Consider the following 438,515-nt stretch of genomic DNA (forward strand, 5'->3'; position numbering starts at 1 on the left):
AAATCGGTGAAATCTGTTTTAAAAATTTGTAAAAAAAATAAATTTGTCTCTTGTTTAATCAGCACCAGGTGCAGTTTTATCGTGACTTCAATTACAATGTTCTGTATATATAAATAAATTAAAATTAACATTTTTCTTTGTCGAATGTATATAAAACTAAAGGCATACGGAATTTTAATTATTCATATGTTTTCAGAAATTTTAATTTAGAATAAATAAAAATAAGTAAAGAATTTTAAGTTATAAGACAACCGACATAAATTAATCTGGGCTTTCGTAACCCTATAAAATTTTACGTTTATCAACCGTATTAAACGAATACGCAAATTCAATTTCTAACCGATCATATAGTAGAATGGCTGGACACTGAACTTGGGTGTAAGATTATCGGCAATTCCCCCTTAAATTTTAATTTAGATCTATTTGACTGATATATCACTTTGATTTCATGGGTAGAGGTTTACGACCGTAGATTACTACTCAGTGGCTGAGAAAAATATAAATATAATTTTATTGTTTTTATTTTATAAATTCTAAGTGGTTACATATATTTTAATAAATAATAATAGTAATAAAATTCAGTTTCATTACATAACTATAAAAACCCCTAATTTCAATTAAAACAATATTAAAAATAACATTTTTTTAAAAGGTCGCTTTAAATTACTTACCCAATATGTTGTAGAGGTGGCGGCGTTGGACATAGATCACTTAGCATAAAGTCAAGATCATTTGCAAGCGTGTTGAGCAACTGAAACAAAAAATAAAAAAATAAATATAATAAATTTTAATGGAAAAATAGAAGATAAATAAAAAAATGCTAATTAATTTTTTTATTTTTCTAATGTGTACGTTGCAATCTGTTCAACTTTTTTTTCCTGTTTAGCCTCTAAAAAATTACCGTTCAGGTATTACTTCAGAGGATGGATGATATGTATGAATGTAAATGAAGTTTAGTTTTGTACAGTCTCAGTTCGTCCTTTCCCGAGTTGTGTATGGTTAATTGAAACTCGACCACAAAGAACACCGGTATCCAAGATCTAGTATTCAAATCCGTATAAAAGTAACACTGCCTTTACTAGGACTTGAACGCTGGAACTCTCGATTTCCAAATCAACAACTGATTTGGGAAGACGCGTTCACCACTAAACCAACCTAGTGGGTTGCAATCTATTCAACTAGTAAACAATAAGCAACCCCTCCACGGTCCAATGAAATGAGTTCATGTAAATGAGGTGTATTTTTTACACACTTACTGACCATTCCTAAGACGTGAATAATTGAATCCCAACCACCAAAGTATACCAACATCCACTAGTATTCAAATCCTTATAAAACCAGCTAACATTTAATAGGATTTGAATCTCAGATACTTCGACTTCGAAAATCATCTGTTAAACACCTGAATTGCCGACGAGTTAACCACTAGACCAGCCTTGTGGGCTAATTAAATTATTACGGAAAAAACTATTATTTTTATATCTACACGTAGTACACATGTGCACGAAATTTAAATTACGGTTGTACCCGACAAGGAACAATTTCCTCATTGAAGTAGTAAAGCTATTATTAAGAACAAAAAGAATCCGTGCCAAGCTTTCTACAGATTGATGAGTTAAGCTTTTTTTCACCCCATTTTTCACTGAATAGAATATACTATATATATATATATATATATATATATATATATATCAGAATGTCCAGTCTTCTGAAATGAAGGTGATATTCAAACCGGTAAGAGACATCATTATTTTGTTCACTATTTTGTCTACCTGTCTAACAACATTACTACAAGAAAAAGCGACTCGTATTGTAAAGCACCAAATTTATAAAACCCTTACTATGGAATATAATATACTGGTTTAAACTATGTCTTTTTTTTTGTTTAACTTACGAGACCACCGTTAGGTAATGCTTCAGAGGATTAGATGGATGACAATATAGCGTGTGAAAATGCCATACCTGACTGGGATTCGAAGCCGGGACCTCCAGATGAAAGGCCGAGACGCTACTACTCGCGCCACGGGGGCCGGCCGTTTAAAATATATTAACTATATAAATACATTGACTCCACACGTACGGAAAACGTCAAGGTGGATTAGATGTTTTAATTAACAGTTAATTAATTTACAGTAAACGTCTTTTTTTCTTATAAAAGAAACACAAAATAATAAGAATTCTTTTTTTACTTCAAAAGCAAAAAAAAATAATCCAAAAGTTAGTTCCTTGCTTAATAGCATTTACAACCAATGGTAACCCGTGCGAAGCAGGACGATATCATTAATATATTTTAATATAATACATAACTGTAATCATCATGTCAAATGCATACTTAGCGTTTTGTGTACATAACATTATAGCTCCGTTATAACTAACTGCCTCAGGCAGTGATCCCAATATATAACTAGTATTATTATTCATTTAAAACCCATACAGTTCGTAACCTACTATTTCATTCACGGCCGGTGCATTTACGTACTAATTTTCAATAAAAAATTTTAACTTATTTTTTATTTATATTTATAAAAGTACAGTCTTTACCAAAAAGAATCGTCTCTTGAGAAAAAAAAAACACCCATTTCTACCAAACCGGAGAAGAAAACAGTTTTCGTGGAACTGTTAATAAATTAACAAATCACTTAAAATCAATTTATTTAAAGATATAAATACATAACAATATTACTCCACCAAAATTTTTTTTTTAAAATTAATCAAAAAATTAAATAAACCCTGAATTTTCTCATCCCGTTTGACGTATACATAAATATGTGTTAAAATAATTTTCAACCCACCGGGTTGATCTAGTGGTGAACGCGTCTTCGCAAATCAGCAGATTTCGAAGTCGAGCGTTCAAATCCTAGTAAAGGCAGTTACTTTTATAAGAATTTGAATACTAGATCGTGGATATTTGTGTTCTTTGGTGGTTGGGTTTCAATTAACCACACATCTCAGAAATGGTCGACCTGAAACTGTATAAGACTACACTTCACTTACACTCATACATATCCTCATTCATTCTGTGAAGTAATACCTGACGGTGATTCCCGGAGGCTAAACAGGAGATCAAAATTTTCACGTTTACTGAACTCAGAATTAATTATTTTATTTTCTATATTTAATATCTTCATGTACTTACCTTAACGTTCTTTCATGTATTTATATTTCAAATAATTAATATGGACTTGTAATTTAAGTTTTACTCCGTAATTAATTGTTTATATTGTGATGCTGATCTGTTCACAAGGTTTTATCGTGGTTTTCCTTCATCCATCCAGGCAAACATCGGGAAAATTCATTTATTATCTGTCAAATGCAATCGCTGGATTCCTGATTTGATCTATATAGTAATATATTATTATGTACGATCAGAATCAAAATATATGTTTATTTTAGTATCAAATGAAAATACCAATGTGACATAAATATTACATAATTATATTACTTTCCTGAAGGAGAATGTATACTCTTGTACGAAGCAAACAAATCGTAGGTACAGTACATGAATATACAATTTAGCTGTATACATAAATATTATATTTTACACTGATACATGTCCGCATAAATATTTGTTGTAATACATACTTACATAAATATATAAAGATGTATGGTTTGAAAAAGATATACAGTCTCTTTTCACAGAAACGTGTTGATTGAATATAGAAGTTTGGAATACGTGTAAATACATACATACGTATGTGCGTGAGCGCGCGGGTGTGAATATATATATGTGTATGTATGTGTACGTGTGTGTGATACATCACTATAATGTTTGTACTACGAATAAATGTACAGTAGAAAGAGAGTGAACATGCGAACAAGTAGGGAATATTGCATTCCTACTGGCTGAGGTATCAAATCGATTCTAACTTTACCACCCAGACTTGTTTGCACAACGAACACATCTCGAATGTAATAAAGCTGTAACATATCGACTTTAGCCTACCTTAAACCGTCATCGTAACCACATAGAATCTTGGTTGTAGAATATATATGTATTTTTTGGTACATCTAAGCGTGGGGATGAATATTCAACGTCAGTTCTCAAGTTTCCTTTCGGATATATATACATATCCCTTTTTACATTTGGAAAGGGAAGATTTCTTGGTAGATAAATAACCATAACATCAGGTGTTCTACTTCAAAAACTACAACCAATATCCGTTTTCCTTTCACATTTAAACTACGTGGATGATTTAAATATTATCCGATACTTTTATCGTGAAAAACAAAATACGAATAAACAAGAATATTAATTCTGGAAACCTCAAAATAATTGTCATCAGTATAAAATTTCTTATACATATATATATATAAAATAACTAATAAAACACACGTATAAAAATGAGTCATGCGTTAGCATTAAAAGATACTCTAACAGTATCTATAAAAGTGAAAATCATAAAAATAAAATAGTTTACTAATCTAAAAAAAATTACAAAAAAATGCAAAAACATAATTTTTTCATGTACTTTTTTAAAATTGAGCCGGTTTACCAAATCATTTGGTATTATGAACGACAAACATTTTTTTCTTTTCGAACCACTAGGGATCACCATAGTTTTGACTTTTTCTTTTACCAAAATTTTTTCATTCTTTTGTTCTGTGTCGCCTTACGTCCATCTATTTAGGTTTTCATTCCTTCTTACGCATTCTCGCTGGAAACTTAGATCCGTTTTTCTAAATTTATCTTTACACATATCTTTAGAATTGTTTAACATTTTTACATCATTTTTCTATTTCTTTAAACCGGTTGGTCTTTGTGGCTTTGTTTATGTAGAAATTAAATATTTGTTTTTTCAATCTTTGGTCGTTCATTCTGCATAAATGTCCATAAAGCTGTTATCTTCTTTTCCGGATTAAGACCCCTACTTTTTCTGAATGTTTGTAAATTTTTTTTTCACTTTTCAACTTGTAAATTCCCATCTTCATATTTTGGTCCATAAAGTTTTCTTAATTTCTACTGTTATTTTTTGTTCTGAAATAAAAACTTCAGACATTCTGCCCATACTACGACTACAGTTCTGTAGTGTCTCATTTTGCAGTTTTCAACTTTAAGTTTTAAGTTCTGTTCTCTTTGTCATTGGAAAAACAGTTACTTTTTTCATAAGAAATTTGAAAACAATTTTGCTTGCGTATTCGCTTAGTTTTAGAATTTTGATTTCAGCTTCGTCTATATCTCTTGCGAAAATTGCAATATCGTCTGCGAAGGCCAGAATTTTCGTATTTATGAATTTAATTTTAGCGCCCATTTTTATGTTTTCGTGTACGTTTAACTTTTTAAGTTCTTTCTCCCATTCTCTTATAACTTTATCAAGGACACAATTAAAGAGGATCGGAAACAGTCCATCTCCATGCCTTACTTCAGTTTTTATTTCGAACGGTTCTGAAAGTTCCCCTAATTTTTTATTTTATTTCGAGTTGTTAATGTTTCTTTAATAATTTTTATTGTCTTATAATCTATCTTAAATTATTCAAGGATTTTTAGATGAAATTCCCTGTGGATGGAGTCGTAGGTGTTGAAATTTGACGCTGATTCTTTTAATAATTTAAGTCTTGATTTCTTGTTATTATAAATATTTTATTGTGATTGAAATACTATTTATGTAGTTCTGTAAGGGAAATGACTGGATCTGAACTGGCCTGGCGTAGAAATGCGACTAATGTAGTGAAGAGATTGCTTATATTATGCTGGAGCCACTGACTTGTCAGGAGTCGAGTGCAACTGAAAAGAGCCGAATGATGCCGTCAAGGAGCCGAGTGCATCCAAAAGGATCCGAATGAATCCGGTCGAAACCAAAGATCTTTAAATTTAAAAGTCAAATATTAAATAAAAATTAAAGTTCTAACATTTAAACAGGAGCAACAAAAAATGAATATTTATAACAACATTTAAAAATTAAGTAAGTCATTTCAATAACTTTGAGTCTTAACAGTAGGCTTTCTTAAAATCTAAAAAAAAAATTTAATAATTTTGGGTTTTTAATTTTGGTATAGAAAAAAAATAGTTTTAGAGTAAAGATTCGCTGTGCACAATTTCTTCTAGGTCTAAATCGATCTCGATTTTCTCAGATTTTTTTTTTTCTATTGTCGGTTGTATTTTACTTAACAATACTTTGAATAAAACATTGTTTGGGACAACAGTGAATTCCGTCCGTAGTTGATGATGTTTTATTTTCTTTTTTGTGGACGGGAAGTATTAAAGCATTTTTCCCAATCTTCTGGAATTCATTCTGTTTCTCACATCTCTTTAAAGATTCATATCGAAGAAACATTATTGAACTGTAATTAAATATTTCTTACTATCCCTACGTTTTTATTATAAGAGAAGAAAAAACTGAAACAAAGATTTGCCTCGCTCAGTGTCATAATTCCCGAAAATTTGAGCAATAAGTACACCCGCGCTAAAATAAGAGAAATGAGTATTTATATACTTCGAGGACTGTGCTGAAAGCTAAAATCATTAAGTAATTTCTCTACGGCGGTCAACACACCTACATCACATAAAAATGGAGTTAGTTTGACAATATTTATTACGAGTATAATCTTTCAGTTTCGGTATGGTAATTTACATTTTAGTTGTAAAGTTTTAAAATGAATAAAATAACTGTTGCTTCTGACTGTGAAATTCGGGTGTTTTATGACATTTCAAGAGATGACTAGCTGAAATTTATACAAACAATGGTTTCTGTTAAACAGTGTTAATTGAACGAATTATGTAAACGGTGTAAAATGTTTCCGAATGGTAGAACGGACGTCCATGACGAAGACATTTCGATTTATTTATCATCAACAACGACTTCAAGAAGCGTATTAATTATGAAGAATATAAGTTTTACAGTCATCATTTCCGATTTGAAATTTATATTTTTCGATGTTATTAGATAAAGTATTACCTAATTAAGCTGTTACAAAGAATTTTTCATCATTTTACGGATTCCCAAACATGGAAAATTATGGTATTTTAACAATGTTAAATATTTTAACCAAGTCATATCGGCATAAAACGTTCAAAGATCTATGGCAATGGTCCGAAATTTAGTAGCAATGATCCGCACTGGAATGATCTACAGTGACTGGATATCCATATTATTTTTTTTACTTTTTTGACAGTTTTGTATTTTCATTTTTAATAGATGTTTTATTTAATTTTTATTATAGACTAGCAGACTCCGGCAGTGCTTCGCTATTGCTAGATTTGAATATATATATATATATATATATATATATATATATATAGATTAAATGAGCCCAATTGAAAGTTTGATAAAACATTACCAAAATGAAGAGAATAGGAACGGAACTTCACAAAATTTAACCTTTCCCTTTTTCCTTTTTACAATATTCCCTTTCCCTTTCCCAATTTCAATTGCCCCCGTTTCCCATTTTTCCACCCCTTTCATTTCTTTCTCCCTTTCCGACATTTCCTTTTCCCGTTTACCTTTTTCGATTTTTCCCTTTCTCCCCGCGTGTAAATCGGTCCAGTAGTTTTTTATTCTATGACGAAAACACATATCGCAAACAGTGAAATGGAATCATAAAATATTGAGTATAGCGTGTGTTGCTTTTACGTCCAGCAGATAGCGCTGTTTTTCAAAAAAAAGTATGTTTTTTTACCTGTCAAATGTATGACATCTTAGGTATATAAATAGTAGGTACATAAAAACAAAAGCGTATTCGAATGCAACGATGTGTCAAAATTTCAAAGCAATCGGTGAAGCACTTTTGGAGATTTAAGATTTTGAACAAACGAACATATACATTTTTATTTATACACATTTCCAAAAAAATTAATTCGAAAAACCATTAAAAAATTAATAAATTTTAATAATATTAGTCCCAAATGGTGCAAATTGTTAAAAACATATTTTAATTAAAAAAATATTTTTTTAAGTAAATTTTTTTATGTAATCTAATTACGTTAAAAATAGAAGAAATTAATCAAAGGAGAAAACGAAATTAAATAAGAATAATATTATAATTAAGGTACCGAGTATAATATTATACGTCTGTATTCCAATAACTCACACTAATATAATAATCTACTGAAATTACAGGATGTATTTGTAAGTTAATATATCTCCCGTACGTTAAATTTCATTTAAATTACAGACTTTTTTAAAATCCATCCAAGAATAGGAGGATTACGTATGTAATATTTTGTTATCACCCGTTAAACGAATATCGAATAATATTTTAATATATCACAATCTAAGGATTAAAAAACCGTGTAAACCATTAACCCTATCCGATAAATCCGGTTAACTGTAATTTACAATCGTTAAACACAGAGATAAAACAAATTTTACATACAGCAAACAAATTTACGAAGGATTCCTAATTAACAGATAGCTTCATAAGGAAAAAAATTATATTACATTCAACACGTTTTGTTCATAAATATTTAAAAAAAAGATACATCCTATCTTAGTTAACGATCGGTAAATTTATTTATTTAGATATTTATGGTAATTAACTGTCAGTTAATAAAAGCTACTCCAAGGATTTTAATAATCATACTAACAAAAAACGTACACACTGACCTAAATATATAGGTCATCGAGTAAAATATTATATCTATCTATTAATTATATCGATGTTCCTCACAGCTGTAATGCATTTAAAGCACCTTAGGTATTAGAAGCACAGTCGCGTTCTCTGAGAGTAATGATATTCATTATTCGACTAGTCCCGTTCCTACAGTGAACAAAATGAAGGTAAAACTAAATATTTATCGGTGGTATCGGTATCCCGATTTGTAAAAGTTAATAGTATGTTAGGCTCAGAGAAGAAAGCAACGTAAATTATTTTGATATTCCTTAGTAATTCTGTCAAGAGATATTTATCATCTTCAAAATGGATTTTCCCATTTTTAATAGAATGATTTCCATTTCATATCGGATCGTTTATAACCGTTTCGGTTATGGCATCTATTATTATTTAAATACATATAAAGAAAAAAATAAGATTCGTAGAATGTAAAATAAATGCGTATTTTTATTATTAAATGTTTATCTTTAATACGAAAAACACTGAAAATTGAAAAAGTTGTTACAAAACACAAACTATAGCGCCTCATGGACTGGACAAATATAATGTTCAACTCGAGAAAATCATTTTAAAAATATTTTTTTTTGTATTAAAACCTATTTTTATTAATTTTATTTTATAACTGTTGATGATTTTTTAATCGTAGAAATAGGCATCTAATTAATCATTATTACTTTTTGAAAACGATTCGTTCATAAGCAATCAGGTTGGTATATTTAATACTCTCTGATACATCATCTGAATTGAAAATGAAATGAATTAGAAAATGGTGTTATAGAGGAAGAAGAGGAAGTTGAGGAGGATGAAATGGGAGAAACAATACTGAGATCTGAATTTAAGAGAGCATTAAAAGATTTAAATGGCAGAAAGGCTCCTGGAATAGACGGAATACCTGTAGAATTACTGCGCAGTGCAGGTGAGGAAGCGATTGATAGATTATACAAACTGGTGTGTAATATTTATGAAAATGGGGAATTTCCATCAGACTTCAAAAAAAGTGTTATAGTTATGATACCAAAGAAAGCAGGGGCAGATAAATGTGAAGAATACAGAACAATTAGTTTAACTAGTCATGCATCAAAAATCTTAACTAGAATTTTATACAGAAGAATTGAGAGGAGAGTGGAAGAAGTGTTAGGAGAAGGCCAATTTGGTTTCAGGAAAAGTATAGGGACAAGGGAAGCAATTTTAGGCCTCAGATTAATAGTAGAAGGAAGATTAAAGAAAAACAAATCAACATACTTGGCGTTTATAGACCTAGAAAAGGCTTTCGATAACGTAGACTGGAATAAAATGTTCAGCGTTTTAAAAAAATTAGGGTTCAAATACAGAGATAGAAGAACAATTGCTAACATGTACAGGAACCAAACAGCAACAATAACAATTGAAGAACATAAGAAAGAAGCCCTAATAAGAAAGGGAGTCCGACAAGGATGTTCCCTATCTCCGTTACTTTTTAATCTTTACATGGAACTAGCAGTTAATGATGTTAAAGAACGATTTAGATTCGGAGCAACAGTACAAGGTGAAAAGATAAAGATGCTACGATTTGCTGATGATATAGTAATTCTAGCCGAGAGTAAAAAGGATTTAGAAGAAACAATGAACGGCATAGAAGTCCTACGCAAGAACTATCTCATGAAAATAAACAAGAAGAAAACAAAAGTAATGAAATGTAGTAGAAATAACAAAGATGGACCGCTGAATGTGAAAATAGGAGGAGAAAAGATTATGGAGGTAGAAGAATTTTGTTATTTGGGAAGTAAAATTACTAAAGATGGACGAAGCAGGAGCGATATAAAATGCCGAATAGCACAAGCTAAACTAGCCTTCAGTAAGAAATATAATTTGTTTACATCAAAAATTAATTTAAATGTCAGGAAAAGATTTTTGAAAGTGTATGTTTGGAGTGTCGCTTTATATGGAAGTGAAACTTGGACAATCGGAGTATCTGAGAAGAAAAGATTAGAAGCTTTTGAAATGTGGTGCTACAGGAGAATGTTAAAAATCAGATGGGTGGATAAAGTGACAAAAGAAGAGGTATTGCGGCAAATAGATGAAGAAAGAAGCATTTGGAAAAATATAGTTAAAAGAAGAGACAGACTTATAGGCCACATACTAAGGCATCCTGGAATAGTCGCTTTAATATTAGAAGGACAGGTAGAAGGAAAAAATTGTGTAGGCAGGCCACGTTTGGAGTATGTAAAACAAATTGTTGGGGATGTAGGATGTAGAGGGTATACTGAAATGAAACGACTAGCACTAGATAGGGAATCTTGGAGAGCTGCATCAAACCAGTCAAATGACTGAAGACAAAAAAAAAAAAAAAAAAACATCATCTAAACTGTTTTATAAGATTCCTTGGATAAAGAATTCAAATTTATTGTTAAACTATAGCTTTAATTACGACAGTTCTGGTACAATCAAAAGTTATTTTTCAATTCTATTAAGAATATAATTTAATAAAAATATCACGTGACACGGAAATATAATTTTTTCCCAAGAAACTTCTTGATAAGTTTGCAAACGTTAACAGATTATTATATAAAATGAAAAAAAAAAACAATACGAGGATAAAAACCTGAAGGATTTTTATTTTGAAATTAACTTTTTTGTAATATCAAAAATCTTGTTACTACTATCATTAATAAAAAACGTAATAGTAAAAACCACATTACGTTCTACTCTCAAAAAAAAAAAATAATATAACTGACTGTAGCAAAATTCCACTTGTAATATAGGTTACGAGATTACAAATTACAAGTAAAATATTTCTCTCTCTTATTTCCAACTTTTTCTCTTTTCTCTTATTCCCGTTTTAAAATAAAATACTTTTTTTTAACCTCCGGGAATACCGTTAGATATTGCTTCAGAGGCTGAGATGAATGATCATTTTTGTAGCGTGTGAAAATGCCACGCCTCACCGGGATTCAAACCGGGACCTCCGGATCAAAGGCCGTTTGGTCCAGTCGATTGAAATCAAAATGGCTGTTGGATTTCTTCTCCGTTAATAAAAGAAAAGTAAACAATTATGAAATCTGGCAACGAACACTGAAAATTGAAAAAGTTGTTACAAAACACAAACTATAGCGCTTGTCAAACGTAAAATAAACTATTTTCCACAATTTCGGTGAAATTCTTCAAATTTTTCATAAATAAATTAAGGTACATACTAAGATAAATCGTTACAAAATTATCTAATTGAAAAGCCTTAGCTCTAGTAAGATGAAAACTCTATAATAAAGTTTATTTTTTCTTAATTTCCGTAATATTTTTACATTAGGACAATACACATATACATTACATTAGGACAATAAACATTAAAAAAAAAACATTAAGGAACTGAGAAAGATTACGTAATCAGAAGTATATAATAAATTAGACACCTTTCATTTTAGTAAAGATAATATTCATTAAATTTAAATCTACTACAGGAATAATTACCCTTAAGTTCTAAAACCAATGTAGTAATTTAGGAACAAAATTACAAGGATGTATACCAACCCGGTTATAATGGTTGTTCTCCTACCATCGCAGCCTAGAAGATTCAGCTAATTTAATAAACCCAAAGACCATTTGATAATAAGAGGAGAGTTAGGTGATATATGGAGGGAAAAGTAAGGATAAAGGGTTAAAGGGAGGGGAGAGAAAGTGGGTGAGTGAGAATGAGTAACTTGGAGGGCTTTGTGCAGAACTAGTATTAGGTTTTGGTAACCACAGAACAGTATGTGGTTTTAGGGTAATTCTCCATGCAATAAGATATCCTTAAACAAATGGTATTCCCCTAAACTTTGTTAAGTCAACGGAAAATCATTTTACATAAGGTCCAGTAACTTTCTTTAACCTCCGGGACCATTATAAGGTATTGCTTCAGAAGATGAGATGAATGATTAGTAACGTGTGTGAAAAAGCCATGACTGACCAGGATTGGAACTCGGGACCTCTGGATGAAAGGCCGAGACGCTACCACTCGGTGGCCTCCGTGGCGGAGGCCGACGTCAGTAAATTACTAGAGTGATTTTATTTAACATTTTAATCAATTAGCTAGTGTGTTCTTTTATTAAAGGAAAATCTGAACGTAGAATTCATACATCTTTTTTGTTAACGAATCTTCACTAAACAAAAGATATTTAATTAGTTGGTTCGCTGTACTTTGCCGAGGAGTCTGAAACATAATTTACTCCTTAACAGCGGAAAAACATGTAGGATGAGCTTATTTTATTAGTCAAGGATTTTACTATTAACCTAGCAATTTCATTTCATTACTGGTTTGACGTTAAAAAAATTATTAAAAATAAAAACCAAAATAATTTCAAAAAAGGTATCTTCTTTTACTCAATACAATTCGAATTTAAAATTGTGTGAAAAAAAATATGCCGTGGCCGCAACCGTGTAAGTGCGCGTTTGCTTTCACCCACAATGGTATAGCTTCCTCGAATTACGAGCAGAAGCACAAAATGTCAGTTACTAAAACGATCTTATTGTGGTTTTTACAGTAAGAACTTTCCTATAAGAATCATGAAAGTTCATTTAACAATTGCTTTTTATAATAATTTCTATTATATAGATGACTAGCGCACCCCGTCGCGACTTCGCCCACAATATAGATTATTACTTAACTCGCAATACTTTTTTAATAGGAAACTTATTTTTTTATAAATAAAAAATAGTTAATCAACAAGATTATATTTAGATTTTCATTAAATCCTAATAAAACGGTAAATAAAAACTTTTATGAAAAATACTGAAGGAATACGATAAACAATGAATTGTTGCCCAAAACTTAAATAAAGGAAAATAAAACAAAGGAAGATAAGACAACTGAACAATATTTGTTAGACCAATCCATTTTATAAATGAATAGTTCAATATAAAAGTCCAATAAAGATAAACAAAATATTTATTACAATCCCAAATCTAGCATCCCCAACGCGGCTTCGCCCGTGCTCTATGGTTACTTGCGCTTCCCGTCACGATGGCTCGCTTCGCTCTCCCTTCCCGTATTCTCCCGTTTCCCTTACTTCCCTTTCCATTTCCTTTTCCCCTTTTTTTCTTTTTTCCATTTTCTCCTTCTCCTCTTTTAACTTTTTCGATTTTTACCTTCCTCCCTTCTTCCCGTCCGTAAATCGGTCCAATAGTTTTTTAGTTTATAGCGGACACACATATCGTAAACACTGCAATGGAATCGTAAAATATTTAGTATAGCGTATGTTGGTTTTACGTCAAACAGATAGCGCTGTTAACACAATATTTAGTTTTTCATCGATTTGAACCACTTAAAATCAAAATTTCGCAAAATCCTTTCTTAGTGCACGCCTACTTAAAGATACGAAGGTACCCTGAAAATTTCAAGTCTCTACCTATAATAGTTTTGATTGTACGTTGATTATGAATCGGTCAGGACATTCTGTTTTACTCCACCGGGTTGGTCTAGTGGTTAACGCGTCTTCCCAAATCAGCTGATTTGGAAGTCGAGAGTTACAGCGTTCAAGTCATAGTAAAGCCAGTTATTTTTACACGGATTTGAATACTAGATCGTGGATACCGGTGTTCTTTGGTGGTTGGGTTTCAATTAACCACACATCTCAGGAATGGTCGAACTGAGAATGTACAAGACTACACTTCATTTACACCCATACATATCATCCTCATTCATCCTCTGAAGAATTATCTAAACGGTAGTTACCGGAGGCTAAATAGGAAAAAGAAAGAAAAGGACATTCTGTTTTATATAAGAGATTAAACCATCATATAACGTCAAAAATTATGTGCGGGAATACGTTGTGAAAATTTTATAGCGTATTAGAAAAGCAAGCCTGAATGGGATTAAAAACAGAACCTTACAGATAAAATGCTGAGATGCTGTCGCTCACTGATGAAGTTCGACGGAAAATTTAATATACATATTTTTTAAAATACCACCGTATGATAGTAAGTTTTTATTAAATTAAACGTTTTTTTACTCAGCGAATCAAAAAAGATATTTACCTTTTTCTTAATAGACGAAAAAAGGAATGAACAGTTTATATTGTTCGAGTTTCACCCTTACATAATATTTTACGTTCAAAATAAATCTTAACATAATTAAAATGGGTTAAAGAATAAAATAAGACGGACAAAAAGAAAATGAACTAGTGTTATTTTATTTTCAAAAATTAAATTAATTTCTGTAAAAATCAAATAACATTTTTTTTAATTTATTTTCTTTTTGGTACGATGAATTTTCGTCAAGTTTCATCCATCGATTAAAATAAGATCGTATTACTGATAAGGTATATAAATCGTGTTACGAAGAAAACAAGACCAATTCAATGTTTTATAAAGATACGAGGGCCGTGCCTTTTAAGTTTTTACAATGACAATGAAAGAAAAAATCTTTTCATACAAATCGTTTTATTGTTTCACAAAATAAGCATCTCTAAGATTTATACGCTTTTTCATGCGTTCGAACCAATTCTCGAAACATTTTTTGTACTCTGAAGTTGGTACCTAAAACATAATTTTGGAAGGATTCAAGAGCTTCTTGAGATATGAAAATCGCTGTGCACCATTTTTTGTTTCATATATTCGGAACAAAAAAAAATCGTTGGGGATAAATTACATGAATACAGGCCATGAGACATTATTATTTCAATGTTTTTCCGTCATATAATCAATTGTTTGACGTGCTGTGTGACAGTTGATAATGTCACGATAAAGATGCTGTTACGTTTCGGCTGTTTTTTCCTGATTTCATAGATGATTTCAGGCTAAAAAATTCCTGTATATCGTTCAAAATTAACTGTTCTTCGATCCTGTAAAGCGATGGTTGCTACATGTTCATTATAAGCGAAGAAACAAGCGATCATTTACTTGGAAGTGCTTCGCGTACGAACCGCTTTTGTTGGAATCGATTGATTGGAACACCGAAAAAGTTGAATGTCACTAAGTTCCGGCTGGCATAAATATATCCAAATTTCTTTCGTCTGCTGTTACGTTGTTGTATGTGTATTTTGCATTTCCTCTGTCGAAGTTTTTGAACATCTCCTTATACCGATTGATACTTGCCTGTTTTTCAGCTTCGGTCATATTATGCAGAATCCATCGGGAACAAATATTTTTCACAGCTAAATGTTCATGCAAAATCAAATGTACTCTAGTCTTCGATACGCCTAAGGATGCCTCTATCTCACGGTAAGTCGCATGCCGATCCTCTACGATCGTGCTGCTGACAGCATCGATGGTTTTTGGATCAACAACCGATTTTGGTCGACCTTCACAAACTCATTGATGAGGAAAGCACAATCATGACGAAATTCTGCAAACCACTTTTAAACAGTAATATCTGATGGTGATTCATTACCAAAAGTTGAACGAAGCGATTTGAGGCAAGTTGTTGAGTTAGGCCATTACTAAAATCGTAAAAAATCATCTTACGAAAACCTTCACGTGGCATTTCCATTTTTTTACAAAACTGTGTTTTTTTAAAACGCTTACTGTAATCAAACAACTCATCCGATTTCTGAGCTGCCATTGTTGTAACAAAAAAAAGTCAAATTTTACCATAGTAATGTCACATCTCAATAGCGGCATCTAATGATAGTTTGTAAAAACTTAGATTCCTCGATGTAGTGTGTCAAAGCGTAATCTACACTAGGAACAGTTCGTTCATGTTGCTTATATACTCGTACTTCATTAGTGATCGATAAAGTAATGCCGAAGTATAATGTTAATTAAGTATAAGAAATCCTCTTTAAAGAAAAAGTAACAGAGAAGCTTCTTGATACTGATTGATTTTTCTCTTTTGTGTTTTTTTTTTTTTTTTCAACAAAAGAAGAAATTTTAATGGATAGGAGATGAAAAGGTGGAAAGGTAGAAAGACAGAGACAGCTGGAGGGGTAAGAAAAGGAGTGAGAAGCACCTGATGTAACGTAACAAAACAGGAGTGAGTGTAAAAGCAATGAGTAGCTCTGTGCAAGAGGTGGGTAGTAATTGCACGTTTCCTGTACCGTATCACCCACGCGCGCCTTCTTTTGACATACCTCCCCCTTCGAATCATTCACTTCACTCTATTATACTTTTCTATTTCTTTTTTACCTTATTTTTTTTTTTTAATCCGAAATGTCTTAAAACGTATACCTTAAAACATTGCGTATAATTAAAAATCTATAACAATTTAACTGATGAGATAAATAGAGATTGAGAAAGAGGTTAGTTATAAAATTAAAAAAAAAACTCAATCTAAAGAAAAAACGTATAAATAACATCAAAGGTGTGTTCTATAAACGACAATCTCTTGTCAAGTGTGTTGCTGAACCTATATTCAAACCTGTCGACGCACCTTACACTTAATTCATCAACCAGATCGTCAACGTCGTTCAAATATCATGTATTACTTTCCACATCACTCATACCTATCTTATCTTACCTATCTGATATCTTATCTTACTATATTGTAACTGGTTTATCAACTATTGTATACTCTGTATGTATATATATATATATATATATATATATATATATATATATATATATATATATATATATATACTAATACTAACAATTATGTTTAAATAGTTATAATATACATTAAACCATAAAGCAAAACTGTAAACGGTAAAATGATGCTATTATGAAAAAAATATTAAACTCTCAATTTTTTGACGATATTTTATTGATTTTTACTTTTCCGTCTAAAAAGCGCTATAACAGAGCTATAGCTCTAGAAGAGAAAGTATAGTAATCGGTCCAATTCGGCCATATTCGGTTTTCATCGGATTTTGACCTTTTGACACCTAAGGAACTCAAAAAACCGGATGGAAATTTTCCGGATGTTAATGTTCGTATGTAAGTGCGTGTGGTCGATATTTATCTCTAAATCATCTTATATCTCCAAAACTACAGAACCGATTTTGACCAAACTTGATCAGATTACTTATGTATATGGAACATTGATCCCATTAAATTTACAACTTAAAAGGTCAAGGGGAGGTTGTAGAGCATAGTAATCGTGATTACCTCAAGATTTTTACTATTAAGGTCATATTTTTCACAGGCACATTTGTTGCCAATTATCAAATAAAAATATTTGCAAACACCTTTTTGTAAAATCGCAATCCCCCTCAAAAAAATGCTCTAAATTAGTGGCAACGTGGGTATACTGCGTCAATAGCACCCCCTGTTACCACAAGGAGGGCTAGTGTCGCAATCCTCCATCTTTGAATTTTATTTTTCCTTGTGGGAAATTCCCTTTTTCCTCGACCTTTTGGACCGGGAATTTTGAAATTCCACAGGGTTGCCAACCAAATTATTACATTTTAAATATTAATTATTTTTTTTATTTATTTAATATTTCAAAGGTTGGTTGCACAGACGTAGAGCTGTTGTAATCCTCTGCTATGTTGTAAAAGTTTTTACAATTGACAAATTCAAATCAGAAAAAGCAAACAAAAATACGTTAGACGATAGTTTACTGGAGTCGGTTTTTTGTGGGTTAAATTATACAGTGAATATCATAATAGCAAAAACACAATAAAATTAAAAATTCAATTAAATTATATACAAAAATGATCAACAAACAACAAAACAAGTTAAAGCCTGGTTTTGTTTCGGCATTTTCAAGACCGCACTTTGTTTCCCATTTTATTTTAGCCTCTAAAATAACGTTTTGAAGGTGTGCGCCTCTTCGATAGTGCGACCGGATAGCTTAACCTGATGAAGGGTAGGTAATTGAACAAAAACGAAACCCTGTAGGACTAATAATCTTAGCTATACTATATTGGATTCCGTCCAACCATCAAAAACATTAATATAATGGATACATTTATATTATGGCTTCTTACGAAATTAATTACCTTGAAGACAAAATCGGGCAATAGGATTTCAGGCTGCCTGACAGTATGAAGCTAAAAGGTGACTCGGAGCACCGCAGGAATCTAACTACATATAAAACTAAAATAAGTATTTTTTGGAACATGAAATATTAACTCTTTAATTCAAGTCGGATCGGAAAACTTAAACATTTAACCACAGAACTACACAAATTAAATATCTCAATTCGCACTACAAGAGATTCTACAAGAAATTGAAACAATTTTCAATCTGACAACTTCAGAATTTATAAGGGAAAAGTCGGAAAGAGGCCAATGAAAAACAGCTTTTATGGCCAGAAAAAAATGTTTAGACTCGGTCAGTGATTTGAAGTGTAAATGGAAGATTATCACTTCTGACCGTCAAATCATTAAATAAAAAATTCACACTAATTATCACACTCGTTCCTATAAATAATGATAATTAAACAAATCCAGAAAAGGTCGAAGAATTTTGGAACGAATTGGAAGAAGAGATCTTCAAAAACCAGCCAGCCTCCGTGGCGCGAGTGTTAGCGTCTCCGCCTTTCATCCGGAGGTCCTGGGTTCAAATCCCGGTCACGCACGGCATTTTTCATACGCTACATTTCCATATACCATGCACAAGCTTCAAGCTTATGTGGCAATATCATCAAGAAAAAAATATCCCCGTAAATGAAAATTTTGCTTGGAGATTTCAACGCTCAACTTGGTTCCGAACGAAAATTTTCCATCATAATCTATAAATATCAGCTCACAAGAATGGCGAAAGATTAGTCAATCTCTGTGAACCCCTAAACGTAAAAATCACGTCAAAACATTTTAAAACAACGCCGAGAAAAAAGAAAACTTGGATTTCCCTACATCCAGCGGTTGGTGAGAATTTCAACTTGATCATGTAGCCAGCCATCTCTCGAAATTGCCACAAAGAAATCCATAATTTCAAGGTCAGAGAAGCCGTAAATGTAACCTCAGATTTTAAGAATAAAATCAACGTATCTCTCCCGAATGAAGATGAATTTAATCCCTTTTAAAAAGAAATATAACACAAACGTCAAAATCCTCAAAATTAATAGAGCAGCCCTTTTAAATGAAAAGATGATAAAATTTCAAAATAAACTAAACGCACCTAGAAATTGGAACAATGTGAAAGTGCAATTAAAAAAGGGTTCTAACTTGGAAAAAATGGAACGCAAGCAAAGATCGAGAAAATCTATAAAAGCCCAAAAATTAAGAAAAATAACAAACCAAACACTAAGGAAAATTAGGAGAAAACAGATGAAAGATGAAATAACGGAAATGGGAGAAAACTTCAAGAAAGACAATACAAGATTATTTTACAGGGAATTTAAGAATAAAATCGAGGTTACTCAGCTTTAAGTTTCAACTTTAAAAGCAAAAATGTATTGGTGACAGTAGTGTACTACACATACCCTTGATCAACAAGGAAAATTGAGAGCATGGATGAATATTTTAAAAAGTTATTAAAGTTGGTAAACTAAACACACCTAAAAATTTGAATGATGTCATTCAAAATATAATTAAACCTGCCCAAGAAATAGCACTGTTAAAACTTCCAAAAAAACCACCCCTGCCGGAAAAAAGAATTTGAAAATGCACTTAAAGGCTTTTAGCGTAGAAGAAATTGAACGCAAATAGAACTCGACAGATTACTTACAAATTTTATATAGGACAAACAGATAGGTTTTTTAATATAAAAACACCATTGAAGTTTTTTTTTATAAATATATAAATACATTAATAAAGCATCATAAAAAAAATTTAATTTTGCATTTGCTAAACTATAAAAAAAATTTACAGATATACATATAAATAACGATATGAAGAATATAAATAAAAAAATGGTATAGTACGATCAGCGCCGAGGCGGATTCGGTTATAGCTGGAGTACCGCCCATACAGTTACAAGCGCAAATGAGAGCTGCAATAGTGAATGGAGGGGACAGAAAGGAGGCAATTGACGGTCCCTACATGGCTTGGCGTGACAGATGGCGAGATTCTGACAAAGGAAGGTGGACCTATGGGCTCATACGAGACGTTAGGAACTGGGTGGAGCGAAAGCATGGTAATACAGGCTACGAATTCACCCAGTTTCTGTCTGGACATGGATGTTTTCGGGACTACCTGTACAGGATGGGCAGATGCCATACAAGTCGCTGTCACGATTGCGGCGGACTGGATACAGCAGAGCATGTAGTATTTTTTTGCCCTAGATGGCGCAACTTCCGCGTAGTGCTCGAGGGTCAGGGTGTGGAGAGGGCCAACAATATAATCGAGGTAATGCTCAGCAATAGCAACAAGTGGGAGTGTGTCTCGACTACGATCGCATCAATGATACGAGAGAAGGCTAATGAAGAGAGGCGACGGCAGGCTGTGTAGATGCGAATCTATGGAGGCTTGGAGTTCGATGACGGGTGATCAAGGGAGGCCAGCTTCTGGGGGTGAGCGGCGGGGGCTCCTCGGAGTTGTCGCTCGTCGATCGCCCCCTGGGGACGCCTTCCGGTCACACGGATTCGGATAGTAGGGTGCCTGGGTGATCATGCAGGGGCTGTACATACCATATGACTTAGATCCGGCCCCTGCAGGGTAGAAGGGGAGGTTTTTTAGCGAGTGAGAGCCCCGCACTGTCATCAGTGCGGACCTGACTGCGGCTGGCAGACCTTTTCCTCCGCTACGGAAAGATAAAAGAAAAAAATAAAACTCTCAAATCTACAATTGATCCTACCCCTAATAACATTTTTAACTCATCACATTATAATTATTTTACTTTAGACATTGGAATATTTTAATAACCTAGATAAAAATTGAAAATTATTCACTGAAGTGCAAAATTATTTCAGTATACGTAACAAACGGCAACTTAGTTTTTCTAGGATTTTTTTTTCAATTTTTTATACAATTCAAACAATAATTTTTTGCAAGTGTTCCATGAAGAAACGGAGAAATATTCAGGACATGTTCTACTGGTGAAAATAATGCAAAATGTTCATATAAAAATATGTCAGAAAACGCTTTGTTTTTGAGTTACAGCTAGCGAAAGATTCCGCTTGGGTTTCAGATCTTCTAATAAAAAAAAAAATCCTACTGTAATATTTGGGGCTCAAATTAAGGAGTAAATTTGGTGGTTTCTTATGTAATTTGAGCTGGGAATTGGATAAAACAGGTCCTAGAAGTGTAACTCCTGTAGTCTTTATGATATAAGATGTAAAACACAAAATTCGTTGAAACAGTTGAAAAGCTCTCAATGACGGCCTATCACTGCAGTTAAGAAAAAGTCTAAAATTCCAATTTTTTGGATTTTAGATTTTTTTTGCACACTTTGGTCCAGTCGATTGCAATCAAAAGAAGAGGTGCACAACTAGATGTTATAACAGTCCTAAATCCAAAATTTCACCGTTCTACGGTCAATAGTTTTTGAGTAATGCGAGATACATACGTACGTACAGTCGTCACGCAAATAAATCAATATATTTAAATTAAAAAATAAGTTAAAAATAAAGGTGATGAAGGTGATTTGGTCTTCCCCTTGTAAGATCCAAATATTTCATTAATTACAATTTTATTTAGCTATAACTCTGAAACGAATGAAAGTATGTACCATTTTATGATATATCGTTGAAAAGCCCTCATAAAAAAAGTCAAAAATTCAAATTTTCTGGATTTTGGGTATTTCTCGTCCCGTCGATTGCAATCAAAAGGACAGGTGCACAACTAGGAGTTACAACAGTCCTAAATCCAAAATTTTAACATTCTACAACTAAAAACTTTTGAATTACGCGAGATACATATACGTACGTACAGTCGTCACGCCGAAACTAGTCAAAATGGATATTTCCGTTGAAATCTAAAAACCAACATTTTTCGCGATTACAATACTTCCTTATTCGTACAAGAAAGTAAAAATGAGAAATGATTACAAACGTAAGGATTTCGAAAGCATAATTAGCATGAATGTTGACATGAAAATTGAAAATCGGTAAAATTAATAAAACATCATAATAAAGTATATCCAGGCTAAAGGTATCCAGAATTAATAATTATATATTTACAATACCAGTCGTCGTAATATCTTAAAAATACACTCAATTGACAGGAAATACCTCCATGATTTGTTCTGTATACTCTCAAGGTCAGTGGAATTCGTATGCAAAGGCGAGCCGATTCACAGTGCAAATGTTATCAGTAACAGTCGAGATGTGAACCCCACAACAGAAGGTTCAGTGCGTGCTTTGGTTAGCGGAGTTTCAATCGGTTACACGTGTTCAACGGCGTGTACACACTGAATGGAATATCGATCCCCCTACATCTACGTCTATTCGTCAGTGGGATACGACTTAAAAGAGAACGGAGGCTTGGTTTCACAATTTGGAAATCGTTCAAAAATCCCAGTTAGTGACGAGACTGTGGATCGTGTACGCGATGCATTCACTGTCGGTCCTTCAAATTCAATTAGGCGGGCTAGTTACGAATTGCTAATTCCTCGTTCCGCTGTTCACACGACATTGTTCATAAGCGGCTCTGTTTGCGACCGTACAAGTTACAATTCATTCATCACATAAACCAAATGATAGCCGCCTACGTTATCAGTTTACTGCAGAGGTACTGTGTCGAAAACAATCCCAATTATGTTGAACCTTGTTACTTAATGATGAAGTAACCTTTCATCCGTGCGGAAAAGTTTACAGACACAATTGTCAAATTTGAGATGCTAAAAATCCCCGCGAAAACGAAAAGGACACATCGAAAGTCAATATCTGGTTAGGATTGCACAAGAATGGCGTCATCGGTCCGTTTTTTTTCATGGAGCCCACTGTGATAAGACACGCGTACCTTGACATGCTTGTGGACTTTGTTGTTCCACAGATCCTGCAGCTTTCGGTTTGCAATAAGATAGTGCACTACCTCACTTTCATAGAGATGTAATCATGTTCTTGAACAATATTTTCCGCGGATGTTGGATCGATCGGTCAAGAAGGTCCGATGGCATAGCCATCTAGATCTCCAGATATCATCGTCTGGATTATTTTCTTGGGAATTTATTAAAAGTTGTCAGAAACATTCGAGATCTAGACGATTAAAAACAGAGTACAGAAGCCGTTGGTCTAATAACGCCGCAGATGCTCCTAAACATCTGGAAAGAGTTAATTATGTTCAGACGTCTGCCGAGCTACAAATTGTGCACACATTGAACTTGATTAATCTACATTAAAAATTGGTGAGTTTCTGTAAAAAAGAATAAACTATATTAACTGGTTCTCTTAATATAAGCTGTTATAGCGTGTACAATGAAAATAAAAGCTTCAGTTGGAGAAGGTCGAGACTTCATTACTACCGAACCTAAAAACATTTACATCCATCTAATAGGGCAACAATAATAATCGTTGTACTTTTAATTATGCACGTTTGATTTATTACTGTTTTCATATTTTATTGGTTATAATTCGTTATTTAATTATTAGTATCAATAATTCAATAAATGAAGTTCTCAAAAACAAAAATTTTAATTTTACTTTTAAACTAAAAAAATCAGAATTAATGTTTAAACGCATATTGTATCCGTAATTACGCGTAACTTTGTACAATTATTATTGTACAATCAATTGTAGAATCTTCAAATTCTTTTTTTTGTACGATTGTTTTCGTTGTTGATTATACTATTATTATTATTATTACTTACTTGAAATTTGCATTATATGTCCAGTTCCTGTGTAAATTCATTATCTTCTCTGGTCTTTATCGGAACAGTCACTTTCACAACCAGTGTCTAGATGTATGATAAATTTATGTCATTTCGTCTATTAGCGGTTCAATCTTCTTATACTCAGTTTCAGCTTTTTTTACGTTTGCAATATGGTTTCCAGTCATCCTTAATCATTTCATTCATTTTTTCCTCAGTTAATTTTTTTAATATCTGATATAAAAAATGTTACGTTATTACTACAAACATATCTTTTTAGAGCCGACCGTACCACCTCGATCGGATTTAAATCGGGATGGTAACGTATGGAAGACGCAGAACCTCATATCCGTGTTTTTTTAATATTTTATCAAAATGGCACTTTATTATTGAATTTTGCTGTGATTTAATTAAATTATACAATAACTATTTTAACAGTGCTTTATTAAACGGAATATTGTTCTTTTTTTTAGCCGATTAATCACACTATTTTTCCTGTTCTTTTGAATTTGGAGGCTTCTCTAGAAGTGAATTGTGGTAGGGGTCATTATCGATAACAACTACTGATTTAAGAGGACTATCGTGATAGTCACCGCTTTTTGAATTCGTTTTCCAAGATAACATTGCATTCAGAATGAATCCATTTCTCCTCCAGAGTGGATCACTTTTATTAATCGGCACTTTTACTCCTGGACCACTGTCATCCGACCACATTTTTGTCATCTAATGGAACGTTAAAATATACGATTCGTCCAAATAAACAATAGATGATTTTCTTTTTTTTTGCAATCGGCCATTTTTCATAAAATATCCTATCCTCTTTCACCGGATATCGTCGTCTTTCTCAATCAAACGTTCCTATTGTAATCAGTTTTACACTACTTACAACCTCTCTACTCTACTTAAAACTGTTTCAGAATAGCTGCTGGTGTAGTACTAGAACCTTTAAATTGAACACTCTTTTGAAGTTCGTCACGTAATCTATTTAATGTAGGCAGTTCATTATGTTTTGTATGAAACTCGTTAACTAGTCGTCTTACAACGCCTTGATCAAAACTGCCCAATCCATTAACTGGTTTTGAATGATGTTTATACCTTTTTTGGTTTCGAATGAGAACGACCGCGATTTAGATTTAAGAAAATCCAGATTTTCTTTTCGGAGTTTTTGAAATTGTGACCTTGATTCCCACAAGCTGCAGCGGTTCTTTCTTCAAATTTCTGAATATGTATTAAATTACATCTTCTAATTTTCCTAACTTTATAACTTCTTTCTTATACAATCGTTCACATCATTAACTATTTTACGAGCTTGACAACGGAGGTTTATATTATCTTCATAAACAACGCGTACAATAAATATTATCTTAAATTTGTTTAGGGCTTCCTTTTATTTTCATCGGACGCACTGTATTTTTGGATATCTTTAGTCGGGATACCTTGTACATTATTTATAACATAATTACGAAATATTAATACCGTTATATATGAAGAAAATAACAAGTTATATGAAATAAATTCAGTAATTACTATCGCAAAAAAAGGTTTAACCACATATCCGTTTTAAATTGAAAAACGTACACTGGTATTTTTAAAAATAGGTTACATATGTTTCCTGTTTTAAATAACACTATTATAAAGTTATAGAATGTACATTGAAAATATAATAATACAGAAATAAATAAAATAATAAGAACGCCAGCTGGTGGAGTATTCCGATATTTAAAAGATAAATTAACAACAAAAGGGAAGGCGGCAGCGGCGAAAGCAGCAGCAGTTAAAACAGTCGGTTGCCTGTTTCGGTGTTAAACAATAAGACAGGAAACGCACTAAGTGCAGTATTTTAAACTACCACCACTTATAAGAGTGTACATGAATGTACATAAGTTATTATTCAATTTCACAATGTTACCAACTGTTGCAAAAAAATAATAATATATCAGTCGTATTAGGTTTATAAGTGTTCACGTGGCACCAATTTAATTAAATCGATCGGCGGTCAACGGTATGTTCAACAGCAACACTCGTATTTGTAACAAGCAGTCGTCGGTTAATAATATTACGATATGGTAAATATACATGCATATGTTCATTATGATAATTGGATGAAATAACAAGGGTTATACAATTTCCAATTGAATTTAAACGAACTGATATCTGTATAATATAAAAATACAATGATCAATTAAGTAAATTAAAATAAACAATTATTTTTGTAAATATAAATAAAATTCGTTTGCAAATTAGAAAAAAAGTCATACTTAATCAAATGTAAAACAATATTATTTCAAATTAAATTTCAATTAATCCACCGGGTTGGTCTAGCGGTAAAGTCATCGTCGTACATCAGCTGATTTTGAATTTGGAGTTCTTAGGTTCAAATCCTAATAAAGGTAATTTGCTTTTATTCGGATTTGAATACTAGATCGTGGATAGTGGTATTCTTTGGTGATTGGATTTCAATTACCAACACGTCTCAGGAATGGTCGGCCTGAGTTTGTACAAAACTGCCCATTTACTGGTAGTTAAGTACCACTGATAAGTCGCTAATGGCTTTAACTGTTGATAAAAAAATAAAAAATAAATTAATAAAAAATTATTGATACGTCGAGAAGAAACAAAACTGCCAAGAAACATTGTTTAACAGGGGTAATAATTTTCAAACAAAATTTTGGAGGAAGAAAATGAAATTTAGAATGTAAATGATTAGATTAATTTAGAATGAATAATTAAAAGAGCTTTAAAATGCTTAAAAAATATATGGCATTAAAAACAAATAATATATCACGAAAATTACTATCTTGTTTTTACGAGAAGCAGGAATGAATAGACTTTATTTGTAGAATATATGAAACTGGTACAAATCCAGTATGTACCAGTTCGATAAATTTAGAGTTTATGAAAGTACAAACAGAAGAAAATGCGAAACCGAAGAAAGCAAGAGCAGATCTCATATTACGAGGCTCGGCTGATAAATTCTGTATACTAGCGTGCTACGCAGAGACAAAAGGTACTTTCGAGTTGGACGTGACAGCACATGATAGCTAAATTCCTCTTTACAAACCAGCGATAATGCGGTGGAATCCGTTTACCGGTTTTTTTTTTTCAGTAGCAGTTAAAATGGAGTCGATTACGACTAATATGTGAACATGGTTAAAACAGCGCGCAGTGATCGAATTTTTAACATTAGAAAATGTGTATCCTACGAATAATTTTCATCGTTTAAAAGCGGTTTACGGTAGTGAAACTGTTGACAGGAGTACTGTGAATAGGTGGGCGTTGAAATTTCGCGAATGTGAAGCTGTTAAACCACAATTAAGGACGCACCTCGCAACGGACGACCAGTTTCTGTGACTGATGAGAAACATCGAAAGGAGGTGGGCAATTTACTTCAAAGTGACCGGCGAATCAGATGGCAACGCATCGCCATTAATTTAGGCATACCTAAAGAATGAATAGGCTATATTATCGGTCAATAGGGTTACCGTAAAATCTGTGTATGACTGGTACCGCACAAACTCTCTGATGGGTCTTTGCAAGCTGAAGTTTAAGCTTATTCCGCATCCGCCACACTCGCCGAATTTGGATCCGTGTAACTTGCACTTCTTCCTTCATCTCAAGAGGATCTCAAAGGTAATCATTACACCACCGAAAATTAGGTGAAGGAAGCTGTAGCCACTTGGATCTGAGAAAGACTGCCAGAATTTTTCAGTGACGGAATACAAAAAATTGGCACACGTTGGGAAAAGTGTATCAGTGTAAATGGGGATTTTTTATTTCATTCCAATATCCCCATGCTACGCACGTATGTGCAAAATTTATCAGCAGAGTCTCGTAGTTTAACATCTCATGAATCAAAAACAACCACTAGGTCAACTTACAGGCGAATAGAATATGTAGTGAAAGATGTATTACATACACCAATTCGGTTTAAAAAAACGTGAATACAATTGAGGCTACTCTAACCGAAGCTAAACTTAGAATAAAGCCGTCTAGATAGTATTTGTACATCTGGAGAAGAAATTCGATAATTTATTCACGAATAGAAAGACCTATTTTCAAACTAAAATAGTTTAATAAGTAAAAATACGTATTCATTCATTCTTAAATACTCTAACCATTAAAATTATCCTTATCAGTTAATGTAAAACAAAACATTAAATTCATATAATAAAATGAGAAATACAGTTATCAAAATAAAGAGATAATTAAACATTAATGAATGTGAGAAATGTCTAAAACAAACTTATCTTATCTATCTTTAGTAAAGTGTATTTAGTGAGATCTGTTTAATTGCTTCATTAATACTGTAAAGAACAGTAATAAAGCAATTAGTCCGACAGACGAATAAGGACGCGAAGGAGATCACTTATATAATCTTCTAAAAGATATTATAACCCCTTTAACTGATATTTCAACTTATAAAGCGATCATATCGTATTGAACTAGCATTAATAATGTGATTACCGATTGCTAAAACATAGCGTAAAATTACAAGTACAATTTACAATTCAGATGACTTTAATAACTAAGTAATCTTAGATTACACCGATAAGAAAGTACAGTTTAACTTCGTAATTACTAAAAGTAACCCTAACACCGATATTAAAACTTTGGGCACGGTAACTAAACGGTTTAAACAAATTATTTTTTGTTGACGTTACCAAGCACTTGGACACTTACTCTTTTCATTCTCACCTTTTTTATTTAATGACACCCGTTACCCTGTTTTTCTTTTTTAAATTCGATTTTTTCCTGCAATTTTGGTTATTTCAGATGTTACCTTATGCGTATAAAACAATAAATTAAACACAAAAATATATATTTTTACTGGGAAAATTTATTTTTTTGTTAAACACTACTCACCAGAAAATCAGGAATTTGTATTTTTTTTAAGATTATTAATTTTTTGTTGGTACTGTATATTATTTTGAAAGTAAAATTTGGCGTTTATATAGGGAAATCTTGTAATCTATCACTGCATTGCACATGAAACTGTGTTAAAAATCTATCTGTTGCCCTTGATGGAACATAGTAGCAACGTAGCCACAAAAGCCTGACTGTTCTCTGCAACTTTGCTTACAACGGTAAGGTCCCTGACATAGAAATTCTTAGATTTTTAATTATGAAAAAGGTCCAAATTAAAAAAAAAAATTGGAAAAGGGTAATAGTGCTAAAAATTACTCAATCAGCGATGGAATGGAATCGGCAGGAGCTTTTTGTAACGTGTGTGAAAATGCCATGCCTGACCGGGATTCGAACCCGGGACCTCAGGATGAAAAGAGCTATAGGCATTTTTAAGCGTTCAATTCCCCAATTTGGAATAAAATACGCAACGTGTTTGGGGAATGGGGATAGCAAAGGGTTTGAAAAAGTGAAAGAATTGGCGCCTTATGGGGCAAAAAATAAAATACAAAAGGTAGAATGTATCGGTCATATTCAGAAGCAGATGGGCTCACGATTGCGAAAACTCCGCGGAGACTTAAAAAATGTTGTGTTAGAAGATGGTAAAAAAATTTCATGAAAGGGTCACCGACAGATAACTTAGCAATGAAATTTTGGACTACTATGTTGTTCAAATCTGATGTGGACGCCACTTGACTTACTTGTAAGCCTATTAAATTTAATAAACTCATTTTTTTAAAAATGCAAAGGACATAAAATGTTATTTCATTAATAATTTCTCATATTTTTTCATATTTTTCTTTTATTGTTATTATTGAATATTATTGTAATTTTTTTTTTTATCAGAGGTTAATAATTTATTAATAAGTAAATATATTTAAATTAAAAAAAAACAAAAAAACATTGAGGTGAAGTCTGATTCGAACCGATGTCCCTTCGCCTTGTAAGATCCAAATATTTCATTAACTAAAATTTTATTTGGTTATAACTCTGGAACCAATGAAAATAAGTACATTTATGATACATCGTCGAAAAGCTGTGCAGTTAAGAAAAACTCCAAAATCCAAATTTTCTGAATATCGGGCTTTTTGTTTGACACTTTTGGTCCAATCGATTGCAATCAAAAGGGAAGGTGAACAACTCTAGATGTTAAAACAGTCCTAAATCCAAAATTTCAACATTCCACGGTTAATCGTTTTTGAGTTATGCGAGATACATACGTACGTAAGTACAGACACGCCGAAACTAGTAAAAATGGATTCAGGGATGGTCAAAATGGATATTTCCGATGAAATCTGAAAATCGAAATATTTCGCGATCACAATACTTCCTTTACTTCGTACAAGGAAGTAAGAATACACAGAGTGCAGAAGACATGAACAGTGCAATATGTATAATTTATTTTCATAAAATCTCTACAGATGAAAACCCTTCACATGGGCTTTGTCCGAATAATGAAAATACGTGGTGTAAATATAACCTGCCAAAATAAAAAAAGAATAATATTCACATAAATTACTTATATCTAAACCGATAGTCACAGTAACAAAACCAATTTTTTTTAAGTATTACTGATATTATTCTTCTAACAAAATGTTTGCATGATCTCGCGCAGAATACCAGTGTATATTATAACAATATTTTGTGGTCTAGAGCACCAAAACCTAGGTTGAAAGCTTTACATTGTGGTGCTAATGATGCTGCCTTAATGTACAATGATAGGAATGCAGTACGTGTTAAAGTTATTCAAAAGTTTGAAATGGAACTGGGTGAAAATGGATTGTGCACGTAAAAAACAATGGACTATCATCGAATAAAAAGTGCCGATAAGGAAACAAAAATAGTTTATTTACGTGGAACTATGAAAAACAGAAAAATCACTCAATCAGAATACAAGGAGGATGAGGAAAAAGACCCAAACAACCCAGAATATGGTGCTGGGATGCATTCACCTGCGATAAATGATTTTCCGGTTTTAAATATAGACCCATTATCTCATGAACTGTTGAACTGAAAAATTGGAAAATTAAATTTTTACAGTGGTTTGTGCTTGTAAGACACAGCTACTGAGTTTTTTTAAGACCTATTGATCAATATTTTCTATGGCACACAACTTTTTCCGCAAAAATTCAGCTTAAAATATATAAAAATTGAATAACAATTGTTAATTTCCCTGCTTAAATCTTAATTTTTCCTGAGATAATGGGTCTTACAGTTTAGAAAAAATTACATTAACGACATACAGGTTACCATCGCCTTAAAGAAAATTGAATAAAAAGACAAAAAAGGTAAAAGATAATTAATTTGTTAAAGTTTAACGCTGTTGGAAAAACTATTCAGAATATTTTCATAGTGGAAGATTTTTGTGAATGAAATGGAAAATTAAACTATCATTCTTCTTTTAATAAGATTTTATAGCTTTTTTTTTTGTTTTTTTTATAATAATTTTTTACATATCTATCAAAATAATAAAAAAATAGTTTCTGTCCTCTACCCGCATGAAAAATACCAATTTTCGATCTTCAAGTCGTTTAAATACGACGCATTATTCTAATTCAAAAACAAGCAGCACAGAAATTCTCAAAAGGTTTTTAAAATATTTACCTGAAAATTTTTTTCTAATTACTTTTTATTTAAATAACTTTTTTTTTTTAATTTTAAAGAATTTAAATTTTCTTCAAGAATGATACTATCCGTGACGTATAATTCACCTCGAGTTGCATGTTACTATTTTGTAAATTGGGAGGTATGAGGAGGAGTCCTGGCTATCAGAAAAGTTATTTCAGGTATTAGGTAATAATACAGCAGAAGAAAATTGAATAACGAGAGTGGCGAATGGTTTGGAAAAAAAGCAAGACCGAGTCCCGGCGACTGGGGAGGGATCTGGGGACGCCATAGCCGGGCCCGGCCTCTCCCACCTGAAAGCTTGAGCAGGCAAACAAAGTTAATTAAAGACCAAGTCCCGTCAATTAGAGGCAGGCTAATGATGGTAAAAGATCCAGAACCGGTAGGCCGACCTCCCGTGCCGGACATACTGCCGGTGGGTGGGAAGGACCATTAGAGTCACGGACACTCTTAACCCAGGGGAGCAGAAAAAAAGCATTGGGTACGTAAACAAAGATCACATCAAGGATGAAAAACAGCATCTATAGTTTTCATCCTCTCAGAACCGAGAGAGAAAAGGGATTAAAGAATTAAAAAAGGATATATAGTGAAAAAGGGAAGATCGATTCAATGAGAAACCCTGAAAGAAGATAACAAATTTCATTACAATGAAAGTTCCAAAGCAACCACCAGACAAAGTCATCTTCACGATTTCAATTCCTCCAAAAATTACGGTATCTTTGTCAAGATGGAAACATAATATTAGCGAACAAAGATTTTGCATTTTCACGCTCATGCAACTACTCAAAATTATGAATTTTTTTTCCTGAAATTACAGGCTCTGTTAAAAAACAAAATTCTGTGTCAAAAATACGGAGTAACCAGTGTTTTTGAGAGCACTGGTGATTCCCTTTCTGAAACCTAGCAAAGATAAATCATGTCCCTCAAGTTATCGCCCTCTCTCCTTAACCAATACTCTGTGCACGGTAACGGAACGAATTGTAAACTGTTGTCTAGTGTAGTACATTGACAGAAACGCCCGAACTGCCCCCGAATAATTGATGTTTGATTCAGAAATGTTTCCAGAATCTGTATAGAAGTAAACAAGAGAACTGTAAAAATTTGATTAAGATTCCTATTGGATCGAAGTCCAACTATCGTTATTTAGTTAAAAAAAACTTTATAATCAGGGTTTTGACAGTACTTAACTATTTATGTGTCTCGAATACCACAACGTGACTTTTGTAGGTAGTTTTATCTGAAACATCCACAGTCACTCCCAAAAACAGGATATCTACTCCAAAGAAAAAACATCCAGTGCAAGATTTGCCGATGAATTCTTCAGAATTCCATGGATTGCTTTCCTGAAGAATTCTTCAGAATCTATTGATGCAAATTAACCCCGCCAAATCCTCTGAAATATACCTGAAGAAATTCAGCCCAACAATGTTCACTTTTTACCCACCAGAGCATGATAAATAACAATGAATATCATTACTTAAGAGAAAACATTTACTATTGTCACTTCTTACGATACCCATCTTATCGATAAGAAATATTAATATCTTTTTTAATAAATTTACGTACGATTTTCAAAAGTGCGAAATCAATTTTATGTTTAGCAGTCTACCCTCATTAATATTCTTTTTTGTTTTAGAATAAATAAATAAAAATAAACAGAGTAGGAATATATTTAAAAGTTAATTTATAACTACAAACTTAATGTTATTTGTAGCGTTACACATTTTTTACGAAAAAAAAATCCTATTGAAAGACGTATTTGTAAGCAATTTTTCAAGTATAATTATTTTTTAACAAGATAAAACAAGTTATTTTATTTAATAATAAAAATTATTATTATTATTTTTTTGATAATATTATAAACCAAACTATTAATTTACATAAAATAATAATAAATTACATCACTTATGTTTCAAGATAATTAATAACGTAATTAACTTTTATAAAAAATATGTTTTAAAAGACAAAATAATAATAGAAACCAAAATATATGTAATTTTGTTATAGAATCAACAAAAAAATAATTAATAAAATGATTTGTCTGCGGTTTTAAGCATTGTAAAAAAAAAAAAAAATTAATAAATAGGTATTATATTTGACGTTTATTATTTCCTAGTACTACAAATTATTTTACCATATTAAGAAACTGCTCGTACATTCTTTTATCTTGTACGGTATTTGAAGCCGAAAAAGGTTAAAATGAATCTGATTATAGAGGTCACAGAATATAGAAGGACAATACGCCATAATAACTAGCTACAATTTTTCACAGCAGGGAACTGTACATAAAAGGACCAGAAAGTTATGTTATACGTTCCATCATGTGTGTGTTTAAAATGATATATAAAAGAGTTAGAATGACAGCGAGACACGTGAAATAAAAATAACGGATGAAGAATGTCGGATAGTTAAATTTGTATAAATTATTTTCCTAAGGTTAAATCTCTCTTCGATGGTTTTTTTTTACGATTATTGGACATAGATGTTTTTATAAGAAAATAACTATTATTCAATGAATTGTGATGTTGCATGCCATAAAGGATCCAATACTATTTCTTTCCGGCTCTATACCACTTTGTTGCTGTAGCAGCATAGCTATAATGGGAACATATAGAGATCGGGCTAAATTTTGGTTATAGAGGTTTTTTCAAATATCGACGTTTCAAGACCTCTCCTTAGTAAAAAAAAAAAAGGTGTAGAAATTCAAATGTATGTACGTACATACGTCGGCATACATTCAGATGTATTTTCTGTATCATTCACAGTTTTTTCTGTATAAAGGGCAACGATGATGACTCTAAACATTAAAAAATGGGGAGGTGATTTTTAAAGCGGTTGTAAAGCGGAATCTTTGTAAAGCGGTTGTAGAAAATTGAATTTTATTACGATGAAAGTACTTAAGTCGATAGAATTTAGAGGTGGAGGCCTTTCAACGTTATTTTTAAACAGATTTTGAATTATATTTTGAGGTAAATTTCAAAGCTGGTATTTACTTGGTGTGATTTTCAACCCCATAGAACAAAAATTACGTAGTAAACTATAATTTTGTTTTAAGCTTTTTGAATAACACTACCAAATCGGACCGAATTACTGAGGTAAATAATTATTCCAATAAATGAAATATATAGCCCCAAAAAACAAGGTGCCTAATTACCCACATCTGAACTTAAAATGAATGTAACTTAAAATTACATTACTTACAAATGTAACTTAATTTTTTTTTAAATTTTCAAGAATGAAAAACCAATTGTATCTGGTATTAATGAGGACATGAGATTTTTTTTTAAAAGGTTCCGACTTGAAAATTTAATTTTTATTTTTCATATTATCTAATACTTAATAGATTTTTCAAGTTGTTTCTTTTACTAAAATTGTTATACGAGGTAACTATCGGGGAAGAGGGTCAAACAGGATCCAATTTTTTTTTTTTGAGGGATTATACTTCAAAGACAATATAATAACGTAGGATGATGATACGAGTTGTGGCTATTAAATAACGAGACTAATGCTGCTACAGAAGAACTGCGCATGCGCCAAATTCGTATGATCGACAGCTATGTAGTGTAAAGCCTTCGCTTTCGATTGTTGCCACTGCAGTTTCTGTAGACATATTAGTCAGGCCGTGGTCTTCGTTTGGACAACATCTGTGTTTTTGTTTTATTAGAGCAAAAATTGTTGTGAAATTTCATATGAAACTTGGAAAAACTGCTACTGAAACTAATCGTTTATTAAAAGAAAGTACATGGCAATGAATTTTTATCACGAACGCGGATTTTTGAGTGGTTTAAGCGTTTTCAAGTTGGCCGAGAAAACGTTGAAGATGATGTTCGCTCGGGTCATCCTAGCACGTCAAAAACGGATAGAAATATTGAAAAAAAATTGGTAATCTGATCCGACCTGACCGTCGGTTAACTATTCTTGTCTTTATTTAACTCCGTGGAAAAATAAGAAAAAAGACCCGAACTGTAGAAGAACAGTAATGGGTTCTTCATCAGGACAACGCACCGCCTCACACTGCATTGTCTGTCAAGACGTTTCTAGCAATGTATAACATCCTGGTGTTAGACAATCACCTTATTCGCCTGACCTGGCACCATGTGACTTTTATTTGTTCCCCAAGGTCAAATCTGCATTAAAAGGAACAAGATTTCAGACCGTTGAAGCTGTGGAAAAAAAGCGGCACGCGTCATGAAATAGTTCAAAGAAGAAGACTTCCAGCACTGTTTCGAACAATGCAAAATTCGTATGGAGCGTTGTAGGGATAGAGGAAGGGTGTATATTGAAGGGGATAATAACTAAATATGTATTTAAAATTTAAAATAAAATTTTTTAAGGCATTAGTTTCGTTATTTAATGGCCACACAAAATATTTTACGGCATTAGTTTCGTTATTTAATAGCCACACCTCGTATGATGATAAAAACGTTATTTGATCAAAAGTCAACGGAGGCCCAAAATGTTTTATTAAGAATTTTGATTTTTTCAATTCTACTTTTAATATTGCATAAATTTTAAGGTAAAAACGTAATTCGATCAAGGGAGTAAATTGGATCCAAATTTTTTTACTGAACATTATGATTCGCAATTGTAATCTAAATACTGTAATATTAAGTTATTAATATTTAATCGTAAAAACCATACGGCGTGTTTAAAACGAAAATCAGTCAAGGCTGACTTTTTTACAGACTTTTCGAAGAAAAGTACGGTACTTTCGGTCACATGGTGGCCGAGGAGTAAGGGAATGAAAATGAATTTTCTCTACGTTGAAATATGAAGATTACGAAAACACCATTCATTCAAATTTTGGTTTCCTTACATACACATATATAGGCTTACATATAAACCTTCCTGGCTCGAAAATCTCAAAAACTACTACATCAATTTCACTGAAATATACATTTAGTTTAGTAGTGTATCTGAAGTTGAAGATTGGTATAGTCTGTATTGAGTTACGTTCAATTATGTTCGAAAAAATTTCAGGTTATGTTGACTGTTTTTTCTTTTTTTTTAACCTCCGGGACCACCGTTAGGTATTCCTTCAGAGGATGAGATTAATGATTTGTAGCTTGTCATGCCTGACCGGGATTCGAATCTAGGACCTCCGGACGAAAGGCTGAGATGCTACCACTAGCTCCACGGAAGCTGGCATGTTGACTGTGTAATAATCTATTCTTCATACACGCTTATGCAGCGAGTCATATCGATGAGCGAGTTGAAACTCGATGCTTGCATAAGTTGTACACTGAAAATTAGTACGTTTCTGACTGCGAAATACTGATAGCGTCGGAAAAGTCTGTCTTTTGCGCAGAACTGCGCAAGAGCTTCAATGAACGGATGAAAATTTTTAATTATTATCTAGATTATTATATAATTCATAAAATACGTAAAAATTATTCCTAGTCAATATTATGCTTATGATTCGACAAGTAAAAACTAATCTGCCAGTAAATTAAAATAAACTATACGAATTTTGACCTAAAAGATTCATAAATTAATTTCCGAGTTAATATCTATGAACGAAACGAGCAATACAAACTGAAATAGTAAAAAATTTCCAGTGTATCATAGAAGATTTGAGTAACATAGAAATAAAAATCTGGATGAACGGTTAGTTAATATTTCCATTGGAACTTTAACCAACGGCATATGGATATTATGGCATATAGAGAACTGTATGCCATACAATTCTAAGAATAGATGAGAGTTTTCCATAAGAAATAGAATTTTTTGTAACATAGTTAAGCCGGTCAACGGAGAATCATTGAGTAATTTTCTTTAACATCCTAGATAAAAATACCAAATTGTCTGACAAACTGTAATAGGATGAGCATCTGGAAACGCCTTGGAGCACACCTATGATTATATATTTGTCTATATGAATATCTACGTTTATTTGTCTCGTATCGCAGCAACTCTAAGGATAAATTATTCTTTTCTCTTATCCATCGATTTCCCTAATTGACTCAGATTACATTATTTCCGGGTGGCTTCCTATTTTCTTACTATAGGGTTTTTTTATTCTTATTGGTTTGAAACTAATTAATGACGAGGGGGTCGTCGTCTCTTTGAATGAGCTTCAGCTTCATTCATTGGTATTTGTGCGGTGGTTTCACGTGGATGGTTCTACTACAAAACCTTTCAGGACTCTGTTTCTTATTCGGTAGCTTTACGTAAAAGTTCAATCTTAGGGTGAGGTGATTATCGGATTAAGTGGGGCCTCCTAATAAAATTTAATAAAAAGCATTTTATAAAATATTCACAAAAATTATTTTAAATGTTAAATGGTAATGCAAAATAACAGTATATAAGTATATTAATTAAAAATTGACATCTTAAAAATATTACGTTATGCAACGAGCATATAATGATAGTACAAGCCTTAGCAAGTGTTGTAAATTCGCAAGAGTGCATTAATAGACGGTTGCATACTGTATTTTTTCCACCGTTGAGAAAATGTTGGGATTACTGATTTAAATCAATGATAGAATACATTGTTTACGGAATATTTAAAAAAAAATTACATTAAACAATACATTTCTATGGCAATAGGTTATTAGTCATAAGTTCTACCGCCTTTTCTTTAATATTTATCGGTGTTAAAGACATTTCTTCCTCAGAATCCAACATAATTTACCAAAGGGATAAACAGTGTAATATAGAAACATAGTTACCTATTAATGTACTTTCAAATCAAGCTCTGTTGCTAACTTTTAAATCGGATTAAAATCAAAGTAAAAAAATAGAAAAGCGCACAAGGAAATTAAAAGAGTATCAAAATTTAAATATCTCGGAGAAGTAATAACGCCGAACGCTCTAGAAAAAAAGAATTTTAAGAAACATACCCAGGACGGAATTTACAAACTAAAAGGTGAAACAGAACTTTATAAAAATACTGCAAAAAATAAAAGACACTGTCCGGGGAAGGTTAAAATTTTATGGGTATTTATACAGAATGAGCGAGAACAGATTAACAAAACAAATATTTAACTTTTATAAAAGTAGAATTATTAAAAACTAGCCGGTTTAAAGAAGTAGAAAACGTTCATCAAACTTTCCAAAAAAACATGTTAAAATATAGACCAATTTAGAAAATTAATCAAAGGGAATCTTCTAAGTTTCCAGAGAAGAAGGATAAGATGAGTATGGAAGGAACTGAACCGTTGTAGAAAAACAACTGAGTGAAAAAAAAAAAAAAACAGACTGAAAGTCGTTCGATGCGCTCCCTATAAAAAATTCCCTAATCTTTGCATCGGTCCTGTCTCGGAAGTTTTGGCCTCCGAGAAGCCCAATTTGATACCCCTAGTCTTTTTTCTATGGGATACGTTAAAAACATTGTCTACAGTCAAAAAATTAAGGAATGTTAAACATTTAAGACAACGGATCACTGCTGCTATCGCCACACTTAAGCCTGGGATGATACAGTGGACCTGGGAACCATTCTGATATATATGAAAAAACGTCTTGAGTTGGGGAATTTAAAAAGAAATAATAATCGTTTGATTATCTCTAGTAGTTACTGAGATACTATATTTTTTTTAAATTGCGGCAATCTTTTTCGATGATCCTGTATTATTACGATACGTAATACTGAATCCTTTCAATAAAATTTGAAGCCTACAGGAAGGAAGTCTTTATTTTAATACCTTATCAATTATAGTTAAAATATTAATATAATATATTAATTCCATTATTATTTATATTTAAACTGGATCTGAAAAAAAAATAGCAGTAAACAGCAGATCTCTTTTTTATTACTTCGGATTCCCGAGTAAAATAAATAACAATACTTCAATAATTATTAAATAAATAAATAAAGACCGAAATATAAAATAAATATTAAATAGACTCTAATGGCATTTAATAGTAAACAAAAAAAAAAAAAAAAAAAAAACAGTTAAAAATAGTCAAAAAGAAAAAGAAGGGACGATAATGTAAAACGTAGAAGATTCAGCCTGTAAAGTATGCATAAGATGCGGAACTCGGGTGCTGGAATCTACAACTATACCCGAGAGGGATAATAGAAAACATAGATGTAGAGGGATTCTAAAATGGGACGTAGGGAATATTCTAAAACAGAAGTAGTAACACGGGGCACAAAACATTTCAAGCCCCTCGGGAAGGAAGAGTAGCAAACAAAAAAATAAAAGAAAAGATATTCTATAAGAGGAGGATAAAGATGCCAGATTTCGTTGTCATCATCGTCTTCTTTTTAAAAACAGTTAAAGTTATTCAGAGATCAATAGACGACAATTCAACAGAATCGCAAAATGTCGAACGTGATACGATTATTTGCTTACTTACTCTCAGCCAACCCAATAAGAATAAACATCGTAAAATATTTATTAAAAAAAAATTATATATTAAAATATTTATTAAAAAAAATTTATTAAAAAAAATTATATATTAAAATATTTATTAAAAAAAAGTATATATTTATCATAAAGTAGCAAATAATTTACAATAAATTATTATTTAATACGTATAAATATTTTTTAATTTAACATAACGGTGGGCTTCATAAATCTTTAAAAAAAAAACTTTTGAAAAAATTTTTCCTTACTCATTTAATATATTTTTGTTGAATTTAAAATGACTGCATGACGAGTATTTTTTAATAAAATTGAGAAATATAAAATAGAGTTCTATAAATTATACTTTTATACATTCTTTTTCCTGTTTAGCTTCCGGTAATACTTCAAAGGACAAATGACGATTATAATATGTATGAGTGTAAATGAAGAGTAGTCTTGTACAATCTCAGTTCGACCGTTCCTGAGATGTGTGGTTAAATGTATGAGTGTAAATGAAGAGTAGTCTTGTACAGTCTCAGTTCGACCGTTCCTGAGATGTGTGGTTAACTGAAACATAATCACCAACGAACACCGGTATTCACGATCTAATATTCAAATCCGTGTAAAAATAACTGACTTTACTAGGAATTGAAAGCTGGAACTTTCGACTTCCAAATCAGCCGATTTGGGATGACGCGTTCACCACTAGACCAACCCAAAAATTATGGTCATAAAACCCAAAAATTATGGTTTACCCACTGGTAAACCATATTTTTTTTTTTTTTTTTTTTTTTAGTCTTCAGTCTTCAGTCATTTGACTGGTTTGATGCAGCTCTCCAAGATTCCCTATCTAGTGCTAGTCGTTTCATTTCAGTATACCCTCTACATCCTGCATCCGTAACAATTTGTTCTACATATTCCAAACGTGGCCTGCCTACACAATTTTTTCCTTCTACCTGTCCTTCCAATATTAAAGCAACTATTCCAGGATGCTTTTTTTGCATTTGCAGATGCTTTCTTCATCTATTTGCCGCAATACCTTAAACTATAAATTATACTAAAAAAATTATTGTAACCCCGTAATATTTTAGTCCACTTCATAATATTATACCACTACTTTTTTTGGAAAAAAGTAATTATACTTGGTGATATACATTTTAAAACAAACTTCTCCAGTAAATAATTTTAATAAAGCAGATGTTTGTAAAGTAGAATTCGGACAGAAAAAATGTTTTTAAATTCTACACACAAACGACATAAATAAACTTTTTACAAACGTTTTCCAGAACACTTAAAAGGATATAAATTCTAAAATTAATAATTAAAAATCGAATTATGTTCACTATAAGAGAACAAATATACATTTCATATTCCTTTACTCTAGAAAAGATACATAATAAATAACAGTAATGTAAATACATATTTAACTAACAATTAAAATTTGAAGAAAATTATTGTTGATTTAGGGAAATAATAAATTTAATTTAAATTTGACAGCAAAATTATAGTTTCATTATATAATAGATTGCAATAATAGCAAAATAATTCATTTCAATGAATGAAATAAATTAAAAAAATTATGTTTTTTATTGACTATCCTATTAAAAATAAATTGAAAATTGAGAGAATTTTTATGGAAAAGTACTCGACGGTCCCCCAAAAAAGTATAAACAAAACAGTGAAAAATGTTTTTAATTTGTTTAAGTAACTAGTCATGCATCAAAAATCTTAACTTGAATTCTATACAGAAGAATTGAGAGGAGAGTGGAAGAAGTGTTAGGAGAAGACCAATTTAGTTTCAGGAAAAGTATAGGGACAAGGGAAGCAATTTTAGGCCTCAGATTAATAGTAGAAGGAAGAGTAAAGAAAAACAAACCAACATACGTTTATAGACCTAGAAAAGGCATTCGATAACGTAGACTGGAATAAAATGTTCGGCATTTTAAAAAAATTAGGGTTTAAATACAGAGATAGAAGAACAATTGCTAACATGTACAGGAACCAAACAGCAACAGTAACAATTAAAGAACATAAGAAAAAAGCCGTAATAAGAAAGGGAGTCCGACAAGGATGTTCGCTATCGCCGTTACTTTTTAATCTTTACATGGAACTAGCAGTTAATGATGTTAAAGAACAATTTAGATTCGGAGTAACAGTACAAGGTGAAAAGATAAAGATGCTACGATTTGCTGATGATATAGTAATTCTAGCCGAGAGTAAAAAGGATTTAGAAGAAACAATGAACGGCATAGATGAAGTCCTACGCAAGAACTATCGCATGAAAATAAACAAGAACAAAACAAAAGTAATGAAATGTAGTAGAAATAACAAAGATGGACCACTGAATGTGAAAATAGGAGGAGAAAAGATTTTGGAGGTAGAAGAATTTTGTTATTTTTGTTATTTGTAGAATTACTAAAAATGGACGAAGCAGGAGCGATATAAAATGCCGAATAGCACAAGCTAAACGAGCCTTCAGTAAGAAATATAATTTGTTTACATCAAAAATTAATTTAAATGTCAGGAAAAGATTTTTGAAAGTGTATGTTTGGAGTGTCGCTTTATATGGAAGTGAAACTTGGACAATCGGAGTATCTGGGAAGAAAAGATTAGAAGCTTTTGAAATGTGGTGCTATTGGAGAATGTTAAAAATCAGATGGGTGGATAAAGTGACAAATGAAGAGGTATTGCGGCAAATAGATAAGGAAAGAAGCATTTGGAAAAATATAGTTAAAAGAAGAGACAGACTTATAGGCTACATACTAAGGCGTGCTGGAATAGTCGCTTTAATATTGCAGGGACAGGTAGAAGGAAAAAATTGTGTAGGCAGGCCACGTTTGAAATATGTAAAACAAATTGTTAGGGATGTAGGATGTAGAGGGTATACTGAAATGAAACGGCTAGCACTAGATAGGGAATCTTGGAGAGCTGCATCAAACCTGTCAAATGACTGAAGACAAAAAAAAAAGTAACTTTATATATTTTGCCGTTATAATTCATTTTTTAAATAATTTATTAACCAATAAAACTTGTATGAAACAGCGTTCGATTTATTGGTAAAAAATAGCAATTTTATATAAAATGAATAATTACGTACATACATAATGTACGAAGCACAAGGATTGAATAAAAAAAAAAATCATATTTATCATCTAAATTACACATTTGGGTTAACAAAAGTTATGAATACTCGTGAAAAATAATATACAAGTAAAAAATATATTACTAAATGTACATCCCAGATTTATAAAGGATAGTAACTGAATAGGAACACAAAAGGAACTAACCATCCCTAGAACATGTATGACAATAAAGGTAAATTGTAGTGTCCTAAAAGCCAGCGTAATAATAATAATAACAACAACAAAGCAATGGAAGATTTTTAAGGGGGGAAAATTTTAACGTTCGCCAAGAATGTCAGGAATGTAATCGGAATACAGTATAGGACATAGTTATAAAATAGCAAATGCGACCAATATTGTTTAACTTAGATACGCTCGCGCTTATACTGAATATGGTGGGGAATCAAGAGGTAAGCGGTCACGAAATTGTTGAAAAGCAACCCTTAACGATTTCCCCTGTTGTAATATATAGTAATAAATTTTATCTACCCCCTACATTATGACAAAAATTCCCGATTTATATGTTGTTATAATTAATATTCTACTAGCGCAACACCAAAGTAATTTTTACTTGTACAGAAATAGATTGGTAATTTGAATTTAATTTAAATTTGTAAAAATAAAAAAAGATCATTTTAAATATACGCTTTTTTGTTAGTTTAGATAATTAAAAATACAGAAAACGTAACGACGATTTATTCATTAAAAAAATCGTTTTATATTCCACATATCAAATGTTTTACAGTTACATCTACTACTAGTTCCACGAATTCAACATAAATAAATTAGGAACCACGTTTGTACATGCATCACTGTACACGAAATAATCTATTAAAAATAAATTACAAATAGAATTGGAACCAATTTAATTTGGAGAATCTGTCAGACATAACACCAAGGTAAAAGGCGTTTTTTAATCCAGTAAACATCCCTAGGGGTGTAATCGGCAAAAGAATTATATATGCACACATAAGAACTGTGTAGAAGAAATAATCTTTGAAAAGGACATAAAAATATCCAAATTTAAATATCTTGGGAAAATGATAACACCAAGTGTACTTGAAAAAAAAGGAATTAAAAGCAGGATACATAAAATGGGAAATAATTTACAGGCTGACTGCGGATTCTTACAATAACAAATTTTTAAGCTGTAAAACTAAACTACGAAGCTAAAAAACAATAATTTACCCAGAAGCGATATATGCAAGCGAGTGTTTAGGAAAGATTAATGTAAGAAATCTTTTAAAAGAAGAAAAAAATCTTAGGGAAGATTTTTTTCCCTAAAAAAAACGCCTGGATGTTATCATCGTCCGATATTTTATTAATAAAAGGGTAAAATAACTCCAAAATAATAAAACTGGTGTAAAATTAATATTAATCATATAATAAAAATTTATTAAAACAAGAGTCTAGAAGGTAATATAAAACTCAAAAATAAAACTGCAGTCGAAGTTTTTAAAATATAAAAGTTAAAATAATCGAATAAATAGTGAAGTGAATAAACTATACTTTTTACTTTAAAGTAAATACCGGTCAAATACAGTATACCCTTGAGACATACGTGAATAACCTTTTACTAATACTTATAAGTAAACACTTGTAACATTTGTAGTTGTCCAAGTATTTGCCAGTAGTTTTCCCATTTTGCTTTTACTTATCCAGTATTTTCTTTACTTATCAAGTAAACACTTATATGATTCATATCCTGTACATCATCATGTTCAGACACGTTTGTCAATACATCAAACGTTTCTTTTGTTTTAATCTTTTCCCATCACAATGATCCGAGGTTGATTGGTATCCGCGAAATATGCTTGTATCTGATTGCCTCAAAAATTACGATAATTTAATTGCAGAATTATTTTGCGCATTTCTACCGCGTTTTTTATTAGCGAATTTTTTTTTTTTTTGCTTTCTGTTATGAAACATAGTTTGCTGATTTTAAAAATAATACTTTCAAGCAAATCGGTTGAAAATTGGGCAAAATATGATGAAAAACCGTGTCATAAATCACAGATTAGTAACATATGTTAGTATAAGTGAACGTAGATTCAGAAAACTACGTTTTATAAAAATTCCCACCACTCGAAAGGCTATTCATATTTACAAAAAACCATTTTTACTGTAAACTCTTATTCATTACGAATCGTTATGTGTTACATATTTACCGATATCATTTGTCAGAAAAGATATTTATAGACCTCAAGTAAAGTGACGTATTAATGACCACAAATTCCTTCTTTTTTTTTTTTGGGTGCCGTATATCATAATTTATTATGTGTTTCAATACATCGATATGTTGCTAGTAAGATAAGCTATACATTTCTGAGAAAAAAAATGGTCATATTCTTTGTAGTCTAAATAAAACGTTTTACATCGTATTAACAAAATAAGCGACTCAGATGCCATATAAAATGAATTCGTAACAGCGTTTTAAAACTGTCTCCCAAAAGGCATACCGTACCATTAAATTTAGCCATGGTTTGGCAAACACTGTTCCGTTTCCAAATGCGACTGTCATCGGTGCTACCCGGCCAAGAGCATCAACGCTAGTGATTTTTTTCAGTGGAATCACATGTTACCTGAACGTTGATGCTGAGATACTTCTTACGGTTTACGTAACAGTCTCCGTAGCGTGCTGGTTTATTTATTTCTAAGTGCGTGCAATCCACAGCACCTATTACGCTCGGCATTTTAAAGCGAGAACTCCATTTTCTCTTGGCTTCATTTAACTCATGAGCATTCTGTGGAAAGTGAATCCACTCAGATGCCTTTTCGTTTATTTTATTCAGAACGTAATCGAAAGTGTTTGCATACTGTAGAACGGTGAATCCCGAAGTCTTCACCGACACCGTTTTGAAATCCAGGGTCTGATAAGTACCGCAAAAATACTTCCATCTTCTGTTGCGATGACAGAGCACCTCCTCGCTTTTCATTACTTTCTTCCAAAAAAGCGTTTCTTCAAAAATTCAACTGATTCTTTTGTAAAACGAATTAGTTCTTCATATCTTCTTGGACTCAATACTCGCCTTTCTTTGTAAGTTTTTGGTTGACGAATGTTGACAAAGGCAGCCATACCAAGTATAAAAATTAAATGAATATTTGATAAGGTTACTAAATAGCTACCTTGAAATTCTACCAGTAAATACTTGAATACTCTTCCGAACTTAGGATTTTATTCACTCGTTTTAAGTAAAGTCTGACCGGAATCAGTAATTGCGTGTAGTTACAAGTAAACGCTGGATAAGTAAAGGTTATTCACTTCCCTATTTTACAAGTAAAGAGAATACTTGTCAAGTATTTGGTTTACCGTTGTTTATTCACAGAACTGCAAGTAAACACTTGTATAATTGCAAGTAAAAGTAAATACTGGTTTTTATTCACTTCACTAAAAGAAACTACATAAAACTTACCTAATTCCGATGGGTCGTTCAAAAGGCTCCCTTGTCGGATAATAAAATTAAAGACATAGAACCAAAAAAATCAAAATTGAAAATAAAGGTTAAAAATTATCAACAACTCTTCTAGCATAAAAATATATATGATAATATTAAATTTTTTGCAGTAACCTGGTACTATGCAAAAACAGAACATCCGGTCCAAAATTATGTTATTACTGAACAGGAAAGATTTTTGGATCAAAAAGAAGAGAGGAAGGTTATAGGGTAAAATCTAACACAGAAATTTACCAAGAAATAAAAACTTCAGAAACGGAAATTCGGAAAAAAGAATGAGGGCTTTTGGACATATTTATAAAATGAGTGACAAACCTTACAAAACAATTATTTAACTTTTTCAAAGATAAAAAGATAATAGGGTGGCACCAGAACATTAACTAAGACCTAGAAAAACTGAATAAAGATCGGGAAAATTTGAAATCGGGAAAAAATAGTTTGAAATGAGAATTTCAAACTATATGAAAAGGAAAAACCAAAGAACAGCTCCAAAAATTTACGTAATAGCAAAACAAGTACTCTGGGGAAGAATGAAAAAGTACTGGAAACAAGGGAAAGAAAAATAAAATACGAGATCTAAAAAGGTATAATCGAAAGAAGAAGAAAACACACAGGAAAATAACAAGCACATAAGTTAAAAACTTGGTCGCGTCAGCAACAGTAAGAACGGTAACCAATCGATAAATCAAAGGTATAAGGAAAGGCACGGAAGAAAAGAAAATAAGAATGAAACCAAAAAAGCAATGCGTGACAAAATAATTCAGAAAAACAACCAAAAATATCAAAAAAAGAAATGCAACAATCTCATCTTGACAGAAAAAGAAGAGAACAAAAATAACCAGAAAGCATAAATTATTTCAAATGATCCACAGAAAGCCAAAATCGAAGAAAAAAGAACACGCATACATTTAGATGACATTCTTCATATTATATGAATGTCGAAGAATTTATTTTATTAAAGATACGACCATTTGCATGGGAGGTACGATGAATTTCAGGAAATTTTTCAACCAAACTGGACTACCTTGTTCAACGAGAAAACTCGTGATTCACTTAAATTTCTATACGGTACTGTGGTATGAACATAAGAAAAGGGTGGAAGGATGGATAATGAATTGGTATTGGATCGGATTAAATGCACTTTATTATGAAAACACTTCCTTGTTGTAGTGAGCAGTTTTGAGGGGTCGTACGATCCGATGATGTAAAGCGACGACTGATTGCTGGAAAGTGCGATCAGGTTATTATTACTAGTGGAATGATATCTACGAGTATTATTCAACCTATTGATATCTGTACAATCCGACAATTCAAAACCAAACTCTGTAAATATTATACAAACCAGCACGATACACAAGACTACACCATTTGGTTAAATTAAGAAACCATTTGATACAGATTTGTGAGTGGTTTACTGCTTTTTGGTCACAAATACCGAATGGTTTGATTAAAAATTTGTTCAAGAAGTGTCATATCGTATTTCGAACGATTTTGACGGAAGTTAGGATGAATATTTGTGGTGAAGCTATTAGGAAGCTAATTTCAATTCTACGGATGACGGAAACTGCAACACACATACTTGGTGTTTTCTTAACAAGATGCTAAATGATTTTTTTTGTATTCAGCCATTTGACTGGTTTGATGCAGCTATCCAAGATTCCCTATCTAGTGCTAGTCGTTTCATTTCGGTATACCCCCTACATCCGACATCCCTAACAATTTGTTTTACATATTCCAAACGTTGCCTGTCTACACAATTTTTTCCTTTTACCTGTCCCTACAATATTAAAGCGACTATTCCGGGATGCCTTAATATGTGGCCCATAAGTCTGTTTCTTCTTTTAGCTATATTTTTCCAAATGCTTCTTTCTTCATATATTTTCCGCGACACCTCTTCATTTGTCACTTTATCCGCCCATCTGATTTTTAACATTCTCCTATAGCACTACATTTCAAAAGCTTCTAATCTTTTCTTCTCAGGTACTCCGATCGTCCAAGTTTCACTTCCATATAAAGCGACACTCCAAATATACACTTTCAAAAATCTTTTCCTGACATTTAAATTGATTTTTGATGTAAACAAATTATATTTCTGACTGAAGGCTCGTTTCGCCTATATTGCTCCTGCTTCGTCCATCTTTAGTAATTCTACGTCCCAAATAACAAAATTTTTCTACCTCCATAATATTTTCTCCTCCTATTTTCACATTCAGTGGTCCATCTTAGTTATTTCTACTACATTTCATTAGTTTCGTTTTGTTCTTGTTTATTTTCATACGGTAGTTCTTGCGTAGGACTTCATCCATGCCATTTATTGTTTCTTCTAAATCCTTTTTACTCTCAGCTAGAATTACTATATCATCAACAAATCGTAGCATCTTTATCTTTTCACCTTGTACTGTTACTCCGATACTAAATTGATCTTTAACATCATTAACTTCTGGTTCTATGTAATGATTAAAAAGTAACGGCGATAGCGAACATCCTTGTCGGATTCCCTTTTTTATTATGGCTTCTTTCTTATGTTCTTCAATTATTACTGTTGGTGTTTGGTTCCTGTAAATGTTAGCAATTGTTCTTCTATCTCTGTATTTGGACCCTAATTTTTTAAAAATGCTGAACATTTTATTCCAGTCAACGTTATCGAATGCCTTTTCTAGGTCTATAAATGCCGAGTATGTTGGTTTGCTTTTTTTAATCTTGCTTCTACTATTAATCTGACGCCTAAAATTGCTTCCCATGTCCCTATACTTTTCCTGAAACCAAATTGGTCTTCTCCTAAACACTTCTTCCACTCTCCTCTCAATTCTTCTGGATAGAATTCTAGTTAACATTTTTGATGCATGACTAGTTAAACTAATTGTTCTGTATTCTTCACGTTTATCTGCTCCTGCTTTCTTTGGTATCATGACTATAACACTAATATATTTTTTTTTTACTTTCTCCAACTTTCCAAACCTGGGTACGAGTGGTATACGATATTTTATAAATTTTCTATATTCAGTATAAACAAATTACACAAATAACAAGATATTCTAATAATTATATCTACGCAATAATTCATTAATAAAATATTAACTGTAAAGTTAAAACTTGAATCCAAAAATCTAGAAATATTAATTTTAAAAAATCCAAAAATTTAAAGCGTAAAAAATTAAATACCGCAAGATTCACCCGATTGCAATGAAATTTTGGTGAGTTGTGCGAACGCCCGCGAAGGTTACTGAATTAGTTTGGACCCGCTAGGTGCGCTGGGGACGAGATATTTCGGAAAATTGTATTTATGGTCCGATTTGGCTCGTATTCAAAATATATATTAGTAACGTGAAAAAGAACATTTTTTTGCAGAAAATACGCCCGCTAGTTGGCACTATGTATATAAAAAGCAATGTTCGTGTGCGTGTGTCCGCTATAGACTAAAATACTACTGGACCGATTTATGCGTAGGCAAAAGGGAAAAATGGAGAAAGGTAAAACTGGGTAAAAAGGGTAATGAGGTAAACGGGATAAAGTGAAAGGTTAAATTTTGAAAATTTCCGTAATGTTCAGTTTTTTAATGTTTTATCAAACTTTCAATTGTGTTCTTTTAAACTATATGTATACTCAAATCTAGCAACAGCAAAGCATTGCCGGGTCTGCTAGTTATATATGAATATTTATGGGAAAACAACAGGGTAATTTAAATAAATAAAAAAAGAATTGTATGTACGCGAACTACAGAATCATTCATTCTTTTCAAATCATGGATGAATGAATGAAAACAATGAACTGAAATTTATAACAACATCGCGTGACAAGAATACATTACGGTATATCATCAACCTGTGGATTATTGTACAGTTTACCTTTCAATATCATTAAATAAAACAAGAGCCATCGTCCATAAATTCACAACACAATATACGAATAAACGTTTCGATAAAGATTATCTAACGGTTGCAATAAACATTTGTATAGTCGTCAAATCAAATCATATGAAACTGAAATCATAATTTTTTCTTCTAGAGACAATAATAAAACGTTAATTTTTATGAAAGTAATGATTCTCACTATATATACATTCTTTGTGATCGTTGGGCTTGGAATTCCGATATACATCAGTACATTCGACTAGGTGAAAAAGACAACGGAAAAACATTTAACTCTTCATTTCCAATTAAAGTTGGACTTAAACTTTTCTCATACTTGAAAATGGATATACCATTTTCAAATGTTCAAATGGCTGATACCACTTTTAAACCATTTTCAAATGGCTGATGATTCCTGTCATGTATTCTACAATTGTTTCACTTACGATACCAAACATAAATACATATATATTTATAATAATCTTCGTAAAAATTAGATAGTGTCAGACGGAAGAAAAATAAAACTAGTATGTATAAGATTATTAATGATTTTCCTTAATTAAAAAGAAAAAAAAATTGTAAAATATTTAAAAAGCAAAATTACAATCTACATACGTACAAAACCTGGGGATACGATTATTCGTCTAACTTTCTTGCACAGTGTTCGTTTTAAGCGTCCCACCATTGGGATTTTGAAAACTAGAAAAACTGCGAAGAATTTTAGTCGGGGAACTTTTACTCGATTTTTGGGCGTAATAAAACCTATCAACATATTTGAAATCAGCCCCATTTTTCCAATATGGCGGCCAAATTCGGTTTTTAATATTTTCCAATAATTTTTAAATTTTAATAAATAAATAATATATTTTCATAAATTGAAATAGAACCCAATTATTTTTTTCAATGTTGTGTTTTTTTTTTTTTAATCATTTATTAGAATAACGCAAGAGCAGTAAAGAATTTAGGCCGTTGTTTTAAAGTGTTGTAAAACACTTAAAGCAAAATAACTGTACAGTTTTTAAAAGTTAATCAAAATAATAAGATATTATGAAAATACAATTCCATTGAAACAATAACGAAAGAGCAAACTTGTAACACTATCGACTTAGGTTTAATTTATAAGTAATATATATATATATCGATAATAATACCTTCTGACCGGTTGCGCTTAGAAGATGTCTAAATATTAAAAATCTTAAAATTATGTGTTTTCAACATAGTTATAAAAACGGGGGTTTTCGTTTAAAAAAGCTAAGCTGGCCGCTACGGAAGAAAAATGGGGATTTCAAAAATGCTAATTGGGTATTTTTATTGAATTCAAAAATTGAGTAAAAAATTCCTTCATTTAAAGTTTTACATAATTTTTCTAATTTTTTTTTAACTTCTTTTTTCCCCGCCCCCGGAGCCGAATCCGCAACTAAACATAAACTCAGCTCCGAGGGTTGCCCCTCAGAGATAGCCAGATAGTCGAGACTCGCTCTTTTAGGCGCCATGCCTATAACGAGAGGACCCCAAAGGATCCCACCGACGGACGCGGTCTTTATGGGGAACCTACGAAAGGATTTTCTTCCTGCCGGGACTAGGTCTAATTTTTCTATATTTGTTTAGGAGATCTCCCCGGCGGCACACTCAAATGAACCCTAATATATTAGGCTGTAATTAATCGGGAATAATATCATAAATGTTCAAATTGTAAAATTAATTAATCACTTTTTTTTAGCTGCGAATGCAAGCCCGAAGTTTATATTTCGAAATACTTAAACGGAAATACTTTTAAACGGAATAGCGAATATAAATAAATAAGTTTCTTTGTCACAGCACCCGGCGTGAAAGTGATCGGTAATTGTGAAAAGAACGCAGTCAGGCGGACCTTTCTTTTTCCTGTTTAGCCTCCGGTAACTACCGTTTAGATAATTCTTCAGAGGATGAATGAGGATGATATGTATGAGTGTAAATGAAGTGTAGTCTTGTACATTCTCAGTTCGACCATTCCTGAGATGTGTGGTTAATTGAAACCCAACCACCAAAGACCACCGGTATCCACGATCTAGTATTCAAATCCGTGTAAAAATAACTGGCTTTACTAGGACTTGAACGCTGTAACTCTCGACTTCCAAATCAGCTGATTTGGGAAGACGCGTTAACCACTAGACCAACCCGGTGGGTTGCATTCAGGCGGACCTGTCCTTACACAACTGCCTTCTTTTTTTTTTCTTAATATATTACACGATACGTTTTAAAAATTAAATTATAAAACTTTTACGCCGTTTTTTTATGTTTCGGACTAATAATTTTTCTGTGAATATCGGAGATATTCTCGATGGCTTCTGGAGTCCTAACGTAAGAATGCTTATTTCGTTTGAAACAGACCACGTTGAAAATCATTTTTTAACCGAACCATACACGCTACTCTTTGCCGGGAAAGTGTTATTCGGAAAGTTTTTCACGAATATTTTACTCGAGTTTATTGAAAGGATCCAGAACGCACAAACGAGTAAGCTTTCACTGTATTAATCCATTTCTCGATCGAATAAGGCATTTTAGAAAAACATAACAAAGAACGAAGCTATATTGAACTGACGCTTAGCGGTTTATATCCGACAACAATAGACAAGAGTAATAACATACACAATAGCAGGGCTAGTACTAGCAGCGTTAAAGGCAAGAAATAACTACAATTTGAGACTCCTCCGTTCGGTTTTAAGTTGCTCACTCGATATTATACACGGTTGGGAAGCACAAATTAAAATCGCGACTGATTCAAAGTTATTGAAACTAGTCTAAATTAGTTACTGAAACTAGTATATATTAACAAAATGTTGGTATCATTTATCTGCACGTTATCGGTCAACGAAGGATTTGTACAACGAACCTTCTTTTAAATCAAAAGGGTGGTTGAAAAAAAGCAGTTGGAAAATAAAACTGCGGGAACTCATTTTACATTAGATCAAAAATATATCGATTTCAATGAAACTGGACAGTCTATGGGAATGAAAATTTACAAATATATTTTCCTACTTTATTAAATAGAAATAGCCAACTACACAATATTTAAAAACAACAAAAAATGTACAGTTAATATATATATATATATATACATATATATAACAAGTAAATGAGATAAATTGAAAAAAAAACTTTGAAATAGGAAAATGATATTGAAATAAGAATTATTATATTTAGATTAATAAAATCTGATTTAAATCCTTTTTTAACAGTTAACACAATAAAGTTTTCCATCCGTTCTATTCAATTTTTAACATCTATCTATAACAACCATCCATCTTATTTCCAGCAGACATTTACCAAGTAAACGTCAGAGTTAACTTAATATAAGAATGGAGGGTTAAAAAATACAAATCAATATAGCAGCTGTAGGCTATATATATATATATATATATATATATATATATATATATATATATACTCGTAGGTTAGATAAAGGAGGAAGAAATGAAACTGTAAGGGAAAGAAGACAAGACATGTGATTCATCACAGTTAACATCCTGTTACACGTTATCTGACCTTGATACTGATAAACATGACCGATCGCTATTAACAGGTCACTCACTAAACGTATTATTTGTGAAACATGTCTATCTATAAACGAAACCCACGTAACGTAAAACTGATATCAAACTAAATAAACTATCTATATGTTCCTTTATTAAAATATCATTTCCTTTTTCTATTATCGAGAAAAATAAATGCGCTTAATTTTAACTTAACGATAACACGGAACCATTTTCTATTCTTCAACAGCCTCTTTATTTATTACTTTTTATACTTTATTCCAACTTTTTCAGTATTTGTGAACGAATAAACATTTGAGCTACAGCAGGGATCTTCAAACAAACACATTTAAATTTTGTTATTGCGATGTATTGACGCGTGAATTGAGATTGAAGCCACCGCTTTGAACAGAATTACAATAATTGTGTGAACAGGGGAACTCGCTTAGTTAGATATAATATCAACGAATAAAGCTCTACGTCAAAATTGAGTTGAAGTGAAAATTAAAATAGAATAAAGAGCAGAATTATCGATTTTACACGATGAAAAATATTTTGATGAGTTTTTAAATAACACTAATTACAATAGATTTCTAAACCCAGATTAAAGAAATACAAACCAACATACTTGGCATATATAGACTTAGAATAGGCATTCAATAACGTTGACCGGAATAAAATGTTTAGCATTTTTAAAAAAATAAGGTTCAAATACAGATATAGAAGAACAACTGCTAACATTTACAGGAACCAAACAGCAGCAGTAATAATTGAAGAACATAAGAAAGAAGCCGTAATAAAAAAGGGAGTCCGGCAAGGATGCTCCCTATCCCTGTTACTTTTTAATCTTGACATAGAACTAGCAGTTAATGATATTAAAGAACAATTTAGATCCGGAGTGCAAGATGAAAAGATAAAGATGCTATAATTTCCTGATGATATATTAATTCTAGCTAGAGTATAAAAGATTTAGAAGAAACAATGAATGGCATGGATGAAGTCCTACGCAAGAACTACCGGATGAAAAAATACAAGAACAAAACGTAGAAGAAATAATGAAGATGGACCAATGAATGTGAAAATAGGAAGAGAAAAGATTACGGAGGTAGAAGAATTTTGTTATTTGGAAAGTAGAATTGCTAAAAATGAACGAAGCACGAGCGATATAAAATGCCGAATAGCACAGTCAAAACGAGCCTTTACTCAGAAATGCAATTCGTTTACATCAAAAATTAATTTAAACGTAAGGAAAACATTTTTTAAAGTATATATTTGGAGTGTAGCTTTATATGGAAGTGAAACTTGGACGATCGGATTATCTGAGAAGAAAAGATAGAAGCTTTTGAAATGTGGTGCTATAGGAGAATGTTAAAAATCAGATGGGCGGATAAAGTGACAAATGAAGAGGTGTTGCGGCAAATAGATGAAGAAAGAAGCATTTGGTAAAATATAGTTAAAAGAATAGACAGACTTATAAGCCACATATTAAGGCATCCTGGAATAGTCGCTTTAATATTGGAGGGATAGATAGAAGGAAAAAACTGTGCAGGCAGGCAACGTTTGGAATATATTCAACAAATTGTTAGGGGTGTAGGATGTAGGGGGTGTACCGAAATGAAACCACTAGTACTAGATAGGGAATATTAGAGAACTGCATCAAGCCAGTCAAATGACTGAAGACAAAAAAACCCAGTTGTCTTTTGAAAAGTTATTTATGTTTTAGCTGTTTTATTATTTAATAGTTTCACAAATTGAATTAACTATTTCATGTATTATTATTAAGATTTTTAATAAATCTTAGATTACAATTATTTTATTTCATAATTAAAAGTGTATTTTGTGAAATTGCTATGATATACAAGTATATGCCCGTTTCCCTTAATATATCTAAGCAAATGCTTATGAATTCTTTTTTTATCCACGGGATAACAAACTTATCCATCCCTGATACGATCATTATAATAAATTATTATTATATACCGACAGAAAAAATATTTATTTACTATAAACCTTTTGATCGTACCAAAATATATACATAGTAAGCAGTATTTACAGATACACTGGATTTAAATTATTAACAGTATAACATATACATACACTATAACCCAATTTTTTCTTTATTTATTAATTCTAATAAACAGGTAATTTCTAAGATGGGAAAACAATAAAAAGTAAGTTTATCGAGAGAAAAAAATGTAAGATTAAATAGTATATCGCTGCACCGCTGAGAGACAGACCGGAAATGGTGTGTGATGCGTAAGAAGTAGAGGGAAAATCACGTGTTGGGTCTTGACGATGGAAACTTCCCCTTCAATTGCGCCCCACTAAACCTCCTTTCACAAAAATACCAACCACCATTTTAAACTGAATTTTTTTAAAAAATCATTATACATACGTCATTCAGTGAAGAGGAGGGTAGCTTATTGAAAAAGTTTTAAAAAACTGGACAAAGCATTCACTCGAAAACACATTCAAATATACGAAATGCCTAAAGATGAAATTGAAATATGTAAAATTAACTGTCAATTTCAAACAAATAAGATATGTCTTAAAAATTTTTTAAATCTGATGTGGGCACCACAAGATATCCTTGTACGCCCATTAAATTACATACACACATTTTTTTTTTTCAAATGGAAAGTATATAAAATTTTATTTCATAAATAACTCCTGATATTTATCATATTTTTATTTTTATTATTGAATTATTACTTATCGTAATTTTTTTTTACAATCAGAGGTTAATAATTATTATAAAATCAATATATTTATATTAAAAAGTCTGATTCGAACCAATAAGCCTTCCCCTTGATCCAAATATTTCATTAATTAAAATTTTATTTGGCTATAACTCTAAAACCAATGAAAATAAATATCAATATATCAATATCAATATCAATACGATATATCACTGAAAAGATCTCAATGAGGGCTTATTACTTACTACAGTTAAGAAAAAGTCCAAAATCAATTTTTTTTTTTGGACTATGGACGTTTTTGGACACTTTTGGTTTAGTCGATTGCAATAAAAAAGTGAGATGCACAACTAGATGTTGTGCAACAGTTCTAAATCCAAAATTTCAACATGTATGGCTAATCGTTTTCGAGTTATGCAAAATACATACATACATACATACGTACGTACAGACGCCACGTCGAAACTAATCAAAATGGTTTCAGGGATGGTCAAAATGGATATTTCCAGTGAAATCTGAAAACCGAAAATTTTCGCGATCACAATACTTCCTTTAGTTCGTAAAAGGAAATAAAAATGAGTTTATTTCTGCCAAATAATTACCCATAACCTGAAACGTTTAATTTTATTACCAATTATTTCGGATAACTAGTGTTACGATTAACATGGCAACAGATAAATAATCTCGGTAACGTCGTATTTACGTTAGATGACAAGTAAGATATTTTCTCTCTTATAGCGAGTTAAAAATTCCAAAACCATCGTGACAACCGCATTTTATTTCGGCAATAACAGCGGTGAAAAAATGATATAATACACACGATGACGTTTACAATTTTACTGAAAATAATAAGTAACATAAAATGTTGAAACTTTAGTAATAAAAGAGAATGTGCAGTAAAACGATTTAAAGGAATAACATAAAATATAACACCGTTAAGCAAAAACTTTTATTATTCAAAATAACATAGATGGCTTTTCATGTTTAATTTAGAATTTCATATACTTTACAATAGCGATGTGTAATAATCATAATAATAATCCGCAATATTCCTCTCGTACTCTCAGTTGGAAGTACAACGAATATTATTCCAGAAATGAGAAAACTAAGTGAGGGAAGGAAAGAGAGAAAATTTCTACGCACCACATAAAGTAATAAAATGGCGCCCCAGTCTAAGTCTACTACTATTACAATTCTCGAATAAATATATCGCTCTCTTTCCTACGAATATCTCTTCCCCTTTTTAGCCGTTTATTTAATTAGAAGAAAATAATTTTGAAGAACAAAATATTATTTTTTAATTATCAAAAAATTTAATTGTACAGTATAAATTATTACAGGTATCTGATTAATAAAATTAAAAAAAGTAAAACATAAAAGTTAACAATAACATAAAATACTTCTTGAAATTTTACTTTAGTACCAAATTATCAGCAAATATTTACTAATCCTTAATTTGTCATCGACTTCAAACAATTCGATTTGAAGAGAATAATTAAAAAAAGCCGTCAGTCAAAAATCTGTATAACTTTTCCGGCTGTATCGGCATTCATGGTGAACGATGGAGTAGAAATCTCCTGAACTTCTAAGACCAATGAAACCAGAATTACATAGCATCAGTGACTCGTAATCACAATCATCATATAAAATTCCAAAAATCGGTTAATCTGATCTGATCATATCAAAGAAAACAACTGATGAAAATCTGATGAAAAATAACTGAAGAAAAATCTGGTAACAGAGTTGTAGGACTTTCCCGAAACGCGGCTTTGGCCGCGTGCCTGAGAGTTGTTTCTGATGCACGACTTACACATACATACACACACAACTCAATTAAAAATAATATTTTTTATTTTTATTTAATTCAATGATTTTAACTAAAGCGCGCGCGCATGTAATGTTTAATTCGCGCGGTGTGGCGGTTCTAATGGCGACGGTCGGCACTAACTAAACTAATTTAAGTTCACAACTTACACAGAAAAAATTTCGCTTGAACGGTCGAAGCTGGTGTAGTCACCAGCTACACGCTTCAGGTACCGAGTCTAACGGACGATCGCCCGTTAGACTCCAGCCGGACCGAGTTGCTTTTTACACTATAAATACTATTCACTTATTTAATTCTACCGCTCAACTGTGACGTCACATTAGGCGAATTTTCGAGATACTAAGGGTGACAGCCCCACCGCTTGAACTTTTAAGCTGATAATTTTTTTTTTTTTTGGAGGGCGAAAAACGCTTTCGCGTTATCATGGCCAGGAATAAAATGGTATTATAAAAAAAATAAAACAAACTAGAACTAACCTAAAAAATTAAACAAAAAACTTACAACTAATATCATAGCTAAAATATAAAATTAAACTAAGTCCAAGACAGGTGTAAAAGGCTCTTTCTCGTACATTTTAGTTTTTCTTCAAACGAAGAAATTGTTCTTCGTATGAAGAACTATGGAGAACTTCATACTGACATGACGGATAACGTTAACTTTACTTTACCTTTTGACGATCAATTGTTATATTTATATTTTTATAAAATAACTAGCAGACCCGGCAATGCTTCGCTATTGCTATATATATATATATATAGACAGAGAGAGTGATAGAGTGGGAGAGAGAGAATTTAAATGAACACAACTGAAAATTTGATAAAAAAATTTAAAAAACTAAACTTCACAAATTTTACCTTTCACTTATTCTCCTTCCTGTTTTCCCTTTCCATCTTCTCCCTCAGCCCTCTCCCAACTTCCTTATTACCCTTTCCAATTTTCCCCGTTTTACATTTTCCCCTTTTGCCCGCACGTAAATCGGTCCACTAGTTTTTTGGTCTTTAGTGGACATACATACGAACAGTTTTTTCTATATATATATATATATATATATAATAAAAAAGTCTGTTTGTATATTTGTTTGTTTCGTAAATATCTCGACACGGCCACATCTAGCGGGTTCATTTTTTGCAGAGATAATTCTTTCCACGTACGTAACATTTATTCTGAATATGAAGCAAATCGGACCATAAATACAATTTTTCGAAATATCTCGACGCCAGCGCCATCTAGCGGGTCCTAACTAATTCAGAAACCTTCCCTGGCATGCGTCCAACCATTCCTCAAAGTTTCATCGTTATCGGATGTACGATTTAGGAAGGCATAAGAGACATACAGACAGACAAATATTCATTTTTATATATATATAAACTAATGATATATGAACTAAATAATGATAATGTATAACACATCATTTTTCCTGAGGATGAATTAATAATCCGAAAGCGCTCGAACATCACTATTAAAGATTGTTGATAAGTGGAAACTACTATATAAATAATTTAGTATCTTAATTACTTAAGGAATTTTAAATTATGTTGAAAATTTACCTACGCATTGAATACAATTTTGAGATGAGGTCCGTATCTCCCTGTTCCTTTGACCGAATTTGATTAAAATTAAATGCTTAAATGACTAATAAACGAAAACCATTGTGACAAATTCCATTGTAAAAATTGGTCTATCCAGTCTGTAGATATTAAATAAAACTCAGGCAATCATAATACTTACGATGTTGGCATGAGTATATACGCGTATGTATACGTACGGAAGTATATACGTTGATCTGAATATAAAACTAAGTGTGTTTTTATGGTTGGATGGAGTCATAAAACGTCAAGGTCATCAAAGATCTCGATATGAAGAAATTTGATTAGGTTAGCGTACATGATTCACCGGGTTGGTCTAACGGTGAATGCGTCTTTCCAAATCAGCTGATTTGGAAGTCAAGAGAGTTCCAGCGTTCAAGTCCTAGTAAAGGAAGTTACTTTTATACGGATTTGAATACTAGATCGTGGATACCGGTGTTCTTTAGTGGTTGGGTTTCAATTAACCACACATGTCAGGAATGGTCGATCTGAGACTGTAAAAGAAATATACTTCACTTACACTCACACATATCATCCTCATTCATTCTTTGAAGTAATACCTGAACGGTAATACCCGGAAGCTAAACAGGAAACAGAAAGAAAAAAGGTTAGCGTACTTTCTTAAACTAATATATAGCTGAGAAAGTAAAAAGCAACATATTCAGTGAAAAAAAATTGCAGTAGATTTCATTTACAACACTTTTATAATATTTTTAAAGTTTAATTTAGTTTTTATTGCATACGTAGATTTCTGCATGTAAAAGCAGTTTCTAAGAAACACAAGAAGGCGTGAAACCTGCATCTTGATAAGGAAAAAAAGAAAGAAAAGAAATTACGAAAGGAGGAATCTAGCGAGCACGAACTGAGGCTTTCCGGAACTAGAAAAAATATTATTTTAATTTTACATTTCTAATTAATTTTATTGAATTTTGATACCAAAAAATTTTTAATACAGAAATAATATCTCTAAAAATATTCAACTTTTTTCGTTTTAAAAATCATCCGATTTTGTTATTCCGGAAGAAAGAATTATCGCGCATTGTCATGAAAAAAAAAAAAAAAAGACAATAATATATATATGTATAAAAACCCACATTTAAAATTTTCTCCATTTTTAAATCTTATAAAATTTAATGACAAAGTTAATAGAAATTTTCCGGTACATATTAATCAATCATTAACATTTCCTAAAGTGAAACGCGTTGAAAATTATTTTTTATCTACTCTTTAATTTCCCACTTAAAAATAAATCGTGTAATAAAATTATTCTAAGTTGATTACACATAAAAAAAAGTTTAATCCTGTGTTGAAATTTTAATTTAGTAGATCCTCAAATGATGACAATATTTTGGTTAATTTAAATGTTGCTACAACATAGAAAAAAACTACTTTACATGTACCCTGTATGTATCTGTGATAAGTACTGAAAAAAAAAAACTGTGATCTTACCTTAAAAACAATTCATTAAGGAAAAAAATTCCACCAATCGAAAAGCAGAAAAAAATAAAAAATTTGTAGACTTCTATTTGTAGGAATGGGAGTTTTCATCACTATTACTGAATTGCTGAGATACGACTAATTTTAAGAAAAAAATAAATATATTTTATTTTTTTATTAAATCAAATGAATCGATTGAAACGTTAAAAAAAACAAGTAAATGTAATTAAAAATTTTAGTTTGGGGTTGTATTTTCTAAAAGGATTTTCAAGGCTATAATTTTCAACGGAAGTTTTTATGTAATTTTTTTTAAATAACGAAGAAAATCTTCATTATCAAACCTCCATTGAAACACAACACTTTTTAAGTACATCTATAATCTCGTTTACGGATTTTTTCAAAAATTTAATAAATTAAACTATAATATTAATGATAACGGAAGTAAATCGAAATTTCAAGACTAAAGATTATATTATTCTTGAATTTTAAACATAAGTATTTTAATTCAAATAACAAATAATTCTGGAACCGAGAATTTTTAATCTCTGTAATTAGAGATAAAAGTTGCTCAAAGATTTTACGTCCAATTAAATCGAAACTATTAAAAATCATGATAAAAAACGTTTTTATGTATGCATGAGCCATAGACGCACATGTTTGTGATTTAAATATATGCATTTCTGGTAGATCGTATGTTTAACGTAAAAAATAGTATTAATTTCAACTGTATTAATTAATTTTTTCTTAGATTTATGTTTTTTTGCTACAGTAATACGCCGACATAAATTAATAAATAATATTATGCAAACTACAAGGATTGCTAACCGTCTTTAAGTAACTAAATACATATTTGGACTACATTTTTTTTGAGAATATAAACAAGGATTACGTTTTGAAAATATACGCTGAAGATTTAAATTCTATTTAAGACAACCGTCTACAGTTTAATTGAACAAAAAAAATCGGCATAATTTTCCCTGTTTTGTGGTGGAATTTCCTTGTCCGATTAAAAAAAAATGTTTTTAAATTAAAAATTTATGTATATCAGTGTTAAAAAGTTCGAATATACTGGCAATAAAATTAAATTTGTTATCGTCTCTAAAAATATTCTCTCAAATTAATATTTCAGCTTCCATGGATCATTTTGTTTTCAAAAATAATTAACTATTAAATTATAAAAAGTTAGTGAAAATTAGTTCTGACTGAACTCAATCACTATTATTTGAAATATTCAAAGCAAAAGGAATGCTTTTCTAAAAACCTTTCCCACCAAATACTATTTGTATCGAATAGAAAACAAAATAAAAAACAATTCATCCCACTGATACTGTTATCAAGATATGATACCGCAACGTTTTTTTCTCCCATCCCCTATGTTTTAAACAAAACTTTTTAACAGCATGAATGCCATGCATACACTGAGAAGCCATCCTAATATAATTCAAGTTAGTAAATAAACCTGTACCTAAGTTTATGCGGAATATAAACCAAAACACACATTTTTTGGTGAGATCTTACGTTTCATTGTTCCCTTGGGTAAAATATATACGGTTAGTCGTTTTTAATGTAATATCAATACTTCCCTCTCTCTATTATATTTTTGATTTTAATAGTTGTGAAAGTAAAATGTTATATAATTTATTTAACATTTATATCTAATTCGGTGAAAAAGGTAATAAATGTAATTTGTCATACAATAACGGTTAATTAATACTTACGATATAAATAGTGAAGTAATATCGACGAAGTTTAATCGACCGGCGCAATTGTTGCAAATTAATTTATTCAATAAATATAAAAAACAAACAGTAACAATAAATCAATAATAGAAACGTATAAGAGTTATAATAATGAACTAAGCGCTTGAATAATGTAAATTAGGTATAGAAATCACTAAGAACACCTGAGTAAACGACAATAAAAAGTATTTATAGACCTAACAAATAAGAAGTAAACCGATTAAATAACAAACAATAAAAACTCTTTATTATTACTAAAACATAATTTAACAAATATTTTTAAATTAAACAATAATATTACGTTACGTAAATAAATATAATAAACACGAGTGAAAGAGCACACTTTTAACTAAGGAAATTATACAACCCACTTTGGTTACATCTACTTCGGTACTGAGCCACTGTTAATGATATACTCTACGGTTAAAATTCCACCCTTATATATATATGTACATACATACATAAGGAGATATTTACACAATATACATAGACACATATACGAAGACTCACATGTATTTAGGCACAAGCACAAGAGTATTAGTGAACAACTGGCTAAGAGAGAGAGAATATAGTGAGGAGGGTTGAAAACAAGAGAACTGAGCGTTCGTTGTAGTCAACGAACGGTCGATACGATATAGTATGAGTCACCATCAAAAGTATAGCTTCATATATGAATGCAAAGAATATGGAGTTATACGGATTAAACAGAGGGAAAGAATTATATTTTTTAAATGAAAAAAAACCTACATAAAATTAACAACGTAAGATATGTAAAATGTAATTTTACGTTGTAACTAACGTAGACAAACCCAAACGATGTCGTTAAAATAATTTGACCGACGCGATTCCTAAATAAGACTTCTCTTACTAAAACTCGTAAAAAGAATTAGAATAACCACGCAAGCTTTCTCCCGTTTCCAATAAATGTTTGTCCTATTTATAATTATGAGAAATATAAAACAAACTAAGAAAAGTTATTAAGGAAAGCTTTTATGCAAAAAAGAAATCTTGGGTTACGTACATACAGACAGACAATTGCCTGTCACCGGCGATTGATTTGTACGAGTATTCATAACGATTTTTTTTTTGTGGGCGCCATGGCGTTATTAATGCTCGGATATAAAATATTATTGAGAAAAAATAAATAAAAATTGCTAAAAAACTACAACATTCAAACTAAAAAAAATGAAAACAAAAACTTACAACAAATATCGAAGCTAAAATTTCTTTTTTAAAAGAGACTTAAAAAACTAATATTACGGTCTTAAAACTAAAATTAGAAATAAGCGTAAAATTAAAAAAAGGTAAAATCTAGCTAAAACTAAAAAGAATTTAACAAATTCCAAGAAGGATGTAAAGGGCCCCAACTTGGATAACGGGGAGACTAAAAAATAAAGAAAAAACTAAACCTAGGTTAGAAATGTAAAACTAATATCTAAAATGTAAATGTAAAACTAATAAATAGTTATATTTTAAAATAAATAAAACTATTATCAAAGATAAAAAACTTAAAAATAAATTTAAAAAAAAACTATATATATATATATATATAAACAAAATAAAACTGAAATAAATTTAACAAACTCCGAGAGGGTGTAAAAGCCTCCTTGTCGGATAACAGAAGAAAATATAATTAAAAATTAAACACATAACAGTAACAAAAGAACACCAGTATTAAAAGTTATGTAAAATATTAATAAAACTAAGATATAAAAAGACCCGGTCCAAAAATTCCTTATTATTGTCCAGGATTTGACGAATGTTCCTGGGAAATATAATTCATAACGAATTGATGATTAACAGTTCTCAGTATATTTGTTACCGACAACACTACTACATTCAGTATTCCACTGTCAGATATCAGAAGAGAACATTTATTGCATATGTTTAGAAAAAAAAGCTGCGAAAATGGTTACAAAGGAATTTTAGTGTATACAAAATTTTCAATATGGACCTTGGTCAGTACCATATTCTATTGTAGAAAATTATCCAATTTTGTATTCTATTTCTTATAAAATAGTTTTCTACTAAATTCGATGTAATATTGAGGTTCTGATGCTATGGTTATGTAGTACATAACAAATAAATACGTAATAATATTACGAAAAATGCTGGCGACTGCGAAAATGGGTATTATTAAAACAATGATCGATGGCAATGCAGTCGCATTGCCATCGTTTTCCAGCCTCCCCATAACGAATATGCATATTCAATTCCGGATGTTATGAAAGAATTTCACTAAGTTTGGGTTCCACAGCCGTTACCAGTTGCTTTTTAAGTGTATTAAGAATCAAATATAAGTTTTTTATAAGTCTGAAGTGTAGCCCTTTATGGTACGGAAACTTACAATAGAACTGACAGAAAGGAAAATAATGTACATTTAAAATGTGATATTACGGAAGGATGTTAATAATTAATCGGGTTGATAAAATTCGAAAGGAAGATGTCTTAAGACTATCAGAAATAAGAAATTTGTGAGAGAATTTTGTATAGCCGTGAACAAGTCGGTGAGCCGCGTAGCAAGACGTTAAAGTTTCGATAACTTTATTAACGAAAGGAATTTTTTGTTGTTTTTTTTTTAACCTCCGGGACTACGTTAGGTATTACTTCAGAGGATGACATGTATGAAAATTTTTATAGCGTATGAAAATACAATGCCTGACCGGGATTCAAACCCGGGACCCCCGGATAAAAAGCCGAGACGCTACCACTCACACAACGGTGGCCCTCAACGGAAGTACGTGTGGAAGGTAAAAATTGTAGAGAAAAGCACTGGAACTTACAAAACAGATCTCTGAGGATGAAGAATGTATTAAATATGTTTACGTTTAAAAGATTATAATGAAATAAAAAAGGAATAGAGAAAGCCAACAACTAATAAATAACAAAACAAACAAAAAAATTAGGATATACAAACTACTTTACAGAACGGTGCAAGGTTATGTATCCGGTTCCCTTTGGTTTTTTTGATTTATTTATAGAAGAAGAAATAAAATAATTAGTGTTTCCGTAGATTAAAAATATGAAGGTCCTAATTTTTTAACAGGATGGAGTCCCTTCGCACCACGGAGAAGCTGTATGATAGCACTCAACGACAGGTTCCTACAAGACCGAATAGGCAGAAAATCTCCCATCGCTGGGCCACCGTGAAGTTCCGATTTGATGTCGATGGATTTCTTCTTTTGAGGATACGTAAAAGACATTGTGTACTAAGAAAACATTAAGTCACTCGACCACATGCGCCAAAGAATAACAGCAGCCGTGGAAGCGATTCCTGCAGACATACAGGCTGTTCAGAATGTGGAATATCGGTTTGATGTCTGAACGACTGTAAACGGCGCTAAAATTGAATTACATTAAGGGATAAAAAACTTTATATTTTGTACTTTCATGTAATAAAACACATACATTTGTAATTCTAAATGTAATTAAGTAAATTCAATTGAAAACTGCGGCGTACTTTTTTATACACCCCATGAATCAAACGAAAAATTATTTATAAATATTCTTTAAAATAATTTCGACTTAAAAGGCAAAGAAATTACAAAATGATCTATAATTTGGAATTGTATATTAATTCTGAATAAATAAATATACAACATGAATGTATTTACAGTTGATTTACAAATTAATATCCAATATTTCAGATATTTTTAAAAAAGTTTCTTTACAGAAAACTTGGAAATAAATTATTATACTAATGAAAAAGATAAAAAAAAGAATTTAAAAATTAATGAAAAACGCTACGGCATCATAATTTAAAGTAAACATGATTTTAAATATAGCGAAATTAGATTTTTTTTTTAACCGTTAAATAAGGTATTTAGTAATATAAATATAAATAACCGTTCCTGCATAAACCACTATCATAAAAATTACAATTAATTCTATACACCTTTTTTTAATTTACAGCAATATACATTACAGTTTCTCCGCATTTCGAACTAAGGACTATAAAGAAGAAAGAACCCTTGTTGTACTTAAAACCACCCTATTACTAATTCTTCTCTCTTACAACGTTATCAGATGTTACTTTAGAACACCCGGTGTACAGTAACTACAAGGAAAACATGAGATACGTAATGGTGAATAACAGGTAGGGAGAGGGTAGGCAAAAAATGATTTGTTACTGTAAAATCTTTCCATATATATATATATATATGTATATATATATATATAAATTATAGCAACCTATCTTATCTAAAAATGAGTTCATTACTGTAACACAACTAATTTGTTGTAGTAAAGTATAACAAGGTATGTGTAAGATACAGAAAATTCTACAGCCTATAACCACGCGCATCGTATTATGTACTGCACGCGATAAAATATAAGATACTTTTTTTTTTTTTTCTTTTTGTCTTCAGTCATTTGACTGGTTTGATGCAGCTCTCCAAGATTCCCTATCTAGTGTCATTTCATTTCAGTATAGTCGTTTCATTTCAGTATACCCTCTACATCCTACATCCCCAACAATTTGTTTTACATACTCCAAACGTGGCCTGCCTACACAATTTTTCCCTTCTACCTGTCCTTCCAATATTAAAGCGACTATTCCAGGATGCCTTAGTATGTGGCCTATAAGTCTGTCTCTTCTTTTAACTATATTTTTCCAAATGCTACTTTCTTCATCTATTTGCCGCAATACCTCTTCATTTGTCACTTTATCCACCCATCTGATTTTTAACATCCTCCTATAGCACCACATTTCAAAAGCTTCTAATCTTTTCTTCTCAGATACTCCGATTGTCCAAGTTTCACTTCCATATAAAACGACACTCCAAACATATACTTTCAAAAATCGTTTCCTGACATTTAAATTAATTTTTGATGTAAACAAATTATATTTCTTACTGAAGGCTCGTTTACCTTGTGCTATTCGGCATTTTATATCGCTCCTGCTTCGTCCATCTTTAGTAATTTTACTTCCCAAATAACAAAATTCTTCTACCTCCATAATCTTTTCTCCTCCTATTTTCACATTCAGCGGTCCATCTTTGTTATTTCTACTACATTTCATTACTTTTGTTTTGTTCTTGTTTATTTTCATGCGATAGTTTTTGCGTAGGACTTCATCTATGCCGTTCATTGTTTCTTCTAAATCCTTTTTACTCTCGGCTAGAATTACTATATCATCAGCAAATCGTAGCATCTTTATCTTTTCACCTTGTACTGTTACTCCGAATCTAAATTGTTCTTTAACATCATTAACTGCTAGTTCCATGTAAAGATTAAAAAGTAACGGCGATAGGGAACATCCTTGTCGGACTCCCTTTCTTATTAGGGCTTCTTTCTTATGTTCTTCAATTGTTATTGTTGCTGTTTGGTTCCTGTACATGTTAGCAATTGTTCTTCTATCTCTGTATTTGAACCCTAATTTTTTTAAAATGCTGAACATTTTATTCCAGTCTACGTTATCGAAAGCCTTTTCTAGGTCTATAAACGCCAAGTATGTTGGTTTGTTTTTCTTTAATCTTCCTTCTACTATTAATCTGAGGCCTAAAATTGCTTCCCTTGTCCCTATACTTTTCCTGAAACCAAAATAAGATACTATAACACTAATAATTTCAAGAGACAAAAATAAAAAAAAAAGATCGTAAAACAATACACAATAAATTGTACATAACAACTCACGCAACACAAAGTTTTTACCGTAGTCCTTTAATTTACGTGATTTTCGTCTTACGCGATCCGATAATTCGAGCAAAGGTACTCAATATGGAAGGAAAAAATTTGCTTATAAGTAATAGGAGGAACAAAATGCATACGCTTGATATGACTATTGCTTCCTACAGGTTATTTATTTAGTTTTATTGTTCTTATAGACTGTGTATAGATATAAGATAAATTATTGCCCTATATATTCATTAAAAATACAATAAAGAAACAAAACCAAATAATATCTCTATTTTGTTGTTCGTGTAATAATAATAACAGTAATACAAGAAAAACTTCAATAATCGTTTGTAAACAAAATGAAAAAGGGGAAAAATAAGGAAACATTTTTCACATATTGTCAAAGACAAGCATAAAAATCTTTTGTAGTCTGAAAGAAGCAGAATCAGATTTAGTTGGAAAAACTCCAAAGAAAATTCAAATAAACTCTTTCCATTCGGAAACAGAAAAGGCGTTAAAACTGTTTTCACTATATAGAAAAGAGTTTGGAAAGTTTTTACCACCCGTAGATCGGCGTTAAAAGGCTTTTAAATCCTACGGAAACAAGTGGGTCTGTATGTCGTTGTATACACTACATTTGTAACGATGAAAGAAATATTTTATTAACAAATAAATACACTAACAGTTAAATATTATTTTTAGTTAACATAGTCATATAGCGTATTATTGTAATCGCCTTTAAAGCTAGATTAATGAAACGTTAAATTAAAAATAAAAGTATTCTAATCTATAATAAAATATTAACAAAAAAAAAACACGGAAAATTTATTTATGTAAACTTATAAGAATTTAATAACTCATAATTTCATAGCGTAATGGATCTACCTACATTTTTACTTCCTTGTACGAAGTAAAGGAAGTATTGTGATCACGAAAAATTTCGGTTTCAGATTTCAACGGAAATATCCAATTTGACCATCCCTTAAATCTATTTTGACTAGTTTCGGTGTAATGTCTGTACGTACGTATGTATTTATTATGTATGTACGTACGTATGTATTTCGCATAACTCAAAAACAATTAGCCGTAGGATGTTGAAATTTTGGATTTAGGACTTTTGTAACATAAAGTTGTGTACCTCCCCTTTTGATTGCAATCGACTCAACCAGAAATGTTCAAAAATCTGGAATTGGATTTTTATTGAAACTGCATTAATAAGCCATCATTGAGAGCCTTTCAACGATATATCATAAGTGGTACTTATTTTCATTGGTTCCAGAGTTATAACCAAATAATATTTTAATTAATGAAATTTTTTGATCTTATAAAGAAGATTGGAATGCAATTAAATCCGTTCTTAAAATACAAAATATAAAATAACACAAAAATTGAAAAATTAGACCCGTCATATAAAATAAACCTTTAAAAACACGCCCGATAGAATCATCCAGCAGCAAGGGACACTGTCCAGGTTCTGCGATCCGTAGGGAGAATCTGAAAACTCCCGCCAACTTTGCATTCCATTCCATTATAAAGAAGGGGAAGGCACTCTGTTCGAAATCAGACTTCATCTCCTTTTTTTAACTTTTTTTTTTTAGTTAAATTACTGATTTTATAATAATTATTAACCTATGATTATAAAAAAATTTTACAATAAATAATTATTCAATAATAACAAAAAAAAATATGAAAAAAACAGTTGTTAGTGAATTAAAATTTTATGTACTTTTAAAAATATGTATATATAATTTAATAGGCATTATTAGAAATATATATATGTAATAGATTTGGTGAAACATCTAATTATTTAATATTAACTGAAAATTATAATTTAGAATCGTATTATTTTTGGATTTTCTAGTTTAATTTCTGTTTAATCTTATTTAATTATTGTGGAATTTCTGTTTAATTTTACCTACATTAAATTTAACTACAGAATGACTGAAAAATAGACCACAAGAACAAAATATACATTGAGGCATACACGTCCGATCTTAAATAAATTGGAAAAAATTCTTAATTTTTTGTTCATTAATACTCTGATATTGACGGACAATAAATATTCTCCCCAGGTCGGAGTTGATCATCATTTCGTTTATTTGTTTTTTATTGCCAATCATTTAATCGCTCTTTGGTTTTTTATAATTCTTCTGATCTTAATTTGTGAACACGTTCTCTAGTTTTCAAGTTTTTTCTCTCTCTTTATATTCGTCATTCTCTCTTAAACCTTTTTATTCTTTCCTTGGTCTTAACGTTTTCTTCATGTTTACATTAATCATCTTCTTTTAATATTTTTATTCTTTCGTTGGTTTTATCATTTTCTTCCTCTTTATATTTATAATCTTCTCTTAATGTTTTTATTCTTTCTTTGTTTGCAACATTTTATTCCTTCTTTCATTTTTCTTTTTTTTTTTAATTTAAATATATTGATTTATTAATAATTATTAATCTCTGATTGTAAAAAATTTTTTACAATAAATAATAATTCAATAATGACAATATCAGAAGTTATTAGTGAAATAAAATTTTATGTACTTTTAAATATATGGGTATGTAATTTAATAGGCGGAAGACATGTGGTGCAAAAATCAGATGTTTTCATGCTAACAAAGCTCTTCATTTAAATGCATGAGTAATAGAAAATTTAAAATAATAAAAAGTCAAAAATTATAGTCGGCAAAAAAATTACAATTTCTGTTGTAATTTTATTTTTGTCGGTATGATTCAGCTACCTAGGGACCGCTTAATTTCTTTAAAATAAATACCTATAATCTTTATTTTACGTCAAAAATCGTTTAAGAAAATAACTAGATTTCTTAAAGGAATCCGCAGAGAAAACTTGCATCCAAACACCCTTCGAAAAAACAGAATTTATATCCGGCATTTAAAACCCAACAAAACTCCTAAGAACAGAATACTGTAAAATCAGCAGGAAAGACAAATTAACAAAATTAGATAATATAATATAAACCGATAGATTAGATGCGAATAAAACAAAACAAGAGTGAGAAAAATGGAATTACCACACGGATTGACCAATAAATGGAAACCTCTCCATCAGGACACAATTTAGCAATATAACACGGTAATCAAATCAGAAAATCTATACTCAATAGAATGTAGGCTTTCCATGAAAATAACAGAAATATAAAAAAATGAAAGAACAATCCCAAAAAAAATTATGGCTCGTTGGAAACAGCAAAAATATGAGTACGGACTTAGAAAAAAACACAGACCGATACCAAGAAGAAGGAAGAAAAGATCATACACGATCACAATATGATTAGTGTTAAGACACAAATAGAAAATGGAGAACAAGGTTTACGAAAAAAATATTTAATCGCGACATCATGGGCAAGAACGGCAACCGATGGAACAAAAGCATCAGGAAAGACAAGCAGAAAATAAATATCACAACAAACGAATCACGATAGAGCATCATTTAGAAAAACGATCAACAACTTAGCGATTTCTAGTAAAAAGAAAAGAATAAAGGAAATTATCTCATCTGGAGATACAAAATAAGAAACCAATAAAGAGAAAGAATGAAAAACTATCAGAAGGCAGTTAAAGAACCAGAAAGCGTACGTTATTTCAAATAATCTTGTTCAAAATCGAAAAAAACAGAATCATGATATCCACACTTAAATAAAACTTTTCATGTTTTCCTATCTTTTTTTATTTATTTTTTTCCACTTGTTACTATAGGAAGTTTTGATTTTAAACACTTTTAATTTTTCCATTCTGTTATTTTTATAAAAATCAACATCGTAAAACTACAGAATTAGATTTCTTTCTTTCGAAAGCGAAGGTATTGCCTATAATAAAACTGCGACCTACGTAAGGCACAAGTTGATCCACAATCCCAGCAGATTCTCAGAAATCGTTATAACTTCTTAGATATAAAATAAAATTAACAAAAAATTGATACGTAAGTAATATTACATATTACAATATTACGTATTGTAATATTAGTCGATAATATTACAACAATATCGATAAAAGAAAACCATGTATTGATAACTTCGGTTAAAACGTATACGTCTTTTTTCCTGTTTAGCCTTCGGGAATCACCGTCAGCTATTACTTCATAGGATGATATGTAAAAGTGTAAGTGAAGTGTACTCTTGTACAATCTCAGGTCGACCATTTCTGAGATGTGTGGTTAATTGAAACCCAACCACCAAAGAACATCGGTATCCACGATTTAGTATTTAAATCCGTATAAAAGTAACTGTCTTTACTAGAATTTGAACGTTGGAACTATTGACATCGAAATGGGTGATTTGCAAAGATGCGTTCACCACAAGACCATTATGACCCGTAGGGGAAGATACCCTCCGCCACCCTCTACGTTCAGAGCTGTTGTTGGCTTTACCTAGTGATTCCAAAACTGTGCGCCGCGGCCTCTTCATAGGGGCGCCACAATATATTGTAAAAGCTTCATAGTTAATTGAACCAAGACATTTATAATTATTAATTTAATGTTAATAAAGTAAAAAATTGATGAAGATACACGATTTTATTTATTTTTGTCACTTACTTACCAGTAGTCATGTTTTTACTTAAGGTAGGGCGCCATGGAAAAATTTTAATTAAAAAAGGGCGCCGCGAGTCGGAAAAGTTTGGGAAACATTGATTTTATTTGTTTAAAATTTTTACAAAGATATATTCGACAATAAATTATAATTATTATTTAACTTTAATTAAATAAAGTACATTTTATACTATGGAAAAAAAATAGAATTCAAACTACTGTACTATATAATCGTAGTTTATTTATAAACGAGGTCAACAGTTCAATTAAAAGAAATACACGTAAAAAATACAATTAATGGTTTTATGTTTATAAAGAAAATATAGTTAATATAACAAAACAAATAAAGTAAGCACAAAAAAAAACGGTTTTTTATTTATGTGTTGAATTTTCACTTTCCGAAAGCATGACGACGGAGAACTTTTTATTTTACTTTCAATTCCTTTTTTATCATTTCATACAAAAAAGACATTTTTTTATATTTCTTTTAATTATAATAATTTGTTTAGTCAATGTTACAAGTTGACTACTCCAACGCTCATAAATTATACATTTGGTACACTAGCACAAAAAAGGCGATAAATTCCTATCGATGCATGATTATTTTTTTCTTTTTTTTTTGTTATTAAAAAATGTTATTGTAAAACAAATCTCTAACTTAGTTTACAACTTTTAAAATGGTAAAAATAAAGTCAAAAATCATGCATCCTATCGATGCATGATTATTTTTTTCTTTTTTTTGTTATTAAAAAATGTTATTGTAAAACAAATCTCTAACTTAGTTTACAACTTTTAAAATGGTAAAAATAAAGACGCAAACATAAAATTGATACTCAATGCAAAACACACATCCACAATTACGACATACAATATATATTATTTACAGTAATGTAAATAATATAAATATGATACACAAGGTAAATAAGTATCTAATTCCAAATCAGAAAAATATAGGCAAAGCAGTAATTCCTTTAACCCATTCAGGTATGTCTATACGAAAAATTCACAGACGAGTGGGAAAGTAACACCACACGTTCTATGATAGATTTATTAATAATTTATTACGGTCAAAATATTTTCTAAATAATCTTTCGAAGAATTAAAGGTATTATAAAATTTTTTTAAAAGTAATTTTAACGAAAAATAGATCTCGTAACGCAAAAGAAATCAACGTAAACGTTCACCTTCTTTTAACAAACTTCTTGGGAAAATAATCAACGCAACCAAAATGAGACTACTTGAGAGTTTATTAGTGTATAGATAAATAAAGACATTTATTAGCAAACAACATTTAATATTTTACGAGACCTAAAAGCACTTAAGGGTTGTACAAAGTTGCACTTGTCAACAAGAAGAGATCTATTATAAGATACCATCGCGTTCTTGAGAGATTCCCCTTTATTCTTGTCTTTCGCCTGTTACCGACCGCAACTAATGTCTACAATATACCACAAAGAAGGGTAGGCTAAGGATTGAAGACGAGGAGAAAAGCTCCTTCTATGCAAATAAAGGTACTCCATTACGTTTAAGCGGCTTTGCTAAGATTCAATACTGATGCATCTAAGTGATTGCTTCACGCGAATTTTCCTACCTAAGAAAAACTCATTATAATAAAGTTCATTCTTTAGAGAGACGATATATATATATATACACACTAGTGTATTCTCGTTAGGTTTATTAAACATACATAAGGATTTAATTTTGAAATATCTGATACAGGAAAACAGGACTAATTTACTGATATTTTATACTGACTTGCAAATTTCCATCTAAATGAAGATATATATATATAGCTAGCAGACCCGGCAATGTTTCCCTATTGCTAGATTTGAGTATGTATAAATATATATATATATATATATATAGATTAAATGAACACAATTGAAAGTTGGATAAAACATTAACAAAATAAAGATTATGGAACTTCACAAAATTTAACCTTTCACTTTATAAAAGTCAGAATGTAAATAAATCCAAAAACAGCAGCACTACCTATGGGATTTAATTCAAACCACTCACTCAACACAAAAGTCGGTGAAAATAACTTTAACGAAAAGATATATCATCAAACACTATTACTTTGGAAACAGATCATATTTCATATATATAAAAATGAAAATTTATTTTTTGTTTGTCCCGTATGCGTTCTTATACCAAACAAAAATTCAAAGTTCTTATTCCAATACAAAATTTGTATTGGTAAATATATATATTTTTCGAAAAATTTAAAAATTTAAAATTTTATACTAAATAAAATTTTTCGAAAGATCTCGACCCCATCGCCACCCAGGGGATCCAAACTAATTCCGAAAACTTCGCGGGCCTGCGCACAACAACTCACCAAAGTTTCATCGCAATCGTATGAATGGTATAGGAATGCAAACGGGACAAACAAACAAACAAAAATTCATTTATATATATAAGTACCTGAAAGCAATGGAAAAGCAAAGCAATATAAGCAAAGCTGAAAGCAATGGAAAACTACAGCTGTTTTTTTTTTCCAAGAAATGTGGCTCTCTGCATTTTCACATAATAATAATGGAGGTGCCTTCCTTGGTAAAATATTCCGGAGGTAAAATAGTCCCCCGTTCGGATCTCCGGGTGGGACTACTAAGGAAGGGGTCACCAGAAAAGTAAAAAATAACATTCTACGAGTCGGAGCGTGGAATGTTAGAAGCTTAAAAAAGGTTGGTAGGGTAGAAAATTTAAAAAGGGAAATGGATAGGGTAAAGGTGGATATAGTAGGAATTAGTGAGGTATAGTAATTCTAGCCGAGAGTAAAAAGGATTTAGAAGAAACAATGAACAGCATAGATGAAGTCCTACGCAAGAACTATCGCATGAAAATAAACAAGAACAAAACAAAAGTACTGAAATGTAGTAGAAATAACAAAGATGGACCGCTGAATGTGAAAATAGGAGGAGAAAAGATTATGGAGGTAGAAGAATTTTTTTATTTAGGAAGTAGAATTACTGAAGATGGACGAAGCAGGAGCGATATAAAATGCCGAATAGCACAAGCTAAACGAGCCTTCAGTAAGAAATATAATTTGTTTACATCAAAAATTAATTTAAATGTCAGGAAAAGATTTTTGAAAGTGTATGTTTGGAGTATCGCTTTATATGGAAGTGAAACTTGGACAATCGGAGTATCTGAGAAGAAAAGGTTAGAATCTTTTGAAATGTGGTGCTATAGGAGAATGTTAAAAATCAGATGGGTGGATAAAGTGACAAGAGGTATTGCGGCAAATAGATGAAGAAAGAAGCATTTGGAGAAATGTAGTTAAAAGAAGAGACAGACTTATAGGCCACATACTAAGGCATCCTGGAATAGTCGCTTTAATATTGGAAGGACAGGTAGAATGGAAAAATTGTGTAGGCAGGCCACGTTTGGAATATGTAAAACAAATTGTTAGTGATGTAGGATGTAGAGGGTATACTGAAATGAAGCGACTAGGACTAGATAGGGAATCTTGGAGAGCTGCATCAAACCAGTCAAATGACTGAAGACAAAAAAAATATAAGTACCACTTATGATATACTGTAGAAAAGCTCTCGATGGGGCTTATACTGCAGTTAAGAAAAAGTCAAAAATCCAAATTTTTTTGAATTTCGTGCTTTTTTGAAAACTTTTGGTTCAGTCAATTGCAATCAAAAGGGAAAATGCAAAACTAGATGTTACAAAAGTCCTAATATCAACATCCTATGGCTAATCGTTTTTGAGTTATGCGAGATAGATATGTAAGTAAAGACGTCACGCCGGAACTAGTCAAAATGGATTCTGAGATGGTCAAAATAGATATTTCCGTTGAAATCCGAAATTTTCCGCGATCATAATACTTTCTTTACTTCGTACAAGGAAGTAAAAATACATAACGTAATGAATAAAACAAAAGACAAAAAAATTAAATCACTGTAACTTAACATAAAAATAACATTGAAATTAAAACTCAATAAATTCGCTCTAATTGTATCTCATAAATTTATTATTTATTATCATCATCGCTTTTGCACCAAAAATTATAACAGGGTAATTATAAATCCCATAATCCCTAAAGCAACACTGAAATTAGAATACATCATATACACACGTAATAGTTTCACTATACTTACTTAGGTATACTTAGGGACAGTTATTTTATAACGAATTTGAATACTGGATCGTGGATACCGGTGTTCTTTGGTGGTTGGGTATCAATTAACCATATATCTCAAGAATGGTCGAATTGAGACTGTGCAAGATTACATTTCATTTACACTCATACATATCATCCTCTGAAGTAATACCTGAACGGTAATTCCTGGAGGCTAAACAGAAAAAGAAAAAGAAAGGTATACTTAGGGAGCCGGCCTCCGTGGCGCGAGTGGTAGCGTCTCGGCCTTTCATCTGGAGGTTCCAGATTCGAATCCCGGTCAGGCATGGCATTTTCACACACGCTAAAAATCATTCATATCATCCTCTGAAGCAATACCTAACGGTGTTCAACGGAGGTTAAACAAAAAAAAAAAGGTATACTTAGGAAGGATTTGTATAAATACCGTTGTGTAACTTTTTTAAAAATACATTCATGATTATCCCCCGATAAAGAAATACTATGTTGTTAAATCTCAGAAAAAACTATAAAATAATTTATAAAATTCAATTTAGAATGTTAAATCTATTTTACGTAATGAATGATTTTAACAAAGAGCATCATCAAGCATATTATTCAACACACAAAAGAAATTAAAAAAATTATTTAAATAAAAATAATAACTGTTACAAAAAAATGTGTTTTAATAAAACTTTTAAATTTAACAATATTAAAAATTTCCTAAATTCATTCGCCTCATAGAACCACGCTTTCACTGCAATTCCCAATATTTTCTTCTCATTCTAACCGCAGAAGCTTTCTTCCTTTCTTTACTTCATCTTACATTCGGATTTGATGTTTTCTCTTCTCAATCTGAGAATCCTTTATTCTTTTTAGCATATCTCTATAATCACTCCTATTTTCTACATCTTCAATTTTGGTATTTTTCTTTTCCATGTTTTTCTTAATTTCTTTAAACTAGTTTTTTTGTCGTTTTCTGATAATTGATAATTAAAAATAATAATAATATATAAGCAGATTCTTTGAGAAAGAAAACATAAAAGTTATTAAAAGCAAAGAAAACTTTTATAAAATACATAACTTTTAAAGAAGTAACAAAACAGAAGTTCTTACGTCAAAAAAGACAAAAAAAAATTACTGAAGCATGTTCTTAAAATAAAAATACGACTTAAATAAAAAATGATTACAAAATAACGAGACTAAAGAAGTATAAGATGAAAATATTATAAAATAAAGAATGAAAATCCTTTAATAATGCTTTTAAAAAAGTTTTCTTCCTTTAATTCAGAATAATATTCTCTTCATCATTAAATAGTAGAATAGAAAGAGACGGGAAACAAAACCCAGAATGAATGTACGTAAAAGGGATGTAGAGAAAATTGAAAACAAATCCCGACGTGATATCAATAAGGGCGACCCTTTTTGCTTGCTATTATCAGGAATGATTTTTTTTCTCCTCCTCTTCAAAATGAGAGACATATAGAATAGAGGGTGTTCAAATGATAATGATTCACTAAATATGACGGAAATGTAATGGGACATAAAAAATGTAAATGATTTTTCTTTTTTTTAAAATATCTGAACGACCGAGTAGGAAACGCGGGGGAAATTATGCAGAAAAAATTTCTTGAAGTATTAAAAAAATAACTAATGGAAAAATGTATTGCATTTACTTTAAATAAACAATAATTTTATGAATTCAAACTTTTTTTAATTTTAGGAATAATGGGAGTGTACGCCAACCCCACCCCCGCGCGCGCGCACACGCACAGTGACAGAAAGAAATATATATTAATTAAATAGCAGTTAATTAAATACGAAACCCTCAAAAAACCTTTCAACGGTTAAACGTCGGAAGAAAAAATATAAGAACACTTCTATCTCCAGAAACGATCAAATTTTCAGCATGAGACTCCGGCCATACTCCATCCTCCAACCCTCCCTTACGACTTCTACGTGAAGCAACTCGATAATTTTAAATTGAAAAGGTAGGATTGTGATACATAATTTTAAAGAGCACTGAAAAAAAATTTTGACGTAAGAAATATCGAGCTATGACCGCCCTAACCAAAAAGAGCAGCCATTTTTATCACAGCTAGTTTTAAAAGTGGCTTACAGTAAATCCCAAGTAGCATTTTTATATCGAAAAGTGCCCATGGATTGGCTCTGCCTATATATATATAAAATTGTTAAACCTACAAATATTTCCCCCGATTAATTAATTATCACTATACAAATCTCATGGTACTCCACAAACTATGCTTCCATAGTTTTTAACATTCAGATAACGAAAAGATAAGAAGTGAATTTCTCGTTGAATATTTTATAAATGGAGATCAATACAAAATTTACACACAGTTAACGTTAGCATTTAATGGTGCATTTGAAAGTAATGTTTTTTATAAACGTATTTCTTTTTATTGTTTTATTTTTATTTTATAAAAAAATTATTACAATTTATGTTTAGAATTAAAATTGAGCGATCAAAAAATTTTTACATACTTTGCAGGAATAAAGCTGCTTAAAGTCTTTTCGGGTCGATTATTATATGGTTATTCTTAACTTTTTTCTCATTCATTATAATTTTTACTATTTATCATATGATTGTAAATGTGATGTTTTATACATAGAATTTTAATCATTTTATTAAAATGACAGCTCCGGTTTGTCCAAATCTATTAATAAATTACTGAAATATAGCTAAAACTGGTTAAAGTGAATCAAAAAAAATATATATACTCTGGAAATTTTCAATTATAGAGAAAAAATAAAAAAATAATTTCTATTATTCTTTGTTTAGCCTTTGATAAATTACTGAATTATATATAACTGAATTAAATTACTGAATTATTATTTAAGAAATCAATAAATAGCATCCAGGATTAAATATCCTAAACCAGTATAAGCGAAATAATTTTTAAAATTTCCTGAATTATTTAATTTTGGAATTGTAAAAGGCTTTGTATAAAATTATTTTATACTATTCATTTCGAATATTAACAATCAGTGAATTATTCCATAAAAAAGATGTATATCTATAATCTCTGTTTATATACCGAAGGACTTGATAATTTTTAATAATTAAATAATAACCTTGGTATACTCATTTCTGTGATTTTCTATATTTGTCCAACGATAACATTGAATATGTTTTAACGGATTTCTATGAAAAAATTGCTAATAATAAATATTACGTATAACTTAAGTTAAAAATTAACTAATAAACTAAAAAAAACTATTTGTAGTGGCTATTTAATACTTACAGTAATTATTAATTTTTTTACCATATACTGTTTTCCTTTAACGTCAAATCTCGATCCAACTAAGAATAATAATTTTTAATTCATTACTCATTTAATTAATAACATCCGTATAAATTAAAAAAAAAAAAACAACTAATAATCACTGATGATACTGAAACATAGCTTTTTCAGTTTCATTTATTTATATAACTGGAAAGCCTAAAATTTAAATTTAAGAATTTTTCAAAAATAAAATTCTAACTTCAGATTCGTTTTCAGCATTAAGAAACAGGTCAGTTTCATTTAACAAAAGACAGAGGTTGATGAAGAAAATATATTTACACATTTGAATTCAATTAAAAATTCAACTAAGATCGCACATTTTGTCCCTTTGCTACAAAAATAAGTTCTTCAGTGCAGGGGAGCAGAATACATCGGAACGCGTGAACGAGGTTCGGGGGAAATTTTTATCAGTCATGAAAAATAGAAATCATGACGTAAATATCAACTGATGTATTCGCATCATTTTTACAATTATTAACTAGAATAATTGATGTTTTAACAAGTTTTCAAAATAAGAATTCATCCTATTGAATATTAGGCATAATGAGAACAAAGGTAGCGTCATTCTTGGTGAGCGATGACTCAAATCGCGACAGGCAAAGGACGCATTACTGATAAGGCTCACTATGGTCACCAGTGTATGAGTGCGTCCAGTCTCTTCTCTACTGCATTTAGTTGCTTTTGGGTAGGTAATAGTGTTTCAACCCACCGGGTTGAACTATTGATGAACGCGTCTTCCCAAATCAGCTGATTTGAAAGTCGAGAGTTCCAGCGTTCAAGTCGTAGTAAAGACAGTTATTTTTACACGGCTTTGAATACTAGATCGTGGATACCGGTGTTCTTTGGTGGTTGGGTTTAAATTAACCACACATCTCAGGAATGGTCGAACTGAGAATGTACAAAACTACACTTCACTTACACACACACACATACCATCTTCATTCATCATCTGAAGTAATACCTGAACGGTAATTCCCGGAGGCTAAACAGAAAAAAGAAAGAAAGGCAATAGTGTTTGTTTTTACTAGTTGGCTGGCTGCAAGCGTATTGTTTTCTTTTAATAATGAAGTAGTTAAGTGAAATACACAATACATAGTACAGGGAATACAAAATATCTTAATTGTACATTAATTAACTATGTCAACATTTAAAAGTAAGCAAGAGGTAAACTGTACACTTTGTGACCGACGCGATAGACACGATAAACTTGGAAATCATTTTCTAAATAAACACCCAAATGAAAAACTAAGAACTAAAGATCAAGCGAGTATTTCTGTATTTTTAAAAAACAAGAACTCATTGACTTGTGATTATTAATTTATTTCTTGTTCATAAGATAATTTTTTGGATAAATTAAGTGCAACCCTGAATTTTTATTACTTCTCTTTTTATAAATCATCACATATAATAAATTGGTCGGTAAAACGTAATAGTCCTTCATGCTAGTTTTGGGGAAATTTCTGACCGAAAAATTGTGTTTGGGGGAAATTTCTGCGGTCTGAACATTTTCTGCTCTCTTGCTTCAGTGTTATTGCTCCATTTATGCGTTTAATTTTTAATATAAACAAATTTAAAAACTTTTTTTACAGAGGAAAAAGTGAAATGTCATGAGGAAAATTGATCATTAAATATTTATGTTAAAATAATTTTATACATAAAAAAGTAAAAATATTTTTACAAAAACCTAAAAATGAATTGAAAACCAAGCTGTTTTGTGTCCGCATCAGAAAGTACAATTCCGAAGCAAAATATACAACAAAAAAAAACACTTCAAAAAAAACATTTTTTTTTATAACATTCAACTGCAAATTCCGAAGTTTTAATAATAATTCAACAGTGTAAAATAAATATATATAACCATAGAAAATAGTTTGCAGCACTGAAAGTAGTATTGAACAGGTTATCGAAGCTAAAACCATGAAAATAATTTTAATTCTTCTTCCAAAGGATTAAAAATTTTAATTTTAAGTAGGATAGAAACATGTCCGAAAATAAATACAAGTGATATTTAAGTATGGAAACACCTTTATACTGCATATATAAAAGGGATGTGGGGGCAATAAGAAATGAGGTTTTACATAGTTAAAAAACTGTGGGTTTTTATTTTTTGTCCGCCATCTTGAATCCGCCACATTGAATCAAACTTAATTTTTTTTAATAGAAAAGTGGATACATAATTTCGATTTAAAATTTTACACGAAAAAAAAATTGTGAAATCGAGATTTTCTGTTAATGCCTTCGTTATCGAGTTATACGCATTCACACTTGCGATGACGGTAAAATCGTGTTGACAATAAAACAAGGTAAAATGCGCTGCACGAACAATTTTATAGCATTTTACATTCTAATGCATACAATAAAGAACTTTAAACAACACTATAATGATGATAATAATAATAAAAAACAATAACTAATAAAATTAACATACAACAACAAATTAAACGGCTATATCAATTATTATTGTTTACTATAAATATCACAACTTTATTTTAAAATTTTAAATAAATGTTTTCGATCGTAAATTATTAATGAAATAAATTTTGAAAACATAATATTCCACAGTAAATGATCAAAATGCTTCCCCTCTACAGCTTGGCAGTGTGCTAACCTCAAGTGACATCCGTTTATAACTTTTATGTGGTGATACACGAGTAGATTAGTCAATTATTCTTCTTTTCGATTCGTCAGTGTCTGCCGGTATTGTTTTGTAAACATTATGTTTCAAGTAGCCCCATAAAAAGTAATCCCAGAGGAGAAAGGTCTGGAGTTTTCGCAGGCAATTCTTTACGGCTCCTCTACGACCTATCTAGAGATTTGGAAATTGTTTATTTAAAATCTACCATGCCCTTAGATTTTCCCTGATATTTTTTAAAATCCTATCGGTGCAGTAAGCATTTCCTGTAAAATTGTCATCTAAAATAAAGAACCCTACATTACAATGACCGACGATTCCCGCTCAAACGTTCACTTTCTGAGGGTGCTGTGTATGAGCTTCCAATATCCATTTGAGATTATTATCGCCCACAATAATGCAGATTTTTTTACTATATAGAACCCCATTTCCTTCTGCTTCCAAATACCTCTCAGATATGCAATATAAAACTGTTTCCGTACTTAAATATCACCCGGTGTATATATATATATATATATATATATATAAAGGATCGAAACAAAATAATGAAAATCGTTTCAAATAATGTTGATACAATTTTTTAAGATTATGAAGTAAAACCGAATAGAATATTTCAGTAGAATAATAATGTAATCGTATTCAAAAGAAAAGGATAAAGCAGGAAAATGGAAGGAGAAATAAAGGGAGAAAGAGTTTTAAACACACACACACGCGCGCGCGCGTAAATAAAATAACTGACCGACCAGCATTTTGTGTTATACACATATGTGGCAGTACATTTTTGATATGCTATATAAATGCGAGCCTTAAAACAGATCAAAGTTAGATAAAGCGGAAGCCAAAACAGGACATACCAGACCATGAAGAGAACGCCGAGAAGTATAGCTGTGCTTTAGGTTACCACTCAACCCAATGAATAATGAATGAAGGGGCGATGAATTATGAATGAAATGAAGGCACTGTCTGTATGTCCAGCAGCCGTTACATCTGCATAATTGCGAGTCCCATTTCTCATCTCTCAGATTGTTGTTTGCAAAATGTTTTTAAACCTGCTTCTTCTCTTCTGTTAGTAGATGCTAATACTGCCCATTTTTATATTATAGTTTATGCAAATGTACTTTTACCATAAGTTTGATACCATGATAAAACGCGTACGTTTAAAGAATTTTTTTTATAAATAAAAACATGTTATTGTAATTTAAAATATCGGTAGGCAATAAATTTACTAATAGAAAAAAGTAACAAAAAAAAAAAAGTTAAAGAAAATGTTTTTTTACTACACAAGTTTAATATATATGAGAAACTGTTCAAAGCGTCATCGTTCTTTCCATATGCATTGGTGAAAGCTTTTAACCGCTGAATTAATAACATTCCGGTAAAGTTTTGTCTCGATTTATAAAAATGATTTTAATAGACAGCTGAAGGCGGTTCAGGTAATTTGAATGCGCAGAAAATACTAACCACTTTGTCTTACATTCAAATTTAATATTCAGCTTAAACAAATGTTGATAGGTCGGTATTGAAGAATTAGTAATTTTTCGTTTAATTCTTGCTGGATGACAGCAGCCCCTTTTAATTTTCCAACAACATTGAGCCGTACAATTTCGTTTTTGTTTTTTATACATAAATGCCATTATTCATAATAAAGGAATAAAAATTAAATGGCAACTGTACAAGCCCATTACTGCCAACTGCAAAACTAAATTTCCGGCTAGTAATAAAAAAATATGTGCATGCAGTGAAAAGTGACATAAGGGAACGTATATTTAAAACTAGAAAATATATACATATAGATTTAATCTAACAGATTATCACATTAAATTATAATTAAAAGCATAGTTAAAAAATGTTTTCAATTACTCATTGCTATTAATCTTATTTTAACGGAAATGTAATAAAATTTAGAATTTGTGAAACCACTATTGCCTGTTCTGATGAAGAAGATTCCGCTAGTAAAAAATCATACGATTTCTTTTTTATGCTTCTTTAAATAAATAAAAAATTTCTTTATGTATATAGTATATTATTCAACGCAGAATAATTGTAAAAGAGTTCTCTAAACGAAATCTCTTTTTAATTTTTAAAAATAAAACAGTTTAGTATTTTCTATAAAAAAAAATTCCCTTTCGGCACACCGGAAGGCCGAGGTAGATTTCACCGGTGCTAAGTAGGGGATAAAAAAGATTTTCACCTTAAAGTTAAGAAAAACTTCAAATTTACAAAATACGACAATGGTTGCATGTGAAAAAAGTTTCACGTGTTTAGCATACAAGCCCCATCTTCTTACAATTCTAGCAAGATTTTGGTCATCCCTTGCCTTAAGGATTGGTCATATCAAAAATTATTTCAGAAAAAAAGTTCTAGGTAATTTTTAAAGGACTAACCGACGACCACTTTAAACCGATTCGACAATATGCCTATTAAGGGAGGTATGACTTTTTTTGTCTTCAAACCCCCATTTTTTCACCCCTGGGCCAATGGTTGGTGATATCAAAAAAGTTTACTTACATAAGTTTTAGGTTCTTATCCAAAGAATAGTAGGAACTTTAAACGAATTCCATATTTTACTTAATAAGAAAGTTATAGCGATATTTTTTTTTTTTTTTTCGAAAAAGCCCCTTCAATTTCAATCCTTATGGTCCGATTGTAGCCATTAACGAACTCGACCGAGATTTTGGGACGAGTTATTTTTAAAGAACAATTTGAAAGTGATTGGCGCAAAATTACGGCAGTTATCGTGTCCACAAGAAAGTGAAATATATATATATATATAAACTTTTGTGCTGATGGTGGTTTTGGGGTCTGCGGGATGTGAAACGTGAAGATTTGTCGAAATTTTCCGGAAGTCACGGTACCCATTACAATAGGTGGCTTTCTTATGAAATCTATCTAATAATATGTTTTATAAGGAACTATAAAATGAATAGCAACCGTTTTCATTATATACAGCTGTCCCATGAAGAAACAGAGAAACTTTCAAGACATATTCTACTACTGAAAATAATGAAAAAAGTTCATATAAATGTAGACGAAATTTTCCGGAAGTCACGGTACCCATTACAATAGGTGGCTTTCTTATGAAATCTATCTAATAATATGTTTTATAAGGAACTATAAAATGAATAGCAACCGTTTTCATTATATACAGCTGTCCCACGAAGAAACAGAAACTTTCAAGACATATTCTACTACTGAAAATAATGAAAAAAGTTCATATAAACGTAGGTCTGGAAACGCTTTGTTTTAGAGTTACGGCTAGCGTGAGATTTCGCCTTGATTTCAGCTCTTCTATAAAAAGAAGCCCAGCTGTAATTTTTGGGACTAAAATTAAAAGAGAAAAGTTGGTGGTTTCTTATATAATTTGAGCTTGGAGTCAGGATAAAATAGGTTCCAAAATTGTAACTTCAACAACTTTTAAGATATCCGACGTAAGACACAAAATTCTTTGTCGATAAACAAGTTTTTTTAAATGTTTTTAGAACAATAGCTTTATTAAATCACTAATAAATGCGTAAGAACTAGTAACAAAAATGATTGAGAATTTAATTCTGAGAGAAGTCATGTACGTACAGCCGATATAAGGTAAATAAAACTTTTAAAATTCAGTTTTATATTGAAGCAAAACAGACAAAAAATAGATAAAAAATCGTATTATTCTTTCGGCAACCGTATTATTATTGTAATGTTATAATCGTTATTATTATAATTTATTTTAGACATTATTAACACTTATTATTATTATTTAACATTCATCTTAATTCATAAAATTGTAACAGGATAAGTGGTTTTAAAGGTGATGCTACATATTTTAATCATGGTTATTCTTTGTTCAGTATTTCTGAACAGATTGTAAAGTTGTAACGGGATTTTAAATGATGTAAGAGGAATTAGTTGAGACAATCTGAAATACGGAAATATATATTATTTTTGTACCTGTTTTCTAGCCACTTGAAGTTCCGGATGAAAATTCTTTAAATATCGAATTATACATCACGTTATAAATCATTATTAAACAATGGTAATCTTATTAAACGATAATAATTTGAAAAAAAATTCCAATTACGTTATCTGGAAAAAATGTATTATAAATTCACCAAAACAATAAAGAAACTTCTGAAAACAAAATTTAAAAAAAATCATAAAAATTGGTACGTTTGATAAAAAAAACTCTACTGGTCAAACTGAGACTTCATCCTTTTTTTGAATTCGGTTAAAAAATTTTAATATCTTAATTATTATTTAAAATTGCAAAATTTAAAAGATAAGTTGATAAAAAAAAAGTTTCTAAGATTTTGATTAGTTTGTATTATTTTACTGTCACATAGGATGATACTCTAATTCTACAAATATTTTTACAACCTTTAAATAACTTTAATAAAATTACTCAAAATGTATTACTTCTTTAACTAATTTCATAATGAAATATATGAATGAAACTGAATTTCTCAAAAAATTATTTTATATAATTTTCATAAAATTATATAATAGGTTATTATACAGATTGTTATATGAAATACTAAATCTGTGTTGTACATTTTTAATAAATTTCCGAAAATTATTAGAATAAACATTCACTGGTACACTCCTTCACGAAACCGAATGTTGTCTGTCAAAAATCCATCAGAGAATTACACATTGATCTAATATATCGATTTCTACTACAATAAAATCCATTTAAAAAATAATAAATATGAAAATAGGCATAAAAATAAAAATAGATGTAACACGGAGTAATTAAAAGAGGTTCAGGAAAGACGGGAAACGGTTTTAATTTGAAAATCTATCAATTCAAGAAAGTATACTTTAGGTTTTGCTCTAATAAAAAGGAATCCCATTCATTCCTTTATTTATCCATTTATCTCAGCCACCAACAATTCTATTTTTCAGACTTCTAAGAACATGAAATTTAACACGGTCAAGTCTTTAGAAAAAACTGAGTAACATTTATTTTGATTAACAACCCGTAATTGGTAAAACCCTTAAAATTGTTTTAACAGTATACGGAGTGGCCCATAAGTAATAGACTACAATTTAAATCGCCATTACTTCTAGGCGGAAGTGCGTTTTCTGACGGGTTTAACTTTTGACATACAGCAGAGGTGTCGTATTACAAATTCCAAAAGGGTTTTTATCGCCGCCTGTAGTTCAGGTTCATCAATTTGGAAGAAGACCCACAGCTGGAACAGAGTGCGGTTGGACTGATGGAACCAAATTTCACCTGTCTACTAGTGTAAACAGACATAACTGTGTTTATTGGCGTACGTCGAAGTACGATGATAAAAATCCCGGTATAATAGTCTGGGGAGGTGCTACGTACCAAGGACTCCTTAGTCCTTTCTTCTTTGAAGATGACGTCAATGGTGAGAATTACCTGGAACTCATTAGGAACACTGTTACCCTTTATTCCAACATAGAGATCTCCCTCTCATTATGTTACAACAGTACGGAATTGGTTGGATCAGGCATTCCCTGGACGTTGGATCGGACATCGCGAGCCAATCGAATGGCCGGCCCGTTCTCCTGATCTCATCCCACTAGGCGTTTCCCTGTGGGATTAATTAAAGGACAAAATTTATTCCCACAACATCAACACTCTACAGAACCTGAAGGATATGATTACTGAGGAATTTACTGTTGTTCCTCATGAACTGTGTGCAAAATCGTGTGAAAATGAGTGTTTGCGATTATAGGCCTTTCTTTTTTTTTCCTGTTTAGCCTCTGGTAATTATCTTTCAGAGGATGAATGAGGATGATATGTATGAATGTAGTAAATGAAGTGTAGTCTTTTACATTCTCATTTCGACCATTCCTTAGCGGTGTGGTTCATCTTCCAAGCACCAATGAACACCGGTATCCACGATCTAGTATTCAAATTCGTGTAAAAATAACTGACTTTACTAGGACTTGAACGCTGGAACTTTCGACTTCCAAATCAGCTGATTTGGGAAGACGCGGTCACCACTTGACCAACCCGGTGGGTTGCGATTATAGGCCTGTATTGACGGTAATCGCGCGCAAGATGACCACGCTACGGAAAAACCGATATTATAGAGTGTTTATGTTACAAAATAAGTAATCTGTTTACTTTTCATGCCTACTTTGCTATAAGTTACGGCGCGTTAAATAAAGTATAGTCTACTACTTATGGGCCACCCTACGTTGTAAGAAGGTATATTAATGCCGAGAAATCTATCAATTCAATTCGTCCTCCGGCTTTTCAGGACTGATTCGGGTTCTCCACAAAGAATTAAGGGAGATGACTTCGGAAATAGATTGAAACATGTGGAGACCCTACAGAGGGGATCGAAGTTTTTAAAAATACGCCCGTCTTAAACGGTAGATAATTCCGTCGTCCACGCATTTGAATAATTTATCGGGTGACATTATCTGCCAACAGTGTGCTCTATACTGTACGCTATGTACACTGAAGACGATAGGTACCGATTAGAGTCGCTTTGTCTGAGAATAACGATATTCACTAACTTCAAACACAGGGGGAAAATAAAGAAAAGGTGTAAATTGTTAGTCTGAATATCGCCTTCATTCTAGTGGATTCGGTACGCTGATATGCGACCGCGAATTCATCACGATGAAGAAGATTACGGGAAGAAATCTTACATTTATAAATAAGCTTGGCAACCGAGAATAACTATATACTTTTCTGGATTGACGTAGCTCGTGTCACCCTACAAATATTACGGTTAGGACGATTAACATACACACAAACAAAAGGAAATTATTAACTAAATAACATACGTATAAATACAGAATTCCACAATCGCGAACGTGTTTACCATAATTCATATTATTCCTGGTTTTAATACAAACACATAAATATCAGTATACATGTTAAATATATCAACCTTTAGAGAATCAAGGCAAATATTTACAGCGAAAACATTTCCCTACTTAATATTTATAACACAATACGATAAGGGAAATCAAGACAATGTAATAGAAAGGGGTAAAAGCGGTCTATCATAAGAGATGAAGAGAAAGAAGGGAGGAAACTTCACACGAAGTAATTTCGTACAGGTTAGAGGGTAACAAGTAAGGAGAAAGAGAAAATTCATAGTGAGAGAGAAAGAGAGGAGAGAGAGAGAGAGAGTAAGAGAATAACAAAGATGATTATGTATATATATATCTGTGTGTGTGTGTGTGTGTGTGTGTGTGTGTAAACGTTGGTTGAAAGTGTAGGGAAAGGGTAAAGACAATTTGCAAAGAGATTGAATTCATTATGAGACAATTTGAAAAGGCGAGTTGCTTTGTCTCCGGGCAGAATTGCCCTATTAGTAGAACTCCTGTACCTCCTTTTCAACGTGTGTAAACCTTTTACCTTAGTTTTCCACACCTAAAGGACAATCTTCTTCCGACTGATAGACGACGGGACGGGAAAAAAGACATTATGTTGATATTACGGATTCCTACAACTGTAATCTAAGCCAAAATTAGAGGTCGGGTTAGCTAAAATTTTCTAACTAACTCGACACTCCCTCTAGTTAAGGAAAAGCGAAATCGGTAGTGGAATTAGTAATTATCGTACTGTAAAAGACAATTAAATGTTAAGTCGAATGTATTTTACTTAAGTCATCATTTGCATACGAATGAGTTTTGCATTTACTTCTTAGCGTTTTAAACATTAAGAAAACAAAGATAAAGGAAAAAAAGGGCTAACTGATAATTAAACTCGCCTTAACGATCTTTACCGAGAGTATTTCCTTTTAATTTATTTTTAAATTGAAAAAACCTATTTTTAATCCCGTCCTTTTTAAATTTAAATGGGAAATAAATAAGACAACTTTTTATCAAAACAAACAAAAACATAACAAGAAAAAGAAAAAAAATTGTATCGATCTCTACAAATTACTCATTTACCCAGTTGATAAAAATTACAATTTTAAATTAAGTGTTTTTTTTTTAAAAAAAAGAAAATAATTAAATAAAAGTGTTTTAAACAGATCTGTTAAAATAGAAAAAGTAATGAATAAAATTGAAAAAACGTAACCAAAATATTGTTTCCAAACGAATTCAAACAATATTTGTTTAAAAAATCTTCAAATAAAAGTATTTTTGTTATTTGAAAAAATAAAAACACATTCCATATGGTAGTAGAAATACATTAACTCGTACTGTTAATGATAACGAGAAAAAATACTCATGAATAAATAGGAAATTTATTTATAATAAGATTTTCCTTTAGTTACTTACAGTGGAACTGCACAGTCGATTAAATATTATATTCAATCGAGTTTGATAATAAATAACTCAAAAATAAATGATAGATTTTCACAAAAAATACAGTGTTCAAAAAGTGACGCAATCTTATGGAAGAATGTTTCATTCTTTTATTGCAGGTTTAATTGAGGAAAAATGGGTTAAATAATGCAGCAGAGAATATTCATTGTCTCCTAATACATTAGATGTACCAGTTATTCCCAGACCCACAATCCTTTCACAGAAAAGTACAGTGTGGATGCAGCAAACAAGTCTTCCATCAAGCGGGTGTACGACAAGTTCCAAAAGGGAGCGAATGTGGCAGATGCACCCACTAGTGATCGTGCAAGCTGCATATTCTTTTAGTCCAAGAAGTCTGATCTTTCCGTCGGTAGTACCAACTCGACAACGTGCAAATGTTTAAAGATGCATCCGTTTAGAATTCGTGTTGTTCATGAGTTGTTACTTGAAGACACTGGTAGACGTGTACCTTTCTGTCAGCGGTTTTTGTCATCTATAATGCTTGATGGGGAAGAACTGGATGATTGGTTTCGTCTGATGAGACACGGTTCCACCACGATGGGTACGAATTTTGTGCATCTACATCAACTGCACAAGTCTTATCTGCACGAATAAAAAGTGGGTGTTAGGCGTGCAATTAACGATCGGAGTACCTGAGAAAAAAAGATTAGAAGCTTTTGAAATGTGATGCTATAGGAGAATGTTAAAAATCATATAGGTGTATATACTGACAAATGAAGAGGTGTTGCGGCAAATCGATGAAAAAAAAAACATTTGGAAAAATATAGTTAAATTAAGAGGCAGACTTATTGGCCACATATTAAGGCATCCTGGAATAGTCGCTTTAATATTGGAGGGACAGGTAGACGGAAAAAATTGTGCAGGCAGCAATGTTTGGAATATATAAAACAAATTGTTAGTGACGTAGGATGTAGGGGGTATACTGAAATGAAACGACTAGCACTAGATAGGAAATCTTTGAGAGCTGCATCAAACCAGTCAAATGACTGAAGACAAAAATACATTTTTTTTTTTGTAAAAATTTTATAAAAACTTTTTTTATGAAATATAATTGAAATTTCAATAAAGGATTTTCGGAATGTCAGGGAAAAATGTTTTTAGCAGCAAGGTTGATTTAACTACATCGTGATAAACAGGGTTTCAATACAGATATAATTTATCTTAATAAAAATTTATTTATGCTTACATTTAATCCCGATCAGTCATGGTATTTTTCATACGCTACAAATTGCCATTCCCATAGACCAAAAAAAAATGACCAAAGCAGTCGATGCCCATCATCTCACAAAAAAAAAAAAAAAATCTAAAGTTTTTGCTTTATTATAATTCTAGTGACAAAAAGAAAAATACATTTTAAGCAACAAAATGAATTTCATGATTAAAATTCATAAATAATTCGTTTTTTTTTTTTGTTTAGGTGATTAAAAAAAAGGATAATGTATTACAAGAAAAACCACAATTAAATTTTTATTATTTTTTTTTTACTAGTACTCCTCTCCTTAAATCAGTAATTGTTTAAGTGGACTGTTAAATATACATTCTGATTACCCTAAAAAAGTATTAAGTACATTCACACCAGTTTCAAAATGAAATCATACGGTATCATCCGCACGTATCGTATTAGATTTCATGAATAGAAATGATACAAAATGAAAAATACATAGCGTAATTAACTGAAAGAGAATATCTCCTAGATAACGACAAAAACTCAGAAGTATTTAATATTCAAAGACATAAATAGAAACAACAAAAATTATCAGCGTCTTCTTACATGTAAAACGAAACAAGCAAAGGTATAATGCTATAAATAAAAAAATGTTACAGTTATATCTTTCTTAGTAAATTTCTTTTTCAATATTTGTTAGCGATGGTTATTTTAATTTATTTTTAGTTACTCTAAGCAAATCATTTGTATTTTAATAAATTATAAATAAATAAATACGATTTTTTTTTTTCATTTTAATTTTTCATTTTTCATTTTAATTAAAGTTTTAATTTTTTCAAAATTAATTTAATTTTTCATTTTTCATTTTAATTAAAGTTTTAATTTTTTCAAAATTAAAACTTTAATATATTTAATTTTTACTAAATACAATAAAAATTATTATTCGTAAGAATATACCATTTATAACAATAACAAACTACCATTCATAACCTTAAAAAAACTGACCGTGGAAAAACACTACTATATGAGACCGAAAATAGACCCAAACATGTATTCTAGAATGAACAATTCACTATTACCGAGCTAACAAGTACCAATCCACAAGTACCGAGCTAACTATTGAGAAGACGAACCCACCGGGTTGGTCTAGTGGAGAACGCGTCTTCCCAAATCAGCTGATATGGAAGTCGAGGGTTCCAGAGTTCAAATCCTAGTAAAGTCAGTTATTTTAACACGGATTTGAATACTAGATCGTGGATACCGGTGTTCTTTGTTGGATTGGTTGGGTTTTTCAGTTAACTACACATCTCAGAAATGGTCGACCTGAGACTGTACAAGACTACAATTCACTTACACTCATAATATCATCCTCATTCATCCTTTGAAGTAATACCGGATGGTGATTCCCGGAGGCTTAACAGGAAAAAAAGGTACACAGGAAAGGCTTAATGACTAGGGAGATGATTATGTACCGATTTATCTGAAATTTTGTGAAAATATTTTTGAGATTTTATACGTTACGAAAATTTAAAATGCTAAAAAATTGATTTTTTACACCCAACTTACTAGATTTAACCCTTAAATGATGAAGTCTAATAATTGTCGGCCCTCATCGCCCGATAATTTCGGTGGAGTCTACAGCCCCTTTAGCCCCCCGCTCGCTACGTGTGTGCCTTGCATAATTTACTATATTAAAATAAAAGGAAAATATTTTACAATGCCGATCTCCGGATCGGAGATTCGCCGAACGTCAAGTTTTCAGTCAAGAAGTCCTAAATTTGAACCTCGGTCAGGCAAACGTTTTTCGTTCTACATACTACATAACAACGCATAAGTTTTCAGCTATTTTGGTATATTTAATTTAATGAATTAAAAAACTGAGTATGAATTTGTTATTTTGATGTCATAACTGAACGGTTATGCACGACCTAAAATAATACATTAGATATTCATAAAAAAACAGAAAAATAACTATCATACAGTGCTAATGTTATTAAAGAATCTGAGGTGAAGTGGTTTCCTGAATATCTTTATCACAAAGCTGGATATACTATTGTAAACCAATTAAAATGCAAATGATATTTGGCCTGACTACTAAAACTTGACTGGACGTTAGAGATCCTTACTCAAAGAAAGACACTGACAAGAGTCCCTTTTACCAAAAATATACATGTATCACAATTTCCTCAGGACAGTGGAACTGTCCTGAGGAAATTAATTTACTTTTCTCTGTTCAGAAAAAATACAACCAACAGCAATGTCACACTAATTATTCCCGACATAAAATTTATTATAAAAAAAATAACAATATCATAAAAATGAAATAGTAAAACATAATGAGATTAAAATTTTACGCTCGTTTCTCATTTATGCAAATATTAAATCCTGTCGAGCATTTTTACAAGCTGAACTAAATAACAGTATTTTAAAAAAAATTAGGGTTCAAATACAGAGATAGAAGAACAATTTCTAACATGTACAGGAACCAAACAGCAACAGTAATAATTGAAGAACATAAGAAAGAAGCCGTAATAAGAAAGGGAGTCCGACAAGGATGTTCCCTATCCCCGTTACTTTTTAATCTTTACATCTAACAAGCAGTTAATGATGTTAAAGAACAATTTAGATTCGGAGTAACAGTACAAGGTGAAAAGATAAAGATGCTACGATTTGCTGATGATATAGTAATTCTAGTCGACAGTAAAAAGAATTTAGAAGAAACAATGAACGGCATAGATGAAGTCCTACGCAAGAACTATCGCATGAAAATAAACAAGTACAAAACAAAAGCAATGAAATGTATTAGAAATAACAAAGATGGACCAATGAATGTGAAAATAGGAGGAGAAAAGATTATGGAGGTAGAAGAATTTTGTTATTTGGGAAGTAGAATTACTAAAGATGGACGAAACGGGAGCGATATAAAATGCCGAATAGCACAAGCGAAACGAGCCTTCAGTCAGAAATATAATTTGTTTACATCAAAAATTAATTTAAATGTCAGGAAAAAATGTTTGAAAGTGTATGTTTGGAGTGTCGCTTTATATGGAAGTGAAGCTTGGACGATCGGAGTATCTGAGAAGAAAAGATTAGAAGCTTTTGAAATGTGGTGCTATAGGAGAATGTTAAAAATCAAATGGGTGGATAAAGTGACAAATGAAGAGGTATTGCGGCAAATAGATGAAGAAAGAAGCATTTGGAAAAATATAGTTAAAAGAAGAGACAGACTTATAGGCCACATACTAAGGCATCCTGGAATAGTCGCTTTAATATTGGAAGGACTGGAAGAAGGAAAAAATTGTGTAGGCAGGCCACGTTTGGAATATGTAAAACAAATTGTTAGGGATGTAGGATGTAGGGGGTATACTGAAATAGAACGACTAGCACTAGATAGGAAATCTTGGAGAGCTGCATCAAACCAGTCAAATGACTGAAGAAAAAAAAAAGAACTAAATAAATCAAACAATAATTTTTATAAATACAAAAAAAAATTTAATTAATATAACAGAATTAATAAAAACTAAGCTGTAAATATATTTAAAAGACACCGAAAAAAATAATCACGTTGTGAAAGATATAACTGATAAAAAAATGAAACGGAAAAGCAGTACAACAACTCATTTATATGCCCCTTAGGCAATCCAATGTTTTTCATTTCATTATCAAAGGAAGAAATAAACGCTGTGACAAATTGAAAAGTAATTGGAAACAGGACGTCGGGAAGAATTTCTCTTGTGGAAATAGAAATGAAAGCAGAACAAGGAGAAGATGATGATGATGATGATGAAGAATAAGAATATTTAAAGCGCGGAATGAAATGAAAAATGTTAAAGAAGGAAGGAAGAGTAGTTAAAAATAGATGTCTGAAGGTGGTGGTAAACTTGCCTATTCCATATTCATAAGAAAAAAAATTAATGATTTATTTCTTAAAAAGAAAAATTAACAAAACTACCGACAGTCGTCGCATTATTTACATTAGTAATATAAAATTAGAGTAAGAATACAAAAGGGAGGTAGATGGCTGGTAGAGTACAATCTTAACCTTTTTAAATATTAATTTATTTTTCTTAAAAATTAATTTATATGGAATTAAAATGCAAATTTGTTAACTTTGACATTTTATAAATGAAATCATCATTCTCTTTTTTACTCCCCATACCTCTTTAACGAAGTCGTACTTTTTATCGAATAATTAACATTGTATAAATTTAATTTTGACATCAAACAATTTCCAACGTATACACAAAAAATAATTTAATAACTTAAAAGATATTAAAAAATTAATTTTGCATAAATTTAATTAATAAACTAGTAATATAAATTTTACCAATAAAAACCCAAAAATTTATTACAAAAAAAAAAACGTTAAAAACTGATTGTTGTGACTATAAAAATAGTAATTTTACTGGGTCGACGCATTAGCTGCATCCCTTACAACCAGAAGTACTGGTAATCGTATGTTATTTCTCGGGAAGTAACAAATTGGAAAATAAATGGGGTAATGTAAGGATATACATGATATATATAAAACGGTTTCCGTAGATCACCGATGTTTAAACAACACTGGATAAAGTTTTACTACATGGTATCGTCATCTGGCTAAACGGGTAAATAAAATCAAAGTAAATATTAAAATTATCTGACAAGACCGTAAACCTGAATTAATTAAAATATACATTTCGTTGACCTATACAAAAAATTTCATTTTTTTAGGAATATTATATAAACTATAAAAATCCTTAGGCGCAAAAACCTTCGCTTATCACACCGATGTACGAATTGTGCTATTTTTAAGAATGCACTAAAATGAATCCTACAAACGAAATGAAGTAAACATATTCTGATTTATTAATATTGGTCTGCTAATCTAACAGTTAATGAGAAAAAAACATTAACACCAACAACGACTTTCAGACAGTTATTCAGACCAAAATTAGAAATTACAATTGAAATATTATGAATCTGAAATATAAAAAAAAAAACGATAAAATTATTATCAATAATGTTTCTAATGATTAAGATATATAAACAAGGCTACAGTTACGTCTCTTGGAAGAAACGCTGTATCTAATGCACTGTTCTCGATAAACGCATTGATTTGATATTTTACACGAACTAAACCAGAATTATTAAAGCTAAGAGATATGTCAAATAATCATGATACTAGCAACACTAGTAGGATTTAATTTCCCTCAAAGTGATGATGTTTCTCATAATAGAACATCTTCACCTTCATTCTGTTAACATAATGAAGGTGTCAAATTTAGGTCCAATATCACCTATACTTCCGGTCTTTGGTTAAGGTAGTTCCGGTGGATATGATATACTGATATCTGACGGTATATACGGTTCGGTGAAAAAAATAAAAGGAAACCACTTCACTCATCGTTTTCCTTAGTAGACGAAGTGGTACGGTATGCTTGTTATTCTTTAAGATATGCATGCATTTTTCGAGAATCATAGTTTCTCGTGTCATCAGGTCACTTGTAATTGTTACGATTGCCGCTTAAATTACAATAAAATACAAGCTACGGTAATTTTTTAAAAATAAAAGGAAAAATTTTTTTCTTTCTAAGACCATAACGAGAATTTTTTTAATGAATTTTAGAACTACTGAGATCATCAAATAAAAATCTAATATTACACATCTGAATTCTTGGAAAACACCAATATGTGAAACAACACTCCTCTAAAGAAAATTTAGTAAAATGACTTAAAGGTTTGACCGTTAATCGGATTTTTATAACAGAAGAGATATATATTAAAAATTTTAAAAACACGACTTCAAAAAAACATTGCTCTTTAATATAGGATAATCACTAATACAGGAAAGAGCGTGCGGGTGACAATTCTGTATAAAATATAAATTATTTTCCAATTTTACTTCCTTGTACGAAGTAAAGGAAGTATTGTGATCGTGAAAAATTTCACTTTTCAGATTTCAACGGTAATATCCATTTTGACCTTCCTGGACCCATTTTGACTAGTTTCGGCGTGACGTTTGTACGTACGTAAGTATCTCACATAATTCAAAAACGATTAGCCGTAGGTTGTTAAATGATTGGATTTAGGACTGTTGTAACATCTAGTTGCGCACCTCCTTTCGACTGCAATCGTCTGAAACAAAAGTGTCTAAAAAAGCCCAAAATCCAAAACAATTTGGTTTTGGACCTTTTTTTTTAACTACAGTAATAAGCCCTCGTTGAGAGTTTTTCAACAATATATCATAAATGGTACTTATTTTCACTAGTTCCAGAGTTATCGCAAAATCAAATTTTAATTAATGAAATATTTGGATCTTTCAAGGGGAAGGCACATCGGTTTGAATCAGACTTAATCTCTTTTTTTTACATTTTTTAATTTAAATATATTGATTTATTAATAATTATTAACCTCTGACTGTAAAAGAATTTTTACGATAAATAATAATTCAATATTAAAAAAAAAAGAAAAAATCTTAGAAGTTATAAATGAAATAAAATTTTATGTACTTTTCATTTAAAAAAAAGATGTATATATGTAATTTAAAAGGCGCACAAGGAAGTCATGTAGTGTCCACATCAGATTTTTTAAAATCTATATATATACAGGATGTCCCATATAAAACGCAACCAGCCTTATATTGGAAGGTATTGAAATAGTAAAAAGGCATGTGTAAATGTAAATGTAATTTTTATTATTACCATCCATTACCTTACATTTAGAGTAAATGTTGGAAGTGGCCGCCATCTTCTTGAATACAAGCTTCAATTCTTTTTACAGCGTTTCTTGCAACGTTTTTCAAAGTTTGTGGCTGGATATTTAATACAGCTAGTTCAATATTGACTTTCAATTGTTCAAGTGTTCGTGGTTTGTTGCTGTAAGCTTTTTCTTTGAGGTAACCCCGTAGAAAAAAATCCGCCGCAGTCAAATCTGGAGATCTTGGTGGCCACAAGCCTCGACCGATAACACGATTACCAAAGAATTCCTCAACGAAATCAGAAGTTGAACCTGCGTAGTGCGATGTCATGTTGTAGCCAGCAGTGTCTGTCTTCCTCTTCCAAGAGTGCAATGAACTGAAATAAAATATCCGGATATCGTTCTGCATTAATGGTGTACTCGAAAAAAATAGGACCGATTATTTTCTTCCGCGATATCGCGCACCACACGCCCAACTTCTGCGGGTGTAATTGTTTTTCGTGATAAACGTGGGGATTTTCAGTACTCCAAATTCTACTGTTTTGGCTGTTTACGTAGCCATCCAAATGAAACCGTGCTTCATCTGTGAAAAATAACGAATCCATAACATTAATTCCCTCACGCAGAAATCGACGGAACCGTTGACAATATTGTAGCCGTTTTTCTTGGTCGGACTCAAGAAGTTGATGAACCGTTTGAATGCGATAAGGTCGTAATTGTAATCGTTTGGTTTAACAGGTAATTGTTTGGTTTGGATGAACAGTTAATTTAGACAAATTAATTTCAGCAGACAAACGTCTGATCGATTAATTTGGCGAGGCGAGTAATCGGTCTTTGATTTCAGTGACTGTATCTGTATTCAACACTGACGCAGATCTTTTGTGTTCCTTGTGATTAACAGAACCAGTCTCTCTAAATTTTGCAACTAACCTTAATACTGATGTTTTGTTAGGAGCTGGTTTATCTGGGTACTTATGGCGAAACAAATCTTGCACTGCAACCACTGATTTCGTACTGAAGTACGACTCAACAATGAAATCACGTTCATCTAGCGAAAACACCATCTTGTCTCTAGCAATACACTGATCGTTATTATTGCATTGTTGTTACTATCTGTAGTGTTCTACTGCGTCGCCGTGATGTTCAGATGTTGGACGAGTCCACTTCAGTAACGAGTAGGGGAGTAAGCTTGACTTTTGAAATTTCATGGATGAGTGATTGATGGGTTGCGTTTTATATGGGACACCCTGTATATATGCAACCTATAACACTTCCAGTAATGGAAGGATTCTAACGCTGTCATACGTGTAATTCGGTTCAGCACTTGAGCTCCTACGGTGGAGCAACCATACATAGTACACCCTAAATACATTACACTCCTTTTTGGGCAGTCGTGTAAAAGCATAAATATCACTGTAAAATATTTCAGTCAATTTTTTTTTAGCAGTATGACCTTGAAAGGTCATTTACGTGTTGTAAATGAAAAGGAAGTGACGGATGAAATAATAAAACATGTATATGATCCTTGCGGGAGTCGAACCGGAAATCGGTAGAACTATAAATCAAAGTACTAACCACAACTTCAATCGGTACAGATGTTACAACTCGATACTGTAACTGAAAGTTACTTAAAAAAAAAAAAAATTAGAATCAACCAACCTAAGCCAAACGCAAAATTTATTGCTCGAGACCGAGCTCCGTATACTTAGAAATATTGTAGTTTACCTATACAGCATAAATGATACAAAACTTTTTTTACATTCTAATCAAATCAAGAGCTTTCACAAAAAATCACGTACGATGAAATAATACTTGGATGTACTATAGTTTATATACGAGGATAAATTTGATTTTATATACGCACAAATTTATCAATCAATATACTGGCTAGAATACTTAAGTAAGCGGATAAGAATTTTTATAATTTTCTAATTCTACGTAGAAGTACAGAAAATATTACCAAGAATGGTAAGGAATACATAATTATTCCTACTCAACCTGAATTTAAACTGAATAAAAACTAAACTTAACCTGAATAAGAATTTTGAACCTTATTCTCATACAATACTGCTTTTCAGCAACAGACATCATATTTTTTTCAAATTTCAAAACTTACCTATTACCAAATAACAGTTTACAGGAATTTTATAAAATTTTTATTCATACACGTGCATTAAAGAATTTTAAATTTCTACACAAATGTTTATCTCATTCATGCAATTTTCAGAAAACTATTTTTCTTTTTTTAATCCAGCTTTTACCTCTTTTAATGTTTAACATTCTAGTCTACAATTTTCGAAATATTTATTAAAAAAATCTGACATGTACAACACATGACTTCCTTATATGCCTAATAAATTACACATACACATTTTTAAAAGTACATAAAATTTTATTTCACTACTGATTTTTTTCATGTCTTTTTCTTATTCTTATTACTGAATAACATTTTACTGAAAAATTTTTACAAACACAGGTTAAAAATTATTTACAAATCAATACATTTAAATAAAAAATTACTTTTCTCACAATAAGATTTAATATTAAATAATAATAAAACAATTGATATTAATTTTTCACTTTTGAATAATTTTACACAGCGACTATTACTGTTGATCATGTTAACAATGTAAAATTGAACCTTCTTTCAACAGGAATGATATTCAAATCTATCACAACCAGCGTATCTGGACCGATGAGAATCCTTATGGTACCTTCCAAAGTAGCCATCAACAAAGATTTTTCCTGAACATAAGAGCAGGTATGACTATAATTTGGGTCCTGTTATTCTACCAAATCGTTTAAATGGAGAAAATTACCTTGATCATTTAACTGAAAATCTTCCACATTTTTTGAAAGAACTACCTCTAAAATTAAGAGGAAATATATGGTTTCACCATGTTGGAGCTACAGCACATTTCAGTCAGTCGGTATCAGATTTCCTGCATGAAACTTTCCATGAAAAATGGATAAGCCGGAGGGCCAGTGTCCTGGCCTGCTGGATCACCTGACTCAAACCCTCTTGACTTCTACCTATGGGACCATTTGAAACATATTATTGTTTATTCAACTCAACACTGAGGATCTTCAACAAAGGATCCAAAATGAATTTCAAGAAATTAGGAATACTCCCGGAATTTTTGAACGATTAAGACAATCTCTCAGAAAAAGACTGGAGACTTGTGTAATTTCTAATAGTGTACACTTTGAACATCTCTTATAACTTTAACAATTGTTAACTGTTTAAGTACACTTAATGTTCTACAATAATTAACGTAAGATGATCACAGGTAGTTGTTTTATTTTTTTTAAATATTAGATCTATTATTGTGAAAAAAACATTACTTCATTTGATACCAATTTGTAATACTAGAATTAACAATAGATAAAAATAATATTTCATAGAATTGAAGGTAAAGTCGAGGACATAAAAACAAACACATAATTACAACATTCGATTTCTGCCATAACTCGGATATTTGTTAACCGATTTAAAAAAATAAAATGTCATTTTGTTCAAAATAAAATGCTTAATATTTTTTAATAAATTTTGATAAAACCAATATTTATGGAGATATAACGGATTGAAAAATAAACATGGCCGCCCCATTTTGTAATTTACGAAGATATTTAAGTCCTAAACTTTTACTAATTTTAAAACTTTATTATCAAGACGCTTACCAAATATTAATGTGATTCGTCCATCCGATCTTGCGATATAAAGTTTTATAAAAAAATAAAAAAATGAAAGAGAGGGGAAGAACGAAGGAAAAACTGCCAATTTTTCCGAAGCATATTTTTTGTTTAGTTTTACAAGTAGAATCCGAACAGGTATAGCCAGCCCACCATTTTAGAAACACTATGTATAATTCGGCGAATTAAACATATGCGAAACTAGTGAAAATGGATTCAGGGATGTTCAAAATGGATATTTCTGTGGAAATCTGAAAACCGAAATTTTTCGCGATTAAAATACTTCCTTGTACGAAATACAAGGAAAAATATAAATTTAAAAAGGCTTTTTTGCTGAAAAATTTTAGCTGGAAGTTAAATATGATACAATGCGTTGAATGAACATTTTTATCAAATAATAGTAATTTAAAACAAATAAACAGAAAACAAGATCAACAAGTTATACCGTATGATCCAATATGAAGACATAACGAGTGAGTATAAGCAACAATCAAAGGGGAGAAAATAAGATGACAATGCTTTACGAAACTATGAAAGACATAGGATGACAAAAAGCAAGGATCACCAAAAAAAAAGCTAATAAAAAAAGGAGCAAAGTACAAAATAAAAGACGAACATAAGATTGAGAGATAGAGACTAACATGGAACAGTTTTATACAAAAAAAAAGAAAGAAAAACAGGAAATTATGGGAGAGGGGGTAAAAAAGAATCACGTTGCAATGAAAGTTAGAATGAAAGAAAGAAATGAGGGAGAAAAAGGAAAAGCGGAGGAACAAGCTAACAGTGGAAGTGTCGTCTTATTTACGACGTGTGATTGTTTTTTCACGGCAAATTGACTTTGAGTTGTGGCCAGAATGTAACATTGTAGCCACCGTCCCTAAGGCGACCTTTTGAATAAAACAAACTCTCCTATAAGGTACAAAAGAAGAAGAAGATGGAGGAGTAGGAGAAACTAAGATGGCGAGGGGGAAAGTAAAACAGAGAGGTAACCGCAAGTACTATTATAAAATATACTGCAATTTAACGAGCGTATTTTATGCTTTCTCTCTCTCCCTCTATATACATAGAAATAACGTAGTCGTATAAAAAATATCAATAATGCATAAAAAAAAGAAAATATATAAAACTGCTTTAAAACACATGTACTACGCTATTAAAACAACAATATTTATGACCAACATAGGAGTTACTAACCGTCAACCAACCCCAAATATTTTATTATTTATGAAGTAAAATACAGATGTGTACAAGTAAATAACTAAGTATTCATCGAGTATTAAAATGGGCGAATAAAATAAAAAGCATATTCTTAAAATGTTTCATCTTTTATTATTATAAATATACTGTTACGGGAACACAAAATATAAATTACTTAAATTAAATGTAGTGTTCTTCAGTTTAAAGTTTTTGTAGTATTGTCTTGTATTATTTTTATGGAAGTCTTCCTCAATCTGTGAAGATAACGTTAAAATAGGAAAAGATATCTCAGTAAATTGCCTAGGCTTTGCGGAAGATTTAGCCCTACTAGCCCAAAATATAGAAGAGGCCAGTTACCAACTGTCAACACTGGAAGAGATTGCAGGAAAAATTGGTCTAAAAATTTCATACGAAAAAACCAAAATTATGGTGAGAGACCTACTATGCATAAGCAAAGTAAAAATAGACAATAATGACATAGAACTAGTAGAAAACTTTAAATATTTGGGGGAAAACATCACACACAACTTCCAAGAAAATCCAAATTGGAATGAAAGAATAAATAAACTCATCAAAGCCACAATAAAAACACAAAAAATCTATAACAAAAAATGCATGTCCATAAACACAAAAATAAGACATTATAACTCGGTTATCCAACCAGAAATACTTTACGGATGCGAAACCATATTTGGACCGTACCAGACAAGGTTTACCCGACAAACTGGAAAAGATTAAAAGACAGATTCTACGACGATGCATCGGGAAAAACATTAAAAAAGACGGGATTTGGAAAATTATTCCAAACGAAGAGATTTACAAAACGATCATCCCGATAATTAATAAATTTAGAAAGAAGAGAATTTACTTTCTAGGACATATTTTCAGAATGTAAGAGACCAGACTTATAAGACGGATAATCGAACTTTTCTGGAACAAGAAAAGCAGACCGAACTGGGGTTATACAAAATACAGAAAGACATGGAGGAATTAGACATAACCCGTGAAAACCTAAAAACGAAAACCGGAAACTATGAGAAATTAAAAAATAAAGAAACAAGATTCCTATCAAAACCCAAGAGAACAATAAGCCGGTTTACTCTGAACAAGAAAGAGCAAGAAGATCTGAAACCCTTAGAAATTACTGGCAAAGAAGAAAAAGCTGAAAAACAACAAATCAGCAAGAAAAGAAAGAACTTGCCAATAAAAATGAACTAAAGTGATCCATTATGGTCTTAAAAAAAAAAAATTATTTAATTTATAACTGTTTGCAGAACAGGTAATTACCTGTTCCAGGCTATGGCTCTGTTGCTGCTATGTAACAATTACAGTTATAAAGAGAAGCTGTATATATAGATCGATCCATAATTTCGATAACGGGTTTTTTGGTAATGACAACGATTCACGACCTCCTGAGTTCAAAAAAATCATAGAAATTTCCGGAAGATGTTTGCAGGTACACGAGTGCTAGCCTGTAATTTAATTAATATCTTCTGATTGCCTCAATATAAAGTCCTTGAAAATGGGTTAAAAATATATATGAACAGTGGGAAAGATAGTTTTGCCATTTTTAATGTTTTTTACTTTTTTTTATAGTGGTTGTTGAAAACTTAGGTTTAAATACGATGAAGTTATTTAAAATTCCAATGTTTTTTAACCAATCGGATTTAGTATTGGGAGGATATGAAACAATATTTCTAAACACAGCTTTTATTTCAAAATCGTATTTCGAAAACCCGTTGACCAAAACAGTTGAAATTTGGCACAAATATTTGACTACATATATATATAAACTTGCCAGATTAGTTTAGTGGTTAAACTCGTTCATCGTAAAATCAGCTGATTTTTGAAGTCAAGAGTTCAAGGTCCGAGTCCTAGAAAAAGCCTTTCATATGAATTTGAATGTGGATACCGGAGTTCTTTGGTGGTTAGCTTTCAATTAACCACACGTCTCAGGAATGGTCGACTTGAGGCTGTTCCAGACTACACGTTTACCGGTAAATTTACACTTACAATACACTACGTCTGCAGCTACGTCAAGCCTGGGAAGCCGGTAGTTATTGCATTTGCCTATATATATATATATATATATATATATATATATATATATATATATATATATATATGTACCCAGACCAGGCAATAGCTAGAAAACAGGTTGGAGAAATATATATATATATATCCAAGCTTTGATCTGATTATCGACCTTCTCAGACAAAAGATTTTAGTAAACTAAAATTATTTTTAGCCTTGTTGAATAACAATGCCAAATCGAAACAATATACTTGAAATAAATAACTAAACTTCCAATAAATAATAAATAATTTCTAAAACACAAGGACACTGAACCGTTCGTGTATTTAAAATATAAAAAATCAATTTTTTATAAGCTTTAATTTTCATGAATGAAAATCTAACATTATAGCTGTAAAGGAAAGCTGTATATATAGATCGATCCATAATTTCGATATCGGGTTTTTCATACTGCCTTAACATAAAGTCTTTGCAAATATCTAGACGACATAGAAACTTTTTAAAAAGGGTGAGTTCTATGGGATCCGACTCAAGAATTTAAATATTTTTTGATTTTTTTATAATGTCTGACACTTTATCTGTCTCTCAAGTTGTAGTTGTTATTATATAAGTTATGTGAGATAGCTGTCAAGGGGATCAAAACAGGAACTTAATGTTTTACGAAAACCGTTTATTTTTCTTTGATAATAATAATATAATGATTCAGGACATTAAAATAAACAAAAACGTTAAAGTAGACAAATATCGTATCTCGTTTGCTTTTTCCAGCTGTCCGTCACTTTGTTTTCTCAATAAAAATTTATACCTTAAAAATGGTATACTTTAATGAAATTTATGTATATGAACCCGACAACATCAACAAAATAAAGAAAGTTTATTTTTCCTTACGAAATTAAAAAACGGCGACTGTTAAATTTTTTTTTAATCATTAATAATTCCATAAATATTAGTTTTATCGAATTATATAAAATAATAACATTTTATAATAAATAAAATACCATTTAATTTATTCAAATCTATTGACGTATCGCTGAATTTGTTTAAATAGATCGCAAACATTATGCGTGAAAACAAGCAAAAAATTATCAGATTGCATAATTTCCAGTCTGCATCCCTACCAAGTGGGTTTAGTGGTACTCAATTTCATATTTTATTGGTTTTCTTTCATTAAACAAATCTTATATTAAAGCATGAAATTTACTTAAAATGTTACCATATATAAAGGCATGAAACAGCGGGATATTTTTTTATTTTATTTTTTATAATTGCTGATGATACTTTGTTTTTCAGCCAATTTCGGGCTGTATAGTGGGTGAATAAGAATAAGCGGAGAGGAATGTTGTCATCAGGCATTGTCTTTCTCCATGACAATCCTCGGCCGCACACTGCAGCTGTAACAAAGAAGCTCCTGCAGCGTTTTCGTTGTGAAGTGTTTGATCACCCACCATACAGCCCGGACTTAGCTCCATCCGATTTTCACCTGTTTGATCACATGAAACGCTGGCTAGGAGGACAACATTTTGGCACAGACATCGAGTTGCAGACCAGCGTAGAAACATGGTGAAAATACAGGCGGCTCCGTTCTATGACGAGGGTGTTGGAAAGTTGGTACCACGCTACGACAAATGTGTAAATCGGAGTGGCGACTATATAGAGAAATAGCGTAACAATGTAAGTACTTTTTACAAATAAAAAATTTTTTATTTTCACTGTGGTTTTAATTTCGTGACCGATCGGACCTTGAAAAAAATAACCCTCGTGTATATATATTGTATATATATATATTCTTTACAGAATCAGCGTATTTATATGATAAATATATAGATATATATAAAATTTGTTTACAGAACATTTCGATCTTTTCGCAATTATATTAATATTATTATTATTATGTCATATATAAACCAGGGCGTGTTTGAAATAAACACTTGTCAAACAAAAGTAAAGTGGGAAAAGTTGTGCAATTCTCTGCGAGCCATTTTTAAAAAATTAAATTATGAAATTGCTAATCAACAACATCCGTACTCAATTCTACAAAAGTAAATTATTAATAAATACCCAATAATTATCACTTTCTTCGAAAAATTTAACCTATTAATTATAATTGCATCAGAAACTAAATATCTTAGATAAAATTTAACATTTTAAAAGGTAAGTTAAAACCAAAATTCCAGATGATTGGGAAAAACAAAACAAGCGAACTCATTTTGTTAAGGTAAGTTTTAGATGTACTTTTTTATAAGTAAAATTTTGTGAAAAATCTAGCACATTTCATAAAATTACGATAATATTACGGTTATTAAAATAGACTTAAAACCCTAAAGACGAAATAGTCATTACTTGAATCTCATGATAAAAGTTTAGAAACGGCTGTAATTTAAACATTTATTTACCCACAGTAATTTATTTACCATGAATTATTAGGCACGATATTATTCTTTGAAATAACAGTTAACTCAGAGTGACACGTTTTTCTCCAAGGTCCGACCGACCTGTCACATTTTAACGCCGTATCTGTTGTATCCGGGCCACTATTACATCGTTTCCGTTCTAATTAACACACACCTGTTTGGCATTTAGAGATTATTTTTTAATCGCCGCCTTCTTTTTAATTATAATTTTTAGTTTACTTTTAGATAATTATTTTGCAACATTGGAGCAATACAGTTAATGAATATTTACGATAAAATGGATTATTTATCCATGATAATTGGATTCATGAAATAATCGACATCATCAGGTACCGGAAGTTTTGATAGATTGACATCAGGAGGGTATTCAACCGAAAGGCAATTTCAGTTATTAATAAACCAATAATTTTACCCGAAATTAATAAATAAACGATCGCTTAAAATGGATTAATACAATACATAACTAACAATAATTATAATTCTGATAAAACTTACTAATTAATTTTAGAAAGATGATAAACAACAGCCAATCAACTCACCTGAAAAGAAGAATATAGATTAAAATAATCAAATACAAAAAAATAATTATGCACTTAAAATTAACGTTTTACTACAATACAATAAAACTCTACACTTTATTTAAATTGAGTTATGTAATCGAATTACCCGAAGGCATACATAAAATCGAAAATATATATATGACGTTGAAACATGAAATGACCAATCGAATATGCATTGAAAATGATATGGAGAATCCCGACGCAAATAAAGGTTTAATTCCCAAAGAGACGAAAAATAAAATAAAATCGGGAGTATAATAAAACGAGTAAAATGTGTTCAGAACCTCCTATATTAAACCGGATTTCACAAATGTAATCATTTGTCCTCTTCAAAAAAGCGGAAAATGTGCACTGCATAGCGCATGTATCTATATGATTAGTTGATACAGTAGATAGCATTAAAGGGCTTTTCCAGAGAGGCCGATTGGCTGCATTCGTTTCGAAATATTGAGGGTAAAGAAAACTTCGATTTTAAAAGATTTTACTTTCTCTCAAAGACCCAAAAGTCAGAAGTAATTTACTTTTGATACGAACGATCAATATGTAGATTTTTATGAAAACATGTATATTATACTAAGAAAATCGTAAAGATAATAGACTGTGAAATATCTTACGTTAGGTAACTATGTTGGAGGGAATATTATTTTTTTAAGTTTTATTTTAAATTGTTGCACACTATTCTAATGACGGTCAATCTTATTTTGTTCTTTGATGATGATGGCGGCAAAACTTGACTCTCTTTCAAGATCTGGTATGATATTTGGATCAAATTTCAGCTGAATGGATCAATAAACATTTTTCGGAAGACGAGAAGGAGAATCGATATAAGAGAATGCATGGCGTACACTGGTAATGATGATTCGGACGAGTGCTTTTCCGAAACCGTTAGATAGCGTTTGATTATTATCAGAGATACAATCAAGCGTGAATGTCAGGCTAATCTCGAGATTTTATTAAGCGGATACGATATCCGTAAAAAGAGTATGGTAGGGGAATTCTATATCACTAACGGACGAGCCAGTCGTGAAGTTGAGGTTTTAAGGAATGAATGTTTATTTGGATCATTTCTATCTTGCCTAGTCCAATCTCTTCAACAGAAGACTTCTCATCCATTTTAATTACTTCTTTCTCAATCGGAATAGTAGAGGAGTTTGATGCGATACTATGAACATTTATTTCACTTTTCCCGTTCCGTACGCAAGCGCAAGATTGAGCGAGTCTATAAGTAATGGGTAGTTTGCAATCACGATCTGAAAAGTTTTTTTAATAGAAAATTAAAGAAAGCTGAAGATCAGAATAAAACAAGTGAAAAAAAAGTTACGTCATTAATGAGAATTGGTATTTTTAACAAGAAAGTTTACAAAATTTCAAATCAATAAGCATGGAGTAAATTCCATTCCTTAATATTGTGAACAGCACGAAACATGCGGTTTCGCATCTGTTACGATTCTTTCATCATTCTGCTGGATGAGGAATTCACAATCTCATGTTCCAGAATGACGTCCAATTGATATATGGGATAATAATATTCACGTATACAATTATGTGTGTGAATTTATGAGAGGTTACGTCAACATATTGAAATTCCGTGTACGACAAAAAGAAGTCGAACTGGTACGGGGACCACAAAACAAGGTGGTGGAGGGGCAGGGCCAGCATCACGTGGCCAATAATCCTTTTGGTTCGTGGTGGGGCGTTGAAATTGACTTGAATGGGAGCGGTGACCTTGACCCCAGTGATTCGGGAGTCAAAGGTCAAGGTTGTCCTTGACCTTATGATATGATCAACCTGATTATGATATGATATGATATGATCAAACTGGACCGATTACAATGCTTTCCCTACTACTGTTATCCCTGTGCAACAGCTCTATCTAGACGGGAAATTAAAAAGAAAACTGAAGACATAAAAAGAAAATTATTCTATTTTTTACAAGTTTTCAACCTAATTCGAATTTTTGTCCACAAGAAACGCGAAAAGATTTCTTTCAAAAAAATTACCTAACACTTAATTATTTATTATTAATCTTTTCTCATTGCACCCCTCAATTTTTTTTTCTCATCTTTATTTGCCTCGCCCCCTACAGCCGGATTTGCACTTAACCATAAATACGGCTCCGGGGGGTGCCAATGCCTCCAACCACCTTAGCAATAACCCTGGGCACGGCTATGCAATTCCCAAGGCAGCCGGGCCTCGATATGTTCGTGCCATGCCTTTAGTAAGGGAACCCCCGAATTTGGAGTCTTTTAGCTTAACGATTTTTCAGTTATCGATCATTTTTTCTATTAACAGATCACTATTTCGGAGAGGAATGTCGATGTTTAAAAATTAAAAAAAAAAAAATTGTTTTGATATGCTAAGATTTGATTTACTTCGTTATTTTATTTTCAATGAAGATAACTAACTATATATCATGTTTATTTAACGAAAGAGATAAAATTACGATGGACTCTTAAGTATATATCATTATTAATTATCATTAGAGATGATAAATTTATCATTCATTAAACCCTTCTATATATAGTAAATCGTGAAAATTAATTAAAAGAAAGGAATATACAATTAATTATAACAAATGATCAGTCTATCAATAACGAATAAATAAATTAAACTAATTACAATACAAAACTGATTTACAATAAAACTAATCATTATACGTTATATAAGAGGTAGAAATTTTAATATAATAACTGTTTCCAGAAATAAACATGTATTTCTAACAATGAACTGGTAAATTGATGATATAAATTTTAATGAGACAGAACAAACTAGTAGAGTATATAAAAAAAAAGTAAAAAAATATTAAAAAAATACAAGATGTTTTATTAATAGGAACAAAAACAAAGATGTAATTGGATATATTTATTGGTATAAGAAAACAAAGAATAATTAAAGATAATAAAAACGAAAAGGCATATAAAAAGAAATGAAAGTACAATTTTTTTTTGCAAAACAAAAAGTTACCATTAATTAACGAAACAGCTCTTCAGAAATAGAAATAAAACGAATATTAAAGCTCAAGAAAGACTTATCAAGAATATACTTTGATAAAAAATAAGACAGATAGATGCAAAATAATTATTTTAAAAAGAACATAAGTAAAAAATATTTCGTAAATATATTTAAATATGCCAATAAACAGAAATATATAATACTAAATATAGCCAAAATTAAATAAAGAATTACGGAATGGTAATTTTTATACCAAAATCTAAATTTTTACGCCCTTTCGTAGGAATTTTCTACATTTTCTGGTATATAAATAAATTATATATTTATTTATTTATTATACTCTAATGTCTTAAACTTTTTTTTCTGCTTAGCCTCCGGGAATCACCGTCAGGTAATACTTCAGAGGATGATATATATGAGTGTAAGTGAAGTGTAGTCTTGTACAATTTCAAGTCGACCATTTCTGAGATGTATGGTTAACTGAAACCCAACCACCAAAGATCACTGGTATCCATGATCTAGTATTCAAATCCGTGTAATAATGTCTTAAACTTAGGGAAATATAGATTCACTCTCAGAAAACATACTACTTTTATAGCAAATCGGCAGAATTCCTTGTATTCAAAATCTATGTAATAATAAATAATGTTCAGAAAGTGACACAATCTTATGGGAAAGTGAGTAAGTTATAATAACTGTTGAAAGTGCCTTCCATTATGCGATTCACATAACTGAATACGACGTTGCATACTCTTAAATTCATGTAATGTTTGTTGACGAATTGCAGCGACACATCGTTCAATTTTGCTCTGCAATTCGGGAACGGTGCGAGGATAAGTTTTGTAAGCAGTATCCGTAAGGTACCCTACAAGAAAGTCAAAAGAGCCTAACTTAGGGACCGAAGGGGCCAAAACCTCTTCGAAATCGCTTATCCATAAAAAAACTGATCTAAGAAAGAAATAGTGTTGTTGGCTGTATAAGTCGTAGAATTGTCCTAGTGAAACCAACGTGTACTCTAGCCGTTCTGCAGGTATAGTGTTTACAAATTGTTGCACCATCTGTACGTAGCGCTTACTGCTGACCGTGCCGTGAAAGAACATCATGAAGATTCGCCTATGTGACAATGCACACCAAACATCCACTTCTTGTCCGTGCAGAGGAGACTGGTGCAACTGATGTGGATTTTCCGTACACCAAGTGCGTGAATTCTGTGCATTAACATATCCATCGAGGTGGAACTATACCTCGTCAGACCGAAACCGATCATCCAGTTCTTCCCCATCTGACGTTACAGATGACATGAAGCGCTGACTAAAAGGTAGACGTTTTCCAGAGTCTGCAGCCGTGAAAAACACAAATTCTGTACGGATGCATTTTTAAGCACTTGACCGATGCCGTGTGGTCACTACCGAAGGAGAGACGTGACTTTTAAGAACTAAGAGAATATGCAACTTGGACGACAATCACCTTTTCTTGTGTTAGCACTTTCGATCGACCGATTTTGGCTGCATCTACCGCATTTTCTATCTCTTGGAACGTTTCGTACAGCCGCTTGATGGAGGATTTATTTGGTCAGCCACAGAGTACTTTTCTGTAAAGGCATTCTGGGTCCCGGGCATAACTGGCACATCTAATATATCGGGTGACAATGAATATTCTCTGTTGCACTATGTAACCCAGTTTTCCTCAATTAAACCGGCAATAAAAGAAGGAAAGATTCTTCCATAGGGTTGCGTCACTTTTTGAACAGTCTTTAATTAATTTTAATGAAGTATAAAAACAATTTAAAACAGTGCCACTAAGATGTATATTATGATGTATATATTCTATAATTGTCAAATTTAAATATACTAGCATACAAAGTTATAAATAAAACTATAAAATCCACGAGAAGCAAGAAAATTGCACAAATTGTTTTTAAACTTTCAGCTAAGCAAGAAGGCTGTAAAACTGGAATTTTTAAAAATCTATACATATTCCAAATAAGTACAATTTTTTTTTACTGTGGCATAATAATTTTTTTATACTCGTTATCCGCGATCTAGCATTCAAATCCCAATAAAGATAACTAACTACCTTTTAATAAGTTTAAGCCTTAGGACATCGAAATCAGCTGATTTACGATGAGTTTAACAAAAGACCAAACCAGTGTATTAATAATAAAATTACCTTTACTAATTTAACTACATAAAAATAATATTTTTTCATCTTATCTTTAAATCTCAGAGTTTTTTAACCAATTTTTCTAATTTTTCAATCATTTTCTTGAAATTAAAAAACGTTGTTTATATGATAAGCTTAAACGAAAATGTGTACAGGTGTCCGGAGAAGTGTTTACTGGACCGATTCAGGGCAAAAGAAACAAAAATAGTTCCTTTCAGCAAATGCCTTATTTATCTCGTTTAGCTTCCTTTTTTCTGCAATTTTGTGTTTTTCATTAATAAAATGTATATCTTAAGCATGAATTGAGATATTTTAATGCGATTTGGTGAACATACTCCCGACATCTTCTATGAAATAAAAGAGTTTGAAAATTCCAGTATGGTGGCCGTTTAAAGTTTTTATATTATTAATATAGTTCTGTAAACATCATTTAATGTAGTTTCTTTCTTTTTCTTCCAGAAGTTATTTCTTGATTCTTTTGGAATGTTTCTTTTCGAGCTTTTTTCGATGTAGACAGTTATTTTCTGTAATGTTGAACTTTTTGAGTTCTTCTTTCATCTGTCTAACATAACCATCTTGACCTTTACAATTCCAGAGTTTAGTGAAGATCTGTTTGTTTATCCTTGAGTTACATTCGGACCATTTGTCCATAGAATTTTAGTTGTTTTCTTATTGCTGCTTCCAGGTCTTCAATTTTATCGTATTTGATCTCAGTATATGATCTTTCTTGGACCATAAATGCCTTATAAAGAATCATATTTATTAAAAAAAATGTAAAACTTTTATTATAAATAAAATGACGGTATGTATGGTTGAAATTATTAAAGTGGTTCACAAAAACTATGTAGTTTGAAATTTTTGTACCCGTTTATACTTACTAATAATAGACATTATTGTTAGATATTTTTAACTCAATTAGTGAAGGTTTATATTAGAATTGTTAATTTTTTGTCTTGAATCGGTGCTTTGACCAAAACCTACCGAGAAATTCTGTCGGGATTAACGAAAAAAAATAATTATTACATCACTGATAAAATAATAGTAGTAAATAAAAAAGTATTTAAATATTTGAGGCTATATATTTTCCATGCAAATTAATATAGTTTTTAAGAAAACGATTAGCTGGAGTTACGTCGTCTGTCATTGTATGAAAATTTGAACTTTTGTAAGCAAAGTTCACCTTTAACCTCTAGTGTTTTATAATTAAATAGGATGCTAACTCCAACTCCTCCGGGAATGAAGAAGGTTTTTTCTTCAGTCCTTATATTCAGAATTACTTGCAAAAATGATAAAAATGATCACACATTTTGTTATTTCGTTTATAAAATTGAAAATTCCAGTTTTTAAGAAAAAAAGTTATGTTTCATACTTATTACTTGTAAAAAAATAGGCGATATCTAAAAAAATTGTTGCTCCAAAAACGACAAAATTTGGCGTAGACAAAAATAAAAAATTATAAAATCAGATTTTTAGAATTTTTTTTTGTTTCACACGATTATAATAAAAAGTAACAATCAAAAAGGTTAAATAACTTCATTTATTATGAAGTAATTTTTTAAACACAGATTTTAATACCGAATCGATAACTTAAGCTAACAAGAAACGTGATTAGGTAATAAAATACGACTACACTCGATGTTTTACCGTAACGATGAAGTCAGACATTAAGCTGCTAACTCATCTTCGATGAAGATATAATGCGACAGACCAGTGGTGGTAAGCCGGTAAACAAACATAAATTTAACAAAACGTATACACGGCAGCAAAGAAGAAATTTGACGTATAGAAGAAACACACGTGTAACAAAAGTACTTTATTTCTGAAAACGGATAGTTTTTCCATAATGTTGTAGATTCTTTTTTACATATTTTTTTTTATCACTGAGGTAATAATACTTACTGCAAATACCGAAAATGTACTAACAAATTACAGCTAAATTAATAAGAAAACAATCATTTTTATTCTTTCTGCTTATTTGAACAGTTTTTTTATTATTACATACTGAAAAAAATGAATGCATTTTAATAGAGGAATAAGTAAAATAATTAAATATTTTATTCTGATCTGGACATAGTACGTAATATACTATTTAGATCACCTCTAGAATGGATAGGTGTAGTTGTAATACTCCACGAATAACAAAAAAAATCCTGCTGCAGAATTCGTCACCCTCCCCTAAAAAGGTGAATGATGAATGAAGGTGAATGATGAATTTATTCACCTTAGAAGCTTTTTAAGCTTGTACGTGGAATATGGAAATGGAATTTTATACCCTTTAATAATCAAAAGAAAAGGTTAGGAGAACAATTATAATCTCAAGAAGTTGGAGGGGGCCTCACAAATCGTACCTTGTTACATGCAAAGAGGTGCAGATTAACGTATTTGCAAATGCATACATTAATGTACGCAGATAAAAACCTAGTTAGGTGCTTTCAGTCTTGCTTAAGACTCGATGAGATGCGTTTTGTTTTGAGTTCATTAAATAACAGTACACCGATGGGAATTTCACTCGTGGCATTTGTATCGGTGCATCCCTGGCCCGAGGCGGACTGGAATGTCAAAAGCCGAGGTTTCGAAGATAACCTCCGGTAAAGCCCATAAGGGCTCAAAACGGAGAGGGTGGCGGAGGGTGTATTTCCCTACGGGGTTAGGATGTATGTACGATATATATGTTCCATTTCCAGGAAACGACAGGAAACGACAGGTGTGCTAACGAGACTGTTCTAGTATTTTCTAGATGGTATGGTAACATGATCAACTGGTTACTGTTATATTTTTTTGTGTAAAAAGACTTTTAATGTTAAATAATTAGGTGAGAAGTTTTACTTTCCCACCTAGACAGCGCTATATAGCTCTAGAAGAGAAAATATTACAATCAGTACGATTTGGGTATATGCGGTTTTCACAGGATCATAACGTTTTAACACCTAAGGAACCCAAAAGCCCGGATGGAAATTTTCCAGATGTTAATGTTATGTTTGTATGAACGTATGTGTGATAGGTGGGATGGTCTGTAAATCACCTTAGATCTCCAGAACTACTGGACCGATTTTTACCAAACTTGGTCATATTATTTACATATGAGGCATATCGATGCCGTTAAATTTTCAACTTAAGACATGACGAGGGTGAGGTTATAGAGCAAGGTCACCCTCAGTACCACAAGATTTCGCCTAATTAAGTTATATTTTTCTCTGGCACATTTGTTAACGATTAAAAAAGGACAATAATTGCAAAACAATTTTTTTTGCAAAATCGCATCCCCACATGTAAAAAACCTGCAAAATAATGTTGTTCTGCTATGTTGTGACGCCACATGTGAGCGGTAAATTAAATAAATAATTATAACACTGTTTTCGAATAAGTATTATTGTTGCAGAAGTAAATGCTGTGTTGTTTTTAATAATTATAAAAACTGCGCCACGCTTTTATTTAACTAGATATTTTCATTACTTTTAATTTTAAAATTTAATAAATATTACATTTATTTATTTATTTATTGGTTATTTATTAAATATTTATATAATTTATTTTTTACTTTACAGTGAGTGCATTTTTATATTTGTTAATATATGATATTATTTTTTGTTTAAAATTCTCAGTTTGATTTAATTATTATTTTTTACTTTTAAGAGGGTTTTTCTAATTTGATTTCTTTTTTTATTAATGTTAATATTAGTTCAATAAAAGCTTTTTTAAAAAATAATTTTTTATATGTAATCAAATTTTTTTTTTTTTGTCTTCAGTCATTTGACTGGTTTGATGCAGCTCTCCAAGATTCCCTATCTAGTGCTAGTCGTTTCATTTCAGTATACCCTCTACATCCTACATCCCTAACAATTTGTTTTACATATTCCAAACGTGGCCTGCCTACACAATTTTTCCCTTCTACCTGTCCTTCCAATATTAAAGCGACTATTCCAGGATGCCTTAGGATGTGGCCTATAAGTCTGTCTCTTCTTTTAACTATATTTTTCCAAATGCTTCTTTCTTCATCTATTTGCCGCAATACCTCCTCATTTGTCACTTTATCCACCCATCTGATTTTTAACATTCTCCTATAGCACCGCATTTCAAAAGCTTCTAACCTTTTCTTCTCAGATACTCCGATTTTTCCAAGTTACACTTCCATATAAAGCGACACTCCAAACATACACTTTCAAAAATCTTTTCCTGACATTTAAATTAATTTTTGATGTAAACAACTTATATTTCTTACTGAAGGCTCGTTTAGCTTGTGCTATTCGGCATTTCATATCGCTCCTGCTTCGTCCATCTTTAGTAATTCTACTTCCCAAATTACAAAATTCTTCTACCTCCATAATCTTTTCTCCTCCTATTTTCACATTCAGTGGTCCATCTTTGTTATTTCTACTACATTTCATTACTTTTGTTTTGTTCTTGTTTATTTTCATGCGATAGTTCTTGCGTAGGACTTCATCTATGCCGTTCATTGTTTCTTCTAAATCCTTTTTATTCTCGGCTAGAATTACTATATCATCAGCAAATCGTAGCATCTTTAACTTTTCACCTTGTACTGTTACTCCGAATCTAAATAAAGATGTAATCAAATATATTTTTGTAATTTTTTTTTTTTTTTTTTTTTTTTTACAATTATTTTGAGATACTATATACTATAAATAATGATAGCACCACGCTTTTATTTAACTAGATATTTTCATTACTTTTAATTTTAAAATTTAATAAATATTACATTTATTTATTGGTTATTTATTAAATATTTATATAATTTATTTTTTACTTTTAAGAGGGTTTTTCTAATTTGATTCCTTTTTTTATTAATGTTAATATTAGTTAAATAAAAGCTTTTTTAAAAAATAATTTGTTATATGTAATCAAATATATTTTTGTAATTTTTTTTGTTTTTTTTTTACAATTATTTTGAGATACTATATACTATAAATAATGATAGCACCAGGATAACATTAAAGTTATGATTTAAGTTAATTTAATGATAATCAATAAGTAACTTAATTAATCAGACTGTCGTATATTACGGTAGAGTTTTAACCCAAGTTATTAATTCCAAAAAAAAAATTCAATTAATCATTTTCTTTGATGGACGTTAAGATAAAATTTTTTATCCCTTCTCTCCTGAGTAAGATTGGAAGGGATCATACTAGTAAGCTCGGTGCTGACATATTTTATTTGCTTGTGTACGGTGGTTATTAGAAAATTCTATCTTATACTTCTTCAGGCCGCTATTTCTAAAGTTATAGAGATCATTCCGGATCTCCACCATGAAACCGTTCCTACATATATATATATATCTAAATAAATCATTAATGTAAAGCTGTCTGACAGTCATCGCATGAAGTCTCTAAAAACATTTGCACCGGGGTATAATCTAAGTTTATTTAAAATCCTTTTTACGATATCTTTTCTTTTCCTGTTTAGCCTCCGGCAATTACTGTTCAGGTATTACTTCAGAGGATGATATGTATAAGCGGAAATGAAGTGTAGTTCTGTACAGTCTCAGTTCGACCATTCCTGAGATGTTTGGTTAATTGAAACCCAACCACCAAAAATACCGATATCCACGATCTAGTATTCCAATCCGTATAAAAGTAACTGCCTTTACTAGACCTTGAACACTGGAACTCTCGATGTCTGTACGTACATCTCGTATGTAGATACGTAGTATCTCGCATATCTCAAAAACTATTAGCTGTAGGATGTTGAAATTTTGGATTTAGGACTATTGTAACATCTTGTTGTGCACCTCCCCTTTTGATTGCAATCGTTTGAACCAAAAGTGTCCAAAAAAAGCCCAAAACCAAACTTATTGGATTTTGGACTTTTGTAACTGTAGTAATAAGCCCTCATTAAGAGTTTTTCAACGATATATAATAAGTGTTACTTTTTTTCATTGGTTCCGGAGTTATAGCCAAATAAAATTTTAATTAATGAAATATTTGTATCTTACAAGGGAAAGGCACATGGATTCAAATCTGACTTCATCTCCTTTTTTTTAACGTTATTTTTTTAAATTTAAATATATTAATTTATTTTTTAATAATTATTAACCTGTGATTGTAAAAAACCTTTTACAAAAAATAATAATTCAATAATAACAAGAATAAACAAAAATAAGAAAAAATATCAGACGTTATTAATGAATTAAAATTTTATGTACCTTTCATTAAAAAAAAAAATGTGTATATATAATTTAATAGGCGTAAAATGAAGTCATGTGGTGTCCACATCAGAATTTTTTCTTTTCCAAAGGTTTTTCCTTTCTTTTTCCTGTTTAACCTCCGGGAATTACCGTTTAGGTATTACTTCAGAGGATGATATGTATGAGTGTAAGTGAAATGTATTCTTGAATAGTCTCAATTCGACCATTCCTGAAATGTGTTGCTAATTGAAACCCAACCACCAAAAAACACCGGTATCCACGATCTAGTATTCAAATCCGTAACTGCCTTTACTAAGATTTGAACGCTGGAACTCTCGACTTCCAAATTAGTTGATTTGGGAAGACGAGTTCACCACTACACCAGGCCGGTGGGTTTCTTTTCAAAGCTAGCAACAATTTACCCAACTGATAATGACGAAATAATTTTAAAAAAGTATTTTTAAATTGCATTACATATTAATTTAAGTTACATGAAAATAAATAAAAAAATACTTTATTGGAAAATACAATACACATTTAAAAAATTGCAAGAATTATAAAAAAATATTCATATAGAAGATAAGACTGAACTCCAAAGCCCTGACGATTGCACTAATTTGTTATTTCCAGTATGGAGAACTCAATTTCATGACATATCTACAAAAAAAAAGATATTTTATATTTTATAAAAAAAATATAATAGCATGTTTAATATGGACGGTATTCATAATAACGTAGGCGTACATTAATAAGAATCATATGTCAATGTACGATTCAAGGTAAATTGTTGATTTGATGCAGAGGCGATTATTCTAGAGTAAAAATTTCCTGGAACTCTTTTCTAGGAAACATATCAACATATTTACTTTTACACCTTAAACATAATACGATCGAATTACTTTTTTTAACGATACGCCTTCAGATCACAAGAATAACGTTGGTGACACATTATACTTTTTATATACCCACAAATGCTTTAAAGAAAGGTCAAAGTCATCCATAAAAGTTAAAGGATGGAGATAAATTTTCAAAAGTAAAACAATTATTTGATATACAGCAGTTAAGAATATAAAATTAACTTACGGCACAGGAATCAAAATATGAAATTTAAAGATGAATTAATAATACATTTTTCAAGTCCAGTTTTTTATATAAACAGCTTTTTTTTGCTTTTTTTCTACCTTACCCCCCCAGACCGGATCCACAACAACGCAAAGCCCATGTGCTGTGCTTTGTCACTCAAACGGGCCTCCGCGTCCGCCGGCCATATGTCTAGTCCGACAAGTCACCCACCGGTTAGATCTTTACATTACCTGCCGACAACCCGTAGGGGTGGGTGGGTCCGACTATGTCGTTCCTGAACCCCACCCCAGAAGCCGGGAATCGGTCTTGACACCAAAGCGTCTACTTTAGTGAGAGCACCCTGTGTAGGGCACTTAGGATCCGGTCTCGATCTTTTTCGCGAAGTTATGAGGAAGTCCCAGGGCCTCATCGTTGTCGTCCATCCGTGTAAGCACACACGAACGGCAGCTCCGCATGGGACTGTCTCTCAACTTTGAGAGACGCTTAATTACGCTGAGCCAGAAGAGTAATTAATTAGTATTAAAATACTCAAATTAATTAAGAATATATCAGCGTATACAATTTACTTTTATTAAATATTAATTATATTATAAACAATTTTATGTACTCGTAGTATTATGATACAGTAGTTGAATTTTTTATATATATAAAAATTTTAATTCATTACATAAGCTCGAAACGTGCACGTGGGAAGAAAATAAAATACAAAGTTCGCTGAGCGTATGAAAAATGCAATGCCTAACGTGTTCTTTTAATTGGCCGAAACATCTATTAACAGATGTAGTCCAACTACATCAGGTCTAGTGGTTAACTCGTGGCAAGTCAGTTGTGTAACAGTTGATTTTTGAAGGCGAGAGTTCTAAGGTTCAAATCCTAGTAAAGGCAGTTACTTTTATGCGGATCTGAACACGAGATCGTGGATACCGGTGTTCTTCGGTGGTTGGGTTTCAATTAACCACACATCTCAGGAATGGTCGACCTATACTTTTCCCGTTTGGCCTCCGGTAATTACCTTTCAGATAATACTTCAGAGGATGATATGTATGAGTGTAAATGAAGTGTAGTCTTGCAAAATCTCAGTTCGACCATTCCCGAGATGTGTGGTTAATTGAAACCCAACCATCAAAGAACACCGGTTTTCACGATCTAGTATTCAAATCCGTGTAAAAATAACTAACTTTACTATGACTTGAACGCTCGACTTCCAAATCAGCTGATTTGGGAAGACGCGTTCACCACTAGACGACCAACCCGGTGGATTAGGGAATGGTCGACCTAAGATTGTACAAGACTACACTTCACTTACACTCATGCATATATAATCTCCTCATTCATCCTCTCAAGTAATACCTAACGGTGATTCCCGGAGGTTAAACAGGAAAAAACTTGAAAGGGAGAGAAACAGCTGTAATATATCTAAAATCAGTGATGCAACGTAACTAACTAAAAATTACCTCTTGTTTACATTAATTTCCACAAGACAAAAACATTATTCGGCAAAAATAAAAGCCAATCAATTTGTTAAAAGAAGTTTTTATAATGTTATTGATAAATCCGCCCGATTTCCATGACGAAGCCTTTGTCCGATGATTCCGGGTTCGAGTCCCGGATCAGGCATGACTCTTTTCACACGCTACAAAATTAATTATTATTACTGATAAATTATAATTCATATTATAAACTACACTGATAAATCATCAGTAATTGCTATCGGGCATCAGGCTGTTGTTGTGTAAGTAAATAATTATCATTAAGCGTCAATTATTTTAACATAAGTACAATCTTATAAGCATAACAAGGTTATAAATCATTTCTACATCTATTAATATATTTAAAAATAATTAACTTTAATCATTTTCTTCCGGCAAGAATTGCTTTGGGAGTGTCAATAAACATACAAAAAAAAGAATGAAAGACAGATATAGTAAATAACAATAATAATAAACAGCCAGCCTTCAATATTAACGTCGTTGTAATTTATATTGAGTTAACCTTCTTTTACTTTTACTAAAAAAAAAACAAACTGTAAACTAGATATAAAACAACTTTGCAGCCAACTTAACACAAAATGACCAATACCAATCAGTCAAGATGTATTTTTATGCTTCCAACATATATTAATAACCCGTGTAAACGACCTTAAAAACAAAAATATATTTAAATAATTAATTTTTTATTCATGAGCTTAATAAAACTAATTCATTAATATGGTTTATTTTTATAATGTAATCTCGTTGACCGAATGAATATTACTATTAATTAACGTATAATTTTTATAATCTATTCCTACTCAATAAAGATAAAAACTTGTAGAAATAATAATGAGAAATATTATAATTTCTAATAAAAATTTTAATTACATCATTAAAAATGTTAATTTATACTGTCTGTATAATAAAATATGATAATATCTTAATTTCTACCCAAATATATAAATAAATAACGATAAAAATATCAATAAATAAATTTTAATATACTGGAAATTAATTATAATAAAGATTTTCACGTATCATTAAAAATTTAATTTTTTGTATGACATCGAACCGACCTATTGTTAACAGTAATTGTGAAAAAACAAAATTCAGTAAAAAAATTCTCAAAAAAAAAGAGGAGTAAAGTCAAATTAAACCCAATTGAAATCATTTTTGTCAGAGATCATTGATATTATATTTCCATTCATTTCTGTTTTGTACAAAGTAAAAAGGGAAAATTAAGAACCCCTGTAATTAAAAAACTCTTTATTTTAACATCTACAGTTTTCTTTTAAGTAGGACATCCCGTTTTTTTTTTTATTATTTTTTATAACAACGCTTGACAGATGGACACTATTACGATCTACCCACTCTTGTAATCTTAATCGAAAATTTTCCATTACTCGCCGTAACATGGCCTGTGTAATGCCTACTTTCATGATGTATAGAGGCTCCCACCATGAATTATTCCGGTAATCCACCACCCCTGCAGTTCTAAGCCAATGGCTTTTGTCGTAGTTCTCTAAAGCCCTCATACCGTTCTTGTACCTGGCACTTGGCAAAGATGTCCCCCCATACCAGTTGCAAAATCAGCAGCTGATTCTCCGGCCTCCACGGGTATTTTTATGCTTGGTATTGCGCTGAAATTTCGCTTTCTTATAAACCCTCTATTAAGACTTCGAGTGTCTTTCTTTATTGTCTTCCTCAATCCATCTTCACGTCAAGCGTTACTTGCCGTTTACATTTTTTTTTTTTTTTTTTGCTTATAATACATGAAATACAATCTACGATCCAATCCTATGGACCGGATGTTTTTTTATCGGGGGGGAGGGGCATATTCTAAACTAATTCTAAATTACAGCTCTTTCATTTGTTTAACAACTATAATAGACTGTTTACCTACGTTGTTATGTTATTCCTAACTTCCTAAACCTAACAAAAATAATCTCCTAATATTTTACTATCTTTGGACGCGTCTCGGAAATCTTCCTTTTTAAAAGGACACCTTCAAAGCCCGCGCCCACGGACAATCTTCTTCCTTCTTTAGATCCTGGTACTTTCCTTTTTGAGCAGGATCTCCTTAACAAATTTATTACATTTATTGTACGCTAATCTATTACTAAAAAATATCTTCTAGCCTAAATCTAACGCCGTAAACATTACATTAATTACTACATGACTACACAGCAAGTTATCCTATCGAGCCCGCATGTTCCGCAATTCAGGCGGTAGCAGTGAGTCGTGCTTCTACTGAAACACTACACACTGGAGAAAAATACCAGCCCGGGTTGCGTCGGTCAGTCGACCGACGCAACCCTACTACTTGAAATTTTTAATTTTAGTTCCGCTAACGTTTTCAGTCGCTCGACATACACCTTGCGCAAACTCCAAAGAAAAACTCGCACGCGGACAAATGAGGCGATCTTGCCGGAGGAATAATGTCCCCATTTTTGGATATAATATGGTTCGGAAAATGTTCTCTTACAGCAGTAATAGGCATTTAGAATTTGTAGAAATCGAATTAATTCTCGCCTCAAAAATGTTCTGACAATGTTTGTGTAACGCTCTGCAGTAACGATAGCAGCGTTTCCTCGATTGACCGTCTTGAAAAGAGAAAGTTCAATAATATCAGGTGACGAAACCGCACACCACACTGTGACTTTCGGACTGTGCAACGGTTTCTCATATTACTGAAGCGATTTTCAGCGTTCCAATATCGATAATTCTGTTTATTTATTTCATTATTTGTTCATTAATTTCACCTTTTAAGTGAAAATGAGCTTCATTTGACATAAATATGTGATGGATTAAGTGTTCATCACCATTCAAACGCTACATTCAACGCTGTTCTAGATCAAGCGAGTAACCAAACCAGCATCTTTTTTTCCTGAACGATTTGAATTTCGACTGAAAACTAAAGTCCTTAAATAAGATTCAACGGATCGACAGCTGAATAATATTCATATATATAATATTTATATATATATATATATATATATATATATATATATACATATATATCGGTATTCAATGTATATAAGTAAACATGAATTACCGTAAAACGTTTTGAACTGTTTGGACTTTCGTTTTGTGGGAGGTTATGGCAGCTCCGACTCAATGTTTTTTTGACGTTACATCTCTTGCTGCTCCTTTATGTTTTAAATTTAATGTGGGCTCAGTTTTCTCAAACTTTTTAACCAGTAATTTAATTGCATGAACAAAAGATACCCGTTCAAAACGTGGAAAACTGAACCGAGTGTGAAATAACTTTCGTAAAATTGTTGCAAAGTCACCATTCGTATAAAAGCATTTACCACAGAAACCACGAGGTGCATCTGACCACTGTCCACGTCTACTAAATGGAATATGACAATATATTATCAAGTTTATTGTTCTCTCTTATGAATTTTAAGTATTAATTTCTTATAACAAAAATTAAATTCTACAATGAAATGTGTAGAAAAATCAGATCTTGTTAGTAAAATTACGTAAAAATTAACAATTCCTTTAAAATTACATATTAAACGAAATCGATGATTAAGAAACTGTAGCTACAAAAATCACCCAAACTAAATTTTTAAATGTATCCTGTAACACCACATTCATTTCTTTCTGATTTCCCTAATGCAGACGTTTTAATTTTGTAAAGCGCGACATCCCACACAAATATTTTTAGAATATATTTCCTCTCCGACTACTAGATCTATATTTGATACTAACGGATTCTTTTCTCCTTGTAAAACTTCTTTATTCTGTTCCAGTCTTCGCCTTATATCTTTAATAGTTCGTCTACATTTCGTAATTCTAAGAAATTTAAAATATAAAAATTCTTTAAATTTTAATAATTAATTTTTCATTATCCTTCTTTCTATTACATTACATTACAATTGTGTTTATTCTTAATTAAAAAAAAATATATATATATATAATATAAATATACAATTAAAAAAATAGCTTATGATTTTTGGACTGATTTAATCATTTGTCTCGCTAAATTTTAACATTAAAAAAATTAGATTTAATACCAAGTAAAGACCGAAAATTTCGTCTTGGGAAAAAGGGAACATTTACTTCATTAACTGGTTGAATGGAATTTCAAAATAAAGACACAGACATAAGCAGAAAAAATCAAAACAAACAGATTTGACCTAAGTTTAGGAGTCTTTAGACTGAAATAGTAAAATCGTGGCAGGAAATTACTGTTTCACCATTTAGCAGAGTTTATGACCTAACGACATAAATCCGGTTTCGCGGACCCTTTTTTATAAAACAATAATAATAGTTGTACGGGAATATGGAAATAGTTGTACGGAAATAATAGAAATAAGGAAATAGTTGCAGGAAATATGTATATGTGGAGAGAAAACACATGAGGGTGACCCATGTAAAGACCCTCCAACCTGCGTTAACTGTAAAGGGCATCACAATTGTCGTTCAAGAAACTGCCCTACGTATAAATTAGAAACAGCGATTCAGGAAGTTAAAACGCTTCAGAAGGTCAGTTATCCTGAAGCGAAGAAAATAGTCAATCAACGTACACCACGACCATCGACTTCTTACTCAGAAGCAGCGGCTGCCCCTTCCTTATCAAAAATTAATGTGGAGCAGTTGCTTAACACGATGGCACCAAGTCTTGCGACAATGATTGAAAGAATCATTGATTCAAAGATTGAGTCGACTCATCAGAGAAAACAAAGTAAAGATGAGAAGGCTCATCCCCGGTCTGACGCCGTTGACATCAGAGACGCACCAGCACAGTTCAAATCACCAGCTAAACCTGCGATTATTAAGCCACCAACTGAAGTAAGACTTAAAAATATTGACTTATCCAGCTAAGAGAAACGGATCACTCCGTCGCCTAGTCACAAGTTTAAAGAAATTGTGACAAAAAAATCTGAATCTGCGGAAGTGGAGGTGCAAGTTATTATAGAAAAAGCATCAGACGCAGATGAAATAAAACCTGTACCAATAGAGCCTCCAAAAGCGCAAAGATCAGCTTTGGTGAGAGCATCTATTTCAGCTGGACCCAGTACTGCAGTAGAGATCCGGCTCATCCGCCGCGGAGACATCATCGCTTATAAGTTTAGATTCTTTAGCAAAGATGCTAACGGCACCGGCAAAACTTTCATCAACAGACGTCAGCCGTAGAACGTCACTGGCATCCGAAATAGAGGAAGACGATGCCATGTCTGAGGCCTCAGATACGCTGTCATCAGAGGTTGAGGCCGTCAGAAGAATGGAGAAACGCAAAAAAGGATGGCCGAAAGGAAAGCCTAGAAAGTAATTTGTTGGATCAGAAGTTATAAGAAAAATGTAAAATTTTGATCATTTTTTGACACATGAAAATGTGAAATATTGAACCCTTTTTTTTATTATTTTTTATTTTTTTATTATTATTATTTTTTTTTTTAAGTTTGATGGGCCTAATGACCAAAGTAGTTGATGCCCCTAAAAACCTAAAAAAAAAAATAAATAAATAAAAATATAGTTGTACGTTTGAATGATGTACTCAAAATTCCTTTTCATTTAGTTTTAAAAATCGACGACAGAGATAGCTTATATAACTTCAAATACATAAAACAATTTTTTGTATTTTAAAATACTAAAAATACATAAACAATTAAAAAATTCCATTTTACGATTGTCACAAACGTTTCTACGAGGGTCATGTTTGTGTTTACGATACGATATTTTCCTGTACCCGACTTTAAAAACCACCTCAAAGGACACCATTTTGGAAAAATAGAAAACATTTTAAAAAATGTAACCGACCATCTGAAGGATATTCCGGTTTCTCAGTTCCAACACTGCTATGAAGAGTGGGAAAACCGTTTGAAGCGTTGTGTGGCTTCCCAAGGGAACTATTTCGAAGGAGATCAATGTATAAATTATATTGTAAATAAAAGATTTTCTGAACCAGTCTCATTATTTTATTTACAGACCTCGTAAATCCAACCGATAGAATAGTACGACCCTTATTTTAACCAGCAAGACCGGAGTATGGAAGCGACATCCGCTTTAATCCTGTTCCTCAAATCGGCTAGAAAATAAGGTAACGGAGGCACATACACAAGTTCCTTTATAAAACCCTAAAGAAAAAAATTGCTTGGGGACAGGTAGGAAAACCTTGAAGACCACCAAGAAGCTTAGTCATCGAGACCGTGCCAGTGGTCGAGGAAAACGTCATTCAACCAATCCCGTACAGATTTATGGCAGTGGTTTACGCCACAGTAGTGCCACTACCTGGCGGACACTATCTTGTTGCCCAGTAAAATTCACTGGTTCACCTTGCAGTTGAGGAGAGAGCCTTGTACGCAGCATAACAGAATAAGCAACTCCTGTTACACTTATAAGTCCTGACAGCTGTTACTACAGTCGGGATACCGCATAGGACATTTAATTTTTTCTTCTGTTTGTAATGTAAGAGTTAATTACAATTTTCCCCAGATACGGACATTACGTATGTTAATTTTTCCACTAAAATGAAATGTTGAGTCGTCACTAAACCCAATACGATCAGGAAAAGTATCATCCTCATGCTGCAACATTTCGATTGCGAAGTTGGCACACACAGCGTAGGCGATAGGCTTCGAAGTATGTAAAAACTTTAAACGTATGGACGCATATGTAAGCGTTTCATTAAAATATTCCACAGTCATCACGGTATCCCCAGTTCGCGAGCGGTTTTCCTAACATACTTTTAGGACTATACAGAAACGATTCCCTGACACGTTCAACATTTTCTTCTGACACCCTCGGTCGTCCTGTACGCTTCCTTTACACAGGCATCCGGTCGTTTAAAACCGATTAAGTCTTCAACGAATGTTATTGTAACTTGAAGGATCACAATTAAACTTTTTACGGAGTGGACGTTGATTTTTCACTAGAGATTCACATTTAGCAATTTGTGTAACACAGGATTTCTGTTCAGGAATCGCCATTTTTACTAATGGCACTGTCAACGGGAAAGAAAGGTAAAAAATTCCATGGCCATGTGTGCAACTTAAACTGTCGTTTTTTTCTTTGATTCTAGCCTTAAATCAACACTGTATTACTCATAAAAGAGGTATTATATAACACATTAAAACCTTTTTCTTTTCCTGTTTAGCCTCCGGTAACTACCGTTGAGATAATACTTCAGAGGATGAATGAAGATGATATGTATGAGTGTAAATGAAGTACTGTAGTCTTCCACATTCTCAGTTCGACCATCCCTGACATGTGTGGTTAATTGAAACCCAACCACCATAGAACACCGGTATCCACTATCTAGTATTCAAATCCGTGTAAAAATAACTGGCTTTACTAGGACTTGAACGCTGGAACTTTCGACTTCCAAATCAGCTGATTTGGGAAGACTCGTTCACCACTAGACCAACCTGGTGGGTACACATTAAAACCTAGATATTCTTTTTTGTACACCAGGTATAATCATACATTTTTTTTTATTAATACATTTATTATTTGTTTGTTGTACGATTTGAATGATAAGTTTTAATACGGATCGATACTATCTCTAAGGATACATAAATATCTTTCGAATAAAAGGAAAGGATAAGGGAAATTATTTAATGCCGAAGAATTTGTTCTTGATGTTTCGTAAGGAATTTTTCAACACAAAATCATTTTCTCACATCGGAGATTTTGGAAACGTAAGTCGATATCCTTCATCGTCAACAGGATAAACATAAAAAGAAATTTTCTGAAAAATTAAAAGAAAATAAAACCGGTACTTTTTGGCATACCGATACGCCACCGACATCACTGATACGGATGTTGTGTACTTTCCCGACACGGTATCAGTTGATATTTGCTGGTTTTTTCGTTTGAAATTGACTCTGAAAGAAAAATGATAAAAAAAGGAAACCCATTTCGTTGTCGCTGGTCATTTTCAAAACCGAGTATTTCTGAAAACTTGATTATTACCGTAAATTTGTAGCCGGTTACTATTTGAAAAGAAGTATAATGTAAAACTTTTTTTTATTGTACGTAGGTTTTGTAACATAAACCGGCTTACTAAATCTAAGATAATTGTTAAAAATTAAAAAAATATTTTGTGAAAGTCAAGAAATAATATATTATATAAAACTTACCGTTTATTCAAGCAATTATTTGACAAACGAAAATTCAAGTATTCAAAAGAAAGCGGACGAGATAAAAGAGGTTAGATTTCAGTTTCCTATTTAAACAAAAACGTTGAAAACGTGATATTCCTCGACCCTGATACTAAACAAGTTTTACGTCCCTAATGAGGTGTTTCAGCTTTTAAAGCCGGAGTCACTTCTACTAATACAACAGTTACAGCCTCTTCTCTCTTAACATAAACACCCTCCCACTTGAATACGGCACTCAAATTTAGGCACCCTCTCGCTCTATCGTCTCTGCTTTAGTACAACTTTAAGTTATTAGACGAATAGACTCATGATGAGAGCTGACAGGCAGGAAGCTGAATATAAAACGGAATTAAACTCCACACCTCCTTCCAACATCAGTTTTCATCCATTCTCACACTCTACATACAGCCTAATATTATCATTATTTTCAACTCTATTTTCGTTGTAATAAAAATATAAAAAAATACTAGAAAGAAACATCATCCAACAGTACAGTACTCTTACGGGTGAAAATATTAAAAAAAAAAAAACAATGATATGTATAACGATAGAAATAACGATTTTTAGCTCCTACGAAAAGAAACCTTTACACCCTGATGTTTCTACAAAATTAGGCGCAAAAAACTAAGTTTTTTCTTCAATCATACAGTAAAAAACCGGCAACTGTTGCATAACATTCCCGTCTTTGACAGATTTTTTATTTCAAATACGCTATCGAGTTTTTAAATATTAATGACTTAGTTATGTAATAATTAGAGTACATAAATACTTTAATATCTACCATGCATATAAATATACCTGCCCATACATAAACATATCTATCCATGTATAAGTAATTAATGTCTACATATTTAATAATTAACATTAAAAACAAACTTTTGAAGTTGGTCAAGAAAATTGTCGTTTTATTTAGCTACAAAAGCATTAAAAAAACAAAAATATATTGAACTGAAAAAATTTAAGATTCTATATGTAAAGAGAACACTTACTGAAAATAAAATTGGAAATCAAGAAAACTCTAAAAGATTGTTTACAAATAAAATTGCTGAAATCCAAAATTGGACATTTCGACTGAATATATACGTATATACTAGCATCCCTGACGCGGCTTGTCCGCTCAGTATAGTTACTTGAGTTTCCTGTCGCGGTCAATTTTTTTTTGTCAAGTAACCGGAGGGAGGTGCAATCAGTCGCATCGCACTTATAGTAACGTGGCAGTGGCTGCGTTGGTTGAACCGCTACGCTGTACATCGCCGCACCCCTTAATAAATAGAAATTCAAAAACCCGAAAATGGTTTTTAGATATTTATTTGAATATTATTTCGAAATCTATAAAATCGCTATAAAATTGTGGACAGGTACTTGCTGGCATTCAGCGACCTAGGCGTGGTAGCGAATTGTTGCCTAGACGAAATAAATTTTATTATGGATGTCATATATATTTTTAGCAATTAATAGGATGCGTCTGCCCATTTTAGCAGCCAGTTTTAAAATTCATTTTAATCCTTTAAACTCGAAATTTCAAAACATCGAAAAATTGGTTTTTAAATATAATCACATAAAATTACACAAACCGAAAATCAAGTCGGTTACGATTTTTTTTTGCGGGTTCACTTTAAGTGCGTAATTATAATTGTCTATTATGACAGAAGAACTAAAGTCAAAATTGGAACAACAATTGCTGAAATTCCAGTTGCGTCGAATCGTGCAGAGTTTCACTAAGATGGAATGGAATGCAAAGTTGGCGGGAGTTTATTTCTCCCTACTTATCGCAGAACCTGGACAGAGTCCCTTGCTGCTGGATGATTCTAATCGGGCTTGTTTTTTTTAAGTTTTGTTTATTATTTAGTGATTTTAAGACGGATTTAGTTGCATTCCAATCCGTTGTTGAACCAGCGTTATCGAACCCATTTTATGGGCCGACCGCGGAAGGCTAGGCTTGTGAAGCCTGTCCTCCCGACGTAATTCCCCTTCAGACCGTCTACTGAAGTCCTTTCGGTGCTAACGCTTCATAGGCTAGCAGGAATACGCCACAACGCATCTCTGCTGGGCTCTGTTCCGGACTCCAGTCCGTGATGTTGAGACGAGTAAGTGGGTCTTCCTTCTTCTTCATCTTCTTCTTCTCCCTCTTCTTCTTCCGAAGCTCTTCATTCTTCTTTGGCTTGCACTTTCCAAGAATTGGTAGTAACCGAAGTTACATACCGTTAACCTTGAAATTCCCGAGGCCCCGAAGGGCTGAACGGGGAAAAGTGCAGGTTTCTTCCTTCTTCCGTGCTGTCCGTGGCTGCTGGGCAGGGGGCTGCTGGGCTTGTGACTGCTGGGCTGATGGCTGCTGGGCTCGTTCCCTCTTTCTTCTTTCTTGAAAGGAAAGGTAATAGGGAACTTACAAAATGGTGATACCTATTCGCGATCGCGGTTTTGGGGCGGCGGATTTCTTAGAATTCACAAAGAGACTTCAGGATTATCTACGCAGAAACAGAGCTCACCTGTAAGATCTTATCATCAAAAAATAAACTTTTTATGTATTCATAAATAACGTGTCTTTTTTCTATTTAAACATTATATTTTTATTTAATACAATTTGTTCGTAAGAGTATTTACTTTTCAAAATTTCCCGTTTTCCTGAATCACTGTATAATTAAGATTAATTTTCTCAGATTCCGGTTACTTTTATTGTATATGACGCAATAATAAGAAATAAAACGGAATGTTTGAAAGTACAATGTGAAATGCCTGGAACCTAAAATTAGCAGTATTGTATAGAATTTAGTCTTTTCAAAGTTACTAATCAAGATAATTTATAAGGGTTTCATTAATTTTTCTTTGTACATTTTTCATGATATGAAAAGTTTCATCTTTTACTGAGAGAAAGGGTAGCAGAGGGACTAAATATCCTACGCTCGTGTTAGATCTCATTGAAATTCTAAATAACTCATTAATTTTTTGTTAAAAACTTACGTGTTCAGTTTGAGGATATTAATTTTACATTGACGGCCTTAAAAAATGTAGTACGGTATATACTCGTATTCTGTAAACGAACAATATTAGAGCTAACAATCATGATTTCCATTTAAAACATTTTATAATGGAATAATAATTTTAAAAAAAACGAGCTATTACAATTTTTTTTAATAATACGAGTAAAATGGTCCTTCTCCATTAAAAATTACAATATTTAATATGAAAAATACTTTGATGTAGCTGATAAAGGATATTAATAAGGAATTATAGCTGGAGGGTCGACCAAAAGACCTTTTGTATTACGAAGAGACGGTCAACAAAAAAACAGAGGGAATAAAGCCCTATGAATAGAAATCAATGCCGAAAGGGTCAGTTCGCTTTCTATGTATTCATTCTATTTATTTACATTTCGGACGGACGGAATACGATCCGACTTCAAGTAGGGTTGTATCAAATATAAGGGTTTACATAGATATCTTTTACGTGTAAATACATCGTTAAAAGTTTTTCATATACCCCTGCATTCAAAATCAAATATAGCGTACTTAAACAACGCATACAAAAGGACAAACCGAATATAAAACTGCAACAATAACAAATATCATTGAAAAGCTTCTAGACTTTTCATGATAAATTAAGTAACCTTCAGATAATTTATAATTGAAAAGGGTTTAATTTTGTTTATGAAAAATGCGCTATTCATCGTAACAAGTGCGTAAATATAATTTTTTCAAAAATCAGGTAAAAACAGACAAACGGGAATTTGAGCAAGAAATTTAAAATTAATTAGTAGCGTCCGTGAAATCGAGAATTTTTATTTAAAAAAAAACTTTCTGTACGATTTGTATAAGATTACAGCGGTATTCTTTAATTTTCTGTATTTCAAATCTAAGAAATTAAAAAAAAAAAAAACTACACGATATTTTAAACTACAAGATTAAACGGGTAATCTTTAATTTTTTGTATTTCAAATAATAGTGTTTTATTTGTTTCTTATGCAAATGAGGTGAACCACTCTTCACGGAATGACCACCATCATTTATCAAAGCCTTTTATTGTAATTTCTTAAATGGACTTAATTAGATTCGATTTTATTTTCATAAATGTTAAATAAGTAAACATAAATTTTCATGTAAGTTCACCAAAAAAATCTTGTTATTTTCTTTTAATCACCGTAGCGAAACGGCAGCATCGCCTCCTTTAATAACAAACAATACGAATAAATTCGTTTAAAAGTAACTGCCTTTACTAGGACTTGAACGCTGGAATTCTCGACTTCCAAATCAGCTAATTTGGGGAGACGCGTTCACCGCTACACCAACCCGGTGGGTTAAGCTGTACCACCTAATGAAAGTTTTCCGTTTCATCACCATATACCGTTTGAGTTTCAAATGAAACCAGAACGCTGGGAGTTGTGTTATTCTCGCTAAGAGTATTATTAAAATCCTACAAAATATTTTACGTTTTGGAACTAACTACTTTTGTATATCTAAGTCGGTAATCTTCCACCGAAGCTGGGGTATTTCTATCGCAAAAACCATCACAAAAATCATATCATGATATTCTGCATGACTGACGAGACATTTATGAAAACAGAATTTCAATTTTTTTAAATTCAGAGCAGAACAACACAAAATACAGCATAATATGATTTTCAAAAATACTTAATTACAATCAATAATTATGTCAAAAACAACAATTATTTTAAAATATGTTATTACCGCCTAACATTTATTATTAATACCTAACCACAATTCTATGAAAACAATGAGTAGTATTCAAAATAATTTCGAAGCATGGAGTAGTGTTGTCAACTTAATTTTTCAAAGGTCTAAATTTATTGTACGAAAAAGCTGTTTTTTAATTTTTATAAATTCATAAAACATTTTTGTTCCGTTTTGTTTTTAACAATAACAGTTTTTTTTTCATAGACATCATTTTTTTAGAATTAAATTCTTTACAAGTTTTCATAATAAAATTTACGCATTTATTAGTAATCATTTAACAAATTTATTGTACTTCAAACCTAGAAAAAAAAATTTCGTCACCGAATTTTTCTATTTTAAGTTGGATATCATGAAAACTACGCGAGTATAGTTCTGGGACCGGTTATATTTGATTTTTCAGATAAAAAAAACATAAGAAACCAAATCAAATTTAACTTTCAAGGCTTTATATAACGCCTTAAAAATTTCACTATGAGCTTATTTCACCGGGAAAACCGAAATCTAGGCGAAATTATTCGCTAGCCGTAACTCGATAATAACAAAGCGTTTTCAGACATTTGTTTATATGAATGTTTTTCATTCTTTCAAGCTCTAGAATCAGTTTCCAAATTATCTCAATTTTCTTCTAAATCCTTTCGTGTGTGTGTGTGTATATATATATATATATATGTTCTTTGTAGTAATACTTCTCTCCCCTTACATATATAATATGATCCTTTTATTATATTCTAAGCAAGATTTAAAACGAAAAGGAGCATTACATTTCGAATTTTTTTTTAAATTCATAGCATACTGGTCACTAGTAAAGGATCAAAACCACATTACCAAGTGAGGTAAAGGAAGTAATCAGATTTCAAAATCGGATTTTGTCCGACTGAAGGTTACTAGATTACATGCATGAAAACGTTTATACCGAATCCCGTTTCAAGTACGCTACGTATGCGATTTCAAACAACCGATTTCAGTCAATCCTATAAACCTTACAAGTAATCTAATTCTATGTTCTAACATTTAAACCTCTACCTTCTACAATTTCATTACAGTTAACATTTTTTTCTTTCTTTCATTTTATATTTCTAATCGATACCGGTTTAGCCACATAATTCATTTACGGTTTACGGTTCTTTCTTTAATTAAGCTTCACGGTTAAACGTTTAATTAAATAATACCAAATACGTGCAAATACTACTAGCAGTAAATCCTTTTTAATTCAGAAAAAAATAGTAAGGGAGAATGCGTATGTAAATTTTAGAGTAATTATTTATCCTTTAAATTAATTTGTAAAATAAATTTAAAAAAGGAATCTACAACCTTTTCCAATTCAAAAAATTAATAACAGTTTCCTGCTTTTTTAATTATGTCATTTTCATTTTACATATCATTATTTTAAATACAGTACACAATGTGCATAACATACATTTAAATTATAAATTATATTTAAATATTCTATTTAAGTTTAAGTATGCGAACATTTAACAACTCAATCTATATGCAAAACTTGAATAACAATATTTAAAACCTGATTATTACAATTAACATTGCTAATAATAATAATTGAAATGTTGAAAATAAATACGAAGGTTTCTTCTCCTTTAAAGGTAAAAATAAAATTACACAATTTTTTTTACTAAGATGTTGAAATGAGGAAATTATTGGAGTAATATACCCGGACTGATAAGTCGAGTAGATGCCACGCCTTTCTGAAAAACCAATAACAGCCTTTAAAATTGTAAATAGTTTCTATAGTAACGTACACTGCTGCCAACATGATTATACCGTACAATAATTAATAAAATCTGTTGATGTAGATTTATGTAATATGCAATTTATTCGTTAATATTACTGTATATTATTTTTTGGCTATTTTGTTAATTTTATTTATGTTAAGTTACTAACTTTTCATTTCATTAGATTACGTTAATATACTTTTGTTTTTTTCTAGAAAAATATTACTTATCTAAGACTACACGATTGCTTCTCGCTATTGTTATCGTAGAAAGTTTTTATTAAATTAACGATAGGTTACTATTTTAATCGATTACGGATAATTATTAATAAGATTTTAAAATTAAACCGCTAGTAGTTTTTTCGTGCCAATACTTCTACTACAACAAGCTTCAACATAATATATATGAACAAACAATACAAAACACTATGTAGAGTACACAACAGTAAGAGAGCCTGTTATATTCGAAATATCTTTACGTTAGATTTTTATTTCAATATTTTTAAAATCATAAATTCCAAGAAAACACTTATGTACTTACTTCAGCTTTAAAAGGTTTGTTGTGTTTATTCTATTACTATACATTCTCCTTGAGTTTTATTCCTAATAATCATTAAGTACATAGATTTAATTTACTAAAAATTCACTTCCTGGACACATTAACTTCCATGTAATTTAATAAAAAAGGGAAAAGAGAGAGGTAATTATCACCTGAGAACCAATAGGTAAACATAATACTGCTCGACAGTTAAATTAGAAAATAATTGCATAATTTTTAACACAGGCCTGTTTAGGTATATGCAATTCCCAGTTGGTACTCGTTGGATGAAATAGAGAAAATTATGATTTTTTTTTTTGTATTATTAAAGGATTTTTTAAAAAAATAATGTAAATAAATTATTTCAAGAATGGTTCTTTTGTTTGTCTAGTTTCTAAATTGCATAAATGAATTACATTACAGCAGTTATTGATGTGTATTAGTAAGATAATTTATAATTCTATTTCAGTTATATAACAGGAAATTCTTCGTTCATTCTTTATGTAAGAGTGTTTTTGTACTAATATATAATACGGAATTGCCTACGCATGATAACTTAATCAGTTATTTATTCATTTAATTACATTGCCAGTATTTATTTTATAGTAATAATTTAATTTATTTTTAGTCTGTTATCTCCGATATTATTTAAACATTCTACTACCGGGCAAGAATCTACAATGAATCCTCGTGTAGTGAAGTACATATTCATATGAAAAATTATTTTTAATTATATAATTTTTCAAGTAGGCTTCTTTGTTTAGCGATTAACGAAAGCAAACTTTTATTTCAACTAAGGAGACAACCAATTAATTAGCTGTCTTTAAAATTTTATTTATTTAACAACATATCTTTGTATTGAAGATAGAGTAAATAAAATTTATTATAATTAATCACATTTAAAAAAAAAAAACAACTGAAAAGTGTAACAATAACCTTAAAAAAACATAGAATATCCATAAAGTCGTACCATGATTACAAAAATTTATTACAAAATAGCTATTAAAGTTACATCTCTGCGGTTTGTACTAAAATAAAGAAAAAAATTATAAAGTTTTTTTTATATTGGTTTGTTGCAGGTACTGTGATCAATCTATATATATAAAAATCAATGTTTGTTTGTCTGTCTGTTTCAGCTTAACTCGAGATCTACCGGACAGATTTGTCTAAAATTATGTACACCTACACTTTGAAGCCCTGCGGTGAACATAGGCTAACTTTTTTGGACCTCTGACAACGAAATTTAAAACACTTTATTTCTTCCTTAAAGCTTATTTAATTTTCAAAATGACTGATTTTCAAGAAAAATTTAATTTTTATCTAATATTTTTTTGAATTGATTAATTTTGAAAAGGGCTGAGATTTTAACGTAGTTATTTCTAAGTTTCAATTGATTTAGCGCACATGCATATATAATTTTTACGATTCATTCATTTACAATTTTTTACAGCTGTTTAAAAACATAAATAAATAGCTGCTTTTGTTTATCAAGTGTGTGTTACTAATTTAAAATGTGTAATGTATTTACTGCAATTTTTTAAATTCTGTGATATTTTTAAAACATCATATCATACCTAAAAGACATTCTTCAATTGGGAGAAATACAAAAAAAGCACGTATGATGAAAACTGTTCGTGCGGTAGAGACTGAAGACGAAAGACAGTCAAGATTGGAAAGCGACCGAATACACACAGCCCAATCCCGTTCGACTGACCAACGGGAAATGCGATATGCCACCGTTACTGTATGTGTGACTGACTGCACCTGCCTCCGGTTACTTGACTAATAAATATCAAATAAAAAGATTGACCACCACGGGAAACGCAAGTAACCATATAGCGCGAGAAAAGCTGCGTCTAGGAGCTAGTTTTCTATAAAACGGCGTCAATTCACGAGAAAGCACAATGTATGTTGCGGTATCACGAGTCGAAATCACAGATTACTGTGGACCGAAATTTTAGAAGGGAATACGGACGACCGGCACCTAATAGCAAGAGTATCGTTGCGTGGTAGTTTAAGGAAAGTGGAAGTGTAGTAGACCTTCCGCGAACAGGGCGACTATCCGTTAGTGAAGAGAAGGTTGAGGTTGTGCGGCAAGAATTTCTACAAAACCCTTCCAAATTTACCCGTTGTGTATTTCTTGAACTAGAGATTCCCCGGTCAACAGTGCACAAAATTTTACACAAGAACCTAAGTTTACATGCGTATAAAATTCAGATATTGCAACATCTACAGCCAGATGAGGGCCTTCACCGTACTGCCTTTGCGACCTAGATTTTGTAACGGTTTGATAACGACAACGGGTACCTGTAGCATGTGTGTTTTTCAGACGAGGCTACTTTCCACACCTCAGGGAAAGTAAAAAGGCATAATGTGGGGCTCAGAAAATTCGTACTTTACCAAGAAAAAAATGAGAGATTCTCCTAAAGTAAATGTGTGGTACGGTTTGATGCACAACAGAATTATCGGTCCCTTATTTTATCTGTCTAACATTTATCTGGATATCGAGCAACACCTTACTATACCTTAACTAAATGAATTGTAACCTAGGGTGGTTTTCCAGTAGGATGGCGCACCACCACATTGGGGATTACTAGTTCGAGATTTTCTGAATGATTCATTTCATGGCAGATGGATTGGGCGCGACTGTCCCACTCCCTGGCTACCACGATCACCAGACATAACTCCCTCAGACCTTTTCTTCTGGGGTTATGTTAAGGACAGAGTCTATGCTCATACTCGTACCTGATCTGGACACGTTGAGACGGAGAATAACTGAGGCTGTTGCAAGTGTTACTGAAGAAATGTTGACCAACACGTGGCCTGAAATTGATTATCGGTTGGAAATTCTAAGAGCGACAAAAGGTGCACATGCTGAAGTTTATTGACATAGTAAAAAAACTTGATAATTTTTTCTTTCTTTTGCCACAAACCGCACAGCTGTACTGTAATAGTTTTTTTGTCATCATGGAAAGACATTATGGACACCTGTACATTTTTAAAGTGGTTATATATAGATGATAGACTACAAATAGGAGATTTAAACGGGCGCTAATCCATAAAGGAAATAATCAACCAAGACGGGTTTAAAAACAAACACAAAATATAAATTACAAAGTAAAACAAATTATCACACACATAAAACTGAATGTAATAAGATGACAACACCGAATAATAACAAGCACCTACAAATATATTAAAAATCAGATAACGATTAACAGACTACAGAAATTAGAAAATATTATTTATTTTAAAAACATTATCACTTAAAATACCGCCAATTCAGCATGCTAATTTAACTCTCCGAAGCGACGCGCGTAACTTATACCATCTTTTTTTCTGTTTAGCCTCCGGGAATCACCGTCAGATATTACTTCAGAGGATGAATGAGGACGATATGTAAGTGAAGTATAGTCTTGTACAGTCTCAGGTCGACCGTTTCTGAAATGTGTGGTTAATTGAAACCCAACCATCAAAGAACACCGATATCCACGATCTAGTATTCAAATCCGTTTAAAAGTAAATGCCTTTACTAGGATTTGAACGTTGGCACTCTCGACTACGAAATATCAGCTGATTTGCGAAGACGCGTTCACCGCTAGACCAACCCCGTGGGTAATTTTACCATTTTTTTTTTTTTTCAGTGGATGATATGAAAGACAATTTTTGTAGCGTGTGAAAATGCCATGCCTGACTGGGATTCGAACCCGGGACCTCCGAATGAAAGGCCGTGGCACTATTACTCGCGCCACGGAGGCCGGAAACTTAAACCATCTAGGAAAACATATGTACTGTTATGCGGCAGTAATCCTCGAGACATGTCTGGATCATTATCAGATAACATAAGGAATTCATACATTAACCAGGTATACTTCTTGCTATGGAAACGCATTTTATACTACCTCATCGCATTTGCTGATGGAAAGAATTAGCGTAGCATCCGCTACGACAAATTCACACGGCCCATCAACCAACACGTTGAAAACACTGATCTAAGCAAACCTGAATTTACTGAATTATTAAAAATCATAAATTGAAATAATTTAAACATATCAGTTTCATTGATTTTACAAATTTTATGATTTTTTATGAAACATGTTTTTTTTTATAAAAGAAATAAAAAAGAAATTTACTACATTTACAATGAATTAAAAAATTATCTTTCTTTTGAAAGAAAATACGTTGAATAGATGAAACAATGCGCTCTATTTAGTTTAGTCATAAATGAAATAGATTTAAAGTGATAATTGACCTTCAAATGAGATTTAAAGTAAAAAAAAATTAAATTCATTATATCTAGCTATAAAAAAAATTATCTCTTTATCTTACAGCTATTAATAACATTCACTGGAGAACTTTGATTAATAGGCGACCGGCAAACCATATCCTGAACACACTTCACTAATTCGCACACAACAAGAAATACAACTGACAGCCTGTGTTGTGTCGCTTCGTAAAGGACTAAAGTGCTGTTATCCGCAGACCCTTCCTATACGTGTAGTTATATCAACACATTTGACCGGGCTGCTTTTGACACTACGACCGCACATTTGCATTTTGTTTAGCAATTACGGCCTCTCTAATACACCTGTGGTCATGATAACGCATACAGATAAAATTACAGTTTGAACTCTCGTACGAGAAGATTAAAAATATTTCATTGACACATAACGTATTTACATTTTACATAAAAAGATAAATCAAAATAAAACAAAGAGAGTAAACAATACGACTTTAAACGGCGAATGTGAACAAGTAATCATATATACGGATAGTATACGCGTACACGTGTAGACACATATACACGTAAAATATAGATAACTTTTACTACGTATAATAGGAATTTCAGCCAAATTACAATTGCGGCTTAATATGACACTACTATAAAATGAATTCATCTACAATATTCTGTGTAAGCGAAGAGGAACTGTAACTTTAAATAAGTATTGGGAATAAGGGAGTATCAGCTTAATATTCAGCAATTCCCAAATTGTAAAACCCATAATTTATAGTTACATCAACAACAGAACTGCAAGTAAATTTAAACGAGTTATGCAAATCCATCAGTTAGATGTTAATAAAATTTAATAACATTGTCTATAAAATAATTAAAATAGTATGTTCAAAAAATCACTCGCACGAAGTAAAAAAATAAATAAAAAATCAGCATTTCAATTTTTAAACAATTATCATCAGCAATCTGCAAAAAAAAACAATCTCACTGCGTGAAGTCCAAACATAAACAAAAAGGCTACATTCAAAGACTCCGGAACCACCGTAAGGTACTACTTCAGAGGATGAAATGTATGAATGTAAATGAGTTGTAGTCTTCTACAATCTTAAAGATTGTAGAAGACTACAATCTTAAATCGACCGATCCTGAGATGTGTGGTTAATTGTAATCCGACCGCCAAAGAACACCGGAATTCACAATTCAAGTAATTCAATTAATCACCTTTTTTTTCGTTTTTTTTTTCTCTACTCCCCTGGGCCGGACCGACTTGATGGTATTACGCCACCCAGGGGAGTGTCCGTTACTCTAATAGGCCCTCCCCGCCTACCGGCTATATACCGGCATGGCAGGTCAGGCCTACCGGTGGCTCTTTTGAGATTTTTTATTCTCTATTATGTCCTCTATGGAACCACATCATAACTACAATTAATCACCTGGTATGGCTCATCGTAACATTACGCTATTTTTTTTTTTCACATCTCATATAAAGTATGAATTTTGTAATAATTTTTTAAAAACTAATTTGCAGTTTTACCCAATACCGTTATTTATTTTTATTCTGTGTCAACAATCAGCGTACTTCAGTAACCGTTAAACATCTCAGTCTAATTTAGAGTAGGAATGTACGAGGGATATCTATCTCTAAAGTAAAGACCGCTGGGAAATTTTTCTCAAGATTGGCGAACCTGTGTCGTTCATAGCCACGCTCGTAATGTACACATTGCATTGTTGTCTGTAAGTTGTCGCGTTGTAGTATCTTTGATTACGTGTGAGTTATTACATTATAAAATGAATAGGAAAATCGATGTTGCCGCCGAGTGTGAAATACGTGGAGTCATACGTTTTTTAAAACATCAAAACACTAAGCTAAATTCATAGGCAGCTGGTTCCTGTGTACAGTGATAATGTAATAAATGAAAGGAACGTCCGAAAATGGTGTGAAAAGTTTAGAAATAACAGAATTAATGTGCATGATGAAGAACGTTCCGGGAGGCCCTCAATATTTACCGAGGACTTGTTGAAACGCGTCGAAATCGGAAAAGATCGTCGCTCAACGATTTTCGACCTGGCCCTTCTTTTTCCTGATGTTTCAAGAGTTGTTATTGGTCGCATTGTTCACGACCATTTAGGCTTCATAAAGGTTTGTGCACGTTGGGTGCCGCACGTCTTAACGGAACGTCACAAAAAAATCCGAATGGGATCTGCATTGGAATTTTTGATGCACTACACAGAAAATGGTGATGAGTTCCTGTAATTCAATTGTTATCGGCGGTGAAACATGGATTTCGTATTAAATCGGTTTGCAGCATATGAAAAATGTCATGCCTGACCGAGATTCCAACCCGGGAACTCCGGATGAAAGGCCGAGACGCTAACCACCCTGACACGGAGATCGGCATTTTATAAATAGATTAAAATTACTTTTATTTATATTTATATTAAAAAAAAAAGAAGTAAATTGAAGGTATAAGAATAAAAAAATTCTTTTTTCTTTTTTTTATATTAAAGATATTTCTAGTAATTTATTACTTTAGAAAATATTCAGCATTGTATCTAACATTAGCTAATAAAATATTTTAATATTAAAAGATTTCATGACCAGAAACATCTTCCGTAGTGTGATGTTATTTTAAACAATTTCTAACGAAAGATATTATAGAAGTTTTTATGGGTAAATCGTGCTCGATTAGAGATAATTTTTAAGTAATTTACTAAAATATGATATGCTTCCTGTACATTTTTAAATATAAATTTCAGTAAACAACTTCTTCAGAGAGAAAAGAGCAGTCAAGTGAATGGCGTCATCCTTGATCACCAACCAGACCGACAAAGCTCAAGCCACGGCCATTTTGACGCAAACTGATGGCCACGGTCTTTTGAGATCGGTTTGGCATACTGCTTATTGATTTCATGCTACATGGAACGACTATAAATGCAGAAGCCTACTGCGAAACTCTACGTAAGTTACGGCGCGGCATTCAAAATCGGCGACGTGGGCGGCTGACCGATGGCGTCGTCTTCCTGCACGATAATGCAGGTCCACATGTTGCGGGTCCGACACGTGATTTACTGAGAACATTTGGATGGGAAATTTACGATTACCCACCATATAGTCCGGGAAATTGAAAAGGTTTTTGAGTAAACGATTCGCGGTTGACGATGAACTTAAAAATGCTGTTAATCAATGGCTATATGGACTGGCGGCAGAAGAATACGACGAGGTTATGAAGCTGGTGTATCGCTAAGATAAATGTCTTAATTCATGTGTCGATTATATAGAGCAGTAGTATAAGGTATGTAGTTTAAGAGAAATAAAAAATATTTATAAATTTTCAGAATAAACTTTCTTTACAATGAAACGGTTTCTACTTTAGAGATAACCTCGCGTAGATCGATATTTGTCAGGTTATATCAGGATAATTCAATAATCTTTAACACGCTAATAATTATTTTTTAAAAACTTTCAGTAAAATTGGAAAAAATAAAGCAGTAAATTTCTATCGCAGTAACAAAAAACATTATAAAATATGCAAAGAATATGATTAATGTGATTAACCAGTATGTTAAATACTGAAAAAAAATTTAATAAAAATTTAGTACTACGAACTACGTATTAGTAAAATTTTAGTACAAAGTACTATTATTCTTTAAAAAAAAAAGGGAAAAAATATTATACTTGATCTACATTTAATAGCTCTCTCTTTTTCTGTTAGGCTCCGGAACCACCGTAAGGTATTACTTTAGAAGATTATATGTATGAATGTAAATGAAGTGTAGTCTTGTACAGTCTCAGGTCGACTATTCCTTAGATGCTTGGTTAATTGGAACCTAACCACCAAAGAACACCGGTATTCACGATCTAGCATTCAAATACGTGTAAAAGTAACTGCTTTTACCCGGATTTGAATCTTAGAACTTTCGACTTCGAAATTAGCTGATATGCGATGACGAGTTCACCACTAGACCAACCCGGTTGGTTTATATTTAATATCTTTGCAGCACGCAGCACATAAAAAAAGATCGGGTTTGTATTTAACAAACAGAAACAAGTCTGGTTTGTTTATATTCTTTTTTAAAATCATATCTAAAAAAATAAATAATTAAACAAAAAAAAATTAATCTACAACGAACTTTGAATGATAAAAAATATTAATCCAACCAAAAAAAAATAAAATAAATAAATTATACTATACAAAAGAGCTTATCCACCTTAATTTAAAACTTTAAAATGAAAAAAAATAACAAAAAGAAATTCTTATAAAATCATATATTTAATATTTAAATTGTTTCCACTATTCATTTGAAACGTTAACTTATAAACAAACTTATGGAAACGTAATCACTACAAAACCGCGTAGGTTGTCCTTGGGAGAGCAGGGGTGAAATTAAATAAAATTTGGACTAATATAAAATTGCTATTTAGAAACTGATTACCTTCTAAGACTACATTATTCAAATAGTTTTCATTAAAAATAAAAATTACACCAGCAGCCCTATAAATCCGAATAGTAATTGGACAATTACTACCAAAAAATTACAAAAATATAATACAATATTTTTCGTTCACTGTCTGGGACAAGACCAGAACACATGTCTTCTGTTATACTTTATGCTACTTTAGAAATATAATATACGGTCGAGTAGAGAAATAAACAAATTTTTAATTTAGACCAGCCGTTTGTCTTATAATTACTTAAAAATAATTTTTATATTTTATACTGTTTTATAAATAATACATATATTTTACATAAACTTTGACTAGACGTTGTGCAGAACATTAACTACATATTTTTTTAACAGAAAAATCATAATATTAGTCAATTTTTTTACTATAAAATTATATCTTAAAATGATTCACAACTATTTATCAAAAACATTTATGATTACCTTATCAACAATAATTTTTCAATGAACTGAAAAGGATTTGAGAACAAAAGAAATTTCCGAAATAAATTAATACGGGCCACTCTGACAAGTGGGGGAGATTGAAAAAAACATTTCTTATGTAAAGCAACAACAACTTATTTCTCTTAACCGGTGATGGAGAATGTCCAGGTCGAAATGTAATCCATTTCTCTTTTGAAAATTATCCATATTATTTAACAGATATTAGTGTATAATATAAAAACAAATTCTATCGGTCGTAGTTTTAAAATTGTTAAAATAGGACATATAATATTCTCTTTCAGATTTATTCAGAATTATTCTGTACGCTTTCTTTTGCACGAGCGATATATCCCTAGCCGAAGAAGCGTGCCCCTTAACGTAAACACCATAAATTATGTGGCTTTGAAAAGGGGGAACGCACAGGGAAACCGCAGAACTAAAGAGAAAAAAAATCAATTTACGTAAATCAAAAAGAACTCGTAAGAGTTTGCTACGAACACAAATTGTATATGTATTTTCCCACATACATTAAGAACTAGATGGAAACCGAAGAGTTTCTTTCTATTATTCTAATTTTCAATATTTTTCCATTAAAAAAAATTCCTGGTAACCGGATAATCGAATATAACAATATACTCCGTTCGGATAATGGGGGGTGGGGGGTCTTTGTGTAAATATGATATTTATCATATCCAAACGATTGTAAAGGATCTGACATGAAATAAAAATTACTCACGAAAATGGTACAGTAGTTTTCACAATGTAACCGTTTCTTCAATAAACAGCATGTTAAATACACCGTCTGTATTTTTCCGCGAGGGGACTATTTATAATCGAGACAATTAATATTCAAGTCTGTTAAACGGATAAAAATAGTTTTGTGTAAGGTCATTGCATAATAATACTGAGTATTTCTGTATTAGTTATATAAAAGTAACCTTTAATAATGAAAAAAGTAAATAACTTACAAAATTGTTTGGTACATCACTGAAAACAATATATCTTCAAGTTTCATTCTCGCCTAACACCGTTAGTTTCCGATGTTCTCATTAGGTGGTACGCGCGAATGAATAATTCTATCAGTCATCATGGAGTCGTTTACCGGAGCAGATCGTGGTCAGTGTTGTTTATGCTTTCACGAATCCAAATCGGCTACTACCGTTCGGACACATTCACAACTAAATATCGCAAGCAATCACCTCAAAAACAGTCTGTTATCGCACGGTGCAATCGTTTCACTGAAACAGGTTTTGTATCACACAAGACACTAGGTCAGGATAAAGTATGACTTTCCGAAGCGGCAATCGAACAAGTGCGGCAGGCATTCATTCGTAGTCCAAGTAAATCAACGGGACGCGCCAGAATTGAATATTCCTAGGATTACAGTACGGAAGGTTTTGGGTAATCGACTGTCATTTAAACCCTACAAATTACAACTGATACAATCTTTAAGTGAAGGTGGTAAAGAAAAACGAATTGAGTTATATAAGATATTTTCAAAAAAGTGAAACTTATCTAGATTTTCACGGATGAATATGATTTTATTTGCGTAAATTATTATTATACTGATTTTTAATAAAGTAATATTATTTATTTTAACTAATCCGCCGTATTAGTCAAGCGGTTAAACTCATAATCGCAAAATCAGTTGATTTTCGAAGTCGAAAGTTCTAAGGTGAAGTCTACATGGAGTCGATATGTAAAGACAGTTATTTTCATATGGATTAGAAGACTAGACTGTGGGTACCGGTGCTCTTTGGTGGTCGGATTTAATTAACCACATCTCTCAGGAGTGGTCGATCTGAACCCACCGGTTTGGTCTAGTGGTGAACTCGTCGCAAATCAGCTGATTTCGAAGTCGAGAGTTCTCAGGTTCAAATATCCTAGTAAGGGCAATTACTTTTATACGGATTTGAATATATTAGGTCGTGAATACCGGTGCTCTTTAGCAGTCGAGTTTCAATTAACCACACATCTCAGGATTGATCAACCTTAGGCTGTACAAGATTACACTTCATTCATATTTATACATATCATCCTCTGAAGTAATATTAAATTGTGGTTACGGAGGTTGAACAGAAAAAGAAAGCGGTCGAACCGAGTCTGTTCCAGACTACATGTTACCGGTACATTTACACTTACATTTAGACTACGTCTGCAGCCTTCGTTAGGCCTGCGCATGGCGGTAGCAGTAATTGCAATTGCCTATATACACACACACCCAGACTCGGCAATAGCCGGATAACTGGTTGGAGAAAAAAACAATTTATTAAACTAAGAAAAAAAAAGGTAATAAAACATTATTTTCCAATACTTTTTTTGTGTTTGTTTTATTGTCTAAATGAATAATATTTTCTTTCATAAATTTTAATGAAAAATTATCAGTTTCATTAAATTAACAATATATTTTCATAAATGGAAATAATGCAAAACAATTTTGTCAATATTGTTTTTTTTTTCTTTTATCTATAAAAAATAAACAATTTTGTCAATATTGTTTTTTTTTTCTTTTATCTATAAAAAATAAGTTAGTATGGAATATGAGCCACTTTTCTAACAGTTGTAAAACTGTTAGGACCAATAAAGAATATTTAAAAAAATTTAACCAAAATAATAAAATATAATGAAAATACAACTCAATTGAAACAATAAGAAAAGTGTAAAATTATAATACTGTAGACTTCGGTTCAACTTATAATGCTTATATATTGTCGACAATAGAACTGAAGCGTTTAGGGGAAAATATCCGAGAATAAAACTGACTTTAGAACTAAGTTTTTTATCAGTAAATGTTATAAAAATTGGAAATTGTTACAAAAATGATGAGTAAATAATTGAATTCAAAAAATCAAGGGAAATTTCCCCTCATTTAAAGTTCTTCACATCTTCACTCTCTTTCTTTTTCCAGGTTAGCATCCGGGAATTACCGTCAGGTATTAATTCAGAGGATGACTGAGGATGATATGAGTGTTAAGTGAAGTGCTCTTGTACAGGATCAAGTCGACCATTTCTGAGATGTGTGGTCAATTAATTCTAAGATGTGTGGCCATCAAAGAACACCGGTAACCACGATATAATGTTCAAATCCGTAAAAAAGTAACTGCCTTTACTAGGATTTGAAACTTTAGAACTCATGACTTCGAAATCAGCTGATTTGTGAAGATGCGTTAACCACTAGACCAACCCGATAGGTTTCATGGCTTTACATATTACTTTTTATTAACCTCCGGGACCAAGGTTAGGTATTGCTTCAGAGGATGAGATGAATAATTTGTAGCGTGTGAAAATGCCATGCCTGACCGGGATTCGAACCCGGGACCTCCGGATGAAAGTCAGTGACTTCGTAGATTTACTAGTTTACGATATCCCAAAGGTGGGGTGACACTTTCAAAAGAATACCTGTAAATATGAATTGATTAACGATGTAATTATCAATTTTAAATTACTGAAAGAAGAAGAAATTGTAACGTTTTACTAGCGTAAAATAATAACAATAATTATTTTTTTGGTTAGTATTCCTTGTTTAATATAAGCAACCTCAAACAATTTCTGACCATGAGTAATGTCTTACCTAATTCATGTATAAGTATAAATTCTACTTTTTTGCTAAATAAAGACCTTACTATTTATTGTATTCAAACACAGCACCATCTTAGGAAAATCGATAAAACATACAAAAATAAATAAAACAAAGGACTAATAAATAAGAAAAGAAAAAAAAACAAAAAAAAATCAATTAAAAATGAATCAATGTAGTTAATGATAAAAGAAAAAAGGCAACAATAATTATATCATTAAAATTCCTGAAACCTACTACCACATCGTAAAGAGTTTTAAATTCTAAAACACCGCACATCAAACAACCAGTAGAATTCTTAACCTCAAAAGCAATTAAACACTGGCAATAAAACACTTATATAAAAACAATTTAATTCTAAAAAGAATTCTTCATTATAAGAAGAATTTAAAATTAAATTCCAGCAATTAGAATTTAATTTAGAAACAAACCCCAAAAAGAAGATTTTTACTCATTCTTTATCTTATACAATGAGAAAATCTGCTACAAAATGTATGGGGCGTAAAGAGGAAGGTTGGGGAATAATGTCTTAAATATTGTTAAAATTAAAAGGGAGCATTGTGTTTGTATATGTGTGTGTGAGACGCAAAAGATTTATTTTGTAATTAAATACAGATTCTTGAAGTTGAGTACAGTAAACAAGAATAAGAAGAAAAAGTAGAAGATCAAGGAATTGAGATGCAGGATCGTAGGTTATTAAAGTCGTTTATTTTCTCTGTAAGCGACCGTCGACGTAAACGTCTTTTACAATAGTAGAGTGAAATAGGGATAACGTAAACGTAACGTTATATACTTATATACATACATATATAACCCCCCGCGTGGCGCGTGCGCACGCACACAACACAGCTGTTTGTATGTGTATCTGCGCGTACGCGTGCTGGTAAGCTCACGAAAGTGTGGTTTGATGTTAGAAAGATATTATAAGAGCAATAACGAGTAAAAAATTTAAAGGACCAACACCTAACTCTCTCACAACTATCTCAATTTCTCCCCTCCCCCCCGAAAACCACACATACACAAACAACAATGGTAACACCAGGAATCGCTTAATCTATGACAGAGGAACAGATTTATTATCCTAGTTTCAAGATATTCAAATCGAATACAAGAAAATGTTGCTACTGCTGATGCAAGGAAGGACGGCGAGGGGAAGGGAACGCAAGCTATTCCTTTGAAATTCATGACAGATAAAAAAAGATTGATGGTTAAAAAAACACCCTATCTTCAAATACCCAAAAGTATTACATTTCGCAGGCATAGAATAAACAAACTCATATAATGTTTTCTTAATACAAAAATAAATAATTATCGAGAAATTAAGGAATAGGAAAAATTCTAATACCATTTACTGTATTAGAAAAAAATTAAAGGCTGAATTAAACTAAAACTTAGAAGCACCTAAGCCATAGACTGGCAATTTGTGTAGTCACCGGATAGGAAACTAAAGAAATGAACCAGGAAACTAATAATAAAACTTTTTCCAAAAAAACAAATTTGAACCGCTAGGCCTGCAACTTAATTTTTACTAGCACTATCTTATTTTACCATTACATATAAGTTGAAGCAAAAAGATGAAACGAGGAGTTAATAAGATGCACTGTTTCAACGTAATACAAACTGCATCTTGTAAATTAACAGTTGATTTACTCTACGTTTTTTTTTTTGTCTTCAGTCATTTGACCGGTTTGATGCAGCTCTACATGATTCCCTACCTAGTGCTAGTCGTTTCATTTCGCTATACCCCCTACTTCCTACATTCCTAATAATTTCTTTTACAGATTCCAAATGTTGCTTGCTGCACAAGTTTTTCCTTATACCTGTCTCTCCAGTATTAAAGCGACTATTCCAAGATGCCTTAATATGAGGCCTATAAATGTGTCTCTTATTTTAACTATATTTTTCCAAATGCTTCTTTCTTCATCTATTTGCCGCAACACCTCTTCATTTGTCACTTTATCCACCCATCTGATTTTTAACATTCTCCTATATCACCACATTTCAAATGCTTCTAATTTTTTCTTCTCAGATACTACGATCGTTCAAGTTTCTTTCACTTCCATATAAAACTACGCTCCAAACATATACTTTCAAAAACCTTTTCCTAATGTTTAAATTAATTTTTGATGCAAATAAATTATGTTTCTGACTTAAGGCTAGTTTGGCCTGTGCTATTCGGCATTTTATATCGCTTCTGCTTCGTCCATCTTTAGTAATTCTCTTCCCAAATAATAAAATTCTTCTATCTCCATTCTCTTTTCTCCTCCTATTTTCACATTCAGTGGTCCACCTTCATTATTTCATTACTTTCATTTTGTTCTTGTTTATTTTTATGCGGTAGTTCTTGCGTAGGACTTCATTCATGCCGTTCATTGTTTCTTGTAAATCTTTTTTATTCTCCGCTAGAATTAATATATCATCAGCAAATCGTAGCATCTTTATCTTTTCACCTTGTATTGTTACTCTACTACATTTGTAATTTGTATTTTTTAAGTAACTATTTCCAACTGATTTGTTTCATTAACGATAGGTAACAAATATCAGCTGAAATTAATACTGAAAGTTAATTTTTTTTAATTTATAAAATAATAGTAGTTGATATGGTCGTTTAATTTGTGTTGTGTTGTTAATTATTAGCTATTGTTTATTACTATCAATATTACAGCATTGTTTAAAGTTCGTTAGTGTAATCATTATGAATGAAAAATGCAATAAAATTGTTTATGCGCGTTTTACCTCGTTTTATTGTTAACACGACTTTTCCGTCATCGAAACTTTATACTGCTTATAACTCGATAACGAAGGCATTAACAAAAAAACTGGTTTCACATTGTTTTACTTGTAAAAGTTTAAATCGAAATCATTTATCTATGTCCATCTTCCTACTTTAAAAAGTTAATAAAAGAAATATATATATAAATCAAAATATATATATATATATATATATATATATATATATATATATATACACACAAGTCTATAAGCAGAATCTGCCCGACCCCATAAAATCAAACAAACAACAAAAACACACCGACTCATAGGAGGTTCCTGAACACGGTTACAGTGGGCATCTAGTAAAACAGTTGGACGATTTAAGAGAAAAACACAAGGGAAAAATAATTAAAATAAGGAATTGATGGTGAAAAGGAAATGATTTACCCGTGCGAATGAAAAAACCTATCCAAAGAAGTACGTAGAGATCTTTCTGAGCTACGTGTATCCATCCCGCCCACACTTCTACAGATTACGTTACCTTTACCCAATTGTTCAACCGACATCTGTAGTTTACTTAAGGGAAAGACTCCTACCGCACTGCTGTGGGAAGCTAATCTAGATATATATATATATATATATATATATATATGACTGATCACCGGCCAATTAAGGCTCCAAGGGCTTTAATATGGTAGACAGGTATAGTTGGCAATCAGGGACCTTGGCGTGGCAGCGAAACCCACTGGGTTGGTCTAGTGGTGAACGCTTCCAAATCAGCTGATTTGGAAGTCGAGAGTTCCAGCGTTCAAGTCCTAGTACTTCCCAAATCAGCTGATTTGGAAGTCGAGAGTTCCAGCGTTCAAGTCCTAGTACTTCCCAAATCAGCTGATTTGGAAGTCGAGAGTTCCAGCGTTCAAGTCCTAGTAAAGCCAGCTATTTTTACACGGACTTGAATACTAGATCGTGGATACCGGTGTTCTTTGGTGGTTGGGTTTCAATTAACCACACATCTCAGGTATGGTGGAACTGAGAATGTACAAGACTACACTTCATTCACACTCATACATATCATCCTCATTCATCCTCTGAAGTATTATCTAAACGGTAGTTACCGGAGGCTAAACAGGAAAAAGAAAGAAAGAAAGGCGTGGCAGCGAATTGCTGTCTAGACGAAGTAGATTTTAACTTATGGATGTCATATATATTTTTAGTAGTTGACGGGGTGTACCCATTTTAGTAAATATATGACAAATGAGCGGTTGGGACACGTAAGCCGATGATGTATGGCACCGCGCTTAGTCCGCTCACGTTGTTAGGTAAGCTCTAGGAGCTATTTAGGACACTGGTCGCTAACCTGTTTCGAGGCTCAGTAGCCGTTTGTGCCACAGACATTCGGTCTTATGCTTTAGGGCGACCGAATGGGGTGGTGGCGGGAGAAATGTTAACCAAACCAATACGTTTACACAGAATGGGAGTCCCATTAACCCAGGTTGGGTTAAGTCCCATTAACCCATAACCCGGGTTGGTCTAGTGGTGAACGCGTCTTCCCTAATCAGCTGATCTGCAAATGGAGAGTTCCCGTGTTCAATTCCTAGTATACGTAGAGTTACTTTTATAGGGATTTAAATACTAGATCGTGGATATCGGTGTTTTTTGGTGGTTGGGTTTCAATTAACCACACACCTCAGGAACGGTCAAACTGAGACTGTACAAGACTACACTTCATTTACACTCATACATATCATCCTCTGAAGTAACCTAAACGGTAATTCCCGCAGGCTAAACAGGAAAAATAAAGAAAGAAGGATGGGAATCACGCATAACTAATCAATATTTCGGACTGACCGGTTCGAGGTGAGGTCAGGCTTCTTTAATTGAAAATCCTCTCATCTCCATAATCATGTGAATTATCTAAATAGACCGTATTGACCATTCATTTGTTAGGATTGATAAACTAATTAGTTAGTTTTGTTAGTTACAACAAAAAATAATGTACTTATTTTTTTATTTATCTCAAGAACAACGAATGATATCAGTAAAATCACAGTGACGAATCTAACCCAAAAACGAACTAGTTTCATAAAGCTGAACATCACTTTATGAAATTTAAAAAAAAATATTTTTAAATTATTTTAATTAAATTTTATGAAATTAGTTTTTTCATAAACATAACCATCATATATGAAGTTCTATAAAAAGAAAGAAAGAACTCGAGCAAGATATAAAAGTAGTAGAAGTAAAACTCAGTATTTTATCATGTGCAGCTATTTTAACCACAAAATAAGGAAAAAAATTTAAGATTTTATTCATGTTGAATTAAAAAAAATTACATTTCTTAGAAAGAAATCAAACCTCAATATTACTAAACCGATCATTAAATAAATACCACAACATTAAATAAATACCACTTTAGAATTATTCTTTATTTTCTACATATTTATAAAACGTTACCGAAATAAGCAACGTTGCACCTTTAAAACTGTATAAGTGTTCCTGGAAACGACTTAATTTTTTAAGGAAAAACAATTTTTGTTACAAAAATTTTTAGTTGGTAAACGCAAAATCATTATTGTTCGGTTATGAGATATTCTAGCTTCTGGATATATTAGATGGGATGAGAAAAGGAAAATAAAAATTTAAATATCAATCTATTTTTATTTTTATGAGGATGTTTATCGGAGCATAATAAAAGGAGAAAAAACTGAGTTATGTGCAGAAAAATCAAATCAAATATGACATAAAAGACAGTCAATGTAATAACATTTTATTGAATCAAAAATAAATTCTCAAGAGGGCCTGACAAATTGTAAATTACCGTATTTTATTAAGCTAAGAGTTAAAGGGTAAAGAACTATACAAAACGATATAAAAATTTTATTTGAAAGTAACAAAATTTTATAAAGGTCGATTTAATTTGCAAAAAGGGAGTACATAAGAGGAGAAAATCAAATAAAATATATCAAAAAAGGTAGAGGGGTGTATCCTATTTTTATCGAAGGAGTAGCTTGGTGGATTAGTTATTAAAGCTTGGCTGGGTTAGATTATTATTATAGTGGAGGGTTGCGAATAAATTTAATATTTAATTTTCTTTATATATAGTAACTAATAATAGGTGAGTTAATAAAAGAGAAATCGTTTAACCAGAAAATTTGAAAACTTATTAAAATACTACTCACTTACCATCACCATATTCTCTCACACACAAACACACACACACACACACACACACACACACACACACACACACACACACACACACACACAAACACACACACACACACACACACACACACACACACACACACACACACACACACACACACACACAAAGGTATAGTAGTATATTACGTACTAACTGAAGTACCAGTTCATTTCATTAGTAGAAATCGAATTTTTAATCGACATCAAGAAAGGTGACACCTCAACGGAGGGGTTTCAGAGGGTGTCTTCCTCTACGGGGGTCAGGATGAAAACAGAAAACAAACATAAAAACAGAAACAACTGTGGATTGGTTCTGATGCACGGCTAACACACACCAAATTTAAAATATTTATCATTTCATTTCAATATAATATTGTTTCATTTATTTAATTCAATGATTCTATTTTAAAGCGCGCGCACATACCGTATTTAATTCTCGTGGGTTTGGCGATACTAGCGTTGACAGTTGACACTAAATAAACTAATATAATTTCACAAGTTTCATAAAACAAATTTTGCTTGTACGGTCGGCAGACTGGTGTAGCAGGAAGGCTTAACGCACCAGGTACCGTGTCAACTGGGGATCGATTTCGACCGAATTAATTTTTTACACTTTAAATATTATTAATTTATTATTGCCATACCATTACCATTATTATATTATTTATTGCCACTCATCTGCGACGTCACAATATTAAGAAAAATATGACCTTAATTAGGCGAATACTGACGGTGATCTTACTCTACAGCCTCACCCATTTGACTTTTTAAGTTAAAAATTTAATGGGTTTAATGCCCAATATATAGAAGTAATGTGGCCAAGTTTGGTCAAAATCGGTCTACTAGTTCTGGAGATATAAGGTGATTTAAAGGCCAACATCGAACTAACACACGTACGTACGAATATTAATATCCCGAAAATATCCATCCCGTTTTTTGGGTTCCTTAGTTGTCAAAACGTCTAGATCCGGTGAAAACCGCATAAGCAGAAATTGGACCGATTACAATACTCTCTTATAGCGCTGTCTAGACGGGAAAGAAAAAGGAGGTTATGTATTCGACCCGTATATATATTTTTGTTTTGTTAGCACATAACGTTTTCCTATTAATCCGATTGAAATAAATCTTGTCGCGTTCGACGAAGCTGCTTTTCGCGGTTGTACTGCGATGTTGAAAGAACGTTTCAAGAAAAAAAATCGATCTCAAAATTGACAAAACAAACTTTTTTTGCCGTCCAGTAAGATGGTAGGGGACAGTGGGAATCCTGATATTCTATACGCATGCGTCACTTTAGATGATATACTGTAGGGCAAGCAATTCTTCTGTAGGGCAAGCAATTCGAGTTTCTGCGCAAGATATGTAGCACCGTTAATAAAATCATCAGAAACCAAGATATCTCTTCTTAAACCTATCAGAACCAATACACATAAAAGATAACGGTTAACATAATTTAAAAAAAATGTTTATTAGGTGTAGAATAATACGACTGTCTGTCTATTTTTCGTCTGTTTTGCTTCAATGTAGAACTTATTTTTATGAGTTTTTATTTCATTTTTATTGGCTGTATTTACGTTAATTTTCTCAGAATTGTATTTTCTACAAGTTTTTGTTATTAAATCTTCCGCATTTATTAGTCATTTAACAAAGGTATTGTTCTACAATAACTTGTTTTTCAACACCGAATTTTGTGTTTTTACGACGGACATCTTAAAAACTACTGGAGTTAAATTAATAATTATATAGTTATAGTTAATTATATATGAAACGACCCGATTTACTCCTTAATTTAGGTTCCAAAAATTACAGTAAAGCTTCATTTTATTAGAAAAGTTGAAATCCGAGCGAAATATTTTGCTAGCCGTAACTCGAAAGCAAACCGTTTCCAGAACAATATTTATATGTACTTTTTTCATTATTTTCACCAGTAGAACATGTCCTGAAAGTTTCTCCCTTTCTTCGTGGGACACCTGTACGTAATATACAGCATCGACGTGGGAATGTTATAATTATACATACGTGCATTATACAGAGTCATTCACGGGAACCGGATGTTTTTGAAGTGGATTTTACTCGGGCGTTCGTGGTGGGAGGGGCACGTGGCTGGTGTCTGACGTTTCCTTTGTTCATAGCATTTACATTTTAGTCGTTGAGATGGAGCCGTGGACGCTAGACCAACGCCTGTACGCGTATGACAGTTTTGTGCGAAATGACGAATCCGTAACTGCTGTTCAGCGAGATTTCCGCCGTCAGTTTAATATCCATCGTAATGCAAGTGTCCCTTCTCGTAACACAATATTGCGACGGGTAAACAACCTTCGAACAAGCGGTTCAATATTGAAGAAAAAACCACCGGGTCCTCGACGAACTGCTAGCACTCCGGAGAACATCGAACGAGTAAGGGAAGCCATTGTCAGAAGCTCACGCCGCTCTCTTCAGAGGCATTCAGTAGCGCTTCAAATGAGCACAAGTACGGTAAGACGAATTCTGCATACAGACCTGCATTTCCATCCTTACAAAATAGCCGTCGTGCAGCAGTTAAACGAGCAAGATTTCACGCAGCGATTACAATTTTGTCGACAAATGCTTACCATTTTTGAAGAAAATGAAAATTTGTTATTGTTAATGAGTGACGAAGCCCATTTTCATCTGAATGGCTTCGTCAACAAACAGAATTGCCGGTATCGGGCAGAAAGAAACCCACATCAGCTTCACGAGAGACCACTTCATAGCCCAAAGGTGAGCCCTCGGTCTCCCGACTCGAGTGGTTGTGATTTTTTTCTGTGGGGGTTTCTGAAATCGCGTGTGTACGGCAATAAACCGCGTACATTGGAGGACCTAAAGATCGCAATTCGTCATCACGTCACCCAGATTGATGTAGACATGCTGCAAAGAATTGAGGCCAGTTACCGTGAAAGGCCACAACAATGTATTGCCCAAAATGGACATCACTTGCCGGACATAATTTTTCGTTCATGAGTAAGTAACAAATGCTTTGATTTAACAAGTTTTTCAGTACCAATAAAGCTTTTTTAAAGTAAATATTCAATTTTTTATGATTATTTAAAAAACATCCGGTTCCCGTGAATGACCCTGTATTACACAGACTTGATGTCGGTTCCATATTTTTTCTAAAATAACTATTTAACTTCACTTGTAAATCGTTAATCTTTGAAGGTCAACAAATTTATTTTTGAACATTAATAAGTATATTTAGTCAAAACAATCTTATATTCGATCACAAATGGAATGTATACGATCTGATGTTAAAGTTTTATCTTTTAAATTAAATTTAAACTAATTGATTCATTTATATTAGCCTCTCAGGATTATTTCAAGGAAAGTTAAAAATGTTTTTTTTTTTTAAATAAAATTATAAAAATTTGTACCAAACGATTAATTTCTAGAAAATACGTTAGAAATAATTATTGAAATTAAAAAAATTGTGTTTGTTCTTTTACGGTATTTTGGTTGGAGTAAAGAAAAACCCCGTTTTTTTTTTTAATATCGTTGTGAGAAATTTTCAAGTTGTTTGATTTTTAACCTCTAAAATAATAATATCAGTAATAAAAGAACTCATAAAATATCTTTAATCGAAATTTCTTATTTTTATACGAAGTTTTACGGAAAAACTACATCATTTAAAGAAATATGAAAAAAAATTGGGAAAAAAGTCCAAATGTTTTACGAAAACTTTAATATTTTTTATATTAAGAAAAAACAAATTAAAACGCTAAACAAACATTACATGTAAAATAAGATAAAATTGATTAATTTTCTTATCAAAAATTTTGATTTTAGATTCTGAGAACTATTCTAGTTTTTAAATTTCCAATAATCAAATATAATTAGGAAACAATTCTTTTTAGAAGACTAAAATTATGATTCTATTTAAAAAAAAAATATTAAGATTTCAAAATAATCTTTTCTCAATCAACACTATTCTCTTACTCGTAATTCTACATAAAATATTTTTAATCTTGAAAAGTTTAAACTGTCACAAATAGAAGGGTAGATAGATGGATTTTCAACTTCTAACAACCAACCCTCAGTACTACATAACTAAGTACGTACGCAGAGATAGACCAAACATTTCTATTGTTAGAAACTCTTTAATGAAGAGAGTAGAAGACATGACATGCGAAGAGAGTGTATTCACTGCTTGAAGCTATTCCAAAAAGCCGGAATGTAATCAACCCTCACTTACTCACACCCTATTCTTGTTCACAACTAAAGTAAGTTTCATAGCCGAAAGCGAGAAAAAAAATTTCATCAGCGCCCTTATTCTCTTTTCATCGATTACTATTACAACTACTTCCTCATCACATTTTCCTTCCCTTATACTTCATTAAAAATACATTAATTTTTTTTTTTTAAACTTAACCCGAGAATATTACAGAAATATTAAAAGAAACGTTTTTGTAATTTATTAATCTTACATTAGGATTCGCCCGGATAATTTCGAGTTTCTTGATTTTTCTTCTGGCCTTGCTATTCTTCACAGATTTGACGTTTGACTGTTTACTATTTTGACAGTCAAAATAATTAAGTTACTGTTTTCCGTTGATCCCGCTACATACTTGTCCAGCTAACTTAAGTGAAAGATTTATGAACAAAAATATCAATGGTTATATGCATGATTTGGAAATATTTTTCTCTTTTATCGTCATTATTGTGTAATATTGGACTGTTAAAGTGTAATCCAACGATTATGCGCTGAAGATAACACTGGCGGTACAATATCATAATATTCACAACGTTTCCAAGCGAAAATACAAGAAAATTGATAATAAAACTTCAGTACTAGTGGTTATAAACAAAAAACGTAATAAATATTACCACATTACAGAGAAGATTAACATACGTTTAGAAGTCGGATCAATTTACTAACCTTTAAATTGAAGTCTACATAAAAAATCTTAAATTTAAAGAAGAATGCAAAAAGCGTTATCTTTTTTCTTTACACTGAAAGTTTTATTTTAAACAAAAATCTATTTATTTTAAAATGTTCTTTTATTTTTATTTGTACTATAATATGGACAGATTTACACCAAAAATAAAACATCAAACATCAAGGCAAAAAACCTGTATTTTGATAAAAATAAAAATTAAGGTGAAAAAAAAAAGGCGATATTACCCATCGCAACAGACTAAAATTTCTGTAAAATCTTACTCATATCAATTTTTCATTAACCCGACAATCCAGTAATAAAATAGAAAAAAAAATCCCTTTCGGCACGCCGGAAGGCGGAGGTAGATTTCACCGGTGCTAAGTAGTGGATAAAAAAAGATTTCCACCTTAAAGTTAAGAAAAAATTCAAATTTACTCAATACGACAATGGTAAAAAAGTGAACATGTGAAAAACGTTTCACACGTTTAGCATACGTAAGTTTAGCATAAGTCCCATCTTACAATTCCATCAATCCTTTGGTCATCCCTTGCCGTAAGGGTTGGTCGTATCAAAAATAGTTTCAGACAAAAGTTTTAGGTAATGTTTAGAGGACTAACTACCACTTTAAACCGATTCGATAATGTGCCTATTAAGGGAGATATCATTCTTTTTTTGTTTTGGAAACCCCATTTTTTCCACTCCCTGGGCCACTGATTGGTGAAATCAAAAAACTTAGATAATTTTTAGGGCCTTATCAAAAGAATAGTAGCAAATTTAAACGAATTCGATATTTTACTTATTAGGAAAGTTATAGCGATATTTTGTTTTTTCGAAAAAGCCACCCCCTTAGTCCGATTTTTCCCATTAACGAACTCGACTGAGATTTTGGATCCTTATATTTTATGTATCAATTTGAAAGTGATTGGCGCAAAATTACGGCAGTTAGTCTGGGGGATATGAAACGCGAAGATATTTTCCGGAAGTCGAAACATGGTACCCATTATATAAAATAGCTTTCTTATGAAATCTACCTAAAAGTTCCTGATTTACTATTTTAGATATTTTATGATTGAATTAGTGCAAGACCAAATCAATGTAAGTTTCATTAATAACGGCTAAGTAAGAATTTTATATATTAAGATTCTTTTGGCCTCAGTGTTTAATTTACAATCGGTTTCAATTTACTGGAACCATAAGTAAAGTTGTATACAAAAAAAAGATACAAAGGTCATGCAAACAGGTGTTTCCATTGAAATTCCCAAAAAGAACATATAGATATGCATATACATAAATATATACTAAACATAAATGAGTCCAAAGAAGATTGATCAGAGTCCAAAGTTCAGAACATAAAAAGCAAAGAAATATCAAAAAACAGTCTTATTAATCACAAAAAGAACTAATCAAATAAAGAAGCAGTGAAACAAAACAAAGAACCAACAAAAGCAGCGCAAAGAAATGAAAGATTTTGACATTGCACAACACCCTAGGGTAGCTGATTCACCTAAAATCTCCAAGAACTTACAAATGTAATACATGCAGTAGCTTTAAGTGCGTAACGATATCCGCTGTTATCCAAGAGATTAACCTCGAGCCGATTCACATGTTTGTTCAGTTTCATTTTGAATCTTGTACTGAATCATCGAATTTCCTCTCGAACGGTTGCAATCCCAGATAATCATGTATTTCAGTGTTTCTTACAAACCACGACGCGGCTTCTTTATATTTCTTAATAGTTATTTCTGGAATCGCTATAAGAGTTCAATGTTACTTCTCGCTTTTCGTTCCCCATAGTTGGATTCCGTAGTTCCAAATCGATTTCAGGACTGTTAAGTACAGCAATTGCTTGTTAAATAATGATAGTTGCGAACCTCTGCCTAGCAATCAATACTTCTCTCTGAAGTTAATGATGAGCTGCGTCCTTTTCTCTCTCACATGACGTCAGACGGCAATCCAGATGCAGTCCTAAGTATCGCACGTTGTTAGTATGTAGGATGAAAACGCCATTAAGTTGATCTCGCGGACAGTCTCCTCTCCTCATCGCAAACGTAACACGCGTAGACTTACTCGGATTAACCTTATTTTTCATTTACCAAGTCACTCGTTCATTAGATCTAACAGAATTAGCAGTTTAGCAGAAGCTACGATTTTAGGTGAAGCATTTAACACATTTCTTTAACGGCATTCTTCGAACTATGAGTTTCCCGAACGGAATGGAAGATGTGGCAGAAGGTAACGGTCCCGAAACCGGGTAAGCCCACCCGTGACGTAGCTTCATACAGGCCGATACGTTTGTTACTTATTTTATCGAAGCTACCTTAAAAAATACTTCTTTTGAGGTTATGGCAGATTTTGGAGGAAGGCCTCCTGCCTTCCTCCAAGGCAAGTGCCTAGAAGAGAAGCTGTTTCGGTCAGCTGTTTTTTTGGCTGTCCAGCAGGACTTCGAACGGTCTTAATCTACTGTTTAAATTGAAAAGGACCCTTTCTCAACCGTATTACTTGATCTTACATAGCTACCTGGAAGGACGTTTTTCCTAGGTGAAGTACAATCAAGACTTGTCTGAATATTTTGATATATTTAGATGCTTAAAAATAAAGATATGAATGCTGTACGTTATTAATTTGAGATTAATGTACATTGTCACATGTTTGATATATACATTTGACAAAATTTGATTTGTGGGTGCGCGCGCGCGCACACAGACATCTCGTTAACCTAATTATTATTTGTTTAATTGTAATTTGTTTTACGAAAATCAGAATCTTATTTAAATTATTATTCATATAACAACATTTTACAAAACCTTTCTCTTTATTAACAGAAAAAAAAATTTATTTCAAAATTGATAGTACAATTTCATCTAATATTCAGGAAAACATTAAGATTAAAAAATGAGATTGCTTAAGGAAAAAATTTAATATTCTATTCGGAAAAAAAACAGTAAGTATACACAACGTCAAGAAGTAGAAAGATGAAAAATAAACTTTAATAACTGAATTAAAAAAAAAGCAAATCATATTTTTCACTTTTTTATTCTTATAAAATAAAATATTTAATCTTACAAATTACGAATAAAAAAATATATAAAACGTTGGGAATATTATGCAGAACATTTGATTTTTAAGTCACGTCCATTCTAAGTACAATAAAAAAAAAAGTACAAGATAATTTGATAATAACAATTCATAAAATCATAATCACGTATTGAAGTTAATTTAATTCTAATCGTTTCTAGAAATGAAATATGAATGAATAATAAATATTACAACCACAAACCCTCTTTTCATTTTCTTTTTCTATCTCTTTCAATGTACGATCATAAAATACGACAGAAGCCCGTAACTCGAGAAGAATATATATATATATATATAGAAAGAGAGAGAGAGAGAGAGAGTTATAAGTATATAGACAAAGTTTACATTGTCAAATACACAGAGATGCGACTAATAAAATAGCTTAAAATTAATTAATTAATAATTTAATTGGTAACTTATACAAATTAATGTTATTTTAAAGATATCCTCAACATGTTGCAGGTTTCTAGCGTTAGCTAATATGAAGCTCTGACTTCAAATCAACAAAAATATATTAAGACATTTTAGAGAATACTTTGTTTAGCGCAATAATGTAAAAATATTTTTTTAATAAAAAGAATTGTTAATAATTTTATTAGGTTAGTATATTATTTTTTAATTCCCTTAATTTTATAACTTTGCAAAAGTTGAAAAAATTCTTCTTTTCTTAATATATTTAGTAAATATTATCTTTCAATAAATTTATCTGGCTAATCTATAATATGAATTCAACATCGCCAGAACTTCAAATTATGTGAATTTCAAACGTTTTATCGAAAATTCAATAAAATAATTTGTTATTTCTTCATGTTACAACCGTGGTTTAAAGTCTGAATTAACATTACATAGTCTACTCTGCTAAAAATCTTGTCAAAATTCTTTTCTTAATGTCATAACTACGAAGTGAACAAGGACTCTAAGAAAAATCATGAGACGATTTTTAAAAGTATTAAATAACCAGATATCGTTTCTCCTTCGTGTGCAAGTATCTAACGATTTTTTTTTTTAATATAATTAAATTAAATTATTTTTTCCCCGTATAGAGAGCGCTGTAACAGAGCAACAGCTCTAGAAGGAAAAGTATTATAATCGGTTCAACTTGGGCATATGCGATTTTCACCCGACCTTGATGTTTTCACACCTAAGGAACCAAAAAAAACCGGATGTAAATTTTCCGAATGTTAATGTTCGTATGCGAGTTCGGTGTTGGCCTCTAAATCACCTTGTATCTCCAGAACTACTGGACCGATTTTTACCAAACTTGGTTGTAGTCTTCTATGTATGGGGTACTGAAACCATTAAATTTTGAACTTAAAATATCAAAGGGATGAGGCTATAGAGCAAGGTCACCAACAGTATCTCGAGATTTCGCCTAATTAAAGTCATATTTTTATTAGGCGCATTTTTTTGTTAACAAATAAAAAGTAACAATGTTTGAAAAAAACATTTTTGCAAAATCGCACCCCTACCCCAAAAAATATTCTAAACCACTATGTTGTGACGTCACAGGGATGGCAAATGAAATGAAAAAATAATATTTAAAATGGAAAAAAGTAACTCGTTCTACCCAGATCTCGAATTCGATCGCTCGGTCAATTCGGTATCTGGTGCGTTAAGCCTCGCGGCTACACCAGCTGCTGACCAAATAAGCGAAATTAGTTTATTTAGTGCCGACCGTCGCCGCTAGTACCGCCGCACTAACGCGAATTAAATACGGTATACGCGCCCGCTTTAGTTAGAATCATTGAATTAAATGAACTTTTTATTTCATTAATATTATTTTTAAATAAAATGTAAATATTTTAAATGAAGTTGTGTGTGTAAGCCGTGCATCAGAAACAACCGACAATTGTAAGATATTCCCTGAACACGGATTTAGCCGTGTGACGGGAAAATCCTACAAATGTGTTGTCAGCCTTTTAAATAATTTGTTGAATCTATTTTCCTTATATGTTCATTGCAAAATAGTGAACTATAAGCAATCCATTTCTGAGACGGTGTGGTTAATTGAACGTCAACCACCAAAGTACACCGGTATCCATTTTCTAGTATTCAAATCCGTATAAAACAAGTAATTTTTACTGGGATTTGAACCTCAGAACCTTCAAATTCGAAAATCAGTTTTAAATAACTGATTTGCGACGAGTTAAAATAAGTTTAGAGCACTAGACCACGGTCTATATAATCATAGTTTAATATCTCAACGACCACGATCAAAAATATTAGGATAATATTAATGGAAAATAAAATTTTTGGTAGATGTATTAAATGAGTAACATTTCGGTTTCCCTAAAAGTATAGCGACAAGGAAGGATATAGCCCTACGAGCAATCAAGGTAGACGATTTAAAAAGAGCAAAATCCTTCCTTTATTTAATCTGTGTATCAACACATTTATTTCATCCTGAAAAAAAAAACTTAACCGTTCAATAAGATTAAAAACTATACGCCAATCTTATTAGGAAAGTTCAAAACGCAAATTACTTTGATGCAATAATAAACTAAGAAATTTACCATTGGACTGATATGTGGAGTACTCAATAAAACACATACGCGTGATTACTTATTACTTTTTAATATTAAAAGAGGTTGTCTTACGATTGAAAACGATCTATTTATCCTCGGTACAATTATTTTAACAATACTGCCTCATCGGGTGGATGCAGTTTATTGCTATTACCGTGACTCATAAGCCAATAATGAAATTACAAAAAACAATATTCAGAACTATACGAAGGAAAACCCATACAACCGATATAAATCTGTAGTTCAAGTATTAAAAGTATATTAATAGTAATGCGAATTATATACAAAATCCCACTTTTTCTGTACTTTTATTTAAGTATAAAAAGTTAGATTAACTCTCATCTATCAATCAATTATTCAAAATGTAACGCAGAAAATAGCCTGATAATTGACATCCGTAGAAACGAAGCGTCCGCCATAATGCTAATTTTCAGATATAAAAACTGGAACGGTAAATTTTATAAATTATTCTTTTGTCGCAATATTTTTTGTGAATAGTTACAAAACTTTTACTTTTAATACTAATTAAGTACTTAAAAACTGAAAATGTAGAAGACAAGCAAGATTATATATATTTTTTAAATTTTTTGTTAATAAAATAATTATTAAGTTGAATAAATATTATTTAATTCGTTAGTTAATAGTTTAATTATCCTACCATACTAAACGGCATTTATATGTGTGTCTGTGTGTGCGTCCCCCTTATCTTAGTACCGGAATGTACCGATCACTAGCGGAAAATCCCGATTTGTTAATTCATGTCTCGAGGTGGTCACGTGTATATTTGTTATATTATTATATATCGATATACCGTATCACGGGAGATGAATGGCCTAAAGAATGGGGTGCAAACACGCATAAGAAAAAACATCAAATTTTTAATTTGAAGCTGGACTTTCACATAAACTTACATGTCACCATCAAAGCTTATTGTTAAATCCATTCTGAGATACAGCTCTAAAATTATTTTTTTTATTTTTCAGTGCGTTTAATTTAAGAGTGATGTTTTAAAATTTTTGTAAAAATAATTTTTATTTATTTATGTGATTGCTTTTCATTATAAAATAAGAACTATAACCAAAAAGTAGGCACCGGAATGAACCGATCACTAGCGGAAAATCCCGATTCGTTAGTATCAATTTCTAATTTAATTTTCGTTATATCAAGTTTCATCATTCAAAAAAAAAATCTTTATACAAGAGATAATCAATTTTGGACACCTAAAAATCCCATTCCGAGACGCCGCCGACCAGGACAACCCGCCTGGAGGCGTGCCGTAGGCATACCCTGCAGCTACTTTTATTTTTTTCTCTATAATTTTTTTGAAAATAATAGCAAGTAATCGCTCTTTCTTTCTCATACGTAAATACCTGTCTTTTTTATGAAAGTATCTTCCATATTTTGTACATTAGAAAATTTTGCTAATTGTAAGTATTATGTTATAGAAAATAAACACGTTATTTTTTCAATAAAAAGAAAATAAATAAACTAAGTGATTTATTTATAAAAAAAAATCGAGTAAAACTACTACCCTCATCAAAAGATACGGCATATCTAAACATTCCACTAAAAAAGGAGGTGTAAATCTACAGGGAAATAAAACATTTGAATATTTATTTCATGATTCAAGGATAGTAGGTTATTGTGTTAAGTGCAGTGATGTTGAAATCACTATAGAAGCTAGAATATACCTTATTTCGTATACTTTGAATTAAACAGAATTTTTTAAAAAACAATAATGCCTATGAAAGACTAAACAGCTGATTATTTTTTTTAATCTCATCGACTATTACGATGCCGTAAATCCAAACGAAAGGGTATGCATCTAGAAGTATGAATATATCTAACTGGCGAAAATTTTAACGTTCAACTGGAACGGTCTGTAATTATCCCACGACCACGACTTTATGCCCCAAATCATTTATGTATATATATACACATATATGAATAATAAATTATAATAAAATCATGGATTACTTACCACCATGTAAGAAGAAGATGATGTGGATTCTCGCGTATACACATGGTGCATATGCTCCGCCATATTGGATCACTACACATTACTCCTATAACAAAAGAAAAGATGCATTAGTTTTTCAAACATTTAAAAAAACAATTTTAAATATGTATAATAGTATTTATTAATATAATATCAAAAATTAACGTAAATCATTTTTAGTTTGTATTCACAATATCCTAGATATTAGAAATTATAGTAAAAAAAAAAACAAACCCAACCCCGTTCATTAATATGAAGAAGCAAAGATTTATTTTTTTTTATATTTTTTAAAAAATACTGGTATGTCCTCAAATTTTCAGAATTGACATCTAAAAATGGAAACTTTTAAATGCAGGATACATAAAACAACATTACTCTCAGAGAAAGTAACAGTTAATATTTACTATTTGTACTGCAGGTGCTTTGCAAGTGAAATAACAAATGAAATAATTTATCCATAATAAATTTTGAATAAAAACAATTAATATAACCTTTTTTATTGTGAAATAATTTATATAATTATTATAATTATTATTAATTATTTATTTATTATGAAATATAATACTATAAGCAAGGGGAAACGATGTCTAAACTTTAAATTTGTACACAAAAAAAAAACATTGAGATTATTTCTTTAACTATCTTTTGTACAAAATTTTATAAGATCTATACTTAAACGTAACTGATAACAGAATTTGAACCTCTATCTTATCCATTAGAGGTTACAAATATAAAACAATTTACCAAACTCCTAATTCAGTTTATTTTAATAATCTCATTTCACAATATCTTCGATTTTTATTTAAATGAAGGAAAATTTGAAAACCTTTTATTAAAAATTTAGTTAGGCATCTGCAAGTTGCCTGACAAACACGAATGACAAAACGTCGACATACACAAACCGTTTCAAATCACCTTTTTAGTAATAATATGCGATGATTATTTATATGAAGCAAGAATCAGCGTATACCTCAAAATGGATCTTAAAATATCACAATTTTTCTTTATAAGGAATAGTATCCTAATATTTTTTTAGTCGTATATTTTAGGAGGATACAAGGATTTGATGATGCGAGGAGGGAAATATTGGACACCATTGATAGAAGGGAAATGCAGCAGATAATGTTGGAAAACGCGGAAAACTGGACGGCTGTAGCAAGGTTTGCTAGGAAGATCATGGAGGAGCTGTACGTCTGGGAGGAGTCTCACAGGGGTAGAAGAAGGGGTCATCGGTGGGTGCGGGTGCGGACAGGCACGCGGCTGAGAACTTAGGGGGTTCCCCATATGTGTGGGGGTCGCCTGAGTGCGATGAGGTCGTGGGCACTCCTTTCCCACGTCCGGTAGTGACCCGTGAGCTAAGTATGCTGCAGTATTCGATTGCCTGTGAGGTGTTTGTTTACGTGATTGGATGTGAATGATTTTGATTTGATGTGTGGAGTGTGCGGCGTGAAGTATGTATTCTGAGTGATGTTTGGATGTCGTGGAGTGTGTGGTGAGAATTTATTCTGATGTTTGGTATCGTGTGGGTATGAGGTCGGTGTCTGTTAACTCTAGTGTCTGAATTTGTATGAGGGCGTATTCCCCCCTTCCTGAAATAATGCACACCAGCTGTACCAGGAAGGGCGAGTAGCCAGGAGTGGAGGTTTAGTCGGTATTGCGCAGGAACACAAACGCATTTAATAACATCTTGTGGAAGCTGTTAGCGAGCCCGAAACTGCCTAGACGCCCGTAAATGGGGTTGCTCTACCTCTTAAAAAAAAGTTATATTTAAGGTAAAATTACAAATTCCAGCTTTACCGATGCTTATTACACAGCTATCGGACAAATATATATATCTCCGCCTCATCGGATCAAACCGCTCCGCATCAAAGAATAGTAAAATCTATACACCACAAAAATCGCATACGAAAGAAGGATAAAAAATAAGGGAGAGAGGTGGATGGCAGAAAGAACGATCTATTCTCGAAGAAACTGTACAGTGAGAAAAACAGATCTCCCCACAAGAAAGCTCCAGATACCGGCTCCCGTAGCGTTTATTACCAAGTGTGTTTTAAGATAAAAAATGTTTGGGGATTGCGCACCTAAAATTTGTATGGCACATAATTTTATACATGTCAACGAAAGCCGAGATTACACTTTCACTGAAAGAAAATGCTGCCTGTAAAGAGCATTATATTGTAATTTTTACAGTATTAATGTACACCCAAAAACAATCAAATTCAAGCATTCTGGCTCGCATTCTCCCACAAGGATATACAAATATACCACATCTCATGTCGCGGTCACCTATATATCCCACTAATTTACACTACCATAAAGATATTCCGTCAAACTGACATTCTTACACGCATCCATTCCCAACACATGCTCATCTGCAATCTACAACACACTAGATATAGAAAATATTTATTCACATTGTATAAACGCATGTGTCAACATAAACTACACCCTTTCTTTTTGTATCTCTTTTCTATCTTTTCTGTTATTCTTATCTTTTGGTTCTATCATTTCCAACGCCTCGTTTTTCCTTTCAAGGTTTTATTATTCTTGCTCAACGGTTTTTTAATCACTTCAGACGAGGAAGTTTCGAGCAATGCTCTGGCCATTTCTGCAATTTTTAATAACAAAGAAAGCATTTATTACTTTTTTTCTTTTTTTAAAACGTATAAAACTAATAATGCTGTAAAGAGTAGACCTCTCCGTGGCCGTATTCAACAAAAATGGAATTAAAGAGCGAAGTTAAAATTAAAACAGAATGTAAATTGTCTATCGTAATTGCCTACAAAAGATTCAGTTAGTACCGCTATCTGGCTGTTGATTATCAAGGAGCTTTTTCTACTTTAGCCCCTTGATTTTTTTAGATTTTTAACATTAAGTACTTAATAAAGTATCCAGAAAGATATGATGCTGTACAGTAGTACAGTATTAAAAAAGTGATGCAACCTTATGGAAGAATGTTTCCTTCTTTTGTTGCAGCTTTAACTGAGGAAAAATGGGTTACACAATGCAACAGAGAATATTCATTACCTCTGTTGCATGATGTGCCAGTTATGCCCAGACCCAGAATGCCTTCAAGAAAAGTATGGTGTGGATGCACCAAACAAGTTCACCGTCAAGCGGCTGTACAATAAGTTCCATGAGACAGGGGATGCGACAGATGAAGCCAACTGGTCGACCGAAAGTGCTGACATCAGAAATGTTGATCGAAGTGCAAGCTGCGTACTCTGTTAGTCAAAAGAAGTCTGTAAGACGCCTATCTAGCCAGTCTGGTCTTTCCGTGGTTTCAACGAAACTATGATTTTCTTGGATAAGTATTTTCATGGACAAATGATTTCGAAGGGATTGTGGCCCTTTTGATCTTCTGATTTATCCCCTCCTGACTTTTTCTTGAGGGGATACCTTAAGGATGTTATTTACAAAATTCATCCTCACACCTTTCCCGAATTGCAGAGGTAATTTAACGAAGTATCGCTGCGATTTCTCAACAAATGTTATAATATGTGTTTAAGAGCATGCAACGTCGTATTCAAGTATGAAGAATCACATAATAATGGCCAGTTTCAACAATTACTGTAACTTACTCATTTTCCCATAAGGTTGAACATTGTGTATGAGAACGGGAGCTAGCTTAGACCTAAAAAAATAACAAAAGTATCATACGCAAAGCTAGGGAGCGGAAACGGTAGGTGATGTTAAGAATATGCTACTTCATGAGCGGAGAGGAAATCTTATTCGTTAAATCTGTTAGCAGCGGTGAGTTGGCGAAAAAAAACTCCCTTACGTTGCCCTACCTAAAAATAGACAGAAGCCTACACGGATGATTTTAAGAATATTTGTAATTATTACGTCGTTCAATCATAAATACATCACTTAGATACAAAAAGTGCCATAAGGTCGAGTTAAAAACAAAATCTTGTTTCAAACGATCAGTTATGCATGATATAATCGATCCCTTTTTAATTTAATAAGAAATCAGGCGAATTATAGGCTCTGTTGATGCATGACCGGTAAATACATGACATCCACTGGATGGAGTACCACCCGCTGATTAAATACAGGAGATAGGATTCCTAGCTAAGCGACCTGGGATCTTGATGCGCATCTTGATTGCGTATCATAACGGTTAACGGCAAAGATATAAGACCGTTTATGTCAGAGTAATATATCGAGAAAACTACTCCGTTAAAATTTTCAGAAATGAAGACAGTAATAAATAAAGGAAGTCAATTGTATATGAAAAATTACGTCACCGTGAAACCAAATTATTTCCTAGTAATGGAAACATAATAAACAAAACGCTATCGAATAGAAACAGAAAGCTCCTAATAAGTTACGCATGTCTATAACTTCTTAAAGAAGACTTGTTTGTTTTACGTTTTATATAAAGATATGACTTTGATCAACCAGTGTAAAGAGATCACAGAGGAAAAGATAAGGAGATTCAATGTCATTACTTTATGAATTCTCAACATCAAAATACTGTTATACATATAATAAAACCTTGTTTATTAGCAAGTTTATATTAAAAATGAATAGCAAAGAACGAGGCATTTTCTAAGTTAATTAACAAAACAGTCTATTCATTATATTAGCGTTTTCTTGAACGGCATAAAAGAAATTGTTGAAAAGAGCAAGCTGTTAGTCTAATATTATAAATGAATTATTACATACTTTAGTTTAATAGTCAAAGATAAATGTAATTAAAAACCCGCGTTAATTTATAAAATGAGAAAAAATAAACAGACCAAAAGTTGAATTGTACTTCGCTCTATCATAATCGCGCAAAATAATGACGGATAAGTCACACAATTCATCTTAGTTACTTGACGTTTATAAAGTACCCTACTATATTACTTTTTATTTTCTACCGCGGTTAAATAAGCTTATACATGAAAAAGTGTATTCAGGATATAATCGAAAAAAATATGACGTAAACTCATGTCATAGAGATTTGCTATTCGCATTGTACTAACCCTTTGAATACGTCGTATTCGCTATTATTCAAACAAATTACATAATTACAAATTACATAAACATCACATAAACAATTTTTTTTTTTTAATGAAAAGTACGTAAAATTTTATTTCATTAATAACTTATATTTTTCTTCTTTTTTTATTCTTATTATTAAATTTTTATTCAATGTACATTTTTCTTTACAATCAGAGATTAATAAAGTATTAATTAATTAAATTAAAAAAAAGGTGATGAAATCGGATAAGAACCGATGTGTCTTCCTCTTGTAAGATCCAAAAACTTCATTAATTACAACTTTATTTGGTTATAACTCTGGAACCAATTAAAATAAGTACCACTTATGATATATCGTTGAAAAGCTCTCAATGACGGCTTATTACTGCAGTTAAAAAAAAGTCAAAAATTCAGATTTTATGGATTTTGGGTATTTTTGATCCAGCCGATTGCAATCAAAAAGGGAGATGCACAACTAGATGTTACAACAGTTCATAATTTCAACATCCTACGGCTAATCATTTTTGAGTTATTTGAGATACATACGTACGTACGTATAGACGTTACGCCGAAACTAGTCAAAATGGATTCAGGGATAGTGAAAATGGATATTTCCGTTGAAATCTGAAAGCCGAAATTGTTCGCGATCACAGTACTTCCATTACTTCGTACCAGGAAAAGAAATTGTGTATTGCACTGAATTGAATTAGGAGGGAACAGAAGACCCGATTTTAAATGATAACCAACTCGGTCGAGGGTGAACTATATCAACAGTTACCCGTAATTAAATAGTCCACAGGCATAGCCACCAATAATAACCACGTAAATATCAAAGAAGTAGAAATTCAACAATCTCCACATCATCATCGTCAAAAGGAAAAGAATAAATACAGAGAAAGAAACGGTCTAAAGCAGAGGAGTAGCGTAACAAAACCTATCTGAAGAATACTGTAAGTAGCCCCGCCGAGCAGTGGGCGACTATCTAGCTCACAATCCTTCGTTAATAAGGACATTTTTACCATGACCGAGTAGCATGTAATCGATAAAAAATTTGTTTCGATCGGTTAAAATACGCTTGTTAAAAGATTCATTAACTATTCATTGTTAAAATTCATTAACTATTTTATTTTTATGATACATTTTTTTCAGGTTAAAATACGTATCCCTACAACGAAAAAACGAAACGCATTAATATTGTTGATTTTTAACTTGAAAGCCAAAGGAGTGTTTCATAAACACACGATATTACTCGACAAAAAGCATATGTGGATAATCACGAATTATACGAAACCTTTAAGATCTTGCTGAAAATTTGAAAAAGTACTGAAGCTCAAAGATTAGTACTAGAATATGTTCTTAAAAGAGTACAAATCGGTGAGTGTGCTCAACGACACGTCATTTAAAACAACACAATATTTAAAACAAATTGGTGTACAATCTCAGAAATATTACTTTTACACTGTTTTACTAAGGAGTAAACATATCAAATAAATATTTCCTACAGATACAGGAGACAGCAAATTTTGGGAACAATTGCATTCTGTAAATTATGTAATTTTATTATATATATAAATTACAGCTTATTTATTACTTTGTTTTTCTATTAAATTATTTTATAGAAATTGATACTACAGTAACTGGAATAGTTTATATAAAATATAGAAAATGACTTCTTCCACGTCAGTTCAACTCTGCACAAGTTTCAATTTTTTTCTAACACAACCAGCTAATTTAATTTGTGTGGAAAAAGCATACATCAAGATCACTAGAAAAGCATCTAATACAAAATTAAAAAAAAAATCAACTATGTAAAATTGTGGGTTTTGGTAAAAAAATTAAGCCGTAATCATGGATGAAAAAAGTTACGTACAGAATGAAAAACTTTCCACCTTTTAAGAAGACAAAAAAAAAATATGATAATCAGTAACAGAATGTTACTGATTATCATCAGGTTTTCATAAAAGATTATCATTAGGTTTTCATAAAAATACAGATTGACAAATATTTTAAGAGGTTACGAAAAACTATAAAAATTTGATAAAGGAACGCAAGCAGTCACCAAATTGCACTCGCGTCGAGAAAATAATCAAGCGTTTCAAAGAAATCAAGTTCACTTTTTTCTTATTTTGACTTTGTTGATGGTTTCGAGGTATATTTCAAATTTTTGCTTACTCTATTAACAATAGTTTTCAACGTACACCGTTGAATTTTTTAACTAAAAAAGCCTATTTCAGGATTGTAGTCTTGGTTTAAAATGAAAATATCGCACCCTCTTGTCCATGTTTTATAAAACTCCAATATCACCTTCTGTTAATATACAGAATTTCATTATTTTGAATTAACCGATTCCAGACAAAAGTTTTTTCATCAATACTACAAGAACTGCACTATTCTTGAATTTTTGTTTTGAATTCAAGGGATCTAACCTGAATAAATACAGAAAAAATCTAGTACCAAAATTTTGAACAATAAAAATACTTCCCTTTAAAATATTCTATACTACAGAGCGCTCGGAAAGTTGTTGTGTATTAGAATATGAAAGTGTAATTATGAAACTATTATTATTATTTTGTATTTTTATTTAATTACTTTATAGAAACTGATATTACAGTAACTGAAATAGTTTATATAAAATATAGAAAATTACTTCCACGTCAATTCAACTCAGCACAAGCCTCAATTTTTTTTCAAACACTTTAATCAGCTGATATACTGGAATGTCTCGTACGAATGCCGTTATTGAGGTTTTTAGTCCGTCAATCGTGCGTAGTCTCTGTTGCAATACACTGCTTGTTTCGCTGCTTCCCATTAAAAGTAATCTAGGGGTCAGATCGGACGTTCGTGCAGCCACAAACCTCTCGAAAGGTTTCGATCATTAAAGACGTTTCGTAAAAAAGAGCTACATCTGTCAGCTGTATGCTCTGTAGCGTCATTTTATTGGAGCCAGCCGTGATTGATTTCCACTTTTGCTAACTGACTAATGAACTTTGTTCAACAGCACAACAACGATCACTATTAACCGTATTTTAAAAAAAACTGGACCCACAATGCGTGTTGTACTCACACACCCAGACTCCAGTTTTTTCCTTGTGTAAAGATTGTTCGTGTAATTCATGAAGGTTAGTTTTCAACCACAGTCGTATATTTTGTGAATTAATATATCCTTACAGATGAAACCACGCTCATGTGTAAAAGTTCATAATGCCGAGGATACCTACGGAATTTTGGTCGATAAATCGTTTAAACCGTTGACAATAATTTAGTCTTTTGGCATATTCTGTAGGTTTCAGTTCTTGAACACGTTTTACTTTGTAGGGAAAAATTTCAATTCTTTTCTTACAGCTTTATGTGCGCTAGCAAGCTCGACATCTTTCTGCTGTGGTAACGCATTGACTTTGATGAACTTTCGGATGTAGAATTCAAAATATCAGCAGCTTCTGTTCGTTTAGTTTAGGTGGTCTTTCACTTCGATCAGCGTCTTCAACAGAGGCTGTTGTCTAAAATTTTTCGACAAGAATTCGAACTGCATCGCGATGAGGTATTTAGAAACTTTATTTAACTCATCGCGATGAGGTATTTAGATTGAGTATTTAGAAACTTTCACAAAAACTTGTTTCACTAAATCAGTATACTTGTTATTTTCACTAAAGACGCGTTCAACGATAAAAATGCATTCTTTTACCGAAAGAACCATTACGTTTCTCGCAACTATTGACTCCGTTAAACGAAACAAAAGGAAACGAAACGGAGCGCGTTCAATCACAACTCAACAACTGACGTCTTTTTTTTTGTAGCGTGTGAAAATACCGTCCCTGACCGGGATTCGAACCTGGGACTTCCGGATGAAAGACCGAGATGCTATTACTCGCCCCATGGAGGCTGGCAGCAAATGACGTCTTGATTTATTACTGAGCAACGCCCAACAAACCCACAGGGCAACCAACCTAATGCTGAAAGAACAAAATGCACAACATAATACTAAAGCACAATGCACAGCGACTTTCTGAAGGCACTGTATAATAACCGGGAAAGTAAAAAAAAAAAATTAAATTTATCAGTTAGGATTAACAATATGATAAAAATAAAAATAATACTAATAAATTTTAAAAAGTAAAATAATTTCCACATGAATAATATCAACACAAAAACACTTTAAAATATACATTGTTTAATTCAAGTCACGTTATATATAAGCGAGCTCTAGCTAGATGTTGCAGCGACCCAAACAACACTTTCATATAAGAGTTCGTACGAGGGAAGCGCGACAAATTGCTCGGCTTAAAAATTTAGATCTCTGCTTTAGCTTGAAACAGTAATGCAATACTCGTAGTCGCAATATCTACAGTATACAGTTGTAACAGAACGACATTAGTACGTATATTCTGGACAACGCTATCGTCTTTTTAAGTCTCTTACAATCTAGTACATGTATATGTGTGAGAGTACGGTATTATAATCCTATATGTAACTACGTAAAAAGAAGAGGGGGAAGAAAATGAAACAAAGCAACAATCCTGCATATATATAGACTTAAAACAAGACATTGTTTTTTTTTTTTTTAACTAAGTAAAGCAATAATACTGAAAATATACGAGATGTTTTTATTTTTATTTATATAGAAACATATTAAGATAACTAATAAGACACATAAATTTAATACCCGAAAAATTCTTAATTTATAGACCGAAATTTTAAATTTAAATTAATTTTGATGAACTGTTACTTAGCAAACTCCGTCAAATAAATAAACAACCATACCCGAAACTCATAATCAAGAATTTAAATAATAAATTACTACGACTTTATTACAAAAATAAAAAAAAAAATATGAATTTTAAAATTAACAAATAATCTGAAATCATGTAAATTTCATACGATTTTCAACTATCAAACAATCGATTTAACCTATCGCTATTGATATAAACGAGTACTTAACTAAAAGAAAAAAAAATCCTCATCTTAACCTTGGGCGAGTACATCCACGACTCTATCGATAGATAAACCAATTACGTGCTTAATTCCACGGAAACCTGCAGTGAAAAAAAATCACGATTTTAAGGTAACAATTATATAGTTAAATTAAAACAAAGTACAAAACCTAAATATCGAACGAAAATTGGTGTACAAGGTTTAGCCATTGTAAAATATAATCACAATGAATTAGCAATATCGTTAAGTTCTGTTTCCAAGAAACTTGACATCACTGCCTAATGACTGTCGACGAGGTACATCCGTTATATCCTTTTTATTTTGTGTCTATTAATATTTTTACTTCGAAAGTTCGAAGGAAAAACAATAAAAAACGACATGAGCCTGTATAATTCTAGAAGAACGGTCTTAGCAGTAAGATTTACGCTAAAAAAAAAGTTAAATGTGATAAGAATGAAGTATCTGATCCATAACTGCTGAAATAGATTGGAAATGGCGCATAACATCGGAGTGGAGGACACATCACGTGTTGATTCACTAACACCAATGGATTGGGGAAAAACTTTACATTTCACCGCATTTTTTTATTACCACTCAAAGATAAATAGCATTCACCATTTTAAAATTAAAAAAATTGTTAAACATACGTCGTTTCGTTTAAAAATAAGGAAACTTAATGCAAAATTTCATAAAAAAAGAAACATTTAGTTATAACTAAGCGACAAACAACCAGGCAAATGACTAAAGTCCGTTTTAAGTCTTTTAAGGCCGAAAGCCTTTTAACAAAAAACCTTGCTACCGCCATGTTTTAAAAAAAAAATTCTAACATTAGCAAAAAAATTTGTTTTTTTTTAGTTAAAACTTTAATATATTTAATTTTTATTAAATACAATAATAATTATTATACGTAAGAATATACCATTTATTTACCATAACAAACTACCATTCATAACCTTAAAAAACTGACCGTGGAACCCGATATGAGACCGAAAATAGACCCAAACATGTATTCTAAAATAAACAACAATTCACTATTTGGGCCACAAGTACCGAGCTAACTATTAAGAAGACAAACCCACCGGGTTGGTCTACTGGTGAACGCGTTTTCCCAAATCAGCTGATTTGGAAGCCGAGAGTTCCAGCGTTCAAGTCCTAGTAAACGCAGTTATTTTTATAAGGATTTGAATACTAGATCGTGGATATCGGTGTTCTTTGTTGATTGGGTTTCAACTAACCACACATCTCAGGAACTGAGACTGTACAAGACTACACTTCAACACTCAAACACATCTTCGTTCATCCTCTGAAGTAATACCAGAACAATAATTCCCGAAGGCTAAACAGGAAAATGAAAAACTATTAAGAAGACGACTGAGTACTATTAAAAGAAATGAAAAGATAAATTACCGGTAAACTATGTCGCAAAAAAGTCCACATTTTAAACACGTTCTACTTTTCAAATATGTTTATATTAATAGAAATATTATAAATTCTAAACCGTAATACAGATACGCCCACTAGACCGCATTTATAAATAAAGTCAACAACCTAAGTTAAATATACTATTCATAAATATTAGTGTCGATGAACTAGCGATTAACATTATACGAAAGTACTTCTACTATAGAAACAATTCATTTGCATGCAGTTTTACCAACACATATAGAATAAATAAACTATAATAAGAGCGAGAAAACAAGCAAACAGTAGTACATCCTTATTATATAAATGATCTCTTTTTCACACACACACACACACACATTATCCTTCTTTCTCTACGATATAATCTCGCTCTCACAGAACAGAAAGATATATCTACCGCATTAACTACGTGAGAAATAGTGTACAATATATTTTTAATGGTATTTAAAGAAGGTATTAATGAAAATAATTACCTTATAAATAAAAAACGAGGATTATCTTTAACTAGTAAGTATTTTAAAGATAGCAGCAGTAATTAATAAATTTCCTCCGCATAGTCGATATATAAATAAATAATATTAAACAAAATTTATATCAGGCAACTGGATCGTGTACATGCTGTCAATGTAAATGAGAACGTACAAGTAACCGAGTATCTGTTTTTTTTTCTATTTGATAATATTAACTTCATTTATCCTCTTTTCATATCCTGAATTTATCTCTAAAAAAATTGTTTAATTTAATAAAATTAATTAACTATATAGGAGGCATGTTTTTAAACTAAGTACCTTTTTGAAATTCTGCCGCTGCTACGCTGCAGTCGGCATTCCACACATGCGTATGCGTACTGTGTACCCGCATCTGTTGGCAAGCCACAGACGCCATTACGGAAATATTCGAAAGTGTTTACGTTTGTTTCTGAGTATTTAAAATGCCTCCGCTGATTCAGAATCCCGCCGACTATGAAATACGTGGTGTGTATCGTTTTCTTAGTACTAAGGGCGTGAAAGCGGCTGAAATTCATGGTCAGATCACTGAAGTGTGGGAAGAAAACAAGACCGATGGAATGGAACTAAAATGGATTAGATATTTTAAAGATGAGGAACGGAATGGACGATCTTCTGTCATTATTGAAGATTTGGTGCAGAAAGTTGACGAAAAAGTTAGAGAGAACAGAAGATTTACGATATTACGATTTATCATTATCTGAAGAGTTTCCTCAAGTTTCAAGAAGTGTTGTCTTTTCTTTTCTTTTTCCTGTTTAGTCTCCGGTAATTACCTTTCAGATAATATTTCAGAGGATGAATGAGGATGATATGTATGAGTGTAAATGAAGTGTGGTCTTCTACAGTCTCAGGTCGACCATTCCTGAGATGTGTGGTTAATTTAAACCCAATCACCAAAGAACACCGGTATCCACGATCTAGTATTCAAATCCGTGTAAAAATAACCGACTTTACTCACCGAATTGAACGCTGGAACTCTTGTCGACTTTGAAATTAGTTGATTTGGGAAGACGCGTTCACCACTAGACCAACCCGGTGGGTCAAGAAGTGTTGTCTATGAAATTGTGACCGAACGCTTAAATTATCGACGATGATGGTGTCAAAGCGATCGTGTTGCAGTGGTAATTAAGTAAGGCGGCAGACTTCTATTACGACGGTGTTCAAAATCTGGTTTCACGATATGAAAAGTGCCTTAATATTGGTGGCAATTATGTAGAAAAGTATATTAAAGTACAGGCTTTCTCATAAAAATAAAATTGTTAAGAATAGTGTACTTGTTTTTTTTTTAATTTCAAAACGGTACTTACTTTAAATACATGCCTCGTATAATTCTCCTACCGAGTAGATGTGTTCACACACACACACACAAACAAACGCGCGCGCGTTAAGGGTAACAGAAAAGGATACATTCATTTCATGCATTACTCTAAACGGCCCAATCTTTCTTATAGTTATGACGTATGTAAAATACCTAATTTATAAAAAGCACCGATTACAGTTACTTTCTCTCAGACAATAAAGAGAAAATAATGAAAAAGGGACTTAAATACAGTGTTAATAAAATACAAGTTTGTCCTATATAAAACGCAACCCATCAATTGGCCTTCTATAAAATTTGAATCTAACAACCCAGTTTCTCATGATTTACTGGTATGGACTCGTCCAACATCTGATTTTCGCGCAGATGCAGTACACTGTTACCGATAGCATAACAAAGCGATCAGAACGCTCAGTTTGATGTAAGATTAAGTGTAACGGGGTCGAAAATAAGATCAAAATAGGGATATGTTCAACCAAATACTTAATACTAAGCAAAATTTCACCTTTTTGTCAACGGGTTTTTAAGATAGAGAAAAAACTGTTTAGAAATAATGTTCAATATCACCACACCCTAAAATTCAATGGACTTAGAAGTTTGAAATTTTAAATAATTTAATAAGTACATTCATCGTAGTAAAGCCCAATTTTCATCGGTCACTATACAAAAAATTAAAAATGGATATTACTACCACTCATCTTTTTTTAATTTTTTCCATATTTCATGTTCCCACCAATACCCTATACGTAAGTACTTACAAATATATCTTCTATAATTTCTATACCTATTTTTGTGTTTTTTTTTTTTTTAAGTAAAGGGGTCTTGGACGTTTGCAAAAACCCGGATACCCAAAATATTTGCAGATCCATCTAGTTTACCTTTATGGCTATGTTGTTACAGTAGCGATAAATATAGCAGGAAAAGTAAAATCTAAATACTGGTACACCAACGCACCGTACACTTTCAGAAATCATCCAATCGATTTTACATTTACTCCTTCATGAGATATTAACGAAAGAGAACACTTTTTATAACAGTTTTTATCGGATCTTGAGATTTCATAGTTTTCTTCTTAGTCAGAAAAAATATATATGTAAAAATCTTGATGTGACATTTTTGACACGATAGCAAACTGTATTGGTGTAAGACTCGGCGGCAGAATTCTTGACAACCTAAAATACGCAGATGATACGACTCTGCAAGCAGTGGAAGATCTTGTTAACTCTGATCAAGACGGTGCAAAAAGAAACTGAAAAAGCAGGGCTTCATTGCAACATTAAGGAGAAGATTATGACGATCCATAAGATAAGAACATCAGCCTGAGGATCGTCAACCGAGAAGATCGAAGCGGTTGAAGATTTTGTGTTTCAAAAATCTACCGAGATAGAATTTGCACACCGGAAATTAAAAGACGTCTAGTAATCGGTAGGGCTGCCACGATTGTGATGAACAAAATGCGGAAAAGCAAGGATATCAGCTTGCAAACAAAATGCAGACTGACCGGATCAAATGTCCTCCGTATTGCATCCTACGGTTGTGAAACGTAAACCATCAAAAAATCTTGACAGGCGCATGATAGACGCTTTTGAGCTCCGGTATTGCCGCCGGGTGCTAAGAATTTCGTGGACGGCCAAAATAACCGACAAAGAAATTTTGGATAAAATCAAGCCTATTTTTTTCTTAGAAAGCCAGATATTGAAGCTGTGTTTATCGTACTTTGGTCACACTATGAAGAAAAATAATTCCTTGGAAAAGGATATCTTATTAGGTGTAACGAACGGAAGAAGACGATCGCCCCGACCAAGAACCCACCGGCTGGACATCATCAAAGAAACAAACAGGAGTGTATGGAACTGAAAGAACCTCGGAGAGATCGGAGGGAAAATCTCAACCTGATTTCAGCTCAAGAAAGTAAAACGAAGCTATACTGATATTCTTAAAACTTAAATTAAGGGATAAATTTGACGATTTAATTTGGGAGCTCGGAGGAAGAGGTTGAATACAATTCACTAAATGACCGAAAACAGTACGCGATTAAACGGTTAAGAAGCAAACTATAAAAATTACTTTCCTTCTATTATTTTATACAATAACTGAGAAAGTAAACCGAACGATAATTTTGATACTCTTATTTATAAAATGTGAACAATAATAAAAATAATGCATTACAACGAACCGATATTTATAAATAAAAATGAGATAAAATATTTCGCTCCAGAAAGGCCATGTAGAAACCTAGAACATGATTAGCCATCGCTCTGATGTAACAGTAACGCGCAATAATGGTACAACGAATGGTACATTATAATGCGGTTATTGCAATATTCTCCTCTCTCCAACAGTTAATAGTATTTAAATATATTTAAATAGTTAATAACAATTTAAATACTAAAGAGTTTAATTCTTGATATATCAGCATTTTAACAAATTATTATATTATTATTCTAAAATTGTTTCAGAAAATATATACATGTAAATATTATATATCTATCCGGAAAACAGCATCTAACCTAGTTCTGGGCCCCAGGGTGCCGATACAGTGATACAGAGTGGTCTGTAAATAAGTAAATAAATAAATCGTACTCGCATAAACGATAATGTATATAAGCCAAGACAAGAGTCTACAGTACAACAATATTAATACGCTTAATCGATTTACATCAGGTCATGGTTCTTATTAAGGTAAAGTGTAGAAAATTACACTAGGTATGAATACAGATAAAATATATTAAACAGAAACAAATCGGTACAACGTTGTAGAATTAATAAAAAAAGGATTAAACTGTCAATTAAAATTGTATATATATGAAACGATAACGAACAGTACACAGCAATAACACTCGTATGTATTTATTGTAAATGCATTCCATACAAAATGCATACAGATATGTATGCATGCATATCGAAATGAGTTCTGCACTAACAAATCACTGTTGCATATCTATAATATGTCTAGTAATGTTATTTAAAATCATTTGCATAATTCAAACCCATTTTAACCGATGGTTATCCTATGGCAGGCGTTTTAATATAACACCCAAACGCGTACACTCTGGTTCTCGTACACACATGTTCGTGTGCACGAACACACATACCTGCACACACAAACTAGTCGTCATTATAAAACAGTTCTAGAACACGAATACACATACACGCGCGAACGCGCGCAAACGCTTTCAAAGCAATAAATGCTTTGAACGAAACACACACATACAACGTGTAGGCGCGCAAGGAAGGCACGAATTACAACGAAACGCTATCATTATAACCCTGCAATATAACATTCCTAAACGACCATAAAGGCCGTTCTACATGTTCGTACTAAACATGCAGTTAGACATTACACTGAATTACAGCATAGCTACCAAATGATGACCATTAATCCTACCCTCTATATGGCTATCACCCCCTTCCTAACTCATCAATTCTCGTAAATTATTATTGCATCACTAAACAATACAAATAAAATAATAAATAAATTAAGAGTGATATTTTACGGTGTATATATATACATTTTGTAACTAGTTATAGGAGGCTATTAGAAATGTCACCAAAACTGGTCGGTAACTAAAATCACCATAAACCAATCAATAATTTTAACTTAAAACTTCGTTGAAAACACTGTAAAAGTAACATTCCTTTTCAATGGAAAACTTCACTACAAGTTTTCCATTTTGAGGGCTTTTCTGATTATACAGTATTCAAAAAGTGACGCAAACTAATGGCAAAATGAGTAAGTTACAATAGTTGTTAAAACAAGCCTCCATTATGCGATTCACATAATTGAATACATTGCCGCATGCTCTTAAACACATGTTGCAACGTTTGTTGAGGAATTGCAGCGACAGGTCGTTCAATTTCGCTCTACGATTACGGTATGAGGATGAGTTTTGTAAGCGGCATCCTTAAGGTATCCCCACAAGAAAAAGTCAGGAGGAGATAAATCAGGAGACCGAGAGGATCTCCTTAATGTTTTATTGGCGACAATATAAATGTTTTTAAAAAAATTAATATTCTAAGAGAAGCTTTTCTTTCTTTTTCCTGTTTAGCGTTCGGTAATTACCTTTCTGAAAATACATTAGAGGATGATATTATGAGTGTAAATGAAGTGTAGTCTTGTACAGTCTTAGTTCGACCATTCCTGAGATGTGTGGTTAATTGAAACCCAACCACCAGATAACACCGGTATCCACAATCTAGTATTGAAATCCGTATAAAAGTAACTAAGTCCTTTATTAGGATTTGAATGCTGGAACTCTCGATTTCCAAATCAGTCAGTTTGGGAAGACGCGTTCACCACTATACCAAACCGGTGGGTTCCATGAGTGAGCCTAGTAAGCCTTAATTGCAATAACCTCCTCACGACGGTTATTTCTGCACGAGGAGCTTCACGGTGTTCTTAATCGGGTGAAGTTATGAACGAACCCATCTCTTTAAAATAAAACAGATAAGCTCGTTCGAAGCGACGAGATCTGTGAAAGAAGACTGAAAACAAGACTCCTTTACCGCAGCATCAGCGCGCTCATCGCCTGAAATTCCAATATGGCTGGGGATCCAGCAGAAACTCACAGTCGTATTATGGTGGTTCATTTGTGAAATAACACACTGAATTTCACACACAACAGGGTGTCTGGAGTACACGTCATTAATCGCCTGCCGCTCTTATGGAAACCGAGCAAACAAAAACATGTCAACATGTTGGACTAACAATATGTATTGGTTGCATACAGCTCCACAAAGAAAATACTGGCGATGTTGAGAAAGCCAAACATGTATGTTTGATTGGTAACCACAAAAGCACAACCAACAGAATTAACTTTTCTATTGCCGTCCGTATAAACTATACAATCAGGATTCACGCTATTTATAATATATTAAAAAATTAGTTTCGTAAGATAACCATTTTTGTGTTCTTTTTATGATACTGACGAAGACAAAAGCAGTACTTAAAGAGATAAGGCCACCAAGGGGGATAGTAACGTGGAGCAACAGTTAATTACTGTAGGCAATTGTATATTTAGAGCTGTGAAAAGGCGGCGAGCTCTGGAAGCCTAGTGAAGCAGTAGATATCGGCTGTTCCAGGTATCGAATCAGATGTTGTTTAGAGAACAACACATCAAATGGATGATTTTGTTGCGCTTCAATACTAGCTAAGTGCAGATCATTTGACTCCGTCTATTCCATAGGGATGGCTCACCATTATCCAACAGTAGAATTAACACAGGGTTTGAAGAAAACGCACCTGTAGCAAGACGGATGAACAAATGATGGACTGCATTTAGCATTGCAAGAGTGGTGGACCGAGCGGGAGAAAAATAATATAAAATAGAGCCGATCTATATTATTTGTTTATAATTTTTTTTTTTTTAATTTTCGTTACAATCATTTCTTTTTATAAAATAATTACAGCGTAATGCTTCGCAAGAGTTGTTATTTATTGCTTTGTTTTTACTTTACTTTTATATTTTGTAATAATAATTTTTGTAATATCAACTGAAGATGACAGTTTAATTTTTTTAATTTTCTGTTAACAGTACTAGATCATTTCTCTTCACGATTTTATTTCAATAACCGTTTGCAGTAGTTTTTTTTGTTTGTTTAAACATTAAATTACGTAAAATATAATGAATCAAAAGTTACAAGAAAGATCATTATTGAAACGTCTCCGTTTACGTTCTTTAAATTTACAGGAAGAGATCCATCACTACACGAATAAAACATATAATTATAGAATTATATTTAGTTAAATCTACAATTCTGTCATCTTTCAAACGGTGAAGGGAGGCGAGATAAAAGAGAAAAGACGAACAAAAGAGAAAGACAGAATTAAATAGGAAGGTTGAGAGAACTAAAAGGAAACAGCCTAAAGCGATGTTACAGTACAGTACTAAGTACTTAAAGGAAGGGTGACGTATAGATCACAAAATTTAACATCGTCTGTCAGTTCACGCAGACGAACGCATCCGCTACGGATCTAAATCATAGACCCTACCTATATTTTTGATTTCGTATATATCACATGCGTATATTAAATCTTACTTCATCTTATTTATTGCGGGTAATAATATTCACTATTCGTACGTAATATTCGTATTACAATAAATAATGGAAGAACAAATTTTGTTCATTCTTCGATAAAAAAAAAATTAACATCTAACTCAGCTGGTCCTTTCATACCGTTGGCGATAAATCTAAATGTTAATTGGTTCACAGACAGGAGCGGTCTTATTTTATACCGTGAATCATTTTTTTGGTTACGAATGGAATTTAATTTCAGTACTGAGATTTTTTTTAAACAAAAGACTTATGAAAAAAAAAGTAGGCTAGATTTTTTTTTCATTACAATACGAGTTAAAAAATGGGTGTGTTAACAATTACTCTTTCTCTCTCTGTGAACAATTCTAAAAATATTCCCTTATTACTAAAATTTTCTCACTGTCTTCGTCCAGTTTTTTTTAACCATTATTACGTGAAAGATGCGGCATTTGATTTTTTTTTTAAGTAATAAAATTAATCGCTATAGCGCGGAACGTGTTGTAACAATCATACGTAACATAAAAATACTATAATCACATGAATGTAATTATTGTGAACTGATTCACAGAAGATGAAACTCCAGCGGTCATTATCATGTGAAAAGTTATTGTAAATGGCTCGAAATGATATAAATGATTCCTATTTATATATAATTACATTAATATTTACAATTATCACTTCTACCGATGTACTAGTAATTATTATTTTTCATAATTATTCAGCTTATCAAAATCAATATATCACTTTTTTCGTTTTTAAAAACAGCCGTTCCTAAACGAAATAATAAATCATTGAAAATTAGCCGATAACTCTGAAGACTCATAAATCGAGAAACAAAACTTGGCAAAGAAGATAAGAATCGATTAATTACTAAACTGTTAATTGAAAATACTTATGTAAAATTCTTTGTGGTTTCACATGAGAATAAAATCTAATAAGGTAATAAAAAGTAGCCAAAAACATACGTTTGCATCACTTTCCCTTCAATTTATTGAAGAAAAAAAAAAGCTGACAACACAGTTATAGGTCCTAAATCTATGGATTTATTCTGATGCACGGCTTACACACACGTACACTTACAACTTAATTTAAAATATTTATCATTATATTTAAATATATTTTCGTATATTTAATTCAATGATTCTAACTAAAGTGCGCGCGCATACAGTATTTAATTCGCGCGGGTGTGGCAGTACAAGCGGCGACGGTCGGCACTAAATAAACCGATGTAATTTCACAACTTACACAGAACAAATTTCGCTTGTACTGGTGTAGCGGAGAGGCTTAACTCATCAGGTACCCAATCGACCGGGCGATCGAGTCCGAAACCCAGTAAGACAGAGTTACTTTTTACACTTTAAATAATATTCATTTATCCCACCGGGCTGGTCAAGTGGTGAACACGTCTTCGCAAATCAGCTGATTTCGAAGTCGAGAGTTCCAACGTTCAAATCCTAGTAAAAGCAGTTACATTTATACGGATTTGAATATTCGATCGTGGATACCGGTGTTCTTTGGTGGTTGGGTTTCAATTAACCACACATCTCAGAAATGCTCGACCTGAGACTGTACAAGACTACATTTTACTTACACATACCATTCTCTTAAGTAATACCTGACGTAATTCCCGGAGACTAAACAGGAAAAAAAATTCATTTATATAATTCTATCGCTTTTTTTTATATCCCTACCTTGCAGAGCCGGATCCGCTTATCCAGTCAGATAACGGTCCAGTTAGTCTTAGACTTATCCAGTCAGTCCATAACGCAGTCAGAAAGGTGCCTTTGCCTGAACCCCGTGGGCAGTGACATTGGACCCAGCTATACTGTTACTCCAGGGGGCCGGTCTCGGTCTTTTCAATTCCCCATGCGTTGCCTCAAACCATCCGAGCGACTTGTCAAGTCTAAATCGTTCATTTATCCCAACAGGTTCGTCCAGATAGCCGGGTCTCGGTCTTTCTATATGTTCCCCGCCACCCGCAACCCCACAAAGCCAAGCAATGCCGTCCCCAGCGAGATCACTCAGGCTGCTCACATGTGACGTCACAACATAACAGAAGACTACAATAGCATTTTTTGGAGCGATTTTTCAATTTAAAAAAAAAATATTGTTACTTTTTTAATTGTTAATAAATGTGCTTAAGAAAAATATGATCTTAATTAGGCCATATCTCGAGACCTTGCTCAACAGCCACCTCCTTGACCTTTTAAGTTGAAAATTTAATGTCATCAATGCTCCTATATATACAACTACTCTGACCGAGTTTGGTCAAAATCGGTTCTGTAGTTCTGGAGATATAAGATGAATTAGAGTGACACCGAACATACACACGTACATACGAACATTAACATACGGAAAACTTCCATCCGATTTTTTGGGTTCCTTATGTGTCAAATGTTCAAGATCCGGTGAAAACCGCATATGCCCAAATTGGACAGATTACAATACATTCTCTTCTAGAGCTATAGCGCTATCTAGACGGGAAAGTAATAACAACACCGTTATATAAAAACTTTTCTTTTTCCTGTTTAGCCTCCGGTAATTACCTTTCAGATAATACTTCAGAGGATGAATAAGGATGATATGTATGAGTGTAAATGAACTGTAGACTTATACAGTCTCAATTCGACCATTCCTGAGATGTGTGGTTAATTAAAACGTACCACCAAAGAACACCGGTATCCACGACCTAGTAATCAAATCCATGTAAAAATAACTGACTATGTATACTAGGAGTCTCGACTTCCAAATCAGCTGATTTGGGAAGACGCGTTCACCACTAGACCAAGCAAGTGGTTCAGATATAATAACTACATATATGAATTTGTTCAACACATTTTTAACTGAATTGTGTAATTTTAGAGAAAAAGTGGCGAATGACATTTACAAAAAAAAAAAAGAAAAGAATTACTTGTTCTTTTTTAGTTTATAAAATCATTTTTATCGTAAAAGTAAATAATGTAATAAATAAAGAAAAACAGTAATTGGCTTTGAATAACTTTATATATATATATATATATATTTATATTTGAACCCCACCGTTTCACACCGTAATAAATTCCTTTCATAATTTTAAGATATAAAACTTCGTTTAATTACGCTCTGTCACTTACAATCACAACAAAAAGAAATGAACAACTATCAGTGAAACGCACAAGTTGTCACACGACACCGTTATGTCCGATGAATTAAAGAAATAATTATACCGTAAAAGAGCGAAAAGATCTCAAATTTACGATATTAGTTATTCCATATTTATAGTAATCCACACGCATACGATGAAGATTTTAAAATAAAATATAATCCGGTTTTGGAAATGTTATATATATATATATATATATATATATATATATATATATATATATATATACATAGAATTAACTACGTACAAAGTAATACAAATAAATTTAATTTTACTGTAAAGGTTAGTAGGACAAATAAAATTTAAAAAAAAATATATATAAATAAATATACTTACATATATATATATATATATATATATATATGAAATGAAATACGTTTTTGATAATACGATAAAATATATTTTTACACAAAAACCCTTTTATTGATAAGGTTAAACGCACCGCACGCCCACGTGCAATTTTATGACTTCAAAACGTCGATGATAAAATATTCTAAAAAGCCCTACTTTTAAAAAGCTTCGTAAATTGTATGTTGCACTATCAAACAGTTCATTTTCCATACGAAAAGATACGGTCTTTTATACCATGGAACATCAATTCGGTCGCCAGGTGTTCTCAAAGCAATATATCCTGAGTGCCTATAGGCCGATAGCCAAAAACATTGTATTACTCTCATGTTAAATTTTCACAAACACACATTTTATACGTAAATAATATTTATATTCACGTGTTATGAGTACTAAACATATTTATAAACGTAACAATGGCAACATGAAAAAAAAAAATATATATATATTTACATATATAGGAACGAAATAGCCTCTCACGCTCTCTCTCTTTGAGCTCGTACTCTCATTTTCTCCACCTAATCACACACACAAAATTCACCATTATATGATAACTATATATGAATCGGTTCAATACATTTTTAACTAAATATCGTCATTATTAAATACTGCATACTTAAGATTGTTAGGGATGTAGGATGTAGAGGGTATACTGAAATGAAACGACTAACACTAGATAGGGAATCTTGGAGAGCTGCATCAAACCAGTCAAATGACTGAAGACAAAAAAAAAACTTAAGATTGACGAAGGAACTGGATCAAATAACAACATAAAATTTAAAAATAAAAAATTACTAAACATATAAAATTAAAAAACAATTAGCCTTTGTTATAAAATATATGAATAAATTACAGCCAATCAGGTTGTGGGCGACGGGGGCTCCTTGGAGTCGTCATTCACCGATGATCCCCCGAGGGAGTCGCTAGCTCTGGCTATTATAATTCGGTAACAAGAGCGTCTGGATTAGTGCGCAGGGGCTGCGTAAATTCCATGCGGATTAAGTCTGGCTCCTACACTAGATTGTGGAATCTAGAATACTAGATCGTGGATACCGGTGTTCTTTGGTGGTTGGGTTTCAATTAACCACTCGTCTCAGGAATGGTCAAACTGAGAATGTACAAGACTACACTTCATTTACATTCATACATATCATCCCCATTCATCTTCTGAAGTATTATCTGGTTATGGTGTTGATCCCAGAAATAAAACTTTGGTAGGTATAAATACATACTTATACCTAAGTATTAAGAGATGGCCACAAGTCCTTAGAAATGATTCGGTCTGGTCTCGGAAACCTCTTGCAGTAACTTCATGAACTGCCTGGTTCTGTTTACTGATTTCTTCCTCTATTAGTTCTTTCATAAACTGGTGAATGTTTTAACAATAACGAGCTGAATTTATTGTTTCTTTGAAAAATATCTGGCTGAGTATTCTTCTCCTAGATATTGTAATCCTCTTCCTAATTTTTTCGTCATGTAGAGGAATTTCATGTATGACATGCGGATTGTCGACAGACCAAAAGTTCTCTAACTCCATCTTACTAGATAATAATTCTGTTAAATCCTTCCTTAGCTTTCCTATTCTTGTTTTTATTCGTCTTCACTTCTACAAATTTCTCTCAACAATTTTATTTTCTAATTTTAAAATTTAGAGAGTATAGGATTCAAAGAATTTGCAGTGAATACTTATCAAAGAGAAATATTTGAAAATCTTTGTAGTTTTAAGTTCATCTCTTAAGTGAAAAGAATAATAAAAATTCTAATCCATAAACTCTTTTATTGGTGATGACTGAAAAAAAATTTTATTAACCATATTAATTGTAATAGTTGTTAAATCGTTACAAAATTATAATCTACAAATAGATCTAACAAGTAACAATAAAAAAATATATTAAAAATTCTCAAACTAGACTTTCATCCTACATAATGTTACGGAGAGAGAAGGTTTTTTAGTATAATTCCTGTTAACTACGTTAACAAAGACAATGTTTTATATATATATATATATATATATATATTTTAAATTTCATGTCGAAGAATAGTTGTATTATTTTTTCTACATAGTAAAAGAAAAGAAAATACTTATAAAGAAAACCAACAAAAGAAGAACTGGGTTAAATACACAATAGAACGGCTTCACTTTCTTGACAATAAGTCGTCATTGTACGAAAGAACAAAAAGTAGTAGGCTTCCTGCAATTAACAATAGCAAACCAATTTTATTTCTTAAAGAACTTTCAGCCCTTTCGAAATAGCCCTACTAAACGTAAGAAAGGTGTAATGACATCCGTTTTTGTTTTTCCTTTTAGATAGTTATAAAATTAACTAAATTAGTAACAGTCTAATCACGTATACAATTTTATTAAACATTCAACAGCACATACATATCATCTGTTATACAAAATTTAAAAAAATACTTTAAGGAATTTAATATAATTAAATACCGCTTCCTAAATCGGCTGAAAATACATGATTTTATCGTGTCACGTAGATATATCTATCCAAAAGTAACTTTTGATCTTTCTATACAGGTTACAAGGCTTTTTATGTGTAAGATTGACTCAAGAAACCTGAAAATAAGTTGAATGGAAGTTGAATAAGAAAAAAACTACTACTACTGCTGCTACTATTACTACTACTACTACTACTACTACTGTTAAAAATTTGACGTTTTTACAATAACATATTTACGTACCTTTTTCAAAGTAAAAAATACTCGCATGAAAGTAAAAACGTTTAACTAAAATTAAATAAACATTTGTAAATATTAAGTAAACTTTAAAATCACAATTTACTATATGACCGAAATAGTTGAACACCAATTAATACAACCGAACTGTTCAAAGGTTAATGATAATGAAGAATGAGGGGCAGTGTTTAACTTAAAAAAGCTGGCAACACAGTTGTAAGACTGAATGTAATTTCACAACTACATAAAACAAATTTCACTTGTACGGTCGGCAGACCGATGCAACCGAAAGGCTTAACGCAAAAGGTACCGAGTCGACAGGGCGATCGAGTTCGTGACCCAGCCAGACCGAGTTACATTTTTACACTTTAAATATTATTCATTTACTTAATTCTATCATTCACCTGTGACGTCCCAACATAGCAGACGATTGATTGCAACAGCATTTCTTGTGGTGGGGGTGCGATTTGCAAATTTTTTTTTTTGAAAAATTGTCATTTTTTAATTGTAAAAAATGTGCCTAAGAAAGATATGACCTTAATTAGGCAAAATCTCGAGATACTGAGGGTGACTATGCTCTACAGCCTCACACCCTTGGCCTTTTAGGTTGAAAATTTAATGCCATAAATATCCCATATACAGAAGTAATTTAACCACGTTTGGTCAAAATCGGTCCAGTAGTTCTGAGGATATAAGGCGATTTAGTGGCCAACACATGGAACACACGTACATTAACATCCGGAAAATTTCCATCCGGGTTTTTGGGTTCCATAGGTGTCAAAACGTTAAGATCCGGTGAAAACCGGATTGGGAAAATATTGTAACCGGTGAAGACCGGTTACAATATTTTCTCTTCTAGAGCTATAGCGCTATCTAGACGGGAACACTAATACCGGGAAGTATTGGCTTCTTATTAGTCCCTCCGTTTCTTTTTTTCTCTTTCTCCAAATAAAAGTATAGGATTGCAATTTACTTTTGATAAGTAAAATTAATATTAAAAAATATCTGAAATTGTAAAGAAAGGAAAGCAAGAGATTTAAAAGATTTACTAGAAACTACCAAATGAAAAACATTACCGATAATGATTCGGAAATACTGCACTGGTGCTTTTTACTATGACGAAAACCAATGACGAAAGAGTAACTGACGCGGGCTAATTCACCTCCCAAGTAAGTTACAACGTTCATCTGCTAATATACAAAATGGACCGATTTTTTGTGTTTTCAACGGAAACAAGAAGAGGTGAAATAATATAACATAACTACAGCGACCGGTTCACGGTTCACTAATCCAAGATCAAGATCACATCTTGTGAGATAAGGATATTCCTGGATACCTAAGAAGAATTATCCAAAATTACCTACAGGATAGGTTTGTTGTTTGTCACCAGGGTAGATCCTGCTTCCGCTTCAAAGTGACGTGTGGAGTGCCTCAAGGCTCTGTCTTGGGGCCACTCCTTTGGAATCTGGTCTATGACGGAATTCTCGGGCTGAGTTATCCTCTGGGTGTTTTCCCAGTGGCTTTTGCTGATGACCTGGCCTTGGTTGTTACTGGAAAAACTGAAGTAGAGGTATCGGAGAAGGCAAACGCAGCGATACGAATGGCAGAAGTCTGGATGTCTACTAAAGGCTTAAAACTTTCGCATGGTAAAACAAAATACGTAGTCATGACAAGTCGTAGGAGAATATCTGACATCCTAATTCGAGTAGGTGGTAATCTTGTCCAGCAACAGACTTCAGCCAAATATTTAGGGATCTGGCTTGACAAGAGGACGAGTTTTACGTCACACGTGAATGAAATACGTAAACGAGCTGAAAGCACGGTCAAAAATCTTAGCAGATTACTCGGTAATATGACAGGATCCAGAACTGCGAAGCGTAAGATTTACGCTCGCGTAGTTAATTCCATCTTACTTTACGGTATACAAGTCTGGGAAAGAGCTCTGCGTGCCGACAAGAACAGAAGAGCCCTTGAAGGAATTCAACGGCGCATGGGCTTAAGAGTGATATGCGCATATTCTTCAGTCTCCACCGAGGCAGTACTCGTAATTGCATGAGTTCCTCCGCTTAAACAACTGGCGGAGATGCGAGTGAGTATAGCATGTGGACAACCTTCTAAAGAAGCATATGAAGAGATGCTGCGTAATTGGCAACATCGTTGGGATGTAGCCAACACGGGACGATGGACACATCGTTTGATACCTTTGATCCGACCATGGATAGAAAGGAAGTTCGGGGACATAAATTACTGGATAACGCAATTTTTTACAGGGCATGGGTCGTTCAGGTCCTATTTATGTGCGAGACTAAGGGTAGATAACAACAACTGTCCTTACTGTGGGGCTTATGATTCCCCTGAACATGTAGTATTTGAATGTATCCGTTGGAATGAAAGCAGGCAATCCTGTGTAAGACGTATAGGGCCATTATCTACGGAGAATGTGGTGGATAAAATGCTACTTAACGAGGATAACTTTAATGTGATCTCGTCGTTTATAACCGAAGTTATAAAGAAGAAAGATGAGGAAGCTCGTCAAGAAGAAACCGCTCGCTGATGACGGCTTGTCGTAGGTGGAATTTCCACCTACTAAATAAAAGAGCTAACCGGTGAACTGACCTGCCGTGCCGGACATACAGCCGGCGGGCGGGGAGGCGAGTTAGAGTAAAGGACACTCCTCTGGCGCGAGTCAAATTTGATTGTAGATCCGTTCCAGAGGAGTAGGTGGGAATATATAAAAAAAAAGAAAAAAAAAGATCACATCTTTAGTAATTCAGATTAGAATTGTGTATTTCATTTTTTTTTTATATACGACTTAAAAACAATTTTTGGGCGATAAAAAATAATATTTAAAAAAGAATTTCAAGGATAAAATAAAAACAGGAATAATTATCTACTTTTAATAAAGGATTAAAAAAAATAATTAAAAAAAGTCAAATTGTATAATAAAAAATAAATAAGCGACGTTAAATAATAAATTACATAATTTTATTACTATGAAATGTACTATTAACATTTTAATTTTATCAGAAAAATTATTAATGTAGAAAAAAAAACATTAATTATATAAAAATATATTTCATTATTAAATTCACAATTAAAACATAAGTGGTCGAACTAGTTTTTTAATTAATAATTTCTTTTTGTTTTTAATTAAAAAGATAAAGAATATATAATGCACAAATAAGGAAATTACTTATTAAACAAACAATAAATTTAGGTTTTTAGATAACGTAATTAAAAATCTTGTAAATTTACTAATAGTTAATTATACAATGTGAAACTGAATTGAAATACAATTAATAACAAAGATGTAGAATTTAATTATCCACAAACGTTAAACTTTAATAATAATTACATTTAAAAAATATACGAAGGATATCTCTAAAGTAAAGACCACTAGGAAATTTCTCTCCTTAAGGTTGGTGAACCTGTATCGTTCATGGCCAAGCTAGTTATGTATACACTGCATTGTTGTCTGTAAGTTGTCGCGTTGTAGAATCTTTGATTACGTGTGAGTTATTACGTTATGAATTGAATAGGAAAATCGATGTTGCCGCCGTCTGTGACATACGTGAAGTCAACGTTTTTTTAAACCATCAGAACAGTTAAGGCGGCTCAAAATTCATAGGTAGTTGGTTGCTGTGTACAGCGATAATATAACGAATAAAAGAATCGTCCGAAAATGGTGTGAAAGGTTTAGAAATAACAGAAATAATGTGCACGATGAAGAACGTTCGTGGAGGCCCTAGATAATCACAGAAGACTTGCTGAAACGCGTCGATGAAATCAGAAAAGATCGTCGCTCAACGATTTCCGACTTGGCCCTTCATTTTCCTGATGTTTCAAGAGCTGTTACTGGTCGCATTGTTCATGACCATTTACGCTTCAGAAAAGTTTGTGCAGGTTGGGTGTCGCACGCCTTAACGGAACGTCACAAAAAAATCCGAATGGGATCTGCTTTGTTATTTTTGATGCGCTACACAGAAAAAAATGATGAGTTCCTTAATTCATCTGTTACCGGCGATGAGACGTGGATTTCGTATAATACGCCAGAGAGAAAACGGCAATCAAGTGAATCGCGTCATCCTCAATCATCAAGCAGATCAAGAAAGGTCAAGCCACAGTCATTTGGACGCAAACGGATTACTACAGTCTTTTGGGATCGGTTTGACATGCTGCTGATTGATTTCATACCATGTGGAACGACTATAAATACAGAAGCCAACTGCGAAACTCTACAAGTTACGGCGCGCCATTCAAATTCGGCGATGTGGGTGGCTGATCGTTGGCGTCGACCTGCTGCACGATAATGCACGTCTAACATGTTGCGGGTCCGACACGTTATTTACTGAGAGCATATTTGGATGGGAAATTTACGATCACCCATCATGTAGTCCGGACTTAGCTCCTTCTGATTACCATTTGTTTGGGAAATTCAAAGAATTTTTTAGTGGTAAAAGATTCGAGGGTGACGATGAACTTAAAAATGATGTTAATCAGTAACTAAATGGACTGGCAGCAGAAGAATACGACGAGGGTAAATTGAAGCTGGTGTATTGCTACGATAAATGTCTTAATTCATGTGGCGGTTGTATAAGGTATGTAGTTTAAGAGAAATAAAAAAATATTTATAAACTTTTCAGAATAAATTTTTTTACAATGAAACGGAGAGATAACATCTCGTAATAACGTATTAAATTAAATAAGAATTTTTTTAAATTTAATTAATACAGAATTACGAGTAAAATTGTAAAAAGGTACTTAATTACGAATCAATACAAAATAAGGAGAGATAATCAATGATGATTGCCATTACAAATAAAAAAAACGATTAAAAAGTGGAAAAATATTTATTGACCTGTACTCTTTGTAATTTTTATGTAACATAAGCAATAAAAAAATTAACAATAACGATCTGAGAAGAAAAAACAACGATATACGTTTTGATTATGTTATTATTTTAGCCTCCTCTATGAATCATGAGACCTTGCCGTTGGTGAGGGGGCGAGTGCTCAGGGATACAGAGTAGCTGGACCGAAGGTGCAACCATATCGGATCTGTTGAGAGCCAGACTAAGGAATTATTCCTGAAAGAGGGCAGCAGCTCTTTCAGTAGTTGTTAAGGGCGTGAGTCAGAATGACTTAAACGGCCATATCAACATCACTCAGTCCTCTGAGTACTGCGCAGCTGAAAGCAATGGAAAACTACAGCTGCTTTTTTCCATGAAAATGTGGCTCTCTGCATTTTCATATAGCAATGATGGAGGCGCCTTCCTTGGTAAAATATTCCGGAGGTAAACTAGTCTCCCGTTCGGATCTCCGGGTGGGGTCTACTAAGGAAGAGGTCACCAGAAAATTGAAAAATAACATTCTACGAGTCTGAGAAGAATTAGATAGGGAATCTTGGAGAGCTGCATCAAACCAGTCAAATGACTGAAGACAGAAAAAAAAAATTATTTTAGATGAAAGTGGAAATGAATTAAAAATAACAAATGATTTTATAGAGTAAACAAAAATAAAATACAAAAAGATCATAAACATGAGAATAACAAGGCGTTATATATTAAGATAGGAGAACACAAATATAAATGATAAGGAACAGAATTTTATTATTTTGAAAAATCTGTAAAATCATGAAGGATTAATATAAAAAGTAGGACTTGTACGAGCAAGCGTGTGTATGTAGAAAATAAATTTATTGATATCGTACGTAGATACAGAAGTACAATTCTTTATAATATTTGTTTAACGTGAAATGTTTTACGGCTGTGAATCTAAGGAAATAAAGAATTTAAAACACAACGATAAAAATTAAAAGTCAACGACGATAATTTAAAAAAGGTCAGTTTGTATAATCTGAAACAAACAAGCGACGTTAAATAATGAACTAGAAAATTCATTCAATTGAATTTTCTACTGAATTAACTCATTAATTGAGAGTGCAGTGTGACAAGGTGCATTGTCATAATGCAGTATCCAGTTGTTTTTGATGGCTGGTCTCACGCGCGTCACTCTTTCCGCAGTCTTTCAAGAATTTACCCGGTAAACATATTGATTTACAGACTGTCCTGTAGGTAAAAACTCCTTATGGACAACGCCATTACTATCGAAGAAACAAATTAGCATGGCTTTGGATTTGCTAATCTTAGATTTTTTGGAACGTGGTGAGTTTGAAGCGTGTTCTGAAATTAAAAGATGAAATGAAAATTTTTTTTGAACAAAATAAAAATCATGAATTTGTAAAACTGTTGGAAGATAAAATATGGTGCACTAAACTGGCTTACTTATCAGACATTTTTGTTATTTTTAACAACATCAATTCAAGTATGCAAGGGCCTAATGAAAATATCTTAAACTCAACCGATAAGCTGGTGGGACTCAAAAAACAAATAACTTTATGGAAAAATAAAGCTCAAGAAGGCAATTTAGAAAAGTTTGAGTCAGTCCCTAAAGACAGTTATAAAACAATTAAAGTAATTGTTCTTGATCATTTAACAGCGTTAGAGGAGAGAATTGTTCATTATTTCCCAAAATTAGATATTAAGAAATTTGATCGGGTTCGTAATCCATTTCTCATTACGGACACTTCTGTATTTGACTTAACTTTGAATGAAGAGGAAGAACTTATTTTGCTTTCCAGTAATCGAGATTTAATTTTAAAACATTCAGAAGAATCAATTAATTCATTTTGGATTAACATCAGATGCGAGTATCCAATCATAGCCAAAAAAGCTTTATACATTTTATTACAATTTTTCACATCTTATTTGTGTGAATTCGGATTTTCAGCATTAGCCAACATTAAAACTAAAAAAAGATCAAGATTGTTAAATGTAGAAGACGATATGAGAGTAGCATTGTCATTTTTACGACCAAATATAAATGAAATTATCAAAAAACATCAAGCTCAAATTTCGCATTAAAAATATTTTAATTATTAGCTTTTAATTTAATCACGTAATAAAGTTTAGTTATTTTGTAGTATGTATTAGTTTAATTTGCATATTTAACAATTTGTCATAAACTATATTTATTCAGTGTGTTGTAATAAGACAATAGTTTTATTTTTTTCTTTATGTGCCGCCAAATTTCGAAATCGTTTAAAATGTGCCGCAGTAGAAAAAAAGTTGAGAACCACTGATCTAGAAACTTGGGCTCGTGACAGAGGTCACTTCCATACGCCCTTTTCAATTTTGAAAAAGTTTTAGTAGCATTCTCACTAAGTTTAACACTTAAAACTTGATTGCACAACGTTGCTCATAATTAGTATCACTTATTTTTTTAAAGCACAACAAAAACTCGTTTCACGAAGAGTTTGTTTACGTCTCACGTGGCAACAGTAGACTAAAAATATAAATACCTAATATAAATCAGCTGTTTATATAATCATATGTTTACTATTAACTTTACTTTGGTGGCCAAAAAAAAAAACCATTGTCATTATTTTATTTACAGATCTCGTTTGCATATTACTAATAAAACAATTTTGAACACGAAGATAGGCGTGACATGAGGAAAGAATAAAAAAAATTTGTAAAAAACTATTTTCGTATTTGACAACTAAATAAGAGACAACGGACTACAATTATATTTATAAAAAAAAACAAAATGTAAATAGACCATTAAAAAACTTAAGTGAAAAACGATTTCAATTAATAATCAAATACACAATACTACAGGATTTTAAAACTCATTAATTTCACTAAGTTATTCACTTCAATAGCAAATACAATCGGGATTTTCAAAAAACAAAAACGATTTAAACTCAACTCAGGTAAGATAAATAAATTGCTTCATGTGATTTAATGAAGGAATTAAAGTTTTAAAATAGTTAAATACATATTCAATTAAATTATTCCCGAATGACCTCGTAACCAAACATAGCTGCACGGTTGACCGACAACGGAACGGATAACGAACATGTTATCATCCTACGCGTGTTTTATTATGCTCGACACACACACACACACAAACACACACTTTAGTCCAATAAAAACCAACACGAATCTTGCAGATAGTGTAGCATAAATTGTAACAGTTATAAAGATTATACGAATAATAGGACAAAAAAGAATAATATTAATGTTCATAACAAAAATAGAGCAAGAAATTATTAGCTTAATATAATTAACTGATGACGTTTATAAAAAAATACACTCAATTCAGGATGTTTGACTTAAATGACACTAACGGTTTTATTACATGGCAAAAAACAATTTAACGGTTGCTCGGTTAAAAAAAAAGCTATTTGAATGGCTATAATATAGTGTTCGGAAGGTCGCTGTGCAGTATGCTTTAGCAACATGTGGTGCATTCTGTTCTTTCGGCGATAGGTTGGTTTCCCTGTAGGTTCGTTGGGCGTTCCTCAGTAACGAACTAAGACCTCAGTTATCGAGTTGTGATTGAATATGCTTAGTTTCCTTTATAGAAATCAATAGTTATCAGAAACGTAATGGTTCTTTCAGTAGAGGAACGCATTTTTCTCGTTGAACACCTTTTTGTGAAGGTGAAAGGTATACTGATTTAATGAAGCACAAGTTTTCTGAAAACTTTCCAAATACTCTTGTTCCTTACCGCAATGCGTTAGAACAATTATCGAAAAATTTCAGGCAATAGGTTCTGCTGAAGACGCCGATCGAGGTGGAAAACCAGCTAAACTAAACGAACAAAAGCTGCTTGATTTGAAAGTCCATCAAAGTCAATGCGTAAGTTTGTATAGTAGCACGAGTCCATAATCGGACTTACCACCGCACATAAAGCTGTAAGAAAAGAACTGAAACCCACAGATTGTACCAAAAGACTAAATTATTATTGTCAATAGTTTAAAGATTTTATTGACCAAAAGTCCGTAGGTATCCATAACATTACGTTTTTTTACACATGTGGTTACATCAGAGAGGCTATATTTATTCACAAAATACACGAATGTGGTTGACAATTAACCCCCATGAATTAGACGAGCATGTACACGAAGCGAAAATTAGAATGTGGGATGACGTGAATAGAACGAGCATTGTTGATCTAATCTTTTTTCAAAATACATTTAATAGTGATCGTTACTGTGGTGTTTTCATAAACTTCATTAGTCAGTTAACAAAGTGGAAAATAGTCACGGTTGGTTCCAACAAGAAGGTGCCACAGCGCACACAGATAATAGTCAATGACTTCTTTTACGAAATGTCTGGTGAACGAATCATTTCGAGGGGTTTGTAGCCTGCACGATCGTCCGATCCGACTTTCCTAGATTAAGCTTTCAATGGGGAACAAGGAAACAAGCGGTGTATCGCAACAGACAACGCACGATTGACGAATTAAAAACCGCAATAACGGCATACGTACAAGACGTTCCAAAACATCAGCTAAGTGTTCGAAAACCCATTGAAATGCGAGCAGTATTGTGTTGATGACGTTGGAGGTGGTCATTTTCAAAACCTTTTATAAACTATTCCAGTTATCGTAATATTACCCACCGGCTTGGTGTTCTAGTGGTGAACGCGTCTTCGCAAATTAAGGTTCAAGTCCTAGTAAAGGCAGTTACTTTTATAAGGATTTGAACACTAGATCGTTGATACCGGTGTTCTTTGGTGGTTGGGTTTCAATTATCTACACATCTCAGAAATGGTTGACCTGAAACTGTACAATACTACAATTCATTTACACTCATTCATATCATCCTCATTCATCCTTTGAAGTAATCCTGACTGTGTTTCCGGAGGCTAAACAGAAAAATAAAAAAGTTATTATTATATCAGTTTCTATAATAAAATTAAAAAAAAGTATTAATTAAGAAGTTTCGTCATCCATTCTTCCATAATTCCAGTGTACAGCAACTTTCCGAACGCACTGTAGTAAAACGTTTTTGCATAAAACCTATTACAGGGTAAATGTTAAATTAGGAAGAAAATGGATATAATAAGAATGACGCCTCATCACCGTATCAGTGATAGTAGTAGGTGTCCGTTCACATAGCAAAAATAAAAAATAATTACAGATATTCGGAAAACCAGACGGGTTAAGGTGATTCCGTTTGTTAACGACTAAAATCTGAATCGCCTACGCTACACTGAATGTGATTGTTGAATCACCATAAGTGGTGTTATGCGAATATGGGAATTTCAAAAAAAAATAAAATGGGGTCTGAAAATGTAAAGTGATATAAAGGACGGAGATATATTTCGCTTGCAAAACAATTGGAAAGCTTAGAAAGCTAATAGAACTCTTATAAGGATAGATATTACTCAGAAACTCTTTCCAAACAATCTGAACCGAGAACAGCAAGTAAAAAAGAAAATCGAGGGAAGAATGGGACCGGTATGTTGGAATGTTTCTAACGAAAAGAAGCGAGAGACGATAGAAATAAAGAACGCTGGAGTAAGAACTCCAAGCGATGGAAGACACAAGAAAGAGAAATCACTAATAAGCTGTATGCTTTAACATCAACCGAAGTAAAATTCGTACAGTATCGTAATCCTTAACAAAATGCTGCTTCTCGTCGGTAACGTAAGACTTTCCAGCCATTCCCAGTTACATCATTACTAACAAGGGGAACTCGCCAGCTAATTTTACACACTCGTATTCTCTTTGTTTGTTTAAAATATTAAACGTCACGATACTGTAAGCAGAAGAGTATTATACAAAGTATGGTAAAATTAAAAAAAATGTAGGTAAAAAACTTAGCAAAAAATAAAAATTTAAGCAATATAATTAAATAAAACACTGAACTGAATATGGAATATTTTTTATTATTGCATTTTTGGTATAAGCAATTGTTAAGACGTAATTATTATGCCGACTAAACACAATTATTTATACCGCATTCAGTGTCTTATGGTGACTACTCCACAAAGATTGTTCTTTTGTTCTTAAGTACATATAATAAAAGCGGCATTATCGGTTCTCATTAAAAAAATCTAATGTGAACAACACATGATTTTCTTCTATGCCTATTAAATCACATATACACATTTTTTTTAAATGAAAAGTACATAAAATCTTATTTTCTTAACAACTTCTAATATTTTTTAATTTTTCTTTGTTGTTATTACTGAATTATTATTTATAGTAAACATTTTTTACAATTAGAGGTTAATAATTATTAATAAATAAATATATTTAAATTAAAACAAAAGTTAAAAAAGAAGGAGATAAAGTCAGATTCGAACCGATGTGCCTTCCCCTTGTAAGATCCATATATTTCATTAATTAAAATCTTATTTGACTATAACTCAGGAACCAATGAAAATAAGTACCATATAGCGTTTGAAAGCTCAAAATGAGGGCATATTACTGCAGTTAAGAAAAAGTCCGAAAAGGCTTTTTCGGACACTTTTGGTCCAGTCGTTTGCAATCAAAGCGGGAGGTACACAACAAGATGTTACAACAGTTTTAAATACAAAATTTCAACATCCTAATCCTTTCTGAGTTATTTGAGATACTTACGTACAGACGTCACTCTGAAACTAGTCAAAATGGATTCAGAGATGGTCAAAATGGATATTTCCGTTGAAATCTGTAAACATAAATTTTTCGCGATCACAATACTTCCTTTATTTCATACAAGGAAGTAAAAACGCAATCTATTTCTAAACATTTAAGTCGTATTGGGTTTCACCTCAAAAAGGAAGTTAAAAAAAAAATTAAGTAGAAGATTAATAACCGTTTACTTTATACTACAATGAAGGAGACTTTTGAAGTACATAAAAAAAGTTTTGATAATTTCAAAAATAATTTACTTTTTACGTTGGCCCCCGTATAATACTATATTTTCGTATCAATATTTTTGTATATATGTGTTACCTGAAAATTATTGTACGAATGTGTTATTTATTCAGTAATCAAAATTCCACTAAGAGAAAGATGGATATACTCTTTTGTAAAATGGGCTTTTACAGATTGTCATTAAACGTGTATAATATTTCCAAACGATACGAAGCGATATAGCGCTATAGTTACCTGCTACGACAGATTAGTCAACCTATTCTGGATTTAAACTATCCGAATTAACTTTTCTGTTTTTTTTTTACTCCATAACCTTTATTTTTATAATCTAAATTGAAGTTGCATAAAATTGAAAAACTAATATGTTAAGTAAATAGACAAATACGAAGAACTAAACAGATTGAAACTAAAAATTTCATTTAAATGTTTTTTATACCTTCTTTTCTTTAAGTAGTTTTTAAAAATACCTTAAAAAAAATCGTTTAATTCATAGGTAGAATAAAAAAAATATTATATATATGAATTTATAAATAAAAAAGAGGTGAACTGACCCATAGTAGCAGGTAGCTGATTGCATAATGATCCGTAATGCTATTGTGCACAGTTAACGACCGAATGAAAAGAAAAACAAATCTTTTTCATCTCTCTGTTGGCAATGTTATGATTTCTGGATAAATTATAATAATTTTAATATTAACAAGGGAGCTGCAAATCTCCTTTCAAACAAATCGATTAATAATTTCTCCAAAAATACTTAATCAAAATTATATTACTTTTTAATTCAAATAAAAATATTATTATTCATACATTAAAATTATTCACAAATTAAAACGATTATGCGTAAAATTAAAGATTTTTTTTATACATAATATCAAGTGATTTAAAAAGATTTTTCAGCATACTAATTAGGGGGCGATTTTACTGAAAATTCAAAAGTTTTCAGTCCCTCGAATATTGAAGATTACTTCCAAACAGTTTTTACTTCATATTTCAAATACCCGTTGACCAAAGAAGTAGAATTTGTCCCAAATATTTCACTATATATACATACTTATATATATATATATCCCAGCTTTTTTTTCTACCCCTTTTTAAACACTATGGGGGGGCCTCAATTTTCGATATCATTGGACAAGTGGGCATTATCGTAAACGTTCTTTTTTTAGCACTGTTGAATCTTATTTCATCAAATAGAGCTGATTAAGTGAATAATTACTCCGTTTAAATGAAATGTTAAGTCTCAAGAGCAAGGGGCTGATTGGAATCGGTACTTAAAATACACAATTTTTAGTTTTAATTTTCAAGACTGAAAATTCAATTGTATCCAGTATTAATGTAGATTATATGAAAACGATTTTACTTTTATGTATAAAGTAAAGGAAGTATTGTGATCGCGACAAATTTCAGTTTTCACATTTCAACGGAAATATCCATTTTGACCATCCCTGAATCCATTTTGACTAGTTTCGGAGTGACGTCTGTACGTACGTATTTATCTCGCATAACTTAAAAACGATAAACCGTAGGATGTTGAAATTTTTAACCTCCCCTTTTGATTGCAATCGACTGAACAAAAATGTCCAAAAAGCCCCAAAAAATGGATTTTGGACTTTTTCTTAACTCCAATAATAAGCCATCATTGAAAGCTTTTTTAACTTTTTTTTAAATTTATTATTTTTTTACTTAAATACATTGATTTATTAATAATTATTAACCGGTGATTGTAAAAATTTTTTTACGATAATTAATAACTCGGTTATAACAATTAAAAAATTTTTAAAAAATCAGAAGTTATTATCGAAATAAAATGTTTTTAAAAAATGTGTATATATAAATTCAATAAGTATTTATTACATGTGTGCAAATCTAATAGATTTGGTAAAATATCTGATTATTTATCACTAATTGAAAATTATAATTTAGAATCGTATTATTTTTGGATTTTCTAGTTTAATTTTATTTAATTATTCTGGAATTTCTGTTTAATTTTATCTACATTAAAGTTAACTACAATGTGACTGAAAAATAGACCCTCACAAGAACAACATATACACTGAGACATACATGTCCGATCTTTAATAAATTTCAAATAATTCTATTCTTTTAGTTCGTCACTCCTCTGATATTGTCGGACAATATTCTCCCTAGTCGTAGTTAATTATCATTTCGTTTATTTATGTTGCCAAACATTTAATTGCTCTTTGGTTTCAAATTTTCTCTCTTTACATTCATCATTTTTTAATCTTTCCTTGGTCTTAACTTTTTCATCCTCTTTATATTTATCATCTTCTCTTAATGTTTTTATTCTTTCTTTCTTTGCAACGTTTTCTTCCTTTTTATTCTTTATTTGGTTTTAACATTTTCTGATCTAGTAATACGAGTAATAAAGGGACTTTTACTCTATCCTAATATTTCATGTAAGATTTATGAATTAATAATTATATTTTATGTTAATAAAAACTAATATTTCAGCAATTGTGTAAATGTCCACTTTATTAAAGAATTGAAGGATTGTATCTCGCTTTCGCAACTAAACGTGCGAAGCGAGGTCATAATTTTAAGTTGACCATTTGGCATTTCGTTACGTACACGTACTTACGGCCGAACACATTAACCGATAGCTGTTATCAAATATTACGTAAGGGATTTGCTAACAAGCGAAACACAACTTACGTGTAACGATTTTTCATAATATTTTCTGTTTAAAAATGGTGTCTGTAATTTTTCATAAACGGGGGGGGGGGGGGGGTTGGTTTTAAGGTATAGATGAAGGGACGTTTCCATCGCGAAGCCACCGATACGACAAACCTCAACCGCGTTCCTGGCGTGATTCGCAACTCTAGCTTATCTAGCTTATCCTTCGGTTACGCGTTCAATACGTAATATTGAACATTTTATTCCATCTTAATCTTAAAATATGTCATTTTTCAATATACTGTTACATATTAAATCGCTTTACACGAAAGAAAAAAGAATATAATGTACATGCTCGCTACTAGTCGATCGGTGATATCCGGTGTACCTGAAAACATTCTTTATCATATTCCAAAAACAGGTGGAATTAGATAAACGTTCCACGATCGATTGCGTTCGAAGATTCTGTTTTGGAATAGATTTTAATGTTCAGTTTATTCATTGAATTACATTAATTAGATCAATTTCTTAAATTTAATTCAAAATGAGCCGATCTACTGTTCGTAAAACAACTAATAGCTAATTAAGGTAAACGTAAACAATTACAAGATGTTTACGATAGTTCTATAGTTTTAGAATCCTAATTGCAACAATACGTTATTACATCAAAAACAAAGATTAGAGTTAAAATCATAATACAAAAGCCTACACATAGTGTTTTGTTTAAGCTAATGGTTACATTACTGCGTGTTACGGTCGGTGTCGCTCTACGTAGAATAAACAAGGGATGCACGAGTAATATCTACATTATATTAGGAGAACCTATTGTAATGCAATGTAAGTACACAGATCGCGCATAAAGTCAAAAGGGATCAGCAGTGTACTTAATAGTAAACAGTACGGCATATTGAACGAACAATAACAACAATGGAATATCGGCCGAAATTAAATATATTAACGCGGTTTACAAAACGGAACCTGCGAACGAGCAACAGAAGATAGGCTCACTAAATTTTTATATCAGAAAACTTTTCGAGATAATAAATTATTACTAGCCGAGAAAACAAATAATGACTTAAACTAAAAGTTGTGTTTGGCATGAAAACAAAGCCGTTTTGCTTTACGAGAAATGATATTGAAGTTCACGGCCTAGTAAGTTTATCGTTCGTTCGACTAAATTCCTTTCAGCCCTTCCTTTTATAATATTCCCCCTATTTTAACAATATATAGAGAAAGATAGAAGGGGGAGAAGAGAAAGAGGAAACTCTTCCAGTCAAAAATAAGTTCGGTCGGTCGGTTAGAACATCCGCTCGGTATACTTCTTCCCCACTCGCTCTCTCACAACAGCAGTTCGAGACGAATTCAACCCTCTCCTTCGACTTGTATACTCTTATCTCGAACAAAGAAGAAGGCGTAATCCTGTCAACTCAAGGAGAATAAGTGGTCGGACTCTCGTCCGATTCTATTCAATGCTGGAAAATTAAATAATCCGTTCCCTTGGTTTCCTACTTTCCTCCCTTTATAAACTCTCCCAATAATTTCTGATTTTCTTAAATAATTTAACCGATTCAATACGTTACTTTCAAAAAATATTCAACAAAAAAATTTATTACTAAAGAGAAAACATTAAATATATTTTTTAAACACTGCGCGAATAATAAAATAAATAATACAAAAATAAAAATAAATATCTCAAAAGAAAAATCAAAACTTCCAATTTCCTACACGTAGCTACGACATCTACTTCCCTTGAAAATGCAAAAAAGATAATACCTGACCCGTCAAAAGAACGGGCACTTACAAACCGATTATTAATTAGCAAAGACAAAAATTGCAAACATGTAGGGCATATTAAAAGATATATTGTAACCAGAATAAAAGAGAATCTGGCTCATTTAAAATTGTAGTAGACAAAAAAATTAGTATAGTCCAGCACTACCTAGACGGAAACTAATTAACAACTAAGAAATTAATTTAGTTGTAAATAATAGTTGTAAAAAATTAACCGAATGAATTGGAAAACTTACTTTATCGATAAGAGGTAAAAATTTAATCGTTGAATAAAAATAGGCGACAGATATCTAAGACCTTTTTAAAATTTTAATCAATTATAAGACCTTCTGTGAAAGTTTTCAATCATAAATAATAAAAAAAGGATACAAATTAGAAAAACCCTCTAAAAAGTAAAAAATAATAATTAAATCAAACTGAGAATTTTAAACAAAAAAATAAAATTAACAAATATAAAAATGCACTGAAAAGTAAAAAAATAAATTATATAAATATCTAATAAATAACCAATAAATTATAAATAAATAAATGTAATAATTATTAAATTTAAAAATTAAAAGTAATGAAAATATTTAGTTAAATAAAAAACGTGACGTAGTTTTATAAACAGTTGCTGTATTTTAAAATATATTTTTTGTTTAATGAGGTTGTTTAGTATACGTATTACTTAAAAATATAAATATATATATATATATATATATATATATATATATAAAACGCTTGAAAAATATAATAATTTTTCAGATTAACGTCAAAATGTAATAACTTTGTGCAAGATTTCTAAATTTAATTTTTATTTTTAATCTTATTAACTCTTAAAGGTCATCTCGTTGCAAATTTGAACCATCAAAGAATTAAAACTTGAATTATTTTATTACAGATAAATAAAGTATATACATATACTAAACAACCTCATTAAACAAAAAATATATTTTAAAATACAGAAAATCTCTACAAATACTCTTATTCGAAAACATTGTTATAAAAACTGCGCCACGCTTTTATTTAACTAAATATTTTCATTACTTTTAATTTTTAAATTTAATAATTATACCATTTATTTATTATTGGTTATTTATCAGATATTTATATAATTTATTTTTTACTTTTCACTGCATTTTTATATTTGTTAAGATATTATATTTTTTTATTTAAAATTCTCAATTTGATTTAATTCTTAGTTTTTACTTTTTAGAGGGTTTTTCTAATTTGTTTACTTTTTTTATTAATGTTAATATTAATATTAGTTAAATAGAAGCTTTTTTTAAAAATAATTTTTTATATGTAATCAAATATATATATATTTTTTTTTTTTGTATTTTTTTTTTAAGACTAAAAAAAAGTAAAAATATTTATTTTTACACATCGAAGTTACATACGTGTACCAAATTTCAATCATTTTTATACGATAGTTCATGAGAAATGAAAATTTTCAATTAAATGCATGAATTTTATCGTAGGGGTAGCGCGTGGTGGCGTGGGGGTGGGTCCTATCAAATTCCGACACCGTAATGCTGTATTGTCATCGAAGTTACATACGCGTACCAAATTTCATTGATTTTCATACGATAGATCCAAAGATACAGCAGTTGCAAGATTTGATTATTCCTAAAGCAAGTTAAATAAAAGCTTTTAAAACTTTAGAACAACTACTCCCTCCCATACATAATATTTGAGGGCGGGGATATCTCTTCGATTGGTTAAAGGTATATTCTTTCTTTATTTTGATTTAGTTTTATCTATTAAGAACCTACATAAGACGTGCGTTAACCGGAAGGTAAATGGGATCGGAAATTTCAATCATTAGATATTTTTTAATCTAAGTTAAAGTAAACTAGTATTCGAATAAAAACCAATCCGTTCTTTGAATACAGTAAAGAGTTCAGTATACGATATTCTATTATGTATGAAATAATTTAACCGTGGATACTTGTGACAAAATATACAATAAAAAGTATTTTTCTTAACAATTTATTTTCAAGAAAAAAGCTATTGTTCGATAGTGTCAATCGTTCGGTTGATAAACATTCAAATAACTCACGTCCTGTTATGTAAAGAGAAATACATAAATATAATAATTAAAAGCAACGAGGTAAAAATTAATATGATTTAAATGTAAATCACGTTCACAGGCCGATAAAAACAAATATATTTTATACGAGGCTCAGCTGGTAAATTTTGCACACTAGCGTGATACACAGAGACAAAAGGTACTATCGAGTTGGGCGTGGCAGCACATGATACTAAAACTCCCCTCTACAAACCTGCGATAATGCGTTGAAATCCGTTTATCGGTTCGTTTTCAATAGAAGTTAAATTGAGTCGAGTACGGCCAATATGTCAACAAGGTTAAAACAGCGCACAGTGGTCGAATTTTTAACAGCAGAAAATGTGAATCCTACGAATATTTTTCATCGTTTAAAAGCGGTTTACGGTAGTCGAACTGTTGACAGGAGTACTGTGAATAGATTGGCGTTGAAATTTCGCGACTGTGAAACTGGTAAAGCGACAATTGAGGACGCACCTCGCAGCGGACTTCCCGTTTCTGTGACTGACGTGAAACAAAAGAGGTGGACGATTTGCTTCAAAGTGACCAGTGAATCACTCAGCAACGCATCGCTATTTAGTTAGGCATATCTAAACAACGAGTAGGCTATATTATCGAGCAACTGGATTACCGTTAAATCTGTGCACGAGGGTACCGCGCAAACTCTCTGATGGCTCTCCGCAAGCTGAAGTTTGAGCCTACTTCGCATCCGCCATACTCGCTGGATTTGGCTCCGTGCAACTTCCAATTCTTCCCTCATTTCAAGAGGGATCTCAAAGGTAATCATTACATCACCGACGATGAGATGAAGGAAGCTGTGGCCACTTGGACACGAGAAAAACTGCCAGAATTTTTCAGTGACGGAATGGAAAAAGTTGTCACGCGTTGGGAACGTGTATCAGTAAAAACGAGGATTATACTGAAAAATAAATACTGCGTTTTGTAGAAAAGGTTGTACTACTCTTTATTTTTTATTTCATATCCATGCTACGCATATATGTGCAAAATTGATCAGCCAAGCTTCGTATTAACAGAAAGAAAGAAATTTTTTTTGTCAACAGTCAATGAAAACTACATCACTCGTTAAGAAACATGAAATCGCCTAGATGGATTACTTCCAATATTTCTTTATGCATACACTAATTGATTATCCGGCGTTGTCCGAGTATTATATTCGAGTGGGTGCTGGAATTTTCTCGAACATCACGGGTCCAAGACCGGGACGTAATTATTTCTAAAGATTTCCAGAAGGTTCTACCGACAAAGTTCTATTCGTTTCTATAAAAGGTTCTACAGAGTTCTTCTATTCACCTAAACTTGCGCTTAATATCATTGAGACTGTCACCGATGAGCCTAGCGATCTCGAAAACTATGGATTCGACACTAATATCGGTCGTTTTCCATTTTTTTTTTTTACGTCACCCATTCCCACCAACATCCCTAGGGGTGTCTTACCCATATAATACTCTCTGTCAGATACTAAGTCATATGTATATAAAGTTTGGCTGAAATTGCTCCAGGCGTTACAGAGTTATGCAAGAACAAACATACATTTTCATATATGTAGATACATTAGAATTTTTAATTATAATTATATATAAGATTAAAATAAATAATATCAGTTGGATAATAATAAATTATATATATATATATATATAATATTAATAACGTACCTAACGTTATTCCCGGTTCTGAGAAACTGAAGATGTATTTCAAAAAACTTGTTTTCTGGAACGATTTTATGATTTCTTCTTACAAATAATTTCATTTAAACTATTATTTAAATACAGGAAGTACAAATAAGTTCCCCGATCACTTTTTCTAAATTATCAAATTTATTTTAAAATAACGTATTAAAGGGATCATTTAAAATGTTTTGAGACTATTTGTAAAAAATGTAGGTATATTGAATCTTAAATCTCTACGGGAGGGTGAATTTTTCGGAAACTTTTATCTTTACAACGATGCTGGCTTTTTACGATTTTTAAACACGTTTATATAGTAATTATACAATCCATAAGATTTGCTTAAATTCGTCACAAAATATTTGAGTATTGTAGGTCAAGAACTCAAAGAATAAAAAAATTTGCAAAGATGTATGTTAGACGATTATACTAAAGAATGTTCCATGTGATTAATTTTTTTACAATATCCCTGCTTATGACTAAAGAAAAAAATTGTGTATTTGCAGGTTTCACAATAGTAAAATTTTAATGATAAAAGTACTACGACTTTTGTTTTTTTAATTCAAATAAAATTAAAATAACAACTTCACTGGTACACCGTAAATAATCATTAAAATCAGGTTTCTTTTAACATTATAGTTTTTGTATCTAATTTCTCGTAAGTTTAAACCAGTGGTTCAAACACTTTTCCGAGTCGCGGCGCCCTTTTTCAATAAAAATCTTTCCATGGCGCCCTACCCTAAGTAAAAGTATGACAATTCGTAAGTAAGAGAAAAAAATAAATAAAACTTTTGTATCTTTATTATTTTTTTACTTTATTAATATTAAATTAATAGTTATAAACGTCTTGGTTCAATTAATTATGAACCTTTTACAATATTTCCCGGCATCCCTGTGAAGGGGCCACGGCTCCCCGGGGCACAGTTTGGGAATCACTGGTTTAAACTATATGGAAACATAATCGAGTGGTCTACTATAGAATTCGATTACATTTAGAGTCGGGAATTTCAAAGTAATATCTATGTCAGTCAAGGATGGTTTAATTTTTTCTTAAAACGATATGTTCGTACTAATAACTTCAAAAAAATGCACAAAGTAATTAAAAGTAACTAAAATTATCACGCAGTCATTCATAAATCAAAATATGATTAAACATATATAAATATATCAATTTGGCATATGTACAGGAGTAATTAATACCATTTTCCGTTTAAAAATTATTATTTTTAATTATTGTAAAAATGTTCTTTATCAGTTTACCGAAACAAATACAACAATTATTTCTCTTTTAATTTTTTAATTGATTATACGTAACTGAAATAGCCATTATTTAATAGCTTCAATTTTCAGTGACCTTGTCGGTTAAAAAAAAATTAAATGCTTTATTTAAATATAGAAATATTCAAACACAAAGAGAGAATAACGCACACTAAAAATTCACAAAATACCGATATTTATTCGTTTATTATTATTCCCAAATTTATGATTATTAAATTATTTTAAATGAAATGAAATAAGGAGATAAAAAAAAAACAGGAACAAGTCCTAAAATGTTTTACGACCTATAAAAAAATAATAAAAAGATAAAAGAAGAAAATAGAAGCAATGCAATCTTTGTAATAACTTTTAATGAAAACGATACACAGTTAGAATAAAATTAATGTTATAAACGACATCTGGCAAATTATTAGAATTTACGTACAAGTACTGAATTCATACGATGTAACCTATATACAATTTTTTTTAAATATAAGAAAATGAAGGGTAGGTAGTTTTTGGGGTATAGCCCTCTATAACATAAAACCTTAGGAATACGAGTACGGTGTAACCCAAGAGGCGGTAGTAAAAGCAAATTGCTTTCAGACACGAGTTTGAAATGAGGGAGGCCTGTTCTCTAGAAGGATACGGATTAAAGGTGGAAGGAAAAAACCGGATAATATAACAAGTAAAAAAGAAGAGAAAACTTGAAGCGTCCGGACAGAAGATTCTGGATGCCGTTCACTTTATTATTTCTTTTTATACTTATAAACCGAGAGTATTGTTCCGCTGTAAAGCCTCCACCGGCGAGGGGGATATTTTATTTGACCAATATGGCGTAAATGGTACATAAAATTTTTAGACGCTGCGGCGATGAGAAAAAGTAACACGACTCGGTTAGGCCTTGCAATATTATTTTGTTTTACTGTTATTATAGGCGAATAACAAAAATAAGTGTATATGTTTGTACAGTTTTAGAAAACTGTATCTCTTGAACTATATAAACGATAAATAATAAAAATAAATAAATGTATATCTATAAATGCGTTACATCAAAAATTCTCTTGAAAATGTGGGTAAAACGTAAAATGAAATAACGTTATTGTGGATTTTTATAACGGTAGAAAGATGATAAAATAATTCTTGAATAATAATTAAACATATACAGCTAAGCGAACAACTAATCTTCTCTTATATAAAAGAGAATGTCCTGAATGATTCACTCACTCATAATCAACGTACAACCAAAACTACTTTAGGTAGAGACATAAAATTTTCAGGGTACTTTCGTATCTTTAAGTAGGCGTGCACTAAGAAAGGATTTTGTGAAAATTTGATTTTAACGGGTTCAAATCGATAAAAAACTATATTTCGTGTTAACAGCGCCATCGGTTGAGATTAAAAGCGTATGTAAAGCATGGAAATGAAGTAATTCATTACATCTGCCAAATAAGTAATATTAATATATCGTGTGCGCGCGCAGAGCGACAGAATGACTGTGTGAGTGCTCCAGAAGAATGCCAGAAGAATTTACAGCTGTATTTTTCTGTTTAAAACAATGAAAAATGTTCATAATAAAAATGTGTCCGGAAAAGGCTTTGTTTTTAAATTAGGAATAACAAAGAATTTTACCATGATTTCTGCTTAGCGGAAAAATGAATCTATACCGAAATTCATCGAAAACCGTGGAAGAGAAAGAGAAAAATCGGAAAAGGGAAATAGGGAAAAATCGAAAAAGGTAAAAGGGAAGAGGGTAAAAAGGGGGGAAGGGGGGAAGGGGAAAATGGAAAAAAGAAAAACGGGGTAAACGAAATTAAAAGAAGGAAAAAAGAAAAGAGGAATGGGTAAGGGAAGTAAGGGAAAGAAAAACGGGAGAAGGAAAGGGAAACGGGAGAAAACGGGAAAGGAGAGCGAAGAGAGCCATGACCCTCTGATCGTGACAGGAAGCGCAAGTAACCATAGAGCACGGGCGAAGCAACGATGGGGATGCTAGATTTGGGATTGTAATAAATTTTTTGTTTATCTTTATCGGAATTTTATATTGAACTATTTTAATTCATTCATAAAATGGATTGGTCTAACAAATATTGTTCAATTTTCTTATCTTCCTTTTTTTGTTTTCCTTTATTCAAGTTTTGGGCAACAATTCATTGTTTATCGTATATTCCTTCAGTATTTTTCATAAAAAATTTTATTTACCGTTTTATCAGGATTTAATGAAAATCTAAAGTAATATTGTTGATTAAATACTTTGTACTTATAAAAAAAATAAGTCTGCTATTAAAAACGCATTGCGAGTTAAGCTACATCTATATTGTGGGCTAGGCTGATATATAAATGCGAAGTTTGTCTGTTCGTTTGCAACAGCATCACGCGAGGACCAACCGTCCGATTGCTTTTAGATTGTTACGATCGTGTTATTCCAGGAGGGTTTTATGCCACAGATCGAGGTCCTAGCCCTCTTTGAAGTTAAGATATTAAAGGTATTCATTAAGGAAACAAAAATTAACCCTTTTAAAAGTAAAATACTAATTATTTTTTTCTTTTAGGAATATTTGTAAAATATTTAATATTTTTAAAACTATGAGGATAACGAACGCGTCGAGGGTCCTGGCTTAACAATCGGGCGAGCGAAACGAGCCGTGACCCACAATATCATTATAGAACGATTCCGATTTATAATATAATTTGAAAAAAAAAAATTATTCTGATAAATTAGTTTTCTTTCATTCTTCCCGTTCTACCATCTATTAATTTTGCAGTTTTTACTTTCCCGTCTAGATAGTACTACAGAAGTAGAAGAGTAGAAAGGAAAGTATTGTAATCGGTCCGATTTGGACATATGCGCCGGATATTTTCACCGGATCTCGACGTTTTCACACCTACGGGAATCAAAAAACAGGATAGAAATTTTCTGGAATGTTATGTTCGTATGTTGTGTGTGAGTTCGTTGTCGGCCTCTAAATCACCATATATCTCCAGAACTATTGGACCGATTTTGACCAAACTCCGTCAGATTACTTCCATATATAAGGCATTGATGTCATTAAATTTTCAACTTATAGATAAAGTGGATGAGGCTGTAGAGCAAGGCCATCTTCAGTATCTCGAAATTTCGCCTACCTAAGGTTTATTTTTCTTAGGCGCATTTGTTATAAATTAAAAAGTAACAATATTGGCAAAAAACGTTTTTGCAAAATCGCATTCCCACCACAAAAAAAAGGATGTTGTAGTCATCTTCTACGTTATAATATCACAGGTGGGCGGTATAATTAAATAGATGAATAATGTTTAAAATGTAAAAAAGTAGCTCGGTCTGGATGGGTCTCGAACTCGATCACCCGATTGACTCGGGACCTGGTGCGTTAAGCCTCGCGGCTACACCGGTCTGCCGACCGTAAAAGCAAAATTTTTTCAATATAAGTTGTGAATTTACATTAGTTTAGTTAGTGCCTACCGTCGCCAGTAGAAACGCTACACCCGCACGAATTAAATACGGTATGCGGGCACGCTTTATTTAGAATCATAGAATTAATTAAACTAAAAAATATTATATTTAAATAAAATTATAAATATTTTTAATTAAATTTATGAGTATGTGTGTGTAAGTTGCCGTGTATCAGAAATAACAGACAGTTGTGGACTTTCCCGGAACGCGGTTTAGCCACTGACGGGAAAGTCCTACAACTGTGTTGTAAGCTTTTATTTATTAATTTATTCACTATGTACATTTAAACTTTTCGTTAATCTTCGCAATTTTTCTTGGTCCGTTTCCATATCCATTCAGAAGTATATTCTTTAACATAATAAAACTTCACAAGACTCTTGTTCTTCTTCAACTCTATTTCCATTTTACAACATCAGCCGCGTAGCTATGATTTTGATTTTTTTCGGAGGAGGGCGAAGAGAGCTGATGATGATGATAAAATAATAATAATGAAAATCATTTTCTATTGGAACGGTTTTTTATACTTTATTGCATTTGAAAAATACAAAACATATGCTTAGATTTAATACATCATTCGCAAATAAGAATCATAATGTTAGTGTATAATCTTTTTCATAATCTACATTTATACTTCACATTTACATTTACACTCCAATAAAAGTTATGAATTATTACAAAGCTAGTCGTCAATTTTTCTTTTGCATCAAATATTCTTTACTGCAGCGATGCAATAATTCAATCACTTCTACATTTTAATTTTACTAACTTTATCTCCTCCCACCAAATAAGATGCTTCGCTTGGAGGATAGATTCAGAACATTTATTATAATACATCGCTAAGATTAGTTCATCCACTTTTCCAGGACTAGCTGAACCTGGCAAAAGAACTTGAAAACTTTTAGAACATTCTTGGAACGCCGTCTATACTGCCTACGCATGTGATTGGAATGCGATAAACAAGTGCTGCATTTCTGGCTTGCAGGAAATCCCCAGTAATCAATTATTTTTATTGGTATTGCGTCGAAGTGAGCGCTCACACGCCGAGTAACGGCGTTACTCTTGCAGGGTCAAGAAACGGCGGGTTAAGGTATGTAGGAGGGGATTAAGATTAGGGAGATGATAATATATTGATTTATCTCAAATTTTGTGAAAATATTTTTAAGATGTTATACATTACGAAATGTAAAATGTTAGAAAAGGATTTTTTGGACCCAACTTACTAAATTTAACCCCTGAATGATAAATTTTAATTATCGTCGGGTGATCGGGGCTACAGCGGCCTCTATCGTCCGACAATTTCGGCGGGGGCTATAGCCCCCTGCTCGCTACGTGTGAACATAGTAAACTTTTTCTGTTAAAATGCTTCCATAGTCACTGTAATTCTTATTTTTATTTTGTTTTCACCTCTACAATTTTCTATTAACAACGCACTTGTTTTGTTTGATTCATTCAATCCTTTCTTCTTTTGCGCAGTAATTCATTATCGTTTCCTCTCTATTATTTTTATTTTCTTAACACTGACTTTCATTCCAGATTTTGCCAGCGTCTTCCAATTTTGAAAATATTACCTGAATATCCTGTGCTTCTTACACTAAAAAAAAAACAAAAAAAACATGTCATCTGCGAACCTTAAACAACTTATTTTGTTTCCCCTCTCCCATGCTGATATCTTAAATTTTTTTCTTGAGGCAATTAATAAGATTTAATTTTGTTTTTAGAATTTCTCACAGGCGTAAAATGGAGTGAAAAAGTAATCACAATCGGGTAGCTATAATTTTTTTTTCTGAAGAAGATTTGAAAATTTCTTGTCATTCTCACAAACTACTTTTATCAGTTGTGTTTATAAAAACCTGAGATTGAGAAAAAATTAAATAATTTTTAAATGATCATAAGCAATATTATTATTTGATTACTTTCCTTTTATTACACGACTGCCCAAAAAGGAGTATTAAGGGTGTATGTATGTATCTTTGTTTGTTTGTTCTACCATAACACCTGAACGGCTGAACCGATTTAGATGTATAACCCCGAATTGGAATTCTTACGTTACCGGGAGTATCATAGGCTATATAAATAGTCTATATGAGTGTGAGTGTGTGTATATATATATATATATATATATATATATATATATGTTTAAACAAAAATAACTTGAAATTAAATTAGGTAGGATGATAGTTACCTTAGAGTACTTTCACGATTTTCTCGCATCTTCAGTTGATTCAATCTTTTAATTGTTCACGTAAAATTACATATTATAATTACACACCATTAACAAAATAAAATCTTGATAAATACAATAAAACAAAATTTGTTCAAACTTTAGATATAAACTTTAAAATCAATTCAAATCAAAATGGAATTAAAATTAAACAATTTTTTTTTTTACATTTAAAATTTATGATTTAACATCAAAATTAAAAGTTAAAACTTAAAAATTCCAAATATAACAAATATATCATCAAATAATTGTGCGATTAGCTAACCAAACCACACGCAGATATTCATTCTTTTTTAACACATCTATCATTTTAACTTTTAATTAATATTTTTATACATGGAATTTTTAACTTTTAACTTTTGATTTTAAATCTTAAATTTAAAAGAAAAAAAAATTAACTTGAATTGATTTTAAAGTTTGTAAAGTTTTAGCAAATTTTGTTTTATTGTATTTATCAAGATTTTATTTTGTTAATGTTATGTATTTGTAATATGTAATTTTACGTGAACAATAAAAAGATTGTATCAACTGAAGATGCGAGAAAATCGTGAAGGTACTCTTGCGTACATATATAATGATATAAGGTAAATGTCATCCTATCTAATTTAATTTTATTCTGTACTCGGTGGACCAAGTTATTTATTTTATTTATATTTTTATAGTAGTACAGCGGAATATGAGTCTTAAAATTGACTTTAAAAAAAATTATACGTTTAAAGATATTTAAAAAAAAAATTATATTATACGCAAAATTGTTATCCGCACGCTCTTTAATTATCCTACATTAAAGAGCAATGTTTGTCAGTTATATTCTTTTTTTTTTGGCAGTCATTTTTTTTTAATTTTTAATACTTATTTCTTGTTATTAATATTATTTTTTTTTTGATTAAAATTATAAGAAAATGAAATTTTAGATTAATTATTCTAGATAAATAAATGCCATTCAAATATCTATTTTAGAATAACAACACTTCATAATAAGATTATTTTACTGATGTACTGTATCTCAATAGATTATTGAATCAACATGGGAGATAAATAGACAACCTTACGCGACCAAACATTCTTTGATACGCATTATTTTAACTACATATCTGATATTATCTATTTAATTATTTTGTTGTGAAACAGGATGCGTTTAAGTTACACGCTCATATGAGGATTTTTTATTTATTTAATATTATCCAAAAATTACAAAAAAATCCTTTCGGCACGCCGGAACGCGGAGGTAGATTTCACCGGTGCTAAGTAGGAGATAAAAAGATTTCCATCCTAAAATTAAGAAAAACCTCAAATTTACAAAATATCACAATGGTTGGATGTGAAAAATAGTTTCACATGTTTAGCATACGACAATCCCATCTACAATTCCAGCAAACATTGGAACATCCCTTCCCGTAAGGGTTGGTCATATCAAAAATTGTTTCAGATAAAGGTTTTAGGTAATATTTACAGGATTAACGACCACTTAAAACCGATTCGATACTGTTCCTATTAAGGAAGGTATGATATTTTTTTTGTCTTGATAGGGTTTTTGCGGAAAAACCCTATTTTTTCCAACCCCTGGACAAATGGTTGGTATATCAAAAATCATTACTGAAATAAGTTTTAGGCCCTTATCCAAATTAAGAACTTAAACAAATTCTATATTTTACTTAATAAGAATGTTATAACTATATATTTTTTCCGAAAAAGCCCCCATTTCCATTCTCATGGTCCGATTTTGGCCGTTAACGAACTCGACCGAGATTTTTGGACGAGTTATTTTTAAGGAAAACTTTGAAAGTGATTAATGAAAAATTGCGGCAGTTATCGTATCTACAAGAAAGTGACGTTTGTATATAATATTTAAGTATATAAACGTTTGAGCTGACGATGGTTTTCTTGCCTTTGTTTCAAAGGCAAGGTTTTTCGCGATCATAATACTTCCTTTACTTCGCACAAGGAAGTAAAGATTCGTATATCGAGTACGGAGCACTTTTTACTAGTCTCTTTAACAATCGAATTTTTTATTTCGTTGAGAAAGTTATGGATGAAGAAATTTTTTAATTTTACTCGATAGAATTTTATTTTTTAATTGATTAAATACTAAAACATCTACCTATAAAATAACTTTTTCGACATTACGGCAAAAAAGGTACCAATATTATCAATGGTGAATTTATGATCATTAAAAATTAAAATATTCAGACAAAAAAAAATCAGTTTTAGGTAATTCAGATGAGTGTTCATAAAATTATCATAGGTAAAATTACATAATTTTACCATTTAACTTGATCACATAGAGTTAAACTAAAATAATGAGTCATATTACATAATTTTACTTACAATTCGTAGTAGACTAATATATAAAAGAGAAAAAAAAATCAAATGAATTATATGCAGCAATAAATTATACAAAATTCTAATTACTAAATGGTAGAGAGAACCGTACCTTTAATGTCACCTTCCCTCTTTGTTTACTACTACCTCCCCTACTCATAGCTACCGCCGTTTGTGGTTAATGATTTATTTCACACATATATATCAAAAATATAGTAGACTATTCTCGAGAAGGGTAATCTGTAATATTTTTTCTTTTAAAAGCCGTTTAATTGTTTTTGCTCTCTTCAAAAAGCTATCACCCCACTCAGCGCTTCCTCTTTTGTTAACGAACCTATAAATATACATATATATATATATATATATATCTCGAACACATATACACATACGCTTGTGCAAATCGTTTTAATACAGCTGAAAATGTATATATTATATTTTCATCAAATATATTTAGATGAAAAATTACTTGGATTAGTGCGATATTTTACATTAAAAAAATTAAACACAAATACATACTCCTCAATAACTATGGACTCTATTTTTTTGCTCAATACTTCAGAAAAAAAAAATTATTTCTCATGGTATATCACCTTGGACACGAACCTTTATTGAAGTACAAAGCAAATTTTAGACATAATAACCAAATTTTGTAAGTAAGATTCTTTTTATTTAACACAGACGATCTAAAAATCCGTTCGGAAAAAAAAATCCGGGTTCGTATCTTACTTGTAACATGTAATCTCTGCACACAAGGTCTATTTGAAATGTAAAAACGAATAATAATTTTTTTCAGGAATTTTTCTTAGGTCAAAGTCAACCGATTTATTGGCACAGTTTGTTAAAACATCTTTCATTTGACGCGTATCCGTAAGATTACGTACTTGTTAGTAATAAAGAATCGTAGGCAGGAAAATAGTATAAGAAGGGTATAACAAAACTAGTGGTTCTTTTTAACCACATCAATGGCGATATATAAAGAAGCAGCAGGCCAAGGTATGTAGTTTTACTAAAAAAAAATTTAATTTTAATACTTTTATATTAAAGAAATGCTTGTAAACGAACTAGTGTTTGCTTTTTCTAAGATAACTTCGCATAATACAGGATGTACAAAAAAAAACAGGATTTTAAAGCTTCTTTCGTCACGTGGGAAACAACCAACCGACAGGAAAGGTCGTCCTATAATTTAACCAGTATATCTAGAGAAGTGAAAGCGACAGCTGTTTCAATTCTCTGCTTTTCAATTAGGAAAACAGCCACACCTTCTCGTCCTCTACTCTCAGCTGAATGGTTGCATCTCTCGCAGACGTATCCGTGAAAAATCACTTCATCTTGGGGACGGATTGGAGTTTCCTGTAGACACAGTATTAAAGGATTCCTTCCTTTAGTAGGATTTCGATATCCTCCCGGCAAGAACGGATACGGCAAACATCAAATGAATATTTGTACCCATAAAAAATACTTTTTTCCTGTTATAAACGCTGTGTAAAGATTACTTATCAAATACTATTCGTTTTCCTTTTTCAATTTTATAACCTTTAGGAAGTGCTTTGCTTTTTCGAGCACTTCATCCGCCACAATTCCTAGTAGAGACCTCGTAATGGTGGAGAGGTCGTGGAAGCCTGAGAGGACCGAGGTGCCGTGCCAGGCGATGATATTTTTATAGATTCCTTAACGGGAATACCACTCCGAGTGGAAAAAAACTCGGAATTCCCATTCCGAGTGGAATACCACTCGCGCCATGGAGGCGCGAGTGGTAGCGTGTCGGCCTTTCATCCGGAGGTTCCGGTTCGAATCCCAGTCAGGCATGGCATTTTCATACGTTAAAAAATTGTCATTCGTCTCATCCTCTGAAGTAATACCTAACGGTGGTCCTGGAGGTTAAAAAAAAATATAATATATAATATAATATATATAAAATATAATATAATATATATAATATAATATATTCCTTAACAGGAATCTTATTAGTTTTTTGCGTAATCGGTGCAGCAGGAACCTTATCGTGGTGGTTTACTGACTGAACTGGTTTTTGGTAAACAATTATCGGTCTTTCTCGTAGAAGTTACATTCTTGCCGGTACTAAATGCTGCAGTAGCAGATGTAAGGTACTTTACTTGATCTGACAAAGTTTCCACCGATTTGGTCAGTTATTTACACGATGCGTATTATTTATCTTTTTGTACATTGTTTGAGAGAGCCTGTACAAAACTAATACATTTTGTTGTATAGGATTCCTCGTGATGAGAGATTTTCTGTATTCATTAGAAAGGACAATTTCTGCTCAGTACAGATTTTCAATATAGCTTTTTCTTTCTCATATAAAGGGAATTTTCGATACCTTCAAGAGTATGAACCTTTTTTTCAGCGCATGTGCTATCATCACGTCCCGTACGGCTGCAACGTACCCAAATCTGTCCCTTTGTGCAAACAATTTTTGTGTGACCAAAATCCTCACACTGGAAGCAAAGTCTGTGGTTTGATATATACGGTCGCACGCCAACAGAAAGGTAACCAACTTTTATACGGTCAGGAACGGTCGGACTAGGAAAAGTTAGAACTAGCGAGGATGTTGATACATTAACACTGTTCTCCTTCCTCATAACCTCTGCACAGACATGGTTGACTGCGGTGACAACTCTTCTCTCTTCGGTGACTCCCTTGATGAAATTCAACGTCTTATGCAGCCCACCTATTACTCCGTCTTTTTCTATATATTTAAGGGCTAGCAGTTTTCGGCATTGTTCTTCATTACTTACTTCAACAAACAGGGAGCCATCCTGAGCTTTTTAACAGATTTCGGATACCTAAAAGCTGGAACGACACTTATTTATTAGGAAGGAAGAAATCTTTGCAAAAGATTTTCTTTCTTCCTTGAACATAAAAATAAGAAACCGTATGCAAGAAAATTTAACATTCTCCGTAACATTTTTGGTTTACTTATCACCGTTAAATCTTCGGCTGACAAGGTCGATCGACGTCTCTTTAAACTTTCGGGCGTTTTGGTTTTTTCAAATGGGCCAACAAACACCTAAAAATTGTTACGTGGAGCTGTCATTCGTTTTCCATGAGTCCACGATTACAAATTAGTACAACCACGATTTAAAAGACCACTGCAGCAGAGTGCGCGCGTATTGAAGCTAGGGCTTCATACAACCGGGTTCACCCTGGTGCCCAGAGAACATCGTTTGAAACTCGCTAAGTAGAGCCGTCCAACCATTGGCAAAATAGTTTCCACTTTGGGTTACGGTTGAGTTTCGTAAGGTGTAGCAACACTACCGAGTGTAAGTATAAGAAGGAACATGTAAGATTTCGTGTGGCTGTGTAAGAATGTATGTTGTAATTTTCGTAGTGTTTACGGTATGTGCATGGTGTAAAAGGTTCAGCGCTCGGTGTGTAGCGGGAAGAAGAGGTGCAGACGCCAATCTCCAAAGTGTTAAAGACTCCCCGTCGGTAACAATAAAATTGAAATCAAGTTGACGCTATACAATAAAGAAATAACCGTTAGCGAATTAGCTAAGATAAAATGTTATTAATAATAACAAGAGAATAATTATTCGCATAAAATTATTATGATATACATGTGAAGGAGATTAGTTACTTCGCAAAAGAAAAAATACAAAATACATTATAACAAATAAGAAAAGAAATAATTAAAAGGAAAAAAAGAAAAAATACAGCAGGAAAATTTCAGTGTAGTGATTTTCTCTTGTAATATTCGCAATACAGTCATTTTTTCCTAAAATTATTTCTGTTAACGTAGTAAACCTCTGAGTAGGAATTTCATGAGTTTTACATCACCTAACTTTAAAAAAAATTAAAGATTGTATATTAATGTAAAAAAACAATGGAATAATAATAAACTATAACGTAACGTAGTCAGTATATTAATTACCATCAGTTTATCACACATAAATAAAATAAATATGATTATAAATCCTGCAATACGATAGATAAAATTAAATTCTTTCATTCTTAAGAGAATTCCAACTTAACATAGATCATTTAGATCATTCAGTTTCTCTCTTTCATAACTTTTTAATAATAATAATAGTAAAATACACATAAACCAATCGTCATTTAATAGTACATTAAACATTTTTTTTTTCCCCAACCCTCTACGATTCACTAATAAAATACAATACAATAAAATAAAATACCTTTAAGTGGTATATCACACAAATATTTTCAAGAAATTCTCTCTTGTAAAATTTATAATTGATTCAAATATACTTTCTGCTTAAAAATACTCTTTCTTTGTGCGTCCCATCGATCTCTATCTTACTTCGTCCACTCTTAATTTTACTACTTGAATTTTCTAATTTCTGATTCATCTGATGGAAGTTATCTCCTAACTTATCTATGAAGATATAAGGTTACTAGCAAAAATGACTATATATATTACGGATAATAAAATACAAAATAAAGAACATAAAACACATTCATTTCGTTCAGATAAACTACATAAAATAAAATAGAATACAAATATTCATATTGTATTCAAATACTACATTTCATATTGTTATTTTTTTTAAATTAATTTATTTTTTTTTAAATTTCAGACAATAAAATAGATATTGGAAATATAATAACACGGTTTACACAATTATCTTCATTATTGAATTTAATAATAAAAATCAAATTCTAAGAAATAAAAAAATAACGAGAAAAAAATTTGCATGTAATCCTTATAATCTTTGCATTATAATTTTTTATTGCATTTCAAACGAATCGAATGATTTAAATAAATAACCTTGTAATATTATTATACTAAAAATTAAACATAAAAAAGAAACCGGTATAAAAGAGAAAAGGGTGATTTCAAAAAGGATAGTAGGAAAAATTACGGTGAGAGTATGAAAAGGAAGGAAATAAAAATAGAGAGAGAGAGAGGGAGAATGAGAGAAACCTACGTACCTTTCACTCCGTAAAAGAAGTGAGAGATCTGACGATGAAATTGTGAATGAGCTTGATTAACTTTGATGTTTTAATATGATAATAATAAACTGTACGACATCGCTATTTATAATAGTAAAAGATTACATAACAGCCTTGTAATTCCCTTACATTTTGCCTCTTTTTATCTTTTATAATGACTGTACCCCTTATTACTTTGTCTTTGATTATGTAAAAAAAAAAAAAAAAACATGACTATAATAAAACCACAAAATATAAAGTAATTCTAATAAAATGAATGAACTTATTCGTTTACTAAATTTTATTTATTCACAAAAATACTCCCCGATTATCCGGGATAATGGAAACAGAATACACGAATACATAAAAAGACGCATTTAACTACTTACTAAGTATATATATATATATATATACGTAGATTAATTTGAAAAATACTAAATTTTTAAACACGACAGATATTTATATAAAAATATCTGCACGCGCGTACATCGAAGGAACACCGGGTCGATCCTTTTATTGAAATCGGGAAATTTATCCAGATAACTCCATTATAAATTTAATAATAACGGTTAAATAGCTTTCTTTTTCGTGTGGCTGTGTAAGAATGTATGTTGTAATTTTCGTAGTGTTTACGGTATGTGCATGGTGTAAAAGGTTCAGCGCTCGGTGTGTAGCGGGAAGAAGAGGTGCAGACGCCAATCTCCAAAGTGTTAAAGACTCCCCGTCGGTAACAATAAAATTGAAATCAAGTTGACGCTATACAATAAAGAAATAACCGTTAGCGAATTAGCTAAGATAAAATGTTATTAATAATAACAACAAACACTCCAAACATACACTTTCAAAAATCTTTTCCTGAAATTTAAATTGATTTTTGATGTAAAAAAATTATATTTCTTACTGAAGGCTCGTTTAGCTTGTGCTATTATATCGCTCCTGCTTCGTCCATCTTTAGTAATTCTACTTTCCAAATAACAAAATTCTTCTACCTCCATAATCTTTTCTCCTCCTATTTTCACATTCAATGGTCCATCTTAGTTATTTCTACCTCATTTCATTACTTTTGTTTTGTTCTTGTTTATTTTCATGCGATAGTTCTTGCGTAGGACTTCATCTATGCCGTTCATTGTTTCTTCTAAATCCTTTTTACTCTCGGCTAGAATTACTATATCATCAGCAAATCGTAGCATCTTTATCTTTTCACCTTGTACTGTTACTCCCAATCTAAATTGTTCTTTAACATCATTAACTGCTAGTTCCATGTAAATATTAGATTCAAAAAATAAGGGGATATAATTTTCCTATTATTTATTTTTATTTTTTAAAAACATCCTGAGCGAGTAAATACCAAAAATTTATTTTTCGTCAAGGGATGGATTAACCGGAAAATATTAAAATTAAGTATCAGCGGACATTATTAAGATTTAAACTGTATAAATTGTTACGTTTTGTTAAAAAAAGGTTTTAATTTTTTTCCAGTATAAAACAAGGTTATTTGTGTATACGTAATTCCAACTACATTTGAGAACAAACACCAGTCGATATAATAAGCACAAATTGAAATAATTAAATCTATTTAAATAGCTGTTAGGAGATCCATTAGATCTATTGAAGTTGTCTTAGAACGTTTAGATAACATGAAAATTAAAATACCTATTAGGAATTATTTTAAAGATAATTTTATTTTTATAAATTGTATGTTTTGAGTGTCGCTTTATATGGAAGTGAAACTTGGACAATCGGAGTATCTGAGAAGAAAAGATTAGAAGCTTTTGAAATGTGGTGCTATAGGAGAATGTTAAAAATCAGATGGGTGACAAATGAAGAGGTATTGCGACAAATAGATGAAGAAAGAAGCATTTGGAAAAATAAAGTTAAAAGAAGAGAGAAACTTATAGGCCACATATTAAGGCATCCTGGAATAGTCGCTTTAATATTGGAAGGACAGGTAGAAGGGAAAAATTGTGCAGTAGATAGGGAATCTTGGAGAGCTGCATCAAACCAGTCAAACGACTGACAAAAAAAAATTTTTTTTTTTAATTTAGAAAACTTAGAGCATATATTTTAAGAAAACTTTCAAGTAAAGGAATGAATTACAGAAAACAGAGTTTCTACATCTACAAGCTGTCAATAATTTTATTTTTTTAATGATTTCAAATGTTCAAGAATTAAACATTTTTGAGAATTTCAATTGAATATTTCTTTACACTTAATAAATATGGTATGTAACCCAGAATTCCTGGTGGTAATTTAGATTATAGTTAATAAAATTAAAATATTAATGCTAATCAAATGCTATTAATGAATTAATCTCTCGAGGCTTGTCTGAAATTAAAATCTGTTAACTTGATCATAATTAAACTCGATTAAAACAGTAAGTCTGTTTAATTTGTTTTAATTCATGATCCGAATGTACGCATTTTTCTCTGAAATTGTCTCTTAAAATATTCTGGGATAAAGAATAATGTAGCAAAACTTCTTCATTATTCAACGTGAAACGCACCTCTTTCTTATCGATACATTATTCCTTACTTGCAAACTTATTAATCCTTTCTCCAAACTCCAAAAACAACAAATTGTTAAGGTTTCGGCGAGAGTTTGCCGTCAATTGAACAAATCAAAAATCAAAATTCAACAATTTATTTATTTATAAATCTTCAAAAAGAAAAAGACAATGTCCTAATTAAAAAAAGTGCAGATATGTATAAAAGAAGATAATAATTGTTATGCCGTAAATTGAAAAACACCAAAAATCGAAAATCAAAATTCATCAATTTATTGAATTATTATAGTTCTTCAAAAAGACATTGACCTAATCAAAAAAAGTACAGATATGTATAAAAGTCGAGATAATAATTGTTTTATATATTTTTCCTACTTCATTTTCTTAAACACAAAAACATACACCGTTAATAACATAAATCATATAAAAAAATTCGTCAATTTTTTTCAAATATGTTGATTGAAAATTCAAAAATTCTTGCGGGCCCGATTTCATACTTTAAACAACTTCATAAATCCTAATAATTCGTGATCGATAAGTGCGTGTTTTACTTCTTCACTTGCTTTTGAAATACGATAATTCCTAATGTAAATCATACGAGTGATCATTTTCTAGTTCTAAATCGTAATTAAGGTTCTAAACGGCTATAAAGGTCAATGAACAAGTAATAGCAAAAACAGATAGATTAAAGTACTTGGGGGTCACCTTTCAGAGAAATGGTGCATTTACGGAACACATACATGAGGTTTGCAATAGGGCTGATAAGATGACTAAATCTCTTAATATTATTATGACGTCTCAAAGAGCACCTAAAGCGTCTAAAAGGAGGGTTGTTGCGTCCTCGGTTATGTCGTCGATATTATATCCTGTCCCGGTATGGTGGCCTTCAGTACGGATAAAGAAGAACTTGGCACGCTTAGTTAGGACCCATAGGAGACTGTAGCTTGGCGTGGTTTCCGCGTACAGGACAGTCTCCTATGAGGCGTTATGCGATTTATCAGGAGTGCCTCCGATCGACCTTATGACCTTTCGACCTCAGAGTCGAAAGAGATCAAGGTGTTGAAGTTCATGAAGCGAAGCATAGGCTAATAGAGAGATGGCAGGAGAGATGGAGCACAGCAGGCCCTGGAGACAGGACCAGAAGGCTAATCCCCAATCTAAGGAACTGGATAAATAGCAAACACGGTGAAATAAACTTTTACACGTCACAGTATTTTACAGGACACGGTAGTTTTAATTACTATCTGCATAGAGTCGGTAGAAGGGAAACTGCAGCCTTATGTACTGTGACTATGATGATGATGTCGAGCATACTTTCACTGTATGTCATAAGTGGAGGGAAGAGACAGACGGTATTGACCTGTCATCTGATGGAACTGGGAGACTAATCAATATCATGTTAAACAGTGAAGAAACTTGGAAAAAAGTTGAGTTGGTCATCAAAAGAATACTTACGCAAAAAAACAACGATTAGAGGAGACTAGGATTTTAAACTTTAGCATAGGACAGGGTGGACAGCCTCAGTGGTGAGGGCTGACATGCCGAGGTGTGTCGGTTCCGATGATCCACTGGGGACTCCTAAGGGTTTTTTCGTTAGGTTAATATCAAGATCTGAGAAGTCCCAATCGCCACGTCCCGACAATGCATGGTATTGTCATGACGTGGCGATATACGGATGGGGCAAAAGAACTCAAAAGAACTGACCGGTGGGCCGACCTGCCATACCGGACTTATAGCCGGTAGGTGGGAAGGCCCATTAGAGTAGAACAGACACTCCCCTGGGTGGCGCAATACCAACCAGTCGGACCGGCCCAGGGGAGTAGAGTTAAAAAAAAAAAAAAAATCGTAATTTGTCATTTATAAGAACTTCTATGGCATAAAATAATTTGATGCAATTCGGGAGTATCATGCAAAATAATGGGCATCACGGATGAATTCAGTGTCTTTACATTAAATAAATTTATCGATATTTTCGGTATCGACTAGGTCACCGCCCAGTATTCAATTTTATTTGCATCAACTAATTTCTGATAAAAACGTTTGAACGAATGATCATAACGTATGCGTCAGCAGCGTACGAATAATATAGGCCAATACAAACTACGGATTGTGTCAGGTGTAACACTGTACTTTTAATTTTCAGCTTAAGATCCATTTTCTTATATTTATTTCAAGAAAAAAACAAACTAATGTATATTATTCAGGTAATTCTTACAATTGATATATTGATTTCTTAAAAATAAAAACATAATTTTTTTTGGCCCCTCGACTAGCAGTCACCGTTTAATCCGTCCCCAAATAAACGAGCGTTCACGAACTGCGCATTCCGTTAATTTCATTTTATCTTCTGCTGGCTGCACCTGTAGATAACAACCACGAATAGCGCACCAAACATATCATTAAACAGTTATTAAAACGATATTCCTTAATAATTTATACATATATATCGGAAAATGCAGTTTTTCCACCTACAATACAGTTCGGTTTCACAGCTAGTTTAGAAAAGAACACGAGCTACTACAAATCGTTTCACTCACGATTTAATGGTAGGTTTTACAAAGCCCGATCGTATTTAAATAATTTTGTAAATATTCTTATAGAATTTCAAAAGATGAAATTGAAAAATGTAAATGAACCTGTTACAATTTTTGATGCTATAAGTCGTGGAAAAAACTTCTTAAAAAAACAAAATACGTAAATACGAAACGGACAGACTACAGTTGGTGAAATATTTTAATAAATAATAATTTTAAACGTATGACTTACATTTAATCTTACATTTTATAACTAAAATTGAATCATTTTAATTCTTTACCGTAAAACAAATAAGTTTATTTTTTAATTAGCGTTTAAGTATTTATACAACATTACATAAATAGTATTTATTTATTTAATTCAAGTAAACGGTACACGCTCATCTGTTATAAAAATGTCCTAATCTAAGGTTCAGTGCGCTCTTCGTATATCACTTGGAGCGCAATTTGGTGCCGCCGAGATAATCAGGAATATTTGCGACTAAGATTGCGGGTTGTATTGTAATCTTACTAATCTTAAACCATTTCTACGTAAGAATCACATACACGGATTATATTATGAAAGAGTATCAAGTTAGAGCGAGTAACTACGCTTGTGGCAGGATATTCTTTGACCGATCATCAAAGAAATAAAAAATAAAATAGCAAATTTAGATGGATAAGATCTTTGAACGGATTAAGCATAAAATTACCTAGAAGAAGAACATGGAAGATAAAATTTATACAAGAAAATAAAGAATAAGGATCGAAAGACCAAAGGAAAAGATGACGAGATCAGTTAAAAAAAATGCTTAAGGGTGTACAATCTGTTGACTGATTGATGACGGAACAAATATGTGACAGAAATGCATGTAAATATCATGGCTATCTTGCTACTTTGATTTATTATTAATTTTAAATGATTTCAGAAAAAAAGTTTTTTTAATAACTCAGGGCAGAACGCATACTACTAAAATAATTTTCAATGTTAAGGAAACAAAGTTTTCCTTGATTTCATAGTTAAATGTCGAAGCGGAGGGAATTTTTTGTGGTTATATCGTTCAAACTGTAGGCAGAATTCTAGTTATATAGAAAGAAAAAATATTTTATTAAGGAGTTCTAAATATAATTATGATTATCAAAAAATATTATATTTGTTATTTTGATTTTAATGTTTGCACCTACAAGTTAACTAGAAAATCGAATGTAGCCCCGACCGGATCCATTCCTATTTTTCCAGGCTTATATCACGGAGTTTCAGCTTTATGTTTGGCCCAGGAAATTCATCTATAACCAGCCTACGTGACTTAATATTACAGGAAAAAAGATGTCCCAAGGAAGAAAAAAATACTACCGTTATTTAAAGGTAGATGTAGACGTGTACTGCCCTTTAGGATGGGTATCTTTTCTGTCTAGTTTAAAGATAGAAACGGAAACAAAAAATTATTATAATTTCACCATTTCAGTATATGTCAATATTAAAATTTTTTTGAATATTTCTTCTTTTTGTAAGTCTTTTTCAGGAAATTTGCCAAAGATTATACCCGCCATATTAATCAATCGCGACCAAATCCTACAATTACTAATTCTATACTAATGTTTTCCTCTTTTGGACTTTATAGTCATCAATTTTACTTAGTTTTCAATAAAATAAAAACTGATTTTTTTTTATAATTCACCACCATTCGAAAAATTTATTACGCCGTTTAGTTTCTTTCTTAAAATAATTGAGATAAGAAAAAACAAATTTTTTTGTAAGGGAAACCGTGTCTATTTTTTCTTTATTTTCTCACCGAGCTCTATTTTGCCGTTAATTCACGCAGACGATGTCTTCTATGCTGTTTTCTCATTCCATCCTCCAGTATTTTTATTTACGTATAGTCAGGAATTGTAAATTCAATAATTTTTTTTATTTTTATAGAATGAGAGATAGAGAGAGAGAGAGAGAGAGAGAGAGAGAGAGAGAGAGAGAGAGAGAGAGAGAGAGAGAGAGAGAGAGAGAAGTAAGCAGATGAGTAAGGCTACGTTATGATATTGAGAAAAACTCTTGGACATTCCTAACCGGTAGTGATAAACTGAACATTAAAATCGGATTCGGTACAGATTCATTAACATCACACAGTGTAGAAAACTTGCCAAAGTTTGGGCGGCGCAATCCTTTGATCTTCTTCAGTTGTTTTACTTGTACCTTTATATTAATTTAATATCCTTCTCTTTCCCCCTCACAAAAAAATTATTTTTTTTTCACTGATTATTCAAAACAGAAAAATATATTTAGTTTTACGGCAATTTCATGACTTGCCTTTTTTCAGGAAATAGTTTCTTTAAAGAAACTTCGTAAACAACTATGTAAGCCATTTCGAAAAATCAGATGTGGACACCACATAACTTCCTTGTACATCTATTAAATTACATATACACATTTTTTTTTAAATGAAAAGTATATAAAATTTTTTTTCATTAATAACTTCTGATATTTTTTCATATTTTTTTTTATTGTTATTATTAGATTATTATTTATCATAATTTTTATTTACAATTACAGGTTAATAATTATTAATACATCAATATATTTAAGTTAAAAAAAAGGAGATGAAGTCTGATTCGAACCGATATGTCTTCCCCTTTTAAGATCCAAATATTCCATTAATAAAAATTTTATTTGGGTGCAACTCTTGAACTAATGAAAATAAGTATCATTTATGATATATCGTTGAAAAGCTCTCTATTAGAGCTTATCACTGACCTTAAGAAAAAGTCCAAAATCCAAATTGTTTTGGATTTTTGGCTTTTTTGGATACTTTTGGTTCAGTCGATTGCACTCAAAAGGGAAGGTGTACAACTAGATGTTACAACAGTCTAAAATCTAAAATTTCAACATCCTATGACTAATCATTTTTGAACTATGCGATATAAAATCGTACGTACAAACGTCATGCCGAAACAAGTCAAAATGGATATTTCCGTTGAAATTTGAAAACCGAAATATTTCGCGATCACAATATTTCCTTTACTTCGTACAAGGAAGTAAAAATTATAATTCAAACAATTTACCCTAATTTTTAAAAAAATAGTCTCTTTTTGTAATTTAGTAATTATTAATAAAGCGAAAAATTAAAATAAACATTAAAAATCTAATGCTTAAATTTCTTAAAATAGTAAATTGTAAAATATTAATTAACATTAATAAAAAAAGGAAAACAAATTAGAAAAACCATCTAAAAAGTAAAAAATAAGAATTAAATCAAACTGAGAATTTTAAACAAAAAAATATAATATATTAACAAATATAAAAATAAATTTACTAAGTAAAAAATATAAATAAATATCTAATAAATAAATGTTAATAATTATTAAATTTTAAAATTAAAAGTAATGAAAATATTTAGTTAAATAAAAGCGTGGCGCAATTTTTATAATTTATTTAAAACAACAGAAAATTTATTTTTACAATTAATCTTCATTTTCATTTTCAATAACGACGCGAGGAGGTGGAAAGGTTTGCTGGAACCTCTCCAGTTGAGACTGACTAAATCCAAGTAACAATCTGGAAAAATGCACCCACTCGCTTTCTTTATACGTTTTCTCACATAGTTGAAGTTCATCTTCGAATTCTGCTTGTAATCTAAGCCAAATTGAACGCACTCTTTCCGCTAAAATTTTCATTTTAATTAATTATGAATTTTTATTTAATGAATTCATAATTACGATTACAATTATAATAATGATAATAATTAAATTTTTTTCAGATTACCGTCAAAACGTAATAACTTTGTACAAGATTTCTAAATTTAATTTTTATTTTTAACTTATTAACCCTTGGAGGTCATCTCGGTGCAAATTTGAACCATCAAAGAATTAAAACTTGATTTATTTTATTAAAGATAAATAAAGTATACTCATATACTAAACAACGCCATTAAACAAAAAATATAATTTAAAATAGAGCAAATGTCTATAAATACTTACATAATTTAATATTTAATACTTTTAATACTTAATAATTATTGCATTTATTTATTGGTTATTTATATAATTTATTTTTTACTTTTCACTGCATTTTTATATTTGTTAAGATATAAAAATTTTTTGTTTAAAATTCTCAATTTGATTTAATTCTTATTTTTTACTATTTAGAGGGGTTTTCTAATTTGTTTCCTTTTTTTATTAATGTTAATATTAATATTAGTTAAAAAAAAGCTTTTTTAAAAAATAATTTTTTATATGTAATCAAATATATTTTTGTATTTTTTTTAAGACTTTTAATTTATTTAAAATATATATATATATATATATATATATATATATATATATATATATATTTATTTTTACACATCGAAGTTGCATACATGAACCAAATTTCAATCATTTTCATACGATAGTTCAATAGAAATGAAAATTTTCAACTAAATGCATGAATTTAGCGTAGGGGTAGCGTGGGGGCGTGGGGGTGGGTCATATCAAATTCCGACACCGTAGTGTTGTATTGTCATCGAAGTTACATACGTGTACCAAATTTCACTGATTTTCATACGATAGATCAAAAGATATAGCAGTTGCAAGATTTGATTATTCCTAAAGCGAGTTAAATAAAAGCTTTTAAAAATTGGAGACTTTAAGCTTTTTTTTTTAAAAAAAAAACAAACAGTTGTTACTAAAAAGGAATAATACTGGCTCGAAATGGAAATATGGAGTGACACAATAACGTTTGTAAAGGACAAAGCTAAACTATATTAAAAGATAAACTTGGAAGCTCATTTAAGTGAATAGGTAGTACGTAACATTATCCGTTAAACATGAAACATATTTTTTTACCTGTAAATAAAACAAAAAAATGAAATAATATGAATTTACTACCTTATAAATTACTATAATTTAACCACCTCGTAAAAGATTTTTTATTCGTTTGGTTAAAGATAAAGAATTGTATTCCACAGTACCACGTAGGATAAAAAAAAACAGTTGACATTTAATGGATTCAGAAAAAGGTCTGAATAAAACTCAAAATATATTCCAAGAGAGAGTAGAGAGGATGGCAGTTCAATTTCTAACCTCCTCCTTTTTAGTACAATACTCATAAATTATTATTGGCAGCAATTTCTATTCCGTTCAGGGGATTCCCAGTTTAACTCGGAAAATTCTTATTCTACTCTTTTCCTGACCCTTTCTTTTTCATCAATAAACAAAAAAAATTACTTTATACTTCTTTCGAAATCAACATATATTGAAAAAAAAAACCACTACCTGCTATAGAATGTTATATAAGTCAAAAGTGGAGTGGCCGCAACGAAAACCAAACTGTTGATCGGGAAGTAGCCGAATTTTTTTATTATAAGAAAATATGAAAAATAAAATCAAGAACCAATAACACTCTTAACATTAATGATTCGATTTTTTTTTGTAAAAAATAAAATAACTGTGCGAGCTTAAGACCGCCCACCCGAAGTGAAGACTACTATGACGATCGTAATCGTTTCGAAGTAACATATATATTAAAATTAAAATATAAAATTATACATATACTCGTATTTACATTTATATAAATATAAAATATATAACATATAAAAATATTAAATATATATATGTTCGGAGCGCACGAAATTAGCTATGTGCATAATGAATACGCATTGAAACATTATTCTGTCGCACCTCTATATAAATGAGAGGTAATTATTTAGTTAAGGTTCCTCACCCCGAAATCACAAAAAAAACATAAATTCATTCAAAATTAATATATATTCATTTAGTGATGTATTCTGGGTGTCGGAAAATAGAAAATTAGTTAAAATTTACATATTAATACAAATAATAAATAACAATGAAAATCGAAAAAAAATACTTATAGTGAAACATTATATTTAAAGATTATTAACATGAAAATAAATAATATAATCTAACCAAACTTAAACTACGCTCGCTAACCTTGACTAATCAACAGTAATGTTTTGATTATTTAAATAATAAATAATTAATTAGGTTAGGTTCAGCTCTTGATGATTGCGGTTGCGTTTTTCTTGCTCCGAGTATTCGTGGTTGTTATTGCAGTTATCGTTAAAAGTTCTGTTACTTTTTCGTTTTGTTGTTCGTTTTTAGTAGTTGTTGCGTTTTTGTTGAGTTTTCGTTTTTTTATTTGTATTACTATGTAAACTTTTACTAATTTTCTATTTACTGACACCCGACATAATTAAATGAATAAATATTAATTTTGAATGAATTTGATGTTTTTTTGTGATTTCGGAACCTCAACTAAATAATTACCATATGAGAAATACATAAATTTACTTACACACACAATAATTGAATAGTCTTGAATTATATGTATCAGTAACGATAATGCATTAAACGAATAGGCTGAAAGATAAGTATAATAATTACACGTATACCAGACAACAATTATAAATGCATTTACAGTAAAACGAAACACATCCAAGCACGGAAGCCACGCAACTAACTGTTGCTTAGTCGTTCGGATAAACTCGGATCTATCCGAGCTGCTCCGAATGAGCATATCACGACAAAACCTTACGGGTCGTACATATTCACTACTAGGCTTACTGTCTCTCCCTCGTTCGGCTAAATTCGGCTCCTTGGGTTAATACGAATGAATCTTTCAGAGCCTGACGGATCAAACCTTTTCAATGCCCTTCCACAAGTGCGCGTCGCGCCTAAATAAATTCTCACTTCAAAGATTTTTGTTTCTCGGTGAGAATTCACGGTTGAATGGTTGCTTCACACAATTTTCATCCAAAATGCTACAATATTCCTTATAATAATCCCGCATAAAAACTTTAAGCTTATGTTGTGAATTATATTAACCATAAATAAAAAATTTTTTTTTCTGAAAATGTATTGTTTATATGAAATATGTTTTTTGTTTTAATGGTTTTGATAATTTTAGGTTATATGAACTAAGTGGGTTATACGACCACCACTATAAAAATATATGCGATAAGACCCTAAATAAATCTAAAAGTATAAATATAATCGAACCAAACTTAACCTAGCGAAGCGAAGCGAATGTAGGTTAAGTTTAATTTAATTTGTTATCGCACATATCTTTATGTTTCTACTTATTATCTTTCTTTTATCAACCTCATGCACAAAATTTAGATATTTTTATTTTATTTTATATATTTATAGTGGTGGTAGTTTAGCCCGTGAGACCCTAATTTTATTTATAACCGGCTGCGGTTAAAATTATATAAAATTTTAGAAATCCATATCCAGATATTATCAGTCACTTTTCGGGCCACCTTCATTGATGAGGTACTAATACTTATGTTAGTAGTGCACCGATGGGAATGTCGCTTTTGGCATTCGCATCGGTGGCATCTTGGGTGAGGCTTGACTGAAAGAAGTCATTGTCGAGGTACTGAAGATGACCTCCGGTAAAGCCCATAATGACTAGGTACGGAGGGGCTGGCGTGGGGACCGAAATCTTCACAGAGAGGTGTCTTCCCTCCATGGATATCGGTGTATTAGTCGGACATTGATGTCACTTTTTAAATCGACAAAGGTATTCTAAAGATAACCATTCTATGTCAATCTTATTAGGAAAAGTAAGTAGTAAGCGTGAAGCGGTTTCCCAATGTGTTCTTCACCGAGAAGACTATCGTTGCACATCGGCGTGCCAAATCCATCGAAATGAAGATGTTCACATCTACAACGGGATTTTCAGTCCGTTCACCACACAAATTGGTTGTATTGTGAACATCATTACTTTTAGAAAAAGCAACTCTTGAGTACTGCCTAAGGCGCAACTCTTAATATTTAGGTGGTTTATGTGTCAAAGCCATAAGAAATACGGATAAATGGTAAAAAGTAACGAAACTTTTCTTTCAAGAAACATTGATTGAAAGACCGGTCATTTATGAATTTTTTAAACGTAAAATTAAATTATTCATACTTCGGTGTAGAGCAGTGTATTATAATTTATAGCTCTATGGTAGAATGGGGTACAATCGGAGTTGTTTACTCTAGAAGTGTGATATTAAATATACATCCAGCCTGTATGGTGAACAAAGTTAAGGTTTCACTTGTAGAGCTAAATATCATCTGTGTTTCGATCGGCTCGGTATGCTGACGCGTCATAATATATTAGATTCAATGAACAAAGCAACGGAAAACGTTTTCTTCCCTAATTTTTCCGAGTAAACGTTATCAAGGGATGCATGTTATTGTTGAGAATGATTACCCCCCACTTCTCGGCAGAAACGGTGACTTAAGTTGCGGCGAGTCATTTCAAATATATACAGGAAATAATTTTTAATTAAAACCTCCTCATAAAGAAATTTTGCTGTTTTTCATTTTTTGTTGTTGAGGATTTTGAGGTCACAGTGGACCACATTATCGTCTTTTCTTTTTCTTTTTTTTTTTCGTAATTACTTCCCAATACTTTATTCTGTCAGATCTTGCTTTTTTGATTTCTTCTGAAAAACCCCTTGATGTTGTTTTCTTTTCTTTAATTTTAAATCTGGAGTTTGCATCTTTTAGTATTTTTATATTGTCAGTTTTGTTTCGTAAATTTTCTATTGTGATTTCTAGTTCTTACATACCTTGTTTAATTTCGTTTATCCAGGTCGGTTTTTTGGACATTTTCCGGTATTTCTCGACCAGTTTCCTGACGAGCCTTCTAATTATGTGTCCAAAGAAGGAGATTCTTTTCTTTCTAAAGTTGTCTAGAGCTGGTTCTACGTCTTTATGTACCTCTTGGTTTGGTATGAGTCTCCATTCTTCCCCATCAGTAAGTAGTCTTTTACATAAGCATGTTCTTAGAATTCTTCTTTCTATTCTTTGCACCTCTGCTGAGTAGGAAATGTTGGATTTTAGTTTGAATAGTGTTTCGCTTCCGTATGATATTACAGGTCTGATTAAAGTTTTGTAATGCCTGAGTTTGCTATTTATTGAGATGCATCTTTTATTATATGTTGTTTTGGTGGTATTTTGCGCATAATTGAGCTTTTGTGATCTTTCTTTCCCGTTTATTTTTTCTTTGAGGTCATGTGTGATACGAGGGTTATTCAGAAAGTAAGGAACGTTTTTGAATTTTAAAAAGACAAAGTACAAGAAAAACTTTTTATTATATACACGTGAAAGAGGGACTAAAATACTACTTTTCAACATAATCACCATACAAATTCAGGCACTTATCATAGCGGTGGACAAGCTTTGAAATTCCTGTGTCATAGAATTCTGCCGCCTGTGATCACAACCACTCAGTGACGCGTTTTTGGCACCCATGTTGCACAAAATTTGTGGTAGCCTAGCTTCTGTGAAACAATTTCAAACAATAAAGTCCGTGAAACTTGTGGAAAACATAGAGAAAGCTCAGTTATTGTGAAACGGCGGTTTTCACGAATATCTTCGTCAACTTTGATGACCAGATCGTCAGTCACAATGCTCGGACGTCCACTCTTCTCTTTATCGTGAACGTTTGTTCGGCCATTTTTAAACTGAATGCACCACTTCCTGACAGAACTTTCACTCATTACGTTGTTCCCGTACACTTCACATAGTTCCCGATGAATAATGGTTTTAAGTTTTTTGCCAACAAAAAACGAATCACATGCCGCACCTTACAACTGGCGGGATTTTCGATTGTAGCATACATTTAAAATTTGTATATAAAAAAACGGGCAGAGGGGAGATGTTCCCGTTGTCACGGCTGGACGCTGACTGAGATGCCGAGCACGAGCACACCAATATATACGCGATTGGCGTGCGCCTGGCGTCAGGTGGAAACGTTCCTTACTTTCTGAATAGCCCTCGTATTTTCTCCTAAATATTTAAACAGTTCAACTAACTCGACTTTATGTCCGTTTATGATTACGTGGATCAATACCAGGGGACTTATGGCCATTATTCTAGTCTTTTCATGTGATATTCTTAGGCCTATTTTTCCTGCTAGTTCTTCCAATGAAGTTACATGGATTTTAGCTTCTGCGATGTTATTGGTTAGAAACGGTAGGTCATCTGCAAACCCTAGACAGTTTACTTTGATATACTTTTTTGTTTCCTTGCTTCAATTGTTGTGTGTGGTGGGTCTTTTTTGTACCACTCTTTCATTACATATTCTAGGGCGCAGTTGAAGAGCAGTGGAGATAGTCTATCTCCTTGTCTTAAATCTGTTTTTATTAAGAATGGTTCTGATATTTCTCCTCTGAAATTTATTTCATAAAGAAATTTTGCTGTTTTTCATTTTTCTGTACAACCATGTTCCTTTAATGTAATAAAAAATAAACCTGCCGATGACGTTAAATTTTCCCGACATTTACAAAATTTATTTTTAAAATTATTCCTCCTTCATTAATTCAAAGAAAATTACTTTTAGACCTTAATTATTTTATTAACTAAAAAAAAAATAATAAAACTCCCAAATTATTATGTTGATAAGCCTGGCATGGTAACTTATTGTTATTGACTATGTAATTTCTTGGAGTGACTTGTAACTCCTGGAAATTAATTTTTTAATTTAACAGATAAACCAACCAGTAAAAAATGTTAAAGAACATATTCAATATTTTTACGTTTAATCAAAGGTATAATAAAATTTAGTAAAAAAAATAAAATGACAATATTTTTGCCTATTTGAACAAATAATCGTTTTAAAATATTTATAAATTTATAAGCTACTGTAGTAGTAAATGTTCCAAAACAACTCCCATCCTGATATCACTTCATTGAAATAAAACCGTTAGTCGATAGATTGAAAAACAAAAATACTGGAATATTTACAGAAATATTTTTCGGGTATGTACATCTCAAAACCTATTAATTAAGATTCAAATATACCTACTCTTAAAGTTGTGTTAAAAAAAATTTTTAAATTTAGCTCTGAAAATTTAGTAAATAAGTTTCAAGATTAATATAATTGAATTTATACTGCCGAAATCTTTTATAAGCTAAAAAAAAGTGCACATTTAAACAATTTATTTTATCCATACACAAATCAACAATATCTTTCTATGGAAGGAGATTCATCAAGGGTCGCTCTTAACACGGAAGGTAAAAAAAAAAAAAAAAACAGATTGTTTCAGGAACGTACAATAAATAAACAAAAAAATTTCATACTTTGTTTATTTTAATTTATTTAAAAAAATATATAAATATTTGAATTTATATTAATAGAAAAAAAAATAATCCAATTTATTTATTCATCATATAAAAAATAAGTAGATAATATTCGTGGATCAGTGACCCGATAAAACTTAAACGTCCTCCTCTTGCTTTGTTTTTTTTTTTCCCAGCAAAAAGTTGTCGGTGCAGCAATGTCTGCTTGTAAATGATGCAGACACGGACAGAAGGAGCAGCAAAGAAAGCGGTTAAAAAGAATTGAAACCGGTTCCTGACAGGTTTATTGCTTCCTGGGCGCTCTGCCACTGCTCTACAGGTTTACAAAGCCAGTGTTATGCAGCAATATAAATGTGGAATTGCATTGGCGAATATTGGATTATAATATAATACCGTCTGGTTTACAAAATTAAAATACAGAATTATACCGAATTAACAGCGTAAAAATATAATAAATATTTTATAATTTTTTTTTTTATTCGTCAGGTAACAGAATATAGTAAAATACGGTAAGATCATTTTATCGTGTCCATCAGGATACTGTACACCATAATTCTAATATACACAGAGATAGTCACTTGATCTGATTCACGGAATATAGTTACGCACAACCGGTAATATCTTAACAGCAAGTGTTGTAAATGTCCACCCTTTTCCTGAAGGCAGGACCGAACCCTTTGCATCATTATTTTTTACACCCTTCGCAGAAACTTTTTTAAGATTTTGTTACAAAAACTTAATTTACTGCCATCTTCAAAAGGTTAAAATGTAAACAAGAATTAAAAAAATATGTATATTTTTTTACATTTCACATGTGTTTTTTTTTTCATTTTTTTACTTCCTTGTACGAAGTAAAGGAAGTATTGCGATCGTGAAAAATTACGGTTTCCAAACTTCAACAGAAATATCCATTTTGATCATACCTGAATCCATTTTTATTACTTTCGGCGTGACGTCTGTACATAAGTATGTATCTCGTATAACTCAAAAACGATTAATGGTAGGATGTTGAAATTTTGGATTTAGGCCTGTTGTAACATCTAGTCTTATGTAACATCTGTTGTAATACCTCTCCATTTGACTGTAATCGACTGAACCAAGTGTCCTAAAAAGCCTAAAATTCAAAAACATCGGATTTTGGACTTTTTCTTAACAGCAGTAATAAGTCCTCATTGAGGGCTTTTCAACGATATACCGTGGTACTTATTTTCATTGGTTCCAAAGTTATAGCCAAATGAAATTTTAATTAATTCAATATTTGGATCTTACAAGGGGAAGGCACATCGGTTCGAATCAGACTTAACATCTTTTTTTATTTGAACTTTTTTATTTTTTTTTTAATTTAAATATATTTATAATAATTTTATATTTATATTTTTTATAATTATTAACCTGTGATTGTAAAAAAAAAATACGAGTTATTAATGAAATTAATAACTCGTAAATTTTTACGTTTAAAATAACGGTTCGAATCATACTATTTTAATCATCTCCTTTTATTTTTTAACTTAAACATATTGATTTATTAATAATTATTAACCTCCGAGTGTAAAAAATTTACGATAAATAATAATTCAATAAAATAAGAAAAGAAAAAATATCAGAAGTTATTAATGAAATAAAATGTTATGTACTTTTAATTAAAAAAAAAAAGTGTATATGTAATTTAATAGGTGTACAAGAAGGCATGTGGTGTCCACATCAGATTTTTCAAAAAGTAAATTTTTAAGATTGAAAATCAATCGACGACATGAGAATTTTTATCTTAAAATAAGGAGTCCTGGGAGCAGAATTTAAAAAATCTGTTTAATTTGAACTTTTTATAATTCTACTTTATTTGTTTTTCAAATTATAATTGTTCAACTAAGAAATTTAATTTTTTTCGCAATTATACTTTTAATATTTTTCAATGTTTAAAGTAAAATCGTAATTTGACCAAGGAGGTCAACTCAGAACCAAACGTTTTTGTTGAAATTTTGGTGAATCTTTTTCGCAGTTGTTGTGTAAATATTACACAATTAAATCATCAATATTTAAAAACCCTATTACGCATTTAAAATGAAAATCTGTCAAAAACAAAGCCAGGAATGTTACGTAACCCTCTGTCGGATTTTATAACAGCTGTCAACAAGGAAAAAATAAAACGTGCATTATAAAAATCAAATGACCCTTGATACCTTTACGCTGTTTCTCATTTCATTTTCAAAGTTTAGTTTTACCGCAAGAGAACGAAATCTTTTTATTCCCTGTAACACGTTTACACCGACTAAAAGGTCTTCCGTAAATCTTTTTGCTTTGACAGCAAATATTTTCATACACTTTGTTTTCTTTTATTTACTTTAAGTCTATTCTTCCTTAAGTACATTAAGCACTTCTTTAACAGCGGACCGGTTTAGCTATCTTAATAGCAACTACGGCTATATCATCTGCACAGGGACATATTTGGTAAGACGTAGAGAATAAATTTCCCCTATCAATATTTTCTATAATACTATAGTAAGTAAAACTGACAGCCCGCAACCAATTCGGCCAAAACTGTTACTGTTCGTAAAACAGTTAGTTAAAATAAAATAAATGACTTTTATTGTTCCCTATTTTTAATTTTGCTGTTGTTACCGCCATATTTATTTCTTATCACCCTGATAAGCTTCTTATGAAAAGGGTATCTTTTTGAAAATGTCCACAACGCCTTCAATCAGTACTATTGAATGGTGGTTTGAAATCTACATATTAACAATATATGCAAATCAATGTTACGTTTACAAAAATTTCTCCTATTTGTCTCGCGATAAAAATTTAATGATGCAAGCTTCATTAGTAGAATATTACTGTACTAAATTTTTGCATCTTTTCATTATTTTCATTTAAAATTTATTTCTAGCAGGTCGGCGCTGGCTTCGCTCGCCCGACCGTCTAGCCAGGATCCCCGTAGTGTTGTTACCCTCATAGTTGTGAGAATAATAGTGATAAATAACAATTAAAAGTATGCAGGCTTTATAGAAATCTGAAAAAGCAACTAAATTACAAAAGACAGAATAGTAGTAAGTATGAAAAGTATGAAAGTATACACACCTTTGACGAGGAAAACTTCAAGACTGATTTCTGATCCTACAATGGCAAAAAAATTAATTTAATTTTTAGTTAATCTTTTTCTTCCGTGAATATCTTTGTCTTAACCTTCAAAGGAGCTAGGATCTCAGTCTATGGCTTCAAACCTTCCCTGGGATAAAACGAACGTATCCTGCAAATTGAAAGCAATCGGTCGGTTGGTTCTCGCGTGATGCGAGGACATATAAATAATCTTTCGGTTTTATATATAAGATATATATTATTTATTTTTATTACATTATTTTTTTAGAATATATTAAGATTCTATTTAAGCAGTTTTTATTTAAACCAAAAAATGACATATCGTCAATTTTTATCCCGTCTTAAATGTTTTTCTATATATTACACAAATTATTTATTTATTTCAAATTTTATTATTTACTTCTGGAGTAGTTTTTATAAAAATATATGTATATGAAGTCGGGATCGAAGCGATGTGTGCATGGTCACTACATAACTACTTACCTCTGGAATAGTAGAAAAATTAATTTATATTCAATCTAAATAAATATAAGAAAACAAAAAATTAAAATATACAAAAATTACATTACTCTAACGAATAAAAAGTTGCATAAATAACATTTTTTTGCATCTATTGTTACTTTGTAATTTTATTTTTAAGCTGAATATTATCATAATATAGCTCAAAAAAGACCTTCAAAAAGACAGCTCATTTAAAAGCTGTTGAAATGAGAGAATCTTTTGAAATCTGAAAGAATTTCACATGAAAGGAAAACGTGTTTAAAAGTATAACTTTATGATTAGGTAACTTATAGACGGCTACAATAAAGAATAATAATTAAACTTTTAAGACAAAACAGCAGCATTGTACAACCATTTCATATCTTCGAGAGAACACTATCGAAGAAGAAAATATATTATAAATGTATTTAAATATGCTAACCAATTACACGATTGCTACATTACATTTAGAAATTTATACTATTTAATCCAGTAGTCGCGTAAATTTTAAATTAAACGACAAAAAATTATTGTAATAGATTGAAATTTAAAGGTCATGGTTACAAAATGTAATATTTAATAAAAACTTATAAAAAAAAAGAAAAAAGAGAAAGAAGTTCTATAAATTGATCTATAGAAGTGTTAAATGTGTATATGCATCGATAAGCAAAGAAATTCAACTCAAAAGGCACATCTAGTGAACGAATGAGCAAACAACCAGGCAGGCAAGCAAGACAGAACGTGAAAGTGGATGGCCTTCTATATACGGCGACGCAACCTTCAGTGTATCTGGCAAGTGGCAACCGAGAAACAATAGGGAAAAAAGAAAAACAAAGCCGCAGTTTCCGTTATTAACAACTCTTCGTTCATGATCTCGACTTACACTGCACTGTAATCGTAACATTATAATGTTAGGTACTAACTTAAATTATTAAAATATTTTTTTTTTAACTGGAATTATAGGCACAGTGTGTATGTAAGATAGTAACAAAACCTTAGTTCACGTTTCAACAATAATAAAAATATTCCATTTAATGAAGTATAATGAATACTTTATTTTAATACAGATAAATAAAATGTATAAATAAGTTTTATACGTATGTGTAATGCACAACAATATTAAAATTACAAACATACTACAGATGTCAGAGTGGCGCAGATGGTTAATAGCTGAACGCCCGGGCGAACCAGTTATATTTTAACGTTAAATTTCCTCGATACTGTCCCCGACTATCGTCACCACACCCCCTACCATTCTTTTTTTATTGGAATCCAACATCCTGGCGTGGGGATCCACGGATATAACAAGATGCAGTTAGACTACTACTAAAAAGACGTGACGCACCTGTCTACAGGTTAAATCAAAAGCCGGTGAGGAATTTTTTTTTTAAATCTACGAAATATACTACTGGAATGCAGACGAATTAATCAATCAATTAATTACTGACAGCTGTCAGAAGAGTTCTAACTACCGCCGTTAGTGAGATCAATAACAAATAACCTTCATAACTGTATATGGTGTATTCAGAAACAAGGCGATGTTGATCTAATATTATTATACTAATGCTACTACGAAAAATTCCCTCCTCTGAAAAAAACTTCGCAAAAATTCCAGTAGTTGAGAAACTGGAATAATCTGGATAAAAATAAGAAAAAGGAAAGCAAGGTAATGATGTTAACAGCTAATCGTGAATCTTGAACAAATTATAAATGGCTACTTTTAATTATTTACTTATTGAAATACTCTTTATAATTTAATTTTTATAAAATATTCTCGTACAAATAACGATTTTATTTATACTAAAAAAAAAAAAAAAATAAATAAATAAAAAGGTGTATATATATATATATATATTTATAAATGGAATAAAGCAAATAAATTTATAAACACAACCTTATTAGAAGTTACAGATGATTCCGGAACAGGATATTTATCCTAATTTGTGAAAGATGAAGAAAAAGAAAAATTACATAAATATTTCACATTTAATCTGAAAATATTTAACCGATTTTGTGAATTTATCTTAAATGTAAGTACTGTAAAATATTTACATGTTATAACATTAGTTCTTTCATTATAAATAAATATAGTAAGATCCTATTATAATTTATTTTCTTCGAAGCAATATTTCTTCTCTTTTACATTTAAATTCACTTACAGTTAAAAGTGAATTATGGTACACACGTTTTACTGACCCATGAATATGTGTATGTATCAGGAAGATAGATGTTATTGTAAGTAAACCCGTACGAGAAATTCGTAGTTCGAAGCCTTTCCAAAAAAGTTACAAATTTTACACTATCCGTTCCTCGATATTGTCCTCATACGAAAATTATATCTATATTTATTATGAAAATAATAAAAATATTTTATAAATTATAATTTCTGTTACAGAAAATTAAACAGAAAAGTTAACAGTTTCATTTCTGTGTAAAGCTATTATTTCATGAAATCTAATATAATATACCTACTGTCATATGTCAGAGATTAGGTTTAATCATTATCCGTTCTTTTAAATTTCCAAATTCTCATTTGAACAGAAAACATTTACGTCTTTACATAACTATGTAAATAAAAAACATAGTGTTAAATATGGAGACCGTAGAGATCAAGCAATCAACCCTTCTCGTCCAACTCAACGTTGAGGAAATGTTTCGTTTAGAAAATCCCACACGAATGGGGCGAAATGTGAAGAGCTCCGTTTTAACTAAAAAATGGAATTCTACCATGAGGTACTGCATATTCCTCTAAATACCCAGAGAAATATTTCGTTGCAGAAAGTTGCCAGAAATTTTAGGGACCTACCTACATTCGTCGAATCCGCTTTTGTCCCTAAATTAACTACATTTCAATCAATATTTTTTACTTTTTACGTGATATTACTAAGCAACTAATTAAGGGATTTCAGTAAACATTTCACTTTTCTAACTTTAATTCTTTTGGAGAAAGAATGTTTTTCCGTTTTTAAAACAGGGCTAAAAGAAAACCCTGTTTTTCCGACAAAAACGGCTAGTTTTTTCTCAAAAACGGCTAGTCCTACAGCTAAAAATTTTTTTTTAGCTTTGCTGTGGCAAAACGATCGAAAATAACAACACAACCTGGGGACAACAAATTGCTACTCATTTGGTTGCCTTTGAAACAAATTTTTATTTCCAGAAATTCGGTGGCAAAATTAGGTAATTTCGTTCCGCGATAACTTCTGATTGGCAACACTTAGACCTGTTCTGATTATATAGTTGTTTTTTCTCCCTGTCTTGTTTGTGACGGATCGCCACTTGTGAAATTAAATTCTGAGGAAATGGGCCGATCCATTTGTGTCTGAAGATAGTAAGTGACAAATTATCGGTTTGTACAAGGGCGGTAACTCGTACCATTCAATAGCACCTAAACTTAATGTGTCTAAAATGCGTGTTGAGAACATAGCGAGACATTTTAAGGAAGCCGGCACCGTCATTGAAGCACCGCGAAGTAACAGACCGCGCAAAACCTCGCCTCATCAGAATCGAAAGCTTATAATTTTGAGTCGTAAAAACCAAAATGCAAGTTGTAATAATTAATTGTCTTCTATGAAGGAACATGACAAAGAGCTCAATATTCGTGTTTCTGCTATGACTTCAAGGCTTCGGGATGTAGTATGAACTCTTTCTATGCACTCCGCAAACTCTTGCAAAATGATCTGACTAAAAAGCGACGTAAAATTTGATGTAAAGTTCTACTTGGCTGGTTAAATAAGGCTTGAAGGCGTGTTGTTTTCTCAGGTGAAAGCCGATTTGAACTGTTCCCTAGGTGCAGAATCAGGGTCTGACGTGCAGAATGAAAAGCTTTGCCTTCTTGTGTCGTTCAGGCAGTTCAGGCCGGTGGCGAGGCCGTAAAGATGTCCCATTACATTTGAGAAGGGGAACGAAAGTTCCCTATTCATAGAAGGGACTATGAATAGGTAAAATACTGCCAAACAATGAAGGAAATCATGCTACCATCGGTAAAAATTTTCTTGATGAAAATTCTATCTACCAGCAAGACAACGTCCCATGTCACACCTCTCGCTACGTGAAGGACCGGTTTTCTAAACAAGATGTTGAGGTTCTTCAATAGCCAGCACGGAGCCCTTGAAATCCCATCGAAAATATTTTCAACATGATGGCTGAATGTCTATTCAAACAAAAGCCTAATAATAAAACCGTGCTGAAGTTTATGTTGGCATAAATTTGGCAGAACATTACCAAGGATGAATGTTTGAAGTTTATCGACTAAATATCGAAGAGGATGAAGGAGTACTGTAAGGCTAAGGAAGGCCTTATTAACTATTGAACCATGTACTGTAAGTAAATTACATAATTTTCTTACTTTGTATCATTAAAACTACTTTTTCAAAAGTTCGTGTTTTTCTTAGGTCTCTTCCTAAACATCTGGTAACACTAGTTTTTTTGAACAAAAAAGGGACCAATAGTTCTGTCTCATCCGATTAAGCACCACATTAACGTTTGGGCGATATAGAACTTGTTTAACTAACAAAAATTTGGATTATTTCTCTCCGTTTTGACGTATACTTCACGCCTCTTTGATACTTTCTTCCCAAACTTGAAACCCCACTATTAATTTATGAATACACTATATATATAATTTTTAAATAGTATAAATTATCTGCGGTAATAAACAAGTATGTATAGATTTTCCAATCGGAGATCGAACCTGGAACCTTCGGTGCAGTAGAGAAGTATTCCATCATCACGGCGATGACTTCCCTATTGTCATGTTAATATCTGTTAAGTTTTATTCACTTTTGAATCTTATTAAATGTAAGTATAACTTATATTTAATCAAATTTTGTTTGCATTTCAAGTATTATCGAATAATGTTACAAAAGCCAGGTTAAACGGAAGAGAACACCATTAAAAACTTAATTTTGTCGTGTAAACCCAAAAATTCATTCCCTTCTTTCTCTCTCTCTGTGTGTGTGTGTTTGTTTAGCTGTGCTTGAATGTAATACTGGCTCTCTATTTCGTATTCGTTTGAATAGCTATTTGTGTAAGCTTATCATTTAACAATATGTTTTGAAAACTAGTATGGATTTTAATGAAACTTCACAGAATCACATTCCTTACATAAAGGTAAATTCATCAAAGGAGAAAATTTGTATAGTGATTGTGCAGCCATAACGAAAAATAGTCCCTTTTACACTGTTTGTACAAAAAAAAAAAAAAAACATAGAATTAAATTCAGACATGATCGGATATATATCCATTTCTCCTTATAAATTATGTACATTACAGACATAAAAGTAAGTTTACAAGTACAAAACTTTGTTTTTAAAATCCAAGTAACAACAATTTTCTGAAATCTGCAGACAATTTAATTAACACATAGAACTGAATTAATATACGTTATTTAAAAAAGAGATGAATGCTTCTACACATTAAAAAACTCATATTATAGGACTTCCGGCAAATTTAATGCTACATACATACATACATGAATAATATAATGTAATAGGCCGACAGACCATCATCATCATCAGTTCATGCGTGCATACGCGTGCGAGCGTGCGTGTAGAGGCACATATCCACATCCGGTTTATAATGTATCAAAGTGTTTCAACTGTAACGAATGAATGTTAATTTTAAGTACCCGACATAATATACAATGTTAGCTATATACTCGTATAGCTAGCTTTTTCCTAATACATCGTACTAATGGTCGAACTGTGTACAATATAAATGTATATATATATATATATATATATATAAATATACCTAGCCGCATTCTCTACAGTTCAACAAAGTAAGATGGTTCTTCAATTTTTTAAAAGAGAAGGATTGAATAAACAGTTTTCTGTAATTACCAACCGGTATATCATACTCTAAATAACAGTAAGAAAACAGACGCTCGCGGGAAGATAGGCTATTTTTAGTCCAACACCATCACTATGATTTTATTAATCACTTGACCTCCAACAGGGTCCGGTTACACGGTTTATAGATCGTCAGATTAATTTCACAGGATATAAAATTCTGGGGATCAACGAAACTTTTTCTTAAGGAAGTCGAAAACATCATCTAGTCTAAATAAGGGTAATTCCTTCCCAATGTTTTCTATTGACTTTTTAATGACTGGGATGGAGAATACTATCTGCGAATACCCCAATACCAAAATGTTCTATTTAAGATCTTAAATATTGTTTTGCAACTAAACTATTTACAAGTAAATATATATATATATATATATATATATATATATATATATATATATATTTACTTATTTATACATAAGAATGAATCGGAGTTAAATAAAATAGTGGAGTTAGTTACTATGATTTCTATTTTACAAATTTCAGTCATAAATAATTAAGCCACCTCCTCGCCCACCATTAATTAAGAATAACTGTAAAATTAAATTAAAATAAATAAAAATTTCCTCTAATGTGTTTGTCTTTTTTCGTTTTAACTTCTACTTTTCTCAGGAACAATTAAATATTTGTTAATCTTAAATGAGAATGTAGAAATAAGTGAAAAGTATATATACATAAAAATTTTTAATACATATATATATTAAAATTAAAAATGTGAAACAATCTTTTGGGTATATGAATATATTCGATCTAGTAAACATTAATATCCGATTTCCAGAAAACTGGTATTTCTCCCATCTCTTAATAGTTACTACTATTTATTACACTTATATTTTTTATCAACCAATTTAAACAATTATATTAATTAAAAATTTTTTGACATGATAATAGATTTCCAAATGTTTATGTTCTCATAAATTTACCAAAATAAATAAATATATATATATATATATATTTATTTATTTATTTATTTATTTTATAGAGACATCTGATATATTCAAACAATTCAAATTAATTCAACACTGGCAAATAAAGATTATGTAATAATTATAAAATCTGTTATTAATTTAGAATTTTGTTTAAAAAAGAATTATATGTAACAGACAATAGATACACAATAATCTATATAAATAAAAATGTAAATGTTCGTTTGTTCAAAATCTTAAATTTCCAAAAGTTCTTGACCGATTGCTTTGAAATTTTGACACAACGTTACATTCGAATACGTGCGTGTTTTTATATACCTAAGATGTTACACCTGTTGACAGGGAAAAACAGCGCTGTTTTTCCGGAAAAAGTATGTTTTGAATGTAAAAAATGTTTTGAATGTAAAGCATCTGTTGAATGTAAAAGCAACGCACACTATACTTTCTTTTTCCTGTTTAGCCTCCGGTAACTACCGTTTAGATATTTCTTCAGAGGATGAATGAGGATGATATGTATGAGTGTAAATGAAGTGTAGTAGTCTTGCACATTCTCAGTTCGACCATTCCTGAGATGTGTGGTTAATTTAAACCCAACCACCAAAGAACACCGGTATCCACGATCTAGTATTCAAATCCGTGTAAAAATAACTGGCTTTACTAGGACTTGAACGCTGTAACTCTCGACTTCCAAATCAGCTGATTTGGGAAGACGCGTTAACCACTAGACCAACCCGGTGGGTAACGCACACTATAATAAATATTTTACGTTTCCATATCAATGTTTCCGATATGTATTTCCGCTATAGACTAAAAAACTGCTGAACCAATTTACACGCCGGGAAAAGGGGAGAAAGGGAAAAATTGGGAAAGGGAAAAATCGAAAAGGTAAAAGGGAAGACGGTTAAAAGAGAAGAAGTGGAAAATGGAAAAAAGGGGAAAAGGAAATGCAAAGGGTAAAGGAGAAAATGGAAATAAGAGAAAGAGAAATGGGGGAGAAAATGGTAAAGTGGGAAGGGGAAATGGGGAAAATGAAAGGGAATATGGGGAAAATCAAAATAGGGAAAGGGTTAAGGGAAAAGCGGAAGAAGGAAAAGGGAGAAAAGGAAAGGTACGGAAGGAAAAGGGAAACGGAAAGGGGGAAAAGAGAGAAAGAGAAAGGTTAAATTTTGTTAAGTTCCGTAATGTTAATTTTGTTAATGTTTTATCAAACTTTCAATCGTGTTCATTTAATCTATATATACACTCAAATCAGTAGCGAAGCATTGCTGTTAGATACTAAACAATGTTTAAGCGTTCCATATAATAAGAAAAAAATAGTTAGTTTTGTTACAAAATTCTTACCGGCCTGATTTCATTTATTAAACAACGAATAATCATATGAATTGTATTATTTCTGTAAATGTAATTTGTATTATTCGTTGTTTAATAAATAAAATCGGGCGGCTAAGAGTTTTGTTACAAATTTTTATATTTTTTGGTTATTATATGGAACCCTTAAACATTGTTTTTTATCTACTATTGTATATCTATTGTCTATTACAAATATATAACATATATTTATTTTTAAACAAAATTCTAATTTAATAACAGATTTTGATAATAGAAATGTAATGTCTTACCTTTTTTGATATCAGTATAATTTTGTTAAAAACAGTTTTATTTATATTACAGAAATTTTTGTTTTTTGAGCGGAAGAAATGATATCTGCGATAGTGTTACCGTATCGTTTAAAATTTCACAAATATTTAGAATTTAATATATAACTACAGAATAAAGTATGTCTAAAATGCCACTTGGAACAGTACTACTAGCTGGCTAATTGGAATAATGATCAGTTAGCATAGTCAATTCTCTAAAACAGGTGGTCTCGAGTTCGATTCCTGACAAGGGTTTGATATTTTTTAAACCTTTTATTTAATTCTCCTCTTTAAAATATACATATGAGTACTATGTCCGAGGTCGTAGTACTAAAAAAAAGCGCCGCCTTTTGATTCAATCGAGGCAATTTTTCCTAGCGACGGAATAAACTCGCTGCAGGGGATGGGAAAGGGAACTTGAGCGAATCCGCTCAACAAAAAAAGGTTAGACGGTTTTCCTGTAAGGCAGAAAATTAATTCCCCCCGACGTCGAACATCTGGCGGGGTAACCGAAGATCTGGTCTCTTGTATTATGCATCTTATCATTCATTGCCTGAGCTTTTACAGCCTTTGTATACAAAGAATTTTTAGAAATATTTTTATTAAAATATATTCTACATATTTAAAACCGTAAAAGTTTAAATTAAAATTTCCAGCGATTATTATTTATATTTGATAGCATAAGTTTCAAATACTGTTTTTTGCACTATCATGTCACTTGAACATTTCAAATCAACAAAAGATGAACAATTTATAAACATTCAATTCTATGAGACGTAAAAGATGGAACGTTGAATAACCGGGAAGCTAATTATTGCATCGGATACGTGATCCGATCCAGTTTCGTAGAAAACACTCATCGCAGCGATTTACGTTCCGCTGTATTCTAAGGGAATCCGGTTACCGCTTCCGTCCTTCAAATCGGGTTAATTTCATCGTTAGAAAAATCCACCTAACTGTCGAATCGTTAAACAAATAATTTGGTTTTTACAGGTATTTTTAATTGATATTAATCACTGAGAATCAATGACATTTATTATGTTATACTGAACTCCATACGATTTTAAACAATCGCCTACTAAATCTACGCTTGGAATGCGGAAGAAGTAATGCGTTCTTCTTATTTGTGTGGTTCGGTCGGTGAGGGATCCCGTCCTGTAAGCTAGTTGGAGATATTCTTTTATCAGTGGGAATACAAAAAAAAATCCCTTTCGACACGCCGGTAGGCGGTGACAGATTTCACCGGTGCTAAGAAGGGGATAAAAAATTTTCCACCTTAAAGTTAAGAAAAACTTCAAATTTACTAAATACGACAATGGTTGCATGTGGAAAAAGTTTCACATGTTTAGCATACGACAAGCCCCCATCTTCTTACAATTCCAGCAACATTTTGATTACCCTTTCCGTAAGGGTTGGTCATATCAAAAATTGTTTCAGAAAAAAGTTTTAGGTAATGTTTAGAGAACTAACGACCACTTAAAACCGATTCGATACTCTGCCTTTAAAGGGAAGTATGATTTTTTGTCTTCATAACCCCATTTTTCCACCCCCTCGACCAATGGTTGGTGATATCAAAAGACTTTACTTAGATACGTTTTAGGCTAAACTTCCTGCTATTCTTTGGATAAGGATCCAAAGAGTAGAAGGAAGTTTTAACGAATTCGATATTTTACTTAATAAGAAAGATATAGCGATATATTGTTTTTATGAAAAAGTCCCAGTTCCACCCAATAGTCCGATTTTGGCCATAAACGTACTCGACCGAGATTTTGGGACGAGTTATTTTTAATTTGAAAGTAATTGACGCAAAGTCAATTACTTTGGCAGTTATCTTGACCATAAGAAAGTAATATATATATATATATATATATATATAAATGTTTATATAACATTTTGAGTTGACTGTGGTTTTGGGGTTTGGGGGATGTAAAACGCAAAGATATGTAGAAATTTTCCGAAAGTTGAATCATGGTACCCATTACAATAGCTTTCTAATGAAATCTACCTAAAAGAATAAGAATGATGTGTTTAACGAGTAAAGCAAGATATCTTAATCATTTATAATAAAATGCATTATTACCAAAATAAATATTAATTGAAGCGATACACTGAAAATATTAAATTTTCTGTATTATAATGAGAAATAAGATATCTGACAAGAATTAATATTAAAACTCGCTTACAAAAAGTAAACGAAAAAGGACGTACATATTATATATCTTAGAAAAGAAAATTAAGTATATGTAATCCATTTTCAATACATTAGTTAACCGTTTATTGAATATTTTAATTGAATATAGGTTAAACTGTTATCGAGTTAACAATATGCAGATCAAATAAAACATTTTTTTTTTTGAGGAACACATAACATATAAAATATTGAAATAGTAATGCATAAGGTAGACTAGTAATTAAAACCATAGTAGAAAATAATACGAAAGGTTTCATCTTGCACCATATGCACGTATAGCTTTACCTACGGCAGAAGGTAAAACTTTATACAATTTGCTTGAAATTTTGTATAAACAATGATATAACGAAAAATATAATTCCTAACAATGTCACGGGCAGAGTTTAACATAAAGCTAGCTACACTACTAACTTACTGAAATCGTCAGTTTAGAGAAAAAAAAAATCAAAACTAAATGTACCAGAATAAATTAAGATATCGAACAGTATTGCATGAGCAGCACCTTCTTAGTCATTCTGTGTCGATTTGATTGGTCATGCAACAGCAAAAACAATTTCATTATTAAAAAAAATATATATGATTTTTTTATAGTAAATTTAAAAACCGGATACCTAAATATAACCGTTAATTATGCTGGTGTAACATTATTAAAGATAAGTAATAAGAGTATTTATCATTTAGCCCAATTATGAGAGAAAAGATATTTACTTGTACGTAATGAACAGAGTTAAGTTTTTATGCGTTACACCGTCATCTAAGTTGATCTTAATTTTTGCCGGCCTCCGTGGCGCTAGAAGTAGCGTGTCGGCCTTTCAGCCGGAGGTCCCGGGTTTGAATCCCGGTCAGGTATAGCATTTTAACACGCTACTTGTCATTCATCTCATCCTCTGAAGCAGTACGTAACGGTGCATCCGGAGGTTGAAGTTGATCTAATTTTAAAATGTTCAGGATATCTTTATTTAAAAAAAAAAAAAAATCGCCAAAGAACACCGGTATCCACTATCTAGTATTCAGATCAGTGTAAAAATATCTGAATTTACTAGGATTTGAACGTTGGAATTTTTCGACTTCGAATTCTGCGGATTTGGGAAGACGCGTTCACCACTAGACCAAGCCACTGGATTTTCAAATTATACCTACTCCTACCGACTCATACTACATTGTTGACTACTCGTCAACACAAACAAATACCCAGAGGCAAGTAAAATGAACTACTGCGCATGTACTGACTACGCTTAAAAAATGAACATATATGTAAATTTCTTGTGCAACAAGTAACAAAATGTAATTACATAAAAATAGGCGTTTAATTAGATGGGGGAGATCCAATAAGATTATAGGCAATTTTAGGAGAGAGAGTAGAAAGAGGAAAGTAGATTGGGTAAAATAGTGGGGATACATTACATGACGCTTTGACAAAATGTAGTAAATTAATGTTATGTGAAAATAACTTAAACAACTATTCAAAGTATTGTGTAATACGCGCACGTATTACTAACACAAAATAAAATTAATTAAAGAAACTTCTGTTCTGTATTACATTTCTGTAGGCACATTTAACTAGAAGGGTAAAAATAGAAATTAAACAAAATTTATTCTCTCTACGGTAAAATTATTTTCTTTACGATCGATTTACAACCCCATTTTACAGTTTGAATTCGTTTTGTAAATAAAACAACGCCTACATAATTCTGCAAAAATACGATACAAGGAACTTTATTATTAGTACTAAAATTTTATTATAATTACTTATTTATACAGTATTAGAAGTGATTAGCAATTTGTTATGATCGTTATAAACACGACTTTCAACAACTCGTGAGAATGACTCATGACTCATTAACAAGATACAGCACAACGGAATAACTGTTATCTTATTGTTTATAACAATACAGTAAGAAAAGATATTGACCTCTCTCTACATGTTATTTTATTGTATAGTATAGTACAAGTGAATTTAAATTTAAAAAAAATAAAAATATTTTCTTTCTTATATCATATATATATAGTAGTAATATATTGAATATTATTTATATATATTCAAATCAATAATAATAATTTTCTAATTATTTATATTCTACGATAATTAACCCGGTAACGACAGTTCCTTCAAATAGTTATAAAATCCGAATACACTATTCAAATGGAAACAAAGACTGATTTCAAGTTGTGTTCTACACCTGATATTTTGAATAAAACACTTCCAGAATAAAAAAAAAATTAAAACATCAGTAAATTACAATATATTCTTCAAATTGAAAACATAAGTGACCTATATTAGTTTTTGTACCGTACGTTTACATAGCAACATTACTATGTAGGATTACACATTTTAGATTAAACTATTAAATTACTACATATTCTAAAATAATCTACTAATTCCATAAACGACGGAAATTATACTTAAAACTAGTCGTCGCAGCTTCGCCCGCGCTAAATGGTTACTTGCGTTTCCCGTAGCGGTCAATCCTTTTATTTTATATTATTTTGTAAAGTAACCGGAGGCAGGTACAGCCAGTCAGTCATACGTACAGTAACATTGGCAGTGGCAGTGTTAGTTAAGCCGCAGCGTCGTATACCTTCGCACCCCTTAAAAAAATCGGTATTAAAAAAAAAAAATGATTTTTAAATATTTATTTGAAGAGTATTTGCAACCCCAAATGTACTGAATATATCGTTTACTATAATCGGGATTGCAAAAAGTTTCTTTAATGTTCAAAATTTTTTTTAATCTTTCTTCACTCCCTTTCAAGGTCGAATTTAAAAAATCTAGAAACGTGTTTATTTGCATGAAGATTACACTCATCAAAAATCAGGATGATTTCTTCATTTGTTAGGGAAAAAATTAAAAAAAGGTTTCAAAAAAATTCATTTAACACTTGAAACTCGGAATTTCAAAAAAAAAATCTACAAATTGGATTTTAGATATTCATATGAAGATTACACACACAAAAAAAAATCAAGCTGATATCTTCATTTGTTGCAGAGAAATTTCAAAAAATAGTAAATCTCATTGTTACTCCAGTTTACCCATTTAAACTCAGGATTTAAAAAATCCTTTCTTAGCGTGCAGTTACAACGTAAGAACATATATACAATTTTTCATAAATTTATCTTCCCGTAGGTTTTGCTTAGTGTTGATTATGAATTATTCACAATATGTAGTCTTCAATTTCAATAGTACGTCTATTACCGCCTAACTTGCTCGGCGATTATCGGACCGCTCACAGTGGAGAACATCATCGCCATCATGTTGCGAAGTCCCAAGAGTTTTGATGCCATTGCAGGGTTCTTCAGGAAAAGGATCGGGGGGCTCGGAGAAGAGGAACAGCCCTCTGCGGAGCTGCCGTTCGCACGTGCTTGCACGAGTGGGCGGTAGCGATGAGGCATGTGGACTCTCGCATCCTCGAACGAAAAATACCGAGTCCTTGCAGGGATTCCCCACTCGGGGTGTTCCCGTTAGAGGCATTGGCATAAAGACCGAGTCCCGACTCCCGGAGTGGGAACCTAGGGACGACATTGCCGGGCCTGGTAGATCCTACTCTGGGGGTTTGAGGCGGGCGCAAAGTGAGATCCGACCGGCGGGCCGAGACGTGGAGGCCCGTTAGAGTAAAGGACACTCTCCTGGGTTGTGTAATACTTAATTGCAGGATCCGGCCCGGAGGAGAAGAGGGAAAAAATACGTCTACTGAAAAATATCTAGGGAGCGACTCGCGGAAGAAAGGAGAGTGATAATGTAGCGTGCGGCTCGCCACCTAGCGGCCTGAATGAAAAGTACACCATAACGGATTATTTATTACTTACACATTTTAATAATAATTTTTCATTTTTAGAAAACATTTTCGAATAACCGTGAATTTTTACATTGAGAGTGTACCTGTTGCATGCAAGTTAGCCTCAACCTACTAACAAATATCCCGTTTGAATTTTGAAAATCAGACGATTGTTTGTAGAAGTATTATAAGAGCACCCATTTTGACCTCCCAAAACAGCGCCCCAGGGGCATCCCGTTTTTTACCAGATGTTGGTGATGATTAGCCTAGCCTCCTACGAGGTGCTATTATACCTCACCACCCTAGCCTCACACGCAGTCCCCACGGGAAGCCACGGGAATTGTTAAACAGGAATTTTTTTAATTTATTTAATATTTTATTTAATGTAAATTTAATTGTATTTTTTTTTTTAATATTATTCATTCGATTGATTGGAATCATTCAGTTCAAACCCAGCTGACAAAGTGATAAAACTCACAGTTCACAATTTATTAATTCAATTCATTTAAGTTTGTGCTTCAACCGGCAAATCTTCGCTATTACATATATATGTTTTTTCTCGAGATTTTCTGAGATGAAAAGTATCTAAAACCTTCTCAGTTAAGCCAAAAAACATAATAATTGGGTACTCGAGCAGTTTTTTTGTTTATCCCGAAAAACAAAAACTCCTTTCTCTTTATATAACAGTATAAATATATAAAATAACTCGAATAGTATTTCTATGTTTGCAATTAACGAAATATAGACTATCTTTAATGAAATTCTCTATAATTGTGTAGGTTAATATTTTCAGAAGTACACCGTTCGTTTTGACAAATGAAATTGATAGAACCATCTAAGCTGAGTGATACCGAACTCAAATAAACGGATATAAGAGTCGTGTTTAAGTCGACTCAACTTCGATAAGTTTATTTGTAACCGTGTAAGAACCTTGAATACTTACAATTTGAAGGTTTTATTATAATTTATAACACGTAAATATATTATTGATATTTGTGACTGAACTTATACTAGGTAGAAATGAAGCTAGGTTCGGTCGATGAGTAAGTCACGGCCGTGATGATAATGTAAAAATCTAAAGGCGATACGGCTAACAGTGCTTTAAAAACAAAAACACGGTACACTCTTTCGATATCCGTTAAAAGGTCAATATCATTTACGCGGATGTTTCATACTATTTACATAAAATCTGTATCGCAACGTATACGATTTTTTTTTCTTACGATCGACGGTTTCATCAGGCCGTATCGTTCCTATTCATTCATCTGTAAATAACGAGCCAAACCGTCGGTCGCAACCGGATCGTAAATAGCTTGATACAGAAACAAGTGCGAATATACCTTTATTGCGAGTAAAGTATATCGTAAGGTGGTGTTATAAAATAAAAGATCCGTCGGGTCATCGTCTTATTCTCTGCAACGTTAATGCTATCTCTCCCAGACTGAATCGCTCTACTGCATTGTGTGAACCGGCAGTACGTACCTCGTCTTCTCAAAGGTCAACCGCTTTCATAGAATTACATAGACAAAAGTTAATTTAATATTCCATACGATAATATATAAAACAACTAGTTAAAATATAAATTTAATAACTATTCATACTTTAACTGATACGATCAGTTTAAAAATAATGTACCATCGTTATTCTTAATAATATTTTATAGGGGAAACGAAGAAGCGATCGAGAATATTATAGATATAAGAACGATTTTCATAGTGTAAATAGATTATGTTTTTTCCATTTATTTACATATTAGGTCAAAAGAGGGAAACACCTTTACACAAAAAATATCTATATCAAAAATAAATACACAAACGAGAAGCAAGAACTGAAATATTAAAAGAAAATAATTAATAAATAACGTAATAAAATTACACTATTCGAATATAAACTATTAGAATAACATAACTATAAGAAAATAATATTAATTTTCATAATCCACGATTGTACTTAAGCTATTTTATTAAGTAAAAACAAAAAGAATTTAACAGCTCTGTACACAAGCTCAAAAAAAGTTTCTTTCACAAATGTTAAGCTATTTAAGTAAATTGCTTTATTTATTTATTTTGGGCGCCATTTTCAACAAAATAAAACGGAGAATCTTATTCTTTAAGGATTTGATTTTCTCCTCTCCCCTGGTCTGCAACCACGGTTAAGTATAACACACCCCAGGGAAGTGTCCATATACTCAAACAGGACTTCCCGCCTACCGGCTATATCCGGCCTAACATGTCGGCCCGCCAGTAGTATATTTCCTCTGTGCCCGTCTCTAACTTCCAGAATAAGGTAACCAGGCCTGACTGTCGTTCCTAGGCCCCATTCCAGAAGCAGAGACTAGGTCTTTACGCCAATGCCTCTAACGGGGATACCCAGAAGGGGCAGCCCTGCCGGGACTCGGTCTTTTTCAGCGCGGAGGTTGTGAAGTCCCCGTGCCTCATCACCACCGCCCACCAGCGCAAGCACGGACGAACGGTGGCTATGGAGGGGCCACAGAGAGATGTAGAACACTTTACACAATACACATACACTTTACCAAGAACACTACCCAAATTACAACATATACCCTTACGCAACTACACAACAACATCGTACACTTTTTTCACTTACACTCGGTGGTGTTAAGATACGAAACGCAATCTTTCTACATGTTATTATTTGTTCATGAGTGCCTTAAAGGCAATTAATGACATGATGACGTGATTAGTGACGTGTACTCGACACCCTGCTGTCTGTGATATTTAACGTGTCATTTTGCAAATGAATCACCGAAAAATAACAGTGAGCTTTTGCTGGATCCCCAGCCACATTGGGATTTTAGGCTATAAGCGCAAAGGTTAGGTGGGGCAAAGAAGGCTTGTTTCCAGCCTCCTTTCACCGAACACGTCGATGCGAAAGATCTTGTCTGTTTTCTAAAGAAGGTGGTGCATGATGATTGGGAAAGCGAGAGGGATGTTAATATTAACAATAAACTTCATCCGATTAAGACACTGTCTTACCGTGGAGCTCCTCATGCAGAAATAACCGTCGAGTGGAAATTATATCTGCCGTTTGCGAATAGAGCGGACTAGGCTCTACTCATAGATATTTGATAATTCAAAGAGATGTACCTACTTGTACATGATGCGATTTTCAACTAACGGTGCACCACATCGTTGTGGGTTACATCTATTGTGCGGCATTGCGTCTTAAGTTTAACCCCTAAGTTAACATGTGAACTATTCTAGGTGATAATGAAATGTTATCTTACGTTTTATGGTTTTATAAAGCCGTCCATCTGTATTTGAATTACTGTACTTTGTTTCACCTATTCATACCAACTGCTGTAAAGTAGACGGAAATTTTACTATTCTAATTCAGATATATTTTTGTTTATTATAACAGATATGTCGTATCCGGGCGATGATAACGCGGAATCGTTTTTCGCCCAGAAAGAAAAATCAACAAAAAACCAACCTCGGTTCTTCATGATTTCTCATTCATTTAAAAAAAAAGAAGCTTTTGCGTAGGAAAGGATTCAGATTTACGCAAGTAACAAAAAAGAAAGCTACTAAATCTTTAACGTAGTGACTGAAACAGGAGGTGTAGGCAGTGTACAGCTTACTTTCATCTTTTTTGGAAACGTTCCCGTTACCAGAAATTTTGTTTTACAGATTTTGCATTTTCTTTCTCCCTTCAAACCGAGAACCTGCCGTGTCAGTATCATTTTATAACCTTTATTTTTCATCTTCCTCATTTCAATCAAAAAATAAAAAATATTAGCTCATCTCATTTATTATTTATGCCCGATTACTTTTAGTGTGATCATTTTTTTCCTCAGCGAAAGGCCAAAATGTTTAACAAATTAAACAATTACGGTCATAATTTGTAATTATAATCATAATTTCACTTTTATTACGCGTTTCATAACGAACAAATAAGAAGTTCGACTATTTTATTTCATTATTGTTTTTTTATAATTTCAAAAATATAGAAATTCGTGTGCCTATGAATGTACATAGTATAAGCCAGGATCAGATTACTGACGCTCTACTTTACTGTTGTACATAAAATTATAGAAAAACTGTACCCTTATGGTTCAATGAAATTAGATCAAAAGTAGAGGATAACGAGGAAATAACTAAGAATCACTGATTTTTGTATTTTATGCAATTATTTTTACTCGTTCAAAATATTAGATTCCAAGCGAATAGGATGACAAGGCGGTTAGTAAAGGGACAGGAGATAATAAAAGTAAAGTTTTAACAAGAATCTCAAAAATTATTAATTTTATCGAAGATTGTAATTAATAGGATTTTCTTTACATCTCATCAAATTCCCTGAAATTAAGTTTTTTTTTAATCTGTACCAGATAATATTGTACCCGGTAACCGAGTTACGTGTTAATATCTAAGAATCTAACAATAAAAATAGCTTTACAGAAATTATAAGCGAGTAAAATTCAATATGTCAAACAGAAAAGTCAATTCGTAATCATTTCTTTCCTCGATGTCTATTCTTAATGTACTATTCATTTTCTAAAAAATCCAACCGTTGTATAGAAGACGTACGACAACAATACATAACTGGCTGTTTAACAGCGTATAGAAATTAAAAAATTTTCCGATAAGCAAAATACCTTGAAATTAAATTCAATAATAACGCATGCTAAGTAGTTTTAGTGTATTATTAATAAACAGTATGAATAGTTCTCAGAAAACATTCACATATACGTAGAATGGTTTGACGGAATTTACACCAATACATAATAAAAATCCTCATAAGGTAACTTGTAATTACTAGGAAAATAAAGTTAATTAATAAGGGATTATTATTATTCTTTTTACGTTTTATTGAATTAAGGCTGGGTAAGTAAATATGGAATTTACATAACTAGCAACCGGTTTGAGAAGTTACATATTTGCAGCAACAGATCGTTAAATTAATATTTCTGATCGAGTAAATAGTTCTTAAAATGCTTTCCTTAATACGTATACGGTTAAATACTAGAAACTCATTTTAAAAGTAACGACTAGAATCTTCGGATATATTGTACCGGTGAGGAACTTAAACCGAAAAGAACCGACTCGAACTGCAGTTGACTATCATCATTAACGCTGCTGCTACTGCTGCTGCTACTACTACTACTACTACTACTACTACTACTACTAGCACTATTATTGCTTGTGTATATAACTAATCACGTCTATTGTTGTAGGTTGTAAACTGTTCATGCTTCAATACAGTATTGCAGTTGTGATTTTATAAATGTCTTATTCGGTCGAGGAAAGGATTGCTATGGTAAAAGCTTACGTGCATTCGTTTTCAAGAAACGCGTCAAACAATTGCGGAAAACTTTCCGCATGCCGGTATCCCAGCAAAAAGCAGTACACGATTTGGTTAAAAAAAATGACAACGGGGTCGGTTCAAAGCAAAACGAAATAGAGGATCTTCCGCTGCCGATCTGAAAAAAAACCCTATATCTAAGATACTACAACAAAGCGGTGAGATCCTTCAAGAGTTAAATTTTAAACCGTATAGTATAACGACTTAAAAAAAATAAGACACATCTAAACGTCTTTATTATTGCGACTGACTTCTCAAAAATATTATCCACGGGAAGATAATTCTGATGCATTTTAAGTAAGACAAGGCACGGGCATGTTAATTCTCATAACAATGGATATTTAAAAATTGAAAATCCTCAACGGATTTTAGGTAGAATTCATAAGAAAGCTACCTATTGTAATGAGTACCATGATTCGACTTCCGGAAAATTTCAACATATCTTCGCGTTTTTCATCCCCCAGACAACAAAACCACCGTCAGCTCAAAAGTTTATATATATATATATATATATATATATATATATTTCAACTTCTTGTGGACACAATAATTGCTGCAATTTTGCGCCAATCATTTTAAAATTGTCCATTAAAAATAACTCGTCCCAAAATCTCAGTCGAGTTCGTTAACGAGCCAAAATCGGACCATAAGGCCGAAAATGGGGGGCTTTTTCGAAAAAACAAATTATAACTATAACTTTCTTAACTAAAATACTGAATTCGTTTAAAGTTCCTACTATTCTTTGAATAAGGGCCCAAAATATATGAAGGTAAAGCTTTTTGAAATCTCCAATCATTGGTCCAGGCGGTGGAAAAAATGGAGTTTTGAAGACAAAAAAATGATACCTCCCTTAATAGGCACAGTATCGAATCGGCTTAAAGTGGTCGTTAGTCTTCTAAACATTACCTAAAACTTTTGTTTGTAACACTTTTTGATATGACCAACCTTTACGGCAAGGGATGACCAAAAGAAATGAAACAAAAAACAAAATATCGCTATAACTCTCTTATTAAGTAAAATATCGAATTCGTTTTAAAGTTCCTACTATTCTTTGAATAAGGGCCTAAATCTTATCTAGGTCAATTATTTTTATATCGCCAACCATTCGCCCAGGGGGTGGAAGAAATTGGGTTTCGAAGACATAAAAGAATCATACCTCCCTTAATAGGCACAGCATCGAATCGATTTAAAATGGTCGTTAGTTCTCTAAACATTACCTAAAACTTTTGTCTGTAACAATTTTTTATATGATAAATCCTTACGGCATGGGATGACCAAAATATTGCTGGAATTTTAAGAAGATGGGGCTTGTGTTCTAAACATGTGAAACTTTTTTTCACATGTAACCATTGTCGAAAAAAGTAAATTTGAAGTTTTTGTTAACATTAAGGTGGAAATGTTTTTAATCCCCCTATTTAGCACCGGTGAAATCTACCACCGCCTTCCGGCGTGCCGAAAGGGATTTTTTCAGTTTACGAGCGTTCTCTTCACCATGAGAAAATCAATTATGTTGTTTCTGGTAGTCGTACAGCGTGGCCAATATTTTTTGATCGGACTGTCAATGTGGTCTACCATATAACTTTTGAAGAATTTTATGCTTAGGTAACAGATCATGAAATTGAGTACGACTTCTTACAAAAAGGCGGAGCAAAGTGTTACACATCAAACGATTCAATAGTACGCATTTATGGAGCTTTTTTTTCAGAATAACGAACTGTTCAGTAGAGAGAGAACCTCCGAATTTCTTAGATATATTTGCGTTGTTTTTCCTAAGGGGCTACTGAAAGGATATAAATTATGAGTCAAATTCCCACACGGTCAATGAACTGAAGGCGAACATCTAACAAGAAATCGACGGCATTGACATGAGTGATAATATTCAAAATATTCAATATCACTCGAGCACAAAAATGCATCGTTGCGGAAGTCACTCACTTTTAACATTTCTTTGTAAAAATATGGTAAATACGTAAACTTTTGTTCATGTAAATACAGAATTTAATTAAATTTACGTTTTTATTCCGTTCATAAAAGGTTTCATGTTGCAAATATGTTTAGTCTGTAGCGATTCGATTTTAAGTTGTTCACCCCGTATATACTCAAACGTAAAAAAAATATCACACTCGAAATGCAAATTGCACATTATTCATGTGCAATTTGCATTTCGAGTATATAAACGAAAGAAATTTTCATAAATATGTTAATTTTGAACGTTGAAGGGCGAAATTTTTACAATATTTATAAATCCATAATAAAATAACACTTAAAAATTCAAATAAAATATTTACAGAAACATTTTACACAACTGGAGCCAAACATCACCCGCGTGAACACGAAACTCCTACATGATTTTTTATTAAAAAAGAAACTACAATTTGTAAAAGTTACGGTTCAAACAATAAAATGTTACACAGTAATTTGTCTTATTTTATAATCCATCCTGATTTGGAATCAAAAAATTCAATCTTCAATTAAGAAATTAAATTAAACTGAATCTAGACGAAAAGTATTGTATTTTTTAAAATTATTTAAAAAAAAAATAACTTCCTTTAAGTTAATAATTATTAAATATTTCATTAATTAAAATTTTTATTTTAATTTCGATTGCAATCAAAAAGGGAAATGCTTAACTAGATGTTAAAACAGTGCTAAATCCAATATTTGAACATCCTACGGTTAATCGTTTTTGAGTTATACGAGGTACTTACGTACGTACAAACATCACGTCGAAACTAGTCAAAATGAATATTTCCGTTGAAATATGAAAACCGAAATGTTTCGCGATCACCATACTTCCTTTACTTCGTACAAGGAAGTAAAAATGTTTAAGCGTTCCATACAGTAAGCAAAAAATTTGTTACTAAAATCTTAACGGTTCGATTTCATTTATTAAACAACGAATAAACGTTAATAAATGATAAATTTGTGACAGGTAATTTATAATTGTCATATTTCACCGAAATTGTGAACTTAAACTTAACTTTCGTAATTATTTGACTTTGTTTAAAAAATGAAATCGGGCACAGTTTTTGAAAATAGAAATGTATAAAAATTTGTTTATATTATCATTTTGTTAATTTTTGAGCGGAAAAAATGATACCTGTGAGAATCGGAAATTGTACGGTTTACAATTTCATTGTAATTTCTTTTGGATATCACTGCGTTTTGTTAGATTATTCTTTTATTTTTTTTTATTAATTACTGACTGTGATTTTATGGATTTATTATTAAAATTTATTGCCTTTCTAGAACAAACAAATATACATATTTTGAATTTCTCGGCCAATTTTTGTTTGTTGAGAGTCACTTCATACCGTATTTTAACTAGTATAATGACCTTCACGAATCGAACATCCGTGATGTAATATTCCACTTATTACTTTGTAAGTTAACCGTCGATTTTTATCGTATCCGTGGACACACTCTTTATATTATATTATTAAATGAACTTTTTTTTATCTCTCCATCGATTAGTTCAAACAGTTTTAATTGTAGAATAAAAATCTTACCAATCGAATTTATTTCTCTTTTATGTAACAAATCTTTGTTGGCACATTTACAACACTTTCCTACTAATCGTGTTTTTTGTGTTTTATTAGCAGCTTATAATCTCTTGTGTAAAATAATGCTTTTATTATATTTTTAATGAAGTGATGCAAATTAAAATAAAAAAAATAAAAAATTGTTTTATCTTCCAACACTTTCATTTACATAAGAGCATTTACTATTAAAACAAGCTGTAGTACATTTTCTTTCAATTTTATTATTTCAACTACATTATAACAATTAAGTTTTTTGTACGCTACCTAGTACTATCAAGTACTGCTACCTAGCGGCGCGATTCGTAAACCGACCTTTTTGAGGAAAAAGTGACAATATTTCAGTCCCACGGTTCATCAAATAGAAGAAAAATGTTTAACAAAATTCAAGGTATTTTTTGAAAGTATTCTTTATTACAAATCTAATGGAACTGAAATATAGTGGTTTCAAGCTTATTTTTTTAATTCCCCCCTCCCCCATTTTCATATCAATTTTAGGTTAGGTCAAGTTTAGAACTGTAAATATAGTTCGTTGACGTCGCCGAGCCGTGCAGTTTTCTGCGGACTCTTACCGGCGAACTTCGAACGAACTTGTTGATCTCAATTATCTACGAACACTTTAATTCGAAAATTAAAAATAAAAAACTACGCCTCCGTTTTTTTAATTTTTTTCAACATTTGACGTCTTAATGTCCCAGATATAGAAAAGTTTTAGCCATTTTCGAAGAATTTATGTTGAGGCAGTCCGGAGATATTAATCAAAATATAGGCCAACAAACGTACACTCGTTTTTCAAAAATTTCTATATATTTGTTTGACCAAGAATGAAAACATTCTGACGGCTAATTGCTACGCTTTCCATTTATAGCTATGCTGATACAGCAGTAATAGGGCTACAGCCAGGAGAGTAGAAATAACAAGATATAGTTTTAATCATTAAAAATAATCCTATTATTACGATAAAGTATCGATCATATCGCGAGAAATAACCGTAAAATTACATATCAAAAATAGAACACAACGCTAATAACGTAATAAGTTTCATTTTAGAGAAGAGAAGAGAATACATTACTAGGCACAGAATAGCAGAAGAAACAAATACGGCATATCTATAAATAAGTGTGACCTACTAGTATTTCCTAGTGAATATAACGATATACTCGTATATCGTGTATATATATAAAACAACATTTTAAATTTAGGATGGTTTTAAAATTTCGTTTTTAGACTTATCTAAATAAGATATCTTTTTACGATCACTTTTTACGACACTAGGCGTATATAAGTAAGGGCTGTTATTAATAAAGTAGTTAATAACCGGCTAAAAATTTCATAAGATGATTTATATTTAATATAGGATTATAAACACGTTAACTAACAAAATAAAAATGTACGTTATGTTGTCAAAACATAAATTTATTAAGACATAAACTAAAATTTTAAAATCTCATTACAGTTACGCAGAAGTCTATTCTATGCAGCTGGTGTATTATGTACGAGTAGAAATACGTTTTTATTACGTACTCGTGTCTTCTCCTAGCTACGTGCTTATAACTTGTGAAAATTTAGGACCAACATTTGTATCCGTTACCGTGTTTTAAAACATATTTATGTCTTCATAATCGGAAAATCATATATAACATTTTTATCTTTTATAAACACATTTAACACCAGTAGGTCTACAAGCATGTAACTCGGAATACATCGTTACTTTAATATACATGCATGTATACAGATAATTTAAATTTCACCAAAGAGACAGATAATAATTATTTTATTAAAATTAATCTGCAATTACTACTTTCTCTTATTACTTACTAGCTGCAGGGTGTCCGCCAGGCGGCGTCTCGGAATGCCGCCAGGAATTATTAGGTGTCCAAAATTGATTACCTCTTATGTAAAAATAATTTTTTTTTGAATGATGAAAATTGATAAAACCAAAGAGTTACATTATAAATTTAACTCTAGAAATTGTTACTACCGAATCGGAGTTTTCCGCTAGTGATCGGTACATTCTGATGCCTACGTTTTGATTATAGTTCGAACTTTATGAAGAAAAACAATCACATAAATAAGTTAAAAATATGTAAAAAAAATGTTAAAACACCACTCTTAAATTAAACGCCCTAAAAGGTACAAAAAAAGTTTAGGATGGTATCTCAGAATGGATTTGACAAGCATTGGTGGTCATATGTAAGATTATGTGAAGCTATTCACATATCACCATCAAAGCATGTCGTCAAATTCATACTTAAAGTCTTCATACGTTTATACTTTACAGCTGCGCTAACGAACAAGCTTAAGCATATTTAGCGAAAGATCGATCGGTAGGTTTTAAGGTGGGCGAGTGCAATCAAAATATAGGGCTAAAAGATTTAATTTCCGGATAACTAAGATCCGGTCGATCAAGAGTGTACCCGATGCGTTGGACAATTAGCGCACAACCTGATGATACATACGCCGTTTGAATCGTGAAAATCAGACGAGCAGTTGCCGAGCAGTATTATGGTGGCACCTCCTCCCTAATTTACGAATGGCGCCCCGGGGGCACTTGAAAATATTTTCATCCGACGGGTACCACTGGAAGCGAATGTAGATATCGCCCGCGGGGGTCAAAAAAATGTTTAAGAGCGAAAGGACCGATCGATCGATTTCAAAATATTCGCGATTTTTGTCCGAAAATTCGGATCCCGTTAAAAAGTACAAAATTTTCCACTGATCTCTATATAACTGGATGGGGGATCCCATGTATTGGAATTGGTAAATTTTGAAGCATAAACTAGCGCCACTAAATGAGTGGGTGAACTAAATAAAATGCAACGGCGCATGCGCAGAGATAACAGTAAGAGTAGGGATAAAACCACGTTTTAAACTGATGCAGTAGAGGTGTTCCGATTTTATATTTTAAACACTGATCTATAACTATATATTTGATTTTTATATAAATCGTCCACAACTGTCCATTAATTTCTACTTGTGTTACGAAAATGACCGTTTATTATTTTTTTTAACCTCCGGGTCCACCGTTAGGTATTTCTTCAGAGGATGAGATGAATGATTTGTAGCGTGTGTGAAAATGCCATGCCTGAACGGGATTTCAATCCGGGACCTCCGGATGAAAAGCCGAGACGGTATCTTTTGGTTATTTGACTTTAGTAAAATAAACATCCCTACCTTCACGTTTACAGTCGCGCAAGCGTTCAATGGTTTTATTTAGTTCCCAGCCACTCATTCTACGGCGCTGGAGTACGCTTCAATATTGAACACTTAATTAACGCCATAAGGATCCCCTATCTAGTTACATAGAGATCAGTGAAATTTCCCCAAAAGGTCGTTATATATTTCGCATATTTATCGATATACGTATATACGGTATATCGATATTAATAATGTAACAAGTATACACCTGACCACCACGAGACATGTACTAACGAATCGGGATTTTCCGCTAGTGATCGGAACATTCCGGCGCTAAATTATAGGGGACACACACAGACACACATAAAAATGCCGTTTAGTAGGGTAGGATTTCATAATTTGAAATTTCTCTATCTACTTTTAATATTTCTGTACAGAACATTCGCAGAATCTTTACTTTTTTCAGAACCGATCTTTCTTTTTAAGCAGTAATTATTTAAAACATAATTAAAATTAAAAATTAATGGAAATTAATTATCTTTGCTAAATGATAACGAAAGAAAGAGAAACTGTGAACGATACAGACAGTCATTAAAAAAAGGAGAATATATATGTACCGGATGGCTAAAAAGTACACCCTCACCTAAACGTTTTTGTAATTGAGATAACTGGATGCGATCTGCAACATTCTTCCTTGTATAGGGGCTAATTCAATGAAGGTAGTTGCTGCCTTGTAATTTTTTTTGTAATTTAAGATATCCCGACTCTCTTTGGAAATCTTCTCCGATACGAGAGGCTAACTCAATAAGCCCCAATTTATATATTCGGCCTTCAGGGAGCCGGGAAGCAAGGGCGATTCAAAAGTATTAAATGGGACATATGATCGTGCGATACATTATTTTAAAGTTCTTTGCGAGACGAGCAAAACGGTATCAAAAAAATTAAATTCTGACTATTTAAACCGAAATGGCGATCCCAAATGTCATTACGTTAATTAAAAATGTTAAAAATTAATTATTAAAATATCAAAAAGAGCAAAGTATACGTTCGTTGATGTAGCCCCTCGGTACAAGAAAGAATGCCGCGAATAGCATCCACTTATCTCAATTATAAAAAAGTTGCATAGGGATGTAAGTTACTTTTCAACCACCCGGGAAATACAGTGTTGTCAAACTTTATTAAATACGAGAACCCTTAAATAACTTTTCAACCTTTATACATAAATAAAATGTAGAAAATTTCCTACCTCAAAACGATTTAATTTTACTATAAAGAAACAAACAATAAAGGGGTCCCTAAGTTACTCCCACGGGGAAGGAACAAACATTTTAAATTGAAAAGGTAGGATTATGACATCATAAAAAAACTGAGTAACAACCTTCAGCCTAAGACAATTGTAACCAAAATGGCAGTCACTTAATATTTTTGACTTCTAACTTCAAAAGTAGTCTGCAGCACCTTTAAAATAGCTGCTACAAATATAAAATAATAATAATAAAATTTAACAACTGTTTCAGATATTTTTCGGAATTCCTCAAAAACAAAAAAAAACAACAAAAAAATATATATATACACAGTGATTCAAAGAAACGGGAAATTTTAAAAATTAAATAACGTTAATGAAAAATTTTTTTAGAAAATGAATTTTATTTCATGTAATTGTACAAATGTTGCCATTTTAGGATACATACATTTTAGTTTATTTTTTAAAGATGACATCTTGCAGGTGACCTCCTCTTCTACGTAAATACTCACGAAGTCTCTTCGTTAAATATTTCATGGTTTGACGTAACATCTCAACTGGAATTTCCGCAATTTCTTCTCGGATCTTTGCCTTCAGTTCTTCCGTTGTAGCAGGTCTACTGTGGAACACTTTGCTTTTAAGGTGACCCCCACAAAAATTAATCGCAAGCTGAGAGATCAGGCGATCTGGGAGGCCATCTAATGTCACCATTTCGTGAAATGACACGTTGTCCAAACAATCGGCGTACAGCTGCCATCGTGCACCACATACTGCATATTCGTGCAGTATGTGACGTTGCTCCGTCTTGTTGAAACCAGGCTGTGTCAAGAATCGGTGGAAATCTCTTTTGTTGTTCCACAACAAAACTTTCAAGCACGGCTACGTAACGAGCTGACGTCACTGTAATCGCAAGTCCGTTGTCATCCTCAAAAAAATAAGGGCCTATAACACCGTACGATGACATAGCACACCACACGGTCACTTTCTGGCTGTGCAACGGACGTTGGTGTAGCTGCGTAGGATTTTCTTGTGCACAGTATCTGAAATTTTGCTTGTTAACAAATCCACTGAGGTGGAAATGCGCTTCGTCTGACATCCACAGTTCGTGAACAAACTCTTCGTTATCATTTATCTTCTGAAGCATTACATTACAGAATTGTGCTCGCACAACTGCATCGTTCGGTTTCAGTTCCTGGACGATCTGCAACTTGTAAGGATGGAATTGTAAGTCCTTCACTAACATTCTTCGAACACTTGAACTATGCAATCGTAAAGATGCTGAGAGACGACGGATTGATCGATGTAGACTACGTGTAACAGCATCTTGTAAAGCTTGTACATTCTGTGGAGTACGGACGGTTCGCTCACGGCCTGGAGGTTTCTTTTTCATTGCCGAACAGGTTTCCTCAAACTTAGATATCCATGTTTTAATTGCATGTGCTGATGGAACACGGTCGTGCCGTCCAAGATTAAAATGCTCCCTCCACACTGTCATTGTTTTTGTAAAACGCTTTGATAGCAAATGTACGTTGCGCATCACTCCATGACAACTAAATGGCAGGTTAGATTAGAGAGGATGGCGCCACTTATGAAGTGGTACCAATCGCCCACGGCTACCAACATAATTTTCAAAATTTCTCGTTTCTTTGAATCACCTGTATATATAAAAAATATAAATAAAATCGATGTATTTTTAATATTCAATAAGAATTAGGTGGGAATATGCTTGTTTCAAAATAGCATGAAATAACTGAAAATAGCAGGAAATATTGATATTAACAATAACACGGTTGGAGTAATAACCCAATAACACACTAACATGCTCTTTTATACCAATCATTTTAAACATTCTATATATTAATATATTTTACATATTAAAAATATAAGCATTATTGTTTATAATTAAAGATATAAATTATAAATACAATCAACCAAATTTAACCTACGCTCGCTAACCTCGATTAATTAGCAGTCATGTTTTGATTATTTAAATAACAAATAATTGCCGGCTTCCGTGACGCGAGTGGTAGCGTCTTGGCCTTTCACCCGGAGGTCCCGGGTTCGAATCCCGGTCAGGCATGGCATTTTCACACACGCTACAAATCATTCATCTCATCCTCTGAAGTAATGCTTAACTGTGGACTCGGAGGTTAAACAAAAAAAAAAAAAAAAAAGATTATAATTATAAAATAAATAAATACAAATGGTTATATCTAGTTATTGTTTTAATATCAATATTACTTGCTATTTTCAGTTATCTCCAAATGAAAAACTTTCAAACTTGGGGAGGGGGAACGAAAAACTACCAATTTTTATTTTTTATTTTGAAACATGCACATTTCCACCTAATTCTTAATGGATATTAAAAATAAATCGATTTTTGGCCCATTGGTAAAAAATTAAGTGTTTTTTTTTTGGGGAGGGGAATTCCGAAAGAGATCTACTGTTTTTTCCTCACAAGATCTAATTTTAGTATGAGACGACTACTTGGTTGTATTGTAGGCCACTTTGGAAACTAGCTGTGAAAAATATAAAATGGTTTTTACATCCAATTTTTCTTAATGCCCTTTAAAATGATGTCAAAATCCTAGCATTTTCATTAAAAATATTTGAATGTCTATTCATTGGGGCTTGGAGGTACAGCAGTACTCCAAAAAATAAATTACGTAGAATGTACTAGGTTCTTTTTCTAAATTTTATTTATTTTTAGTATATCACTTTTGAGCATTTATTTAAAAGGTACCGTACATATAGAATTTTTTAAACTACCTGTGAAAAAATGAATGACCACCATTTTGGTCACGAGTTTTCATTGTCCAAAGTTTTTTAAATGAAAGGAAAAAAAGAGAGAGAGAGAGAGATAAAACTCCGAATCTTGTAAAAAATATATACAAGATTGTAATATTTACGACTTAATTAATAAAACTATACTATAGATAATAAACTTTAAACTTAATGTCTCCAAATAACGAGTTTTAATATTAAAATGAAAACGGATATTAAAAATAAAAAATAAAAAAACAATAAAAAATTCCGTTTGATTTTGATAAATAATTAAATTTCATATTTAAATAATAATATAAATTTTAAAAATGAATATGATAAATAAATTTAATATTATCCGAACCATTATGTATATATTTTTCATAATACTAAGTTATTTCTAGAATTTTATTAGTAGCCGGATAACAAGAAGGTAATACAGTATTTTAAATTGTTTTTCAATATGTTAATTTAACTGAAGATGAAGGATATGTCGATATACGTTTATGTTTTAAAATTACATTTTATAATGTTAAAAAAAGAAAAATGTTTTTTAAACCGATGGTATTCGTTAACAAGAAAAGGGTAAATTTAAAATGACTTTATAGAATCAAACATATTTATAATTTTCCTTTCCCATCTATAGCGCTATAGCTTCAGAAGGGAAGTATTATAATCCGTCCGATTTGGACATATACGGTTTTCACCGGATCTTGACGTTTTCACACCTAAGGAACCCTCAAACCGGATAGAAATTTTCTGTATGTTAATGTATATGTATTCAGTGTTGGCCTCTGAATCACCTTATATCTTTAGAACTACTGGACCGATTTTGACCAAAGTTGGTCAGATTACGTCTACATATGGGGCATTGATGCAATTAAATTTTCACCATAAAAGGTCAAGGGGATGAGGCTGTAAAACAAGGTCATACTCAGTATCTCGCGGTTTCGAGTAATTCGTCTTAGTAGTGGATGGTAGAGACGTTTTCTATAAACCATTAAATAATGATGTTCGAAACTTTCAATTCATTTATTACATAAAATTGGCTGAATAGCAGGTTTAATATAACAAATAATATACATTTAACCCCTAGTTTTTTTTGAAACCTTAGATTTTTTGCACTTTTCAAAGGGTCCAAAAACGGTCTCCACTATTAGTACCAAGGGACGCACTGGTTCTAGCAATCTCATTATGGACCAACCAGGATTCTACCTACACTCTACATAAAACTGGAGTATTGTGATCGTGAAACATTTCGGTTTTCATATTTCACTGGAAATATCCATTTTGACCATCCCGGAATCCATTCTGACTAGTTTTGGCTTGACGTTTGTAGGTACGTACGTATGTATGTATGTGCATATGTATCGCACAACTCAAAAACGATCAGCTGTAAGATATTCAAATTTCGGATTTAGCACTGTTGTAATATCTAGTTGTCCACCTCCCTTTTTGATTGCAATGAAATTAAAATTAAATTTTCAATTAATGAAATATTTGGATCTTAAAGGAAAAGCACATCGGTTCAAATCCGACTTATTTCTTTTTGTTTTTTTATAATTTTTATTTATTTATTTTTTAAAAAATTAAATATATTGATCTATTAATAATTATTAACCCATGATTGTAAAAAAATAGTTTACAATTAATAATTCAATAACAATAAAATAAAAAATAAGAATTTATTCGTGAAATAAAATTTTACGTACTTTTAAAAATGTGCATATGTAATTTAATAGGCTTTATTACATATGTGTATATGTAATATAGAGTTGGTAAAGCATCTGATTATTTAATATTAATTGAAAATTATAATTTAGAATCTTATTTTGGTATTTTGTAATCTAATTTTATTTAATTATTCTGTAATTTCTGTTTAATTTTATCTACATTAAATTTAATTACAGAGCGACTGAAAAATAGACCCTCACAAGAATAACATATACACTGAGGCATACATGCCCGATCTTTAATAAATTTCAAAAAATTCTTACCTTTTAGTTCAATACTCTTCTTTTATTGTCGGACAATATTCTCCTTAAGTCGGAGTTCATCATTTCGTTTATTTGGTTTTTTTTTTGGCAATCTGATCGTTCTTTGGTTTGATATAATTAATTCTTCTGATCTTAATTTGTCTACACGTTCTCTAGTTTTCAAATTTTCTCTCTCTTTATATTCATCATCCTATCTTAATTTCTTTATTCTTCCCTTGTTCTTAACATTTTCTTCCCCTTCATATTCATCTTCTTGTCGTTTTTTGAGATATATTACTTCATGTTATCTTTTTTTTCCTATGATTGTTTCTTTTTCATTTTTGATTATTCAAAAAATAATCCATTAATAAAAACTGAATATTTTACACCCTTAGGTCGAAATTAACATTTGTAACCAGAATGTAGGAGGAGTTCACTAAACGGAATAGTTTAATTAACTTTTGTTTATACAACACACCAGAAATCTAAAACTTTTGTTAACCAGCAAATCACGAAGATACGAATAATACTGATCTAGAAATACGAGTAATAAAGGGACTTTTACTCTATCCTAATATTTCATGTAAGATTGTTGAATTTATAATTGAATATATATTTGATCTTAATAAAAACTAATTTCAGCTGTGTAACTAAATTAAAGAATTGCAGTTTCGTATCTCACTTTTAAATGAAATGCAGCAAAAAAAGTGTATGTGCTGTTTAATAGGCGTACAAGGAAGTCATGTGGTGTCCACATCAGATTTTTATACTTCCACAGCAGTTTTCCGAAGGTATAATCATATTGCGATTTAATACATTTATTAATAAATATAGTTAGTTATTTTTCAAATAATAATTTAAAAAATGAATAATCTATTTGAATGCAAATTTTATTAAAAGATTGTGCTTTCTTAGAAAAACTTTATCAAACTGAGATTAAAAAATTTAGTTTCGATTAAATATAAACAGTCTTTTTAATCATATTTTTTACAAACTGTGATGTTTTTCTAATATTTACGTAAGGTAACATTTATTAGCATTATTTTTATTATAGTTTTCATTTATGCATACTTATAATAATTAGAATGATTTGAACAAATTAATCCTAAATGTTTGGATCATAAAAAAATATGATTCCCAAAACTGCAGTTGCTTGTATTTTGATATTCAATATTTCCAGGTTTTTCACACGCTGAATGAAAATGATAAAATACATAACAAAAAATATAATTTTAATCTAAACTGTAAAAATACCTTTTCTTAGTTAAGAATTAATTCGCAATAAATATTTTCCTGAGGAGGTATATGGTGAAATGTGTATGAAGTTGAGTAAAATACTACCGCACATCGCTTCAGGTGACGGTTTAATACGTGAAGCCAAAACGATATTTTGTTACATACATTTAAATAGATTTATGCAAAGTCGTTCATCAGAAATTTGATGACTCAAACCGGAAAAAAAAACCGACTTTTTCAGGGATTGTGACCAACATACGCACCACAAGGTAAAGATCTGAGTTACTTCGAATAGGGTTATTTTTCTCGTTTCGCTGTACCTATGATCGTTCGTTTATCAACACCCCGTTTCCTATCTTTGTCTTCTCGTTTCCGTGAAGAATTTTGTTAGATCTTCTTGGGTATTTCTGTGATTTGAGGCGATAGCTCTGCCTACAGACTCGACCGGTAACATAAATTGCCTATTCAAAGTTTTTTATGCAAAAACTGCAAACACGGACTGAACGCTTATCGGAAAAACCCTGGCCTCCTAATCTTTCCGACCTACAATAAATTAAATACAATAACCGTATTAAAATAAATGAAAATAATTTTTACGGTCAATTTACTTTTTAATTGTAAAAACTTTCTTCTTTTTACCAATGTTAACATACAAAATGAAAGATAATAGCTATAAAATGTAGGTACCTGATATCGGTTCCGAAGTGACTGTAACAATAATTTTCGATTAGTAATGGTTAATATCTATCCATTTCAAGGTCAAACAAAATTGTGTTTTACCTCCAACAAATCCTATTCACATCCATGGGAATTTATATTACATAAACTATCACAAAAAATCTTTGTATATATATATATATACTCGAACATACAATAAAAGAAAACTCATCTTTTGACTGTAATAGAAGATAAAATTAAATAAATATAACGAATTATCATATCAATTTTTAAAGGAAATAAAATATCACATTTTATGATTTCAAAAATTAAATTTATCACGAAAATTACAAAACTCAGTTTTATTGCTCCCACAATTTATATAAAATATCTATAAAAAACAAACATGAAATTTTGATTTTATTGCATTTTTTTTTTATTCGCACCAGTTTCATATTAATAATAGCTTTACAATTTAATGGTTAAGAAAAACTTAAACATGAAAAAAAGAAGTAAATTACGTATGTACGATTTGACAGAAAATAATTCATTTATTAAATGATTTCATTTATGAACATAAAAGAAATAATTCGCATAAGCCGATTGACTAAAATATGAGAAAAGTGAGAGATTTTAATTTTAAATGTTTAGAAATAGAGAACATTATCGCATTACATCAATCCATCTATTTCTTACAATTAATTAAAGATTGGTAGACATGGACCACTCGTTGACGTAGTTGTTGATAGATAATCTTGAAGAAACGTCTTGTGAAGTTTACTTCCGTAAATATATGAAACGTGGAAGCAAAAAAGAAGAGATAAAGATTAACTGCAAGCATTTGAAGTGGAGCATTCAGCGTTCAAGTCCTAGTAGAGCCAGCTATTTTTACACGGACTTGAATACTAGATCGTGGATACCGGTGTTCTTTGGTGGTTGGGTTTCAATTAACCACACATCTCAGGAATGGTCGAACTGAGAATGTACAAGACTACACTTCATTCACACTCATACATATCATCCTCATTCATCCTCTGAAGTATTATCTAAACGGTAGTTACCGGAGTCTAAACAGGAAAAAAAAATACAAACTAATGAGGATATTGAACAAAAGACTGAAGCTAAATCAGAAATAATTCATATGGAAAAGCTTTCAATGAGTGAACTGAATAAAAATTAAAACTTTTCCGTTTTTCAACTTCCATAGTATTTACAAAAAAAATACCTTTTTGTACTTGTAAATACTTTCTTTTTTTTGTTTACCTCCGGGACCATCGTTAGGTATTGGTTCAGAGGATGAGATAAATGATTTGTAGCGTGCTTGAAAATTCCATGCTTGAGACTGGGATTCGAACCCGGGACCTCCGGATGAAAGGCCGAGATGCTACCACTCGCGCCACGGAAAAATAAGTTGAATAAACCGTTCCTTTTACATTTAATAACTACAGCAGAATTTCAAATGCTGCCTCAGAACAACCTTGAAAGTAAAAGAACGTCCCGGACGTTATAAACATGTTTTGTTTATGAATGCGGGTAATCGCAAAAACAAAGGTTTTTCGGCCGTAGCTTGCGTAAACGACTTCGCTTTCAAAAGAAAATCGGCTGAATATTTATGTAATTTAATTCTGCCCGAGGTAAATGAAGCGGTATTAAAAATCTTATCAGAAGAAGGAAATATTTCCCCGATCTGGAATTAGACAGAACGGCGTTAGCGAAGTTTGCGGGTAACACAGAACAAACGTCTATAAAACGGTCAACTATGTGTTGTAAAAGGTAACGGAGAGAACTTCCGACTGGATTTTCCGCAAACTGCCGCTGAAATCGATGTAGCAAAACAAAAATGGAATACGCTGTTCAAAATACCTTGTAATGTGTGCAGTCGATCGCACATACACACCCACGCAAATAAAAAGCCGACCAACTTTGGCCAAAGTTATATACACCAGAAACGACACATCAACCTTACAAGTAACATGTCATACAGTCGTATGAAATATGCTATAAAAGGGGTAAAACTATCGGTGGTTCTTTCCAGGGCATAATTTGAGATAATCTAATTTGGAGGCCAAATTCTGCTTTACAAAGTAAAGCCGACTTCGCCTTGACTTGTCTTTTAGGAGACAGCGGTTACGGAATAAGACCGTAATTAGTAAGGCCTTTCAAGAAACCTCGTAACACGGAAGAAGAATTATTCAATAAAATGCATGAAAAAGAGCGAACAGTTATCGAAAGAGCGTTTGGTCGAATAAAAAAAAAAATTACGACGATGGGAAGAGGATTCCCATGCAGCATACGTTTGTAACGAATTAAATAGAAAATGTCCCTGATCAACTCGGTACGCTGGTAGAAATATTAGAAATATAGTGGGGCGATAGACAGACGAAAATATAAAACCACTATCCTGAAATAAACATCCGTTCCTCTAATCTCTTCTTCATGTAGTAACCGATCCTAGGATTGTTTTGCAGCAGTCTTCCTCTTTCAGGCAGTTCTATTGTACGCTTATCTCCGTTACCATGTATGTTCTACACCAAACATTTTATAAGGTTTGTTCAATACCCCTAATCTTGGTCTTGCTTTCGCATCGTTTTCTTCAACTGTGCCCTTTATTATCGTGTGCAACAAACTGTTATGCCGTAATACATGTCCCAACCACGTGTCTCTCCGTTTCTTTAATAAGCTTCTTTAAACATGGCACTTCATCAATCCTTTGTAACACCTCTTCTCTTGGTTATTTTCTCCTTCCATGTAATGTTCAATATCCGTCGGTAGCACCGCTGCTCAAACGCATCTATTCTCCTTTTCCCGTTTGCCCCTACTGTCCAGGCATTCCAGTAATCGAATTCTTTTATTTCATTAAGTGCTACTCCCAACTCCTAAATAATTCATGCTCTCAAGAATTATTAAAAAATTAGCGGCACTAAAGTAAGTTTCACGTTTACTAGACGTGTGGTCACGTCTAGTAAACGTGAAACTGAGACAACCGTACCGCTGAGAAAGCTAATTATTGTAATAAATATTGAAATGCTAGACAAAAATATTTTAAAGGAAAAGTATTTACTTCCCAAATTTAGTTAAAGTTTTTTCACTTTAAATATACTATTTTCTTTATAGAACAATAAATTCTTTCCCGTATTTACTATTTTTTATTCACTTCACGCTATATAAAGCTAGTCGGCCGAGATATACCGTGAGAGGATTGATTAAATCAATGATAAAAGAAGTAAAAAAGTGAAAAAATTGAGAGCGGAAAGAGTAAAATTTGTAGACAATTGAAAGGAGCTGGAGGCTACCGGAAACTCAGAAATTCCTGATAACTCCCACTTTCTAGAAGAACTGGGAAAAGAGGAAAATGGAGTTGGATCTACCTTATAGTAACCAACCGCATCATATGATCAGGTTTCATACTAATAGACATACTTATAAGTATCGCCGTTTATAAACGGGTTAACATTGCGTCAAAAATTATGTTGTAAGGAAAAAAGGCGACTAGCATTATAGCCAATAGCTAACACGGGCTGCAATGCAACAGGGATAGTCGGGTTACGATAACAACTGTAACAGATAGATTAATAAAAAAAAAAAAGTAAAGAGAAACTTGAAAAATGACCAGTACAACGGTCTGATGATATCAGACCGGGTATCACAATACCCAGAAAAAAAGATAGTTAAAATTCAATAGATCTAAGCCCCGTTTTTGCACCGGTCCCGTAAATTACCCATGCTAAACGACGCTTGAAGTTTTTCATTACATGTTATTGATATTCATCAAGATCAAGCATTAGGTTTAACGTAATTAAAAGCTTAAGTGAGAATAGTCTACTTTCATACTTGAAAGTGAAAAAAGGGGAATTTATGTCCTAAAATAATATATAATAAAAAAATACAAAAAAATTACAATGAAATATTTTCCCATAATACTGCATTTATTCTCACATAGTCATAACTTTCCCAGTCGGGTAATATAAAACATAACATTTAATAAACATAATGCGTAATTTCATCAGCATACTTGATAAAATAAGAATTCATTTATTCTTAAAATGTACGAAAAAAATTATACAGCGGTCACGTAGAATAAAGTAGATGAAAAAGCAATTAATATTTCTCATACATTTAGAAAAACATAAGAAGATATCTGTGTAAGATTTAATAGATAACGAATTTTCAAATTCTGAAAAAATATATTTCTATTAAATTGTAGTCACTTATAATAATATAATGCAAAACAAAGACTTCTTTAAATTGAAATTATGTATAAATATTAATAACCGAATCATTTCCAGTATTAATATATATTGAGTACTTAAACTACACAACAGAAATGAAAATAAGCACAAACAAAGGATCACATAAAACACGTATATTGAAAAAGTTTAACATTACGCATTATAATCAGGGAGGAAGATATTTATTTACACTGCATTATTAGCATTCAGAACACGACAGATTTCCAAGAACCGAGGACTCGCTTTGAAATCTTGGAATCACTTAATATATTATGTTACAGTATATAATAAAAAAAGGGAGGGAAATCATTACAAACAATTTATAATATTATTATAAATTCTGCTCTTAAATTTAACATATCTACATTTTATTTAAAATAAATAATAAAACTCATTTGTTACAAATTTTAATCGGTTCTTTAGGAAACTTAATCGACAGCAGTCACAAATAAATTCCAATTCTGCAACAAAAAATTCCATAATTAAATATTTTTATATTCAAATAAAATAGAAGATTAATTCCTGACACAGTCAGTTCCTTTCCGCAAAGATAAAATGTAAAGTTTTTAGTTTAATTTCAAATGAAGGCGGTTTATTTTTGTCGATAAATTATAAGGTTAATAAATCACATGATAGAATATCCAGAATGATTCCCGAATGATTATATAGCCTCATTTTTATCCCGGTAAACTGTAACATTTTATTTATAGATAAAATTTTATTTTTTAAAAGGTATTTTTTTCTGACTACGTTTTAATCCTACACGTTCTGATGCCAATGTGAAATATGCAACAAAAATTATACATCACACTAAAACCGCTCGATTTCTAATCTATAGTTATTTTCTTCGCTCAAACGCGATTGGAAAATAAATAACAACTGTTTTTGCTTCTAATTATGGGAAATTTTTAATCTTAATACGAGTAAAATGTTATGTTTTTCCACCGATTCTTTTTACTGTTATTCTTAATATTCAGCTTTTTAATAATCGTACAAATAATTTTCATATGGACATTCGTCTACAAAACAAATAAATAAATATATATATATATATATATATATATATATATATATATATATATTTTTTGTCTTCAGTCATTTGACTGGTTTGATACAGCTCTCCAAAATTCCTGATCTAGTGCCAATCGTTTCATTTCGGTATACCGCTACATCATACATCCCTAACTATTTATTTTACATATTCCAAACGTTGCCTGCCTGCACAATTTTTCCCGTCTACCTATCCCTCCAATACCAAAGCGACTATTCCAGAATGTGTTAATATATAGCCTATAATTCTGTCTCTTCTTTTAACTATCTTTCCAAATGCTTCTTTCTTCATCAGTCTGCCTCAACGCCTCTTCATCTGTCACTTTATCCACTTACCTGATTTTTAACGTTCTCCTATAGCACCGGATTTCAAAAGCTTCCAATCTTTTCTTCTAAGGTACTCCGATCGTCCAAGTTTTACTTCCATATAAAGCTACGATCCAAACGTGTATTTTCAAAAATTTTTTTCTGTTGACAGGAAAATTAATCTTCCTGTCGTTTAAATTAATTTTTTATGTTAGCAAATTATATTTCTGTCTGGAAGCTCGTTTCGCTTGTGCTAGTCGTCATTTTATATCGCTCCTGCTTCGTCCACCTTTAGTAATTCTACTTCTCAAATAACAGAATTCTTCTCCTTCCATAATCTTTTCTTTTCCTATTTTTATATGCAGTAGTCCATCCACATTATTTCTACTACATTTCTACAATATATAACTTTCGTTATATATGTACATCAAAGTTTACTAGCAGACTTTATTAGCACACTATCTCTCTAGTCCTAATAACGTACGGGCACCTTAAATAAGAATTAAACAATAAAATTGAAATTTAGCGAATGCTATCTCAAAATGATCTACTTTTCAGTATGAAACCACGTCATTCCCAAGAACCCGGGTGGGGGAACAGAAAGATTTTACAAGGAAAGTGTAGGTAGGGATATGACATATCATTTGAAAGTGCATTAAACACCAAAAGAATTACCATAAAGGCTTCGAACACCGTACCGAAGACTACGAAAACCCTAACCAAAATGGGCGGTTTAACATTTATACACGACTGCTAAAAAAGTAGTGTAATGTATTTAGGGTGTATGTATGTATGTATGTTTGTTTGTTCCACCGTAGCAGCTCAACGGCTGAACCGATTTAGATGTATAACACCGGGTTGGAATCCTTATGACACCGGGAGCATCATAGGCTATATATATATAGTGGAGGAGATTTGTCGGTTGAAACACTAACTGTAATGAACTTAATTAATGAACTGAGAACTGTGTCTCTATCACTGTGTTAGCTGATTTGAACTGAATGATTCCAATCAATCGAATGAATAATTTTCAATATTACAAAAATAGTAGAATTAAATTTACGTTGAAGTAAAATAATATCAAACAAAATAAAAAAATTCTCTTTAATAACAATGGCTTCCCGAGAGGACTACGTGTGACGCTAGACCAGTCATCACCATCAACTGGTAACAAACGGGGTGTCCTTGAGACACTGTTTGGGAGGTGTAATGGGGGGTGCTCTTATAATAACTCTGCAATCGTCCGATTTTCAAAATTCAAACGGGATATTTGTTAGTAGGTTGAAGGCTAACCTTTGCATGCATCAGATACACTCTCGATCTAACAGATATATTATTAGGAAATGTTATATCTTCGCAAGCGATCTTCCGATCTTCAAAATTCAAACAGGGTATTTGCTACTATAATACAGAATAACGATGGAACCAAACCAGATCAAAAATTAAATAATATACTCTCTAATGGATCTTATTAAACGACTGCTCAAAAACGTTATGTATTGAATGTTAATGTATTTATGTACGTACGTTTGTTCCACCGTAGCAGCTCGACGACTGAACCGATTTAGATGTATGACCCCAAATTCTTACGTTACCGGGAGTGTATGTTTAAATAAATTTAAAAAAAAAATTATATTACAGTATATACAAATATTATATACAAAATTGTTACCAGCACACTCTTTAATTATCCTATATTATTTTAATTATCCTATATTAAAGAGCAATGTTTATTTTGGCAGACATGTTTGTTAATTTTTAATATTTATCTCTTGTTCACAACTATTTTCAAAAATGATTTATAATAAATAGTGACCTCATACCGAAAAATAAATCGTTAAAAACATATAAATTTTATTTTCTATTTATCTGTAAATATTAATTAATGGTGTGTGTGCGTGCGCGTGCGCGCGTGTTTATTTATATTTATATATACTACAGGTTTTATCGAACAATTTATAAGATAAAATTATACAGCTCTGTGATACCATTCCGAGCTTTAAATTATTATTAGATAGTTTAGCTTCTTAGCAAACTCATAAAAAAATAAATTTTTTAGTTTTTAACAGCTCAAAAAGGATGATTACCCATCTTATGCGTAGAATACACAACAATAATAAACTGTATCGGTGGCAATGTATTTTAAATATGTTCATTTTAAAATATGAGCGTGTATTTAAGAAAAAGTTTGTTTAATTTACCATTATGCTATAAGACAACACACCTTATAAAATAAAAATGCGGATTAAATATTTTCGCAACATATTTGAAACTGATGCAAAATATTTTTAAGAAAAATTAAATTTTAAAATTGAATTTCATTCATTAAAAAATAAATTCAGTTGTAAGCAGATGTTAACATTGCAAATGATAATTAAATTAAAATGTTATTTCTATATAGCTTTAAAGTTGAATAAACTGAACTTTTATTTTGTTTGCAAAACAGAACAATATGTAAAAGTAAACTGGAGAGGTTGCATTCGTTCAGTTTTAATAAGCTTTGTTAAAAACAAAATTAATATTAAACAAATTAATTTATTAATTTTCTGCCTTATTAATTAAATTTCTCTTTGTTTCTATATTATTCAAAAAAGTGCTGTTACAAATTATAATATAAAATTTAAAATTAAAATAACAAACATCTATTTTTAAAAAAATATTTTTTTATGCGTTTTAATGAAAAAAATAATAATAATTTACTAATATTACTTAATTCCCGAGCATAGACGTTTCGAAAAAAATGAAATGTAATTAGAACCCCCACACCGGGTTAGTCTAGTGGTAAACTCGTGGTCGTAAATCAGCTGATTACGAAGTCGAAGTCTCAGGTTCAAATTCTAATAAAGATAGTCGCTTTTATTCGGGATTGAATACCAAATCGTGGATACCGGTGTTATTTGGTGGTCGGGTTTAACCATAAATTTCAGGAATGGTCGGCCTCAATTTGTTCAAGACTACACGTTTACCGGTACAGTTACATTACACTGATAAGTCGCTAATGATTTTAATTGCTCTATTAAAACTAAATTTATTATAAAAAAATAAAAAGAATCTCTAAATACTAAAGCAGAGGTGGCTAAATTTCTGGCAGGCGTCAAGGTATCTCATCCGTCTAAAAATACACTTTTTCATTAATTGTTCAAGATTATATCCCTTCCTACTGTGTAATACTATGCACAAAATCTGGGGAAAAAAACAAAACAATGTCATTATGGATATGGGTAGTGATGTTGCTTCTTGACTTCTGAATTCAGCCCTCTTTAATTTGTTTACAGATCTGAAAATTAGAGGAACACAATTTTAAATCATAATATAAACAAATTAGTACAATATATATTAATGTGCAACCTATTGAAAAGTAAATACCACAGAAAACCATAAAAAAAAGACAGGTTTTTTTTGGGGAAATAGACTAATCCGTGTCAAGCTCTTCTGACAATGACCGTAGTCATAGAAATAACCCCCACCATTGGTCTTCCAAAAGCAACATTGCATTCTGAATCATCACTCAAATTATCTATTACTTTTTACCTTCTCATTCGTTAGTCACTAGGACACTATTTTCGCTGTTTGAGAAGGAGAGAGAAAGAAGAGATACCCGAATAACTGCAGTTCAACCAACCTCAACCTCTTCTCAAAGGTTTTGAGAGGGGTCAATCCCTTCATTCATTTTTTTTTTAATTTATAAGAATCGATCCCCTTATATGCATAGATTCTGCCAATAAATCTCGTAATTGGAAGTATATCCGTTCATGAGGAAGGAACAGAAATAGTCATTAACACAAAACAAACAATCGTAAAAAAATCTGGATCACAAAACGATAAGAACTATAAAAATTGGAAGGGAAGATGAGTAATTTTTTTGTACATAGAACTTTTTTCTATGTTATGCATTAGAACAATAAGAAAGTAAAATAATTTTAAATATAAAATAAACAATTTTTATTTGCGCGTTTAAAATAAATCATTTATTTGTTGTATGGGTCTTCTACTACGTACACAACCAAAGAATAGATGTACAGTTTAGGAATCATTATTGATCAGCGTCTACAGAAAAGGTTAAATGTGCAGCATTATATGTAATAATATTTTTAAAATGTGTACTTTCTTTTGTTTTTATGTAAACCATAGCAAATATACTGAATGACAGCAAGGATCAATGGCTGATTATTCAAATACGAACTAATACGTTTCGTGAGGAAATGGAAATTCGAGCGACATTACAATAAGCAAATGGATGGGGGAAATCTATAATGTGTTTAAATAAGCCTATTATATTTAATAAGCTGGAGGAAATCTACCGGCAGGTGACTAGATATTTTAAAATATGTTGTAAAAATTAATTAATTTTGGATTCAGTGAAGGATGCATTGAAAAACTCAAAATAGAAAAGCAGAACAATTATTGAAAGCAGCAGTTGAAAAAGGCGTCAACGAATTTGATAAAAAAAATTTTATTCAAATATTTTTTAACATTAAAAAAAAAGGTTTTTTAGAAACGAAGGAAGAGTGTTTGTCGTCAAGAGTACAAGAAGGTAAATGATCAAACAATCTTAACGTCCTTCCATATCTAAACCCATCAATATACGAATTCTTGGCATATCGTGTAACTTCCAAAGGAACATTTTGGAAGCCGAATTATCAAAATGATGGGTCTTCTTTTTTGAAACTTTCGGAAAATGAATATTATCACGAAATTAATAAGAAAAAATCGGACTAAATCAAAATATTCATTTGTTTTACAGCAAAAGAAATATTTCGGATTAATTATAAAAAAAAGGCAAATCGAGGAATGACATTCATTTCAGGAATGTTAATTTGAAAAAAAAAACGTAAAAATCTTTGTTTGCTTTGTTTCAAGCTAAATAAAACACAGGAACCGTTGTGTAACAGTGCTACTGACTTCTATGGAAATTCTCAATAGTCAGATGAATCTCCCGATATCCTGGTAACTGGGCAGTCTGAGGTTATCTCAAGGATTCTCTTACATCTCTGATTATTATAAAACGTGACAACCGAAGTATTTTTGAGATGAGACCCTTTCATATCCGTTTCATTCATATCCGTTCTTCAAAATATGCAGTAGAATGGAAAACTTATTATGTTCCTATCCTTAATGACCGGAGGTTATCTGCCCATTAAAAAGTTAAAATCGCTCAAACTAATGTAAATATACGTAAAAAAAGTTAATAAAATGGAATATAGTAAAAGTATTCGCATGGTTTCGGTAATTTTATTGACAGACTACGCGGTTGCATCGGGGCCGGGGCTCGGGCCGGTTTCTGACCTGCGGTTATTTCTTTAGGCTTCGAGACAAGATTTTCGAAACCCTCAACGAGAGCTGTAAAAGCCGCTCGGAAGAATTCGAGCCGAGGCATTAATCTCCTCTTGGTAGCTGCAATAGTACATTTGGGATTAGCTAAGTAGGAAGACAAGCCATCCAGTTGCACCAAAACATCACGGGTCATTGGAGCAGAACTTCCAGGCCTGCCTCCGGCTTTCAAAAACTCTTCACTTAGTGGGTTCATACCCTTCCGGGTGGTCATACCTATATCTACTTCTGAACTATCATTGTCAGAACCAGTGTTCGAGGAGGTCGAAGGAAAAAGCTCCGGCCCCCTCCTCCGGCTAGGCATCTTACCTATCTTACTAACATCTGTCATGGTCGGAGATGCCCTGATCTAACGGTATACGAATAAAATGCTCGTGCATTACTTCTATTATTGATATTGGGCACAAACCCACAAGCGTTAAGGCTACCCGCAGCGAGCCAACTGCAGCTGGAGACCTTCTGTATTCTCCTGTCACTCTTTGCACCTCTTCGCCGCTACTGGATCAAATGTGTGAAATCAAAGATCAACATACAGTTACTGATTACGACCCCCGCTCTAAAAGAGCACGAGTACGACTAAGGATAAAGGCTCCTTTGCTCGTAATAGAGAATTGCGACCAGAAGTCGTTGCCACTCTTTTCGCCACGTAGAGGCGGATGCTCAAACAAATTGTGCGCTAAAATCTCTGAATCCCCATGAAAAGGGTATGAATCGTCTTAATAATAAGGGCACAAAACCGCTGTAATAGTTCTCAGACAGTAAGATTGTGATACTGGGGAAGGTATATACTCGACCACCAGCTTAAAAATAGCAACCCACCGGGTTGGTCTAGTGGTGAACGCGTCTTCCCAAATCAGATGATTTGGAAGCCGAGAGTTCCAGCGTTCAAGTCCTAGTAAAACCAGTTATTTTTATATGAATTTAATGCTAGATCGTGGATAGGTGTTCTTTGGTGGTTGGGTTTCAATTAACCACACATCTCAGGATTGGTCGAACTGAGAATGTACAAGACTACACTTCATTTACACTCATACATATCATCCTCATTCATCCTCTGAAGTATTATCTAAACGGTAGTTACCGGAGGCTAAACAGGAAAAAAAAGAAAGAAAAGAAAGCTTAAAAATAACACTGAAAAAGACTTTATACATCGTAAATCTCTGCTCGTGAAAAGAGACCAGAGATTTATTGACACACTCAAGTTAAACGTTATCGCAAATCTGTGCTTTATCAAAAGAAAACCATCGCATCAGCATCATAAATTCCTATTCTCTGGTAAAATAGCCTTTATTCCTAAAAGGAAAAGTTTCTCTACGTATTGATAAAACGAATTCTAAAATTTTTGTTACATTTTTAATATAAGATAATAGCTATACTAAGCTGTGTATAGCCGACGTCAACTACAGCGCGCTACATATTTTGGAGATCACAAATAACTCAAAATAACAAGTTCTAGAAAGAAAAAAGAAAAAAAATTGTTTATTTAGCACTAATAAAAAGATCGGGGCTATTATAAAATGTGTAAAGAAGGGAACAGTTGAGAAAGAAATAAAGAATATGTACAGTTTTACAAGGAGATTAAATGAAAGTACCAGCAACAATTGACCTTTTGGAGTTAAGGGTAAAGACTGTATATTAGTAAATTACCGAGACAGCTGTTTCATAAGCCATCTGGTCCGTTATTTAGAATATTATACGAATTGTATTTTAACATTAAAACAAATTATTGTAATTATTTTACTTTCACTAAACAATTTTAATCATTTATTTATTTATTTATTTATTTATTTACAAAAAATAATATAAACGATAACAATTTTAAATGATAATAAAAATATTTTTTATTGAAGAATAAAATAACTACTCTCTACATAGATTAAGCAATAAAATTAATTAAGGAAATTTCTACAAAATATGGATACAAAAAAACCACTTCACGATAATTAAAATAAACACATTTGATAAATAAGATGATAAAATCGTGTTAATAAAAACAAATGAATTTAAAAAGTTGATAATTTTTATTTTTACTTTATAAGCATTTTATCTTTGTTTGAAGAATACTTAGCTTCGTAAATGAATAAAACTACTTTAAGAATATTTTATACATAATAATAATACGGTAACATTTTTTAGAGATTAGTATGTGGTATCACAGCTTATACATATCTGTAGAATTCTACTGATACTAAAATCATCAAAATCTACAAACTAAGACTTGAATTTTAATTTATCGAAACCCGCGATCTTACTATCCGATTAATTAAATGCCATGGGTGGTAGAGTTTGGGATTGAAGAACGGGGACTTGTGTGGTTTAATTTTTCATACTTTTCAATTTTTATTTTTTTAAAATAGATGACTTGATCTTTTCAACAGCTTTCAGAGATAAAGGATACATTTTTCAGTTTTGTTATGGATTCAATATTGTATTTTAAATGTATAAATGAAGACGAATAGATTTTTATTTAAAATTTTATTATTACACAATCCTAAATGTATCTTTATACGTGATCCGATGATCGAGTAAGGAAATTTTTTATGATTTACTTAAACGTAGTAACGTCATTACAAGTGGATTCAAAGATAATGAGATTAGATAAAAAACTAGCTGAAAGTTAGATTTTACGGCTTCTGTATAACCAAAGCAGATTTCTAACTGGAAGAAAATCCTTTGTATTTATCCGATCTGTCTCTTTTGGGCCGGTGTCGTTTCTGAAATTGAAAAAAAACATCTTTAATAGAATCGAAATATTAATATCTCTTGCTTCCGTTGACAACAGGATTGAGACTTCCTTCCAGTCCTAGGGCATTGAAGAACAAGAAATGAGATGTAAAAAAATTTCCGGTTATAGAATTGAATAAAGCGTTTCTCAATAATTCTCCAACAAAATAATTTTACTATACCAAGGTTGCTGTAAGATATGTTTTATTACTAGAAAACGCAAAATTTATTATTTAAACGAAATTATGAAATACTATGCTTGTTAAATATATTGTTGCCAGAATTAATAAATGCGTATGTTTGTTTTGATGTACTACTACCTTTGCACCGGTTCGAATGTAACAAACTGCAAGACAAAACAAAGACAGGATAAAATGTAATAATGCACCGACACTTTTTAAATATATTTTTTACTACCTTGACACGAAAATAAAAATAAATATTCATACACATTATTAATTTAAACTGTCCTTTGTAAATACGATACAATGGATACTATTAATTTATATTAAACAGGTGCAATTTGTGAAGCAAACTGTTTTATGATACTTTAGGACATATTACTCTAACTGTATAAAATATAATTTACGGACTAATCTATTTTTGTAATTAAATTCATAAATATTATGATACCAATTTAAGATTTTAATAGTACGTATTATTTTATGGCAATAGAAAATAAATTTGTAAAAATATATGAACAAAAAATTTCCTATAAATTACATATACACATTTTTTTAAAATGAAAAGTACGTAGAATTTTATTTCATTAATAACTTTTGATATTTTTTCATATATATATATTTTTTTATTGTTATTTTTGAATTATTATTTATCGTAATTTGATTTTTTGCAATCATAGGAAATAATTATTATTAATAAATCAATACATCTAAATTAAATTAGAAAAAAAGTTAAAAAAAGAAGATGAAATCGGATTTGAACCGATATGCCTTCCCCTTGAAAGAAAAATATTTCATTAATTAAAATTTTATTTGGCTATAACTCTAGAACTAATGAAAATAAGTACGACTTACATCGTTGAAAAGTTCTCAATGAGGGCTTATTATTGCAGTTAAGAAAAATCTAAAATCCAACTTTTTTTGGATTTTGGGATGTTTTGGACATTTTTGGTTCAGTTGATTGCAATCAAAAGGGGAGATGCAGAACTAGATGTTACAACAGTCCTAAATCCAAAATTTCAACATCCTACAGCTAATCGTTTTTCAGTTATGCGAGATACATACGTACGTACAGACGTCACGCCGTTAGTCAAAATGGATATTTATGTTGAAGTCTGGAAACCGTAATTTTTCACGATCACAATACTTCCTTTACTTCGTACGAAGTAAAAATATAAACTTTATTTTAAACAATCTCAACCCAAATTTACCATATACCGGGTGAACAACTTAAAACCGAACCGATAAAGATTAAACACAGTTGCACTTGAATAAACATATACAACTTCATTTATGTATTGAAAAAAATTAATACTGAGATTAAATTCTGCATTACATTAGTTAGTTTCAATATTTACCATACTTTTACAAAATATGTTCGTAGTGAACTCCCTGCGTAGCTTTGCACGTTTATATTCGAGTGATCGTATCGAGTCATCTGATGCAAAACGCTGTTAGTGGCGAAGATTTCTTGTTGAATGTTCGTCATCAGTTCATCAATATTGTGAGGATTTGATTCATAAACTCCATTCTTCAAAGAGTCAAAAGAAGGAAATCTCAACTAGAAATTATGGGGAACGCGGAGGCCTCCGCTCACTGCTGACTTTTCATTCTTCTTTAAAACCTGTATGAACGCGGCGTGCAAGGAAATCGTTTGATGTGCGACACTTTCCTGGGATTTGTTAAAAGAAGCCATACTCTTCTTCACCATCTATTAACTGAGCGTAAAATTATTTGAAAATTGTACGCCGTGTAAAACATTGGCCCCATTATACGGTTACCAGAAACATCGATTTTCTTATCATGAAGTGGACGTTCTTCAAGTGGAAAATCCGGTGAGAATTTTCAGTTACCCAGTACCCAGTACTATGCGAATCAATATACTCAGACAAAATAAAACTGCGCCTTGTCCGACAAGAAATAAAGCATCGCGTCTATCTATTCGTTGAAAATATTTTTAGAGAAGCCAGTCGCAATAAATGTAAGACGTTTCGGTGTATCTATAAGTTGTTCCACATTCGTAACCCGATGCGGTTTCAAATTCGAATCACAAGAATCTTACGGTACGATATATATCCAGGTATGACTTTTAGATTCCTAACCAAAGGTCCCTATTTCGTTTTGCGTTTGAAACCGAGCCCCCGTTGAAATAATCTTTTTAACCGAATCATGCATGTATGCTACACTTTTCTGGGATATTGGCATTCGAAAATTTTACCGCGAATATTTGACGCGATTCTTGAAAGGATCCAGGGCGCACGTAAACGTACACTATAGGTGATAAATATAAATATACAATATTTATTTTTTTCAAAAATTATATAATACTCTATGAAATAAATTATTTTGAAAATCAATATTTAAATCCAACACATAGAATTCAAAGAAATGATAGAACACTCACTTATGTGTAGCGCTTTCGGAGTATTACTCCAGCATCAGCAAACAAATTTTTATAAATTACATACAACTATAAATTAAGTAGCTAAAATTTTTTTAAAGTCATTAGTATGTACATACTAGTATCGTAGTTAAAACTTCTTATATTTACCGCGGTAAGATATTAAATATTTCATTATCATTACCGTATTTTATTCCATTATTTTACCGCAGTAGATATAAAACGTTTTAACTATGACAACTAGTATATACAAACTAATGATTAAAAAAGGTTTTAAATTTTTACATAATTTATAATCGTCTGCTGATGATGAAGTAATACTCCGAAATCGCTACAGACTGATGAATGTTAAAATTTATTTGTACTGTATCTGGTAGATTTAAATATTTGTTTTTAAAATAAAATATACAATAATGTACTTATAATACGATACTTAATATATATATATAAACACCGCACCCACAAAATGCTATACTAGAAATTTAAAGAGATAATAGAAATAATGCATGAAAGGAATTTAGATTTGATAGACCACATTTTAGGGATGAGTAATAACTCCCAAGAAGTTATTAAGCCTGTATTGTTTAAAAAGAAAAACAAAAAACCTAAATAGTGATAAAAAGAAATTCACAAAGCAAGAAGTGAAATTCCGGGTTTATTAAACTTAGGAATTAATCGAGAAAAAATTAAATTACGCTCAGGGAAGACGTTATAAACAATCAAAACATACACTCATACGTTTAAGTCCAGAAACAATTCCCATCGGTCTCCATTAATGATGACATGAAAGATTAAAATAAAACATTTTACAAAGCCACTCGATGATTTCTTGACGATTAGAAAGAATTTAATATTGATAATAAAATCATTAGACATCAAGTTCAATAATTTAAAACAGGAAACAGTCTGCCTAGGGTAGACAGATCGGTACGACATACGGCAAATGATTCACGTAAAGTTAATACTTTAAATTCGGCAAATAAATGTTTACTAGAATATAATCTGTTTCCTCAAAGTTACATGTAAAATGGGTTTTTTCAATAGAAATACTTTGTTTAAAAGTATTTAAGCATCACCACGCACTTCGAAACATAACAGGAATTATGAAGTTAAATTATAAAATTATTACAATTTTCTTCACAGAAAATATAAAGTGAACTGTTTTTCAATAAAAAGATATACATACCACCCCAAAAAAATACTAATGTCGTCGTCTGATATGTTGTGATGTCACAGGTAAGCGGTAAAATTAAATAAATGAATATTTAAAGAGTAAAAAAGTGTAACTCGGTCTGGGTGGGTCTCGAACTCGATCGCCCGGTCGACTCGGTACCTGATGTGTTAAGCCACATCAGGTGGCTTAACGCGGCTACACCAGTCCGCCGACCGTACGAGAAAAATTAGTTCTATGCATGTTGTGAAATATGTTAGTTTAGTTAGTGTCGACCGTTGCCGCTAGTACAGCCACACCTGCGCCGAATTAAATACGGATGTGCGCGCGCTTTAGTTGCAGTCATTAAATTAAATAAATGAAAAAATATTGTATTTGGACAAAATGATAAATATTTTTAATTAATTTGTGTGTGTGTGTGTGTGTGCGTGTGTGTGTGTGTGTGTGTGTGTGTGTGTGTGTGTGTGCGTGTGTGTGTGTGTGTGTGTGTGTGTGTGTGTAAGCTGTCCATCAGAAATAACCCACACTTGTAGGACTTTCCCGGAAGCGGATTAAACCGTGCGACGGGAAAGTCTTATAATTGCGTTGTAAGGTTTTTTTTTTGAAAATCGGTATGCCTCTCTGAAGGATTACTCTAATTTTATATCACCAAGAAACCTTGTGATTATTTATTGTTTAAGCTACAATATGCTTACGACTGATAAGAATCGCTTTACGATAAATGAATTATTATATAGTGTATGAAAAATGTCAACCTTGACCGGGATTAGAATCCAGAGCATTCCGAATCAAATGGCGAAGAAGGTGAAGAGATTATCACTCCTATCTTACATAAGTAAATTATTACAATATGGTTCTACATATCTATAAAAATTACATACAAAAGATTGAACCTATAAAATAGACTACTTAAATATAAACAGTGCCTAAATAAAATTCATTATTTAAATAATGATTTGAGAACGGATATTGTAATATAAAGTCGTCGACCACGAAAATATGAAACTCTAATATCGAGAATCATTCATTAAATAAATTTTTATTCTTAATAGATTAATATTCAAGGACTACAAACATAATTAAAAATCAATCAACCTTTTCAAAAAAAAAAAAAATAAATAAATATGTATTAAAATGAGTAAATATATTTACAAAAAATGACATTAAATTATGCCAAAATTAATTTTTTAAATAAATCTGTTATATCGTAATATTTTTAATATAGATGTGAGAGAAATACTGGTCAACCTTAAACATATAATAATACGAACAGATCAAAAATAGGCGAAAGTCAAATACGAAAGAAAATAGAAAACGATAACAACAGTTATTTATTTAGTTATGTCAAGGTCTGTATATATATATATATATAAAATAAACTCAACACCTGTGTGAATACTGTAACTAAATCGGTCTACTATAATCTACTGAACGTGTTTCACGTCTAACATCGACTATCGATATTTTAAGCACAATTCTATTCACGGTCGATTACTTTAATATAACTTATCTAATTCAGTATTTACCGTGACAGATAAAGTTACATATTGTATAGTCTAAATTGTTTAAGCCTATTTATTGTATGACACGTTATCAATCAGTATGTTTTAAATACAGACTTCAATTATTTTTTACTTTAATAGGTAAACAAACCGTACTTGTATTATATTTACTCTTATATTTATATAAAACAACATTTTACTTCATGTATCTACAAATAAATACGTTCGTCGGTATACTGGCGTGCATGTAATATGATTATCTATACTTGAATATCAATAAAGTTCGTGATACGAATGTCACTGTAGTAAAAAGGAACGGCAACTTATAAGACTAAGAACAGTATTATCCATTCTGTTTACGTTTTGTGTACTAGTCTACGTAAAAGTATTACCTATTTAATTGGTCGCTATATAATGATTAACCATCTATCCAACAGATTTAATGTATACATACAATAACATATTATACAATATCTATATATAACCTGACTCCATTTACTTAAAAGTCTACATGATTTATTTATCGTAATAATTCGTCCAGTTTGAGGCAATTCTCTTTCCATTATATTCTATACAAATATCTTCCTCTAAAAATATTAAGTAAATTCATTTCCATGCTCCTTCAGTTAATAAAATTGTAATAAGAACAAATGTCCGTGTTCAATTAATATTTCGAAAGTATCAATTTTAGTCTGTAGGAAGGCGCCTCCCTGTGCATGTAGATAGTTCATCGAGAGATCCTTAGTCCAGGATAATTAAATTAATTAGAACCTAATACCAAAATGGTGTTCGACAATCGAAATCTTAATCTCCCGCACTGTACCGTTAAGCTAACCGTCTGCGCTATTCCGTACACGCAAGCGTAGTAAAACATTCACGTATATATAATAAATTTAAACGTAAACGGGAAGAATAGAAAAAATAGAAATCGCAAAAAAAAAAATGATGATAATAACCTATCATAATTGTTTAGAACAGAGAAACTCCGATACGTGTATTATTATCATGCACATTACATTATCGGAATTCCTGTAGTACGGCATTTCATCGTGCCGTATTTGAATATTTCCGCTCCGAGTTGAAATGTATTTAACGAATCGTTCCACCGTATAAAAATTTTAAATAATTTCGCTACTTTGCAGTACACGTCCTAGTCTTCAATGACAAATTTAAAAAGAAACTAAGGACCAGTCAGGGTTAATTTCTTTGACAGTAATGATGTTCATCATAATGTGCTAAACAGAGTGAACTTTAAAGTTAAAATGGGACGGGATATTTGTTATTGTTGAATATGGCCTTGTACTTTTCAAGAATGACTTTTGATTCCGGGCAGATCGCCCGGAATCAAAATCGTAATACTACGTAACAAACGTATTGGAATTAAATTGTCGTAAACGGATAAATTTTTTTTAAATCTACAAAACCTAGACTAGACCATCCTTCCTACCTTCATCTTTCAATTATTTCCCCGCTGACGGCATGTTCAATTCCTTCCGCGAAGGTAGGGAGTTGCGTTACCCTCCAATAAGTAGAGTCCCGTCAGGTGAATTCCTGCTAGATTGAAAGGGCCTCAGGGGACGGAGTGAAGGAGAATCGCGCCGGGAGAAACAGGCAAATTCCTTGCTGGTCTCCCAAGAATAACAAGCAATAATAAATACAAATCGACCTACAAAGCATCGGAAAGCAATCCCCAATTCCGTTTTAAAACAAAACAGATACGTAACCGCCATTAAACAAATAAATACCCGGCCGATATTAAGAAAGATCCAGCAGCATCGGACCATTGTCTAAGTTCTGTGATGAATAGAAGAATATAGTATCCCCTGACATCCTTGTATTCTGTTCCGTAAATATCGTATGACCATAGCTTGCCGGAGAGCCCTAGCTCTCGCTAGGTAGCAGCAACCCACAGCACAAGTGGAACGAAACAATCGTTTAATCTCATACTTTATTTTCTTTTATAGGTCAACAACTAATCTCTTCAACGACTACCTAGTAGTTGATTCATTCAAATGTTTCCAGAATCTAGCCGAGAATCGAATCCGAAACTTTCATTGTTGTTGGTAACCATGACACCGTCTGAGGCAGAGATGTTCAGTAATATTTTTAATAAAATTATTTTTAAAGAGTTTCTATACAAAAAAAAATAGCACAGATAATCGATGTTAAAATACAGATCCAAAAGTCGCACACATCAAAATTAAAGGTATAAATAATAGTATAATTGAAAAAATTCTATCGGTTACCGCAAGATAGCAACAAGGATATTAACAACAACAAACGAACACGCTATTTCGATGTGTACTGATCACACGACACTTGAAATGTTTTGCTTACTGCTTGGTGAACATGTCGTTTACCCAAGAGCAATGAGTTTTCATTTTTAAATATTATTTTTGTAGTCTTTCTTATGCACGTGTAGTAGATGAATTTCGTGTCAAATATCCGGATGTGGCAGTGCCTAACAAGACCATAACGAGATTAATGGTCCGTTTTAGAGAAAGCCGATTAGTTACAAACAAGAAGAGAACCGAGAGACCGGCCATTTTGACTGATGATGTCAAACTGGCTGAGGTTAAGAATGTAATGCGGCGTTCGTTTTCAAAAAGCTCAAGAAAACTGTCAGCACGCACTATCAAATTTCATACGGAAGTGTTCAGAGAGCGATGAAGCGGTTACACTTTCGTGCATATCGTGTTCGCAGTGTTCAAGAATTGAAGGAGCCGGATAAAAAAAGCTCATAGTATACTACGGTACATGGTTTTGATCATTTGTCGACAACCATGGAATTGCAAAGTTTGACCGTATTTTCTTCATTGTTGAGGCGAGGTTTCACCTTAGTAGCTTCGTGAACAGTCAAAACATTAGAATTTGGTCGGCTGAAAATCCACATGTGTTACACAAAAACCCCTTACAATCTCAGAAAATGGGAGTATGGTAAGCCGTATCATGTGGTCGAATAGTGGGCCCATTTTTTTTTTGAAAGTACAGCGAACAGTGTTGTGTACCAAGATATCATTACACAGTTTATTGCGCTTTTTGAAGATGATGAAAGTGATTGTCGGTTCCAGCAGGACATTGCCACATGTCTCACAAATAATGAAACCGCGAGCATTTCTTGCGCGAGTTTTTTAGTGATCGTATCAACTCTGTGGTCGCTATGTTCACCAGATCTGATCTCCCCAGATTTCTTCCTGTGGGGTTATCTTAAAGAAAGTTCTATAAAAATATGCCACACACACTGGAGGAGCTTAAGATGAACATAACAACGGAGATTAACAACATCAATGTACACGTGCTCTGCAAAGCGGCCTCAAACATGGTAAAAACAGTTCATACATACATTACTGAACGGGACAGTCATTTTGAGCATATGTTGTGAAAATAAATAAATCTTAAAATATTACTACTTAATGTCTTAATTTTTTATTACTTTGATGTGCACGACTTTACGATCTCTCTGTACTAAAAAAAATATAAAATTTATTTTAAAATTCATACAATGTTTGTTCAAAACTGAAAATACGGTGTACTGTAGATAAAATGATAAAGTACTTATACATAAATATAAATGTAGACAATTGTATCCATTGGTCTAATAGATAATAATAACATACATTTATCACAATTATAGACAAAAAGTGTTGTTTGAATGAAGATAAATCATTACTTGTAGGCTTATATATGACAGTGACATCACGGTGTTTATTCAGGTCATGACTCGCTCACTGTTAATCTTTCTCGATTTTTAATATATAACTGCCGTATTTTTAACGTTGAAAATCCGATTTATTCCATAAATAATTTAAGAAAAATAAATACATTCTGACCGTACTTTTCAAAATAGATATTTTTAAATACACAAAAGCAGCAATTATAGGAAGAAAATTTCTCGGACAAGCGATTTGAAAAAGGTCTGAGAACTGAAAATTCTTGGAATACGAAATTTTTACTCTCATCTCAGAGTAAAAGCGAGGAAGAAGGATGAACCTTATCAGAAGACATAAATGAATGAAGACAGCAGTGACGTAATTTTCTGCCGCCGGGCAGAACACCGGTTGATAATGAATGAGAATTTTTCATTAGAATCAGGGTTTAAACATATCGGTACAAAATCTAAAGTAGCACATACGGTACATAATTCCAATTATTATTTTTGGAGTAAGGTGAATCAGAAAAAGGAAAACCCTACAAAATAACCAGCCCGATTACAAGACTTTAAGACCTCAATTAACCACATACCTCAGGAATGGTCGACCTGAGACTGTACAAGACTACACTTCATTTACATTCATCCTCCTCCTCTGAAGCAATATCTTTCGGTGCGATGGTTCCGGAGGCTAAACAGGAAAATAAAAAGAAAGACCTTACGTACTAACAACCTCTTCCATTAATCGATGTATGATGGGGCAGGGCTAATTAGAATGGACTAGTTGAAATTTAATTGTAATTAAAAGATTAAATAAATATTTTAAGAGAGTTTATCGATAAAGACTTAAAATATTATCGGTGAAGGACGTACGTAAAGTTTTTGTTTAATATTAATAAAATTTGTTAATAATTCAAATATTACAAAACATGTCCAAATTAAATGGGTTTGCTTTAATAGCCAGATTAAACACATACTCAAATAAATCTGATGTGGACACCACATAATTTCCTTGTACGCCTATTATATTACATGTACACATTTTTTAAAATGTGAAGTTATTTCATCAATAACTTCTGATATTTTTTCATTTTTTTTATTGTTATTATTGAATTATTATTTATCGTAAATTTTTTTACAACTAGACGTTACAACACTCCTAAATCCAAAATTTCAGCATTCGAACGGCTAATCGTTTTTGAGTTATGCGAGATACATACGTACGTACAGACGTCACGCCGAAAGTAGTCAAAATGGATTCAGTAGTCAAAACGGATTCAGGGATGATTAAAATGGATATTTCCGTTGAAATTTAAAAACTGAAATTTTTCGCGACCACAATACTTCCTTTACTTTGTACAAGGAAGAAAAAATTGAATGGTAATATGTGTGTGTGTGCGCGCGCGCGCTTTATAGTGCGACCGCTTGGCGAGGGCATTGTGTCATGGGAACCAACTTATTGCGTTCAGATGCGTGTTGAGAGCAAATAATTATTTATTCATATCATTTTTCATTGTGTTAAGATGATGAGTAATTTATTTCTTTGGATGTACTAACAGAAAATAATAAATCTTTGTTAATTATCGTGTCAATTACGGTTTATATTTTAATTAATTTTTCATTAATATTGTTAAGTGATACAGTCCATTTATACACCAGCGACCGACCGTATAATTATTAATCAAAAGTATATTAAAATTTATATCTTGGCAAAACTTTTCCCCGATAATTGGGTTGAAAATAATCATTGCAAGAAATGAGGTATTTAATTCGTTTAGAATAAACCATACTTTTATAGAAGAACTAAAAATTGATGAATAATTAAAAAATTAAATGATCAAACATTTTGAAATTTGAATATAATATAAAATCCTTATATTTATTTAATGATATCAAAATTATTATATTGAATATTTAAAATATAGATAATTCAATGGGATTTCCAGTTAAAAATTTCACAATTAAATAAATAATACAAAAAATAAACGAATAAAAACAATACAAATTATGGATATTAAGCAAAGAGTTAAATAAAAATAAATAAAAGCTATATAAATAACAAAAAAAAGACAGGCGGATAGCGAAGCAGGATATTCGTTCATTCAATTTTTTGGTTTACTTTCATACCTTAAATCAACTTCCCGAGTTAGAGCACTTAGTCCTAGGCCCCAAATAAATTTATGTGTGGCGCGCTTTATATTTCAATCAAGGAAATATGTATTTTATTAATCTTTTTTTACGAGTACAAATAATATTTAATAAATTAAAGTAAAAACGTTTTCTTGTAATTCATTGTGTGGGTAATAAGTAGTAGGAGTAAATAAATGGTCATCTACCGTAAAACAGAAACGAATTATCTACTAACAGTAATAAATTCGAACGTGCATTTCCACTAAATGAAATGTCCTTCAAATTAAGTACGGAAAGTAAATAAGTAAAGAAAACACTTGAATTAAATAAATATTAATGAATAAATAAATTTGTCAATGTTAAAAAAAACTACATCCACGATAACATAAAGTTGCAATTATACATTTATAATGAGATAAAAATATGAAAAAGCTTTTAATACATTTAATGACGTAAAAAAGAAAAGAAAAGAAGAAGACATAAGGTGGGAGGACGATAAATAAGATACGTAAGGTTTGCACATGAAAAAATAAAAGAAGATTTGCTCATATCGTAATTTTCGCTGATGGTGAATTAAAATTCTAAAACTTTTGGACCGGTTGATTTTATATTGATATACGTACGATCTGAATTGACGATTTCTACATTCTGATCCCTCAAACCATCTGGGCCACAAAATCGGGAGGAGATGTTTCAGTATTCATAACTACTGGTCCGATTATGAGAAACAAATAAAATACTCAGCATAATAAATTTATCATAATTACAATGTGAGGTATTTTTCTATTCGAGATAATTTCCTATTGTAAATAAAATTAAAATGAACATAGATATGAATTAGCCGAATGTAGCTTTCATGTCATTTGTGTGTGTGTGTGTATATATATATATATACAGTATATTAAATAAAATAAATGTTTACCCACTTACAGTTTCAGCTAGACAAATTAATTTACACAATTTTTAATTATAGAGAGACTGATGTCATCAGCTGTTACTTACTTTCTGATCGTAAAAGTATAATTAAATTGGCTATTCAAATATGATTGATAGAAACCGGATTATATTCAACATAAAAAACTTGAATATGCATGAAAAATTCTTAAAATATGCATGAAAAGTACCAAAACATGTAACTTTAAATAATAAAAAATAGTAATTTTTAGTTTTTTTTTATTTCAAAATCAGCATACAATTACTAAGTAGTTGAATAACAAATCGATAAATTTGATAACTAACAATTATTTAACATTTTGTTACTTTTGTAAACATAATCAGAGGTTCTGTTTCGCGGCTGCTAAATGCGCTCCAAGAGTAGTGCAGCTAATAGGTTTGGCCGGCTACAACGTAAGATTTCATATATCAACAAGGTACCGTATCGAAAAATGATGTAAATATAGCGAAAATATGCATCATCACTTGATTTTAAGGAAAATATGCAATTACCGGTGAGAATGGGCTTAATATGCAAATGCATAAAATCGGGTCTCTAATGATTGTTTATCTTAAGTGAGATTATTATGACAAGCATCAACCTCAGCTCGGTTTAACAAGAAAACTTAAAGGATAAAAATAAAGGAGAACCCGGACGAAGCCGGGTTTTCAGCTTATCAGTTTTAAAACCGACATTAGAAGTTTCAATAAAACAAGCATCCCGTGCCGGTCAAAATTATGAAGTAAAATGTTTTTTCACCGAGATGAATATACTAATATATATTTAAGCACACTAATCCATTTTAAATTTAGGTTAAATTTAATTGAACAAATGATATGTTCACTTTATTCATCATTAACTACACAGACAGTAGTAACTTTCTTTCCTACAATCTACCTCAGTAGGTTTACGTGGGCTTTATACTTTACTTGCAGCTGTAATAAAAAGTGGGAGCGATTGCGTAAAAGCAATAAAATGATAAAAGCAATAAAGTGAAATATCAATAATAATGACGTATACTAAACTGATTGTGCTATATTTCATTCAATAAACCGACGATTCTATAAATCAATATTAAGATAAATCGATCAGATAGATTCCAGTTTTTATCATTATATTATATTATCGATATTTCTTCATAGAGATTATAAGTATTCAATATATATTACAGAAAAGCACAAATTTTAAGATGAAATAAAGAGTAACCATCATAATTGTTTCTAATAATGATTAGCTGCGTTTTGTGATAGGTAAATAACGAATTCTCTTTTTATATCTCCCGAAGCAGAATTTTAAAAGTTATATAAATTTACTTATAAAAATAAACTACAAGATAATACAACAGCAACAAGAAGAATTCAGGAAGTTAACACAACTCGATCTGATACCGGAAATTCCAAAATAGCTTTCTTCAACTTATTTGAATTCAGAAAGGTCCGACTGTTCTTTTTTTTTTTTTTTTATAAGTCTGAACGAATCGTGATCAACTTCTAAATACAAACATTTAATATATAAAATTAATATTTATCTTGTTTGTGATCAATCGGTAAATTGTGAATCAAATTAAATATCGAAAATAATCAAAGTAGATCAATTACAGTAACTTATTAATCTTCTGAAATTAATATCACAAAATTAACTTAAAACATTAGCAATAAAAGCCGCCTATAAAAATATTTACAAAAAAATCACATCAGAAAAGATTGAAACATATTTTTGTTTTTATACTCTTCTAAGGGTTTTTTTAAAAGTCACTATTTTTGTTGTTTTTTTTTTTTTTTTAATTTTATTTTTATTATAATTTAGACCTTACAAAATTCTATCTGTGTAAAAAAGGAAATTTGTAAGAAACCTAAAGGTTCGTAAGAAATTTACATCTAGATTAAAATAAAAACTTCTGACAACACAGTGGTAGAACTTCCCCGTTACGCGGCTAAGCCGCCTTCCGGAAAAGTACTACAACTATGGGTTGTTTCTGATGAACGGCTTACACGCATAACTTAATTTAAAATATTGTAATTTCATTTAAATATAATATTTATTCGTTTATTTAATTCAATTATTCTAACTGAAGCGCGCGCGTACATTGTATTTAATTCGCGCAGGTGTGGCGGTACTAGCGGCGACGGTTTCACAACATATACACAAAAATTTCGCTTGTACGGTGGCTTGTAGTCGCTAGGCTTAACGTACCAGGTACCGAGTCGACCGGGCTATCGAGTTCAAGACCCGGCCAGAACAAATTACTTTTTTATAGTTTAAATATTATTTTCATTTATTTAATTCAACCGCTCACCTGTGACATCACTACATAGCAGACGACTAATACAGCATTTTTTGGGGAGATCGGGGCGCGATTTTGCAAAATATTACTTTTTGCAAATACAGTTATTTTTTAAACGCTAACAAATGTGCCTAAATAAAATATGGGTTTAATTAGGTGAGATCTCGATTTAATGAAAATGATCTTGATCTACAGCCTCACCTTGACCTTTTAAATTGAAAATTAATGGCATCAATGCCATGTATATAGAAGTAATCCGACCGAGTTTGATAGAAATCGGTCCAGTAGTTCTGGATATACAATGTGATTTAGAGACCAACACCGAACCCAGATACGTACATTAACATCAGGAAAATTTCCATCCGGTTTTTGGTTTCCTTACGTGTCAAAACGTAAAGATCTGGCGAAAACCGCTTATGTCCAAGTCGGACCGGTTACAGTACTTTTCATTCTAGAGCTATAGCGCTATCTAGACGGGGAAATAAAAGTTTGAAAATAGATTCTAGTGAAGAGGAAAACTTGAACATATATACATAAATAAAAAAATCTGTAACGAGTAGAGGATTTTTGTTGACCTCTAGTAAGAAATATTTAAACAGTAAAATAGTAATAAATAATTTTTATTACTAAGAGAATAATAATAATTAAAAAATATACTAATATAATTAATTACTATAATATTAATTTATTACTAATATAATAATTTTTATCAGTAATATAGAATATTACTTCGTGAAATAATCTCTTCTGAAATCAAATAGAAAACTTTTCTTATAGTAAATTTTAGAGGTTAATAAATTTTAGAGGCATAGTAAGAAACAAGACGGCCAACCAGTAATGTAAAACCCACCGGGTTGGTCTAGTGGTGAACGCGTCTTCCCAAATCAGATGATTTGGAAGCCGAGAGTTCCAGCGTTCAAGTCCTAGTAAAACCAGTTATTTTTACATGGATTTAATGCTAGATCGTGGATACCGGTGTTCTTTGGTGGTTGGGTTTCAATTAACCACACATCTCAGGAATGGTCGATCTGAGACTTTGCAAGACTACACGTCATTTACATACATATCATCTTCATTCATCCTCTAATGTATTATCTGAACGGTAATTACCGGAGGCTAAACAGGAAAAAAACCTATAAGGTAAAGCTGCAACACTTTAGTGTGACAAGCTCGGGTAGTATTTTGGTAGAATCTGAAAGCTGAATTTTAAAAATAATTTTTCTTAAATTTTACTTATTTTTATTGGCCGATATTTCCGCTGCAGACTTCTAGCAGGGTATAAAGCATCGTTCAAAAATACGTTAATCTGTTACTTTATACAATCAGATCAGGTAATCCTAATCGCTTAGACGCGTCACCGCTAGACGAAATACGATTTTTTGCTGAGAGTAATGATATTGACTCTGCAGTTGGCCCCAGCGATGAGGAGATTGAACTTAAGTCTTGCATCATAATATTCAATAATATATTCGAAACGCTAAAGAAAGTAACGAGAAAACAGTTCGTTCCTCCCATTCTTTAATAAACCCGGTATAAGATCCTAGTTACGCCTGGGAATATCAGTTTTCATAAGTGACATGAGTCTCGCTTCACTACATCGATAAAGAAAATTTTATATTTACTTTACACTCCTGTTTTTAATGCTTGCAAGCAAAACTTTTTTTTTTCTTTTATAGGAAAATAAACAAAAAGAACGCCGTTTTACAATCACTCCGACTAGTTCTTCTTGAAATTTAAGTTCTTTACTTGCGTTAGTAGTAAGAAAATTTGATAAAAACAATGTCAACTAATAAATGAATGTATCTTTTTTTTAATCTCCGGGACCACCGTTAGGTATTGCTTCAGAGGATGAGATGAATTACATATGTAGCGTGTGAAAATACCATGCCTGACTGCGATACGAACAAATAAAATGTATCTAATTTCATGAAACACCGAAAAAAAAGACCAGTTCGACAAACAACAGAATCGATAGTACAAAGGTCGCACCCGGTGATGAATTTATTGTTTGTTTTAGCAAAGTATCTATTTACACATTTTAATGAAATAGAATGGAAAACGAAAGAAATTCAGCGTAAGAAGATACGTACAATTTTCAAATCAGCATAAAATAAATTTGTACGATAAGCATATCTTTATAAATAAATTACTAAATTATAGAATTCCTTTCATTGAAATATAAAATATGATTACATTCGTAACTAATATTACTTAAAAAAATAATAACTATCACATTCATACGTTTCTTCAAAAATTGTTAGGATGACAAATTCTTGAATTTTCACCGATATCTTTGGTTTAAAAGAGAAAGCGATGAAAAATCGTTATCATATATCCCGCCTCTAACGACATCTACTGCTGGGTAATAAATAACCGATATCCGTCACGGGAATGCGCAATAACTAATAATTGGTATTTCTAATATTCATTCCGATCGATATGCATTCCTTTTCAATATTTTAGTGAGAATAAAAACGACCGATCATAAATAAAACAAAATGTCCTGTTCATGTCCTGAACAGAAATCGATATAATTTGTATAAATTATAGATTAGTAAAAGAAAAAAAATCTGGCACAGTTAAAGAATAATAAAACAATTTTTTTTTCTATGTTTGAAACACACGGTAGATGTAAGCAGTAAAAGAATGTATATAATCTGATTGTTTGATAAATGTCATGAACATTAGGCTACTACGTTACCCGCTATCTACCATTATCCACGAGTGCTACAAGGCGGAAAGTCAGATGATTATGTTTAGTAAGATGCTTTACAATGTCCGACGTACAAGCGGGATTAGTAGTGTCTGCCAGTTTAACTGTCAGTTTTTGGACAGCCAGTCTTACAAAAAAAAAAATTAATATCTTTTGTTATTATAGAACCACTAGAATGGGATGGACAAAAGGTTTTTATAGTACTTTAAAGGCCTATTGATACAGAAAATATAGATGCAGAAAACTCCCACCGGCTAAAAAAATAAAAATATATAGTCATTCTTTGAAGAGAGAGTGAATATTAAATAAAAATTTTCGGTAATTTGTGATCTTCATAAAAAAAGCGTTTATTTTTTTTTTCGAAATTTTTTGGCTGAAGTGCCCAGCAAAAAATTCAAATTTTATTTTTGCCAGAATACCCACTTCTTTTTCTAATCTTTGCAAAAATGTAATACGCCCCCCCCCCCCCCCAACCGAAGGTAGTACCTGTCTACCAACATACATACAGGCCAACATACATAACATACATACAGGCCAACATACATACACGTAAACGTCATTACGACAACAAAAAAAATTTTAGACTTTGATCATGGGAATAAAAATTGTTTTCGCAAAATAAATTTTATTTAGAATTTATCTATTTTTTTTTTTTGTAAAAATATTTTTTTAATGTCTCCTTAAGACATAAAATTTAAGAAAAATACCATTTACATCTTGTTTGACCGATCTATATATTCTTTTTCTGTTTAGCCTCCGGAACCACCGTGAGGTATTACTTCAGAGGATGATACGTATGAATGTGAATGAAATGTGTGAATGAGTGTTCTCAGGAGGTCGACCACTCCTGAAAAATGTGTTTAATTACTGTCAGTATACTGCCCTGTTATAGCTATAGCTGCATACTTCGTTACAGCTCAGAAATCATTAAAATCACCACCAATCTATTGTACAATCTGCGACTTTTTTTTATAAATTACAGGTATATATTTTTCGTAAATTAAGTTCAACTAGCAGAAAGAAAAAACAACCGCGCTCCCTAAGTTTTATCTATAATTACATTATTTTTAAAACGCACGCGAAGATGTTTGCAAAAAAAATGCTGACGTACGAGACAGATATTTTACTTCTGCAGTTTCATAGGGACATGTACACTGACAATCCAATGCACCAAGTAGACTCTCTTCCAAATGAATTACATAAACATCCAGGATACCGATGTTTCGGCAACCAGTTGCACTACGTTCTAATAAATATTTTTGTTTTAACTCTCGTACTCATTTCCATCATTTTCCTTTTAAGTTAAATCCGTGTTATTCTAACTACTTCAACGGCAAAAAAAAAGTTAATTTTTTTAAGACTTTGTTGTACGTCATATAAATCCTCGATACGGAACTTTACAGATTCAATAAAAAAAAGGCAGAAAAATAAAAAATAAATTTATAAATTCTAATTTCAGACATTTTTGCAGACACTTAAGCTCGACTTAACCGCATAACTGTGATTTTTTCCTTACGGCACTAGTAAATCGTAAACGGTCAAAAAATATGTACTTATTTACATCGCAGAACAGATTAATATTTTTAACGGTATATATATATATATATATTTTTGTACTATTTTTGAAGCGAAGCTTCTTAACGCAGGCTTCGGGATGGGGAGGAACCAAGAAAAAAGGAGCGTCACGAAAAAGCATCACGCGCCAGCTGATAACACAGTTCATTCAAAATCGTGTTCAAAAAATGATACTGTTACTCTTTTGTGAACGGACAAAGTGAAGATTACAGTGCTTATTATCACCATCATTACAATGAAATCGAGTGATTTATGTCAAGTATTCTACAGTTAATCGTTTATACGGGATATATTATACAATCACAGATACCATTGAAAAACTGATTTCTCTAAGGAAGAACAACTCTTTTTAGCTTCCCGAGAACCTGAGACATTTTTGGGTTTACTCCCTAATAATGCATCTGTCAACCACAGGTTCAAAATAAGGAGTTTTTTCCTAACGACTTAAGAGAATAATAAAAAATTAGAAAGTTTTTTAGCGAACATATTTATCAAAGAATTTGCGATAATTTTTTATACCACAAAATATTTTATCAAATGATAACAGTCGGGGTTTCATTCTAGAACTTAGGTTTATGTAATTCATTATAGATTAATACTTGCACCGAATATTATAGAAAATCAGGATTTTTAGTTCTGTAACCTTTAATTAAATTCCGAGTGAATCGCAAATATTTGGAAAACTACACCCAGATATCAATGAGTTATAAGATGACAAAATCTTCAAAGAGATCGGAAAAGAATTTCAGAGATTATAAAGTTATTTCCTAGATGTAAAGACAGAACCAACCGATTCCAAAACTCACTTAGTTTAACGTTAAAAAATAAACCGAACAAATATATTTGTATTCGAAATGTGCTAACTCTGAAAGTTGATATGCCGTCCTGTCCTACGTAGCTGGCTGGATTTTAAAAATATACGCTTTGTCTCTTGCAAGCGTTCATTTTTCCTCTATATATATCCCTTTATATTTTCCTCTATATATTTCAACCTCATTCGTATGCGTAGTTAAAACCCTATTTATTTCTCTAAAATATACCCACCGGGTTGGTCTACTGGGGAACGCGTCTTCCCAAATCAGCTGATTTGGAAGTTGAGAATTCCAGCATTCGAGTGCTAGTAAAGGCCGATGTTCTTTGGTTTTTAGGTTTCAATTAACTTCACATCTTAGGAATGGTCAAACTGAGACTGTACAAGACTACACTTCATTTACACTCATACATATCATCCTCATTCAACCTCTAAAGTAATACCTGAACGGTAATACCTGAACGGTAATTCCCGGGGGTTAAACAGGAAAAAGGAAATAAATTTTCTAAAATATAATTAATATTATGCGGTTAATAATGGTATTTATTCATTATCAAGTAAAAAAAGAGATAATAGAAAGAGATCTAAGAATGAAGTTTTTTCTTTCTATGAAAAAATTAAAAGCTTATTTATTTGGGATTTATCGGAAACTACACTTGAGAAAAAACTGGCAAATTCCAATTCCGGTTTTATATTTATAATTATCATTCGAATATAAATATTATTATATATACAAAGCAATTTCAGATAAAATAGATAAAACCAAACCAGAGTATAACAGAATGTAAAATTAATTAAAATAAGGAAAATAAAATTAATAACATTTATACGTAATAATTTCTGAATTAGTAAAATTCCGTATAATGAGAAATAACAATAATATAACGTTATAATTCCGCGATAAAATAATTGCATAAATTATTTTATAACATTAAAATTTAAAATAATAAACAGTTATCATTAAATGTAGAAATAGAGGATGTACGAAATGAATTCCGACCGAAGATGATATGACGATTACGTCTGATAAACATACAGCAGTTCTGGGTATTAGCGATGTACATTTGAAATTGTCTATTAACGAATTAAATTAACCTTGGATTTACATCATAATTATATACTGCATTTCAAAACGCCAAATTACGTTAATTTTCTATCCAAAAAATTAAATATTCGAATAAAGTTAAAAATAATAATTTTAAGTCTATTAATTTAATTTAACGCACCGGGTTGGTCTAATGGTGAACGACAAGCTCTCTGAAGAACTACACTCATTCGCAACATGTAATTATAAAACGATCGGTAACATTTTCCTAATCCTTCATCGGTGGACTGCATTTTGTCTTAGCATTTTTCTTTACCTAACATAATTCCACGTGGTTAGAGCATGGAGGCTAAATTTTTGTTGAAATCTGTACGGAGAAAAGCTTCAAATTAGAAAATAAATCGCTTCTTAAACAAACAAACGTTTGTTTCTTGAAAAGTACAATACTCTAATCTTAAAACTAATTTAATAAAATATGAAAAACCTAACTAAAAATATATATATATATTAAATACAATCTGGGGAACTAATTAAATATTTAAAACACGCATTACTAAAAACATACAGTTTGAATAACAATAGAAATAATAAAAATAACGCGGGTTGAAAAATCAACCACATGAGGTCACGAAACAATGAATGTTTAATTCATTGTGTAAACAATAGTGAATGTTTCAAAATTATTTGTTGTTTTGTTATTATTAATATTATTTACCTGGTTACACAAAATAATACAATCACAGCCAGTTTTCGTTTAAACACACGTGTTAAAAAAAAAAATAATTGAGATTAGAAAAGTTTTTATTTTAAGTTTAATTTGATGAACCCGCCGGGTTGGCCTACTGGTGAAACGCGTCTTCGCAAATCAGCTGATTTCGAAGTCGAGAGTTCTAACGTTCAAATCGTAGTAAAGGCAGTTAATTTTATACGGATTTGAATACTAGATCGTAGATACCGGCGTTATTTGGTAACACACATGTCGGAGATGGTCGACCTGAGAGCGTACAAAATTAAACTTCACTTACACACATACACGTCATCCTCATTCATCCTCTGAAGTAATACCTGACGGTGATTCCCGGAGGCTAAACTGGAAAAAAAGGTTAATTAGAACGATAAGAATTAATCGTTGTATAACACCGCAATACTTAACTACGTCAATATTATAAATTTATACTAAATACTATCAAGTTATTATAGTAATAAGTTCGAGGGTCGTTCGGGAAGTTCTCGACCTGGCAAACAAAAAACAAAATTTTTCAGAATTTTTTTTTTTCAACGTCACCTTGCAATTCGAAACATTTAGACCGACGAATTTCTAACTCTACTTTCCTACAGTAGAATTCGATTCGTCCATCTCTGCAAAATAAGCTGATTGTCTCAGTTTTGACCGCTTAATTTGAAGTGAATCTTCACTCATCGACATATTTCTTAAGATTTGGGAAAATGAACTAATCGCAGAGAGCCAAATCTGGTGAATTCGGCGCACGTGAAAACACTTCGAAGCGTCGATCTTACCTTTTTTCCGAAAAGTCTACGAGTACCAAATCACGACAATCCCATAAAACCAAAGTCACGTCTTTTAACCTTTAACACCGTTACATTCGCAGGATGATCCGTTTACTCTGGCGTACCTTCACCTGCTTTCGCTCACCGTTTGGTCTCTGCCGTATGATGATGAATCCGTATTTCATCTACACTTATAAAACTTCAAAGAAACTCAACGGAATAGCGATTAAATAAGTCTGAACACCCTTTAGAAGTGTTTAGTCGAATGCGTTTTTTTACACTATTAACAAATGGGGTACCCAAAAGCATAAAGTCTTTTCATACCCAAAACATCAGGTAAAATATACTTTAACAAGGTCGGTAGAATATTTTGTAATGTCAGCGAGCTCGCGTACCTTCAGTCGGCGATCATTTAATTCCGCGTTGTGAATTTTTGTGACATTTCGTCGGTCGTATCGGTTTTTGGGCTTCCCCAGCGTTCATAATTTTTAATGGATGTACGGCCGCGTTTATATTCATAAGCATATTTCTTTTTACCGTCGAAAACGAAAACCAAGAATCGTTTAAAGTGGAATTTAACTCTTTCTGTACACCCATCCTGGTTAAACCTTTTAAAACAAAGCATTTTATGAACAGCTCGAACTTCAGTTTGATTCATTTTTCATAAAATATCAAAACCTATTGGTTTACTCGGACCCCAGAAACAAGCACTCGCATCTAAAGTATCATATTTGACAAATATTATAGTCATTTGATAATATTTGCGCCATCTCTGTATCAGGCCGGGAACTTTCCGAACGATCCTAACAGTTATTGTTAAGTAGAATTCCTATTATTGTATAATTTATATACTTAGATCTTAGAATTAATCGGCCTAATAAAATAAAATTATCAGCGTAACCGAGATTGAGGCTTTACGGAAGTGGCAAACAGAAAGCTGTGAGTAATAGACCTCAAGTCGATTCATTATTAAAAATGTTGTATAACGTAAATATAAGCAATATAATAAAAATAATGTAAATTAAACAAATATTTTCATGAATTTAATGTTATAAAGAAACCGATAGAGTTTTAACAATGACTACCGTAGACTTCAACATTGACAGACTTAAGAGGAAAATCAATTACTGATATTCAGAAGTCATAGTAAAAAATTCATAAAAAATCGGTTATTCCAATTTATATATATATATAAATGGAGAGCTGCACCAGTCAAATGACTGAAGACAAAAATATATATATATATATAATAAAAAATATAACGAAAAAAGCAAAAAATAGGTTTACAATCCCCCCTACTCCAGAATTGTATCGCCCAAATACATAACCAAAGCAACATAAAGATTTAATGGAATCATCTAATAGCACAAGGATGCCAGTTTGAATCCAGAAACAAAAAAATATATAAAGGGTTTACTGTCCCCACCCACTTAATCGATTGTGACCAAAATTAAACGGCAGCAATAATCCATATACAGAAATCATTGTGGCAAATTTCGTATAAATGCGTCCATCCCGACTAGAGATACCAAACAAAAAACAACAAATATACATACACAGTACGTAAATACAACATTACGTAATTTTTCAACGATAAAATTGTGTTTTTTTATTACGGAAGGTCAGGGAACATCAATATCTGCAAAACCCCGAAATGCAAAATTTGACCCGATAGCAAACATTCCCTTACTACAATATTCCCTTGTATAGCTGTACAATACGACTGGAAAAGTATGCAGCCTTTACAGTAAGTCTAGGAAGGCTTACCGAGTAATTGTATATATAAATTTTAAGTAATATCGAGTAATAGTACCTAGTATTATAAACTCCGCGGAATTTTCACGATACAAAAAGGTACAACTGTAAGTATGTATGTTAAAAACAGCATAAATAATAGTGGGTTCTCATGTTACAACTTCTAAACTATCGATTCATAAATGTACGCAAACGTTAAAAATTATATTTCAAGATAATTTAATTACATTGTAAATTCATAAATAAAAGTGTTAAAAAGACAAATAATAAGACAAGTAAAAAAGCGACCAACTCGGTTTCGTTTCTCGGTTGACATTTTCATCTACCGATATATAAAATCAATCTTTTTTTGTTTAAGATTAATTCACTTATTTATTTATCTCTCGGATGTACATTTTAATATAAATTGTGTAGCGTATGAAAAATACCATGCCTGACAGGGATTCGAACCCGAGATCTTCCGGCTGAGATGCAACTACTCCGCCATGGGAGCCAAGACGATTCTTTTAGATTTTATAATACGAGTAGTCGATAAAAATGTCATCAATTACTGCTGTTATGAATTAAAACGTACATAAAATAAATAGCATATAAAAATTCTTAACAATTCTTTGTTATGAATCGCAATATAACAAAGAAATTATCTACAATTAGGATAACATAATACTGTAAAACAGCATTATATGAAAAGAATTTTTTTTAAATTATAAATCTCATTTTTAAATAACAGTATTTATTCTTACATTACAAATGTAAATCAATATTAATGTATTATATACACAAGAAATATAATCTTATATATACAGCCGAAAGTTAGTTTGTCTGTCAGTTTGTTCTGGCATCAAGAGAGAACCAACCGACCGACTACTCTCAAATTTGCAGGAACATACATGTTATCCCAGGGAGGGTTGTAAGTCATAGACCGAGGCCCCAACCCCTTTAGGGATCAAATTGTGAATTAAAGATAATTATTAAAGAAAAAAAAATTAATAATTAAAAATTAAATTAATTTTTGTCACCATGGTATCACAAATAAATTCAGTTTTCCTCGTCAAAGATTTGTGCACTTTAATATCTTTTCAGGTATTTATAAAGCCTGAATACCTTAATTGTTGTTTATCAGTATTATTCTCATTACTATGAGGGTAACGAACCTGCGGAGGATCAGGAGACGGAGCCCTCTGGCTAGCAGGAGTGGCGACCGCAGCGAGTTCTGCGATTCCCGGGAAGCTCCTCTGCCGGTTCCGGGGTCCGTGTAAGCCGACCATGAGGGTAACAAACATTCTAGAGGTCCAGACGGCGGAGCCCCGATCAGCTAGTATATACAGGGTCATTCAAGGGAACCGGATGTTTTTGAACTGGGTTGTACTCGGGCGTTCGTGGTGGGAGGGGCACGTGGCTGGTGTCTGACGTTTCTTTTGTTCATAGCATTTACATTTTAGTCGTTGAGATGGAGCCGTGGACGCTAGACCAACGCCTGTACGCGTATGACAGTTTTGTGCGAAATGACGAATCCGTAACTGCTGTTCAGCGAGATTTCCGCCGTCAGTTTAATATCCATCGTAATGCAAGTGTCCCTTCTCGTAACATTATATTGCGACGGGAAAACAACCTTCGAACAAGCGGTTCAATATTGAAGAAAAAACCACCGGGTCCCCGACGAACTGCTAGCACTCCGGAGAACATCGAACGAGTAAGGGAAGCCATTGTCAGAAGCCCACGCCGCTCTCTTCAGAGGCATTCAGCAGTGCTTCAAATGAGCACAAGTACGGTAAGACGAATTCTGCATACAGTCCTGTATTTCCATCCTTACAAGATAGTCGTCGTGCAGCAGTTAAACGAGCAATATTTGACGCAGCGATTACAATTTTGTCGACAAATGCTTACCATTTTTGAAGAAAATAAAAATTTGTTATTGTTAATGAGTGACGAAGCCCATTTTCATGAATGGCTTCCTCAACAAACAGAATTGCCGGTATTGGGAAGAAAGAAACCCACATCAGCTTCACGAGAGATCACTTCATAGCCCAAAGGTGACTGTCTGGTGTGCAAAAGGTCGGTGTTATTGGACCATATTTTTTTGAAGAAAATGACGCTGCCGTAACTGCAACAGCTGATCGTTACATTGCGATGTTGAATACGTTTTTCATCTCTGAGTGACGAAACAAGGGAATCGATTTTCAAAATGTGTTATTCCAGCTGGATGGAGGAGCTACAGCGCACACAGCGAGGGCAACGATGGCTGTTCTCCGTAACTTGTTTCCGGGATGGATCGTTTCCAGATTCGGCGACGTTCCTTCCCCCGACTTGAGTAGTTGTGATTTTTTTCTGTGGGGGTTTCTGAAATCGCGTGTGTACGGCAATAAGCCACGTACATTGGAGGACCTAAAGATCGCAATTCGTCATCACATCACCCAGATTGATGTAGACATGCTGCAAAGAATTGAGGCCAGTTACCGTGAAAGGCTACAACAATGTATTGCCCAAAATGGACATCACTTGCCGGACATAATTTTTCGTTCACGAGTTAGTAACAAATGTTTTGATTTATCAAGTGTTTCAGTACCAATAAAACTTTTTTAAAGTAAATATTCAATTTTTTATGATTATTTTAAAAACATCCGGTTCCCGTGAATGACTCTGTATAATATAATGTCCAAATGTCGCTGCAATACTAGAATAAAAAGACTAGTGTTAGACCGATCTCCGTGGCGGAACAGGAGCGTCTCCGTTTTCCATCTGGGTTTGAATCCCCGGTCAGGCTTGGCAGTTTTTACACGATACAAAAATTCATTTCTCATCGATAATATTAACTGTAATTTTTAAGGAGTCGTTCTTCATTTAAGCTCAATTTGAGGTCGAAAAACGTTTGAGGTTATGTTGACTATGTAGAGGTATATTTTTCATACGCGCTTATGCAGCGAATCACAGCTCACTTGAAGCTTGTGTGTTACGCCTATTGGCTAATCGAACATATGTAATGCGTTGTACTATAGATTGCGAAATAATGAAGGCACCGGAAACGAAAAGGTCTTGTACAGAACTGCGCAGGAGTTTATTAAAATTTTTATAAATAACCATTCCTAACTGGAATATGAATCTAGTTTTCTAGAATAAAAGTTTATTGGTCGATAATTATTACAATAAAAAAAAGAGAATTAATAGAAGATAATAATTCTAGATATATTTTTGCGAGTTTTACAAATAAATTTTGAAAAGTTTTTTAAAAGGTTACTTTTATTTATTTTTTGGTAAGTTCAAGAAACATTTTACTAATGAAACGAAGTTTATAATATAAAAAAAAAAAAACTGTGAAGCATATTAAAATCAGCCTCAATTTTTAATATTTATTGTTTAAGAAGTAATATTATTATTAAATTTCGTCTATATCGGCAACGACATAAAGACACCAGTGTAGCTTGTCGCAGCTCCACGTAATAAAAATTCAACTAAGAGGAAAATTAAAATATAAGTATTCGTCTGACCGAAATCTCACAATGGTTCAAAAATTCAATTGCGAATGAAAAGGACGTTCACAAGTAAAAATTAAATATAAATTTACGTAATACAAAACTCCAAATTCAAAAAGTTATGAAATAATATTTACGCAATACGTAATATTATCAGTAAGCATTATATACCATTAAAAAAGCTGTTTTTTTTTGAAGCGACTGAATAATTAACGCCGAGCAATAAAATCAATAATAACAGTAATAACAAAAGCTATACGCCAGAACACTTTCACCATCTCTTTGTACAATTTTAAACCGGTTTCACCTTACTTTTATTATTACTTACTGTACCTTAGCAGACACGACAAAATAAGTGAGAGCGTTGTTAATACGGTCGATACAAATAATATCACCAGGATTTTAATTAACAAATTATCTAGAACACAAACGTAAAATCAATCGTAAAAATAAAATTACGATTGTCACAACTGATATTCTATTAAAAAAAAAGATTGAATAGATTTTCACAAAATTTCACGAAGTATAATATACTATCTTTTGATTACATGATCTAATCACAAAAGGGTGCAATAAGTAAATTAACTGCTATTTACTTTTCCTATAGATCAGGTGCGAAAATATTAAAAAAAGAAAACGTAAAAACGCATTAAGGTCGATCACTTCAACAAATACCTTTTTCATATGGTATCTTCAACAAATATCTGAACAATTTCGGTTTCTTTTCTTTGGTCTATCGAACACTCTATCCAGTTATTAATAATCCCGATGAAAGAAATGAAAAACCAGTAGATAAAAACTAAAATGATTAAAACGCATTTTATTACTGTTATGTAAAATATTAAACAACCCTAGTTAAAAAAATAAATAAACAACAAAACTGATGTTACATTTTTATAAATTATTAAAAATAATAAACTATGTTCTATACCGATGAAAAAGTTTTTTTTTCTTAAGTAATCTTTTATAAAAAAAAAGGAAGTAAAATCGTTACGTAACGTAAGATTGAAACCAGATGGAGGCAAGAATGCATTAACTTGTCGGTTAGAGGTAGGCCCATTCAAATGTTTGTAAGTGCTGCTGCCGCTTTTCTGACGCTAACTTACGGTAACAGAAGATTGAAAAATATTTTTATCACGAAAGAAAGAATGGCAATTAATTTTTTAGTAAACTTATAGATTTAAACGAAGAAAAAGAGAAAGAAAAAAATGATACATCTTTTAAAAATAAAACGCGTAAAATGTTTTTACTTTTTTTTTAAAAAAAAAAAGTATGGAAAAATAAATAAACGGTTTATTAAAATAATTCAGATTACCTTTTATATATTAAACAATGAAAATTGACAGGTATTTTTTCCTGTTTAGCCTACAGGAATTACCGTATTAGTACTAGTATTGTTACGGTATTATTTCAGAGGATGATATGTATGAGTGTAAATGAAGTGTAATCATGTACAGTCTCAGGTCAACCATTCCTGAGATGTGTGATTAATTGAAACTCAACCACCAAAGAAAACTACAACAAGCTTACTTTCTACTTTCAAGCTTTTTTTCTACAACAAGCTTACGAATTTCCATCAATAAAATGCGATTACATTTTTTAATTTTTTTTATAATAACAGGAGTGAAAAACTGGAAAGAATCTTTAAAGAAATGTGAGAAACAAAAAGAATTCTAGAAGATTAGAAAAATGATTTAATACATCCCCTCCACAAAATAGAAATAAAACAAATATCAACAATTACGGAGGAATTTCACGGAGGTCATTCCCATATAAAGTTTTGTCCAAAATATTGTTAAGTAAAATCCAACAGACAATAAAAAAATAAATCAGAGGATATCAAGGTAGATTTACACCTGGAAGAAGTTGTGCGGAGCAAATCTTTAATCTAAAACAAATTTTTCTATACCAAAAAATTAAAAACCAAAAATTAGTTACAATTTTTATAGATTTCAAGAAAGCCTACGACTCCATCCACAGGGAATCTCTACTTAAAATCTTTGAAGAATTAAGATAGATCCCGAGACCACAAATATTATAAAACAAACATTAACAAACACAAAATCAAAAGTGAAATTCTTAGAGAAACTTTCAGAACCGTTAGAAATTAAAACTGATGTAGGGCACGGTGATGGACTGTCTCCTATCCTCTTTAATTATGTCCTTGAAAAAAATTATAAGAGAATAGGCAAAGAAATTAAAAAGTTAAACGTACATGAAAACATAAGAACGAACACTAAAACTAAATTCATACCTACAAACAATCCGGCTTTCGCAGACGATGCTGCAATTTCGTAAGAGATATATACGAGGCTAAAATCAAAATTCAAAACTCAGCGAATGCCCAAGCAAAACTGATGTTCAAATTTCTTTTGAAAAAACTGAGTTTCCGATGACAAAGAGAATGGAGCTCAAACCCTTAAAATTTTCAACAACAAAGAAATACGTAGAATATAAAAAACTAAATATTTGGGAGAAATCATAACGCCGAATATATAAGAAAAAAATGGGATGAAGAATAGAGTACGAAAAATGGATACCGCCTATCATCTCAAGAAGAACATTTACAATAAAAAATCCCCGTTATATAACTCCAAACTGAGATACTATAAAACTGTAGTCGTACGTATGGGCAGAATGTCTACAACGTTTATCAGAACAAGAAATAGCAAAAGTAGAAAAAAGAATTTTAAGAAAAATGTATGCACCAAACCAAGAAAATGGAATTTACAGGTTGAAAACTAAAAAGAAATCTACTAACATACAGAAAAAATAGAGAGCTTAATCCGGAAAAGAAGATTACAGTTTTATGGACATTTATGCAGAACGAATGACCAAAGATTGACAAAAAAAAAATTTAATCTCTACAAAAACAGAACCACAAAGACGGACCGGTTTAAAGATATAGAAACAGATCTAAAAACATTAAACATTTCTAAAGATCTATGTAAAGACAGACGATTTAGGAAATCGATTCGAGAATCTAAGTTTCTAGAGAGAAAGAAAAAGAAGGGCATAAATCTTAATAGATGGACGGAAGAAAAACGACAACAACAGAGCAAAAGAATGACAATCTTTTGGGAAAAGAAAAAGAAGTTAAAACTTCTTTTGGGAAGAAGGTAAAGGTGATTCGTAGTGGTTAAAACGAAAAGAAAAAAAAACAGCAGTGAAACTAACAGCTGATCTGCTTGTTTCATTGTAGACAATCCGTTTTATATCCATAATCACTGAAGATTTTGGTTATAATTTTGTTCCAAGCGTGAGTGCAACCATGAAACTGACCATTTTTTTTGATTTGCACACAAAATACGAGAGGGAAATATATCATCAAAGGTTTCCAAACATCGTAACGCTGTGGAAAACTCTAATAAATAAGTTCAGATAAAGTAGATCTGTCAAAGATGCGTCCGAATCAGTAAGACCATCTAACCTGGCACAGGAAAAGTCGGATGAAATTTATGATCGTATAATTAAAAGCCCAAAAGAATTTGTCAGAAAACGGGCAAAACAAAGCAGAAGGCTTTGAAGAAGCTCCTTGAAGAATTTCAAGGAGTAATACGTACAGAGTACTACGCATCAGTTATACAATACTAATTTTTCTAAACGTGTTGAATATTATCGACGGTTTATGGATTTTATAAATGAAAAAGGAGAAGACATTTTCGATGTAAATTTTCTTTTCAGATAAATCGTCAATCCTATAAAACGGATAATCATTCAGTTTTTTCCAGAGCACGTAAACTCAAAACGTTATTGTAATTAAATTATTTATCCTTTCATCGACCAACTAAATGAGGAAGAAATTACTGGAGCGTACTTTCAACAAGCCATAGCAACGACAGACACCGCCGATAATTCGCTAAATATGTTTGGTTAGGTTTTCGGGATAAGCTTATTTGAAAATACATCTGGAAGGATGTCCGGAAGAGAACCGAGATCCCCGTATCTTATAACTACCGATTATTTACGAAGAGTAATGAAAAGATCTATTAACAAGAACATTTTACATACACTCGATGGATTGAAGATTTGTAAATGAAATTACTCCTTTACTGTTTCACCATGTATTTTTTAATAGAAGAAACTTTTCAGGCATGTCTTAAAGCAAATGATGGCCATATGACATCTTCCTTAAATAAAAAATCATTATAGTAAGAATTATTCCTATTTTTATCGTTATTTGAATATTGAAGTTGAAATATGGGGTTCAACAGCAAATTATTTAACTGTAAAAATTAAAAAGGCTCAAAATAGAGTAATTTTGAGTAAAAATTTGGAAATATGAAGGAAAAACTATTTTAATGCTACATCACCGCTATCGCCTGTAAGTATTTTTATTAGTTAATATCGATATGTATGTTCCATATGAAAAATTAATTTAAAAGTAAACAAAAAAAAATTATTCATCAAACTAGGTATAAAGATCTGTTTATTGTAACATAAACAAACAGTTTATTGTAATATAAAGACAACAATTTATGTGGTGGAAGTCGTTTTTCCCACTTTATATATGTTACCAAAAGAGATAAAAGATCTAGCGGATATATCTGGTGGAAAAGAAATATCTGGCTAAAACATCTGGCGGCTGTAAATCATATCTCTATAGGTTCAACTGGACCGTTCGAACATTTGCACAAAGTGCGAGGAAGAAGGTCTCTTCTTCCTCGACTTTATATTTAATATACGTGCTCTAGGGTCTGAGCACGTATATTTCTGATGCCCGCGTTTCAAACATGATCGCTTGGAAATGTTATTTATACACGCTGGGTCTTGACCGAATGTTCACGCTGAATGAAACGCAAGGAAGGGATCCTGTTGGAAAGTGAGGAGAGCTGAAGAGCTGTGGAAGATTTCACTAAGAAGGTGAGTGGCGAAACTATATGCTGGAGAGGAGTTTCGTAAGGGAAGGAGACGTCGGAGGGTGCCGGATCGGACAGGCTCGCGGCTGAGCACCTTGGGGGTCTCCTGAGCATCTGGAGGTCGCCTTGGTGCGACGAAGCCGTGGGCACTCCGTTCGTGGTACCCGATGGCGTCTCTCGCATCGGGAAAAAGTCTTCGTTTGGTAAGAACTGTGTTTTGACAGTATTGTTGGGTGTTTCTTGTAGCTTTATTGCGTTCCGTGAGTTATGCCTGTATGATTTGTGTGTGTTTTGGTTGTTCCTTGATCTGTTGGCGTGTTTGGTGTTTGTGTGCGTGGTTTGTTGAACTTTTTGGCTTAATTTGTTGTGTGTGACTTTTGTGTATCGTTTTGTGGTGAGTGCGTGTTTGTTTGGATGTTCCCTGTTGTGCTTGCGGTGACCTATTGTGTGTGTGTGGGCGTTTCCTCCTTCCAGAAGTAATGCCACATAAGCGATTTCCAGAAGGGGCGGAGATTAATCGGTAGTGCGCAGGAACACATATGCACTTAATAACATCTTGCGGAACCTGTTAGCGAGCCCGACACTGCCTTGGCGCCTGTAAATGGGGTTCCTCCACCTCGTTAAAAAAAGAAAACAAAGAAAAATAAAAAATTTGTTTAAGAAAGAAGTATTCCGATGGCTAGCCTCTGAAACTGTAAATATGTAGAATATGTGTTAACTTTAAAGCAACAAACAGTTAAATCCTTTAATATTTTGTTACGATTGAAGTACACATTTTTACCTCGACCACTTTACGATGCCACTAAATATTTTTCGTAAAATAAGAATTTTAATTATAAACTTAGCAGTATACTCTTTTGTTTTGTTTTTCCTTTATAATAAATGTAGTAGAAGATATTATTTTTTAACTTTCTTTTTTTGATATAATTATTAATGTATTCTGTCCTTTATTTGTATTTTTCATCGTTAATGTATTTGTACTGTATTGAACGAGCACTTCCCGATAAGGCTTGGCGAACCTTGGCAGGATCCATATATGTGTAATAAGGAATAAAGTTTTTCCGTTCTCTTCAAATAATCAACAGCAGGTATATTTTCATAACTACAAAATTTCATCCCGTATTCCTACAAAAAACTTTGAACTTACGTAACACATTAATCAACTAAACGACAATGTAAAATGTAATATAACGATTACAGTAATACGTGTAGTTTTTTTTAAAACCGTACACATGAAAGTTAAAAAGCGTAAACAAAAGAAGCCCAGATTGACCGGAATTCGAACCCTAGAGTATTTTGGATGAACGACCAAGGCGCTACCGTTCAACAAAAAAGTCAGCAAGTATTTTAACGGAAAGGTATTTTTCTTTTTTCTTCTGTAAGATTTACTAGGATAATAAAATTTATAACGTTCGAGTTACTGGGAACATAATCCTGTAACGTAACTTATCGTTTAACTTATAATAAAAAAAATAATCAAGTTTTTACATTACTTAAAATGTTTTTATCGTTTACAAATATCGATAACGGTAAAAAAGATCACCGTAAAACATATCCATATATACATACTACATTCTTTCTTTTTATAGATAAATATACCTATTTGTACGAACGAATGAATGTTTTATATTTTAACAAGAATGTATTAAGATACGTATATATGTATAAATAAAAAGGTCTAGCGACAACTTCCGCCTCGGCACAGTTAGTTTAAGCTAACATTATACTATGATAATACAAACTTGAAAAAGTTGAGGAGAAACGATGACAACTAGGCAACCGACATAGTAAGTGGTGGTAAAAAAAGAGATAAAAAAACTTAACGAAGAGAGACAACATGTATATAGAAACACATTTGTTACGTTAAAACCCCATATGTTCACAATAGCGTATCTTTTAACAAAAAAAAAATAAATAAATAAAAAAAAAACTGCAAAATGACAAACAAAACGACAAACAAAAGTAATTCAATTGTACGAATAATAAATTCTGGAAGGGAATAAATAAGTAAAATAAAATTAAACCGAGAAGAGAATACAAATAATGTTATTTTGTACGTGCGATGTCAATAAGCATTACAACATTATGAACTTCAAAAACCACTTTAAAAGTTCATTGACCTCGGTTAAATATAATCATATTAATAGATAACATATATAATAAACGATCGAGCTAAAAAAAAAAAAATTTAAACTGTATAAATACATAAAATAAACGTCATTCGTTATTTAAAAGTTAAACAGAAATAAAAAATAATAACTTAACCCTTAGAATAAGATAAATAAATTATTGACATTTTTATTAAATTACCTGTACGAGAGGAAAAGGATGTTGAAACGTAATAAATGATATCCTTATATAAACAAGATGTTTAAGAAGTAGTTTAAAATCGACCTGACTAATCTCATTCCAACATCGTTCCTCGTATATTGAGTAACGGCATTTCTTTACTCTTTATAACATGACAAAACTTGGAAATCGAATACGATACAAACAATTTCTACGAAAAAAGATCAGGCGTAAATAACAGGAAATAATTTTAACACCGTTTTAAATACAATCTCAAACAACAGCGACCGAATATATTAAGAAGTTGGAAAGGGCTTCTTAATCCCCGATAGCTTACAATCTTTTAATGATATCGCCCTTTCGGTTGAACGTTCGTTTATTCACGCCGCATCAAACGGATGATAAACATATACTCGAAATGGTAAAACAAAATAAAACAAAAAAAAAAAATGGATCGAATAGAATTAAAAGTGTTAACGAACTAGCTTACCGTTCCGACAAAAATTTATTTTTACAACTACAGAAATATTAATGAAGTATGGCAAACCTTAAATAGTTTTTCGATTGAACAACATAGAAAAATGAAATTCGGCAAACGCTTCTAACTCAAAACGATCTATTTTTCGACATAGACCACCACATTCCGAGCACCGTGGATCCTACGGGAGCAACTCAAAAACGTTTAAATAGAAGCAGTAGGATTTTAACAGGGTTCCCACCGAATTTTAAGTTTCGTTTTTCCTGACTAATTTAATAAATTTTTCCAGATTCCTTTAATTTTACGATATTTCCGTTTACTCCGCAAAATTATATATGGATTTTTCTTTTTTTGCAGCGTCCCCATCCCCATAGCTGCCCAACACAGACCTTTTTACTTCCTTGAACGAAGTAAAAAAAGTTCTACGATGGCGAAAAATTCCGGTTTTCAAATTTCAACGGAAATATCGATTTTTACCATCCGTGAATCCATTTTGACTAATTTCGGCGTGACGTCTGTATGTTCGTATGTATGTATCACGTATAACTTAAAAAAACGATTAGCCGTAGGATGTTGAAATTTTGGATTCAGGACTGTTGTAACATCTAGTTGTGCACCTTCCCTTTTGATTGCAATCGACTGAACAAAAAAAGCCCAAAATCCAAAACATTTGAATTTTGAACTTTTTATTAATTGAAGTAATACGCCCTAATTGAGAGCTTTTGAACGATACATCATAAGTGCTACTTATTTTTATTGGTTCCAGAGTTATAGCCAAATAAAATTGTAATTAATAAAATATTTGGATTTTAGAGGGGGAAGGCATATCGGTTCGAATCAGACTCCTTTTTTTTAACTTTTTTTAAAATTTAAATATATTGATTTATTAATAATTATTAACCTCTTATTGTAAAAAAAAAAACATTTACGATAAATAATAACAATAAAAAAATGAAAATAATATCAGAAGTTATTAATGAAATAAGATTTTATGTACTTTTCATTAAAAAAAAATGTGTTTATGTAATTTAATAGGCGTACAAGGAAGTCATGTGATGTCTACATCACATTTTTTTATTATTACATTCATATTTAAAGTTTATTTTTTAATGATTTTTTTACAATACACATTTAAAGCTCGGCTATTTTTTTGTGATAAATCATTTCAGTAAATTACATTGCAAAGCACAAAAAAAAAACCAATAATATTTAATAAATCTGTTGCATAAAAGTAAACATCATGCTAACAAAAGTAATACATCACAACCCCGTAGGGGGAAGACATCAACCTTGTGACGTTACCGGTCGCCACACCACCCCCTCCGTTCCAAGCCCTGGGGGGCTTTACCGGAGGTCGTCTTGAGACCCTCTAACTGATTACATCTCACAGTCATCAGCCACGCCTCGGTCGGGATGCCATCGATGTAAATGCCTCGGCAGACATTTACATCAGTAAATACATATTAAATTTCGCCTTCACTTAGGCCTCAAACGGACATCTTCATATCCAACCTAACATGATTCCCTCAAATTAACTAACCGAAACCGCGGACCCCGCGCCTTGTACAGATTTGACAACCCCGTTCGTGACTGTGAATCCTCAGAAAACGAACGAATTTAAAGTTAAATCAGTGCTACAGTCATACCAATCAAAATTGTGTTTTACGCAACATAGAAATTCAGACCTACACCCAAATAATCCCCGACCAGTTTAGGCCACCTAACAAGGGGAACGCAACCTCATTCCGGTCCGCGGTGGAGCCAGGGACAAACCCCGCACCCCCACCCGGTCCAATCATGGTGTCTCGCGTAACATTACCAAGTCACGATCAGGACTGCCACCGTCGGAGGGAAGCCACGTCCCCGGTCGCAGGGGCTACCATACCCCGGCAGCGCAGCCACTCCCACCAGCGGGAGACCCAAAAATAAAAGCAACACAAATAAGAAATTAACTGAAGAAATTTGTTTAAATTGGCTCGCACCTAAGATAGCTAAAGATTTTTCAGAAAAACTAGCCTAAATTATTTCGCAAAGTAAAAAAAAAAAAACTTTAATAACTTGGTTTGCATAAAAATGATAAGAAACAAATTTCAATTTTACAAAGAATATATGAATAATCACAACTTAGGAAAACTAAAATCGTTGTAACTAAAAGTAATACACATAAGATAACTAGAACAGAACAACTTACTTTGTATAAAAAACAAACATTATTAACATTTAGTTGAAAAATATTTTGTTATTATTATTTTAAAGTATTTGCAGAAAAAAGTACGGTTCAAGGCCACGATTAATAACATAATAGCATTTAGTAGTTCCACACTGGAAGTTTACGCTATACAACTATCAGGACACATGGACTTAAGGATAACTTATTTTGTACAACATTGATAACCAGCATAATCTCCGCCTTAAAAGCATCGTCTGTAAACCAAAAAGAAGTAATTGAGTTGGTCATTTTACGTAAATGAAGTCGATGTTTCAAATGTATCATTTGCTGCTGAATGCTATCAGAAGAACCAGGTATAAAGAACACACAGATATCTTACAACTATCGATCAAAGTTTTACTCTGCCGAGTCGAAATACCACTGGGAGATAGAAAGGTTTTCAGTGAAGGCTAGAATTCCTTATCTTAATTATTTCATTTTGGTGCTTTCCTTTACTGTGCGAAGTCACTGCCTTTTGGCCCATACTGCCCAGTCCAAAATCTTTTTTTACACACATCACAAAACGCACAATGCATACCTCTTCCTTTTTTTCTGTTTAGCCTCTGGGAATTAACGTTCAGGTATTACTTCAGAGGATGAATGAGGATAATATGTATGAGCGTAAATGAAATGTGGCCCTGTAGTCTCAGGTCGATCGTTTCTGAGATATGTGGTTAATTGATACCCAACCACTAAAGAACATCGGTATCCACGATCTAGTATTCAAATCCGTAAAAAAGTAACTGTCTTTGCTAGGACTTGAACATTGGAATTCTAGACTTCGAAATAGCTGATTTGCAAAGATGCGTTGACCACTAGAATAACCCGCGAGTAAAATGCATTTTTCTATCTCTTCTCAACCGACTGAATTCTGGCGTAAATTTATATCTAACAGTCTTTTTACATGCAATTTAAAAGCAATTAATTACCTAAAATATAAAAAAAATCATGGTGGTTTGAGAGAAATTCCAAAAAAAGAATAGTTAACCTTTAAATTTTTTAATGGTAATTTTTTTTTAAATTTCATCAGTGAAAAAATTAACTGCAATTTGGAATAATCCTCCTTTAATATAAAAGAATAATTTGGGAATTTAAGTAAAAACAGAACATGTTAGTGGCTGCTTGATGCACCTAGTTGCAATATGCTGGGCAATGGGGTCACCATTTCTCGACCCCGGGAAAGTATATCAAATATATTTTGGCATTACTTAAAAAATACTTTATTAATAACTAACATAAACTTAATTCAGTAACAAAAATGAATTCTCTTTATATTTTTTTTTGCAATTTTTCTGACTTGTCCTAAAAATTCCTGACTAGGTTTATATTTCCTGATTTTTACTGACTTTTCCTGCCTGTGGGAACCATGTTTAAGGACATTAAAAATCAAAACTTTTTGCTGTGTAAAATAAATATGTTTTGGTATGATAGTTGGAACGTATGGTTCCAACGTACTTCCAAGGTTCTTGGTACGGTATGGTACTTGGAATGTACTGTAGGCCATTATTGAAATTAACCGAAAAAAATATTAAATGGCCGTCATTTTAATTAGGGATTTTGTAGCTTGAAATCAATTCGTTTGTTTTTCCTTGAACTTTGAAATTTGTCGAAATCCTACACTTTCTATTTTTCATTTTTGAGTTGTCTCCCTCCCGGGTGCTTGCGGTCTGATGAAAAATTTCAAGATACGAAAACTTTCTTTTTTTATGTTTAACGAATTAAAAGTTATTTAACGATTCTCATACTTTTTGTATAACCCATTTTTAAATAATAGATTAACTTATATCGAATACTGTAATCAATATTTCAATAAAAAAGACAACTTTTAAGATAATTGAAATAACAAACTGCGGTTCGATAAAATCAGGCCGACCGGATCGGAAAAGATCCGGTCGATATTAAATAGCTGAGTATATTTTTATATTCGTTGCATAATAAAAGAAACTTACTTTTCCTATTATTATTTATTTTTATTTTGCAAATTTTTAATTCTTCTTCTCAACGGTGGTTTCTTCAGTTATATCCCCAACGCCCCATATACGGTTGTTCCAGGACGTATTAGCCTAACGTAATGAACTGACTCAGGATACCAAAATGAGGAAAAAAGTTCATATCAAACTTACTCTTTAAACATACCACAGAATGTGTTGATCGCAAAAACGGTAATTTGAACCAAGTTCCCTTAGTTGATCACAACTGATCAAGTTTACCTAATTAATTTAACAACTACTACGGACTCTGGTCTGGTCCACCAGGGTGACAAGGACAGACCTTCTCCCACTCGGCTGCATCACAGAGTCCTGCGTGACATTTACTTTATCTTTTATCATTTACTTTAGACCGCTCTCGGCAAGACAGTCCTACACCCTCACGGCTGCAAGGACTACCATACCCAAGTTTAAGAGTATCTCAATTCCTCCTCGAGGGAGAAGAACACCCGCCTTTTGACATATCCTCCGATTACGGAAGACAACTTCTAGTCCGATTAAAAGTCGCAACGTAGAGGCATTCCCTTACAAATGATTTTTCTGTTCGTTTTAATGCCCGCCGAAATAATATACAGATGTAAAATTTTGCGTGCAAAGTTAGAAAAGAGTGAATATACGGTTAATAAACTTTTCAGAAATTATTTAAGGAAAATTATCGGGCCTAATTCAAACATAGAAAAGGATGAGTTTTTTCTCGTGAAGGTACGCCCGATAATGGCTCCTCGGAGGTACATAAGAAGTGAACTAGGAATGTTTTCATTTGTATCATCCCGACCGTACAACAGTGGAAACTTCATTCTAATAATTATTCATAAATGTAACGAAGTGGTAAAATTAATATTTCCAATATGTGGCGGTGTACAATGGTATTCCCCGATTACCAAATTAGGATATGAATTTCAGACATATACCGGTAAACAACTTCGTAAATCCACAAACGGATAGATAAACCACAACGGCTGAGTAGATATAAGCGGCTGGATAATTCAGGAACAGAAAGGAATAAGCGGAACGGTAGGAACCGTTACATTCCTGCCTATGTGAATTCTTGTGGTACCATCGAAATTAAAAGACGTATTTAAAACAATATTGGAATATTGTTTTAAATATTGGAATATTGTTTTAAATAAAACATGTTCTCTCACTATAATAAAATTAGGCCAATTTTGTGGCATAAGTTTTTTTATAGTATCTGTTAATAAGTTTATATAAATGTATATGCATTTTAAGATCCTTTTTTAAGTGCATGAACTGAAAATCAGGCTGTTTACGATAAATTTAAATTGGACAATTAAGTAAATAAATGTTTCAACCGATTTCGGTAATCGGTTGTCTCAATTAAAAAATTAATTCAATTATTTGTAATAAGCAATGTAAAACCTTGGCGGAGAATTAATGCTAAAGATAAAAAGTTTTAAAAAATAAACAGAACAATACTGCTGAAAATGTGTCTGAAATCGGTACAGATTTGACACATTCTATTGTATTAGAACGGGAAACCAATTTTTATTCTAATGAACTTTACATTTATTCCCTTTAAGTTCAAGAAACAATCCTAAAAGTTTTACTGAAAACCGGCTCAGCATGTTGCAAAATCGTTAAACATCTCGTGACGAAGTGCAGTTTCTTTTCTTATTTTTTTTAACAATAAAAATATTTAAATACCAAAAAATTCCTAATAAGGATTAAAATCGTAATCTTCGACTGGTAAAATCATTTAATCAGTAAACTTCAACATTTCATCAGATCGTCGATTTTTGTAGACATTAAATCCCAAATTTCGGTGAAATTGCTTCAATAGTTCTGGCTCGCATGGATACACACACACAGAGAGAGAGAGGGAGAGAGAGAGAGAGATGTTGGGGGGGGGGGATTGAGTGGGGGAGAGATTTACTGAAGCAAGTAAAAACAAGTTAATTAAACTCAACATCGTAGATTAAAAAAATATTTAAGGTAAAAGTGGTTTAATTTATAAGAAGAAAGTAAGAATCTCCTTGTTTCACCAACATTCATGCTGTTAAAAGTCAAAACTTGAAATTACCCGAAATGTTATTGTTTTCCGATTAATAAACAACACATTGACAACAAAGTGTTCAAAATTTTAATACGATAAATACATTACCAGAAATTAGTAAAACAACTTTCAATTACGATTCAAAGAACACGTACAACAAAAGAATGACCAACGAATAAATCAACAAATAATAACTAACTAATAGAAACATAACCTGATTTTTAGGTTTTTTTGTTGTTTATTGTTTAGAAAAAAAAGTCTAAATTAAAATTATTATTATTATTATAACTACAATTCCATTATATATGACTAATTGGTAACTGCGCACCATGTGTGAGTAATATAGTATAAAGAAAATATCATAAATATCTAACTACAAAAAGTACATACAATACATAATAGTAATTATTATTCAATAGGTACTCTTGTAAACAACTTAATTACACTTACTATTTATATATTTTTTTTGCGACTTACACCCTACAGAAATAGAAAGTCATAAACACAGCAATCAGAGCGTATAGGCTTACATCAAAATTATGTTGTAATCGATTAATTAGACTACTAAACAAGTATAATTAGCTAAAAAAATGTATATACATACAAAGAAAAGTAATAAAACATATTACGTAGCCATAATATGTCAAAAGTTATTGTAGTTAGGTTCATACACAGGTCGGTGCGATGTTAAGGATTTGTTTCGCATGTCTGATCGATTGTATACTGAACAGAGATTTATAGTGCATTCAAATAACTCCCATGGAATACATCTATGCTGGACGATTGCACAACCCACCTACAGCCTTACATTAATAACCTGTACCCATGAACTGTAAAGTAATTTGCCTGAAGAACAAATTACATATATGTGTGCATACGCGTGCGCGCGCACACACACAGACACACATGTATATGTATCAGTACATATATTGCAGTACAGTAACAGTACTGTACTAACATTATACATCGAAAGGAATTTTAATGAATTTTAACTTTAATTGCAATTTTAGAAGATGTTTTTGAATCCTTTAAAAATTTTTTTGACTGAACAAATGTATGTTCTGTAAATGTTTCAAGTTTATTATGTTTTGCTCAATAACCAAAGTTATAAAAAATTAATAAAGTGTAAAGATGTGCATGGTAGTTATATGTGTAAATGGAAATAAAGATAATCAGCAAACATTACTGAGGATGGGCTTATGCCCGAAAGCGCTATAATGTAAAGGAAATAAAGGTAAGAATGTTTCTTTGATTCTGTACTTGGCGAATTGACTGAAATTCAATATATATATCTTTATCTTCTATGGGTGTGTGTGTACACACACTGATTGCAGGCAAGCGAAAAGTTACGCAACGTTGAATTCATTAATCCGCAAAGTGGGAAATTTGCTTTTAGACTGCCACTAATGGGCGGGTTAGTAATGTGCGTTTACACAGTCTTAACATACGTTTATTCCTGAGAGTTACTTTAAATAGCAATCATTTTGTTTTTAAAGTATTAGGTAAAACTTGCAATAATAATATTATTTTAATAACATTAAGTCAACAATTTCACGCATATTCGCAGGTTTTAGAGAAACCGGTAGCGAGGATGAATGCGCCGATAGTTTTAAATGACAAATCTTTAAAGTGTCCATATATCGTTTGAACGACCACTACCTCGAAATTTAATCCCGTTATCTTAGCAGATTCGAATGTCATTCTGGAATATGTCCGCAAAACCACAATGAAATTAAAATCACATCCGTAGCGTCTTCATGTCGTGCAGGAATTAAGAGGACCCTATCACGAATATAGACTCGATTATTTCAAATGGTTTATACGTTTTGTTTGCGGATATTCAGATCCCGGGTTGGTCTAGTGGTGGACGCTTCTTCCCAAATAAGCTGATTTGGAAGTTGAGAGTTCCAGCGTTTAAGTCCTAGTAAAGTCAGTTATACGGATTTGAATACTAGATCGTGGTACCGGTTTTTGTTTGGTGGTTGGGTCTCAATTAACCACACATCTCAGGAATGGTCAAACTGACACTATACAAGACTACACTTCATTTACACTCGTACATATCACCCTCATTCATCCTCTGACGTAATACCTGAACGGTAATTCCCGGAGACTAAACAGGAAAAAGAAAAAAAAAGATTCCAGGTAAGATGTTCTTTACGGACAAGCCACGCTTTCATGTAAGTGCCTATTAGAGTCAGAACAGTGCAGAAAACCCTCTCGTTTTCCACGAGACTACATGGCATTCAGAAAAGCTCGGGGTTTGGCACGCATTTCTCGGAAGAAAATAGGAGGTCTAATATTTCTCACGGAAAATGTAACATCTGAACGCTACCAGCAATTTATAAATGCGGATTGTACAGGTCTGCAAGAGACCGCACACCGAATAACACAATGTTGCCACTACGCGAGTTCTTTGAACAGAAAATCATTTTCAGGGGGAGAGGCCACCTAGTTCGCCAGATTTATTTCTCCCGCCGATTTCTTTCTTTGAGGTTATTTTTAAAAAAAATTCTCATAAGTAATCCTCGCAAATTAATCGACTAGAACGGAATGAAGTCGAAATGTTCCTTATCAGCGCTGTAACCGTTAAAAAAGTGGCCGCTAACATGAAGAAACGTGTTATTAATTCCGGTATAGCTGTAAATGGCGATCATTTGGAACATCTAACAAAATTTCTGTAAGTTATGAATAATTTTTTCTTGTTTTTTTGCATATATTGGTATTTACCTGCGTCTTTTTTTTCATCGGGTTTGCCTAACTTTTCGCTCATTCTGTAAGTGCAACGGTATAAATCTCTCCCACAGTAACAGAGTACTGTTATCTATGTCACAATAATAATTATTATCAAAAATTAAAAAAGTTTTTTGTCAAATTTATTATTTGTAATTTTCATGCTGTTCAAGTGTACTGGAATCTTAAACAGTATTTTATTTGTAATTCTGAAACGAACAACATTCAAATAAACTAACAAATAAACCGACCTTCGCGGCATAGTAGTACCGTCTAAGCCTTTTCTCCTTACGTCCCGAGTTCGAATCCCGATCAGGCTGGCCATTTTTATATCTAAAAAATTGCCTTCCATTCCATATTTCCAAGTAAAAACTTCGAGCTTATGTGTTAAATTAATCGAAAACGAAAAAGACAGCTACCCACAAATATGTAAACTGAACTGTATCGGACAGATGACGGACTTTCAATTACAGACCCACGGAAAAAATACTAGTACTATAAGAAAAGTATTAATTTTATGTAATCGCCTTTTAGGAGTATAGCATACGTATGAAGGCATTTAACTGTAAGATATAAATGTTTACGTAATATGTTTAAAAAAAAAATGTTATCACACTTGAACAAGATGAAATTTACAAAAACACTAATTTTGATAAAAACTACATATATTAGGTCTAAACTAATAAACACAATATAGATCGAATATATTATTCATACTAAAGATTATTAAATCTTTTCAAGATGAGAGTAATTAATAAGAGTACTATTGCTAACTATAGTAAAGTTTCCAAAGGAAATTCCTTTATTAAATGGCGTGGTACTTCGTTACGCTATTATAGCTACTATGACAGTCATTTTGGACTATTAACTAACTATAGGTTGAAGAACAAAAATTAACATATGCTAAAGATCGTAATAGGATGAATATTTAATAATAAATATTCAACAGCACACGCCAAAAACTAGTAAAATCAAACAACAAACACGTAAAATGAAAAAAACTACTTATTAATTACATTCTCAATTTTTTAAATTTAATAAAAAATATATTGTTTTTCTTTAAGTTTTATTATCTGGGTTTTTGTTGTTTTTTCTTTCTTTTTTTTATATTGTTGACACATTAACAAATAACTCCTTAAGACAAATATAAAATAAAAAATTGTAAAATCACACGTATTAGAAAATAAATAATTAAAACTTGGTGACCTTAAATTAACTTTATACTATTTAGAAATAATAATAAGGAAACTACGAAAGAACAGGATCTATTACTAGAATAAAATATTAAAACAATGAAAACTATGTAACTGTAAATTACGGAATACTATGTGAACAATGACCCACGTAGGTAGAGTCTATCACATCGGTTATAACACAATATATACTTTATACACAAACAAGAACCGATGCTAATAACCGTTGGACAGGACAAGGTGGGTTGTAAAGAATGCAACGATTTCCTTCGTGGTGCCAGACACTAACACTGCATCGACGTTATGCATTACTGCATTCCCTGCTGACTTTTACAATCCAAGGATCGACAAAGATTATTCTCTATAAATAATGACAAAACAGTGAAAACTATACAAGTTCTAAGAGTTTTTCTTAAACTACGTGTAATCGAGATATTAGGTTAGGCCAAATTATCTGTAAGAAAAAAATTGCTGGTATAAAATAGTATTTAAAAAAAAGTTGAACAACAGAGTACATTTTTATGAATTGGGTTGTAATTTTATAAAAGTTTTAATGTAAGTGTAACCTTAACCTTTTATCATCTTACGTATATTTTATAATAAAATAAAGGTTACTTGACAATATCTTTGTAAGAAACAATTTTCTTATTTCTTGCATCAGATAGGAGGACATTTTTAAACTTTATTTAACAAGCAAGATTTCAAACAAAAAAAAAACATGCTTACATTAAGATAAACAATTAACTATCGAAAAAAATTATTGCTAAAGAAGTAGGCTAAGGTAAAAAAAGGTGGAAGTGTTACTTACATATACTGCTGCGTTCACTTAGAAATACTTCAGTACATTGGTACATTGACAAATATATAAATTATATCACTAATAAGCACAATACACAACTAAATAATAAGCTAAAAACACAAAGAATTTTAAAATCGCATCGCCGCTAAAAAGCTATACACAACTTATGGTAGAGCACACCTGCGTGTAGAGAATGAAGCTAACGACTTCTACAGAGACAAGTGTTGTAAACAACTCGTGCATTCACTAATAACAGCACAATTTTTACTTCACTAAAGCATGCATTAACTTAACATAAAACACAGAAACTACGCGGTTTGATTAATTCACAATAAAAATATACAAAATAAACGAACAAACTTAACGACCAAACATACAGTTTCTAACTAGCACACTACACAGACAGCACAACCACGACGACTCTACAACGTTTTAACTGCAATACTAGACTACTATCAGCTGTTGGCTACTTGAAAGACTGGTTCTGGTACACTATATTTAAAATAAATCCCGGTAGAGCGCATTAGCTCTCACCAGTTGTCCGTCTACAAACGTTGCGTTTGATCGATTCTTAGTCGATATGTTGCTTCTTACTATTTACAGTATTATTTTCTTGAACTATTTTTTAAATAAAATCTAAAAATCGATAAAATTATTCTCAAAAATACACATAAATTATGGTTAATTCTTTAACATACATTTTAAAAAAACTTTTAAGCAAATAATATAATAAAAATTTACTTCGTCCTTTTTCAGTACTAAAAAAAATTTTCTAATTATAAAAGGCAGACTTTTTTAGTATTTCAAAAAGCTGTGCCTTTTGAAATGCGTAATGTAATTTACACTATGTGTTGTTAAGTATTTTATACTGTATTATAAAAAACTTATGTACAACAGATATAAAACATTAACCTATTTTCCCCCCAATAAGCCCTTAATAGGCTGTGTTAATCAACAACACTGAATAGTCACTTCTTTAGTTTCTTCTTTTTGGCCCAGTAAAAATTTCAGACCACACATTAAACTATTATATAATTGGAAACAGGTTTTACAACTGTATAAATCTCATACTTAATACTATTAAAAGCAAATACTTATTTTCCTTTTTTATAAACTGTAAATACCAAATTTACTGATACATTTTTGATACCTTCCAAATAACATGATATGCTCATATATATAAAAAATAATTTTTTTTATTTTAAAATATAAACAGTTTTTATTTGAACATATCTTAGTAAAAAAATTGACTCAAAAGTAATGAATAATATACTACTTTCAGTATCATTATAATTGGAATGTGAACTATAATAATTGTAGTTCTATTTTAAAATATCTGGTTAATGTTATTAAGCACTCAATTCTATATTAAAATTGTGATAAATGATTCCATTTTATTATTTTAAATCAGAAAATAATTGGAGATTACCATATACCATATTGTTTATCAGACAATATTATATATTGATTTTCTGATAAAAAAATATGATTTTCTTTTAGTAAAATACATATTCTGATTTACTTTACCAAATGTAATGTAAATAAATATAAATATATAAAAATAAATACAAAATATAAATAAATAATAGATTTTGTTAACAAAGAACATCTAGTGAAATTAGTTAAAACACTGTACATACATGTAGTTAAAACATTGTTTAGATTTATATTATAAATCTATCTATCTTGAAAAATTGTAGATTTATAATATATATATTTTAACATTTTTATTAGCTACTTTTTTTTTAGTAAATGATTATCTATTATCTCTTTTTTGTATCAAGACATCTCATAAAATAATAAGTCTGATTACAGTTTGACAGTTGGTTTTATACAGTTGTAGATTAACATAACCATTAGTAAAAGACACTGAACCTAGTGTGGCTGAAATGGGCAAAAAAGCTGGAAACAGAATGTGCTTTTTAACTGACTTCTAAAATGGAGTAAAATTTCAAATAATATATATATTTTTTTTTTATGATCAAATCTTACTCTTCAACAAACTGAAAGATTTCAATTGTTCTTTTTTATTCTTTTAAATGAAATACCTTTAATACTTTTGAATCTTTTTTTCCAAATAACTTAAATGGGATATTTTTAAGTGAAAAATTTTGTTGTCCATCTAGCCAATTTGAAGGTATCTTAATAAGAACTTTCCTCATACTCAGTAGCTGTTGTTTTCAATCTTTATCTTTTAGATATATATTTTGCCTTTGTTCCTTGTAAATAGCTTATTTTTATATGAGAAGTGTTTTTTTTATATATACTTTTATGTTTATTCTGTCTGAAATATAATATTATCTCTTGGGACCCCTTCAAAAAGTCAAAATGAGTTTGCAAGACACAAGAATGAGATCAGGCTGTCAGAGCATTGTTGATGTTCTTGAAATTGCTATCCTTATTTCATGAGCATAAGCAAAATTACAGCAGTTAATATAATTTCAGTATATTAGATAAAAAAACAAAAAGTAAAATTAGTTAAAATTTAATAAAAATAAACTATCTATATTAAAGAAAAAAACTATTTTTAATCCATTTTGTTAATTCTTTGTTGTTTTATTTTTGATAACTTGATCTTCAAAAAAATTATTTGGTGAAGTTCATCAGTCTAGTACTAATGTAAATAAACAGTCTTCATATAATGGTCGAATTATATGAAATACTCCTCATATTTCTTATTGTATCATTGCTTAATAAGTAAATATCATAATTCGCTTTTAATTTAAATTGTTCTATGTTAAACCGAATGTGTCTCATTAGGGTTTTAATATTTAATTGTCTTGTAGTCATAATATCAAATTCCAGAAATATTTTATCACTTGAAAGAAATCTATGTTTATTTAATATATTTTTGATTATCAATAAAATACTCAAGTGAGAATCAAAAGTTCCACCCCAAACCATATTGCAATGTTGATTGTTAAAATGCACAACATATTGATTTTACTCTATTTACTTTAAGTATCGATTTTGGTTCATAGAATAAATAAAAGGTAGATTTCAGTTTTTTACTAATTAATGAAGTATATAAGCCTCCCATCTTAAATTTTCATCTATAACTATGTCAAGATATTTCTGGCATTTTAATTTGTTCAATCACCTGGTATTTACATGCAGAGGGACTGCTACAATCCATGAGAAATTTCAGATCTAATTTGTCTTGTGGTTGTCTTTTTAAGGAAGAGGAGAAAAAGCAATCAGTTTTAACTTTTTTTTATATTTAGATTATTAATTTTTAATCTGTAGTTTAAGCATATCATTCACATATAAAAGGAAAAGAGTAGGAGATAGTACAGTCCCCTGTGGTAGACCAAAAATAACAAGATTAAAAAAATTAGTCGTTAAAAAAAATTTTTGCAACAAACCTTTTGTGAATGCCCCTTTGATGGCTGCTGAAAAAATTAAGTATCCCCCCTACCTGCAAATCATACATCTCCAATTTACCCACTTTATGGGGAACGGTGTCAAAAGCTTTTTTTAAGTCTAAAATAACCGCCAAACCTTTTTTGTTGTTTATCAGAAATTTTTCTAGAAAACAAGAGTAAGGCATCTTTCATGCTTTTATTGTTATGGAGACTGAATTGATTTAGGTCTATAAGCTTAAATTTACTAAAAAAACATGTTTTTTAATAAATTCATATACTCTATTTTAATTAGTCCTTCCATTATTTTAGAAGGGTTGCCAATCGAACTAATCAGCCTATAATTTTCAATATTTTTTTTATCACTTTACAGTACTAAAACTGACTGAAATAAAAACTCATTATTTTTTAAAAATTTTGTTTATTTGTTATATTTTTGAACAAAAAACTAATTAATATTCTTAGAACTATTGTTGAATCCACTGTTGGTTTATCAAAAAACATTACTTGTTAATTAAAAAATTTAACATAAAATAATTTTATACTATTAAATATTATAGCTAGAATAAATAACATTTGAAGTCAGCTTATACCCACAACACTTAGATTTTAGTCACCATTCTGAAATATGGAATAATGAGTCCAATGACTGACTCTTTCATGTATAAAAATTAGCTAAAAAAATTAATAAGTTACTGCATATTTTAATGTAATTTTTTATCAGTTTTTTTTTTTTTTTTAATTAGTGTTAAATAGTTTACTGTCTGACTGTAATTATTAAGTACATTGGTAACGAAAAACAGAAGATAAAAATTGTTTCTAAAGTTTAGACTTAGTCAAATTCAATAATAAAAACAGTACCTATTAAGAATAGGAGAGTATCCAAACTACTTCATACAGAGAGCTGTTGGAATATAAAGAAATTTCTACTAGTATTAATAAAAAAATCCATTGTCATTTATGATGATGTTGAATAATAGGCTACATAAAGTGGTTAAAATGTACTAAATTGTAATAAATACTGTTTATGCAATCATTTTAATGTGCATTAGGATAGTAGAGAGGTTTAGTGCTTACTACCCTGTGCAGATGGCTTAAAGGCAAGCCTTAGCTGTACAGGTTAATACAGAGTATTCATAAGTTATGGTGCAGTTTTAATTACTATAACTTTGAAAGGAAAAATTATGAAATTAAGTGCCAAAAGGATACACATATATGATATTATTATACGAAATATGAACCACCAAAATATTATATATATATAATATTGCATGAAATAAAAACCATCAAAACACAGTAATTAGTAAAGTTAACCTTTCCATATTAATTTCCAGTAATTGAGTTTTGTGAGATCCATATTTTCAGTTGGTATTGAATTCTTTAATTACATTAAAATATATTCATTTTATAATTAGCCAATTTGTTGAAATTGTTTTCTGTTTTAAAAATTTTGAAATTTATTATGAACATATATGCAAATTCTGCTGTCCAAAATAAAATGAATATGTTTTAATGTATTTATAGAATTCAATATCAACTGAATATGCGGGATTCGATGACAATTGATTACTGGAAATGAATGTGGTAAGTTTAAATTATCTAATAACTGTGTTCTGGTGGTTTATGTTTCATACAATATTAAATTTCATTAACACAGTTGGCAATATGTTAATGAATTATTTGAATTTAAGAAAAAAAAATGTATGTATTTATATATAGTCTGATGGGGTATTGGATGAAAGAACATCTTTATGCAGAAGAGTGACATGACCAACACTACTCCCAGCAGTTGAGATGGCAATCATAGAGAGGAAGGTTGAGTGTTTGTTGAGGCTAGTAAAAATTTAATCCCTCTGATGTGAAGATCTAAAGATCCAACATCATTGCATTTACAATGAAGACTGTCTACATGGAAACAAAATTAGTTATTGGGAGAAGCAGTTGAAAGAAACAAAATGTGTAACAGATAAGAAAATAACACAAGTGGCTATCTTTCAATGACTAAAGGAAATTAAAAAAAACATTAAGAAAATTATCTTCATCTTTCAGAAAATATTTACATATACTCAAACTAACCAAATTATCTGTTGTTGTAAACTCCAGTTGCTGCAGAAATTACATCCAGATACTAACTTAAAAATGTACTAATTTACTATTGATATTTTCAATGACAAAATTTTAAGCAAAATTTGTACACCATATACATCAATGATTCTACTTCTTGAAACAGCGGTTCAAGGAAATAATTACACGAATACTCCTGATGTTCTTGGCTAACTACAACAGGAAATGGATGACTGCATCGATGAAAGCAGGAGACTCATTAAGTTCACATTAAATTTTTTTGGCTGTAAGGTAAAACTTTTAAATATTTCACTTTAATTTGACACTATTTTATATCTCTATTATTTATGCTATCTGTTCTAAATATATTTTATGAATGGTTCAGGCTACAGACAACCTGACCTGAGGATCTGGGTAACGTCATATAGATTTACTAATTGCACTGACAAGGGTTACGGTCCCTGAATAACCCTGATTTAGTAAGTTAGATATCCATATTTTACTTTCAGCATATCGACCAATCTATGTTTTATAATTTATCACTTCAACTAATCTTTTGCACGGTACAACACACTTTATCATATTAAATGTTATATATGAATAAAATAATAAATAAAATGTCTAATTTGATTTTAAAAAATTTACAAAGAAAAGTGCTTATGTATTTTAATGTGGAAGCACAACTTTGACAGAATTCTATTTTCAAAAAGAATTTTATTTTTTAATGAGTTTAAAAATTCTATGAGTCTCATACTTGATATTTGAATATAATTCTTTATATCAGTTTTTCCTACTAGGTTTAAATTAATGTAGAATTCTAAAAAAAAAGAAGATTTCCTTTTAAATAATATAGAAATTGTGCTTCAGTTCTTTTGGAGTTAATTACTCATTTCTTCATTAATTGAGTTGTTAGTTGATTTAATTGTGCCTTAGTTGTTAGTTGCGCTTGTTTTAAAGTGGTTTTGGGCTTGGGTTTAATAGATAGGTGTTTGAGCTGTTAGGTTTTTTTATGCAGTCATCAAGCAACAAAGTCTCCAAATCAGTCTATAGGCATTCTTCCACCAGTTCATAGGACTTTACTGGGATAAACTCCTCTTATCTTAAAGATCTTGACTCGGTATCTCCATAATCAAAGATTTAGAAGGATCTGATACATTTACAATACTAATATGGGGAAAAAATCAAGGATAAAGAAAAGTTATGGTATTTAGAAAGAACAATTTGTCCATCGGGATAGATTATTTAAAGTGATTTAGAAACTTACTTAATTTGCAGTCAAATAATATATACAATGTTACCGTTATTACCTTTACATGAATGTCCTGTTTCTACAAGATGATTGGTTTCTATAAGACAATCCATTGTATTTTTATAGTTCTTGTTGTATAGAGTATGTGTTCTTGTACATATGCGAGTATGTAAATGTGGGTAAATATGCATACAGTTCAAATGATGTAGTATTTAATATAATCACTGCAGTTTAATTTGTATAATCCTAAGTTACTGTATTTGTCAGTTCATATACTCTGCACTTAATACTTTGTTCCTTTATTTGAAAATGTTGGCAAATTTACTGAAATGTTTATTGTTTTATGCATATGTTAGCATTATCTATTTTGTGTAAGTAGTTTTGTTTTTGATTTTATATTTTGCATAACACATTGTCTATGAGAGCGAGTGGTTAATCATTAACCCACGCAAATATTGAGGTATTAATCTTTTTTTATCAGTGGATTAAAATATCTATCAATTACCAACATGATTATATAATGTATTATGTACCAATCAAAATAAAATATTTATTTTTTAACATGTGCCAGATATTTTATAGAATTGAGTTAGTTCTTCAGTGTATTTTTTTTTGCCAGTAAGGATGTATTTAGTAAATGATGTTTGAGAGAAAGTTGCATTTTTGCTGTATGAGGTAATTAGATGTATTAAGGAAGGTGTGCCAAGTGTAGTGGATATTTTTAATGTTATTAGCAATTTTGGATAAGGTGACATTATGATTATATTTTATGCTTAATTGTATGTTTGGGTTTTATTTGTAGATGAGGGTAAGGAATATGTGACACAGTAGTTATCAGTACCTCTAGTTCTGAAGAGATCTGTAAAAACAATTTTTACGTAATTCCAAAGTGAATAAAAAATGTCTAATCTTTTAAAAAGTGTTGTCATGCTGCAATAAATACTTATATATATTTTTTCTTTTATGCTACAGAGAAATTTCTCCAAAAGTTTAAAAGCAGTGGGACTAATATTCATTAATATTGTTTGATTTAATAAACATTGCTTACTTCCTTATTATTTGTCCACTTCCAAACAATTGGGAAAAGTATTTTTGATATCTGGAAGTAATTACTGTCGTAAATTTAACAATGAGCTGATAGTGATAGTTTCAATTAATTACTGTAACTATGTTACATTATTATTGGCCTATTTTTTATTTGTTACTGCTGAGATATTTATTACACTAAGGTCATCTGCTCAACTGGAATCAAAGTTTATTGCTGAATCAAAAACTTAAAAATTTATAGGTGTAAACCATAGAAATAAAATTAAAGCTATACATATGCTGCTGTTAGAAGAATTTCAAAGTTATATTAAAATATTTATCGCATAGTTCATACTTAAATAAGTTTGAAATAGGACTAATCTTAAGTTAATTTAAAATTATACAAATTCCATAACTTTAATGAGTTAGCGTTTGATAAAATTAAATATTCCAACTGATCTTGCATACATAAAAAAATTTTGTTTTCAACCGTTCCTGTTGTTGTAAGCATTCCTTACAGCACATCAAACTCTCGCTAATAGAAAAAAAATGTAATATTAATGAAGAATCAATAAAATTAATGCAAAATTTCAAAAATGAGATTAGAATAACCTGAGATACTCTGTTACTTCAAAATTACAATAATCTATGTATTTTACAATTAACATAAATCTGTTTATGTGATATAATTTATTCAAAATAACATGGTGTTCACATGCAATGAATATTGAAAGGGTAGGTTAACAGTAATTTGAGGCACGACACTAACTAAATTAATCCTTCATGAATCATATGCAAAGGACTCATTTAGCTGTAAACTGACTACATTCTATTCATGAGGTAGGAAGTTATACAATTAAAAAATCAACCATTATGTGTTTGTGTAATAGAATTTTTAAAAAATGTTGCTATTACTAAGAATTTGAAACTTCAATTAAAAATATTATTCAGGTAAAGGATTAATGATTTATTTATAGATAGGGCAGATTAGGGTTATTGTAAAATTTTTTTAACCTTTCTGACCTGTTACAGGGTATATTTTAGTTTATATTTTTAATTCTATAACATAAACCACCTAGTACATCCTAGTGCGGATGTGGGATCCTGTGAAATTACTTTCATGATAAAATTAAGCTAAGATATGCCTTATTTCAATATTCTATATTAGATGGTTTACATTATATTTTACTCCATTAATAGATAAAAATATATAATAGAGCAAAATATAGTTTAACAATATAGAGGAGTAATATGAATTTTAAAAAGATTAGTTTCAGTAAAATAAATAAAAATATGTTATTTTATCTATGCAAAACAGTTGATCAATAATTTGATACTCCCACCCTAGGTAAAGACAATAAATTTTTAGTGGGGTGGACTTCCTTTGAGTGAGGGTTGTTTATTTCATATTGTAGTACCTCTATGGATATAATGATTCTTTGCAGCCATATACAAACCTTGTACCTCTTTCTGTTTTTCATGATCTTGATGATGATCCATTAGTTTCATAGATGGATGTTGATCCATTAGTTTTCATAGGATTTTGCTAGATGTCCATCGGATCTTTATTAAGGATGAAAAAACTTGTATGAATTACTGCGTTCTGAGTATTGTGTCGTTTCATGGGATATCTCTGCCTACCGACTTGTCCAGGTACCCTTTTTTCTATCCAGTGGCTGTATAAAAAGGCAAACCTGGGCTGCTGATAATCATTTCAAGGAAAGCTGGATTTCCTAATCCTTCCTATTTAAAGTTATAGAATTCTTAATATTAAAATAAAATTTAGCATACATAATACCATAATGCCAGCTGGAACCGATTTGCACTGCATACAGTCTTATCAACTGTGTTCAGAAATAGAATACTTTGTACCACATTCTGCAGAAATACATATTTTACAAAAGCATGAAGTAATTGCATTGAAAAGTGAATAAACTCAGAAGGGTTGGTAATTAGCGAGCAAGAGGGTTAGATAATAAAAAAGTATGTAAAGGGAATTTGCCTGACAGGGTTTAAAATTGATTCTATGAAAATTGGGTCATTACAAGGATGAATTCATAGAGGTGTTTTATTTTTTGAGAAGTTTGACTGTAAATTTAGGTATAAATAATAATAGGGTTGTATAGAGGAAGCCATTAAAATCCATTTAATTATAAATGAACAATTAAATGTAAATTTAGTTTTTTTTCTATCCATAAATAATAAATATACTCCTATACTCTTCTGTATCACTGGTGTTGTTTATTGGTCAATTAATATTTCCATAATTATTATTAATTCTTTATGTTTCATTTATTTATTTTTTTTCTTATTTATATTCTTTCCCCAGAGTTTACTTAAGTTGAATGTTTAAAAATGAAATGGTCATCTAGTTTCAGATTTTAAGAAAAAATGTACAAACAGTTGAGCATTTCTTTGGTTTCAAATTTATTTCAATAATTGCTGTCTGCAGCTAATAACTTGTATTCTTTTCAATGATTAATTTGAGACTAATAAATGCTATTTTTGTCATCATCTTCCTGGTTGTTTTATTTTTATTTATTTCTAATTCTATTTTTTAAATTATTATTTATTATGACTTATTGATCTATGATTTATTAGAGCTGTTTCACATATAACTAGGTATTTGAAAATTCAAATAATTCATTAACATATTGACCACTGTGTTAATAAAATTTAATATTAAATGAAATATAAACCTCCAAAACACAGTAAATAAATAAGTTAAACTTAACATATTCATTCCAAGAAGTTGATTTTCTCAGGATTCCATATATTCAGTTGTTATTAAATTCTATAATTACATTAAAAAATATTTATTTATAATTTTGTTATTTATCAAATTATTTTCTTTTAGAAGATTTTGAAATTTATTAATTTTGCGTATTTTAAAATATAACACTCCTATCTGTTGAAAAGCTTCCTCACAAAAAAAACTATTCCACATTATTTATATCTAATGTAGGGTTGCTGAGTTGCTATAACATGTGTAGTACTTATTAATCAAGACAGGTCTTTGTTTACTAGAAAAAGCAGAAAATTTTGGCCAGTGGGAATATAAAAGATTAATTTTCTTAAGAATTGGAAATAGTGTCCTATGCCTTCAATAAGACCATACATATTATTTTCACACACAGAATGTTAAATAATCTTTTTGTTAATATTATTGTAATACTTAAATATTATTGTGAACTGAATAAACATAAAATTAATAAAAGATATTAAATTCAAAAATGCAATTAGGAAAGTAAAGAATAAAATGTAAAAAGTAATATATTTCTTTCAAAATTTAAAAAATGTAACAATTAAATATAAAACTGCTCCCAATCCAGGTAAAAAATGAGTTTAATAATACGATTAAAAATAATAAATTAAAAATAGATAGCCTAATTGTTAACAAAACACTGAGAAACACTTCTAATATGTTGCATAAAAGTAAAAGTAAATAATTTAAGATTACTCAATAAATTCCTTCAGCAGGCCATGATATAATCAATATTTTTTTTACACATTTTTATAAACAATGTTACCACTATTTCAGGACATGTAGAAGGTAGTTAACGGATAACAATGTGCTTTCTATGCAAAGTGCTTCGTGGCCTGAGGGGATGGAAACCAGAAAATGTTATGGCTGTCAATCTGTAAAAACAAAATTATTTAAATAGTTTAGTGTGAACTATTTTTATTTTGATAAAATTATTTACCAACTAAGCTACAAAAGCACGCAAATTATGTTTATTTCTTTGGCCACATTGCTTGACCTTATGCTTAGCATTGTGGTCAAGCAGACCCATTCTTTAAGTTTTCTGTTAAATGTGATTATTGTTCTGTGGTTATTTAGCAATTTTCTTGTTATAAGTAGCATTTTATGAAAATTTTATTTTTTATTACAAAATCATGTTTTCATATTTTTGTCCTGTGTCTTGATTATGTAATAATGGACATAATTCCAAGAAAGCATTTGAAAATTGTTTCTCTTTCTGAGCAAACCAGTATGACACAATGACAAATTGCTTCTGAGTATGGTGTTGAATAGGGATAGTGAATGCTATTTTAAAACAATTTAAAGAAATTGGTTCCTTTTCATCTCAAAGGAAAGGTCAATGTGGCTATAAAAGTAAAACTACTCCAACACAGGATTGGTTATTAGTGAGAAAAAGTAGACTTGATCCAGAGTTATCTGATGTGGACTTAGGCTGAGAATAGGCAGAGAGTGGAACAGATTTACACTTGACAACTGTTAGATGCCAACTTCTTGTAGATGGGCAGAAAGCTTGTCGACCAGCTAAAAAGCAGCTCGCAACTCCAGCAATGTGGAAAATAAAGGCTCTCATGGGCCAATACATATGCTAATTGGACTAAAAAAGACTGAAAAAATGTTATATTTTCTGATGAGTCATATTTTTAACTTTAGGAGCAAAGGGTTCCATATGTTAGAAAAGTATCAGATGAAAATACATCATCAGCTCATATCTAACAACTAGTTGAATTGCCCCAGAAAAAAGTTTTGGGGTTGTTTCACATTTGATTGCTTTATTCATTACTTTCAGTAGATAGTATGTTGAAAAGTAATGGATATATCAAGAAGGCAATAGTTAAAAGAAAGTACTCTAAAAAATTGACTGTGCCATAAAAATTGTCCTCATTCAAGCAATAACATCAGTATGGTTTCATGATGAAGAAATCAAGAAAATGTGTAGTGGCATTGATACATGTTGAATCGATGCCAAAAATGTGTATGTGAAGTGATTAAGAATAAAGGATTAAGAATTAACTTGTAAAGTTAATTACTACACAAATTGTACAGGTATGATTTTTTTTCCTAAATAAAGTTACATTTATTAAATAACATCTGTGTTCAGATTAATTTGAAATCTACTGTATATCTATCAATAAAAAAATTAATAGTTTTCAAAAATTGTTATTCATTATATTAGATTATAACAATCAGTAAGCTTAATTTATAAGCTGGTCTTGTTCAGTTCAGGCCAGTTATTCCTTATTAATGAACCATTAACTGAACACCAACACTCAAAGAAAAATAAATAGGATAAAAAAAATACAATTGAGTTAAAATACAAAAAATAATAAATAATAAAACATTAAAAAACTGTTACAACATAGTCCTAAAGATTATGATAAATTTAGCATTATGGGTTTTGCAAATGTAATAATTATAATCATCATTTCATTTCAAAAGAGATTTGTGGACCAGTATACAATAACAAGTCTTTCAATGTATTAGCGTCTCTAATTGCAAAAAAAAAAACTTAGGATTGCAAACAAAAAAATAACAAGTAAGTAACAGAAGTCAATAGTAATATGACATTACTATGTCACATAAATCCTTTGCTAATTAGTAAGCAAAGAAATTTCAGAATATTATATTTATGCTGACAGAATTGACATGGAGTAGTGGTTAAGATTCTATCATTCCACAGGGCTCAAAGTTTAAAACTTTAAAAAATATTTATAGTTACTTTTAATACTTATATCTATATTTTATTTTAATAACTTATACATATTGGATATTACCCATGACATTTCTCTTATTAATTTTATATGATTACTTTAGGAATTTTTCAATATTTTTTTTAACAAAAGGTAGTTGAACATTCACCTAAAACCTCCTCTGAATGCAAGCTAAGCTATGTATATTAAACTTTATTTCTCAACAAAGAGAAATATATTCACTTTTATTTTATGCTATCTTCCTAAGTCTTCCTTATGGCTACCAAGTAGCAGGTTTGGAATGTTTTATGACAAATTTACTAAACTGTTTAATTTTGTTCTTTAATAAAATTAAACATAATTAAACATTTAATTTTATTGGAGAACAAAATTAAAGAAAAAGGTGTGGTAACTTAATAAAGATTTTTTTTTATAATTAAAACCAGGTTTTAATTATTTAATTTATTTCACTTTTAAATTCTTCTAACAAAATTTTGAATTCAGAATTAAACACAGGTTTAAAAATATTTGACAATATTATGTCCAATCATTTAATTCAAAATTAAGTGATTCGACACAATATTGTCCAATGACCAATGATTGGACATTCTTTGACTGCAGGCATAGATAGTCCTCTAAGAGATTTTTTTTTTATATATAACTATTTTCATTATTTTCTTTTTCTTCTTTTAATCTATTAATTTTGTGAATCATAAATTTCCATATTTAAAGGAATCGTTTTGTAGTGTTTTTATGCATTTTAGTGTTTAGTCCTCTATTTGATAATTTTTTTTAATACTTTTCATTAATTTACTCTTTGGAACTATGCCCCTTACAGACCCCTGGTCTCTAATTTGAGGGCATTGGCCTATGTACTCCAACCTAAGGAAATGGTAATTTGTGATCAAGAATTTATCTTAACTTTTAGTGATTCATCAAAGAACTACAAGTGATATAGTTTTGAAAAAAGAAACATTTCTTTTAACATCTTATTTTTTAAATGATAAGGAAATAAAAAACCTATTTTTACAACATTATTTCTATGGGCTGTTGTCCAGTATCAAAACAGAGAATTGATTTAGCATCATTACTAATTGATGACATTCCACAACTGAAGCCTCTTTAGCTCAGTGGCAGAGCACTGGTCTTGTAAACCAGGGGTCGTGAGTTCAAACCTCACAGGAGGCAATTAATTTTTATTGTTCAAAAAAATTATTGATAGCTTTTTTCATAATTTTTACTTAAATAATTAGTTGTTAATTTGATTTTTTTCCTCAAATCAACACAGTAATTTATTTTAATTTTTATATAATTCTGAGACATTACTGGTTTAATGTGTAATTTTCCTAACTTTTTCTATTCTTAAACATTATTTCCTTTTATTTCAGATTTATACTTTTATTATTTCAAAGGAAAGATTAAAGAGAAAAATTGCCTCTTCAAAACCAAAGCAAAATATAAGTGTGCTTACTACATGTTTTAAAATAACTACATAAATAAAATTTTACTTTGGTATCTCCTAATATTCTGTTTATACAAAACATATTCAATTTTCTGTTTTAGTAAGTTGTTGTGGCAATATCACACTATTTTAGTAAATATCATAAGATTTGATTGGCCAAATGAAATGGTTTAGTGGTTAGCGTGTTAACTTCTAGATCATTTAGTCTTCGGTTGACTTCACAGCTAGGGATCTGGCATTTTTCACCTATCATTTCATCTTCCTCGTTAAAATACTACAAAGTTCTCAATAGTAAACAGTGATTATGTTATTTTAATTATCTTTCTGGAATTAACAATGAAATTTAAAATAAAATTATTGCACAGTTGTTATTAAATTAGTTATCACTTATTACTTTCTTAAAAAAATCTTATTTTCACATAAATATTTTTAAGTTAAAAAACTTCTCTGAAAGTATTTTTAAGAATATTATTGAACAAAAGGGGAAAAAATAGTTTATTATTATAAATAAATAATTTATTTGTTTTATATTGTTTTGTTCAGTACAACCAATAAAATCCTGATGTTTATTTTTGTGAAAATCACAGTACAAACAATAATTGATGGAGGATGTAAACACATTTTATAGGCTCAAGATTTATTCTATTATATATTAATTAATAAATGGATATTTTTTTTTTATTAATACATTAAATAGATCAAGAGAGGAATGGGCATATGTGATATTGGATGCATAAAAAAAAGAGATATCATGGCAAAATTTTGATCACACCCACATGGTAAAGTAGTCATACATAAAAAAGTCTATATTCGCATCAAAAATGAATAAAAATGTGGAGTAACTGTTTAAACAATTAATGTTTGTTTTAAATAATTTGGTAATATCTTCTAAATGGGTTGGTAATTTATTAATAGTAGTAGATATATAGACCCTTTCTGTAAACTGAAGTAATCTGAAATGTTTTATGAAAAACAGTCATTACCTGATTATACATTGGTGAATATTATTATTTTTAAGAATATTTCTTTTTCACATCTCTATGACTTTTTGTGGTTTATCCTAGAAAAATCAATGGAAATTAATCAGCTATAATGGCATCATGCAAGTTTTGCTTAGTAAAGATCAGTTAAGTATTATTGGAGAGAAAACTGTAAGTTCATTTTGATGACAGAAGATATTGTCATTTCCAGAGAATTTATGACTGCAAGGACCTTCAAAATTTCCATAAAATATATCTTTTGAAAAAAAGTCCTAGGAGCTTTTTCAGCTTTGAGTGTCTATATCAGTAGAGTATGAGCAAGCGAAGTGAACATTTATATTTGGATTATGCTCCATCAGCCTTATCTGATATGATAAAGGTATTTATAGTTAAATTGTGTTATATATAGTTATATTACATTTGCTTTAAAAGTCTTTAAGAAGTGGGAATGGATTGGATGTATCATGTTTTTTTTTTAACAACAAATTTCGCAGAAAATGTAATAATTTGAAGACAGAAGAAATAACAGTTCTAAAAAAAAATTGGAAAAAGTGGAATTATCAAGAATGTATGAAGGAGAAAAGAATACAATTCTCACCAGCAAAAGAAGATTTAATGCTAAAAGAAGTTGTCTGTTTGCTAAATGATAAGAAAGAGGATAATAAAAAAATAGAAGACAATTAGGCAACTCCATTGAATGTTGCTGTACAGAGACATTGAAGATAAATTAATTAAAATCAACCAACAAAAGAAACAACTTAGTATGTTTGAAGATACAGAAACCCAATTTCTTGAAATACTCCCTTTGAAAAACATAAACAAAGTATTACGACAGAGTGTTTCAGATTTGCAACAAATGTCTAAGGAAAATTGTACTGAATACCTAATTATCTTATGGAACCTAATGAAGACATTGTCAATGTTGTTAAAAAGGTAGAACAGGAACTAGATTATCCAATTTCTGATCAGCAAATTGACTACTGCCATCAAATCCTTGAATGAAGGGAAATATGCCACCCATAATATTAACTAAACTAACAAGAAAAATCGACAAAGATGAGCTACTGAGATAGAGAAGAATAAAGTGAAATTTCTCAACACAATGTGTGGGTCTCCCTATGGATACATCCATCTACATCAATAAAAGCCTATCCATGGAAAGACAAAAAATTCATGCAAGATAATGAAAAAGGATTTAAATACTTATGGATACATAATGGAAACGTATTAATGAGGAAAATAGAAGGTCAGCCAGTCATTATGCTTAAATCCTTTTTTGATTTAGATAATTTTTTTCAGCTAGCCTAAAATGTTATTCGTTTTTTTTAATGTTTATAATAGTTTATAATCAGATAAAATAGTAGAAGAAAATTTATGTTTTTTTTTACAAAATACTAGAAGTATGTGTGAGAACTTTGCACTGTTTTTACAAGAGCTATTGTTACTAGGGAGAATTCCTGTAATAATAGTACTGATTGAAATATGAATTTTTGAAGAAAAATTATTTAAATATCAAATGGGTAATTATAACTGTTTCTCTAACTCTAATTCTAGTTATAGAGCAGGAAGAGTTAAAGTGTATATTAAAAAAGGAATAGTCTACACTATTGATTATTCTAAAATAAAATTTAATTTGCCGATGGTGTACAAATTGAAATTGAGAAAAATAATTTTAAGTTTAATGTAGTTGCTTTTTACAGATTTAATTCTGTATCAAAAGATATCTATTTACAGGAATTAGAGAATTATTTGCAAGCGATAGAAAATGTAGTATATGCCAGTGATATAAATATAAGCAGTATGATTGATGATGCAATCTGATAAATATTTTACTTTTTTTGCAAGGTCATGGTTTTAGTTTTATAATGAACGGTACTACAAGGTTTACATCTGGTACATGTATAGACTGTATTGCTATCAGAATAAGGAAACCTTTAAGTTGTGAAGATTGTGATTTGGAATTTCTTGAGATAGACATTACATATCATTCATTGATTAGAGTAATATTTCATAATTTTTGTCTAATGAATGATAAAATTAAGGATAATGTTAGGAAAGTTTACATGAATATTGCTAAGCTAAAAGCAAAACTTTATTCTATAAATTGGAGTAATGTCTTTGAATCGGAAGATGTGGAGAATATATTTAACTTATTTTTTAATGTCTTTTCTGAGCATTTAAATACGGTAAAAAACACATACATGTAAAACTAAATATAACCCCACAAAGCCATGGATAAATGTTAATCTATTACATAGAATTGAAAAAAGGAATGTGCCATATAAAAAGATAAAGTAGTATTCAAATAAAAATAAATATCAAAAAGTATTTTGTAAAATATAAAAATAATTAAAAATTGATTTAGTTATTAAAAACAAATATTTCAATGATCTTACTTCGAGTTTCAAAAATAATGCAGAACAATGGATGTGCATAAATATATATTTATTTTTTAAAAATATTTATTTATTTAGTGAAATAGAATCTTTAAAACTTATTGATGATGAGGTTTAGATTGTATTAAGCACAAATGCTTAATTACAGAAAATTAATTTATTACTTTTTAACTATAGTGGAAGAGATTAAGAAAAAAATAGGAACAAGTAACATGTATTCTGATAATAAATTTAAAAAGTATTTTTCTCAAAAAACCAAACAAATTATTTTATATGAAACCTACAATTTATGAGGAAATAATTAATATTATTAAAAGCATGAAAATAAAGAGTCAAAGAATAGATGGAACAGGGATTAATGTAGTAAAAGAAGTTAGTGATATTATTATTAATGTTTTGACTCATTTATTAAATTTTAGTTTGAGAAAAGGTAAATTTTCCTCTATATTTAAAAAGTCTATTGCTGTACCTGTATTTAAGAGTGGCGTATTTAATAATTATCAGCCTATATCATTATTACCTGTGATCTCAAAAATTCTAGAAAAAAATTAAAAAAATTAGATTAATAGATTTCCTTGAAAAAACAAAATATTTTAGTAAAAATCAATATGGCTTTTGCAAAGGAAAAAAATACTGAAAGTACCTTTTGAATTTTATGTCCAATATAACAGAAGGTAAGAAAAATGTCAACAAGTAGCGGGTTTGTTCTTGGATTTGAAAAAAGCATTTGATATTATTAATCATAATATTTTGCTTGACAAACTATGGAAAGCTGGAATAAGAAGAGGTCAATGCAATAAATGGTTTGAGACGTATCTGCAGGGAAGAAATTAGAAGAAATGAGCTCTTAAAGTAATTTTAAGTATGGTATCCTACAGGATTCTGTACTTGGAACTATTTTATTTACTATATACATAAATGATTTATGTAGTGGAAAATTTAATAGTAGAGTGAGAACATTTGCAGATGGCCCAGCATTAGATTATGGAGCAATCAATTTATATAGAATAAGGAAAAATATTGAAGAAGACCTTATGAGAATTAGGTGGTGGTTAATCAAAAATGGCTTAAGTTTAAATATAATGAAGACAAATTATATAATATCTGCAATTAAAATATCTGCCAGAACTGTTGTATGGCATAAATTATCACAACTGCAATACAAACATAAATTGTACATGCCAAACTATACTGCAAGTAAGTATGGTTAAGTATCTGGGAATAATCTTAGATGTGGATCTAAGAATCACATCTAAGATGTGAATCTGTTTCGGAAGGAACATATAAATAAAATAAATAAAGAAATTGGACTAAGTATATATAAATTTTATTTCTTTAAGAATTTTTGAACCACAAAGTTACTGAATATGTTGTATCACTCCTTGATAGAATGAAGATTAATGTATGGTATAACTTGTTGGGGAAGTTTGTATTATTCTAATATGAAGCAATTACTGGTAGCACAAAAACATGTAATTAGAATGATTTCAAATAAAAATATATTTAGCAAATCTTTTCCATTTTTAAAAAAAAAAACTTAACATATTGCCCTTAAGATTCTGATATGTTTTTAGAATCCTACATTTTTTTATAAACGATATAATAATGCACACATATGTCAAGGGTAATTTAATTAGGGAAGATAAATTTGTGTTACCTTTGCCAGAAATGGAACTGTGTATATATTTTTATTCATTTGTGGCTCCAAAGGTATACAATTTTTTACCTAATAATATAAAGGGATCAAGCAACTTTTGAGAACACAATGCTCTGTTATTTGTGTGGTTACTAGAAGTCAATGAAATTGGAAAGTTATTATTCTGATCTAATTACCGAAGAAATTGTTAAAATAAATTACTATTTTAGAATTACAATATTTATAGATTGTTATTGTTGTTTTAAGTTGCTGGTGGTGTATCTTGCAATTTCTGTTTACTTTATAAAATTTTATTTTAATGGTAACCCTCGACATTGATTTGTGAACAGAGAGTACCTAAATTTTCATACAAGTTATACATTTTAGGTTATATTGTAGAAATTGTTTTATTGAATACTCTTTTTATTATTATTAAAAATAAAATATGTAATTTAATTGTGTGTGAAAATAATAAATAAATAAAAAAATATATGTATATATAAAGCAAAAAATTAATGTAAATTTGAAGTATGTTTCTAATAATTGATCTTTGAAAGTAGTTAAGAAAGACTTCTTTTATGTAAATAGATATTTTATTCTATCGGTGTAAAAAAGTAAATCGTGAATATAAATTGTTAGGAATGAATAAGTGTTCTTCTCCAATAACATAAAGGAACTGTCCAAACATTTGCCTGTTTGATGATCAAGGGAATTGTAGTAAAATCTGTGACCAGGGAAATACTACAAGATATACAATTAAAAAAATGAAAAGAGATTTAAAGTTCATAACAAATTTAATCTTAATAAATTTATCAAATAACAGTAAAAAAAATTTGTGATGATACTAAATAAATACAATCAGCACAAACTAAAATAACAGATGAGAATAATACAGCTTCTCTGTTTCTAGAGAAGCTGTATTAAAATGAATACTGTGTCAATAGATTACTAAATATAAACATATTTTTAATTCCACAAAGATATTAAGAATGAACTTAATTACATAGTAATAATTTTTGTAAAAAGGTTTTGTTTTGTATTATTCAATTTGAGTTCAGGTGGATCCTGCCGTCTTCATCTTTCCTCAGAGCACAACACTATTTATTTTATATGTTTACAGGTTAAATCTTAACTTGTAAACTTATAAAATAAATATTTAAACTTATTAAATATGTAAACTTATAATAATAAATAATATTTATAAAAAGCTTTCTGCTTAAAGCACACCAAAAGCTTTCTGCAGATCAAAGGAGACTCCAACACAGTATTTCTTAGTGGTGAAATTATTGCATATAGTATTTTCAAAATTGATCATTTGGTCAGTACTTGAATAGTACTGTAGAAATCCTGCGTGAGGTTAAAAGACCTTTCTTTTTAAAACTCAAACGAGTTGATTATTTATAATTTTTCTGATTCTGTCAATAGTTCACCTCAAGAAAATAGAGCAGTAACTATTGGGATCAGTCAGATTTTTATTTTTATTTTTGAAACTGGGGCTGTTATCTGCAGTTATTGCATATAGGAGGATCCTTACATGGTTCCCCTTTGTGAATTTCTTCACTAGACTCATATTTGAGTTCTCTACATTGAATTGTGGTGTGGCAAAATCACTGGCACCTGAAGCACTGCTTGGCTTGCAGCATAGAAGCTCACACATTCAAATGGTGTATACCAGTGAGCACTCTCTCCAGCAGGCAAGGTCTATTAAAGGTGAGAATATGAGAGGCATAAGGTAAATCTTCACATTCCTTCTCATGGTCAGCCTTTAGCAGTATTACTCTATGTGTGGGTAATTCCAAGACAGTTTCTTGCTCTGAACAATTTAATAAATTTTGACAAACCATAACATGCTTTGACATATTGAGAGCGCTGAGAGGATCAAAACAAACAGCAAACTCACCTACTCTACTTTATTTAAAGCAAGAATCTTCTGCAACTGGATGTTGTTGATTGTCTCGACATAGAGCTCATTGAAAGTCTTGTGTATTTCTTTTACTGGGGCATTGATGTAACTAATTATTTCACCAGTGATAAGAAATTACTTTACCTTGTGAAATTATCACCTTGTCTCATAATTACCAGGTATTTAGTTCTGTGTAAACTGTTCTTGATGGCAGTTCTCTGCAGATTCTTAACGTTTAGCTTCTGGTAACAGACTGGTTCTAAACAAGGGTGTTTATAGATAAATACCCCTGCCCCTGTTTAGAGTTCACTTAATTGTGAACCCTCTGCCACAATAAATTGTTCAATTTTCATGATGAACTAATCACTTCTATAGGGAGGCTAGCCGCCAAGGTACAGTCCCACTCCAGGGGAACCAACCCTGGAAATCTGCTCTGGTATATTATAGTAAACTGGGTGAGATATGTCCTGGCAGAGAGTGAATGCACAATTTCTGCACTGACTCCAGTTCCCTAGTCACTGAAGCTTTCAGGAATCCCATACACTGACACATATGGGCCACGTATGATTGTTATATGCCTGCCACTGTAGTGGGTATGTGGAGAGTGGAAGAGTCTTTGTTACATCTGTTATCACATCGACCCTGGCTGCCACATTGCCAGCTCTAAAGGTGGTGTAAGTCCATTTCCAAACATACAGATAACATCTCTGGAAAAATACTCAGAGCTTCATTAGCTAGCAATTTGTATTATACTTATATACAACTGTTACCACCCTGGATGTGGAATGTAAATGGTATGTTCTGGTAGTGGGATTACTTACCTCAGGGACTTTCAGTTGTTATTTATTGTTTTTCTTTATCTTTGAAAAATATGTTTTAGAATGATCCCTTCACCTCAGACATAATAAAATTAAAACCACATAAAGCAATATTAAAAAACACTATTCCAGATCAATTGAATATTGTTAGACAAGATATTAATTTGTCAAGATATTCATTTTTGATGTTTTCTTTTTGAATTTGTAACTTCACATGCACACGCGCGTGCACACACACACACACACACACACACACACACACACACACACAAATATATATATATATATATATATATTATTTTGTGTGTGTCTTCCAATGTTTTAAAATTAAAACTACAGTTTTTTTTTATTTAAAGTTATTAGTAATTATGTTTACTTTTCTAACACTATGGTGAAAAATTAAAGATCAGTAACTTACTACACTAATAAACTGATTACTATAAGTACGGAAAATGACATGTAAGTTTGTAAAAGATAAAAAATTAAGCAAGGGATTCCTGCTTAATTTTTTGTTTTTGCTAATTTTTTGTCTATTTTTGCTTTTTAATTTAACAAATTAAAAAGAATGGTTGGTTAAATTGAGCTGAAATATGGTTAAGGCTTGTTTCTCATGTTTTCAAGAGTACCTTTTTTAGAATAACTCTTTAAAGGGTGACAAAATTTAGCTGACTCAGTTCTATGATATTCCTGAGGTCTCCAAATAGTGCAACATTCTTGATTTAATGCTGTAAGCAGTTGTACCTCTTGTTTGTGTAATGAGCTGTGCCTGTAGCTGTTCTAACCATGGATGTCCACACCAGGATGTGATGTCTATTAAAACCCAACAATGGACAATGGTTGTTGATGGGGGAGAAGCCATTAGCAAAAAAACAATTCAGTTCGGTAGTCCTCTATCAACCTTTTACAAGGGATGTCAATACTTAACCATTTCCCCATTCTGATACAGAAATACAAATTTTTAAAGTATATATAAATGGGTCCCAGAAGAATAAAAGAAGAGTATATTTCATTAGGCAAGATTCGTAAGTTGCATTTACAAATGGGATTGAGGCAGAACTTTTGATTAGAGATGCACATTTGTAATTAAGAAGAAATTATGAAGTGCAGGTTTACCCGATTGTCACTTTAACTGTAGGCTTAATGGGTGGCCACTATACAGGAAATAAAGTTTCCAGATTAGTCCATTAGCAGCTTGGCAACTCCTCCCACTAGTATATATTGGTTCTACAGGTCCTAGTATTCTTAGCATGAACCAAGGTCACATCCATGCAACCCAAAATTGGGAAAAAAGGTTAAAAAGAAGGAAACACATACATAGTGAGAACAGAATATCGACATGCGGCACAATACAAACAATTTCAGCCAGAAAAAATTTTCAAGGCCTTTCCTGACAATAGGCATTGATTCTCCAATTTCCCATTCCAAAAGAATTCTCCTATCTCTCTCCAAATACTCTTATTAATAATAATATCCAAAATCAACTTGTAAATCAATAGTTTTCTTATATATTTTGAATTGACTGTACGAACAATATTATTATATACAAATTAAAGTTTATATTGTATTGTTTGTATTTGTTTGTTTACTTGGTTCTGCAATGTATTTAGTATTTATTATAATTATAATATTATTATAAAAGTTTACGTTTGTTACTGTGTGTTACTGAAATTTTGTAACCAAATTATAATTTTTTATGAAGCCAAAAAAGAAAAGAATAAGAACGGAATTTTAAGATTTTGTAAATGGGTTAAACCAACTTCCAGCTCTTTACAGCCGATTGGAAAATTCAGTGTGTACCATCTCAAACAGGTTTCAACCTCTGGATGTCTTCTTTTTAATCCTTAGTAGAAATATATATAATAGATAGTAAAGTGTTTTGTAATTTTTATATTGTATTAATGTTAGAAAATAATTATAACTTAATAGATATTTTCAAAAGATGAATTAATAAAGATTTTTTCATTCATTCATTCTGTCAAATTTTTCTCAGGAAACAGGGAAATATATTTTTTTTACAAGAGCAGCACATCATTGATTAACAATTTTTATGAAAATTTATATAAACTGCAAAAAAATTGATTTTTGAAATTAACAACTACAACATAGACTCAGAACTTCTAAAGGAGCTTCTCAAAATTATTGACGTATAAAGATATCCAACCAATTTATCATTCAGCCAGACCTCCCTACTGGAGTGGGCTGAAGAGGGTTACAAAACAGATGAAATAACTAGTGTGTTTCAGCAATTTGGATTACATTAATGGTAGTGAAAAAAGATTTCCTCCTGATACTCGACAAGACGGACGAGGCCTACAGCGAAGGCAATAATCTGAGTTATTAAATCACTGATGCAAATGTTTGCCGAGGCATTTACATTGATGGCATCCCAATGAGGCCAGGCCTATTACTATGAGCTGATTTGGAAAGTTGAGAGTTACAGCGTTCAAGTCCTAGTAAAGTCATTTATTTTTACACGGATTTGAATACTAGATCGTGGATACCGGTCTTTTTTTTTTTTTTGGTGGTTGGGTTTCAATTAACCACACATCTCAGGAATGGTCGAACTGAGAATGTACAAGACTACACTTCATTTACACTCATACATATCATCCTCTGAAGAATTATCTAAACGGTAGTTACCGGAGGCTAAACAGGAAAAAGGAAGGCTTATTACTATGAGATGTAAAAAGTCAGAGGGCAATAGACGACTCCCGTTAAAGCCCAACAGGCAAGGAATGGGGGGGGGGGGTGACTGGAACGCCACTAGGCGGGTGTCACCCCCTATGGGGTTGAATGATACTTGGCAAGAGTAACTGTTGCACTGTAATTAAACATATAATGTTGTGAGGTAAATAAAATAATCTTGAAATAAAAAAACAATAAATCTATGAACAAATAAACAATAAATAGAAGTTGAGAAGTGAGAACATACAATTATACTGAAATTTTACATTGTAATGATAAATTTAAAAAAAATCATAATTTTTCTCTCTTTACAGAAATTTCAATAATTTTAAAAACATTAACCATAATAAATTAATTAAAAGTTCTTTATATTTCAATTTTATTTACTTTTATTTCTCTGATTTCGTTTTTAAAATATTCATGGCAAGATGATACTGACTTAAATTACATTTTAGTAAAACAAAATCATATTTTTGTAATAAATAACTGTACTGCATACAGCATAAAGTTAGTTGGTAGTTATAATAGTTATTAGTTATCTCACTAGATGGCATAACAAAAGTTTTTAAAGATTGAAAAATTGAACAATACTAATTTGCGTTGATGAAGAATAATTTGACCTAAAAATTGAAAATGTGTGATACTTTATTATTAAAATTTATTAATAATGAAAATATTAATAAAACTTATTCATAACTAGTTGAAAAATAGTCAGTAATTATATTTATTTTTGAAAATTTTATTTATCATTTATTTAATAGCTACCAATATTCTGGAGTGTTCTTTCCAAGAAAACTCAAAGATGAGATTTCTCTTTGATTTTGGACTGTAGCTTATCACAAAAAAAGAGAACTATTATAATTAACTGATGCTTCTTAGTTCATCAGATATCTTCTTAAAATGCTAAGACACTCTCCTCTCAAAGATAATATGAAATTTCATTAGTTTATGTTAATGAACATGTTTGATTCTGGAGTTATATCCTATTTTTCATAATTTTTTTTATTTCACAGCAACCTTAACCTCCTCTTCTGTTAAGGCGTCTTTTTAATCATAACTTTCTTATCCTTTTCTTGAAATCTTTTCTTGAAATATATTCCAGTTCTGCTGTTAAATTCCTCCAGAAGATCAGAAATATTCTTAACTGTATATTTTAATGCATCTTTATGAGAAGAGCATCATCTGTGACAAAAAATGTTAAAGAAAATTCCATTAATCTTTCTATCTTCTAATATCTTATTTTACTAAAACATAAAACATATTTTTCACATTTCTTTTAATGTAACAAATATACTTGTAAGTACTAAAACAATTTTCATCAATGATTTATGATCTGTTATTTACTTTCAACTTACTATATTATGCAGTTTATTCACATAACTAATTTTCTGTTATTTGATCAGCTAAGAAAAAAATTCTGGGATAGTTATTATACGTATTTGTGGAATAGTACACCGATCTTATGTTCCTGATGTGAATTACATTATTAAGTACTCATCAGAAAAAAAATATCTATTGATTTGTTTATATAAGCATTCAAATCATCTAAAATTATGATATTCTTCTTTACCTTGACTGTAGAAGGCTTCATAGGTGTTTAGCTTCTATGCAATTATCACACAGAATTTTTTTTTTTATAGAAATTACAGTTTTTTAATTTAATTTATTTAGCAATAAATATTTATGGCAATATTTATTACCATAAATTTTTCATTTTGTATAGGCCATAAATTTTTCATTTTTGTATAGGAAAACAAAAATAAGTGATTTCACTTATTTTTGTTATCTTTTTCTTCTTAATAAATCCACAACCCACACCTATTCTTACTCTACTCTAATTCTGCTTCCAAATAAATGAATAACTGTTCTACAAGAGCTCACGACCTTAGCATATTTTTTTTTTTTTTGTTCCAGTGGTTCTAGAAATTTTACTTGGGTTTGTTTTAAACTTTATATATTCTATGCCCTGAAAATAACTGAATAAAATCCATGTCTGTTATTTAACCTTAAATACTGTCTGGTTCACTCTTTCATTTTCCTTTTAATAAGAGAAACTTATTAAAAGTTTCTACACTTACAGTGTAGGGTGATTGGTCTATATCATCTGAACTGGATGGAAGAATTGCCTCCTTCTTACATTCATACTTACTATAAATATTGCTATTAAAGAGTTTAGCCTTACTACTCCATGAATTGATGAATAGCAGAGTTGAAGATAAGATCCTTGTTCCCCCATACATGTTTGTTTAGTGATTTGACTTCCCTCTGCTAAGATTCTTAGTCAATCTTTGACTTGGTGGTTAAAATAAATGTTGTAAATTAGATTCTGGAGTTAAATGGAAATTAGAAAGATCCGCTTGGTAAATCATTATGTTTATTATTCCTGATGGTTCCGATAAAACATCACACTCCTATTTGTCCGTTGTCAGATCTGAAACTCTTTTGAGATTGATTAAAACAATATTTATTCTGATCAGTATAAAATAATGCATTACATATTATACAAGGTAGAAGTCTTACTGCATGGATAAAATTAAAGAACTGTTTCATAGATCAAGAGAAATCATGGTAAAACCTTGGTCAGAGCAGCATCACAAAATTATTAATTATAACAAGAAAAAAAAATAGCAGTGATTAAAGTTCATATTTATTATTTAAAATATAAGGATAAAATAACAGTAAAGAACATGTGAAGATATTAAATAAATAAAGTAAAATAACAATTTAGTATATATTACTGAAATTTAAGGATTTTTAAAATTAGTATTATTTAAAAATTAAGTAAAAGGGTAATATATGCTCTATAAAAGAACATTTTTTAATTATATTTTAAATAAATTGGTGAAAGAATTTTTAAATGGGTCAGTAAATTATTAAAAATATGGCAATGAAAGCAAACCAAGGCTCTTACTGACAACAAAAATATTGTGGTGAGTTTCACAAAAACAGTTCTTTTGTCTGGTTTGATGGAGGTATATATTTTAAGAATAAATTATTATTTAAAATTTTTTAATTTATTACGTGCTGGTCTTTATGATTTATGTTTATGGGTGATAAAGAGTGATTTAACATTTTTAACTTCATTTAGAATTTCCTTCAGAATCGTGATATATACATTACTTTTCAACTACCACCTACTGGAAGTAATGAACAAGGGCTTTCAAATGTGAAACAAACCCAAAAAATATTTTTCTGGGGATGTTTGATTGCTGGATATAAGCCGGTGATGTATTTTCATTTGATGGTTTTCTAACGTATGGAACCCTTGGCCCCTGAAAATAAAAATGCAACTTGTCAGAAAAGATAACATTATTCCAGTCTTCTTTGGTTAGTTAGCATGAACTTTGGCCCACAGGTTTCTTTTGTTACATATTGCTGTTGTTAAAGGTTGTAGGAAAGTAAGATCGAGATGTTAAAAAAAAATTAGAATAAGTTACGGCAGAATAGAAGAAAGTGGAGGTATTTTTGAAAGTCCTGTACCCAAAAACCTGTTATATAAAACAGAATAGGAGAAGAATTAAGATTTACAAGACAATTTATTTTTGTTGGGAAGGAACTAGAAGTCTTGGTTTGACTCAACAAGTCTTGGAAATGGAATTCCCAAGTCAGTCGTTGCCAATCATCATAAAACATACATCAAGGATGCACTTGCACTATCAACAAGATTCTAGCATCTCCAGCATGCAGGATCTAAATAGTGGTGAGGGACCAAAGATAAATCGGTGAGGTAAACTTTTTGTCCATCAGGACAGTTTACCAACCTGCCCAGAATTTAGCTGGCCGACGACCTTTCTGTCCAGCTGCAAGAAGTTAGCATCTAACAGTTGTCATGTGCAAATCTATTCTACTCTCTGTCTATTCTCGATAAAATAATTGTCTATTCACAGCAAATAATTGTGTTGGAATAGTTTTACTTTTATGGCCATATTTGCCTTTCCTTTGAGCTGAAAAGGAACTAAGGAACCAGTTTCTTTCAATTGTTTTAAAATAGTATTCACTGTCCCTAGTCCAACACCATACTCAGAAGCAATCTGTCATTGTGTCATACTGGTGTGCTCAGAAAGAGAAACAATTTTTGTTTTTAATCAGTCAATTGGTTCTCACATGATGCTGTTACAAACCAACAGATCCATAAACTTTTGAATTTATATATACATATTTATTCAATTTTTATTTTTAAATAAATTTTATTAAAATTACTCCATAATTTATGTTTCTTAAATCATTAATTACTAAATTCTTGTAGTTTTATTATTTTTTTTCACTAATCTAAACAGGTTTAGTTTTAATTAGCCAATATAATCAGGAGTCAGTTGTATTGTTTTTTAAAGGTAATTAAAACATTAAATAAAAAATTATATCACAGAATGAACATTCCGTTGATATCTTTATTACAGATGGTATGTGTAGTATTAGGCTAAAATTTATTCATCTGATGGTGTTATACTAAAGCCAATATCTGAGATAATAATACTGATAACGGTTTACATTCATTATTGATTTTGATAAAATAATTATTATGTAATTATAAAATTTGTACAGAGACTATTATTAAAAGGCTACTTGCTTATTAATTTATTTCTATTTTTTTACCAAGGACAGTAAAAGTAAACATAATTAACAATTATCATTATTTCTTACGATTTCATCACATTACTATCATTGATATTTAAAAAAATATTTACCCAATTTTTATCTACATTAAAAATATAGCTTAATGTTTTACTTTTTATGCTAATTAAATGTATAATTTCGAAGAATTCACAATTTCATTTAAAGTTTTCATCTGTTAACACATATAAAGAATATAACAAAATAACAAAAAAAAAGAAAAAAATTTTTTTCTATGGAATACAAAAACAACATTTTTATTTTTTCTCTTTTGTAAGAGTATTATAAAGCAGAAAAATATCTGTACAAATCACAAGCATTACAATTAGTTTTTATGTTTGGTTTAATATACAAATGAGAAATTATTATTTTTTTAAGTACAAAATAACTGGCTTTTTTTACATTCAAACGTTTTTGTTTTAAATTTTTGAAAATAAATATACTCAATACAATAAACAAATGTTGTGGGGCCTTTGTCTGAGGAAATTATGTGTGATGACTTAAGCAGTTTAAATTAATGTAATATTTTTAAAACTATGTTTTGTTAAGTATTATAGTTTTTGATTTCACACAAGAAGAGAAAAAAATCACGGCAAAATATTACAGTGAAAAACATCAGCAGTCCATATATAAATAAAGACATTCAGATTTAATTAATTTGGTAATACGTGAACATTTAGAAGGTAAAATCTACAAAGAATGATAAATATAGGAGTACATGGAACAAATAAATGAGAATGCAGGATTTAATAGATATGTTGTAATTAAAAGATAAGTGTAGAAGAAAAAGAAATGGAAAAAATATCAGACCGGTTAAATTATGAAAAATCTATTTGTTTATTTTTATTGTACAACTCTACACATTACATTATTTTGTAAGTTTATGTATTAAGCTTTAAATTCTATGGAATAGTTCTTTACACGATTCGTTAATTAAAAAAAGATCTGCATAAATAATTGGGAAAGTTCATCACTAATTTTCTTATTCTTGGATTGCTAAAAAATTGAAAATTGGTAACTTTAAATGATGTTTAAACATTATTTTAACAACCCCAAAGCTGTTAAATTATGTAGAGATTGAAAAGAGATGCAGAGATTGGAATAACAGGATGCTTGAAATTAGCAAATATCTACTTCATTTGGTTCTCTGTACTTTAAGTAATTTCCTGGGTAGGATTCACATTATTTGTCTTTAGTTTTTTCAATAAATATGTCTTTATTTTGATCAGAAGCAATGATTTTTTTTTTTATCCAAAAATTTTGTACCAGCATCAGTAAAATCTTTCCCATCCATTCCATTAAGACTTTATGTTATTTTTCACTTCCTTGTATATTTTTATATAATTTCTTTTTATTCTGATATGAAATAATTGTCATATGATTGCTGATTAGCAGCAGCTGGTTTCTCACTGTACAGGCCACAATTTTTTCCACCAGGACCTTATTATTTTATAAAACATTATATCTTTTATATGGATAAACTACATACATATTTAATTGTATAATTATTCTACTGTTATACTGTTTTCACATGATTTGATTCTACAGAAATACTGTACCCTTTAAACTTTCAATCCCAGTACTAAAAGTACTAAGGATTGTACTTTAATGTTCGTAATAAACTTAGATGTATGAAATTAAAAGAATGTGTGAATACAAACATAGCTATGTTTATTTTTTGATAGACATTATTGTGTAGTGTGCTGATAAACAGCTTAATAACAGGTTTACTATCATATTTATAAGATAGTTTAATTTTTTTAATCTGAAAAATAATAGTGAAAATAAAAATGAACAGAGATTAATATTATAAGTACAAATAATAATTTTAAGAAATTGCAATTAAATCTGTTTATTCAAAACGTTGTTGTTACATTTAAAAATTTAACAGGCAAAAATTTCAAATCTTTGAGCATACATATTTTCAAAAATGATTTCAAGAATTTAGAATTGTGTTTTAAAAATGAATAGAGATCTAATTATAGGAAGGGACTGGAATCAGAGGTAATATTAACATTGTGAAATAAATCAAATTAATCTATTACATGGGAAATCCAATGTTAAAACATCTTAAATATTATTTAAAAAATTCAAGATCTATTTGAGAATGATTTTTTTTTTAATCACGATTTGTTCCATAAGTATTCAAAGGCTAATTTATCAAACACAGACTAAAAGAAGATAGCATAATACAAAAAAGATTTTTTATTTTAAATGGAACCCATTAGTTCCTTACTTTTTTATCCCAAAACTTAATGATATAGAACAAATATTTGTAAAACTAGTAAATAAACAATTATGTGATGCAAGATATTCTATCCAAAATAGAAGCCAGATTAAATAAAGTACATGGATTAATGGATTTTTTATACATAGATATTTTTAAAGCTTACCTTACTTAACAGTTGATGAAATTGATAAAATACAAATAATCTCTACTCACAAAGGAATTTATCTCATTAAAAAATTGTTTATTAAGATGTTTTATTCAAGTTAGTAGTTATTCACTTTGGCTACCAGACCTCTCAACCTAACATTTTCTTCCCTATGAGTCCTCTAGAACAGAAAGTTATCCTCCAACCCAGATACATATAATTTAGTTTTTTCAACATTTATATGTTGCTTTGTATTTGTAATTGAAAACTCATCATAACTTCTGTATAACAGGCTGACCAATTGGCATAATTTTCTGTTTTCCAGAATAAAAAGAAATACGACAGGTGAAGCAAACTTTTGCACTCAACTTAAAAAGTTTCAAACCATATTTGTATTTCTTTCCCTTGGTATACTGACAAAATAATATCTTACCCTGGAAGAGTACAACAGTTTCATCAGTACATAATTCGTTGCTGGGTAAATATGAATCGCTGAATATTTGGTTCAATGCATTAATCAACCACTGAAGTTTAAATAAACAGTCACCCTCTGGATTTCTTCAATATTGGAAAAACGTAATGCTCAATAAGGACTCGAAACGATTCCTAGACATGCCACATAGTTACACCATTTCATTTGCATACAACACATTTGTAGACCAGTATTTCTTTATGATGATCTTTTATTAATTCCCATCCACATGAGTATACCAAAAAAATATTTTAATTTCTTTCAGATCTGTATCATATTTAGCTGCAATGGAGTGTTCATATATAGTATTTTTAATTGTTTGTCTTTTTTACAGTTTTATTTAGTCATCAGGCACAAATAAGGAGAACAAATTCACTGGTTTATCTCCTGTATATTTTGATAAAGATGTTGGATGAAATCCAGTAACATTAGGTAGAAGAGAAGAAAGGAGGTCATTCAAGTTACCAGTTATATCTGTCTACATAATGTTTCATTGATGGCTTGGTTGTTCTTTGGTATTTCCAGGAATGATAGAATTACTGTGAAAGGTTTCAGTAACAAATTAGGAAGATGTTGATGCCTTACATAGATTTCACTTTTGATCATTGACACTTTAGTAGGATCAATAATACTACACTTTTTGGCAAGAGGTTCATCTTCACTAGAATCTAAGGAATCGGTTTTATAATCATCCAAATTTGAATCCTTATCAGTGTCGTCAATAGATTCATCACTAGACTCCAAACAATGTATAATATGTTCGATTGACATAGAATCCATTTTTATTATCAATAAAATACACTATGCTGACTATTTAAAAAAATTAAAAGTTATTTTTCATCTAATAGAAAAAAGTTCTATCTCTAACACAAATTATCTTCTTAAGTTCCTGCTACAGTTATTTCACAACTTTCTGAGAAACAGTTAGAGGGTCGCAGTCAACTGTAGTTAACAGCAGATCTGTGACAATAAATTTAAAAACAAAAATGTGTGTACAAAATTAAAGTATCTTTAAATATAAACCTTCAAGAGTTTAAAGATCAGGATTGTTGAGAGTAAAAACAACCTTTATAATAGATTCACTTTAAGAGCTCACCTGTTGTAAACAAACTGTGTGGCATTGAAATAGACTGTACAAAAGTTATGCCAACAAATTATATATTTAGATGTTTTCATTTGGCATCGACTGAATGAAGTTATTTATGAAATAATTACATGGCAGCTGAATTTAAAGATACATCACCGTTTATAAAAAAACAATAGATGATAAAACTATTATATAAAGACTGGTGAGGACTAACAAATTAGACTAACTAACAAATTTAGTTATCCTATACATTACAATTCTAAGAAAATCACACACTGCAGTGAAATTTCACTACTACAAACAACAGCTAGGATAGCTCTTATGCTAAATACAGTATAACTAAACCTAATTTGTCAACAAAAAAAAACTTTTACGTTTTTTTCTTTACATGAGTCTTTATGTTTCAACTTATTTATTATTCTTTTTGTTAAACTGAGTAGGAAATATTGTACCTTACTTTTCGAAATTACTATTTTTACTATTAAATAATAGTAATGAAATTGACAACACTGTTTTTACAAGGTTGGCAGTAACACTCCTGCCATGTAAGTGCACATAATGTTATGGAAGAATAAATAACTTACCCTTCAATTGCGTAATTATACATAAATAATGTTATTTGTAATTATAAAATTACATGCATTAAGTTCCTGTTCCTTATTTAAATATATATAATACTACTTTAATTCACTACAAGATTCAACTGTCAGACTCCTAAATAAAAAAAAAAAAAAAATAATAATAATAATAATAATGCTGTGATATAAACTGAGGGGTCTAACTAACTTGAGGGGTCATCCTGAAGTTACAAGAATTATTAAAAAACTGTTTTTAAAGCAAAAATGAAGAATTTTTAAAACAAATATATAAGATCAAGAAGTAAACAAAGGAATCAGATTTTATAATGTTCATTAACTATTTCTAAATTAAATTGTAAAATATGTCCAGGAGCAGATATAGATTCCAATCGCAGTTGATTAATGATGAATAAATTATTTATAATAATATTCATTGAGATTACATAATTAAAGAAAAAAAAAACGAGATACTGTCAAACTGAAAGAGAATAATGTGAAGTTAAATCGAGATTAAATAGGAACAAGTTTACAAGTTACGGCAAAAGAAAATTGTGTGGAAAATTAAAAAAATGAGTAAATTTAAAGATAGAAATAATAAAGGCAAGAAAGTTGATTTATTAAAGAAATAGATGAAAACAGTAACATAGGAGACCAAGGACATAGTACACGGTATTAAGTTAAATACATCAAGTAGAAAGTGGAACGCGGCTAAGAAAGATCGATTGAAAGATACAGAGATATAGAAAACACAATAATTGTAGGAAACTGGCACAATAAAAAATAAGAGAAAATTTTAAAGAAAACAAAGCTGAAATGTAATAGCAGAAGTGCAGATGATAGTGTTTAAGTTGGAAGAGAATTCTGTTAAGCGGCATAAAGATAGTGAATAAGAAACATAATGTAAAGTTACTGTACTGGTACAGGAAGAATAAACTGATTGGTTTATCAAAATTTTATGAAGTATTGAAAGAATTAAACAAGAACAATGGACAAATAATATACAATCATAGCAACTATGATGTGTAGACAAAGGAGATGAGACCAGTGTTGGCCATGAAAGATGAGGATGGTGAAATAATATCAAATTTTCAATTAAGTACTTTTTTCTACATACAAAGAAATCAAGATCGTTGGGATGTAAAACAGATTTGCAGATTATATATTCCAAATATTTAATTAATATATAATTCTTAATTGTCTACATTTTTGTTATTTTTTAACTCTTCTATTTGCACAGCTTCTCAGTTTTTGTACAGCTTCGTTTCTGATGACCTAATCATATACATGAACATTAGGAAACTCTTTAAATGTAATATTAGTAAAGATAAAGTTGTTGGTAAATTATTATGAAAGGTAATATAAAAGAAACCAAAGAGAAGTAAAATAAGAAAGAGGGTGTGGCGGTACTAGCGGCGACGGTCGGCACTAACTAAACTAATGTAATTTCACAACTTACGTGGAAAAAATTTCGCTCTTACAGTCGGTAGGCTGGTGCAGCCGCGAGGCTTAACGAACCAGGTACCTAGTAGATCAGGCGATCGAGATCGAGAATCAGTTACTTTTTTACGTTTGAAATACTGTTCATTTATTTAATTTTACCGCTCAACTGTGACATCACAACATATACTCGACTACAACAACTGTATGTCAGTACCACCAACCTTTGAAATATTAATAATTTTATTTATTTGAGCACATGTCAAAGACCATATTGAGAGAAATAGCACGTTTAACTTAAGTGATGCAAAAATCTATTGATAAAAGGTGTTAATAAAGTAGATGCTAATGCTTGGAAAGATTGTATTCAACATGTTATTAAAAAAGAAAAAAACATCGGAAACGGACAGTTTGTGTGAAAATATTATTAAAGATATAGTGATAAATTGGGAAATGATTAAAATAGTTCAACAGGGAACAGGTACTGAAGATATACGATGAGGTAACAAATATTTTTTCTGTTTTGCTTAATGTAATTTTAATATAGAGGTAACGTATTTTCTTAAAATTTTAATTATAAATATATAATTTTATCACAATTTTATAATTTTTGTATTATAAGTTATTTTTATTATGTTTTAAGTTAAGTTCTATTTATGGGGTTTTTTCTCGGATGGATTGCGCTAAATTAAATTGCATAAGAATCATCATACTGTTAGGTTTTGGTTTGCTGCACGCTTTTGTGAAATAAATTATTGTAAAGTAAGGGTACATTATCAAATTACAGTAAATATCAAGTGTCTTCCAAGACGACGATTTTAGGTCATTATAACCGACAGAAACAATAACTGATGTTTAGGTAGCTTAGTGTAACTACTTTAATATGCCATCTACACGGGTATTGTAATATAGTAAAATAATAGTCATTAAAAATAATAATTTATTTCCGTAATAAAATAATATAAAAAACAAAAACATGCAATAATAAATACAAATACGGTAGAGTAAAAGAAGATAGAAAAAAATTGTATAAATTTCTTTTTCTGCAAAAAGACGGTTATTTTGCTTTGTTTCGAACATTTCGTGTTGTAATACAGTTTTAGAAGGTTCTTTTCTAAATCAAAACAAACACTCTTTGTTTCTTCATTAGCAATTACTGTAAAATTGAGAAACCGGGAAATGATTTTCATTGCCGCTAAAACTTGTGGAAGATTTAGCGGGTTGGTATCTTCATCGTTACCTTCGTTGTCATTATCTACGTCCCCGTCTATTTCTGCTAGTACTGAAGCCACTACATCATCATCATCTATAACAGTTTCATGCGTTCCCAAATCTTTGTCAATCTCTTGATTATCTTCAAACAATGCATTTGACAACGATTGGTTTTGCAGATTATTGCCCCATTCCGCTAAAAATTCTTCTTCGCATGCGACATCAGTAACTTCGCCAGCCTGTGGTAAAAATCTTGCATGTCGAAAGCAATCTTTACAGTCAGCGGAAAAACCTATTTAAATGATCTTTTTAACATAATTATAGCATCCAGAATAGTTATTTTTGTTCCCTTTTTTTGATCTAAATCCTGTATCATTTGTAAAATTGGGTGTTTTTTGTAGTGGACTTTTACCGACTTGATCTTTTAGACTGTTGTTGTTTTCGGTGGTAAGAATACTAGCTTTATACTCGAAAGATTTTCAACGTATGGATCAGCAGCAGTATTTTTTCATTTTCAATCTTTAATTCACGGTCCCATTTTCATAACCAAGACGTAAAGATATCAGTTGTCATCCAAGATTTCTTGTTACTTCGTATATAACAAGAAGCGATTGAAAATGTTTAAAACATCGGGGTTTAGCACTTTTCCTTATAACCAAAGTCTTTTTTTGTAAGTTCCAGTCATATTTGTAGCAATTAGTACTGTTTGTCTTTCTTTTGATAATTTCTCCCCCGAACACGTTTTGCCTTTAAACCGAAGGCGTCAGTTAAAAAAAAAAAGATCGGATTCATCAGCGTTGTAGATTTTTTGGTCCGAATAACCCCTATTTTAATTTTTGTCAATTGGTTTCTAGCCATTTTTCTGACACACAGGTTGGAGCTGCTGCGGCCTTACCGCTTATTTTCCTCGACACAATATCGTGACGCTGATGGGACCGTTGTATCCAAGCTGAAGTTATTTTCACGTGGTTTACCGAATTTTTCAGAAACATCGTTCGCTTTGGTTTGCAGTATAAGGATATCACTGCCCTCTGGTATTTAACCCATTTTAATAGCGCTTGGTCTAAATCATTTTGTTGACTAGGCCGTCATTTTTTTGATTTCGTAGAATTTGTATCAAAATTTTTCTTAATTTTTTCACGGTTCTTCCATATCATCGATATTGTGGAATAATCTACGCGTAATTCTTGGGCAATGTCGTTATTAGTTTCACCATTCTCTAACCGCCATATAATGTGCTCCTTTTCCTCTATCGTGAATGTTTTTCGCGATGTCATAATTAAATGAATTATACAGAATACGTAAAATAAAATACTGTACTCGCACGATATGATTGCTCACAGCAAAAGGTTAATAACAACTAAATGTGGCTGCTTCAGTTTACAATAATCTGGTACAGAAGAACATAAGAAAAAACAAGAATTATAGTACATATGCAGGCAAAAAGTAAAAGGTGATTCCTTTTAACTGTCAAAATATTTCTGTAGCCACAATGTAGATATACTACTTTACTACCGAGTTACTTTCGTCCGTCATTATAAGCGATAAAATGTAGCATTGCAGTAGAAAAAATAAGTCATAATAACCGATATGTCACTGCAACCGATCTACAATATACATATGTATTTTTGTATTACAGCACACCAAACCAACCAAGAGACAAGTTTTAGGTCACTATATCCCAGATGTCATTATATCCGATCTCACTATAAACGGTACTTACTGTATAAATCTAATTATCTTTGATATTTCACTTCTGAACATTTTAGACGATATAAAACAATTTAATGTTTTATTCAGTGTAGTTCTATTAACAATGATATATTTTTATGTGAAAAGTGTAAGATTTAAATTTAAGATGTCTAGATTCAAATCCATTTTGATACCCACAGTGTTTATTATCAAAGATTTTAGTGATCTAAGGTAGCGTTGGCGAATTTTTAGAGAGAAAGCAAAGGGGTGAGTGTTAGGAAAGATTTTTATTTTTTATAGAAGTATAACTATTTTTTACATTAATATTTAATTGTTTCAGGTACTCAATCAATAAATGTACTGGAAACGTGGAAGTAAAAATGAAAAGGATTAATAGTACCTTAAATAAAAGTAAATATAAAAACTGCCGGCCTCCGTGGCGCGAGTAGTAGCGTCTCAGCCTTTCACTCGGAGGTCCTGGGTTCGAATCCCGGTCAGGCATGGCATTTTTCACACACGCTACAAAACAATATCTCATCCTCTACGGAAAGAAGTACATGACTGCTGAGCCAGAGGTTAAACAAAAAAAGAAAAACAAAAAAAACGTTTGTTTGAATATTTTCTCTTTTTGAGATCGATGAGTAAATTTAACAAGTTTGCAATAAAATTAATAAATCTACCATAAGAAGTAAATAATTCATTTTAAATTAAAATTATTAAACTATAAAGTAATGGTTTTTGTAAAATAATGTTTAATCGTATTTATTTATGATAATTTCTAGACTATTGGTACTTGTAATTAAATAAAATAGATTGTTATTTTGCTGTAACACAATTGATGTTATTATAAGAATTTACTATCTTTATTCATTAAATGTTTAACATTCTTAATGAGTTGGTGGTTGTGTGTACTGCGTATAAGTGGGTTGTGAATAAAGAAATTATCATTCTGAGCCAATACAGCTTACCTTACGAGACATGTCTTACCTTACATGGTCGTTATTAATAGCGACTGATACTGATATCGTTTCGTGTAATTTTCTTCTCGTTACCATCTGATTAATTTACCTTTCTGATTTAATTAGCTTGAAAAAGAAATTTACTATCAAAATTTATTGAAATAATTATTTCAATAAAATTGTAAAAATTACAAGCGGCGAAATCGGCCTCGAATACATTTAGTAATTTGTTGTCCAACGATAGTATTGATAATATATAAAATAACGATAATTGAGAAAAAATTGGTTATTTTTAATGCGGTCTACAGTTTTTCTAAAATGGTGGGCTGGCTATACATTTTCGGATTCTACTGGTAAAACTAAACAAAAAAATATCCGTAGGAAAAATGCCAATTTCTCCTTCGTTCTCCCCCTGTCCGCCATTTTGTTATTTTTATATAAAAATTTATATCTCAAGTTCGGATAGACGAATCATATTAATATTTGGTATGCGTCTTGGTAATAAAATTTTAAAATTAGCAAAAAATCAGGACTTAAATACCTTCGAAAATTATAAAATGGCGGCGATGTTTATTTTTTAATCCGTTATATCAACATAAATATAAGTTTAATGAAAAGTTATGTATAGCCTTTTATTTTGAACAAAGTGACATGTTATTTTTTTAAAATCGGTTAATAAATAGTCGAATTACAGAAGAAAATTGATGTTGTGATATTGTGTCATGATTATTAGGTCTATCATTGTGAGGAAATTATTACTTAATCTGATGCTAATTTACAATACTAGAATTAACAATAAATAAAAACAATTAATATTTCATCGAATTGAACGTAAAGTGGAGGATATGAAAACAGACATATAATTACATCAATTTCTGCCATATTCTTGAATATGATAAAAGTGTAGAATTAGATTATTAGCCACCCACCGGGTTGGTCTAGTGGTGAACACGTCTTGCGAAAATTAGTTGTTTAGAAATTTGAGAGTTCCAGCGTTCAAGTCTTAGTAAAGTCAGTTATTTTTACACGGATTTTAATACTAGATTGTGGATACCAGTGTTCTTTGGTTGGGCTTTTCAATTAAATTAACCACACATCTCAGGAATGGTTGAAATGAGACTATACAAAGCTACACTTCATTTACAGCTGCACCATATCATCCTCATTCACCCTCTGAAGTATTATCTGAAAGGTAATTACCGGAGGCTAAACAGGAAAAAAAAGAAGAGATTTTTAGCCTGCTTCCAGCTATACTATTTGATTAATTTTTTTTAAGTTCTTTTATTTTACAGAATACTTTAACCATGACCTTGAAAAGGCCCAGAAAAACATTTTCTGGCGCAACACCCTCACTAATTTTAGCTACAAGCTGCCACTGCTTGGTAAGGCATCGTTAAATTTTACAACAAACACACTTGGACAGAAGTCAATCTACACACGACAGTAGATCATAATTTGCAACATTGATTTACCACTAATGAGCGGTGTAGTTTAGTTTATGATCAGTATTTGGACCATCCATTCTCTCAGGACGTTTCGATTCCAACATGTACTTGGAATTCCTTAAGAAATAATTGTTGAATGTAGCGGCAATTGAATGTAGTAGCATATAATTAAATTTTGGTGTAAGGTCCTTAAAAATGTTCCATATAATTTCACCTGGTATTATCTGCATAGAAGATTGCAGTTATATATATTCCAGTTTTTTCTTCTATTGATTTAGATTTATTTTTTGTAAAATTATTCTTGATTCAGAAGATACCACCATATAGATTTTTTTAAATATTTTTATTAAAATTTTTGGTATAAGATATAATGTGTATTACACTGTACTACACAGTACATCTATGTACTGTATATAATTTACATAGTTACATCTGTTCCTATTCAGGACTCAGTGTGTTTTAATGGGATTTTTAATCATTGTACTTTTAGTAACTGGCTAATTAACATAATTCTTTTTGAAAATCATCACTACTGAGAGGTATAGTAGGTGATTTATGTATTAATTAAGCTGTCACTTTTTGTGACATAGGACAATGTGAGCAAACAAAATTTTTATGTTGGTCTTAGCCTAACAAGTCAGAATGAGACAATGCCATTATTTGAATCCAATAATAATGTATGTAGGTAATGTGGGAGTTCAGATTGATAAAAAAAATAATTAATAAAAACAGTAATTTTTTCTCTGGGTCAAACAGCATTATAAACATTTTTTAACAACAGCGGTCAGTTACCATAACCTCTAACTTACTAATTTATTCCTGTACATTGCAATCTGTTCAATTAGTGAACAATAAGCAACCCCTCTCTACAGCCCAACCATTCCTGACATTTTACTCAGGCCGACCATTCCTGACATTTGTGGCTTAATGAACCCCAACCACCAAAGTACACTGATATCCACTCTCTAGCATTCAAATCCATATAAATATAACTAACTTTTACTAGGTTTGAACCACAGAACCTTTGATTTTGAAAATCAGCTGTTAAATAAGCGATCTGTGATGAGTTTACCACTAGACCAGCCCATGGGCTGGTCTATGAAGCTTATTTTTTAAAGTTAATTTCCTACATAACTCAGAACTTTTATGCGGGGGTTAAAAAGCATAAGGCAAGCTTGACTCAATCCTGGAATGTTCTGCATGAAAGTTGTGATGCCTACTCCCACAAAGGTTGGGAATTTTATAACAGAATATTCCCTGTAAATATTAAGGATTGTATATGCATATATTTTTAGTATTCTTACTTCACTCTCTATATAAGTTTTTTAATATTTTACTTTGTTGTATCTTTTTGAATTTGTGAAAATGGATTTATACATCATAACTATTTTAAACATTGTAATGACATTTCTAAATTAGTCATCTGACTTATCTAAATAATTTAACTAAAACAATTATTACAGTAAATTTTAATGACATGTATAAGAAAAAACTATTTAAGTTACATGTAATAGACAATTCAATTTAACTTTCTCTTATTAATGTTGTATTAAATAGACAGACAAAGAGATATTTCCGAGGGATAATTTAAGCACTAACATCACTACTACATCAGATGTACTTAGATCTGATCTAAGCTGAATATTTTCACAATGTCAATTTTTTAATGTTTTGTATAAACATGGTAAAGAGAAAGTAGAATAGAATAGAAAATAATAATAAAATGTAGTTTTTTATTTATTTATAATAACATAGAATTAAATTATAATTTACTGAATAAAACAGAATGCTGTTGCAGAATGTTAATTTTAATGAGAGATTTAATTAAAGGAAGATAAATCAAATTAAAGTACAAAGTAGAAGAGAAGGTGGAATTTATTATAGTAGATAGTAAGGAAGGGTCATCATTGATTGAAACACAAGTAATTAAAGGAGGTCTCTACATGTCAATTTATTCGAATCGTAGCATGATGTTGCCTGTAGCGTTGTGTAGGATAAATGATTTGAAGGGACTTCTGTACTAATGAAGTTACCAGCAATTGACAATCCAGATGACTTCATTTCCAGAAATGGTTGTAGTAGTGAGTAGCAGTAGATTGGGTTGTGGATTCACGATTTAATTAGTGGTTAACCTGATGTAACCCATCCCCGTAGCCGTTTCTAAATTCGTAGTTGAGGTAAATTCAATAACTCTTCTCTCCCTATGTTGTAGGCTGTAGGCTGTATGCAATACACCTAACATTTCTATATTTATTACTCTTTCCTTTATATTACTGCTCCCTTACTCTTTCTCTATTCCTGATTTTTCTTCTTTATACCTACACTCATTCCTTCTTATACAAACAACGATAATTTATTCTGCTAACAGTAAAGTATCAAATATTAATAAAAAATGTACTCAGCTATAGTTTTCGTAATGATAATTTACTCACCTTAATCTGGCACTAAAATTTCCCAAATCAGCTCCTCAAAAAAAAGTACCTTCAGCAATTTTTTAAAAAAATTTACTTTATTATTTAAAATATTAAAAAAATGATTAGAAAGAAATTTAAAAGTAAGAAACTTGATAAACATAAATCAGAATACCGAGAAACTCTATACAACAAAACAATTAATAAATGTGAGGTACATCTTTCAGGAATGCAGGAATATTTATTATTGTTTATCCCTTCAATGGACGAGCTGCCAACTCCTCGACTTCGCCGGAGACCAGCTTCCGGACCCAACAATTCTTCTCAGAGCTGACGCAGAAATGGCCCTTTACAGGGCCACCACAAATATATCAATTACGAGCCGTCGAAGCCATTCAACGACAACAGCCTTTCTCGGGGCTACCATATGGTTAGTAATTACAATGAGCTGTCGAAGCAATCGACAATATATATATTTTTTTTTTCTGATTTTTTTTTATAACTTTTGGTTAGTAATCAACTTTTGTACTCAATTTTTAAGATGTTTTTTTGTCTTGGATTTAAGAAAAACATTTTAACCGATAATTGTGTAATTTAGGGAAAATTAGATATTGAATTTTCTGACTGTAGATTTTTCTTTTTACTAAGATTGCTAATTAATTCATAACTTATTAAAGGGGAAAAAAGCTGACGACATAATTGTAGGACTTTCCTGTCACACGGCTAAAGCCTCGTTCTGGGAAAGTCCAACAACTGTGGGTTGTTTCTGAGGATAGCTTACACACACAACTTAATTTAAAATATTTATCATTCGATATAAATATGAAATTTTTATTTTTATTTAATTCAATATAATCTAATTAAAGCGCACGCATACCTTATTTAATTCGCGCGGGTGTGACGGTACTAGCGGCTACTGTCGGCATTAATTAACCTAATGTAATTTCACAACTTATATAGAACAAATTTCGATTGTACGGTCGGTAGACAGGTGTATCAGACAGACCGAGTTATATTGTTACTCTTTAAATATTATTCATTTATTTAATTCTACCGCTCACCTGTGACGTCAAAATATAACAGACGACTACAACAGCGTACATCAGTGTCACCAACCTTTAAAATATTTTTATCTAAATTAAATAAAATAAATAATTAATATTTAAAGTGTAAAAAATAATTTGGCTGGCAACCAGTGGAATTTTTAATTTCCCGGCCTAACAGAACGAGAGAAAAGAGAATTTCTCACAGGCAAAAAGGGGAATTCCAAAATGGCGGACTACGACATTAGCGCTTCTTGTGATGATAGGGCGTACTTTGATGCAGTATACCCACTTAGCCACTAGTTTAGAGAATTTTTGGGATGGGGTGCGATTTTGCAAATATTTTTTTTTTTTAATTGTTAACAAATGTGTCTAAGAGAAATATGACCTTAATTAGGTGAAATCTCCAGATACCGAGGGTGACCTTCCTCTACAGCCTCCCTCCTTTGACATTTTAAATTGAATATTTAAACGGCATCAACGTCGCCATATATAGAAGTAACTGACCAAGTTTGGTCAAAATTGGTCAGTAGTTCTGGGAATATAAGGTGATTTAGAGGCCAAATCGAAGACATTAACATTCGGAAAATTTCTATCCGATTTTTTTGGCTCTTTAGGTGTTAACATTTGGAAAATTGCATATGCCCAAATTGGAGCGATTACAATACTTTCCCTTCTAGAGCTATAGCGCTGTCTAGACGGGAAAGTAAAGGTAATCTTAATTTGTTTCTAGGATAAAAAATTTCTGTTCATCAACTTCATCAAAGAATGAGGTTCTAATTGCCCGTTCTGGCATTCAATTCTTTGGACTTATGGTACTCTTTGTCCATTAGGTTTGTAATACCAGCCATTAATAAGCAACCTATTTGTGACAAACACTTATTTGACCTGTTATTATAATAATCCTTAATATTACATCTAGTGACAACATAACTAACTGGGTCTTATTGTCACTTATTCCAATCCAATGTTTCTTAACCTTTCGATATTTTCAACCCAATTTTCAATTCCAACTATTTGCTTGGATTCCCTAATTGCTAACTTTAATGTCTTTCTAGCTTCAAGATGAGCCAAGCGCAATATATCCCTCCTGTAATAGGAGATGAACCCATCCTGGGTGCATCTCTGGTATCTTCATCTCACTGAAATACAGTACTCTCTCAGTAAGCTAATCTCTTGTGTCCCCCAGTAGACTCTTCTCTGACTACTACGGCGACTACGCCCTATTTCCTCCTCAAAAACTTCTCTTATTGGTAGTGACAGTGACTCTGATGTGATAAGACCCTAGCTCCTTATTCTTACTAAACATTTTTCCTTAAATTTATTAATGTCCTCTAGAGTTAGATTTGGATGTGGTATATAACAAGTCATTGCATGCATGCAATGTATAATAAGACATTGCAAATAGACTGGTGTATAACAATACCGTCTTGCCAGGCTGTTTCTCACATCAGTTATAATTTCCGCTTGATCACTGAGTGTTATGTGTTTGATGACCCTCCACATAGCGACCCTATGGAGCATTAACTCCTCAATGAACATCACATCTATATATAAGGAACTAACTCCCCTACAAAATGTAGGTCTGTTCTGATGAAATCTCTCAACCATCTCTTCGCTAGCGGCACCCAGATTTTCAGGAAAATGGTCCATATATGAATTTAGGAAGTGAACCTTCAAGCTCATGGAACAGCTTAAATTTTTGTGCTTCTATAGCATGTTCTCAACGATTGATTTGATCTTACTTATTGCTCAGAAACTTGGTTACTATGTCTTAAAGGCTCCCCAGGTTTATTTTTCTACAACTTCCCTTTGTTTTTCAAAATTACCATCTTTGAGAAGTTTTCTAATGTCAGGACCAGTGAAGACATCCTCTTTTAGTTTGGTGGTTGATAAGACTGAAAATTTGTCACAGATATATTTAAAACATTTACCTTCTTTTAGTAAGGCTTTGACAGATCGCTTCATCAAGCCTAATTTGATGTGCAGAGATGGAAGGAGAAATTTATTCAGATCTATGAGAGCTTTTTGGAGCGCATTTTTTTATTCCAGGTTTTAATGAACTCTTTTTGCTCAATATTTCCTTATCCAATGATTTTCTCTCTGTGCTATCCCATTCAAACAAAAAACAAGGAAACTTTGTGTATCCTCCTTGCTATCCTAAAAGAATCGATATTATTTTGAGATCGCTGCACATAATCCACTTATGATTGTCATATTTAATTTTATTGTAAACGAATTCCAAATTATCGTAACCCTCATTTGAATGGACAGAATGTCCGATGGCTATTGACGGATACATATTCCCATTGTGAAGGACAATTCTGAGGCTTCTTTGGATGAATCTATGAACAGTCTCAGATCGGTACTTTCGTATGAAATGTTAAATCAAGTCAAAAGTCCACATACATTAGTGCAAAAGACTAATTCTGCTACTTTTGAAAAATATGGAAGAAAATCCTTTTCTGTGTACCTGAGCCAGGAAAATAAGGTGCCAGCTGTTAGCAGGTTCTTCTCTTTAAGCTCAAATCAAAGCAATTCTGAATTTTCTTTGGTCACATATAAGTCTCGAATTAAATAGTTTAGTTCAGACTGAGAATAAAGCTCTGGTGAATATCTATCTCCAGGTTCATATTTCTTGATGTAATCTTCATTTAAATCGCTTGTAGAATTGTCTATTTCAGGTAAATTTTTTGGTGGAATTGGCAGTGGTATGTCTGAATCATGAGGAACAGGGTGTAAAGTGGATGGCATATTTGGATAGATGATTGTTTTTTTATTCTTCAAATTGAAATCGTGAACACCAGTTGAACAGGAGTACCAATCATTGGTGTGATTTTGTGGCTCTCGTCACAACACTGGAACTCCAAATCTGAATGCTTCTTGTTCACCCTTGGACCACACTCTAAGTCCTTCAACACATGTGTAGCAAACATAGTGGAGTGCCCAAGTTTTGTCTTGATTTCTTATTTTCACATTGAAATAGGTGAGGTTCACTTGTTGAATGAAACTTATATTTCTTTTTTACCTTACTACCATTAAACTCACCACATGTAACAAAAAAAAATCTGCTGAATTTTTGCAGTCTCTTGAGGCCATTTCGAAAAAATAAATTTTGCTTTATGGCCAGAAAATATATTTTCCACCAAAAAAAAATGCGTTTGATCATGGAGGATGAAAAAATCTCAATTTATGCACTTTGATGGTTGAAACAACACCGAAAGTAGTTACAAGGTGCATGAATGGTGTTGATAGTTGCCAATAAACATGCTACATCTTCTTACCTGTCGGCCAAGCTCTCCCACCATCTTATCATCTTCAACCCAAAAACCCCTCCCGCTTTCCTTTTCAGACCACTCAACTGTTTAGCTATAAGAATGCATAGTATAAGCCAAAAAGGTGAATATATTATATTAATTTATTACAAAAAAAAAGTTTTATGTCTATTTTATAGTATCACATTTTCTCAATTTTTCAACTTTTTACAGATTTTGAAATTTACAATTTGAAAAAATCCTGATGTGATGGAAAAAATGAAGGTTATTTCAGATTCAGCGCTAAAAAATACACAGGAATCAATTATCGAAAGTTAAAAAACATTCTACAATCCAAATTTTGCAGGCTTGTGTTATTAATATCAATTTTAATGAATTAATTACAACTGAACTCACCATTTTTTATTTACTCATAATTTGTTTGTGAGTTACACCCAAATATATAATGGTAAAGTTGCTATTAAATCTACTTCACATTATAGTTAATAATATTAAGTTAAATATATTACTTATAATTAATCAAAATATAACTATAAATAATTTTTTTTAAAAACACACAATCATGCACACAAAACTATTTGCTTGTACTATGCTTGCTTGATTTTTACATGTCCATTAATTTGTTGACTTTACACTACTCCACTACCTATCCTGCAGTCTTTCTTACAATTGTGTGTCAAAGCATTCTGAGGTATAGTTACTTATCTGAATTACTTCTGAGGAAATTAATAACATTCATTACTTATCTATGAAAAACTATTTTAAATTTATTATATTTTAAACATCATCAAGCAACAAGCTCTATTTGATCACACTAGCTCTTAATCCTTGATTTTTAAGTTTATAGGATTGCAGTATGGGTTATGAAAGTAAATGAAGAAAACAGCAAGGCATTTTCTGCAGCAGTGGTACTCAGAGAAGAAAGAGAATAAAGAGGTAAACTAGAACTACAAGACATGAAAAAAGTGGTAAAATGTTTTAAATATTTGAGTAGCAAGCTGGCAAATTAAGGAACGATAAATGAAGACACAGAAAAAAAGAGTACAGAGAATATGAGACATTTTTATCAAAGGGATAGCATAAAGTAAGAAAGTGCCAAGAAAATTTAAGAAATTTTAATACAACATGTATTTCATATTGATTCTAACATATACTGTGTATGTAGATGCTCTGGTTATAAAAGGACTAAAGAAAAGTAAACTGCTAGATGCAGAATTGAAATTTGTTAAAAGCATGATAAATAGGGAAAGTGTATCAGACAGGGTAGAGCAGGACTCAGATGGTTTGGACATGTTAAGAGAATGAGGGAAGAAACAGTAGGACTGAAAATGTTGAATTGGGAGGTAAATGGCAAGAAACCAAGAGGAAGACCAAGCAAATTGCTAGTTAATGTTAAGGAGGTTATTATGAATAGGGGTGCAGAGGCAGAAAGGGTTGTGGAGTAAGCGGGTGGTGAGACAAAGTAAGATGTCAGTCTATGACCCATCCTCTGACCAAGAATATTAAATAAGGGGGAAAAGGGAAGATATTTTAGATTCACTGCCTAATGAATGATCAATCTCACTGTAACCATATAAACTAATTAAGCATCCTCACTATTTTAAGTACAACCTTACAATAAAACTATGATGGATATGATATTTAAAACCTGATCTTAAAAGAGAATTGTCTACCAATTAATTTTAAAATATTCATAAATAAAAGCTATCTTGATTAGAATTGCTTGATTCAGCACTAAAATGAATGACATATTTAGACAAATACTAATGAGATTTTCAACCGTTATCTTAACTGATTTGCAATACCAAATTCCTTTGATAGTGAGTATAATTATGTATATTTACATAATCAATTTTTGTTTTTAATAATCAATTACTATTTAGTAGAAAACATCAAATTAAAAAAGAATTAAAAAAAGATGGAGAAATGAATGAAAATATTATAAAAATAGTTAATTTATACACAACCAACTAGTCAGGATCTAGGACACTGTTTTCATATAATATTTAAAACTGAGATCAATTTTTTCATTACATAACTCCTAATAATTTTTCTCATACTTAGACATTTTTATGCTTTATATATATATATATATATTTAAATTTATATACATTTCAATAATATATATATATATTATTGAAATAAATGAACAATTTAAATTGTTAAGCCTTTTGAACATCGAGTTTAAAAATTTAATTTTCAAAATGCGTAGGAGTGTAATTGGTAGTGCATTATCAATTTCATTGACCAAATCAAAATTATATAGAAAATTTCAAGGAGTGGGCACTGTATCTGTTGCAGCCTTAACATGGCAATATTGCATAATACATTAGCTATTTATTGTGCACTGTTACCATTTTTTAGATACACTGTGTTATTAATATATTTTAATAAGTGTTGTATGTGTAATGAAATAAATGTTAAGTTTAATCTGGTAATGTTGTACATGATATTTAAAAACTAAACTGTACTATTTTCATGTAGCACATTGACTTTGATGATTCAGTTGGTCAGCTTCCAAGTGTCTATGCATTTTAATGATCGTAAATATATTAAACTAGTTCAGGGACAAATCTACGTAATAAATTAATGAATGGTAACATTATATACAAAACCAAAGTACCATACCAGTACTAAGGGTTTACATAATATAACTGGGTAAATATTCTAATTTATATGCATGATCAAGAATTTTTTAATCATAAATAATAAAAGTGATTGCTTTCTTTACAAATTTGTACTTAAAACGTTAGTATTTTTATTACAGGTGATTGTTAATCAGGTAAATATTTAAGTGATAAAATTAAATCAAATTTAAATTAGTAATCAAAATTAAATTTCCAAAATTAATAAAAATAATAAGGGATTTGCTTTCAAAATAACATGAAAATTGTTCTTCCAGATGACCTTAATTATACAGTTCCTTAATTATACCTAAATTATACCTTAATTATGCAGTACCTTCTTCACTCAGTGGTGTTTACTTAGTGATATACCTTATCAGTGTATCATTATGTATTACTTTTTTCTGGTTTTCTTGAATGATATTACTTATTGGTGTTAATTACTTAAATTTTAAAAACGTTTGAGTTTCAAATTTTGGGTGTTATTTACATATCTGTGTTTTTGTTGATGTACTTTATGTCGTAGTAACAAAAGAGTTATTATATTAATACTGACACATTAAGCAATGAAGCTCTAGATTACAGTCACAAAAGAAATGTTTTGGAACCTAGTAAATGTTTCAGAACCTTGTACCTAGTAAGTACAAGTAAAGACATCATTATAAATCCAAACACTATATATATTGCATATAAAAATGTTTTCTAAAATAAATCCAAAGCCTCTCTGAAATACACAAAGATAAATTTCCTGTATACCATATCAAAAATTACCAAAATGCATTTGTCCAGAAATTTACCAGTAACAAGAACCTGTTTATAAGAAAACATGTAAACATTCTTACTAACATACACAAAAAACACAAGCCACGTAAAAAAAAAAAATTAAATTAAAAAATAAGATAATTCATAACTCAACATTAGCATCATTTTATATCCAGGTAACAGAAACAAACACTCTCCATTTTAAAAACAAATTCAAAACAAGTGCCAAAAGACCACATCACAAATATAATAAAAATTCTAAACATTATTTCAAAACAAAAGTACTTAACATTCAGCACAATCTGAAGTCTTTCTATGGGGTCCTCTACTTCCAGTATCCTAGCAGAAACATATGACAAACAAACAAATGAACGAAAGAACAAACAAACAAAAAACACACACACACATCATAAATACATATATCCACAAAATTATATACTACACAGGTATGTTGATAATATCACCTTGTTGTAATAAGTCAACACAAGATAATATGAACAAACTATTAATGTAAATTAACAAAATTCATCATATTAAACTTTATAGCTGAATAAGAACGCAATAAATAAATAGCTTTTCTTGGTTTTACCATAAAAAAAATACACAATATCACAAAATATGATTGACAAAAATACATTTTTAAAATATATGGAAGACCAACAACAGCAGACACCCTCATTCACAGCATGTCAAACTAACCAATGTCATATTAACACTTGCATTTAGAAATGCTACTAAATATGATTCAACAGATTTATGTCACCTGAAGACCAATAGAAAAACTCAACATTATAAAATAGCTATCAAACAATAACAGCGCACTTATTGACACATCACTACTCAGCAAAAAAATACAAATAAAAACTGAAATAAAAAAATATATATCACAACATAACATGCATAAATGAAGATTCAGAAAAAACAGATCAGAAATTAAACAATCTGGAACAATGTATTCTTCAGAACAATAAATTAAACAAAACATTACACACACAAATCACAATCATAAAATGAACACAATATCTCAAGTATTTAGTAAAATTATTTGCTCTGATGAATCGGTTGATCATAGATTCAAACAAATTTAAAATCATTCCACAGCAACATATAATAATCATTTGTGAATTATATCTCATATAGTGTTCATTTCATAGACCAATATATTAACACTAATGAAAATTTTCGTATTCTGTACATGAAAAAAAGAACTATAACATATTTGAACATTATAAAATATGTAACAAAAAAAAGAAAATAAATCAAAAATAAATAAATAAAAGTACTAAATAAATACATAACTGAAAATTAATGGTCTTATGTTTTAAGTGTATGTAAGACAAAAAAAAATTTTTTCATAAATAATATAAAATGATACCAGGATATGAATAACAGCATTAGTCACTGAGGATAACAGCAAGGTTTTAAAAACTTTGTACTTATATTTGGTTGTTGGATCAGTAGGCAGCTACTGTGGAACTGACTCTTATCTTACTAATGTGAATCTGTTACTGTCTTGTTGAAAAGTGTTTTTCATCACAAAAAAAAATTACTGTTAGTTAATTTGATAATGTAGAAGATTTATAAGTTTAAAATTTTATTATATATATATATATATATATATATATATATATATATATACTACTTTATATATCTTATTTTTAATTACTAGTTGGTAAATTATTTTTCATTCCTATTCCTAAGCAGAAATATTCATCCTTATGAAATGTAGGTAAGTGGAATGAAATTCAAATGTGTCAGAGAATGTTTATTCCCGCGACATGACTTTGTAGTCTTTGTAGACTTTGTAGTCTTGTACAGTCTCAGTTCGACCATACCTGAGATGTGTGGTTAATTGAAACCTAACCACCAAAGAACACCAGCATCCACGATCTAGCATTCAAGTCCATGTAAAAATAGCTGGCTTTACTAGGACTTGAACGTTGGAACTCTTGACTTCCAAATCAGCTGATTTGGGAAGACGCGTTCACCACTAGACCAACCCGGTGGGTTGACTTTGCAGAGCCTGGACACTTGTAACTTGCTGCTAGATTTTTCTAATTAAGTGGTGGTAGTAATTTTTAATAACAGGTATACTTTAAATTTATTTGTTTTTAAAGTGGATGTAAGTAATTTGGTAATGCATAGGGAAGTGAAATTATCTCCTTTTTATTATTGTTTCCAATTCACTAGGAATTCTCTTGAATTGTACGTGGCCATTCTATTACCTAAAGTTCATAAGTCTATATTACTTACTCCAGACCAGTTAGTTTTATTAGAAAACAATGGGGCTGTAAATCTTTTTCAACTGGGTAAAATGAGTAAAAAAAACCTTGTAATAAAAATTGGATTTTAATAACTGCAACCAATTATATCAACTTTGTAGAAAGTGATAGCTTTTGTTTTGGTTGCTTGAAGAAATAATTTTTTTCAGGTTATTTTTAGGTGAATTCTAATATTTATGAAATATGTCATTTTTTTGTTTGTTCTCCTGCTCCCCTGGGTCGGCTCAACAATCAAGTATTACTCAGCCCAGGGAAGTGTCCTTGCGACTCTAATGAATCGCTCCACCTACTGGCAGTACATCTGGCATGGCAGGTTGGCTCACTGGTTCTGGATCTTTTCCTTATTTTCTTCTTGCCTTTGCCTCTAACCACTAAGGCCAGCGACACCGGGCCTGGCTATGCCGTTCCCAGGCTCTGCCCCAGCAGCCTTACACAATAATTATATAACTAATTTAATATTATATAATATATAACAAATAATTAATATGCAAACTACCACTTTCTGTAAGTTGGTGGAAGTCCTGGAATAAGTTGGTAGAATCTGACAGAGCCATTAAAATATGTTGAAAGCTCAATCCAGTCCATTGTATGCTAATTTTATACACTGCCTTTAATTAATATGTAATCAAATCTCCTATCTTTTAAAATTAATAAAAAAAGTTCTGCTTTTGTTTATATTGTTTTTAAATACACAATAACAAAGAATCAATTAATGATCAGAATGAATACTGAAAGGACAGTATGTGTAGTGAATCTTTTAATAACTTCGAACAACAAAAATTCAATGTTTTAAAAATAACTTGAATTTGGTATTTGCTAACTAAAAGGTAAATATAAATTATACAAAATTGATTTCCATATAACAATATTAAACTATATAATGATTAGAAAAACAGACTTGAACTATTGTGTGGTTTTTATACCTAAAGTAGTAAATTTGTGACTTCTTATTGAAAGAAGGGGGAAGAAAACTAAAATTATCTTGATAATTATATCACACTTCATTGGTATAATAATAATAAAGTAAAGACTGTTAAAAAAAGATTAAACCCAGTCTTACAGTTCAATGTTGAATAATAACACAGCAAACCAATCAACTTCAAACAACTTCAAACTGATCATATCCAAAACAAACAAGCACCTGACCCCATAGGGGAAGACAACCTCCATGTGACGGTTTCGGTCGCTACACCACTCCCTCCGTACCTAGCCCTTATGGTCTTTACTGGAGGTCATCTTCAGTAACTCAGCAATGACATATTTCAGTCAAGGATTAACCAGGATGCAACCAATGCGAATGCCACAAGCGACATTCCCATCGGTGTCCTACAAACTAACATAAACTTAAAACAGAACACATCTAGCCAAGTCCCAAACAAGACTAACATAACAATAAAAATAAATAATGCAAATAACAGTAACATAAAACATAACTAACGAAAAACAGAAAAAAAAGTATAATCAAACAGAAACAAAAACAGCAACAATTTAACAAACCATAAAATAAAATAACAATAAAACCAAACTTAAATACAAAGCAGGAAAGTCGAAGCGGAACATCACATCCCTTCAGCGAACCTTTCTTTCGATAAATATGTAATAAAAATTTCTACAATGAACCATTCAGTCCGGCTTTTCCAATTAACATGGAGATCAAGTGTCGACCCTATAATATCAAGCCGAAAAATGGTTGGCTAGCACATTTATATATATCACATAATAAGCATCGTCTAAGAATCTGCATTGGGACACATATCAGAGTTTGCCAGGCCGAATTTCTGAAGTCTGTCCTGAAAAGTGCCATGCCCAGAAAGAAACTGCATCACATACTAGTTCGGGTGTACCCAAGAGGCGTCCCACAAATCAACTAAAATATAAAAAATTCATTACAAATGACTTACTTATCTACAACACATCCTATTAACCCATTCATTTCAAATATTCATGTAACCATGTCTATCATTAAGATATGAAATATTCTAAACTTATTACTTTCTAATAAGTACATACACAAAACTATACTTAGGAACTTAATACAAAAAAATAACTGGTACAAGTCATGGTTATCTACTTATTTAATTCCTAGCTGGCATCTGGATTTGGATTGACTCCTAAGCCTGTATGTTGCTGTGGGTGCCAGTGGTTGTCTGATTTCATTAACAAGACGTTTCCGTGCATGGTGATTCATGGCTGTTGTCTTGGCCTCATTAAGGTTTAGCCTGCGGTAGATGTGGATCAATCTGCTTGATCCATGTTTTCTTTGGAGCTGTTCATTGGACTCTCCAATGGGTAGATCATTTATGCTAGAGAAGAGTTTGTATGGTAGTCAGTTTTCACTCATTTTGCATATATGGTCAAACCATCACAGTCTTCATTTTTGAATCTACCCTAAATTGTTTATTGGTTACTCTCACAATAAGCATGTATATAAGATAAAGAACAAAATCAAACATATACCTAGCAATAAAAAAAATAATTTAAAATTTTGATGGAAGGACATTCCAGCATTTTTTTGTAATGCTTAGAAGTAATTTACATAATTTTATAAAATACCAGAATGAATTAAAATGACTGCATACAAAATTTTAAATTTATCCGAGTTAATATTATACTAATAATAACAATAATGAAGATTTTCTGATTAAATAATTCACATTAATATGCAATTCTTTTTGTGAAAAAAAAATTAAAGCTTATGTGAACAATGGTCAAACCAAAAAATGAATTCTATTTAACAAGTGACTTTGGCAGAGGTGACAGTTTCATTCTAACAATTAGAAAGTTTAGAAAATAATCACTACTTAATGCTAACACAAATCAACTATCAATCTCACAAAACTGCCACAATTTTTGAGAAAGGCTGCTGTTGTGATCGTAGATATATAAGCTTTGAAAAGATCTTTTCTGAAAAATAATTTCCACAAAATTTTAATGTGTATTGCTAATTTCTTGTAATTTAAAAAAAATTATAACATTGTTAGACTGAACAATGAAAGAGAATACATATATAAAAAATTCCTCCTTCCCCACTCCAATATATACAAAATTAATAAAAATCAATCATTCTATTTTGCTTAGAGTAATATTATTTTTTTATTCTTAAAAGGAAATTTAACTAAGTTTTTCTTTACTTTACAATTCCTCCCTTCTTAAACCAATTAGTTACATTAAAGAAAGAAAGGGAGCAAGATAATTCAACCCTCCTTAGTCAACTGCATTAAACCTTACAATCACTCTATACTCTTTCTGATACACTATTCTCTTACCCCATCTAACTGATCGATCAATCATTCCAGTAGTAACTATTAAAACGAGCAGAGAATTCAATTAGTTCTGCGTTCTGCACAACGACACAAAAATTAACTCTCTACTTAACGAATGCACTTAACTTCGGTTTTTTCTTTTCTTAATTTTTTTGTTTATCTATACAATTCCTACGGTTATTTCCCCATTTCTATTCATTTCAATAAAAATGTCTCTTTATTATTAAAATTACTTTTTCTTTAACAGTTTTTTCCTTCAAGTTAATTATGACTAAAGCAGAATAAAAAAAGTGTAATAAAAAAGATCAAATAGGCAATTGGCCAAGAGTACATTCCAGACGTTTGTAATGTACTGTGCTTTTGAAATTAGTAGTGGATGTATATGACATGAATCTGAACAATAGTGTGACACATCAATTGGTGATATTCCTTTAGTAAAAGTTGTTGTTTACTTTCAATGAGATTAATGATTCACAACAACTACTAGTTCTAACACCTCAAAATTTAGAAAATAATCACAACTTAATGCTAACACAAATCAACTATCAATCACACAAAACTCCCAAAAGTTTTGAGAAAGGTTACGGTTGCGGTTGGAACTGTATAATTAGCTTTGAAAACCCAATTTTCTCAAAATTTTAATTGTATTGTTAATTCCTTATAATTTAAAAATGTATTATATTTCATCAGGCTGAACAATTAAAAAGAATACACAGCAAGCAATGTTAATGATTATTATTTGCTGTAATAGAGTTTTACATTAGTAATTTCAAGAAATATTAAAACCCTCCCAGAAAATTATGAAATATTGTACATAAATTAAGTTTCATAAAAGCAGTTTCTTTTAGATCTAAATAAAGAAAAAAAAATGAAATAATAATAACAGAACTGATGAATTCTGTAATCAAAACTGACAAAAAAATAATGTAACAATAACAACAACAACAATAATTAATTAATAATTATAAAAGAATCTATGTAATAGATTATATAACGTAATAAAATGTTACAATAAGAGATTTTATATATATATATGTATTTTACATTTATGTGTAAAATCATATATTTTTTAATGACTATTTTTGTTGCAGAATCCAGTTATATAATTATTTCAACAATAATATTTTATATTGTTTGAAAATGCAAATGGTAAAAGTATTTTTAAAATAATACCTCATTAGCTTTTTCCTAATAATAAATGATCAATTCAAAAATGTATTTGTATAAAAACCATATCTTCCTTCAAAAAAATGTATTTCAATTGAGAAAAACAAAAACAAATTTCTGCAGTCAACCTCACAATGATTTAAAAATAAAAAGAAGTTTCTGGATTAAAAATCAGAAAATACTTTAAAAAGTTTTTTTTTTTTAATAAAAATATAAAAACAAAAATTTTAATTAATGGAACACATTGAATGGCATTAATAACTGAATAGTTAATCGTGAACTGATATTAAACAGAAGTACTTCTAAAAATGATAATCTTAAGAATAACAAGTAACTCATGTTAGGCTAACTAAAGCGAGAAGTGAAATGGTATTACACTGTCTTCTTTAATATTTTATTATATACAAGCAAGCCAACCTAACTAAATGCTGGTAATATTCAACAATAAAATTTACAGCTTTACTCCACTATCGGATTAATTAATTATGAACTTTCCTTTGTTCTTCTGAAAAGACAATACATTTCATTTATTTAATACAGGAAGTTTAGAATAATATTGTTCTAAAACAGCATAAGTGGTAGTCAAAAAAAATATACTAACTTTCAGCTTTAGATTACATATCCAGCATCAAAGATTTATTTAAATCTATTAAAATTTACTGGAAAAAGGTTAACAATTAAAACAAAGTTATTGGTTAATTTACCTGCTATAATTTCATGGATCCCTTAGTTGTAAGCATGTGGGAAGTGGTGGATATGATGCCACTCCATCTGTTCTCTCTGAGTGACTTATTTCCAAAAATTACAACCTAAAGAAAAGAAATATTTAGAAAATATAAGAAAAAAGATTCATGTAGATGGGATTTTTATAAGATAGCACAGGTATGAATCTTATAACATAGAAGGAATGAGGAATCCACTCCGCCTATCTCAGAATCTGTATCAGATTGCATTTGGATTAATTACTCTCCTTATAGATCAAACTACAAGATTGACATAGGGAAAAAAATATTTTAGTGATGAAAGTGAAGAGGTTGGCAAACAGAAGAGTAAATAGGGAAAGGGATATGAAAAGATGTGAGAATGGTTTGCCAAAGCTGGAGTCTGGAGCAGTAAAAGAGGAATAAATTTATATTAAAGTATAATGCTTAAATTTATATCTGAGAATGGTAATTATAACCTTAATTTTGGTATTTGTAAGAGTTATATTATACTAGTAGTAACTTAATGATGGTATCAATAATAATGTGGTATCGATCCAAACAGTTGTACATTATACAATTATCTATTACAATATAATTATCTAAGCGTGTCATCAATCTAGATTTTCAAGTAATTTAGATTTATAAACATTTCTTAGATGAATAATAAGTCCAAAACTGGAAAGTTATTATTTAGTCAATTGTTTTATCCATTCTATTTAATGACTGCACATGTATAATCAGCTAAACGATAAATTCTAAATATCTAGAAATGAATGCTTACAGAATAAAAAAAGAAATTGACAAAATACATTAAATATATATATATATTTTTTATTTTCATTGTAGAAGTAAGTTATAATAATGTAGTAATCTTCCACCCACTAAAATTATTTAATGAGTATAATGGGTTGTGTTCTAACAGGAAGGGTTGTGCTAATTTTTACTTTCCTGGATATAGTTCTATTGCTCTGATGCTGTTGCAGCATCTTAGCTACAAAAGGAAAGTAAAGCAATTGACATCTTTATTTAAAAAAAAACAAAAAAATTATAGAAATTTTCAGAAGATGTACATGTGTTGACCAATATTTTTATTAATATTTATGGACTGGATCAACATAAATTTTTTGAAAATGACTCAAAAAATTTCAATATTCATTTTTGTACAAAATTAAAACAGAGAGAAGTTTTACAATTTTTAATTTTTGACTTTTTATATAACGGTTGCAGAAAATTGAGCTTTAGAATAATTTAAGTACTTACTAAGTTGTTTAAAATTTTAATTTTTTAAGTCAACTGGATTTAGGGGTAGTAGTATTTAATATTATCTCTAAACACTTTTTGGTTTATACCTCAAAAACCAGTTGACAAAAAATTGTAATTTGGTTCTTTCTCTGTCTCTGTCTGTATTTTTCTCTCTCTTTTATATATATACAAAAACATTAGCTGGCCCGTCTAGCCAGACCTGGACCCTCGGGGCTCATGCCCAGTCTGGAGTCCTCAAGGACTCCTCGGGGTCTACCCTATGGCTGCAGAGCTTGCTTCGCTTGCCATTCCCAATTTGTCATGGGGACTGGGACCCTGGATACCCGCAGAGCTTGCTTCGGTCATCATTTCCATCTACTCAGAGGGCTTCAACCCCTGCAACCCCACACTATATATTATCCTCATGGTTGTGATAATAATATTGATAGATAATAATTATAGTATTCAGGCTTTATAGAAACTAGAAAAAAAATTAAATTAAAAAAGATCGAATAATATCTTTTTTCCCTTGTTTAACCTCTGGGACCACCGTTACGTATTGCTTCAGAGGGTGAGATGAATGATTTGTTGCGTGTGTGAAAAATCCCATGCCTGACCGGGATCTTCGGATGAGAGGTCACTTGCGCCAAGGAGGCCGGCAAGAATAATAGTAACTAGGGTAACTAAAGTACACACACCTTTGACGATGAAAAATTCATAACTTATTTCTTTGCCATGGTAGCAAAAACATAATAATGAAATAAAGGATTATATTTTTGTCTTAATGAATATCTTTAATTTACAACTTCACCCTCCTTGGGGCAAAGAAATAATGAACATTTTTAATATCTTAACCTTCAAGGGAGCTAGGGCCTCATTGATGGCTTCAAACCTTCCCTGGGATAATAAGAATACATCCTACAAATTTGAAAGTAATCCATCGGTCGGTTATCATGTGATGCGATATCAAATACAAACTTCCTATAAATATAAATTGCCGAATAACAGTGATCTGTTAGATCGAGAATGTACCTGATGCATGCAATAGTTAGCCTTCAAATTTCTAACAAAGATTCCGTTTGAATTTTGAAAATCGGACAGTTGTTTGCAGAAATATTATAAGAGTACCCCACTGCACTTCTCAAAACAGCGCCACAGGGACATCCCGTTTGTTACCAGTTGATGGTGATGATCGGTCCAGCCCCCCACCAGGTGATCGCATACCTCACTACTCTAGTGTCCATGAGAAGCCCATTATTGTTAAACAGACATTTTTTAATTAATTCAATATTATTTTATTTAACATAAATTTAATTCTATTATTTTCGTAATATTATACATTCGATTGATTCGAATCATACAGTTCAAAACTAGCTCACACAGTAATAGAAACTCACAGTTCACAATTCATTAAATTTTGATACATAAATACATATATATATATTTTTTTTTGTCTTCAGTCATTTGACTGGTTTGATGGAGCTCTCCAAGATTCCCTGTCTAGTGCTAGTCTTTTCATTTCGGCATACCACCTACATTCTACATCCCTAACAATTTGTTTTACATATTCCAAACGTGGCCTGCCTACACAATTTTTTCCTTCTACCTGTCCTTCCAATATTAAAGCGACTATTCCAGGATGCCTTAGTATGTGGCCAATAAGTCTGTCTCTTCTTTTCACTATATTTTTCCAAATGCTTCTTTCTTCATCTATTTGCCGTAACACATCTTCATTTGTCACTTTATCCACCCATCTGATTTTTAACATTCTCCTGTAGCACCACATTTCAAAAGCTTCTAATCTTTTCTTCTCAGATACTCCAAGTTTCACTTCCATATAAAGCGACACTCCAAACATATACTTTCAAAAATCTTTTCCTGACCTTTATTAAATTAATTTTTGATGTAAACAAATTATATTTCTGACTGAAGGCTCGTTTCGCTTGTGCTATTCGGCGATTTATATCGCTCCTGCTTCGTCCATCGTCCATTACATATATATATAAATTTTTTTTTTAAAGATATTTCAAGATGAAATGTATCTAAAAACCTTCTCAGTTATGCCATAAATATGGGTAAAAATTTGGTTGCGATTGATCGAGTAATTTTTTTTTTATCCGGAACAAACAAAAATCTTCTTCTATGTATAGTAGTACAGATAAATATATATATATATTTTTTTTCAGCTTTAGCCTGATTTTTGAACCCATCAGGCAAGAGGGCATCAGGATATTTCTTTTTTAGTAAATTATATATTTTTTTAGCCTTGTTAAATAAATAAAATTGCACCATATTGAATCTACTTTAAAGTAAGTAATTACTGCAATAAATAAACTTGTTAGGCCCCCAAAAAAAACAAGGAAGCCAAGTGAGATCTATTCTTAAAATACGAGTATTACGTTTTTTATTCTTTAATTTTAAAGATTGAAAATCCAACCGTATCTAATATTAATGTAAAAAAATTGCAACATTTTTTTAAAAAGGGGATTCCTACGACCCGAGTTAAGAAATTAATAAAAATTTATTATTATTTTTTTCTAATTTATAACACTTTATCTGTTTTTATAAATTGTGGCAATTAATTTTTACTAAATACATTTTTTTACTAAAAATTTTGAATCTTTTTTAACAATTCTACTCTAAACAATGTAAAAATTCTAAGTATAGTTTTAATTCTTTATATAGTTTTGATGATAAAAATGTCGTTTGGTCTAGAAGGTCAACTGAGACCAACAGTTTTTACTAAGAATTAATTATATTAGTTAATTATAAGCTTAACAAACGATTCTTGTAATGATATTTTTTATGCACATTAATTATACAGCACAAATTATCGTTTATTAAAAATGATTGTACTAAAAAAAGGTCTTAGATGATTGATAATATTACTAAAGTATACATGAAAGGAAAGGAGTCTCATATTGCCAACGTGAAGTGATATTTCGGCAGTTAAACATAAGAAAAAATAATAAACAGTAATTTTTACTTTTCCGTATAGATATCGCTATAGTTCTAGAAGGAAAGTATTGTAATCGGCCCAATTTGGGCATATGCAGTTTTCATCGGATATTGACGTTTTGACACCTAAGGAACCCAAAAAACCGGATGGAAAGTTTCCGGATATTAATGTTCGTATGTGTGTGTTCGATGTCGTCCTATAAATCACCTTATATCTCCAGAACTACTGGACCGATTTTGACCAAACTCGGTCAGATTATATGGGGCACTGATTCCATTACATTTTCATCTTAAAAGTTCAAGGAGTTGAGGCTGTAGAGCAGGTCACTCTCAATACCTTGCGATTTCGCTTAATTAAGGTCATATTTTTCTTAAGCACATTTGTTAACGATTAAAAAATAATATTTGCAAAAAAAGTTTTTTGCCAAATCGCACCCCTACGCCAAAATATGCTTTAAACTAGTTGATAAGTGGGTATACTGTGTCAATAATAACCCCATGTCACTACAAGAAGCGCTAGTAGCACTGATGTACAGCTATCACCGCCGCGCCCGCGCGATTGAAATACGGTATGTGCGCGCGCTTTAGTTGGAATCATCGAATTAAAAAAACAGAAAATATTATGTTTAAATGAGATTATAAATATTTTAAATTAAGTTGTGTGTAAGTTTATGTAAGCCTGGCGTTAGAAACAAGCACAGCTGTCAGCTTATTTTTGAACATATATTATGTCTAAAATTTCTATAAAGGATAAGATTAGGTTGTTGGTGGCTTAATAGTGTGAAATAGATTATTTATAATGATTTTATAATTTATATAAAAACTTAAAAATGGCCAATAATGTATTACGGTATAAACATTATGTGTGAACCTCAATCGTTGAAAAGTTCGTTTGGACAACTAACGCGTCAGAAAAGGAAGCGCTGGAGGATACTTAAGACGTATTATTATATATTATATACAAATTTGGTAAAACGACGCATACATTAGTAGAGGTCAAGGTAAAAAGAAGAAACCCATTACAGATCTACAACCCACCATTACTGAAGAAGCAAAACGAAGATAAATGACAAGGATCGGACGCGCGGTCGCAACCGGATAATAGACTGTAAATGCTTATATAATAAACAGCTTTGAAACTGAAATGAAAGAAGAGATCGTCCTAAAAAATTACGGGTTGATATACTTAAGAAATATATAATGATCGTGTGGTTGCGGGGAGAGATTTAAAAACGGCACGATCTTTTCTCGTCGGTCAAGGACAAGTAATGTCTGCTTGGACCGGTTAAGCAAGTAAGCACGTAGTTATTTCTCATATTTATATGTATTTCTTGGTGGTAGAAGGGTAGAAATTTACGACTAAATTTCCATAATAATTAATTATTCCTTCATTTCTGATTTAAAATTTATGTGCTTGTATTCTACTATTTTTTTATTTATTTTCGATTTGGAATATAAAATAATAATAAAAATTCGGTAATTTTTTTTGTTGAATGAATTTAACTTATCCTACGATAGGAACACCAATTGGTGGAGAAAATTATAATACCAATCCTTTAATATTAAAAATACCTGCTTCGAACACTAATATTTCTGTTCAACACTAATTAATTTACTCTTCTTATGATTTCCATGAAACTTGTGTATAAGTACTAATAAAGATTTTAACTCACACACACACACACACACACACACACACACACACACACACACACACACACACACATATATATATATATATATATATATACACACCGGGTGGCTGAAAAGTAATTTACGTCCCCTCTAATTTTTTTTATAATTGAGATAACTGAATGTGGTTTGCGGCATTCTTCCTTGTACCGAGGGGCTACTTCAATGAATGTATATTTAACTCTTTTTGATTTTCGAGCGGCGGGTAAGTAAGCCCTAATTTAGGTTTTTCCGCCTTCCGGTGGAGCGGGCGGTAGACAGGTACGGCTCAAAGGTTTTAAATGGGACTTATGGTCACTTGTACCTTATTTTAAAGATCTTTACGAGAAAGCAGAACGGTATACAAAAATAAATTCTAATTATTTAAATCAAAATGGCGATTACAAACATTATTACGTTAATTAAAAATTGAAAATATTAATTAATATTAAAATCTTTCAAATACATGTTTTTAATTAAACTTACAGTTCTTCAATTTAATAATATTTAATTTACTAATTTTACATTAAAATTTTATCTCAAGAAAGTAATTTTTCGTAACTTGACATCAACAACTGATCAACAATTAAACAAAGGTAAGTTATATTTAAAAAAAATTTATAATCGTTGTTTTGTGATAAGCAGCTAACACATGTTAAACTGTTATTTACTTAAATAAAATTCTACAAGAAAATTAAAATAGCGGCTTCCTGAAACAAATACATTGTTGGTCGCCATTTTGGACTTGGCGATTTGAATTTAGTTTTAATTGTACCATTTTTATCATCTCATCGAGCTCTTTAAAATGATATATCAACTATACCCCTAGCACCCGTCGCCGAAAAATCAAAAAGAGTAAAATATACGTTCATTTAAGTAGCTCCTTGGTACAAAGAAGAATGACGCAAATAGTCCAGGTGGTATCTGTTTTGGTTTGGACGTTTTTATATTAAGTTTTTAGAGCTAGGATGGAGTGTATTGATTGTTGGATGAACAAATGAAACAATATTCTTCTAGGATAGTTGAATTTAATTTGTAAAAGATACTAAATAACATACTAGTTAACTAAACCACATAAGTCAATGACCGCGCCAGACGGGATTCTTAACTCGAATGAATTGTATGAACTGGCTCGCAGGCCAGCGCTAATAGAAAAGGCAGCGCTAATTGATCCAGCAGCAATAGCTGGATCAAACTAGGAACAGAACATATATATGTTTGCTAATTTTTGCTTTAACGCCTTCGGAATATCATCAGAAATGATTATTTCGTTATGCACCAGCTGAAAAAGGTGTGCTTAAATTTTTATTAAACAAGTAGTAAAAAAATCGCAAAAATATCCATTTTTCTCCAGTTTCCCTAGATAACTCGATAACTGTTCATTTTAGAGAAAATATCCAGAGAGAAAAATTTTGTTATTAAAAATTACACACAATATCATCGGTTAAAATGTGGAAGATTTTCGGTCAAATGAGCAAGATAATTTTCTCCATTTAAAGTATTCGGCAGAACGACAGGACCCAAAAGATAGTAATTAAAAATACCTGTTCATATGCTTCTTTGTTGATGGCCACTTTGGAAGGTACCATGAGGAATCTCGTCGTTCCAGATGTGCTGGCTGTGATAGTTTTGAACACTATTCCTACTGAAAGAAGTTTTCATCTGTGAACAGAATCCTTGCCGAAAATAAAGGATCTTCAATGAATGTTCTTCGAAACCAGTTACAGAATGTCAACCTAAATAAAAAATCATCGGATATACTAATTTACAATATTAGAATTAAAATAAATAAAAACAATATTTAATTGAATTGAACGTAAGTGGAGGATATGAAAACAGACACAAAATTACATCAATTTTCTGTCATAACTCGGCTATTTTTAACCGATTTTAAAAAATAAAATAATATTTTATTAAAAATAAAGACTTAATATTTTACATAAATTTTGATAAAACTGATTTTGATGTTAAAGAACAATTTAGATTCGGAGTAACAGTACAAGGTGAAAAGATAAAGATGCTACGATTTGCTGATGATATAGTAATTCTAGCCGAAAGTAAAAAGGATTTAGAAGAAACAATGAACTGCATAGATGAAGTCCTACGCAAGAACTATCGCATGAAAATAAACAAGAACAAAACAAAAGTAATGAAATGTACTAGAAATAACAAAGATAGACCACTGTATGTGAAAATAGGAGGAGAAAAGATTATGGAGGTAGAAGAATTTTGTTATTTGGGAAGTAAAATTACTAAAGATGGACGAAGCAGGAGCGATATGAAATGCCGAATAGCACAAGCTAAACGAGCCTTCAGTAAGAAATATAATTTGTTTACATCAAAAATTAATTTAAATGTCAGAAAAAGAATTTTGAAAGTGTATGTTTGGAGTGTCGCTTTAAATGGAAGTGAAACTTGGACGATCGAAGTATCTGATAAGAAAAGATTAGAAGCTTTTGAAATGTGGTGCTATAGGAGAATGTTAAAAATCAGACGGGTGGATAAAGTAACAAATGAAGAGGTATTGCGGCAAATAGATGAAGAAAGAAGCATTTGGAAAAATATAGTTAAAAGAAGAGACAGACTTATAGGCCACATACTAAGGCATCCTGGAATAGTCGCTTTAATATTGAAAGGACAGGTAGAAGGGAAAAATTGTGTAGGCAGGCCACGTTTGGAATATGTAAAACAAATTGTTAGGGATGTAGGATGTAGAGAGTATACTGAAATGAAACGACTAGCACTAGATAGGGAATCTTGGAGAGCTGCATCAAACCAGTCAAATGACTGAAGAGAAAAAAAAAATTGATAAAACTAATATTTATGGAGATATAACGTATTGAAGCATAAAATGGCCGCCATTTTGCAATTTTCGAATGTATCTATGTACTGATTTTTTGTTAATTTTAAAACTTTATTACCAAGACGCTTACCAAATATTAATGTGATTCCTCAATCCGAACTTGAGGTATACATTTTCACATAAAAAGAACAAAATGACGGACAGGGGGAGAACGAAGGAGAAACTGCCAATTTTCCTAAGGATATTTCTGTTTAATTTTACAAGTAGAATCCGAAAAACTATAGCTAGTCATCATTTTAGAAACACCCTGTATATATATATATACACACACACGCGCGCGCGCGTATTTACCGGATGGTATTTAAATATGGAAATAGTTTTATACTGCATATAACTTTAATATGCAGTATAACTTATTGTAATAGCTTTATATGCAGTATAAAACTATTTTTATTTTTTATTTTTTGGAGGCAAAAAAGAAATGGGATTCTACAAAGTTAAAAGAAAATCTGAATTTTTTTGTTAACACGATCTTTTCTTAAGAAAAGAAACGATACCACGTTTTATCATATTCTGAAAAATGATACCCACCGTATAAAAATCAGCTTTAAAGAAGGTCGGTCCCTTACATGGACAATACGACTCACAATTGTACAACTTTTATATAAATTGATAGTAAAAAATTGTAGTAAAAAATAGATAGTAAATTGATAGTAAAAAATAGTATAAATTGTAGCCTAATTTAATAACAAATAAAAAAAAATTAGATAAAAAAATTCATACAAAGACACCATAATGATACTATAACTTAAAAAAACGTTTTATGTTATGAAATTCCCATGGTTAACAATTTTTTTTTTTATAAAGAAAATATCCTTATTAAGAAATAAACTTAAAAATTAATTCTCTTTCAGTAATTATATTGTTTATTAATTTTAAATTATTTGGTTTTTTTTAGAAGAAGAATAACGATGCCAACAATAAAGAAAGAAAATTAAGGAGAAAATATATGAGAAGAGAAAGAAATGAAAAAGTAAAAGTGAAAGAAGATGATAGTAGAAAAGTTATTAAAAAAAATAACTATATTGAAAAAAAAAAACTTGAATCAATGGGATGTACAGGGAATAACAAAATAATGCGAAAACACAATACGCTCGGGTCATTGGACTTATACCGACAAATATTATTTATTTAAACCCAAAGTTGTTTTACAGGATAGAAAAACTACAAGTGATTTATTTAACAAACTTATTGGCAACATATGTTTATTATTTGATTCTATTAAAAAAAAAAACTTAAGTTGCGGTAAGGGTCAAGACATACTGGAAACATTTTGCAGCCAAGGTCGGCAACGAAACGGCTAATAAGATGAACAGTATTTTCCTAGATTATTGCTTGCCTTGAATGTAAATAAATGATTCTAAACACCGTATTCACGGACAATCATAAAAAGGTGACTACTAAGCTATTTTCTTAACTGCCCCAATATCCTTAAGTCTTTAACTCTGGACGTTATTTGATTAATAGAAATTATTTGTAATTTGCATGTTATAACTCTGTTTCAACTAAGTTCTACACTTATATACGGTAGCTAAAAGTCAGTTTTTCCTGATATAGATTTAAATTCTACACGTTTTGTAACAAGCGGGAAATTTTGTTTCTGTAATTGATTATAATCAACTTATATAATTATATAAATGTTGGCAGAGAGTGAGTATATGATGAATGAAATGTTGACAAGAATAAATCAAACCTGGGGGGAGTATGTGATGAAGATAAATACGAAGAAGACAAAAAGCATGAGAATTAGCAAATCAACCAAAAGGGCAACGATTAGGATTGGAAGCAAATAAAGTTGAGCGAGTGGCATCCTTCAAGTACATGGGATGCATCATTAAGGAAGATATGGAGTGTGATCAAGAAAATAAAAGTACGAATTGGGGAAAGCAAAGGAAGCATTCAGCAAAATGAGGAGAGTGCTACGTAGCAAACTAGATCTGCGACTAAGGAAAAAACTTGCGAAATGTTTTGTGTGGAGTGTAGTCCTTTATTGGGCAGAGACATGGACATTGACTTTTAACCACTTAAATAGTAGTAAATTTTTTTTTTATTCAAACGATAGAAGAAAACAACGCAGCTTTACTTCAATAAATGACGATCTTTAAACGTCGTAATTTTCTTTATAAATAGCTCGTTTAATTAAAAATGCTAAATAATAAAACAGATTACGTAACATATGTCGATAAATAAATTATTAAATGAACAATTATAATACGGATTAGATGAGAATTGAAGATGGTAAGAGGATTCTTGTTTTTCATCCGTCGTAATACGTCAAGGCAATAAAGGGTAAGAAACGTTACGTGTAAATAATAGCTATCGGTAGGCCTCTACGCTAAATTACCCGATACCTTAAGGTATACTAGTACTTAGCAAGCTAGCGTACTTCCTCGTCTCCATAACAAGAAATTCCCCTTTAATGCTAAATTTAATGCTCGCAACACCAAACCAGAGAGATAACTGTCGACTACCGACCTAACTATACCAAATTTTCTTCTATTCAAGATTAATCTATTCACCCTGTTTCATTTTAATGTTTAATTATACTGATTTAATTACCTTCTCCTGATTACGTATTCAGAAACAGATGTTATACAGTATTTATGTTTGTCAAAAAAGGTACTAAATTCCAGAAAATATATTAATATTTATTTAAGTAATATTTACTACTAGTTCGATTACAATTACCACGGTGTGTTTTTTAAAGAAAGAGAAAGCGCATATCAAATTTCAAGCCTAATCGGGATCCACACCCAAAACCTTCCAGGCGGGTATGAATATTTTCAACTCTTTTTTTAAAAAATAACCTAAAAACCTATCAACGCTATCGTTCTTAATAACAATTTACAGCTTTCTATATATATATATATATATATATATATATATCAGGTTCTCCAAAGACCACGCAACTAAGAATCTGAAAACGTATCTGTTGGTAGCAGGTATATATAAAAAAATATCATTTTGCTGGTAACGTCGTTGAATTTTTTTCTTGCGTATATATTTTTTAATTAAATAGTGAGTAATATTTATATTTTAAAGTATACCAAATTCAACAGCCGAGACCAAGAAGATTTTGATGACCGTTCAATTTTAAACAGATTACAGCCACCTCGCTAGAACTCCTGATCTCAAATCATAATATATTTTTTGAGAGCTTTTGAGAAATACGGTAAAATAATAATCTTCAAACCGATATAAAAAAATTGCAGAGGCTAAATCGTAAAAAGTATCTATAAGGATGAGTATAAACGGAGCGTCGCCCGAAATGTAACTGTACACCTAAACAAATTCGATTGGAACTCAATCAGTAAAATACCATTTATCTTGTTTTATAATACTGTCAACAATGAAAGTAATAGTTGACTTCCATATTTTACAGTTGACAGTATTTTTATTTCTATAACCATTTAAAGCTGTTATTTACTCTTTTGTTTCCGTTATGTAACAGTTTTTACACTTGAAACTGGCATTCATTTGATTGTAGATGTGTTTCGTTATGGTGGTAAGTATAAAGAACACATGAAAGGAAACACGTCATCAAAGGTTTCCATATGTCGATATTCCACATGGCAATGCTATGCAAAACTTGATCTAATGGTTTAGTGAAAATCAAAGATGACTTCGAGCTCGGAAGAGCATCTATCTTGATAGAGGAAAAGTTGAATTATATTACTGGTCGCATAGTTTTTTTAAACTATGTCACAGAAGTATGAAAACAAATTATCACCGAAGTGGCACAACATTCAGAAATCTCAATGTGTAGTATTCACAGAACACTGACTAAATATTTAAAAATACACGGTACAAAATAACTTAGCGCATCAGTTATAAGATACTGATTTTCCTAAAGGTAGATTTTATAAATGAAAAAGAAGATAAACTTTATCTGATAAAGATTACTTTTCAGATAAACAAGATTTCGTTTATCGGACTATGACAACAGCCAGAACATTCGGGTATGTCAGTGAATGAATCCTAATGAAATTCTTGAACAACCATTACATGAAAAAAAACTGGAATTTGGTATGTTACATCCCGTTAGTGGATAATCGTTCAGTTTTTCCAGAACACAGTAAACTCAGTACTACTACGATGAAATCTTTTCATCAGTTAACTAAACGATAAAGAAACTACTTCCAAGATGTACGCCTACGGTGTACACTACCAGTTTTTCGCTAAATTTAACTATAACATTTCTGAAAATAGTATTTTTTCAAAACACTTCTGGCCACCGAGATTTTTTGGTTTAAGAAACGATTACTTTCTTTTTAGTAACTTAATGTATTTTAACTTTTTTTTAAAGATTTTATTCATTTGTTAAATGATTTTATGTTAATTCTTTCCATGGTGATCGGTATAAATCTTATGATTTATTCTCAAATCTTAGGACTTGGGAGAAACAATGAAAAAAAAAATCTTTTTATATACTCTGATTGAATTGAAAAATAAAACGACTGATCTACAAATGGAACCACTTTTTTAGTGTTTTAGCGTGTATGTTCATCAAACATGTGGGAACATGTTCAGGCCTGGAGGTAAATGGTGGTCATATTGAGCATCTCTTGTAAATAAAAATTCATTATTCCTGTTTCTATCGTTGTTATTTAAACATGATAAATTAAATTTTATAAAAATGTTTGCTTAATTTGGAACACCGGTTAGAAAAAGCGATAAATAGGTCGTTTATAATTACGCGGTAAACGTTTTAAAAATAAAGTACAGTATTTAAAAAAAAACAGGTTTTTATTATTTATTTAATATTTTTTGGATTGCATGAGTTATGGATCATCAGCTTCGGAATTTCGGAAAATTTTCAAAATAGATTCTTGTTAAAATATTATAGAAAAAATGCATTTTAAGAAATATTTAAAAATAAAATATGTCGTTTAATAAGAGTGATAAAAAATACATTATTATAAAAATAAAAATGTAGCGTGTTTATATAGAAAACAATTTTTATTTTAGCTAAATAAATGTGTTTACATAAATGCAGATTTTTGCAAATATAAATTATTTTTTAAAATTAACGTAATCAAGAATATAAAATGCATTATTTACTTAAATGTTAGCGGTTGACCTTTTACAGTGTAATCATAACTCGGAGTATTCTAGGTTAAGGCCAAGGTTTCGACCAGGGTGATTTTTAACTCATTGAGGCTAATGATTATGAAAAAAAAAAGATTACATATTTAGTGAATATTTCTATAAACTACATATTATTCCTAGTAAAAAAAGAAACTATAAACATTAACTTTTATTTTTCTTAATAGGAAACTAAGATATATGTATATGTAAAAATATTATTTTACTTTAAAAATAGCCTGATTTTCATGTTATTTTTATATATTTTAATTACAATTTTTCAAATTATAATAATAACTTACTTATTTATTCTAAAAGCGTAAGATTAATTACATAAATTATAGTTTTTAATGATGAAGAAAAAAGTCAGGAAAGGGATTGCATAACTTTCCGACTTGCCCTTGAAAGATATTTATTTCAAGTACAACACAGATTTTTTTAATATTAAAATATTAATGAGTTCAAATATTTTGCGTAAAAAAATATGTGAACAACACATGACTTCCTTATACGCCTATATAATTACATTTTCACATTTTTTTAAAATGAAAAGTACATAAAATTTTATTTCGTTAAAAACTTTTGATATTTTTTTGTTGTTATGGAATTATTATTCATCGTAAATTTTTTTTACAATAAGAGGTTAATAATTAATTATTAATAAATCAATATATTTAAATTTAAAAAAAAGTTAAAAAAAAAGAAAGTAGATGAAATCTGATTCGAACCGATATGTCTTCCCCTAAGATCGAAATATTTCATTAATTAAAATTTTATTTGGCTGTAACTCTGGAACCAATTAAAATAAGTACCACTTATGATACTTCGTTGAAAAGCTCTCAATGAGGGTTTATTACTGCAGTTGAGAAACAGTTCAAAATCCATTTTTTTTTTGGAATTTGGGCTTTTTTGGACACTTTTGGTTCAGTTGAATGCAATCAAACGGGGAGGTGCACAACTAGATGTTACAACAGTCCCTAAACCAGAATTTCAACATCCTACAGCCGTCACGCCGAAACTAGTCAAAATGGATTCAGGGATGGATAAAATGGATATTTTCGTTGAAATCTGAAAACTAAAATTTTTCGCAATCATAATACCTCCTTTACTTTGTACATGGAAGTAAAAAGCGAAAAAGATAAAAATCTTTAAAAAAAATGGGACGGTTGATCTCCTTGATAAAACCTGAAAAATTGAGCAGTATTAAAAATATAATTGAGAGAAAACAAAAATTCTTTAGAACAAAAAAATTTATGTGTCGGGTCAGCTTTGTTTTAAAAATACTGACAACACAGTTATAGGATTTTCCCGTCACGCGGCTAAAGCCACATTCCGGGAAACTCCTACAACTATGGATTGTTTCTGATGCAAGGCTTTCACACACATACACATACAACTTAATTTAAAGTATTTATCATTTTATTTAAATATAATTACTTTTTCGTTTATTTAATTAAATGATTCTGACTAACGCGGGCGCATACCGTATTTAATTCGCGCGGATGTGGCGGAACTAGCGGCGACGGTCGGCACTAACTAAATTAATGTAATATTACAACTTACATGAAACATATTTCGCTTGTACGGTCGGCAGACTGGTGTAGCTACGAGGCTAAACGCACGAGGTACCGAGTCGACCGGGCGATCGAGTTCGAGACCCGGCCAGATCGAGTTACTTTTTTACACTTTAATATTATTCATTTATTTAATTATATCGCTTGCATGTGACGTCACAACACAGCAGCAGTTTAGAGCAGTTTTTGGGATTAGGGTGCTATGCCGATGGGATGAGGAAATTGGTCTGCCGAAGCATTTGTTTCTCTGGAATCCTGACTTGAGGCCAAACTGATGACTGTGTTATGTTATCAAATTTAGAGGGCTAAAAGACGACCTCCGGTAAAACCCCTAAGGACTAGGAACGGAGGGAGTGGTGTGGCGACCGGGATCGTCACAAGGCGGGTCTTCCCCTACGGGGGTCAGGATGTAAGTCTATGCCTTAAAAAAATTTTTCTAAACGGTACGTGCATAAACTAAATCTGTGAATATCTTTTATTTTAACTGCATAAGTTAATATAAAAAATAAATAGAACTCAGCGTACATAAATCATAAAAATAATTTTTTTTACTATTCAATTTGCTCGCAGAGCTTAATTTTTTGACTTGATAATTTCGCTACATAAGCTTGAAGCTTGTGCGTGGGAAGTTGAAATGAGATTTTTAGCGTATGAAAAATGCCAAGCCCGACCGGGATTCGAATCCGGAACTTCCGTATGAAAGGTCGAAACGCTACCATTCCGCCTCGGAGATCGGCGTTTTGCTGGAGAGAATTATTTAAAACAATATATAAATACAAATATTATAATATCCTGTTTTTCAATAGAAAAATAAGTATTTACAGTTTTTATTTTAATGTACTTTGTAATTAACCGGATAAATAAAAAGGGAGAAAATTGAAATTTATTCAACTCAGCGATTTTTTGGTTAAAAATAATATTTCTTAATGCTCTATCAGATACTACTTTATATTTATTTTAGTCATACACTATTGATTGAAAATTATCACAAAAGAATGCGTACAGACAATCCATACGAATCATGTTAATTCATGTTTTATTTTTTTACAAAAAAAAAATCCAGTAAGTTAATACCTTCTCTGGTTCTGATAATACCTTCTCATAGACTGAGAGAATTTATTTTTTTTGTTGATGATTAATTCACCAAAGCAATTATTAAAAATAATTATGGAGTAGATAGGATTATATTATCTTAGTCAGTAAATAAAGCAAAATGAGCGCTGGTTATAAAAACGATTGAATTTATCAACCGCTAACATGTTTTATTTACGTGTCTTGTTTTATAATTTTATTAATTTTACTCCAAAAATATAATTGGCTATCGGGTTTGTCTAGTAGTTAAGTCGTCGTCATCAATTTTATTAACAACTGATTTTCAAAGTTGAAGGTTCTAAGGTTCAAATCTTAGTAAAAGTTAATCGCTTTTATTTGGATTTGAATACTAAACATTGGATACCGGTTTATTTTGGTGGTCGGGATTCAATTAACCACACCTCTCAGAAACGGTCGAGCTGAGTCTGTACAAGAATACACCTCTTTTACATGTCATATCACCCTCATCAGATTTGGCCGTAGGGAGGTTGTCCGGGTTATAACATACACAAAAAGAAATAAAATAAAAATATAATTTATGATGTAGTAATGAATCAGGAAGAATGAAGAAAAACCCTTCCTAAAATGTATCCTTCATTTAAAATGTATGGAAAAAAATTGCATAAAATTTTAATTTTTTTAGTCTTCATAATTTATTATTGAACTTTTTTATAGTCGTTCTAAATTAAGTAAATTATCCTTAATAATATTTATATAGTTTGGTTTCAATAACATTAATAATTATATTTTTTGTGAAATCGGGCATTAATAAAACAAAATTAAAAAAAAAAACAAAATTGTAATAATACACTTAGGAAAAATTATATAAAATTATCAATAATGAAGATGAACAGTCTTCATAAAATGTTTATAAAATTCCATAAAAATTATAAAAAAAATATATCTTCCACAAAACATTATGCTGCAAGGAAAGGATTTGAATCGGGTTACTCTTTATAACATTAGACATAAAAGATATACTGATGACTTAATAAAAGATGGCCGGCCTCCGTGGCGCGAGTGGTAGGATCTTGGCCTTTCACCCGGAGGTCCCGGGTTCAAATCCCGGTCAGGCATGGCATACACGCTACAAATCATTCATCTCATCCTCTGAAGCAATACTTAACTGTGGAATCGGAGGTTAAAACATCATCTGTGATGTTTTAAGAAATGCTAATGCGTTACATAAAGTCTAAAAAAAATTTCAATGTCGGACAATGTGCTCTTATAACTCAATTGAATTTAAGCTTTGATTCCACAAACAAAAAAATGAAAAAATAATTTCTATTTTTTCAAAAAAAGAAAACCATTTTACGTTTTTTTTTTATAAAGAAGTATGATTGAATTATGTGAACGATTTACCCATCCAGTAAGATTTTGAGAAACGGAACGTATCTCCATCCCCAATGACTGTGTTTAAAAGTAAACGGCGTCAACTCTTCCCGTAAACAATAATCATCGAGCTAAATTTCAACCGAACCGGTTCATCCAGTTTGGGATATCAAGTAAAACTCAGGCCGATGTATACACGTACATCGTAAGAGTACGTGTATTCGTACATGTGTAAGAGTACATCACGTAAGAGTGTATACTCTTCCAAAATTTTTCAATGCTAAAATTGTTTTTTTTTTGTTAGGGGAAGGGAATCAAGATCTGAAAAAACCCTGACATGCAAGATTTGACCAAATTAGAAAACCTTTTCTTATATAGTATACCGAATAGCTGCACAGTATAACTAAACGAGTAGCCGGGATGATAAAAACTTTTTTACGTAATTTACATATTTTCTTTATAATGTGATAAATTAATAAAAAAAAAAATAATAGAAGTATCGGCTTTTGTGTGAATGTATAATATATATATATATATATATATATATACCATGATACTACGACTACATTTATAAATTGGAATACACCCAAAATTCGATCCGCTTTTCGAGCAGTTTTACTTGATACTTCATGTTATCACAGTTTTCAAACAAGTTTAATATCGATACTTATAAAATATAACATTCATAATGCCAAATTAATTTCTTTTTTTTTTTCAAATTTCGCATAACCAGTCTAATTGATATAATTGAGAACAATAGTTTAACACCCAACTCAAACAAAAAAAAGAAAGCGGTATGTCACAAAGGAGCTTACCAACCCTTACAAATTATAATTCTCTTAGCACAGTCGAGTAAAAACACAAAAAAATTGAGGTATATTAAAATAAAATAAACTGCAATATATTTATTTATAGTAATTTCATTAGCAGTATTATAAGATTTACTACCATAACTAACAACAATTGTAACAGGTTAAAATAAAATGTAAATGAAATAAAAAATAAATAATAATAATAACAGTGAACAGAAATACACACTTGTTCAATTAATAAATAAATAAAATTAATCAGAATCGTTATTAAAGACCGACTTACTCCTGTGTATCCAGCATCATTCAGCGAGGTCAAATAGACTATCAATCTTACATTGCATGCAATTCAAAGAAATACAATAATTTAAGTATCTATTTATTATTATTTTTACTTGACACTAAGTAATAAAAGGGATACAAAATTTCTATGTAAGACCAAGGTCACAAACAGGTAATTAGATTCGACAAAATAAAATAAAAAATTCAAATTACAAAGATGAATGATAAATGAATAAAGTATAATACGGAACGAAAATAACAAACATCTTTCTATCGGTGATTATTCAAACAGTATAATATACTTATTGTTTATTTAAAAAAAATCAGATTTGGATAAAAAGAAAGAATCTTACGCTTTAAAGGAAGAAGAAATAGTCATATTTAAAACTTTAAATGCAACGTACAAATTATAAAGATTAACGTAAACTTTATTTTCTGCATGTGTACTAACATAAAAAGAGGAAGAGAGAGTTTTTGTTTGTTCGGGATAAACAAAAAAAAAAAAATACTTCATCAATCGTAACCAAATTATTACACATTTTTCTTGGCATAAAATGAGAAGGTTTTTAGATATATTTCATCCTGGAAAAAAAAAACAGGAGATTTGCCGATTGAAACACAAACTTTAATGAATTATGAACTATGAGTTCTATCACTGTCTGAGCTGGGTTTGAAGGGAATGATTCGAATCAATCAAATGATAATAATTATAAATGGTAATATTATAAAAGTAACAAAATTAAATTTACATTACATAAAATAATATTAAATAAATTAAAAAAGTCTGTTTAACAATAACCGGCTTTCCGTGGGGGCTGCGTGTGAGGCTAGAGTGGTGGGGTATGCAAGCACTCCGCATACACTGCGGGGGTCCAGGGGGCGGAGCCCTGTGAATAGATAGGGATGGCGACGGAAGCAGTTTCTGTGGGTGTCCAGGGCGCCGGGCCCCCTGGGAAATTGGAGCTCTGCGAAAATGGGGGAAACCCCTTTGCCCCGGGAGGTCCCGAGGGATCCCTGAGTTGGCTCCGGGATTCGCCTGGACTAACCTGAGCCCCGAAGGTCCAGGTTCTGGCTAGACGGGCCGGTTAGTATATATATATATATATACTAGCTAACTATATATATGCATTGGCCAGTTTTTTTTAATCTAATTCAGGAGATCAAAATATTAAAAAATTTCATGTGGACAATAATGTCCTCCTTTCATTTTCCCTTGTCCCGTTCTAATTGTTTTTTTTTTTTTTTTTAATAAAAATGTTCATCTTAAGAAAATATTGAAATATTTTAATGAGATTTGGTGTAAATTCATCCAAAATTTTCTGCAAAATAAAAAGCTTGAAAATTTAAAATTGGCGGCCATTTACAAATTTTTAAAATATTAAAAGCTTCTTGAATATTAATTTTATCAAAAATACTGTATAGCCTTTTATTTTGAACAAAAATAACACTTCATTTTGTTCTAATCTGTAGATAAATAGCTGAGATATGGCTAAAACTGTTGAAGTAGATCACAATAACCATGCAGTCTGGCAACTTTGTGCCCGCTTACTTATTACTTATTATAGAAATCATTTTTAATTCAATTATTGAAGGAAGTGAAGACTTATTATTTACGAAGTAAATAATAAGGTAAAAAATTAAATAAACTTATTTTTAGCCTCCAGAACCACCGTTAGGTATTGTTTCAAAAGAGAGATGAAATGGAATTTTTTGTAGCGTGTAAAAATGCCATGCCTGACTGGGATTCGAACCCAGGACCTCCGGTTGAAAGGCTACTACTCGGAGACCGGCATTATTGACGAGCATATTTTAAAGATTAAAAAAATTCAATTTCTGCCATTTTGGAATTTTCAAACCTATTTATTTTGTAGAAAGTTTTATCGGGTACATGTAAACGAAATTTCATTAAATTGTTTCAATTCGTTCTTAAGACGTACATTTTTATCGAAAAACACAGTTTGAGGGACTGGAGGAAAAATGAAGCAAGATAGGGCAATTTATCTATATGAACTTTTTCTTTTATTTTGATTTCCTGAATCAGTCCCCATAAATTTGGCCAAAACCTCCCGAAACATTCTGTATAAATTTGTTTATTTTATCTTCGATAAAATAATGATGGAAAAAATTTATCATGGAGTATGAAAATAACAAATGTTCAATAATTACTTAACTTCGCAGATCGATGTAAACCGTGTAAAGTTTTTATACGAGTATCTTCGCTTATAACACTCTAGCGTGCAAAGGAATGAATATTTTCTCGTGCTGTAAAAAGAGTAAAATACACAAAGAGGAAGAATTTTACAGTGTAATTGTTAAACGGAGAAAGCAACATAAAAGCGTGGATAAATATATGCATGATTAAACCGACTCGTCCGGTAAGAGTAAAAAATATCACGACAACGACCAAGGTCAAACAAAAAACACATTACACAATCTTAGAAAAATTATGATTCTGCGTGAACTTAACTTCAAGGCGTCCTGAATTAAACAAAAACGTGACAAAAAGAAGCTACATACGAAAGGAAGGTAAGTTGTACGGAATAGGCGATCGAAGCAGGAATTAGGGTTCTTTCCTCGATTAGTCAGAGCGTTAGCTAAAGTATGAATGAAAAAAGAAAAGCACGAATTTCCTAATTCTAGTGAATACGCTGAAGATAGAATGAAAATTCCGCACGAATACCGAAGCTACAAAATTTTATGAAAATGTATAAAGGAAACTTTATTTAAACTGTCCTTCAAAAGATGAAACCAAAAGTCCATCAAGTTGCATTTTCAGTTTATAAATCCTAAACGACTGGAAACATCGATGCAGGAAAGCATGATAAACAAAACGTTTATCAGATAGCAATTCAAACCGTTCGTAAATTTAATTTCAAACTGGTTTCACTGTACACACTGTGTATTCATTTGTAGATGTGGAATGTTTTCTTAAACTCGAAAGAGAAAAGAAGCCCAAAAAAGAGTTCTAAAATTCAGTATTTACTTATTAGAAAGGGTAATTTATTTTTGTTTGGTACTTTATATACATATATAAATCACATAGACCGATGATTAGTTAATTAAGAATGTTAACTTACCCTTGGGTTTATATTTATGAATCTGCAATATCTTCTACCAGCTTTATCAAACTGGGCAACAGACCTATTTACGTGTAACTTCTGCATAAGAAAAGGGCTTTGTTATATGTTTGGGATCAATTGTAATAAAACTTTCCGACCGTTTAAGGGAATAGTATACGTTAAAAATACTGATAAAAACCTTTCATCAAAAAACTTTTTTTAGCTGTACTTTTTTCTTTAAATTTCCCGAAAAGTTGATATATTTATTTTTTTCTAAGTTACCTCTGAATAAACCGAAAATTTTTTGATAAACCTACACATCATAAGTGCTCGACTGGAGAGGAATCTTAGTGCTTTTATAAGAGGCGCAAGCTCATGGGAAAACTCCTGGAAAACATAAAGACATGAAAATGCCGATCGGTTTGTTTGTTTTGCAGCATATCGTCCCTATATATCAAAGACTAACAGGTAACCGACTGTTTTCAAGATGCACTAGTGGGCTAACACAAAACGTTAATGAAAATTGGAATAATTACATATGGCGAAGATGTAATAAAACCAGGAGTGTTTCTAGAAAAATCGTAGCAGAAGGCATTACTAAGTAAAATTTTGGAAATATATCAGTTTTATCAGCGATTGGGCTGAGCTGGGGATTTGCCGGGGGCTTTCATTCAGTATTCATGGACGAAAAATGGACAGAACAAGAAAACGAAGAATCCATCAAATACAGTCAAATAGATACCAAGAAAGAAAAAGAAGGTTACATTTGAACAATTGAGTTAGATTAAGTGTTTAATTACTGTTTATTTAGTTAATCTTATTTTGTTGTTTTCCACAAACGTATGTTTTCCATGTTTTCGTTTGGTAGATTACTATACTAGGTGGTTCTATACTTTCTTTCTTTTTCCTGTTTAGTCTCCGGTAATTAACATTCAGAAATACTTCAGAGGATGAATGAGGATGATAGTGTGAGAGTAAATGAAGTGTAGTCTTGTACAGTCTCAGTTCGACCATTCCTGAGATGTGTGGTAAATTGAAATCCAACCACCAAAGAACACCGGTACTACGATCTAATATTCAAATCCGTGTAAAAATAACTGACTTTACTAGGACTTGAACGCTGAAACTCTCGACTTCAAATCAGCTGATTTGGAAAGACGCGTTCACCATTACACCAAACCGTTGGGTTAGGTGGTTCATACTAGGTAGAAATATAATATTTTTCTCAGTGTTCAGAATTCCTTGATCTATGATATGACAGAACCATATATAAGGTATTAAAAAAAAAAAAAATTAAATAGTTGCTTCAAAACAGTATATTTTTATCTGTTCTTAGACTTCATAAAATCCAAGTTTGGCCTTAGTTTTGCTGTTATAAGTTCAATACCGTTGAAAATATGATTTCTCTAGGAAATCACTGTTTTGGCCTCTTCAACTCTTATTACGTTAGGGGTTGTAAGTAACTATCGGGGTTGAAAATTACGCTATATATTAATCATAACTGTTGTAAACTTATGACAAAAAACTTAAACCATAAAATTAATATTTAGAAAAGTAGCTTTTAACGTATACTCCTCCCTTAAAAAATCTTCTCCAAATTTATGTAAAATAAAATTAAAAGATTTTCTTTAAAAAAAAATATTAATCTATCAATGAATTTTTAAATATTATATAAAATTTATTATTAAACCCTGAATTTTCTGTACCCGGTTCAACGTGTACAAAAGATGTGCTCAAATAATTGTATTAATAACTTTGGAATCGTCAATTACTTTGCAGTTATTTCATATATTTATTATCTTCACGTATTTACGTTGATATAATTTAGTGAGTAAACATTTTATATAATTAGAATGTTTAGTCATTAAATTATGTTTGCTTAAGTTATATTTTTTTATTTTATAACTAACTGAGTTATTGAATTTTTTTTCGCTGCTCTGATCAACGTTTTTCCTTGATTCATCTCGGGATAGTACCTTTTCTATATGTGGAATAGCATACCTACCCATGCATTCCTCTTGTGATCTGTATAATGTATGTATTATTATCTCTCAATGTGAATAAGATATTTTTAAATATGTACATTACCATCGCCAAACCCACCGGGTTGGCCTAGTGATGAATGCGTCTTCCCAAATCAGCTGATTTGGAAGCCGAGAGTTCCAGCGTTTAAGTCCTAGTAAAGTCAGTAGTTATTTTCATACGGATTTGAACACTAGATTGGGGATACCGGTGTCTTTGGTGGTTGGATTTCAATTAACCGCACATCTCAGGAATGGCCGAACTGAAACTGTACAAGACTACACTTCATTTACAATCATACATATATAATCTTCATTTATCCTTTGAAGTAATACCTTACGGTGTTTCCGGAGGCTCGTCCGGTTTAAAGTGGTTCCGGGGATCGTCAGATCAGAAATTATTTCAGAGAAAAGTTTTAGGTAATGTTTAGAGGATTAACAACCACTTTAAACCCATTTGATATTGTACCCATTAAGGGAGGTATGATTTTGTTTGTCTTCAAAACCCCATTTTTCCACTCCCCAGGCCAATGGTTGGTGATATAAAAAAACTTTACTTATATAAGTTTTACGCCCTTATCCAAAGAATAGTAGGAACTTTGAACGAATTCGATATTTTACTTAATAAGAAAGTTATAGCAATAATTTGTTTTTTGGAGAAAGCCTCCCTATTTCCACCCCCATAGTCCGATTTTACCCATTTTCAAACCCAACTGAGATTTTGGGTCGTTATATTTTATATATCAATTAAAAAATGATTGGCGCAAAATTACAGCTGTTATCGTGCCCACAAGAAAGTCAAATATATATATATATATATATATATATATATATATATAAACTCTATAAACTTTATATATATATATATATAAACATTTGAACTGATGGTGGTTTTGGGGTCTGGGGAATGTGAAACACGAAGATATGTTGAAATTTTCCGGAAGTCGAATCATGGTATCCATTACAATAGGTAGCTTTCTTATGAAATTTACGTAAAAAAAGGGATGGTTTTTACTTAAAAAAACAAATGCTAAATATTAATATAGATATATACAAATACATGTAGTGAGATGAAAAGTTACTCAAACCTTTGTGGGCAATTGTGATTTTATTCGTTAAAAGAAACTATTATTTTTTCCCGTGGTTATCACTAAGAGAAGGGGGTTACGAGTGACGGGAGCTAATTTGAAAAATTTGATTAATAAAAGACCGATATAAAAAAATGCAAATTAAACTGAATGTTCATATCAGTAGTCAATTACTTCTGGCGAAAAGAAAAAAAAGATCATAAACTATGAAACAAGTTAATAACTGTAGAAAGTGAAAGGTACAAGAAAAAGTAAAATCAGTGGAATAGAAATTATTTTTAAAAAATAAACAAAAATTAAGAGTTCATATTTAAAATGTATAGAAAACGTTATTCAAAAGGTGCAAAGAGTAATACAAATTAAAAATGTTTATAATTATATTAGAAAAAAACAAAAAAACGATATAAATAATAACACTTCAGCTTTCATTCATTCAAGTAAGTTAATGTAATTACATTACAGTAAAAAAAAAAAAAGGTAATGTGATTCTCAACTGATTAACCTTAAAAAAAGGTGTACATAAAGCTTAAGGGCTTGGTTTTATTTTCACTTAATTAAGTATGAGAAATTATACGTAAACAACTTGAAAAAAGTTTATCAGCTTTTTAAACATTTTTTTTTTTCATTATTATATTTCTCACTGAAACAATTTAATAAATTTAAAAAGTTGTTGGAGTACTTAACTTTAAAATAAAACATTAATTATAAACTGCTTGAGTTTCTTTTCTATAAATATATATATATAAAGCCCTACATAATTTATCGTACAAACATCATTTATATAGAGTTATTACATGTTTTACAAATACACAAGGTAAGTACTTATTTATCTCAGATTAATATTTAATTAATAAAAAAAACTCAATAACTGCGGGGAAAAATTAATGAAAATTTTTCAATAATTTTGTCACCTGTTTAATTTTCAATTAATTTTAATTAACTTAAAGAATATAACAAAATATATCAGTAATTCAATTATCTGCATTTTAAAAAATCTAGAAATTTGTAAACCTTAGAGATGCTATTTTGTGGACGGGCAGTGGTCAGAGTTAAGAAAATTTAATTGACAATAACATAAAATTAATTCTTCGTATTAATTGCAATAGATAATATTTAAATTTATTTTTATGGATATTTTTTCTAGTTATTCTTATAAAATTATACTTTTTAACAGTTGAATAATTCTTTTTTTAATGTATAATTATTATGACGATGAACTAACCACATATCTATTCATTCTCCATTCTCCTCCAATTTGGGACAAAGGTTTTAAATATAGCACAGAAATGTTTGAAAACAAGAATAAATAAAAAATCAAAGTACTGCTATTTTTAGTAAAAGATAAACAAAGAAAAGTTTCAAAATGGAAAAATGAATGAAATAAAGATACTGTAAATCTTTCTTGGTTTTGATTTTTAATATATTTTACAGAAGAGGAAATAAAAAAATTAAATAAAATTTTCAAATTACGGATAAAAATACGTGAAGACTGTGCTAAAAATTTTATGACATTTATCATTTAGTCCGACTAAATATAAATAAATCACAAGAAATTATAAAAGTTTACTCTTTATATAAAAGTTAAATTTGAAAATAAATGAAAATAAAACAAACGTATGTGACAAAAATTAAGGTAACTGTAATTTATATATTAAGACTGGGAAATATTATAAAGGAACATCAAAATTTAGAATTAAAAAATTTTGTTATTTGGCCACAAAATTAAAAAAAAATAACAATGATATTAAAAGCGGTCCAATAGAAGGAAGTTGTCTTTACACAGAAAACAAAAGTGATAAATTCAAAAATATCGGTCAAGAAATTAGAAAGTACAATTTAAAAAAAATCTTGTCATCATACAGTTTTTTGCCCTTTCGCAGGTCCCTTGTACCACATTCGTCTCCATTATTCTCTGTTCCCTATTAACCTTTGAGCTTCTAATAATTTTCATTTATTTTAGATCGTCTCTAATTTTTAATTTATTCCGGCTATGCTAGTTTGGATTTTCTCTTTTCATTACACGCCCCGCTATGATTAAGTGTTCTGATTACGTTACATTTCTTATTCGTTTACAGCATTTCATTCATCTATGCTTTCGGTAGTAGCTTTCTTTTTTACGTAGTTTCTAGATATTAACTATTTTTATCAGGACCACAGTTTTCCTTCTTTTATTATATTTCGAACGGATAAATAAAATTTCCACAATTAAGAACTTTACTAGAAAATTACTCAAGACAATGGTTGCATATGAAAAACGTTTCACATGTTTAGCATATGACAAGCCCTATCTTCTTACAATTCCAACAAAAATTTGGTCATCCCTTGCTTTGGGATGACCAAAGGGTTGGTCATATCAAAATTTTTTTCGGACAAACGTTACAGGTAATGTTTAGAGGATAAACGAACACTTTAAACCGATTCGATACTAAGCCTATTAAAGGTATGATTTTTTTTTGTCTTCGAAACCCCATTTTTTCCACCCCCTGGGCTAATGGTTGATGATATCAAAAAACCTTACTGAAATAAGTTTTAGGCCCTTATCCAAAGAATAGTAGGAACTTTAAACGAATTCGATATTTTACTTAATAAGAAAGTTATAGCGATATTTTGTTTTTTAAAAAAATTCCCCCCCCCCCACAATTATCACCCCCCATGGTCCGATTTTTCCCATTAACAAACTCAATCGACATTTTGGGTCGTTATATTTTATATATCGATTTGAAAGTAATTGACACAAGATTACGGCAGTTATTGTGTCCATCAGAAAGTGAAATATATATAAACTTTTGAGCTGACGGTGGTTTTGGGGTCTGGGGGATGTGAAACGCGAACATATTTTGAAATTTTCCGGAAGTCGAATCATAGTACCAATTGCAATAGGTAGCTTTCTTATGAAATCTACCTAAAAATCATTTCAACTAGTACGAACGTAAGTTAGGTTGTCAGGAATACGCTTTTTCCCTTGCTTCTACTTTTTATGGCTAACCGTTTCCTTTTTCTGTCTTTAAACAAAAGCGATGATAACAGAATTTTCGTTTTTGCCCTTAAAAAAACCTTTAAGTTTTTCTATTAATTGAACTGAATTTCACACGTGAAGTGCTTTAAATATCGGAAGGATATTAAGCTATATAAATGTATATAATTACATATTAACAACCCAGTACTAACTAAAGATACAAATGATAATTAATGAAAATAACAAAAAAAACAATCAAATCGTCATATGACCATTGTTATTTTAATTAAAAATATCTTCTGTTGATTTATTTGGAAGAAACTTACTACAGAAGCAAAAGAAAAAAAAATTCGATAGAAGGAAAATAATCATGACTGAAATCGTTGAATTCAATTGTAAATAAATCTTGATATTAAAAAAAATCAAGTACTGTTGAAACCTTTTTTAAAAGTGGGCTATTAAGTTTTTATTTATGTTAAGATCTTTTGAAAATAGTGGCAATTAAAAATAATTACGAACAAATTACCATCCTTTAAATTTGGCAATGAATTCAAACAGTCGAAATTTAAGGCAGGGCTGAAAAATTGTTTTCTTATTTCACAAATAGATCTTTTAAGTAGGAAAGTCTTCGAATGTGTATAAAAAAAAATCTGATGTGGACAACACATGACTTCCTTGTACGCCTATTAATTACATTAACAGTTTTTTTTAAAAAAAATGAAAAGTACATATTATTTTATTTCATTAAAAACTCATTTTTAGTTTTTGAATTATTATTTATCGTAAATTTTTTTACAATGATTGGCTAATAATTATTAACAAATCAATGTATTTAAATAAAAAAAAAGTTGAAGTCTGATTTGAACCGATGTGCCTTCCCAAAAGATCCAAATAATTCATTAATTAAAATTTTATTTGGCTATAACTGTTGAACCAATGAAAATAAGTACCACTTATGTTGTTGAAAAGCTCTCAATGAGGGCATATTACTGCATTTAAGAAAAAGTCCAAAATCCAAATTTTTAAGGATTTTGGGCTTTTTTGGATACTTTTGATTCAGTCGATTGCAATCAAAAGGGGACGTGCACAACTAGATGTTACAACAGTCCTAAAACCAAAATTTCAACATCCTACAGCGAATCGTTTTTGAGTTATGGTTGAGTTATAGTACATTTTGAGTTATAGTACATACGTACGTACAGACATCACGCCGAAACTAGTCAAAATGGATTCAGGGATGGTTAAAATGGATATTTCCGCTGAAAATTTGGAAACCGAAATTTTTCGCAATCACAATACTTCCTTTACTTCGTACAAGGAAGTAAAAAAAGGTATGTAAAATTCTCAAATTTTCATATGTGCAAGTTTTGCTCATTTGGTGAAGAGTAAAGATTACTTTATATATATATATATATATAAAATATGAATTGAGACACTTATTTGTTTTTGAAAACGTTTATAAATTTAAGTAATTTAATGTTAAACTTAATTAATCAATCGTTTTTATGTATACAAAGTTTCCTTTGTCTTCCTTTATTTTTTAACCACATAAAAAAGGAAGAGATTTTCATTTCGATATATAGTTTTTTATATAAGTTTAAACCAAATTTTAGTTTATCCACATTTCTAAAGTGGAAAAATTAAAAAAAATTATCTACAGGTTTTTTTCATGATAATCACTTAGTGTCAATTGTGATAATATATATATATTTTTTTTTTGCGGAGGGAGGTGAAAATGCATTTACGCACGAGTGTCGGGCTCCTGCTGATGGTGTTATCCAATCACTATCAGCAAACTACCGACTAAAACTACCCCATCCCCGTTTCTACCAGGACTCGACCCGGAACCGTTTAACACATTACTTCCGGTCGAGCCCTCCTATACTAGCCTGATTAGGTGCTACCTAATTTTCAGGACTATCTAGGTCACCCTTTATGATCCTGTGAATGTTGCCGATGAATCGGGCTCCCAGCTGCTCAGGTTTTTTTTTCTACTCAGGTTACAGCTGCTCAGGTTACGGAGCATCATCTCAACCACGTTGTGGGGACTCAGTGCTCCGAGATCCGCCTCTAGTGTCCCTCGATCTGCCGCCCACCAAGTACATTTGAAAAAGGTGTGCTCAGCGTCGTCCCGTACGCCGGGGCAATAGAGGCAGTCGGGGGACGGCGCTTTACCTATGACATGGAGGTAAGCGCGGAAGTACCCGTGACCCGTTAAAAACTGGGTCATGTAGTACTCCACCTCTCCATATCGCCGCTCCGTCCGCGGCCTGACCAGACGGATAAGCCTTGCGGTCCATCGTCCTCTAGTCTTGTGGTCCCAGGTTTCTTGCCGTGCGAGGAACGTGTGAGTGCGTTCCTCGTTGGCAATGGTCTCCCGGTCTTCGCCTGCCTGTCGCCCCCTGTAGGTCACCTTGCACTCCCTTGCCAAAATAGGAATGGGTGCGCCAGGTAATATAATAATAATAATATACTGATAATATAAGTTGTTTTGAAATTATAAGAATAATGATAATAATATGGAGCCTGATATTATTTTTTGTTCAAAGTATTTTTACACGAAAGTTTAAGAAAATCAGCTAAAAAAATCTGAGGGTAAAAAATAATAATTCCTGTATTGCAGAGAATTTTTATTCACGATCGGTAGCAGTGTCATTAAGATGTTTCTCTGGGATACTTTTATTATGTACATCAAAAAGCAAGGACTCTCGGCTTTTGTGTTTCCTATGAATTCCTTTTTTGATATGGGCGTTTTCTTTAAGGACAAACCATTTTTTTAAGTAAAGCAAATAATAACTAACTGATATTTAACTCGGCGTCTAATTTCTTAAAGTGGAAATTAATTTTATATTTAAAACCAATAAAACAAAATTACTTTATTAATTTTATTTCTTCACTAAAAATGTTTAGGCTGTTATGAGTAGGTGTATGACTGAAATTTCTGTAATAGTAATTAGTCGTACAGTACAAAAGATTAAATAATCTATTATCGCCCGATTACTTTCACTTACAATACAAAATTATATTAAAAAAACCCCTGTCTTAGAAGAAATTTCTAAAATTTGACTCTTTTTCTATAATACTTAACTTTCGATCGAATAGGTAATGAAATCGAGTAGAGTATGACCGGATTAATTTTTATAGTTATTGATTACAATTTCAGAAACACGTAAATGATAAACGTGTTAAAATGAATCATTATTAATAGATAATTATAGATCTACTAAAGAAAATAAGTAATGAGAATTGGTGAAGACAAATTTATTTCATTTATTAAAAGTTTTACTGTACTGAAAACGGAAATTCAATTACGTGAAAATAAGCACAATACTCCAAACTGGAAAGACGATTCAACCGGAACCGAAAAACAAAACTCGTCTCGGAAAAGCCCACGGGGAAATTGGATGTAACAGAAGTAGTGAGTGAACGAACGTAGTAGAAGAGAGGGGAAAACTTGCGTGAAGTAGCTAGAAAGGAGGTGAAAGGGAGATAGCGACGGTAGTTCAGTACTTTTAGGACGCAATTGTTCCCGAACTGAATGAACATTGTTCCTTCATTAGGGAGGAAGTTTTGAAAAATAGGCGTGAGAGCAAATACATTACGCGTTGTCATTCAACATTTTAGATTTGACAACATTTTATCAAATTTTCTGAACAGAAAAATACACGCATACACTCGTACGATTCGTACGTCGGTTCAAAATTATAAGAGCCGTGTAATATTTATAATTTCATCACGTCTTTTTCGATCATATTACTGATCCATAATTTACTGAATTGATTTTAAATTATAATTATTAAAAAAATAAGACTTTTGGAAAAAACAATCAAAAATTGGTAGAAAATGGAATAAAATGTTCAGCATTTTAAAAAAATTAGGGTTCAAATTGTTGGGGATGTAGGATGTAGAGGGTATACTGAAATGAAACGACTAGCACTAGATAGGGAATCTTGGAGAGCTGCATCAAACCAGTCAAATGACTGAAGACAAAAAAAAAAAAAAATTTGGTAGAACGAAATTTTATAAATAAAGAACTAAATGGTAAGTGAAATGAATTGCAAAAAAATACGTTCGAAAACTGTTTACTTAAACTCAAAAAATGGATGGTCATTTCGATTACACTAGTTAACACAAAATTTTCACCTAAAATGTTACATGACTTTTCTCACTGTAATTTGGGTACTGATTTCAAATAAGCTATTGAAACTGTGTTACCACTTAAAAGTTTAACGTAAATCGTAAATCTGTAAAAACTTTTCATAATAAACTCATTACGATCAACTACTGGTTACAATTAAAAATAGTTTCTGTATTTTTACTTTTAAATAATATGTACGCCTGCTTACTAAAGAAAAATAAATAAGTATATACACTGTATCATGAGAAGTAGATACGTACAAACATGTTTGCATGATAACATCGTACAAATATCTGTTGCTGCCTACTACAGAGCTTAAAATCTTATTCAGTCTAGCTTCACTTGTTTATACTGTGTTGTGTTTCATAGAGTATTTTGCTATATCTTCATTGATTCTTTATACTTCCTACAAAACTAATTTTTCTTGTTTACTACAAAATGGCTTCTACAAAAATTCGTGGATGCTCAGGTCATCCAGACAACTTTTATGATAAATTTACGCCTAAATCTCAAGGAAAAAATATTTTTGAACAGATAAAAGCAGCTTATAAATTTTATTTTGATTGCGGACTCGGGGATGAAGGTAAAATCTGGGCGCCTCATGTTATTTGGATATCGTGTTCGGTAACTCTAACTGAATGGTTGAAGAGGAATCGACGAGCCGTGCCGTTTGCTGTACCGATTGTTTGGCGTAAACTTAAGAATCGCTTAACCGACTGCTACTTTTGTATGACAAATATATTTGAATATTCTTTTATAAAATAGAAAGTTCATAAAATTTGCCGGTGTAACCTCAGCTCTAAAGCCGGACCACACGGAAAGGAGTTACCTGTACTCCGTATCACCACCATCTAATCCGACATTGGTAGAAAAACAATCTGAAAATGAAACAGATGATATAATATACATTAGATTTAAGAAACATTTACTGGTGACTGAAAATTATTATTTTTTGGATGAATTAGATTAATTTCTGGACAACTGGTATAATCCATCCGCTTTACAAAAAAGGAGATAAGACAAACCCAGATAACTACAGGAGGATAACGCTGTTAGATTGCACCTATAAAACTTCTCCAGAATAATCTTAAACAAAGTTAAAAACACATTAGAGCTCCAATTAGGGGAATATCAAGGTGGATTTAGGCCGTGTAGTTGTGCAGACCAGATTCTTACATTAAAATTAATAATAAAAAACTTAAAAATAAACAATAAGCAATTATTTATAATTTTTATTGACTTTAAAAAGGCATATGATTGTATTTATAGACCAACTTTACTAGAGATCCTACGAAATTATTGGCTTCAACCAAAATTGATGAAAATGATAGAATTAACATTAAAAAATACACAGTCCAAGCTTAAATTTAGAGGAGAGATGTCTGAACCCTTCCTGATAAAGACCGGGTTGAGACAAGGTGATGGAATTTCCCATTGCTATTCAATATTACACTGGACTATATAATTAAAGTTTGGATAAAGGGAAATCCCGTTAAAACAATAATAGGAACAGGTAAAAATTCAATAAAAACTAATATGTTAGGATTTTCTGATGATTTGGCCTTACTAGCCCTAAATGTGGAAGAGGTTAAAAAACAAATCACCAGCCTAGAAAAAATTTCCTAAAGGATTGGCCTGAAAATGTCTTATGAAAAGACAGAAATAATGGCCATGGATTCCCTCTGTACAAGCAAAATCAAAGTTAACGATAAAGAAATAAGAATAGTTGAACAATTTAAATACTTAGGTGAAATCATTCACTGCAAGTTGAAGAAAAAACAAACATGGCAAAATAGAATAACTAAAATTAAAAGAGCACAAAGTCTAATTTGGCAAACATTCAATAAAAAATCTCTCAGTAAAATCCAAAATTTACCATTATAACAAAGTAGTTCTTCCGGTAGCGCATTTTGCTTGTGAGACTATCTTTCAGATTAAGAATTAAAGTAAAACGGACTACTTAAAACAGAAAGGTGAATTATCAGGACTTGCTTCAATAAAAGTTATCAAAAGGATGGAGTCTGGCGAATTGCCACAAATGAAACAGTCTACAAACAAGTCGAATCGATTTTCAGTGCAATGAAATACGGATTTCCCACTTTTTCCACGGATTAAGAATGCCTGAGAACCGAATTCTAAAATAACTAGTCGCAAGGAATATTAATAAAAAGAACCTGTGGAAAATATATTGGAGAAATCTAAAGAGATCTTCAAGAAATTGTCTTGAGGGTTGTAGACGCCTGTGATAAAATTAAAATTAACTACGCACTTCAAAATAATAGATTCAACGTTAAAAAATAAGAAAGGTCACAGACGAGATCAGGAAGGAACGATCTGATAGAATGAAGAAATACTGGGAAAACCGAAAGGCCTGACTAATACAGAAATTCAAGAGGAACTGAAATATGGATGACTAAAGTGGTCCAATGTGGCCTCAGAAGTAAAAAAAAAGATTGATTTCAGTGATAACTGTTACGATCTAGTGTTAATTTTAACGTTAAAAAGATTATTTAGTTACGTTTTACGGTCCCCGTTGGTTGTACGACTGTATTTATCAACCACAATTCAACAGAATATCAAGTTAAGAGAGCGGCATGTACTCTGTCATTTAATGAAGAACTGATACAACTATCTAGAGTTACCACTTAAGAAATCTACACTAATTGTATCAAACTTTTTCCGCTCAATCAAATTGCGGTTAAAACCCGAAATAATTAATGTGTCTAATAATATATTAAAACACATAATTACACACATTACAAATCTGTAATCAGACCTATAATATCACATGGAAGCGAAATACTCTTCAAACTAAGTTCCAACATTTCCTACTCAGCACAGATGCAAAGAATAGAAAGAAATATAAATTCTACATGCATAAATAAAAGACGACTTACTGATGAGGGGTGAATGGAGACTCATACCAAACCAAGAGGTACATAAAGACGCAGAATCAGCTCTAGATTACTTTAGAAAGAAAAGAATCTGCTTCTTTGGACACATAATAAGAACCGAACAGGCTCGACAGGAAACTGGTTGAGAAATACTGGAAATTATCCACAACACCGACCTCTCTCTCTTTTTTCTGCTTAGCCTCCGGTAACTACCGTTTAGATAATACTTCAGAGGATGAATGAGGATGATATGTATGAGTGTAAATGAAGTGTAGTCTTGTACATTCTCAGTTCGACCATTCCTGAGATGTGTGGTTAATTGAAACCCAACCACTAGGTTGGTCACCACTAGACCAACCCGGTGGGTTCCACAACACCGACCTGGATAACGGAAATTAAACAAGATATGCAACAACTAGAAATCATAATAGAAGATTGAACAACTGACAATATAAAAATACTAAACAAAGCAAACTCCTGATTTAAGATTAAAGAAAAGAAAACAACAAAAAGGGTTTGCTCAGAAGAACTCAAAAAAGCAAGATCTGACAAAGTATTAAAAAGCATTCAAGAAGAAAAATCAAGACGAACCAGAGCTGAACAAGTGATCCACTATGATCTCAAAATCGTAAAAAAACCACATAATTGTATTATTTTATGTGTTTTAATATTTAGCCTGTAATGTCGATTCATAAAATTTAGCCTGATCTTAAAAGAAAATCATAATTAATGTAAAATATACTAAACAAAACAATCGAAACCGCTTTCAAAAGAAGTTTACTAAAAATTTAATACCTTTTAGATATTTCTTTAAATTTCAGCCCATATTGAAAACACTCTTTTACAACACTCACATACATATAAATTGTTTCATTTTTGTACTTTCATTGAAATATATATAATACTTGACCGTTTTTATTTAACTAATCCTATTTTATTTTAATAAAGGTTTTTATATTAGTAAGGTTTTTGTATCGGAAACCAAACGTATAATCGGAAGTATATCGAGATAATTTACTGCGTAGGTTTGAAACGTAGATTGTTTACGCATTCTAGACGTAACTTTCAATAAGAAAAATAATACGATTCATAATTATGTAATTTTTAAACGTGTTTGAAGGTTACAATGAATCACAGAATAAATTATATAGGGTAATTACGTATTTACGTATTACTAAAACAATTTACTATACAATAAAAAATAGTGTTGCTAAATGTGGAATAAATAAATAAATAATCATTAATAATAACTAAATTTAAAAATCTTTAAATTATATTTTTGCTTGTAAATTCTCTCAATAAATTCTATTATTATTTTGGTCGAACAATAAAAATATATCAAGTTTTTTTTTGTATTTATTATATGTGATAATAAACCTTTCTGTGCGGTATTACATTAGTTCAGGTATTAGCTCAGGTACATGGAACATAATAAAAGTTGTATGCCTACGTACAAGGCATACGGGCGTTTAATAACAAATGGATGCTCAAATCAGAGCTGTAATTATTTAGTCGACCAGTGGTTGTGTTAGATGCCTAACCGTAATAGTTATAAGCGAACCTAATATTGACAAACCGCTCTGAAAAATGGTACCAAGGTATTATTGTTACCAATGGCACCATTCCCCAAAAATAATAAGCATTTTGTTTCAGATTTATTAAGGACAGACAGTTAAGGATAAAACTGTTTTCAAAATGTAACAGTGTTCAAAATGTGACGCAACCTTATGGAAGTATGTTTCCTTCTTTTGTTGCCGGTTTAATCGACGAAAAATGGGTTACACAATGCAACAGAGAATATTCATTGTCTCCCAATATATTAGATGTACCAGTTATGCCCAGACCCTGAATCCCTTCACAGAAAAGTACGGTGTGGATGCACCAAACAAGTCTTACATCAAGCTGCTGTACGATAAGTTCCAAGAGACAGTGAATGTTGCATATGCACCCAAAAGTGTTCGACCGAAAGCGCTAACACCAGAACAGTTGATCAACGTGCAAGCTACATATTCTGTTAATATCAAGACGTCTGTACGACGCCTGTCTAACCTGTCTGGTCTCTCTGTCGATAGTGTCCACACTCCATCGCGTAAGTGTTTAAAGATGCATCTGTATAGAATTCGTGTTCTTTACGAGTTGTTACCTGCAGACACCGGAAAACGTGAAGCTTTCTACTAATGGTTCATGTCATCTGTAATGCCACATGGTGAAGAACTCGATGAACGGTTTCGGTCAGACGAGGAACGTTTCCACCTTGATTGATAAGTAAATGCACAGAATTCGCGCATTTGGTGTACGGAAAATCCACAACAGTCTCCTCTGCACGGAAAAAAAGTGGGAGAGTGTTTTGTGTGAAGTTTCACGTAGGCGAATCTTCATGACATTCTTTCAAGGCACAGTGAACAGTTACAACTACATACAGATGGTGCAACAATTTGTAAAGATTACACCTGCAGATCGGATAGGGTACACGCGGTTTCACCAGCACAATGCTACGGTTCATACAGCTAACAAAATTATGATTTTCTCGGATCAGTGTTTTCATGGAAAAATGATTTCGAACGGGTTGTGGCCCCCTCGGTCTCCTGATTTTTCTAATCCTGACTATTACTTGTGAGGATACCTTAAGGATACCGCTTATAAAACTTATCCTCACACCGTTCCCGAATTGCAGAGCGAAATTGAACGATGTGTCTCTGTAATTCCTCAACAATCATTACAATATGTGTTTAAGAGCATGCAACGTCGTATTCAATTTTGTAATCGCATAATGAAAGAATTTTAAATTAAATATTTTAACTTACTCATTTTCCCATAAGGGTTTGTTATTGTTTAACCTTTGGGACCACCGTTAAGTATTGCTTCAGAGGATGACATAAACGATTTGTAGCGTGTGTGAAAATGCCATGTCTGACCGGGATTCGCGCCCGGTACCTCCGAATGAAAGGTTGCATCACGTCTTGACCATCTATACTATTATGTACCTAGTTAAGTCCATTGAAATGAAAATGATGTTCGGTCCTACAAATTTACAAGTGAAATTATCATTTTATTTACGATCGGCTATAAAATTAACAGTATTAACCTCAGTGAAAGCGGCTATTGCTAGTACTTCTACCTCAGT

At 31.3% G+C, this 438,515-nt stretch overlaps 1 long non-coding RNA gene and 1 other non-coding gene across 2 annotated transcripts; one reads left to right on the plus strand and one right to left on the minus strand.

Moving 5' to 3' along the window:
• Positions 1 to 660: 660 nt before the first annotated feature.
• On the minus strand, positions 661 to 342,316 carry LOC142331737 (uncharacterized). Its single transcript, XR_012758074.1, has 3 exons — positions 341,906 to 342,316; positions 169,247 to 169,331; positions 661 to 751 (listed from the first exon to the last, which is right to left on the minus strand). It is a non-coding gene; the product is annotated as an uncharacterized LOC142331737 (long non-coding RNA).
• Positions 342,317 to 356,164: 13,848 nt separating this feature from the next.
• TRNAT-UGU (transfer RNA threonine (anticodon UGU)) lies at positions 356,165 to 356,236 on the plus strand. The gene has a single exon. It is a non-coding gene; the product is annotated as a tRNA-Thr (tRNA).
• The last annotated feature ends 82,279 nt before the right edge of the window (positions 356,237 to 438,515 follow it).

The sequence above is a fragment of the Lycorma delicatula genome, chromosome 10 (assembly GCF_047948215.1).
Source record: "Lycorma delicatula isolate Av1 chromosome 10, ASM4794821v1, whole genome shotgun sequence".
Classification (NCBI taxonomy): Eukaryota; Metazoa; Arthropoda; class Insecta; order Hemiptera; family Fulgoridae; genus Lycorma; species Lycorma delicatula.